Source organism: Schistocerca serialis, chromosome 4 (genome assembly GCF_023864345.2).
Source record: "Schistocerca serialis cubense isolate TAMUIC-IGC-003099 chromosome 4, iqSchSeri2.2, whole genome shotgun sequence".
Taxonomy (NCBI): domain Eukaryota; kingdom Metazoa; phylum Arthropoda; class Insecta; order Orthoptera; family Acrididae; genus Schistocerca; species Schistocerca serialis.
Window position 1 is genome coordinate 628,030,337 of NC_064641.1, and position 536,417 is coordinate 628,566,753.

The 536,417-nt window shown below is 40.3% G+C and overlaps 5 protein-coding genes and 1 pseudogene across 15 annotated transcripts; 2 read left to right on the forward strand and 4 right to left on the reverse strand.

Annotated features, from left to right (window-relative positions):
• Window positions 1-3,282: 3,282 nt before the first annotated feature.
• LOC126475450 (D-aspartate oxidase) lies at window positions 3,283-248,982 on the forward strand. 10 transcript variants are annotated; one of them, XM_050103316.1, is made up of 7 exons: window positions 3,515-3,543; window positions 176,299-176,502; window positions 181,224-181,347; window positions 201,666-201,811; window positions 206,681-206,837; window positions 231,117-231,383; window positions 246,505-248,982. In XM_050103316.1, exons 1-7 carry the CDS (start codon window positions 3,530-3,532, stop codon window positions 246,613-246,615), a joined length of 1,023 nt encoding a protein of 340 aa, XP_049959273.1. In that variant the 5' UTR covers window positions 3,515-3,529; the 3' UTR covers window positions 246,616-248,982. The 10 variants fall into 10 exon arrangements, with proteins under 10 accessions (XP_049959272.1, XP_049959273.1, XP_049959281.1 ...); XM_050103324.1 differs by lacking the exon at window positions 3,515-3,543 and adding an exon at window positions 106,323-106,417; XM_050103319.1 differs by lacking the exon at window positions 3,515-3,543 and adding an exon at window positions 108,881-109,018.
• On the reverse strand, window positions 9,185-106,273 carry LOC126475448 (DNA replication factor Cdt1). Its single transcript, XM_050103313.1, has 11 exons — window positions 105,798-106,273; window positions 103,187-103,279; window positions 53,191-53,355; window positions 52,852-53,045; window positions 45,299-45,550; window positions 44,196-44,347; window positions 44,009-44,118; window positions 42,411-42,570; window positions 28,815-28,978; window positions 14,030-14,231; window positions 9,185-10,501 (listed from the first exon to the last, which is right to left on the reverse strand). The coding sequence occupies exons 1-11, from the start codon at window positions 106,173-106,175 to the stop codon at window positions 10,338-10,340; spliced, it is 2,034 nt and encodes a 677-aa protein (XP_049959270.1). The 5' UTR covers window positions 106,176-106,273; the 3' UTR covers window positions 9,185-10,337.
• On the forward strand, window positions 106,532-108,634 carry LOC126475449 (SRSF protein kinase 3). The gene has a single exon (XM_050103314.1). It carries the CDS (start codon window positions 106,811-106,813, stop codon window positions 108,632-108,634), a length of 1,824 nt encoding a protein of 607 aa, XP_049959271.1. The 5' UTR covers window positions 106,532-106,810.
• A 48,196-nt stretch (window positions 248,983-297,178) lies between the features above and the next one.
• Window positions 297,179-307,135, reverse strand: LOC126475453 (uncharacterized). Of its 2 annotated transcripts, none has more exons than XM_050103328.1 (3): window positions 305,271-307,135; window positions 299,932-300,255; window positions 297,179-299,052 (listed from the first exon to the last, which is right to left on the reverse strand). In XM_050103328.1, exons 2-3 carry the CDS (start codon window positions 300,248-300,250, stop codon window positions 297,329-297,331), a joined length of 2,043 nt encoding a protein of 680 aa, XP_049959285.1. In that variant the 5' UTR covers window positions 300,251-300,255; window positions 305,271-307,135; the 3' UTR covers window positions 297,179-297,328. The 2 variants fall into 2 exon arrangements, with proteins under 2 accessions (XP_049959285.1, XP_049959284.1); XM_050103327.1 differs by lacking the exon at window positions 305,271-307,135 and adding an exon at window positions 300,581-301,905.
• An 83-nt stretch (window positions 307,136-307,218) lies between these two features.
• Window positions 307,219-427,851, reverse strand: LOC126475452 (RAB11-binding protein RELCH homolog). Its single transcript, XM_050103326.1, has 20 exons — window positions 427,437-427,851; window positions 427,071-427,232; window positions 426,830-426,996; window positions 411,828-411,998; window positions 409,247-409,665; window positions 398,770-398,956; window positions 395,973-396,102; window positions 388,742-388,887; window positions 386,514-386,654; window positions 377,377-377,541; window positions 372,887-373,049; window positions 367,029-367,185; window positions 366,801-366,924; window positions 364,205-364,333; window positions 363,723-364,018; window positions 355,321-355,384; window positions 346,500-346,638; window positions 336,744-336,906; window positions 309,584-309,691; window positions 307,219-309,501 (listed from the first exon to the last, which is right to left on the reverse strand). The coding sequence occupies exons 1-20, from the start codon at window positions 427,690-427,692 to the stop codon at window positions 309,348-309,350; spliced, it is 3,441 nt and encodes a 1,146-aa protein (XP_049959283.1). The 5' UTR covers window positions 427,693-427,851; the 3' UTR covers window positions 307,219-309,347.
• Window positions 427,852-522,343: 94,492 nt separating this feature from the next.
• LOC126475897 (5S ribosomal RNA) lies at window positions 522,344-522,461 on the reverse strand (annotated as a pseudogene).
• Window positions 522,462-536,417: the final 13,956 nt, after the last annotated feature.

The window sequence follows — 536,417 nt, forward strand, 5'->3', positions numbered from 1 at the left end:
TTCTAGGCGCTACAGTCTGGAACCGCGCGACCGCTACGGTCGCAGGTTCGAATCCTGCCTCGGGCATGGATGTGTGTGATGTCCTTAGGTTAGTTAGGTTTAAGTAGTTCTAAGTTCTAGGGGACTGATGACCTCATAAGTTAAGTCCCATAGTGCTCAGAGCCATTTTGTCTGAAATTTTAATCATTTGTTTGTCTATACATATACAGCTCATATACCGATTTCCTAACTTCCATACCATTCGGATAACTCCTTCGTGGTGCGTCTTTTTATTTTTTTATCTTAGAGTGTATCTACGAGTGTGCGTACGGAGCTATTTAAAGCAGAACGACCACATGAAACTAATCGCAGGTAACGCAGATGCCAGAATGAGATTCACTGGAAGAATCCTAAGAAGTGTATGTCAGGCACAAACGAGGTAGCTCACAAAACCCTCTGGGATCTCTACCAGATAGGATTGACAGAGGGAGGAGACAAGATCTCAAGAAGAGCACCGTGTTTCATTACAGGTTCATTTAGTAAGCACGAAAGCACCACGGGGATGTTCTTTCAACTTCAGTTACAGAGGCCTGTAGAGAGATGTTGTGGATTACGTTGTGGTTTACTGGTAAAAATTCCGAGAGTTGGCCAATATATTGCTTCCGCCTACCTACTACGTAGGCAAAAAAACGTGAAGGTAAGATGAGAGAGATTCGACTCACATGCAACGTAAACCAGCTGGAACATGAAAGGGTTGAGCGAGTGGGAGGGGGTGAATGACAGTGGTACGCAAAATACCCTCTTCCACACATCGTAAGGTGGTTTGTAGTATATAGATCTAGATATATGTGCTTTTTGATTAACACATGTGTGCATTCGATTGCACTATAGCGTCTAGAAACACGAGGCCTATTCTGGAAGAAAGGAACGATCAGTCGCGAATTGAAAACCACTGTGGAAAACAGTGTCTCCCGTCAAGTAGGGGTACCTGCCGAGAGATTTCGCCTGATTTCATGCAACCCCATATAACGTAACTATAATGCAGTTCCTTCTTCATGATAGTTGTAGCCCCACACTGCAAGGGAAATGAGGACGCTCCTGAGGCGTTTACGATGGTAAGTGTTTGATGACCCACGATACCGATTGGTTTTACTATCTTTTCAAATGAACAGCCAGCTTTGAAGACAACATTTTGGCACAGACAACCAGCTGCAGTCCAGCGTAGAAAATTGTCGGAAAGTACAGGAGGCTGCCCTCTATGATAAGGGTATTAGAAAGTTGGTACAACGCTACGACAGATGTCTAAGTCGTAGCGGCGACTATGTAAACTAGCTAGAATGTTTTGCAAATAAGACAGTTTTAATTTTGATTGCGGTTTGCATTTCGCCACCGATCGTTCCTTACTTTACGAATAGCCCTCGTATATAACGTTCTTGCCATTTGGTCTTGGCTATTTCAGGAGCAATCGTAGTTGCAGGAAATTCAGTCCAATCTTTTATTGTGATCGCTACTTCCCAAAAGGCTTTTAATACCGTACTCTGAGAAACACTAATATTTCTGCAACGCGACACTGAAAACTATGGTCTCCTCTTGTCGTAAGAAGACCCTCATCTGTTATTCCACTTTTAGGGCTGCGCCTCATGATTCTGTTGTTGAAATAATCATTACACCATTTTAAATTTACTGTCTTGAGTCTGTGCGCAAATTAGAGTTCCACAGGCCCTACATATTTCATAACACTCCCCCGTGCTGAGACGCGAACTGATGTGGCTTAAAAGGATGTGCGAGCTGCGTCTCATTTGTACGAGTCGCTGTATACTAGCTACTCAGCAACTGGCCTTTCAGTCTTCATGTGCATGAAGTAGTCTACCTACAAATTATCGAATTGGATTTTAGATCATGACAGCTTCCAAAAATACTGATTATACTGCAGCTGTAGTTGACAGAGCTTTAACTATCAAATTACCATTGTTGGTCATTTGAGAAATTATTCTCATTTCCTCACTGAAATTTTCTTCAGGAGATTCGGTGACATTGAGCGACACGGAAAGCTAATAACGAACAGTTACCCCGATATTTATCTTTCACAGAGTCGAACAAGGGTCCATAGAGAGAAAATATTTAATACCATGCTCCATGGTGAGATCGGTTAGCCACAGAGGAAACGCTGTCACACATCGATGCTCACTATTTACGAGCACCTAAGTCGGACTATAAACACTTACAAGACCGTGACGGTGAGTGCGAACTCACAACTTCGCGAAGGCGCGACAACAGAGGTCAGATTTTGAAGGTCAAAAATCAAAACAGTCCCTTGAGACCAGTGTTCGCAGACCTTCCTCCAACAAGCAAAAAAAATAATATTCTGAAATCATTATTACTTCAAATTCTTCGTGTAACGACGAAGCGCGATGTACTTTGCTGCAATAGTAGCCTACTAGAATTTTTAGGCGCCAGCTGTATCCACATACTACTGTAACAGTTGCGCGTATTTGGTGCAATCTGATTTTTTCCTTAGCTTTGGTTATCATACCTTTATTGCTAGTCAATAAGCGTTAAAATCGCTTCCAAAATAATAACAAGCATATAACATTAAAATAGCGTTACTGTGATAACTGGTATATCATCACTTATTTGCATATCTTTCGTTGGCACTGGTCAAGCAAAATGCAGCAACGAGTCTAATCTAAACAAAATGGAAAATACAATTCGAAAGCGCTGCTAATCACATTTACTAAAACTTTCTAAACTGTCCGTTACGTTATCTACACGGCGTAACATGCGCAGAGAAAAAGAGAACCAACCTGTCGGAGCTGCACAGCTTTAGCGGCGCCAGGTTCTATTAAATAAGAGCAATCAGAACGAAAATAAAAATTCTTCAGTAACGACAGCAGCGGCAGCACTCCAGACGACCCGCCCTCTGTCGCAAGGACGCAACAAGGTCGCTGTCGCTAGCAGACGACGCACCGAACAACGCGATGGGGTGAGAGCTTGACCCAGCAAACACAGCACAAGGAGTAGCGCCACGGTCGCAGCGCGTCCGCTGCTACAGAGCTGCGTAACACAGCCCACGGCGCCATTTCCTTAACAAACTGTGAAAAGAAATGGGAGATGCAGTTTTCTGCACTTCTCGTGTTGACAACTACTGGTCGAAGTGCAATCGACAGAACTGCCGATATCCTAACCCGCAACGACATAATCCAGGGTTGGAACCAAAGTTGCTCATGTTGCTGACACTTACTTCGCTCCTGGAGTGTATAGTCTTTGAGACGCAAGAGCCCAGACATACACAATTGACAGATGCACTGGCAAAGTGGGCGTCGTAGCTGTGTGAGTCCGATGAACAAGTTTCCCGTACGCGGAGCTCCTCCCCGTGATCGCAGATATGTAGTGATTTGAGAGATATGAACAATGCTGCATTTAAATAGACTCCCTGGTATTGTGTATAATAATCGCTATCGCGCTTTAATATGCTTGCTGTTGATCATAATAGCAACGTATTATCTAGTTCAATGGGGCATAATGTGTACAAACGTAGAGAGCTGGCAACATGTTGGCAAACTGGTAAGTCACATTCTGGGATCTCTTAGTGACATTTATTTTTCTCGTAACTTCCCAACTAATAACTAACTATATATTAGCTTACATACATCTAATAATTCTCTTTCTTCTCCAACCAAACTAACATAGTGCCAACTATACAGAAAAGGAGAAGCTACCGGTAATTTATGCAAACCTCTGTGCATAGACAAGCAGATTCGTTCCCTCAAGTGCCACGCTTTTCATGCCGGAAAGGAAGCAGTCTTCTCGGCCGACTGGGAGGGAACACGTCTCGTATTTAAAACTTCGCAAAGGATAAAGGATGAATACACGGAACCGGTAACTTGGCTCAAAACTCGCGGCCTAGAAAATTACCCAAACGAAGACGAATTCAAGATGATGATTCGCGATGTTATCGCTCTGAAATTAAATTTGTCAATATCAAATGATCAGCTGAAAAGGCTCAGTCGTTTAGGCTTCTCCAAACACAATGATATTTCCGAACGGCATAATGAAATGAAAAATATTTGGGCTCTGTTACAGGATAATGAATATCTGTGCTCAGTTTTGTATGCCGACAGGGATCTATTTCCACAACTGATAGGCACATGTGGGCCATTTTTCGCTGTTGAATATGTGGAACCCATTAAAAGTGCACCAACAATATTATCACTGTCTGACAGCCGTGATGACTGGGCTGGTCGGGTGAAAATGGCAGTCATGGTTATGGACCTACTAGATGAACTAGATACAAATCTGCCTGAGCCTTTTCACTTGTGTGATGTCAAGGTGAGTCACTTCGGATTGACAAAGGGTGAACAAAGAGTCAAGTTTTTAGACCTAGACTCCGTTTTGCCACGTTCAGTTGTGGGGCATATCACTGGAGGTGGACAGCAATGTACAAAGCATGAAGACTGTGATTACTTCGATTGCCGTTCCAAGTGTAACCTCAAGAAATTGCGCTGTGATGCTCCAGTGGTGAATAACAATTTACAGATAGTGTGTGAAAAAATTTTTCTGGGATGGACATTATCAAATACACTTGTTCTACCTGGACTACTAATGTCAGAACATACTCCTCCCTCTTTAGCAGCTTTGCTTCGCATTTGTGCTAATCCAGAGCATAAGAAAGAGGGGCTTGCAAGGGCACCTGCCTCAAGGGATGTGCAAAGACGACTTTATGCAACTTTAACTGAAATGCGAAATATTCTTGACAATGATTTATTTGTCTGAATTTGTTAACTGTTTTCTAAATACCATTTCCATCCTGCTTGTGTATATGTGGTCTTAACCTCCTCCTTGTGTATTGTGTAGACTTTTACTGGAAGAACTGAGCAGGATTAACATATACATTCCAGTGTCCGTATGTAAATGAAACCACAGAGTGCTGCATAATGCTGTTAGCTAATGATCTAGAACAGTGTGCATAAAAATGAATTAAAAATGTGTTTTGGTATTCATACATTCTAACCAATGTTTTGCAGAATTGGAGACTGTTCTAAAACTGATTCATAAGTAAGACAGATGGAAACACAAGTGTGTACTAGAAAATAAATGTTGCAGATGTATCTTCATATGTTTTACTGCAAGAGAAATTTTATGATATATTACTAGAAAATGTGATGGGAGTTATTCGGCTACTAAGGACTGTGGTACTAATTTCTGGGCAACAGCAGTGCAGAAGTTAAGTCAGAGCTTTTGGTACGTCTGTGTGTTTTCATGGTACCTCTATTGCAGGTATAGTGTGCATAACAAAGATTAGCTGTTAGTGTATTAAAAATGTATGTTATCTGGCTTAGTTATGATTTAACAGTTCAAGTACATGCCTACTTCTGACAAAAAGGTCCCCATCCAGCAGACAAATCAACATCAATATTTTCTAACACTAAGACATACTGTAGAGACAGAGATTTAATCCAGTATGTTGGCAGACGAGCCCGAGGACAAAACTCTGCCCTCCCGCCATTTTTATGCAGCTGACCATGAACCAAGGATGAAATTTTTTATAATGGTAGAACTTTAAAGGCCTAACATTGTTTCAATGTGCCACTGTGATTTTGCAACCCCAGTTTCAAGGGCAAGTGAGTAGTCTGAGGTTACAGAAATGACGTGAAATGAGCTGGTGAGCAAAAGTGTACAGTTGATAGTAGTAAATGTGTGAGAACTAGAAAAGCATGGAATTAATTACAGACTGGTGTGGCACACAGCAGGATGCAAACCTTTTGTAACCATTACGACAGCTTACTTGAATGTCAGATCTCAAGCGACCTTGTGTACATGTTAAGTGACTGGAGTATGAGCAAGTGAGTGCAAGTGCAGCGCTCTCTCTCTCTCTCTCTCTCTCTCTCTCTCTCTCTCTCTCTCTCTCTCTCCCCCCTCCCCCCCCCCCCCCCCTCATAACAAACATGTAGGTAACACACACACACACACACACACACACACACACACACACACACACAAGAATCTGCTTCCCACGAAACTCTCTTCCACTACTGTAATATGTTGTGTAACAGTATTTACTTTCCCCTTCCTTTTGCTAAGTGCACCTACCTTTTAGATCATTAGTACCCCTACAGTCTGGTGCTATGCTATTGTCATTTCTCACTTTCATGCATGCGGGTTCTTAACTTGTGTAACTTTTTTCAAGAGGTACAGTATAATTGCACTTTCACTGTAGCTGCTGATTTTTGTTATTAACGAAGATTAATTCCCTTATCGTGCATCATGATATTTTCAGTTGGAACTACACTTTTAGATAACCTTTTTCATGCTATGATAATCATATGGCATTAACCTGTCCCCTACCACACCTCTCTTATTTTTGAGATGAATCTTACTCATTCCCGAAGGATTCTTTCACTCTGCACAGGAATATGGGCTGTTTTGAAACTTTGTCAGATTTATTTCCTCTGGTCTGGAGGTCAAAAAGTTGTTTTTTCTGTATCTGTGTAGCTCGTTTTAATCTTCATGAAACTTGATACAAGGACCATTACTTATTTTTGTAAAACAGTATAGCATACCGAACATGTTTAATAGGCTACAATACTTTCATATTATATCAAAGTACTTACGGACAGTTGAAGTCATCTTGATGGGAATATCCAACATTTTATGCAATTGTTTACTTTAAATTTTTAATGAATTACTTATGTGGAAAGAATGAGATATGTAAGAATATTCACTTTTCAACATTTTTCGAAATTCTTGGCATTTTATTTTAAGGGTTCTTCTCTACTACTTATAAAACATGAAATGTATCAGCACAGATATTTACTAAATTTTAATTATTATTTCTGCATAAAGCTTCATGTTTTCTTATAAGTTAGAATATATGACAAAGTTGGGATTGTTTTGTTTCCCAGGTAGCTCTCCTTCAACATACTTGCTTACTAATGCAACACGGAGAAATACAAGACAATTTCACAGTTAAAGATTGTAGCAACTAATAAGTCATAGAGATTTTTTCCAAATAGTTATGCATCACAAAGTCTTTCCTGTGCTTTCTAATAACTGACAAACTTTTTAGTATATTGTTTGTTCTAAAATACATTGGAATATTAATGTATTACATAACACATTGTTTCATATTATAGCTCGTGTTTGTACCACATAAATTTGCAATTATGGGAAAGTTAGCAAAGCCAAGTGCAGTACAAACATCAAACCAGCGGAAATAATTTCAAAGTAGTATTTATCAAAGCATGTATTACCCTCAGTGAGAATATAAATAGAAATAAATTACCTTAAATTGTTGCTATCTTATCCAAAGTTAAATGTAGTTAAAAACCAATGTCTGCATATCCAAATACTGAATAGTACATTAGAAAACTGCAAGACAAAATATCAAAAGCATTACTAAGTTTAGCTTTATACTATTGCAGATAGGAAATGTACCAATTTCATGATGTTTATTACCATACCAGTTTCACTATAAATGTGCACGCACGCACACAACCGCGCACGCAGTCCTAAGGGACCAAACTGCTGAGGTCATTGGTCCCTAGACTTACACACTGCTTAACCTGACTTACGTTAACAACAACACAGACACCCATGCCTGACCAAAAGCTAAATCATAATCTTTTCGTTGTACCTGTCTGAATTCAACGTTTAATCTTTACAGTTAGTACCAATCCATTCTTTTCCTTATATTGTTGATATTGCCACCCGGAGTTTCCATTGTAACATGATTTTCCCTACTTGAAAAAAAGGCACAAACATTACATTGATTTAATATAATCCATTATGGAGTAGAGGTAGCAGTTACATTGATATTGGAGCTATTACATTTTGAAATCATTCTGCTAACAAATGTCATAAAATTGTAGCTGCATGGTTGGTTTCCTTTTTGTATGAAATTGTGTATTACTATCAGTGACTGCATGGAAATGCAGCATGTGTTCCATTTTGTTGCCAAAATAATGCAGTAATGTATCTTGTGATAAAATGCTGTCACCAAAATTCTCCTTAAACTATGCGGAATGTTACTTAAGTCATTTGAAAGGTAAAAAAAGACTGCATCAACAGGTGTCACATCTGCTGATACAAACTGCAACACTGTCTTATTGCTCATCACAATCTCACATTTTTATAATACTGTTTGCTAGAGGTTCACAGTTGCATATTGAAACATGTTATTTGCATGGGATAAAGCCAAAAATTATTTTGTACAGAAATTGCTCCTCAATGGAAACGAAAAATTATTTCTGGTTCCCTGTAGTGTGCCTAATGCCTCAAACTAGTCAGATATCCAGTTCAGGGATAATAACTGAGGCTGACACAAATATCTAAGAAGAGTATTTCCAGCAGCAACTGAGTAGGCTATGTTTGCTGTTCTGACTTAAGTCTTGTTTCACAGCAGTCATACAGTCTCTGCTGGTAATATTTTTGAGAGGGAGTGTGTGCTGCTATACACTTGGGATGGGGCAAGGTTTATAGAGAATTGAAAATCTCTATCCAGATATGTTACCATAATGCACAACACAAAGGCCAGACTGGTTCCTTCAGACTACTGCTGCTGTCCAGCCCCCTCTAGCACGCATATATATTGTGGCTAATGATTTTTTTTTAATTATGAACAAAGCACTGAAGTTTATGTACTCTTCCTTGTGATGTTACAAATGTAATCCTTAACCTGCACAGTTTAATTGCATTCAGTTACACTAAATAATTATGTCTGCTTGAACATAATAGAAGTAGAGGATTATGAAGTGCTGCAATTATTTCATATTGCTGTCTTTTACCGTGTGAAACCTAATGGTATTAACCAAGCTATTGACTGAAAATGGAATTTTTAGAGCTTGCCAAGTCGTGAGGTATTATGACTAGTCAGGGCACACACACATGGATGATTGATTGCCTGTATGTATTTACTTTGTTAAATGTTCTTATGCTGGTCCCTCAGTATTCAACAATGTAAATGACAGACATTTTGTACATGCTGCTGTTGAAGTGAAGGAAAAAATGGTACTAATACATTCTGAGCAAAATGTACTGCCTATATGTATCAAATAAAGTACATTTTACCTATAACTACAGTGCATTTTTCCCCCCTTCAGCCTCATGAAATTTATGCATAAACAAGGAATTGCGTCAACTGGTATACCCCCAGGCAATTATTTCAACTGACTGCTGTGTCTAACTTCATCTGACAATAAATGGTACATCAAATTACATAATGTCTTTATTTGCAAATGACTTTTTTACAGTCCAAAGTAATTACAAAATAGAATAAGCTAAAAGTTTTGCACTTCAGTCTTATTTTACAAAGTGTCGCTACGATTTGAAATGTGTGTGTGTAATTTAAACACACTCGATTCCACAAACTAGTGGGAAGTGTTGGTGTCAAAAATATTCCACATACTTAAAATATGTGCCAATCTCTCACAACGAACTTAAAAGAAGGTGATGCGTATGAGCTATATTTAATTACAGCTCATAACAGTATATTATGGAAAAATAATTGCAACAGCAAGTTAATTATAAGTACACAGATAAATGTTTCACTGATGAAACTTGCGTAAGTTGTCAACTTAATTTTACACTGCGGTACTGCACTAAAGATCCATTTGTAACAATGGAAAACTGGCTTCATAAGGCTATAAAAAGTTGTGGTACTTTCACATCATGAAATGTTTAACAATGAATGAAATACAAACATGGTAAAATAGTTTTAATAAAATTAACTGAACACACTTATTTTTAACAAGGTATTGCTAATGAAATGTCACTTTATTAGCAAGCAGATGTAAGCCTAAAACCGATTTAGAAGGAAGTTATAAATTACTTGTACTACCTCTGGAATAAAATATTCTTACAAATGTTTCAAAAATCATTTGATTACAAATTTTTCATCTTTACTATAATATAGAAGAAAAATAAATATGCACTTTTATAAAAATTACCTACTCCATCCTCTCACAAGTAGGCTGGTTCCGAAGTTACCAAAATAGAAAAATGTAAATGACAGCAAACACAAAAAGAGACTTGATCTTACTCAGACAGGAACAATGGTGACTTTAAAAAGAAACTGTGTGAACAATAAATAAATTTATATGGTGAAAAATACACAGTTCATTAGCATGATCAGTTCTAAAAGGCTTTATTTGAAGTCTCAGAACTAACAAGTTCACACTCCTAGGAGAGATAAACACCACCAGAATGACTGCACGACATTTATCTATACAAATATGATGTACGTTTTCATTACTTTATCCCTTCCCACATGTGAATGAACACAATACATGTAACAACATCACAAGTAACATTGTGGCCTATGATTTATACCACATGAGACACACAGAGAAATGTCTTATTGCTTACAATGAGCTTTTAGTTTCTGCTAATGTTTCCAAGCGTTTCATCACTTTAGACATGTCACCATTCTTTGACAGCCTCAAATACTTAGATGTCCTTACCAGCTCAAATTCAACCCAACCTGGCACACTTTTGATCAGCAGCTCAATGTGCACCTGAAGCTCAGCTGGAAGTAGAACAAGTAATGTAGGGATAAGTATCATATAACCCAATCTCACAGCAAAATATATCATGACATAAACATTGGTTCTACACAGTATGAGCATGTTGTTTAATCGTACAATAACCAGTTACTTATGTGTCTACTCAAGGCCCCTTCCAGTATAGTTGTCTTTTTAATAAGATATTTCTTTAACCTTTGGAGTGAGCAAATATTTTAGTAACCTTTATGTACACCCAAGTTAGTTCTTGTGCACGGCAATGCTTTCTTTGTCTGACACGCACAGCATTTTAAAACTGGAAACTACATACTTTTAAGCAAGCAAATAGTTGGTGTAGCTCGAATCAGTGGAATAAGAGCTGTTTTGCTTATAATATGCAAATAGTTTCTATGGCCATGGTAACACAGGTACAACAGCAGTTGCTCCATGAAAAACATGAAATCTTGAGAAGCACCTCTATGGAGTGTGGTACTACTACAGAAGAGAGGAAGTGGTGCAGCAAAGAGTTGTGTATAATGTAAGGATGTGCGACTTTCTTAATTTGAAGCACATAAGTAGAATCCTTACCATTTCAATCATGCAACTAATGACTCCAGTCCCTTAACCATCTCCTCGAAAATGGCTCTAAGCATTATGGGACTTAACATCGGAGGTCACCAGTCCCTTAGACTCAGAACTACTTAAACCTAACTAACTAAGGATATTACACACATCCATGCCCAAGGCAGGAGCCGAACCTGCAACCGTAGCAGCAGTGTGGTTTGGGACTGAAGCGCCTAGAACCACTCTGCTACAACGGCCAGCTCTCCTAGAAAGATATCATACATAAGGTGAAGAATTAGTCCTCATACATTACGGAAAGGAGACGAAAATTGGGGTTTAATCTCCAACAAAGACAAGAATACAACATACTGAGCACAAACTCAGATTTGCAAAGGCTGGAAAAGGAAACTGGCCTTATATAGTCAAATTAACTATTCTCACATTTCACTTAAAGATTTAAGAAAATCACATAAACCTAAATCTGGGTAGCTGTGTGAAGATTTGAGCCCTACTCCACCATAATTTGACACCAATGCCTTCACCACTATGCTACCTCGTTTAGTGTACACACCATGAGTATGCATTAAAGTAGCAGAATGAATGTCCTGTATGTTAAGTATCTACTTTGCTGGTTTCCAAACCAACTCTGAACACTTCCCTATTTCTCAAACAAATACACTACATTAATTGATTCTTCTCTATTGGGATTGGTTGTTGACAAACATGTCTGTTACAAATATAGCCCTGAGCACATCAGTATAAATCAAACCAAAAAATAAAAAAATTCTCTGAAACAAATCTCTCTCCCATGGACACAGACATCTTATGCAGTATACCGTATTTACCTGATAGTGAGATGAGGGTTTTTCCCAAATTCATCATTCAAAAAACACAGGGTCATCTCATATTCATATATTAAACTATTGCTGCAGAGGTAAACAATTTTAAGTTGTTTAGTAGAGTATGCGGGAGTTACTTACATTTACAGATGAAGCTTTGGCTATTGAGGTCATGTGCAGCGCTAGTGCAAAGGAATGCAAGAAACTATGGACTAGCCACTACAATAATCTGTTGCTCCAGTTAAAATTTGACAATTTTGTGGAACACAGGAGGAAACAGCACAAAATTCTATCGTCTTACAACCTCTTGTTGTATCTGAACAAGTTTGCAATAAAAGTCCTCATAAATGTATGGATATCATGTACAAACCTTAATCGTGCCTTTTACATAAATGTAACATTGAAAAGTGGAAGTATGTTGGTTTTCAAAAACCATTACTAGATTCTGAACCCAGATCACTACTTTGTTTGATTATGAGAGACTAATGATTTACCAAGTGGGTTGCAAATGAGAAATTTGGTCAATGTTCACACATTAGAATGCCTACCAGAAAAACATTACCAGCTTTTAATCAGTTTTAGAACATGATGCTGACAATAAGATGAAACAAGAAGGAAAATTACTCTAGAATGAAATATCTAACAAATGAAACAAATCATATTAAACTGACTGTTACTGTTGTCATGAGGATAAATTACAGCGGTGAGACCCATCATCGAGACAATAATAACATCTGTCAGTAGATTGCAGGACGAGTGAAAGTTCAAAAATTGGCCTGAAACATGATTGCTACCTTTTATTCATGTATTAGTTGCTGTTGTTACATATGACTTGCACCCTAGAAGATACTGCAGTCTGTGTTTCACACTTATTTAGGCACAGGGTTACAGAAGGATAAGAGGCGGAACAGTGATACCAGCTTGACTGAGTTCTAGGTGAGTGCAGGGAGGGGAGTTGTGAGCAGGCAGCAAATTACATCGTGCTGCCAAGCACTGGAATCTATACTGCGTACTTTGGCTTTTTAGGAACATCTACCACATTTAGATTGTAGTTTGCCTGAGTCCATTTCTGGTCATAATTGAATTGACTTAAAGTTGGACAAATACTCTACAATAGTATTCATTTCTGCAGAAGATGGTAAAAGTGTAGATATGGAGCAAGGACATACAAAAGTGTTTGAAAACTGCAATGCTGTCAGCACTCACCGTGATGTATGATGGAAACAAGAGGGGGTTTGTCAGCTGCTGTTCCTACGCAACCAACAGAAAAGCAGCAGGCAGACGATAAGCAAGAGACATTGTAACATCCTCAGGTCGGCTGAGAAGTGGAATCTGATATGTATTTAAACAAAAACAGCTGTGTTCTTAGATGCCAGTGACCACAACGTGAGAAAGCACAACATATTTGAAAGAAACTGCAAAATATCTGCAATGACGCAGTAATAAATTTCAGCTATGCTGTTAGGGTGAAGATGATTGAAAACAGCGATACCACTGGGTTGGTTAGTGAAAAAACAAATTTTTGTTATATTCTGTCCTGGATTTTCCATTGTCTGAGTTTGTAATTTGGTTATTCAGAATATGTTAAAATAAATTTTTCTCAAGAAGCCTGTTAAAAAAAGGAAGGGCATCTTATACTAGGGTAAATACGATATTTAAAAAGCAACTGCAGTGTTTATATAAAATCTATAACATTTCAAAACACAAAAACTGAAGGAGAAGCTAAACCCTGAAACAATATAACACATGCACCAGTTGATAGGTGTCTGTTTCTCAACTGCCACACTGCATCATTTGGGGTAGGGCCGATACAGGTGATGCTGAAATCTGGAATTTTCTGAATTTAAGATGAAATGGCAGCCAAATGTAAGAAACACTAAAAAGATTCTAACTGGGGATAAAGTCATGCATCACTACACAATACTCATCTAAGCATTTCACTTTACTCAGTCTCGTACTTATGTCATGAAGAAAGACCTTTGGGCTCTACAAGCATGAACCCACATTTTTTCACATTAATTTAGTGATGGAACAGCAGACGCCGTATACAGGCCCAATAAGAGCACTGACAGTGTGATTCAGAAAGTAAGGTTCTGAGCTATTGTCTTCACTACAAAAAGATTTTACTTCAACTGTAGTTCATGTACTTACATGAAGAAAGATTTTCTCTTGTACTGTCTCGCAGCTTATCCAGGACAAGCTCCACTGGTAAAACTCTCCTGCGTTCCGCAACAAAGAGAGTACGTAAAATACGAGCTATTTCAGGAAGCCTAGTGTACCTTACTATTTCTTTCTCTTCTTCTGGTTTTATAGTCATTTCTTTAAGTGTCTTTGCTGCTTGTTTTGCTCGAACCTAAAATTGAAGGGAAGTACTGTATTAGTTCTTTCAAAATAGCTTGTGCAGCAAAAAAATTAATGTCAGATAGTAAACTGAGTGGCAGTAAAAGTAAATCCTTATTACACAAAGAATCAGAAGCGTAACCCCCCCCCCCCCCCAACCATTACAAAAGTAGAATTATGTACAACACCTTTTTGACCTATGAATAAAACCTATTACAGACATTCATAAGATGAGACATCAGTAGCATTAATCCCATTTAAATGCTCTTGACAAGTAATGACTTCAGTTCATATTAAGAAAAAATGAGTGAACTGTAAAAAGGTAATCCTAACTGGGCGTCAATCAACACCCTACAAAGATTAATGTGGACGTGTGTTGACAATTTTATGTTGAATAAAATCTGAACTGGTATCCATCAAATAACGTTACGTACCCACTAAGCTTGGGCTTCAGTACTGTGTAAATGGCAAATTCACAACAAAAGAAAACAAAAATAAATTGAAGGCTACCATTGAATACATACATAGATAGCAAACAAGTTTAAAGCTTTCAAAATCTTAGAAAAAACTCAAAGTTATGAGTTGAACTTTGTACCTATGATCATCACAATTTCCATTCTCAGGTAAGAGGCACAAACTAAAGAAAATAAAAAAGATTAGTATTTAAGAAACTTTAGAGGCAAAACTTTTTTTTTTGGAATGTTCATTTCCCTTTGATTTGTAGCACTCACTCACAAATTTCCACTTTATAATTGACAGCTTAGAGCAATAAAATTACAGGTTAGAAAGAAATGATAAATAAAAGCCAAATTCAAGACTCATAAATTAACGAGACAACCACACACTGTGGTACCAGCTACGTAGACGTATATATTCTCAAAAACGGCCAAATCCAGGCTTAGTACTGCTCCAATTGAAAGCTTTGCTGTACAGTTATTGTCTTTTTTATGTAACTTAGAAAATGAATGCATCTGTGGCATCCATATGGTTTGTAGAGCCATACAACATTGAGGGACGAAAACATTTTCTTGTAAGTTACTTCTTCTGTTGTAACATGTCACATCAATCATATTTAATGGAACAAAAGATGCTAGCCAACACCTAGGAAAACTGTAATGTCAAGACAGGTATGTGTAGTTGAATTAAATTTTCTCACATACATGAAATGTATTTGAGGGTCTGATGGTGAGTCATGCTCAGACAGGATAATGGTGAGACGACAGCTCGCAATAAGCAGGAAATTGAAATTGAGTCATGGCCCGGCACAAACTTTTATTGTCGTCATTCCATTACAAATCTGATGGTGGTCTGTATTCGCAAAAGCAACACAGGCATTGCAATATCATAATTTTCTAACAAGTTATCTGTAAATAATTTTTCATTTTGAGAATTCTCTAGGGTGAAATCAGTCTCAATTTTATGATATGGAATTAAATACGAATTGGATATGTTCTTTGGAAATTTCCCACATGCAGTTTGTTTGAGAGTCCATGAATCAAACAGTGTCTGAAAGATGAACCCACCAAACAAGCTGCTGAATGACAGTTCTCGATGGGTGACATGTAAGCCAAACATGCATATGAGGGAAGCATCGGTATCAATCATGCTTTAAAGAAGGCTTGCACACTGCTCTGCATATATGGCCACGTATTGTCCTACTGAAATGTGCCACGTGGAGATGCCTGAAGAAAGGGCACTACTATTGGCTCTCAAGCAGCACTGATTTAAAAGTTGTTTACATTGCCATCAATATACAGGAACAGAGATGGCATGTTTTATATAACTGTATCCAAAAGATCACGCTTGGCTTTCGTACACTCGACATCACAAACTGCCCAACAGTGTTGACCATGGTAACATTTAATGTGAGTAAAGCCATCACAGGCAACACTAAAATGGCAGACTTCCAAAATAACTTCAACTTTTCACTCAGCATGCCAGCAACAGATTTCAGGTTCCCATTGCTTTTTAGTCACTTCTTGTTTCTGGACAATGGAAGCCGAAGCACGGAATGCATGCCAGTCCATTCTTCATCAGACTGCATCAATCTCTGGATATGGCAAGTCAATGGTCACCTTTGGTGCCCAAGTATCTGCCAGTTACAGCAACAGACTACCTCCTACACACTGGTTCTACATACCTTTCACTGTCAAAGCATCAAACTCTGTACATGCTGGAAGTATGGCATCACAACCTCATTTCGTGGAAACAGTTCAAATTTTTATTTTTCCTATGGTTAATCTCAATCTCCCCCTACGACTGTTGTCTCTACAGCTCTCATTACTACCATTTTCTCTGATGTCTTAACAAATCTTATCTTCCTATGGCTTTTTTTGGTTAGATTGCAAAAGGGAAGGACACATTGCTGCTGAAAATTAGTTGTGAGCAGCAGTGAGTTTCAGGGGTTGGGGCAATTTTGATAAGAGGCTGCAAATCCCCAGTGAACCTACTTAGGTTTCTGCACTGAATCAGTTCTGAATGCAGGACAGACTATTGGGCATTATAAATCTAAATTTGGACTTTAGAGCAAGGAGAAGTTTTATGATGAGATCAGGATGAAAATTTACAATCACAGTTTGTGCAAGAGAGGATCCATACAGCTTCTCTTTGTAGTGGGGGGTTAGTACAGACAGATGAATTTTGACAAAATCCGGATTGTAAGAAAAATATTGGTGCAACCTGGAATTCAGAGAAGTGAAAGAGAGAGCTTCAAGTGGAATAGTTCAGTTATGACTTCACTAATTGCACAGAGTGCACGTTGGAGGGAACATGAGAAGAACAGCAATTTAAAGTTTAAAAAAATATGCAGAAAGTAACAGAAAATACAGCACCATGAAAGGTAATTATTTTTTTGTTGATATAGCTTGCTGCACAAAGGGGATGATAAATGACAGATTCAAAAGCATTAATTTGCCATTTCATGCCTAAACTGCACAAAATATGCTCAGGTGGCCAACAGACAAAATGTCTGTGCTAGGACATTATTTATGCAATGTATTTGTTGGAATACAATTAGAATAAAAAGTTAATTTGAAGTATTTAAAATTAAGTAACCATTTCCTTATAAATATCTAAAACAAAGCTGATGTAACTTACCAAACGAAAGCGTTGGCATGTTGATAGACACACAAACAAACACACACACACACACAAAAGAAGGAAGGAAAGACTAAATGGTGTGGGTTTTAAGGGAGAGGGTAAGGAGTCATTCCAATCCCGGGAGCGGAAAGACTTACCTTAGGGGGAAAAAAGGACAGGTATACACACACACACACACACACACACACACACACACATATATATATATATATATATATATATATATATATATATATATATATATATATAGACACAAGCAGACATTTGTACAGGCAAAGAGTTTGGGCAGAGATGTCAGTCGAGGCGGAAGTACAGAGGCAAAGATGTTGAATGACAGGTGAGGTATGAGCGGCGGCAACTTGAAATTAGCGGAGGTTGAGGCCTGGTGGTTAACGGGAAGAGAGGATATACTGAAGGGCAAGTTCCCATCTCCGGAGTTCTGACAGGTTGGTGTTAGTGGGAAGTATCCAGATAACCCAGACGGTGTAACACTGTGCCAAGATGTGCTGGCTGTGCACCAAGGCATGTTTAGCCACAGGGTGATCCTCATTACCAACAAACACTGTCTGCCTGTGTCCATTCATGCGAATGGACAGTTTGTTGCTGGTCATTCCCACATAGAAAGCTTCACAATGTAGGCAGGTCAGCTGGTAAATCACGTGGGTGCTTTCACGTGTGTGTGTGTGTGTGTGTGTGTGTGTGTGTGTGTGTGTTTGAAGTTTACGGGCGCTAAACAGCGGGGTCATCAGCGCCCGAACGCATAAAAACAGGAACACATGCAGTGAAGGGACTAAGACGAACAACGAACAAGGGGAACAGCTAAAAGACACAGACCTGACGCAGTTCCAAATCCTCACATACAGAGGCAAAACAAGAGGAGAAGTAGTGCACTAAAAAGGAAAGGAAACACAAGGAAGGGAGGACAGAAACCGAAGGGAAACAAGGAGGTAGTCGTGACTGGTTGACCTCTTACCTAAAATCTGGGTGAGCTAGTCATCCAGCAGCACATTAAAAACCTCTCCCTAAAAGCCGTGGCAACAAATTGGACAGGACACAAAACCGTAAAACCTTTAACACAGACGTTGCGTCGTCTTTCAAAATAGAGGGCAAATCCGGTGGCAAAGAAACCACCGCCCTCTGGTCAGAGAATAAAAGACAGTCAAGTAAAATGTGGCGGACAGTAATCTGGACGCCACAAGCACTGCAGAGGGGGGGATCCTCCCGCCGGAGTAAAAAACCATGTGTGAAGGGACTATGCCCGATGCGGAGGCGAGTGAGGAGAACCTCATCCCGCCTGCATGATTGGTAGGACGTACGCCATGGCCGCGTGGTGGCCTTGACCAGATGCAGCTTATTTTCACCGACTGCCAGCCACTCCTCTTCCCACTGATGCATAACGCGAAAACGCAGGAGGGAGGTAACAGCATGGAGGGGGACGGCACAGTCAACAACGTGAGAGAGGGAACATGCATCTTTGGCAGCCACATCCGCCAGTTCGTTTCCCCGAATACCCACGTGCCCCGGCACCCAGCAGAAGGAAACCTCCTTCCCCTGCCGCTGCAGGTGGAGTAGGGCATCATGGATGTTCTGGAGGACAGTATCCGCTGGGTACATGGGTTGCATGGTCTGAAGGGCACTCAGGAAGTCAGAACAGATGAGGAACTTACGACTGGGAACACATCTCATCCGCTCCAATGCCCGCAAGATCGCAAACAATTCGGCATCAAAGATGGTAAATGCCGCAGGAAGCCGTAACTTGACGAGTCGATCAGGGAAAACAACAGCACAACCAACAGAGTCCCCCTGTTTAGAGCCATCCGTAAATACTGGTACATGGTCGGGATGCTGGTTTAAAATATCATAAAATAAGGCGGTAAAAACAAACGCAGGAGTGCAGCTCCTCCGGTACTCCGACAAGTCTAAAAGGACGCTGGGCCTCTGGAGTAACCAGGGAGGCAGGCGAGTAAAACCTTGTCGTTGGGGGGCCACACGCTCCACACCAAGGGACTCAAGCAAATGCTTGGCACGAATCCCAAATGGTCTCGTTGCCCTGGGACGACTGGAAAAGAGACGTTCCATAGGCGGCCGGGAAACGGTAGGGTACGCAGGGGATGTAGGACAGGCAAGGAATTGACACACCCGTCGCACCATGAGGAGTTTCCGCCGGATGGCGAGCGGCGGTTCCCCTGCCTCAGCACACAGGCTGGGGATGGGACTGGTACGGAAGGCACCAGTGGCCAGCCTGATACCCTCATGGTGTACTGCGTCAAGTATCTTCAGATACGAAGGCCTTGCTGACCCATACACGGTGCAACCATAGTCAAGACGCGATCGGACGAAAGCCCTATAAAACTGCAGCAGACGCGCCCGATCTGCTCCCCAGGACCGATGGCTCAGACACTTCAAAATATTCAGTGCCTTCAGGGCCCGCACCTTGAGGTCTTTAAGGTGAGGCAACCACGACAGTTTGGAATCAAAAGTGAGGCCCAGGAACCGCACAGTGTCGCTAAAAGGAAGAATGGTGACCCTCAGACGCAATTCAGGGGAGGTAAAAAGACGTCGTGAACGATTAAAATGAACACACACACATTTGTCGGCAGAAAAGGTAAAACCCGTCTTCGCAGTCCATGCCTCTAATCGCTGTATCGTAAGCTGCAACTGCCGACTAGCAGTGACAAGACTGGAGGAAGAACAGAAAACAGCAAAATCGTCCACAAACAAGGAGCATTGGGCAGGACTCCGGATAGTGGACGTGATACTGTTAATGGCGACGGCAAAGAGGGTGACACTTAAAATGCTTCCCTGAGGAACACCATTCTCCTGCACATACAAATCAGATAGCACATTACCAACCCTATATCGAAAGAGGCGGTGGGAAAGAAAGGACCGAAGGAAGATGGGGAGACGGCCACGAAAACCCCACTCATGGAGTTGATTGAGGATATGGCGGCGCCAAGTAGTGTCATACGCCTTATGAATGTCAAAGAAGACACCGAGACAATGCTGGTTACGGAGGAAGGCCTGCTGGATGGCCGCCTCAAGCAGGGTCAAGTTGTCTATAGTTGAACAACATCTCCGAAAGCCACACTGCGAGGGGCTAAGGAGCTGCCTGGTTTCGAGCAGCCAAACCAGGCGACGGTTGACCATGCGTTCTAACGTCTTCCCGACACAGCTCGTCAAAGCAATACTTCGGTAACTGCTGGGATGCGTTCGGTCCTTCCCCGGTTTGAGGAGGGGGATCAAAATCGCCTCCTTCCACAAGTCAGGGTACGTGCCAGATAACCATATCATATTAAAAAAAGTCAGGAGAACTTCCTTGGAAGGCAGTAACAAGTGCTGCAGCATGCTGTACCGGATTTGGTCATGGCCAGGCGCAGTATCATGAGCCTCAGACAGGGCCGAATCCAGTTCCCACATTGTGAAGGGGCAGTTGTAGGGTTCAGAATTTGGAGACCGGAAGTCCAAGTGACCCCTCTCGATGGCAGTCCGGTACCGGCAGAAATCCGGATCACAGTTAATAGTAGCGGTAGATTCCGCAAAATGCATGGCCAGTGTCTGGGCAATGTCTCTCGGCGCCGTGAGGAGACTTCCCTGATGCAGCAATGCCGTGACAGGTAGCTGGCCAAGTTTCCCGGAAATTCTCCTGATGGCTTCCCATACTTTCGTAGAACTAGTGGAGCGGGAGATGGAGTTCAAGAACGATTGCCAGGACCGTCGTTTGCTCTCTTTAACCACTCGCCGCGCCTTGGCCCTTGCCACCCGAAAGGCCGCAAGATTGTCAGCTGAGGGACGGCACCTGAAGCGGCGCAGAGCTGCACGGCGGGCTCGGATAGCTGAGCGGCACTCAGTGGTCCACCAAGGGACAGGACGCCTCTTGGGATGACCGGATGACCGTGGGATTGACAATTCAGCAGCATGGGAGATCACGGCTGTAACATGGTCTACCCATTCGTGGACGCTGGCACGGTGTTCCAAAACAGCCAATTGGCTGAAAAGTGTCCAGTCAGCCCTGCAGAGGTGCCACCGGGGCGGTACCGGAAATGCCATAGCCTCATCCAGGAGGCGAATCCAAAGGGGAAAGTGGTCACTAGAATGGAGGTCAGCAGCAACCTCCCACAGAGCAGAATCCGCGAGTGCTGGAGAGCAAAAGGAAAGGTCAATAGCTGATGACGACCCAGAAGCAGTACAAAAATGAGTGGGAGCACCAGAGTTGAGGATGCACAGTGCTTCAGACATCATGAGGCTTTCCAGAATGCGACCCCTGGGGCAAGTAGTCGAAGAGCCCCATAAGACATTATGAGCATTGAAGTCCCCCAGAAGAAGAAATGGCCGGGGGAGTTGGCTAATAAGGTCTGCGAGAGCCTCAGAGTCTATCGCATCCTGAGGTGGTAAATAAAGTGAACAGACTGTGAGCCTCCGACCCACAAGAAGGTCAACCGCAACTGCTTGCAAGTCTGTAACGAGAGGGAGCTCAGAGGAGGGGTGCATGTCACGGACAAAAACCGCAACACCACCCTTTGCCCTTTCCCCCGTCAGATCATCTTTCCGATAGACGGTATAGCCCCGTAAAGAAGGAGCATCAGTGGCCCGAAAATGTGTCTCTTGGAGACATAAGCACAAAGGGCACTCTCGTACAAGGAGCTGTAATTCGGCCACATGCGTCCTGAACCCATTCAGGTTCCACTGTAATATGGGAGCCAGTGATCAGGGGGGCTGAACTCTCACCCTGCCTCTGTGCTTTGGAGGAGAGCCCGTACTGGCCGGAGATTTATTCCTGGGGCGAGAAGATCGCCGCCGGTCGACGTCAATGTCCATCAGCTCCGATGACGACCCACGGGAGACGTCAGACAGTACGATGGCCTCGTCATCGGACCGACCCTGACTAGCCTCCGCAGGTGGCAAAACCTTCAGCTTCGGCGTCTTCGTCTTGGGGGGCTTAGAAGGCAGAGCCTTGTCAACAGGTGGAGCATTACTCGCCTGGGCAGAAGGCCCCATATGGGGAGAGGGAGGAAGTACCCCAATGTCAGCAACCACAGCCTTGTCCAACGTTGCGGGGAGAGCCGCAGGTTGCAAAACAACCACAGCAGCACAAGTGCACTGGCAAATGCAGGTATTAGTGCTAACACTAGCAACCTCCGTTTGCGTAGCAACAGTGGCCATTTGTACCGGTTTTTTCAGAACGGATGCGAAAGACATAGTAAACACAGGAGGTTGCATGGCCTTAAAGAGCTTCTTGGCCTCACCATAGGGGATGCGCTTCGATGTTTTAATCTCCTGTATCTTCCGTTCGTCGAGATAGATGGGGCAGACCCGGCTCCAGACAGGGTGACTCCCAGAGCAATTCACGCACTTCACAGGCGATGAACAATCAGCTCCTTCATGGGCAGGCTGACCACATTTACCACAAGTGGCTATCCCATTGCACCCCAACGTAGTATGCCCAAAGCGCTGACATTTAAAGCAGCGCATTGGGTTGGGGAAATATGGCCTTACTGGCAAACGTAAGAACCCCGCTTTAACAATGCTCTGGGAGTCGTGGGCAACTGAACGTGAGAATAAACGAGTCGGATTTGACTAGGTCCCCATCGACTCGTTTCATAATATGCTGCACGTCAACAATACCTTCATCAGCCCATTCAGATTTTAACTCGTCTGTGGGGATATCCACCAGGTCCCTACATGTCACAACACCCTTACTGTAGTTCAGAGTGGAGTGAAGCTCGGTCTCGATAGCGTACTCACCGAGACAGGTTGCTTTCCGAAGAAAAGCGACTTGATGGGAACTAGATGTCTCAACTAACAGAGTCCCATTGCGCAGTCGCTTCACAGATTTAAGTGTTCCTGCAATTCCCTCAAGACCCTTGTGGATGTAAAAGGGAGAAACCCTCTCAAAGCTACCCTCCTTCCGTTTAATAATCAAAAACACATTCTGATTATCAGCATGTGCTCTGTTACGACAGTCTGACAAATCTCGATCAACACTAGGCGCTGGAGGACTCGCAGCACGAAGTCGCTTCTTCGATGGGGTGTGTTTTCCTACCAGTGGCCCACCCAAGCCACTGGTAGGGGGAAATGTAGAGGTCGAAGGGTCCATTGCGGTCCCACGAGCAGCTAGGGAACTAAAGGTCCGCTCAGACAGGGCCCCGCATGCCTGAGTAAGCCTAATACAACTGGGGTGCGGCAGGTGCCCCAGAGGTTGCCCGCTTGCGACTGTTCCACCTCAACAGCCATGCATCTCATAGGCACGGGGCACACCGGAAGATTGAGGGGTTTTTAGAGAGGTCGGCCTTCCTCGCAATCCAGGCAGTCAAGCCAAGATTACCATTCCCCGCAGCACACAACATTCCACCGCCGCGCCATACGGTGGTCGCTGAAGCATGTCCGGGGGTTACGGTGACAGGAGACTGGCGGCGCCGACCAGTCCCCAGCTCAGGACCCCGGGGTCGCCAAGCCCGTACTCAGCAAATGAATGCTGAGCCCCTGGGGGCTTTCACACGTGGCTCTGCCTTTGATCGTGTACACCTTCCGGGTTACAGGACTGAAGTAGTTGGTGGTGGGAGGGTGCATGGGACAGGTTTTACACCGGGGGGCAGTTACAAGGGTAGGAGCCAGAGGGTTAGGAAGGTGGTTTGGGGATTTCATAGGGATGAACCAAGAGGTTACGAAGGTTAGGTGGACGGTGGAAAGACACTCTTGGTGGAGTGCAGAGGATTTCATGAAGGATGGATCTCATTTCAGGGCAGGATTTGAGGAAGTCATATCCCTGCTGGAGAGCCACATTCAGAGTCTGATCCAATCCCGGAAAGTATCCTGTCACAAGTGGGGCACTTTTGGGGTTCTTCTGTGGGAGGTTCTGGGTTTGAGGAGAAGGGGTGGCTCTGGTTATTTGCTTCTGTACCAGGTCGGGAGGGTAGTTGTGGGATGCGAAAGCTGTTTTCAGGTTGTTGGTGTAATGGTTCAGGGATTCCGGACTGGAGCAGATTCATTTGCCACAAAGACCTAGGCTGTAGGGAAGGGCCGTTTGATGTGGAATGGGTGGCAGCTGTCATAATGGAGGTACTGTTGCTTGTTGGTGGGTTTGATGTGAACGGACGTGTGAAGCTGGCCATTGGACTGGTGGAGGTCAACGTCAAGGAAAGTGGCATGGGATTTGGAGTAGGACCTGGTGAATCTGTTGGAACCAAAGGAGTTGAGGCTGGAGAGGAAATTCTGGAGTTCTTCTTCACTGTGAGTCCAGATCATGAGTATGTCATCAATGAATCTGAACCAAACTTTGGGTTGGCAGGCCTGGGTAACCAAGAAGGCTTCCTCTAAGCGACCGATAAATAGGTTGGCGTACGAGGGGGCCATCCTGGTACCCATGGCTGTTCCCTTTAGTTGTTGGTATGTCTGGCCTTCAAAAGTGAAGAAGTTGTGGGTCAGGATGAAGCCGGATAAGGTGATGAGGAAAGAGGTTTTAGGTAGGGTGGCAGGTGATCGGCGTGAAAGGAAATGCTCCATCGCAGCGAGGCCCTGGACGTGCGGAATATTTGTGTATAAGGAAGTGGCATCAATGGTTACAAGGATGGTTTCTGGGGGTAACAGATTGTGTAAGGATTCCAGGCATTCGAGAAAGTGGTTCGTGTCTTTGATGAAGGATGGGAGACTGCATGTAATGGGTTGAGGGTGTTTATCTACGTAGGCACAGATACGTTCTGTGGGGGCTTGGTAACCAGCTACAATGGGGCGGCCGGGATGATGACAGCAATAAGACACGTGATGTAGTCAGCCAGTAGCAAGATCACTCTTCAGTAGCGCAAATACACCATTAAGAAAAGTTATGGCTTAAATTAATACACATAGCATTTACATATAATATTGGTCTTGAAGGTTAATAAGTTGGAAGAGAAGCTAAGCTTCCACATATAATGTCGATCTTTTTTGCGCGTGTTACACTTTATAAGATATATCACACAAATGTGCCAGTAAAAGTTTTAATAACAACGCAAATGTCTCATCTTCTGGGCTCGAAATTCTTCTAAATGGTCGTCCTCAAAGAGTTGATTTTTCTAATGAGAGTCAAACGCTTTGTGATTTAAGAAATTCATCATACATTGTCGCACATAGTTCATGTTGCATAAAAGGAAATCTGCTTTGAATGTAACACTTTTCAAACCACTATTCGCAATATTTTCCCGCGACCTGTTAGAAATAGGTTCGTTTCAGCAGTTGCAAGAAAGCGCCAGATAACTGGCGTCACCGCGCTTGCACACCTACGATGATGCAGGAAGCCCTTATGTTCGTACGTGTCAAACATTATTTCATAAAAGAAACAAGACATCGAAGGATACTTCAAGAGCGTCGAGATTTCGCGAACCAAACTAAAATGCACAATTCGGCTTAAAATGCACATCCGTATGTAAATTTTCTTGGAGTACCAGTTGAAACTAGCCAATAGTGTGAAATTAAACGCTTTGTTTCAAATAATTGGCTGCCTCAGTAGAAAGGATTAATAAAAGCCAAATCTCTTTAGCAAACTGGCAAAAATAACTTCATTGTTCTGTAAGGCGATTAATGCTTGACTATCAAAGGTGGAAATAAAATCTGAAACTATTAACATATTTTAGCCTGCCGTAATTATGCGAACGTATTTTAATTCATTTGATAGCTCCCGGCCACAAAAATCCGTTTTGTTATCATTTTACAACAAAATCACTGAACATAAACACAGGTCACGTGGAGACGACCCACCTCCCCACCACAACTCTGCTCTGTGCATCAGGCTCGGATCTACGATATTTCCTAACAGGGGCAATATTAAGTAGTTGCGTCCAGCCACACTTCCATAACCATAAGCGGGAGAAGGTACTACTCATTCACGACTCAACTGTGAACGCGCAAGAGCCCACCCACAACTGCTCAAATGAATCTAATTTAAACAGTTGTCACGTCACGCTCATCGGAGGCAATTTGTTGTTATAAAGCATTGCATAGTGTTCCTAAAGCCTTTGACACACTTTATTGTTGGCAGACGCTTGTATGAACACTGTTTTGTTGTTGTATACAGCGCATTTCCTTTGCAACTTAAGTTTTATTTTCTTTTTTTTCCCCTCCCGTTCATGTTTTGTTGCTGCAGTATTATTCTGCAGTATCGGGATACAATAATACCCTTTGTTAGAGTATTTGTTCTTACCAGTCAAAATCACAAAAATTCAACTGAAAATTAAAACAATGAAAAATTCCCGAAATTCTAAACAATTCCCGGGTTTTTCCCGGTTGTCTCCCAGATGAAAATATTCCAGGGTTTTTCCCGGATCTCCCGGTTGTCCCGGGTCGCATACATCCTGTTCTATTCTCTTCTTGTCTAAACTATTTATCGTCCACGTTTCACTTCCGTACTTTGCTACATTCCATACAAATACTTTCAGAAACGACTTCCTGATACTTAAATCTATGCTCGATATTAACAAATTTCTCTTTTTCAGAAATGCTTTTCTTGCCATTGCCAGTCTACATTTTACATCCTCTCTACTTCGACCATCCTCAGTTATTTTGCTCCCCAAATAGCAAAACTCCTTTACTACTTTAAGTGTCTCATTTCCTAATCTAATTCCCTCAGCATCATCCGACTTAATTCGAATAAATTACATTATCCTCGTTTTGCTTTTGTTGATGTTCATCTTATATCCTCCTTTCAAGACACTGTCCATTCCGTTCAGCTGCTCTTCCAGGTCCTTTGCTGTCTCTGACAGAATTACGATGTCATCGACGAATTGTCCATGGATTTTAATTCCTACTCCAAATTTTTCTTTTGTTTCTTTTACCGCTTGCTCAATATAAAGATTGAATAACATCGGGGATAGGCTACAACCCTGTCTCACTCCCTTCCCAACCACTCCTTCCCTTTCATGCCCCTCGACTCATAACTGCCATCTGGTGTCTGTACAAATTGTAAATAGCCTTTCGCTCCCTGTATTTTACCCCTGCCACCTTCAGAATTTGAAAGAGAGCATTCAAATCAACGTTGTCAAAAGCTTTCTGTCTAGAAATGCTAGAAATGTAGGTTTGCCTTTCCTTAATCTAGTCTCTAAGATAAGCCGTAGGGTCAGTATTGCCTCACGTGTTCCAACATTTCTATGGAATCCAAACTGATCTTCCCCGAGGTCGGCTTCTACCAGTTTTTTCATTCGTCTGTAAAGAATTCGTGTTAGTATTTTGCAGCCATGGCTTATTAAACTGATAGTTCAGTAATTTTCACATCTGTCAACACCTGCTTTCTTTGGGATTGGAATTATTATATTCTTCTTGAAGACTGAGGGTATTTCGCCTGTCTCTTACATCTTACTCACCAGATGGTAGAGTTTTGTCAGGGCTGGCTCTCCCAAAGCTATCAGTAGTTCTGATGGAATGTTGTCTACTCCCGGGGCCTCCACAATATATTAACCATAAAATGGAACCAGACATTCAGTTATTTGTTGGCAGTTTCCAGTGCCTGTTCTTCAGATATTTCCACAAAGAAATTTACTATCACTGAGCTTATGGGGCTCCCCATAACAATGCCATCTTTCTATTTCTAAAACCCTTTTGTTCCCTTTGAAATATGTGGCTGTGAGACAATATTTACACAGTTCTGCAATATCAGGAGGGGAAAGCCCAATTTTTAACTTCAACACTTCATTAATGGAACCATGTTGAAAAGTGATACTAATTCAAATCTGACTACAAATCCACCTGAAATATACAGAAACAAGTGTACGAAAGATGCTTGCAAACTGGGGGAAAAAGTATGAATTTATAGGATATTGTGTAGTTGTGGAAACATGGATGTGGATACTACTAAAAGGATGGTAAAAAAAAAAAAAAAAAAAAAAAAAAAAAAAAAAAAAAAAAAAAAATGACTAGAAGAGCAGTACGGCAACTGCAGAAAAGGAGAAAAAGACAGACCAACAGCTGGGGCAAATGGAGACATCATGATTCAATTTCATAAGGCTCATTTACTAGCAGCCACAAGTGAATACCATTGAAGTCTCTACAGAGAGGCCACAGAGTTTACTAAACATCTCCATAATTTTAACCAGGAGGAGGGGGGGGGCTGAAACTGATTGGTATCCAGATTCTGGTGCTGAAAAAGATGTCTTCCACGATAGGGTGACAGCAACAGCAGATAACAGCAACCTGCAACTACAATGGCACTAGAGTTTAAAATAGGAATACACCATGCCTCTGTGAGGGAGCACGTAAAAACAGCTACCTATAGTGTGCACATAAAAAAACCTTGGAAAAGCTATAACCCCCTTGAGAAGTCTTCTGCAGATGAGAACAAAATGTTGGGCTTCCATCGAGAAATATAGCACTATAGCCCAGAGCGTTTTAGTAATTGTGACATTTTCAAATATAGAAGCTTCATTTTACTAATAGGAGGGAACACCACTGGACTTGGAAACTTCATAAGCAGTCTTGCAGTCACGAAAGAAGATTTTAATTGTAATGCTTCTACATAAAGTTTCTTATTACTAACCTTCTCAAGCACAGATTTTGGAATTCCCTTATACAAATCTGTCTTAAATGCTTCAACCCTCTCATTCACTCTAGCTTCAGTTCTGCTTCGAGATTGTTTTTCACTTACAAGTTTTAAGGCATTTTCCATTCTTTTATTGCACTGAAAGATATCCTTTGCACATTCTGAAACAAAAGAATAGTCATATGTCAACAAAATAAGTAATAACTAGCATTGCATTTGATATTTACATGTATATCTGAACTTTGTAAACCACCCAGTTACCAGTAGAATATACATACAGTACCAAAATAAGTAATAAAAGGAAGGGATTAGTTTGCACTACAGACTTGTCAAGAAAAACTCTGACCATCCACACGAAAAAAAAAATACTTTACAAAACACATCTTACAGTGAGATGCATAGTCAACACACATGCTTTTAAAATAGGTAGAAATTCTACAACAAGTCTTTAAATGCAAATCAATCAATATTATATCATTTTGTTTTCTAAATTAATAAACAAAAATTTCAACAATCATCTCTATTTACCAACAAATACTAAAAATACCATTATTTTCATATATCTGTGACACGTTTATAATTACAGAATCCAGATATTGGCAAAACATTATTTATATTCAGTAACAGACACAAAAGTCACACTTAGGTGGGTTGAGTCACTTTTGAATAGAGTGAAAAAGCTCCAAACCATGGAATTAGCCAATGCACACCAATGATTATCATAATACTTACAAGCACTACTTTAAATGATGTCCCTTATGTCAGTGATTTATCCTATTTTGTGACTGTAGCATCTATAAATAGTGGCAAATGGCACAAATGCTACCCTAAGCTGTTCAGGAGCAGCACAAAGAATTTTATGCTTGAGAGATTCTCAGTGCACTCAAAACCAAATGTCTTGTCTTTCTATGTATTTTTGCTTTGAAATTGTATGCAGAAGACTGATTGCCTGTATAGGCCCCACCTCTTTAAAAGCCCTCATTTCACACAGCATAAAGAACATTATTAATATGTTGCTACTAAATTACTGTAAATACAGAGACCACTGCGAAATACTTGGAATGTATTTGCAATTGCGAATATGGACAACCATCAGCTGTATAATGGAATTTAAGGTGGTATGCCTGAGATATGTGAACGAACTACCGTATTTACTCGAATCTAAGACACACTTTTTCCCGGTTTTTGTGATCAAAAAAACCTCCTGCAGCTTAGAATAGAGTGCAAAGTAAGTGGAAGTTCTGAAAACTGTTGGTAGGTGCCACCACAACTAACTTCTGCTGTCGAATATACACAGCGCTACACAGGCACAAAGATAAATACTGGCACCAAAACCTCTGCGTCAGTAAATAAATTAAAAAAAGGTAGAAGAAGAGCTTCTTTTTCTCCACCCCGAGTTTCGACAACTGCATTTTCATTTTCATACATTATCCAATGAAGTAAATAGAAATTCCATATTGTTCATCTTCGAACGTAGCAGTCTTTCAAATATTCGTAGGCAACAAAAATAAATTTCTTTACACAAAAATACCAACAATGCACAAGGCTTTAGGACTGTTGCACGAGTTGATACACTGGGGCTCATTAAGTTTTCACGTAGCGGCACCTATTGCTTCGTGGAATTTTGTGAAGTGCTTGTTAGTGTTAGTGAACCATAGTGAAGTGCTTTCATAATAGTGCCAAAGTCAAGAGGGGAGTTATTTCTTTTGCGGAACAAATTCTAATCGTGCTGCAGGTATGCAATATGAGATTGATGAGACCAACATCAGGCAATGGCGACTGCAGAGAGACAAATTATTTGTATGTTCAAGTAGCAGAAAAGCATTTAGTGGGCCAAAGTGTGGCTGATATCATGCACTAGAAATGATTTTAAATGAATTTGTTAAGGAACAGCGTCAGAAATTCCTGCCTGTGAACACCGAAATTTTAAAAATTAAGGCACATGAAATTGCTAGAGAGTAAAAAATCGAAAATCTTAAGGCTAGTCGCAGCTAGATTGATCTGTTTATGAAATGCTGGGGTTTTTCACTTCGGAGGCGAACTTTAGTTGCACAGAGGCTGCCGAAAAATTATGAAGAAAAACTTGTGGAATTTCAGCACTTCATAATTAGGCAGCGCACAGAAAAGCAATACCTTCTTGGTCAGATAGGAAATGCTGACCAAACTCCCATATATTTTGACTTGCCGTCACATCATACGGTTGACGCCAAAGGAAAGAAAGACATAAGTGTTCTTACATCAGGGGGCGAAAAACCGCAGATGTCCGTCATGCTTGCAGATGGACATAAATTACCCCCACTCATAGTTTTCAAGTAGAAGACTACCAAAATCTGTAATTGTACGAGCAAACGAAACTGGGCGGCTTTTGGAGGACATGGTGCTGGAATGGATTAGGCGTGTGTGGAATCATCATCCTGGCACAATGCTTGGTTTACGCAGTCTGTTGGTATTAGAAGCGTACCCAGGCCATACAACACCTGCAGTTAAACGAAAATTAGAGGAAAATAAAACGGACTTGGCAGTTACTACAGGTGGGATGAGGACAATTCTGCAACCACTTGATGTCTGTCTGAATAAACCATTTAAGGACAAGCTTAAACGCACGTACACAGACAGGTTTTCAAAAAGCAATAGACAACTGACACCAACAGGACATGTAAAACGTGCAAGTTTGTCGCAAGTGTGCCAACAGATTTATGATGCATGGAAATGTGTTCCAAATCAGGCTGTGCAACAAGCATTTAAAAAATGTTCGATGATAGATGGTACAGAGGACGATGCTCTGTATGAAGAAATGAGCAACAAAGAATTGAGTGATAGTGATTCAGAATCATGACTGATATTTTAAACATTTCATATAAGATGTATTACAAACCTAATAAAATTTTGTTTTAAATTTCTGCGTTTAATCTCTAAGTTATTTTCATTCTTATTTTATAAGTGTTGCTACTCTGCATTGCACAGGATAGAAAAGCGTGGAGAGCTGCATGAAACCAGTCTATGGACTGAAGACAACAACACTCTCTGCATTTGAAGTCATCACTGAAACTCTACTACGAAAATCCGAATGGCAAGATTGTTTGGGATGTATGTCAATATGGCCAATTCTACGTTCTGAATTTTTTCTTACCTATGACAAGAGATGGTTGCTAATAGGAACTTTTATGAATCGTGAATCATGTGCAGTATTCTCTTCACCATATGAATAAAACAAATGTAAACATTATGCCATGTATTTTTTCGTGTTTGCTGCTACCTCATTCAAATCCTGTCTGCCTAATAAATTAAGAAACTAGAGTGAGACGACAGCAAATGCAGAAGAATATACATATCATGTCAAGTTTATATTACTATTCTTATGCTGAATAGTGATATAATCAGAAATGGCAACTGACTAGATTTTTAAATCTAAGATGACTAATTTCTGTGCAGAATGTAATATACTAAAGAGGAGTCTGCAAAGAGTTTCAAACGGAGAAAAATTTTCCCTAAATTCTCGTTCAGAACATTTTCTATCATACGCAGACTATTATTTGGTTCTTGTTGATCACTATCAAAGAAAGCAGCAGTGTAAGTAACAACAAATAACAGTCTCTTGCCATTGTTTCACTAATGAGACAATTCCTCTTTTTTTAATTGTAAGTGGCAGTAGAGCACACAAAAGCAAGGCATGCCATGAGCGGCGACAGGTCGTAAACACTCATTATCAGAAAGTGACAAACAATGCATGACAGTACAATAATGCGTTTGCAGCTTAGAGTGACAAACACCCATAACAAAGAGAATGGCACTTATCAGATCAAAGCAAAATAAGCAATCAATTCAAACCAGACGAAGTAAGTGAAAAAGGAAGGGCGCCCGTCTAAATACGGACGGAGCGCCTGACGCATAGCAATGGCTTAACTGCTAAGCTTACGACTCGAACCAAACTACTGTAGCTGTATCTTCATCCGCTCGACCTAAATTGTGTCTCTTGTTACAATGGTCCAAATTTGTTTCGATTTGGTGGTGCGGTCTAAAACTTATGTCTCCACTTGAATTTCGAGTCTCAAATTTCAGGTGCAGCTTAAGATACAGGAAAATTTTTTTCCTTAATTTCGAGTCTCATTTTTCAGATGCGGCTTAGATTCGCAGAACATTACGGTATTCTGCTAGTTATGGACAGATGTGCATTTGAAAGGGGAATATTACTTTATATTACTAAGCTTTCCTGCTCACAGAAGTCAATCTCCAGAAACATCCTACGAGAGCAATAGATTTGAAAACCCTTACAATAATGACTAGGGACCTCAAAATGTCCCAACAAATGATTCTTTATGCTGAGAATCAGCAGTATTTTCGAAAGGTGTACAACATGCTGGCCTTATTTATGATGTTTCTCAACATTACTTTTCTTTACCCACCCAATTAAATAATTACAAAATTAGCAGAATGTTCTGTTAATCATAATGTTAATGTTCTGTTGTCATTCATAGCTGTCTGACCCATACTTGACAATACTACAGATAAAACCGACAAGGTACTTAATGTAAAAGTAGAACCAAAAATAACTATTTGTATACTAGGGAATGACTTTCAGTGTGGTTGAAATACTTTGACAGGTATTGTTTCCCAGTAACTAAAGTGCAGAATGCAGATACCATAAACTGACAGTAAGTGCAAGTGTAAACAGTCTCGCCAAATGCCTCGGAGAAAATCCCACTAAAAGGCATTCGAAAATAAGCTACTTTGCATTGAAATAAGTCAGATTGTATGGATATTTTGTTATATTTATAGGCATTAAAAGGCAAGCACTTAAATGTTATTTGTAATACTATTTATCTACCGCACATTTTTAATACCAATCAAAGATAACAAAAGAGTAAAGTACTTTATTTAAACAAAAAATCCTGCTGGAACTTCAGGTTCAAATTCAAGTTCTGTGATAAATAGAAATGAAGGTGTGCATGCAGTCATGCTCAAAATATCTGTGGCTCTCAAAGATGAAGCTGAAGTTGTGGGCAAGATACGAAACATCACTCTTGTATGCAGCAATAGTTTGTAATTTGCTTAATACTTCTGATAAAGCTTGCAGTTTTTACAACAATTTCCCACCTGACTAAGCCATCTTTTATTATAATTATTGAGCTTAACACTTCTCATCACATTCTGTTGTGCAGTTTGTTTTTCACAATGTTCATGCTACTGAAAATTCTTCCCACCTCTGCATTTGACCATGGCAATACTAGTAAAGAAGTTGCTACATTCACTAAACTCTCAAACAGATTAACACCTCAAGCATCTTTATATTTTGCTACCTCATGTCAGAAATTCAGGATATCAGAACTTTTTCCATTTAACAGATGTTAAATTTTCTCACTTACATTCTGCCTTTGTGATTGTTTCGTTGCGGTCTTCTAGATGCATCATTATTGGTACAAGAAATTCTTTGACTAGTTGCAAAGAATTTGAAACTGACAACACTGACATATTTCTCAAAACTTTAACATTACCAGGAAGTCTTGTTTGAAGTTCACTACGTGACTTAACCCTTACGCAGTCGCGCGGGGTGTTCAGAACACCCCAGTCATCCTTATCGGTGGATTATTACATAATAGATATGAGTGTAACGTCATGTTCTTTGGTATCTTTCTAGGACGTAATATGAAAGCTTTGAGTAACAATAGAATCTACATTGGAAGCGCAAGTTCCAAGAAAACACAACGATGTTGCTGGCATCCCGCGCGACTCTTTATGTTGCAGTGCTGCGAGAAAGCGCACAGTTGTGTTCCATAGCTGCTGCTTGTATTTTGTCACTCTGTGCAGTTAAAACAGCTATGGGTCGTTACATAATGGAACAAGAAGGAGTGTGGAAGCTTCTGGAAGTGGTCTTAGACGAAACTTTTGAAGGAGGAGAAGAGGAAGAGGAAGAAACAGACAGTTGTGAAGTTCTCTCTCATCACAGTGATACAGAAACGGAGAATGAAGACAATCTGGAACTGGAACCACAAATAAGTGCAGCGGATAATGAAAGCAAGCATGATTTTTTTATTGGAAAGAATAAGGTTACAAAATGGATGAAAAGTTGTCCTAGTCGCAACGTAAGAACTAGAAGTGTAGACCTCATTATTCATCTCCCTGGTGTGAAAGCTATCACAAAATCTGCGAAAACTGCTGTGGACTGTTTTTCGATATTTATAAATGACATAATAATTATAATGATTGCATCATGCACAAATTTTTACATGCAACACACTGCATCAAATTTCACAAGAGATCATGATGTCAAACCAACAAATGAGGAAGAAATCAAATCTCTTCTAAGTCTGTTGATAGTTGCTGGTCATTACAGGGCAGGAAACCAAAATCTGGAAGACTTATGGAACACAAATGGTTTTGGAATTACAATATTTCATGCCACACTGAGTTTATGGTACCTTCGTTTATTCTTGCGTTGTTTGAGATTCGATGATATTCGAGACGGACCACAGCGTAGAGAACTTGATCGCCTAGATGCATTCAGAAAAGTGTTTGAATTATTCATGTCAAATTGTGTCAGTAATTATACTATGAATATATGACAGTGGATGAACAACTGGTTGCATTTTGAGGCAAATGCAGTTTCTGACAGTATATACCGAGAATGCCTGCGAAATATGGTTTGAAGATTTTCACCTATGTGATGCAAGGACATGGTACACTTTGGGGATGGAAATCAATGTTGGGAAACAGACAGAGGGTCCCTTTGCACTGTCAAACTCTCCTAAGGAGATAGTAAATAGACTTGTGCGGCCTACCGAATGTACAGGAAGCACTCCAGACTTGGTTTGCACCAGAGGTTGTGAACTTAGAAACAGCTTTTTTGGATTCAGAAAGGATATCACCGTAGTTTCATATGTGCCAAAGAAGAGCACAAACGTTATTCTCCTTTAATCTTTGCATCATGACAGTGCCACTGACACTAATACTGTGGGAGGAAAAGAAACCAGAAATTGAAACAATGTACAATAAGACCAAAACAGTTGTGGACACAACAGATGAAATGTCTGCTACTTATTCAACCTCAAGAAAAACTACATGCTGACCACTTACCCTATTTTTCCAAATGATTGACATTGCTTGCATTAATGCCTTCATCATATATGCAAATAATAACAATGAGAGGATTTCCTGAAGAATGTTTTTACGTGATGTTGGAAGGTCATTAGTAAATCCCATAGTGTGCAAGACAGCAGCCAATTACTCCCTGCCTAAACAAGTTAGACGGAAAGCCGCTAAAATGGCGGGAATTGAAGACAGCAACTACGCACCACCTTCTGAACAAAGAATACATAATTACGCCCAAGCGATGCACAGTTTGTCCTCGGAGTAAAGATATGAGTTAAATCGCACTGTGCTTGATGTTTGAAAGTTTTGTGTGTAAAGCACATGAGAAATGTGTGGGGAAAGTGTTACAATAACGCACCCCTTGCAGCCAGTGATTGTGACCGATTTCATAAAATGTTTGTATGAGTTGACTGAACAAATGTTTAATTATATGTATAATGCCTTATGCCTGTAATACAGTATGAAGAATAACAGAAATAACTAATTAAACAAAATATTGTAAGAAAATGGGAATTATTGCATATATTTCAAATAACCTGATTTAATACTAAGGTAATATTCAATGAAACGATAATGTACCGGGAGGTAACATTCTAAATGGCCATTTGTGAAGTAAACACATTCATATCAGTGATATGCTGCACAACGTCATTATAGCCACTTTTATTTGGGGTGTTAGCAACACTATTAACGTTACAAAAAGCCGCGCAACCGCATAAGGTTTAAGAAGGAAAGTAATGCAACTTTGCTTAAATTCAGTTTCTTTCTCTGTAGAAGTCTTAATTTGTGTAATTACCCTCAGTTTCAAATCATAAATGTTCATGATATTCTCTGTCAGGAGACCCTTCCTGCATATTGGGATATGAATTTCTTAACAATGCCCTCCACTGAAACCATTATGTCTTCTAGATGGATCTGAAGCCCAGGCTTCAAACAAGTTATTCACCCTTTGCACTTCAGTGCACTTAGGCCAAAACTGGATGAAGGAAAATGAGATAAACAAAAAGTTTTTTATCTACGTACATGGACTGTAGGAATATGGCAGAATAATTACTCTCCTCCGACTTCGCAATACCAAACACAGTAGGGAGTTAGAGCCATTGTTCTACAATTTGAGCAACTTCACTTCTTACCAAAAGCCATCTGCTGTGGGATACATGAACAAGTTTTCTAGGCTCATGTCTATCATTTATTGTGGCAAACAGTGATTTGTCATGCAATGACATATAAGAGATGGGCAAATCAGTTATAAGTCAAAATCATCAGCAAACACTCTGAAGCTGATCAGATAGCTAACTGTAATGTACAGCACACACACCGAATCGTGATGAGATTGGAACATTCATTTCGCATCCTGGCACAAACTCCACCATAATTTCCTGTCACTGAACGTTTGCAGCACACCTGATACTTTGAGCATCAGTTTTGTAGCTCATAAAGTGACAAAAAAGTAGATGTCAGACTTGTTTTACTATGACCAAAATACGCCATTACAAGACCACAACATTTTGCTAACACTGATATCATTAGAATATGCAATAAGGATACTAAAAGGTCCATGCCCTATTCCTTTTCAGAATAAGGTTCAAACATAAATTTCATTACTGCACTGCACTTTGTTCTATGGATTTTAATTTCTGCTGTAGTTGGATGGTCATTAAACATACTTATGTATAGTTCTCTGAGATTGTCATGACAGTGCTGCTGAATGACTTGCTAAAAAGATAGGTCTGTGGAGAACTGTAATAGATGGCAAAATCATCGACAAAAAGGGATCCGGAGTCAGGCCATTATTGGGTTAATGGCGACAGCAAAGAGGACGACGCTCAGGACGGAACCCTGAGGCACACCATTTTTCTGAATAAAAATGTCCAATACGGCAGAACCCACACGCACCTTGAAAACTCGGTCTCGTAAAAATGCCCGAAGGAAAGAGGGCAGCCACCCACGGAAGGCCCCTGTGTAAAGAGTACAGAGGATATCAGTTCTCCAGAAGGTGTGGTAGGCCTTCTCCAAATCAATAAACACAGCCACAATCAGGGATTTCAGCAGAAAACCATTCATGATATGGGTGGACAAAGCAACGAGATGGTCAACTGCAGAATGCCGCGCTCGAAATTCACACTGTGCATTTGTGAGTAAATGGTGAGACTTGAGCCACCACACCAGCCGGGCATTAATCATATGTTCCATCACCTTCCAAATGCAGCTGGTAAGAGAGATGGGGCGGTCGCTAGAATGAAAGTTTTCGTCCTCACCGGGCTTAGGTATGCATATGATGGTGGCTCGCATCCAGGAAATGTGCCCTCAGCCCAGATGCAGTTGTATGTGTTAAGCAGAAAGTGCTTGCCCACAAGAGAGAGGTGCTGCAACATCTGAATGTGGATAGCGTCTGACCCTGGGGCGGAGGACCGGGATGAACAGAGAGCATTATCTAGCTCCCCCATAGTGAATGCGGCATTGTAGCACTCGTGATTTGGAGAGGAGAAGGGTATCGCCCGTGCCTCCTCCACTCATTTCCAATGGATGAAGGCAGGGTGATAATGGGAAGAGCTCGAAACTTCCGCAAAATGGCGGCACAAGGTGTTTGAGATAGCAACAGGATCCACAATGACATCGGCACTTACTGTCAGGCCAGAAATGAGGGTATGGATCTTGGTTCCAGAGAGCTGTCAGAGATTGGCCCACATGACAGAGGAAGGTGTGTAACTGTTAAAAGAACTAGTGAATGAAATCCAACTAAATGAAATCCAACTAGCTCTTTTGCTATCCGGAAGAACTCTACAACACTTTGCACACATCTGCTTATAATAAATGCAGTTTTTCGCATAGGGTGGCAGTTAAAAATGCGGAGGGCATGTCTCTGTGCACAAATTGTGTCACGGCATGCCTCAGTCCACCAAGGGACTGAGACACAACGTGGTAAAGACGAAATGCGAGGAATGGAATGTTCTGCTGCAGTAAGGATAACAATGGTGAGATTGTCCACCTGGTCATCACAACTGAGGAAATCTTGTTCTGCGAAGGTCGCCAGGGAGGAGTAAAGCTGCCAGTCAGCCTTAGTAAGCTGCCATTTGGGCATGCATATGGATGGGGTAGGAGTCAGCAGACACAGACCAAACAGGAAATGGTCGCTCCAGTAGGTGTCAGAAAGAACGGACCACTCAAGACGATGGGCAAGCTGAGCAGTGCAAAAGGATAGGTCCAAATGGGAATAGGTGTGTGAGGAGTCAGAAATGAAAGTGGGTGCAGAAGAATCTGAGCTGGTTAAGAATGTCAGCCACGAGGGCACCTCTCTGGCATGTCCTGGGAGAACCCCGAAGGGGATGATGCACATTAAAGTCACCAAGTAGCAAAAATGGGGGAGGTATCTAACCAATACGCTGAAGGAAGACTGCCCTGGTGACATCGAAGGACAGAGGTACATAAATAGTACAGAGGAAGAAAGTCAGGTGGGGAAGGAAAAGGCGAACGGCAACAGCTTGAAGATGGGTAGTCAGGGAGATGAGTTGACTATGGTTATCCTGTATGAGCAGCAAGACGCCCCCATGAGATGGGATGCCGACCTCAGCGAAAAGGTCAAAACAAATTGGTAAGTAATGTGAAAGCTCAAAGCGTTCTTGAGTGCACAATTTCATTTCGTGAAGGCGGAGTACAAGGGGATGCTGTGATGCTAGGAGCAGCCATAAATCCTCTTTGTGGGACCAAAGGCCACGAACGTTCCATTGGAGGACAGTCATAAGGAGGAAGAGATGTAGGGGTGTCAACTCGGTGGCCGCCGAGAGACTGCCAGTGGAGACTCGCTACTACAGGGCACAGAAGCAGGAGGATCCTGCTCCTGGGGACCACAGGGGCATCAGAATGCTTGTACGATCGGTCTGCGGTGTCCAACGCTGAGAAACGGTTGGTGGTGCGCACTGGCAAGAAAGGCCGGCCAGGCTAAGTGACCACGTGGTGACATCGTTAAGCAGGATCTTCGAGTTGGTGAAGGAGAAGACCGCTTGTCTTTAGCGGACTTCTTCGAACCCTTCTGGTTATAGGAGGACTTGGGTGTTGTTTGGCTGGAGGGACACAGGATGTCTTTTCGGGAGTACTCCTTCTGTCCTTTCCCGCCTGCCAGTAGTGTAGTGGGGAGCTTCGCCCCTTTAGGCGAGAGTTTGACGTTTTGTTGCACAGCAGGACGAGGGGACAACGATGCTACCTTGACACTGGGCAACTTCACAACCTAAGAGCCAAATTTGAGGTCACGTGTTTGCATGGCCATGTCCTTTGTAGTGTTGGCAGAAGAGCCAACACTGTGTTTCTAGAGGAGGCCGAAATGCACGCGTTTAATTACACGCTGACCGGCCTGAGGTCTGGAACAGGACAATATCTTGAGAATTGCAAATAAAGTACGTAGTTGATATAATACTTAACTTTAATCCACAATTGTAGAACATCTCTCGTTACGGTACATGCTTCATAATATTAATTATCAACTGAATATGGCGCCTTGCTAGGTCGTAGCAAATGTAGCTGAAGGCTATGCTAACTATCGTCTCGGCAAATGAGAGCGTATCGGTCAGTGTAGCTTCGCTAGCAAAGTCGGCTGTACAACTGGGGCGAGTGCTAGTACGTCTCTCTAGATCTGCCGTGTGGTGACGCTCGGTCTGCGATCACTGACAGTGGCGACACGCGGGTCCGACGTATACTAATGGACCGCGGCCGATTTAAAGGCTACCACCTAGCAAGTGTGGTGTCTGGCGGTGACACCACATCCTTCATGGAGTGAGGGGTAACAAGAACTGAACTATAGGTGCCAGAGGGGAGAACACAGGGTTTGCGACTAGCCAGTAACTTGAGAGCTACTGGGTAAGGCACTTTTCCTTTACCCGAATCTCTTGAACAGCCCCTGCTCATCTAGATATGCGGGACAATCCCGGGAGGAGGCGGCATGGCCGCCATTGCAGTTGATACAGCAGGGAGGAGGAGGCAGACATTCGACCTCGTGTGCATCCCTGCCACAGGTTCGCATGTGGCTGGGTGTCGACAAGATGTTCTAGTGCGACTGAACCAATGACACTGGTAGCAGCCCATCAGATTCGGAATGTACAGCCGGAATGTGATGATTTCATAGCCCCCTTTAATCTTGGATGGCAACACCACCCTATCAAAGATAAGGAAAAAGAGTGTGGGTGGGCACCAAGGAGGAATCTACCTTTTTCATTACACAATGGACAGCAATGACACTCCGATCAGAGAGGTAAGATTGTATTTCCGTCTCTGTTAGACCGTCAAGCAGCCTGGTGTAAATTACAACACGGGAAGAATTCAAAGTTCTATGTACCTCGACACGAACAGGATAACCGTGAAGAAGTGAGGCAAGAAGTAGTTGTGCTTGAGAATCAGATGCCGTCTCCAAAAGCAAAGTGCCATTCCATAAACGAGAGTAGGATGTCACAGGACCAGCAATGGCATCAACACCTTTCTGAATAATAAACGGATTGACCATGGCAAAGGACTGACCACCTGCAATACGTGTCTGTTTATGTTTCATCGACATCGATGGAGAGGATGATTGACTCATCGTGAGGAAATCCCCCATGATTGGTAGAGTCTCCGACGGTGCGCTCCTTCCAACTGGGTGCCCCCTTCACAAGATTGTTCACACCTCAGGTCACACCTCCAGAACACCTGACAGAGGGACCAACGGGGTTGATCTTGGAATTACCCCTCCCTGGGCCTGGCCTGTATCGGGGGTACGTGCGAACCCTACCTATCGACCCGGGGCTGGGAATTATGCGTTACCCAGTCACCTTTCACGCATCAGACACATGGGGCGGCCTTCAGGAGCGCACAGGGAGGAAGAAGAAAAAAAGAGGATCATTAAACGCCGAAGTAGAGGAACAAGAGGAGAAGGGAAACAAAGAAAGGAAAAAGGAGTGAAAAAGAAAGTTGAGACTGTTCGCAGGTCAGCGACAGAATGCAGAACATTCCCAATAATACCCCAGACATGTTCCCCGAGGGAGGGAAAAAGAACAGCAAGAGGATAGACATACAGCATGGAAGGGAAAAAGTGCTGCAAAGACAGGGGCATCGTGGGAGCCAAGCACGAACCTACCAAAGAGTGGCGAGCCCCCTGGGTGGGGGGTCTGACATGCTAACATTAGAGGAAATGTAGGCATTTCTCAAAACTTTGCACTTATGATATTCCTCTAAATAAAACTGGCTACTAAGCTTGAGGAAGTAAATAGCAAAAACTCTATTACACTTCTTACTGTACCCTGAAACATTTTAATAATGCACAGCTGAAAAGGAGATTTTCTTTTTAGACCTGAGTGCTTGGTAAAATCTGGCCCTAACACAACTAAAAATAAAGCAGCAGTTCCTGCAGAAACTGACACCTCATAACTCTGAACTCTACTGCTCATGAGCAGTATGCAAAAACTGCCAATGGCCTACAGAGCGAGCGAGTGTGCGAGATAGAGAGAGAGAGAGAGAGAGAGAGAGAGAGAGAGAGAGACTTACCAAGGACATCTTTAGCTGTCCGATAACTAATTTCATTTGGTGGTTTTGGCAGTGATTCTGTTGGCAAATCAGGCAATTTATCAATATCAAATTCTGGATGCCAACGTGTCAACTTTGATTTCTCCAGTATCAATGGTGGATCCAAACTCTTTAAAAAAGCCTGAAAAATCAATGAAAAATCAGGTTAATTACTGTGAGAGTAAAGATCTCTACATAAATGTTGTATTATGGGATCCACAAGGGAAGTGAATAGTGTAAAATACATCTCTTTCATGATTTAATGAAGACAACAAGCCACTGTTTGCACCTTTATTTTCACACCACATTTCATTGCACGCAAAAGACGGAAATTACAACAAAAAATACCTGTCTGAAAGCAACTTTGTACAAGCATTGTCTGGTTCCAAACATACTACTCCACGTGTTATACATAAATTAGTTTTTGCTCCTTGCTTATTTCAAAGTTGTAATTATTCTCAATAATTTAACAAAACAATAAAACACCACTGAAACAATCAGAAAAGCATCTCTTGTTAATCTAATTCCATGGGCTATTTCAGGAGACATGACAAATGCTTCTGCTGAGGAAACATTTCTGATCTTAGACTGCAACAAGTGTGGCTATGTTGCCCATACATTCCAAAAACTAGGGGAAAAAAAAATCACTATTGTTGTCACTTTCATCAGTGGTGGGGAGAAAAGTGAGTGTTCTTGCAGAACCAGAAGTAATAGTGATACATAGGTATTGCAATTATAAAACTGAATAACTGCTACAGGGTAAGTATGCAATTATGCACAACAAACATCGGCTATTAACACATTAGTGCTACAAAATCACAAGAACATTTTTTTAAGGTGTGAATACAGATTATACCAGCAATGGAGGCACATCAGTGATGTCATACTATGAATCACTTATATGTTGACTTTATAGAGACTAGAACTTGTGTAATAATGCAACAATGAAGCTATCAACACTATTTACTTTTACACATTGACCATCTCATACTTTTATTATGATTTGCTGGTATGTTTCGTCCCCCTTTACTGGCAAAATTTGATTTGCATTATTGCCTATGAATGAGTTTCACTTCTACAAGTGTACCTTCTTCAGTGTCCTTTGCAAAGCCATTGTCAATTCAAATCCATATATGCACAATACAATTATAAGTTTTTTTGTGATACTATATCTCATTTTTGTTTGTTACATGAAATGTAACCCAAAATAACTGTATCCCCCACCCATAAAGATCTGCTGTACTTGACAAGACTTTCAACTCCTAATAAAGGCAGCACATTTGGGGCACATACAGCACAAGAAGTGGCTAACAAAACAAATTGTTGACAAATCACAGGCTCCCAAAAAGTTTGCAAATGGTTGGCCAAAGGTGTAAATAGTTAACAGCACCAGGATTGAGACACTGCACTACATTGTATCATTCAATTATCAGAACCCCCACCTTATCAAAGGATTCACAATTCCGCACTTAGATTTAAATAAAGATAATAAAAATGTGATTTGTCTGGGCAATCATGGTGAATTACATAAATATGCAACAGAAACAACTAAGGATGCTAACAGACTAAAGTTGACTTACCTCATGCTGATCTTTCACTATTTCCAGTAATTTACTATGGAACACTTTCCTTCGCTCCAGAAGATAAGAGGGAGTCATTGTTGGTTCAACTTTTGAGTTATCTGCACCAACTAGAACAAACATTTCTTATGTTACACATAATAAAAAGTCAGAGAAAGGAAGAAATTAGTCACTAAAACTAACGTACCTTCCTGCATTTTCAACAACACTGGCTCCAGCGTAAGCTCATATTTCTCTTGCTTCACTGCACACCCAAAAACATGGCATTTCTGCTGAGTGTAAGTATATGCTTCTGGATATACATGCTTTATTTGACCCAGGTGAAATTCTGTGAATTCTCTAAAATGGAAGAGGAAAGAATTACCAGTTCAGAATACAGAAATCCTTGCTCCTCACACCTTAACAAATGTATGCTTCAGGTACAATTCAACAACTCATTAATAGTTTTGCCTTTCACAAAATATTTCTTGAAACCAGGTACGAAAGAGAAAAGCTAAAAAGAATGATATTTTTGCAAGTGATTCTTAGTACATTTTCTTAAACTTTTAAACTAACTTAAATTTGTGAATCAACATGTGCAGCGACGGCAGGTGCCATTGCTAGAGCTCTCGCAAGAACAATATAGTGCAATAAGTTATTTTATTCAGTAAACAATAAGGTTGTGAATCTCTGTAGATACCCCAACCTTACACCACATATTTTCAGTGGCTGTCTACACTCCTCTGGGAGTGGTCAAAAGGCTTCAACTGAACAGGCCCCTTCACAACATTATATATACGTCATGTAAGGTGAAGCTGTTATTAGTGGCGCCCCCCTCCCTCCCCCTCCCCCCATGAGTAGGTGCATTACACTAGTAAAATAAAATTTCTTGTGTATGGTGTACATCGAATTTATTAAATACTGGAAAGTGTCGCAGACACACCTCCAACCAATCTACTTAAAGAAGACCATTAAAATGTGATACATTCCGTAAGAAAACACCAGATTTGTAGGAATAAGTACTACCTTGCAAAGTGCCTTGTTTCCAATGAGGATCTACAAATTCAAATAATATATGATGATAAATATGACACAAGCATAACTTGTTTTATCACTCACCAGCATTTATGGGCACTGGAGGATTATTACTAAGAATCACTACTGATCACTGTGTGTGTGTGTGTGTGTGTGTGTGTGTGTGTGTGTGTGTGTGTGAGAGAGAGAGAGAGAGAGAGAGAGAGAGAGAGAGAGAGAGAGAGAGAGAGAGAGAGAGAGAACCCAGCATAGTAAACAGCAGTCTCAGAAACTTACTTCCTAAGCATCTCGCGCACTGCAGGACTAACTTTGTTGAATGTGACAGCTTCTTTGCGATTGTGCATCATGGAGACAACTGTATCAAGACAGCGGAACGCCTCAGCCAGACAACGGTAAGAATAAGGCAAAGGTAATGATGGCACCTCAGATCGTGCAAGTGCCGCATATCGCTGATGAGCAGGTGATTTCAGAGGGCTCTTGAGTGGACTCAACAACTTCTGTGGTGTGCTGCTAACACTACTCTGAGGGCTGAAAGCAGCAAGAATTTAAATGCTACATTTCAAATTATTATGAATAGCTATATATTGAAATAATAAGGCTAATAATAATAACAATGAACAAAAAAAATCATCAAATAAAACAGTATGCAAGTGAAATTCAATTATTTATTTATTAAAGATAAAAAACATTACACTATGAAAATAACTATTATTATACTGTATATAATTCCTAATTGAAGGTAAGTACCCATTCACACTGTACCACACTTCAAGAAAAAGTCCAAGTAAAAAATTGAAATACTGGAAATGATAAAACAAACACAGTACACCCATGTAGTTACTGTAAAACAATTGGCATCACACAAAATGAGGAGGGGTGGGATCTGAGGCGGAAGCCACATAAATTGAGCCAGTGACACGAACAATGTTATGGTGAAACACAGCAAAACTACCCTTAGGAGAATTGTAGACGTCCTTTTGCACAACACTAGCACTGATCTACGTCTGCATCCATACTCTCCAAACCACCGCGAAGAGCATGGTGGAGTATGCATCCCATTGTACCAGTTATTAGCGTTTCTTCTCGTTCCATTCATATAAGGAGTGCGGCAAGAATGATTACCTAAATGCCTCTGTGCATGCTGTAATTAATCTAATTTTGTCCTCACTGTCATATGAGTCACACATAGGAGGTTCAACATATTCCTAGAGTCATCATTTAAAGCTGGTTCTTGAAACATTGTTAATATACATTCTCATGGTAGTTCACATCTGTCTTGATAAGTCTACCAGTTCAGTTTCTTCAGCATCTCTGCGAGATTCTCCAACGGGTCAAACAAACCTGTGATCATCATACTGCCCTTCTCTGTATACGTTCAATATTCCCCATTAGTCCTACTTGGTACGAGTCCCACACACTTGAGCAATATTCTAGATCAGATCACATGAGTGATTTATGAGCAATCCCCTTTGTAGACTGATTGCACTTCCCCAATATTCCACCAATAAACCTAGGTCTAGCACCTGTTTTACCCACAACTGAGCCTACGCGATCATTCCATTTCATATTCCTACAAAGCATTATATGCATGTATTTGTAATCTTATCAAGATCTGACTGAATATTTGTGCAGCTTCTTTCAGACAGTACTTCATTTTAGATAACTACATCACCCACAAAAAGGCCGAGTTTACTTTTAATATTGTCTGCAAGGTAATTAATATACAACATGAACAGCAGGAGTTCCAAAACACTTCCCTGAGGCACATCTGAAGTTACTTCTATATCTGACCAAGACTCTCCATTCAAGATAACATGCTACCACAAAGTTTTCAATCCAGTCACAAATTTCACTCAGTACCCCATATGATCAAACTTTTGACAATAATCATAGTTTTGGTACTGAATCAACTGCTTTTTGGACATCAAGAAATACTGCATCTACACAACTGCCTTGATCCACAGCTTTCAGTATGTCATGAGAAAAATGTGCGAGTTGGATTTCACATGATCGATGTCTTCCGAACCCATGGTTGTTGGCATTAAGCGTTGTTATGTCTGAGCTTGCAACAAGTCTGAAGATTCTACAGCAAACTGAGGCCAAAGATATTGGATGGTAGTTTTGTGGATCACTTCTACTACCCTTCTTGCAGACTGATGTTACCTGTGCTTTCTTCCAACTGCCAGGCACAGTTTTTTGTTCAAGGGATCTACGAGACATTATAGTTAGAAGGGAGACAAAGTCAGCCACAAATTCAGTACATAATCTTATAGGGATTTCACCAGGCCCTGGATCTTTGTTAAATTAACGATTTCAGCTGGTTCTCAACACCTTTGACACAAATGTGGATTTCATTCACTTTTTTCAACGGTAAGAGGATTACATTGGGGCAATTCTCTTGTGCCTTCCTCTGTAAAGAAGCATCTGAAAACGAGTTACGCAATTCAGCTTTTGCTTTGCTGCCCTGAATTTCAGTTCCTGTCTCATTTCCTACGGACTGGACACTAACTTTGGCGCCACTAACTGTCTTTACATACACCTGAATTTCTTTGGGTTCTGTGGAAGATCACTTGATAATATTCTGCTATGGACGTTACTGACGGCTTCAGTCATTGCTCACCTGACAGCCAAACGCATTTCATTCAGCATCTCTATATCTAGAGTCTTATACTTTATTTTACATCTATTATGCAGTAGTCTCTGCTTCTTTAGTTCCTTTACAGTGACTATGTACCACAGAGGGTCCCTCCCAATATGAACTGTTGTACTGGGTACATATCCATCCAGTGCATGGCCCATTATTCTTTTAAATTTGAGCCATAGTTCCTCTACATGCCCTGGCCCTGTGATGAAAGTTTCAAATTCCTCACTGAGATATCACACTCCTTACTTTTTATCTAGTTTATTGCACATATATATCTTTCTGCTTGTTTTAGTTGTTCTTTGTACTCTGGTAATCATTGTTACTACAACCGTGTCATGATCAGTGATACCAGTTTTGATGTGGACATCCTCAAATAGGTCAGGTCTATTTGTTGCCATTTGATCCAAAGTATTTCCATAACGAGTGGGGTTCCAAACTATATATTCTAGGTAGTTTACAGAGGAGGCATTTAGTAATATTTCACAGGATACCTTATCATGCCCACCACTAGCAAACTGTAATGTTCCTAATTGATTGTTAGATGATTAAAGTCTCCATCAATGATTACAGTATGGTAGGAGAACTTACAAACAAGTGAACTAAGATTTTCTCTAAAGTTTTCATTTACCTCAGGAGACGAGTCTGGTGGGTGATAGAAGGATCCAATTACCATTTAATGCCCATACCTGATACTGAGTAGTGCTCACACAATCTCACCTGCAGCTTCAATTTCTCTCTCAGTGGATTTAAGTTTATTGTGACAAATACATGACCTCCATTTCCCATTAGCCCATTCTTTCAATGTACACTTGAATTTTCCCCAAAAATCTCACTGCTATCAATTTCTGGTTTCAACCAACTTTCTGTACCTAGTGTTATGTGAGCTCCGCCACTTTTCAGGAGTGCTTCAAACTCTGGCACTTTGTTGCGAATACTTTGGCAGTTAAGCATTACAATTTTAATACTCTCACCTGCAAGAGATGTTTCTTTCAATCTTACAACCAATCTTCTCCATTTTCTACAGCTATTGGTATCTGTATTGGAAGAAGAAGATGATCTTGTGTGCGCCCCACACACAGGGAGCCACCTGGGTAGCAGCCTCTGATGTGTAGTGCCCACCTGACCCATTTAGGGGCACCTTGCAGCTCTCAGCCCTATGACAGACAATAAGTCCTTCCACTTGACTCACAACCAAGGGGCCACACTCAATTCTGGGGACAATGCTGCAAACTGTGAGCTTCCTTGAAACTCTGTGTGCAAGGCTAGTCTTCTCAATCTTCTCTACCATTCACTGGAATAATCCAAGTATGACCTTGAGGCCCAGACAACAGGCATCGTGTGTTCCAATGTACACCACAATCTGCAATTGCTTGCACCCTGTAGGGCAGTACTTGTGGTACCTTTGGTACCAGAACCACAGTTACATGACTTTCAGGTGCCCTTCCAAAACACCGATTCGCAGCACCTGTAAATCATTTCACAGTAGTCAGATCGATTTCCAGCTGCTTACAAACATCAACCAACTCGTCCCGTGTTTGAGACCAGCATTCATAGTGGGGCTGCATTTAGCTAGTGCAATGCATTATAGGACAGTTAACAGACAACTTTAAGTTAAGTCCGCTGGTTATCTTTTAATCTGTTGAGCTAGAAAGTTGCTAATTACCTATAATAATTGAAGCAAATACACAAAATGAGATTTCTATTAACCCTAGAAACATCCAGTACGGGCAAAAATCTCCCGTACATCTTTATTTTTTTAAAAATGGCGTGGCAAATATCCTATGTTTTTGGATCTTCTTCTATTTGTCTGTTGCCTTATAATACACTATGCTGTACGTTTCTATGGTTAAATTTTTATAATTGCAAGTATAAAATAGGAATTTTAGGCCCATGGGCACATTCTGCTCGGGCTTGGTACTCCACCCGACCATAATTCTTATTATCTTCCCTACAACCACCAAGCATGGGCAAAATTTGCCCGTATGTTTTTCTTTCTTTTATTCAGTTTGCAACCTCAAACATGAGTTTTACAGTGGTTTGTTTTGTTGAGTTTCACTTTCATTGTTGACTTTAGACTTGCCATTATTACTATTAGCAGTTTCTCACAGTAGAGCAACGTCTTTATTGTAAAGTAGATTTTGTAAGATGAGTTATAGAGGCTTGAACAACGCAAAAGTTCTTACAGAACTGTTTCTCAATGACGAATTATCAGATTTAAGTGATTTTGAGTCAGATCATACAGAAGTAGAAAAGGATTCCAGTGAAGAAGCGGAGGACAATGAAGAAGAAACCAACCATGCAGGTAACGCTACAAATAAATATGTTACAAGTTCTGGCAGAGTGTATCTTGCAGATGCTCAGAGACATAGTAAAAGGGATTTTGGTAATATAGTCCATGAACATCAAGGAATAACCAGTGCTGGGAAAGTAACAAGCAAATGTGAATCATTTAAAAAAAATTTCACTCCTGAATTAGTATGGAAAATACTTGACCATACAAATGAAAAAGCTGAAAGAGAAAACATATCTCTCGTTAGCGATTCTGAAATATATGCATTGATGGGAATTTTAATTCTAATGGGAGTTTACCAGGACACCAATATTTCTTTATCTGATTTATGCTCAAATTTATTGGGAAGAGTGATTTGTAGAGGAGCTATGGGTAAGACAAGAGCATATCAGCTATTGAAAATTCTTCGCTTTGATGATAAAGGCACCAGGTCAGAAAGACGTGGAGTATTGAACGGAATATTCACACGGTACTTCAGAAGTGAACCTGACAATACAATTGATGAAATGTTGTGTCTTTTCAGAGGTCGTTGTCCTTTCAAAGTTTCCCTCAAAGACAAACCTGGAAAATATGGAATATTAGTCATAATGCTTTGTAGTGCAATTGAATGATACATAATAAAAATGGAAGTGTATGCTGGAAAAGATAGTAGACCTGCCAGTGGACGAGGTCCTCTTGAGATTGTGAAGTGACTGGTGAAGTCACTAAAGAATATAGGCTACAATGTCACAACTGACCGCTTCTACATTTCTGTGGAGTTGGCGGACATTCTCTATCAAGACTACAAACTTACATTGGTTGGGACACTCACATCAAACACAAAACATGTACCGCACCGAACTTAAGACGACAGCAGGCAGAGAGCTGTATTCCTCCAAATTCGCATTCACAGACCCATCTTCTAAGAAGCCGCCAGTAACAATTGTCTCTTACATCACAAAGGAAAAACCAAAGAAAAATCTGTTGATGTTGTCTACACAACATCGTAATGCAGGAGTAGAAGTTGATACACCAAAAAAGAAAATGCACATAAACCTGTACTATAATTCCACTAAGGGAGGAGTGGATGCCGTAGATCAAATGGTTAGGACATACTCTACAGAAAGGGGTATGAGAAGATGGCCACTGTCTATGTTCTACAGCCTACTTGATATAGCTGCAGTTAACTCATAGACACTGTTCAAGATGAATGCGCCTAAATGGAATGAAGGGAAACCAAATGCCAGAAAACTGATCTCCATGAATTAGGCCACGAACTTTTGAAACCATACATAGAAGAGCGAGCCATGGATTTGAAACGACTCCAGTTGCCTATTATTTGCACGATGGGAGAAATCCTAAGAAAGAAACCAGGGGTAATCAAAATTGCTGCAAATGAAGAACCAACTAGGAAAGCAAGGTGCTACTTATGCTTGAAGAATGCAAGTAACCAGAGAGCAAGAGACATTACAAAAACCAAGTTAACATGTGGAAGCTGTGGACGCCATCTGTGTAAGACTCATTCAGAATCAACCATTTTGTGTGCAGAAGGTAAATGTCATCTGTAAGTGAAAAAATTCTCTCCAAGTGAAAAGTGTTTTCCGAGAGTTTTCAATGTACAATAACATGTATTTTAGCAAGTGTTTTCATTTCTGTTTTTGAAACTCTCTCTCAATGACAAAGTTGTACTATTCAGTTAATAGATCAAAGAGTGCATAGAAACTTTAGACAGCCTTCGTATTCAATTACAAACCTTCTTATCTTGTTTACGCAAACTTTCAGTGACCAAGATTTGGCCATTCTTGGTTGTTATATTCACCCAATGAGTGTTAAAATATTAAGCTTCCAGTTATGTTGTCACTATTTCCTGTTAAACTAATATCTCAATGGAAACAGAATTACATAAAATAAACACATATTACAACAAATTACAAGATTTACTACTTATTGTAACACGGGCAAAATTTGCCCTTGGTTGGTGCTCCATGTGACCTAAAATACCTTGGTGTTTCTAGGGTTAAGGCAACAGAAAAACCTGTGGTAAAAGTTACTCATTTCCTAAAACTTATTGAGGTTAATTATAGTTATTTGGCAAACTATAAAATGGAATTAATTTACAATAAATGTAGATAATATATGCCCCTCTTTAAGGGAAAACCAGATGTAACACAACATCTTTCTTAGAATATCTGCTATAGTAACTAAATCACAAACATCTATTTATTACAAATGAGATTATGCACAGGACAAAGGCAATTTCCAAAATCCTTGATGTGCTCATTTCCCAGTATGGTCGTGACCTCAATACTAATGGCTTGGAGTCACTAGACTACAATATTCCAGAAATCAAGAGTTAACAATGAACTTTCACTGAAGTACTGTGGAAACAAATATTTACTGAACACATCAATTTCATGAAGTAAAGCAGGTCTTGTTCCAGCTTGTAGGAACATCATAGAATATTGTATAGCTGGCAGAGACTTCATCATATTTGTTTGAAACAAAGACAGCTTTCTTGTATCATTAATCATATGACGTCAGTTTCAGTCTGCTTCCCTCTATTTGCAAACATTAAAATAAGATGGCCAGGGGCATAAGAGCACATAAAAAAGGAAAATTAGCAAATAAAAGACAACATAGCAAAGACAATTTGAATTGAAGAACATATACTTGATACAATAATGGATGGGCATGAGATAACTAACAATCTGAGTGATGAGATTTCTTGTCCTCCTTACTGATAAGAGAAGCACTATAACACCACAGAACACTGGAACTTGAAAAAGTTACAACACACTAAAATCTTAAAACAGTCGTCAACTTTCTATTGTCTCCATATTTCTTTCCCAATTTTGGGTATAAATCCAGTTAAGTACACTGAATACATTTGTGTGTATATGAAACTATTTTATTTACCTAACTGGAACCTCTATGTCAAGAGCTTTGAACTTTTGTATTTTAGGTGTGCTAGGAGTTTCCAATGCTTTCCTTCTTGTTTCTAGTTCTTTCAGTTTTGTAGCACATCTGTTGATTTTGGTAACCTTTTCTTTCAGCTCAGCAAGTCTGGTGCTTCTTGATAATTTGTTTCTAATTTCAGCCAGTGACAACTCCTGTGATGGGAGACATAATAAACATAAAATCTGGTTTGTTGACACAGATAAACCTAATCCAATACTCCAAACATAAAACAAGACATTTGTACTGAATTATTTAATGTATTTTGTTTTCTTCACTTAAATGGTTTTAAATAGCTACCTTTGGAAGACAGGAGTTCTCCTGCAGCCTTTTAGGAGTCATGAGTCCAAGTTCTTGGCGAGCATTGGTTATGTCTAGTGGCTTCCCAACCTGTACCTTGTCCTGACAACTTTCAAGTGGTTCCATGGATTGGATTGCTTTAGATTTCTTTTCACATGGGGAAAGCTATAAGTAGACCAATAGAAAAATTAATAGCAAAATATAAATCTCAACAAACTGAAGACTTTATTCACTACACAAACTAACTTAAATGACTAATAACAAATTTACCTCATGTAGTAACTTATGCCAAGATTTCATCTCATTTTTCAGTATACTTTCAGTTATATTTTATTCAAACATGTCTCAAAAGTAATGCTGTAAGCCCTTCAACACATTTCCATATTCAATGTCAAAGGAGATTCTCAGTGGGGAGTATTTTAGATTTTCAAGGTGTTAATAAATTCAGAGTATCACTTACTTTCCTTTCATTTTTTTCCTTCTTCATCGTGCTGCAGACGTGTTTAAATAATGGGATAACAAAAGATAACTATTCATGGCAAGGGAAAAGTGGCGCAGATAAAAGTAGCCTGTTTTAACTATAAGGGAAATGCAATGAAATTACAGGAGTGGAGAGCTGAAACAGACTTATCGTTTATTTACAATTAAAAATACATTTATATAACATGCCTAAAGTGACTCCTGCAACATCAATACAGAGCTGTGCATGTCTAAGTATATTCATACACACCCAATGTAAAGTTCAGATATCGATGGTGGCAACTTCATGGCTAATGTTATCTTTCAGTTCCTGCATTGTACGTGGATTTCTGTCATGGACTTTGCTCTTCAAGTGTCCCTACAGAAAAAAAGTCGCATGGTGTTAGATCTGACAAACTTTGTGGCCATAAATGTTTGCTGACAGTTCATTCCTCAGTGAAGACCTTGTGCACTTGTTCCTGGGATATCTTAGATGTGTGGCATTTTACCCCATCTTGCTAGAAGAAGCAGTATTGTCTTTCATATTCAGTGAGTTGAGCACAAAATGCATCAAAAAATTCCACATTGCAACCATTTGAGCTTAGTGTCAAAAAATTCCGGTCCAGTTATTTGTGTACCTGTTACATTGCACTAAATGACAATTTTTTCATTGTGATGTGGTTGCTGACACACAGTGTTAGGGTTCTCCATTGCCCAGGTACCTTGTGTTCTGAGAATTCAAATGACTGGCAAAGATGAAGCCAAGCTTCATAACTCATGATCTAATGGAAAGTATCTAACAAACCATCACTGATGTTATTCAAAAGCCATGTGCAGTAATCTACACATTTCTGCCTGTCATCCTCCTGTAACTGCTGCAACACCATCACATGATATGTCTTTGAATTAAGTCTTTTCAATGTCTGCTGGCAAGTCCTCCTCCTTTCATGCAGCTGTTGGGCCAATTTACATGGAAACTTCTTTGGGCTCTGAATAATTCTTCAATGAATGTTTGCAATAACTTCTGCTGTGCGAATTGTTTGTCATTTTACATTTTGCACAGATCCGTAGATGTGTCAGTTTTTATACAGACACTGTATTGCTATGTTTGCTGGTAATTCTCTATCCAGATACTTGACACTGAAAATTTTGCAAGTTTCCTTGATTGAACCTGTTTTCACACAATCTTCCATGATTTCAATTCTTTTTTCTATCAGGAAAATCATACTGCAGACAGCAAAGTGAAACATCTAACTTCACTGATGAAATAAACAAATGCTGACAGAGAGAAGCTAACAATCAAATACGAGGGGCATTTGAAAAGTCCATGCAAAAGTCCAAGAGATGGCACCACTGGTGCGTACCGTGGTCACGTTTAGTTAGCAGCATTTTTGGAAAGAATGCACACCAAGTTTCAACCATATTGGTCTATTTCCTTGTGTTTGTCATTTGTGTGAATCAAGGAAGTCGAGTGATTGCCAAAAAATGGGTGAAAAAGAATTTCGTGTGGTTAAACATTACTTTATGAAAGGTAAAATGCCTCAGGAGACAAAAAGAGAAGCTTGATAAACATTACGGTGACTCTGCACCTTCGATCAGAACAGTTTATAAGTGGTTTCCAAATTTTCGGAGTGGCCATATGGGCACAAGTGATGCTGAACGTTCTGGACACCCTGTGGAGATTACGACTCCAGAAATCATTGATAAAATCCATGATCTGTTGATAGATGACAGAAGAGTTAAGGTGCATGAGATTTGTAGTGCTGTGTGCATCTCGAATGAATGGGTACATAATATTTTGCATTAACATTTGGACATGAGAAAGCTATCCAGAAGATGGGTTCTGCGACTGCTCACGCTTGACCATAAAAACAGAATCGTGTGAAGTGTTGCAAGGCTGGTTTGCAGCTGCTCAGGAAGAATCCGCAGGAGTTTAAGCATCGTTTCGTCACTGTGGATGAAACATGGATACATTACTGCATTCCTGAGACCAAACAACAATCTAAACAATGGGTTACGAAGGGAGAATCTGCACCAAAGAAGGTGAAGACCTTTCCTTTGGACGGAAAGGTTATGACGACTGTCTTTTGGGATTCGCAAGGGATAGTCCTCATCAACTATCTGGAAAAAGGTAAAACTATTACAGGTGCATATTATTCATCGTTATTGGACCTTTTGAAAACCGAGCTGTAAGAAAAACAGCCGGCAATTAGACCGCAAAAAAGTCCTTTTCCATCACGACAATGGATCAGCACACACCTCAGCAGTTGTGGTCACAAAATTAATGGAAATAAGATTCCAACTCATTTGACATCCCCCCTATTCTCCAAACTCAGCTCCCTCGTACTACTATTTGTTCTCCAATTTGAAGAAATGGCTGCCAGGACAAAGATTTTATTCAAATGAGGAGGTGACTGCAGCAACTAATAGCTATTTTGCAGACTTGGACAATTCCTACTATTCGGAAGGGATCAACAAATTAGAACAGCATTGGACGAAGTGTACAAGTCTAAAATGAGACTATGTCGGAAAATAAAAAAAGTTTACCCTAAACACATAAGTCGTTTTTATTTTTGCACCGGTACTGTTTTCGCACATATTCAGTGAAATGCTTAGCCTCATGAATGTGACCCTGGAGGTATAAAAATATTCTGTAGGATCCAAAGTCACTAATTGTATAATTTTTATTTAATTACAACAAACTTACCAGCAAAAGGACATTCATACCATATAGCCCACATAACAAAGATCAAAAAAGTTCGATTTGGGGAAAGAAATTAGTGTCCTCACAAATTCTTGTACAGTGATAGAAGGGAGTGCCATAAACAACATATTAAAAATCCTGACCAGTGGGGTGCGAACATGGAGTGGGGGTGTGCTGAAAGGTCAATTTTTCATATTTTTCTTGAAAACCTGAAAACCGAGTTAAACTACACTAAATTTCCTACAAACAGGTTCCATTCACTTATTTCTCTAGGACTAACAGTTTCGACACTGCAAGGGGATGGGAAAAAAAATAAAAAAAAATATATATCACATTACTGAAAATATTGTTTCCTTGGTATAAAATTAATATTTATCTTTAAATGAAATGGTTTAAGAAGAAATATTAATTATTTGTATCACAACCTACTCCGCAGAACTGAGTTAACATATAAATTGTCTTCTAGGATGTGACGGGGTGCAAAGAGGTGGGGAGAGAGTAGGTCACTGTCTTGTGGTCATGCATGTTCATCCTTTGTAGGTCTGCAGACTGAAGAGTAAGCAGGCAAGCCCCCAACACACCCAGGGGGATTGTTTATTTTCTACAAAGTGTGTTAACACTTCACGAAATACAGGTATGAATTACTAATCATACAAATGCAAGAAAAGCATATGGACTGAATCAACATAACCACTGCACACACTTCTACACTACTAGAGGGGAAATTGTTTCTAAGTCACCCTGTACAAGAGCTGTTGCACTCTTCCAGGAAGAGCAACTTCCTTCACCACGAGTGTGCTTTGCTTTTCAATTTACAGACAGTCTGTGCCTCACCAGCATATTCCTCAACAGTTTTCCTGGCCAGTTCTCTTACATCAATAGAGAAAATAACTTAAAAGAGTTTGTGTTTTTGTAGTGGGCCTATTTTCAGTTTATTAAGCAAGTAGTTATTTGCAGTCGTTCAGTGCACTTCTATGTAAAATACATTTATATGAACAATGACTCAAGCCATGAAAAGCACCCCAGCTTCTTAAACTGGAGACAATGAAAATATTGTTGTCAAATGTGTATTGACAGTATGTTATATTCGGGCCATGCTCTTCAGGGTGGTAGACAGTAGACAGGTCCAGCTGATGAGCTTTTTACATAATAGCTGAATTAACAACTGCAAATAAGTACTCATTTATCATAAAGGAAGTAACTCCACAATATGAACAAGAGCTCAGTGAAGTTATTTTGTCTACTCACATAAGAGACCTGGACAGCATATGCTGGGAAGATACAGTCTGTCTGTAAATTGAAAAACGAGCAGCACCTGGTGCCTTTGCCGGAAGAGCACTACAGCTCTCGTATGGGTTGACCAGGAATCAAGCTCCCTTCTAGCAGTGTTGAATAGTGTGCAGAGATTTCTGTAGATTCTGTCCATGTGTGTTTTTTGCAGTATCATATTGTTCGTAACTCATACCTGTATTCTATGTAGTATTAATACATGTTTTGGAAAATAAACAGGACCCCCGCCCATGCATTTATGTACACAGTGCTGCCAGTGACTCATAAGATGTGCTGTGGAAGGTTGGTACAACATTGTGAAATACTCTGTAGTTGCTTCTTGTGGTGGGCTTGAGAGAGTGGGAATATTCCTGGTTGCTCTTCAGTTTACAGACCTATGAAGGACAGATGTGCATGACCTCAATCTGGCAACCTGCCTTCCATCAAACCTAGCCTCCACATCCCACCAGCCCTTCCTCAAACCTGTCACACCCCAAGAACACAGGTTATCCCATCATAAATCTCTACTGCTCTTAGATGTTGTACACACACTTAACCTCTGTTCTTGAACCACTTCACTTCATTTAACAGTGAATGTTAATTTTACACCAGTCAAAGAATATTTTAATAATCTTCAATTTTCCACCCCTCCCCTGCAGAAAAAATGAATAGGACATTTTTGGAGGAAATTTAGGACATTTTATTTTTGTGTTGGGAAATATTTTTATAAAAAGCTGTAGAGTTCCAGTTATTCAAGAAAAACATAAAAATGCATCTCCACCCCTATACTCACACCCCAGCAATCAGAATTTTTAGTATGTTGTTCAGTAACTCCCTCCTGCCACTGTACAAAAATTTGTGACTCCACAAATTGTTGCCTCGTTTTCCTACACTGGCTGGACTAATAGGCATAATGCAATATAAATGGATTCAAACCGAAAAGCTCCGTATTTTAATCACACTACTGCACCTACCACAAATAAAACTTGTTACAAACTACATAAACAACAGCATGCAGTTGAAAAGATCAGCAATATATTATTCAACTAGTTATGCAATCAGTCGCACTAACATTTCGTGTAAATCTGAATTTCCCTGAACATTTTTGTCACAGTACATTCTATTTAGCCCCTAACCTATATCGCAACAATTACACAAAAATTTCACTGAATAGAATTCATGTTGGCATCTATTCTCTGCAAACCACTCTGAAGTGCATGAATGATGATACTACACATTAAGGTTTTTAAGGTTTCTTCCTGTTCCATTCACTTGTGGAGGGAAGAATGACTGCTGAAATATCACTGTGTGTGCTGCAATCTATCTAATAATGTCTTTGTAGTACCTATGGGAGCAATATGTGCGGGACTGTAGTATATTCCTCATTTAATTGTGGTTCTTGGAATTATGTAACTATATGATAGCAATACTGTTGCTGTCTACCTTCAGTAGTTTTCCAAATCATGTTTTTGAGGATTTTTGTGCCACTCCCCCAAGGGTCAAACAGATTTGTCAATATCTGTACTGCCATTCTTTGGGCACATTCAATGTCCCTTCTTAGTCCTATGTGGTACGGGTCCAATATACAATATTCTATGATGGGCCATACAACCATTTAGTAAGCAAATCTCCTTTGTAGACTCAATGCATTTTCTAAGTATCCCATCAGTGAGCCGAAGCCTGCGACCAGTTTTACCTACAGCTAACCCTATGTGGTAACTCCGCCTAAAATCCCCACAACTGGTTACCTCCAGGTATTTGTACAAGTGGGTTGTACCCATCTGTGACTCATTGATATCTTAATCATAAAGTGTACAGTTTTACATGTCTGAACATTTAAACCAAGTTGTGCCACTGTGAATCTTATCTAGATTTGACTGAATAATTTTGTAGCTTTTTCAAATATCAGTTTGTCTTTGATAAACGCATCCTCTGAAAAAGTTCATGATTACTACTAATACTGTACCAAGTCACCATAATACAACACAAACAGCACAGGCTCCAATACATTTCCCTACAGCACTCTAAGTTACTTCTACATGTGTTCATCACTCTCCATTCTCGATAATATGATGCATCCTCCTTACGAAGAAATCCTCAATCAAGTCACGAATTTCATTTGATACCCCAAATGACTAATTTTGTTAATTATCTATGATATAATTCTGTTTAAGATTATTCATCTAAGTTCCACATCTAATCAACTGCTTCTGACAGACGGATCATTGATCACCATCATAACCTAAATTTTTATATAATAAGTGTTAATTCTGATGTACAACACATTTTACTTATATTTACTGAATAGCACTCAAGTTGTTACTTTGGTTCCCGTTTTAGGAATTATGCCTAACATTACTACAACATTCACTGAAATTCTCAACTATCTCCATTTATTTTGTAGGGGCACCTTCCAAGAACCAATCTCACTCATTTTGTATGACAGCACTGCTCAACTGATTTTTCGGCACTTGTCAAAATGTTTTTGAACCAATTTAAGTTGCTCAGTCCAAGCATAAGGTCAAAATATCACAATTCAGATGACTAACTTCACCTAAAAGACTGTTTTATTTACTGCTAAACAAGTAAAACCTCAATAAATTTTAAAATATTTCGCACTGACAAAATTGTTATCAGATTTGGACTACCCTAATTATTTGATTCACATAACAACAAGATCTGTTCAATTTGTATTCTGGTATTTTTAAACTGATGATTATTTTAGTATGTTTTAGCCATTCTACCCTCGTGTCACACACTGTAAAGATAATTTGCATGAGGACTCCTAATGAGTGTGGTGTGCACTGAATCTTTCATAAAACTGACCTCCAGTATTTATTTTAAAGTACATACAGATTAATATGATGTATATCTTGGGCGACACCATGGGAGTGACATCATAGGTTATCATTAAAAAAGAAGCTCAAGGAGAGGAGAGTATTGGAAGTGACAGGAACTGGTGAGTTTGATGCAACAGAGGACATCAATGCAAGCTGCCTGTCACTTCAGATAGTACCATAATTTCATTTTGGATAATGTTATCATGGCAACACTAATAACAGCCACAGCTGAGTAATTTAGATAAATGTTTTCGTCTGCACAGGATGTTAAGAATAAACAAACATTTAACAAAGTTTTATTTATTTATTTATTTTGCTCTTTCTTATTCAGATGTCAGTATTACTTCAGACATGAAATTAATCTGTGGCCATGTAACTTGGGATGAAATGACAACTAAACTAAGTATGGCCCACAGGATTTATGAATTGGTGTAGCTGCTGCTGCTGTCTCAATTCAATTTCAGAAAATAAGCAGGCAGATCTCTAGGATTTGTTATGGTGCCGAGTCAAATACTTTTCAAAAGCTGAGAAGTATTGTACTGCCTGTCTGGAGAAGGTCATTCTGTAGAAGATACCTCACTGTGTTTGAGTTCACAATATATTCTAGAATTCTACTGCAAATGAATGTCTATGACAAAGGACAGCAGTTTTGTTGAACACTACCACTACTTCCAGACAGGTGTGACCTTCCTTTCTTCTAACTCAGGATTTTATTTTATTTTTTTGTTCAGGGGTTTTATGACATATTAAGGTAATAATAGAGGGTACATCAAGACATAGGCAAATTCTGTTCAGAATGTGATATGAATTCCAATGGGTGCTGAGGCCTTGTTCAATTTTAGCTGTTCCTCATCAACACTGTCACAAATGTCTGTATCAGTCATCTTTTCAGTGGTGTGAGAATTAAATTGTGGTAGCACCCGTGGACACTCCTAGTTGTCAAGAAATATGTGAAAACAGAGTTCGGCATTTCTGTTTTTGTTTTGCTACATAAAATTTTTGTTCTTGTGTAATCCAGCAGTAGATGGACACTGTGATGCCACTGACAGCCTTTACATATGCAGGTTTTGTGAGAGGTCTTTCAATTAAGCTTCTGTTACAGTAGTCACTGAATGCTCCACGCATTGCTCTTTTGATGGTTGGCTGGTTGGTTGATTTTGAGGGGTGGGGGGAAGGGGGGGGGACTAAACAGTGAGGTCATCAGTCCTATGATCAAAGGGGGCAGAAACTGAGGGAGGAACAACAGCAACAGCACAGTCCTATTGATGGGAAATTAAAACAGGCAAACAAAAAGGTAGAAGGAATGTGGCAGAAATGGGGAAGGCCCGGGGTGTGGAGGGTGAGAGTGAGCGATTCCCCGGAGGTGCTATGTGCAATGGAGTGCCGGCACTGCTGCCAAACCATCCTAATCGCAACACCATACCTTGATGTGACAACACCAAGGGAAGAACACATGCAAAAAAGGAAAACAAAACGGCACAAAAGACCAGACAAAATGTTGGTAAAAATGGTGGGTGCAGCCTGGCTGGTGTGAAGGCAAGGCTAAAGGCCTCCTGAATCAATGCCAGCACTAACCAAGAGGCTCCAATTCCACGAGGAAATTCAGCTAACTAAATCTGGAAGACTGATCATTTTATTAGTAAACAAAACATTCCCCGTCCCGAGTTTGAACCCGCCACTGTTTAAATGCTGAATATAGATAATCAGCATTGACAGCCGAAGGCTTCCAGCATAAAGAGGTCACCCTCATTCTGCCAATGGAGGAGCAAACAGAGGTTTAGTCCACACTCTTGCCCCTAGGGTGGGAAACTGCCCGTAAAGGCATCAATCAGCAATGGTCTGTGGTATGAGGATGCCAAAGGCAATGGAAATAAACACACACAATGTATATCAACACAACAGGTGGCTTATAACTGAGGAAGTGTCAAGATGATTTCTCCACTGACAAAGATTCCAGACTAGTTCCTCATTTGCATCTCCAGGAGGGCACTGGCAACGGGAATATGACCAGAAGAAAAAGACTGAATAACAATTGACAGGGCAATGTTCACTGAGTAGGGATGTGGAATATCAGAAGTTTGAACATCATAGGGAAGATAGAAAATCTGAAAAGGGAAATGCTAAGGTTCAATCTAGATACAGTGGGGGTAATAGTGAAAAAATGGTTCAAATGGCTCTGAGCACTATGGGACTTAACAGCTGTGGTCATCAGTCCCCTAGAACTTAGAACTACTTAAACCTAACTAACCTAAGGACATCACACACATCCATGCCCGAGGCAGGATTCGAACCTGCGACCGTAGCAGTCGCGCGGTTCCGGACTGCGCGCCTAGAACCGCGAGACCACCGCGGCCGGCGGTAATAGTGAAATGGAAAGTATTTTATTTTTTAAATATAATCTACACTGATTGAAAATGTTAAAATTTTTACGTGTATTACTTCACAATCTAATAAAAATCTGTAATTTTTTATGTAGAAGGCTGGAATGTGTAGGTGATGTCAAAAGAGGTTGGGCACTGGGTTGAGGATGTTGAAATGAAGTTTGAGAGACAAGAAACTTTCTGATGGTTAAACTATAAGAGGCAGGCTGACACACAAAATGATTGACGAACTACAGCAGTATTATGGGATGGCGATTAGAAATAATACTGAGGATTTGTTGAAAATAAAGCAGGCAGTATGGGCTACCTTCTTCCACAGACAGTCAACTGATGAAAACCCAGTACAGCACCTTTGCCCTCCTGCACCTGATTCATGGTACAATTACTGCAATGTCCAGTACTCAAACAGTTCATACATCCATAAACATTCCATCCCAACAGCAGTCATGGGTATCATAAAACCTATTTACAGAGACTTGGCAAATCCTAAATAACTGAAGATGTGGATGCAAGGTCACTCAAAATCCCAATGAGTCATGCAGTGATCTTATACAGACTCACTTACCAAAAAATATTTTTGTTGGAATGAAGACACTAAAGTGGGGGGGGGGGGGGGGGTCAATGATGCTGTTACTGTTTTTAATTATGGCAACATTGGTAGGGTGAAAGTGCTATAGCATATGGGAATTAATCCTGGAGTAAACTGCATCAGGCAACTTGAACGGATGGGCAAGGTTTGCATTGATAAAGCAAAAGACGAAAAAGCTTGGAAAAAGATCAAGAGGATGATATACAGTATGGTGCAGGGTGCTTCTGAGTGACTAAAAATAAAAAATTAAGCATATATTAAGTGAGATAAAACTTTAGAAGCCATTCCGGAAAATTTACATTTTGTGTTACATTTTTCCCAAAATCTTTCTGTTACATTTTCCCCAAAATCTCAGAAACCACTTTGAGTAGAGTCTTCAAATTTTCAGAGAGTAATAACATACACATCCTGAGTCTAGTGAACTAAAAGAAGAACATAACGTTACGTATAATTAAAATTATGTAGGATAATGTACCAAAAAGTACACAAAATTTTAACCGCGTAATTAAAAAATTGTATTTCCAAAAGCAGTGGCTGAAATGCAATTACTGTAGTTCAGTCAACTCAGAAAATACAGTTTAATGTCCTGTAAAAGTTTCATGTCAATGGCTACAGTGGTTCCTGAAGTACAGGAAAGCCAACTCACTAAATTTAACATTGTCGGGATAGGGCGTTCCAACACCCCTTAAGAGGTGTAATCTCATGGGTTTGTAAGTGCAACGTCATTCAGCCTTTAGTGCAATAGTTGCTCACTGAACAGCCAGCTACATACCTCTTTAACGCATTAGCATCCATTTGCGACACATCAGGAGGGTAGCAAGTCGCTTATCTAGGATTATCTGCTTCTTCCGCTAGTCTTGCTAGTATGGATAGGGTGTGTGCATGCTGTGTGTGGATGCAGGAGGAGCTTGCCGCAGTTTGTGAACAGCTGAACGTGTCGTTGGCTATGGTCAGTCACCTTCACACTGCTGCCTCAGGGTGTAGTGGTGGCAGAGAATCTGGCGCACCGCATGGGACGCCTCAGGTGCCACTTGTTTTGCCCATGACCTCTGCTTCCAAGACACCTAACAGTGCACCCAATGTGGTGGATCTGCTCTCACAGCACGGAGAGTGGTGGTCAGTAATGCACTGGCATTGCTCGAGGTGGAGGGCCAATGTGGAGATTGTCTGCCTGGCCTCACCCATTTATCCTGGGAATGGGCAAGTGGCCGCTCCTTCAGCAGGGTCCGAGCAGGCACCCAGATGGAGGGGGGTTACTGGTTATTGGGAGCTCCAATGTAAGGTGCATTATGGAGTCCCTTCAGCAGATGGCATTCAGGGCTGGAAAGTAAGCCAAGGTGCACTTGGTATGTCCTTGGAGGGGCCTCATCTGAGATGTGGAGGTGGCCTGGCCTGTGGCTATTGAGCATGCAGGGTGCAGTCGTCTGCAAGTTGTGGCTCCAGTTCGCACCCCCGACACCTTTCGCATGAGTTCCGAGGCGATCCTCAATCCGTACAGGCAGCTGACAGAGGTGGTGAAGACTGCTGGCCTCGCACAAGGAATGCAAGCAGAGTTCGCAATTTGCAGCATCATTCCCAGAACTGGTTGGGGCCCTTTGGTTTGGAGCTGAGTGGAGCGTCTCAACCAAAAGCTTCGTTGGATCTACAATGCTGTTGGCAGCACATTTCTGGACCTGCATTATCGTGCGTGGATTTGTGGGGCTCTCCTTGAAAGGTCAGGGGTGCATTACACAAAGAAAGCAGCTACTTGGGTAGCAGAGTACTTGTGGAATGCACGAGGGTACAGAGCATCCCACTCAAACCTCCCCGATTTCAAGGACCCATGAGAAAAAAACCAAAGTAGATACGACAATGAAAAATGCACCACATTGCAGAGCATCTCAAAGAATTTTTAGTCCCACGTCAAAAGTGCCAAGTATCGTAGCCAGAGCGCAGCATGGTCGCATGAAGTGAAAACGGCGACTCCACAGCAGCACGCGCAAGCAGTAGTATGGTTCGCACAATCAAAATCGCCTATTACTGTATTGATCGTTGCATGTATGAATGAGAGCCACCTGATGTGAAAACAATTAAGGAATGTATAGGAAGTTTCTGGCAGCAGGAAGTGTTCTGAAACATCCTGGCGGAGCATGTTACAGTGTTTCAGAAGAGACAGTGGAGGACATCAGACAGACATTTCTCAGAAGCCCACGTAGTCTATTCATCAAGCAGCTAGGCAACTTGATGTACCTCGATCAACATTGCATCGTGTAGTTCACCAGCATCTTCATACGTGTGCTTACAAAGTGCAAATTCTGCAACATCTGACGCCGAACGAAAAAACCACACTAACAACAATTTGCTGCAGATATGCTGCAGTGTATTGATATGGATGCCAGCTTCCTGGAAAGATGTTTATTCTCAGATGAGGTAGCCTTTAATCTATCAGGAAGGGTTAATAGGCATAATGTTCGGATTTGGGGTTTGCAAAATCTGCACATTGTCATTGAACATGTTCGTGATAGCCCTAAACTAAACATCTGGTGCAGGCTAATGCACAACAGGATTGTTGGACAGTTGTTCTTTGCAGAAAAAAGAGTGAATGGGTCAGTATACCTGGATATGTTGGAGCAGTTTGTGTACCCTCAGATACAAGGCTTCCAACCCAACATCATTTTTCAACCAGATGGAGCTCTGCCACGTCTGTCAACGGCTGTTCTCAAGTTCCTGGATAAGAAATTTCCCAATCGTTGGGTCGGTCGCGGAGGACCCGTTGCCTGGCACCACGATCACCCGACATTATTTCGCTCGATTTCTTCATGTGGAGATTCGTGAAGGACCACGTCTATGTGATCAAGGTGGTCGATATTCCTACGCCGCGACATTGTATCACTAATGCGACTGCAACAATAACAGAGGAAATGCTACAAAGAATTTGGCAAGAAACTGAATATAGACTTGATATTCTTCATGCTACAAATGGTGCACATGTAGAGCTGTTTCTATCAGTAAACCGTCTAATTTACTGCTCTCGAGGAAAGTCCTCACACTTAAATTATTCTTGGGACTGAGAGCTGGCTGAAACCCGAAGTGAAAAGCTGTGAGGTATTTAGTGAGTCATAGAACGTATATCATAAAGACAGATTTGAGGCCGTAAGAAGGAAGTTTTCATTGCACTTTACAAAAATATTGTCTGTATTGAAGACGGAGTTTAGTGTCACAGTGAAGTCATCTGGTCACATATAACAGGTGTTAAGTGAAACTAAGTTAATTGTTGGATGTTTTCACGGGCCGCGCAATTCCACTGTGGCAGTTCTCGAGTCCTCCAAAGAAAGTCTACGGTCAATAGCGCATAAATATCCAGATCATACAATACTAGTTCGAGGCGTTTTATCCTGCAGAGTATAGAGTGGGACGTCTATGGATTCAATGCAGGGGGTGGGGGTAGGGACGGGGGTGGGGTGCCGTACAGACAGACAGTAATGCGAAATACTTTTGAACATGTCATCAGAAAATTTTCTTGAGCAGCTTAGCTCGGCAGCCCAGACCTTGCAGCTATAAACAGGCCAGACCTTACTGACAGTGTCAGTACAGAAATAGCGATTAGCGATCATGATGTCATTAAAGCAATTACGATTATGAAAGTTAATAAACTAGTCAAGAAGGCTAGGAGAGTGTTTCTGCTAGATACAGCAGATAAGTAGTTACTCACATTTCACTTTAACAGTGAATTGGCTTAGTTGCAGTAAGATGAATGTAGAGGAATTATGGGCAAAGTTTAAGCAGATTGTAAATCTTGGTATAGAGAGTTATGCGCCTAGTAAGTGGATAAAGGAAACCAATGTTTAACAACAAAATTCAGCAGATGCTGAAGAAGCAGAGGCTGTTCCACTCCTAGGGAATGCACAAATGATTACAAGCGAAGGTTATTAGAGATTCATGCATCTGCGAAAAGATCTACGTGTGAAGCATACAATAACTACCACCTTCACACCTTAGCAAAAGATCTGGCTGAGAACCCGAGAAATTTAAGGTCATATGCAAAATCGCTAAGCAGGTCGAAGGCTTCCATTCAGTCCCTAGTTGATCTGTGTTGTGGTAGCTGAAGACAGCAAAACCGAAACCAAAGTTTTAAATTTCACATTCAAGAAACCATTAACACAGGAGAACCATACAAACATACTGTCGTTTGACCATTGGACAAACTCCTGTATGGATGACATAGAAATAAGCATACCTGTAGTAGAGAAGCAACTTAAAGATTTAAAAGCAAACAAATCACCAGGTCCCAATGGAATCCCAGTTTGATTTTACAAAGAGTACTCTACGGCATTGGCGCCTTACCTAGCTTGCATTTATCATAAATCTCTCCCCAGCACAAAGTCCCAAGTGACTGGAAAAAGGCGCGGGTGACTCCAGTACATAAGAGCGGTTAAAGAACAGACCCGCAAAATTACAGACCAATATCTCTAACTTCTGTTTGCTGCAGAATCCTTGAACATATTCTCAGTTCGAATACAATACACTTTCTTGAGGCTAAGACGTTTAAGTGCACGAATCAGCATGGTTTTAGAAAGCATCACTCTTGCGAAACTCAGCTTGTCCTTTTCTCACGGTATACTGAGAACTATGGATGAAGAGCAACAAGCAGATTCCATATTTCTAGATTTCGTGTAACCATTTGACACAGTGCCCCACTGCAGGCTGTTAGTGAAAGTATAAGCTTACAGAATAAGTTCACAGATATGTGAGTGGCTCGAAGACTTCTTAAATATTAGAACCCAGTATGTTGTCCTCGACAGCGAGTGTTCATCAGAGACAAGGGAATCATTAGGAGTGCCCCAGGACCACTGTCGTTCTCTATATACATAAATGATTTGGCGGACAGAGTGGACAGCCATCTGCAGTTGTTTGCTGATGATGCCGTGGTGTACAGTAAGGTGTCGAAGTTGAGTGACTGCAGGAAGATACAAGTAGATTTAGACAAAATTTCTGATTGGTGTGATGAATGGCAGCTAGCCCTAAATGTGGAAAACTGTAAGTTAATGTGAATTAGTAGGAAGAACAAACCTGTAATGTTCGCGAACAGTATGACTAGTGCCTTGCTTGACACAGTCAAATCATTTAAATATCTGGGCCTAATGTTGCAAAGCGATACGAGGTAAAACGAGCATGTGAAAACTGTGGTAGGGAAGGCAAATGGCCGACTTCGGTTTACTGGAAGAATTTTAGGAAAGTGTTGTTCACCTGTAAAGGAGACTACATATAGGATGGTGGTGCAATCTATTCCTGAGTACTGCTTAAGTGTCTGGGATCCGTACCAGGTTGGACTGAAGCAATACATCGAAGCAATTCAGAGGTGGGCTACTAAATTCGTTACCCGTAGGTTCAAAGAGCATGTGTTATGTAGATGCTTCGGGACTCAAAAGGGAATCCCTGGAGGAAAGGAGATGCTCTTTCCGAGAAGTACTATTGAGAAAATTTAGAGAACCAGCATTTGAAGCTGACTGCCTAACGATTCTACTGCCGCCAAATACATTGAGCATAAGGACCACGTATATAAGATACGAGAAACTAGGGCTCATACAGAGGCATACAGACAGTCATCTTTTCCTCATGCTATTCGTGAATGGAACAGGAGGGGAAACAACAAGTAATGGTACAGGGTACCCTCCACCACACACCATATAGTGGCTTGTGGAGTATCTAGAAGTACATGTAGATGTAGATGAAGAGACACGCTTTAAGTCCTCTGAGGATGTAGATACTGCAACAATGAACAGCTCAGTAGCAGTTCAGTTGAAGAGGAATGGACATCTCTTAAAAGGTCAAACACAGAAACTAGAAAGGAAAACATAGGTACAAAGAAGGTAACTGCACAGAAACTTTGGGTAACAGAAGAAATACTTCAGATGATCGACAAAAGAAGGAAATAGAAAAATGTTGAACGAGAAACAGGAATACAGAAATAAAAGTTACTTAGGAATGAAATAAATCAGAATTGCGGGGAAGCTAATGTGAAATGGCTGCATGAAAAATGTGAAGAAATTGAAAAAGAAATGATTGTCGGAAGGACTGACGCAGCATATAAAAAAGTTAAAACAACCTCCAGTGAAATTAAAAGCAATGGTGGTAACATTAAGAGCGCAATGGAAATTCCACTACTAAATGGAGAGGGGAGAGAGGATGGGTGGAAAGAGTACACTGAAGCTATCTATGAGGGGGATGATTTGTCTGATGTGATACGAGAAACAGGGAGTTGATACAGTATTAAAGAAATTAAAAGAGCTTTAGAAGATTTAAGATCAAATAGGGCAAAAGGGATAGATAACATTCCATTAGAATTTCTAAAATCATTTGGGAAGTGGCAAGAAAATGACTTCACGTTGATGTGTAGAATGTACGAGTCTGGTGATACACCATTTACTTTCGGAAAAAATATCATCCACACCATTCCGAAGATTGCAAGAACTGCCAAGTGCGAGGATTACCAGCTCACGCATCAAGTTGCTGACAGGAATAATATAAAGAAAAAAAATAAAAGAAAATTGAGAATGTGTCAGATGAAGATCAGTTTGAATTTAGGAAAGGTAGAGGCACCAGAGAGAATTCTGCTACGGTGGACGATGGCGGAAGCCAGACTAAAGAAAAATCAAGACATGTTCACAGGCTTTGTCGACCTGGAAAAAGTGTTCGACACTGTCAAATGGAACAAAGTGTTTTAAATTCTGAAGAAAATAGAGGTAAGCTACAGGGAGAGACTAGTACTATTGAACATGTACAAGAGTCAAAGGGGAATTATAAGAGTGGAAGACCAGAACGGAATAAAAAAGGCGTAAGACAGTGATGTAGTCTTTCGCCCCAATTTTTCCATCTATACATTGAAGAAGCAATGATGGAAATACAAGTAACGTTCAAGAGTGGAATTAAAACTCAAGGTGAAGGAGCATCAATGATAAGATTCGCTGACAACATTGCTGTCCTCGGTGAAAGTGAAGAAGAATTACAGGATATGCTGAATGCAATGAACAGTGTAATGAATAAAGAATGTGGATTAAGAGTAAGTCTAATCAAGCCAAAAGTAATGAGAAATAGCTGAAATGAGAACAGGACAAACTTAACATCAGGATGGATGGTTTGAAGTAAATGCAGTTCACAAATTCTGCTATCTAGGTAGCAAAATAACCAATGATGGACAGAGCAAGGACAACATCAAAAGCAGACAAGCACTGGCAAAAAGGCTTCCTGGCCAAGAGAAATCTATTATTACCAAACATAGGCCTTAATTTGAGAAAGAAATATCTGAGAATGTATGTTTGAAACACAGCATTGTATGGTACTGAAACAAAGACTGTTGGAAAATCAAAACAGAAGTCAATCAAAGCATTTGAGACGTGGTGCTACATAAGAATGTTGAAAATTAGGTGGACTCAAAGTAGGGAACGAAGAAGTTCTACACAGATTTGGAAAGGAAAGAAATACATGGAAAACACTGACAAGAAGAAGGGACAGTATGATAGGACATGCAAGTGCTACTCAGAGATGCAGAGGTTGGTGTAGGAGATGAATGTGTAACAGGCTACATCAAAACAGTCAGAAGACTTCATTACTCAAAAAAAATCTTTGCCGACAAATCACTTTCACAAAGAAAACCAAGAATGGACATTACCACATGAGGGTCATCTGCTAATGCCCACGACTAGGGGAGAGAGAGGGTGTATTTACTGCAAAGAACCAAAAGGTCGGGGCAGTCCAGCAAAATGTGGATCATCATGAGGGGGGCCACCCCACAACTAACAAGGGGCAGAGGGGCAGCGCAGCTCATTACGAAGGAAAAAAACATGGCTCAACCTGGTACAGCCAATACAAACCCGGCAGAGTACAGTAGATTCCTGCCAGGAAAGCTGAAGGGAAGAACACCACGTGGTGGGAGTCATCATAATCACACATATTAGACAGGGTGTCCCCCAAGAGTCAGCCCATGGCTGAATGAAACCGACTTTGACATGAAACTGCAAACATGATCCTGGACATGTCACAGACAATGGGGTAAATGGTTGCCCCCTCCCTCACCTTCCAGCAGTGAGATCAGCAACCTCATTACTTGAGATACCCACGTGGCCAGGAAACCAAAGACAGTCAACCAAACAAGCAGGATGGTCGAGAACAGGGAGAAGATCACAGATGGCAGAGTCTAAGGGGTGGCGGGGAAAACACTGGGCGACAACCTGAAGGGCTCTCGGTGAGTCCGTACTTAACGAAAATCAGTTGAGTGAGGACCATTCATTGAAGCAGAGCCTGGTAAATGGTCATCAGTCCTGTGGTAAACACCCCACATGTGGCAGGCAAGAGATGGTATTCCGTGCCAACAGAAGATATGAAGGCACATCCCACATGATCGGCAGACTTAAAGCCACTTGTGTAAAGAGCAATTGCATCCCAAAACTCTTGTAAGAGCAGGTGGAACAAACAATGGAACACAATCAGAGCTATGGAGGAATTTGGACCCCAGAAGAGATCCCTCTGGGCCCGAAGTTGAGGAACTAACCAGGGGTGAGGGGTGTTACAGAGATAATGTGGGGAACACGACATGGACGGAACACAGAAAGCGCAGCGTAGAGAAACGAGACAGAGCCCAAGTGGTAAGGCAGGCAGCAGTTTGGCAATCTCTCAAAGCCACAAAAAGAACAGAATGGGAGGAGTAAGCAGGTAAACAGTGGACAGCGGTGGTATAGAAAACCAGGAGCTGGGACCATCAAATCAAAAAGAGCGGTGGGGGGGGGGGGGGGGGGGGGGATCCCAATCCCAGTGTCAAGCAGGAGACGATCGACAGGGCTAGTGTGAAAGGCACCAGTGGCTAAATGGATACTACAATGGTGGACTGGGTTCGAGAAGATCAGTGTGGAGGCATAAACTTGACAACAATGGTCTAGATGCGACAGAACTAAGGCCCAATAAAGGGAAAGACGAGTCGATTCGCACCCAAAATGGTGTGGGCAAGGAAGCAAAGGAATGGAGTTTACAGAAGCAGATAATCTTCAGAAGGTGCATATGGGGTAAGCAAGTAAGCTTGTTGTCAAAAGGAAGTCCCAACAAATGCAACTGAGGGACCACGGTCAGGCATTAGGCATCGAGGTAGAACTCTGGTTCTGGACAGACCGTAGCACGATGGCAGAAGTACACTACCCACAATTTAAGGGGGGAGAATTGAAAATCGTGTGAGAGTCAATGCTGAACCGTGCCGGATGTTATGCTGTAGCTTTCGCTCCGCAGAGGCCACTGAGTGGGTACTAGCCTTGATACAGAAATCATCCGCATACGAAGCACAGGTGGTCAATGATCCGATGGAGACCAAGTCCATTAAAAGGATGAGGAAAAAGGGGCCCTTTGAAATGCCATTCTTCTGGGTTTGTGAAGAGCTGAGAAAGATACCAGCCAAACTCTGAATGATCAGTGGAACAGGAACTGGTGAGCAAAAATTGGCAGGGGAGCCTGAAGACCCCACTCGTGGAGTGTAAGATACGACTGTGCCAAGCCATTTTGTAGGCCTTATGAGGATTGAGGAAAACTGTGACAAGATGGCAGCATTGAGATGAACTGTGGTTTCCAACTGAAGCAGGTGACTGACTGGAGACTGCTCCTCCTGAAAACCACACTGGAAAGGAGATTGAAGGTCCCCAGATTCGAGGACCCAACAAAGTCCCTGACCCAACATCTGCTCCAATAACTTGCAGGGGATGTTCATCAGACTGGCTGGCCAATAACTATCAAGGGACGATAGATCCTTACCGGGGTTAAGGAGATGAAACCTAATACTGTCCCTCAACTGAAAGATGAAAACACCTTGAAGTCAAACACAGTCAAACACTTGAATGAGATAATATTGTTATGGAGGACTAAGGTGTTAAAGCAATTTGTTATGGAGGAATTGGGGCCACAGACTGAATCGTGAAAAGAGGAGAGGGCCAGAAGAAGTTCCCATTCAGTAAAATATTCATTGTAGGATTCCAACTGACAAGGGGAAGCTTCAGCCTGCCATTTCTGGGGGGAGGAAGGCAGCTGGATATGGAACTGACGCTGATGCTGTAGTAAAATGAGCCACAAGGTGTACCGCGAGAATCAATGGATTCTTACAAAGGCCAGTCAGGTCAGCAAGGCTTGGGGTGGAATACAACAGCCATTAGCAACCTCGGAGGGTGTGGAGTGTAGCCCACACACATGATGAAGGGACAGAAGAACCTACGGAGGAGGCAAAGCATTCCCAAAAAATAAAACAAACACACACACACACACACACACACACACACACACACACACACACACACACACACTTGCTCTATTTGATTAACTATCAAGCTTCGGCACAAAGATATTTAAAGGTAATAAGACCAGTGGAGTATGGGTGCTACTTAAGGCATAACAAGACTCAATGAAGCCATGGGTGGCAACTGGGCAACTGCAATGGCAGTATTCCACTGCAGAGCTGGCCACTGGCGAAAGGGGCGCCGTCACTTAGGGGTGGCAATGCCAGCAGTGCAAAAATCATCTCTGGCATGTCACAGATGACTTCGTCAATACAACCTGTCAATGTGGAGGTGAACAAGATGTCGGAGATATACATAGACCAATCAGTGTGATGGAAAGCCCACTGGGGTAACCTGGCCATCAGGAGGTGAGAAGGGAAAGAGAGAATTAATAGGAAGGGGTCACTATCACAGAGGTCATCATGCAACCTTCAGTGCAGTGAAGAGAGAAGGGGAGGGAAAGTGAGTGCATTATCAAGGACAAAGAAAATATCATAAGTGGCACTAAAATGGACATGGTAACCATCATTAAGAAAGTACAGGTCGAACTGCACAAGAAACTGGTCTATGAGGAGACCCCAACTAGACAAAAAAGCACTACCCAAACTGGAGTGACGAGCATTAAAATCCCAAAGGAGGAGGAAGGGAGTGGGGAGTTGCTGAAGGAGGGCAGTTAGGGCAGCACGCGTAGATGGCTTGATAGGAGGAAGACGGAGATTGCAAATCGTGACTTCAGAGGCCTAGTAGACATCTACAACAACTGCTTCCATTTTGATACAAAGGGGGATCTGTGTACTAACAATGTGCGGTCCAACTTGCAAACACCACCAGTAGCCTCAAACGGCCAACCCAGTTCCGATAGGAAGCATGGAACCCATGAAGGGGCGGTGAATGAGCATCATCCTACAGAATAATACAAGCTGCTGAATAAAAGGAAAGGAAATGGTAGTATCCATTACAACTCCATTGAATAACCATGGAACAGGGATCCAAATGGGAGGTGAGCGGACCAAAGCTGGTCATGCTACCATCCATCATCAACAAGGAGGTCTGACTCAGTCTGCGAGGGAGGAGTCTGCACCTCTTCCTAGGACTTGTGTCCTTTTTCTTCTTCTCCTCCTTTTCCTTCTCCTTCTCTTTCATACGTGAGAGAATGTGCTTAAGTGAGATCTGGAAAAGAAAAAGTGGGTGACCTTGGGATGGACGGATTGGTAGGTTGGTTGGTTTGTTTGGGTATAAAGGGACCAAACTACACTGTCATCAGTCCCTTTTTCCTGACACAAGCAAGGCTCAAGGTACAAAAACACCCAACACCACACCTAAAAAGAAAATGAAGGGAATGAACAAAAAAAGAGGAAAACATACACTACAAGGAAAAGTAGAAGAAGGTATTAAAAAACCATAGAGCATATGGTCTGGGCTGCCTGATGACAAAAAAAGAGGAAAACATACACCACAAGGAAAAGTAGAAGAAGGTATTAAAACCATAGAGCATATGGTCTGGGCTGCCTGATGACAATAATGAAAGAGGATGAGCAACACATTAAAATGCCGACAGAAGCGCATGACACACAACATCATGACTGAAAACTGGAAGCCATGGGCTAGAGCCCATGACTGCACCTTGTGGATGGCTCCCTGTAGGCACCACTCGACAACAGCAGTACTGGAGGAGCAGTACGAAATACAGAAGTCGTCTGCATATAGAAAAGGTGAGACCGACGACGCTAGACCATTAACGGCTACTAAAAATAGATACGCTCAATACAGAGCCCTGCAGGACCACATTCTCCTGGATATGGGAAAACTATTGGAGGCACCAACTTGGACACGGAAAGTACAGAGCGACAGGAAATTTTGGATAAAAATCGGGAGTGGGCTTCAGAGATCCCACTCATATAATGTGGCAAGGATATAATGTCGCCAGGTCGTGTCTTAAGCCTTTCGTAGATCAAAAAATACGGCAACCAGGTGTTGGCATCTGGAAAAGGCTGTTCAGATGGCAGACTCGAGGGAATCTAGATTATCAGTGGTAGAGCGGCCCTGGTGGAAACCACCCTGGCATGGAGCCGACTTACCGTACATTCTAACAGCTTAGAAATATTATCAGTGGTGAGGCTGATGGGTTGATAGCTATCCACATCAAGCAGGCATTTGGCGGGTTTGAGCACTGGAATGATGGTGCTCTCTCACCATTGTAATGGAAAGACGCCATTGCACCAGATATAGTTGAAAACGATGGGGAGATGTTGCTTGTAGTAGGACGAGAGATGTTTGATCATCTGACTGTGGATCTGATCTGGCCCAGGAGCTGTGTCGGGGCAATGTGGAAGGACGCTGAGGAGCTCCCACTCTGTAAATGGAGCATTATAGGGTTCACTGCGACATTCAGTGAATGAGAGGGCTTTCCTTTCCATCCGTTGTCTGAGGGTGCGAAATGCTGGGGGATAATTCTCCAACGCGGAGGCTCGATCACAGAGCTTAGCAAAGCACTCAGCAATTGCGTTTGTATCGGTAGATAACACACCATTGATGTTAAGGCGAGTCACACCTGTCAGGATCTTGCATCCACAAACACTTGGGAAGGTGACAAATGGCAGCCAATTGTTGAGACGTACCTCTCCCAACATTCCCATGTTTTTATAAGCTAGCAAATGCCAGCACAGAGCCATTTAAAAGTTATTAGGTGCTCTAGGTGAGGGTACAGCTTATGTTGCTGTAGAGCTCGCCGACACACTTTAATGGGCTCAGCTATTTCTGGCGACCACAAAGGTACTAACTTTCGCCGGGGTCACCCTAATGAACAAGGGATCAAGGTTTTCCACTGCAGAAACGATCGTAACTAGTGACCGGCTCACAACTACCACATCGATGGTACCATGTGGGGGAGATTCAACCGTGACAGCAGAGGTGAAAGCTTCCCAGTATGCCTTGTTTAAAGCCCAACTTGGTACACGTCTGAGGGGAATGGTGCTGGGAGAGTGAGAGGAAGATGGGGGAGTGGTCACTACCACACAAGTCATCGTGGACTCTCCAGTGGACAGATGGGAGAAGTCCTGGGCTGCAGAGGGATAAATCAATGACTGATTAAGTACCATGAGCCACACTGGAATGTGTGGGGGGCCCCCATATTTAAGAGGCAGAGGTCGAGTTGAGACAGGTAAGTTTCGACGTCTCTACCTCGTCCAGTAAGCACAGTGCCACCCCACAAGGGGTTAAGGGCGTTAAAGTCTCCAAAAAGTAAGAAAGGTATCGGGAGTTAGTTAATAAGTGCCGCCAATGCATTCTACATCTACATCTACATCTACATTGATACTCCGCAAGCCACCCAACGGTGTGTGGCGGAGGGCACTTTACGTGCCACTGTCATTACCTCCCTTTCCTGTTCCAGTCGCGTATGGTTCGCGGGAAGAACGACTGTCTGAAAGCCTCCGTGCGCGCTCTAATCTCTCTAATTTTACATTCGTGATCTCCTCGGGAGGTATAAGTAGGGGGAAGCAATATATTCTATACCTCATCCAGAAACGCACCCTCTCGAAACCTGGCGAGCAAGCTACACCGCAATGCAGAGCGCCTCTCTTGCAGAGTCTGCCACTTGAGTTTATTAAACATCTCCGTAACGCTATCACGGTTACCAAATAACCCTGTGACGAAACGCGCCGCTCTTCTTTGGATCTTCTCTATCTCCTCCGTCAACCCGACCTGGTACGGATCCCACACTGATGAGCAATACTCAAGTATAGGTCGAACGAGTGTCTTGTAAGCCACCTCCCTCATTGATGGACCACATTTTCTAAGCACTCTCCCAATGAATCTCAACCTGGTACCCGCCTTACCAACAATTAATTTTATATGATCATTCCACTTCAAATCGTTCCGTACGCATACTCCCAGATATTTTACAGAAGTAACTGCTACCAGTGTTTGTTCCGCTATCATATAATCATACAATAAAGGATCCTTCTTTCTATGTATTCGCAATACATTACATTTGTCTATGTTAAGGGTCAGTTGCCACTCCCTGCACCAAGTGCATATCCGCTGCAGATCTTCATGTATTTCGCTACAATTTTCTAATGCAGCAACTTCTCTGTATACTACAGCATCATCCGCGAAAAGCCGCATGGAACTTCCGACACTATCTACTAAGTCATTTATATATATTGTGAAAAGCAATGGTCCCATAACACTCCCCTGTGGCACGCCAGAGGTTACTTTAACGTCTGTAGACGTCTCTCCATTGATAACAACATGCTGTGTTCTGTTTGCTAAAAACTCTTCAATCCAGCCACACACCTGGTCTGATATTCCGTAGGCTCTTACTTTGTTTATCAGGCGACAGTGCGGAACTGTATCGAACGCCTTCCGGAAGTCAAGAAAAATAGCATCTACCTGGGAGCCTGTATCTAATATTTTCTGGGTCTCATGAACAAATAAGGCGAGTTGGGTCTCACACGATCGCTGTTTCCGGAATCCATGTTGATTCCTACATAGTAGATTCTGGGTTTCCAGAAATGACATGATACGCGAGCAAAAAACATGTTCTAAAATTCTACAAGAGATTGACGTAAGAGATATAGGTCTATAATTTTGCGCATCTGCTCGACAACCCTTCTTGAAGACTGGGACTATCTGTGCTCTTTTCCAATCATTTGGAACCCTCCGTTCCTCTAGAGACTTGCGGTACACGGCTGTTAGAAGGGGGGCAAGTTCTTTCGCGTACTCTGTGTAGAATCGAATTGGTATCCCGTCAGGTCCAGTGGACTTTCCTCTATTGAGTGATTCCAGTTGCTTTTCTATTCCTTGGACACTTATTTCGATGTCAGCCATTTTTTCGTTTGTGCGAGGATTTAGAGAAGGAACTGCAGTGCGGTCTTCCTCTGTGAAACAGCTTTGGAAAAAGGTGTTTAGTATTTCAGCTTTACGCGTGTCATCCTCTGTTTCAATGCCATCATCATCCCGTAGTGTCTGGATATGCTGTTTCGAGCCACTTACTGATTTAACGTAAGACCAGAACTTCCTAGGATTATCTGTCAAGTCGGTACATAGAATTTTACTTTCGAATTCAATGAACGCTTCACGCATAGCCCTCCTTACGCTAACTTTGACATCGTTTAGCTTCTGTTTGTCTGAGAGGTTTTGGCTGCGTTTAAACTTGGAGTGGAGCTCTCTTTGCTTTCGCAGTAGTTTCCTAACTTTGTTGTTGTACCGCGGTGGGTTTTTCCCGTCCCTCACAGTTTTACTCGGCAGGGGTAATGCACCATCTGGAGGAAGATATACATTGCAGACAGTTATTTCCTGCGTCGTCTTTATCCTGACAGCCATATTCAAGGCAGGGGGGGGGGGGGGGGGGTTGAAGGGACACAGGTTCACTGAATACTCAGTTCAGGACATAGTCATGAACTCCACCCGACATTATTCTAGTCACTAAGGTTCTTGTAATATTCCCTATACCCGCCAAGGGCAGGGGTCCACATTGCTGGGAACCAGATTTGCTGGAGGGCAATGCAGAAAGCAAGTGTATAGCTTAACAGTTGCTGTAGCTCATCCAGGTGGTGGAAAAAACGCAACAATTCCATTGGAGGATGACGTTATCGTGAGGCTGGGAAAGTATGAAGCACACTAGGAGATAGGTTACGCCTCAGGGTCACCTGCTGCCACTGATAGAGTATTTGTATCTATTCCTATTAGTGAGATCAGGTTCTCAGGAGACACTGAGATCTCCACCTTATCTGCAGGTGCAGAATTGGTAGGGAGTGGTGGTGATGGGGCCACCAGAGGGTCCTTTTTCTTCACAGACTTCTTCGTTTGCCTTCCCTCTCACTTCTCTTTAGGGGCTTGCTGGGAGGACTCACTGGCGAGTGTGGCATTAGTAGAGACCCTGGGAAAGAGGGTCCCAAGGGACCCCTTCCGCATGAGAGGAGCCAGAGGAGGCTGTTGCTTCTCCAGCTGGGGTGGGGGGACCGATGTTCCCTGCCTTTGAGGGAGGCCTTGTGCCTGAGGTAGGTAGTTTGGGAGTAATGGAAGGAGATTTTTCCCCCTACCACCAAGGCGGCAGGTGTATTCTGGAGGCCCGGAGGGCCCACTGTTCGTGGCACAGAGTTTGGTACGACTGGTACTTGTGATGGCGATGGTAATGTAGCTGCAGCATATGTGGACGTCAACTGAACAGGGTGTAATCGTTCAAATTTATGTTTAGCGTCTTGTTAAGTCAACCGATCCAGGGCCTTGCACTCCTTTCCTTTTGGAGTACTGGCCAGTCTGGCGAGCAAGGGGAGTGCTGCTCTCCACAGTTGATACAAGTGGGAGGAGGCGCACAGGGAGTATATGGATACAGTGGATGTCCACTGTCTCGACATGTGGCGTTGGAAGTGCAGTGGGAAGACATGTGCCCAAATTTCCAGCACTTAAAGCACTGCATAGTGGGAGGGACATATGGTTTAACGTCACAGCAGTAAACCATCACTTTGACCTTTTCAGGCAATAACTCACCCTCAAAGGCCGGCCACGATGAAGGTGCCGGTAGCAACCCTGTTGTCTTTGGGTCCCCTGTAAATGCACCGGACGAAATGAACACCCCGCCATTCTAGAGTGGCGCAGAGCTCGTCGTCAGACTGCAAGAAGAGGTCTCAATGGAAAATAATCCCCTGGACCATGTTGAGGCTTTTATGGAGATTGATGGAAACAGGAACATCACCCACCTGGTCACAAGCGAGTAACACACAGGACTGGGCTGGGGACGCTGTCTGTATCAAGACGGCACCACTTCTCAGCCTGGACATCCTTAAAATGTTCAACAAAAAATTGAGGCTTCATATGTAGAAAGGAGTCCCCGTCCATTCTGCTGTAGACTAAATACTGAGGCAAATATGGCTCTCTTCTTTTTGTAGCACTACATTCCTCCCGTGGTGTAGCGAGGGAGGGACACGATTTAGGGTCATATCTGTCAGCATTTTACTTCTGGCACCATACTGTCACCAGCAAGAGATGACTTGGTCCATTTCATTGCGGGTCATCCGCCTGGATGCCATCCACTCAGATCAGGTGCTCTCCCCACGGGCACCACCCAGCCGCAGCAAAGGCCACCTGACATGATGGCCGTTTCCAGGAGTCCTAATGCCCCAGGAAGACCGGCATCTACTCCTTGCATATGTGAGGAGTTTACAGCTCAGGCATCAGCAGTACGATTCCTGTGTTACCAGGGGGCGACCACCAAATGGGTACATGATGGCCCCACCACAACGGACTGGCTACCATGCTGGATATTGGGCACAGAGATATCCAGCACTGTCATGGGGGCAAATGTGGACAGGAGACAACGGAAGAAAATTACATACCCCGGAAAGCGTCCTAGTCCAAATTGTTGAACTGCAGGAGGATATGAAAAGCCACGACAAGAGATGCAGGAGATCGAATCCAAGGGCACTATGGATAACTCATGCACCATTTAAGGCGTCCTTCTCCAAATGGATTGCACTTCTGTAGAATTTGGAAAGTGGCAGGTCAAACCATAAAATGGGACCTGAACTTATAGGGCCAAAAACTGTGAGACTCCTTTTAGTCGCCTCTTACGACAGGCAGGGATACCTCGGGCCTATTCTAACCTCCAGACCCACAGGGGGATGGGATGTATGAACTGTGGGTCCTTCAGCTGACTTGTGCGAGCACGCCTCTGGTCTGGGAGACACCAGGGTGCGGGGTGCAGGAAGTAAGACCCTTCACCAGCAGGCACCAGAAGGGGGACACTTCTCCATCCAGGTAGGAGGAGTGGTATCTGGAAGGGAGGGCATGGGAACCACAGGGGGCAGGGAGAGGGGAGTGGGACAGGGCTGGGGTAATTAAGAGGGAGGAGGAGGAGGAAAGGAAGTAACAGAGGCAAAGTTAGACATAATAGGTACAGGGTGAAGACAGTCATATTTCTGAGGAGTCTCAGTGTAGGATAAACAATCAAGGGACTTCTACTTCTGTATCATCCTTTCCTTCTTATGAACTGGGCAATCTAGTGAGCATAGCGAGTGACAGTTATGACAATGCACATGAGCAGCAGACCACAGAACCCTCTATGGAGTGTGTGTCAACATTTGCCACACAGAGGAATCACTGTAGTACAGCCGGAGGATGAGTCCGACAGGCTAACACTGAGAATACCTCATGAGTGGCGGGATATACGGCTTCACATCATCCCCAACAGACTGTAACCTTGACTCCTCTGGGAGGGTACCCATTCAAGTGCCAGAATAAAGGCACCAGTATTGGTGAAATTGTCCTTGCAAGCTTTTCTGAACATGCTGAACAAAATGAATGCCGTTCCAAACTGGCCCAGAGTTCATACTCAGTCTGAAGGATGAGGTCTCTGTGAAAAAATAACACCCTGAACCATATTCTAAGACTGATGAGTAATAATGGACACTGGGGTGGTTGGTTGGTTCATTTGTGGGGGTTGAAGCGACCAAAGGCCATCGGCCCCTTTTTCCATGATCATGGAAACCCACAAGGAATAAAAACAAGCAACAGAGGTAACAATGGACAACACAGAACAACAAAGGCACAGACAAATACCAGAAAACAAGGACTTAAAAGCACACAGAGTTGTACAGTGGTTGGCCGAACATGGAAACGAAAAAGGAAAAGCCAACCACCAAGAGAGACACTAAAAACCCAAATCTAAAACCATAGGCCAAAGGCCAGACACAACACAAAAAAGGGACAAACCCTCAGATTGATCGATAGAAGCCCCCTGCTTGAATAAAACTCAAAACTAAGCCTGCCATTGCAGCATCATCCATTAAAAGAGCAGGGAGTGTATCTTACTAAAGAGGATCAGGTAGTGATTGTGGGTGGGGCTGGTAATAGTATTGATAGGGATGGGGAGTATGACATAGATGGTGACCTGGAAAAGATAGCCACTCAGACTGGCAACACGAATGTGCATTTCGTGGAACTGTTTCAGCGTCACGATCGGCCTCATCTTAATACAGCCGTCAGGCGTAATAACATGAGACTTGGGGGTGCGCTGATGACAGAAAGCATGGGTCACATTTCAGTGGTGTCGGTGGAGTCTAGCAGCAGGACGGGTTTCACAAGACATGGCCTGCACCTCAACAGCTATGGGGAGGTTGGCAAAGCTTATAGGTGACAGCTTAGGGGGGGGGGGGGGGGGGGGGGGGGGGGGGGGATCACTCATGGGAAAATTCCTGCAGTAGTGGGTGTTAGAGCTGCACCTTTTTTAGACTGAAGTCAGCTGATAGGTATTCCTGCTTAAGGGAAGTCTCTCTAACAAAGGAACCACTTTTGACAAAGCTTAGGTATCAGAGTAATGAGGGAATTTGTATATTTCATCAAAATATACAATGTATTAGAGATAAAGTTAGTGAACTGCTTATAGATGTTGACTCTGAAAGTATTAGTATATCTGAACAATTCTTAAATAAGGAGATAATTCAGAGGCTTCCTTTACTAGGATACAGGTTGGCTGGCAGCTTTTCTAGGAGCTCTTTGCCGTGTGGGGGAGTAGCCATGTATGTGAAAAACGGCATCCCATTTGAGTCAATTGATGTTTCAAAGTACTGCACTGAAAAGGTGTTTGAATGTTGTGCAGGCATGGTTAAATTTAATGGAGCTGAACTTCTAACTGTTGTTATTTATAGATCCACAGACTCCGATTTCACAACATTTTTGCTAAAGCTAGAGGTGGTTCTTGGTTCACTTTATAGGAAATACGTCAATATTAATTGTATAAGTGATTGTGCAAGGAAAAGGATGCTGGTAGACCTCCTTAATTCATATAATCTTATGCAAACCGTATTCTTTCCAACGATAGTGCAAGGGAACAGTAGAACTACCATAGACAATATTTTTGTTCATTCCTCATTACTAGAAGGGCATTCTGTTAGCAAAAAGGTGAATGGCCTTTCAGATCATGATGCACAAATTTTAACTCTAAAAGATTTTTGTGCTGCAACAAGTGTTAAATATAGTCATCAGCTGTTTAGGAAAGCTGATCCAGTTGCTGTAGAGACCTTTGTAAACCTTACCAAGGAACAAGAGTGGCAAGATGTTTATAGCACTGATACAGTAGACGATAAATATAATGCTTTTCTCAAGACTTTTCTCGTGCTCTTTGAAAGTTGCTTTCCGTTAGAACGTTCAAAACAGGGTACTAGCATAAACAGGCAGCCTGGGTGGCTGACTAGAGGGATAAGAATATCTTGTAGAACAAAGTGGCAATTATATCAAAACGTTAGAAACAGTCAAAATCTAAATGCAGCAGCCCATTACAAACAGTATTGTAAGGTGCTTAAAATTGTTATTAGGAAGGCAAAAAGTATGTGGTATGCAGATAGAATAGCTAAATCTCAGGATAAAATTAAAACCATATGGTCAGTCGTAAAGGAAGTGGCTGGTCTGCAGAGACAGGTCGAGGATATAGAATCAGTGCGTAGTGGGAATGTCCGTGTTACTGATAAGTCGTATATATGTACAGTATTTAATAATCACTTTCTGAATATAGCAGGTGAACTAAATAGAAACCTAGTCCCAACAGGGAATCATCATTCCGAGACTTACCTGAAATGCTCCTCCATGATACTGACAAGAGGGAGATTGAGTTAATAATTCAATCACTAAAGACCAAGAACTCTCATGGATATGACGGGGTATCTAGCAGCATACTGAAGTATTGTTCTATGTATGTTAGCCCAGTACTTAGCCATATCTGTAACTTTTCCTTTAGGAGTGGTTGGTTTCCTGACTGATTAAAGTACTCGGTAGTGAAGCCACTTTATAAAAAGGGAGACAGGGATAATACTGACAATTTTAGACCTATTTCTATGCCATCAGTGTTTGCTAAAGTTATCAAGAAGGTTGTATATACAAGGTTACTGGAGCATTTAAATTCACATAATTTGCTGTCAAATGTACAGTTTGGGTTTAGAAATAGTTTAACAACTGAAAATACTATATTCTCTTTTCTCTGTGAGGTTTTGGACGGATTAAATAAAAGGTTGCGAACGCTAGGTGTTTTCTTTGATTTAACAAAGGCTTTTGACTGTGTTGACCACAAAATATTACTGCAGAAGTTGGACCATTATGGAGTAAGGGGAGTAGCTAACAACTGGTTCACTTTTACTTTAAGAACAGAAAGCAGAAGGTAATTCTCCACAATATTGAGAGTGGTAGTGATGTTCAGTCCCAATGGGGCACTGTTAAGTGGGGCGTTCCCCAAGGGTTGGTGCTGGGGCCACTGCTGTTTCTTATTTATATAAACGATATGCCTTCTAGTATTACAGGTGATTCAAAAATATTTCTGTTTGCTGATGACACCAGCTTGGTAGTGAAGGATCTTGTGTGTAATATTGACGCAGTATCAAATAATATAGTTCATGAAATAAGTTCGTGGCTTGTGGAAAATAATTTGATGCTAAACCACATTACGACTCAGTTTTTACAGTTTCTAACTCACAATTCAACAAGAACAGATATTTTGATCAGACAGAATGGACAGATTATAAGCGAGGCAGGACAGTTCAAGTTCATAGGCGTTCAGATAGATAGTAAGCTGTTGTGGAAAGCCCATGTCAAGGATCTTGTTCAGAAACTAAATGCTGCTTTATTTACCATTAGAACACTATCTGAAATAAGTGACAGTTCAGCACGAATAGTAGTCTACTTTGCATATTTTCATACGCTTAAGTCATATGGTATTATTTTTTGGGGTAATTCTTCTGATTCAAGAAGGGTATTTTTGGCTCAAAAACGGGCTCTTCAAGCTATAAGTGGTGTAATTCGAGAACTTCTTGTCGATCCCTATTCAATAGTCTGGGAATTCTGACATTGCCCTCACAGTATCTATTTTCTTTAATGTCATTTGTTGTTAGCAATGTTAGCCTATTCCCAAGAGTTAGCAGCTTTCACTCCGTTAATACTAGGCAGAAATCAAATCTGCATGTGGATGCACTTCCTTGACTATTGTGTAGAAAGGAGTGCAGTATTCTGCTGCACCCATTTTCAATAAGCTACCACAAGAACTCAAAAAATCTTAGCAGTAGCCCAAACTCTTAAGTCTAAACTGAAGAGTTTCCTCATGGCTCACTCCTTCTATTCTGTCGAGGAGCTCCTGGAGGAGCTAAAAAATTAAGCAAATTCCAGTGTTGCATTGTTGATTTTCTTTATTTAAACTTACGACTTGTCGCCTGAATATGTTTTTTAATTTCATATTATCTGTTTCTACTGTTGTGTTATAATTTCATGTATTGACTCGTTCCATGACCATGAAGACTTCTCCTTAATTTGGTCCCACGGAACAATAAATAAATAAATAAATAAATGCCTGTCTGAGTGTAGTTAAGAGCAGATGAGGACCACCGTCAACAATTACCCGCAGTGACATAGAGCTGGGTTCTCGCAGCGCAATAAATGACCGTGTGTCAGCCAGGTGTGGCCTATGCGTAGCCAGCAGAGTACAACAGAGTCCTAACAAGAGGCTTGCATAGAGGAGTGCCACACACCTGTAGTCTCCTTGATGACCTAAAGTTTGTTGGGTGAAGGCAGGGTGCATCATTCGTCACGCCAGGTACCAAGGACTTTCTGCCGCAATATGGACTGGAGATCACATTCCGAAAGGCCAATCTCCAGGGCCGGTTCACTGACAGCCCATTTGGCCAGCCTGTCAACACGTTCATTATCAGGGATGCCAACATGACCCGAGGTCTACACAAAAACCATGGAGCAGCAACAATGGGCAAGAGTGTGGATGGACTCCTCGATAGCCATCACCAGGCGAGAGCGAGGAGAACACTGGTCAATAGCTCGTAAATCGCTCAGGGAGTCACTATAGATAACGAAGGACTCACCTGAGCAGGAGCAGATATACTCTAGGGCACAAGAGATGGCTACAAGCTCCACAGTGAAAACACTGCAGCCATCCAGCAATGAGCATTGTTCAGATTGTCCCCCAACTCGACCAGCAACCATTGAACCATAGGTATACATTACGGTACAGCCGGGAAACGCAGCAAGGGTGGAAAGAAAGCATCAGCGGAGGGCCTCAGGAGGGACTGAGTCTTTCAGGCCTCATGCTAAATCCAGCTGAAGTCAAGGGCGGGGCACATACCACAGGCGTATACGCATATGGACCCGGAAAAGAGGTGGGAGAGTGAAAAAGTCAAGCCTACAGAGAAGAGACCGGACGTGAACCGCATTCAGACATCCTGACCAGGGCCGCTGTTCGGGAAGATGGACGACTGAGTTGGTGAACAGGAGACGGTAACTGGGATGCCTAGGCAAGCTACAAACATGCGCAGCATAATCGGCCAGCAGTTGTTGGTGCCGGATCCGCAACAGAGGGACACCAGCCTCCACAAGTAGCCTGTTGACAGGGCTTGTGCCAGTTGCAAGTTGGATCCTGCAGTGAAGGATGGGGTCAAGCAACCGCAACGCTGAAGGCGATGCCGAACCGTAAACCAGGCTCCCATAATTGAGACAGGATTGAATGAACGCGTGATACAGTCGGAGAAGGGTAGACCTATCAACACTCCAGCTGGTGTAACTCAAGCATCAAAGAGTGTTAAGATGGTGCCAGAACGTTTGTTTAGGCTGCCAAATGTGAGGGAGCCCAGTCAACCGGGCATCAAAAAGCAAGCCCAAAAACGAATTTATCTCCATCACAGCAAGAGATTCGCTGTAAAGATAAAGCCATGGCTAACAGTGAACAGTGCAACGCCGGCAGAAATGCATGACGCAGGTCTTGGTTGCCGAAAACTGGAAGCTGGGCGTGACGGCCCAAGACTGCGCCCTGCAGATAGCTCCCTGCAGCTGCTGTTCAGCAACCACAATGCCCGTGGAGCTATAGTACAGGCAAAAGTCATCAGCATAAAAAGAAGTCGTTACGGTCGTTCCCACAGCTGCAGCTAGCCCATTGATAGCAACTAAAAAGAGGCAGACACTCAAGACAGAGCCTTGCAGGACCCCATTCTCCTGGACTCGGGAGGAACTATGGGAGGGACCAACTTGCACGCGGAAGGAACAAAGCGACAGAAAATTTTGAATAAAAATCAGGAGCAGGCCCCGAAGACCCCACCCAAGCGTGGCAAGGATGTGATGCCGCCATGCTGTATCGTATACCTTCCGCATGTCAAAAAAGAGAGCAACCAGATGCTGATGGCAAGCAGATGCTGTGAGGATGGCAGACACTATGCAGACCAGATTATCGGTGGCAGAGCGACCCTTATGGAACCCTGGGATGGAGCCAGAAGGCCCTGAGACTCAAGTAGCCAACTCAACCTCCGGCTCACCATGCATTCGAGCAACTTGCACGGAACGTTGGTGAGGCTAATGGGGTGGTAGCTGTCCACCTCCAGTGGGTTCTTGCCAGGTTTCAACACGGGGATGACAATGCTTTCCCACCATTGTGATGGGAACTCACCCTCAACCCAGATACAGCTGAAAAGGTCTAGGAGGCATTGCTGGCAGTTCACCGAGAGGTGTTTGAGCATCTGATAGTGGATGCGATCCGGCCCAGGAGCCATATCAGGGCAAGCGGAGAGGACACTTTGGAATTCCCACTCACTGAATGGAGCACTGCATGTTTCGGGGTGGAGCATATGGAAAATGAAAGGCTCTGACATTCCAACCGCTCTTTCCAGGAGCAGAAGGCTAGTGGGTAATTCATAGAAGTGGAACTCTGAGCATAATGCTCCACTAAGAGTTCTGCATTCGTATCAGAGTCAGTACAGAATGCTCCATTCAGGGAAAGCCCAGGTAAGCTAAAGGGGGTTCAATATCCATAGAGTTGCCTAATCTTTGCCCAAACCTGCGTTTGAGAGGTACGGATGCCAATGGTGGAGATATACCTTTCCCAGCACTCCAGCTTCCTGTGGCAAATAAGGCGACGGGCTCGGGCACAGAGCCACTTAAAGGCAATGAGGTGGTCCAGTGATGGGAGCCACTTATGACGTTGGAGGGCCCGCCTGCGATTGTGAATCGCTCCAGCAATCTCTGGTGACCACCAAGGCACAGTCCTCCACCAAGGGGATCCAGAAGAACAGGGAATTGCAGATTCCGCTGCAAAAACGATGCCGGTGGTGATTGTGTGAACCACCACACCAATGGTGTCATGAGAAAGAGTCTCAGTAGTGGCAATGGAGGTGAACAAGTCCCGATCAGCCTTATTCAAAGCCCATCTGGGGAGGCGCCTTGAAGAGTGACGCCATGGCAGTGACAGAAAATCGGAAAGTGGTAAATACCGCACAAGTCATCATGCACATGCCAGTGAATGGATGGAAGAAGGCCAGGGCTGTAGACTGAAAGGTAGATGGCTGAGTATGTGCCATGCATGACACTAAAATGTGTGGAGGCACCAGGATGAGCTGTGCCAACACTTGCTTAACGACTGTGCCTCGGCCTGTTGCCACCAATCCACCTTGCAAAGGGTTATGGGCATTGAAGTTGCCCAGTAACCGAAAAGGTGGTGGCAGTTGGTCTATCAGGGCAGGCAGCTGGGCTATCAGCACAACCAATACATGCTGTTGGACATCACCATCCGGTGGGAGATAGAAACCGCAGACAGTAACAGCCTGAGGTGTCCACACTCTAACATTGACAGTCTCTAAAGGTGTTTGAAGATGGACACACTAGCTATAGAGAGAGTTAAGGACACAGATGCAGGCTCCACCAGATACCCTCTCATAAGCTGCCCGATTCTTATAATGACCCCGATAGCCATGGAGGGCGGATGTTCACATTGCCAGAAACGAAGTTTCCTAGAGAGCAATGCAGAAGAAAGGGTGAAGGCTGAGAAGTTGTCAGAGCTCAGATAGGTGGCGGAAAAAACTGCTGCAATTCCACTGACGAACGACATTGTCTGCCTCCGAAAAAGGCGTGAAGGGACTGAGGAGGCAGATTACACCACCAGGTCATATACCGCCCCCAAAGGAGAGCCTGAATCTAGAACCATTGCGTCTGAGCTAGAGGCGAGCTTGAGGTCATCAGGGGACGCCAAAATCTCCACCTCATCCACAGTCGCAGAGATGGTAGGTAGTGGTGGTAGGGGGGTGTCACCCCAATTTCCTTGGTCTTAGGGGTCTTCTTTTTTGACTTGTCTCGCTGCTCCTTTGGATTCTCTGACTGGGAGGGTTGCACAGATTCAGTCTTCGGCACTGAGGAGGATTGTGAAGCCATATGATCAGCTGCTTCTGGACACTTCAGCCACTGGCGGGTGTCATCCTTCCCACTAGTAGAAACCTGGGGAGGAAGGGACCCCTTCCAAGAGAGAGGAGCCGAAGAAGTGGCACGCTTCTCTGGCTTATAAGTGGGGACGGACGAAGAATGGAGGTCAAACCCTACAGGGGACTAACACATGAATGCCAAAACATATGAGACTCCTTTTAGTCGTCTCTTACGACAGGGAGAAATACCACGGGCCTATTCTTACCCCCGAAACCGCAGAGGGGTGGACACTGAGACGTTCCCAAGATGGTCACATATATGAAGGGCTGCAGACTGAGTGGCAAAAGAAGTTTTGATAAACAGCAAACTCTACCTACTCAGACTCCAATTCGCCAGACTTGTCTTCAGAAGTTTCAACGAAAAATAATGGCCTGGTGGTGTTGGAAATGTCCCAATCAGTCCTGGTACAGACCAGGTAGTGGGAAAAGGGTTTCACCTCAAGCTGGTGAGCATGGCCTTCCTCCCAGGGGCTCCAGGTACAATCAGGGAATTGAAGACATCAGGGTCATAAGATGCACTATTAGATGTTCCACTGCCAACTAAAGAGATGGCTATAGAAGAGCGGCCAGTTTTATGAAGTTGATGTGTTTCATATGAAAAAGCAACCACCCTTATACCACTCACTCCAATCTGCGACTCTCCTCCATGGGCACTACCCCAGATCACATACAGGGAGTATACATGGTCAAGGAAAAAATATTCCCGGCTTTTTCCCGGATTTACCAGTTGAAAATACACTTTCTCCCGGGTGAAAATACAGTTTTTTCCCTGTTAAATGACAGTATACTTTTCCTCGGCAATCCTTTGAATGTTTATGGCTTTATACATGGACATAGAATCTCCCGACACTTTACAAAACGAAATTCGGGGGAGGAGGAGGGGGGGGGGGGGGGGGACACGTTTTGGAAAGATCTTTGATGTGCAGCGACATTTACGCTGCATATTTTTGTGTTACGAACGTATAAATTCGAATATCACCAAACACTGTACGTTACTTTCCGAAGTATCGAAATTGAGATTGCGACGCACTTTTGTAAGCCAGCCATAGCTCATTTAATGTGACCTCGCCAGCTGATGACAGCATAGGACACGTGATGTAGTCAGCCAATAGTAAGATCACTCTTAAATAGTGTGAACACACAAATAAGAAAAGTTAATGGTTTGAATTAATATACATAGTGTTGCTACAAGAAACGAAAAGCTTACACTTATAAGATTGGTCTCGAAGATTAATAAGCTGCAAGAGAAGCTAAGCTTCCACATATAATGTTGATCTTTCTTGCGTTGTCACACTTTAAGATTCATCACACAAATGTGCTAGTAAAATTTTTAATAACGACGTAAATGTCTCATCTTCTGGGCGCGAAATTCTTCTAGATGGTCGTCCTCAAAGAGTTAATTTTTAAATGAGAGTCAAACGCTCTGTGATTTAAAAAATTCAGCTACCATTTTCACACGTAGTTCATCTTGCGTCAAAGGAAATTTACTTTGAAAGTAATGCTTTTCAAACCACCATTTGCAATATTTTCCCGTGACCTGTTAGAAATTGGTTCGTTTTAGCATTACCAGAGAGCGCCAGATAACAGCCGTCACTGCGCTTGCACAGCTACAATAACGCAGGAAGCCCGTATGTTCGCACATGTAAAAAATTAAAAGATCTTGCATTATGTCAAAACAAAAAAGACATCAGAGGATACTTCAAGAGCATCGGAATTTCGTGAACCATTCTGAAATGCATAATTTGGCTGAAAGTGCATATTCGTATGTCAGATTCAGATGAAAATTTTCTTGAATTATCTCATGTTTGGTTCTTTATTATGGCATAATTCCATACGAGCTAGAACATGGAAAACGTGCACTTGAAATGCAGTGAACAGTTGAAACTAAACACTTGTGAAATTAAACACTTCGTTTCAAATAAATAAATTGACTGCTTCAGCGGAAAAGATTAATAAAAGCCAAATCTCTTTAGCAAACCGACAAAAATAACTTCATTGTTAATGCTTGACTGTCAGAAAGGTTGAAATAAAACCTGAAACTAATAACATATTTTAGCCTTCAATAATTATGCGGAGTTGGAGTGTTGGAGGGAAGAGACCAAACAGCGCGGCCATCGGTCTCATCGGATTAGGGAAGGAAGTTGGCCATGCCCTTTCAAAGGAACCTCCCAGCTTTTGCCTGGAGCGATTTAGGGCTTAATTATGCGAACGTATTTTAATTCATTTGATAGCTCCTGGCCACAGAAATCCATTTTCTTTCCATTTAATGTGAGAGCAATAAATGAAGAGGAAACTGCAAAAATCACTAAACGTAAACACAGGTCACATGGAGACTACCCACCTCCCCACTACAACTCAGACTGCTCCTCGCATCAGCACCGAATGTACAATATTTCTAAACCAGGGCAATACTAGATAGAGGCGCCCAGTCACACATCGCTAGCCAGAAGTGGGAGAAGGTACTACTCATATGCAACTCAACTGCACATGCACAAGAGCCCGCCCGCAACTGCTCAAGAGAATCTAATGTAAAGAGCTGTCACATCACGCTCGTCGGAGGCAATTCATTGTTATAAAGCATTGCATAGTCTTCCTAAAGCCTCTGACATGCTTTGCTATTGGCAGACACTTGCATGAGCACTGTTTCTTTTTTTTTTTTTCTTTGGGGAGAGGGTACTACTCATATGCGACTCAAGTTGGTAAGTTTGGAAAGCTACATCATCTTTGTTTTTAGATATATTTTTCCCACGTGGAATGTTTCCCTCTATTATATATATAAGACGCATTTTTTATTTTCTTTTTTTTTCTCTCATTCATGTTTTGTTGCTGCAGTATTATTCTACAGATGTGGGATACAATAATATCCTTTGTTGGAGTATTGGTTCTTACCACTCAAAATCACAAAAATTTAAGTGAAAACTAAAACAATGAAAAATGCCCGGAATTCTAAAAAATTCCCAAGTTTTTCCCGGTTTTCTCCCGGATGAAAAAATTCCCAGGTTTTTCCCAGATCGTATACACCCTGACATAAGAAGCAGACTGGCATCTGCTTGTTCCAATATGCAACCTTTAACAGGAAATGACCACGTGGTATCGTGGCGACTGCATCACATCCTTACTTGTGGCATCAACCATTAGGTGGCACTCTGGTGAAACTCGTGGCAACCTTGCGTGATCACAAGCAGGCCCAAGTCACTACCCTCTGGATGGCACCTGAAGTGCAGGTGTTTCCAACAAAAGCATTGCTAGTGAACCGAGTCATCATGCCAAGTGCCTACAAGTGTATCAAATGAGGAAGGGCAGGAGGATATGTCCTGAACTAAAAAGTTCAGATTTCTCATAAAAGGTGAAGAAAGGTTTTGGAGATGGATTTTGAATTCAGCTGAATGAATATATTAATTATAATTAAGAAGCCGACCTCGGGAAAGATCAGTTTGGATTCTGTAGAAATGTTGGAACATGTGAAGCAATATTGACCCTATGACTTCTCTTAGAAAATAGATTATAGAAAGGTAAACCTACGTTTCTAGCATTTGTAGACTTAGAGAAAGCTTTTGACAACGTTGACTGGAATACTCTCTTTCAAATTCTGAAGGTGACCGGGGTAAAATACAGGGAGCAAAAGGCTATTTACAATTTGTACAGAAACCAGATGGCAGTTATAAGAGTCGAGGGGCATGAAAGGGAAGCAGTGGTTGGGAAGGGAGTGAGACAGGGTTGTAGCCTATCCCTGATGTTATTCAATCTGTATATTGAGCAGCAGTGAAGGAAACAAAATAAAAATTTGGAGCAGGAATTAAAATCCATGGACAAGAAATAAAAACTTTGAGGTTCGCCGATGACATTGTAATTCTGTCAGAGACAGCAAAGGACCTGGAAGAGCAGGTGATCGGAATGGACAGTGTCTTCAGAGGATATAAGATGAACATCAACAAAAGCAAAATGAGGATAATGGAATGTAGTCGAATTAAGTCGGGTGACGCTGAGGGAATTAGATTAGGAAATGAGACACTCAAAGTAGTAAAGGAGTAAAGGAGTTTTGCTATTTGGGGAGCAAAACAACTGATGATGGTCGAAGTAGAGAGGATATCAAATGTAGACTGGCAATGGCAAGGAAAGCATTTCTGAAGAAGAGAAATTTGTTAACATCAAGTATAGATTTAAGTGTCAGGAAGTCATTTCTGAAAGAATTTGTATGGAGTGTAGCCATGTATGGAAGTGAAACATAGACGACAAATAGTTTGGACAAGAAGAGAATAGAAGCTTTCGAAATGTGGTGCTACAGAAGAATGCTGAAGATTAGATGGGTAGATCACATAACTAATGAGGAGGTATTGAATAGAATTGGAGAGAAGATGAGTTTGTGAGCCAACTTGACTAAAAGGGATGGTAGGGCATATTCTGAGACATCAAGGGATCACCAATTTAGTATTGGAGGGCAGCGTGGAGGGTAAAAATCGTAGAGGGAGACCAAGAGATGAATACACTAAGCAGATTCAGAAGGATGTAGGTTGCAGTAGGTACTGGGAGATGATGAAGCTTGCACAGGATAGAGTAGCATGGAGAGCTGCATCAAATCAGTCCCTGGACTGAAGACCACAACAACAACAATTAAGAACTAATAAAGAGCCCTAAGCACTCAATCCTGTTCAAATTCTGTTGATTTTCTATGATGATACAATGCAGCAATTACACTTCCTGCAAAGGAACCACATGATATCATATCCAAATGAAATAAATCCCACCACTTGTCTGTAAGTTTTCGTTACTTATTCATCACGATTTTGTTTGTAAAGCCATTTATAAGTGCAATGTGAAAACAAACAACGAAACATATTGACAACAAAGTTTAAGGCATTGTTTGATAACATTTGATAAATACGTTTTAAAGAGAATTACTTCAATTTTCACCTTGCAAATGAAAATGTTTCAGCGCCCAAAATCATGACAGTGAAATAAATAAATACAGACTTACAGTCAAACGGCAACAGTTACTTCATTTAAAAGTGTAATATGAGTGTAAAGCCTTGTTTACATCATAGCAAACGGTGGCAGTCGCAAGCTAATGAGCAATCACAGAGACCTGCATGTGTTCACTACCATTCGTTCATATCTGTGAGCAAGTGAATCCTCACACGGATTTTACCCAGTAACAACACTAGTTATAGCTACAATTAAGAATCTTTGACACTGAGATATGATTATTCACTCGCTGCTTTTAACAAAGCAAGCAAATAAGTAAGGTGTCTGAATTTTTTGTAAGCATGAAATGTGTGAAGGTAGTGCACTTAAAACTGAATTGCAGCTCCAGCCCTGTTTAGCATTATTCCAAAACTTTACCCAAATGTTGGTCAATGCCAGTCGCTGGATGTTCATTTCACTTGACATGGAAATTTCAAAGCAGAGTATTAGTTACCAATAATCAATATAAAGCAGTTCACTTGTGAAACAGCAGACAAACACACTCTATGATGATAGTGTCAACACAGGGAGGATCCAAGCTTTGTTCGATGCTTCCCTAAGAGGCCAGCAAACTTGCTAAACACGAATGAGCACCAGTAAATGCGCATCAAACTTTTCTTTGATGTCTAATTCCACTAGGAACCATCTGCACCACGACTGTATTATTGTCAATATATTTTGGATAAATGGCAGTATTGGTCGAAAAGATTGAAAACTTTTATTTTACGGACTGATTTCAGTCACTGTGTGACCACCTTCAGTGCACACTATCCTAACCTTGAATGCCAGTATCATAACAACACAACAAAATTTTCAATATGGTGTTACATGTACTGTGATAATTACTTCCAACAGATATCTTTACTTTCTGTTGGAAGTAATTATCACAGTATGTCGCCAAACTTTTTTGTTGATGCTTGGGTTCACTCCAACGGAAGCTTGATTGTAAATTGTAATGAGCCTTCTATGACAGCAGTTAGGGCAAAAAAAAAAAAAAAAAAACCATAGCAAGTAGAATAATAGCATGTGGCTGTATACTATGTCATCCACAAGTGTAGCACTGCATCTCATTTGAATAAATTATTTGTACTGCTGCGAACGTCAGATAAGCGGCAATCAGGGAGAATCACTATGACAGTATCAGCAAGTGATTATTGATCGTAAAGAGGAATTTGTCAGTAAATTATCATAAGTAATTTAATTCAAAGAAGTTGAAAGGAATTTGAAACCTTTCTGGTGTTACATCTGCATTTGGATTCCCCCCCCCCCCCCCTCCTAAGCCATACTGGTGTCAAACAAGCCATATAACAGAGTAAACACACAGTGTGAAGGATGACAAGTGTGTTTAATATGCAATTGCATAGCTTTGGCAATTTATCGGAAAGCTTTTACTGTAATACAGCCTGCTTTCAAACACTAACTCATGAAATATGTTACTTTTCAATCATTTCATTTATTTATTCCACATGTAATTGTAAGAAGTATCTCTGCAGTAAAATTAAATTTCGTTTGTAGACTTATGGAAGCTGATCTGCAACTGTGACCTACAGCTACAGTTGGCTGTGGGGTGAAAGCGCTCTGTGTACAGCACTCCAGACACTTCACCAAAGAAACAGCGTTGTCAATTCCATGACACTTTTAAATCAACAAACATTGTAACATCACCAGCAACATTTGTCGTCCAACATTAAAATTATTTATGAGGCTGCCTGTTCCACCGTAAGAATGGGCAATCTTACTTGATCTGGACACTACTCAGAAACAGCACAGGCCATCTGGCTGTGCAGCTGTTGCTGACAGTACCAATGGACCAGAATGACAAGCAACCACTTCTAGGCATACACAAAGAGGTAGCAGCTCAGACATCAGAAGTGTCATCGCTATGTTGTCAGGGAGCTCAACCAAAAGATTACGAAATGACCCCACTACACGGACTGGCTACTGTGCTGGCTAAATACCGCTAAATGACAACAGTATCGAGGAAAAGATGGAAGAGGCAGGAAGGCCACACGCCGGAGATAGTAAGCAAGCTGTTTTCTCCCAGTTGGCTCACACTATCGAGACAAAATTAGGGAGAGGAGGTCAAATCCTAAAGGGGGACCAAAAATTACGAAAAGAAAAAGTGAACAGAAACAAGAGTAACAGAACTGTATGAGATAGCAGAAAGCAAGAGTATAGCTGGGCCCACATAAACAAGGACACCGAAAGAGGGAAAGGAGGCAAAAAGGAAGAAACAAGGACAGCGAGGGAGAAGCACAGGGAAGGGAATGCAGCCTGCAGAGAAAGAAAGGGCCACAACAGCTCAGGTCCCACATGTGTCACAGATGAACTAACAAAAGTCATGCGCACCCTTGTGGGCATTGCCCTTTTGAAGCCGAATGTGTTTCATTTAGTATCTCTGTATTTATACCTCTATGCATCACTGTATATACAGGATGGCCCAGGAGGAGTCCTTAGTATTCAGGAATATGACAGGAATGATCATTAAAAGCAAAAGAATCTAGTAAATATGGGCTCTAAAATGCATTCGTTAAAAGCTATTAGCACTCCATCTTTGATACTATGAAAAAACTCTTCTACTAAAGGCTCTTTACTTACCTTATTTTGTGAAATGGTGGCACAGACTATGCAAGAATAAATGTTCACTACACATGTGTTCGAAAGAGCACTCCTTAAGTGATATGAGCACTTTTTTATCTTTGCTAAAGTGGAAATCATCGGTTCCACTGAACAAGCACTCACAGGTCATATGGTATGCATTTTGGAGCCCACATTTATTGGACAATGGGGTGGGTTGGGTAGGTGGGAGGGGGGGGGGGGGTGAGAGGCAGGAAGCAGGGTTGGGTGTGGGTAGCTAGCTGCTCACAGGGAGACAGCCGGTTTAATGGCTAGGAATGAGGGAGGGGTCTACTTTGTCACAGAACCTTTGTCATCTCTGACTAAGCCGTCCACTCAGCTCAGAATGGGGGAGCCACCATCAGTTCTGAGGACACTGCAGCAGACGGAGTTTTGTTTAAATTCCATTGAGGATAGGGGGTGGTCTCAATTTCTCACAAGTTGCTGGAATGGACCGAGTAGAACTCGGAGCCCAGGTGATAAACATCTTCAAATGTGTGTCACAATCTGCAGCTAGTGGCTTGTTTGGTCCTGCTCCAAAGCACTACCCCCTTACACTTACCCAGCCAGCACACAGTTTCAATCTGCCAGGGAGTTTCATATAAGTGCACACTCCACTGTAGAGTGGAAGTTCATTCTGGAAATGGCTGGCTTGTAGCCAAAACATTAAGATTCCAAACAAAGTGTACCGAGTGTGGTCTTGAGGGAGTCAGACAGTGACTTAACGCAATAACCATTCTAAAGCTCAGTCCTCATTGATCAATGGAGAGATATACACTGACAATTACTAGAAGAGACAAGAAAAAAAAGGATCAGGTAAAAAACTTCAGTGGAAATGAAATGATGGTGGACAGGACATTTGTATATGTGAATGGATGGTCAGATAGACCAAAGAAGTTCTTTGCTGGATTTCAAGTAATGAGTACAGGCCAAGATGATGACCTAATATAATGTGAGACATTTATATCGGAAAATGTTCCTTACAGTGTTATAGTGTGTTTCTAGAAATGATAGATTGTGATTCTACTACACTGCAGATTCAGCACTGCTTAATGTGACAGAAAATATTGTGGTGTTAGCAATTGCCGTATAATATGGGTTTATCGGTTGTCAGGCTGTTCTAGAGAGATTACAGTTTACCGGGCATAAATTTGGTTTTGGTACTGTGATCAAGGTGGAGGCAACCCTTTGCAGAACATTGTTGAAATAAAGTCTACAATTTTTTCAGTATCTCTTCTTCACACAGCACTCACTGAGCTACAGCAAGGGACCATTTTAACACCATGGCACAGAGATTCTTCCAAAAGTCAAAGCATTAAACAAACTTTGTTACAATATACTACTACCACTACTACTACTACTACTACTACTACTACTACTACTACTACTACTATGTGATCAGGCCCAGTGGACCGCACGCATCTACAAGTTTCCTCCTCCACTGTATTCTGTCCATTGCTGCTATCCACCATTCGTCCACATCTATTGACACTTGGTTTAAATCTTCATGGAGTCCATCCCTCCAACGCTTCTTGGGTCTCCCTGGCGGTCTCTTTCCTGTAGGTGTGAAATCCAGGAGCTTCCGAGGCCATCTGTGATCCTCCATCCGGGCCACATGGCCGGCCCACTGCATTCGTTTGGCTTTGACAGTTCCTGCTACGTTGGGCTGCTGGTATAGTTCCTCAAGCTCTTGGTTGTATCTGATCCTCCATTCCCCTGTATCTGCATCCAGAACCGGACCGAAGATCTTCCGAAGCACTTTTCTCTCAAAAACAAGGAGCTTATGGAAGTCCTGTTTCCGGATACTCCACGTCTCACAGCCATATAGAACAACAGGCTGGATCAGGGTTTTGTACAGTCGAATCTTGAACTGTCTGGAGAGAGATTTGGACCGAAGCAGTTGTGCTAGGCTGTGGTAAGATCGATTTCCTGCTTGTATTCTGGCATTGATCTCTGCTTCACATGACAAGTCCTCAGTGAAAAGTGCCCCTAGGTATTTGAATTCTTGCACTCTCTTGTAGGAATGGTCCTCAACCTGCAGTGATTGTAGATGATAAGCAGTCTGACAATGACCACGCGTCATAACGAGGTACTCTGCCTTAGCTTCGTTTATGTTTAACCCAAATTTGCTGGCAGCCTCCTTTAGTGCTTTGGTCATTTGCTCCAACTCCTCTTCTGACCTAGAGAGTAAATAGATGTTGTCTGCATAGGCAAAGTATGTCAGTCTCTTTCCTTCGATTACAATCCCTTCTTTCTCTTGGAAGGTCTCGTGTACGATCTTCTCGAGGGCAAAGTTGGACTGGATAGAGGACAACCCATCTCCTTGCCTGAGTCCTGTCACAATTTCAAATTCCTCAGTTATGCGATTTCCCATCTTCACCTTTGCATGTGTTTCGTTCAGACAGATCTTTATCAGATTGATGAGTTTCTCTGCTATGCCAAAATCCCTTAAACAGTTTAGCAGGCTCTTGTGATGTATGCAATCATAGGCCTTCTTAAAATCAACGAATAAAATATGCAAATCTTTACCATATTCACCCAGTTTCTCAGTGAGCTGCTGGAGACTGAAGATGTGATCTACTGTTGACCATCCTGGCCGGAAACCTCCAGGTACTCCCCAATCACCGATTCTGCCACTGGCTGAATTCTATGTATGAGGCAATTGGACAGGATCTTATAGCAGACGTTAAGCAGGGCGATTCCTCGATAGTTGTCACATTTCAGTTTGTCGACCTTCTTATGTATTGGACAAATCAAAGCTGTTTTCCATTCTCCTGGTAGTTCTTCTTTGGTCCATATTGCCTGTATCAGTCGGTGTATTTTTTCTGCAAGTTTCTCTCCTCCTGCCAGGATCATTTCAGCCTGTATTCCATCTTCACCTGGACTCTTATTCTGTTTAAGGTGTCTGATTCTTATCTCATCCAGGGTAGGTGGGGGATAGTCTGCATCGGCTGTAATTGGGTACTGGATATCAAACTGCAGTTTGGGTTCATCACAATTTAGCAGCTGTCGAAAGTACTCTTTCCATCTCCCAGCTATGTCCCTATTGCTCGTCAGGATCTTATCATGGGAATCTTTGACAAATTTCTGCTTGGCCTGGTGACCTTTGCAGAGGTACTTCACCCTCAGAAACATTTCCCTCGTCTTTTGTCCTCTGAAGTATGTTTCTGCTTCAGTGATGATATTCCTTACGTATTTCCTCTTTGCTCTTCTCAGAATTGCTTGTGTAGTCTTTCGGACCTCCTCAAATTGTGCTTTGGCCTGTGCCAGATTTGTCCCCTTCAGCCATTTGTTCCTGGCTTCCTTTCTCCTTTCCAGGGCATCTGCACATTCCTTTACAAACCAGATCTTCTTCCCCACTGGGTTTCCCACGAGTGTTTCCTTTGCTGTATCCCTAACTGAGCTCTGGATGTTTCCCCACATTAGTTCGAGGTCCTGATTCGCATCCACTTCACTGAGTGCTTCAAACTGGTTACTAAGTTGCAACTGGTATCTGGTCTTCGTTGCCTCATCTTTCAGTTTCTCCACATGGTACCTTTCCACTCTTTTTAACTTAGGCCCTGTTCTTCCTTTACACTGTATGTTTAAACGGCCTCTGACCAGGAAATGATCACTCCCACCTTCGGCACCCCACGCTGTCTTAACGTCTAACACCCATCTCTTGGCTCTGAGATCAATGGCAACATGGTCTATTTGATTTACAGTTCTCCCATCTGGTGATACCCAGGTTCCTTTATGTATGTTTTTCCACTGGAAGTTTGCGCTGGAGATGAACAACCCTAATGATGTAGCGAAGCTGATGAACCTAACTCCATTGTCACAGCTTAGGTCGTGTAGACTGTGCTACCTGTTGCGTCTTGGAATATTTGTTCTTTCCCAAACTTGGCATTCATATCACCAAGGAGGATCCTCAGGTGTCTATTTGGTATAGCATCCATCACTGCCTCTAGCTGTGCATAGAACTCGTCTTTCACTTCACATTCGCTCTCCTCCGTGGGAGCATGACAGTTCACAAAAGTCGCCTTAATATGCTTTACTTCCAGTGTTAGAACAGATATTCTTGGGTTGACTGAAACGAATTCTGAAACATTAGTGGCCAACGTCTTACTGACGCAGAAACCAGTGCCTAACAGATGACCTCGTTCACAGGCTCCATACAGAATTGTACAGTTTTCAACATCAATGCTCCCAGCATCGTCCCACCGGATTTCTTGCAGTGCAACTAGGTCTAGTTTGTACCTCTGAATTTCCTTGACCACACTCATTGCAGCTCCTGTCTTGTACAGACTCCTTACATCCCACGTTCCAAATCGTATACCGTTTCTTTGCCATTGACGTCGTCTATTTTTTTCAGTAATGTTCCGAGGCTTACTTGTAGTCTTGAAAGCATGTTTAATTTTTTATGGAGAGAGGGTGCTGGCCTCCCGTCCAACCAGCGGTGTTACCCTCGCAGCTCACAGGACTGCTGGCTTTTCTTAAGGGGTGGGCTCCCCTCAGGAGTTGGGATATATATACTCCCAGAAATTCATCCCTGATTCACATAAGCAGATCATCCTCCTCCTCCTCCCCCCCCCCCCCTCCTGCTGCTGCACAACTTAATCCTTGCAGTACTTTATCACTTATTTAGGAGAAGAGGGAAAATGTGGAATTTACAGTTCAAAAAGATGTCGTCTCCAAGAGTTGTCTCCTCAAACTTCACAGTTTGTGGGGCGAAACACAGTCTAACGTGCAGTGAAAAGAGTTACAAATACTACAGTTGTGTTAGTACGGCTGCACAACAATGGCTTCAACTGGGGAGATGGCGACTATCTCGGTTCAATCCCATGTTGTTAATAGTCACTTCCAACAGCTAATTTCAGAGTTGTTTCCTAAATACATTTTATTCAACTTTAGTAATGCCATCAATATGCAAAAAATAGATGACATTTATATAATGCAGTACGTCAATTAACACAAACAGATGTGAAGTTCTGTGAACATGCAATGTTATAGATGGAATCAAAGTTTAATAAACTTTAATGTTTATTTTCTGTTTTTCCCATTCAAAGACTACACTATTAATCTATGGCATATTACAGTTATTTTTGCTGTTTTTTGTCCAACAGGGTTTCTTCACCGAGTCTGAATTTTTTTCTAATGTAAATGGAAAGAAAATCTACTCACCAAGTGGCAGCATGGAAAAAACGAAGTCACCCAGATCTGGGTGACTTTCCTGAACTGTACCCTTTTCCTTAAACCTCTCCAGTCCTTTTCCTTCACCCCTCTTCCTTCCCATTCAACTATTGTGCCAGAAGAAGGAGCCACTGGCTCTGAAAGCTTGTAAAAGTTAAATCCTTCCCCTGCTGCCACTTGGCAAGTAGATTTTTTATCTTTCCATTTACATTATATTATCAATAGGTGATTATTTTTGTTGAATATTTTTTCTGTTTGATATTTTTCCCTGATAAGGATATGTGCTCATATGGAAAAAAAGTCTTCAAGACACAAAATTTACCAGTAACAATAATTGATAATTTTCAAAAACAGAAAGTAGGACATGATAGTTGAGGAAGGAACAAATAATACTCCTGTCCGCTTATGTTGTAATGAAACAAGGTATTTTTACAGTCATTACCAAATAAATTATATGAATGTGGATTTTAACACAAAGATCTGTTGATATCAGTATACCTGCAATACCACCAATTCTCCAGCTTCCAGAGAAATACCCTGGTTGAGCTGTGAGCTTCCATTCTCTGATGGTTTACTTTCAAGCAAAGTTTCCTGTAACCACAAGCAAACTATTTAGAAATCTAGAAGGTAAAATTCACACAAAAAGATCTCTACGATTGCAACAACATGTAAAATCCTATGCTAACTAGTTGACCATCTTTCTCACAATATGAAAAGCAAATTGGGTAGTTTTATCTGTAACACAAGAAATACACCAAGGATGTTATCAAATATTTCTTCTCTTGTTTTATTTTAAGCAGACCAACTGTGTGTGTGTGTGTGTGTCTCAAGACGAGTTAGCCATCATAACGGTACGAGAAACAGAAACAATAAGATCCATAGAGGAACTACATGAAATCGCAGCCAAGACCGGACTACAGATTTCACACAAGAAAACATAGTTCATGAGCACCCAAAAAAAACACATCACTACACACAAAATATGGGACAATACACAGAACAAAAAATTTCAAGTACCTAGGAGAAACAATACAGATTACAGGAAGAAATAAGGTATCTAATGAAGAGAGAAGAGCAAAACTAGAGAAGGCCAACAAACTGACTTGGAATCACTAAAATAAGAAAGCTACCTCACAAAAGGCCAAGCTACGACACTACGAGACGATGGTGCTACCAGAAGCACTATGTGCAGCCAAGACCACAGCAGTACAAGGACAGACACGAATCAGATAGAGAAGATGGAACAAAAAAATATTCAGGAAAATATTTAGCGCGACACAAAAAGGTGGGGTATGGAGAAAGAGGCCAACTGAAAAACTATATGAACAAACAGAGAAAATAACATACCAAATCAGGAAACGAAGACTACAGTTTTATGGACATCTCAGCAGAATGGCACCACATAGGATAACGAGACAGACCTTGGACTCAGTCAGCACAAGGAGAAACAACAAATGGATGGATGAAGTAACAAATAACATGGAACAACTCAACATCACACAGGAAACAATACAAAACAAAACACTCCTTAGGAACCTGATCAGAAGGAAAAAACTACAAGAGACACCACACAACAAACGAAGACAACGGACTGAACAGAGACAACAAGAACATAGCCAGAAGATGAAGGAACACTGGGTGAACAGGAAAAAGGAGAAGCCGAAGAGACCAAAGGACCTCTGCATCAGCAAAGTTATTAACATGTAACTGACTAATACACAAACACACACTTTTTTTCTGTTATAGGGCCTACAGGCTCCAGTTACATGCATCAAACTGCAGGAACAATACATAGCCCACTGAGGAAAATAAACTTTCTCCTAATTTTAATTTTCCCCTCTATTATAACACAAAGAAGGCCTCTTATTGAAGTTTGTGGAGAAAGAAATGACGACTTTAAGGTTTGTTAATAACATCTTAATTCCGTCAGATACAACAAATTACTTAACTGGATGGGTCATACAACTAATGGACAGACACCAAATCAAATTGGTAAGAAAAGAGCTACTTTACAACATAACTTGATCAAAAGAAAGGGTATTTTGATAGGGTGTAATAGAGGAATAGTTACCATTTGTGCAAACTATGTTGATACTTTGTGTGATGGCTGTGGGGAGCGACTGTAAATGGGAGATGCCTTTACAGTGCTCCCAACAGCCACTGTGCCAAATGCAAACTTAATTTGCACGTAAAGTAGTGCAATTTGGTGATCATAGGAAGGTTATACCAGATATAGGTTGCAAGAATAATGTAGAAATGAAAAACTTACAAAAGTTAGATGAACATGGAGAGCTGCATCAAACCAGTCTTCACACTGATTACTACAACATTCATCTGATATGAGATACAATAAAAACTTGGTTCCATTTAAACTGCAGGATTGGGTGGAGACACATTTGTAGTAAGTGGAGTTAGCATACAATGGCAATCCAATCAAAATCTCTAGCCAATGCAGAGCCAACTGTTGGCAACTATGCCTGAATAATGACACAAATGGTATCTGGTTGATGTATAACGAACTAGACCAAACTTACAACAACAACAGAAAGACTTGCTGTTGAGTTAAATGGTGAACACAAATGGTTCACGTAAGGAGCATCAGGATTGGAGGGGGTAGGCAGTCAGCAAGTGAAGAAATATGTAGGATTTGGGAGTACAGTTACAAACGTTAAGGTAAAGCTTAAAGTCAACAAGACCACATCTGCATGCCTAATGGGCATATTTGGGACTATAATGTTAAAATTAAGCATTCAGCTATGGTTTGTTACAATGCTAATGAATATGGAAACACTAAAGACACAATTTCTAAACGTTTCTGACATATCCTACGCAACTGTGCAAAATGTCTAATGTTAAAAATAGCACAACAAAATTAGTTTTTTCAGACGCTAGACACTTTGGAAATTTAACCCTTTAGAGACAATTGTAAAGTGCAAAGTGTCATTAATTTACTTAGTACAACGGTTCTTCTTGAATGTGTCTGAAGGCTTCCCAAAAGCTGTGCAACACTTTCACTATATATTTCTAGCACTAAACACATCACAAGTTAAAAGTAAACTGCAATTCAAACACAGTACAATAAAACAGCTACAGTGATTAACGATTATACCTGTGTCTCACTTTTCTCGACGATTGGAAACTTCTTGTTTGCATTTTGAAACGATTCTCTGATATCACAATTAAATGAAACTCTCTTTTCTGGGAGCGTCTTCTTTCCGCAACGTCTGATATTTGACTTATTTTTTTGTTCACTCAAAGTGCTTTTTTGCACAGGATTCTGGCTGTCCGAAGAACATTTCAATATAATTTTCCTGTTACTGTTTTCTCCATCAGCTTTAGCGTCACCTCGTAGTATCGTTTTGCATGAATCGTTTTGTAAGTTTTCGTTTCGTTTATCAATGATAAGTACTTTAGACTGCGTTTTAACATCATCTGCTGTATGTCTTTTGCGTTTGATAAAGTAATTTGTAATTGAACTCTGTGACATTTTTATTTTGAAATCTCACACACTACAAACACTACACTTCACACTCACTCTCCCGCCACTGCACAGTTCACAATATACCGCGTTTCCGGTTTATACAACAGCGCATCCAGTGGCAATACTATAATCCGGTGATGTAGCCTTGTATTAAAGCTATGTTGGCAAAAATGATAATTGACATAAAACAAATATTCAACGAAAAGATGCACGCGCTCATACAATTACTGTTAATCAGTTAAAAACAGGTAGTAATCTTTAGAACTAATTGCTACACGCAGTGGAAGTTGGTAGCATTTACTGCTTTCCTTTTTTTATGCACTGTTGAATTTTCTTTGGAAAAATTGCTACTTGTAATGTTTCTAGCAATGGCGATGTCAGTGTATCTGTGTTTGAGGGTGGTGAAGTTACGTTGTGAAGTGCCTCCTAAATAATAGTGTGTGATAAACGTCTCCAGGTGTAGTAAATGAAGTCCAGTATGCTATTTAACCATACGATCATTGTGTTCATTGCGTCAGAGGGAATATCTAGGGTTTTGTTGTCACCGGCCGCCATGCTCAAACAATAACGATCGTAGTTTGAGGGATGTGTGTCAAATATTTGTATGTTTAAATTTGAGAAACATAAGTTGAAGCGTTGCTATGAATTCGAAAACTGATGTGAATCGGAGAGTATTTGCTATTAAAGCTAAAAAGAAACGCCCGAAACCTGGTAAAAGAAAAGGAAAAAATGAAAGAGATGGAAGAGCATACTCAAATAAAGTAGAACCATCTCATTCGTCTTCAAACGAAACTATAGAAGATGAAGATGATTATTTCAGCTCCGACGATGATGAGCAGGAGGATCCTGCAGATTATTGCAAAGGTGGTTACCATCCAGTCAAAATAGGTGATTTGTTTAACGGAAGATATCGTGTCACACGAAAGTTAGGTTGGGGTCATTTTTCAACTGTATGGCTTTGTTGGGATCTGTATGACAAGAAATTTGTGGCATTGAAAGTTGTGAAGAGTGCTTCACATTTCACGGAGACTGCCTTAGATGAAATAAAACTGTTGAAAGTCGTGCGGGAAAGTGATGTTAACGATCATAAACGAAACAAAACAGTACAACTCTTGGACGATTTTAAAATAAGTGGTGTTAATGGAACACACGTGTGTATGGTATTCGAAGTTCTTGGTCATAATTTGTTAAAATTAATCATCAGAAGTAACTACCATGGCATTCCAACAGAGAATGTAAAATCTATTATTCGACAAGTATTAGAAGGTTTGGACTACTTACATACCAAATGTAAAATTATTCATACTGATATAAAACCTGAAAACGTTTTGGTATGTGTAGACGAAAATTATATTAGGAGACTTGCCTGCGAGGCTACAGAACTTCATACAATGGGCCTTAAACTGCCTGTATCATTAGTCAGCACTGCACCAAGGGAGGAACCGGATCCAAATGTAAAAATGTCAAAAAATAAGAAGAAGAAATTAAAAAAGAAAGCAAAGCGCCAGACTGAACTGCTGAGAAAGCAAATGGAACAGATCGAAGAGACTGAAGAACAGAAGAGGAGAGAGATGGCACTGGAATTGGAGTGCCAGTCACCAGAAGATAATAGAGAATCTGCTGAAACTCAGTCTGAGGTGTTTGATGAGGTGCATGATGAAGATGATGATGATGCCAGCTCAAAGGTAATAGACACTGCATATCAAAATGGGATAGATAAAAAAGAACACAGCAAGTCAATGGGAGATGGTGCTGCAGAAGAGACCTCAAGTTCTGATTCTCAGAAGCTGTGTAACTCAGAAAAATGTGATGAAGGAGCTGGTGAGAGTGGAACATGTCCTGTTAATAAAACAACAAGAAAGAAAGAAACAAAATCTGTTACTGGTAGACCATCCCGCCAATCTTCTGGGTATACATCATTTAGTCATGATGCAAAACCTGAACTGGACCCAGCATTTGTGGTGTGTGATATTGAAGTAAAAATAGCAGATTTAGGAAATGCTTGCTGGACTTACCGTCATTTCACAGAGGACATACAAACACGCCAGTATCGTTCATTGGAGGTCCTTCTGGGAGCTGGATATGGCACGTCTGCAGATATCTGGAGTACAGCATGCATGGCATTTGAACTTGCTACAGGGGATTATCTCTTTGAGCCACATTCAGGGGAAGACTATTCTCGTGATGAAGATCATTTGGCTCATATTATTGAACTTTTGGGTGAAATACCTCGAAGGATAGCTATGTCTGGCAAACATTCCCGCCAGTTCTTTAATAAAAAATGTGATTTGCGCCGAATCTCGGGTTTGAAGCCGTGGGGACTTTTTGAAGTCTTAACTGAAAAATACGATTGGGACCCAAAGGAAGCAAGAGAATTCACAGCTTTTCTTCGCCCTATGCTGGACTTTGATCCAGAACGTCGTGCAACTGCTGCAGAATGCTTGAAACATCCCTGGCTAAATTAGTTTAACTCTCCGATTCGTTAGACATATAGCTCCAAAGACAATCTTAAAAATGTTTAGTGATGACATAGTAGCTAATTTAAAACTTGACTGGATCTTTTTACCTTGATATTAATTTCAGCAATTTTACTGTTTTGTGTTTCCTTCTGTAAATTTACAAGTATACAGAAAAGCAAATACCTTCACCTTTTTTTATGTATATTTAATAATCCTTTCGAAGTGTTGTGTTTTTAAATGTGTGCAAGTGATGCTGAATACCTGTGCAGAAAGTTTATACTTCATTAGACATTTTGGAAGTACCGGTATACATTGTGAACTTGAGTTTTTCCAAGCTTACCTTAGAACTGGAAAGAAAGCGATCGCCCATTAACATCTTTTAGATATTTTGTAAGTATACATATGTTTTTTCTTAAGAAAGATAGTTTTAGAGCTGAGACAGCACATTTGAAATTTGGTGCTCTTCCTTAAACCAATTTTTTCTTTAAACAATAATTTTCTAGTTTGAAATTTTTGTGTAACAATATATGGAGCCATTGATTTGTTGGTTGCGGGGTTCCTTTGAATGCTACTGAGTAATAATAAATTCCTAGTTATGGAACTGTGTTCTTAAGTTCAACTTGAAATTGAGTTGTTCTTGTCCTTTTCAAGACAGCTCTCATTTCAGTACCAGTATGAGGAATTGCAAACGGTGCCTGTAGACCTATAATGCTGTAATTAGGCTATATTTTAACCATATAGTTACTTTTTATTGCTATGCAATTTCTTCACACTTTAGATACTAATGCTAAGTATAAAATATGACTGTCAACGCTTTACAGGTCTCTGATTAAGATACAGCAATCGTGCTTTTTTCAGAATTAAATTCTAGTATGTAGCAGTAAGGGTCTTTTTTCTGTTTTTTCGTGACCTTCATTTTCCTCCTCATTACTACATTATCTATGAATTTTTAATTCACTTGTAGTTTCTTCAGAAAAGAAGGTTAAATATTTAGCTGCTTTTCAATTACAGTTACACAGTGCCTTCTCTTCTTAGTTGCATATTTCATACTTTGTGATGTGTACATAATGTGCACCAAAATACTAGGACTACTTGGATATTTGTTTGTTATGCTGTACAGATTTATTGAATTTATTTTTTCAGTTCAAGTTTTTATGATGAAAATATGTTGAACATGGAGCAAACATGGACATAGACATCAGGCTACACTACAGATCAGTACACGTTATCCACACCCTTTATTCCACTTTCACATTTGTAGGGTTTGTCAATCCATAACCAAATTGTCAGCTACCAATGTAACACACATCTCGTACTACACTACACACAGTCTGACATCACATCAAAGTATTTAAAAATGGGGGTGGGGGGCGGAGAAGAACTAGGGCAGAATCACACATCAAACACTGTTTCCTGGCATCTACTGATGGAATGAGGAAAAATCTAAATGTGAAGTCACTTTAGGAATGTTGCAAAAATTTGATTTCCTAGCATGTTTCCTGTTTCCTTGGATGCATATTACCAGCAGTTTCCACTCTGGTAGCCTAAGTGTTAATCAGCAGTGAGTGATGGCTTGAGAATACAGTGTTTTACCATTGTTTTGCCTTCTCATTTATGTACTACAACAGTCGTTTCCAATCACATTATCAGAAAGCATTTTGGAAAAATTGAACCTCCTTCATATTTCTCTGCCTTAATTTGTAATGTATTCTGTCCAAAATACAAGATTTCTTCACGACTTCAGCCAGCAGGCCGAATAGCTGAAGAAATTTTATTAGAGACAACACAGTCTCCCATCATCGCCGACAGCCGAAAACTGTTGACCTTGTCAGTCATATCCACACCTACAAAGACATAAACAAAGCGATTTACCAAAATTCACACACAAATAACAGAAAAAAACTACAATAACGTTGACGTAACAAAATCAAAATCGTTAACTCACTGAAAAATATTTCGCTGAAAGCACAGTCACCATCGATACCAAACATGTGCAATGCTACCATGCAAATGAACCCCATACGCCACATAACACACTAACCATAAACACACCACCATAGAGAACCACCGACCACAACAATATGCCACCTATAAATACGCCACACACTCAAACTAAACCAAAAACATCCCCTAACACACAACATATACACACACCACCAGAGAGCACCACCAATCATATCAAAATGATACCTACAAACACGCCACTATGACAAACTAAACTCTGCGCTGTCGTGATGTCACACACCACAACAGCCTTACATCACAGTTCAAAGCCGACAGGTGGAATCGGACACTTCGGTTAACCCCTAAAATTAGTAGCATGCCCATATTTCCATTCATAGATCTGTAGGCTACTCCAAATAATTTACCTCTATGTAAATGGCAGCAAGGGACAGGAAGGGACACCAGGTGCACTCAGTGTATATGTCTGTGGGGCTTGAGTCAGCTGTTGAAGAGGCTGTTCCAGCAGCCATAGAGGGAACAAGGTGCAACCAACGGCAGATTGTGGCTTATGTTGGAACAAACGATGTCTGTCTTGGGTCATTTCAGAGATGGTTGAAATGGCCAGTAAGGTATGTGTAGTTTGAATGAAGGCCACAATTTGTACAATTTTCCTGGAACCATTGTCCCCAGAACTGATCATGGTGCTTGGGATCTGAGGCCATTGGAAGGATTGAATCAGACTTCAAAGGTTATATGACAAGCTAGGCTCAGACTCTCTGGACTTGCACCATAGCGTTGAGAGCTGTAGGGTCCCCATAAATGGGCCAGGCATGCACTACACGCCAGTAGATGCTACTCGGGTAGCTGTGTGTGGGGTGCACACAAGGTTTTTTTTTTAGATTAGGCAACTCTCCATCCAATGCAAAAAAACAATTGCTGTGGGAAACCCAGAAGTATCAGTGTAAGATCAAAAGAAATGCCTCCCATCCATTAGAATATTAAAATCCTAATGGTAAACTGCTGAAGCATTCTCAACAAAGTGTCAGAGTTTAAAGCACTCATGAAAAGCAGTGAAGCTCACGTAATACTGGTACAGAAAGCTGGTTGGCACCAAAAATTGGTAGCACTGAGAAGTCTGGAAAAAATTTAAATGTATATTGAAAGGATAGGGATAATGAGAAATGGAGGTAGTGTATTTGTCGCAGAGGACAAGAAACTTGAATCCGTCAAGATAGAAATTGAAGCTGTATGTGAGATTGTTTGGACATGACCCAGTATCAGGTGTGGGCAAAAAAGAATTAGATCCTTCTATTGCCCACCAGACTTATCTCCTGAGTAACTGAAAACTTTAGAGAAAACCTCATCTCACTTGTACGTAAGTTCCCTAATCATACTGTGATCATTGATGGAAAATTTAATCATCTCAGAATTCATTGGAAAAATTACAATTTTGTGGGTCAACGGAAGCATCAGATTCCACCCGTCGGCTTTGACCTGTGATGTAAAGCTGTTGTGGTGTGTGACATCATGATGGAGCGGAGTTTAGTTTGTGAGAGTGGCGTATTTGTAGGTGTCGTTTTGATGTGATCAGTGGTGCTCTCTGGTGGTGTGGATAGGAGCGGTATGGGAGTTGTTGTGAATGGTCGTTTCTGCCATATTGGTGATGTCATTGATCAAAGCAGAGGGGTGGAATTGGATGCTTCTGTTATCCCAATTTTGTTAGTGGTGGACGTGATAAGACTTCCTGTGAAACTTTACTAAATGTCTTCTCTGAAAACTATTTGAAACAGATAGTGATGCAACTGTGGCAACAATGATTACCAAAGTACAAAGGACAACTAAAACAAGCAGAAACATATATATGTTCTGTAAACTAGATAAAAAATCAGTAGTGTGATATGTCATGAGGAATGTGAAACTGCGTGATTTCATCTCAAATCATACAGGTTATGGCAACTCCCGGTCATGAATTTCTCTGGGAAACATATATATTAGACCTCTATATCATAAGTGTTAATAAATAATATATTTTCATTTCATCTGAATTTTTTGTGGATTGTATGGCCTTTTCAAAAATGTATAATTTGATGATAACTCTTAAAACAGTAGAGGGGAGATTTCATGGTGACTCATGTTACATTTTGAAATCGGTGTTTTATTATGTTGCCTTTTTAGCAATCTAGAAACCTATATTTTCCTTTGTAACTCATCATTATATATTGTGTTATTCAGGCAAAGATCTTGAATTAATATTTAAGCAGGGAAGCACATTAAAATTACGGGACAAGAATGTACTTTATATAGTGACTCACATTACAAATGTGGGACATCCTATTGCTAATGTGCATTTTAGATCAAAAGTGTCAGACTATTAGGGAGTATGGATCTGGTTTTTATCACAAAAAATGCATATTATGCTGGCAGTCACACAGTTACAGATTTCTAAAAATATTTATACCATGTAAAACATTGTAATATATTGAAAAAAGCACATGACACAATGTTATGTGACACAATGTTATGTGACTCGTGTTACTTGCTACTTATTGTTGGAAAAACTTTTTCCTGTGAGCAGAAAAATGAAAATTTGACATTGTTTACCAAATAAGGTACTTATCATTAACATTTCACTTTGTAAACACTATGATAAATTATAAAAGTATGACACCTAGGGAAAAAAACTGTAAGTTAGTTAAAAGTCAGTGAATTGAAATTATCCTCTTGCATTGACAACATCAGGTAGATTAGTTTTCTTATAATTTTGGCTGTGTGTACAGAATTTCATCACATTTTGCAGGCCCATTTCCAATAGTAACCAGCATGCTCCATTGCACTGATTGGGTAAGAATTTCCAAAAATTGCATGTACTTCTACAGCATAGAATTTACCATCATATTCTACTTTGCACCGGCCTCCAATTTTCAAACTTTCTAGAGTTTATTCAGTATGATGATCTGCAGCAGAGAAATTCTCTGGAGATAGTAGATATCTTTGTAGTACTCTTTATCTTGTAGTGAAAGCAGTGAATGCTTTTTATGTTTAGTACTGATGATGCTGAAGAAAATATTTGAGCCTCTAACTCACTAGCCGGATTAACTCTCAAACTGATTCCTTGGATTTCATCAGCAGACATATGAAAAACCTGCATAGTTGTGGTACTGGCAGCTGTCTGAGCAAAAGGTGATGAATCACCTACTATGGATTTTCACTTTTTTACGCATTCCACACTTGCCAATTCACAACAGTACCAATTCCATCTATGGCTCCTTTACCATTGGGTGTAACAAAAAAGTTCCAATAGATTTCCATGTTGTGGAACAGTTGAAGTTTAGGTACAGCAACAGTAATATATTTGTTTTTAAATTGTGAGGCAGGTCCGTCTAACCAGATTGAAACTACCTTCACATTTTCAGGTATAACTAACACTGTCTTGCCAATGTTAGCAATCACAATATCCTTGGAATGGGTTAAATTTTCTGAAACAGCAACAATTAGTTGATGAGAACCTAAATGCCACAGTGGCAATACTAACTTTTGCTTGTGCCCAATGTGCACTTTGCACCTCATCTTGATAAACACAAGTGTAATTTTCAGCAAAATAAACATGCAGCAATGCAAATGGCTTATAACTTTCGCTCAGAGCCATTCCCTTTTGCTGATAATAAGATGCAGGCTGAGTGCTCTTTTATGGTAATGAAGAAGAAACTGAGGAATTAAGGAAATTATGTACTTCACTGTATCAACTATAGAGCCTTCTTTGACTTCAATAATTTTGAACCATTTTCTTACATCATTCAAAAATACCATGATAAATTCACAATTTCCGTCTCATCAATTTTATAGGCTTTGTTGAAACCTCTACCATTTTGGCATGTGTTACCTTCATTCCACCAACAAAGCTCGCTGGGTGGCTGGCATATGATGGTCAATACAAATGTGATGCTGTACGCTGAAATATTATCGTGTTTCCTCTGAAGGCTGCCGATAACATTTATGAAATTTTCGTGATATTTACACAACGTACTTTATGAAGTAGTTTGCTGCTTAACTGAACATGTGGTGGCTGTACTTCCGCAAACTTAGATTTCCCAGTTTGAACTTAAGGATGTTCCTGTTTGAATGCTTTGTGTGTTTCCATGATGGACAAGTCCTAAGTGATGAATATGAGTGCTCATTTTCTCATTATTTTCGCCAATCACTATTGTGTTCTTCGTGCCTGGTGACTGGTGATTAAGGTCACGACAGTAGAAACCAGCTACCAACTCTGTATATTTAGAATTAAGACCTCGATTTTGTGAACTACTACCATGGCTGGGTCTTTCAGACTTTCCATCTGATGAATTTCCACACAAGTCACGGAACAACTTATGAACAACTAGAACTTCACGTCCCGGTGAAGATGAGAAGTAGTTATTGGCTCAAGCCATGGCTTTACCCAGAGCACTATGTGACTTACACGGCAACAAACCAGCATTATTTGGTTGCAGATCTTGCTTTTTACGTTGCCTATGTTTTCTAACTTTCTCCCTAGTTCTAGCTCTTCTTTCTTTTAATAACAACAGCTGTTGCTTATGTTGACTCAGCTGAAGGAGTTTTTCTGCTTCTGTCCCCCCCCCCCCCCCCCCCCCCCCCCCCCCCCCCCCCCCCCCGAAGGTGCTTCTCCTTAAATTCTTCATATTATCCTTCACGCTTTAACTCTCCCCCCCCCCCCCCTTCCTTTTCTGTCTTTCTGCTGCTGGTAAGAGCATAATCTTCTTTTAAACTTAAAAATAATAACTGTGACTCAGATCACACATTTAATTTTCTGTTCTTATTATATTGTTTGAAATTGGGAAATTTTTAATAGTGTTGTTAGTTACACATTCATACAGAGAATTAAATTGCTGAACAAGAGAAAGTTAGCTCTAATATTCCTCTTAATATAAAAACTTAATTACGTGAAACTGACTCATGTTATATGAAAGTTCGTGCTGTTGTCTTATGTCATTTATCCTTACTTATAATTTACCTACATCAATTTTATACTGTTTTTGCAGTACATTCGGGTAGGTAACTGTAATATAAATAATGATATACTAATTTTTATCTCCCGGTTAGTTGAAATGAAGGTCCAGAATTTCCAATAATTCACATTCTTATCACATGAAAAACATATGACCTTATAAAATAGCTATGAATTATGGAGGGAAAGCAATAATAGGCAACCAACCATTGTTGCCATACAACTAAAAGTCTGGCCTTTTGAAACAATATATAAAAAGTACCAAATTTTAAGCTTTTAAAATTATAGGTGTGTACTATTTTACATGGAATATCCTATAGGCCAAAAAATATATAACTAATAAACCAAAAGTACTGGAGACCTGGCAGGTGTTTGGGATCAAAAAACTCCCTCTTAGTGTGTTGAAATTCAGTTATCACCTGTGCACTTACGGACTTCCTTTAGCTTACAAATTTAAGAAAAAAAAAAAAGAAATTAAAGGTAATTTTTCCACTTAAATTTTTTTCCTAATTTGAAAAGCCACAGAATGCTGTTTTTTCTGTCATATTACCAGATACTACTGGTGTAATTATAAATATCTTTTCTGCTCCAGCTCTCTGTATTACGTAAGTATTAATTACTAAAAATGTAAAAAATTGTGTTTTTACAAATTGTTCACTCCAAAAACCCCATCTGAAACCTTTTGAGAACTACACACAATATTGTTTGTTTAACATATTAGTAATTAGTGCAAAGACAGTGAGTAATATTTTTCTGTGTAAGTATTAAAAATGTTTAAACATTCTGCATATCTCACTGAATTCCTAGTGTGCAATATGCATGTTGGCAACACTTTTTCCTGCACTCTTCTGTTTAACAAACAAGTGAGAATTTGCACATAAACCATTCTGCATCGCATTTTGTATTTGATTTGAACTTCTTGCTAGATAACAGTGTTAGTGAGGAAATACAGTAGTGAAAGAATGGGGTGCGTGGAATACAAAAAAAAGGCACAAGAAGGTGATGTTTACGGGACGTGGAAAAACACTTGACAGTTGTTGGAAACCTTTCAGATGTGCTGCAGAAATATATTGGGCCTCAAGTAACAGTATTAGCATCACATCCATTGTTCAGGAATTGCTACATTCGCTACAAGTAAAAATTTAGTGACCACCCGCCTGAATGATCACAATCACCCAAATGTGAAACTGAAGAAGACATTGCAGATGTTTATATTTCTGGGTGTGAAGTTGTTGATGCATTGAATGTCAGAATTTCTGCTATAGCCCCTACTATATACCCCCTTAAACATCCAAGAAAGGTAAGACACACAAGAAGAAAACAGTATTTAAAAATAAGAGTGGAACAAATTGAAACAAGTATTACATAAGCAACATTTTCAAAACTTTATGAATTGTGTAATGTAGATACACTTGGTGCAGAACCTGAAGATAGCGATATGTGTACGGAATGTGATGTGTGGTTTCAAAACCTAAATACTGATAGCTCAGCAGTCACCTATACTGAAAAGGTACAGTTACTGACTCTGATGCAACATAGCTGCTCTAAGCAGCAGATACAGAAAGACATACCCACTTCCTCACATTATTTGATTTCAAAAACTCATAAAATAAAGAATGAGAGAGGTATTTGGGCTTACCCAGATTCATACTGCGGGCATCCATTGCAAGATGATACGCTTATTGTTCCTCTGGAATATTACCTAAGTAATGACAAAGATTGCAGCAGGCAAAGTCCTAACCAGGCTGATGTTATCTCTGTTAGTGAAAATTGTGGAAAAGTTAAAAAGTGTAGCTCCTAATGAAAAAGGAGAACTCCGATTTAAAAATTGGCCTTACAAAATTCTACTCCTTATGACCAAAATGGGTAAAATGCTAGCCAGTGAAGGAAGTATGCATATGTATTTACTGCACTAATTTGAAACGTGTTTGTTTCGCCATAACCAGTGTCCCAGGAAAGAAGTAAACAGAGATGGACCTGGTGCTATTGTGTATATGTCGAGAGCCCCAAGATAAATGTTGGTTGCAGGAGTGTGCAATGTGTCATGGTGCTGGAGTGATGGCTGTTGAAGCATTACACCGTCAAGATACTGACAATGACATAACCTATGCATTGTGGGAGGAAGGGGAGTTGGTGAAGAAGACAGTAGAGCCAGAGAAGTTTTTTTACAGAGGTTAGGTGTTGGGTCATGAAAGGAATAGCTCACCATCATATCCGGAGGATTCAGAGATAGGTCATAACAAAAGTAAAATCAACCATATCCCAGACTACTGACACATTTGTTCTTCATTTCGACTTTGTTGGTAACTGGTCTGTTGCTTTGCAGAACAAAATTCAAAATTACGACTGGCACACACTACAGGTATCAATATTCACATGTGTTGCCCGGTTCCTTGAAGCATCACACTGTTTTGCTATTGTCAGTAATGATCTCATTCATGACTCCACATGCATGCTACGCTGACAGCATGATAATTGATTACATTGCATCTAGGGGCCATGCATTTCCTAAACGTGTGTGTGACTGATGATGCAACATCTCTTTTTAAAAACTGCTAGAGGACTTTGTAGTGAGTCACTTCATTTCTTGTGTGTATGACAATCAGTGATGGGTGGGACAGATAATAGTGACTCTCATGAGCTGCGAGATATAACTGTCTCGTTTATGACACCTCATGGTCCTGCTAATTCTTTCAAATGGCAATCATCAAAAGATCAGTGTGCAGTTCCCATTTCCCAAGTACTTCTCGTGTTGGATCATCCTTGTCTGTGTGCAAATTCGGCTCGGCTATACAAGTTTGATGGAAAGCAGATGGAAAAAACCAAGTGAACTCCTTTCAACAGTGCAGTGTTGATGTTACATTGTAGGCAGTTTTAATTCATGGAAAGTCATGAAGTACAATCATGACAGAAGACAATAATAATTTGTAAATAATTGGTATAAAATGCTTTTGAATGAAATTATGAATTGTTTTCCCACTCACTTGTAATGTTGTAAAGTAATTATTTTGATTCAGAAATACCAGTTTTGCATGATATTTACTTAAAATCAGCGGTACTTAAGTGTCCATGATTTTTTTGACCTAGCGAGTAGAGCTAGGTCTACCTAAAAGATTTCTCACATTTTGTACAGACGAGTCTTACCCAATCTGATTGTACATTCCCGAAGTATAATGACCAACTAATGTACCATCAAGTTCTAAAACATTTAGGATGGGGGTTTTCGAAAAAATAATTTCTAAATCACCAAAAACTTTCAGATTCTTTCATCTTTAAGTACAAATATTTTGGCAGTTTAAGAATTTAATGCATTAATGTCATAGTTGACAGTTAGCAATCCTTCCACTTTATCCTATCTCAATACAGTTAACATCCTGTGACTGTTCATATTTTCAAAACATAATTTTGGAATTTGCAAAAAGTTTCAAATTTTCATAGTTTATGCCCCCCCCCCCCCCCCCCCCAAAAAAAAAAAAAAAAAGAGAGAGAGATAGAGAGAGAGAGAGAGAGAGAGAGAGCGCTGAGATATGTGTGTATGAATCATGTCTCATAGTACTGGGAACAAAGTGTTTATTGAAAATAAATTCAGATCTGTATCACTTTTGGTTTCTTTATTACAATTTTTCAATTTTCCCTCTCGTTGTGACGTTTTCATGAATATTCTCTTGTAGAGAGGTCTGTAGCATTTTAATAAATCGTCAGAAAATCAAAATGTTGTAGTTTTGTAGGGTGTGGATCTTCAACATGAATTTTTTTGCAGCAAACTTTGAAATAACGGTGCGACACATTCTCTCTTGACCTGTATGATTTGAGATGAAATCGCCCAACTTTCAGCACAGGACAGAAGCGTGTAGAGGAACTATGGTTGAAGTTTAAAAGAATAGTGGACCATGAACTGAATAGATATGAACCCAGCAAAACAGTTCATAATGGGAGGGAACCTCCATGGTATATAGTCACAATATATAAACTTACAAAGAAACAGATTACTGCATAATAAGTGTAAAATGAAGCTTTGGGCTATAAATAGAGAAACGGTGAATGAAACACATTTGTCTGCCAAGAGGGCAAAGCGTGATACCTCCAATGACTACCATGGCAGAATATTGTCAAGTGATCTGTCACAGGACCCAAAGAAATTCTGGCCGTATGTAAAGGCTTTTAGTGGCACCAATGTGACTGTCCAGTTCCTAGCGAATGAGACAGGAACCGAAATTGAGGGTAGCAAAGCAAAAAGCTGAAATGTTTAACTGTGTTTTCAAGTGTTCCTTTACTAATGAAGACCCACTGAATAGATGAATGAAATAAGCATGAGTCTTGTTGCTGAAGGGGTGGGAAAAAACACTTAACAAACTTCTTGAGTTGCTATATCCATACAATAATTATACAAAGGATGTTCAGTAAGTAATACAACAGTTTTTTTCGCTCCTGAAAGCAGATTGGTTTTATTCGGGATCCAGTATACCACATATTAGTCCCTGCTCTTCTCACTACAAAACCCTATTTTACTTTCAACGTAATCTCTGTTCAATGTGACAGCCGTATGCCACCTTACTGGAAAGGCCTTTATGCCCCCATGGTAACATTCTACTGGTCGATGTTGAACCCAACATCTTGCTGCATCAATAACCTCCCCATCATCCACATACTGCTTCCCACAAAGTGCATTGTTCATTGAGCCAAACAGATAGAAGTCAGAAGGTGCGAGATTCGGCATGTAGGGTTGATGAGGAAGTAGTTTTGTGAGCTCCTCTCGGGTGCACAGACTTCTGTGAGGTCTTGCACTGTCATGGAGAACAGGAAGTTAGTTTTCATTTCTGTGGTAATGAACAAATTGAAGTTGTTTCGTCATTTTCCTGACAGTAGTACAGTACACTTAAGAGTTGATCATTGCACAATGAGGGAGGACGTCAAACAGAATAACTGCTTCAGAGTCCCAGAAGACTGTTGCAATTACTTCACTGGATAGGGTGTGGATATGAACTTTTTCTTTGGAGGGTAGTTGGTGTGGCTCCACTCCATGGATTGTGTTTTGTTTCCAATTCAAAGTGGTGAAGCTGTGTTTCATCTGTGATAAAGTTCGACAAAAATTTGTCACAGTCAACCTCCTAATGTGCAAGCAGTTCCACGCAGATTCATTACTCTTTATGGTTTTCTGTTAGGTGGCGAGGAACCCAGCAGACACACATCTTTGAATACCCCAACTGGTGGATGAGTGTGTTGGCACTAACAATCAGGACGTCCTGTTGTGCAGCGAACTGTTTGATTGTGATCCATCGATCACCTCGAATGAGTGTGTCCACACATTCCAACATTGCAGGAGCTACAGCTGTGTGCAGCCAGCCAGCATGTAGGAGAGGGACAGATTCGCCCAACCTTGTTGCAGTGATGAGTGACTTACACTGTTTTTGTTCATTGCCAGGTCTCTATAAACATTCTGCAAGTGCCTATGAATTTCCGTGATGCTCAGTGATACTGTCTACTTGGAACACACCTCCATGACACACCATTTTGAAGGCTACGTGTAGTGCCACCACCTATTGGAACTTCATGAAACTATAGGGGTTCAATCAGGAATATTCCAGAATGTCTCACAACAAATTTAGCTCCCCCCCCCCCTCCCCCCACTCCAACCAAAATTTCGTTACTCATTGAACACCCCTCTTATAAGACCTTACCCAAATACAGACATTTCTTTCAGTCAGCTGAAAGTGTATAGCTCATTTTGAATAACCCTGTATTAATCTATCTGCACCACACCCGTCTTCAAATTAAATGGTAGCTTATATTTTAACTAAAGTTCAGTCTTGATCGCAACACTTCAACTTGACTTCGTAACAGCTGAGGAGAGCTCCGCCTACCATCCTCCAAGGAAGCCATGGGCCTGAAGATGGTTATATAACTATTACCGAAACCGGCCACCTATGTTATTGAGACATAAGTGTTGAGATCAAGACAGAACTTTGGTTAAAATATAATACCCTGTTGATCACTGTTTCCAAAAATGTTTACCAAAAATGATAGCTTAATTGTAAGGATCTCTTCAGTTGGGTTCCTTTCCCTATTGCCATGGTTAGCCTGACTCACTATTTTAAATAAGCTAAGAGTAAACAAGACAACTAGCTGGATAGTAGACACGGTGAGTCATCAGCCAGAACATAAAAAGGAATTTCTTAGACATACTGGTAACTACTTCAGCGTTATACATAATAAACAAAATATGCTGTGTGATACTTTTGGGAAGATTCCAAATGAATACAAGTTATCCCAAAACTAGATGCTAGAGCAAAAATAAAAACAATGTGTAGTATTGAGCCAAACAAGGTAGAAACATGCTTCATGACATAAAAGTATTGACCAATTTCTCGATATACATTACAGCAATTTCCTCATTATTCGTCATCATTATCTGTAAGATGATGTATTGTTTAACACTTGTAATTTCAACATATATCACTTATGTGGGGAGTGATTTGAACATTAACTTGTTGAGGGACGGTAAGGCTTGCCGTATCTGTAGTGTTAAGTTAGCTTCACATGCTTTCACAAGTTATGCCAAGTGCAGAGTCCCCATTGAGTTTATAAGTAGGTGCCATTATATTGTTGTTGTAAACTCATTATGTGAAATCGACAACAGAGCAGTGTGTGCAGAGCTCTTAAGTATCTGCATTACAAGAATGTTAGAACAGATTTTTTTAAAAAAAGTCAGGAAGCAGTTTGGTGCACACTCTTAAGTGCTCCTTCACCCAACTTACAGAGACATAGTTCAGTGCTTCTGACAACTCCTTTAGAAGGCTGTGATAATGATTTACAAACAGTAAAATCCAGGAAGGGTATCCAATAATGGTTGATGATACAATTACCTTAATTTTGTGGTTTTCTTTCAGAATGATGTTATGGTGATGGCAATAAGCATAGAGAGTTGCACAGTTAGTGGAAGGAAGAAGGGGCAGCTAAGCCAAAGTATTTGTAAAAATGCAAATTTTCTGTGATTCTCATAAACCCTTTTCAATAACTGGAATGGGTCCTTGAACAAGTCCGATTTATTTCTTCCTCTTTCCTTTCCCAATCTGAGCTTGTGCTCAGTCTCTTCCGACATCAATGTTGATGTGATTTTAATCTTATCAACAGCGATCCCAACATATATTACAGCAAGATTATCACCTTCAACGTGATGCCTTATATTCCATGTACTATATATACAGTGGAGCAAAGAAAGTCTGCATGACAATTACACCGTGCAGGTAGGACTTTTGTTTGCTTATGTTGTAAGAGCACATGCTGCCCAGCTTAATTTATAAATACAAGTTGAATTGAAGTGGTTTGTTGAGTGCAGCTGCAAAAATGCACTGCCAAAGCATTAAAGAACTCTATTACACTGAAAAGTCTGCTGTGGACATCTAGCGTCAGTGAAGCAATTACTTTTGGAAAGACTGACATTTTGTGATTCAAGAATATGATTAACTAAATGGTGTCATTTTATTTCCATTTGACACAATTACAAAATGTTAACTGGTATCGACCTACACTGGCCATAATGGAAACAATAAAATGAAAGCAGATAAGAGGTCATGGCACACAGTATTTTGCTTGTATCATTGGTAAAGTTACAAGGAACATAATGATGGCAGGGTTAAATCACATTATAAATTTTAAGCAGGACATGAAAATATATGTTGTCTCAAGAAGAAAAGAAAAAAAGAAAGAAAATGTAGCAAGATTGAGATAATGTCATGATCAGAACTATCCACAAATTTGCACACATTTTCAGTAATCTTTTGTGTCAGTAGCCAAAAATTGAAGGCTGCACTCTTCCTTAGTAGTTTGCCTGTATTTCTTAAGAAAAATATTCCTTAACAAACTTTATACAATTCAACAGCATAATACGCCTTCAAAAGAGATTTAAAGATTACAAAATATCTTAAAAATCATTCTTAAAGCGGTTATGATGAAATTGATAGTAAAATAATCAAATTATATTCAGCCGAGCTTTATAATATTGGTATATTAAGTTACTTAAGATATCAATTTCTTCATAGTGTTTTTTTTTTAGCCAGACTTGGGTCCACTATTGCCAAACCACTTCACGAACAATGAGGTAAAACACTGGTAAAGAATTACTGTATTGCCAGTATTTTCGTCCATTCCCATCATGTATAAACAGATGATACAGTAACATCAGTAAATCTGAATTTATTACTGCTGGAAATGTTTGTGTTATTGGCTAAGGAATTTGCTTGTATGAACTAAAATATCCTCTGCAAAAATTGAATTGAAATATTACAGGACAGCGCAGCCAGCTCAACTCCAAGTCATCAAATAGCAACAGGCTATCAGAATTTGTAGCAGTCGGGCATGTTGTACCACAAGGTTTTATTCTGAGTATTTGTAAAGATTTTCCACATGTATTGTTAAATACAAGTACAGAAGTAAAAAGTAATACCCATAGCTTGTTAAAAGGGCAACTAATGAAATATTTGAAAACCTCGACAGATAGTGTGAGGCAAATGGGTTATTGGTAAATTTTGACAAGTCTCAGTACATAAATTTAAGTTCTTCTCATTGAACTCCACAAGATATAAAAACATTTATTCACATATTGAAATACATGAAATAGAAGTGCTAAGTTGTTGGCATGGCGGATAGATTGCAGCCTTAATTGGAAAATTCGCACTCAATAATTAGAGCACCTTATTTCAGCTAGATTTGCAGCACAGTGGTTACTGTTGGGTGTGATTTAAAAAAATAAGTTTTTAGCATATTTCCATTGACTTATGAGTTAACATAATGATTCTGGGGATAATATGTTCAGAATATGGAAACATTTATAAAAATTACATCTGATATTAGTTCTGAAATGTCGTGCCAAAACCTCTTTAAAAAACTTAATTTGGTAACTAGTTCACAATGCGTTGGCTTTTATATGTTTAGTAGTATCCTTTGTCAATTTCATAACATGAATATAACTCTAGGCTTAATATCAAGCCTGCAAAGATGTTTAAGGGGGGTTGACGTTAGTACAGGAAGGGATTGGATGCATGGGTACCCAAGTTATGCAACATACGAGAGCATAGTAATGTCTTGTAGATAATGAGATGGAATTTAAGACTGAAGTAAGGAACGGTGTTGGGCAACAACTTCTACTCCCTTGAAGAATAATTATACAGGCACTATTGAAATTTTTTTTATCTATTTAATAACGTTAAGTAAATTCATTATATTGCACTCAAATAAAATGCATGTCTTTGACTTCTTTCCACATCCATGAGACCACACTCTGTGAAATTGGTTGACTGTTACTAATATAAAATAATATAATGTAATGTATCTTAGCTGTTGAGGACAAGTATGGGACTGTGTGGAACTTTAAAGTAACTCACTAACAGAAAACCCTACTCAAGAGCAAAATCAATTCTAAAAGAACATGCCTTGGGGAGTATCCATTGTTTCCACTCTTGCAACACAGGTTTTGCAGTCAATGAAGATGGTGGAACTGCCATATTAACAATTGATGAACACTGAGGGCTATGGCTGTAGCAGTGGTGGAACACTTTACTGTTACTTTCTCAGACTGAAAGGGAAAAAGAAGGGAAAAGATTTAGTATCTTGGGCCATCCAATGGCTGAATAAGATTCTTTCTCTATATGAAACATGACCATCAAACCATCTCACCACTGCCCCCCCCCCCTTTTTTCTTTAAAAATAAATAAACAAACATTCCTTTGCTCTTTTGCAAAAATCTGGTCCGACACACAGCATGTCAATGCTTGGAATGCGGCAGCAATGGTTCCCTTCTTGAACAGTGCTAAGAGTTGTACCGACCCAATTAGTGATATTGCAGTGCAACACTTGCCAGGTTTTTGGGAATAAGACACTGACCAGATGATGAACCACCATCTCACCTGGCTCTTTAGACACCCAAAAACTAGGAGCATATTACATCACTCCGTCTATGAAATCTGAGCCAGCTGGATGCAACTAGACCAATCTTTTTCACATGAAACTCATTCAATTGTCATTTGTCTTTGATTGGCATGTCAGATTGCTTTATTCAAAAATACTGCTGTCACCAAGGTACAAAAAAGAGAGCAAAGGCAGAACACCATTTAACCCATGATGAAGAGTCTGTCCAATTAACCGTCAGGTGATTCAAGATTTCCTGCTATTTGCACATTTGTTCTAGCTCATCGTTAAGAAATGGGCAAAAAGCTATAGGTTTTCAATGAAATCTGATTTGTACAGATCTTAAATATTTAATGTTACTAATACTGAAGGGATATGCATGACTTGTTTTAACAAACAAAATATACTCCATGCCAGTCATTTAAGTCTATGAAAGCAGCAGGTCTCCCCCCTCCCCCTGCTAGATGAGGACATTTTAATGCAAGAGTAGGACAAAAATTCAATGAAAAGTTTTTTTTGTGGGGAAAGAAGGCATGACAGCAGAAATGGCAATGATCGGACACTAGCAAAATTTGCTGAGAACATCATGCTTTTTATCCCAAAAGAAAATAAATTGTAGATGGATTTGACAAGGATCAAATAGAACAACTATTTTAAAAATGTGCATGATGTACTAATCCCAAACCACTGAAAATTTAAAAGTTCTCATAAAATGGTAATATTCAGAGCAAAGCCGAGCGGTCTAAGGCGCTGCAGTCATGGGCTGTGCGGCTGGTCCCGGCCGAGGTTCGAGTCCTCCCTCGGGCATGGGTGTGTGTGTTTGTCCTTAGGATAATTTAGGTTAAGTAGTGTGTAAGCTTAGGGACTGATGAACTTAGCAGTTAAGTCCCATAAGATCTCACACACATTTCAACATTTTATTCAGAGCAAAAGGATATACAAAACTGAAAAGATGTGAACCTATAAGGCAGAAAAAAAATGTATGTTATGTGAGATTGTTAGTAATAGGGTGGGACACTTGATTAAATAAAACAACAAATTAATCAACTTGGAAAATAATATTTACATTGGCATTGATAAATGAAGTTATTCATTGCTGGCACTTACACAAACAGCAAGATGTTGCACACAGAAAAAAAGAAGGCAAAAGAAAAGAATATTTCAAATGGAAGGAGGTAGTTGCCAAGAGAAAGTGACAGCTTCAAAAATTGTTTCCTCACAGCATACAATTTAAGCAGAAACAGAAACGTGGTAGAATCTCTTAGAAATGTCTTTAAGAGGATGTGATGAGGTATAATGAATAGCATTCCAAAACTTTGTCGAATGTCTGCATAGTCAGTGAAACAAATACTAACAAAGAAATAGAGGGGCTGGCCAGTACTCACCTCAGCTCAGTATAGCCGATAGATACACAGAACAGAACAGAAAATTTTTATCCTAGCTTTCGGAACTTTGTTCCTTTAACAGGGAGAAGAGAGGGGGGGAAAAAAGGGAAGAAGGGAAAGTGGATTCAGTTACTCACAACCCAGATTATGAAGCAACAGGTGAAAGGTAAACAGGAGGGTGGCTGTACTGAGCCCCTCTGTAAACTAGTTCCTCTCAGCGATGTACAATATATTCACCAAAATTATTATAAACCACATGGAAAAGCAGGATGGATTTTAATCCAACACAGGACGAAGCTGGTGTGGTAGAATGGCCCAGTTGCATATCGTGAATGAAATTTATAGAATGGAGCAGTGAGTATGAGATACCAATTTCTAGGGGTTCATTGTGATTGAGAAAGCTTTTGAGCAGGTTTTATCAAAATGTTTACTAATATATCTCTTGAAAAATAAAGCATTGGTCAAATCATATGTTAAAATACTGAAGAACAAACACAACACTGCTACAGATGTCATTAAACATCATTTAGATACTGAGAAATCCAGAATTGATGAAAAGATCTGGCAAGGAGGTTACATATCACAAAACTGTCCTCAGCAGACCTTGTAGTTGTCTTTAGACACTAACTTGGGAAATGGAAAACAAATACTTGTTAATGAAACCATGATGATGATGATGATGATGATGATGATCTTCATTTCAGCGATTACTTTGTTGCCCCTCTCCACATTACTCTAACTTAAGCAAGCCTCTTAGTCTCTGCACTACTACTGCAATGTACATCCAGTGGAATATTGTTATTGTTGTGTAGCTTGGGTCACTCCTCTTACTTCTCACAACATTACTGACTTTTCATTTATGCCTTAGAATGTGTCCTGTCAGCCAGTCCTTTCTTTTAGCAAAAGTGTGCCATAAGAATCATAGTTTCATTCAACCACCCAGCCAGTGATCATCGTGCAATGATATGGGATTTGTCATCATAATACAATGAAAAAAAAATAAGTAGTTCCGGTACACATGCGTATTGAATATATTAATACCTGTATGTTTTATGACCTCGGGGAAGATCAGTTTGGATTCCGTAGAAATGTTGGAACACGTGAGACAATACTAACCTTACGACTTATCTTAGAAGAAAGATTAAGAAAAGGCAGACCTACGTTTCTAGCTTTTGTAGACTTAGAGAAAGCTTTTGACAACGTTAACTGGAATACTCTCTTTCAAATTCTGAAGGTGGCAGGGGTAAAATACAGGGAGCGAAAGGCTATTTACAATTTGTACAGAAACCAGATGGCAGTTATAAGAGTCGAGGGGCATGAAAGGGAAGCAGTGGTTGGGAAAGGAGTGAGACAGGGTTGTAGCCTCTCCCCGATGTTATTCAATCTGTATATTGAGCAAGCAGTAAAGGAAACAAAAGAAAAATTCGGAGTAGGTATTAAAATTCATGGAGAAGAAGTAAAAACTTTGAGGTTCGCCGATGACATTGTAATTCTGTCAGAGACAGCAAAGGACTTGGAAGAGCAGTTGAACGGAACGGACAGTGTCTTGAAAGGAGGATATAAGATGAACATCAACAAAAGCAAAACGAGGATAATGGAATGTAGTCGAATTAAGTCAGGTGATGCTGAGGGAATTAGATTAGGAAATGAGTTTTGCTATTTAGGGAGTAAAATAACTGATGGTGGTCGAAGTAGAGAGGATATAAAATGTAGACTGGCAATGGCAAGGAAATCGTTTCTGAAGAAGAGAAATTTGTTAACATCGAGTATTGATTCAAGTGTCAGGAAGTCGTTTCTGAAAGTATTTGTATGGAGTGTAGCCATGTATGGAAGTGAAACATGGACGATAACCAGTTTGGACAAGAAGAGAATAGAAGCTTTCGAAATGTGGTGCTACAGAAGAATGCTGACGATAAGGTGGGTAGATCACGTAACTAATGAGGAGGTATTGAATAGGATTGGGGAGAAGAGAAGTTTGTGGCACAACTTGACTAGAAGAAGGGATAGGTTGGTAGGACATGTTCTGAGACATCGAGGAATCACCAATTTAGTATTGGAGGGCAGTGTGGATGGTAAAAATCGTAGAGGGAGACCAAGAGATGAATACTCTAAGCAGATTCAGAAGGATGTAGGTTGCAGTAGGTACTGGGAGATGAAGAAGCTTGCACAGGATAGAGTAGCATGGAGAGCTGCATCAAACCAGTCTCAGGACTGAAGGCCACAACAACAACAACAACATGTTTTATGAGGGTGTTTGGCAGTGACCTTGGCTAAGGAACCATACCACCATTTGCCTTAAATGATTTAGAAAATACACAAACTGTAAATTAGAATGTAAATGGAAATGGTAGTATGGTGTCAGTGGCTGGGAGTTCCCAGGGGGGAAGTTGGGCCACCAAGTGCAAGTCTTATTGAGTGCTACGCCACAATGGGTGAAATGATGATGAAGATAGCACAACACCCACTTCCTGAGGGGAGAAAATCTCCCGCCCCAGCCGGGAATTGATCCCGGGCCCCCATGCGTGGCATTCCAATGTAAATCACAATTGCCGGCCAGAGCAACTGTTTCGTCCCAAATATATAATCTGGGTGAACAACTGCACTGTCTCAATTGGTTGGCCCCTATTGTACAATCGGACACAATTTGCACCAAATATCTTATAATACAAAACATAATTTTATACTGCACCATGGTACACACAATGGACATCTACTGATGACTCTAGGACCAGGGAAATGCAAGTCTGCATATCTTCCCTTCAGTCCATCGGGAAAACTTGAGTCAGTATTCCTTCTGATGCGTGAGATGTGAGCTCAGGAGAATGACAAAGACACTTCTACCATTTACTGTTGGTACTGGCACATTTACGTGTAAAACCATTACATTGTGATTATGTATTGTAATGTGATATGGTGTTCTAGTTGTCCCCTTCTATTATTAATGCCCACTCTTCTTCCTCCTCCTCCTCCATTGGCACTACATCCCAGGAAGGGACTGGGCCACCTTGATCACTTTCCGCCATTCCTCTCTGGACTTCGCAGTACACCTCCAGTTATGGCAACCAACTTAGGCAGTGTCTTCTGCAACCTCATGTCCCTATAACAGTGCTGTGTCATTGTCCATTTTCCATTAATCAGTTTGCCTGGTATCTGAACAGGTTAGCCACTTGCCCAACCCCCAACTTGGAGGACCAAGTTTACTCCTTTAGGGAAGTTGGCTTCACTACACCTCTAGAGCCCTCTCTGCCCCATGTTGTGGGACACACCTTGTCTGGCACCTCTGTCAAGACCTCCCTGTCTTGGGTGACCCTGCCAGTAGCTATGCTGCCACTGGTACAGCTCTTGACTCCGACACAAGACGCAAACCCTCCCATCTGACACTGAAGGTGCCTCCAACAAGTCGGCATCCACTAGGAGGGCTTAATGCCTACTCTTGAGTATTCTAAATCATCTTTCATTGTGTTACATGCACTACTTATAAAGTATGTTTTAGCTGCATTTTAAATAGACATATTTTAGTAAATCTTCATTAGTTATTCATCATAATTCTTCTGTAGCACCAAATTTCAAAAACATCTACCTTAAAGGATTGATTGCATAGCCTGTTCTTTTATTTTGAAATAAACACTTTATTTTGTTATTTAACCCCTTTTGTCATTATCAGCCTACTTGACAATAAAAATTGTTATGCTTTCATTCTGATGTATTCCACATATGAAGCAACATGTAATTACATTCCTAATAAGAGTTTCATGCAACCATAGTATGTACAGGCACAACTATCACATATTGAAGTCTAACACCAAAGCAAATTTCTGCATGGATAATGTAAAAAATAAAGGGAAGCCAGCCGACCGCTGTGTCAATGTTGTAGGACAGTTCGGTAGAATGTAAATACACTTTGATTAAAGGAGACCACTTACCAAAAAGCAGAAACATTGTGTCATCAATAGGCACATACAAAAAGAAAGAAAATTTGCTTGCATTCAGAGTGATCCATCTTCAAGTTAGAGCAAAATACACTTGACTATGTCCCTACATGGTGCTGGCTTGGTGAACACTGCCAGTGCTGCATTTTGGCAGGTGGACTAGGTTGTGACATGGGTAGTGTTAGGTGGAGGTGGAGGGGGGGGGTCAGGGGGGAAGCAGGGAGAAGGATTGGGTGGGGGGGGGGGGGGGCTAGTGACCCAGAGGGAGGCAACTGGTTTGTCTGCTAGGAATGCAGGAGGGAGGGGTGGCAGGTACACAGGATAGGCGTGTGAGGCAGGTTCGTCAGGGATGGTGGGGAGTGGTGTATGCTGAAGGTTACATGAAGTGAAGTGGTAGGATGGAAGAAAGGGAACTGTTGGGTGGAAGGTGTGGGGTTTGTGGGCTACCGGAGATTGAGTCCAGAATGATTACAGGAATGAAGGAAATGATGTGAGGATAACTTCAGTCTGCATTGTCCAGGGAAGGATACAGATGGTGCACGTTATGAAGCAGCCATTGAAATTGAGCACCTTATGCTCAGTTGCAAGTTGTGCTGTTGGATGGTCAACTTTGTTCATGACAACAGTTTGGTTTTGGCCATTCATCCATGTTGACGGTTGGTTGGTAGTCATACCAACATAATAAGCTGCTTAGTGTTTTCAGCAGATTTAGTTTATGACATGACTGCTTTCAAAAGTGACCTGCCCCTGATGGGTTAGGATAAGCCTGTGACAGAACTAGAGTAGAAAGTGTTGGTGGATAGACTGAGCAGGTCTCACACCTTGCCTACCACAGGGCTGTGTTCCCTGTGGTAAGGGATTGGGCATGGCATAGGGGTATGTGGTGCAAAGAAATGCAGAACAGAAACAGCTCTTTAGTAGCTTTTGAGCTCTTGGTCATATGTAAAACGGAAAAAGTGCAACCCCATGTGGGTTTTGTCATTGTGTTGGCATACATCACATGAAATGAATTGTTTATTTTGGAATAAAATAACAGCCTATGCAGGAAAAGATTTCATTAGAAATATTTACAGAGATTGTGGACCATTATGCACAAAAGGAAAGCTTCTACTTTCTTCTTCTATCACCAAAATTTCACTTCCATATGAGGCTACATTTCAGAGAAATAGTTACAGAAGAGAGTTTCTAACACTTAAACAAAGGTCTCTCTTTTTAAGAAACACTTCACTTGCCATTGTCAGTTTGCATTTTATATCCTCTCTACACTGGACATAGTCAATTGTCTTGCTGCCCGAATAGCAGAACTCGTCTATTTTTATTGTCTCATTTATGAATCTAGTTCCCTGACTATCACTATATTTAAGGTACTACACTGTGTGCATTGTTTTACTGCTCATGACATTCATTTTATAATCTTTCTTCAAGATCCTGTCTACAGTGTGCAACACATCTTCCAAGTTCTTTACCTTATCTGACAGAATTACAGTGTCCTTGGCAGACCTCAGCATTTTTGTTCCTTTTTTCTGAACTTTTAATTCCCTTTCTGAATTTCTTCTTGGTTTCCTTTACTGCTAGCTAATTTATACAGAGTGAATACGCTAATATGGGCAATAGATAGGCAACAACTTCATCTTATTGCATTAACAGTTTCTGCTCACCTTTCATGTCTTTCCACACATGTTTGCAGTCTGGTTTCTGTACAAGTTGCAAATAACCTTTCACTTGCTGTATTTTATCCCTGCTGCCTTCATGACTTCAAAAATATATTGCAGTCAGTGTTGTCAAAAGTAAAGAAATTATATTGACTCCAAATGAAATGACAGTGATACATAAAACATACACACATTTGTACAAAACTGAAAACTCTACAATCTACAAGGACCCCTTGTTTAGGTTTTCTACATATCTGGATAATCTCATTTCTCAGTGTCAAACAAAGTGAAGCACCCAGAAGAGGAGAAAGAATGAAATGAAACTTCATAAGTCGAGAGGGTACGTGATATTATTTACAAAGAACTTTGCAGTATGGGCCTACTTATCAGTATGACTCCCTCCCACCTAGGCCTGGGATGCATCCATTGATTTGCGTGGGAAGGGTACCATAAAGCCATTGTATAATATACTGAGGCAAGCTGGCCCACAGCTGTTGTACCTGTCCATTGTATCCTGGATACTGACACCGGGACAAAGTCGATGTCCAAACTGATCCCACACATGTTCTATCAGGGACAGATCTGGGAATCTTGCTGCCCCCTGGAATACCACATCACCCCATCACCACTACCAAAATACTGTTGCATGGGAGGTAACACCGGAGGATGCAGGATGTTCCTGACATAATGTTGTGCCATCAGAGGCTCTTCAGTCTCTACCAGCCATTACCTGAAGTCATACCTGATGGCTTCCCATACTATGATGCCAGGAATAACACCACTGTGCCTCTGCAAAACATTGGAAAAAATGGGACTTCTCCCCAGTTTAGTGCCAAACTCATTGACAGTAATCATCCAGGGTAGTGCAGAAAAGCAATTCATCACTGAACACAGTGTAACGCCGTTCACCAACAGTCCATGCTTCCTGTCATGGCGCCACTCCAGACACAGCCGTTCGTGTTGTGGTGTTTATGGGCGCTTACTCATGACTCCAGACACAGCCGTTTGTGTTGTGGTGTTTATGGGCACTTACTCATGGGATGGTAATTCCCCAGCTGTGCTGCTGCTAGTCTCTGACTAGTGGTGTGGGATGACACAGAATGTTGTAGGGAGTCCATTACTCATTTTTGGATGGTAGGTGCATAAGTATCTGGATTGCATTGTACTTCATGCACAATATGTGATCCTCTCTTGTTGTTAGATGTCGTCGGCCAGAATCTTGACCTTGTGTATGCTCGCACTCATGTTCATATGCAGTCCAGTATCAGACCACTGTCACATCAGAGTGCCCAACACATCTGGATACTGCCCAGTTCATCTAGATGGCCAAATGAAGACCCACTGTGTCAGGTGCTGATAATACTGTCTTACATGATTACATAGCATCCGAATGTCCTCCACAGTGATGACACAACATGAACTATTTGTGCCACTTACCTAGGTCTACGGACCAATGATGTAAATGTGTACGAACTTAGATTGAAATCCAACCATGTCTTCTGAGTGAGTTAGTGTAGTTTTTTTAAAAAAATCATTTCTATATTAATTCCAATGTCTTTTCTGTTATCCTTGGCCATGTCTGCATGTACATTCCCAGTTCTAGTACATACCCATATGTTATGGCCACTTCATCAGTTTACCAAGTCAATAATTGCTTGAAGTTTTATTTCTTTTGTTACGTGTTCTTCCAAGGCAGTTGAATTTTTATTTCCTTAAACTTGCTTAAGTTCAAACATTTCAGCTGCTTTCTTGTAACTTCTTGAGTTTCTAACCGCTTATTACTGGGTTACTTTCACTATTAGCTGTGTAACTCTCCCAATTAAGTATGAAATATGGTCTGCAATCTGCCACAGGTTAGTAGAACAGCAAAAGTAGAACTGGATACACTAACAGCAGTGAAACTAACAATATTTTGGTCATGAAGCAAAAAAATAAATGAAATCCGAAAGAGACTCAATTCCATTAACTGTTTGACAGTGCTACACTACAATAGGTCCCCAGTAAAATTTTGAAGATCCTGTAGAAGTGCTGTGGTAAAGATTGGAAATCTGCAGAAGAGCTTGAGACTCACTGGCACGAAAAGCAAAATTCGTCCTTCTGAAGCAAGACAATCATTGTGTTTGAATGAACATGCCCTTTGAGAATGGATTCATTATCGTGTGCAATGAGTACATTCCAGTTGTAATTTTAGTCTTGGAGCATAGCACAAAACATACTCAGATTGTGAGTACTTGCTTATGTTGTCCCAGCAATTGTTGAAATTCTGGAATATGTCGCCATATATGCCAATGTATCTCTGTTCCATGAAGCATGTGACATGACTTGTCATTGAAAACTCTCATTCATGTATTTCGTGTGTGTGTGTGTGTGTATGTGTGTGTGTGTGTGTGTGTGTGTGTGTGTGTGTGTGTTTCAGAACCCTTGGGCAATATACTGACAAAATTGGTGTGCAAGAGTAATCTGGTTGCCCTTGGTTTGTTCTTCTGTCTAATTGTTCAATGGGAGCATGTTGACTGGCCACCATACTCTTATTTTTATTGAAGTTTAACTCTGATAGTGGCTTGCAGAACTCCACACTTCATATAGCATTTATTGATACACAGTTTTAAGAGTTTGGGTACCTTATTTGGTGAGGACATGGCATCTGCAAAACTTCACAATTGTTAAATGTCCTCAGATGCCTAAATGGGAAGGCTATCCTCCCATCAGCTGCAACAAATATGGTGTGATAAGTTGATTAGTTCATAACACAGAAAATTATTCTGCAGAGAAGAGCTCTTTGTGAGACTCTTTACACAATAGCCATAGCAAAAACCATTAAGCTTAAGACAGTACAGGGTGGCCATAATACAACTTTCTCCACTTGAGAGAGCCCCCATGGAAAAGCTAGAAGGTAGGATAGTGAAACTGCGTGGAAACAGTTGAAAGGACATGCATGAAAGAAATAACAAATAAATTGTTGAAAGTAATACATTTTAATTTCCACATGAGTGGATAACATTCATTAATCGCGTACCATGTTTATATTCCAGGTTATAAACGTTGCTCAATGTGACAACCATCTGTATCCACGACATCCTGAAACTGCTCTAGATTGCCAGGCTGTAGGGAAATGGCGGTTGACAATTCTAGCATTTCCGAAATGGTGCTTCAGCAGCTGCTTAACTGGATTTTGCAATGTGCGGAGGTGCGCCATCTTGCATAAAAAATGATCTCATCCACACATCCATGCTGTCGGAGAGCTGGAATGATGTGGTTGCACAAAAGACACTAATTCTGCTTACCAGTGACTGTACTGGTAACAGGACTTGGAAGCACCTGTGTCTTTGAAAAAATATGGCCCTGTGATAAATGATGCTGTAAACCTGCACCACACAGTGGCCTTGTCAGGATGAAATGGTACTGGTTGATTTGCGTGTGGATTTTCTGTTGCCTGTATTTGACAGTTCTGTGTGTTAACACATCTTGGGTGATGGAAGTGGGCTTTGTATGGCCACAAAATCTTCCATGGCCAATCGTTGTTCACTTCCGTGTGAGCAAGAAATTCTAAAGCAAAGATCTCTCTTGCTTGCAGGTCAACAGGAATCAACTGGATAGCAAAGAAAGGTGTCTTGTAGGATTTCACGCACTGCGCTCACGGGTATGTTCAATGTTCGGGCAATTCTCCATGCACTATTGTTTGCACACCACCACATGTCTCCTCCTGCATTGCTGTGGCCACTGGTTCCACTGATGTCGAATCAATTCGTTTCCTCCCTCTACCAGACTGCACACCAAAAGAGTCTGTCTTTTGGAATTTCGGAATAATTTTCTTGAGACCATTGCAGTCATCGGACCAACACCTTTTTTCAAACCCTTCAGTGTCCGGAACTTGTGCAGAGCAACGTTTGCACACTCATCATTCTTGTAATACAGCTTTACAAGCAGAGTACAAGCCTGCATTGAGACAGTCATGGCGAACGTTGCAGATGTGAAAAGAGGAAAAGCCATGTACCTGGTGTGTTTGTACCAACTTCAAAGAGTCGTGTGCATGACAGGTGTTTTCATTTACGTATTCTGACACATACAGCGCCATCTATTGATCAATTTTCACACAATTTTTTGTTCTGCCATACATTTTCCCCCTTCTCCAATAATATTCCGTTGTAATTTGATGTCATTCTGACCAGTGGTGTTGTTTCTACAGCATTCTGAAATTTTAACTTTAATTATAATCACACTGTATCAGAGCTCCATTACTCCTAGTTGATCTACTTCTGCTGCAGAGCGAGCAAATTTTAAGCCTCTGGGATCTTCAGATTTTGGCTGAGATTGGCTGAAGAGATGCATTTGACACTGCTCATGCTGTGAAAAGTTTTCCAGTCACTAATAGTGGAGACAATGAAATCGAGATAGTTGAGTACATATTGCCCGCATGATAAACTTGGGCAGTCTCTTCAATGCAGCAACAATTGATAGCTCCAGCTGTTCAGCTTTTTTACATTCCCTGAATGGAGGACCTTGTGTATACTGCAGAACACCAACAGTGCTAGATAATTGCTGCTGCTGCTCCATAACACAAGTGAAGTTCCAGTGCTGGTAGCTGGTAGAAATGATGAATTGCTTTTGAACAAGTATGTCAAGGCAATATTGTTGGTTGAGCCACTGACCATTGTCTAATAATGTCAGCTAAAATAGGATTCCACATTTCACTTAAGGCCCTTGTATCTATAATGTTATCTGGCAGTTTAACTTTGATTGATTCCTTTTCATACACAGCCCAATAGTGAGATGCAGGGGCAACTATCTGTCTCTTTCAACATACACCGTTCTGTGTCCCTTTGTTTGACAATGCTCCACCATTGCAAATTTATGAGATTGTAGTAACTGAGCGTGGCAGTGGTGCTCAAAACGTGTTTTGGAAACAGTGAATTGTCTGAATGGCAGGAGACTTGGTAAATGCTGGACTTCCTCAATCCTAGACAATCTTTTATCAAGCCAAGGGACACTCTGACAGATGAAATATAGTTTTAATATTAAATCTCCTTAAAACCCTTCCTATCTTTGAAGATGTGCCCCCCCCCCCCCCCCTGCCCCATCAACCCACTACCCCCACACAGTATCTGGTAGGACAGTAACTGATCCGATCTACATTGATCTTCTGCTGGTCCAAACTCTCTAAGAAACAAGTGACCTGTTTGTCAATGTAGCCATTTTGTGTGAACATGAGCTTGAGGTGTTCTTAAGTCAAGCTTTCTGGGTCCGGGAAGGTGTAAGCCCTCCTTGCGTGTGTTTGTACAGCAGACAACAATTGTATGAAAATATATTAGTCCCTGTGCAGATCTTCAATGCAAAAAAGTACAATTTTCAACTTGGCCATTTCTGATTTTCATCAAATTTGGTATGTTTGCTGTACATGGTGAGAGAATGACAAAGGCCAAATTACAGAATTGCAGCACAACTACACAACAAAAGTTATGGCCACCTGAAGTTCTGAAAATGTGTGTGTAAAAAAAATTAAAAAAAAACACTGCTGACAGGAACGGCTGTAATTTCTGTTATAATAGAGACGCAATAGTGAAACAGGTAAATTTGGAAATGACTGGGAAAAGGCTTTTAAATGCTACCCAATGTAACCATACTTAAACAATGTACACAGTTCAGTTGTTACGTTGACCCTTCACCTTGAATACTTCAAAACATGTCACGATCATACAAAACAATCAAGTTGTAATGACATTTGTATTAGCTGATGTAAATTAATACGTACAGCCATGTGATACAATAAAGCAATACAAACTGCAACAAAATGACATAAACTACTGAAAAACATTTTCACTGTTAAAAAAAAAATGACATGATAGTAACACCTAGTAAGGCAGCAATGTGAACAGGCAAATAGCAAGCATTTTTAATTTGACTAATTACTGGTCAGCTTGCGAGGTGAACAGGCTAATAACAAGCATTTTTATTTTCACCACTCACCGTTAAGCAGGCAATCTGAAGAGGCCAATAGCAGCAAGTATTCTTGTTTCGAATAATTACAGGTAAAGTTGTGAGGCGAATTTTTATTTTGACCAATCTCATGTAATCTTTCAAAAGGAACAGGCCAGTAGCAAGCAGTCTTGTTCCCTGACTGTTAAGTCAGAAGATAGGAAATTGTGTTAGTGAAGTGTTTTCGTTCAAAGCTTGGATGACATTGTGGATACTACATGTACAGAGGAAGTTGTAGCAAAAGTGTTGTTTTTTGTGCCTTTACAAATTTACCAGGTGAAGATGGCGTTTGATAGGATTGTGTACTGCTGTAACTGCTTCAGGGAAAATAGACACAACATATGCAAGAAAAGTCTATGTAAAGTGTAAATGTTGATGGTTGGTAAGATCAGTGGCACAATGACAGACCGCAAAATATGTGATAGGCGTAGGAAAAAATTAACAAGGGCCCATCCCAAGTACATTGAAACAGATAGGGATCGGTTGCATTAAATCACAGTCTGCTATCTCTTGGCGAATCCCCAGTGAAGGAGAGGAGACAGATAGAAAACATGCACACAGAAAAAGTTTGAGAAAGTTTCAGAGGTACTCCAAACTAAAGAAAACATACACACAGAAAAAGCTTGAGAAAGTGTCAGAGGTACTTCAGAGTAAATATGTACCCAGTGTTGGAGAAAAAGTGGAGGGTGAAACAAATTTGGAATGTGAAATTATAACACAATTGAAAGAGATGTTAAGTACTAGCACCATAGGCAGTGAGAAGATCCAGATGTTGACACTTCTTCCAAAAAGTTGGAGCATTCGAAGAATTGAAATTTAATTTGGGGCCTCAAAACTATTTATTGAGAAAAGTAAAATAGTTAGTCAAAGTGGTTTCTTAGCAACTCCTATTCCAATACCTAGATGTGTCCTAAGGGAACTCATTGTGAACTGTGTCATCGAATTTTGTAACAGAGAATAGATGAGCCACTGTTTGCCTGGGGAAAAAGGATTTTGTTACTGTCGGGGAAATGGTTCCAGGGTTGATAAGTAAAAATAACTGGTGTCGGGGAACCTGAATAACCTTCATAAAGTATTCAGAGATATACGTCCAGGGCTGACAATAGAATTATCAAAATTTTGCCACTTACGATCCAAGTACTGTGTGCTGGCTGGTGCGAATGGTACCCAAAGTGTGTGTTTGTAGTATTCACCAAAATGTGAAGTTCATGTTGGAATGTTGCAGATGGAAAGAGTTGACGTGTGATGCTGACTGTCAACATGTACAAATACTGCCTGGTGTACATTATATGCAATCCTACACAGCCAAAATATTATATGTCAGCATGTGAAAACTCTCCAGGTACACATTCTTTCACAACATACCTGGGAGAGTTGTTTGATGAAAATAGTATTAATGAAGTAACACACAAACTGCTGACATATACAGACAGAACAACTCTGCACACTCGCTTGTCTTCTGCGGAAGACTTCTTGGAAAATGTCATCAACTAATTAAAAAGCTGTCGCTGCTGCACTCCTTCAAAGCCACCTAACAGTCTGAATTTCTTTAACATGTGAAAGTGACATTTTGTGACAATGAGTACATTGTTATATGTGATTTTGTAGAGAATTATACATTTGTGTTTCACGATGAGGTCCAAGGGTTTCACAGAAATGATGCATAGGCCACTATTCATCCATTTTTTGTTTATTGTAGGCATCCAGAAACCCATTTCATTTATCACCACATCAGAATGCCTCAAACATGACACTGTGAGTGTTCATCTTTTCCATCATTATTTGGTTAACTTCATAATATCTCATTTCCATAGAACACTCTAGTAAATTTATTACTTCTCAAATGGTACTGCAGCCCAGTATAAAAACAGCAAGAATATTGCAAACATATCTTTTCATCTGGGCAATTTCAATGTCTGTGCAGAGTGGCATTTCCTTGCCGCATAACATGGCAGAAGACCATGTTATGGTATCGTTGGTACCATTAGGAGACATCCTGCTAATGCCAGCCTGCTGCGTGTCTAAAACTTTCAGATAGTATACCCAGACAGCTGTTGGAATGGTGTTCCAGGAACATTGCACTTGTCATTTTCATTATACAAAGAAAAAGGGTTGTGGCAAAGAAGTATCTCTCCTGCAAGAGTGGTTTTTGCCAATTTGCACAGTTGCATGTACCTAAAAGTTACACTGCGGTATTCCCACTGGCCATAATAAAATCTGGATGAAGGTTTTCTTCTATTCACCAGACACAAAAAATGAATACCTAACATGGAACCAACAGTACTCATACCTCAATGATATCATAGGGTTTGTTGCATGGCTTAGATGTGTTTTGAGTGTTAATGAAGATACCAGTGAGGTTATGATTAGCTTCCTACAGCCTCGTTACATTAATCATCTTTTATATACCCTGAGGAAAATGACATTTTTACTGTGGGCAAGAATGACATTCCTACACTTGTTGATGTAAGAACAGCAACAGGCTGAATATACGTCATTTCACCAAAAGACACACAAATGGAGTTGTTTTGAAGAGGCGATATTACCCCACCAGGGCAGAGGTCAACGGAGTGCATGCAAAACCTCTTTCCTGGTTTCTTCTGCTAGATCCTCAGGAAGGTTGGGCGCTGCTTGCTCCACAGATTGGAAAGGATTCAGTGACCTTCTTAAGAGGGGGGGGGGGGGGGGGTGGTTCTTGGCGTGGGAGCAAAATTTAGGGCTTCCTCAAAACTGATAGCTTGGCTTCATCAAATTCTTCACTAGTAAGATTAATCACAATCCATCGATGTGTGTCATAATCAGATGTCATGGGTCGAGAACAACAGAGTCAAAATTTTGAAGACTGAGAAGTGAACATGCTCCTGTGTACTGAGTCTGATAGTGCCTAAGGAGATCAATCCAACAATTCCCTAGATATCTTTAAGAAAAATGAATGTGCCCTGTCATTAAGGCAAAACTAACATGCTTCTTAATATTGTTGCCCATTTTGATTATTAATATAACAAATTAATCTTGCAAATTTAGGTATAATATTTTGGGTACAGGGGCTCTGCAGAAAAGCAAGTGCACGCAGCATTGTCCCCTTCTTATGTTCATCAAACTTCCATACAATTTCAACCATCTCCTCCTTGTAGAAGCTCTTGCTGTGATGAACAGTGGTCTTTGACTCAGCTGACATATGTATCGATGTAAGCATTTGATAATGTTTCATCATTTCAGCCGGCTTTCCTACTGGGTAACTGTATCTTCAGTTGCATTAATGGGCAGCACCAACGATTTATGGCACATGCGCTGTTGGTTTTCCACAGTACATAAAAGGGCTGCAATTCATGGTGTGATCCAGTTCCAGGGAGTTCAACGAACAGTTAATACACCCAATAATAATTTTACAATTGCCAGCTTAATACAAATATATATATCTGTGTGTGTGTGTGTGTGTGTGTGTGTGTGTGTGTGTGTGTGTGTGTGTGTGTGTCTTGGTAAGCACAGTGCTCACCCATGTACTATCTGTGACCTCCTACCCTTTCTGACACCTCCCTCTTCATTTTTGTTTATCCTTGTCCTCACTGTGTGTAAGACACTCTCATTCTTTCCTTTTTAACCTTCCCCATTCTAACCCTTACTCCTTACTGAGGAAGGAACCAAGTTCTAAAATGTGATTCAGATTTAATAATAGAAGTTAACTCTTCTCATAATTGTTGGATTACCTGGTTCTAAAGTGAGGTCTCACCATCCCCAATAGAACCAACAGCTCTTTTGAATACAATCTTCATACTGACCATAGTATTGATGGAAGTTTTCCTTTTGTGCTATTGTCAGTGAACAAATTATTTCGTACCTTATGTCCAAGTCTGCATGTTAATGAAGTCATCCCTTGTGCTTTTTCTTCCCCGGATACAGATTAATGTGTTATGTGTATTGTCATACTCAGAACCAAGCATTCTGTATAAAGGGTGTCCCAAGAGAAATTGCCAGTATTCAGGGAATAATAATTCGAAGCAAAACAGTCTAGTGAAAGTGGACTCTAAAATGCATACCTTAAGAGCTAAGAGCATGATCATTTGTTCAGTAGAAGGGATGTGTTCCACAGTATCAAAGTTGAAATAGTGCTCATAGCTCTTAAGGTATTCATTATGGAGCCCATGTTTACTAGACTTTTTTCTGCTTCGAATGATCATTCCTGTCGTATCCCTCAATATTGACATTCCTCCTGGGACACACTGTATTTACATATTCTTCGTTTATCCCCTCCCTCCCACTGCCCCCCGCCCACCAACTGTTGTGGGCCCCCCCTTCCCCTCCCCCCTTGTCTCCTTTTTTTTCCTTTAGGTTCCTATCTAGTATGGCTCACTCTTTATATCAACTTATTGCTGTAGGCTTTAAAGAATCAACTATAATGATTTATTCCTTACTCTCCACAAATCATTCTTATTTTGAACAGGACAAAACAATTCAGAGAATCCAGAATGAGATTTTCACTCTGCAGCGGAGTGTGCGCTGATATGAAACTTCCTGGCAGATTAAAACTGTGTGCCCGACCGAGACTCGAACTCGGGACCTTTGCCTTTCGCGGGCAAGTGCTCTACCATCTGAGCTACCGATGCACGACTCACGCCCGGTACTCACAGCTTTACTTCTGCCAGTACCTTGTCTCCTACCTTCCAAACTTTACAGAAGCTCTTCTGCGAACCTTGCCGAACTAGCACTCCTGAAAGAAAGGATATTGCGGAGACATGGCTTAGCCACAGCCTGGGGGATGTTTCCAGAATGAGATTTTCACTCTGCAGCGGAGTGTGCGCTGATATGAAACTTCCTGGCAGATTAAAACTGTGTGCCCGACCGAGACTCGAACTCGGGACCTTTGCCTTTCGCGGGCAAGTGCTCTACCATCTGAGCTACCGATGCATGACTCACGCCCAGTACTTTACAGAAGAGCTTCTGTAAAGTTTGGAAGGTAGGAGACGAGGTACTGGCAGAAGTAAAGCTGTGAGTACCGGGCGTGAGTCGTGCATCGGTAGCTCAGATGGTGGAGCACTTGCCCGCGAAAGGCAAAGGTCCTGAGTTCGAGTCTCGGTCGGGCACACAGTTTTAATCTGCCAGGAAGTTTCAATTCAGAGAATGTTATGCATTACCACACTTGTCTTCAAATCTGTATGTGTAAGCTGGAGCCATATACTAATTATACCATTCCTCATGTGGTGTTCACCATACCTTTAGGATCTGGGACTAACTGGTAGCCATTTCACAGCAAGTCTTCCTTCATATGGAAGTATTTCTGCCTAATTTTGTCTCCATTTGCTCCTGTCCTATACAGCATTCTTGTGGAAACCAGTAAAAGTTTCCATATTGTGCCAAGCTCTTTCTGACAAGTTTCTAATCAGAAAAATAATCTTCATGGCCAGTTACCATGCAGAAGAAAGGAATTTGAATTATTGCCAGTCTTTTATGTGCCTTTCAACTGTAGTCTTTAATTAAGATTCGCAAATCCCTTATCAGCTCTAAAAGTGCTTTCCTGCTACCGTCAATAAGTTTATTTTTGCTTCCACTTTTGTGTTTAACATAAGTCATTTCCCACAAACTGTATATTTGTATAATAGAGGGAAACATTCCACGTGGGAAAAATATATCAAAAAACAAAAATGATGTGACTTACCAAACGAAAGCGCTGGCAGGTCGAAAGACACACAAGCAAACACAAACATACACACAAAATTCAAGCTTTCGCAACAAACTGTTGCCTCATCAGGAAAGAGGGAAGGAGAGGGAAAGACGAAAGGATGTTGGTTTTAAGGGAGAGGGTAAGGAGTCATTCCAATCCCGGGAGCGGAAAGACTTACCTTAGGGGGAAAAAAGAACGGGTATACACTCGCGCACGCACACACACACACACACACACACACACACACACACACACACACACACACACACACACAGATCCATCCACACATATACAGACACAAGCAGACATATTTCAAATGAAATCATTAGGAAAGTAACCAGAGTTGCTTGCAGCATTATTCACGACTTTCTAAACTAATGGTAACTCTTAATTAAGAGTATGAAGGGATTTTTTTCTTCTGGTATTGTAGTTATCGATATTATTATTTGTCCTGAACTCTTATGGATTATTTATAACAATTTTAATGTTATAAATAACCAACCATCTACAAGATAATAGTGAGTGAGTACCCTATACTATTTTTATAGAAAGCTTTTGTGCAATGAAAACTTCCACCTTAAGAAAAGAGCTACTAAAAATTCATAATAAATTATTGAACAAAAATAGGCAAAAAATATTGACTTGTGGATTTGTGTCTGATCAGTGCTTGTCACAAAGTGCAGGAATTATTGAACTGGCCTGTTTAGGAAGCTCTAAGGCATATTTCTCTAGTTACATACATGTGCCCAAAATATTGGAATATCCTGCACACACATTATTTACAGTGTTGTCTGTGGCTGCAGAAGTTGGGAATCATTAAAATATTTGTGTTAAAATAAAAAAGAACTAATTCTGTTTGATGTATATTAAATGGAAGCCCATTTACATGTTAACAAGAGGCCTAATATTGAACCTCATGCAGCTCCATTAAATATGTCTACAGCCCCCCACCCCCACCCCAAAAAAAAGTCCCTGTCTATGATTGTTGAATTTAATTGTGTACTACAATGCCCTTTATTCTTTTTGTTCAGAATAAAGTGAGCCACTTGATTTGTTACCTATACCAGTACTGATAATGTCATAAAATCTTTGTTTTTATGCTAAAATATTGTGAATTGCATTGTCATATTCCTTGCAAAGATAGAAAGTACTGACTAAAACTGTTTTGTTATTTAGTCCTTGCAAAATTTACTGAATGTAAATTATTATTATTATTATTCCCAAGGCAAGACACTCTGTATAGCATATTAATTTCATTTAAAGTGGTAATTCATACTCATTGCTCCATTTTGTAATTTCACTCACAAATTATGTATGGCCCAATGTTGTTATAGATTACTTCTAGAGCCTGCTTCTTCCTTTGCTTGATTCAGATTCCTTTTTTTGTGTAATTTTTGTTAGTACCTTGTATGTTACAGATGGGAGAGAGATAAGTCTTTTCTTTTGTGAAATAGAAAATTTACAGTAGGCCTATCTTTCAATTTTGAGAATTGTCATCTTTGAAAGCCATCCTGCAAACAATTTTGCCAGTTCTGTATGTATTAGTAAGAACTCCACAAATGCATAGATTATCTCTGTTGTTAATTAGTATGCAAGCTACCAACTTTATAACTGGTGAAATGTGATATCTGCCCAACTTAAATTATGGGGAAATGTTCATTACATCGTCTTGAAGATTTTTCCAGTATGTACAGATCTCTGAGTGAATTCATTTACTATCACCTATTGAAGAGTTACTTATTCATCATTGTCCTGCTTTAATTTGGGCAAGAAACAGTTGGATCATAGGCAGAGTATTCACCAGTACAATGCAGGCTAGTGTACAAAATAGTTATTGTTCTTCAACTTACATTACAATTCTAACTTAAAAGATCAGTCTTGCACTGTTAGGGGACTAGTATGTATGAAGTTAGGAAGGGGCACAGATGAAAGGACATAACCCACCAAGGATAAGGGAAGAGCAACTGCTGCTGTCCACCTCCAAGGAAAATATCTTTGCAAACTGAACCTGCAACCTGCCCTGCCAGACAGACAGACATAGTTCAAGTAAGATTATTGTTCACTCAGAATGTGGGAGAAATAGTTATATACTTAGGATCAGTTCGCTCAATAATGAGGAAAGGGGAGTAAGGAGTGGGAGGGGTGGCGAGAGGCTCACATAGTAGCATGGAACCAAAGTTATTAATAAAGTGAAAGCTGTTTGTGTTACACACAACAAGATTGTGTGCTTGGAAAGTTTATTTTGACCTTTAAACTCTTCGAGTAAGACAGAGACAAATGAATTACAATTAAAATGCCGGTCACACGCCTAACTTGGTAAGGTTCACAAGTTTGTAACTACCCTTTTTCGTGCATCTAAACGAAGTTGTTTCTGAACACTTCCAAAATCTTCACTGTCGCGAGTATCATATAATACAAAAAACTAATTCATTAGGAGACGTCCTCCAGAGCTGATATTGGCAGCTGGTTTTGTAATGGTGAACAATTTGAACTTAATGGCACGCGTAACGATCATAATTGTACTGTGGCTATCATTCGTGGAAGTCGTGTGTAGGTACTTCTTTCCTTAGCGTACAGCGAATGCTACTGCCGATAAACAGAAGACCCCACAAATAACACAGCGTAGTCCTCATGTATTCGTTACGTAATGTTTTTAACCTTGAATGTGTTACGGTTTGCAGTAGCCAAGTGGACAAACAGATACGATTATAACAATTTCCCCCGGTTTTCATGATGAGCCTCTTCACTTGACAATATTTCAGGTAACCGGTAAGTAATGCTCTGTATACGGTTACACGTCCTTCGTCACGGAAAATTAACCGTGTAAGAAACACGCAAACAAGTGGCCGGTTTGCGTTGCCTAGCGTAAAAAAAAGATGCTGTATGTCTTTATGCTAATGTAGATATTTTAACCATCCAGCATATGCCTATGGCCATTTGTTTAGTGTTTTAACCTTCCGCTAGTCGAGCCTCTTTTCGTGCCATACGTAACTGCGCCGCAGCTGGGAGGTGTTTTCCAATTTTAAAAATAATCGCCAACGTCTGGGCCCGTTGTAAACCCATGAATAAAATAGGAAACAACAAATTTTATGTGAGTGACTAACTTCATTGGATTTTAAAGTGAGCGAACAAACGCATAACTTAGAATCCATGCACTTAGACGCGTGCACCTTTGAGGTACGCGCGAAGGTACGAATTGTGTCGCATGCGTCATTGTGTGTCTAATTTTGATCCGAGGCTTATTTTTTTTTAAATTAGGTTACAATATTTATCATTTAGGCAACAAACCGCTATTTGTAACAGCTAATCGCGATATATATCATGACAGGAATTTTTAATTTTTCCGTTATAACGGTGTTCTCGTCAGAGATCGCAAATATACTCATCTGTCGGAAAAATCTTGCGAGACTCATATTCTCTTTCCATCAGAGATACGTAAATACACTCATTTGACGGATATACCTTGCAAGAGTCACGTTATTGGAGAATCTAGATTAGGTCACTTTATATCTGAGTCCTTTTTCCTGCGCAGTCTGCGTCCTAGTTCTGAACTGATAAAGGTTTTTGACGACTAGTATTTAGTGACTGCTTACTTTGACAACACTGAACAACAAATTTGAAGCGAATGTGTATAAATTGCATGATTTTCAGTTAGTTATGTTTATTTCAGTATAAAATGATACAAAATCATCATGTTCATAAATATTTAGCACTAGTTTTTTGAAAAAATTAATCTGTATTTTTGTATAAATAACTCACTAACTAAATATGGATTCATGTTCCAAGATCCAGCATAACAAATTTTAAGTGAATAATTACTTGAATTATGTTATATATATATTAGAGGGAAACATTCCACATGGGAGAAATATATCTAAAAACAAAGGTGATGTGACTTACCAAAAGAAAGCGCTGGCAGGTCGATAGACACACAAACATACACACAAAATTCTTTAGAATTTTGTGTGTGTGTTTGTGTGTCTATCGACCTGCATCAACTAGTCACAAATGTATATAAAGGATAACAAATGTTAAATGTCCATATCTACTGTATATACAATTACATATTTTGTTCAGAGATAAATTCAGATGATGACCATTATCGCTTGGCCATACGATTATACACATACTCGGAAACATCCCATTTGACAGTCCAGCAGTAATCTGCTAAAATGGTAGGGCTCCACTTTCCGGCATACCTCTTATCAAATGTGGCAATATCTTGATGAAATTGCTCCACATGCTCATCACTTGCTGCACCACAACCTTTGGTGAAGAAGTCAATATGACTATGTAAGAAATGCATTTTCAATGACATGTTGCAACCAAGTTTTTCATAAAATGACAACATGCTATCTACAATCTCCTTGTAATTTATTGCTCGTTTGTTCCCTAATAACTGTAAACAGACTGTCTTAAAACATTCCCATGCACACTTCTTATCACCTTGTATGGTTCCATCAAAAGTATGGTCTCTAAAAAGCTCTCGAATCTGTGGGCCTACAAAGATGCCCTCCTTTACTTTAGTATCACTTAAGTAAGGAAATTTTTGCCTTACGTACTTAAACACGTCACCATCGTCATTCATTCCCTTGACAAAGTTTTTCATAGGACCCAACTTGATGTGCAAGGTCGGGAGCAGAATGTTTTTAGAGTCAACTAGAGGTTCACTCTTAATGTTCTTTATACCTCATTGAAGAGATTTTCTGGTGGGCTATTCATGTTTACTGTAATTAGACGCACGAGCTCGGCGATCCCATTCATAGAGAAAGCAGAAATATTTAGTATACCCTAACTGCATACCTAATAGCAGTGCAACCACTTTCAAGTCACCACAAATCTGCCATTGAGAGTCATTATACTTGATGGCTTCTAGTAAAATTTTCATGTTTTGGTATGACTCTTTCAATGCACATTATCCCCAACTGGAATAGAAGGAAGCTCATTACCAATATGTAAAAGCATGCTTTTAAGCTCAACTTTGACAAATCAATGAAGAGTCTCCACTCATCTTGGTTGTAATTAATACTGACTATTTATGTCTACACATGCCACAAGAATATCTTGCATGTTAAAAAAAAGAGTGAATTGTTGCTCTCTTCTGCAGTAGAATGAAACATTTACACTGCTTTCCGGAAAACTGCACTGCTGCAATCTTGATGCTAAAATCTCAGCCTTAGCTTTAGAGAGCTCCAAATCTCTAATGAGATCACTTAACTTATTTTGAGACAATTTTTGTGGATCATCAGTTGATGATATATTTGGAAGAAACTCTGGATTGTGTGATGTACATGGTTCAGGACATTAAGAATCCCCATCAGAAGTAATCTCATACTCTGTCGGTGGTTCAGGTATCGGCAATCCTTCCCCGATTAGAACTGGGCATATGGCAGATGGAATGTTAGGATAGATCACTGTTCACTTCTTAATCTTAGATATTCCCTTCTTGATAGTAACCATGCAAAAGTAGCAGTCACTGACATGGGTCGTTGGCTCACACCATATCATGGACACTGCAAAGGGCATTGAACATCCTTTCCCATGCATCCAATTCCTGAGATTGCTGGCACAAGTGCTGCAGATCACATGTGGAACTCAGGGTTTATCCTGATGACCTATTTTGCACCCAAAATAACAACTGTAAGCTTTTTGAATCAATGGCATTATTCGCTGTTTTTGTGAAGCAAATGCCACTTCTCCGCACACATAGCAAAATGTGTCAGCACTGTTAACACATTCTCATGGTGTTTTTGTTCACTTCAGTAGCAGTCAACTTGAACAACTGGTGGTTAATCTGGAAACAAATGTACAAAAATTATTACATGCATCAATAAAGTCACTGAATTTGAAGAGGAAGGAGACAAAAAGATCACTAAAATTGGTATCAAAGTGTTTATATCCAAAATATTGCACACAAGTAATACCAGGAACAATAGTATAATCCATTGTTACTTGTTATTATGACTTTGACAGACCATTATAATATTTGATTTTAAACTTAACATAAAAATCTGTATATAATTATATCACAATTATCTCAGCATAATAAAACAGCGTAAAATGAAAACAAGGGCTAATTTTGAATTGTCTTTGTGATATTCGTGATCAGCACATTAGAACTGATAGGAATTGGCTATTTTCATTCGTTTTACATTTTCATTGTTGCACAGTGCAATTAAACGATAACTAGCAACCTGCCCCAACTCCGCTCAAGGACCATTAAGTGGTCGGACGACGTGACGGCTGTCGACATTAGGATAATAAATTATATACACAAACCTTCTTTGTGAATCAGCCTACCTATTAGCGAAAACCGTACCCAAATCCCTATAATAGTTCCTAAGATTAGCCCTCACATACAGACAGAAAAACTCGGCGGGGAACTTTAATTTGGTAATATGTATAGATGCATGCAGCAGCGCTACAATCATTCTTATTTGCTGTGCTGCATTCTTGCTGTTTGTACGGTACTGAACAATGTAGCCATTTCTGGGCAATTGGGCATTACTTAAGAGTTCTTCAAGGAAAAGAGTCATATATATTGTCGATATTTATGGTACAACAGCACTGTTTTTGACATTGTTACACGACTCTTTAGTGAGCATAACCATGGCAGAAGTTAGAGGCATAACGTCACTGTACTGGATTGAGGCCTTTGCGTCTAAGCTGAGCAGAAAGCTTGAACCATAGACTTTCATGGTTCAATGACAAGATATTCTGAGGCTTCCTGGAGTGCACCCAATATTTACAGGAGTGAAATTTTTTTATATATTTTTACGTTTGTCAAGATGGTAGTCTAATGGGAAATAGAGGTGATGTTTTTGTTGCAGTAAACAAGAAACTCCAGTCCACCGAGATAAAAATTCAAGCTGCATGAAAGATGGTTTGGGCATGAATTAGTTTCAAGGGTGGGCACAAATTTATAATTTGGACCTTCTACTGACCACCAAACTCTTCCCCAAATGTAACAGGAACTTCAGAATAATTCTCCACTCATTAATACATGTCCCCCAGTCATACCATCATTATTCGTGGATACTTTAAACATCCAAGTGACGATTTATTGTATGTCTGCTTTCATCTTAGGCTTATCAACCAACGTTTATTTAACAATTTTTCTGACATTTTGCCAGTGCAAGTGGTTGACATTGTCAAATACTCGCCCTCCACTCCAGTGGAGGGTGATTCTGTGGCTATTCCAGACACCCATGACGGCAAAACCTCAGAAAAATCGTTAAATAAATGTCAGCCAAAGATCCCAAGATGAAAAACTGTGGACAACATGTCAACATATGACACAAAAGCCTCAGCAGTTGATTAGGATAATTACATTTTCGCTAGTTGTCTTGACAATATATCCTACAAATAATACAAAATGTTTTTTTCTTAAAATTACGTGGAACAAATAGTTCTGAAAGCTATCTCATAACAAAAATACATTAAATCTAATGGCAACAAATAGACTTGACTTTGAGGACATCTGTGTTCAAACTCGTATCAGTGACCATAACACAGTTGTGACAATGATGATTACTAAAGTAAAAGGGGAACTAAAACAAGTAGAAACACAAATGTTCAATCTCTTGTTTAAAGAGACAATCATGGCATATCTCAAAGAGGAGCTCGTTAGTTCTGACAGTCGACATGTACACGATTACGTTGCAGTGCGTACTCAAGTGTTTCGCAGAGTGTTCATAATACCACTTTGACTGTTTCTTTATTGTTCCACTCTTGAATAGCATGTAAGTCAAATGAACACCAAAATCTCTCAATTCAAGTTTAGTTTTCTCCTATTTTACTACAATGGTCATTTCTCGCAACGTAGGTGGGAGGCGGAACTGTGGCTCAAGTTTAAAAGAACAGTTGACTAAGCACTGGACAGAGATGGAGCTAGTGAAACATGCCATGTTCTACTTGAACAAGCATGTATTTCTTCTGACAATTTATTGCTTTTGGGAGCACATTAATGCAGAATACTTGGCAGCATACATTTACTATGATAGACATTAAAGATAGGTATTATTAGCTCGTTACCTTTTTGTTTGCAAGATTGACTTTTACTAGTCGTTTGTTTCACAGTTAAATAATTAGGATGCCATAGCATATATATTGAAACAGTTTTCCCATTCAGACAATGTCTCAAAGGGAAACCATTGAAAACCTTGAGATAGACAAAAGCCAATCATACACTTGTCCATCACAAGGATAGTGTTGTTGATAATTTAAATCCTCTGATAAGTCAGAGAGGTCAACAATTTAGGAACTGACTTAGGTTGTTAAATTTGGGTAGCAGAGGTAAATAAATTCATAACTATGAAAACATCAGACAAGTAAACATATTTGAAAAATTCGTGTTCATAACTCTGGAGAAGTTGGTGAAAAAGAAATTACAAATGCTCCATTTGAGCAGCTTCTTGACAGATGCGATGGAATGGTGTCAGATGTATAGGCATGAGTAGGTGAAGTTCCAGATGTTCGAGAAGGCTACAGAAGGATAACCCATCTTGGTAGTGGAAGAGTGTGAATGAATCAGGAACAAGGTTGACAATGCTTAGAGTACATGAGTATGGTGGGATTGGGGGGGTACATAGAATAACAAAAAATTAATATTGAGAAATTGCATAGTTTTTCAAAAAGGAGGGATTACTCCACAAGAATGATTCATATGTTTCTCATAGTGAACCATCAGATTTGGAAGTCACTCACTGAGCAAAACGTCCTGCGGGTCCGGTTGTTAGAATAGGCCCGAGTTATCCCTGCCTGTTGTAAGAGGCGACTAAAAGGAGTCTCACAGTTTTTGGTCCTATAAGTTCACGTTCCATTTTAGGGTTTGACCTGCCACTTTCTAAATTCTACAGAAGTGCGTGCCATATGGGGAAGGACATCTTACGTGATGCATGAGTTATCAATAGTGCCCTTAAATTCAATTTCCAGAACCTCTTGTCATGGCTTTGCATCTCCACATGCAATTCAGCTATTTGGGTGAGGACACTTTCCGGGGTATGTCATCTTCTTACATTGTCTCCTGTCCTCTTTCGCCTCCACGACAATACTGGATTTCTCTGCACCCAGTATCCAGCATGGTAGCCAGTCCGTTGTGGTGGGGCCGTCATGTACCCATTTGGTGGTAGCCCTCTGATAACACAGGGATCGCACTGCTGATGCCTGAGCTGTAAACTCCTTATGTATGCCAAGGAGTAGATGTCTGTCTTCCTGGGCTATCAGGACTCCCGGCAACGGCCATCATGCCAGGTGACCTTTGCTGTGGCTGGGTGGTGCCCATGGGGAGAGCCCCTGATCAGAGTAGGTGCGTCCGAGCGAATGACCCGCAATGAAGCGGACTAAGTCATATTTTGCTGGTGACAGTATGGTGCCAGCAGTCTCTAAAAAAGGGCAAGATTGAGTACAATGCTGACAGGTATGACCCTAAATCGTTTCTCTCCCTCGCTACACCATGAGAGGAACGTAGGGCTACAGAAAGAAGAGAGCCATATTTGCCTCTGTATTTAGTCTAGCAGAATGGATTGGGACTTCTTTCTACCTATGTAGCCTCAGTTTTTTGTTGAACATCTTGAGGATAAGTGTGGGGAAGTGACAGCACTGTCCAAGATGAGAAGTGGTGCAGTCTTGATTTAGACAGCATCCCCAGCCCAATCCCAGGCGTTACTCACTTGTGACCAGCTGGGTGATATTCCTGTTCCGTCACTCCCCACAAAAGCCTTAAAACATGGTCCAGGGTGTTATTTTCCATTGCGACCTCCTGTTGCAGTCTGACAACAAGCTCCACGCCAATCTAGAATGGTGGGTTGCTCATTTCATTTGGCGCATTTACAGGGGACCCAAAGCCAACAGGGTTGCTATCGATGCCTTCATCTTGGCCTTTGGGGGTAGTTCATTGCCTGAAAAAGTCAAGGTAATGGTTTACCAATGTGATGTTAAACCTTACGTCCCTTCCCCTATGCGGTGCTTTAAGTGCTGGAAATTCGGGCACATGTCTTCCCACTGCATTTTCCAGCATGTCATGTCAAGACTGTGGACATCCACTGGATCCAGATACTCCATGTGCCTCCTCTCAGTTGTATCATCTGTGGAGAACACCACTCCCCCCTGCTTGCCAGACTGCACAGTACTCCAAAAGGAGTGGAAAATCATGGAGTACAAGACCTTGGACCAGTTGACTTACCAAGATGCTAAATATAAATTAGAATGATTACACCTCGTTTGCTTGACTTCCACATATGCTGCAGCTACATTACCATCGCCGTCACACATGCCAGTTGTACCACACTCTGTGCCATGTACAGTGGGCCCTCCGGGCCTTTGCAATACATCTTCCCCCTTGGTGGTAGGGGGAAAATCTCCTTCTGTTGCTCCCAAAGCACTTACTTAGGGAGCAAGCGCCCCCCCCCCCCCCCCCCCAAATGCAGGGGACATTGGGTTCCCTTCCAGCAGGCAGAGAAGCAACAGCCTCCTCCCAAGATCTCCACTAATGCCACAGCAGACACTCACCAGTGGCTAAAGGACCCAAAAGCTACTGGGTGAAGAGCTTCACGGTGTTACTCTGTTCCTGAAGCTACTTTGGAGAAGTCCTCCCAGCAAGCCCCTAAAGAGAAGCGAAAGGGCAAGCAAACACAGAAGTCTTCTAAGCTAAAGGACCCTCCGGTGGCCCCAACACCACCACCACCACCACCACTCTGTACCAATTCTGCACCTGCGGATGAGGTGGAGATCTCAGTGTCCCGTGAGGGCCTGGATCTCACTGAAGCCTCATCCACAATAGGATAAATACAAATACTCAATCAGTGGCAGCAGGTGACCCTGAGGTGTAACCTGTCTCCTAGTGTGCTTCATGCCTTCCCAGCCTCATGATAACGACATCCTTCAGTGGAATTGCTGCATTTTTTTCCACTACCTGGCTGAACTACAGCAAATTTTAAGCTATACACCCGCTTTCTGCATTGCCCTTCAGGAAACCTGGTTCCCAACAATGCGGACCCCTGCCCTTCGCAGCTATAGGGGATATTACAAGAACCTTAGTGACTATAATAGAGTGTCAGGTGGAGTTCGTGTCTATGTCCTGAACTGAGTATTCAGTGAACCTGTGTCCCTTCAAACCCCCCTTGAAGCTGTGGCTGTCAGGATAAAGACGATTCAGGAAATAACTGTCTGCAATGTATATCTTCCTCCAAATGGTGCATTACCCCTGAAAGCATTGGCTGCACTTATTACTAACTCCCTATACCTTTCCTACTTTTGGGAGACTTTAATACCATTAACCCCTTGTGGGGTGGCACTGTGCCTACTGGACAAGGTAGAGACGTCGAAACTTACCTGTCTCAACTCGACCTCTGCCTCTTAAATACGGGGGCCCCCACACATTCCAGTGTGGCTCATGGCACTTACTCAGTCATTGATTTATCCCTCTGCAGCCCAGGACTTCTCCCATCTGTCCACTGGAGAGTCCACGATGACTCCATCTGTCCACTGGAGAGTCCTCGATGACTTGTGTGGTAGTGACCGCTTTACGATCTTCCTGTCAATCTCCCAGCGCCATTCCTCTAGATGTGTACCAAGTTGGGCTTTAAACAAGGCAGACTGGGAAGCTTTCACCTCTGCTGTCACTGTTGAATCTCCCCCACATGGTACCATCAATGTGGTAGTACAGCAGGTCACTAGAACGGTCGTTTCTGGAGTGGAAAACATGATCCCGGCGAAAGTCAGTACCTTGGTGGTCGCTGGAAATAGCTGAGGCCATTAATAAACAGCTCTGTGCCCGCATTCACCAGCTTATAAAAACACAGAAACGGGAATGTTGGGAGAGGTACGTCTCAACAATTGGCTGCTGTGTGCCACCTTCCCAAGTGTTTGTGGGTACCAGATCCTGACAGGTGTCACTGGCCTTAACATCAATGGTGTGTTATCTACTGACACAAACGCAATTGCCTAGCGCTTTGCTGAGCACTATGCTCGAGCCTCCGCGTTGGAGAATTATCCCCCAGTATTTCGCACCCTCAGACAGTGGATGGAAAGGAAACCCCTCTCGTACACTGAATGTCACAGTGAATCCTATAATGCTCCATTTACAGAGTGGGAGCTCCTCAGCATCCTTGCACATTGCCCCGGCACAGCTCCTGGGCCAGATCGGACCCACATTCAGATGATCAAACATCTCTTGTCCGACTACAGACAACATCTCCTCGTCATCTTCAACTGGATCTGGTGCAATGGCTCTTTCCATCGCAATGATGAAAGAGCACCATCATTCCGGTGCTCAAACCCGGAAGATACCTGGTTGATGTGGATAGCTATCAACCCATCAGCCTCAACAGTGATAATATTTGTAAGCTGTTAAAACGTATGATGAGTCGGCTCAATGCCAGGGCGGTTTCCGCCAGGGCCGCTCTACCATTGATAATCTAGATTCCCCCGAGTCTGCCATCTTTTTTTTTTTATATCTATGAAAGGCTTACGACATGATCTGGTGCCATTATATCCTTGCCACGTTATATGAGTTGGATCTCTGAGGCCTGCTGCCGATTTTTGTCCTAAATTTCCTGTCGCTCCGTACTTTCTATGTTCAAGTTGGTGCCTCCAATAGTTCCCCCCCCCCCCCCCCCCCCCCATAGCCAGGAGAATGAGGTCCCGCAGGGCTCTGTACTGAGTGTATCGCTATTTTTAGTGGCCATTAATGTTCTAGCAGTAGCTGTCGCGTAGTCGGTTTCATCTTCTCTGTATGCAGACGACTTCTGCATTTTGTACTGCTCCTCCAGTACTGGTGTTTCCAAGTGGTGCCTACAGGGAGCCATCCACAAGGCGCAGTCATGGGCTTCCAGTTTTCAGTCGTGATGATGTGTGTCATGCACTTCTGTCGGCATTGTACCGTTCATCCGGAACGAGAACTTTACCTTAATGACAATCCACTCACTGTAGTTTAGATATATTGAATCTTAGGGCTGGTTTTCGACACCCATCAGCTGAAGGAAAAGTGCTGGCAGCACCTCAATGCCCTGCGCTGCCTGAGCAACACCAACTGGGTTGCAGATAGCTCTACGCTGCTGCAGCTCTACAGAGCCCTTGTTTAATCCCACCTTGACTATGGGAGTCTGGATTATGGTTCAGTGGTGCTCTCAGCTTGCAGTTACTCGACCCAGTGCACCACTATGGCGTTAGACTGGCAACAGGAGCCTTTAGGATGAGTCCGGTGACCAGCGTCCCGGTGGAGGCCAGAGTACCTCCATTGAAGGTTAGGTGTGCACAACTGCTTGCCAGTTACGTTGCATGTTCGTATTTCTCCTGACCATCTGAATTACCGTCTCCTTTTCCCACCCACGGCAGTTCATCTCCTGCATTGGAGGCCCAAGTCAGGGCTTCGATAGCAGTTCGTGTCCGATCTCTTCTATCTGGAGTCCTTCTGCTTACCACTTATACTGCAGGTCCATACACGTACCTCCATGGTGTACACCTAGGTCAAAGCTTCACCTGGACCTTTCACATGGTCCTAAGGACTCAGTTAACCCTGCAGCTCTCCACTGTCACTTCCTGTCGATTCTTGATGTGTGCTGGGACCATGAAGTGGTTTACACTGATGGCGCAATTGCTGATGGTCATGTTGGCTTCGTGTATGTTCATGGAGGACATATTGAACAGCACTCCTTGCCATATGGCTGCAGTGTTTTCACCGCAGAACTGGCGGCCATTTCTTGTGCTCTTGATCGCATCTGCTCATGCCCTGGTGAGTCATTTCTTCTCTGTACTGACTCCTGGAGCAGCCTACAAGCTATCGACCAGTGCTGTCGCTACCATCCTTTGGTAGTGACCATCCAGAAGTCCATCTATGCCCTGGAATGGTCCAGTAGTTCCATGGTGTTTGTGTGGACCCCAGGCCACATCAGAATCCCAGGAAATGAACTTGCCAGCAAGCTGGCCAAACATGTGACACGGAAACCGCTTCTGGAGATCGGCATCCCCGTAACTGAACTGCGATCATTATTACACCACAAGGTTTTTCAGCTTTGGGAGACGGAATGGCATAATCTCAGTACGCACAACAAACTGCGTGCCCTTAAGGAGACTACAAATGTGTGGAAGATCTCCATGCAGGCCTATCGCAGGGACTCTGTGATTCTCTGCCGGCTCCATATTGGCCATACATCGCCAACACATGGCTACCTCCTCTATCGTGAGGACCTAACTCGGTGTCACTGTGGCTCACATATGACTGTCGTCCACATCTTGCTGGACTGCTCACTTTTATCCCCTCTACGGCGGACTTTTAACCTTCCCAGCACCCTACCTTCGGTGTTGGGTGACAATGCCTCAACAGCAGATTTAGTTTTACATTTTATTTGTCAGGAGTTTTTTATTGTACTGTCTAAGGGTGGGCATTTGGCCTTCTCTCCAAGGCCGCTACCCTCCCTCCATTTTAACTCTGTCGCATTTTCTTTGCATTTGTTTGTATTGGTGTTCTTTTCCCTTTGCATCTCACCCATTCTTTTTGGGGTGGACTTTTTAATGTGTTGTGGAGTGGCTGGCTCAGCCTCTTTTATTATTGTGATCAGCCAGCCCAGACCATCTGCTCTATGGTTTTAATACCTTCTTCTACTTTTCCTTGTGGTGTTGTTGGTTCCATTTGTTTGCTTTTTAGATGTGGTTCACCATTTCTTTTCCCACTTTTACTTTCTCAAACATACTTTGGGTGTTTTTGTACCTTGAGCCTTTCTTGCACCAGGAAAAAGGGACTGATGCCCCTTTAGTATGGTCCCTTTATACCCCAAACCAACCGACCAACCAACCACTGAGCGAAATTCCATACTGTTTTGGTAACACAACAATTCACTCATAACTGTAAATCATTCACATACAACTGGAGTTGTCACACACACACACACACACACACACACACACACACACACACACTTTGACACTCAATTAGTACAACCTCACATTGGCTTGAGCCCTTCAGTTATTATAATCTTTATAAGACATGCACCTGAAGTCCATTGTGGTTTGTTTACTGACATTTACTTTGTCACCAATGGTTCAAACTTGAGTCCTATCTCACACAATCAGTGTATTACTGTACAACTAATCAGTAAGTTGCCACTTCCAAATTGGAAGAGTCGAGCTGCGGAATTCTAATCTCAGTAAATTTGCCATTATGTTATTATTATGGTTTGAGATGATGGCTCATAGAATATGATATTGGCAGCACAAGATACATGCCATCATTCTACAACCATATACCACCCGTACCAGTCACTTTTAGGCAAGAACTTTGACTCATTTAACCAGAAGGGAATGAGCCTTATATTTCCACTGCAATGGCACAAAATCTCTTTATGTAAGTAAACATGAATAATTATTTTGTTATGATTTCAGTTTATTTAACATATTTATTTTGACAGTAAAAATTGCAATATTCATCCTCGAATAAATCGCGTGCTTAAAACTACTCAATAACACTTGCTACTGCTAATCGTCATTGCCATCACATAAAATCACAAGAATTATGTGTACAAGTATCATTCCATATAAACTGAAGAGCCACAGAAACTGGTACAACGGCCTAATATCGTGTAGGGCCCCTGCGAGCACTCAGAAGTACCGCAACACGACGTGTCGTGGACTCGACTAATGTCTGAAGTAGTATGCTGGAGGGAGTTAACACTATGAATCCAGCAGGGGATGGAGAGCTCTTCTGAACAGCACATTGCAAAGTATCCCAGATATGCTCAATAATGTTCATGTCTGGCGAGTTTTGTGGCTAGCAGGAGTGTTTAAACACAAAAGAGTGTTCCCGGAGACACTCTGTAGCAACTCTGGACAAGTGGGGTGTCGCTTTGCCCTGCTGGAATTGCGCAAGTCCTTCGGAATGAACAATGGACTTGAATGGATTTAGGTGATCGGACAGGATACTTACGTATGTGTCACCTGTCAGTCAGATCTAGACGTATCAGGACGAGTGGGCCTTCGGCTCCGAAAGCCCATATTGGTGATGTTTCATTGAATAGTTCACATGCAGACACTTGTTGATGGCCCAGGACTGAAGTCTACAGTAATTTGTGAACCGTTCGCACTTCATTGTGTCATGTTGGAGCAATTCTCTTCAGTTTTCATTAGTCCTGTCCTTGCAGAATCTTTTTCTGGCCACAGCGATGTCAGAGATATTATGTTTTACTAGATTCGTGATATTCGCAGTACACTCATGAAATGGTGGTAAATCCTCAAGTCATCCCTACCTCGGAGATGTTGTGTCCCATCACTCATGCACTGACTATAACATGTGTTCAGACTCGAGCGTCTTCCAGAGCCTCAGTGATCCGTATCCAGTTCACTCTTTCGTGCACCGGATCCAACGCTCTCTTCAGCAGCTGACAGACGACGGTTCTCTGGTTACCTTTATGTGGGTTCCTGGCCATCTCTGTGTCCCTGGGAACGAAGCTGCAGATGACGCGACCAAGGCTGTGGTTCTCCAGCCTCGGACAGCTTCTTGTTGTGTGCCTTCATCTGATTTTAGCAGGGTCATTTGTCAGCGCATTTTATCGCTGTGGCATGCTGATTGGTCTACACTTACTGAAAACAAGCTTCAGACCTTGAAACCTCTCCCCACGGCTTGGACGACCTCTTCACGCCCTTCTTGGTGGGAGGAGGTCGTTTTGGCCCGATTACGGATTGGACACTGCCGGTTCAGCCACTGCCATCTGTTGACGGCTGCACCAGCGCTGTTCTGCCCATGTGGGCACTTGCTGACGGTACACCACATTTTAACGTCTTGTCCGAATCTTAATACACTGCGCATTGATCTTGGCCTGCCATGAGCTCTGGACAAAATTTTTGCGGATGACCCAGGAGCAGCTGCTCGCGTTCTTCATTTTATCCACTTGACAAACCTGTCTAAGGGCATTTGATTATGCTGTTTTCTTTTAATCCCTTGCCTGTTAATGTGCCTTTTATAGTGTTGTCCTTTTTAAGTTGCTGTTTTAACATTGTGCCTCTCAGTTCATTCATAATTTAGTCTGGGCGCTAATGACCACTGTAGTTGTGTGCCCCCCCCCCCCCCTCCCCCCCCCCCCCCCAAAAAAAAAAAAAAAAAAAAAAAAAAAACCCTCACTTAAATCATGATAACCTGCCATTCTAGCAATAGTAACCGATCTAACAACTGTGTCAGACACTTGTTGTCTTATATAGGTGTTGCCGAAAGCAGTGCTGTATTCTGCCTCTTTATGTGTCTCTGTATTTCAACATGCATGCCTATACCAGTTTCTTTGGTGCTTCATTGTATTAGATAATCTGTGCAGAAAATATTAGTACACTGATTAATCTGTCTTGCAGAGTTCTTCTTCTTCTTCTTCTTCTTCTTCTGTTCTCTGGGAAACACGATTGATGACTTATGAATAACATACATTTATATAAATAATCTTCGTACATATATACACATTTAAGTCTTTGTTGGTCATGTCACTCATCAAGAATAGAATTTCTTTAGGTCTTGATGATGCAAACCTTCAATTGATTGGTTCCGGGATATCCCAATAGATATGAACCCAGATGTAGTATCCTCAGTATTGTAAATGGTCCAGTGTACAAAAATTGCCACATTTTATTCTGCTTGCTTAGCAGTGATGACGTGGGGTGTATCCTCAGTAACACACATTCTTCAACCACAAAGTCATGCATTCTCAGTTTCTTTCATTCATGCAAAAGCCTTTGTTGCCTTGCCTTTTCAGTGAGGTTAATTTCTGTTCCCACTCATTTTTATTTGAACATTTAGTATTCGGTTGACACATTTATCCCTTTCCTCCATCATTTCGAAGGGTGTATAATGTGTCGTCGTAACTGGAAGATAATTCATGATCTCTTCAAATGCTGGAAGATAATCAATCCATGCTGTCTATTTTGCATGACAGTAGGTTCACATTCTGAATCTGTTAAGTTCGCTATTTACTCGTCTGATGGGATTTTCTTCGGTACGGTACTGGGCAGTGAATATCTGTCAGATACTTGCTTGACTTAATGCATTTCACTAAGAAAAGCATGTGAAATTAGTCGCATTATCAGATAAAATTGCGTGCAGTTTACCAATGTGCAGAACAAAGTCTTCGAATAGCTTCCTCAGTATAGGTGAACACATCGCTGTTTCCAGTAGATAGAGCTTCACATACTTGCTAAATGCATCCAAAAAGGGAACCATGTACTTCCAGCCACCTATAGATGTCAGCTCAGGGCCACTGTCATGCACACACAGTTATGAGTGGATTGCCTGGAATGATTGAATGCAACAGTCCTCGATACCTCTGCTGTATGGTTTTGCATGTTGGCAGATCTGACAAGATCTTATGTTGCATTGAACCTTCTTACATCTGGTAGGTAGCAGTAGACTGGAACTTTACTGGCACACATAAGTGCTCCGAAGTGGTCCCCTGAGTGATGCATATCAGATGAGTTTCTTTTTGTACACTTCCGGGATGCTTACGTACCTACTCGTAGCATCCACATTCTTTCTATGAAATAGTACAGTATACACTAGCTTGTAAAACTTATACAGTTTGGAATCTGGAAGCTGTTAAAGTTTTCAAATCACAGTAGACGACAGTTGATCTTGCTCATGCAATGCTGTCATACTTTTGAATAGCTATAAATAGTAATTCTGGTTTATCTGATCTTGCAGTAACATGACAGGGAATTCCTTGCTTTGATCATCAAACCTGTTTCCTGATATTTAGCCCTTTGGGTAGCCTCAACAGGGCACCTGCAATAATGTTGTCTTTTCTTGTAATATATTTAATTTGGCAGTTATATCTTTGCAGAGATATTACCCATCAAGAGAGTCATGCACGTAACAGTTTATATACCAGAAGAAAGCTTAAAGGATGAATGCTCAAACAACTGTGTGGGACGTATACAAATAATAGTTGAACTTTTGAAAGGCCAACACAATTACCAATGCTTCTTGCTCAGTTGTATACAAGTGTTCACACGGTGATAAAGTTTCACTGGCAAATGCAAAGGGACAGAATGTTGGTGCTCCATTGATGATTGAGGTTTGGAATAAACAAAACCCTAACACTATGGAGGATGTGTACGTAAGTAAATCAGATTCAGTTGACATGCCATGCAGGTAGAGAACCACTGAATTCACCAGTGTAGTCTTACTGTCATTGAAAACTGCTTTGCATTCTTTTGCCCAATGCCAAAGCATGTTTCTCCGCAGTAGACTCAACAATGACTAGGTGTTCAGTGACTGATCTGGCGTAAAATGCCTAAAACATGAGGCAAGCCAGAGAAACCCTTTTAATTTGCTCATAGTTCTAGGTTATGGAAAGTTTTTGATTGCACGAATCTTCTTGAAGTCAGGCAGAACCCTCTTTTGAATCTATAAGATAACAGGGAAACCAAAGTGGGGCTTCTGGAGAGGTTAGCTGTTACTCAAGATTCATGAAACATCTCTAGTTTGTGGGCTAAAAGAAAAACCTGTTTGTGCCATGTTGATATAACAATTAGTGGATCATCGACAAACATGCATTTTCACAGCAAAGACCTGAGCATGTAGTCCAACACAGAAATAAACACAACAGAGCTCACATGGAGTCCAATGTCTATACATTTAAACTGATAGCTTCATCTGGTGAACAAAAAGGCCATGTTCTCCCTCGAGGATAGTCAGAGGACTACTTGCCAGAATGAAGCTCTGAAATGTGTACAGAAGTACCTAACACCATTTAACTTTAATATTAGTTTGTCTGTATTCTTTGGATGTGTGTGTACTGGAACTGTCATGTTATTCACCATCCGGAAGTTGGGTACCAAGCAAACCTTCCCACCCCCATGAGGAGTGAACTGCGTATGGACTATTTTATGTATCTTCTATTTTATTGCATATTTTAGTTTGCAAGGAATAAGATAATAGCTCTGAAAAAAAGTTGGGTGGTGTGGGTAAACCTCAAGATCACAAATTTATCCTCAGATTATAGGTAGTGGGGTGAACCTCAAGATCACACTTGACCTCAGATTATACCTGGCTCCTCTTCAAAAACACTGCAATAATCACTAGATTATTTGCTAACTGAGTCCTCTGCTCAGACATGAAATGCTCTGGTTGTTTAATTTCTCCTGTACTTGGTCAGGTACTCTGGCTTTGGATCTCGCAGATTTCTACAGCTGTTACCCATAATTAACTGAATAGGCTCCCCATGCCAGCGTCACTAGTGTTTGTCTTCACTCTGTAATAGGTCTAGAAGGATCTTTGGAAGCAGCATTATCAGGAACCCCTGTATCTAAAATTACTGCCACAGGAATTCCTCCCACTATAACGCTGCGTAGTGTCCTCATTGGTTTGTGTCTGCGCAGAGTTCATAATCTTTTAGACACTCTCCATCATCGTAATACATGAAGTTGACCATTTGTCTACAGCCCCAGCAAACACTATTGGCCACCTCCTTGGGGCCTGAAATGGTAGGAAGTAGTTTAACTCACTCATTCCACGTTGTGGGGCATACTCCTCAGGAACATAATGGATTTCGACATTTAGTTCATTTGCCTATTACTCCTGTCAAGTCTAACTCACTGAAGTACGTTAAATGCTGACTGAGATTGTTAAATTGCAGTTCATTAAAGTCTGTTGTATAGATATTTTCCATTTCCTGTAGTGAATTGAGGAGGGGGGATTAACAAAATAGATCTTTGATAGCAGTTCCTCATGGATTCCAACAGTCTGAATGCAGTATATCTGTAGTGGTAATTATCTCTGCAGGTTGAGTCCAAGAAGTGTTTTACATTGTTAAATATTCTGAATATATTACCAGAAAAACGTTTGTTATAACTGAATCCTTTTACACTTATAGAACACCTTACCACACTCGAGAACAAAAGTAAAATTGTAAATAATTCTTCTCATCACATAAATGAATCAGAGATAACCTAGCACCCCCAAGTAACACAGCACCCGTAAGAGTTTATATATTGTTATTGCTGCTTGCAAGTAACTCACTGTTGGAAAAACATTTGTTTACAATTGTTGCACGGAACATGCCATAAATCACATTTAAATAAATTGTCTCTCAGGTCTGCAACCTGTATTAGTACCATTTCGTATCAGTATGTTTTACCGTAAGACAAATTAATATGAGCACATTGTGTCATTATATTTGATCCATAATATTTGTAGGAAAAAATGTGCTGATTGTGGTGGCTTGTGACTTGTGGCTCGTTGTGGCTCCTGTTGAGTGCCTTCTATTGAGTGCCTTCTGTGATTGCTGCTGGAGTGGCATAATGGTGCGGTGTAAATCTAGAGGTCAGGCTCGACTGAATAGAGCCAGTGACCTGAGAGAGATGGAGCTGCCGGGCATGGCCTCCAAGGCAGTTCCATGAGCGCTCTAAGATCGTGAGATAGCATGTCACCAATTTCTCCAGCCTTTATTGACAGTAGATGACTCCTGATGATGCCACTGCTTCTGTGTTCTAGTGGCTCCTGATTTGGCCTCACACAGGCTGAGTTAACCTCATACCACACCTTCCTATCCCAGATAAAGTATGTACCAGCATTCAGACTGGAGTCCTTGCACACCAAAGGCAACGACGCTATCCATTCGGCATGACTAACTAGAAATACTGAACAAGTTCAAATAATGGCAGCCTGAATGGTCACCACTTTGTGTGACCCACAGAAAAGCTCCCCTAGGGAAACATGTTTGGCTACCATGCAGCCCCATTACGTCCTTTTTGTGCTGCATGCTTATACTTTCACTATCCCTTTCCCCCTCTTCTTCTCCATCAGATGATTTTCTTGGTGCTGACCCTGCTTGGATCTGGTTTATGATTGGGCCTTGAGTTTCCACTTCTAGTGTATTCTACAGTTTTCCATTAAATAAACACGTGATCCCCATTTTTGGGATTGACCTGCTGCCAACTTTCAAAATTCTCCAGAAGTGTGGATTGTGCAGGAAAGTCGCCCAATGTGGTGTGTGCTCCACCTTGTGCCTTTCCATCTGTAAAGCCTTCCCTTTAAAGTGTTAAAATGCCCAAAACCAAGCACCATTGTGGGAAGGGGGGGGGGGGGGGATTGCACTTTTGCTGCCTGATCTGAAAACTCCTCTTGTATGCCAAGGAATATGTGCTCATTGGGGCTGGGTCACAGGGACTCAGAGCTACAGCTTACTGGCCAAGTTGCCATTATTGGCTGGAGACTGGGTGGTGCCCATGGGGAGAGCCCCCATTCAAAGCGGGTGGCACCACGGTGAATCAGCATCAAATGAAGAGAATACAGTTATCGCCTCCTCGTGGCTATTCAGCCTCAGCAGTTGCTATGGAAGGACAGCCCTCTTTCAGTGCAGAGAGATACAACCCTAAAATGTTTCCTTCCCTGGCTAGGCGTGTGAGGAACTTAGGGCTAAGTGGCAAGCAGAACAATACTCCTCGCAATACTTGGTTTGTACAAGGATTGATCGTGATTCCTTCTTGGCCTCAAAGCCCTTATTCTTTGTGGAGAACTTAGAAGACAAATTTGGGGAAATGGCAGCCATCTCTAAAATGAAAAGTGGGTCAGTTTTGATCAAAATGGCATCTCCTACCCAGTTACAGGCACTGCTCGCTTGTAACAATCTGAGTGATATACTGGTGACTGTCACTCTCCATACCAGTCTAAATTTAGTTCAAGGCATCATTTTTCACAGAGACCTGCACTTACAGTCTGATGATGAGCTACGTGCCAAGTTGGAGCTATGCGATGTACACTTTGTTTGTCGCGTATGTATGAGGCCAAAGGAAAATAGCGTTGCTACTGTTGCCTTCATCTAGGCCTTGCCTGAAAAGGTGAAGGTGATGAAATACTAATGTTATGTGAAACTTCCAGCAACACAGATCCCAGTGCTTTGTGGATACTGGATACATTATAAGACTCGTGCTGCATAAGACAGGGTGTCAGGCGGAGTTTGCACATATGTTCTAGACACACTGTATAGTGAATTCGCACCTCTTAATACACTTTTGGAGGCTGTGGCTGTTCGAGTAAGGGTATTTCAAGATATTACCATCTGCAGTGTCTACCTCCGTTCCAATGGTGAAGTGTCTCAGAACACGCTGTTTGCTTTGGTTTTTCAGCTCCCCCCACCTTTCTTAAGCTGGGGTGATTTAAACGACCATAACCCTTTGTGGGGTGGAAGCACGGTCACTAACCGCAGTAAAGACGTCAAAAATTTACTGGCACAACATGTCGTTTGCTTGTTGGATGCTGGTACCCCCCCCCCCCCCCTCCTCCCCACTTTCCGTTAGTAGCCCTTGCCTTCTCGCACCCTTCCACTGAAAGATCGACACTCACTTGTGTGGTAGTGACCATTTCCTCCTGATCTTCCCGTCCCTCCTTCGATGTCACTCCCCTGGATGCCAGGCCAGGTGGGCTCTCAACAGTTCTGTCTGGGATGCTTTTGCCTCTTTGTCAACCTTGGCTCCCCGCTGCATGGAGATATCGGTGAGACAGCCCAGAATTCAACTACAGCCATTCTTCCAGCAGCTGATTTGGCAATCTGCTGTTCCTTTACCCACCATAATGGAAGGCAATACCTATCATCCTTGAAAATCGCAGAGGACATTCAAGATTATATGTGGGCTCCCATTGATGAAGCATCTCATTGTCTTTAAATGGTTCCGTGCCTGGGTCCGCCATCTAATATAAAAATTATAGTGAGAATGCTGAGAACAGTAAGTTTTAATCATTGAACAACATACCTATCCTTCGCAGGTTTGTGCTAAGGTCAGATGTCTCCTATTGATACCATACATCTGCAGGTGTAACTGGTATTACTTTGAATGGCACTGTCTATACTGACCCATATGCCGTTGCCAAACATTTTGCTCTGTGCTATGTTCAAGCCTCAGTGTCTGAGAATTAGCTACTTGCCTTTTGTGTGCTAAAACAATGGTTGGAGGGAAAGCAATTACCTTTTACTACACACCGGGTGGATCCGTATAATGCTCCATTCAGAGACTGGGAATTTGTCAGCGTCCTAGCCCATTGCCCTGATACAGCCCCTGTTCCAGACCGCATCCACAACCATAACCACAGTGTCATATCCTTGCCATCTTTAAGCCCATCTGGAGCAAGGGCACGTTCTCATCGCATTGGCGAGAAAGCATTATTGTCCCAGTACAAAAACCAGGTAAGCACCCTCTAGGAATGGACAGTTACCGCCCAATATTAAGTCTCTCCAAAGTTCTCTGTAAGTTTCTTGAATGCATGGTGTGCTAGGGGATGTATTAGCTCCTTGAGTGTTGGGGGTCTTCTCGTGCCATCCCTGGGTGGTTTTCACCAAGGGCGTTGCCCTACTGATAATCTGGTTTACCTGGAGTGTACCATCCAAATAGCTTTTGCCTGATGTCAACATCTTATAGTTCACCCCGTAAATGGTTTATGACGCCACATGGAACATATCCTTGCTACCTTACATGAGTAGGGTCTCCGAGGTCCACTCCTGATTGTGATCCAAAACTTTCTGTCACACTGTACATTCCGGGTTCAAGTTAGTGCTTTCCACAGTACCCCCAATATCCAAAAGAATGGGGTTCCGCAGGGCTCTGTACTGCAGCAGCTCTGGGGACCTCATTATCCTTGTATGCTGATGACTTTTGCCTGTACTGTTGCTCCTCTAGTGTGGGTGTTGCTGAACGTCAAGTGCAAGGTGCTAATGGAAGGTGCAGGCATGGTGCCTCTCCCATGACTTTCGATTTTCAGCTGCCAAGACTCGCATCATGAACTTCTGTTAACATTGTATCATTCACCCACAATCAGAACATTACCTCGACAATCAACAACTCAATGTGGTGGAGACTTATCGCTTTTAGGACTAGTCCTTGATTCTCGGTTGATGTGCATTCCCCATTTCGCCAGCTTAATCGAAGGTGCTGGCTGCACTTTAATACACTTCGCTGCCTGAGTTACACCAACTGGGGTGCAGGTCGCACTGCCCTTCTGCAGCTTTACAAAGCCCTGATACAATCCCACCTTGATTATTGAAGTCTGGCATACATTTCGGTACTGCCCACAGCACCGCAGATATCGGATTCGACACACCACTGTGAGATTCGACTTGGGACAGGAGCCTTTTGAACTAGCCCTGTGAACAGCTTACTCGTGAAGGCGGGGTTCTCTCCATTTTGGATCAAGTGTCTACAACAGCTTGTAAGTTATGCTACCCACATTTGCCACTCTCCTAAGCATCTGAACTACTGTCTCCTCTTTCCAAACATGGTAACCCAACTCCTGCAACAGCACCCCCAGTCAGGGATTAAGATTGCAATGCACATCCGATCTGTCCTCTCTTAACTTCAGTTGTTTCCTCTTCCACCTCTCCTCTGGGCTCACTCACATATACCTTGGTGCATCCCTCGGTCACAGCTTCATCTTGACCTATCACTAAGTCCAAAAGACTCAGTTCATCCCGAGGCCCTCTGCCACCAATTTTTCTCCATTCTTGGTGCATTCCAGGGTTCAGAAGTAGTCTATACTGATGGCTCGATGGTTGCTGACCAGGTAGGCTTTGCTTATACTCAAGCAAGACATTCTGAATGGTTCTCTTTGCCGGATGGCTGTAACGTTTTCATTGGGGAGTTGGTTACCATATCTCATGCTCCTGAGCGTATCCTTTCCTGCACTGGTCCGTCCTTTCTCATCTGCAGCAACTCCTTGAGCAGTTTGCAAGCTCTCAACCACTGCTAGCCTCGCCGTCCCTTGGTCATTGCTATCCAGGAGTCCCTGTATGCCCTTGAACAGTGTGGACACTCAGTGACCTTAGTCTAGACTCTGGGCCACGTCGGGATCTTAACAAATGAGCTTGCTGATGCCTCGCCAAACTGGCTAACAGTAAACCATCACTTGAGATCAGTATTCTGGAAATGGACCTCTGCTCAGTATTATGCTGTCAAGTTTTAGGTGCTTGGAATACAGAATCGCTCACTCTGACTTCACCAAACAAACTAAAGGTGATAAAGGAGACTATGAATCTCTGGAGGTCCTCCATGCAGTCCCCTCACAAGGACCTAACAGTCCTTCGTCGGCTCCTCATCAGCCATACTTGGCTCACCCACCGTCATCTCCTCCATCACAGGGACCCATCCCACTGTCATTGTGGCACCCGTTTGACGGTGGTCTATGTTTTGCTGGACTGTTCCAACTAGCCGCCTTGCGGCAGTCTCTTAATCTCCTTGACTCCCTCCCTTGGTGTTAGGAGATGATGCCCCAATGGCTGACTGGCTGACTTACTTTTACATTTTATTAATGAGGTGGGCTTGTACCACTCTCTTTAAGGGAAGTTTGCTTACCCCTGTTGACCCATTGAGGGATTGGCAGAACACACTGTTGCCGCCTCTGTCCAGACCAGGCTGCAGCGGCTTGGTGGTACAGCCCATTCGTATTAGACTTGTTCATTTTTTGTCTCTCTGTGCATCTGTTGTCCTGTTCATGTTGCTAGTCTGTCCTAGGCAATCTTGGAGTAGACTACCTCTGGTAAGTGGCAGGGGCTGGGAGATGTATGTCTCTCATCGCACTCTGCTTCCAGGGGCTTCCGGCTGCTTCCTAGATGGGGCATGTTGTTCGCCTTTCTTCTTTTTGTCCGTTACCTCAGCTTTTCTGACAATGATAGATCTTGGGGTTATCTTTCCCTGGGTTCCATGTGGTAGGTGAGGACAAAGGGATTGATGACCTAATGTCTGGTCCCTTTATACGTCCAAACAACCACCAACTAACTCACAGAAATGCTGTAAAACTTGAACTGGCAGAAGCTTAAAGATAGACAGTTGTTATCATCCAAAAACCCGCTTCTTAAGTTTCAACTGTTAAGGGAAGAACCTAGAAATAGGTTAACATCCAACATAACACTCCCGTAGGGACCACAAACACAAGATTAGACTAATATAGTGGGCACGGAAGTATTTAAACAGTCATTCTTCCTACACTCCATACGCAATTGGCAAGGTAAGAAACCTTAACGTGGTGCAATGCAAAGGGCCTTCTGCCATGCACTCCACAGTTGTTTGCAGAGTATGTATGTAGATATAGAAATTTTAACTTACTATCCACAGTGAGGACATTGTCCAGCACAAGCGTAGGAATAGTGTTTGCATTGAGAGTAGGAGACAATACCTGCTCTCTTTGCACCAAGTCCTTGCATGGCACACTTGCCAGGTGGAGCACTCAATTAAAAGTGTGCACAAACATGTTGTGTTGATTATATAGTTTAGGAATTTATGCTGAAATCTTTAAAAACTTAAACATATAGTGGCATTTACACAGCATGTAGTAAATTTTGTGGTGTTATCATATTTTGCAACAAATTTCTTTCAATATTCTTACAGGGATACTTTATTGACAAAGAAAATGCATTCATAGGCCATTCCAGGATGGAGATACTTGGCTAAACCTTTGAGTTAGTTATATGTTATATAGAACATTGCGTGATTTATGTTTAAATAATGGGGAGTCATTTTATAGGTTATGCGGACATAGTTTATTTTATTTTTGTAGCTGAATGCTTGCCATTTAAAGAATTCAAAATAGATCAGTGGCCTAAATAAAACTGAACACATTAACCATTGTGATAACTCATATTTTGTGAATGCCATATGACATGTACTGTTCAGTGTGAGGTATATTTATTACATATGGAAACATAACAAGACCTGATGTGTCATGGAAGAAAAATGAGAGAGAAGTCAGTGATTCAAATCATTGTGCTGCTGAATGGTGTCTAAACATCCCTGGTACCCATTGTCCAGGAAATCAGAGGGAGTGAGGCCCTGAAACTACGTCCCTTCCACCTACATTCAGCACACAAGACCAAATACAATCAACATTGTAGCTGCTTGGACTGTGAATGAAGGGTGTGAGTGACTATGACAAGACACATCATGCAGAAGCAGCAGGAGGAGTAATAATGGAGGAGGTGACACAGGGAGCATGCCTTCCCAATCGGGGGGGGGGGGGGGGGGGGGGGGTGATTGCAGCAGTAACTCCATATGCTGATCCCTGCATTTTAAGTATTAAAGAGACTTCTCACAACATTGTTTTGATTTGTAGTGACTTAATAAGCATTTCTAGGCTATTCCTTGATGTTGCTCATGTCACCCTGTAGTATCAGCTGTTCATTGTCTCTCTCTGATTGTACTCATGCTATTTGCTCTGTTGTTTACTTGGAGTCCTAAATCACGTGGGTATCCTGTGAAATATAGAAGTGGTTACTTGCCCAACATTTGATTTGATAATACCAGGAGAAAAAATGGTGTCTGCACAGAGATGGAACATCATCTGGTGCGCTACTGTTCCTTCTAATAAACTCGGTGCTGTCAGGGAGACTACAGTTGCATGGAACTACTCCTTTCATTAACTCGTAGATTTATCTCATGTGATGAGCCACTCTCGAATTGCAGTTACAGAGTCTTACAGACAGTGAATCTTTTGGCTCTCCACACCAAGCTTGGGCTTCTGGATTCTTTGTCTCTAATGTTGGTGGACAACATACAGACAGTTGGACTGGGTCTCCATTTCTACAGAGAAAATGGTTTCTGTTCTCAAATCTAATGTTTTAAACTGCTTTTTGGCTGTGGATGGGGTGATTGGGGTGCCTTCCAGTGCTTGCTAGGCCCAGGGAGCCCTTGACCCTTCCTTCTCCATCAACTGCCCCGGGTATCCCTCTTTCACATTGTATGTTTTTTTATGTGAATAGTCCTTACTCTGCTGCACCGGGGAGGGGGGGAGTGCCCTTTCAGATAGCACTCCAGCGCATGGAAGACCTTAAGGATTCATTACTCTTGATAGTAGTTGACTAGGAAAGAACAGTTGAACAGTCTTCTATGCACCTCTGAGAGGGTAGGTTCTGTTCTCATCTTTAGCACTTTAACCATATGTGGTCCATTGAGATTTTCCTGAATGATACTGCAATTCACAGCAACACTTTTTATCTAGTGCAAACTGTCATACATTTTAATTGATATATTAATGAATTGACCTCAAAAATTCAAAGTAACTCAGTTTTTCTTACATTAAGACAGTGAGCATTTTCATTGTAACTTGTAGCTAAGTAACTGACATCTGTATTCTTTTTGTGATTGTGTGGCTGTATCTTCATTAAAAGCTGTATTCCTTCTAACATCTGGTCATTTATTGATAAAGACTGAAGCGCCAGAGAAACTGGTACAGGCATGCACATTCAAATACAGAGATGGGTAAACAGGCAGAATATGGAGCTGCGATTGGCAATGCCTGTATGAGGCACCAAGTATCTGGCACAGTTGTAAGATTGGTTACTGCTGCTACAGTGGCAGGTTATCAAGATTTAAGTGAGTTTGAACGTGGTGATATAGTCGGCACATGTGCGATGGGACACAGCATCTCCGAGGTAGCAATGAATTGAGGATTTTCCCATACGACCATTTCATGAGTGTACCGTGAATATCAGGATTCTGGTAAAACACGAAATCTCCGACACTGCATGTGGCTGGAAAAAGATCCTGCAAGAATGAAACCAATGACAATTGAAAAGAGACATTCAATGTGACAAAAGTGCAACCCTTCTGCAAATTGCTGTAGATTTCAGAGCTGGGCAATCAATAAGTGTCAGCATGCGAACCATTCAACAAAGCATTGACTGGAAGCATTTCGCCTGGTGGGATGAGTCTTATTTCAAATTGTATCAAGCGGGTGGACGTGTACGGGTTTGGAGACAATATGTATGTCAGCAGCGGACTGTTCAAGCTGGTGGAGGCTCTGTAATGGTGTGGGGCATGTGCAGTTGGAGTGATATGGGACCCCTGATATGTCTAGATGTGATTCTTACAGGTGACATGTTCGTAAGCATCCTGTCTGATCAGCTGCATCCATTCATGTCCATCTTGCAATCTGAAGGACTTGCGCAGAACCAGCAAGACAATGTGACATCCCACATGTCCAGATTTGCTACAGAGTGGCTCCGGGAATACACTTCTGCGTTTAAACATTTCTGCTGGTCACCAAACTCCCCAGACGAACATTTTGATCATATTTGGGGTACTGTGCAATGTGCTGTTCAGAAGAGCTCTCCATCCCTTTGTACTCTTACATATTTGTGGATAGCCCTGCAGGACTCAGGATGTCAGTTCCATCCAGAACTACTTCAGACGTTAGTTGAGTCTATGCCACGTCATGTTGTGGCACTTGGGTGTGCTCATGGGGGCTCTACACAATATTAGACAGGTGTACCAGTTTCTTTGGGTCTTCAGTGTAATTTAATCATTTGGTCACACCATAGGGCTTCATAGCCCCCAATTCCATTTAATAGATATGGTCGTATCACTAACGTTCTCCTTATAACAGATATATTTATCATCATCCTGGACTAGACATTCTCTTTTGATTTGTGCGCCAAGTGTCTTGGTATCTTGGCAAAGTGCTTGCCTGTGCTCTACCATCATCTCACTACATAGTGAGAGTATTGAGGCCGAGTAAATTTTTACAACCAGAGTATCTCAGATGTCAGTTACAAGTGACTAGTTCATAATACAGAATTGGAAAGTGATAATAAGAATCCTTAATAGCTTACATTGTAGCAAAGTGCTTGTGTGTAGTTACTCTTGGGTTTGATATACTTTCGATATAGTCAATGCAGAGGCCTGCCAGTAAGTGTATATCGGTAGAAAAAAAGTGTTTACAGCACAGAAGCAGCAGACACAAACATTTACAAAATTTATTCAGATCACCTTCAGATTCAACAGGATGCAGTACTTGAAAAATACACTGTCCCGTCACATCAGCGTGACCACCTGCCAAAAGCCTAATAACAATTTATTTCTGTGTGAACAGCTGCAAGACATGCAGGAAGAGAATCATTGCTGTTCTCAAAGATACCAACAGCAAGGTAAAGCCATTTCGACCAGTACTGTGGCCAGCTGCACTGGGTTTATCAGGTGAGGATCCATGGCACAAACAGCCTGATTGAGCTGGGATTCTCGATTGGGTTTAAATGCAGGGAGTTTAGTGGGCTGGGGACTACTGTAAACTCATACTGCTGCTCTTCGAACCATGCACATACTTGACATGTTACTTTGTCCTGCTGGTAGGTGCCATCATGCCGAAGAAAAACGAACTGCTTTTAGGGGTGGACATGGTCCCCAAGGATAGATGCATACTTGTGTTGATCTTCTGTACCTTCCAGAATGAGGTGATCAACCAAGGAATGCCCTTTGTCCTGGACCCTTCTGATGATTGTTGCAGGGTGTCTGCTGTCAGACATTTCATGCCGTAAACACCAATGGTCTTCTGTCCAGTGGATCATAAAATGTGTTTCATCTGTAAAACCCACCTGTCACCACTTAGTGGATGTCCAGTTGTGGTATTGGGATGCAAATTAAAGCCTTCATCGCCCATAAACAGCTGTCAGCATGAACCAGGCACCAGTTGTGGAGACCCATACACAAAAATGTATGCTGAACAGTTGTTGAGGAGACACCTTGGTAGCCCCCTTGGTTCATCTAGGTGATCAATTGCTCAACATTTGCATGTCTGTTCACCCATATGCGTCTCTGCAACCATCATTCAGCCCAGTCGTAATGCCATGATCCACCACAGTTGTCTTGGCACCCATTTTGGATAGCATCATTTTGCCATACACAGTACACATTAACCACAACACACAAATAGAACACAAACCTACTCATTTCGGCCATGCTCCCACCCTTGGCCCAAGATCTAGTGGTCATGCCCTTTCATACGATAGATGAATCACTTCTTTTGTGCATTAACGACAATGACTGCACTGTTTATCATGCCCCGCTGACACACTTTATATACCAAACACTGCTAGGGCTATGTCCTGCTGTCTGCAAGTGGTTATTGCTTGTTGATGTCGAACGTAGGCAGTGGTTACATTAATGTCGCTGGACCCCGAATTTTTAGATGTCTCTGCATAAGTTTATGCTGTAAAGTCTTTGAAATGGACATTTATTGTATCCTTCTCATGGATCAGTGGTGCTGAGGTATTTGGGAGTGATACTCAGTGTCAATCTCATCAAAAATTACCATAATAGTGTAATGCACCATTTTGTGGAACAGCTTTCAATTACAGTCAGTTAACTTATACAGTTACTTTGTTATCTGCTATTCTTCCATTGTCTTGTGTGTGTGTGTGTGTGTGTGTGTGTGTGTGTGTGGTATGGGTCTTTTGCCACCAACGCAATATGCATTCTAAAATGAATAAATTTATGTTCCAGGATCACCATGTCTAACATACGCATTGGTGTCTTGGGAGCAGGCGTGGTAGGTGTGACAACTGCTTTGGAACTACAAAAGGAATATCCTTCGGCTTCTCTAACTATTATTGCTGACAAATTTGGTCAGGAAACTACAAGTGATGGTGCTGCTGGCATATTTAGACCAGCCTCTAGTTTCTGTGGTCCTACTGAAGATATTAGCAGGTAAGTAACACTGTAAATGAAACTCTTTGACTGTGTTGTGGCGATTGTGATATATTTGGTTCTCTGAAAATAGAAGTAGTAGACTGAAAGCAGGCTGAAACTGTATTCATATGGCTTGTAGTTGGAAACTGAATGTGTATTAAGACTGTGCCAGACTTAAAACTATAAATATTTACATTAATGAACATAAACCTAGGAAAAGCAAATACTGACACACAGCACACAGATATATAATGAGTTCACAAAGGCATATGTAAAAGATCAAACACACACCTTCTCTCTCTCTCTCTCTCTCTCTCTCTCTCTTTCTCTCTCTCTACACACACACACACACACACACACACACACACACACACACACACACCTGCCTGTGATTTCTTCCATACTATGTAATATTTTTTTCTAGATAAGTAGTTTTGTAAATACTAAGTTGATGTCATAGTTGATATTCCACCTGTGCCTGGATAGGTGAATGGAAAATAGTCTTTTGAAACAATCAACTTCCACATTCTCAGAGAGGATTTCTTAAAATAGTAGTATTTTATGATTTTCATGTGTATTCAAAATAGTGCAGCATCATTCATTTTCTCCCAAGATGCCTTTGAGATTTTCAGGAATTTGATTGTTTTGCTCAGTACTTCCATGTGAGAGAAAAATCCATCTCTACTAATGTGTAATGGACATAATAATCTCACAGAATAAACATTATATTACTTTATTTGATCTACAAGTTATTGCTGTATTACCTCAGATGTACATTGTGCTTTTTCCCCAAAGTACAGCCCTGAAGAACTGGGGTACAATTTACCTGTGTGACCCCTCAGGTGTCAGTATGTTTTCATAGCATAGAAACTGCAAAAGCAGTGTCTGATCCCTTGTTCAAAATGGAATAGTAATATCACCAGTGTTCGGAAATTCATTGTTGTATATAAGGTAATGTACGAGGGCCATTCAGAAAGTAACCTCCGGTTGATTTAAAAAAATACACCAAGTTAAATAAAAATATTTTAATATATACATCTTACAACTACATCTTTGCACTATTTTTCTACATAGTCTCCATAGCGATTGAGGCACTTATCGTATCTCTTCACAAGCTTTGAAATTCCTTCTGCATAAAAACCACCCGCTTGTGCCAGGAGCCAGCCTGTGACCGCATCTTTGAGCTCTTCGTCGTCATCAAACCGCTGTGACCCGAGCCATTTCTTCAAATGCATGAAGAGTTGATAATCACTTGGAGCCAGGTCTGGGCTGTAAGGTGGATGGTTGATAACGTCCCACTTGAAGGACTCAAGAAGGGCCGTTGTTCTGCGAGCAGAGTGAGGACGGGCGTTATCGTGCAAAAAAACGATACTGGAAGTCAGCATACCACGGCGTTTGTTCTGTATAGCCCGTCGTAACTTTTTTATTGTTTCACAGTACACGTCTTGATTAATGGTCGTACCACGTTCCATGAATTCAACCAACAACACCCCTTTGGCATCCCAAAACTCCGTTGCCATCAGTTTTCTGGCAGAAAAATCTTGCGAGGCTTTTCTTGGTTTGGTAGGCAAATTTGAATGTGCCCACATATTTGATTGTTCTTTTGTCTCAGGGTTCACGTACTTAATCCAGGTTTCGTCACCGGTCACGATTCTGTTTAACAATGGTTCTCCTTCGTCCTCATAACGTGACAGAAAGTCTAATGCAGAGGCCATTCTTTGAGTTTTGTGGTGGTCGGTAAGAATTTTGGGCACCCATCGTGCACAGAACTTACGGTAACCCAATCTTGCTGCCACTATCTCGTACAAGAGAGTCTTAGAAATCTGTGGAAAACCAGTAGACAACTCCGACATTGAGAAACGTCGATTTTCACGAACTTTCGCATCAACTGTCTGAACGAGTTCGTCAGTCACCAATGATGGTCTACCACTCCTCTCTTCATCATGAACGTTTTCTCGTCCACTTTTAAATAAACGTACCCATTCACGGACAACTCCTTCACTCATAACTCTTGGTCCGTACACGGCACAAAGCTCACGATGAATAGCTGCTGCAGAATATCCTTTGGCTGTAAAAAACCTTATGACAGCACGCACTTCACATTTGGCGGGGTTTTCTATTGCAGCACACATTTCAAACTGCCACAAAAACTATACTAGCGCAGGTACAACGTTCACTCGACCACGGCTTGATGCCGACTGACCTGTTGAGTGCGTGAACGCACAGATGGCGTCGCTACTCCCCCCACAACCCGCACTGTGACCAATCGGAGGTTACTTTCTGAACCGCCCTCGTATAATCATCTTCAACTGTTGACATTTCATTTTTGCACCTACTATTGTCAAGTTCACGGTTCCGATATTGTATGACAGGCTCACTTTTTCTGTAACTAAAGGATAAAATTTAATCTTCACCACCGAGTAGTAACATCAAAAGCAAATCAACAACAAACTTCTACACAGTTATGATTCAGATTTCAAATTCTCAGTTTGTTGTTATGCAAACAGTAGATCTAATAGACAAGCTGCAAAATGTATGATTCAGACAAATGTAATATGCAGTGTTGGATTGCATTGCAGAATAAGCTGCAAACTGCTGTTTCATCAGAGAAGGGCCAAAAGCTGGCAAATATTTTAACATAAAAACTGGATTCTCTCTTCTGTAAAAGGCCAAAGAAAAGATGGGATATATAACTTGACAAGTAATCCAGCTAAATCCTTTAGATAAAGTGAAGACCTTAAACATATCACAGACAGAATTCCCTGGGACTTTCAGCTGGTGCCACAATTTAATCCATAGAAGTGGCCCCCGTGTTTGATGAGCTACTTCACTTGCAAAGATTGTATTGAGAAATGTGTCAACTTCATGAGGCATGTAATCCAAATGCAGCAATGGCACCTGTATCTCTACACTAGATATTTAACACCACTGGGGCAACCTTCTTTTGGGGCATACTGAGCAATACAACACTGGACTATAAATGGTCAAAAAGCATCTCATTTAAAACAAGAAAAGACAAAGAATTACTGTAATGGTAGGAGGTACGGCAAGTGAGGAAAGCTGTCCCACTTTGTTGTTGTGAAGTGTAAAAATAGTCAAAAGAAAATTTGGTTTAGGGATTGGTGATTTGTTTCCAAGAAAGAGACTGGGAAATGACAGAATGAATGAAGGACTGTCTAGCTCCTGTTTGAAATTGCATACTTCATGCATTGCTAAGTAACAGAGCTGTGCTAGTGTTGGATACCTTTAAAGGTCATCTGACATCTGAAGTAAAGAACAGAGGTGAAGACATACCTATTCATAGTATGTGTTGATTGTACTTCTAACTCCAGACTGGGTTGATATACCTTTGGAAGGAAATCATGCACTCACTCAACCTAGCAAGATTAAATGCCATCAGTTAGCCTTATGTGTTAGTGGGTTATCTCTCACAATGTACCGTACACCATATACTATCATCAAAGAGTGCAAGAATTGCCATGTGTCAAATTCTGTGGATGCTAGTAAGGACTACACATTTTTGGAGCAGAGTGACAAAAAATACTTACAGTTATGAAAACAGTTCTGGTAGTGAAGTTGAGTGACATCAGCAAAGACTGGGAGGATGGTATTTCTGTGTAATTTATCTGTATAACAACACTATACAAGCTATGATATAATTTTCATGTTCAGTTTCTGTAGATGACTTAATAGTCATAATTTACTATTTTACTTATCTTGTTGAACTGTGTTCAGAAACAAAAAATAGGATTCCATGTATGCAAATCCAGCATCAGAATGTGCATTATGATGATGTATGATGAAACATGAAATTAGATTATGATGATGTATAATAAAACACAAAATTAGATTGTGAAGCTCTTTGGTGAATGATACATCAATCAGAATGTGGTATGCTGTTTATTAACTCACTCAAATTTATCATTATGCTCTATTGCCTCCCTGCCATTTGCACCCATTCAGCACTGTAGATGGGCATGGCATGGCATGGCATCTACTTACACATATTCGGGAACTGGCATCACAAATAAAAATAACTGATTCAAACACTTTCTTATTTGAATGTTCCGTAGAGTAACTTTCACAGTAGAATGGGCATGAAAGAGGAAGAAAAACATAGATTCTCTGTCATTTTCTCACTATGGTTTGCCTACCACCAGCCAATTGGTTGTGCAGTTTACATGTCACACCAGCATTATTTAACCAACCCAACAACAGTGTCAAATGATGGCTCATTTGAGTTAGACTCCTAAAGTAATTGTCACCCAAAGGGAATCTTTTTAACTGTGAAACAATAAGTGGTCCACTTTTACTTTGGAATAAAAGGTCCTTTAACAGTCTGTATTAATGTTGATCCAAAAACTGCTTTCTGACCTTCTGGGCATTTTCATTAGTTTCTGTTTAGGGGTTACTGATATTTGATACAGAATTAGTTATGGACTTAGAGTTTCTCTTGTTATTAATTTATAATTTCATTGTTTTCTTGTAAGTCAGGTGTAGAAGGCAAAGGATAGTGTTAAAAAATTCCTGTCTACATGAATTAAGATAATTTTGTGTAAATATTCCCCAAAATGTTAATTACCATTTTGTGGACTGCGTATTTAGTGATGTGTTCTGTGACTTAATAGGTTTTTGGCCGTCAGATGCCCCAAAGAATCAGAGAAAATATAATTTGATGTAGAATATGTATTAATACAAAAGTAACGTAGTTAAATTTAATACTGCTGATTTTCACCCAGGCAGTGGATCAATGACTCCTACTACTACTACGAAGATATCAGAAAATCAGCTGAAGCAGCACATGCTGGTGTAATCCAGATGTCGGGGTACATACTTTCAAGTATCAACAAAGATATTGTTCAGGTAAGTAGCCGTCCTTGTGATATATTTCTTCAGGTTTTCCCAGTGGTATGTCGATATTTAGACGGCGTGACTCACTGTCTTCCTCAGTTCCTCTCCGAGACTGGTCTTTTGGTGTGTCAGGTCCAGTGCTGATGCCTGGTGTTCCATCTTCAGTCCACACTGTATCAGGCACTTCGTCTGCAGTCCGCACCTGACACAGTGCGAGCTGCAGGCAGAGCACCTGATGTGGCGCAGGCTGTGGACCGAGCATCTAGCACCATCCAGGCATAAGTACTGGGCATAATACACCCAGAGACCAGTTTCAGGGAGCACCTGTAGAGGACAGTGAGCCAAGCAGTCGAAATAACCTAAATTTCAATTGGTCAGCTGTTTTTTACCAACAAAAACCTATTCACAGAACGCATCTGACAAGTATCGGATTTTGTATTGCAGCGCACATTGTAACACATCACATAAAGCAAAGTAGCAGAGAGACAGAGCACACACTACCATCGCTGGATGCTTACTGGGTGTAGGAACATTATAGCACCAAGATAAGGACTGTAGCCTTATATATATATATATAAACGAAAGCGCTGGCAGGTCGATAGACACACAAACATACACACAAAATTCTAGCTTTCGCAACCAACGGTTGCTTCATCAGGAAAGAGGGAAAGACGAAAGGATGTGGGTTTTAAGGGAGAGGGTAAGGAGTCATCCCAATCCCGGGAGCGGAAAGACTTACCTTAGGGGGAAAAAAGGACGGTTATACACTCGCGCACACACACACACATATATCCATCCACACATATACAGACACAAGCAGACATATTTAAAGATGGTGTTCAAATGGTGTCTTTGAATATGTCTGCTTGTGTCTATGTGTGTGTGTGTGTGTGTGTGTGTGTGTGTGTGTGTGTGTGTGTGTGTGTGTGTGCGCGCGCGCGCGCATGTGTGTATGTTTGTGTTTGTTTGTGTGTCTTTCGACCTGCCATCACTTTCGTTTGGTAAGTCACATCATCTTTGTTTTTTGATATATACACGATGCACTCAGCTACTGGTGGCCATGTTAACAAGTCTGAAATGTTTTGCACTTACCAGCACTTGATAATCTGAAAAAGTTATTTCGTCCCTTCACTCCCTACCCCCCCGATGTGGCTCATAGACATTGCTAGACACTAAACAAACACATTGTGTAATTCCTTGGGGTGCAGCTAAGTAACAAGTTGAAATGCAGCCAACACACACAAAACTAACAAAGGTTTTCAGTGTATTATGTTGTATTATGTTGTATTATGTTGTTAGAAGCATTTCTCATTGTGGTGATCTAAAGGCAAGTGTGTTGGCTTATTTTGTATATTTGCTCTGTTGCCTTATGATATTGTATTGTGGGGCAGTCCACCTAAATTAATTAAGTGTTTATACAGCAAAAACATGCTGTAAGAATATTTTGTGAAGCAGATAACTGTACATCTTGCAGGAACCTTTTTGATAATCTTGGAATTCTCTCTCTCACTTCTCAATAAATTAACTCCTTAGTGGTTTTTGTTGCTGTAAATAGGCATCAGTTTGAGATGAGCTGTGATTTACACAGCCACAATACAAGACATAAAATCATTTTCAAAATTATTTAATTGGATAGACACACAAACATACACACAAAATTCTAGCTTTCGCAACCAACGGTTGCTTCATCAGGAAAGAGGGAAAGACGAAAGGATGTGGGTTTTAAGGGAGAGGGTAAGGAGTCATCCCAATCCCGGGAGCGGAAAGACTTACCTTAGGGGGAAAAAAGGACGGTTATACACTCGCGCACACACACACACATATCCATCCACACATATACAGACACAAGCAGACATATTTAAAGATGGTGTTCAAATGGTGTCTTTGAATATGTCTGCTTGTGTCTATGTGTGTGTGTGTGTGTGTGTGTGTATGTGTGTGTGTGTGTGTGTGTGTGTGTGTGCGCGCGCATGTGTGTATGTTTGTGTTTGTTTGTGTGTCTTTCGACCTGCCATCACTTTCGTTTGGTAAGTCACATCATCTTTGTTTTTTGATATATACACGATGCACTCAGCTACTGGTGGCCATGTTAACAAGTCTGAAATGTTTTGCACTTACCAGCACTTGATAATCTGAAAAAGTTATTTCGTCCCTTCACTCCCTACCCCCCCGATGTGGCTCATAGACATTGCTAGACACTAAACAAACACATTGTGTAATTCCTTGGGGTGCAGCTAAGTAACAAGTTGAAATGCAGCCAACACACACAAAACTAACAAAGAGGCATAGTTCAGTGTATTATGTTGTTAGAAGCATTTCTCATTGTGGTGATCTAAAGGCAAGTGTGTTGGCTTATTTTGTATATTTGCTCTGTTGCCTTATGATATTGTATTGTGGGGCAGTCCACCTAAATTAATTAAGTGTTTATACAGCAAAAACATGCTGTAAGAATATTTTGTGAAGCAGATAACTGTACATCTTGCAGGAACCTTTTTGATAATCTTGGAATTCTCTCTCTCACTTCTCAATAAATTAACTCCTTAGTGGTTTTTGTTGCTGTAAATAGGCATCAGTTTGAGATGAGCTGTGATTTACACAGCCACAATACAAGACATAAAATCATTTTCAAAATTATTTAATTGGATAGACAAAAAATCTATTCACCAAGTGGCGGCAGAACACATACATAAAAGACGGTTGTAATTGGCAAGCTTTCAGAGCCAGTGGCTCCTCCTTCAGGTCGAAGGGTTGAAGGGGGAGGAAAAGGGGTGAAGGTAAAGGACTGGAGAGGTCTAGGAAAAGGGGTAGATTTTGGGAAACTCGCCCAGAACTGTGGGTCAGGGGGGGGAGACTTACCGAACAGGATGAGAAGGAAAGACTGATTGTTGGAAATCATTTTCATATAGACTGTGCCTTTTTGTCTAGGTTTCAGTGTGGAGTTGTAAGAAGATATTCAAAAGCTTCCATCTTAAAATAAAGCAAGAAATTAGGAAGCCCCGTGTATCCAAAAGAAAACTAAAACCATAATTCACTGGCCATTCTTTCCACAAGTTACCTGAATGTCTAGATTCAAGAATTAAAAAGTTCTGTTAACTACATGACAAGTAATAGTATTTCTTATAAAGCTCCATGTACTGTAAATAGTAGTCAGTATTTACAGGTGTTGGAAAATACTCCATATACCTAACTATAAGACAAGGTTTTTTCCTCTAATTCATCATTTGAAAAATACAATCCTGTCTTTGATTCACAGATCAAACTATTGTTGCAGAGGTCACCATCTTATATTGTATAATAGTTGAATATATAGGGGTCATCATATATTTGCAGTTTGAGCTTTGGAAATAGAGGTCACACAGATTTAATTTGAAAAATTTGGAAGAGTGGGAGGGGAAGCAGTGGCATCTGTGTGTCCTAGTACTAGGACAAATAGGGGTAGGGAAGTGGCGAGCTAGTGGCAAGTTTCGTCTTACTACCAGCAATGGGAATGTATCCTCTGTACCTTGCTTTTTAAGAACATCTACCATGCTTACACAGCAGTTCACCGGAATACAGGAAACAACTTAATGCTGACAAAAATATGTTTGCACCAAACATTAAAATGTTCACCGACATGAAAAATTTGTATCAGAAATGGCACGAAAGCTGCTACTGCTATACAGCACTTGATTTTCAAAGTTGTCAACAAATGACGGCGTGCACTGATATAATTTCTGCCAGTTCAACTGTATGGAGGCAAAAGGGCAGCATAGTGTTTGTCATTCGGTTTGCTTATATTGTCGACGCTGTGTGAACTGTACATTACAGCAGGCAGTAATGAGTGCAAATCACAGCTGTGACTCTGTTGGAGATCACAGATGTGAGAGTTTGTAGTTCACAATACCACAGGCAATGCAAAGTTACTTGTACATTAATGGTAATACAAGAAACATGGGCCAAAAATGACTGTGTAGCAGCTAGAAAAGGTGGTGTCATAGATGTGAAGGTGGCATCAGAGGAAGAATAAATTAAAGACTGCCAGTTCTACATGCTAAAATTCGGAGGGGGGGGGGGGGGGGGGGCGGGGATGGGGATTGACGCAGGGTAGGTTCATGAAATGGGGCATCTGGTTATTCAGTACATGCCAGAGAAACACGATGAAGACATCCAGATTACACGAGAAATTATCTGAATGGAGGTGCTGGAGATAAAGAGGAGTTTACAGACTCCATGCAACTCGGAATTCAAAGGAAGTGGTGTGTGAGGATGATGAAGAGGGTGGTGCTGAAATTACAACAGCAACAGAACAATACTAGCTCAACACCTTCCCACAGTGTTTCACAAAAAAACTGCTCACGTATCAACATCATACACTCAGTGTAGTAGATCGCATAACAATGTACTTGGCCCGTGGGCAACAAACTGCAGTTCACAAGTCACATGTGGCTCTTTGGTCCCATGTGTATGGGTCTTCCACAAAATTGCAAGTGTGCGAGTGCTCGTACATTTCCAGAAAGATAAAACATCAACATGTTTTGTCAAGTCATGTTGTTGTGGTCTTCAGTCCTGAGACTGGTTTGATGCAGCTCTCCATGTTACTCTATCCTGTGCAAGCTTCTTCATCTCCCAGTACCTACTGCAACCTACATCCTTCTGAATCTGCTTAGTGTATTCATCTCTTGGTCTCCCTCTACGATTTTTACCCTCCACGCTGCCCTCCAATACTAAATTGATGATCCCTTGATGCCTCAGAACATGTCCTATCAACAGATCCCTTCTTCTGGTCAAGTTGTGCCACAAACTTCTCTTTTCCTCAATCCTATTCAGTACTTCCTCATTAGTTATGTGATCTACCCATCTGATCTTCAGCATTCTTCTGTAGCACCACATTTCGAAAGCTTCTATTCTCTTCTTGTCCAAACTATTTGTCGTCTATGTTTCACTTCCATACATGGCTACACTCCATACAAATACTTTCAGAAATGACTTCCTGACACTTAAATCTATACTCGATGTTAACAAATTTCTCTTCTTCAGAAACACTTTCCTTGCCATTGCCAGTCTACATTTTATATCCTCTCTACTTCGACCATCATCAGTTATTTTGCTCCCCAAATAGCAAAACTCCTTTACTACTTTAAGTGTCTCATTTCTTAATCTAATACCCACAGCATCACCCGACTTAATCCTCGTTTTGCTTTTGTTGATGTTCATCTTATATCCTCCTTTCAAGACACTGTCCATTCCATTCAACTGCTCTTCCAAGTCCTTTGCTGTCTCTGACAGAATGACAATGTCATCGGCGAACCTCAAAGTTTTTATTTCTTCTCCGTGGATTTTAATACCTACTCCGAATTTTGCCTTTGTTTCCTTTACTGCTTGCTCAATATACAGATTGAATAACATCGGGGAGAGGCTACAACCCTGTCTTACTCCCTTCCCAACCACTGCTTCCCTTTCATGTCCCTCGACTCTTATAACTGCCATCTGGTTTCTGTACAAATTGTAAATAGCATTTGGCCCCCTGTATTTTAGCCCTGCCATCTTTAGAATTTGAAAGAGAGTATTCCAGTCAGCATTGTCAAAAGCTTTCTCTAAGTCTACAAATGCTAGAAATGTAGGTTTGCCTTTCTTTAATCTTTCTTCTAAGATAAGTCGTAAGGTCAGTATTGCCTCACGTGTTCCACTGTTTCTACGGAATCCAAACTGATCTTCCCCGAGGTCGGCTTCTACTAGTTTTTCCACTCGTCTGTAAAGAATTCGTATTAGTATTTTGAAGCTGTGGCTTATTAAACTGATTGTTAGGTAATTTTCACATCTGTCAACACCTGCTTTCTTTGGGATTGGAATTATTATATTCTTCTTGAAGTCTGAGGATATTTCGCCTGTTTCTTACATCTTGCTCACCAGATGGTAGAGTTTTGACAGGACTGGCTCTCCCAAGGTCGTCAGTAGTTCCAATGGAATGTTGTCTACACCGGGGGCCTTGTTCCGACTCAGGTCTTTCAGTGCTCTGTCAAACTCTTCACGCAGTATCGTATCTCCCATTTCATCTTCGTCTACATCCTCTTCCATTTCCGTAATATTGTCCTCAAGTACATCGCCCTTGTATAGACCCTCTATATACTCCTTCCACCTTTCTGCTTTCCCTTCTTTGCTTAGAACTGGGTTTCCACCTGAGCTTTGATATTCATACAAATGGTTCTCTTATCTCCAAAGGAAATGTCTTACAATTAAAAACCTGGTTCCTAAATCTCTGTCTTACCATTATATAATCTAACTGATACCTTTTAGTATCTCCAGGGTTCTTCCATGTTTACAACCATCTTTCACGATTCTTAAACCAAGTGTTAGCTATGATTATGTTGTGCTCTGTGCAAAATTCTACCAGGCAGCTTCCTCTTTCATTTCTTGGCCCCAATCCATATTCACCTACTACGTTTCCTTCTCTCCCTTTTCCTACACTCGAATTCCAGTCACCCATGACTATTAAATTTTCGTCTCCCTTCACTATCTGAATAATTTCTTTTATTTCATCATACATTTCTTCAATTTCTTCGTCATCTGCAGAGCTAGTTGGCATATAAACTTGTACTACTGTAGTAGGTGTGGGCTTCGTATCTATCTTGGCCACAACAATGCGTTCGCTGTGCTGTTTGTAGTAGCTTACCCGCATTCCTATTTTCCTATTCATTATTAAACCTACTCCTGCATTACCCATATTTGATTTTGTGTTGATAACCCTGTAGTCACCTGACCAGAAGTCTTGTTCCTCCTGCCACCGAACTTCACTAATTCCCACTATATCTAACTTTAACCTATCAATTTCCCTTTTTAAATTTTCTAACCTACCTACCCGATTAAGGGATCTGACATTCCACGCTCCGATCCGTAGAATGCCAGTTTTCTTGCTCCTGATAACGACATCCTCTTGAGTAGTCCCCGCCCGGAGATCCGAATGGGGGACTATTTTACCTCCGGAATATTTTACCCAAGAGGACGCCATCATCATTTAATCATACAGTAAAGCTGCATGCCCTCGGGAAAAATTACTGCTGTGGTTTCCCCTTGCTTTCAGCCGTTCGCAGTACCAGCACAGCAAGGCTGTTTTGGTTATTGTTACAAGGCCAGATCAGTCAATCATCCAGACTTTTGCCCCTGCAACTACTGAAAAGGCTGCTGCCCCTCTTCAAGAACCACACGTTTGTCTGGCCTCTCAACAGATACCCCTCCGTTGTGGTTGTACGGCTATCTGTATCGCTGAGGCACGCAAGCCTCCCCACCAACGGCAAGGTCCATGGTTCATGGGGGAGGGGGGGGTCAAGTCATATCTTTGCATAGTGTTGTGCAATGTAGTATTTCTAGCATGTGTCCCCATAGGAAAAAATATAATTGTAGTTAAAATCTGCACCCTTGAAACTGGCAGTTCCACCTGCCTCTGTCCAAAGTGCTTTGCCTCCCTTGCAAGATTGCCCCATGAGAGGCACTTTCTTCTACATTCACTGTCGTTCTGCAAACAAGGTTATTATAAATGATTGAAGTGACTTCATATATTCACTGTAGCTGCATTAATTGACATATTGTCACAAAACTCAACACGCTTATAGAAAACTCCAAAAATTTAGTACTATTCAAGCTGCACTTCAGATTTATGCCATGAGAGCACAGCATTGAGCACTTAGTCAAGATGGTGGCAGGCACTGAGAAAGTGTATGTTGTGCTTGAAATACATTCACATCAATCTGTTGTTACACTGTCACTCCAGAACGAAGTTCAACAAAGATCCACCTACTGTCAACTCCATTTGGCGTGTATGCAGAGTTTAAAGCTTCAGGATGCCTCTACAATGGGAAATGAATGGCTCGACCTGCAGTGACTGATGAAACAGATTGACCACATATTGGCGAGTTTCACACATAGCCCACAGAGGTCAATGAACAGAGCAAGCAGCGAGCTGAACATACCACACTTGAACTTCAGGAAAATCTTAAGGAAACAACTGATCCTGAAATGTTGTTGTTGTTGTTGTCTTCAGTCTGAAGACTGATTTGATGCAGCTCTCCATGTTACTCATCTATGCAAGCCTCCTCATCTCCATATAACTAATTGAAACTTATATCCTTCTGAATCTGCTTACTGTATTCATCTCTTGGTCTCCCTCTACAATTTTCACCCTCCTTTATGTCTCAGACTGTGTCCTATCAACTGATCCTTTCTTCCAGTCAGGTTGTGCCACAAATTACATTCCTCCCCATTTCTATTCAGTATCTCATTGTTAGTTATGTGATCTATCGAATCTTCAGCATTCTTCGGGTTGCACCACATTTCAAAACCTCTTGTTCTCTTCTTGTCAATTATTCACTTCCTTATATGGCTACACTCCATACAAATACTTTCGGAAAAGACTTCATAACATTAAATCTATATTTTATATTAACAAATTTCTCTTCTTCAGAAACACTTTTCTTGCCAGTCTACAATTTATTCTTTCTACTTAGGCCGTCATGAGCTAAGCCCATTTAACATAAGTGACTTTCTGCTTTAAAACAACTACTGCTTATAAATCAGCAACCAACCACAACACAAATGTGTCTATGACGTTGGTGATCGCTAAATCGTGGTACATGTCGAGTTCTGCACATTTGCAGAGACAAGGAACTGTGGTGGTGTCTGATAACATCAGAAGAGAACTATGGCGGTGTCTGGTAACATCAGAAGTTATAACTTAGTCTCGTTGAGCTCACTTCTATTACAGAAATGAAATTTGTGTCTTTGTATCCTCTAAATCTTTGTTATGTTGTTTGCTTTGTTTTTGTGGCACACTGAAAAGTTACCCAAGGTTCTGGTATTTTTTCCTGCAAGTCTTCTCCTACAAGAGAGACGAAAGATCTGAAAGCAAAAAGGAATTTACATTTTACAGCAGAAAAAACCTACACTATGCATACAAAAGAACATAAATAGGTAAACATGTTTTAGTGAAAAGTATTTTAACAGTGAAAAAGTCCGAATTATTGGACGAGAAAAATAATTTTCATTGTTTTTTGGTGCTCATTTAGAAAACAAGATGTAAAGGATAAAGCCGAATGGTGCTACCTACTGCATTCTATGTTATCTGATGTGGTTGCAAGTAAATATTTTCATGAGCAAATAAATATATATGTTCTGAAATCTTTTGGCGACACTTTTCTTATTCTTTTAGTTCTCAGGTGTGTGAACAATTTACCAAATGACCTTTGACAAGAACTTATGCTATGAATTCTGCTTTAGTCATTAACAAACTCTAGTGTCATTGCTTGTTCTTACATTTTGTTGCTGTATTTTGATTTATCATTATAAAGGATAGTTGCTCATAACCTCACTTTCACCATTCCGATGCTAAACTGCACACCAGACAGCTCTCACAACACTGTCTATTTTGGTGCTGACGTAAACAGAAATGACCACTTGAAACAGGCGAGACTCAGTACAGGAGTAAAGTACCAGGGGCATTGCAGTAGACACCCTTGTCTTGAGTAGTCAATTGAAACAAGAAAGTCAGTTGTGTAAAACGGCCTTTATTTTGCTGCCCAAATACCAAAACTCATCTACTGCTTTAAATGTCTTGTTTCTTAATCTAATTTCTTTAGCATCACCTGATTTAATTTGTCTACATTCCATTATCCTTGGTTTGCTTTTGTTAATGCTCATTTCGTATCCTCCCATTCCGTTCAGCTGCTCACCTAGGTCCTTGCTATCTATGACAGAATTACATTGTCATTGGCAAACGTCAGAGTTTTTATTTCCTCTCCCTCTACTTTAATTCCTGCTCCAAATTTTTCTTTTGTTTCCTTTACTGCTTGCTCAGTGTACAGATTGAATAACACCACTGCCTCCCTTTTATGCCCTTCAACTCATATAACTGCTGTCTAGGTTCTGTACAAGTTGTAAATAGCTTTTCACACGTTGAATTTAACGTTGATACTTTCAGAATATCAAAGGAAGTATTCCAGTCTATATTGTCAAAAGCTTTCTCTAAGTCAGCAAATGCTATAAATGTAGGTTTGCCTTTCCTTAACCTATCTTCTAAGATAAATGTAGGATCTGCATGACTTTGCATGTTCCTGCCTTTCTCTGGAATCCAAACTGATCTACCTCAAAGTTGGCTTCTACCAGATTTTCCATTCTTCCGTAAAGAATTCATGTTAGTATTTTATGACCATGACATTGATCTGATAGTTTGGTAATATTCACATCTGTCACCATGTGCTTCCTTGAGAATTGGAGTTATTATTTTGTTATTCAATTCTTAGCATATTTCTCCTGTCTCGTCTATATTGCACACCAGATAGAAGAATTTTGTCACGGCTGGGTATCAGTAATTTTGATGGAATGTTGTCTACTTCTGGTACCTTGCTTTGACTTAGGTCTTTCAGTGATGTGTCACATTCTTCTCAGATTCGTATCTCCTATCTCATCTTCATCTACCTCCACTTCCATTTCTATATTACCATCTTCTAGTTCATCTCCATTGTATAGACCTTCTACATACTCCTTCCACCATACAGCTTTCCCTTCTTTGTTTAGGACTGGTTTTATATCTGATATCTTGATATCATACAACTGCTTTTCTTTTCTCCAAAGGCCTCTTCAGTTTTCCTGTAAGCATTGTCAATCTGTCTTCTAATGAAGTATACTTCTAAATCCGTACATTTGTCCTCTACCCCTTTCTGCTTAGCCATTTTGCACTTCCTGTCAGTCTCATTTTTTAGACATTTGTATTCCCTTTCGCCTGCTTCCTTTACTTTAGCTTTATATTTTCTCCTTCCATCAGTTAAATTCAATAGTGCCTGTGTTATCCAAGGGTCTCTGCTAGGCCTTGTCTTTTTTACTTATTTGATCCTGTGCTGCCTTCACTATTTCATCTCTCAGTGCTACCTATTCATCTTCTACAGTATTCCTTTCTTAAGTTTCAGTTAGTCATTACCCAATGGTGCATTTGAAACTGTGAACAACCTCTCATTCTTTCTTCTTAACTAAGTCCCTTCTCCTTAATTCCCCACCTCGTTGTAAGTTCTTCAGTTTTATTCTACAGTTCATAAACAGTAAATTATGTTCGGAGTCTACATCTGCCCCTGGAAATATCGTACAGTATAAAATCTGGTTCCAAAATCTCTGTCTTACTATCATATAATCAGTTTGAAACCTTCCAGGTTCTCCAGACCTCTTTCACAATTCTTAAACCAAGTGTTAGTGATGATTAAATTGTGCTGTGTTAAAAATCTACCAGGCAGCTTCCTCTTCCATTCCTTTCCTCCAGTCCATATTCACCTACAATTTTTCCTTCTCTTCCTTTTTCTAACTATCAAATTCCAGTCCCCCATCAGAATTAAATTTTTGTCTCCCTTCATATCTGAATAATTTCTTTTACGTCATTGTACATTTCTTCAATCTCTTCATCATCTCCAGATTTGTTGGCATATTAACTACCACCACTTGCAATTGCTACAAGCCCTGACTCCCGACATCAAAGTCTCACACTTTAAATTTTTGGCACATTTGCAATAGCTTAAGACAAAGGATGGCTTTTGTGAGAAACTCATCCTCAATGAAGAGGCAACATTTTTTTTGTGAACAGCACAGTGAAGAGGCACATTGTGCAAATCTGGAGGCAAATCCCCATGCTATCATGCAGAACATTTGAGATTAATCAAAGTTAATGTATTCCGTGCAATCTCATGGCTTAAAGTTTACAGACCCTTTTTCTTGTGCAAAAAGACCGTTGTAGAACACGTGTATCTGGACATGTTAGAAAATTGGCTCATGCCACAACTGGAGACTGACAATGTGGACTTCATCTATCAAAAGTATGGTGCTCCACCTTACTTCCATCATGATATTCGTGAATTCTTAAACAGGAAATTGAGAAACTGATGTATCGGTTATGATGGGATTTTTATATATATGTGTGGGTTATACCAGAAATGCAAGCTCTTGTTAACAGTGCATACCTACAAAACCAATTGGGAGGGGGGGGGGGGGGGGGGCACATATGGAGCACTTGTAATATGTCAGAAAAATTCGGTCAGGCTGCACGCATGTGGAAGGCACTCAAGATTCAAGCACGAGTTGTGGTGAGCGAGCCAGTCAATCAGCACCCTTGTTGTGCAGTGGTTAATGCTAGTTGCATCTGTAAACTGTGTGTGGGCAACAAAAGCTCCTACTCGAAGCATAAAGTGACCTGCATGTTTCCAGTCAGCTACAAATTGTACAGGTATGTTTGTCATCAGTTTAAGAATTGTAGTAATTTTTTGTTGGTGACTTTATTATTATAAAATGAAAATTTTTGGTCACCCTGTTTAACATGGCTACAAAAAAGAAGCAGAGAAAAATGGAAGATTAATGCCATGCATTTAAAGTTGAACGGACTGAAGGTTTATTCGAAAGTTTAGTGGCCTTCTGACCTGTCTTATTTATTGTTAGGAATAAATGGCTCCTAACATTGAAAGTGTATGGAAGGACACTTTGCAACTAAATGTGTCATTTAGTACAAAATATCCAATTGGTGAAGCAGTGAAGAAAGCAGTTGATGAACTTCAGATGAGACAAGAAAAATAAAGTTCTGTATTTAATTACTGCATGCAATACTTCAACAGTGTTTTAGTTAGTCAAGAGACTGCTAAGAGAGGGAAACCACATATAGACGGTGAATATATAAAAAGTTGGTTTACATGGGTGTGCTGAAAAGAAATGACTCCAAATTTTTTACATGAAAACTCTTTAAGCTATTTAAATAAAACAAATGTTATTAATATTCTAAATATTTATTCTTCATGTCTGCATATTTGCAACCCTCTGCCAATAGAGGGCATCCTCCATATAGTCCTGACTTGGCTTGTCCAAGATTAATCGGTTTCCAGAACTTAGAGAAAATGTTCGAGGACTTTACTTCAATAGTGATGAATCAGTGCAAGCAGAGTGAGGTTGCGGCTCTAACAACAAAGTCAAACACTCTACAGTGATGGTATCAACAAACTTATCTGTTGTTGGGAGAAATGTATCTATAGCCAGGGTGATAATGTTGAGAAATTAATGTGTGGACATGAAGGATAAAGATGTAGAATGTTAAAAAAAAGTTTGTTATATTTAAAGAGCTTTAACATAAAAAATTCAGAGGCATTACTTTTCAGTGCACCCTCTAAGTGCATCTGAATAGCTGTTTCGGAATTTAATAACAAAGCAGATATTCTAAAAAATGAAAGATTTACCAGTTCCTGCTACAACAGTGAAAGATAAAACAGTCAAAATGTCTTCCAATGTAGCCAACCAGTAAATTGAAGATCTTAAATGGGTTTCAGCTTCATCACTAGCAGTTGAAGCATCTTGTGACAAAATGATACAGTGCAAAGGTTTACCTTTTTGTATGATTCATTTCATCTACAAGTCACAAAGAAGAACTTTTAGGATTATTGCCACTCAACAGACAAAGAGCTCTACGTAATGGTGTACATTGGTTATCAAGAATAAATGCTTTGGAACGTTTTATATTCTTATTAACAGAAATTAAAGCATTTCTCCTTGAGAGGGTGTTCACTGTCCAGAACTAACAGATAGTCAGTGGATCCAAAAATTTTATTCGTGGTGGGTGTTACATCAATCCAAAGCCACCTTAAATGTAAGCTTCAGAGGAAAGTAAACAGTTTTTTCAAAGTTACAAGAGGGAAACAAATTCTCTTTTTTCTCTCAAGCTCTTGAAAGAGAAGCTTTTATTCACTTTGCAAACTTACTGAAAAATCGGCAAGAAAATAATTCTGATATTGACATTTGCTATTTCAAAATTCCACTTATATTTAAAAGGATAGTTTTCTTAACAGGTTTCAGGAATTCAGAAACAGCAAAATGTTGTTAGTGTTTGTTAAAAAAATTTCTTAATGCTTCTGTAATGGAATTAAATTTTTCTTCCTTTAATACAGACACTGATACTTCAAATGCAATTACTGTATTTGGGGGGGGGGGGGGGGGGGGCAAGGAATTGCAGATCTCAACAGTTCAATTTGTGCTAATATAGAAATATTGGAGAAAAACAAAAATGAGCTTAGTTCACAGCATAAGTGGTCAGCTTTGAAAGACCTGGAAAAGAAAGGTGTGTTGGTTTTTAACATCTGAAATAGTATTCCTGAGTCACGTAATCAGCAGAAAAAAACTAATGTTTGCTATGCTATATATTCATGTGAACAGTCATTTACAACCATAAATCTTTTCGTGGGTATATTGAGAATTTGTCATACTGATGAGAATCTGGAAATGTGCCTGACATTAAAAACAACATACAGTCTTGACTTACCCAAGCCTCCCAGAGAGATGTAACCAGACCATTGTTCACATTAGTGTTTGTCGGTAATTTTCATGAACTAATTTTATGAATACTATATTTATTAAGTATGGTATCAAGTTTTATTCAACAGTCCTATAGTGTAGCCAAGGCTTAAAAGTTTACTTGAAGTTTATTAAGTTAATTTTAGGGAGCTTTGAGGAGTGAGATGATGTAGTGTTGAGATGGTTTGGACATGCAGAGAGGATGAACAACCAGTCATAGAGATGAAACAAGTAAACAAGACCAGTTTGGGTAGGGGAGTTAGTAGGTGTTGACCTCTTTGAAGTACCTCAATCAAATTGAGGACATTTCTGCCAAAGGCCAGCTTAGAAGTTTCCTAATTAAGTTAATAACAGTGTACCTGTGTATATAGTGTAAGTTTAAAAAATGTGGCTCTCTTTAAGTTCAGTCATTGTACTGCTGATATTTGACTCTCTTGACTAATGAGTTTGCTGACCACTGTACTAGGCCACATGATTAGTGTTGCTCAGACATCTGTTTATTTTGATACACCTTCAAGTGATACTGTCAACATGGAAGGGCAATGATGTGAATAGTGACGAGAAGGCCCACTACACAGTAATCCTGGGAACGATAGTAGATGGAATGAGACTGAGGAAGCTGCCCCCCTATATGATTCTTACTAGGGAAATCATACAAAAGGGGAAACTGTCTGCAGGTTTACCTCCAGACGTCAAGAAAAGTGTGGATTACAAATGACGTAGTGCTAAATTAGTGCAAGGTTGTTTGGAACAGAGTACCAGCCAAAAGACAAATCTTGGCACTGGATACTTTCAGGGGACACCTACCCAGGAAGATAAGGATCGGATATCGAAAAGCAATGCAGAATGTGTATGTGATAGACCTTTTAAGTCTCACCTCTGACAACTTTATAATGAGTTGCTTCTTCATGGGGATTGTGTGTCACTCGGGCAGTCAAGTTATAGAAACCCTCAATATCTGTGCTATACCAGTGGCTCCTTAATTTATGGAACAGAATCTCAAGTGAATCTATAATGAAAGGATTCAAGAAGTGTGCTGCATATCCATTGTATTGATTGATTTATTTGATCATTTCATTCTAAATTTGCTTTGGACGCATTTCTTGAGATATTTCATAGTTTTGGCTGTTACCAGTAATTTATCAACAATAGGGAAAATAATATGTGAGCATAAAATGTGTTCCATAATTTTACAACAGAGCACCATCAGGTACATAGGTCCATTGTTATGCACATCTGTTTGATGATCCATCTCAAAAACAGAAATTATCTCTGTCTTTTTCCAATCTGTTACACTCTCATATGTGACAGTATATGTCGATTTCAATTAAATAGAAGCACACAATTTATTTGAAATATACTCTTTTATTTGCAAGTGTCTTGATCACATTTGGCAGATATATCACAGTTAACAGATACTGACTCTGATGAGTTATCATCATAACTAAAAATCCAAATACAAAGGCATCATGATGCACTTATTCTGGTTGCCTCAAATTTTAAATTGCCTGAATGATTGCTTGATGACACCTAGATATGTTATTTCTGTTACAAGATACTGGATTTTTAGTTATAATGACGACTTATTACAGTCAATACCAGTTAACAAATTTATCCACCAAATATGACCAAGACATTTGTGAGTAAAAGATATGTCAATTTGGTGTTTGAGTAGTAATCAAAGAAGAACTTGTGATAAGATCTTCCTCAGTGTATAATTTTGGAAGACCAAAATCAGTACTGTCATCATAGTCATTGATTGACTGTGTCTACGAATTTTATCTATTTACTGACTGTACAGAAGACCAAATAATCTAATGTTTTTGTCAGATGGTTCATAAAATTTACTTTTAGCTGAGAGGATGAACTGGTCAGATCATTCACTTTGGCAGAATAGTGACATCGTGGAGCCCTGTTGATGTGATGTCCGAATACTGCTACAGTTGAGGGCAGCAGCTCGAAACCTGTTGTTCTCCACAAGGTTGTCTCTAGTTGCTGATGGGCAGTGGCCGATTCTCCCCTGCATAAATGTCATTTCCACGTCTTCTGTTACTGACAACTATACAATAACACAGGGAACAAACTGTAGTTGAGTTGGCGTTAAGTTGATCCTCCACAGTTGTGCGGCTGCTTTATGGGCCAACCTCAACCAGTAATGTAATGCAATTTTATAAATATCTCTATGGTGTAGATTCAGCATTGTCACGTCTCTGCAGATGGCTACTGTTTTCACTTGCAGCCATTAGTGCTTCACAGTTGAAAGCAGGCAACGGTTCTGCAAGGTGTCAGGGACCTTCTTGTGCTCCCTGTACTGTACACAACTGTGACACTATAAACATTGTAAAATTTCACTATTAAAAGTATGAACTACAAAGAACAAGAATAAAAATGTGTCCTGGTGCCTTTTGGTCAGTGCTAACACTCTTTTACAAAAGCAGAAACCCAAGCTACAACACAAACTGCATACAGGCAGACAAGCGACCACTTTGTTTTTTTATTGCCATTACCTGCTTTGAACAGCCAGTTCACCTTCATATGGCTGCATTATGTTTATTAAATGTATCACTTAGCATCTGTCGCATTTTTTTAGAGCTGGTACTCTACAGCATTAATTTCTACCCTCTACATGGCAGACATTAACAGAAAAGCTTTAGAATATGTTTTGTCAAGTATTTTGGTTTCTGGAAAGTGATGAGGTCATTGACTAAAAGATTTGTTTTAGGAGAGCATAAACCTACTCAGATCCTTTACGGTAGAGTTTAAAAAGAGAGGGTGGATCCATAAGGCTGACACTTTAAGTGAGCCAAGTTAAGACAGTGAATTTTCTACAGAATATGCATTGTGACATTTAATGAGGAATTAAACTCTTTAAATCTGAAAATAATAAGCCCTGCCCGATTGAAACAGTTAATTTTTTTCTCTTTTTCTTTGGGGAGGGGGAGGGATTAAAAATCTGTCCTACAGGCAACATAAATAATGTGGAAATGATTCCAAAACATATATTGTGAAGTTGTGTGCTTGTAATTGTAAGTAATTTTATAACTGCTGTGCATGGTTGCAGGGATATGTTGATGAAGATGTTAGTGAGAGTAGCGTCCATCTTTTCAGAGATGGTTCGGCATCTCAGATGTTCAGTACAGCGTGTCAAACCAACAACTTTCAGTCACCTAAATATACAGATTGTTATTTTATTGGGCACCAGTTTCGATGATATATTTCAGGCCCCCTCACCGACGTGTAGGAAGATTCCCACCTCACTTCCTGTCAAAATAGGGGCCAGCATTCAAAGATTGGTTATCTGTAGATTTTTGAGAAAGTGATCACTTCATCAGGTGATGTCTTCTGAAGTGATCACTATCTCAAAAATGTACAGGTACCAGTCTTGCTGTCCCCTATTTTGACTGGAACCGAGGTTGAAATCTTCCTAGATGTCGGTCAGGGGCCCTGAAGTAGATTGGGGCCTGGTATCCCATGAGGATGCTGGAAAGCATTGCTACAGTCAACAGGGAGACAAACCTTAAGGTGTTCAAATATAGGTCAGCTGATGGAACAAAAACATAAGTAATTGATTGTCTGAATGAAGGAAGCCTTTCCCGCCAACAGTTGACACATGGAGAGGGGGGGGGGGGGGGTGTTTGCAACAGAAATAACATAATAGAGGTTTGTAGTGGAAATAAAACTTGCAGAATTATTCAGAGACTGTTTGCATAAGAAGACAACAAATAATATTTCAAACAACAATGTTGCTAAACAAATTGACAAGAATGGGAACAGTAGATGTGACGAGATGTAGGTTGTGGACCTCTTTAAATTGTTTTCAGTACTATACAAGTGTGTTACTAAAATCCATAATAACTGCATCGGGGGGGGGGGGGGGGAGATTATACTTTATTTGTGCAAATTACTTCAGAATTACTGAAGTGAGTTGAAGAAACATTTCGTGTAAGTGATTCTTATTATCTGAGGTGTACCGTAGTGATAATGCACTGGACTCATATTCAGGAGGAATGTAGTGCAAATCCCCCATTCGGTCAACCAGATTTTGATTTTACAAGATTTCCCTAAATTGCTAGAGGCAAATGCTGAGAAGGTTCATTTGAAAGGGTGCAAAATGTATCCTCCCTCAGTCCAAGTTTGCTCTAATGACCTTATCATTAGTGGGACGTCAGACCCATCTTCTTCCTTCCATTTTATCTGCATCACCATAACTGGATCAACGTACCTGTACCCCTTTAAATTGTGAATAACATTGTTTTAATTGCTTCAAATTCAGAACAATTTAATAAAAGAATGGAGAAGAAAAAATATAAGAATTATTATAATAGGCCTGAAAATTAACTCCAAAAAAACTAAAATTAAGTATTGTCAATATGCTGACAGTAAATCAGAAAAGATTAGTTATAACTTGAACCAGCTGATGAGGGCAACTGCAAATGATTAGCAGATTGGCTCAGAAACAGAAATAGGGGCATTAAACAATATCTGGAAGTTCATTGGGAAAAGTTTATGATCTGTTCATTAGGAAATTCACAATTTTCCCAACAACATAAAATATATCTAATGCATGTGTACTGCCAGGTCAAACTATGACTAAGACATGAATCTTAAATAGTAAGGAAAAAACATTTAGAAATGCTCAATGAACAGTTGAAGAAAGCATGTCAGAAATAACCGAAGTTGATAGTGATTTCAGAAGGAGATGGTCCAGGTGCTTAGTAAAGGTAATTGGCTAAAGAAGAAATAAATAAACTCTCTGTTGGACTCATTACTGTAAGAGATGGCAAGGACAATGTCCTAGTGGTAGATGGTTGGATGTTAATGAGGATAAATGTGTGGGCATGTGTAAAGCTGAAACTCACAGTATCTCATGAGCTCTGTAAATGCTCCGTATCCAACCAGCAAATGAAAAAATTGCCTGCTGATGAGATGTAAAAGCAATTGTGAGGTTACAAATTCCAGTTTTGCAGACATGGTGTGTCCATTGAAGTTTACAACGAGGAATCCATGTTCAAAATCCAAAAGTCTGTGGAGCTACTGGTGTTGAAAAACCTAGGACAGACTTTGTGGAAATTCCATCAGGAAAATGCTGACACACCTCTCTCCAGACGTTTGGATTGTCAAACATTAGGGTGAAGGTGGTGGTACAACTTCTTTGTGAAGCTTCCTGGTGGATGAAAACTATTTACTGGGCCATGACTCGAACTCAAGAACCTTCGTCTTTTGTGGAAAAGTGCTTTACCAACTGAACTACACATGCACGAGTCACGAACCATCCTCACAGCTTTACTTGTGCCAGAACCTCATCTCTTACCTTCAAACTTCGCAGAACATCTCCTGCAAAACTTGTAATACCAGCACTCCTGGAATGCTAGTCTTCTGTGAAGGTTAGAAGGTAGGAGATGAGGTACTGGTGGAAGTAGAACTGAGAGGATGGGTTGTGAGGTCATGCTTGGGCAGCTCAGTCAGTAAAGTGCTGTCTCATGGAAGGAAAAGGTCCTGAGTTCGACTCTCAGTCTGGCACGGAGTTTTGATATGCCAGGAAGTTTCAGATCAGTGCCACTGTGATGCAGAGTGAAAATCTCATTCTGGAAACTTCTTTGTGGTCAGGAACTACCTATACATCTTATGCAAATAACAATATAAAACCAATGAATTTTCAAGCAAAGAGGATTTTTGAGTACAATAAGAAGATTAAACAGTTGTTTTTGAAGGACAAAGAAGTACAAAGCATGTGGCACATGTTGTTTTTAAAGACTGTAAAGTTGAAACTTTTTGATAGTATTCCTTGCTCAGCATGAGGGCAGGGACATTGTAGCCTACTTTAACAAATTGACTGTGAAGATACTTGCTCTCAGTATCGCCACTTCACTGTTACAGATTGAAAGTTAGACATAATTTGACTCTGCACTCATGTGACCAACCAGTTTGTATACTGTGTAGTAATGTATGCTGAAGAAAAACCCTATTTATTTTTACTTTCAAAAGTATTATGCTTTCAGAACCACTACCTGGAAAAACTTTTGCCTCTATTCAGAAGAGCAACAGAAGAAGAACTCTCTTTGTACCCAGGAAACTGGAAATATGGAACCTTTTACACAACCCTTGTGACGGAGTGTCGAAAGTTCTTGCCTTGGGGAATGCACAGGTAATTTCTGTAGATATTGTGTGTTATATCTTTAGTTGTGTAATACTGTGGTTAAGTCAACTGCAAGATCTTTTCCTTTTTTGCTTGTGTCTGTGTATGTGCGAATGGATATGTGTGTGTGTGTGCGTGAGTGTATACCTGTCCTTTTTTCCCGCTAAGGTAAGTCTTTCCACTCCCGGGATTGGAATGACTCCTTACCCTCTCCCTTAAAACCCACATCCTTTCGTCTTTCCCTCTCCTTCCCTCTTTCCTGATGAAGCAACCGTTTGTTGCGAAAGCTTGAATTTTGTGTGTATGTTTGTGTGTGTCTATCGACCTGCCAGCATCTTTGTTTTTATATATATTTGGTCATCCAAGGTACATAGGCCAGTGATAGCAGTTGCCTGTTAACTACCAGGAGTGTATGTGCAGCTTACTTAACCTCCCCCCACTGCTCACCCTCCTCCCACTGCTCCCCCTCCCACCGCTGTGACCCTCCCACCCACTGCGACGCCACCCCCCCACTGCGACGCCACCCCCCCCACTGCGACGCCACCCCCCCACTGCGACGCCACCCCCCCACTGCGACGCCACCCCCCCACTGCGACGCCACCCCCCCACACTGCGACGCCACCCCCCCCACTGCGACGCCACCCCCCCCCACTGCGACGCCACCCCCCCACTGCGACGCCACCCCCCCACTGCGACGCCACCCCCCCACTGCGACGCCACCCCCCCCCACTGCGACGCCACCCCCCCCCACTGCGACGCCACCCCCCCCCACTGCGACGCCACCCCCCCCCACTGCCGACGCCACCCCCCCCCCCACTGCGACGCCACCCCCCCACTGCGACGCCACCCCCCCACTGCGACGCCACCCCCCCACTGCGACGCCACCCCCCCACTGCGACGCCACCCCCCCACTGCGACGCCACCCCCCCCCCCCCACTGCGACGCCTCCCCCCCCACCCACTGCGACGCCTCCCCCCCCACCCACTGCGACGCCTCCCCCCCCACTGCGACGCCTCCCCCCCACTGCGACGCCTTCCCCCCCCCCCCCCAACTGCGACGCCTTCCCCCCCCCCCCAACTGCGACAACTACCCCGCCACTGTGATGCCTCCCCCCCCCCCCCCCCCACTGCGACTCCTTCCCCCACCGTGCCCCCTCCCCTCCCACCGCAAAACGTCCCCACCTCAAACTGCACAAAGATTTTCACAAATTTCGGCCTTCATGTGATAGTCCCCTGTAGGGTTTGACCTCTATTCTTCAAAATTTTCCCAAAGAGCGAGTCAATTGGGGAATGGTGCCTTATTGGTGCATCGTGTTCATCGTGCATTGAGATCTTTAGCCCACTTTCTCATAATCGCATTTCAGTCTTGCTCATTCACCATCTCTTGGGTGAGGACATCTTCCTGAATGTGTTTTCCACCATGCATTATGCAGTGTCGCGCTCTGCGTCGATGATGACCATGGACGTCTTTGCACCTGATATCCAGCACGTTAGCCAGTCCGTTGTGGTGGGGCTGCCATGTATTCTTTTGGTTGTAGCCCCCTGACCGCACAGGGATCACTCTGCTGATGCCTGTGCCATTGACTACCCATGTATGCCAAGGGGTAGATGCCTGTCCCCCTGGGACATCAGGACTCCTGCCAGATGGCCTTTGCTGCGGCTGGGTGGCGCCCGTGGAGAGGGCCCCTGGTCAGAGTGGGTGGCATAAGGGCGGATGACATGTGATGAAGCGTAGTCCATCATCTCTTGCTGGTGGTGAAACACCAGCAGTCCTTAAGCGTTCACGAGCTCAATTCAACGCACAGAAGTACGGCCCCAAATTGTTCCCCTCCCTGGCCACACTGTGGGAGGAACCTCAGGCTAAGGATGACAGTGGATCTTATTCATCCTGGTACCTTGTATTTTAGAGAGCTGATGGGGAATTTTTCATGATGATGAAGCCTCAAGTTTTTGTTTAGCATATAGACGACAAGTTTGGGGAGATGGAGGGATTGTCCAAAATGAGATCTGGGTCAGTCTTGATCAGAGCAGCATCCTCTGCCCAGTCACAGACATTACTCGCTTGTGACAAGCTGGGGGATGTTTCTGTAACCATCACGCCCCATAAGATCTTAAATATGGTCCAGTGTTTCATTTTTAACAGGGACCTTCTTTTGCAGTCTGACAATGAGCTGCGGGCCAATTTAGAGCAGCAAGGTGTACATTTTGTCCGCCATGTCCACCGGGGTCCCAAAGATAACCATGTTGCCACCAGTGCCTTCATCCTGGCCTTCGAGGGTGTTACATTGCCTGAGGAGGTCCAGGTGATAGTCTACCGCTGTAATGTAAAGCCTTATATCCCTCCCCCGATGCAGTGCTTTAAGTGCTGGAAGTTCGGCCATATGTCTACCCACTGTGCTTCCAGCGTCACATGTCGAGATTGTGGATGTCCATCACATCCCAATACTCCATGTGCCCTGCCTCCCATCTGTGTCAGCTGTGGAGAGCACTATTCACCCTGCTCGTCAGACTGCAGGTTTCTCCAGAAAGAAAGGAAAATCATGAAGTATAAGACCCAACTGACCTACACTGAGGCTAAGAGAAAATTTGAACACCTGCATCCTGTATGCATGACATCGTCTTACACCGCTGCTACAACAGTTCTCGCACCATCAGCTCTGCCAACCCCATCACGTCCCAGAGCTGGAAGAATACACCTGCCCCCTCGATGGTAGGGAGCATTCCCCCCCCTCCCCCGACCATCGGGGACACCCATCGCCCACTTCTAAGCTGGAGAAGTGTAAGTCTTCTTCGGCTTCTCTTGCTAGGAAGGGGTCCCTTGGGTTACTCCCTTCCCAGGAGCTCAAAAGCAGCTGGTCATAGCGCTTCACGCTCATCCTCAGCCACCGGAGACTGAGCTAGTGAAGTCCTCCCAGCCAGGGAAACCCAAGGAGCAGTGAGAGAAATCCAAAAGAAGACCCTAAGACCAAAGAAATTGCAGTGGCACCCACACCGCCGCTACCTACAAGCTCTGCGTCTGAGAATGGGGGTGGAGATTCTGGTGTCCACTGAGGACCTAGATCTTGCCAAACCCTCAGACACAATGGAGTACACTGTCCCACTTTGACTGCCCAGCGATGAAATCTTGGGGTACCAGACTTGTTGTCGCTCATTTTTACCTAACAACGCCTCATTGGCTGATTTAGTTTTACGTTTTATTTGTGAAGGTGGGTTTTATCATTTGATCTAAGTTTTAGCTCATGTCCTTTGTCCCTCTGTGTCTTCCACCATAGTGCTTTTAGGGTGGAGGGTTTAATGTGTTGCAGAGTGGCTGGCTTTTCCTCTTTATTCACCGTGCAGCTGCTACAGTCACAGGTTCGAATCCTGCCTCGGGCATGGATATGTGTGATGTCCTTAGGTTAGTTAGGTTTAAGTAGTTCTAAGTCTATCGGACTGATGACCTCAGATGTTAAGTCCCATAATGCTTAGAGCCATTTGAACCTTTTTATTGTCATGGTCGGCCAGCCACTGTAGTCTGATTTCTTGTTTTACTCTCTTCTGTTTCTAGTGTCTCTCTGTTGTTCCTTTTAGTGTTTGTTGCCTTTCTTTCATTCTTGTGGTTTTTCCTTTCTGTCCATTTTGTGTTATATGTCTCGTCTGTTTTATTCTCACACTTGCGGCATTGTTTTATTAGTAACAAGGGACCGATGACCTCGTAGTTTGGTCCCTCCCCCCCCCCCCCCCTATTTTAAACCAACTAACCAACCAATCACCCCTCTCAACCCATTCTCACCCTGCCCCAACCTACCTCTCCCCCTTCCTCCTCCCCCTTCCCCAACCTCCCTCTCTCCCTTCCTCCTCCCCCTTTCCCCCTGTCCCTCCAACTCCCTCTTCTCCTTCGCCCCTCTCCCCCAAACCTCCTTCCCCCCTCCTCCCTGCCCCTATATTCACCCTTGCTCCCCCTCCCTTCCCTCTCCCCCTCTCCTTCCTCACCACGTCTCCCCCTGCTCCCTTCCCTCTCCCTCACTTCTGCTCCCTCTCCCTCTCTCCCACTCCCTCGTTTTTGTGGCCTAAAGCTTCACAATATGAGACTTGTCACAACTGAGTAATATAGCTTTCTTTAGTTCATATCATTCTGTAGAATATATAAACAATTTTATTTTCTTCAATACTTCAAAAGTGCCAAATACTGCTTCACTTCAGATGTAGTCAGCATTGCATGAAAACCTAATTCCCTAGTGTAATAGCCTTTCATTCTGTCCATTGATAATGATGTATAAATGATTTTTTTCACATTATGACTTACTTGCATAAACAAAGAACTTGCTGGGTAACAAATGTGCAAACTGCTATAATTTTTGCTGAGAGATGAGCCTAACTTAAGTTTTCCTTTTACACCATTTTTGTGGGGGGGGGGAGTGAAAACGGGTGCATGAGTGCATGGGAGAGGGGGGGGGGGGAGGGGGGGAGTGAGGACGATGGCGATGAATGGAAGAAAGCATTCAAATAACATCCCGAGTGTTTTCTTACCAGCAGATTCCTTGGCAGCCATGATCCATTAGCAACTGGCACTCTGTAAAATCTATAAAGATCCCATTTGATGAATTTTCCATCTAGATTAAAGCTGTACCAAATATGCCTCAAACATCATCATATGTCTTTCAAAGAAAATCAGTTTACTAGTTGAACATTCAGGCAAACTTCATAGCACAAGACAAGGCTTCAGTCTTTCAAAAAGTTCTGTACCTTGCTCAGTAGCATCCTCTGAGAGATGATAAGAATAACTCACTGTCAATACATCATATTCTTGGTTTTTGGTAATAATTTTAATAGTAAACTTTTTTTTTTTTTTTTTTTTTTTTTTTTTTTTTTTTTTTTTTTTTTTTTTTTTTTTTTGCAGGTTTGAGGAAGCTGGTGGACAAGTCAAAAACAAACTTCTGAGCAGCTTTAATGATGTTTCTGGTGACTTTGATATTGTTGTTAACTGCCTTGGTTTGGGAGCAAAATATTTGTGCTCTGATCATAATATGGTACCCATCAGAGGCCAGGTTCTCAAGGTATAAAATATAAATGAAGTATCTTTATTTCTTAGAAATTAGGTGTTTTTTATACCATTGCAGTACTTGATTAACCCTTCACTGCAGCAGATCGCTGTCTGCATTCTGTGTAGGGGGCGGCTTTTGTTGTGGCTGTACTGCTTGCCAAATGCAGGTGCTATTGCTGAGAGACAGCATTCCAACCGATATGAAATATTTATCATCCAATTTTTTGAAAACTATTCAGTGAAAAATTTTGACTTTTGCACATCTTTCAATCTGATATCCTCACTCAATAAAGAACGGAATTTCTTTTCATTATCCATCATACTTACTGCACTGCATCAGATTAAGTAAAACGTTGCAAACAATTTTAAAGATTTTGCAGATGTAAAAACGCATTGCTTATGGTGATTTTAGCTCGTACACTGCAGTGAATGAAATGTAGATAAGATATTGAAATATTATTTTAAACTGAGATGAGATATCTCACTTCGTTCTCAAGTTATTGAATTTAGTATCTGATAGATGGTCGCGTGTGACATACCCATTCCTGTCCATACACATAGCAAATCACGTGGTATTAACAATCACCATATCTCATATACAATACCAAAGAAGGAAAGTTGCTACTCACCATATAGCGGAGATGCTTGCTGAGTCGCGATAGGCACAGCAAAAAGATTTACACAATTATAGCTGTCAGCCATTAAGGCCTTTGTCAGCAGTAGACACACACACACACAAACGCATCTTGCACACACATCTGCAGTCTCAGATGTCCCCTAACCACAAGAGCGTACGGACGTGTCTCGCGCGCGCTCCTGCAACTACGGTCTTTTTGTTGGTTCTATCGGGAACAATCACGCCAGTGAACAAAAAAACAGTGATCAGTGATGGATAATAGTGAAGTGAAGCAGTCCTACAAAATTTTCTCGTGTTTCGACTAGATAAATAGTGCAATTAGTGACTTCGCGGGCACATTTGCAGCATGTTGGACCTCATCAAAGGTATTTCACTACAACTAATATCCACAAACACTACTAATACGATTAGGAACGCTTGACATTACTAACATTACTAACCGCAGTGCTGTGAAAGTGTTAAAAACAATATAAAAGGAAAGTTACCGTGTGATGAATCATCATAGTAACGTATGGTAGAATTTTTCTCCATAATTAGACAGTAAATATCCACCAAACTCATGATAACTTGTTAGAACAGTGAAGGGTAGCTTCCAAAAGTGTCCCGAATAAAAAAAAACTGATAATAACAGACTTAGACAAAAAACGAAGACTAACATATGGTAGCAAATCTCGCAGAAAAGACTAGCTTAATATGAAGAAAACCAGTGTGAACAATACCCATACAGTGAAGGGAAACGAGCATAATTCTGAATTATAGACATGTTGTTGTTGTTGTTGTGGTCTTCAGTCCTGAGACTGGTTTGATGCAGCTCTCCATGCTACTCTATCCTGTGCAAGCTTTTTCATCTCCCAGTACCTACTGCAACCTACATCCTTCTGAATCTGCTTAGTGTATTCATCTCTTGGTCTCCCTCTACGATTTTTACCCTCCACGCTGCCCTCCAATACTAAATTGGTGATCCCTTGATGCCTCAGAACATGTCCTACCAACCGATCCCTTCTTCTGGTCAAGTTGTGCCACAAACTTCTCTTCTCCCCAATCCTATTCCATACTTCCTCATTAGTTATGTGATCTACCCATCTAATCTTCAGCATTCTTCTGTAGCACCACATTTCGAAAGCTTCTATTCTCTTCTTGTCCAAACTATTTGTCGTCCATGTTTCACTTCCATACATGGCTACACTCCATACGAATACTTTCAGAAATGACTTCCTGACACTTAAATCAATACTGGATGTTAACAAATTTCTCTTCTTCAGAAACGCTTTCCTTGCCATTGCCAGCCTACATTTTATATCCTCTCTACTTCGACCATCATCAGTTATTTTGCTCCCCAAATAGCAAAACTCCTTTACTACTTTAAGTGCCTCATTTCCTAATCTAATTCCCTCAGCATCACCCGACTTAATTAGACTACATTCCATTATCCTTGTTTTGCTTTTGTTGATGTTCATCTTATATCCTCCTTTCAAGACACTGTCCATTCCATTCAACTGCTCTTCCAAGTCCTTTGCTGTCTCTGACAGAATTACAATGTCATCGGCGAACCTCAAAGTTTTTATTTCTTCTCCATGAATTTTAATACCTACTCCGAATTTTTCTTTTGTTTCCTTTACTGCTTGCTCAATATACAGATTGAACAACATCGGGGAGAGGCTACAACCCTGTCTTACTCCCTTCCCAACCACTGCTTCCCTTTCATGTCCCTCGACTCTTATAACTGCCATCTGGTTTCTTATAGACATATTATAGGTAAAAGTCATAAACTGTCGAAAGTGAGGAAAATTGATTACAAGTAACGTAAAGCGATACGCCGAGCGACGGAACGTTAAGTCCCGAGAGTAGGTCACAGTGCGCCAGCTGACATGCAGTACGCTTGAGTTTCGCAAATAGGCCAAATTGCGCTGGCCACAGCGAACTGGTTTTGCTAAGCACGACTCGTGTTTCCACGCCCAACCGCGATAGTCAGCAGCTTACGCGAGCTCACAGTCCCCACCTGGTCCCGCGAACCATGTGGCTGGCTGACGTGCGGAGCTGACCGCGGCGCTCAGTGTCGATCAGACATCGCCGGCGAAGCCACCCAGCCCACATTCGGCCTCGCTCTGTGACTTATCGCGTCCCCACATGCAATACACACCAAATAAAGGTCACTCTTTAAGAACTAAAACACACATCCGCAATCCTGGATCGAGCACACCAACTAAGTGGTGCTAACACCACACCCAAGTCCACGAAAGGGACACTTAGTAGAGCGCAGAGCAGCACCAGTTGCAAAGTATCGCCTATAGGCATGGCACCTGGTGCCCACGAATATGCCGTCATGTCACCAAGCCAGAAGATCGCTGCAGTTGACGAGCTATTAAATGACATTGGGGCGGAATTAAAGGCCAAACATGTATCGAGTAGCGTACTGAATACGATAAGGAATAAAATATTCCCTTTGGCTTTCCAACTCACATCAGCAGAAGCAAAGGTCGAGCTGCTGCAAGAGCAGTACAAAGATCTACTGTGCGAACTTCAGCACTCAGCTGACCCAGTTAAGGACCTTAGAATTGAGTCTCTCACAGAACAGGTCAACAAACTCGAAGACAATACAAAACTCGCTGAAATAAACCAAGAGCTCAGGGACCATATTAGGGATCTGACAAGAAAGGTTACTGAACAGGCACAGCAACAGGCCAAGACACTAACATACGCTGCGGCACTCTCCACCACACCCAAAGAACATAAACGCATTGAGGTGGCAAAAGCCAAGCAGGCAACCACTCTCTTCATAAAGTCTACCAACAACCAAGACACGACAACAATAAAACAAACGTTGACAAAAAACATCAATCCAAGACGAGACAACCTACACATTAAGTCAATAAGAAACACGAAGACAGCTGTGATTGTTGAAGCAGCAACACAGGAGGACTGTAGGAAAATAATAGAAAAGACAAAAGATATTGAGAATATCGCGTGTTAGGGGCCCAGAAAGTGGCAAACCTTGGTGATAGTCTATCGAGTGACAGACACTACCTCGGGTAGAGAATTTCTTGAGTGTCTATACGACCAAAATCTCAGTGACGATTTCACAAAAGACGAATTCGGCAAAGACATGAAAATCAGATTCCGCACAGGGCCCAAAGGAAAGGGATACAACCATCAAGTGTTGGAAGTCACACCCATAATTTATTGGTGCCTCACCAAAAAAGGAAGTGTGTACATAGACTTCCAGTCCCTATCTGTCAAAGACTTTACGCCAGTGAGCCAGTGTTACAACTGTTGTGACCTTGGCCATACAACCAAAGCCTGCACAGACACAGGTACGGCCTGTTCAAGGTGTGGCAAAAAGGGCCACAAACGCGCGGACTGTCGAGCATCAGAGCCCATCGATTGCATTCCGTGCAGGAACAGAAACCGAATTTGCAATAAGAGCAGGGGTGGCGTCTGCTAGACCTACAAACAGCTGCTTGATAGACTAATTGACAGTACTGACTATGGCAACTGAACACCCCCCTGAGTCAACCAACATGCTCCATAAATCAACCCCTGAAAAAACAAGATCATACAAGTCACCATCCACCAAGCACAGAAACCATCTACGTGCAATACTCTGGCATAAGAGGCAAAAACTATTACCTGACGATTACCCCAACAATGGTCACATTCCAGGCTTGATACAAAATACAAACCTGGAGGACAGCCATCATGCAATCACTGAATACATAGACAACCTAACACTCACAGGACAAATGTCACCAGAAGCCGCCAAACTAATCAAAAGGCAAATAATGTACTGGATGACATTCCAGACAACCCTTATGAATAGGATAGATGAACTCGAAGACAAACTACTGAGAATAGACATGATAACCCCAAATCCTGATACCGACAGACCAGAAAACCATACCACACATGACCAACCGAAGCAACTGCACAAAACAGCGTTGCTAACGACTCAAAATCAACCATCCACTCCAGCACAACGATGCACATACGACACTACAACATGCGAAGGACGCATCAAACCAATCAAATTCATACAAGGTGAGACCTTGAACCCAACGGTGCTAAACACAACCGTAACGCAAGCCAGCACAACTGGAGCCCAAACGGAAAACATGGACAAATCAGACACCTCAGACTGTAATCAAATCAAACGCAAAATAACTCTCTCTGACTCACTGACAGAGGAAGAAGACGACGTCTATTATTGCCCTTACGCAAGAGATTGCAGTGTTCATAACAATGATATTCGAAACCGTAATACCGACCTTGAACAGGCCACAGTGCCGGCAGACACTACGAATGCCACACAAAAAGCCGCAGGAACAACCGCAACAAAAGTCTGCGGAGTGTCTGGCAATAGAGGCGACAGTGCGCATAACATACCAAAAGCTGTTATGTCTATCACACATAGCGTAGATGAGCAGTCAAGTGGAAACCAAATAACGTCAAATCAATGCAGAACGGAGGCACAAACAACCAACACGTCTGATACACATCAAGACTGCACAAACGAAACACACACAAAAAACAAACGAATCACAGCCTTCAGGAAACTAAAACCACATAGAAAACCCAAACAGCCTAAGAGAGTCAAGAAAGTGAAAGCGTGTGACGACCAATTGCGGCAATCGCAGGCTGCCTCAAAACCTAGTGATACGAAAGTGCATACCCCTGATGATACCAACACCTTCGCAGCCCCCCAACCAACAACCTCAATGCCAACGCCCAAGGAAACCCCCACAACAACCAACGAGGAAGCCAATCCAGCGCCCCCCGCAGAGGTGCACAGCAACTTGACTACACCATCACGACACATCACGGCCGCAGAGACGCCAACACACGCCATCGACACCGAAAGTTTTAGTTACAACAAGCTAGATACAAATGTAAAATTAAGTAGGCTAGAAAAAAGACACATCTTAGAGACGGCACAATGGATGCTCATCTGCACCCTACACCCGTACGGCCAATCTGTTTGTTTCCGTGCATCAGAGCAAACCAATAGACTGATTCTCAAAACGGAGAATATTCCAACAGATCCAGACAGCCTACTAGACCTGCTCATGCAGGTGTGCGCCTGCATGGAGGAACCATTTGATATGGACAAGCTTTACAAGGATCACGTAAGGGCTCATGGGAGAACATACTTCGATTACAGTCAAACTGGCAGCAAGTGCTACGCCACCGTTAAACACGCAAACTGCTAATAGCACAGCTTAGTGCTATGCGGAGTATACTTGTAAATTCGGGTCCTACGTGATCTAAAAAGTGACATTCTGTGCATACAGGAGCCGTACACTAGACAAGGGCATATCCCCAACTTTCCTCCAAGTGCGGTGACAGTTGCGGAGGGGACAGGCTGCATTGCATCTGTCATAATCCTAAACAAAGAAATACGAGGGCAGTTCAATAAGTAATGCAACACATTTTTTTTTCTCGGCCAATTTTGGTTGAAATAACCGGAAATTTCTTGTGGAATATTTTCAAACATTCCCGCTTCGTCTCGTATAGTTTCATTGACTTCCGACAGGTGGCAGCGCTGTACGGAGCTGTTAAAATGGCATCTGTAATGGATGTGCGTTGCAAACAACGGGCAGTGATCGAGTTTCTTTTGGCGGAAAACCAGGGCATCTCAGATATTCATAGGCGCTTGCAGAATGTCTACGGTGATCTGGCAGTGGACAAAAGCGCGGTGAGTCGTTGGGCAAAGCGTGTGTCATCATCACCGCAAGGTCAAGCAAGACTGTCTGAACTCCCGCGTGCGGGCCGGCCGTGCACAGCTGTGACTCCTGCAATGGCGGAGCGTGCGAACACACTTGTTCGAGATGATCGACGGATTACCATCAAACAACTCAGTGCTCAACTTGACATCTCTGTTGGTAGTGCTGTCACAATTGTTCACCAGTTGGGATATTCAAAAGTTTGTTCCCGCTGGGTCCCTCGTTGTCTAACCGAACACCATAAAGAGCAAAGGAGGACCATCTGTGCGGAATTGCTTGCTCGTCATGTGGCTGAGGGTGACAATTTCTTGTCAAAGATTGTTACAGGCGATAAACATGGGTTCATCACTTCGAACCTGAAACAAAACAGCAATCAATGGAGTGGCGCCACACCCACTCCCCTACCAAGAAAAAGTTTAAAGCCATACTCTCAGCCGGTAAAGTCATGTTTACAGTCTTCTGGGACGCTGAAGGGGTTATTCTGTTCAATGTCCTTCCCCATGGTCAAACGATCAACTCTGAAGTGTATTGTGCTACTCTTCAGAAATTGAAGAAACGACTTCAGCGTGTTCGTAGGCACAAAAATCTGAACGAACTTCTCCTTCTTCATGACAACGCAAGACCTCACACAAGTCTTCGCACCCGAGAGGAGCTCACAAAACTTCAGTGGACTGTTCTTCCTCATGCACCCTACAGCCCCGATCTCGCACCGTCGGATTTCCATATGTTTGGCTCAATGAAGGACGCAATCCGTGGGAGGCATTACGCGGATGATGAAGAAGTTATTCATGCAGTACGACATTGGCTCCAACATCGACCAGTGGAATGGTACCGTGCAGGCATACAGGCCCTCATTTCAAGGTGGCGTAAGGCCGTAGCATTGAATGGAGATTACGTTGAAAAATAGTGCTGTGTAGCTAAAAGATTGGGGAATAACCTGGTGTATTTCAATGCTGAATAAAACAACCCCTGTTTCAGAAAAAAAATGTGTTGCATTACTTATTGAACTGCCCTCGTACATCCAGTCAAAAAGACAGAACTCTGTTCCGAGCACCTAGTTGCAGTTGAAGTCCCACACAAGGGGGATACTTGGATCATCGCGTCGCTGTACGCCCAATTCTGTCATTGCATCAAAACGCAGACCTCATCAGAGATGTTGCGCAATACGCTGGCAACAAAAAACTTCTCATCTGTGCATACATAAATGCCAGATCAACCCTGTGGCATTCAGACAGAACTGACGACAGAGGTAGAATAATAAATGACATCATCCAAGAAAACAGACTACACGTACTCAACAAGGAAAGACATCACCCAACTCACATCAGACACAACGGTCATTCATCAAACATAGACATCACCCTCATTAATAATGCCGCCATTAACCACATACGAGACTGGACAGTACATGAACAGATCACTGCTAGTGACCACAACATCATCACACTAACCTTAAGTGGTACACCAAATGTCAACACAGAAACACTACCAAAAAGACTATTATTTGACAAAACAGACTGGGACAGAGTCAGACAAAAAATACATGAGCACATACCGCAAGCCATCACCGGCAGTGTTGATTACAGAGCACACATGCTGACAGATATCATCACACGCACAGAACACCTGCATACCCACACAAAGAATGACAAAACACCAAAATGTTCCCTGGACTACACAATTAACACGACTCAAACAAGACTCAAAACGTAAATGTAAGCTTCACCAACGAGCAATTTCAGATAGAGAAAGACAATTACGACTACACGACTACCGGCTTGCCAAGAACAAATATAAACTTGAGCTGAGTAAGACCAGGAAAGACCATTGGAACAGCCATGTAGCAGCACAAACACAACTAAACATTTTGGGGAGAACCATACAAAATCGTGACAGAAAAAATTAAGAGCCCTCTGGTTCTGAGAACGCTGCGACAGGAGGATGGTGAGATGACTAAGGGCTGGAGACGCACAGCGGAGTTCCTGCTGAGCAAACTCCTGCCTGACGACATCGCAGACACACACACACCACAACATGTAGCACTGAGACGCGAAGTAGACACAGTATACATCACACCAACCGTCACCTGTCCATTTGCGCAGGAAGAAGTGGCGACAGCGATCTCGGTACTCAAAAACAAAAAGGCACCTGGACCGGATGGTATCCACTCTGAGGTACTGAAACAAATTGCACCGCATATCACCCTGTTTCTCACAACGTTATTAAACGATGCATTAAGGCTGGGCTGTGCCTGCAGTGTGGAAGACCTCGAAGGCGGTTATCATCGAAAAGGCTCCAGACAAAGACCCATCAGACCCCATGTTATACAGACCAATTTGCCTTATCAATACACTCGGTAAAGTACAAGAAAAACTACTCTGCAAAAGACTACAAGCACACCGAACACTACAGGGACTGACACCACACCAATACGACTTCAGGGAAGGGAAATCTATAGACGAGGCAATGAACAGAGCACTCCAAATAGTACACAACACACCCTCCAAACACACACTTGCAATTGTGATAGACATCTCAGGTGCCTTCGATAACCTCTGGTGGCCGGCCTTGTTCAAGAGGCTCAGACACCTGCAGGTACCGGAGTCTCTGTATAATAGTTTCATGGACTACTGCAGAGACAGAACGGTTGTTTGGCAAATGGTCAACCAGAAAGTGATTAAACGAATTACACAAGGTCGGTCTGCGGCCCCACCTTCTGGGACATAGTTATAGAACCGCTCCTACAGTTACTAGAGGAGCACATCTTGACAGATGGAGTTCTCGCTTATGCTGATGATCTACTCATCATAGTTTCAGCAAACAACCGTGCCCAGCTAGAAGAAATAGCCAATGGAACACTTAGGATGATAACCCAATGGTGCACAGATAATAAATTAAAGATAGCAGGAAACAAAACAACTTATACATTGCTAAAGGGTATCCTGCGCTGGAACCCAATAGTCAAAATCGGGGACACAAACATAAAAAGACTAGCAGTCACATGCTATCTAGGAGTATACATTGATGAACGATTGAACTTCCACAAACACATGCGAATATGCACAAACAAAGCAGAAAAGATACTACACAAACTGGCTAGGTTAAATTCGGAACAATTCAGACTACCCCTGTCAGTGACACGAACATACCATTGTGCTCTCTTCGAGTCAGTACTATGCTTTGCTGCCAGTACGTGGGCCCACAGGTTAAATCTCTCAACCAACAGAACCATTGTACGTCGAGGCCAAAGAAGTGTTCTACTTCGACTAACAGGGGCATTCAACACAACATCAAATGACACACTATGTGTCGTCATGGGAATCTTCCCCATAGATATCACCATCAGGTACCGCGCAGCAATGTACTGGCTTAGGATGGGGAGAATAGACCAGGTTCGGCAGATCACTGGTGTACCGATTGAGACAACACGCCAACTCAGAGCATGGCAAGTGGATACCTGGCAGAGTGAGTGGGCCAACAGCGATAAGGGCCGCCATGTATACAACTTCTTCCCTGACATCCGGGAAAGACTAAAACTAAAACATATTTATCCCAGCTGCGGTATGGTTCATTTCATCACAGGACATGGCCCTTATCCCACGCACCTGTACCGCGTGAGTCTGCAGCAAACTAATAGATGCACATGCGGGGAAGAAGGTTTCCCTGATCATACTGTCTTCTTCTGTGGACAACGCACGAACATAAGACACACAGTACACATAAATCGCCTGAACACAGAACGAACTACATGCCATAATACGTAACCCAGAAAGATGGACTGAACTCAACAAACTAATGGACGAAATCTCGAAGATCCAACAAATAGAATACTTGCACAACAGACCCTACCGAAGGCAAGTTGGTCCAAACAGACGTCACGATGCCCAGGGGGACACAGATATGATTAGCACCACGAGTGATGAAGAAGAAACAGATACAGACCATGGCACCAACACAGATCTTGAAGCGTCCAACGCGGATGATCCATAGTGTCAACCAAGTCAAATTCAAAGAACAGAGTGGAACAACCGACAAGAGGTGCACAAGTCACACACAATCCTAAAAACAGATTGCACCTTATATGTAAATAGTTAACAGCATCTCCATGTCTAATAAGAGCTTAAAGCTAGGTACCTCTTCAAGGGACCTACGCCTTCCATTAAGAGGCAGGGCACAGTCTGGATGGAAGGATCTTAATTGTGGTCCCTCTCTTTTGAGCCCAACCCGATGGATACCTATGGTAGATCAGGGAAAACCACCGTTCAGGCTGTGTTGCTGGCGGGGCCGGAAGGTGCTAACTGCCACACCACGTATCATTGTTAAGTCTCATTGGCTCAGCGTGAACTGTTTGTACAACAAACTTACACAGCCTATACCTCAACCTCCACTACACTAATAACTTCTGATCTGAAGCTTAAAGTTGGGCACCTCTTCAAGGGACCTACGCCCCCTGGTAAGAGGCGGCGCACGTCCTGGATGAAAGGATCTTAATTGTGGTTCCTCTCTTTTGAGCCCAACCCGATGGATACCTATGGTAGATCGGGGAAAACCACCGTTCAGGTAGTGTTGTCGGCGGGGCCGGGAGGTGCTTGCCCCTGATGTACTCTACTAGGAGCCTTGTAGGCTCAACACAAACCGTTAGCGTCATTACCTTATTACTTTTACCACAAGTACCCTTTCATTAGCAACTTTGAGCCAAGCACAAAATCAGTTACCTCTCTATTGTATATCGTAAATAGTTTAGCAGACTGGACATGGAGGTCTTAGTCTTAGCTTCTAGCTTTAATGTACCCTAACCTCTTCTAGTTAAGTTAGTTTTTAGGATGGTAGATGTTAAAGGCATGGTGAGCAACGGCCAGCGTCTTGAGGGTCATTCCAAGACCCGGGCCGCCGCCCACAACCAGGTGACGGGCAATATTATACCTATCCCTTCTCTATTCAGTTCTCTTCCTTCCTTCTTTCTAAATGTTTAATTTCGCTTTGTTTATTAATGTCTTACTCGATTTTGTATTAGTTATAAGTTTTTCTAATGCTGCACAAAAAAAAAGATATCAAATGGATCTAAACAGAGCCCGCCACCACGTGGCGGGACACGGGCAACGGTGTGAGTGGGGACGGGAGCCGGTGTGGTGTTACTTTCAGTCTCACCGGACCCCGGGCCCAGTCACAGTGGCTAAGTGGCAACATACGACCCACCATAAGAAATTAGACGGTGGGTGTGGAGAGGGAAGGGGGTAAGTAGTGGAAAGGAGAGAAATAAAAAGAAATTAAAAGACTGGGTGTGGCGGTGAAATGATGACTGTGTAGTGCTGGAATGGGAACAGGGAGGGGGCTGGATGGGTGAGGACAGTGACTAACGAAGGTTGAGGCCAGGAGGGTTACGGGAACATAGGATGTATTATAGGGAACGTTCCCACCTGTGCAATTCAGAAAAGCTGTTGTTGGTGGGAAGGATCCATATGGCACAGGCTGTGAAGCAGTCATTGAGATGAGGGAGATCATGTTTGGCAGGGTGTTCAGCAACAGGGTGGTCCACTTGTTTTTTGGCCACAGTTTGTCAGTGGCTGTTCATGCAGACAGACAGCTACATAGAATGCAGCACAGTGGTTGCAACGTATATTGTAAATCACATGACTGATTTCACAGGTGGCCCTGCCTTTGATGGGATAGGTGATGTTAGTGATCAGACTGGAGTAGGTGATGGTAGGAGGATGTATGGGACAGGTCTTGAATCTTAGTCTATTACAGGGGTATGAGCCATGAGGTAAGGGATTGGGAGCAGGGGTTGTGTAAGGATGGACATGTATATTGTGTAGGTTCGGTGGATGGCGGAATACCATGGTAGGAGGGGTGGGAAGGATAGTGGGCAGGACATTTCTCATTCCAGGGCACGACAAGAGGTAATCGAAACCCTGGCAGAGAATGTAATTCAGTTGCTCCAGTCCCGGATGGTACTGAGTTAAGAGGGGAATGCTCCTCTGTGGGACTTCGGGAGGTGCTGGGAGTCTGGAAAGATAAGGCACGGGAGATTTGTTTTTGTACAAGAATGGGAGGATAATTACGGTCAGTGATGGCTTCAGTGAGACCCTTGGTATATTTTGAGAGGGACTGCTCGTCACTGCAGATGCGACGACCATGGGAGGATAGGCTGTACGGAAGGGACTTCTTGGTATGGAATGGGTGGCAGCTGTCGAAGTGGGGGTATTGCTGGTGGTTAGTAGGTTTGATATGGGCGGAGGTACTGATGTAGCCATCTCTGTGGTGAAGGTCCACATCTAGGAAGGTGGCTTGTTGGGTTGAGTAGGACCAGGTGAAGTAAATGGGGGAGAAGTTGTTGAGGCTGTGGAGGAATGTGAATAAGGTGTCCTCACCTTCGATCCAGATAGCAAAGACGTCATCAATGAATCTCAACCAGATGAGGGGTTTAGGATTCTGGGTTTTTAGGAAGGATTCCTCTAGATGGCCCATGAATAGGTTAGCATAGGATGGCACCATGCGGGTGCCCATAGCCGTACCGTGGATTTGTTTGTAGGTAATGCCTTCAAAGGAGAAGTAATTGTGGGTGAGGATATAGTTAGTCATGGAGACTAGGAAGGAGGTTGTTGGTTTGGAATCCATAGTGACGAGCAGGGCACCGTGTGGTAAAGGCACAGGAACTGTGGACAATCGGCTGAGGAAATGGTTGGTATCTTTTATATAGGAGGATAGGTTCCAGGTAATAGGTTGAAGGTGTTGGTCTACGAGAGCAGAGATTATCTCAGTGGGGGCACAGTAGTTGGCCACCATGGAGTATCCTGGGTGGTTGGGTTTATGGATTTAGGAAGCATGTAGAAGGTGGGAGTGCATGGAGTGGTAGGGGTAAGTAGAGAGATGGACTCTGGGGAGAGGTTCTGGGATGGGCCTAAGGATTTGAGTAGTGACTGGAGATCCTGCTGGATTACTGGAATGGGATCACTGTGGCGTGGTTTGCAGGTGGACATATCTGACAGCTGACAGTCCTTCTGCAACGTAATCCTTGCGGTTCAAAACAACGGTGGTGGAGCCTTTGTCTGCAGGTAGGATTATAAGGTGGAATCAGTTTTTAGATGGTGGACTGTGGTTCTTTCTGCGGATGTAAGGTTAGTTTGCATGTTGAGGGATTTGGGGAATGATTGTGAGGCATGGTTCGACGTTAAGAAATTCTGGAAAGTTAACCGAGTGTGGTTTGGAGGTAGTGGGGGTGGATCACGGTTGGATGGAGGAGTGAACTGAGTTAGGCAAACTTCAATATTGGTCTTTGGTTGAGTCTGATTGGTCGGGTTGGTGGTGATAAAGTATTTCCACTGTAGGGACTGTGAGAAGGAGAGAAGGTCTTTAACTAGTCCTGCATGGTTGAATTTGGGAGTGGGGCAAAAGGTGAGGCCTTTGGAAAGGACTGATATTTCTCTTGGACTAAGGCTTCTGGAGGAAAGGTTCATAACTGTGTTGAGGGTCTGTTAAGTTCTGGATTGTGTGTGGTGGTGGGAGGGAGTTTTGGAGGATGGGGTAAGTGTAGTGGGTCTGCGAGACAGGGTTTGTCAGCTATGAGAGGGCATGGGGAAAGTTTGTAGGTTGTTGTAGAAGTGGTGGACAGTGGTACTCTGAGGTGGGAGTAGGAAGTGAGCAGGATGGAGAGCTTTTTGAGGTGGCGTTGTGCATGTTGCTTAAGTTCCTGGAGGACAAGAATTTCAATGTGTGTTATGCGCTCCAGGAAATTTGGATTACATAGCAGGAGAATTTTGGGATGGAGAGAAGGTACTGCAAGGAGGATTGGGCTTGTTTGATATAGTTTTGCAGGACTATGTTGGTGAGGGCTAAGGATTGGTGGAATCTGAACAGGTGGAGGACATTGTGAAAGGTGGTGTGGAAACCAGAGATGGGTAATTTGATGGTAAGGCCATTAGGGGGGATTTCATGAGCCAAGCAACAATGCAGGAATAGTATGTGGGACTGGGATCTGGCTAGGGATAAGGAAACTTTTCTCCCACCATCTACATGCTTCCTAAAGTCCATAAATCCAACCACCCAGGATGCCCCATTGTGACCAGTTACTGTGCCCCCACTGAGATAATCTCTGCTCTCGTAGACCAACACCTTCAACCTATTACCTGGAACCTATCCTCCTATATAAAAGATACCAACCATTTCCTCAGCCGATTGTCCACAGTTCCTGTGCCTTTACCACACGGTGCCCTGCTCGTCACTATGGATTCCAAACCAACAACCTCCTTCCTAGTCTCCATGACTAACTATATCCTCACCCACAATTACTTCTCCTTTGAAGGCATTACCTACAAACAAATCCACGGTACGGCTATGGGCACCCGCATGGTGCCATCCTATGCTAACCTATTCATGGGCCATCTAGAGGAATCCTTCCTAAAAACCCAGAATCCTAAACCCCTCATCTGGTTGAGATTCATTGATGACGTCTTTGCTATCTGGATCGAAGGTGAGGACACCTTATTCACATTCCTCCACAGCCTCAACAACTTCTCCCCCATTTACTTCACCTGGTCCTACTCAACCCAACAAGCCACCTTCCTAGATGTGGACCTTCACCACAGAGATGGCTACATCAGTACCTCCGCCCATATCAAACCTACTAACCACCAGCAATACCCCCACTTCGACAGCTGCCACCCATTCCATACCAAGAAGTCCCTTCCGTACAGCCTATCCTCCCATGGTCGTCGCATCTGCAGTGACGAGCAGTCCCTCTCAAAATATACCAAGGGTCTCACTGAAGCCATCGCTGACCGTAATTATCCTCCCATTCTTGTACAAAAACAAATCTCCCGTGCCTTATCTTTCCAGACTCCCAGCACCTCCCGAAGTCCCACAGAGGAGCATTCCCCTCTTAACTCGGTACCATCCGGGACTGGAGCAACTGAATTACATTCTCTGCCAGGGTTTCAATTACCTCTTGTCGTGCCCTGGAATGAGAAATGTCCTGCCCACTATCCTTCCCACCCCTCCTATCATGGTATTCCGCCATCCACCGAACCTACACAATATACATGTCCATCCTTACACAACCCCTGCTCCCAATCCCTTACCTCATGGCTCATACCCCTGTAACAGACTAAGATTCAAGACCTGTCCCATACATCCTCCTACCATCACCTACTCCAGTCTGATCACTAACATCACCTATCCCATCAAAGGCAGGGCCACCTGTGAAATCAGTCATGTGATTTACAATATACGTTGCAACCACTGTGCTGCATTCTATGTAGCAGTCTGTCTGCATGAACAGCCACTGACAAACTGTGGTCAAAAAACAAGTGGACCACCCTGTTGCTGAACACCCTGCCACACATGATCTCCCTCATCTCAACGACTGCTTCACAGCCTGTGCCATATGGATCCTTCCCACCAACACCAGCTTTTCTGAATTGCACAGGTGGGAACTTTCCCTGCAATACTTCCCACGTTCCCGTAACCCTCCTGGCCTCAACCTTCGTTAGTCACTGTCCTCACCCATCCAGCCCCTTCCCAGTTCCCATTCCGGCAGTACACAGTTGTCATTTCACTGCCACACCCAGTCTTTTAATTTCTTTTTATTTCTCTCCTTTCCGCTACTTACCCCCTCCCCCCTCCGCATCTTCTCTCCTGCCCTCTGTCTAAAATGCAACACTTCACTGTCCACCACTTCCACCATACTATCCTTCCCCCGCCCTGCCCCAGCCTCCTCCTTACACAGTCACCAATCCCATCATGCATTGGTGCTGCTGCTCACAGTGTGGTTCAGTTCTCTGAAACTCAGATGTGTGTGCAAGATGCATGTGTGTGTGTGTGTGTGTGTGTGTGTGTGTGTGTGTGTGTGTGTGTGTGTGTGTGTCTACTGCTGACAAAGGCCTTAATGCCGGCTGCTGCTCACAGTGTGGTTCAGTTCTCTGAAACTCAGATGTGTGTGCAAGATGCATTGTGTGTGTGTGTGTGTGTGTGTGTGTGTGTGTGTGTGTGTGTGTGTGTGTGTGTGTGTGTGTGTCTACTGCTGACAAAGGCCTTAATGCCGGCAGCTATAAATGTGTAAATCTTTTTGCTGTGCCTATCACGACCCAGCATTTCCACTATCTGGTGAGTAGGATCTTTCCTTCTTTGGTATTGTTACATTCGATCTTGGATTTTCCATTGTTTGATATCTCATAAACAGTTCAAGATACTGAAACAAAGTTTTGCAAGTGCGACACATATTTTGTATGGGAAATACTCAAAACTTAATTCATCTACAGCAGTGAGACGTTGGCAGCTCAGGACACGTACAGACATCCATAGCACTGTAGAAAAACCAAAGCAGCACATACATATATACATCTGCAGCACCTGGAAAACGGCATAGCAGGAGTTGTATACACACTCACAGAAGCAAAAGGGTTAAGGACTCTAAAAGCATCGGTATATTGTCACAATAACTGTATTTTTAATGGCCAACAGCCCTATCTTTAGATAGGACACACTAATTTTGTTCTTGGTATGGCAATGGGGAGTTCTTAACATAAATGATGGAATGAGCACAGGTAACAACTTGCCATATAACTGAGTGGTTGAGTGGTTGTTAGGCCCATGAACAGTGATGCTGATCTTTCAGGGCAGTCCTTCATATATAACAGAATACATGTAGATCTGCACAGGTACATTGTCCTGGCTATGGCATTACCTTCCAATCATAATCCACAAACAGGTCTCTTGTGCCATATCCTCATATGTCCCTAATCTTCTGAATACCTCCATGAAGCAGCTACAAAGGAACATCCTCATCATTATTTACTATCACCCTGGACTGGAAGAACTAAACTATACCCATTACTTGGGCTCCCACTACTTACTGTTTTTCCTGGAAATGAAGAAAATCCTATCCATAATATTTCTCACTCTTCCCAACATGGAATTTCACCACCCTCCCAGTCTATGAGATATCCTCATCCATCCTTATGTCACGTTCATTCCCAACCCGTTGCCATATTGGTCATTTATCTGTGAAAGACTCATGTGCAAGACTTGACCAATCCATCTACCCAGCACATCCTATTCCAGTTTTGTCACAGGCATAACCTGCCCTATCAGAATCAGGGACATCTGTAAAAAATGTCAAATCACATACCAGCTCTGCCGTAACTTTTGCACAGCCTTGTGTGTGTATATGGCCACTGACCAGCTGTCCACCCAATTGAATGGCCACTGCCAAACTGGCCAAGAACGGGCTTGACCACCCAAATACAGACATGCTGCTGAACACAGCATGTTCAACTACAGTGGCTACTTTACAACCGAAGAAATTTTGATACACTGCTACCAGTACTATCTTCTCTGAACCACGTAGAAAGGATCTTCCTGGCCTCGGTCTCTACTAGCCCCCATTCCACACCAATCTCCATCTCTGCCACCATGTCCTCTGCTTCTCTTGGTCTATACAGGCAGCCTCCTCTCTGCGGTTGCTCCTTCCTCTGTTCTACCTCTCCCTTCTAGGCCACTGATTCACATCATTTTGTTTCATGTGCAACTCTCCCTGCCTGCGTCAGAGTGAGGTCACTGGTACCACATTCCCATCATGTGCGATGGCTGCTTTTCCCTCCCGGCCATCAAGCACACATCCTTCCAAACCTCCCCTCTCTGCCATCTTTCTCCCTGTGGTTAGTCGACCCAGTATGCCTACACCCTGGATGAGCTGCATTGCTGGTACAGTGTAGTCAGGTCAGACTATTTAGCCATGCAATCTTGTTTATGAACTTGTTTATCGCTTAGTGCCTCAGTGTGATGGTGAGTTGTTACAGTTACTCCTTCTGTTGATGGTCTCCCACTATCTTGTTGTCTTCTTACCCCCCACCCCCATCTGCCTTTATTATTTCCATCTGTGTTTTGTGATTTCCTTCAAGCTCTTGCTGTCGTCTTTCACCTGTCAGCTGCATGCAGCCCATTGTTAATACTGTGATAGTTCAGTCTTGACTGACTGCTATAGTCCACTTTTACTTCAACTCCTTTCATTTCTCTCAATCACGGAACTGCTTGAAACATTGAAAGGTCGAGTGCCCATATTGCTCTGTAGTCAGTCTCTCTCTCTCTCTCTCTCTCTCTCTCTCTCTCTCTCTCTCTCTCTCTCTCTCTCTCTCTGACACCAACTGTGTTTCCTTTGTCTCTTGTACTTGACAGGTGCTTATCTTCAGTTCCTCATAAATGAGAAGCTGTTAGTTTGAACACCATGATTGTTTACGAATATGAGACTTGATGAGCAGAAAGTATCCAGCTTAGCTTCAGGAGGCAGCAATCAGAATAGATCATGAGGCATGGCTTGTAGACCATTTTATGCAAATGATTGGTCATGTGTGATAGTATGTAATTTGGGTAATCCCAAGGATAAAGCTGCTCAAGTTAGAACTGTTAATGAATATGTACATCATACTTACTTAACAGTTGTTCAAGAGACTGGACTGGAAATGCAGGAGCTAGTATGATGTCTCTGCTAACCTCTTGATTGTCTTGCCTTCCTGCTGCCTGCTACTGGTTCCTCCATAAATAAAACTGCAAGGCAGCCTTTCTTAGTGCTTCTGCGCTCCCTGGCAAGATGTTCCTCTGGAGGCCAGAACAATTTGGGTGAACTAATCTAGACTTAACGTTATACAGGGCCAGCTTTTTGTTAGTACCCAGTGGGGAGCTTGTAAATTGTCTTGTTAAAAAGGCCAATGTCTGCTGATGCTGTCTGGCCCATACACTGATGAGAAAAGAATCACAGCACCAAAGAATAATTAATGTAGAATGATGAAATTTCAGGAATTTATTTGTCTAGGTAATATATTTAAGTGATTAGCATCACTAGATCACTAGTTAATCTAAGCCTGAGATAAACCAAACCAAATAAGAAGTTGTGGTATGATATAACTGGTGTAACTGCCAGCATGTTGAATGCAAGCTTGCAAATGGTCCTGCATTGTATTGTACAGGTGTCCCTCATTCAAATCTGGTGAGGTGTTGATAATGAAATCTTTGTCGCTTTAAAGGCATTTAACCAACATCAACTCACCAAGTCCAATCTCAGAGGTAACTAATGCTCATAACGGTTACTGTGTATATTTAAAGCAAATCTGATTTGTAATCTCATAATGGCACTACTAGTGTCCCTCTCATGCAACTAGTGCAAAATTTGAATAGATTTCATCTTTTGGATGTGGAAACACACCTACTATCTTCCACTTATGTCACACAGCTTGCGATTTTTTTCCTTTCCATCAGAGTGCTTCTGTGCTGGCTGCTGTATACATTTGTGGTGTTAGAATGTCTTAAGTCCCAATTGGTTCTGACATTACAGCTGGTGCACTGGTACAAGATTCGTATTACATGATCAGAATAAGAGCTGTACTACACCTGGTGGGGGGGGGGGGGACAAACAAAAAAGTACACAAGCAAGCATGCACACAAAGACAGACAGTGGGGGGGGGGGGGAGGGGGGGGGATGAAACAGAGAGATTATTGAGCTGTTGAGAAATGCTGAAATAGTGTACAATTTTCATTATACACTTTTGTAGTCCTGTCTTCCTCAGTTGCGTGTATTATTACGATATATTGATAATTTTTACTTACGGACCTCCGGACAGCAACTGAATAAAACACAATTTTAGTGCCATATGCGTTTTGCCTTTATTTTCTGCAAAGCGTCATCAGTGGCCTGGAATGTGTACATATGTTTGCTATTTGATTTACATTTTGGTCACTCTACCTATAGGTTATAAACAGTTCTGATGGTTGGTATTTCCTATCAATGTGTTGAACTGTACTTACAGGTTGCATGGACGATTTTCTGCATATTATGCTCCTGTTGCATTTTTGGTGTCGTTCTTCTTCTTATAAATGCCAATTTGTGGTTTTTTTCCCCACATTTCACAGCACTATGCACTGAAAACTTGTTTCAATGCAATGCTTTGGTTTCTGTTGCCGAGTGTCAGATGTTTTTGCGAAAGATCGAATGTTATTGCCAAACTACCTTTTTTTTTTTTTTTTAATTACGTGTAGTAAGGAACCTGTGCTGATGTGTGTTTGTTCATTTATCACATGTTTGTTTTCAGTGATGGCTTTCTGAATGTGGAAGTTTTCTTGCGTTTGTATAAGATGTTTGTCATGGTTGCTTATTCTCGTAATTTTCATTTCTTGTTCATGTTTGTAGGATGGTGGTTATGATGTTTTAAATGTTCTGCAAATGTGGAATGGTTTGTTTCGTACTTCCAACACCTGATATGTTCTTTGTATCGTGTTTTAAAATTCCTGCATGTCATGCCTATGTATACTGCATCACAACTTTGACATTCAAGTTTATATATTCCTGATTGTTGGAATTTGTCCCTCTTGGTATCTGGTTGGCTTAGATGTGATTGGAGGGTTTGCCCAGACTTATATGCTATTTGGAAGCCCTGTCTCTTTAGGATATTTGGAACTCTGTGTGTTAGTTTATGTGTGTAGGTCATGGTGTACCATCTGGTTCTTTTCTGTGGGGAGCTGTCATTGTGTGTGTTTGTTGAGTGTGTTCGTAAGTTTTCAGCTTGTGAGTTCCCTTGTATTCTGGAAATGTTGTGTTTGTTTTGTATTAGTGTTTTTATTTTTTGATTGAGCCTGTGTACTACATGTGTGTCATAGCCATTGTTCCTAGCTATTTGATAACCTATAGATAGAGTGACCAAAATGTAAATTAAATAGCAAACATATGTACATATTCCAGGCTACTGATGATGCCTTGCAGAAAATGAAGGCAAAATGCATATGGCACTAAAATTGTGTTTTATTCAGTTGTTATCAGACGGTCCATAAGTAAAAATTATCGATATACCGTAATTTTCATTATGTGTATTCTCCTCTATCCTCCATGTAATGCAATAGCATTGTATGAGAATGAGAGGACTGTAACTCCTTTTTAATGATTTTACAGAACAGATGAAAGAAATTTCACGTTTCAGTGGCATAATAAAAACTTCATGGACAGATCTCTATACCACTAAGGAAGACACTTAAAAATTGTCTGATGGTAGTACACCTTTAAAAATATTCTTTATTTGCTGAGCGTTATTTACTGTTTAATGTAGTGCTAAGGATTTACATCATTATGATTCTAAGCAATTCAGTCTAAACAAATGTATTACACTTTGGAGATAAGCACTTGGCTGAGAAAATATAGTACAAAGAATTAATTTTCACACTAAAAACAGATGAATTTTAGTTAAAATAAATGCATATTAGTAGATTTTTGTACGAATGCCGCCACTGAATGTTAACTTCCTCATTACCTTCATCACAACCATTACTTCTGCTGTCTGAATATTCAGCTTTCTCCTTTTGAAAACTTGTGTAAAATGCTTCATACTGTTCCTTGATAATGCCAGTGCAGCGAATATCCTTAAGGACTTTTATTTTCTCTTCCTGAATTTTTAGTGTTCCCCAATATTTTGGTTCTGTCTGGAAGTCTGTATCAGAATTATAGTATTTTCTGAAAACTGGCAGACTTTTGAATTGTTGACCACGAAATGATTGAAAAGGATATGATTAATATAACTTCTATGATATTGAATCTGCAACACCTTAAGACATTGTACTTGATTTTCTTCACTGGCAGTTTTTGTATTTTTCGACTGTTCCTTCTGCAAAACTCCAAAATTCAGTCCTTCTAGTCCATTTCCACTACTTCATACAGTGTTTGTTTTTTATGCAGTCTGAACAACAGTATACTGCTAAAGGTCATAGATGTTAAAATTTTTTGCAGCCCTCTCTGTACTGGCACGGACTGAATCACACTCCATTGTGGGAATGTTCAAAGTTTCTACACCATGAAGAAAAATTAATTTCATATTGACTTCTCAATTTTGTCCTCCATAGGTGTCTGCGGACAAAACAACTGGACGGCCATCTGCAGTCTTCGGGCGTTCTTGAAATTTACATAGTGCTACTTCAGTTGATCCATATTAAGCCACACCTTCATGCCCCATGTCATTTGTAGCTTTTTTGGTGTCTTTATTTTATACTGAGTGTCATATACAGCTATTTTTCTTCTGTAGAAAATGGCCTTAGCTGCTATATTTGGACAGTACCCTAAAGCTTCTAGATCCTATTCCAGTAAATGGCATTCTTCTGCTCAGGCTTGCTCTTTCATATAATTTTTTCCCTTGTTCTGTGTGCTGGTTTTTCTCTGCCTGATGATTTTCCTCTGAAAGATATTGAAAGCGGTAGCAGTGGTTGCATACATCTTTCGTAGTATTTGAAAATCTTGGTTAAACCCTGTATTGAATATTTCTCTGTGGAGCCAATATTTTTCATCAGTTGATTGTTTCTGACATAATAGTGCCTTCTTTGTACAACCAGATCTCATGATAATAACTGTCACACCTCTGTTGGCAGATATGCGAAGGTGCAGTGGGAAATGAATTTATGTGGTTTCTTATTCTCTCTCTTCTCATATTGGATCTCCTTACATGTGGACTATGATGGCCTCTCTTTTCAGCAGTCAAAATCATGTTGCTGTTGTCTCTTTTTTTCTTATGTGTTGCACAAATGTTTCTGATATATTAAAAGTTCTAAGGAGAAACCCTAGACACAAATGAACTTCAGTCACCATTCAGGAGAAAGTACATCTTCGTCAGGTTTCTTTGACATTTTGCACCATCAGAATGTGACCTTGCTTCAGGGACCTTCTTAATAAGTGTAGCTAAATATTGTCACTGCATTTCTGTATCTTTCAATATCCAGAATCCATGGAACATCCTGCTCACTCCAGTCTCACTAATGAGCTCACTACACTTCCTTGGGTTTTTCAGCAATTCTTGTACTTAAATGTTTGGCCGGCACTTCTTTTTTAGCAGTTGGTGTGTGTGCCATTCCTGACTGCCTATTCATTTTTCTTATATTCCTCCTCCAGTAGTCTGTGTTCTTGCTCCATTTTATAACAGAGTGTGTGCACTGGCATTAACCTCTTCACAGTCTGCCCTTCAAGAAACTAAACATAATCTGATGTGACAATGAAAGCAGTATGACCGTGTTGACAGTGCCTACAAAGGATAGTCATTGTTTTGTCTAGTGTTTCTCCACTTGCTGATACTCACTGGGGAAGTGAAATAATTTGAAAGCTTGTATGTGAACTGTGAGAACTGATGGATAGGCAAATGATGCAGCAGTGAGATATGATTCGACATTTTCACCTGACATCGCAAGATTTTTTATTAGGTGCTTGTCAACATACACTTCTCTTTCAGTACATCGGAAACTAACACACAAGTGCAGGAACATGGAATTATACAAAACAAGCAGATAGCAGTCTCTGCTGGATTAAAATTCATTTCTAAATTTAGTGATTAAATGAAGAGTCAGAAGAACATAAGTTCTGATAGATTTTGCTGATTCCAAAATTGAGATGCACTTCGTTGAGGCACAAGAATGTGTCCCAGTATGTCTGTATCTCTCTAAAATAAACTTGCAACATGGAGGTACAGTATTTTGACACGATATACAGCTGATTGCCATAAGAACATAAATAAAGAAGTCGAAAATTGCCGTTTTTGGAGATACGTTGCCTTCTCACACAACATTAAGGTAATTAGAGTCTGTTATCTATTGAAATGTTTAATTCATCAAAACACAACAATATTGCATAGAAGACCAAACACATAATATGTTATAGATTTCTGTTATTCTTGATAAGAGACTAACATCTGATATAGAATATTGAAGTGATTCTTGGCTTAAATAGAATAATGTGTATAGTCTTAAAAAATTCAGTAACCCTTCATTGTATGTCATTGCCCAGATGGTATGTTTCTCTCATTGTGATTGTGACTGGAGAAAATGTGTTAATCTTTCTACACTTCCTCTAATGAATTGATTGAAAGTACAAGAATGCCAGTCTGTTAGTACACTACTCTTTAAAAGTTCTAAATGTCATGTGTTGCAGGTGAATGCACCATGGATAAAAACTTTTCTCTATGGTGATTTTGATACTTACATAATACCTGGTATAGAGGCTGCAACCCTTGGGGGTTGTCGAAATTACGACAGTTATGATTTGCGAGTGAACCGTCACGATACAGCGTCTATTTTAGAACGATGCACTGCTCTTGTCCCAAGTCTCAAGAAAGCTTCTATTATCAGAGAATGGGTTGGACTGAGACCACATCGCAGTCCTGTTCGAGTGGAGGCTGAAAACATAAATGGCCTGAAGGTAATACTTCGTTTACTTTCTGCATTCTACTTTCGTTTTCAATGGTTTTTGTAAGCTGTTTTTTATAGTCTGCGTCTAACATCTCTCTGCATACCCTGCTGCTTGAGATTGGGAGATTATTTGTGCGTCTCCTTTTTCTAACCTTATCTCACACTTACTGTGTAAATGTTACCTGTTTAAAGCCTTTTTTGTGGAGTGAGTTAAGATATCAGCTTGGCCATTTCAATGAAAAGCAGACAGGTTTATGAAGTAACCATTTAGTTATTAAATTCCTTATTTCATGTACATGGTATGTTATAGCGATGTGAAATAAGTTAATTTAACAGTTGAATATGATTGTGGTATAATCATTGCATTGAAGGGTGTGATGCTGTAACTGCTCTTGGAATAAAAGGAATATGAGTGCGTAGTAAACAGGTTCACTGTTGAGAATTATGTAGTAGTCATTATTTCTGAATACCAATGTGAAAATTAGTTATTGTAAGTATACAGTCTCTGAAATTGCCTGCAAGAGACAACTGCATCAGTAATATATACCAGTGTCAACTGATATTTTACCACACAGATTGCAGCAGAGAGATGAAATTATGTTACATGCAGTTCACTTTCTAAGCTTTTTTTATCAAAAATTATTTTGGTAATCAGTATGCTACAGGGCAACACTTATCCTAAGCTGTGAAAATCAAACAAGATTCATTAGCCTTATATTTGATTCTTTTATTGTAATATCATATGTAATACTAACTGGCACAAGATATAGTGGAAATTAGTAAGTGCAGTGGCAGGAAGAAAAAGATTTCTGCTCAGCTGAGTTACGGGGCTGTCACCAAAAATCAGGTAGTGATAATGCAGTGGCAGGAAGAAAAAGATTTCTGCTCAGGTGAGTTACAGGGCTGTCACCAAAAATCAGGTAGTGATAATGCAGTAGTAGGTCTAGTAATAAATAATAAATGAGAAAATAGGAATGCAGAGAAACTACCATGAAAACCATAGTGAACACATTTTTGTAGCTAGGGGAGAAAGCAAAGACCTACCACAGTTGAACAATTGTGTATGCCTACTTGCCCCACAACCAACATAACCTTGCTATGTTGGTACTGAAAATGGCTTAAAGCAAGGGGAATCTAGTCATTATTTTTCCTGAAGGAATGGATCTTTACTCTTTGGCTTAACGATGATAGCATCCTCTTGGGTAGAGGATTTAGGAGATCAAAGTCCACCTTGCATATCTGTGAGTGGGGACTATTCAAGAGGAAGCTGACATTGGGAGACACAAAAATAGAATTCTTTTAAAAAGGCCAGTTGGGAAACTATCGCAGAGTAACTGGATAAAGGCATAGTAAACTTCGCCCCAACCCCAGAGAACTATCAGGCATTTGTACGAATGCTATAGAGAACCTCCAGACAACATATACCACGAGGATACCGACAGCAGTTCATTCCAAGTCTTTCTGATGACTCCAGGCATCTCCTAGCCAAGTACGAGGAATTATACAAAAAGGACCCCTTTAATCAAAAAACCATACCATGTGGTAAGGCTTTAAAAGAAATGCTAAGTGAAGCTCGGCAAAATAGATGGATTGAGACCCTGGAGAGGATGGATATGGCCCATAGCAGCAAAAGAGCCTGGAATCTTATTAAAAAACTTGACAGAGATCCAAATGGTCCCAAACAGTCTGCTGCAGTAACACCTAATCAGGTGGCTCACCAACTGCTCCTGAATGGAAAGGCTAATACAAAACAGAGTAAAAGTTAACAGGACTTCAGAATCAGAAACTAATAGGATTTTAACACCCTTTACAATGAAGGAAATCAGCAAGGGTCTCAGCGATATGAAAAGTGGCAAAGCAGCTGGGGTGGATGCCACGTGCACAGAGCATATCAAATGCTTTTGAACGGGCACAAAGAACTGGATCCTGCAACTTTTCAGTCAATGTCGCGAAACTTGTAAGATCCCCAAGATGAGGAGGAAGCAAGGATAGTGGCACTCCTGAAACCTGGGAAGGCACCAGATTCACCAAAGAGCTATCACCGAATATCTCTCTTGTGTCATCTTTACAAATTGTATGAGAGACTTATTTTAAATCCTATGACAGACTGTATTGAGATGAAACATGTTCGTCAACGAGCTGGTTTTCAGAGGAAGGATACAAAAATAAAAAGATAACAGTGCTAACCATGGTCGACCTTAGCTCTGCACATGATACAATTAATCACAGGCTGCTGCTCCAGAAGCTCTAAAATGAACTAAGAGACTATCAATTTGTTAAGATTATCAAGTCCCTAACACAAAATAGACAATTTTATGTTTTCCTCAATGGGAAAAAGAGCAGATCGAGAAACCAGAAAAATGGCCTAGCCCAAAGAAGCATTTTGGCGCCCTCCCTATTTAATCTGTACACCAATGACCAACCAGTGCCTAAGCATACAAAACAGTTTCTGTATGCAGATGACCTGGCAATTATAGCACAGGGGAGGACCTTAGACGATATAGAACAGAAGTGGGGAAAAAGTTCTTAGAGAAATGTCAGAGTTTTATAAAAACAACTTTCTTAAGCCAAACTGTCCAAAAGACAAGTCAGCGCCTTCCACCTTTGATCTTGGCAAGCTAACTATAAACTTAACATCTCTTGGAATAATACCACACTGGAGCATACCGACAAACTAACTTACCTGGGTGTGGTGCTAGATAGATCTGACATGTTTGTTGTGGTCTTCAGTCCTGAGACTGGTTTGATGCAGCTCTCCGTACCACAGTACCGAAACCGTACCACAGTAGTAAAATTTTAAGTGCCTAATAGTTCCACAGATGATGATCTGACATAAAGGTACCATTGCAAAAACACACGACAAAAGGTAACTGCCAGAAATAATATTCTGCAGAAACTAGCTAACAGCAGATGGGGTGCTAAACCTTCCATATTAAGAACCACCACACAAGCCTTATGCTTCTCTATAGCTGAATATGCCTTCCCAGTATGGTCCAGATCAACCCATGCAAAGAAGGTCAACATAGGTCTTAATGAAACATGTCGATTAACAACAGGATGCTGTATAGAGCTGCCGGGTTTGCGAATCCCAACTCTCGGAGAACGTGACATGAATTCACAGAGAGGCTCAGACAGACTATTGAAGATCGACATCCTGTTTTTGGCAGTGAGTGTAAACCCGGGCAATTGAAATCCTGTAAAAGGTTCTTAGCCACAATAATAGAAGAACCACCAGCTGATTACCCACCTGCACAGGAAGTGCCCAGCGGATTCAGTACAAACTGGAAGACATGGAGGACACTGAACTGGATAAGGGCAGGGGTGGTTCCAGTGAAGACAAATATGACTAGATGGGGTCTTGGAACCACGAATGATAAGTGTGACTGTGCAGGATATGGAGCATCTGCTCAACTGGCCTTATAGGTGCAACCCTGACAATTTATGGCTGGACAAGAAAGAAGCCTTGGACATGGTGCTATACTGGGCTGAAAGATTGTGACGTGGTTTCCGGACACTAAAAAGTAATATAAGTAAAGTGGTCAGAGCTTGGAATGTTAGATCTATTAATAGGGGAAATAGATAGACAGTTTAGAAAGGGGAATGGATAGTTTTAAGTTAAATGTAGTGGGGAATTAGTGAAGTACAGTGGCAGGAAGACCAGGACTTCTGATCAGGTTAACACAAAATCAAATAGGGATAGTGCAGGAGGTGGTCTAATAATGAATAAGAAAATAGGAATGTATGTAAGCTACAATGAACAGCATTGCGAAACCGTACCACAGTAGTAAAATTTTAAGTGCCTAATAGTTCCACAATGATGAAGAGCTTAAAAGAAGACAAAAATTAAAAATGATGCGGGACTGGAATTTGATAGTAGGAAAAGGAAGAGAATAATAGATATTAGCAGAACATGGACAGGGGGAAAGGAATGAATGTGGAGGGTTCCTGGTAGAATTTTGCACAGAGTTTAAGAATTGTTAAAGAAGGTTGTATATGTGAGAGAGACTTTGATATATCCTAGGGTTTCAGGTAGAGTATGTAATGGTAAGACATATTTTGAAACCAGATTTGAAACTGTAAGACATTTCTAGGGGCAGACGCAGATGGGTTCTGATAATTGATTTGATTTATACAAGGAACCAAAAATGAAAGTGGTCATAGCCCATCTTTGCCTCCACCAAAATTGAGTTTATTGCGTAGTTTCGCTCCCTGTGATTCTAGTAAAGCCAGCTGGTACTCCTAAAGAATAGTAGGATACCCTTCATTGTGCCTTATTAGACATGATCGCTTCAGGCCTTAATGACCTGCATATTCTGTGTCTTTTGACCTCTAACACTTCATGTTGGAAAGTTAGACGGGGTGTGTTTTCATCTCTGTCACCTCATAGTCTGCACGTAGGGGCTGCTTTCTCTACACCCATCATGTGTAGGTGTTTCTTAAAGTTCTGTAGCCAGTCCTTAGTGCTATCATGAGTTTAAACTGTCACCTGTTTAAGTCTGGGATTATTGAACTGCACTTGAAACATGGCTTTGGCATGATTAGCTTATCATGATTTTGTTTTTGGATCCTAGTCCAGTATTCTACACACAATCTCCTGATGTAACAACGTAGTTTCGACTTTATCTCCTTGCTGATGATTAGGACAGGTTCCAGTCCAATAAACGAAGTCGCCGCACCTGTCCTGGCTAGCCTTTTGGCTTCTTCATTGCCATTAATTCCTGAATGACCAGGTACCCATAGCAGATTGATGCTTTTGCAGGGGCTGGTTAAAAATCTCCTCTGCACACACTCCAATATTTCCACCTGAATACTGTGGACAGCTTCCTTGGAGTGATTGCTCTCTCCCTACTGTAGGCTCTGGCCCCAGTGCCTTTGTATGTTTTCAATCTGTCCATAAAACAGACTATGTCTCCAGAATGGTGTCATGGTTTGTTCTTCCACTGCCCCCTTCCAATTCTTACACTGAAAGGTTTATTGAAGCAGCAGGAAGTTACTGTATGGTCAGCTGGCATTTCTCCAACAATTCTGTATTTACGACACTCACTATATTAGTGTGAGATCATGGATATCCTAAAGATATGCTGTTTTTCCAGTTTTTGACCTATATGCCCCTGCTGCTGCCTCCATTGTTACCCAAAGATATAGTGGGAGCATGTCCAGTATCATCTCCATCCCACAAGTGGGTTTGCTGCTTACATCTGCCTGTATGGCTAAGCAGGCAAATTTTGCACCTTTAAAAGCTCCTTGGCAGTTCCTTCTGTTCTGCTGTATTCCACCATACTGTAGTCCTATACATTATCAAGATGTTATTACAGTAGTGCTTATCCAGTACATACTCCTGGAGCTTATAAACCAGTTTTTTCCGCAGACACTTCTAGTGCTCGTAAGAGCACCTTTTTCCTTGGAACAGATATTCTTTATGTGAAGAATCCATGATAGTTTCGCATCCAGGGTTACCCCTAGATATTTCCACTACTGGTAGAGTTTCGTCTAGAAGCTTGAGATTCCAGTACATATACCGGATATGTTTCCTCACAAATATATTAGTGGGACTAGAAAGTAATGTCATTTCTATGCTTGTTGATATTCGTATGTCATTTATCAGCTAATTGTATTCTTCAAAGTCATGTTAAAGACATTTTAAGGCTAGAGTGACTTAATTACTCGTAATTAATATATACTGCAATTTATGGTGATATAGCAAGCCAAATACCTCAAGAGGTATGTGTCCGGCATCATTTTTGAGCTTTGCAAGGGTAGTAATGCAATAGTTGCTACAAAAAACATTTGAGGACCTCCAGCATGCTGCATATTAAATAGGCCAGCAACTTTTCCTTTATTGAAATAAGGGTTGAAATTCAGTCAAAAGTAGCATTAAAAAGTATCCTTAATTTATTGTTGGGGACAAGTTTCAAACATTATGTCCTTAGTCAAACCATATATCTGTGTACGTAATTAAAATACCCATGCTCGCAAATAGCCACAGCGTTCAATTCAGTATGGCTACACAGATATGTTGTGGTGTCTTCTGCCAACTAATGTATCAGAATGACCAAATGTAGCGGGTAGACACCAAATGTAGTGGGAAGACACCAAATATAGTGGGTGGGTGCCAGGAGGTGCCATATTAAATCTCAGTGAGAACTTTCCAAATTATTTATTTGCTTACACACAGTCCTCCATTCACCTCGGTCTGCGTCACATGGCCCTGCGATGCTGAGGAAGCACCCCAGCGGCCTGTGTAACGCAACGTTGTGTTGTGCTGGCCATGTACGCCAGCGGAGTTGCGGCATCGTCAGGATGCCACAATTGACTTGACAGGCTGCGTCCCTGCCGACTCAGCACTGCTCAGTGTGAGCTACAGGTGGCCAGCTGCGTCCATCTTCTCGCTGGCGTGGCTGAGATTGTGGTGACAAACAAGCGCCCGCTATCCGGTGTCCGCATCTGCGGCCCTTGCCTTGGAAGTCTCCTGCATGTGTCGGGAGCCAAGACGACTGCCCGCAGTAGCGAGCCGAAGAGTGGCCCGCCCTGGCTGGCTGCGGACCTCGCCTCGGCCTCAGAGGGTCGAACCAATGACCCGCCATGGACTGGGACACTGTTACTGGATGTAGCCCTGCAGTGTGATACGACCCGCTGTCCAGGAGAGCTGCCACACTTGAATGAATCTCATTAGAAAACATCACCTATTTATACTTGGCTGTGCACCTCTGTTTTGTCAAGAGCGCCGGTTCACATCACATACGCGTAACAATTAGGTTGGCCAGTGGCCCTCTTCTGCCTGTGACTTGCGCCATGGAAACTGCTGTGTGCGCCCTCTCCAGCAGTTCTACGCCCCCGTGGCCTCTGTTTGCCTTCGCAACTGCTGGTATACGTAACTTATTGTGTTCCAGCCCACACCTGGCTGTAACTCGTGCTCCGAATATCACACAAAACTTACTTTCCCTATCCTAAACAGTGGTGTCGCTACATTATTCTCCTCTTCAGAAAGACCCGGTCCCCGGGTCATCCTTTAACTAACTCTTAAACTTGTTTGGTTGGCACTTATGACATATTTTCTTACTACTAGAAAACTTAAATGTGGTCTAGTGCCCTCTTAAAACCGTGACATGAAACAAAACGTACAAATTTCTAACTGGACGACCACTGCTTGATCAAGACCTTACCTACTCGTCTCATGCCCTCGGTATCCATTCCACTGGGTCTTGGACTACCCTTGGTTCCCTCTTGGAATTAGCTCTCCGCCTGATCAGAAAGAAAATAACACATAACAAAGTTAAGGCTGCGATGGCACTTCGCACAGAGGTGCTCAAAATGATCATTATTTGCCATTGCCTTTCCCTATACTGAGCGACATGTCGAACAAGCTGTTTGGCTGTTATGCGCCCCTCTTGCTCCAAAATGAACTGGTTTACAGATCTCAACAGACCTGGCTCCAGAGTTTGATTTAACAAGGTCAGATTCTGCCTTGGCAAAAATTCTAAAGTGGTTTCGGGCCAGTACAGCTGTGGCTGCATAACATTCGATTGTGTGATTCCTGAAATTGACGCTGGCAGATGGAAGGTTGGTCCTTTTATGTTACACTTAGTTCCATTGATTAAAATTCTGCTTCCTTCGAGCTCTACATGTTTCGCTTCCGTAAACACTCCTTGCTCAAAACAACTTGCTACTACTACCAAATTCTCGTAGGTGGAGAAGATCCAATGCATCCCAACCTGTGGCAAGCTCAATTTTGGCACCACAATGTCCCTTGGACAGTCTATTCCTTTTCCCCTGGCTAAAAATAACTGCACCGTGCATGTGTCCCATATTTGTAGCTTCACAGATTTTCTTCCAACGTTCACTATTTTTGATCCAAACTCATCACCGATCGTGTGACTACTTTTATCCTTAAATTTACATTATATGAACTCGTGCAATAAACACGACTTTCCTGACCCAGCACTTTCAATAACAAAGAATTTAAACAGGAAATCATACGACTCTTACATCGTTCAACACACATTTAATACGGCTTTGCTGCAAAATTTACTCCAACGCATTTATTTCTCCAGAACTGCATTTGATTTCTCCTCCAACAACATTCCACATACGTCAGATGCTACACTTCCCTTTTCAGTGACCTAAGGACAGGGATCGCCGTCACCCTTCCTCCCTCTTCAAAACGACTGCTGTCCCTAGCAGGCTCACAATACCCGAAAACATGTATAAAATACAATTCCCAATTACTCTACGGCAACCCAATGATACATAGCACGAAAACAAAAAAAAAAACTACAAATACTCTACTACTTTCTAGATCACAAAGCATACGGTACTTCATGCCGTACTCTATCTTCCTGGTTTTCTCTGTGCTTAGCAACTTCTCTTCACTCTCTCTTTCTTCCTCTTTTCTTCCTGTGACACACCTGGAATCACATCCAGGCAACCATTAAATGGCCGTAACCGCTCAGTGTGCGCTATCGTTGTTCTAGTTGGCAACTGAAGCTTAACATTAAAGGGAGATGTGGTTTCAACAACTTGGTATGGCCCTTGATACCTAGTGAGGAACTTCTTCGTTTTCCCTTTTTGCATATAGGGGCTGGACAGCATTACCCATTGCCCCACTTTATACTGCAGTAAACTTCCTTTTCACTTTACTGCATCTTCCTGCATTTCCAAAGCCTTTGTATTCGCCTTTTGTACCCGTTTCCAAAGATCTCGAATTGTTCTCGCGGATTGACGTACAGATTCACCGGTCCTTTCTTTCTGTAGCTTCACTAAATCAAACGGTGACAGCATTTTTCGCCCATACATTACCTCATATCGAGACAAACCGGTATTTGTATGGATTTTTGCATTGTATGCACATACAATATGTTTCAAATACTTGTCCCACTGATGGTGATGAGAATCGACATAAAAACTCAGCATCTTCCCGATTGTTCTGTGTACCCATTCTGTCCTTCCGTTGGCCTGTGGATGCAACGCGCTCATCCTCAACTTCTTTACGTTCAACAGTTTACACAGCTCCTTCATTAAATCCGCCATGAAGTTGGTCCCTTGGTCAGTAATTATTGTCTTCGGTACACCAAACTTCAAAATCCAGTTGTTTACTAATGCTTGCGAGACCATTGCTGCCTGTTGACTTGGCATAGCCACCATCTCCACATACCTTGAAAAATGGTATATTATTGTCAGAACGGATCTGTTCCCCAGAAAGGTCCTAAGACATCGATCCCCAACATAGAGAATGGACATGTCGCTTCCAGCAATCTTTGTAGCTGTATCTGTTTCCGACTCAAATCTGCTCTCTGTGCACATGGTATACAATTCTTGACATACTGATCTACATCTATTTTCCTACCCTTCCACCACTCTCCTATTTGTCGCTCTACACCCTCCATGACCAGATAACATTTGATCATGTGCTTCCTTTAAAACCTCATCCCTCAACTTCGTTGGCACTACTACCCTTGGCCCTAACTTCGTTTCCCTTCACAGAAGACTGTCAAACACTTTAAACTGTGGCTGTGTCTGATACAATTTACACTCGTTATCCGTGTCCTGTAATTTTTGCCATACTGCTAGGGTATAACCTATGACTTCTACTTTCTCCACCTTCCTACTCAGTGCATCCACATTACTGTGCTTCTTCCCAGGCTTGTGCACCACCTCATAGTCGAATTCACTAAGCCTCACAGCCCATCTAGCGAGTCTAGTGGACGGATCCTACAACCACTTCAACTCAGCGTGATCTGTCACTACCCTAAATCTTCTCCCGTATAAATAACATTTAAAATATGTGATTCCATAGATTACGCTAAGCATTTCCCTATCAGTTGTTGAGTAATTCCTCTTTGCTGCTTTCAACTGCCTGACTAAGAACACACCCTAATGCTTGATTTGATGCATCGCATGCTAGTATAAATCCTTTTCAATATCTGGAAACACAAGAACTGGACTTGATGTTAACAGTTCTTTCAGTTTGTCAAACGTTTTCTGACACTCTTCTGTCCTCTCAAATTTCACACTCTTCTGTAACAATCGCATCAACGGCTGTGCTAAATCTGCAATACCCTTCATGAACTTTCAATAGAAATTGCAAATTCCGATGAATAACTGCACTTCCTTAACTGTTTTCGGTTCCTGAAAATCCCTTACAGCCTGTACCAACCTCGGATCTGTTCACACTCCGTCCTTACTGATAATACGACCCAAATATTTTACTTCTTCTAATGCGAAATGACACTTCTCGAGGCTCAACAACAAATGAACTGCTCTTAACCTCATAAAGACTTTCCTTAACTGTTGTCTGTCTTGCCTCATACTACTTGAAAACACTATAATTTCACCCAAATAGACAAGACACTGCCATGGTTTCAAACCCCTCAAGACACTGTCTAGCAACCTCTGAAATGTTGCCAGAGTGTTTTTCAAACTGAATGGCATTCTAATGTACTGGTGATGGCCTCCAGGTGTAGAGAAAGCAGTTTTTGGACGATCCTCTGGAGCCACCTCTAACTGATGATAACCACTTGTCAAATCCATCATAGAAAAGTACTGGCACTGTCCTCAATGATCCAAAGCCTACGATATGTTTGGAATGGTGTAAGCGTCCGTTACTGTCTTATTATTGAGGTATCGGTAGTCACAACAGAACGTTTATTTCTTAGTTCCATCCGTAGATTTTTTAGGCACAGTGACAATGCCATACCATCCGCAAGCTGCTGGTCAATGAAATCCTCCACAATTGTCCGCAAATACCTCGATATTCTGTATGGTTTATGGTAAACAGGTGCCTCATTCCCTGTTGGTATCCTATGTTGAACTAATGGAGTTGCTGGTAACGGCCCTTGTGGAAAAAACAAATCCTTAAATTCCCACAATAATTCCTCCATATGCTCTCTTTTGTCTCCTTTCAAATGCTTCATTGTGTCACACAATGCATTTCTATCGGCAATTAGTGATTTGTCGCTTCGCCTGCCTCTCGAACACCAGTCTTCGTCATCTGGCACATCTAAATTTGCTACTAAAACTCCTTTCCTCAAATTCGCGTCTACAGCACTTAAATTATCCACATTCACGGGAACTACTCGCCCATCGTTCCCCTCCTGTACATGTACAACACTACGTTTCACAAGACACTCCAATGGTTCAGTAACACTTACTGTACCCACAGGTAGATTTGACTCCACACTTACACAAAGCGACTTCCCGGTGTCACTAGACACACAGTCATGCGAATTAAGCCTTAATGCTAATGTGCGCGGTTCAATTGGTTTGTTCATTACGTTAAATGCCCCTCCGACAGCTCTCCATTGACAACAGTTTCCCCTAGCGAAAATAACATTCCACCAAGTTCCACAGTTCATTGTCCGAGGGCAATTTTGGCATGATGTTGATGCAAGAAATCTACTCCTAGGATCATGTTGTAGCCCTCGCTTACCCATGGTACCACCTCCATGCATGCATTAAATCGGACTTTCCCTATGGGAAAGTCGACTGTCACTGACCCCAAAGGCGTGACCTCCTTATCCCCCAATCCACGCAACCTATAACATGGTGGGTGTAACTTCCTTTATCCCACTATATTCTTAGTAGCCACTGACACTTGTGCCCCTGTGGCCAACAAAACCGTAAACTTTTTAGTTCCTACGGATCCTACCACTGAACATTCCATCCCTGCATACGTATTCGTAGCATTGAAATTAAACGGGAGCTCCCTTAGGTGGGTCTTGGGCCCCGTTTAACTCTTGTCCACCTCTCCTGTCTCCACTTCTCCATCCTCCACACTGCTAATTTCCACCCCTTCCTCGGTGACTGGGTGCATTGCCTCTGCACATGTCCCATATGACCACACTTATAGCATTTTATACTGCTGCAAATACTGTTTGCCTCTCGCGTACCCCTGTTGCCAAGTCTATTTTCTCATATAGAATTGCCAGCTGAATGGCCGAATACAAATCTTTCAGAATCCCTTCAAGCACTTTCTGTGACATATGCACTGGTAACTCTCTCAAAAATACATCAAGTGCCCTTTGCTCGGCCTCCTGCAACGTAACACTATTCGCTTCATCGCTCTGACCCAACTCGTAAGTATACTCATTAATTTCCCTTATCCTGTCCGCAAATTTCTCCATCTCCCCCTGTCTCTTTATCATTGTACTTAACCTCTCCCTAAAGTACCGAGCACTATTCTGTTTCTTGTACCTTTGTAAAAGCCCTTCCTTTAACTGTTTAAACTGTCCTGCCTTCCTTAATGCCTCAGAACACCTTACATATGTTTTCGCTTCACCCGTTAGTCTAATCTTGGCTATATGTAACAACTGCTCATCGGACCACCCATTCATCACCGCTGAAGTCTCCAAGTCCTCCACAAATGAACGCACATCCTCAGATGCCTTGCTAGAAAATGGAATAATCAAACTTGCAGCGGCTGGATCAATCTCCTGCACCCTAGGCAACAACAATTGATCAGATGCGGTTTCCCGCTCACTTCTAGAAGTTAATTCATTTCTCAAGTGCATACTGACTGCTGTCAATTGTGCTACTTTTTCCATCAAAATCCGCACCGCTTCTCGTTCCTACACACCTCGCGTCCTTGACTCTGCCATTGTGTTGCTTTCATCCCCAGTTAGTCCTATTTCAACTTATAAAATCCCAAAAACCAAAACATTTAACTGCAAAAATAATCTGATTCCTTATACCTCAGTACCATCACACTCAAATTAACACAAAGGTAATTAAATACCACAAAAACAATGTTAAACATCTAAAAATGTGGCTTGCCAGGAGACATAATCGAAAAAGCAAAAAAGAAAGAAAACGTCCAACACTCAAAAAGAACAATTTTGTCAGCACTCACCACATCTTGTGACTGTACTGCAGGCGGTGGGCTCGAACGTCGTACTGGACAGATGCCGTCCTCTATTCTGACACCAAATGTTGTGGTGTCTTCTGCCACCAAATGTATCAGGATGACCAAATGTAGCGGGAAGATACCAAATGTAGTGGGGGTGCCAGGAGGTGCCATATTAAAACTCGGCGAGAACTTTCCAAATGATTTATTTGCTTCCACTACAGTGCTCCATTCACCTCAGTCTGTGTCACATGGTCCCGCAATGCTGAGGAAGTACCCCAGCGGCCTGTGCCACGCTACGCTGTGTCATGCCGGCCTTGTATGCCAGCGGAGTTGCGGCATTGTCAGGATGCCACAGTTGACTCAAAGGTCTGCGTCCCTGCCGACTCAGCACCGCTCGGTGTGAGCTGCAGGTGGCCAACTGCGTCCTTCTTCTCGCTGGTGTGGCTGAGATCGCGGTGACAAACAAGTGCCCGCTATGTGATGTCCGCATCTGCGGCCCTCGCCTCGGAAGTCTCCAGCGTGTGTCGGGAGCAGAGACGACTGCCCGCGGTAGCGAGCCGAAGTGTGGCCCGCCCTGGCTGGCTGCGGACCCCGCGTCGGCCTCAGAGGGTCGAACCAACGACCCACCATGGACTGGGACAGTGTTGCCCCATCTGTTGTTGCATGTAGCCCGGCTGTGTGATACGACCCGCCGTCCAGGAGAGCTGCCACACTTGAATGAATCTCGTTAGAAAACCATATATTTTACATTTTCCACATTACTCTATATTCATTCACCTGTAGATTTACTTTGAGCTGATATGATGTGCTGCTATCTACCTAAAGCAGTGGCTGTTAATGGGCATATATTCTGTGCAGTCTGTGTTTATGGTGCTGCCACTTGATTCAGTAATTGAGCATCTTGTGACAAATGTTACTGCATCAGGCACAGGTGTCTTTATGCTCACTATCATGTTCAAAGATTTGGGCATTGCTGTGGATGCTCGCCTGCATCCGCTGTCCTTGAATCCGTACTGTATCTCATTTTGCCATTGAATCCTTAATGTAATTCATTTTAGATTTATAGTCATGAGATCCTCACCCAGTTAAATGTACCTCAAAAGTTTACGGGATGTGACATGACAACAGAGAGATCGCAATACCAAAATCCGTTGCACTTCTTTCCATTACCAAATTGACAATACCTTGATGCCTCAGGATGGGACTGTCAACCGATACCTCCTTTGCTTAACTTGTGCCATAAATTTTGTTTTTCCCCAGTTCGAATCAGTACATCCTCATTAGTTATTTGATCTACCCATATAATCTTCAGCTGTCTTGTGTAGTACTACAACTCAAAAGCTTTTGTTCTACTCTTATCTGAACTATTTATCATCCACTTTTCACTTCCACATAAGGCTACACTCCAGACAAATACCTTCAGAAAAAACTTCTCAACACTTAACTTTATATTAGATATTACCAAATACCTGTTTTACAGAAATACTTTTCTGCTATAGACAGTCTGCATATTATATCCTCTCTACTCCAGCCATCATCAGGTTATGTTATTGCCCAAATAGCAAAATTCATCTACTGTTACTGTTTCCTTTCATAATCTAATTCTCCCGATATCACCTGATTTCATTTTAATACATTCCACTAGCCATCCTTTACTTTTGTTGGTGTTAATCTTATAACCTCTTATCAATTCAGCCACTCTCTCAAGTCCTTATGTCCTCTTACAAGATCAGAATATGCCATTGGCTGGCTGTTGCACTGTCTTTCTTTCCTCTTCCAGCCTTGTTACAAACAACAGTCTCTCCTGCTGCCTCCCTTCCCTCTCTCACACAGATTCACAGATTGAGAGATTTGGAGGGGGAGGGGGGCAGAGTTACTGTTTCGGAATTGTTGACACTGTTAGACTAGGGCGTTTAGTGGAAAACAATATTTAAATTGTGTCCTTTACTTTCTCCTTCAGTATTCATGTATTTTTAGTACACGTAAGCTGTAGAGTTGGTATGATTGAAGAAAGATGATGTTGAGCATAATTGGGGTTGTAAAGTACAACTTTCTGTGAATATCACATCATATATACGAGTAACAGCATTTTCTGTAATTTTACATAGAGAGAGAGAGAGAGAGAGAGAGAGAGAGAGAGAGAGAGAGAGAGAGAGAGAGAGAGTAGGAAATGAACGCACATACATTCAGAACAGATGTAAGATCAATTACCAGCAACAGATTTGTTTGTAATTCACGAAAGTATCACAGAAATAGTATAGAATTAAAATAAGTAATTTTTGTGTTCTAGGTTGTTCATAACTATGGTCATGGTGGTTATGGAGTTACATCAGCACCTGGAACAGCAAAGCATGCAGTTCAGCTTGTGAAAGAAATGCATTCTGCACGCAGCAAATTATAAGGGCTTGTTATTAAGAGGAGGAGATGATGTTCCTGATCACATTTACACCTATTTGCCACTCCACAAGACATTGACTGTAACACATAACATCTTAATACTGTTTAGCTTAAGAAAAACTCAAAGTTTACAATGTACAGAAATAAAAAAGTTCTTATGACGTGCTGTCTTTATGTTGCTTTGAATTTTTGACCACCTGTTACATACAAATAAATAGCCTGGCTTGTACTCGTGGAATTGAAAGTTAACAGATGCAAAAGCAGTATAGTTTTAGGAAACTGTTGTCATTAAATTTGAAAGCTGCTACTTCATTAAATTAAAATTCAAGGGCATGTATGCTTTCAGTTGTATTCCATTAAGTTTCATATTTGATTGAGAACTTGAGTAAATGTTTGAATGTCATCGTTGTAAAGCAATTCATGTCTAGTTTTCTGCTATAAGTGTAATTTTGTGACAGTGCTTAAGTGTTTAATTGCACCTATGTTTTTGTAGCACATTTTAATGATACTATTTTAATCTAAAAAGATTGGTTTCACCGTTGTTTCTTTTATGTCACATTCCATAGTAATGTAATTTTGTGTTCCTCATTAGTGCGTAATTTTGTCCTTTTTTTAAAACAAAAATTTTGGGGAGGGATTAGACTCCTGAATCACACACTTACATGGAGGTATTATACAAAAGTTAGTTGCTTGGAAAGCACACATTCTGAAAATTACGGAAAAATAAATCATTTAAAATTTTTTGCAAACTTTTGTTTATGATGTGTAATTGTTAACATAATTTATCTTGTCCATAGTTTTCTTCAAGGGCATTATTCCACTCCTTTTCGAGTTTGGTCACCTTTTACTTTTCATTTAAATAGTTTGTTAGCCAATTCTGGTGTAACAATTACTAATTACACCATGTTGACTTCATCCTTCTAATTGACCTATTCAATCCAGTATACATTTCACCAGGTCATGGCAATACATTGCTTCCCGAAATGTGGGTAATTAACAAATTAAAGATCATTTTCACTAAATTCCCTTTGAAAAATGAATGAATTACTACCAGTTTGTTAAAATGCATAATTGCCTTAGTTGATACCCAATTTAATTCATGTGAAGTGAAGACTCCTGTTTAATTGGTGATTTTGCTAATTTCTACTCTTGATTTGTATTTCCTATCAACATAATAGTAATTTTTATTTATTTTGTTCCTTTCTGCACACTTTTGTTTACTTTTTAGGAACTGAAGCAGCAGCCTAACTAATTAAAACAACTGTAACATTTTCCATGAATGGAAGTATGTGTGTCACTCAGTCTATTAGACTCAGCCCAGAATATTACAGTTAACAATCTTTCGCTGACATATGATAGAACAGAATCCATTATACTCGCTACTCTTGCTTGTGACAACTACTGTTTGCCCACACCAAATGTATTGTTTGTTTTTTATGTTTTGTTTCTGTCTTCATTCTTTAATATAATTTTTAAATTCATTAAAATTGTATTTTTGTAGCTTATAATTGGCATTCTAATTACACTAACAACATTCCAAGCTAGTACAGAAATTCCAAATTCATTATGACCATTAGTCAATTGTGTTCTGTCCCACAGAAAATGGGAGAGCTTGTTAAAACATTCATTTGGTATCCTACAATGAGCTCTAATACCTTGATAGAGTAGCTACATGGTACAGGTGTGCTACATGACAGTGCATCCCAGCCTGCCTGATTTTGTTTTGAAGTTGTCGTCTTCAACCTTTGAAGCTGCTTCTCCATAGGTCAGTGTGGAGACCTTTCATTCATCAGCCCTGTCACGTTGAAGAGCATTTTCTCTGCTGCCACTGAAAAGCTCATTGAATCCACCTTAGCACTACTTTTCAGGGATCCTATATTTTTTACTGAAGCACATAAAATCCTAACTTCGTCAGTAAAGGTCTTATGTTGTGCTATTGCTCATTTCCCATGACTTTAGTGAAGGTTAAACATTTAGGATTCATGTCTATTATACTTATGTAGGTTGTTATAAGTAACCAAGATACTTGTTTCTTTTTAATTGAAAAAAAAAAACAACCGTTAATAAACTATGCTGACAATCTGATTATATATAGCTTTTAAAAGCTGTGCGCAGTTGTATATTAGTAGTGGGCATCAGAAAATGCATTATGGAAGACTTTGTGGATCTTCATGAAAGATTTTATTGAGATCAATGATGGTTTTAGGAAAAACACAGCCAGCACATTTTACAGGCTATTGTAATTACAATGTTAATTCTGTAACTGAAGTTATGTCCAATTGTTAATGAATAACATCTCAAACGGTGGTATGAAATGAGTATTTGACTCAGCTCAGCATTTAGAGGTGCAAATAAAATTTGTCTCATCATATAGTGTACTCTATCTTGATTTTTATTGTTCCTGATTTCCTCTCCCTTGAGAAAAGTGACTCAATATCTTTTAAAAACTGACAGTGGAAATGAGAACCGTGATTTTATAGCAACAAATAAACTGAAGCAAGTCATGTAATCTTAATTATTATTTCCACACAAAAGTAGCTCATTAGTATATGAGGAGATTCAAAACAAAAGACACACATAAACTGAAGCAAGTTACATCGTCATAATTATTTTCACACCAAATTTGTACCATATTTTACTGGTTATAAGACACTATGGACTATAAGATGCACCTTAATTTTCAAGCAGTTTTTTTAATAACATTTTTATAATTTTTTTTTATTAGATTGCGAAGACAGACTTTAAAAAATCTAGTTTATAAAACCGAACTGACCTTTAAAATCCCTGACAGTTTCCATATGAACTTTCTTCTTCTTCCTCTTCATTGTCATCATTGTTCACTATTCTATTACTTTCAATTTATAGCCCGCATCATATGAATACCTTTTATTTTTTTCCACTTCGAAACTAGCTACTAACAAAAAAATTGTACTGTTACCGATAACACACATCACTTTCAGTTCAAGTTCACTGGCAATGTAGATTGCAATGATGCATCATATGCTAGACAGTGAAGGTTTGTGATAGAGAGGCAGGAGGGAGGCACTGTTAGCAAGCTTGTGAATCCCCGCAACTCTTGTTTGTTGCATCAGCACACTGCTGTTGCCAGTTGTATCCAGTTTTGCCAGATAGAGATAGGTTTCCTGTAGCATACAATATATGGCCATTTTAAAGACTGGAAGGAATTTTAAATCAAACATTGGACATTTTTATGTTAATTTCAAGTATAAGATGGACCTGATTATTGGAGGGAATTTCTTGAAGAAAAAAATGCATCTTATAGTTCATAAAATACAAACGTTCATAAATAGTAAAATGCAAAACAAAAGAGGATCTTGGAGTGGTTAAATGATAGTGGCAATGGTTTGCATCTGATATTAACTGGAACTTTAGTTTGTCTTCCTGGAGCATTCAGTTTCTCACCCACAGTGAAGGTATAGGCATGTGCTATGAACTGTGAAGGTACTCTGATTATGAAATACCAGTAGGCATTAAATCGTGCTGGATATTGATAACTGTTCTATTGTGCTCGCTAATACAAACACCACTAAAGTTAGTAAGAGGAATGAAAAGTATAGATATAGGAGCTTCAATGGCAGAGATGGGGAGACCCTATGTCTGCCGTTGGAATTTTTTTCAGCACCATTAGAATTGACAGGAAGTAATCTTCCATACTTGCTGCAACAAGTACAAAGCCACATTTCCAGACTCCAGCCATCACCAGCAACATGACATGGTGAATGCAAGTTTTTTGTGTACAAAGATCTCAGCACCTGTGCACGTGTAACGCTGAAGACAGATGTATTAGGTCCCCCTCTACGACCACTATATGCAGGGCCATGCAGAGCCATAAGACGGGACAAACATATGATACAATGTAACGGCAAACAATAGACATTGTCCCTAGAAAGTGTGAAGCCTGCATATATATTGGCATCAGACAACAGATTATTTTCAGAAAAGACAGAAGAAGGAGCGTAATTGGAGCAAATGAAACCCTCAACATGGCCAACAGACCTAGAAGAAATGCCAGGAAAGCCAGTAGTTCACATCAGTGCCAGTTGATGCGTGCAATACAGATACCCGTACATTCCAGCAGCTCCACTCTGCTACAGGGGGCTGTGTGGGAAACACCACACAAAAAATAGATTGCACACAGTGTATTTCAATGTGTGTGAAACAGACACTGTTGACAGTATGTTTACTCTTTGGGATTGGACACTACGCTTAGACTTGTTAAGTTCACTTTCTACAGTTTGTGAAAGCAAATTATGTAAAAATAAAAAATTTTGTTGTAGCATGCACAAGAGTGTTTTCATTGTCTAAAATGATGAACATACAGGATCATTAAAACTTTGTAAATTTTGGGAAACTTTCCATTGTTACAATCATTTACATTAGAGATTAATCTCTACTTTCAGAATCCTGTCATACCTGAACCTCAACATGTGCAAATGTTTCACAATGCTGGTGCAATACTGCACTTTTTTAATGAATCTTCATTAGAATATAACTGTTCAACATACTCCTCACCTTGCTGTGAATTAGGCTATTATCACAATTTTTTTTTTTTCAAACTTCAGTATGTTTTAACTAACCTTACTACAACAAAATTTAGCACTGCAAAAGTTGAAGCAAAAGCTTATTTATACCTACATATTTGGTAGTCAAGGGCACACATAGCTACACACTTTAACAGTATTTGACAGTGGCATAGCAACTAGTGGAAATACTACCCTGATGCATTAAAGCACCAGAAGCAGGCATGTTGAGTCCTCTGTGTACAATTCCACTATCAGGAAATACAGCCAGTTCAAAACGTGAGGCAATAGTTAGCATACTTCCTATTTAAGAAAGATGAAAAGTAAGTCAACACGTGCTGATCTCCAGAACCACAATATTCTAATACTGGTATATTCAGAGGTTCCTGTAAGTCACAGGACAGTGGCACATATCCTGTGGAAATGCAGAGTTTAAACATTTGATGTGGGCTGCAGATGTTGGGCATTGCTGGGTGGTTAGACAGATGCTTTGTAATATTGTTTTTAAAAGCATGGAACAAAAAGGACTATGACATAATAATAAGGGATATACGATGGTTTGGGATTTGAATGTACTAATAAGTGATGTGATGTAGTGAGCATACCTGATACATGCTACCAATATTGTTAATAAAAACAAATGCACATTGTAAAGTATGTCTTAACAATTGTTGGTATTTTAGCAGAAGTGTTAAATTTGGCTGCAACTGCATATAAAGGATAAGAGTGAGACTCCAGGTTGGAGATTAACATGGAAATGTAGTCTGAGACATACGACTCAAGTAGTAATAAACAAGTGACCACTTGCAAGAGGTTTCCATTACAGTACTCTGCACCAGAAGTCAGGAAAATCAAATATAAAGAAATTTATTGGTTATATTGTTATGTCATGGAAGTGAATAATTACTATTCAAGACTGCAATTTATTTTTAGAAGAAAGAAACATTTTCAGTTCCTTGGAATAAAGTCACAGAAATGAAACTGTGGTTACCAATGGATATAAACATGTATCTACAAGAGTTTCTGACTACCGGTATATTTGGCTACTATTACTTTCATGCTTAATGTTTTGAAATAGAAAGTGAGGAGAAAGCTTTAATAAGCTAATTTTAACAAAGTACTGAATGAAATAGAGAATACAAAAAAGATAATATTATTATTTGGGGTGCAACATATGACTTGAAATGTATGCAGTGCTCCAAAAGAAAAAATAAAATGAAAGACAGAAAAAAGAAGAGAGAAAAATTGTGCTACTTTTGAGCAAGTACTTATATTCAAAGAACAAAAAATGAGAAGAGCCAATCTTCTCCTATTTGATATTGATGCTTGGTTGTGCTGGTAGTACAACTTTACCTCCAACGGGGATCCTGCTGGCATGAACTGTCATCAGGAGCACCAACAGAGATTGGTGCAGTTGCTGCAATGACAGCTGTGAGTACCTGATCTAGAATTACCATCCATCTGCTGCTACTTCATTTGTAAGATGGACAGTGTACAAGAGTTGCTTGTTTCATTACACAAAACGAAGTACACAATGTAATTGGATAAGTAAAAGAAAAAAGAAAAACCTACTCACCAAGTGGTGGCAGGAGAACACATACATAAAAAAAAATTACTTATGTGATCTTTTGGAGCCAGTGGCTCCTTTTTCTGGCAGAAGGTTGAATGGGAAGGAAGAGGAGTGAAGGAAAAGGACTGGACAGGTGTACGAAATGGGTTAGAATTCAGAAAAGTCATTCAGAACCCCGGGTCAGTGGGGACTTACAGGACAGGTTGGTTGGTTGGTTGGTTGGTTGGTTGTTTCGGGGAAGGAGACCAGACAGCAAGGTCATCGGTCTCATCGGATTAGGGAAGGAAGTCGGCCGTGCCCTTTGAAAGGAACCATCCCGGCATTTGCCTGGAGCGATTTAGGGAAATCACGGAAAACCTAAATCAGGATGGCTGGACGCGGGATTGAACCGTCGTCCTCCCGAATGCGAGTCCAGTGTCTAACCACTGCGCCACCTCGCTCGGTTTACAGGACAGGATGAGAAGGGAAGACTTGATTGTTGGAGACTGCACCAGACGAGATTTGAAAACCTGTGAGTTTAAAGGTGGAAGACAGGGTAATGTGCAAGACAGAGAGTATTGGTAAAACATCATGTATGAGTCAATAAGAGTGAAAAGCTAAGTGCACTGTATGTAACAGAGGTGGGAGGGGTACAGAGGAATATAGACAGGACAGAAAATGAAAGATGTAAAAAACTAAAATGGAATGAAGAAAGGAGTAGATACTATGAAGAAATGCTGAGATGGAAGGAATTAACACAAATTAAGGCCAGGTGGGTGGTGAGAACCAAGGACATGTCGTAGTACTAGTTCCCACCTGCGGAGTTCTGAGAAACTGGTGTATGAGGAAGAAACTAGATGGCACATTTGGTGAAACAGGCACCAGGGTCACGACTGTCATGTTGTAGAGCATGGTCGGCAACAGGATACTGTGTGTTCCTGGTATACAACCTCTGTCTACATCCATTCATCCTAACTGATAAGTTGATGGTAGTCAAGCCGATTTAAAAGGCCGAACAATGCTTACATAACAGCTGTTATATGATATGACATGCGTCATTTCACAGGTGACTCTCCCTTTGATAGTATATGTTTTGCCAGTCATAGAGCTGGTTTAGGAGGTGGTAGGAGGATGCACAGGGCAGGTCTTCCAGGGGAATGTTCACGGGGGAGGATCCATAGTGTAGGAAGATAGGTGCAGAGAGGTCATAGAATATGACAAGGATATTGCCGAGATTAGGAGGGTTATGAAAAGCTATTCTAGATGTGCTGGGCAAAACCTCAGACAGAATGGGTCTCATTTCAGGGCAAGGTTTTAGGAAGTCATGGCCTTTTAGAGCTGGTTAATAAATACATTCAAGACTAAGATAATACTGAGTGGTAAATGTGTGCTCTGAAATTGTTTTTTTGAGGGAATAGCAGTACTAGGATTGGATGTGACGGTCTGGGAAATCTGCTTTTGAACCAGACTGATGCGGTAATCACATCCAGTGAAGGCTGAGGTGAGAATTTTGGTGTATTGCTGTAAAGATTCTACATCTGAACAAACACATTTGCTTCAAATACCACAGCTGTATGGGAGGGAATGTTTGACGTAGAAAGGATGGCAACTGTCAAAACTGTGCAGGTGGAACTAGAGCTGCAGGTAGGAACTAGTTCTACATGTCCTTGGTTCTTGCCACGGCACCTGGACTTAATTTACATTAATTTATTCTGTCTCAGCGTTTCTTCACAGTATCTACTCCTTTATTCATTCCATTTTAGTTTTCTAAATTTTTAGTTTTATGATCAGCCTATTTTCCAACATCTCCCTCCCATCTCTGTTACATACAATGCAACTAGCTTTTCACTCCTATGCACAATGTGATAGTAGTAATCTCTGTCTTGCATATGTTGAGTGGTACTTAAGTAAATAAATTAGTGAAATCAAAGTGAACTAGAAATTAGAATATAAATGGAAAACTTGGTTTAGTTTGGAGAGTTACATACTGGCACACAGCAGGCACAACAGCAGAGCAGAAGAGACAATGACCGTGAAGTCAGCTAGTTCCACATAAGCGGGCGCTGTCGATTCAGCCGTCAGGGCATCGCCCGACCGGCTCACGTGTTTCTCAGTTGTCGCATGTGAGCAAAGGCCCTCGCCTACATTCCAAGAGCCAATGACCGACGTTAAGAAGATTCTTCGAGAAGCTTTTCAACGTGATGGAAGAGGCAATGATCGGCTCACGTGTTTCTCAGTCGTCACATGCGATCAGAGGCCCCCGCCTACATTCCAAGAGCCAATGACCGACGTTAAGAAGATTCTTCGAGAAGCTTTTCAACGTGACAGAAGAGGCAATGGCCATGAAGTCGTTCACCTCCAGTGAACTGAAGTGAATAAATACGCGAGACGCGGTGGGCCCGGCAGATGAAGACGGGGACGAAGACGAAGACGGAGACGGGGATGGAGACGAAGACGAGAGACGAAGGAAGAAAAGAAGAGTAGCAGTAGTTTTCAGTCAGTTTCGGTGCTGAAGACCGTCATGCAAGAAGAGACTGCATCATGCACAGACGCACCAAGTCCGCCGCTGTAATGGAATAGCAAGCAGCAGCCATGGCGCCAGAAGACAGAAGTTAAAAGGTATTTGAAGTCTGATTTTTACGTACCCGGGTGACTCGTGAGGACGGGAAGGAGACGGCCTCACCTCAGCAGTCACCTGTGAGTTGGGATGAAGACCTGACAGCCGAAGACTGGCAAGCGGAAGTCCGTGGTTCGAGTTCGGGACACTGGCCTTGCCCCGCCGCGCCGCTCCGCTGGTCGACGCACAACACATGCGGCCACTTAGAGAAGAGAAACACTGGGGCACCACATCCAAGGTATCACCATCCGATGCACGACTTCGCTCGCAATAATTAAACGGGCCACCTCGCGCTGCGTGTCTCCAGTCAACTGGGCGAGACGGCGACACGAGATACACACCGCTACGCGTAATCAGACGCCGCCACCGCTGCCGCAGCAGAAGACTTCACAAACGACACAGCTGCCGCTCTCCGAACCAGAACATCCCGTAAGATACAGTTGTACAAATCTTCAATAAAAGTTATCTTATGTAAAAATGATGTTGCATTTGACCTCATACCCGAGCCAAGGAAGAAACCACCCTGCCCACATGTTGTTAAGAGAGAAAAGTTAATTTATTTAATATTTTCACCCTGACAGAATGCTTTAGAATGCTCATCCTGACAATTGACAGCATCAAAAGAGAAAACCCAGTTACATTGAGTGACAGAAGTGTCACATTTAGTAACACAACTGTTACATTTGGTGTCAGAGAAAAAACCCTTGGCTCAATATGAGGTGTGAATGACAGTCACTAAAGGTCCCCAGTTAGTATTTTTTAATGTGTGAAGGGATAGAGGTTTGCATAGCGGTCGTAATATTTTCTTTATTTAGAAGTGTATTTTCTCTCATGCTTTTAAGAGTTTGTCGGAAATATTTAAACATCTTTTAAATTCAGTATAGGAAGATTGTGTAACTAACAGTTTGTAAAATGATGGCACGAAATCGTACAAAGTCAGAGTCAGCACCACAAGCGGTTTCTACTGATGAAGCTATTCAGATCTTAGTTAATCAGATAGAACAGCTTAAAAGTGATAATAATGCATTATTTAAACAGTTGAGTGAGGTTAGGCAAACCAGTTCAATCCCTCCCACCCTAGATTCCTCAGCAGCAGCCTTAGTAACTCCTTTTTCAGGTAAACCTGGCGAAGACATAACAGCCTTTTTTGATGATTTAGTAGCAGCTGCAAAGTTAGGATCATGGTCAGATGAACAGCTCTTACAAATGACAAAGTTAAGATTGACAGGAGAGGCTAAAGCACACGTCTTATACCATGAAGAATTACGGAATGCTCCAACATTTGAGGAATTGAAGAAAGGACTGCTTAAACGTTTTCAGAAACAGAACAGCTGTAGATTTTATAGGGAAAAATTAAACACTATCACTCAGAGGCAAAACGAGTCGTTAGAAAGCTTTGTAGATAGGATTAGAAAAGTTAATATTAACACCTATCAGTTGACAACTAGTGATGAAACAAATAAGGTTATTTTACAAGAGGCAGAAGATAGAGCTCTGGATACATTTTTACGTGGGTTACCTCCTGAAACGTCCCGTCGTGTCAGGGCAGAGTTTCCTAAAAATTTAGCAGAAGCTGTATCTGTGGCGACAGCTTTTGAAGAAATTGACATTGCCACCAGATACAAGGAGAAGCGAAATATATTTTCAGCATGAGTACGATGTTTTAGGTGCGATCGACACGGACATATAGCAAAAAACTGCAGACAACCTCAATGCACTAATTGTCAAAGAATAGGTCACACATTCAAGGAATGCAGGTCTAAGAAATAGAAATCAGTTAAACTCAAACGGGAATGTCGGAGCCGCCGCCAGGCATTCCCAATAAAATTTCATGCCATTAAGGCGAATGTGAAGGCGGAATGCTGGTTATCTGCTACCATACAGGATAAAGAGGCAAGGATACTGGTGGATACAGGCGCAAATGTATCAATAGTAAGTAATGAATGTATTGGAGAAAAGAAATATGACCCTCCAAGGTATAGATTGAGTGGAGTAGGAGGAGGTACAGTTAAGTCATTAGGATGTACATCACTGATTTTCTATATTCAAGGTGTACAATTTCAAGAAGATGTAGAAGTGGCAACAAAGGTAACTGACGGGTACGACGCGATCCTAGGGTTGGATTTCCTGAATAAACATCACGCTAAAATTGACCTCAGACAGCAAACTGTAGAACTTAGCGGAATAGTGTTTCAGCTAGGTGACACCGCTGCAAAGGGCCCTCTGCCGCAAGATTTCCCTAACCGGAAAGCGAAATCAACTATACTGCGTGCAACGTCCTTGAAGATTGATTCGTGGGATCAGATACCATCTGGCTCAGGAAAACTTCTCTGGATGACCGTTGACCACGAAGTACCTACAGATACAGTGTGTCTAATAGAGCCTTTAGAGGAAAATGAGGAATTAGATGTATCACATTGTTTTGTACGTAGGAGTGTTGTACGGGTTCAAGACGTTGAGGGAGAAAGAAAAGTACCGGTACATATTGACAATTTCGGAGTGGAGGACAAAGAGTTGCATAAGGGAATATTAGTAGCTACAGTCAGTACTTTTGAAGAAGAAGATTTCATTTGGTCAGATATTAATGATGGTCAGAAACCAGACACCTATAAAACCGCATTGCACCAGAAGATTGAGCATTTGAAAGGAAAGGATAGAGACACGATAGAAGCAGTTTTAGTTGAGTTCCAAGATTTATTTAATGCAGAAGGTCCATTGCCAGCAACAGACATCACACAGCATAGGATCCCAACAGGAAATAGCCCCCCAGTTTATAGGAAGCCTTATAGAGTTCCGCATCACTTACAGCCAGTACTGGATGAATTTTTGGAACAGCATCTAAAAGATGGAATTATAGAATATTCTGATTCGCCTTATAATTCAAATATTGTAATTATTCCAAAGAAGTCTCCCGATGGTACGAAACGATATAGATTTTGTTGTGACTACAGACACCTTAACAAACAAACTATCTCAGATGTTTATCCTCTTCCAAACATTACAGATATCATTGACAGTTTGGGTAACAGTAAATACTTTTCAACAATCGATCTACGTAGTGGATGTCATCAATTGGAAGTTGCTCCTGAAGATAGGCATAAAACAGCATTTTCTACCCCTGGTGGCCACTGGCAATTTAAGAGAATGCCTTTCGGTTTGAAAAATGCACCAGCAACTTTTCAAAGACTACTCGATGGAGTATTGCGAGGACTCAAAACTCAGCAATGTTGTGTATATCTAGACGATATTATTGTATTCTCCAGAGACATTAATGAACATGCTGTGTGTCTGCGTAACGTTTTTCAGAGACTTAGAAAAGCTAAATTAACATTAAATATGGAAAAATGTACTTTTGCATTGACAGAGGTTACATACCTAGGGCATGTCATTAGTGAAAGAGGAATTAAAACAGATCCTCGATTAATTTCGGCAGTTAAGGACTTCCCAACACCACAACGCGTTAAGGAGGTACAAAGTTTCATTGGTCTCGCATCGTATTACCGAAAATATGTTCAAAATTTTGCTGAAATTGCCCGACCCTTAACCCAATTATTGAAAAAGGGTGCAAAATTTCATTGGTCTGAAGATTGTGAATCAGCATTTCAAACCCTTAAAGATAAGTTAACACACAGTCCAGTATTAGCCTACCCAGATTATAACAAAGAATTTATTTTATCCTGTGACGCAAGTGGTCATTCAGTAGGAGTTGTTTTGAGTCAGAATATTAATGGCGCGGAACCACCCCATAGCCTACGCTTCGAGACAACTAACAACGGCAGAAAGAAATTATTCCACAACGGAGAAAGAATTGTTAAGTGTTATTTATGGTATCAAATACTTTAAATGCTACTTGTATCGTGGGAAATTCAAGGTTGTTACAGACCACGCAGCTTTAAAATGGTTGCTTGGATTAAAGGATCCATCTAGTCGTCTTACCCGTTGGGCCCTATGTCTTTCCGAAATGGATTTCGAAGTTATCCATAAACCAGGCAAAAAACACATGAATGCAGATTGCCTAAGTCGGAAAATAGCACTTTTGGAAGCAACAGGCCGAGATACTGAGGACTGGAGAAAGGCACAAGATGAGGATACAGAATGTAAAAAATACGCAACTCAAAAACAATTTTGCTTTAAAGATGGTGTATTATGCCGTAAAACAAAACTTGGACCGCGAATTGTTGTTCCCCAACACCTTAGACAAGAAATAATGGCAGAGGCCCACGATCATATCCTTGCAGGACACGGTGGACAGCGGACAACCGAAAGACGAGTAGCAGAGCGATTTTGGTGGCAAACCAGAAAGCAGGATGTTGCGCAGTACGTTCATAATTGCATTGCGTGCGCACAACGAGCTGAACTTTCTCGTTCAAAAATACCCTTACAGAGGCTCCCCGAGGCTTCATGTCCATTTCAAATCTGCGGAGTGGATCTCCGCGGGCCATTTCATAAAACACCTGCTGGTAATAAGTATGTTCTTACAATTATCGATCACTTTTCACGCTATCTAGCTATAAATTTAGAGTACCTGAAGCTATTATCACAGATCAGGGATCTAATTTGATGTCTGAATTAATGAAACAGCTATGCCACTTATTAAAAATACGCAAATTACGCACAATTCCGTTACACCCTCAGTGCAACGGGCGCACAGAAAGAGTTCATCGGACAATTGGCAAGATGCTTAGTTATTATATTAAAGAACAACATTCTAATTGGGATACATATTTACCAATAATCGTGTCGGTATACAACACCAAAATGCATGAAGCAACTGGCATGTCACCTTATCAAGTGGTCTATGGGAAAAAAATGCCGTCCCCTTTTGATGTAATCAGGCAGAAAAACGGAAAAGTCGGAGAAACAGTAAGAGATTTCAGTCGAATGATGAAGGATGTATGGAAAAAGGTTCAAAAATCTAATACAAAGGCTTTGGAACGACAGGAAAGATTAGGTAATACCCAAGCTAAATATCCAAATTACAAAATCGGTCAGTGGGTTATGCTTTCAACTCCTTACATAGCGAAAGGAAAAACGAAGAAATTTGTAACAAACTGCAGAGGTCCTTATCAAATTATTGAGATCACGTCACCAGTCAACGTTAAATTGCAACTGCCCACCTGAACTACCATTGTCCATGCAAGTCGTTTAAAACCTTTTAAAGGCGCTCCAGATGTAATTCCTTCAACAATAGTGTCTGCTTTTCCGAAGGGTGGAGGAAGTTCCCGTAAAGGAAAAAGAGTGGCCACGCCAGCACAACATACAGACATGGCACCATACAATCTTCGTTCAAGGGTGCGAATGTCCTAGTTGAATCTTAGTAGACTGTAGTATACAAATGTAAATAATTAATAAATGATAATGGTTTATTTTTTAAGAAAAAAAAAGTTGAACGTAGAAACATGTAGATCTTGTAGTTAACAATGTATTTCCTCTTTTCTTTATTTTTGTTTTTACTAGGTTGGTAGGTTCATAACCATGTTGTTTGCTTTTTTCAGAAAACGCCATGCAAGCATTTCCTACATAAAACCTATCCTACCTCAATTACTCCCTTGACAGTTCCCTTCTGAAGTCATTAGATATGTTCATAAACTCGCAGCAAGGCAAAATTGATGCCAATGTTATGATGCAACATGTCTTACAATTAAAAGGTGAACAAAACTAAAATTATAATGCTAGAAACGGGTATATCTGAAACCTTTGTGTTGGTGTTTCTGCTTTGTACAGTTTTCTTTTATTTAAGACGAAAAAATAAGCCAAATCATAATATGACACTTCATCAAATCCCTGTTAACTGGATACCACACTCTTAACTGGTGTACTTCAGCAGTTACTTTTGAGCATTAGTGTATTAATTTTGTTTATTGTACTTCATTCTTTATTAAACAGTCTCTTGTTAACATAAACAATATTGTAGAATAGATATTCTTGCATTAGTATAGGGTAGATTAAACAGCTGTTGCTCTGTAATTTTCTAAGTGCAAAATCTATTTTTTGTTTATTCATTGTCATCAAGATTTGTTACACTTATTACAACCATTTATGTAAGAACTATGTGATTCATGACCGTACAGTGCTTTTGTAAAGTGATAAAGTATTTTCCACATACTTAATGTGAAGCGTGTGTAATCTTCTAAGTCGAGAGTTTTCAGTGCTTGTGCTTTTTCCGTGTGAAGAGTGGAGGAATGTTGAGTGGTAAATTCGAGGGCGAATTTCTCCGAAGGGTGGAGGAATGTTGAGTGGTACTTAAGTAAATAAATTAGTGAAATCAAAGTGAACTAGAAATTAGAATATAAATGGAAAACTTGGTTTAGTTTGGAGAGTTACATACTGGCACACAGCGGGCACAACAGCAGAGCAGAAGAGACAATGACCGTGAAGTCAGCTAGTTCCACATAAGTGGGCGCTGTCGATTCAGCCGTCAGGGCATCGCCCGACCGGCTCACGTGTTTCTCAGTTGTCGCATGTGAGCAAAGGCCCTCGCCTACATTCCAAGAGCCAATGACCGACGTTAAGAAGATTCTTCGAGAAGCTTTTCAACGTGATGGAAGAGGCAATGACCGGCTCACGTGTTTCTCAGTCGTCACATGCGATCAGAGGCCCCTGCCTACATTCCAAGAGCCAATGACCAACGTTAAGAAGATTCTTCGAGAAGCTTTTCAACGTGACAGAAGAGGCAATGGCCGTGAAGTCGTTCACCTCCAGTGAACTGAAGTGAATAAATACGCGAGACGCGGTGGGCCCGACAGATGAAGACGGGGACGAAGACGAAGACGGAGACGGGGACGGAGACGAAGACGAGAGACGAAGGAAGAAAAGAAGAGTAGCAGTAGTTTTCAGTCAGTTTCGGTGCTGAAGACCGTCATGCAAGAAGAGACTGCATCATGCACAGACGCACCAAGTCCGCCGCTGTAATGGAATAGCAAGCAGCAGCCACGGCGCCAGAAGACAGAAGTTAAAAGGTATTTGAAGTCTGATTTTTACGTACCCGGGTGACTCGTGAGGACGGGAAGGAGACGGCTTCACCTCAGCAGTCACCTGTGAGCTGGGATGAAGACCTGACAGCCGAAGACTGGCAAGCGGGAGTCCATGGTTCGAGTTCGGGACACTGGCCTTGCCCCGCCGCGCCGCTCCGCTGGTCGACGCACAACACACGCGGCCGCTTAGAGAAGAGAAACACTGGGACGCCACATCCAAGGTATCACCATCCGATGCACGACTTCGCTCGCAATAATTAAACGGGCCACCTCGTGCTGCGCGTCTCCAGTCAACTGGGCAAGACGGCGACACGAGATACACAGCGCTACGCGTAATCAGACGCCGCCGCCGCCGCTGCCACAGCAGAAGACTTCACAAACGACACAGCTGCCGCTCTCCGAACCAGAACATCCCGTAAGATACAGTTGTACAAATCTTCAATAAAAGTTATCTTATGTAAAAATGATGTTTCATTCGACCTCATACCCGAGCCAAGGAAGAACCCACCCTGCCCACATGTTGTTAAGAGAGAAAAGTTAATTTATTTAATATTTTCACCCTGACAGAATGCTTTAGAATGCTCATCCTGACAATTGACAGCATCAAAAGAGAAAACCCAGTTACAATGAGTGACAGAAGTGTCACATTTAGTAACACAACTGTTACACATATTACCCTGGCTTCCACCTTTAAACTCTCAGTTTTTTCAAATCTCATATTGTGCAGTCTCCAACAATCAGTCTTTCCTTCTCATCCCATCTGGTGACTGTGCTGATGTTCCACAAACAATGAAGCATATAGCAGTGGATTGCCCCTCCATGCCCTCCCCGGAAATGTGGTGGATTTGAACGTGGTTACTTCCGAAGTGGTGGATTGGATCAATGGCTTAGATATAAAGATCTAAACTGTATTTTAATGTGTCTGTGGTTCTGTCTTTTATGTGTTATTGTGATTGTTATGTATCATACACTAAATAAATAAATAAAATCCCATCCAGTAAGTCTCCCCTGATGTGGGGTTCTGAGTGACTTTTCCAAACTCCAACCCTTTTCCTAAATCTCTCCAATGACTTTCCTTCACCCCTCTTCCTTCCCCCTTAACCCTTCTGCATTTGGCTGCAATATTTTATTGGCCAAGCAATTGCAAGAATGAGTCACAACAGTACAGTGTTCTCAACCTCTCGTCTAAAGCATTCTCCCCTCCTGAATTATCTTTATTATCCAAGAGTCTCACTTTCAGCCCTAAATGTGCATTTAATCATGCTGCATTCCTGAAGGACCTAATAATGACAACTGATAATATTATTTTGCTACCCAATCTCAAAACCTTTCTAGCAGCAAACCTGACATTGAACCCTGCTTTGAAGAGTTCCGACCATGATCCCCACTTGATCCGTCACCATTGCCTGAAAATCATCCCTTCCAAGCCTTCCAAGAATTCCTCACATCCAGTATTGGTTCACAACCCTTCCTCAGGTACCTACAACATGACCCTAATCTGTCCTCTCCAAAACGCCAGGCTCTGTGTGACTCCAAGTATAGTTCAAAAAATTCAGTTTTTTGTAAGATTGATTAATTTTTTGAGAATGTAAAGCTAACAAATTCTAGTAACAGAAGTTATTGATGAAGTGTCTGTTGGGGTATAGCAGGAAGAGCGCTAGACTCCAGTTCTGAAGATTCTGGGTTCAATCCCAGGTAAGAGTGGGGATTTTTCCTCATTCCAATCCCTCCAGGACACTCCCAGGTCCCCTCAGTCTGATATCAAATTGAATAATGGGGACCTTTCTAATAGAGGCTATGAGCTCATCACTCTCCCCCTCCTTGTGTCATGGCCAACCATAGGCTTTATCTTTATGTTCTACCTTTATAGTTGCTAATGAAGATGATGCATGGATGCTAATATTGGATGTGAATGATCACCACCAAAGACAAAATCAGAATCAATTTAATACATTGGAAAGTATTCAGATTCAAGTAAACACTATGTTTGGCAGTCTCAAGCAATGTCTAGATGACACTATCGCTCAGAAGGAAGGTTGAATGGGCGAGTGAGAGACGCAAGTAGATGATTATTTAAAAAGAAGGACAATGGCTTTGATGAATGATTAGAAACTGCTGAAGATATAACTTCTAACAGAGCGGAGCAAATGCAAGATTTACAACTCAAGACTATTAATTCAAAAGAAGAAATTCAGCATGAGGAACTAGAATTAGATTTAAATGTGCATAATAGCAAGACTAACATTAAGGACCAAATTATGCAAGTAATTCAATGACAACTCAAAATTGACCAAAAAATTGAAGATTTTGATAAAACATAATCCAATGTGGGTTATGTGATAGCTGAGGGTGGGACATTTAGGTCAATCAGTAATGTATTGTGAAGCTGACAAAATTGAAAAAAGAGTCTTACAGAACTTTTACAGAGTTGTTGGAAAATTTAGGAAGGAGTGTGGTGATGAATATATTCCCAAACACAAAGAGAGTATATGGGAGGCATTAAAGTTTGAGGCAGGCAGATCTGTAAAATACAGGTTTCGTACATTTAAGCTAAATGGAGAGGAACATCCAGTAGTTTCTATTAAATCTATTAAGAGAGTCATTCCTGAAACATAAAGTGATTCACATAGGATTCGTTTTCTAATTAATCATTTAGAGGGCGAAGCATTCCAGTGGAGGATGTTGCACCAAGATGAATTTTGCATGTATAGCAAATTTGAGAGACAATTTAAAGATAAGTAATGGTCAGAAGGAGCTCAGTGTAAGCTACGGTTACAGCTGCTTTGTCCACACCACTTAGGACAGTTGGATGTGCTAGAAACACTGGAAAATGAGAATAAAAACACTTCAGTTATCCCAAAGATTATGATAGGGAGAAGGAAAATGGTGGAAAACTAACCAATAGAGAGTCACCAAATGGAAATGAAACATGGGCAATAGAGAAAGGAAATCTGGGAGACTGTTCCCATGCATGGCAGAATACAAATTCAACTAACAAGAAACATATTCAGGATTCACAGGGTTATCATAAGAATAATCACAAAAATAATTATTAAACAACAGAATGTAGCAACGATCAAACTAAACATAATGAACAATGAGAGGTACGCTTGGTGAGGTTCCAAGCTGGGTGAAAATTGTGAGATGAGCTGTTGGAAGAACAAGTGAGGGAAAACATATAACTGTTTAAACCACTTTTTACTGGAAAAATATGACAGGATAGTATTAATGTGCTTCTTGACTCAAGCAGTGATATAATTATTAAAAATAAGACGTATTTAGGAGATGAACTGTGTGGAAGTAGTTTCCCTGCTTTACCAGCACCTGAGGTCAAAATATTTGGAGTTACAGGAATTACTAGGAATGGAATGACAGAGAAAGAGTGAGTTAGTTTTAAAATAGACAGATTAGAATATGAGCAACCTAGGCTTGCACTGAACATTATAAACACTCTTAAGTTTGGGTTTTGATTGGATGATTACTCCTCATGTTGTCACTGATTTTAGCAGAGAAATTGTAAGTTTTGCAATTTTACTTTTTGTAGGAATGGCTTATCACTTTAAGATGCTACATTTTAGCCTTAATGTCTCAGTTTCAGTTTTTATTAATTGGTAATGAAGTATGTGATATGATGTTGACGTAGGTTGAAGATATTGTCATTCTTAACTCTACATGGGAGGATCACTGTGAAACTATGGAGAGACTGTTTCAATGGCCAAAAAGTGGAGAAGTGAGTCTTAGAATAAGCAAATCACAATTTAGATGCCAGAGAGTTCTGTAAATGTATTCTTAGGTTAATAACAATTAATTCTAAAATTGTATGTATTTGGTCCTAGTAGGCAGTAAGGGGTGGTGGAATTGGAAGCATATGTTTATCTAGATTGAATATTTGACTGCTCATGGAATGTAGTCCTGTACAAAATGTCTATTAATCTGATTTTCTGAACAATGTACAAAGTAAACGATTTTATAAGTTGACTAACTTTACTATTTAAATCCATGGGTGGACATTAGGGAATGTCAATTCATGTTCTAAGGGTGCAAAAATTTGGCATCCTTCCTGTTCCATAGATATGAAAAGCAAGATGAAACACTTTCATCTCCAGAACCATGGTATTTTATTATTAATTCCAAAGCACTGAGAGTTTCAGATATTCCACTGAGTTATTAGGTGGTGGCATGGCTCCTGTCTTGCTCACCTACTGAGTTTAAATATTGGGTGCAAGCTGCTGCTAAATGCCAGATGGTTGCTGGCAAAGACCAAAAAGAACTGTGACATAATAATAAAAATAATGATGGAGTATAACAATATTATGAGAAGGAAAGTTGCTACTCACCATATAGCAGAGATGCTAAGTCGCAGATAGGCACAGCAAAAAGATTTTCACGCTTAAAGCTTTTGGCCAATGGCCTTTGTCAACAATAGACACATCCATCCTGGATTTTACATTTTTTTATAATGGAGTATAATACATATATGATGGATTCGAACTGGAATGTACTGATGTGCAAAATTTTTAATGAAAAGAGCTCGTGTAAGCTACCTGAATATTATTAATAAAAGTTAATACCTATTACAAAGTACATTCTGGTAATAATTGGTATTTTAACAAAATATATAATTTGATTTCATCTGTGTACAAGGGATATGAATGAGGTTCCAGGATAGAGATAATATGGAAATATAATCCGAAATCCATGACTCAAGAAGTAATAAGCAACTGGACCATCACAAAAAGAAATTTTTAACACTTCAAACAATGGGCACACCAGGTTGGGATATCAACAATGTAGGAAAAGGTAGATTGCTACTAACAATAGAATTAATTTTCACTCTGTAGCGGAGTGTGCGCTGATATGAAACTTTCCTGGTGGATTAAAATTATGTGCCAGACCGAGACTCGAACTCGGGACATTTTCCTTTCACAGGCAAGTGCTCTACCGACTGAGCTAACCAAACATGACTATCGACCCGTGCTCACAGTTTTGCTTCCACCAGTACCTTGTCTCCTACCTTCCAAACTTCACAGAAGTATTGCAAGGTTTGCAGGAGAGCTTCTGTGAAACTTGATAGGTAGAAGTCATGCAAGGTCCATAGGAGAACTTGTGTGAAACTTGGAAGGTAGGAGGTGAGGTACTAGTGGAAGTAAAACTGTGAGGATGGGTCATGGGTTGTGCTTGGGTAGCTGAGTTGGTAGAGCACCTGCCCACGAAAGGTCCCGAGTTTGATCTCAGTCCAGCATACAGTTTTAATCTGCCCGTAAAGTTTCGTATCAATGCACACTCAGCTGCAGAGGGAAAATTAACTGTGCAAATAATCGCCCAGGCTGTGGCTAAGCCATTTTTTCCGCAGTATCCTTTCCTCTAGGAGTGCTAGTCTTGCAAGGTTCTCAGGAGAACTTCTGTGAGATTTGGAAGGTAGCAGATGAGGTATTGGTGGAAGTAAAGCTGTGAGGATGGTTCGTGAGTCTTTCTTTGGTAGCTTAGTTGGTAGAGCATCTGCCCACAAAAGGGAAAAGTCCCAAGTTTGAGTCTCAGTCTGGCACGCAGTTTTAATCTGGTATGTCTTTTTCTCTCTCTTTCTTGTTATGATTAAGGCTGTGGAAGCTTATGTGTAAGTGTATTTTAATTGTGCCTACCTGCAACTTACTGTGTCATCTTTATAGTAAATAGCAGTCTATTTTTTCCTACAGCTTTAACATTTTAGTCATTCATTCATTCAGTTGGTCAGTCATCTTAATGCCTTGGCTTTTTCTGTTACTAATGCACTCTGGTGAGAAACAGGGCTGGAAGTACAATTGGATGGCTTTGACCAAGCCCCAGTTTAACATTTCATAGCTATACCCATACATGAACATGTGAACTCTTTTAAAACACACAATATTTTATTTAAATGGAACCAAGTGATGTCTAGGCCATGCTGGCATGTGTGTACACTTGAACTAACTACCAAATAACACACACACACACACACACACACACACACACACACACACACACACACACACACACACAGCACTAGATACATGGTACAATTGCCATGTGGACTGATAAAGAAGGAAATGAAGAAGAAAATAGTCCTCGGAGAGGGAGAAGTATATAAGTATATTAGAGAAAAGGAAGAGATATGATTTAGAGGTTAGTCTGGCATACTGTATTGTACAATTTTATTTATTTAGGCTACTGCAATAATTACCTTTCATTAATGCATTGCATTTAATAATAATTAAAAGCAATAATTATTGTTTTTGTACAGATTACACAAATTCCACTACCACCAACAGCAGAATTAATGGCAGTACAAGTACGAGTAGGCTACAATATAATCAGTTCTCATTTGTTACTCATGAGCCTAGAGTAAGTGTGTTAAAGTATTTTACTCACTATGATTAGCAGGGCTGTGATTTTATGATGATTACCTGTTCAATGAAAGATCATTGGACTTTTTATCATGTTCTAGTTTTCATATTTTATATGAACAACATCAATATGTTTCACTGTTTTTGAGGTAATTGCATGAAAATGTGATTTTGTGGCTACACATTAGTTCCACAAACAGATACAATTTTCCAATATTTCATCTGTGGCTTGTGTTTTCCATACTTGAAATAAAGTTTTTAGCACATTTTGTCCATATTATTAATAATAAAAAATCACAGTCCTCATAATTAGACATTGTTCAGGTTTGCAATGTAAAGTGAACAGATTACTCAGCACAAAAGGTGGCAAAGACGAATGTATCACATGATGAAATAACTCCTACTTGCTTTATCCTTAGAATAAAGTGCCTACTGATGTGGCCACATATTACTGAAATGAATGTGGATACAATTTTCAACAATCTGATGATGTACAAGGTCCAGATTACACTCTAGATCACTCAGGTTTGAGTGATGAGGAATGGAATGGGGAGGAAAATGTAGAAGAGGACAAAGGCAATATGCAAAGGGATATATTTATTAATAGTGAAGAAATAACTCCAAATAAAGGAGCAGGTAGACGTAACAATGGAAGAAAATGGAAACATGTAGGTCAAACATTTCAGTCTAGGAAGAAACTCAAGAACAGCAACAAACAGCATTTTTCAGTGACAGATGTGTACTGTATTCCAAAGATCTACAATGATTTTACCTGCAACTGTTCCAAAAAGATACAAAGATAATGTTCCTAGTGAATCCACAATGAAAATATTCAAAAAGTTTTGGGACTTAGGATCTTATGATTGCCAGACTGTTTTCACTGCTGCACTTATTAAAGAGGTGAATACTAGAAGGAAGAAATTATCTTCTAACAAAGGGCAGTACATAAATTATTACAAACACTCTGGAGTGCATATTTGTAGGTAAATGTTTTTAGAAACTTTGGGAATATCAACAAAATGAGTACACACAGCTCTCAGTAAAATGTGATCTGACTGTGTAATTGACAAGAGGGGAACTCACAGGAAATGTGTACATCATGTTTCTCCAGAAGAAATTCAGAGTGTGAAGAATCAGCTTAATAAGTCTTCATGATTTAAATCCCACTATTGTCACAGGGAGAGTGTCAATACAGAATACATGTCCACAGAACATGACTTATACAAGGAAGAGAATGCACAGAATGACACAGGAAGTTGCACTTGCTGTAGGAAGATACTACTCACAAATTTTAATGTAGAAAGAAAGAAGCTGAAGAAAGATAGCTGCAATGAATGTGACAGTTTTCATGCAAAGATGCAGATCCAAAATAATATTACTGATGGGAAAGAAATTGAGATTGATTTCAATTCGCACTTCTTATAAGTTAAAGATACAAGAGAAGCAATGAATAATGACCTTCAAACTGCAAAAGAAAGTGAAAACATGGAAACTTTATGTTATGACATACAGAAAACATTGTCCCTACCAAGAATACCAACAAATTTTGTTTTTTACAAAAGGCAAATATGGATATACAATACAGTAATCCACACTTGAAAAGAAAACAAAGGTTTATGTTTTGATGGAAGGTACTGCAGGGTGAGGTGCACAGGAAGTGGGTTGCTTCTTGTGAGAACACATTCTTTCTCGCGTTGGAAGGAATGTGACAGATCTATGTGTATGCTCTGACTTGTGGATGGCAGACCTGGAACACAAAAAAATGTACTGATGATGAATACACTCTTTGATGATCTACATATACTGAATTCTCTGATATTAAAGTACCTTATTTCAAGACACATTTATCTTCTAAATGATTAGAGATGTAGATTCTGCCCTCAAAGACCGACAATGACTATACACTTTGGAGGACTACAGTAACATGATGCAAGGAAGTTGAAAAAGGAGGTAATTTGTTGTGACATGAATGCAGAAGGATGACTTCAAAGGGAAACAAAATCAGCCGGTTCACATTTCATGCCATAAACTTTAGTTAAATTATAGAAGACCAAACAAGTTGTTCTACAAATGAAAACTAGTCATTTGCAAGAAAATTTCATTCAAATAGATATTAATAGCAAAGAGTGAGGGAGAAGTTCAGACAGATTTTGTATAGCTGAGTTGATTTCCCCATGGCCAGAACAAAAGTTAATAAGTAAAGAGAAACTTAAGAATCTTGAATCTGTCACCTCATACAAAAAGGTGTCTGGCCTTTCTATAAGAAACTAAATTCCAGTATTGACTTGGAAGATGAGAATGGAACAGTTGCAGATTTCACAATGGAAGATGATGAATGAGTGGAATGCTAATTTGTATCATATGTTAATACCCAGTGATCTATTGTCAAACCATCCCTGGGTCCTTATAAATAGAATCAATTTGAATTCATTTAAAGAGAACCAACAGCCAATTTGAATGATGAGTGTATGAAGAGAGGTTAATATTTCAATTCAATGGAATATGTACTAGTAAAACAGTCTAATGTGCTTCTCAGTTATCTTAATGCCCTTTGCCAAAAACAGAAGTTTTTAAATTTTTAAACTCTAGATAACTTTAAATAGCTTTTTCTCAATTTGAAAAACTGGAGCTTGATGCCTTTTATGCAAAAACAACCCAGTTGAGACTGGACAAATGGATGGATGAAGTCCAAAAATGCTGTCATAAAACAAGTGAAGCTAAAACAGTGGCAAAGAAAGTTAATAGGGAAAGCAGATCTTCAAACATGAAGCTAGATAATTATCCCCTGGAAATTGTAAACCAAAAAGCTGTTCCTATCTTGAAAGTGTAATTTCTTCAGACAATTTAATCATGAAAGAGGCTACACGTGGGTTCAGAAGAGCTCATGCTTTTATCTAACATGTTAAACAACTTATTTGTGGTACCAAGAAAAGCAAAATCTCTAATATACAACAGCTACTTCTGGGTAGTCCTAAAATATGCTACAGAAACATGCATTCTCATAATGAGTGACTCATCTTGACTAAAGATGTCATCTCATAGTTCTTGAGGTTGAAATACAGAAAATGAAAGTGGACAAAAGGTGAAATGAAAGGGTAAGGACATGGCTGGGAACTAAACAGCATTACTAGAGCAAGTTGGAATTTCTAGACTCAAGTGGTTTGGGCACACATTAAGGATGGAACCAATGTGGGCAGCTTCAGTTAATCTGGAGATAAACTGAAGGGAGTCAGACCAAGACAATGCTGGATGGTAACTATAAATGTGAACATTGCAGTGAGAGGAGAAACACTGGATGATGGCAAGAATAATAAGATGTTTCTTGATAGGGAAGTATGGAGGAGACTTGTGTGCAACACCTGGGGAAATGGAGCTGTTAGATGATGATGATGAACATTTAAAAAATCATTGAGAGAAAGACCAATGATGTGAAGGTAGTGTTAAAAAATTTTCACACCAGCAGTTCCAAATTGTTTAGAGAATGTACACAGTAACTTGTGGGCATGTTGTCTTGTGTACAAGTCTTCAGTTGTCAGTATCAGGCCTCAGTTTTTAATTGTCTTTAGTGCACATTACATATTACTCACATTCTTGGCACCAAAACATTCAAAACAACTCACTTATTTTGTTCCAAACCGTATCTGCCATGATTTTTTGTACAGATTAAAGATATTTGAAATTTTTATTTTATAAGACAGTAAATAATGCAGTTGTTTCAAGTCTGTCATGACACAAGGTATTACTTGCAACAGAGTCACAATGTGTGATGAAATTTCCACAGTTATTGTTATACTGGAAAAAACGCATGTATGCTGATGTCATTCATTGTTTTATGAGTATGTGGCAACACTATTGGTATCTACCTCGGATGTAGTTACATGGCAACATTTCTACACAACATTGCCTAGGACAGGGGTAGGCAACCACAAAGCCTTCATGATCTACTATTCCGTACCAACATATCAAAGTGATCTATTTTTAAAAATTCAATTGCTACATTTTTAATTTTTGGATACTGGTACTGTAAATGGCTCTGAGCACTATGGCACTTAACATCGGGGGTCATCAGTCCCCGAGAACCTAGAACCACTTAAACGTAACTAACCTAAGGACATCACACACATCCATGCCCGAGGCAGGATCCGAACCTGCGACTGGTACTGTAAAACACCTATTTAAAATAATAGTTTTAAATCTTCACTATATATTTGAAACATAATAATTTTATTTCATAATATTCTCAAGTATATTCTTTCATTAATAACACAAGAATTATTTTACATTTAATGTGAAATCTGAGTAGCTGTTTTGTCAACAATGTCCTTCATATTTGGTGTATAACTTGTTACACTTAGTTGAATACACGAGTCTAGATGTTCATCAGTCAACCTTGTTCTGTGTTTATTTTTAATAAAGTTCATATTTGAAAACAGTGATTTACACAGGCCTTTATTCTAAGAGCAACGTTAACTAAGATAGATCAACACTTTTGAGAAACAAATCATTTTTTAATGATATTATTTCAAGTTCAAGAGCTGCCCTATCTATGTCAAAAACTTTTCCAATGGAAGAAGATATATTCAATAGTTCAATGTTAGCACAAGGGAAAGATACAAACTGGGTTACCACTGAAATCTTTTAGAAGTCTGAAAACTGACCACTGAAATCATCCCTCAAATTGGAGATCATTATTGCATGACATTCACTATTGTTAAGATAGCTTACTTTCTTCTATTTGTGTCTTCAGAGTTGGAAAATGTCTTAATTCACTCCTCCTAAGGCAGCACTCCCACAAAAACAATTTTTCAGTAAAAGAATTTACTTCAGATATCATATCAGCAATATCTTTATCATTGCCTTGAAATTTCAAATTCAGCTCATTAAGCTTTTCTGTTAGGTCAATTAAGAAAGCAAAATTCATAAGCCAGAGAGGATCTTCAATACTGACCAGCTATTCTCATCCTGTTTTTGCAAAAACAGTTTGATAGCTGGTAAAAACTTGCGGAAAACTTGCAGCACTTTTCCCCTTGCTGAGCCAACGCACTTCAATGTGGAGCAGAGCAGTAAATCTCCATACTGTAGTTCTAGTTCATTTGGCAAATCTTTGAAAAGTCTTCTTTGAAGAGAGTGAGACCTAATTTTGTTGACTATTTTACAACAGTATTCATAGTTTCATTCAAATTTAAAAACTGTCCACACAGAGACTTCTGGTGTAAAACACAGTGATATGTTAAAAACGTTGGAAAACTTTCATGTCTTTGGCACAGAGCAATAAAAACACTTTCAGAACCTCTCAAGGCTGGGGCTCCATCTGTGGTAATGCTTACAAGCTTGTGGCTACGTATTTTCTCCAATAGAATGAGTTGCTTCATGGCAAAAAATATATCTTCTCCTCTTGTATGGCTTTTCAAAAAAATTACTTTCAAAGTTCTTCCTTGACAGTAAAGTTAATAAAAACCATTCTTACAAAAACTGGCAACTGAGCAGTAGGGGAGAGTGGGGCACATTGAACCATAAAAAATTTTCTTCGTGTTACTCATGCAATAATTTTATTACAGAGTTGTGATTTACAGATGTTACAGTTTAATCATTCAAGTATCAAATGGCCTTATATGACTGCATTGTAATTAATTGTTTTTTAGCTGCACACCTTTGAAGAAAATTGGGTAAATGGTTTATTGTGCCCCACATGTGGTGTACAATGAACCACTTTAAACATGTTCATTGAAAGAACCTATTTAGCATACAAAGTAAGTGTAAATGTACTTTAAACATAATGTTTACATATATTCCATGTGTGAATCATATAATTAAATCTGTAGGTACACAATCATGTAACTTGTTTTGGAATTACCGAACATCCATGGACTCGAACCAGATTCCAAATTTGAAATATGATTTTGTCTCTTTGTCACACCATGGGAGCATGTAAAGTATGTTGCTAGCTGGAACAAAAGCTTCATCCTTTACCTGAGGAAATGATACCTGATAGTCTCCTGCGTCATCCTTCGGTTTCAAAATCTTCCCCACATAGTAAACTGGTGTTTTGTTTTTCAGTTCAAATTTGGTCAAAATGAAATCATCTGTTTCTGGTAATTTGTCCAAGTCTTCAAAGTTGTACTCAGATTCACCAGACACATCCACATTGGCATAGCTCTCTTCATAATGCGCCTCACTAATGTCGCCATCTGATTCCTGCTCATAAAGCTTCCAGTTGACCTTTTTATTGGGATGTTTTGTGGCTTGCAACAAATCTTTCTCTGGTGTATCAGTTGCAATTAAACTTCATCCTCTTATGTTTACTGCTCTTCTTTCTGTACTCTGCTTTTGGATATCCTCGAATTATTTCAGGAGAAACTCCATTAGGAAAAGCTGTTTGGGTGTTAAGTACTGCAGATGGTCCTGCTTGCTGCACATCTTGTGCCTGGCTGACAATGACTGAGGCTTGTCCTGCAGATCATGCATTCTTGATATGATGGAGAGAATTAACATCTGAACTTGATCTGTTTGCCTCTACGACCCTGTCTGTTACTTCACTGACCATAAAGACTTCATCAGTGAAAAAATCTTCATCAAATAGAAATATTCCACATTTCTTGAAAGCTGAACATATGTTAGTGGGTGTCATTCATCTGTCATGAGCAATTTTGACACATACAGCTACATCATAAGTAGTGAGAGGAGTGCCTTTTTTGTGTAGGAGTTTTGAATTTAATGCTGAGTAATAAGTTCCCTTGAATGAAGAGAACACTCCTACATCTAGAGGCTGCAGTTTGTTTGAGGTATGTGGGGGCGCAGTTAGCATAACCACCCCATTGGCTTTTGCTACATCGATTACCTCAGTTGACAGATGGGTTTCACGAATGTCTAAAATTAAAAGCGCAGGATTGTCTTTGCTACTACTTAATTTGTGGATGAAATGTTTCACGACATCCACAAAAAGTTCGCTATTCAGCCAGCCACTCTTTATTGCTAACCCCAGGGTGCCTGTTGCTGCATTACTTATCATATGTTGTTTAAAATGTACTCGAGGAAATATTGCTGGGGGCAGGGGAAAGTACCACTTGCACCGATTATGCAACAGGTGGTCACTAAGACACCACGTTCTCCACTAGTAGCTTGAGAAAAGTTGTTTACTTCCCTTTTGTGCCACTACCTTTGGAAGCCTATCTGGTACAGTTGAGGTACTTGCTTCATCCAGATTGAAAACCCTTGTACCACCAGGAAAAGTAGGATATCTCTGGTAAAGGTCTTTCGTGTTTTTGAAGAAATTCGAAACAGTATATCGATTAAAGGATGGTGCTCTGGATAAGCTGCAGCCCTCTGGGGTTCACTTAAACTGGGATTTCGTTTCATGAACCCATAGAACCAGTCTACACCAGCCATTCCCTCCGTCCAGTTCTCAGGATATTTCAGACCATTTTTCACAGCCAGCTCACTTGCTAAGCGCCTGCATGTTTTAGTGTCAACACCAAAGCAAATCTTAGAAGAATGCAACAAATACTCCACTAATTCTTTCTCCTGCTCCACAGAAAATACCTTTCGATTTTCATAGTTTGGTGTCAATCTTTCACTGGAACCACATTTAATGTTTTGAACATACTGTTGAAGAGTAGGGTAAGATATTGAATGAAATTTAGCTGCTTGGCGAACTGACATACCATTATTAAGAACATCTTGTACAGCTTCTTGCATAACATCATGGTCAGTTTTACTTCTGTCCGTCTTCCTGCGGTACAAACAAACCATCTTCAAACGTGATAATATAAAACAGGACTGCTGAACGTCTGTAATTTCAAAACCTTAAATACCTACACATATGTATTTACTGTGCTAAGGAAACAAAGTACAGAGTGCTTGTATTGGACAATTAAAATATTCCTGGGGCACAATGGACCACCCTGGGGCACAACGAACCATGGCTCATTGTGCCCCGGGAGAGCTTGGTTCAGTCTGCCCCAACTGTACATATTTCAGACAAAGCTCATGTGAGGTTATGTATGAACATTGTTAATATTTGAAGATTTGTATCATTAAAATACAGTATTGATATTGTTACAATGACCTACTTTCTCTCAAATTTGGTAACAAAGGACTGAACAAAATTCAATCTATCTACGTCTCCAGAAATTACTTCACTGTCGCGAATCTAACATATCACCAGTACAACACTAATGGCGGGAATTAGATCTTGCAGAAAACAAATGGCAGTACTGACAACATATGCACAGAGGAAAAAATAATTTACCACCTTATACTGAAATTATGCTACCTGATTCATTGTGCCCCATGGTTCAGAGTGCCCCACTCTCCCCTACCTGTTGCATCAATAGACTCATCTAATTGCATTGAAAACTAACAGCACTCATCCAAATCTGTTTTCAGTTGAGAGGAAACATCACTACACATATTTTTAACTCTCCTTTTGACTGTTCTTGTTGAAAGTTAAAGGGACTCAACAGCAGCAACTATTTCAGACTTGTTATTGAAATTATGAAACAACTCGTCAGCAGCTTCTTGAAACGCTTCTTTTATGAATTCACCATCTTCGAAGGGTTTCTTCCTTTTCGCCAATACATTCAAAACATGATAAGAAGCAAGAGTGGCAGCAACACTTTTGTTTACTGGTTTCATGAATATGCTTTGTTGAACACTTAATTGATTTTTAAGTTTCTTGATTTTCTCTTTTCTCAGTTTGGAATTTACAGGAAACTCGGTGTTAAAATGTGGGTTAACAGTTTTGAAATGTCTCTCGACCTTTATGTGAGTGCAGGCTTTCTTGGCGAATTTCATATATCAAGTGTTCACGGGTTGTCAGCCGAGTAGCATCTTCGTCTCATAGCAACATTTCAATGGAATGCATCTCCATCATCTTCAGGCAAAGTGTCGGGATATCGCTCACTCTCATCTTCTACTTTCCCATCTTTGGGGAAGTGTGTGGGGGAGTTTGTAGCCTTTCGGCTTTTACTCCTCTGTGTACTTGTGTGTGTGATTTTATCTGTGAGTTTTTTGTGTGTGTGAAATGTGATGAATGTTCTGTATGTGTCTGGTACTTGCCTGAGGTTGGCATGATGATTGGTAGTATGTGGGAGGGAGCAGGGTTAGGGACTGGATGTTGGGATTTTCTCTTCGACTTAATCATTGAAGATCATCATTGGGCGTTTGTGCTTATTGTGGAACATGTCATACCGACCTAGGAAGTGGATGAGAACATTTCCTGATCTGGAAGAGTCCCCATAGAAGGCCCTTGCCAGATCTTGGAAACGCTCTCTCAGGAGTGGGATTTCAGCTGTGGCGTGCAGATCATTGGTAGGGAATCCGAGGGGTAGATGCAGTGCCCTCCTGAGGGCGCAGTTCTGCAGCCTCTGGAATTTGTTCAGGTGCTGATTTGCTGTGGTTGGAATATAGCTCTCTCTCTCACCTTTTACTTTCCCCTCCTTGGGGAAGTGTATAGAGGAGTTTGTAGCCTGTTGGCTTTTACTCCATAGTTTATGTTGTGGGTGTGTGATTGTCTTTGATTGTTTTGGCTGTCTGTGTGTTGTGTTGGTGTTCTGATGGTATCTGGTACTTTGCCTGAGGTTGGCGAGATATTGGGTATTTTAAGGATTAAGGATTGGTGTAAGGATTTGGAGATTTTTTGGGATTTTTCTCTTCGACTTAGTCGTCAAAGATGGTCATGAGGCGTTTGTGCTTATTTCGGGACATGTCATACCGACCTAAGGAGTGGAAGAGGTTATTTTTAGATCTGGAAGAGATCAGGATATCGTTGGTCAGGGGCTGATATCTCTGCTGGACCGCTCTCTGCTTCCCACCACTAGCCAATCACGCACACATGGAATCGCCCGATGTGCCTGGAGCTGCCAGTAGTGGGGGGGGATGCGTGTGCGGGGTTTGTGTCCCAGTGTCCGTCTCTGTCTGCTCCTTCCATGGCCCTTGGCCTGTTGAAGTTTGTCTTTTTCACAAATGCAATCTTAGCATCACACAATAAACAAATGAAAAATTCGTGTTCCCATTTGGAATGAAAATGATAAATTTTATGTTTTTTTGATACACAACTCATTATACGTGAAGTCGCTGCACTACTCATACATTCTCGAAAAGTGTCAACAAGGTATGCAACTACACTTGCTCAGTGCTGAGTACTGACAGCACAAAAAAGTTCTACCTATGTCCTTTCCACACTCTATTACATTGCAGAAGTTGGTAGTACACGGCACGAAACTCAGCACCTTCTCCTGACACATATCGAACACATTTCACAAAGATGAGTGAAACAGTGCAACAATGAGAGGTGCGCAGGTGGCGGCTGATTTAAATTTTAGAGGTTCAAGGTTGATGTTGATACCAGTTGTACACTGTTATTAACAAACAAAACAAATTGTGTCGAACGAGCATGCATTTTTACTGCTACGGAAAACCACTGATGATTTTATTCAACCATTTATCTTTTGTACTTTCAGTACTTGTGCGATCTACCAAATAAGCACTCGCAATCTACCAGTAGATCGCGATCGATGTGTTGTCGACCCCTGGCCTAGGACAACTTACTTCACATTCCCTACAGGAATGATACATAGAGGGCTGTTGAATATCTCTAGATTCCTTGCTTACTTGTTGTTCTCAGAACTTTAAAAGCAGGCCTTTGTGGTATAGTTAACTAGCTTCAAACATTTGCCAGTCTAGTCTTTGGTATTTCTGTGTTACACTACTGTCAGTCAAAGGAGACAGTCACCATTTGCACTGCCCTACTTTGTATGTTTCATATCCAATTAGTCCTATTTAGTATAGATGCTACACACTTGTACAATATTCTAGGATGGGACACAACTGACAATATTCCGTCTTTCCATGTCATTGGGAAGTTCACAATAATAGATTAATGAGAAAGATGAAGAAAGTTCTTGAGTACAACTGGCAATGACAATACTTAGGTGGTGATTCACTAGAGAGTAATGATGTAACTGTGACTGATTGATTTTTACCCCAGTTACCTTTGTTTCTGTGATGATACCTTCACAACAGAGAAAAATCATGTAATATACAGTAACCAATGTGTACAAAACAAAACACAGAGTAATGCAAAAATGTCAAATGGAACACACACATTTATCACCATGTTGTCATGATACTCTTTCATTGAATTCAGTGAATACATACATGTGGTGCATATTGGCCAAATATTCCATCAGTAAAATTAGCCAGTGTTGTTTATCACTGTTAATGTACAAATAACATTGCTGGGAAAACAATCCCAGGACATAACTGAGCAGTACTGAAGAAAACTGAAGGGTGAAGTGTAAAGTGAGCAATACAGTTTTCAACAAGTACCACAAATAAATGGAACAAACTTGTTCCCAAACCAGACACACACAGCTCATGCCCTCATCATTTTACAGATACAAAGATAACTGGGGTATGAAAATGAAACGCAATTACTCTCTAATGAGCCACTGGTGACCATGGGTCCCTTTACCATAATACTCAGAAATATACCAAACAACCTCCAAAATTTTGTCAGTGGAGTTCACACTCTTCAAAAAAGATAATCCAGCCTGAGATTCTGGAGCTGGCAGTCATATGTGCATGTGGTGCACATGCTTGTGTGTTACACTTTAGCTGATGAAGGCTGTGGCCAAGAGCTTTATTTAAATGTCTTTTAATTGTAATTGTCTGCAACTTAACATGTCTCCTTTATGGTAAATAGCGCTCTGTCTTTTCCTACATTGTTGATATCCTACCTGAAGTTTGTATTGTTTGGTAATCTGGAGTAAATGTTTCAATTAGTCACCCAATTGTAAAATCAGTTAGGACCTCTGAAATAGACAGGGTGATGGTTTATTCCATCTCTGGCTCATTGTCTTGAATTCTTGTACACATAAATTGAAATATGTTCTTTAACATTCATTCTGGAAGTCCTGGCCACATATGACAGATTTGTGAACATGTGCTCAAAGTTTGTAGGATGAAACACACTAAATGCCAGTGGTTGTGGCAATAGCTATATACTCTCAGGACTCATCTCATCCATGATGAGGCACCACCTTGCTTGGAGCAGTGGCTCACCATCCTGCATGTGCAGATTCACAAATGGGCTACTCCAATAGGTGTCTATTGATCCTTCATGATGGGACAACATCTAGTATTATCTGATAGGAGGACCACGTTCAATCATAAATAGCACTACAACAGTCACTTTGGAACCTTAAAATGTTTTGTGAAACTACAGGAGGCAAAAATTGTTAGATTCCATGCACATCTCCTGACATATTTCAAAGTGTGATTGCATGAACTTTTCTCTAAGATCTTTCATATGTGGTAACCAGGTGTATTTCTTGTCAGTGATTAGTCCAAAAAGATACATATCATTTCACATTTAAAATAGTTTCCATCTTTTTTAACTTTAATTTGTTAAAAAAGATAAAACATTGCAAAAATAACTATCTTACATTAAAACCTGAAATCAGTATTTCCTGCCCATTCTTCCAGCCTTCAGCTACATAGCCGTAGCTTTCATATTGTGGTTGTAAGATTGAACAATGAGCAAACGGTGTCAAAATCATTCACAACCAGCAAATACTTAACAGGACTCCTTAATGAGAATAAAATGCTATGAATGCCCATTGCAAATCATATTATACTTAAAATATTGCCTTGAGGAAATTGTTTGATGTAGCACCACTGATATGTTCATTGAAATAGTAGTGTGCCCCTTGGAAAGACTGAACAAAAGTTGGCAGATGTCCTCAAAAGCACCATTTGTGGAATTCGAGACTTCTTCCGAAGACTTTTTTAACTACTGCATATGCTGAGGTTTTACTCTTGTAAGGAAAAAGACAGATTGCTACTTAATGAAAAGAAGACACTTTAAGTAGCAGGCATGACAAGAGGTGCTGACACATTAGCTTTCAGTCACAACTTTTGTCAGAAAAAGAAATAGGAACACACACACATGTGCATGAGACATGGTTACTTGTGTGAATGAATGTGTGTGTGTGTGTGTGTGTGTGTGTGTGTGTGTGTGTGTGTGTGTGTATTTCTGTTTCCTTTCTGATGAAGGCTGTCACTGAAAGCTAATAGCTATGTGCCTTTTAGTTGTGCCTGTCTGTAACTTAATCTTTATGGTAAGTAGCAATCTATCTCTTCCTTACATCGTTGATATTCCAATCTGGAGTTTCCATTGTTTGAGATCTTACTCTTACAGTTTGAAAGGCTGCATGATTTTCTACTAATGGGTTACATTTAAACTTCTGAAAAGCCTCATGAGTGTCCATTTTTACCAATTTGCATTCCTTACTCCGCCAGGGAGGAGAAGATTAGTGTTTAATGTCCCATCGACAACAAGGAAATTAGAAACAGGGCACAAGCTCAGACTAGGGAAGTATGGGGAAGGACACTATCCATGCCCTTTCAAAGGAACTATTCCAGCATCTGTCTGAAATGATTTAGGGAAATCACAAAAAACCAAAATTAGGATGGCCGGAGATTGGTTTTAAACCATCATCCTCCCAAATGCAAGTCCAGAAAGCTAACCACTGTGCCATCTTGCTCCGTACTCTGCCAGGGGACAGGCACCGAGGTGACCAAGTGATCTTAGAAGGGATGCTCCAGCAGCATGTGAATCATGTTGATAGTGTGATCCACCATGTCTTGCATATGTCTCACAGTTTGGACATAGCTATATGACATAAAAATAAGCAGCTCTACCAGCTAAGCATTCATTTAGGCAGCCTCTTGTGAAGTACTGCTCTTTAAAGAAGGAAAAATATTGTCATATAGAAGAAGGTGTAATTAGATGAATGACGAACACTAACCTCACTTAATGAAGGTTTGTTCAGCACTTGCACATACAAGAGTGTGAAGCAAACTGCCTCCAGCCAGAACACATACAGTATATACATTCGAGCTACAGAACATTCCATTACAATGATTCTTGAAATTTGTGGATACTTCTAGAATGTACTTGATTGAATATAGAAATTAAAATTGTACAGTTCAGGTGAGTTTTGAACTCATGACCCTCCATGCAACAGTTTAGTATCATAACCACTAGACGACAGCGCTACTCAGCTTCTTCTGTGACATTGCTCCCTCCTTAAGAGAACAGTGTTTCGGTGTTATGTCCTCCTAGACCAGGAATGAGTCATCAGTCCTGGATACTTGGACTCCCAATTACTGATGCTCACCCTGGTGGTGATCTCCTTAGAACTTCTTTTGCCGCTATGCTCTTTGTCACCTTTCTGCTTGTTGCCTGTCACTGGAGCTTCGAATTTACCCTGAGTGACAGGATACTTGTAGGGCTTCATTTGAAGGACATGGACCATATCTCTGATCTTTCATCGTCTCGCGTTGGGGTTGAAATTTTCAACTTCATAAGTAAAATCAGACACCTGTCTTACAACCTTATACGGTCCAAATAGCGCATCAGGAGCTTCTCAGAGAGACCAACCTTTTGAACAGGAGTGAACAAGGTCACCAGGCTGGTAGGCAACATGACGGTGGCTCGCGTCTTACATTCGGCAACTGTTTTCTTGAGCCTGCAGCGTGCGGAGTCCAGTTAACTGCCGAGCTTCCTCAGCTCTGGTTAACACCTGGCCAATGTAGTTGTTGTCCATGTCATCAGGATGTAACGGAAACACAGTGTCCATCGTTGTAGTCGCCTCATGCCCATGCACCAGGAAAAATTACGTAAATCCTGTGGTGTGTTGTTTGGCAGTGTTGTAGGCAAACGTCATGAAAAGTAGCACCTCATCCCAGTTGCTCTGCTCAACATTGACAGCATGTAGGCCAAGTTCTTATTAGGGCATTCAGTAAGCCCATTAGTTTGCTGATGGTAGGCAGTCATCATGTGATGAGTAATGTTGCACCAACGGTTTATCTCTGTCACAAGATTCCATTGAAAAATTTTCCTTTGATCCATAATTAACGACCTTGGGGCACTTTGTTTTAATACAATGTCTTCCACAATGAATTTGGCTACCTCGGATGCTTCGGCTGTTTTCACGGCTTTTGTAATGGCATAGCATGTCAGATAATCAGTGCAAACAATAATCCATCTATTGTCACTAGCAGACATCGGAAATAGTCCAAGGAGATCAATCACAACGCACTGGAAACGTGTTTCTGCTGGTGGAATTAGTATGAGTCAGCCAGGTGGTTTCTGGGGACCTGTCTTTCTCCTCTGGCACTCTCGACATGACACATAGTGACGGACACTCCTAAATAAATATGGCCAGAAAAATCTCTTGTGGACTCTATCATAGGTCTTAATAAATCCTAAATATCCAGCCTTAGGTGTGTCATGGAATTTCTGTAGAACATCTAAGCGCGTGTGTTTAGGAATCACTGGTAGCCACCTCTTTCCAAACAGATGAAAGTTTTTCTTGCAAAGTAGTCCATTAACTACCTTAAATTGTCCTTTCACATCCTCTGACCGATTTAAGGCAAACATTATTTGAGATATCTTGGCGTCCTTCTTCTGCTCAGCAGAGGTGTTGGAGTGCAGAAAGACAGTCACTATCTTCATCAAAGTCTTGATGGTCTTGCACAGGGTTTCTTGAGAGACAGTCGGCTTCTTGGTGTTTTCTTCCACTTTTGTACACTATGGTAATGTCATACTCTTGAATACGTAGTGCCCACATGGCAAGTTGTCCTTTTGGATCCTTAAGACCTATCAGCCAACAAAGTAAATTATGGTCTCTAACAACCGTGAATGGCCTTCCATAGAGATACTGTCAAAATTTTCACATGGCCCAGATCACAGGAAGACATTCTCTTTCTTTGGTTGAGTAGTTTCTCTTGGCTTTTCTGGGTGTCCTAGAAGCATAGGCCATAACCTTCTCTTTTCCATCCGAAATTTGCACCAGAACAGCACCGATACCATACCCACTGCTATCTGTGTGTAGTTCTGTAGGTGCTCTCTCATCATACAGACCAAGTACAGGGTGAGTCGACAGAGCTTTTTACAGCACATCGAAAGAGTCTTGTTGAGCATCACCCCAGATAAATTTAGCATCAGCTTTTAACAACTCTTGGAGTGGCCTGTCTTTGATACAAAAGTCTTTGATAAAATGATGGTAATAAGAACATAATCTGAGGAAGCTTCTCACATCTCTAATACTTTTAGGAATAGGAAATTCCGTTATAGAGCTCACCTTTTCTGGGTCTGGCCACACACCTTCGTTTGAAACAAGGTGTCCAAGTATTTTGATTTCTTTTGCTCCAAAGAGACACTTTCTTGGATTAAGTTTCAGTCTGCCTTCTTGGAGATACTTAGGAAGGCCCTCAGTCTTTTTGTGTGTTTATCAAATGTCTCTGAGAACACTATAATGTCATCTAAATAACAAAAAACACATCATCCACTTCAGGTGACTTCGAAGATTATCCATCATCCGTTCAGAAGTTGCTGGTGCATTACACAAACCAAATGGCATTACATTAAAATCACACAGGCCCTCAGGGGTGATGAATGCAGTTTTCTCATGATCAGCCTCATCTAATTCGATTTGCCAGTATCCCGAGTACATGTCCATGGTTGAAAAAAAACTTAGCCCCCTTCAGACAATGTAGTGTATCATCAATTCGTGGAAGAGGGTAAACGTCCTTCTTAGTTATCTTATTAAGCTTCCTGTATTCAACACAAAAGTGCCAACTGCCATCCTTCTTCCTGATGACGACCACTGGTGATGACCATGGGCTCTGCAAAGGCTGATTGATGTCATTCTTCATCATTTTCTGTACCTTGTCCCGAATTATTCGTCATTCCATTGCTGACACACAGTATGCTCTCTGGCTTATTGGTTGATGATCTCCAGTGCTAATCCGGTGCTTCATTGTCGATTTGTCTAATTTGCACTTCACCTGTGGATTGAAGCATTCAGAGAACTCTTGAAGAATGGCAAGTAGCTTCTTCTGTTGTTCCTTAGTGAGATCTGGTGGTAGTTGAGCTAGAAGTTCATGTCTCGTAGTGGTAGTGCTAATTTCACCCACAGACTCAGCATGGGAGGTTTCTATGACACTCAGCTGTTCTTCAATTAATGGCTCAGTGTTTCCTATGGACCTGTGTCTTGAAAGGATCTGCGGTTCTCAGTGACAGTTAACTATCCACAATTCACCGAATCCGTTCTTAAACAAGTAGACAGAAACTGGGATGACCAAGTTATTCTTCATTGGTATGCTTCTCTTACATTCCACTACAAGATCCATGGGTTGATGATGCATGGCATGACACGTGACAGTTACCTTTCTAATGGTGACTGCAGGAATGATCACTTCATCCAGCACATATAGTCTCCACACACTCAGATGTGCATCTTCCTATCCACAGTATCTCATCTCGTCTAGCGTATCATAATCTTTGAGCGACCACAATCTATAATTGCCTGAGAAGCTTTCAAAAAGTCCCATCTGAGAATGACGTCATGACTACTCTCTTGTGAGACGATGAATTCTAAGGGCTGTGTAAGGCCACTTAAACCCACACGAACGTTACATCTTCCTGTTGGTTTTACATATTTCCCTTTAGCCACCTTCAGTAGAGATGTTTTACTGTTGACGAATAAGGTTTTCTGCAACTGGCGACAGTCCTTCTCCGAAATGACTGAATATGATGCTCGAGAGACCACAAGAGCTTGAGATGGTCGGCCATCCGTGAGGATAGCGATGTAGTTACCTATCATTTTTGTAGTGATCAATGGCAGAGGGTTTTTCTCTTCAGTGGCCTCACCTCCAAGGGAGGTTGCACCCTTTAGCTTTCCATGTAGCGATGGCTAGGTGATCGGCTGGAGCTACTAAACTGCAATGGAGACCTTCATCGGCGTGCTGGGGAGCATCCTCTCCAGTGGCTAGCTTGTGGCGATGGTGACGTACAGCGCTCTGCACCGACATCTTCTTCTTTATCTTCGTCATCCCGGAGTTGGCATTGGCTAAGATCAACCTGCTGTCTTATGGTGTGGGCGTCATCATATATCCACCACCTTTCTCGACAATAGCGCACCACATGTCCCGGTCCCCCACAGTGGAAACATACTGGTTGGTTTTCCTGGGTCCTCCAGACATCGGTCTCCCTCGGTGCCCAAACAGGTTCCTCATGTGGCATTGTAGGAACGTAACTCCGCTTGGGTCTTGACTTTTTCACCATTTTAAAGAGAAATGAAGGGCGAGAGAGTGGGTTCAATGTCTGTTCCGCTTCCTTCCTTATGACCTCTTGAAGTGTTTAGGTTTTTTGCCTGCCGTGCAATCCAAGTGCCTTCTGAACTTTGTCTCTCACTGTCTGACAAAAAACACTTGTGAAATCAGTTGCTTCCTCCATCACAGACATCAATATGACGTTTGGAAGCCATTCAAACTTCTTGCATGTAATTCTTTTTTGATGCGTTGTCTCGATACACTGGCACCATTTTATGAAGTCGTCTGCTGTCAAAACCTCCTTCAGGAGCAGGGCTTGACACATGTCCTCAGCAACACCCTTCATGAGATGTGCAACCTTATCTTCCTCCTTCATTCTAGGATCCACTATTTTACACAGCTCCATGATGCCTCGAATGTAGGGTGCTGTTGTTTCTCCTGGATGCTGTGCCCTGCACTTTAATTTGTCTTCAGCCTTGCACTTCTGTCATTGTGTGTTGCCGAAATGATTGTGCAATTTCGCATGGAATACTTCCCACCTTGTGAACTTCTCCTCGTTGTTCTCATACCATGGCTTGGCAGTGCCCTCCAAGTAGAAAAATACATTTGCCAAATACATGGTGTCATCTGATTTGTCAAATTTGGCTATATGCTCTTATACCTTCAGGCACTTGTTTGGATCTTGGCCATCGTCACCAGAGAACCCAGAAGAATGTCTCACGTGGTGGCACACAGTTGCTATCATTGTAATGTCCTCTTCTTCTTCTGTCTCTGGTAGATTGCGATCTTTTGAATATGGCTCAAACTCAGGTTTCTCGCCTCTGTTGTGGCCTGATGGGAGCCACTGTGTCGTTGATAATTTGCGCTATCACAAGTTCCGACACCCAGCGTCTCCACCAGAATAATGCCACAAAGAAGAAGGTGTAATTAGATGAATGACAAAGACTAAGTAATTAGATGAATGACAAAGACTAACTTCACTTAACGAAGGTTTATTCAGCACTTGCACATACTAGAGCACGGAGCAAACTGCCTCCAGTCAGAACACATACAGTATATATACAGCTCCAGAAAATTCCAGTACAATGATTCTTGACATTTGTGGTTACTTCTATAATGTACTTGATCAAATATAGAAATTAAAATTGTACAGTCCCAGTGAGTTTTGAACTCATGACTCCATGCAACAGTATAGTAACATAACCACTACACCACGGTGCTACTCAGCTTCTTCTGCAACAATATTATCATGTCCAGTGGTTTGTATCAACCCCGTTACAATCCTGATGGGTGTCCCTATCCCTCTGTAGAACAGAAAAATGTCCTCTCTGCAGAACTGACTTTCTAGAGCTTGATCACTGGAACAGATATTAGCAGAGCCCCATGGCACAATGCATACACTAAAATCACCTTTAGCAGTAACCAAGTGTGGAAGGTGCCTCATAATGTCTTGGAGAACCAAGGTTGTAGAGAGTCAGGCAGTGACATGTATGAAGAGTCTGTCATTTTTTCAGTGACAAATTCTGACAGCAGTAGCTTACAAGCGAAATTCATTAGGGTATTATGTGTTGGTGACAAACACAGTCACCTCTTCTCTAGCCCTAAGATCACAGTGGTAGTCTTTCTTTGTGCCGGTGTAGCCTCTTATTACAGGTGTGTTAATATCTTTAAAATTTTAGACACACAAGTGTAGGGGTCTCCCCTATGCAAAGAGCTTTAATTCTTCTGCATGAGTGCTGAATACAGTCATATTCCACTGAAAAATAGGACTCATTTTAGCAGTGAAATGTGTTTTTGTGGTATCCGCAAGACACTGGAGGAAGGTGTCTTTAAGAATTACTGGTTTTATGAAACAGAATTATGAGTCAGAATTGCTGGCCAATACCTACCTTTCAGAGGCAAAATGTTTAAAATTGCCTATCTAGGTTTGAAATTTTTAGTTCCTTCTTTGGGAAGGAAAAAGGGATATGTTGACAAAAGTGAAAAAGGAAGAGCATGTAACTCAAATTCTAAGATAAGAGGCTCAGTTTCGCAAACCTGTTCATCAAATTTCTCAGAATTTTCCACAATTTTCAATATTTTTTTCCCCTCAGTGTTTGTTTTTCTTAGACTACACACATTGCTTCTATTGAAAACGGGGGTTATGTATCGTGATACACACACATTGTTGCCATCTCGTACCACTTGTATTTTATGTTACCTTTTGTCACTGATTATGGTTGCCAAAATTCCTCACAGCCAATTGTGGGTATTGATTCGCAGGCACACTTGTAGGTGCAGGTAGTATTGTGGCAATACCACATTTTATCTCTGGTTTTGGGATTATGTACCGTGGCGATAGTGTTATTGAAAGCACAGAAAAATAACATATCAAACATTTGGAGCTATAATTCTGTAAATGCCTTTCATGCTTTAACATAAGATATCCATTCAATACCTTCAGTTTAGATTTCTTAAAATCTTCTTGGCAAACACAAGACAGACGTTGATCCTCACAGAGAAATAAGTAGAGCAAATGCAAAATGAAAAGGAAACTGAATGGCATTTCTAGTTCATATGCAGCTGATCCACAATCCCCATAGTTTTCTTTGCTTCCAGATGAAATTATTTTGTGTTTGGACTTTTGCTGGATTATATATTTGCTCAGTAACATAATATTTTACAGAGAAACATTATTTAGGAACATATACTATATTTCATGTTTCCTAAGAAATTTACAAAGGCATACAACACAGAGGCATATAACACAGAAAATCTAGCACACATGCCTAAGAATACATACAATAAGCAGAGACTTCTATACACATTAACTCACTGCCACATACATCTCAAATATTTTATTCATCAAATCCCAACACTTCCCCTCACTAAATATTTTTAAGTGTTCGCAATACTCTTAAACACTACACTATCTCAAAACACTATGCATGGAACTTGATGTTAAATTATACAATTTTTGGAATTTGTCATTACTGGGAGGCTTGGTCAATAAATCAGAAAGCATTTCCTCTGTACACAAATAGTTTCTAGTATTATCCTTCTGTTTTTGGTAGCATATATGAAATGGTGTCTAATATCAATGTGCTTGGATTGCACAATTGTTATTTGGTTATGAGCTAACTTGATAGCACCCATATTGTTGCAAAACACTTGGGTTGGCTCTATAATCATATATGGCTCAATTCTACCTGTTAGAGACCTTAAAATAACACTCCTTGCATGGTGAAAGACAATGCCATTTACTCAGCCTCAACAGTAACCAAAGCCACAATTCTTTGGTTCTTGTAAGACCAGGATAATAATCCTCCCGTCAACTAGAAACAGCTACCTGTAATAGAATGTCTGTTAAGCAGTTCATTTCCCGAGTTCACACCACTATAACATTCCAGATTAGAGCTTCCTGTCTTACAGTACCTTAATTTGTAATCAACGGCTCCTTTTAAGTACCTGAATATTCTCTTAACTGCAACTAAATGTTTAATTCTAGCATCTTTGCAATTGTCGCTCACAGTATTGGCAGCAAAAACAGTATCTGTCCTGGAAATATGAGCTAAATATAAAAGCCTTCTCAGTGTGTCCAAATAAGATACTTCCATTTTACACAATGTAACCTTACCCTCCCCCCACCCCCCCAATACATCACCATTAAATTTTTCTTAGTGTCTTCATTAGTTTCAAAAGCTTTTAGAAGTGTAAGATTTACAAAAGAAAAACTTTGTAAATGAGTCCAGAAATAAACTTTATAATTACTGGCAAATTGTGCAATTAATAATAGGAATTTTAAGTAAACCAGAAATTTTGCAATTTCTAATACTTTTAAAAGAAGAGTAATTTTAATTGTACTAATTCTTTAAACAGTGAGTTCCGTGACTATACAATACGCCAGAGTAATGACTTCCACAGAGAAGTGCATAAGATAGCCCAGTACAACAAGATTGCAATATACCACCTGAAAATTCTCTATAGTTTTCTTTCCTTAAAAATTAAAAGGATTCAGAAGCTGAGCAGTTTTAAAAGTGAACTCAAAAGAATGTTAATTAGTAATAGTTTTTACAGTGTTAGTGAATACATGAATTCTTCAGAAAGATAGCGTTCCTTCACCTGTCTTATAAATCACTCATATACAAACTTGTGTCGTGGGGTAGACTCTTTTATGTACACACAAAAATTAATTAATTTGTCAATATAGAGTGTTATAATCATTGTTTCTTGTTGCTGTCCATTATACACAGAATATATGTAACTTATTTGTGTCCTACACTGTTACAAATTTATATCATGTAAGCTATAATTGTTTTTGCCTATGTATTTAATTCAGATTTGTTCACTGATATTTTTTTCATAATATGTTGTTATTCATATTTTTTCTGTATGTAACACATGGCAAATCCCATATCATTGTACATGATAAAACGGGTGCTCAATAAATCAAAATCAAATCAAAAAATTTTAGTTAAGCAGCTCAGATAATGTTCACCTATACAAGAATCGATAGTATAAATGGTATCGCTTTTTTCTATAAAAAATAGTAATGTTAGAAAAGGGGGTCCCATTACAATATCCCCCTCACAAAATTTGTCTGCAGAGTATTTTGTGACAGACTACAAGGTTTGCCAAACGATGTACATAATGATGCCCAGGATAGCAGATAGGTGTATAGAAGTATCTGATACATAACATATTACAGAAAACATAAGAAAAACATCCACTATACAAATCATTATCTATACGTATATCAGGATATAGCATTCAGATTTTCAGAGCTGTGGAACATAAGACAAATACTACAACATAATACAACATAAGACAAATACTACAAGGTCAAAACTACAATACTACACCACTAAACTACAGAAATAAATACAGAGACAAGGAAAATTACTATGTTGACTCATGAAAGAACAAAACAATGGTAAAATATTAGGGCCTAAGTTTGCACGCACACACACACACACACACACACACACACACACACACACACACACACACACACACACACACACACATTCGCAATGACCAGGGGTACCCAACATAAAGCTAAGCGTGAGTCTGTCCTCAACTCAAGCTCCAATCAGATAAAATATTGCAATATTCAGGATAAATTCAGGTAAACAAACTCATAAATTAGCTTTGAATGATGACACAATCCAGTAGCTCAAGGACTAAAATCAGTGCATGAAAGCAGACATGTATACATCTTATATTGTCCATACTAGTAAATGTCTTCCACACTATTTGCTAACTGTCCATACAAAGTAACCTATGTACAGAAAGACCTAGAACAATTACATACTGATTTAAAGTTACATAATGTGTTGGAAAGCCAATCCCCCTACTCTTAAAAAAATTTTTAAAAAATGCATTAATGCTGAATAACACTGTCTTTAGCAGCCTTAGTTAACAATTCACAAATATCTATCACAACACAGACCCAGTTCACAGATGCCCAAGTATGTTACCCAATACCCATGATCTTTTGCAAGTTGATTGTTCCAGCAAGGTACAGCCATACAGCAATGTGGGAAGCGGATCTGCCCATATCTTTCAGTTTCCTTCTTAGAGTTCTCATCACACACTCCAACAGATAGGTAATTTCCTGTTTAGCAATCACATCAAAGCCTGAAACATTGTTTTATGTACTAATTACATTGTTCAATACCTTCTTCACTTCACGCAAATATGTTCTGCTTAGTAACTTTTCAAAGTCTATTATATGGGATTTATGTCAGTTGGGATTAAAAAGTGTTCACATATGAAACATTAATAAACAGAGTTAAATGCAATAAAAATGGACTAATAAGGCAATACACTTAGATAGATTAAGATACTATTCCTAATTTTTGTAGTACAAATTATGAACATTGTCCCATTTCAAAATTGTAAAAAGATCTAATTTACCCTCAAGGCATATATGTATCAAATTCTAAGGCACAAATCTAATACAGAACATAATTACATATTGTATCATGGATTTTAACTCAGTCTATACATACGACAGATCTTCAAAAATCACGTAATCTTACATACTAAATTCCAGACAATCAAAATACAATTAAATATTTTTTATGAATCTACTAAGATTTAAACTCAGTCAATGGATAAGACAGAACTTTAGAAACTACATGATCTTACATATTATGTTCATGGCAAATAAATCACAGTTACATAGTCTTAAAAATCGACAGACATAGTGAATATTTTCTTCTAGACTAGGTATCATTATGCATTCATGTTCATAGCCCTTGTCCTTTATACTAAATGTTAACAGTACTTGACATCTTACATACTTACTTTTCTTACCAGTAGCTCCTCTGATCTTTACATGTGCAATGGACATTTCCATAAAATTCTTACTGTATTTAATCTTGTCTCCAAATTGTTCAGATATACCACAGATCAGGCTACCTGTATCAATCAAACAGTTCCCTTCCCACTGATAAGTCTTAATCTTAATATAAGGACATCCAAAATCTGAATATCATCTCTGTTATCAGATGCTTTGTGAAAAAGATTACTTCCAATTTCATCAAATGCTACATCTACACCGTTTTTGCAGAGTTTTATCAACTTTACTGGTATCATAGCATTACTTTGGTTACACATGTTGTCAGGTATAGATTGAACACGCTGAACGGATTCCACAGCATAACTAACCTCACTTATTACAGAAGAAACACAAAATATGTTACTGTCAAAATTACATTTCCTGCTTAGATATTCATTCACTTCATTCCTCCAATTTGGATACAAATTTTGACTACACAGCTAACTTATTCCAGAATGTGCATTTGTCATCGATCTTGTTCCAAACAAATTTCAAAAAGTTTTCACCTTTATTCTCTAGGCTTACAGATAACTCACCTCTACTGTTTGGATCATTACTCTGCATGACATTAATGAAAAACTGCTTCGACTGGACTGGTATTCCATAACTCTCACTTACATCATCACATACATCACTCACCTTACCTGTGTTCCCAAATTAACTCTGAAACTTCACCATTCTTAACCTCCACAAATACCTGATACTCATCACCATCATCATCATCATCATCATCATCATCATGTTCCCAAATTACTTAATCAATAACATCATTAATAAAACAAGTCTCATCACCATCAAAGTCACATGCCTCACCTACATTCATTTGCAATAAGCTACCAGTCTCAGACATATCTACCTCAGTCATTTCACAGCTGTCATTCACATCTACATAAAAAATACCACCTAATTCACATCCGATAAAGTCATCACCTGTTTTGCACACATCAGTAGCACTGTTCTCTGACCAAGAGAAGAAGTCATTAGAACAAACTACATCAAAATTCACATTACTCTCACATTCTGGTTTGTGATTAGTATCTACATTACTATAATTAAACATAGTATTCCAAAACTTGTGACCAAAACATAAATGAGAAATCTGATAGTCCTTCTGTCCAACTTCAGATACCTGTGCCACATTATTAATGCTGTGGGGTCCTGTACTTCTTGTGTTTCCTCACCCCAAAACTATGGACCTTCCTTGAGGCAGACTGCCATTTCCTGAATACTTACCTTTATGATTGTTTCTCCTGTTAAATTGCCCATGGTTATCCCCATTGTTCCTATTTTGTTGATGTTCAAAATTTCTGTCTCTGCTACCATTTTGACCCTGATAGAAGTTACCACTATCTCTGTTTCTGTAGTTGTTACCATTGTGACCTCTATCATTTCGATTGTTATGGTACATGCTTCTTTCTACTGCCCTATCTAGCCTGTCAACATATGTCAAGATATGTTCCAGATAACTATGTAAGATCAGCATATTTTGCTTTCTTCCAAGCATTTTATCATGTGGAATTTTATTGTGGGGTAGTAATTGTCACATAAATGATATTTTGCTTTTGCAGAAAAAAGTATTGAGAATACTTACTGATTCCTGTAAATCAGAACACTGTAAACCTGTTTGTTAAATTGCAATGTGTAACAGTAGTAAAACTATTCATTTATAATGTTCTGTTGTACATTGGAAACGATGTTTCAAAATTTGTATTGAGAAGTGATATTCATACCTGTAATACTAGAAACAGAACATGTGAAGACATGCCATGTCATAGACTATATAAATCACAGAACTCCTACCTAGTCCTTGGACTAAGTACATTTAACAGACTAAACAAAGATTTTAAAGATTTACCTGTAAATGTTTTTAAAGCCAAATTGTATAAGCTACTAGTAATTGATCCTTTTTACACTGTTGTTGAATTTTTTAAGAGGAAAGTACTGCTTGGTAACATGTGGTTTCTACTTTTGTCCATTTCACACAAACTAAAATACACAGGGAAATGTATTTTCTTGACTTTGTCTATTGCTTTAACAAGCTGAATGTCAATAAAATTTTTATTATTATTACTCCATTTTTCTGAGCTAAATGTAACATATTTATTTATTTTTACTGTCTTACATCCATAAATGTAAATGCATATTTCTATCAACAACTTGCAATGGTCTGAAATTAATATTTAATACATGAACTTTTTGTATAGACTGATTACATGATTTACCAGTGTTGCTAATGGTGGAACAGCAGCATGCCACCCCCCCCCCCCCCCCTCCTGTCAATGTAGGTTGTAAAGATCAGATTAGGTCATATTGGAGATCAGTACTGCCCTAGTATTAAGCTCTTCTTCCTTTCTCTGTATAGCCACTGCTTCAAGACAATTTCTGTCTGTCCACAAAGTGGTATCCTTTAGCTTTCTGTTTAAATATATAGCAACTCTGCCTCCCTTATGTCCCTGTCCACTGAAACATTGCAAGTCTCTTGTATCCAAAAATGTGGCTGGAATATTTACATTGTTTTGTGTATTACAAAAGCTATGTCTTGGTTTGTCTCAATCTTTGACATCAATGCTATCTGGTGCAAGTTAAAAACAATACAATCAAGTCCGCTGTCTTCAGTCTGACATGAAGCTCCCAGATTATATCTCCTGTTCCAAATGTTGCCTACCAGCAATTGCGTACGAGACGGTGTGTTTTTCTTGTATTGCTAACTCATATGAACCTGCCTAAGCATATTGTAGGTACTTGTACCCAGTATGTATTTTCATTCCTGATGTTACTTTTGCCTCATAATTATTATGTATTAGCTTTCATAATTTGTCTTTAGTGTAAATTTGCCACAATTATCTGATGACGATGCAAAACCCATTAAGTTTTTAGCAATTAAAGCATTTCCATGGAATTACTACATGGAAAGTCTGAATGGTCACATACCTTACAAATAGAAGAACGTTGTACATCTTGATTACATTTTCTTCCAGTCTACTTTCACACAATTTCTGGTGTCAGAATCAATTATTACTTCTATTGCTCTCAATATCCTAGCAGCATAGTGTCCATTTTGAAGTAAAATTCTTACATTTGAAACATATGTTGAGAAATATGTGTAGCTAAAAAAAGGAAGAAAGTGACCAGCATAGCAAATGCAAATTCCACTTTCACTCTGAAAAATGTTCTAAAACTGCAAAAACAGGAATGAGGTGTTCTCATCAGTGAAGTGTGAACAAAAAACAGGTGAAACATCTTTACTGTAAGTACAGTTACTGCAGCTCAGACACATTTATTGTCTATTAAAAAAAAGCCACTGACAACTTGTAAAGAATATTCAGTGAAAGAAAGTGCACAATTAAGATCCATGAAAATAGGATTACCTTTATGCAGTAATGATGAAATTCTTCTCTACATTACTGTAAAGTCTCTTAAAGGCCAACTTATAACAACTGCTGTACTGACTAGAAAGAACCAGTTACAGCATCTTCTGTACCAATAAAAATTGGGTGAATGACTCCAAAATAGTTTAAAATTTTCCTCTTTGCTATCTACATAAAAACTCCTATTCTGAAAGATGAATCTCAAAAGGTACTGAAGACAAGTAAAGGTATATAAATCTAAAAATATAATTGCTAGATGTAAAGCACATGAGACTACAAACTAAAAATTTACCACAAATTTCCTTGGTCAATTACTGTAGGAATGCACATACAAAATTTTTCAGGAAGTTGCTACATTCAGAGCCTTTAAATAAATATAAGAGAGCATCAGATACTTAGCTTAAGTGCACTGAATTTTATTCTGTTGAACTCTTAGTAATGAACCAAATTGAAATGTGATTCAGAAGTGAAAAATATCTTTTTAATTTTTATGCAAGCAATTTTATTTTGCAATGTATTGTTACAACAGACTTCAGTACATCATGTGATAAGGGGCTTCAAATTCATGTCGCACAAGCTCTGCAGACGTCAATTTTCTCCACTAGTTACACAGCAATTCATTTTAATGTAATCAAGTAGTATTTCAAATAAAGGTTTTAATTGCACATGCAAATAAAAGGATAAAGGTATCAATTGAAAGACAACACTGCAAAAGTTTTTATTTTATTTATTAATATCACTTGGGTTTCCACACCACCAACAAGGGTACCAAGTACAATGCGTTACTCTGTTTTACATGGCGAGTTTCCCCAGTAGGCCTACAAACCATGGAATGTACAGAGGCACACACACATCTAAAACTTAGTACCGACAGTAATTATGGTCAGAATCTACGTGAACATTTAATATTTCACTTTCAGGCTGCCTCAGTGCCGAAACAATATTTGCTTTTTCAGCAATAGTTGGTTTCTTCAAACTGCCCTTTGGCTGTTTGTTACATTTACCAGGTCTTCGTTGCACTTTTACCTTCTCGTTGCTGGGGCATCGTGGAGCTTCCCTGCAGTCTGATTGAAAAAGTGACAGCGAATGAGCTGCATCCTTCTGCAGTGACTTCAGGATTTCTGTGGACACTTTACCTGAACAGACACGGTTAATCAAAATTTGGTATGTGGACACTAGTTCTCGGGCCAGAGATGTGTTCTCGTGATCATCAGTATTTGTTTGCAGTGAACACAAAATGGCAGAAGCCTCTTCTGTCACCGTTGCTTCACTTGGTGTAAATGTGGCACTTGAATGTAATGCATACGTCATTGACACTGCATGAATGTGCTTGCATATGTTCAAATGAATTAAACTGTCTGCACAAGAACAACTGAAAGCATGTATACATATATTACATGTGGAGCACTTCAACTTGCACTCCAATTTACATTCAATGTTATTTAAAATCACAGTATGTGTTACACCACAATGTGTTTGGGATTTCACATGAAACTTTGTACCATCAGTATTGACTGTAACGTCATTCTCCTTAATACTACATGAAGCTTTATGACGAGCCTCAATAAGATTTATTCTATATGAATGGCCACCCTTATACAATTTAACCATTCGAGCACACAGTTTGTCACGCACCAATTTCATCAACACCACAAGTAGTCTGTCAAGTCTATTGTTTGTTTTTCCCTCTAGATAACAATATTTTAAAACTCTATGCATTGCTTCAAGGTGTATATTTGTATTTATACCCAGATTGTGAAGGTGACAGTATGCCCACTGCTGAGGCCAGAATAAGTAATTTGACGAGACATATACACCAAAGTCTCTTGTACCTTCATCTGCTTGAAGCTGCCCGACGAACGATTCCAGCAGCTCATTAAAATAGTCTATATCCGCTTCTTCAAGCAATGTACGAAGAGCTTTGTACACAAGTGCTTTCTTTTCTTCATTGCCATGGACTTCCTTCAAATTATTCTGCCAGCTGCGGTCTATGTGCCAAGCACACAGTAGATTATTTTCTGCAGGTCCCATGACTTGTGACCATGCACTACAGAAAGTATTAGTGTCGTCGGACATGAATACAGACGTTTTTATGATGCCAGCTCTCTCTTTCACAGCACTAAAGAAATGAGTCATTATGGAAGTAGTCTCCCGATTTGAAACACAGAATGCTACAGGCATACCTGAACCAAAATCGTCCACCACTAACAATATGGTCACCAACAGTTTGTAAACATTTGTACAATGTATGGAGTCTACACATACAATATTTTGTCCAAATCTCTGTAATAACTGCTTCTGGTAGTCAGTCATTAACACTATCATCGAGTCAGTCCTATCAAAATCTTCCCTGGCCTCGCCTTCTTTCTTATAGAGGAGAACACAGTCTTTCATTTTCTGCAGCCACATACTAACACTGACTTCATCAATGTTATGCTGCTGATCATCACCAATGGTGAAGTCTCTCTTAATGTTATGAAAGTCATGCCGAGTCAGGAGATGCAGCCTCTCCACTCCGCTGGAATGAACTGAGTTCCGCACATCATCCAGAATTCTCTGGAAAGTGACCCCCTCAGCAATTTTACCTGCAACATTTTAAAATTACTCCAACTACAAAGAGGCCAATTCTGAGTATGTACATGAAAACACTATTCAGAAAGGACACTGTAGTTAACCACCCCCAATAAAATAAATTCATGCAATACAACAGTTGCTAAGTACTTATAAACTAGATAGTTTAACAAATGGCTTAACAGTATATTCAGTGCACCTTTCCAACAGTACTGAAGATACTATTAACACAATGGGGATGGGAGAATAAACAGGCCTGTTTGACCTACCAAGGCTATTTTCAAATGGTTACGAGGTCTACAAGTACATGTCAGAGAATTGTAACTGGTGTTTTTGTCTAATCTCAAATCCATTATTGTAGTTGCAAATGCCCTGATCCACCAGGTTTAACATGCTGGACAAGAAACAATAAATGTACTGCCTTTAGTCTATTAGATGCATTAATGATCTATTCTTAAATAGATTACTATGACACAAGCAATAACACAGGGCAACACATAAGTATTTCAGAACTTATTTCCACACTTGCATTACTGTAATGCATTACGCCTGCTCTCACACACACCTACGTACATGGCATTACAGTCACCAATACTGTGGTCAATACGGATCACAACATCTGGTCTTTTACAACTGCTTTCATGCTAACATCACAAATTGTATTCATATGAACTGCCAATCGATATATTCACACCTTTTACTCCAGATCACATATCCATAACAATATTAATTTCTCAGCAGTAAAAAACAATGCTCCTTCACTGCAAAAATAATAAAAGTCAACTACATATAACTAAAAGCAAGCCTGGCAATGGATTCTGAAACTTTCACACCATATTTACTTGGGTATCACTGAAAGGCCAGCAAAATTCTACAATTAAGGTAATACTCACCAGCGATGGCTTCTCTATCAGAACCACTGAGATGCAGAAAAGCAATGTTCTGGTCGTGGCCGAAATGTGTTCTGTAGTAAATGACACTACAGATTCCACTTTCTTCTTCGTGAAGCTCTATGACAGCAACGCAATGGTTTCCCACCTTGCAAGTACCTTGGGACATACACAACCTTTTGCCATCTGACTTCGAAGAAAATGTGCCACTTCTGTGGCATACAAAGGTGGTTTTTGCAGTGCCATCCTTTAAACGCTTAGTGCCATAACTAGAGACAAAACTACTTTTTGTTTTTCTCTCCTCCTCAGACTTCCACTTCATAAAGTCTAAAACAAAAGCATCGATGAAAGACAATTGCATTCAGATTCAACAAGTGCAAAGTACACAGCAGGAGTAAAAAAAACCTGCACTGTTAGATACCCTCACAAGTTACTGGTGTGATTTTAATCATTTAAATTTGCAACAATTTAACTTATACTTAATGTAGCAGACAGTAAGTTTACAGTTAATGTGAAATGCGTCTTTTCAGGCTTTCAAATAGGCACATGTTCTATTGACCAACAAAAATAAGATCTAATGGCCACGGGTCAGACAAGTATGTAATAATAATGGACGATATTAATTTAAGTAGGCAGTGTACACTTTACTTACCGTCCTTCGTTTGAAATTCACTAATTTCTTTTACCATCTCAACCATGTGCTCCTGCTCCACATGTAGGTGCAACTTAGACAAAAAATTGCATTTAAAGCTGCAGTCACTTTTTGAGCACTTTATCGTACCTTCTTCACCTGACTGAATTTTATGCACATTTCTCAAATGAACATTCAAATGCTTCCTTGCTGAATATTCTCGATCACATACATAACAAGCAACAGAACCAGCCATTCCAACGAAATAACTCACACTCACACGGTGCAAGGATATTCGCTCACATCAACTGTGAATACGAGAATGTGTGTAGCAAAGATGTTGCATTCGCTCAGATGTCACCTATGCTTCTGATTGGCTACTGTATATGAAGTCATGAATTTTACTGCCAGCCAATCAGCATCGCGACCAGCGGGTCGCGGGACGCAAGTGTTGAATGTTCGCATGATTTGTTGTGCTTGCGATTTTGTTGTGTTTGGCGGAGTGTGCTGAGACTAGAATGCCAACAGGCACAGCACCACGAGGTTGTCAGGAAGGTGGGGAAAAAAGAAGCAAAAAGGAGAGGAGTGGGGAAAGATGGGCAGGTGCATTGGCAGAGTGGAGAAAACAAAGAGGTTGTGAGACAAGAATGGGGAGGAGATGATAGGACAGAGGGGTCAGAAACTGTTGGGTGGAAGGTGTGGGGACAGCACGTTACCATAGGTTGAGGCTGGGATACTTACAAGAGTGGGGCATGTGTTGTAACAATAACTCATAGCAGCAGAGCTCAGAAAAGTGGAGGGAAGGATCCAGATGGCTCAGGTACTGAAGCAGCCACTGCAATCAAGCACGTTATGCTCAGCTACATGTCGTGTCACAGGGTGGTCTACTTTGCTCTTGGCCACAGTTTGGCAGTGGCCGTTAGTCCTGGGGGACAGCTGGCTGGTAGTCATACTAGTATAAAAGACTGTGCAATGGTTGCAGCAGAAATGACATGGTTGTTTTCACAGATAGCGTGGCCCTTGATGAGATAGGATAAACTGTGACAGGACTGGAATAGGAAGTGCTGGGTGGGTGGATTGGGCAGATTTTGCACCTGGGTCCTCCACAGGGATATGATCCTTGTGACAAGGGGTTGGGTTTGGGAGTGGCATAGGGATGGACAGGATTTTGTGGAGGTTGAGTGAGCAATGGAATGACACTTTAGGAGGGGTGAGAAGGATCTTGGGTACAACGTTCCTCATTTCAGGGCACAGTGACAGGTAATCAAATCCCTGGCAAATGATGTGGTTCAGTTGTTCCAGTCCAGGGTGGTACTGGGTAACGAAGGGGACTCCTTTGTGGTTGGTTCTTGTTGGGGGGCGGTGGGAGGATTGAGGGGGTGTGAGGGGGAAATGGCGTTGGAGATCTGTTTGCGGACTTGGTCTTGGGGGGGGGGGGGGGGGGGGGGAGGGGTTAGTGCCTACCTGCAAAGGCCTTGTGAGCCCCTCAACATACTGAACAATGGAGTTCCTGTCCTTACAGATATGCCATCCCTGGGTGGCCAGGCTGTATGGGAGGGATCTTTTGGTGTGAAATGGATGACAGCTACTGAAATGCAGGTACTGTTGGTGTTTGGTGGGTTGATTGTGGACAGAGGTGTGGATGGAGCCCTCAGGAAGGTGGTGGTCATCTTCTAGGAAGATGGCACGCTGGTTTGAGGTGAACCAAGAGGAAGTGGATGGAAGAGAAGGTGTTGAGGTTGTGAAGGAATGAAGGTACGGTGTATTGGGCCTGAGCCAATATCATGAAGATATCATCAATGAACTTGAACCAGACTACAGGTTTTGCATTTTGGGAATGACAGTGGCTACCTGGTAGAGCTCTTTGATTCCTACTCATCACTGTGGACACCCTTTCCACAAACACTAACATCCCTCATGCCCATGGTCTTAAGCTATTGAACACCACCACTCCCAACAAACTTCTGACTCCAAACCCACTACCTCATTCCTCCTACGCCTTACTAACTTCACCCTAACCCATAACTACTTCTCCTTTGAATGGAAGGCACACAAACAAATCTGTGGCACAACCATGGGCACCTGTATGACACCCTCCTATGCCAACCTGTTTATGGGCCATCTAGAGGAGACCTCCTTAGCCTCCCACAATGGCAAACCCTTAGTCTGGTCTATATTTTCCTGTATTGTTAATATTCCTATGAGGAATTTCATTGTTTGATACAACATTGTCAAAGCAATGTGTTGCATAGGGTATTAAGGACTGACAAATAACAATTGTCGACTGCTGGAGAAAATTTATTTAGTGTAGTTTAGAAAACAGGACACAAGTTTAGTGTGGTTCTCTCTGTGTGTGCATGTTGATTGAATGACAATAGAGGCAGTGTTACTACTGGATGGGGACAGTGCTTGTGGCATCTCATGTTTGGCCACATTTGCTGTTCTTAATGTTTTTTCCATATAGCATCTCGCCACCTAGGAGTTGTGCTGGCCTCCATGGAAGAAGATGGCCATGACAATGGATAATAAAGTCATGGAACGAAATACCTTCATGTTAGTAGGGTCTGCTATGAAGTGTGATACTAGTAATTTTGAATTGATTTCAAATACACTTGACAAGCAGACAGAAAAGTATTCAAAATTGTTTCCTGAGAGTAAAAAGTTGTTATATATGTGGTTTATGAAAGAAGAAATTTCTCTCATTTACTACAGTGCAGCGCAGCAGTCTATTGTCAAGTTTTCAGCACTCTGCAGCAGACCAAAAAGAAGTAGTAGCCAATGATACGAGGCATACACGGTATGGCTGGATGGTGATTTGGAGGGGGAGAGAGAGAGAAAGTTTTTCAAGTCAAGATGCCGATAATGACATTAGCAGCCTAACCTCCACCTAACGTTATGCATTACTCAGCAAAATTGTCATGGAGATACCCAGGAACTATTTTGCCACCTGTACATAAATCAATTTGTTGTGTTTAAATGAACATTTAATCTTCTCTTTCAATCTTCGCTAAGGATGTCCACATTTCTTCTATCCTGACCAGGCATAACCTGCACCTGCCCAATGTACTTTTTACAGAGGCACTAGTCTGTTAAGACATAGCTTTTCAACTAAAAGGAAATTTCTTCATAGATTTCTAATTCCCAGCAATTACCTCTAACCTTTAAGGATTATAAGGGAACTATTTTTCAAATTACCCATTATCTCTCCTAACAACCAAACATACGTTAGATTACAGTTTGCTATCACCTTCAAATATGACTGCTCTAGAGAACAGTTTTCACATGCTCTCTTAATTGGTGTTGTGTTAGTACTCATGAGAAGGCCACACACTTCAGTGGTACTTATGAGGTGCGGCTAGAAAAAAACCGGACTGATGCTGGAAAAAACATTTATTTACAATTATTTACAATTTCATGTTATCTCCTTCAATGTACTCTCCTCCTCGGTCTCTACACCGCTCCATACGAATTTTCCACTGTTCATAGCAATGCTGCAGATCATTTTCGGTAAGTCCATACATTACTTCCGTCGCTTTTTCTTTTACTGCTTCAACAGTCTCAAATCTAGTTCCTTTCAAAGCTGACTTGACTTTAGGGAAAAGAAAAAAGTCACAGGGGGCCAAATCAGGTGAGTAGGGTGGATGATCTAAGATGGGAATGTTGTGTTTTGCCAAAAACGTCTTCACTGACAACGCACTGTGAGCTGGGGCATTGTCTTGGTGAAGGATCCATGACTTTTTTCTCCACAAATCGTTCCGTTTTCTCCGTACTCGCTCACGTAGGGTAGCCAGGACGCTAATGTAGTAATGCTGATTCACTGTTTGTCCCTCTGGTACCCAATCTATGTGCACAATCCCTTTGATGTAAAAATCATCATTGCCTTGAATTTCGATTTTGACATTCGTGCTTTTTTTTGATGTGGAGAACCAGGAGTTTTCCAATGCATCGATTGGCGTTTAGTTTCGGGATCGTAAGTAAGAAACCACGATTCATCGCAAGTAATAACATTTTGTAAGAAGGTGGGATCACTTTCAATGTTTTCCAGGATGTCAGAACAAATCATTCTTCGGCGTTCCTTCTGTTCAATTGTGAGACACTTTGGAACCATTTTTGAACACACTTTGTTCATGTTGAAACTTTCATGAAGAATCTGCCTAACACTTTCCCTGTCAACTCCTGTTAACTCAGACACTGCTCTGATTGTTAAACGGCGATCTTGTCGAACAAGTTTACCGATTTTTTCAATGTTTGCATCAGTTTTTGCTGACAATGGTCTGCCAGTGCGAGTGTCATCACTGGTGTCTTCGCGGCCATCTTTAAATCGTTTAAACCACTCAAACACTTGTGTTCGCGATAAACAATCATCGCCGTACACTTGTTGTAACATTACAAACGTTTCACTTGCAGATTTTCCTAGTTTGAAACAAAATTTGATGTTAACACGCTGTTCTTTCTGTACACTCAACATTTTCCGACGCACAGACAAAACGTCAACTACTAAAAACAGACGCCACGGGCAGACTGAGTGCAGGAGGCAGATGAAACTCGAGCAGTAGGCGGAGCGAGAGTCACGTGACAGGCCACGCGACTTTCAGCCTTATTGCATTCGTTTTATTGTTTCACCAGTACTAGTCCGGTTTTTTTCTAGCCACACCTCATATTTTGTTTAGATTAGGAGGGAGATACAAGTCAACTTCAGAGCACTACGTACCTCACCAAACATACTGCAGCTGAGGTGTGGCAGATGCCCCAGAAACTGCTCACTAATCACTATTTTGGCCTCTACAGCCATCGTGCCCATCTGCACACAACTCCCCTTTGTGTGTTTTTCCTCATGAAGCATGCTCAAACTTTATGACTGTAATGGGTCTTGTGGCACTGAAAAGGCTCTGACATAAGAGCTTTTGGTTTACCATGACTGTATCTAACCATTTCTGGGTGAATTTCCTGGTGGAACAATATAAAACATTCAGTTCCTTGATAGTAGTATGAAGGCAAACAAAGACAGGGTATTAATGATCAAATTAAAGTAAATCTGTCTAATAATGCCAAAAATCACAAGCAATAAAAAAACTGAAGTACAGATGCATTAAATTTTTCCTGTCAGACACCACTGGCATGTGGCAAGGTCAACAGCTGTAGTGATACAACCATCACAGAGATAACAAAGATTATTTGGTTACTGAAGAATAGCCTGCAATTCTTTGGTGATCTAGTGGCTACAAGGAATAAAATCATGGAGGTTTGGAGTAGGAAGAGTGTACTTAAATAATCATCCAGACTGTAGACAACCAACTTTGAAGAGGCTGGCACATAGATCATATTCCAATAGAAGAGCCTAGTATAATACCTATCCTATGCATCCATCCAAGCACATCCCCTTCCAGTCCCATCACATGCATATCCTATCCTAGAAGAAAGAGGACATCTGTGGAAGCAGTGAACATATACCAGCTCAGCTGTAAGTTTTCCATACTTTTTATGTCAGCATTACCACTAATCAGCTCCCCATTATGGCTAAGGGCAGGGTAGAACACCCATCAGTGGAACATAACACACTCAACTACAACGGCTGTTTTGCAACCTGTAACCAATCCCCCCCACTTTCCCCATGTAATAGCAGCTATTCTGAACTGCTATAGCATACTTTTAGTGTGGGAACAAGGCTTCCTCCTGAAAATATTATGTATGAGGGTTGACTGAAAAGTAATGTCTCCGCCTTCGTAACTCTTCAACAGTTGGCAGCATTGGTATGTGGCAGGTACTGGCTTGTTCCATAGCCTCTTCTCTACAGCTCTAGTTGGTGGGAAGCCTTAGCATTCAACGGTTGTGTTGTTAAAGTGCAAAGTATGGAACCCTGTGCAGACGGTCGGTCAATTCAATTTAAGAGCCGAGCAGTCATTGGATTCCTGACAGCAGAAGGTGTCACCCCAAAGGAGATTCATCAGAGAATGGGATGTTGAGGCGGGAACATCTGACCTGCGTGACAATGAGCTGGACGTCCTGTGACAGCAACCACTGAGTTTCACAAGCGAAATGCTGAAGATTAATTCAGGATGATCGTCTTATCACTCAGAGAGAAACTGCAAGCGCAATCAGTATTTCACAAGAACATGTGGGTCACATTATTGCTTTCCTTGGCTATCGGAAGATCTGTGCACTATGGGTACCCCAGATTCCGACTCCTGAAATGAAAGCACACAGACTTGAAATTTGCCAGGAACTCCTCTCGCGTTACGAGAATGAAGGTGATGCCTTTCTCCATTCAATTGTGACAGGAGACAACCTGCAAGGACATTATGCTTCTGATGAAGACGTTGAGAGAACTGTGGTTGTGGATACAGAGTGAACAGAGTGTTGACTTCTTCCATGATGGCTTCAGAAAACGTGTTCATCGTTAGATGAAATGTATCCAATTGGCTGGTGATTATGTGGAAAGGTGAATATTGGTAATTAAAGATCACATTCAAAGGATTATTTCTGCATTTGATTTATTAAAATATCCCCATCCAAACCCAATTAATGAAGGTGGAGGCATTACTTTTCATTCAACACTCGTATCATCAGTCCTAGGTGGATCAAGTTGCTTGCTTTAAACATAAAATAGATATGGATTAATGGTTAATAATTGAACTGTGATACAACCTTTTTTAACTCACTCATTTTTATTATTGTTTTCTTTTTATAAATATTGGTTACAAAACATCTTCTGTAACTAAATGAATATCTACCTTGCTCCAGCACAGAGAAAGAAGTTGTGTGCCCATTGTGATTTTTACAATTTGTTTAACCAGAGCAAGCCCGCAGCAACAACTTCCCTGGATTAAAAAATAGTGTATATGACACACTAAACGAACCTGTCAACAGTAATTAAATAAACTGTACAGTAATGAAAATAATTATAATAAAATAACAACCAACTGATTCCTACCACTGACGAGGGAAGGAATTGTCCTTACAACACATAATTTGGTCTTGCAAATCTCCCTGGTCTCAATCTCTACTGGCCCGTGTTCCACCTTCACTTCCACACCAGTCTCAATGACCCCACTTCACTCACACTACACCCACACCCACTCCTCTAAAGCCTCCCTTCTTTCTGTTCTAGTTCCCTCTCCCAGAGCATGCAACCATTTCACTATTTGCCACAAGCAACTTGCCTGTGTCAGAGTGAGCTTACCTTTGGCACATTCCTATCCTGCATGCTTATTACCTCTCCATCCCAGCCATCAGCCACCCTTCCCACCAACTGCCTTCCCCCTCCTCTCTCCCCTTATCCACTCCACCTGCTATAACCCAGCTGAGCTACAGTGTTGGTACAATGTAATCGGATGGGACAATGCAGACATGCAGGTGTATGTGGGTTTACATTTATTCTCTTATTTGTATTCCACCACCACTTTCCAGTATTATACTGAAACTCCAGTTACTTATGAGAGTTTTTACCTTACATACACTAATCTGCAGCAAAATGGTTCACTTTTCAGGTTTGTGAAACAGGTATGCAATTTCACTACACCTGCACACTCCCTTTAATCAGTTCAGACAGTTGCTAAATTTAGCATTTCTCTGTGGGGGACTGGTATTAAATGTCATATATGCTTGTGTTTATTGTTAATAAAACAGTACCATACACAGTACAACAAATCATGTTTAAAGTGACCACTGTTGCAACGAACATACCTTCTTCCTAGTGTTACACCATATCACACTACCTGAGAAGTGCCTCATTTCAAAGAATTGGCTCAAAATAAAAGCACTGAAGTAATACTGATACAGAAACAAATATCTCATTCTGTTAATTAATTCTACATCACAAACAACAATAAGGGAATTAAAAACAAAGCACTCACATATTTATTTATAATTTTTCTACTTCTGTGAATGTTTATGAATGTAACAATACTGTATAAATCTTATAAAATACAGTGCCACTAACACTTTAAGCATTGATGTGGCAGATATATTATGTGATTTATTTGATAATGGATGGAATAACAATACTTTAACATTTATTTTGTGTCAAGTGTCATGTCTTTTACACAAAACCTGTTCAACAAATGAATTTTTAATAAAATATAAGTATGTTGAAGTTAGTTTGCTGATTCTATCAAAAAATTTGTCTGCACACAGCAGGGGTATATATTATTAAAACTCTTTCCAGAATCATATTCCACTTGTTTACACAGTTTGTGTGTGTCAACATTATGTACAAAATATCAGTTGATTGAAATAGAACAGAGCAGCAAAACGGTTGTTCCTCAACCAATGATATAATATGACAGCAATCCAAAGATCAGACAATTTCTCAGTGATCTCACACACTTAACTAACTCTGAAAACCAAACACTTAAAAATAAGTGTTACAGATGCAGAGAAGTTCACTTTGATATTACTGGATGTACTATAATGTGACAGTTCACCTTTTTCATGTCCATACTTACTGCACAATTTACTTGTCAAAATATCTTTCAACTGTGGTATGACCTCAACACATTCTACTTTCAGTCTTAGTTTTAGGTGCTTTCTTCTTTCATAGAAGAATCAAAAATATTTCCAAATGCACTCCAAGACACACAACAAATAATTTACATCATGATGCATTATAGCTCAGGATTTGGTTGTTCTTGAGAGCTATAATGAGAGTTAAATCTAAGGAAGTTAGTGATATGCAAAACAGAATCAGTTACTACATTATGTTAAAGAGCAAATTTAAATTGCTCTTCTACATTTCTGGCAATATATGAGAGTATTGAAGGCACATTATAGATTTTTCACTTGACAGCTTTCACTTTTTACGAAAAATGCCTTGCAAGTTGGATATATTAGCTGCTCGGTTGGTTGCAGGTTTATTCTGAAATATTTTTGACACACGATTTTTCATATCCTCCATGCCTTGGCCCATGTTTGCAGTTGCTACTGCCAAGCTTAAGGTACTGGACCTGCATTAAAATAAGAGCCAAATTAGTTAACAGGCAAGTGAAGTATTCATGAAACAATTATAAAGTATGATTGCATTTATACCTGTCAATGGGCCTTTGAGAATCCAGACGTGATTCTGCACCTCGTATCATTGCCATAACTGTTTCATGATGCGTATACAGGGCTGTATTAGTGATAGGTTCCAAGTACCTGCGAAGAGCAAATATTTCACAATATAACCAAAATTTAGTACTGCAAATTGTTTTGTTTTCACATCTCATACAAACTTTATATCAAAACAGAAAATAATTATAGCTGAAAATGTCATGTGCTGCATAGAAAACGCATGAAACATTTAATCCCTGTGGTAAGCAACTTCATATTGGTGGTGACCTACGGTATCTTTGTAGTAACCTTTTAATATTAGTGTTCTCATTTAGAAACAAAACACAAACAACAGGTGAAATGAAAGAGACAGAGGATAGGGGTAAGATTGTGGGGGCATGTGTAAGAAGGCAGGAGGCAAGGGGAACAGACGAGGAAGAACAGGGAAGAAGGGGGGGGGGGGAGGCAATGGGCAAGGACAGGTGGAGGAAAGTAAGGAGATGTGTGAGCAGAGCAGATTGGGGAAGTAAAGGGGCGGGATGGGGAGGAAGGGGAGTTGAGGTGGCTGAGATGGGGGGGGGGGGGGTGAGAGGGGAGACATATGGGGTGAGAGGGGCGAACTGCCAGGGGGAGATGCCGGGAGGGGGGAGCAGATGCCAGAGGGAGGGGGGGGGGGGGTTGGCAGAGATAATGGAAAGGGGGGACAAGATACTGGGAGAGAGGGATGAGACACTGGGGGAGAGGGGTGGGAGGTGAGGGTTGGATGGTTTTTTGGTTGGTTGATTGATTGATTTGGGGGAAGGGACCAAAGAGTGAGGCCATCGGTCCCATTGGATTAGGGAAGGAAATCGGCCATCCTGGCATTTGCCTGAACCAATTTAGGGAAATCCCAGGAAACCTAAATCAGGATGGTCAGCCATTGGTTTGAACTGTTGTCTCCCGAATGCGAGTCCAGTATGCTAACCATTGCGTCACCTCACTCTGTAGGGTGAGGGGTAGACAAGTGGACAGGGGGGAGATGGTTGGATAGTGTAACATATCGTAATATTATAATCTGATCCACCATGTTTGTGATCTTTGTCAGAGTCTGTAGAATATTCCATAGCCATTATTACATGAGTAATTCAAATGAATTGTAATTCAATATATAACCCCATTTTGTTCTTGTTTCTTGATTGATAGAGAAGAGAGAGAAAGTAATTGTGTTATGCTATGACAATAATATTGTTATTAATCTGAATTTCACAGTACTTCATTATTATCAGAGATCCTTTCACTAAAGTCTTATCAGCCAGTAGCTCTTGTTCCGGCAACACCACAGAGAAGTACAATGTTCATTTATGAATTATTTGCATGAGCTTCAAAGAAACTTTAATTTGTAAATTTCTTCCATGTTTGTGTGCTTATTATGCACAATCTCGTGTCTTAAGAAATGTGAGCTTATAGTTCCGTTACCTTTAGTGCGAACAGGGACTGTGATTGCTGTGTTCAGATACATGCTAGCTGGTGATGCTTTGATTACAGCTCCAGGAGGTACTAGCTTCAGGCACACAACTTGATGCTGTTGGCAATGAACATCACTTGGGGGGGGGGGGGGGGGCAGACATGGGGATCCGAGTGACATCCAGCATGTCCCCTATGTCCCCCGGTCCACTACTGTGACTGCCTCAGTTACTGCTGCACTGAAGTTGACCCTGCACCCATGGTCGAGTAGTAGGTCTTTCCAATGGGTGGGTGGCAGGCAACAAAAGACATTCTGGGAGGGGAGGGGGTGAGGGAGTGGGTGGGGGAGGAGGTCCAGTGTGCACTCTGTGCACATAGCATGGGGAATCATCCCAGATGTAGAATGGGTTCTTCTGCATGCGATGAAGAGATGTAGAGCAGAGGGTGCAGCCAGCTGCAGGCAGTGGCTCATGTCGGTATTAACGACGTGGGTTGCCTTGGGTCAAAAGAAATTCTTTATGGTTTCAGGCAGCTATCTGAAGTGGTATAGACTTTCAGTCTTATTTGCTAGATGAAGGCAGACTCACAATCTGTAGCACTGTGGACTGGACCGATTGTAGGCAAATGGTACAGAGTTGAATGGAGGGTCTGAATCGGAGGCTCAAATGGTTGTGCGACTGTATAGGCTGCAGATTTCTTGACTTGCTCCATAGAGTGGTGGGGTATCAGGATTCTGCTTCATAGGTCAGGAGTCCATTACACACAGGAGGCAGCTACACAGGTAGTGGGGGGATGTATGGAGTGGACAGGGGTCTTTTCTTACGTCAGAGGGTCACAGGAAAGTGTAGAAAGAGCTTCAGTCTCAAAGGGTGCAGGTCAATCATAGGATGATGGTAGACTTGGGAACCATACATATTATAATAGTAATTTGTTGTAGCTGTGTTGAGAAAGAACTACAGCTTCAAGCGCCAATAGAACGCACTGAAGCTCAAATCGTTATACATACAGAAAGGTGACTAAAGCTGGAGATAAGTTCAACCAAAAACAAAGGACCTAACTGTATTAAGAAAGGATAGATTAAATATAATTGGTGCCAGTGTATTTGTTGCTGTTAGAAATAGTTTATCTTATAGTGAAATTTAAGCAGATAGTTACTGTGGCTTAGGGTGGGTCGAGGTTATACTTGACAACCGGACCAAGTTAATAATTGGTTCCCTTTATTGATCCCCTGACTCAGATAATACAGTGGCTGAAAGGTTTAAAGAAAACTTGAGTATCATCTCAAATAGGTACCCCACTTACACCATTCTAGTTGGTGGTGACTTCAATCTACCTTCAATATGTTGGAAAAAATATACGTTCAAAGCCAGTGATAAGTATAAAACATCATCAGACAATGTACTATATGCCTTCTCCTAAAATAATTTTGAACAACTGGTTCAGGAGTCCATTTGAAGTGTTAAAAAACATACTTTACTTCTTAGCAACAAATAATCCCAAGCGGCTAGGGAGCATCATCACCAACATAGGGATTAGTGACAACAAGGTGGTTACACCAAGACTGAATATCACAACATCCAAAACTGTAAAAAATAAGCACAAAATATATCTATTTAAAAAATCAGATAAAAATTTGCTTGGCACCTTCCGAAGAGACAGTCTCCATTCCTCGCAAACTAACCATGTAACCGTGGAGTATATGTGGCTTAAATTCAAAAAAATAGCATCGACAGAAATTGAGAGATTTGTATCAAATAAACAGATAAGAGATGGAACTCATTGCTATGGTACACAAAACAGTACAGGACATTGTTGCAGAAGCAATGAAAAAAAGCATGCCAAATGTAAAAGAATGGAAAATCTCCAAGGTAGGCAAATTTTTACAGAAGCTTGAAATTTAGCTTGATTTCAATTTGAGATGCTTTTAATAGTTTCCACAACAAAACTAGCAAAATAGGGTACAAAATCCAAAGAGATACTGGTCATATGTAAAGTACACAGTGGGAAGACACAATAAATACTTTCACTGCCCGTCAGTAATGGTAATGTTAGCAATGACGTTGCACCAAGGCAGAGTTACTAAGTACAGTTCTTTGAAATACCTTCACCAAAGAAGTAAGGACACATTTCAGAATTTGAATCACAAACTGCAGCTAATAGGAGTGACTTAAAAGTAGATACCTTCGGTGTAGCGAAGCATCTCATATTACTCAATAAAGGCAAGTCTTCCGGTCCAGATTGCATACCAATTAAGTTCCTTTCAGAGTATGCTGATGTAATAGCTCTATATTTAGCAATCATCTATAACAGTTCACCCGACAAAAGATCGGTACATTAAGACTGGAAAGTTGCACAGGTCACACTAATACTCACGAAAGGAAATAGGAGTAATCCACTAAATTACAGACACATGGGCTTGTGGAAAGAGGTGCAGGTAACAGGAAAGGGGGGGAGGGGCAGTGGAATGAGGTATGGGTGACACAGGAGATGGGAGACAGGTGGGGGGATGGGGGACAAGGGTGCAAGACAGGGGAGGGGGTGGGGTTATGGCAAACATGAGGTGATGGGGAAAGAGGAAGGGGAGAGGTGTGTGGTGTTGGTGTAGGAGGAGTGGAGTGGGGAGAGTGGGGAGAGTGGGGAGAGTGGGGAGAGTGGGGAGAGTGGGGAGAGTGGGGAGAGTGGGGAGAGTGGGGAGAGTGGGGAGAGTGGGGAGAGTGGAGAGGAGAGGAGAGGAGAGGAGAGGAGAGGAGAGGAGAGGAGAGGAGAGGAGAGGAGAGGAGAGGAGAGGAGAGGAGAGGAGAGGAGAGGAGAGGAGAGGAGAGGAGAGGAGAGGAGAGGAGAGGAGAGGAGAGGAGAGGAGAGGAGAGGAGAGGAGAGGAGAGGAGAGGAGAGGAGAGGAGAGGAGAGGAGAGGAAATTATACTAAATTCATATGTGAAGTTACTACTGGTATCTGATCCTGAATAAACTTTGTAGGAAGTGCCACGATTTTTGGCATTTTTTAGGAACGAAGTTAAGAAGCCAGATATGTGGGTTCCCTGTGAGTTCATAACATATGAAAACACAAAAAACTGTGCCTTGTTGTTGAAAGACAGCATAGATCACACCTGTGTGTAAGAGGGAAGTGGAAATGATACACAAAGCTAACCAACCAACCATTGTGTTGCACCTGTAGTAGAACATATTCTGAGCTCAAATGAGATGAGATTTCTTTAAAAGAATATTTTCCTCGACGCCAAACAGCATAGACTCTGTAGACATTACTTGTGTAAAACCTTCCTCGTGTTCCTCTCACATAAGATCCTGAAACCAATGAAGCACGGCAGTAGGACACAAGCAGTTTTCTTGACTTCTTAAAACCATTTGACTGAATACCTAACTAGGTATGATCACATGTGATCTCAAACAAAATTTGTGAATGGGCTCAAGATTTCTTGGTAGGGAGGATGCAGCACATTATTTTGGAAGGACAGTCATCATCAGCATATGCAGAAATAAATTCAAACATGCCCCCAGGGAGATGCATTGGAACTCTTTCATTAATGTTGTACGACCTGGCAAACATTATTAATAGTACGGTAATCTCAGACTTCTTGGAAAGTAAAATTAACAATGATGATACTAATCAAGCCTGGAACGCTCTGAAAGAAAATATCACACGAGCAACTACCTCAGTTTTGGGACATTTTACTACAACTAAGAACCCCTGGTTTGATGCCGAGTGCTCGAACGCTATCGAGGATAGAAAATTAGCAAGGGAAAAATTCCTACAAAAACCAATAACACAAAACAAACTTATTTTTGAAGAGAAACAGAAACTTGCCAGGAAACTCATTAGGAAAAAGAAAAGGGATTTTATGAATTACAAATTAAAAAGAGCTGAGAATGACCGTACCACAGACTCCAGAGGATTTTTCAAGAGCATAAATATGTTTAAAAGTGGGAATATAAAAAATTATGGACAGTTCATAACAGACCCAGATGGCTCCTTGCTAACAGAAAGAAGTGACATTGCTAACAGATGGAAGGAATATTTTAATGAGTTACTAAATGCTCCAACTATAAGCGTCTCTCAGGAAGATGACAATGAATATCTTACTGCTGACCCATCGGACGAAGAGCCCAGCTTAGCAGAAATTAAAGAAAGCATCAAGAAGCTGAAGAGACATAAAGCTCCTGGAAGTGATGGTATAGACACAGATATATGGAAGCTCAGTAAATTTCCTTTTGTAAACTGCTTACACAAAATCATCACCAACATCTGGAAGCAGGAACAGGTCCCACATGATTGGAAAGAAGTAGTTGTGTGCCCTATATACAAGAAGGGGGACCCAACAAATTGTTCAAACTACAGAGGAATTGCGTTACTAAACACAACATATAAAATTCTGACAAATATACTGTTAGCAAGGATAAGCCCTTACGTTGAAGACTCCCTAGATGATGCCCAATGTGGATTTAGACCTAACAGATCGACTATTGACAATATATATGTCCTAAGGATGTTGGGTGAAAAGAAATATGAATTCAATCAAAATGTACATATGCTTTTCATTGATTTTAAAAAAGCTTTTGACAGTATCAACAGGGAATATTTATGGAAGTGCATGAGGCAGATTGGCATCCCTAACAAATTGATAAATTTAATAAAATCTTGCACTTTAAACTCAAAATACAAAATAAAAGTAGCTAGCAAACTTTCTGAAGACTTTGAGGTTAAAACTGGAGTCAAACAAGGGGATTCACTCTCACCAGTTCTTTTTAACATAGTAATCAATAGAATAATCCAAAAAGTAAAGCTACTACAAATTGGAGCACAACTGGAAAGCAAAATTAACATTGTAGCATACGCTGATGACATTGCATTATTATCTGACAGTGAGAATGATTTGAAGCTTCTTGCAGCACAATTAATTAAAGCCACAAATGGCACAGGCCTCCAGCTGAATACAGACAAAACAATGTACTTTATCTTATCCCGCTATCCATCAAATAATAATGTACTGCAAATTAATAACACAGCTTTCACAAAGACAAATGAATTTAATTACCTTGGTACAATAGTAACCTCTGACAACTCCATAAAAATTGAAATAGAATCACGAATTCAGAAGGCTAACAAATGCTACTATAGTCTCTTGACAGTTTTCAAAAGCAAGTTAATTTCTAGGAACACCAAACTACAAGTATACAAATCATTGATTATACCAGTACTCACCTATGGATCTGAAACCTGGACTCTCACAAAAAAAGAGGAAAACAGATTAAGAGTATTTGAACGAAAAATTTTGAGAAAAATATTTGGACCCATAAGAGATAGGATCAGTGATGAATGGAGATTGCTAAATAACAATGAAATTTACAAATTATATAAAGACTCCGATATAGTGGCCAAAATTAAAGCCAAAAGACTGAAATGGATAGGGCATGTCATCAGAGCACCACCAAACAGGACCATCAAGAAAGTGACTGAAGAGATTCCCACCGGAAGACGACCTCTTGGACGCCCACGCATGAGATACTTGGACAATATTCAAGACGATCTCAGAAAACTAGGACATGACAGACAGTGGCAAATTACTTGTAAAGACAGAGCAAAGTGGTTCAACATTGTCCATTCTGCAGCAAAAAGCCTTCATGGATTGTAATGCTTAATAATAATAATAATAATAATAATAATAATAATAATAATCTCAGACTTCTGGCAGAGATTGAGTTATTTATCACGAACTAGTGTAAGGTGAGAGACACTCCCTGCACCACTCTGACTTCAAATATTGGAATACTGGATAATATCTTTGCTTCATGTGTGTTTCCTGTCACAATTCTTAGATATAATGTAACACAGTTTGGAGCCACTGAAAAAGTAAAATATCACAAAAGCACAGCATCATTTTGTCCAGTGACAAATGGCCAAGCAGAATGTTATGCACATACTATTAAGTGTGTTATTTGCGCATTGTCTAAAATTGCAGGATAATTACAAGTGAAATTACATATATTCCTTCAGCAATACAGGAAAGCTCCACATATTACAACAATCACCTTCTCATTCCTTGGATGCAGTATACAGACCAGAATTGACTTAGTATGTCCTATTGAAATACATCATTCCAACGATTTTAACATATGCAAGTAGTGTATTTCCTGTCAATCTGTTTAGGGGTGAATAGATTAGAGGCAGAGCTGTTACAATATTTCTATCAGATTGGTTATGAAGGCTACTGTTTCAAGAGCCTTAGTGACTGGATTTCAACACTGCTCAGTACAGTGTGACATTTCATTCAGCAGTATGATGGAATATTATTTCTTCTGGCATTCAGTGCTGCAACTTTCAGTCAGCACAACATTCTTCACTTTGGCAGAACTGTACTGGCAGCCCAATTTATCCCTTGCTATTAGCACTTAGTACAGAGGGAGTTGAAAGGTTCAGTGCTTATTGCAATGGTAAATATGCTCCAAAAGAGGCAGTCTACTGAGCTTTTGTTGCAAGTTGTTAAAAATAAATGGGAATTACAGCTCTTTTTCAAAGAGAAGGATGCTAATTCACGATGTTTATTATGCAGTTGCCTAATTGGGGGCATCACAAATTTGCCACAGAATCCCATTACAACACCATGCACAGACATGCCATTGCAGCATCCCTGAATATGGAAGTTAATAGGAATATTAAAAAAGGGAGGAAGGTTTATCTGTTTAGCAAGAGTAATAGAAGGCAGATTTCACACTACCTAACAGATCAAAACGAAAATTTCTGTTCTGACACTGACAACGTTGAGTGTTTATGGAAAAAGTTCAAGGCAATCGTAAATTGCGTTTTAGACAGGTACGTGCTGAGTAAAACTGTGAGGGATGGGAAAAACCCACCGTGGTTCAACAACAAAGTTAGGAAACTACTGCGAAAGCAAAGAGAGCTTCACTCCAAGTTTAAACGCAGCCAAAACCTCTCAGACAAACAGAAGCTAAACGATGTCAAAGTTAGCGTAAGGAGGGCTATGCGTGAAGCATTCAGTGAATTCGAAAGTAAAATTCTATGTACCGACTTGACAGAAAATCCTAGGAAGTTTTGGTCTTACGTTAAATCAGTAAGTGGCTTGAAACAGCATATCCAGACACTCCGTGATGATGATGGCATTGAAACAGAGGATGACACGCGTAAAGCTGAAATACTAAACACCTTTTTCCAAAGCTGTTTCACAGAGGAAGACCGCACTGCAGTTCTTCTCTAAATCCTCGCACAAACGAAAAAATGGCTGACATTGAAATAAGTGTCCAAAGAATGGAAAAGCAACTGGAATCACTCAACAGAGAAAAGACCACTGGACCGGGTGGGATACCAATTCGATTCTACACAGAGTACGCGAAAGAACTTGCCCCCCTTCTAACAGGCGTGTACCGCAAGTCTCTAGAGGAACGGAAGGTTCCAAATGATTGGAAAAGAGCACAGGTAGTTCCAGTCTTCAAGAAGGGTCGTTGAATAGATGCGCAAAACTATAGACCTATACCTCTGACGTCGATCTGTTGTAGAATTTTAGAACATGTTTTTTGCTCGTGTATCATGTTGTTTTTGGAAACCCAGAATCTACTCTGTAGGAATCAACATGGATTCCGGAAACAGCGATTGTGTGAGACCCAACTCGCTTTATAGGTTCATGAGACCCAGAAAATATTAGATACAGGCTCCCAGGTAGATGCTATTTTCCTTGACTTCTGGAAGGGTTCAATACAGTTCCGCATTGTCGCCTGATAAACAAAGTAAGAGCCTACAGAATATCAGACCAGGTGTGTGGCTGGATTGAAGAGTTTTTAGCAAACGGAACACAGCATGTTGTTATCAATGGAGAGACGTCTACAGACATTAAAGTAACCTCTGGCGTGCCACAGGGGCGTGTTATGGGACCATTGCTTTTCACAATATATATAAATGACCTAGTAGATAGTGTCGGAAGTTCCATGCGGCTTTTCGCGGATGATGCTGTAGTATACAGAGAAGTTGCAGTGAAATGCAGGAAGATTTGCAGCGGATAGGCACTTGGCGCAGGGAGTGGCAACTGACCCTTAACATAGACAAATGTAATGTGTTGCGAATACATAGAAAGAAGGATCCTTTATTGTATGATTATATGACAGCGGAACAAACACTGGTAGCAGTTACTTCTGTAAAATATCTGGGAGTATGCGTGCGGGACGATTTGAAGTGGACTGATCATATAAAATTAATCGTTGGTAAGGCAGGTACCAGGTTGAGATTCATTGGGAGAATCCTTAGAAAATGTAGTCCACCAACAAAAGAGGTGGCTTACAAAACACTTGTTCGACCTATACTTGAGTATTGCTCATCAGTGTGGGATCCGTACCAGATCGGGTTGACGGAGGAGATAGAGAAGATCCAAAGAAGAGAGGCGCGTTTCGTCACAGGATTATTTGGTAATCGTGATAGCGTTACGGAGATGTTTAGCAAACTCAAGTGGCAGACTCTGCAAGAGAGGCGCTCTGCATCGCGGTATAGCTTGCTCGCCAGGTTTCGAGAGGGTGCGTTTCTGGATGAGGTATGGAATATATTGCTTCCCCCTACTTATACCTCCCGAGGAGATCACAAATGTAAAATCAGAGAGATTCAAGCACGCACGGAGGCTTTCAGACAGTCCTTCTTCCCGTGAACCATACGCGATGAACAGAAAAGGGAGGTAATGACAGTGGCAAGTAAAGTGCCCTCCGCCACACACCGTTGGGTGGCTTGTGGAGTATAAATGTAGATGTAGATGTAGACAGAGAATCTAGTTTTAGATAGCAATGAAAAAGTAATACATTACAACAATGGACAGACAGTTTGTAAGTGATTCATTGTTTTGTACACCTAGAAGCACTTTGTGCTAAATTTGCTGGCCTGAAGCATGTGATGAAATTGGAGCTACAAAAAGCAATTTTTTTGAAGTTGCATGGATTATTACACTATCAGGTTGAACAGCTTCAGATGGTGTGGAATGGAGTGTGTAGAGACATTATATATTACTGAGAAGTACATTGATTAAGTTGAAGTGAATGCCTAGAATGGATTTTTGATGTTAGACTCACTATTATTGAATTTCTGAAGGGAAAGGGAAAGCAGGAACAAAAATTAGACGATCCAGAATCATTTGCAGACCTGACATTTATAGCTAATTTGACTGCACACTTGAATGTCCTCAGTAAGACACTGAGAGATGGGAAGAAAATTATTCGTTTTGATGGGGAAAGTGGAAACATTTGAAAAGAAAATCACATTGTGGAAGAAACAATTTCTGACAGAGAACAAGATCAAGTTCTATAAGTTCCCTGGGTTTATAAAAATTTGAATTTTGAAGACCCCATTGTGAAGCTGAAATAATTCAGGAACAGTTCTCCAAACCTTTTAGTAGGTTAAAAACCAAGTATCTGTTTTGAGCTATTTGCAAGACCATTTGCCATTTCAGCTGAAAGTGGTCTGAGCAAGTGCAGATGGAATTGACTGATCTGCTGTAATATCCCTATAAAAGATAAATTATTTTATGTTACAGCTGTCCAGGAGTTATGTGCAGTTTTCCCTCAGGAAGAATTTTCACCTCTCCATAATGACACTGTAAAAATGATATCAATTTTCTGATCAAAATATATCTGTGAAAAGTTTTTTTGATTATGGAACTAAATAAGTCACAATTACATAGCACCCTGAGTGACGCAAATTTATGAAACTTTTTGCAACTGTGTGTGCTGACAGTTTGTACCAGATATAAATTTTATTATGTCTTTAGCAAACCAAAAATAACTAAATAGTGAAAACTTGTTCTGTTTGTCATCTATGTTTTTGAGGAACGTACCCATTGCAGTGTTGTCAGAGTAAGTCGTCATAATAAAATTTGAGTCTAGCTGTATGTGTAAGAAATATTTATTCCACTCCCAAAGGCATGCTCTAGACCATCTGTTTTTGTCTCTGTATCTAAGCTTAAATGTTGTTAGAATTTTAGGAAACAATGTGGTGAGCACAATAATTCTAATGGAATACATTTGCAAACCTAGCTTTTTTTTCAGTTTTGTACACATATTCTCATCTTCCAACAGTCAGAAGCAATATAATATTGCTCTTTATGATGAGTTGCACAGACCTTAAGATTTTTTAATCACCTAATCTATGTAAATAAAAATGTAAATGTTCGCTTGTTCAAGATCGTGTATCTCCGGATCTTCTTGACCAATTACTTTGAATTTTATGTTGGATTCTAATATAGATTGTTTTAGGTACCAGTGTCTGACTCAGAGTGAGCGACAGCAAAACAGCATCTGAACCAGAGTGGGTGGCTGGTATCATATGTGGAAAGCACTGGGAAGCTACCACATTACTATTCCCAAGGTGCACTTGACATGGCCCTCTATGTCCAAAATAATGATTCCGGAGGGAAAACATCCCCTCAATTGGTTCTCCGGGAGGGGAGTACATCGAGGCTAATTGAAAGTGTAAAGATAAAGAAAAAGGAAAGGAAAGAGGAAATGCTAAGGATTGGTACATGGAACATTCGCACCCTCTTACAATCTGGCAAACTGGAAAATGCAAAAAAAGAGATTGAGCAGAACAACTATGTTATTCAGGCGAGGAAAAGAATGGAAGGAATGGAGTATCTTATACAGGTCTACATACCAACCAGCCAACAGAGCAATGATGAGTTTGAAGAGTGCTACAGCAGAATTGAGTCACTGGTGGAGAGAGAGAGAGAGAGAGAGAGAGAGAGAGAGAGAGAGAGAGAGAGAGAGAGAGAAGAAAAAGGCATGAAGCATAATAATGGGAGATTGGAACGTGGTGGTTGAAAAGTTTGGATTGGGTAACAGAAATGAAAGAGATGTGAGAATGGTCAGATTTTGTAAGGAAAACTCACTGGTAGTTAGAAACCCGCTTTTTGAACATCACAAAAGAAGACGGTACACATGGACATCGATTACAGACAATAGTAGATACCAGATCGAGTACATACTAATATAGAGTACATTCCTGTCATGCATGAGAAATGCCAAGACCTATCCAGGAGCAGATATTAACTCTGACCACAACTTGGTTGTAGCAGATGTGCAGGTTAGATTGAAAAGAATGTTGGTAGGTAAAGGGAGAGAGAAGGATGCTCAAAAGGAAAACGGAATAATCTAAAAGCTTGAAGAAGAGTTTTGAGACAAGTGGAAAATTATAGAAAAGACAGAGGGCATAAATGAACAGTGGAACCACTTCAGAGGCACCCTGAAAGCAACCAGTAAAGATGCTGTTGGTCTGGTGAAGTGCAAGGGGAGAAGGAAACCACAGGTTAATGACGACATGATCTTGAAGATGGCAGAAAGGAGAAAATGGAAAAAAAACACACAAACTGATGAAGGAAAAAATACAGAAGACTGAACAATGAGCTGAGAAGAGTATCTGATCAGGCCAGGAAAAAATGGACAAGGGAAATCTGCTCAGAAATTGAGACACTGGAGAAAGAGGGCAAGTATGAAAAGATGTATCGAGTAGCCAAGGAAATAGTATTTCAGGGAAGGAAGAACAAAACAAATACGGAGATAGAAGGGAAAGATGGAACTCTTAAGTGACCCACATGCTTTTTAGAATAGATGGAAAAAATATATTGAAACTCTCTATGAAGCGGATCAAAGACCTTCTGTATTAACAGGATCCACGTTGTCCATCGCACTTCACATAGTGTAGACCGGGAACTGTCTGCTAGGCATGCCCGATGTAAAACTGACTGGGCATGGCTCGTGCTGCCTGAGTTGTTGTTCTGCCGGCAGAGCGCGCGGCCGAATTCTCGTGTGCCCTCTGGTGGACAGGACTTTACTTGCAGCAACTACTGTCCATGACGCGCCATACCGATGTGTGCCTCCCCCGATCTTTCTGGTGGCTACTGCACTCCTCCTCCTTCGGGGGATGAAGCCACTGTGATCCACTGCATCGGAAGGTGGAGTGTCGTGCAGTAGCGATGACCTCCACGTCCATTGGAATGCTGGAGTCGGGGGGACCTGCCAACCCTCAAGCCGGAACCTTCAAATACGATTGGAAGTGACCCACACGAAGAGGCCCCTGTCATCCCACCACCAGAGCCCAGGACAGAACGGGCGACATGCTGTTGAATTCCGGATTCTGGTCCACCTCGGTAGGGGCAAGACCCAGTGGCGGGGATGATGGGAAAGTCACGACCACAGGTGAACCAGCCTCCTGAGAAACCAGGCCTGCGAGGGGGGTCAGCTCTCACTGGGGCATCTCTAATGATGGCGATGCCAGTGCTGGAGCTACTGGAGGCCACCAAGGCTAAGAACCATCGAAGTGTGGTGGAGTCACAGGCGGCAGGGGCGGGTAGCGTCCCCTGAGAAAACAACACAGGTGCCGGCAATGGGGAAGCTGGGGTCGGAGGGTGGGTGCCCAAATGTGGACGTAGCTGATTTTGGTGATGACATACCTCCCGGTCCCCCGCTTGCAAGGTATACAGCCGGCGGCCATTGCGGCGCAGGACCACCACCGGTATCCAACGTGGATTGCGACCAAATCCACGTGCCCAGACCGACATACCCGGTGGAAAGCCAAGTACCCCATTTTGCGAAGACTGGCGAGGACCAGGCCTGAGGAGGTGCAGCATAGTCCTAGGTTCGCACCCATGGAAGAGCTCTGCAGGGCTGTGTTCTCCCATCGGTGTGGTCTGGTACGCCGTCAGGAAGAACGTCAATGCCTCCTCCGCCGGAAATTTGTGCACATACTTTTTCATCTGCGTATTAAATGTGCGCACCATGCGCTCGGCTTCCCCATTCGAACCAGGTCAGCTGCCATTTCCCTGGCGACTCTAGAACTAGTGATTGAGAAGCCATCAACCGCTTGGCGGGACGCCACATCCAAATGAAAACACGTAATCTCTTCCCGATCGAACTTAGGATCCGGGCCCACGGTAAGACGGGAAAGAGCGTTGGCATTGGCATGCTGTCCAGTAGGGAGAAAATGAATGTCATAATGGTACTTAGGGAGGAACAACGCCCAGCGCTGCAGTCTGTGGGCCACCCTATCCGGAATCTGAGAGGCGGGGCCAAATAACGATATCAATGGCTTATGGTCAGTGATTAACTGAAACTTTGTGCCATACAATAAAGGGTGAAACTTGGTAACAGCATAGACAATGGCCAAAGCCTCTTTTTCCACCTGGGAGTAATGGGCCTGCGCGGGACTAAGAGTTTTAGACGCAAACGCCAGTGGCTGCTCGGAGCCATCCGCGTTGCGATGGGCCAGGACTGCCCCCACCCCATACTGCGCAGCATCTGTAGCCAGGACCAATGGCTTATTGGGGTCAAAAGTAGTCAAACAAGGGGCTGACGTGAGGAGGCCCTTCAACGAGGTGACCAATCAAAAGTAACACCCTTGCGCAGAAGGCAGTTGTAAGGGGTCCGTAGGCCCTTACTATAAGTTTGCACTCGGCACAGGTCGAGGGGGCAAACAATCGATAGTGTGTCGTGTTGCGAGGGCGAGTGTAGAGTTGAGAGTAGTTCCCAGGTTGCGAGCCGAGCCGTGCGGAGGCCGGTTGATATAATACGAGGCTTACCGACAAAGGGAGTGGCCATCGCCGCGGTTTAACCCCTTTGTGTTAGAATAATACGGGAAAGTGAAGACGTACAATTACGAGAGTGATCAGGGATATTCTGTGCCGATATTTTTGGTTTCGCGTCTACCGCGCCGGCATCATTTGGATTGCAGTGTTGGATTGTATTAGCGTGTGACGATTATGAATAACGAAGAAGCCTGTGCTGAGATTAGCCGTTATTAAATATGTAGGACGAAGGCAGTGGCTGTCTCCTTCTTTTGGTGTTTTTTGAGATGAATATAGGTTCTTGATTAGTGAAGCTGTGTTGTTGTTCTTCTTGTTACCAGACATTACATTATTACAGCATTGAGAAGGACAAAATGGAATGTAACAACTCCGCAGCAGTCCATTCCGATTGCCAGCCCCATTAGGTACACGGTCACATTAATTAATTATTGTTTGGGCTGCTATCAGATCCCGATCGAGCGGGATACATAAATCGGAGGTGTTACACAGTACAGGGGGGGGGGGGGGGGGGGGGGGCGGGCTATGGTGGAAGCCCTGGGAATGAACCTTTGGTAATAGGCAATCTTGCCAAAAAAAGTTTGTAACTCCTTCAGTGAAGTGGGCCGCAGAAGGTCGACGATACCTTGGACCAAACTTCCTACCGGCTGGACGCCGTGCCGAGAGATGGTGTAGCCCACATACTCAATGGAGGGTTGGAAGAAGTTCAACTTAACGTAGGTTGCAACGCAGGCCCACGGACCTGAATTTGAGAAGGAGGGTTTGAAGGTTGTGCAAGTGTTCCTTCATGCTGCGGTCTGTGACAATTATGTCGTCCAGGTAATTAATACAATGAGGGATGGTCGACGTGACGTGCTCAAGGTAACGCTGAAATACCGCCAGGGCACTGGATATTCCGAAGGCCAACCACTGGTATTGGTAAAGGCCAAACGGGGTGTTGACGACCGCCAGCCATTTAGAGTCCTCATCAAGTGGTATCTGATGATAAGCCTCCGAAAGTTCGATTTTCGAAAAATATTCATAAGAAGGAGGCAAGGGATAAGTGTCCACCACCAATTGGGAATTAATGGTGGCCTTCAAATCGCCACAAAGGCTAATTTTCCCGAAGGTTTCCTGACAATAACGAGGGGCGAAGCCCACTCACTAGAAGAAATGGAAAGAACGACTGTGAGTGCTGTCAGCCGGTCTAGCTCTGCTTTTACCTGAGGGCGGAGAGCCAAGGGGGATCTGCCGTGCGCATAGAAAACGCCTTCAACGTTAAGTGAGCTTCAAAGTCTGAAACATGCCCCAGGCCCTCCTCAATGATATCCTTAAATTCAGAGGTCAAAGATTTCAATGATTGATAGGGAACATCTTCGGAGACCAACTGTATGGTGTCTGCGATAGAAAAACCGAAAGCTTGAAAGGCATCCAATCCAAAAATCTTAGCGGAGCTCGCATCACTGACAACAATAAAAGTAAGACGCCGAATGACTGATTTGTAAGCAACGTCGGAAGTGAATTGACCCAGTAGGGGAATGAACTGTTTACCATAACCGCAGAGAGACCGGTAAACTGGCGCCAACGGGGGCGACCCAAGGTCGAAATAAGTTTGTGAATTCAACAAGGAAACTGCCGCGGCTGCACCTACTTGCAGTTGTAATCAGCGTAACAGAACCGACACCTCGATAATGAGTTTGTGTGCCGATGTGTCGGGAGCCTGGCCCGATGAAACTTCCTGAATATCAATGTCCATGTCCTCTGTACCTGCATCCTTCAATTCTTCTGAGGCTGAGTGGCAAACTTTAGCAATGTGTCCTTTTTTGTTACATTTGCGACAAACGGCCCAACGCTGGGGGCACTCTGACCGATCATGATGTATATAGCACGACGCACAGGGCGGTAACAGGGGCCGGCGGCCGGAACTCTGTTTACGCGCTGTGCGGGAGCGGCTGTAACGGCTGGATTGTACCACTCGCACGTCGTCCACCCCGGACGCAGTGGACACGGCCATGCCACCCTGAACCGCCGCGACATCGCACCACTCTTCCAACTGTTGATTTCATACGGTTGAGCAACAGACAAGACTTCCTCAAGGGAAGGGTCTTCCAACTGCACGGCCTGCTGCCGGACCTCCCTATCAGGAGCTGAATGAAAAATGACGTCTCACACCATAACGTGGGCATACGACTCTCGCGACTGCTCCATGACAAAATGACACTTGCGACTAAGGCCGTGCAGGGTAGCGGTCCATGCCCGGTAGGACTGATGGGGCTGTTTCTTGCACTGATAGAACTCGACCCTAGTCGCCACAACATGCGTGCGGTGGCGATAATATGAAGACAGCAATGAACACAATGTGTCAAAAGACAAGGATGAGGGTTCCTGCAATGGCGCTAGCTGCCGCAAAACTTGATACAGCAAAGGAGATATCTAAGACAAGAAAAGAGCACAACATACCTCCGCATCGGCAACATGAAATGCCTGGAAATTCTGCCAAAGGCGATGTTCATATGTGTCCCAATCCTCCGCCATCTCGTCATATGGGGGAAAGGGAGGAGGGAACGGCGCTGGAGCAGACTGCGTGAAGAGCAACGCTGGAAGCACTTGTTTCATGGCTGCCATGAGCTCCGTCTGCTGCTCAACCAAAACCCGCACTAAATCCTCCATGCTGTGAATAAGCTGCGAAACCGGAACAACACCGCAACACATGAAAGAATGACCATACTCGTCACCAAGTGTGTATTAACATGATCCACGTTGTCCGGCGCACTTCACATAGTGTACACCGGGAACTGTCTGCTAGGCATGCCTGATGTAAAACTGACTGGGCACGGCCTGTGCTGCCTGAGTTGTTGTTGTTCTGCTGGCAGAGGGCGTGGCCAAATTCTCGCATGCCCTCTGGCGGACGGGACTTTACTTGCGGCAACTACTGTCTGTGATGCGCCGTGCCGATGTGAGCCTCCCGCGATCTTTCTGGTGGCTACTCCACCTTCTGTTCTGCAGATCAAGAAGGAAGAATCAGTAAATGAAGATGAAAGAGGAGATTTTATCCTAGGTTCAGAGGTAAATAATGCATTGGGAGAACTTAAAAACAACAAAGCGTGTGGTGTAGATGACATTTCGGCAGAAATCTTAAAAAGTTTAAATGAAACCGGCGAAAATGTGTTGACCTCTCTCTGCAACTACATCTATGACAAAGGGGAATGGCCAGAAGACTTTCTTGTAAGTATAATAGTCCCTATCCCAAAGCATGATAATCCTAAAAAGTGTGAAGACCACAGGACAATCAGCCTAATATCACAGGCAGCAAAAGTAGTTCTTCGAATTCTGAATAGGAGGCTATATGGAATGCTGGAAGAAACACTTGGTGAAGAACAATATGGTTTCATGAGGGGAAAGGGAACACAAGATGCCATTTGTCTCTCACCAATCATATTTAACATCTATCTGGAGAAAGTACTTGAAAGCTGTTTGGATGGGACAAGAGGCTGACTCAACAAAATAAAAAAAAAATTAGAGTTCCTTCCACATGAATATTAAATAAAATAATAGGTGGGCAGAAAATTGAATGTATAAGATTTGTAGCTGACATGGCGATCCTCACAGGAACTCAAGAGACACTGACTCAAATGCTAAATTATCTGAATGAAGCCTGTGCAGCATATGGTATGAAAATTAATAAAAAGAAAACCAAAAGCACAGTCATAGGCCAAAAGAAAAGAAATGTGAAAATTAAGTTGGTGTCAGAAATCATAGAACAGGTAAGAGCATTCACGTATTTGGGAAGTTGGATTAAAGAAGACATGGATTGCCAACAACATAACAAAGTGACAATGGCTCTGACAATAGAGGCATTTCAAAAGCAGAGAAGACTCCTGACTAGTTGTTTAAACAAGGAATTAAGGAAGCAACTGGTTAAGTGATTAATATGGAGCATGGCCTTGTGTGGAGCAGAAATGTGGACGTTGAGAAAGCAGGATGAGAAGTGAATTGAAGCTTGTGAAATGTGAATATGGCGTAGAATGGAGAATATCAGCTGGACTGATAAAGTTAGGAATGAAGAATTACTGAGGAGAGTTGGAGAAGAACGGAGGATGCTGCTGACGGTGAAGAACAGGAAACTAAACTGGATAGGCCACAATCTGAAGAGATTGCCTCCTAGTAGAGGCAATTGTAGGTTTCGTTCCGGGAAAGAGAGGGAAGGGCAGAAGAAGGTTCGAGATGCTGGATGATGTCAGCAGGCCACAAAGAGGGTACCAAAGAGTGAAGAGGAACGCAGAAGACAGAGAAGCATGGAGGGCTATGCAAAAACTTACATATAACATATATTCAAGAAATAGCTAAAAGAACACACACATGTAGAAATGGAACATTGTGTCAAAATTTCAAAGCAATCACTCAAAAACTTTCGGAGATTTGCGATTAGGAACAACCAAGTTTTATATATAAGTGCAAACAAAGATGTTTGTTTCTTCAAAATCTCAAACCTCCGAAAATTATCATGGATTGCTTTGAAATGTTGACACAACATCGCATCCGAATAAGTGTTTTTATGTACCTACTGGAATGCTATCTGGTATGTGTGTACTAAAAGAGGAAAGTTATAACACACACGCGCGCGCACACACACACACACACACACACACACACACACACACACACACACACACACACACAAAATATAGTGAAACATGGTACGCAAATAGGAAAATTGTATTGGTTTACGATTAGAATAGAATCTGAATTCCCAATAACAATAAACAAGACTCCAGGTTTATGATTAGAATATCACTTTAGAATCTGAATTTCCAATAACAATAAACAAGGCTCAAGGTCAGAGAGAGGGAGGAAGAGGAGATGGGGGCAAGGGTGGGAGAAAATGGCCATAGAAAACAGGAAGGAGGAGATGAACAGAGATTGGGGGGCGGGGGGGGGGGGGGGGGGGGCAGTAGGAGTTGATGAAAAGAGGGAGGGAGGAAAAGATGGACAGAGAGAAGAAGAAGAAGAAGAAGAAGAAGGTGGGAAGAGAAAGGGGAAGGGGGAGATGGACAGAGACAGAGAAGAGAGAAGGAGATTAGGATGTATATCCAATTCCCACATATACTAGAAACAAGCTGTGTCTTTTCGTTCTTTTCCATTTAAGCACACCAAGCCACAGCAAAGCATGGCCTGGTACAGCTAGCATAGCATAAAATAAAATAAAGCTAAATGCAGGCCATTCAATGTTCCTTGTGCAATTGCCTTGCCACCTAATGTAGCATCAATAAGCCATAAATACAACTTCGAAATCTAACGTGGCATGCAAGAGCTCTGCATGCATTCAGAATTCTTTGCCATCCCTATAGTACACAGACCAGAGTGGTGTTCCTAATTCCACAGGTCTTCTTACATCTGACAAAAAATAAGAAATTGGATATCCCTATAAATTTAGATGATAATTAAAAATAAAATTGATTAATTATTCTTTCTATGAACTGTCTGCTTATCTACACATCTACACTGAAGGACTGAAGATTTCTCTTAACTGTATGACAAGTAAGAATGTTCATTGTAAATCTGTGTCTATTCTAGTCAAGTCAGCTAAAAAAATTAGAAGAAAAAAATTTGGTAGTTGCAAATTTGGTAGGAAGGAGTGTCATGAACAACTTTCTAAAATTGGGATCAGTGGGTATTAGTGCAGGGGTGATGGAGGAGAGTGGGGTAGGTGTTAGGTGGGCATTAAAAGGTCATTTTTTATGTCTCTCCCAAATAACTCAAAAACCGTAGTTTATGGTGAAAGTGTTTTCCATTACAAAATTAAACTACACTAAATTTCGTACATAAAAGGTCCTCTTCATTTTTTATTGACCTAGTAGTTTTTTCATTGCAGGCGCTGGGAAAAAAATATCACAGGATGTTAAAAATAGTGTTTTAATGATATGAAATTAATGTGTAATCACACAATGGAAAATACAGGATAGAATAATGATAATATTATGAAAAGGATACATTGCTACTCATGAGTCAGTCTCTCTAGTCGTCTACCACCTCCCACACACCCACCGTCTGGCCACAAAGGAGCACAGCCACACCGTTCAGTACCATCCACGAGTGGGGCAAGTAAATCACATTCTCTACCATGGTTTCAAATACCTCTCATCATCCTCTAAAATGAAGAATATCCAACCCACTATCCTTTCCACCCCTCCCACAGCAGTGTTATGCTGCCTATAGAGCTTATGCAATAGCCTCATTGATCCGCACTCCATCCCTGCTCCCAATCCCTTTGTCTTATGGCTCCTATCTCATACATCCTCCCACTATGACCTACTCTAGTCCAGTCACAAGCATCTTCTATCCAGCCATGTGTTCTAGAAACTAAGCTGCAACCACTGTGCTGCTTTCTAGATGGGCATGACATCCTGTCTGTCTGCTGAATGGCCACGACAAACTGTGGCTAGGAGATAGCTGGACCACCCAGTTGCTGAAAATGCTGCCCAACACAACATGCCTCACTTCAATGAATGCTTCCCAACCTGCGCCATCTAGATCCTTCCTACCAACACCAGCTTTTCTGAATTGCACAGGTGGGAACTCTCCCTGCAATATATCCTATGTTCCTGTTAACTCCCCTGGCCTCAATCTTCGCTAATCCCTATCCTTCACCTACCCCTTCCCTGCTTCCACTCCAGCACTACACAGTCTTCTATTGCTCCATCGCACCCACTAGTCTTTTTCCCCTCTTCTACTTCTCTCCCTTCAGCTCACTTTACCCCTCCCCCTCCTTTCAAACTTTCTGCTACCCTTCGTCTACACATCCCATCTTCCTCCTTATCCCCACCACCCACAGATTGCTTCTCCCATCAGTCACATTATTTGTATGCAGTCTGGCCTCAGGAGCCACAGACAGTGATATATATAATAGAGGGAAACATTCCACATGGGAAAAATATATCTAAAAACAAAGATGATGTAACTTACCAAACGAAAGCGTTGGTATGTTGATAGACACACAAACAAACACAAACACACACACACAAAATTCAAGCTTTCGCAACCCATGGTTGCTTCATGAGGAAAGAGTGAAGGAAAGAGAAAGATGAAAGGAAGTGGGCTTTAAGGTAGAGGGTAAGAAGTTATTCCAATCTCGGGAGCGGAAAGACTTACCTTAGGGGGAAAAAAGGACAGGTATACACTTGCGCGCGTGCCCACACACACACACACACACACACACACACACACACACACACACACACACATATCCATCCGCACGTATACAGACACAAGCAGACATGTATAAAGGCAAAGAGTTTTGCAGAGATGTCAGTCGAGGTGGAAGTACAGAGGCAAAGATGTTGAATGACAGGTGAGGTATGAGCGGCGGCAACTTGAAATTAGCGGAGGTTGAGGCCTGGTGGGTAATGGGAAGAGAGGATATATTGAAAGGCAAGTTCCCATCTCCGAAGTTCAGATAGGTTGGTGTCAGTGGGAAGTATCCAGATAACCCGGATGGTGTAAGACTGTGCCAAGATGTGCTGGCCGTGCACCTAGGCATGTTTAGCCACAGGGTGATCCTCATTACCAACAAACACTGTCTGCCTGTGTCCATTCATGCGAATGGACAGTTTGTTGCTGCTCATTCCCACATAGAAAGCTTCACAGTGTGGACAGGTCAGTTGGTAAATGACGTGGGTGCTTTCACACGTGGCACTGCCTTTGATCGTGTACACCTTCCGGGTTACAGGACTGGAGTAGGTGGTGGTTGGAGGGGTGCATGGAACTGCCCCGGTGTAAAACCTGTCCCATGCACCCTCCCACCACCACCTACCCCAGTCCTGTAACCCAGAAGGTGTACACGATCAAAGGCAGAGCCACATGTGAATGCACCCACGTCATTTACCAACTGACCTGACTACACTGTGAAGCTTTCTATGTGGGGAATGAGCAGCAACAAACTGTCCATTCGCATGAATGGGACACAGGCAGACAGTGTTTGTTGGTAATGAGGATCACCCTGTGGCTAAACGTGCCTTGGTGCACGGCCAGCACATCTTGGCACAGTGTTACACGTCCGGGTTATCTGGATACTTCCCACTGACACCAACCTATCAGAACTCCGGAGATGGGAAACTTGCCCTTCAATATATCCTCTCTTCCTGTTACCCACCAGGCCTCAACTCCGCTAATTTCAAGTTGCCGCCGCTCATACCTCACCTGTCATTCAACAACATCTTTGCCTCTGTACTTCTGCCTCGACTGATATCTCTGCCCAAACTCTTTGCTTTACATATGTCTGCTTGTGTCTGTATATGTGCGGTTGGATATGCGTGTGTGTGCGAGTGTATACCTGTTCTTTTTTCCCCCTAAGGTAGTAAGTCTTTCCGTCCTGGATTGGAATGACTCTTACCCTCTCCCTTAAAACTCGCATCCTTTCGTCTTTCCCTCTTTCCTGAAGAAGCAACTGTGGATTGTGAAAGCTTGAATTTTGTGTGTGTGTTTGTGTGTCTATCAACATACCAACACTTTTGTTTGGTAAGTTACATCATCTTTGTTTTTATATAGAGGGAAACATTCCACGTGGGAAAAAATATATCTAAAAACAAAGATGATGTAACTTACCCGAACAAAAGCATTGGTATGTTGATAGAGACACTAAGAAACACAAACACACACACAAAATTCAAGCTTTCGCAATCTACGGTTGCTTCATCAGGAAAGAGGGAAGGAGAGGGAAAAACGTGTTCTAGAAACTAAGCTGCAACCACTGTGCTGCTTTCTAGATGGGCATGACATTCTGTCTGTCTGCTGAATGCCCACGACAAACTGTGGCTATTCCCTCTTTCCTGATGAAGCAACTGTGGGTTGCGAAAGCTTGAATTTTGTGTGTGTGTGTGTGTGTGTGTGTGTGTGTGTGTGGTGTGTGTGTGTGTGTGTGTGTGTGTCATTTCTATTTTAGGAGGAGGACTGTTGTGCAAAACCTCAAATGTATAGGTTTTTTTTGTTGTGCCTGTCTGTGACACAGTGTCTCCTCTACCTGGTATGTAGTAATCTATCCTTTTCATAAAATTAGTGTTTACTGTTAAATGAAGTGGGTTAAGAACAAATACAGAATGTGTATACCATGTCTAGGTGCAGTAGAGCTAAATTGTATTCTGGAGCAGTAACAGGGTGGAGGAGCGAAGTGGAGCATAGAAGTATGAGGAAAAGTGGGTTGTCAGAATGTGATCATGCAATTTCCTTCACCACAGGTCTGCAAATTGAAGAGGGACTGGCTACCCCACTGCATCACATGAGTGTTTTGCAAAGTTACACCAACCCTCTGAAGTGCACTATATGAATCAGCAGTGTACAGACATACCAGGGAATATTTATTATCCAGAAGGTGTGTTAACACTACATGGAATACAGATCTGACTTAGTGATGATACTAATGTAAGAAATGCACATGGACAGAATGCACGTAAATCTCTGCACAGTGTTCTACACTGCTAAAGGGAAAACTAATTCTTAGTCATGCTGTATGGCAGCTGTAGCATTTCTATTTACAGACACTCTACATCTCCCCAGCATTTCCTGTCCAGTTCTTTTATGTGAGAAGACAAAATAACTTCACTGAGCTCATGTGTATACAGAGGAGTTACTTTCAGTTTATTAAGTAAGTACTTATTTTCAATCGTTAAGTGAGCTTCTATGTAACATACATTCCTATGAACAAAGTCTGAGAATGCAAAGGCGATGCTTCAGTGACTTTTGTAATTTGGTGGGAAAGGGACTGGATCGGTAAACACTTTCTGCATTAGTATTATTATTAAATCATATCTGTATCCTCGTAATGTTAATACCCTTCGTGGAAAATTCACATTCTCCAGGCATGTCTGCACACTGTGTCGCCAATGATTCTTAAGGTGTGCTGCAGAGGGTTGGCATAACGTTGTGGAACACCATGTAGTTAGTTACTTCATGTGGCATAGTGGGGTAGATAAGAATGGGGAATGACCTACTTTCTTTTCAGTTTGCAGACCTATGATGGAGGGAATTGCATGACCACATTCCAGTGATCTACCTTCCTTCATGCTTCTACCCTTCACAACCCTTCTCCCCCCCCCCCCCCCCCTCCATCCTGTCATCCTGTTACAGGCCCAGAACACAATTTATCCCTTAGAACAATTCTACTGCATTTAGATGTGGTATAGACAACTGTCATTTGTTCTTAACCCACTTTATTTAACATTAAAAATCAATTTTACAGTATTAAACACTTTTTAATAATCTGCAATTTTCCCATCCTTTGCAGTGCAGAAACTTGTAATAAATGAACAGGATCTTCTCCATAGGAAATTTAACGTAGTTTAATTTTGTACTGGGAACGATTTTCGCTACAAGCCACAGTTTTTGAATTAGTCAAGTAAAACATTTGAAAATGACCTTTAAATGTCCCTCCCCCCACCCCCACCTACACGATACTATATTGTTCATGCTCTCCTCCCTACCACTGTACAAAAAATTGTGCCTATAAGACTTTTTCCCCTATTCTATTGTTTCCGGTCTTCACTCACTGGGCTATTCCTATGAAACATAGATAATTGTTGCTTTATAATACGTATTAATGTGGTAACGTAGTTATTAATCCTTTGGTAGTTACTAGGGTCAAATGTCCTGTCTGTCCGGCTGGCTAAGAGGATGAACATTGTGCATCTCACCAGTGGGCGGCTGACACAACCCTACGACCACTGCAGGCCAATCAGACGTTCCAGTGCACACAGAAGCAGTCTTTAATAATACTCTTTATAAAATCAGTATCACACTATGCAGTCACAGTGGTTGCAGTTTCTTTTAGCCACAAAAGAGAACTTCAAAACTAATCCAAGTCTTCCGTTATAAGTTTATCCTGAGGGTGACAAAAAATTATTTTATAAAAACTGTAATAACTTTTTTATTTGTTTGTTTGCATGGCCATCATCCACAGGAAGCACAGGAAGCACAGAAATATTCGTTTTGTAAATAAAAACTGCCTTTTCTTGTTGCAATGCATTTTATTTCTTCCAGGCACATTCCACATTTTACTTTGAGGCATCATTCTACATTCCACTGAAGATGCCTTAAAGTAAAAGGTGAAATGTGTCTGTAAGAAATAAAATACATAACAGCAAGAAAAGGTGGTTATTATTTACAAAACGAATATTTTTTATTTGTAGTTGCAAAATTCCGTAACTTAAGATTTACATTACTGATATATTTGCCTATAACCTATTAAAATCTCATTAACACCAGACAAATAGATTTCAAGATAAACAGTTTTAAAGAAAACAGTTCCTAGTTTCCTAGTGAAGACACCCATTAACTGGCCGTACATACCGCACTGTTCTGTTTTTGTAACATCTGATATGTCAGTTCATTAGGATAATTCATGCGCTTTAGACTATATATGTTGTGTCATTTGTCTGTGTAGGTTAGGAAATCAAACTGTATCTACTAGATTGACTGGTGAGCAGAAAGGAATGATGAACAGGTGAAAGCTGTACACTTTCCGACATCACAAAGGACGGCAGGTAACAGTGTTGTCAGGAATGTTGAACTGCACACAACAGCAAGTTGCTATTCTATTGTGCACCTTTACCAGGCGTACATGACTATCCTTAACTATTAGAACTTTCTCCCTGCCGGACATAAACTAATATCCGTAGCTGTCTGGAAATTCACTTGCTGGGCTGACATGTATGCCCATGGCCATCTGGATGCTCTAACTGCACAGCATACATGTAAATCCATAGCCACAAAAGGTTTAAGCTAAGAATAATAAATAAACATCATAACTTCAAAAGCAGCAGCTTTCTCCAAACAGCAGCTCTTCTGTTAATTTTACTATGCTATATTAAGCTTGAAACATTCCCAGTAATGTATTTTGCCAATGGTTAATTATTAATTTAATACCTACCACCTGTTTTGCTATGTTAATGTATGCACTGACTAGTTCATTACCTCTAATAATGCCATTTCATGATGGAATGTACTGAACATGACGAATTTAATGAATGAGTGAAAAGGTAACTAACAGTAGAGAAAGACCCTCTTTCCTACATTTGATGTTGTCTTTCTTAGAATTCACAAGACACAAACTCATTCAGTTCTTACGTATATATGTATTGCTTAACAGTTTATAATAAATACTATATAACATACCTCAATCCCGGTAATAAAGCTGTACTTATAGCCTGTTTAGACAATGGGCAAGACACTGCAGATGAAAAAGCTTCAATTAGGGCCTTAGCCAAGTCCACACGACGAGTTGCGTTTGACAGTTGCGAAGCAAAAGCTGCGGTTCCAGCTAACTGTGGCAAAATTACTGTAAACACAAAAGAAAAATATCAGTAATTTAGCCGAGTTGAAACCAGTTCTATCAATGGTGAATATAAGAGGCGAGTCAATACATGTTTGAACCATGGCAACAAACAGTCATTGCTTGACAGTTCATGCGCGAGTGTGATTTTAGCATTCCTGCATTATGTATGTTAAACATCAATTGTAATCACTTTTAAATTGCATTCTTGTTTTTTAAAAAACATTCCTTTAATACAGTCCTTATAACTATTCTGATTGTCCAACAAAATTGGTCCATGACTTTATACAGAGAAATTGGAAAATTGCCTGCAGCTGGACAGTTAATAAAGGAATTGAGTGTCAGACAATTGAGTGTTAGACAAACTTTATTTGTGAATATTTCACGTATTCTAATACATTTATAACTTTTAACTAGGAGAATATCATAATATAGGGACCTAGTCTGAGATTTGGTGAACGAAATTAAAAGCAACCCTGAAGTAGTGATTCAGGTAATGAGCTACATCAGAACTTTAGGCAGATGATGAAAAATTCAAGATAGAGATTCTGGTGGTAAGTAAAGTATATCAACAGCAAGACACAATCAATACTTTCATTGTACAACAGCATTGGTAATGTTATCATTGAAGTTGCCACTAAAGGGAAGTTACTAGATCAGTGTTCCAATCACCAAAGAAAGTGCAGTAAATACTCTAGAATTTGAATCGAGAACATCTGCCAATATGAGTAACTTAAAACTAGATACCCTTGTGTTGTGGAGCAACTTGAGTCACTTAATACAGACAAGTCTACTGGTCCAGATTCTACACCTTTCAGAGTACACTGATGAAACACTCCGTTCTTAGCAATCATATACAACCACTCACACAATGAAAGATCAATAACTAAAGGCTGGAAAGCTGCACAGCTCATGTCAGTAAACAAGTAAGGAAATAACAGTAATCTGCTGAATCATACAGCCGTAAACTGATGCCGATTCGTAGCAGGATTTTGGAACATGTACTGTGTTTGAACATTACGAAATACCTCAAAGAAAATGATTTATTGACACACAATCAGCATAGACTAGGAAATATTCTTGCGAAACACTGCTGGCTCTTTATTCACAAGAAGGAATTAATGTTACTGACAGGGATTTCAAATTGATTCCATATTTCAAGATTTCCAGAAGGCTTTTGACACAGATCCTCACAAGCAGCTTCTGATCAAATTGTGTGCCTATGAAATATTGTTCAGTTGTGCAAATGAATTTGTGACATGGCTGGTGAATCAGAAGTGATGTCTAGGGGTTTCCCAATAAAGTGTTGTAGGCCCTATGCTATTCTTAATCAATATAAATTATTTAGGCAATAATCCAAGCAACCATCTACGATTCTCTGCATATGTGGCATACATTTAGTGTCTAATACAGATATCAGAAGATTAAAATGAACTGTCTAAGTCATTTTGCAAGATATCTGTATGTGAAATGTGACAACTGACCCAACAAAATAAAAAAAAAGAGAGTCCCCTCCATATGAATATTAAAAGAATCCATTCAACTTTAGTTACATGATCACACAAATTTAAAAGATATTGATTCAAACTAAATACTTAGAAATGCAATTATGAACAACTTAAACTTGAACATTACATAGAAATTGTTGTGGGGAAGGTGAATCAAAGATTGCGTTTTATTGGCAGAACACTTAGAAGATGCAACAGATCTACCAAAGAGACTGTCTACACTATACTTGTCCTTCCTCTTCTGGAGTAGTGTTTTGCAGTATGGGATCCTTATCGTCAAGGATTGATGGAGGACACCGAAAAAGTTGAGAGAGGGCAGCTCGTTTTGTAAGGTTGCAAAATAGGGGAGAGGTTTTCATGGATATGACACACGAGTTAGGGTGGCAATACTTAAAACAAAGGTGTTTTTAACTGTAGAGAGATCTTAGAGATCTTTTCTAGAAATTTAAATCACCAATTCTCTCTTCCCAATGCAAAAATATGTTACTGGCACCCACTACATACAGAGAAACCACTATAATATAAAATAAGAGAAATCAAGAGCTTGCACAAAAAGATTTTGTGTTCATTTTTTCCACATGCTTTTCAAGAGTGGAATGGTCAAGAAATAGTCAATGACGTTCTATGAATCCTCTGCTGAACACTGAAATGTGAATTACAGAATAATGATGTAGATATAGTTGTACACATAGGGGTGTTGTAAATACCAAGCAACCTTCGAAGTGAAATCACAAAAGTCAAAGACATCAGAAACTACAGTGAGTGTGGCATGGATAATCTGCCAGTGTGTCTATGTGGTGCCACTGAGCAGCAGCTGTCCACATTAGGTACCGACGAACCAGATAGTAGTGTGGGCAGCCACACAAAGTAATAGCAATGCTCCAGCTTCGTTTGTTTTGTGAGAAGCAACAGGATTACTAAAAATAAGTAAAAATAGTGAAAAATGTACTTTCTCATGTAGCAACATGTTTCTGAGTCTCGTGTTGGGTTTATCAACAACATAAAAATGAATAAATACTACTGTGAAAGTCAACAGGGTCTATAAATTTTGAAATAATGAACCAGAGTAGGCTCAATGGATACCGTATTTACTCGAATCTAAGCCGCACTCAAGTCTAAGCCACACCTGAAAAATGAGACTCGAAATCAAGGAAAAAAAAATTTCACGAATCTAAGCCGCACCTGAAATTTGAGACTCGAAATTCAATGGGAGAGAAAAGTTTTAGGCCGCACCTCCTAATCAAACAAAGTTGGTCTATTGTAATATGAGACACAATTTAGGTAGAATAAATGACGATACAGCTACAGTAGTTTGGTTCGAGTCGTAAGCTTAGCAGTTAAGCTTTACCAGGTAGCCATTGCTATGCGTCAGGCGTGCTTCGTCTGGTTTGAATGGGTTGCTTATTTTTCTTTGATCTGATAAGTGTCGTTCTCTTTGTTATAGGTGTTTACGTCACTCTAGGCTGAAAATGCATTATTGTACTGTGTCATGCATTGCTTGTCGCATTCTAATAGTAAGTGTTTACGACCTGTCGCCACTCGCGGCATGGCTTGCTTACGTGCACGCTACCGCCGCTTACAATAAAAAAAAGAAAGGAATTGTCTCATTAGTGAAACAATGGCAAGAGACTGCTATTTGTTGTTAATTATACTGCTGCTTTCTTTGATACTGATCACTAAGAACCAAATAACAGACTCATATGATAGATGTTCTGAAGGACAGTTTAGCTAAAAATTTTCTCCGTTTGAAAATCTTTGCAGACGCCTCTTTTGTACATTACATTCTGCACAGAAATTAGTCATCTTAGATTTAAAAATCTAGTCAATTGCCGTGCTTCATTTCTGATTGTATCACTATTACGCATCAGAATAATACGAATATGAACATGACATGGTATGTATATTCTTCCGCACTTGCTGCTGTCTCACACTAGTTTCATAGGTTATTAGGTAGACAGGATTTAAATGAGATAGCAGCAAACACAAAAGAATACATGGCAAAATGTTTATATCCGTATTATTCTTATGTTGAAGAAAATATTGCATGTGATTCGCAATTCATAAAAGTTCCTATTAGCAACCATCTCTTCTCACAGGTAGGAAAAAATTCAGAACGTAGAGTTGGCCATATTGACAAACATCCCAAATAGTCTTGCCAGTCGGATTTTCGTAGTACATTGAAATGCTGCTACATTCGAAGATGAACAACACGGAATTTGTATTTACTTCGTTGGATAATGTATGAAAATGCAGTAGTCGAAACTCGGGGCGGAGAAAAAAGCTCGTCTTACACCTTTTTTTTAAAAAACATTTATTTACTGACGCAGAAGTTTTGGCGCCAGTATTTATCTTTGTGCCTGCAAAGCATGCCTGTGTAGCACTACATATATTCGACGGCAGAAGTTAGTTCTGGCGGCACCTACCAACATTTTTCAGAACTTCCATTTACTCTGCACTCGATTCTAAGCCGCAGGCGGTTTTTTGGATTACAAAAACCGGAAAAAAAGTGCGGCTTAGATTCGAGTAAATACGGTAGCTGTGAAATGAAAGTGAACATCATAACTTCAGTACTCGAAGCTTCAGTGAAAATGAATAGTCAATTGGTTGTGATTAAACACAGTATTGAAGACCCAGAAGTTGAACTTATGAGTAGCATCCAGTCATTGGAAAATATTAAACTGATACTGAAAACAAGCTGAAGTATGAGACCAAATGTAATTCAATGGATTAAATCTGGTTAAATGGCAAAATTAGGGATGATATCAACAAAACAGAGCAAAAGCTAAGAGCTGAATGTTCCATACTGGAAGTAATTAAAGAGTGCAAATATTGCCAGCAACAAGATAATATGATTAAGTATAACAGACTAAATAAAGCAGTTATAAAAGTATATGTCAATACAGGTTAGTATTCTACAGTTTCACAGGTAAAAGATATTTTATCAGTGATTGTGGTAATGGAAGATTTACATGAAATAGTTAAGAAATTGCAAGGAAGAGATGATAACAAAATGAAAGTGTTTCCTATTTCATATTATTATGTTATGTTCTGCCATCAAGCACCAACACAAAATACAGTTAACATTACAAGATATTTATTACGATGTTGTTGCTGGTTATTGTGTTGTCGATAGTATTGATGGTTTTATTTGGAATAATGCTGAAGTGAATTTGAATGAAATTGTTAATTCTGGACATGATAATGATGCAAACAGTGAAGTAATATTGATGATGTAGTTGACTTTTCTGATAATGCTGGACATGTTGAAGTGGTAAAAGTTCAAATCAGGTGTAATAAATGGCGTAGTAAAATTTGAAACTCTGAAATCTAGTGCATTCATATCAAATTTAGGGACGCATTAACGGAAACTGTTACAGAATGTCAAGTAGCTTATGAAATTATGGTAATGGAAGATTTGCATGAAATAGTTAAGAAATTGCAAGGAAGAGACGATAACAAAATGAAAGATGATTTTCTTCACAGAGACAGACATGGTATGCCAAGAATAAGAGGGACTGCCAAAATTTTGCATGCAGCAGACACAAGTGTTTTATTGGAAAACCAAAATCATATTTATGTTGTTCTCTTTGATTTTAACCAAACATATAACATGAAATAAAATAGAATATGCTCAGTGGGTTAGCACTCTTTTCTGCAGACCCCTTCATATGAGGAGAAGCATTGTTATCAGTAGGATAGTTCTCACTATTTAAAAAAAAATACTGTATAGTGTGTTTATTTACAATGTGTTAAATTACAATAGATGACAGCGTGTGTGGTCAAGATGTAAACTGGATAATGCGATATATCACTAATTTCTTTATTCCAGAGATCATGTTGAGCTCAGAATTCAGTCTAATGACTAAGTCCTTTTGTATTGTATGTACAATGAAGCCTTCTTCAGAAAAGGAAACACACACAATATTCATTAACACAAGCAAGCACACCTGTGCACACTTGACTGCCATCTCTGGCAGCTTGGACTGGAATGCAACTGTCACACAGAGAGGATGCAGCAATCTGATGGTGGTGGGGAAGGGGAAGGCAATGCAGGGTGCATAAGACTGCCAAAAGATTCAGTGTCAGGAGACTGTAAGACATGGAGGTGGACAGACGGGGCATCGGGCAGTGGAAAAGGAGAGGAGTGGGGAAGGAGAAAGATGGGAGGGTGCATTGGCAGAGGACAGCAAACAATGAGCGTGGGAGGACAATAATAGGAAGGAAATGATAGGACAGAGGGGGTGGAAACTGTTGGGTGGAGGGGGTTGGGACAGTGCATTACCGCAGGTTGAGACTGAGATAATTCTGGAAGCAGAGACTGTTTCGTTATCCTGACCTCAACCTACAGTAAACTACTGTCCCTATACATTCTCCACTTAACAGTTTCACCCCCTCTGTCCTACCACCTCCTAGTTATTCTCATCTCCCCCCCCTCCCACCGTTCCCCACAGCCTCTCAATGCTGCACCGGTTGCAGTCTTGTCATGCTTCCTACTAGTCTCTGCATGCTCTGCCAGACAGCACTCTTGTCTCCCCCCCAACCAGTAACCTGCTATCCCTTACCCTTCCACCCGTACCCTGCTATCCCTTACCCTTCATTGCCTCCTCCAGATTGCTTCTGCATCTCAGTCCTAGCTGCTAGACATGGCGGTCATGTATGCACGAGGTGTGCTTCCTTGTGTGAATGAATGTGTGTGTATATTAAAAACAAAGATTCCATGACTTACCAAACAGGAAAGCGCTGGTAGATAGACACAATAAAAAAAAAAACACAAGCACACACACAAAATTTCAAGATCTCGCAGCCAACAGCTGCTTTGTCAGGAAAGAGGGAAGGAGAGGGAAAGACGAAAGGATGTGGGTTTTAAGGGAGAGGGTAAGGAGTCATTCCAATCCAGGGAGCGGAAAGACTTACCTTAGGGGGAAAAAAGGACAGGTATACACTCGCGCACACACACACATATCCATCCACACATATCAGACACAAGCAGACATATTTAAAGGCAAAGAGTTTGGGCAGAGATGTCAGTCGAGGTGGAAGTGCAGAGGCAAAGATGTTACTGAATGACAAGTGAGGTATGAGTGGTGGCAACTTGAAATTAGCGGAGATTGAGGCCTGGTGGATAACGGGAAGAGAGGATATACTGAATGGCAAGTTCCCATCTCCGGAGTTCGGATAGGTTGGTGTTAGTGGGAAGCATCCAGATAACCCGGACAGTGTAACACTGTGCCAAGATGTGCTGGCCGTGCACCAAGGCATGTTTAGCCACAGGGTGATCCTCATTACCAACAAACACTGTCTGCCTATGTCCATTCATGCGAATGGACAGTTTGTTGCTGGTCATTCCCACATAGAAAGCGTCACAGTGTAGGCAGGTCAGTTGGTAAATGACGTGGGTGCTTTCACACGTGGCTCTGCCTTTGATCGTGTACACCTTCCAGGTTACAGGACTGGAGTAGGTGGTGGTGGGAGGGTGCATGGGACAGGTTTTACACTGGGGGCGGTTACAAGGGTAGGAGCCAGAGGGTAGGGAAGTTGGTTTGCGGATTTCATAGGGATGAACCAAGAGGTTACGAAGGTTAGGTGGACAGCGGAAAGACACTCTTGGTGGAGTGGGGAGGATTTCATGAAGGATGGATCTCATTTCGGGGCAGGATTTGAGGAAGTCGTATCCCTGCTGGAGAGCCACATTCAGAGTCTGATCCTGACTCTTCATGATCTGGACTCACAGTGAAGAAGAACTCCAGAATTTCCTCTCCAACCTCAACTCCATTGGTTCCATCAGATTCACCTGGTCCTACTCCAAATCCCATGCCACTTTCCTTGACGTTGACCTCCATCTGTCCAATGGCCAGCTTCACACATCCGTCCATATCAAACCAACCAACAAGCAACAGTACCTCCATTATGACAGCTGCCACCCATTCCAAATCAAACGGTCCCTTCCCTACAGCCTAGGCCTTCGTGGCAAACGAATCTGCTCCAGTCCTGAATCTGTGAACCATTACGCCAACAACCTGAAAACAGCTTTCGCATCCCGCAACTACCCTCCCGACCTGGTACAGAAGCAAATAACCAGAGCCACTTCCTCATCCCCTCAAACCCAGAACCTCTCACAGAAGAACCCCAAAAGTGCCCCACTTGTGACAGGATACTTCCCGGGACTGGATCACTCTACTTCCTTGATTCACACGAATGACAAACACAAAGAAGTAGACCAATATGGCTCCAACTTGGCTTTTCAGCCAATAGCTAAACATGTACAAGGGGCATTTGAAAAGTCCATGCAAAAATAAAAACTATTTTCAACATAGTCTCCTTTTAGACTTATACACTTCGTCCAATGCTGTTCTAATTTGTTGATCCCTTCCAAATAATAGAAATCGTTCAAGTCTGCAAAATAGCTACTAGTTGCTGGCAATCACCTCCCTGTTTGAATAAAATCTTTTGTCCCACCAGCCATTTCTTCAAATTGGGGAACAAATAGTAAAAATTTTTCTTTCAAAAATTCAGTCTTGATCACACCACGTATGCTTCAAGAACATAGGTGACCAGTTTCGGTCATATCACATGACCAACATCAGACCCATGGCAACCTTCGAAGATGGTAGGTGGAGCACTCTTCTCAGCTGCTGTGATGTCAACTGTGAATTTTTGAAAGAAAAATTTTTAAAATTTTTGATTACTGCTCCAAAAATGTTTATTAGAACAAATAGTAGTCCGAGAGAGCCAAGTCTGGAGAATACGGGGGATATGAAACTAGTTGGAATCCTATTTCCATTAATTTTGCAACCATAACTGCTGAGGTGTGTGCTGGTGCATTGTCATGATGGAAAAGGACTTTTTTGCGGTCCAATCAATGGCGTTTTCCTTGCAGCTCAGTTTTCAAATGGACCAATAACGATGAATAATATGCACCCGTAATAGTTTTACCCTTTTCCAGATAGTCGATGAGGATTACCCCTTGCAAATCCCAAAAGACAGTAGCCATAACTGTCCGAAGGAATGGTCTTTGCCTTTTTTGGTGCAGATTCTCCCTTGGTAACCCACTGTTTTGATTGTTGTTTGGTCTCAGGAGTATAGTAATGTATCCATGTTTCATCTACAGTGATGAAACAACACTTAAAGTCCTGCAGATTCTTCCTGAACAACTGCAAACCATTCTTGCAACACTTCATAGGATTTCACTTTTGGTCAAGCGTGAGCAATCATGGAACTCATCTTGCAGATAGCTTTCTCGTGTCCAAATGTTTATACAAAATATTATGTACCTGTTCATTCGAGATGCCCACAGAACTAGCAATCTCATGCTCCTTAACCCTTCTGTCATCCACCACCATATCATGGATTTTATCGATGTTTTCTGGAGTTGTAACCTCCACAGGGCATCCAGAATGTTCAACATCACCTGTGCCCATATGGCCATTCCAAAAATTTTGAAACCACTTGTAAACTGTTCTAATCGAAGGTGCAGAGTCACCGTAATGTTTATCAAGTTTCTCTTTAGTCTCCTGAGGAGTTTTGCCTTTCATAAGGTAATATTTAATCACCACACGAAATTCTTTTTCGTCCATTTTTTGATAATCACTCTACTTCCTTGATTCACACGAATGACAAACACAAAGAAGTAGACCAATATGGCTCCAACTCGGTGGATGTTCTTTCCAAAGATGCTACTAACTACACATGACCTCAAAACGTGCCAGTGGTGCCATCTCTCGGACTTTTCACAGACTTTTCAAACACCCCTCGTAACTGTCTTTTCATTGTGCCTCTCTGCAATGGAATTTGTCAGCTTTATGGTGAGTATCAGTGTGTCTTTTTCCTTATATTATTCCAAACTGGAGCTTCCATTACTAAGTTTCAGAACTATGAGGTGACCCACACATGGCTCCTTGTTGTACTACATTAAAATAAAAGAAAGATGGAAACAGAAATATCACTACAAGGTAATTTATGATCCTTGAACGCATTTAGAATATTATAGAAATTTTATCTTGCATGAAAAGCAGCTAAAGAAAATTTCTCCCCTTCTAAATGCATCATCAAATCTACTACTTGACTGTATGTATTCTGAATATAACACTTTACCATCATCTCGAAATGCTGGTTCACATGCAGTAACAATGGAGCCCATTGTTTTTACAAGCTGTATCAGTGAACTGTGATTATCTCTTGTTCCTGCATCTGCCATTATACTCTGAAGCTGGAGATATACCTTGGCATGGATCTGGAAAAAAAGAAAAATACACAGTATATGTACATGTATTGTTACCATTCAAGAAAAAATGGTTAAAAAGCTCCCCACACCTGTGGCTTATGAATAAAAGATATCTTGTACAGCAAGTACAGGAAACAAGATGATGATCAAACAAAGAAGGGCTGAAGATCACTATGAAGACTTCATCCACAGATAAAAATACTCTGATGAGCTGAGAGTAAATTTGACATAACATAATTGTCATATGCTCTGTGTACACTTAGTATTAGTATGTTTGCTTGTGAAAGTCCTGTGTCATATACTGATATTCAAGACATGCTCAACACATTATTTAAGTAACGACAAATGTAATGTGGTGGCTTATCTGTGAAGATGGTCCATGACTGAGACTGGTTAATACTTGGGGTTAAAATAAAAGCAGCTGGTGGTCAAAAATGTGTTTTATACATTACTTGATGACTGCTAATAGCCACCTTCCAAAAATGTTTAAAACAAAATAAAAGTAAACTAGTACAAATCACTAAGTTGTACAACCAGTTGTTGAGTTATACTTGGGGCCATTGAAGACAATGCCTGGTGGTCAGGAAAAGAACAGTAAAAATGTTCTGGGTTTTGGTAAATCAGATAGGGCCTTTTCAACACTAATCTTTCAATGAGTATGAAATGGAAAATTTACAATCACCTTGTATTAGCAGTTTTGACTTGGCAGTGATCCATGGACTTCTCAAGCAAAAACTGTCTACAAACTTTGGGCTGCTTAGGATGCATTAGAGACACGTATGCTGGGAATTACTATGAGATATAGGAAAACAAATGTAACGTATTGGAGTGAGGTAATGGTAACAAAAATTTAATGGAAGTGGGCAGGAAAGCACTCAGGTAAAGGGATAGTAGACAGAAAATGCAACTACTTTGCTGTATTCCAAGAGATGAGAAAAGACAGAGTTGATAAACTATTGGAAAGGTGGTAAAAGCATGCAGGAAAGATGGGGTTACATATAGCTAAGGGCAGCAGGTTTCATAAAAATAAAGGTGACACTTTCATTTAGTAGAGGATGTTAAAGGGCTGATGACTGCAACATTATTACTAGCACATACAATAATGTATGTCTAATATTCAACTTCTACATGTTATAAGTAGATTAATATGATCAGGATAGGTATATATTGTTAATTCTTTTCTTTTGAAAATGCTTGGTGTAATGGTCTAAAATATTTTAGCAATTCATTTTATATACATCTACACATTTATGAAAAGTGTAGTATTAATTTTTAAATGAAATGCATTTGTAATGTATGACTTATTCTATACGCCTGAGCAGTACTTCAGTTCGAATACGTGCAACAACGATTGAATCTCAGGATATCAGTTCTTGTGTAGATTAATTATACCATATTTTTCTTTTTCTGATATATTCCTCATTCAGAATGATCTCCACACCATGCATCCATGAACACAATGTAATCCATTCTAATCTAATCGAACTTATAGTCACAGAAGATTTTGAATTGCTTAAGTGTGTCTGACAGTTCAAGATATTGCCTACACTTCTGCAGGAAAACTTTGCATTATCACCTTTTACTGTCTACATCTACATTTACATTAGGTTTTGTCTATATCTGTATTGTGCAAGTCACATTTCTGCGTGATGCAGACTGTATTTGTCTGTTCCATTCCCAAATGGTGCATGGGATGAATAGCTATTGGTAAGCCTCCATAAGAGCTCCAATTTCTCTTATTTTCTGGTTATGGTCATTTCCTGAGATGCATGAGGGAAAATGTAATATAACCCTTCCTGAAACATTCTGAAATTTCAACAGTAAACCTCTCCGAGATACACAACAGCTTCCTCAAATTTGCCAACACAATTTATTGAGCACTAGTGCATACGCTTACTAAACAAACCTTTGATAAGGCATATCGCTCTTCATTAGATCTCTCTCTCTCTCTCTCTCTCTCTCTCTCTCTCTCTCTCTCTCTTCCGGTAATAAAATCTAATAGAAGTCCCAAAACAGCCAGCACACTCAAGAATTTGTCGCAAGACTAGGGTTGCAATTCCTTGTGACAGACAGAATGGCCACCAGACGGCATTAGTGTTGTTCATGTTTACTGTTGTTATCAGGCCTGGTAGATTATATTAGGGACATGAACAGCTCAGATGTTGAGTGAACGGTGTGAAAGACAAGGAGATGCCATATACTTAAGTAGGATGGCAATTATTAGCACCAGATGTAGTTTGAGAGGAGTGTCATTGAGGGTATCCACTTGACTGGATAGTCAAATTGTGCAATATCTCGTTCAGTCATGACATGGCCCAATGTTGGAATGCATGGGAACGTGAAGGTAGGCATAGTCATCATCAAGGTTCTGATCAAAAACACCTGACCATCACAATGGAGGATCACCATACAGTGCACAGAGCACATTGCAATCATGTCACATCCGCACCTGTCATCGGAAAATAACTAATGGACTCCCTGTAACCTTCTGTGTAATTCTGCACCACTGCTTGGAGACTAGTAGCAGCTGAACTATGGAATTACCATCCCATACATAGGCTGCTGTTAACACCACAACACAAATGGCTGTTTTTAGAGTGGTGCCATGTTCAGGATGCTAGGATTACTGAGAAACGGTGATGCATTCTGTTCGGTGACAAATCATGGCTCTGCACTACCCCAGATGACCATCATCAATGAGCATGGTGGCAACCTGGGGAAGGGTCTCCGGTGTTACTCTTGGTGTCAGTCTGGGGAGCCATCAGGTATGACTGCAGGTCATGGCTTGTAGAGACTCAGGGCACTCTGATGGCACAATGGTATGTTACAGACAACCTGTTTACTCACAGATTCTCTCTCGTGCAACAGTATCATGCAGCTATTTTTCCACACATGACATGTGTTTCTATGAACTACCTGAGTGTTGTCAAAGTACTCTCGAGTTGTATTCAACATATGTGGGACAAAGTAACAGTCTGACAAACTTTTTGCAACGTTGTGAAATTCTGAACAATAAATCTCTCCAAGAGCCCTAACACCTCTCTTGCATTTGTTAATGGGATTTATTGACTACCTCTGTTAAGCTCTCGGCTTACTAACAAACCCATGATAACACAAGCCATTCTTCATTGTATCTTGTCTATCTCTTCTATTAATCAAACCTGATCAAGGTCCCTGGCTCACAAACAAATTGGCACCCTTCAACCCAAACTAAGCGTCCAGCTATGCTACAGACCACTCTGTCAACACAACCTATATTTAAAAAAATATACACAAAAAATATTTTCAGTGTTCTGTGCTCTTTCTTTTTTCAAATTAAGATGTCTTGTGCCACATCATCATTACATTATGAAGTGAAGCTGACATCCAGCAAGTTCAGTTGATGCAATATCCCCTCCAGTGCAGATTCGTTTGCACCGATGAGCCATTGTAGTTGATTTTCTATTCCACTGTCACTCAGCTTAATATCTGTAATTTCAGCATCCCAGTGAGACTTGAAAGGAGGGACCATGTCTTCTGCAGTAAAACAATTATGTGAGACCAAATTCAATATTTTGGCCTTTCGTCATCATCTATGTGGGCTCTAGGTGACTGAATAGATGGGTTCGATCCACTTTCTTACTCTACAGTAGACTAAAGCTTCTTATGATTTTTGGTCAGATTGACTGACAAAATATCACTTTTGAATTCAATGAACTTTCTCACATTGTTCTCCTTATGCTCATTTTGGCTTCAGACAGTTTTTGTTGGTAAAATGTTATTAATTCACTTACATCTGTGGAACAGCTCTCTTTGCTTTCATGTTAACTTCATAACACAATATAACAGGCTGTTCTGATACAACACTGAGCAATTGCATGTTGTATACTGTACCTGATAGATGGCCTTATTTTCTCACAAAGGCTACAGCCCAGCTGTCTGACTCCTCATGCATGATGAGTTTGCCCACAGACAGGCTTTCAAACTTGGACATCCTATAATAAAACTATGGGTGATCTTTACCAGCTGCTCATCACACACAAGTGTAATACACATCATACAGTGTTTTTGAATTTATCTATTTGTGCTTCACATCATCATTACCAGAGATAAATATCTGATGTTGACTGTTCAGATACTCTGCAATTTGTTTCCTGTCACTCTTTCTAAACAAAAATATTTTCTTATCTTTCTTAGCACTGTTTGTAACACCTGCAGCCACTGATACTATGACTGCCTTATGGTCACTGATTTGCCCCTCTATGTTAACTCTTTCAAAAAGTTCATTTCTGTTACTTATAACAAGTTCTAAGATGTTGTCCTCATGTCAGTTCTTTAACAGCTCTAAACCTGCAATTTACTAAAAGCACATCAACATTTTCTCTTACTGATCTGTAATGAAGCCATAAAAGAGAAAAACTTTTCTGCTACCTATGTAGATTCTTCCTTTGTTTAGCACATGTCTGACCTACTGAGGGAAGACATGCAGTTCTCCTCCTGATAACAGTGGTTGAGAAATCTGTATACACGTTCATCACAGAATCATTACAGTTTCTGATTTATAACTACTTCACAGGTCCAACTAAAAGGCTCCAACTGAGGGCAGAATGGTGGAAACTGTGGACCCTACTTCACCCTGTCAACAAGGCTTGCTCTCTTCAATTAGTTCAACAAACCATCTACAGGAACCAAGGATGGCTACAGCACTAAGGCAACAAGCATCATTTGTACAGACATGAGTTGCAATTTTCGGCAGGTTGCACCCAGTATGACACACAACAGCCTTCTTTCCCAACCTGTGTGACAATTTTCTGAGTGGCTCCATTAACCATCTAACACAGGAGTTCCCTATGACCAACGCATCTACTCTCTGTGCTTGTCTGGACATCATAGTAAAAAGATGAGGCATCCCAGCACCTTGTACCTGTTGCTAAGGTGTAAGGGGGCAACCTTGTGGCCAGTCCCCATATTTGACTTCCACTCAGACAGGTACCCACAACTATCTGCCCCTTATCCTCAAGTGATAAAGTGGTCAATGTTGTGTATCAGAAAATACAAAGACATTGGGGTTTCCAGGGGATGTCAGTTGGATCAAAGATGATACAGCTTTTGACACTGGTGCTCTTCACCACAACAGCGGGCTGATGCCTGTCAACCATGGTCAACAAAACTTTTTTGGCTGTATCTGCCCAGAAATCAATCCACCTTACGTCCACACCAAACAAGCACAGTACCTTTCAATTTTCTCATACATATATCAAACAATGGAAACTCCAGGTAGGAATATGAACAATGTAGTAAAAGAAAGATTGCTACTTACTGTAAAGAAGACACGTCAGGTCGCAGACAGGCACAATTAAAAGATACGCGGGTCAGAATGCAACATCACGTGGGATACAAGCAGCAATCTGGAGGGGGCGGAGAAGGGGAAGGGACAGCAATGTGTGGGTGGGGGGAGACATGAATACCGTCTGGTGGACTGTGCAGGGATGAGACTGGCAACACACACAGTGTCAGGATGTTGTGGGTCAGGGAGGCAAGAAAAAAAGGAGCAAAAAAGGAGAGGAGCAGGAGAATGTGGCATAGATGGTAGGACAAAGGGAATGGAAACTGTTGGGGGGAGAGTATGGAGACAGTATGTTACCATAGGTTGAGTCTGGGATAATTGAAGGAGCAGAGTATGTGTCATAAGGATAACTCCCATCTATACAGTTCAGGAAAGCTGATGGTGAAGGGAAAGATCTAGATGGCTCAGGTAGTGAAGCAGCCACTGAAATCAAGTGTGTTATATTCAGCTGCATGTTGTGCTCTGCCCAACAACCGCCTGACGCTGCGCATGTTGCCAGTCTAGTCTCTGCACAGTCCACCACACAGTGCTCATCTCTGTACCCACTCATACACTGCTATCCCTTCCCGTTCCCTGCCCCCTCCAGATTGCTGGTTGCACATCCCATGCCCATGTGATGCTGCATTCCGGTCTGAGATGCTTGAGTTGGTGTGTGTGTGTGTGTTTTACTGATGAAGGCTGCAACCAAAAGAATTGTACCTGTCTACAACTTGACACATCTTCTTTATGGTAAGTAGCATATGTCTTTTTCCTACATTGTTCATATTCCTCCTACATAAAACTACATAAAATTACAAAAAAATGTACTAACCTAAGTAGTCGCCTCCTAATTGAGTAACAATAAGTAGACAACAGCAAGAGCTCCAAATATCAACTGGGATGTTTTAAGTGGCATAAACTTATAAAATGAAAACACACAAAATAAAAAAACAAGAGAAATAAAATATAGCTCTGGTTCTTTTAGCCAGAACTGGAGGCATTATTTAAAAAAAAAAAAAAAAAAAAAAAAAAAAAAAAAAAAAAAAAAAAAAAAAAAAAAAACAACTCTAAAGTGTGCTCTTACACACACACACACACACACACACACACACACACAAACAAACACAAACGGGGGGGGGGGGGGGGAGCGAGAGAGTATATAATAATATATAAAAACAAAGATGAGGTGACTTACCGAACAAAAGCGCTGGCAGGTCGATAGACACACAAACAAACACAAACATACACACAAAATTCAAGCTTTCGCAACAAACTGTTGCCTCATCAGGAAAGAGGGAAGGAGAGGGGAAGACGAAAGGAAGTGGGTTTTAAGGGAGAGGGTAAGGAGTCATTCCAATCCCGGGAGCGGAAAGACTTACCTTAGGGGGAAAAAAGGACAGGTATACACTCGCACACACGCACATATCCATCCACACATACAGACACAAGCAGACATATTTAAATATGTCTGCTTGTGTCTGTATGTGTGGATGGATATGTGCGTGTGTGCGAGTGTATACCTGTCCTTTTTTCCCCCTAAGGTAAGTCTTTCCGCTCCCGGGATTGGAATGACTCCTTACCCTCTCCCTTAACCCTTTTAGTGCCAAATACGATCTGATCGTGATCCAGATTTTCGGCGAAAAATGCCAGTAACGATCTGATCGTGATGCCTTTCTCATTCATTTTTTCCGCGCTTGAAGGCAAAGTTGTTAGTATTTCCTAGCGAATGAGAAAGACATCACGATCAGATCGTTACTGGCATTTTTCGCCGAAAATCTGGATCACGATCAGATCGTATTTGGCACTAAAAGGGTTAAAACCCACTTCCTTTCGTCTTCCCCTCTCCTTCCCTCTTTCCTGATGAGGCAACAGTTTGTTGCGAAAGCTTGAATTTTGTGTGTATGTTTGTGTTTGTTTGTGTGTCTATCGACCTGCCAGCGCTTTTGTTCGGTAAGTCACCTCATCTTTGTTTTTATATATAATTTTTCCCACGTGGAATGTTTCCTTCTATTATATAGAGTATATGATAATGTACACAACTGCCACTCAACACAGACAAATACACACACACTTTCACTTCCTTAAGGAAGAATGGTAAATCCTGTGTACAAAGTATATACTATGGATGTTGCTGCATGTGACTGCTCTCTCCTCCTAGCTCTACCGACTATTTTCAGTACAATGTAACTGGATGGATAAAAAGTCAACTCACCAAGCGGTAGCAGGAGACTGCACATATTAAGGTATTTAAATTTGCGAGCTTTCGGAGCCAGTGGCTCCTTCCTCCGACAGAAGGGTTGAAAGGGAAGGAAGAGAGGTGAAGGAAAATTATTGGTGAGGTTTAGGAAATGGGAAAGTTCAGAAAAGTCACCCAGAAACCCAGGTCAGGGGAGACTCACTGGATGGGATGAGAAGGAAATACTGTTATTTTCGCTGACTATTTACAATGTTATGTAGAACATTAACAAAACTGAAAGTCAATAAGGGGACTATAGTGCTTAGGGTAGCAAGAAACTACTTTATGTCATCAGTACACATGATTTTAACTCTTGAAAAGTATGCAAACATGTGTCCATTAGTCTTAAATCAAATTCTCTCTCTTCGCCTACAACTCCAGTGAAAAGTTCTTCTAGCATGTGTGGGTTTTGATGCAATTTTTTCTATAGTTATGCTCTTATTTGTACACTTGAAAATTGTTTTCCAATTTTCATTTATATTCCCTTTGGACTGGTGCAGTAACAAACAAAATTATATTGATAATTTATTAACACATTCACACTTCTCTGTGCCATCCCCCCCCCCCCCCCCAAAAAAAAAAAATGAATAAATCATCTTCAACATTGTATCAGGTTTTCTCCAAATGGTGATATTTTTACTGTGTTCACTTTCTGTAGGTTTTATTTGTAGGTGAGCTTTGGTGACAGTTTTATTTTGCTTACTGTGTATTAGCATTTTTAACGCACTCAGAAATTCTCATGCTGCTCTCTCCCTACCTACATGAAAATTCAATGGCAAGTCTTGTTTGCTTTGGTTACCTGGGATCCCGCAAATAATGCTGAGCATTAAGTAATGGTGACACTCAGGTGAACACTTAAGTACTCAGAGGTACAAACAGGTTATGGTCTATTTTAACAAATTTATTAATGTAAATTGAATTTCTACAGTGCCCACAAATATTTCTACGATAAACCAAAGAAGTTATGCTCAATCGAAATGTATTTTTTTTTTAATACGTTTATCATCTGGCAACATACATCTGAATTACATATAAATGTGATAGCATGTGGTGCTGACTGCTTGGCCAGTTTTCTCTAAAGGGCTATGGAAGGGACTTCAGCTTTTAAGAACATAATACACTTTTATTACTTCTTATAGTACGGACTTACCTCCTTAATTGCTATACTGGTTATAACTTTTCCACAAGCCGGAATAGTAGCAGTCCTGACTCCCCTAAAAATAGATTTACAGATGAATTACAATGAATTTTCTTGAATATGTTATAATCCACAAAAATTTGGTACTATGATGTAACTGAACATGACATCTAGAAAGAAAAACATTACAAGAAAGGAATCTGCTGACTTTTTTAAGGAGACCAAGCATTTCTTCAAAGAAGAGTTTCAATGTGGCTTGCAGCAAATCATAGTGACACTGTGGCATGGTAAACCAATTGTAAGCAGTTTAAAATGCATGCAAGAATCAAATTTGTCTCATGTTTAATTTTCAACAACAGTCCCTCTCTACCATAAAATAACAACGTGTTACAAGTATTAAAAGTACAATGCACATCTCATTTTTGAACAGTACAGCTCAGTACTACACTGGCAGCTGAACATCTAGCTAATGAAAGGTTAAACAAAGAATGTTGAGTCACACGTTATAGTTTTCTTAATAATTCCTTTAACTTTCTTTTTGTTTAAATATTGAATGCTGACGAAGAAAAATTTGCTTGTTTTCATACCCTACTTCATCATCTCACTCAGAAACATGTTGTCTGTGAGAGCTGCAGGGATGTGGTGGGGACAGGCCAGGGCTGCTAGGTGCAGCCTTGGGAGGCTTTCCTGGAGGGGGGAAGGAGGGGGGAGGGGATAGAAGGAATGCGTAGTGCTGGAGTGGGAGTAGGAAAAGGGATAGGTAGGTGGATTACACAAGCTAATGAAAGGTGAGGCCCAGAGGTTATCAGAAGAAAGGATAGAAGCATATGTTGCAGGCACAGGTCCCGCCCAAACATTCAGAAAAGTTAGTGTTGATAGGAAGACTCCAGATGGCACAAGCTCTGAAGCCGTCACTGAAGTGAAGCACACTGTGTTGGGAAACATTTTCAGTAAATGGGTGGTCAAGCCACCAGTTGGCCACAGTTTGGCAGTGACCACTCATGTGGACAGGCAGGACATTAGATATAATGCCACATAGAAAGCACCACATTGGTTGCAGATTAGTTGGTAGATCACATGTCTGCTCTCACAGGTGGCCCTGTCTTTGATGGGGTAGAACAATGGTCGGCAAACTCATTTGGCAGAAAAGCCAACTATCAACAGCCCAAAGATTTAAATACCTTTAGAGGGACAATTTAAAAAAAAAAAAATTAAGCTATGTGGGTAGTTAGATAATTTTTTACTTAATTAAGGCATTTATTAGCTGGCCTTTGCTAAAAACATCTTCAATATGAATACAGTACATTGGCTCAGGTCAACCCCTTTGAACTGTTGCATCAACTCTCTTCTTATATACTTGTTTCGTCTCTCTCTCCTTTCCTTCATACTGTCTCTATGTCCAAACCATCTCAAAATAGCTTTTTAATAATCAACACTACATCTTCTTTCATTCCACAATGCTCCCTAACATTAACTTAATAAACTGTATTTATAGTTGTAAGTCTTAGTTAAAACTGAGACAGGCTGAACAAAACCTATTATAGTACATAAAAACAGTATTCTATATTGATAGAAATTAAGTCATGACAATGACTGGGCTACCAAAAAGTAAGATGAACAATAATTTTGCATCTCCTTTGGGTAAATCAGGTTCTCAGTAATAAGACAACTTCTCAGTTTACTCTTGAAAACTTTATGCTTGAAAGTGACAGTTCGCATGAGTAAAAGGAAAGAACAGCAAACTCTATCTTTGTTTCAGAGCTCTTGCCTAAAGATAACGACAAATCACCTAAGTATGTAAAAATGGAAATAAGAAATCCAGTCATATCTAGGAAAAATACTATATGTAACTGCACAAGCTTATATTTCTTTGTCATTTAGATCATCTGTTTCACGTACTTCCGACTGAGAATTAATATTAAATTTCTTTCAAACTGTTTGTTAGTTCATTAAAACATAAATTTCTTCTTCTTTCACCAAATTGAACGCTTTTTCCCACACATCATGAGAAACTGTTTCACACATTGCAATGGAATAGATACCCCAACTACTTCATTTTCTGATTAAAACTGTGTGCCCAACCAAGACTCCAACTCAGGACCTTTGCCTTACGTGGGCAAGTGCTCTACCATCTGAGCTACTGAAGCACAACTCACGCCCGGTACTCACAGTCGTGCTTCGGTAGCTCAGATGGTAGAGCACTTGCCCGCGAAAGGCAAAGGTCCCGAGTTCGAGTCTCGGTCGGGCACAAAGTTTTAATCTGCCAGGAAGTTTCATATCAGCGCACACTCCACTGCAGAGTGAAAATCTCATTCTGGAAACATCCCCCAGGCTGTGGCTAAGCCATGTCTCCGCAATATCCTTTCTTTCAGGAGTGCTAGTTCTGCAAGGTTCGCAGAAGAGCTTCTGTAAAGTTTGGAAGGTAGGAGACGAGATACTGGCAGAAGTAAAGCTGTGAGTACCGGACATGAGTCGTGCTTCGGTAGCTCAGATGATAGATCACTTGCCCGTGAAAGGCAAAGGTTCCGAGTTCGAGTCTCGGTCGGGCACACAGTTTTAATCTGCCAGGAAGTTTCATATCAGCGCACACTCTACTGCAGAGTGAAAATCTCATTCTACTTCATTTTCTGTCATTTTTGCCACACTAAAAATCTCACATGCACAATCCGTCCCCCTCCCTCCCCCCACTCCAATCGACTCACACTTTTGTAGATACTGTCACAAGCAGTCATCTACACCCCTGTTTAATGCCACTTTTTCAAAATAGACTCACTCAGCTCAAAAACCAACTGCTGTCTATGGACCACGAAGGTTCATTTGCACTGTCTATTTTGTGGAAGAGCCACACTCAAGGGATCAAAGAGCTGCCTGTGGCTCGCAAGCCACGACTTGCCAACCACTGGGTTCGATGCCTGCGGAAGAACTGGAGTAAGTGGTAGTTGAACGATGTATGAGACAGGTCTTGCAGCTAGGTCTATTGCAGGGATATGAGCCACGCAAAGGACTGGGTGGGTACTGAGTCACAGGAAGAGTGCTCCTTTATGGCTGGAAAATGGGTATGTTGGAGGGAGGTGGTGACTGGAGAGACGCACTCTATCCACATTCCTCCAGAACATCCATAGCTTTTGTCCCATTTCACCTGGTAATCCTCAACCCAATAAGCCACCTTCATTGATGATGAGCTCCACCTCAAGAATGCTACTTCTGTACCATCGATGATACCTCCTCCAATTCCACATCAAGAACTCCCTCCCACACAGCTTAGCCACCTATCGTTGTTGCATCCATAGTGATGAGCAGTCCATCTCCAAACATGCAAAGGGTCTCACAGAGGCCTTCACAGACCAAAATTATCCTCCCTGTCGTGTCCCCAAACAGATCTCCCATGCCTTGTCTCTCCAGTCACCTAACACCTCCCACATAACCACTTTCTGGGTAGAAAGGTGTACTCCGCTCCTGACATAGTAGCATCCAGGACCAGAGCAAGGGAATCACATTCTCTACCAAAGTTTTGATTAACTTGCATTGTGCCCCGAAATAAGGAAAATCATCCTCACCCCTTCCACAGCAGTATTCCACCATCCACCGAATCTATGCAATATCCTTGTCCATGCCTACTTCATCGTTTCTCCCACCACATTGCCTCAAGACCCATATCCCTCAAGATATCTAGATGCAAGACCTGTTGCATACATCCTCACATTACCATCTGCACCAGTCCTGTCACAGGCATCTTCTAATCCATCACAGGCAGAGCCACCTGCAAAAGCACCCAAGTGATCTAACAACTAAGCAGCAGATATGGTGTCGCTTACTTCATGGGCATCAAGACTAACAAGCTGTCTGTCTAGATGAATAACCATCGCCAAACTGTGGCCAAGAGATAGCTGGACTACCCAGTTGCTGAACATGTCCAACATGATACACTTCACTTCAGTAACTGGTTCACACCCTCCACCAACACCAGCTTTTTCTGAAATGCACAGATGGTAACTCTCCCTACAACATACCCCTCATTCATGTATTCCCTTATCTCAACCTTCGGTGGTTCTTGTCCTTCACCTATCTATCCCCTTCCCCTGTTCCCGCTCCAGCACTACGCACGCCTCCTATCCTGCCGATGCACTTACTCGTCTTTCCTCCTCCTCTCCTTCCCCTCATTCTCCTCCCCACTTCATCCCCTTTCCCAAGCACAGCATCCCGAGACTGTACCTAGCAGCCCTATCCTACCTTCCTCACTGCCACAGGCAGCACAGCACCTCCCCCCATCCTTGCCTGTTATCTCCCCCCTCCCCTCCCTGCCCCATGCTGCCTCCTTCCCCCCTAAAACCCAACACAGCAAATTACTGCTCACATCAGACGAAGTCACAGCCAAACCCCAGTGCCCAAGAGACAGTGGCCCTGTGTGTGTGTGGGTTGTACTTGTGTGAATGTGTATATGTTTTCTACTTCAGAAAAAGGACTCTATCTGAAAGCTTAAACAGTTAGATTTTTTTTCCATCATGCCTGTATGTGATTCGGTGTGCCCGTTACGTGGTGAGTAGATCTCGTTATCTGTTTATGAAGTTTTTCCATATTTAAGACTTGAAATAATTAACTCAGTCTTCGTCTTCAGTAAGCTCTGTTAACAAAATTTAAAGCAGAAAGATGAACACACATTTTTAAAATTACCTTGTGGTATCCATCATCAAATATTCAGTAACTGTGATACAGTTCACACATATGCTTTGTGAGATCAGTGGATTACTCTAGAGGCACTTTACATACTGTTTTATTATGCGGGTGCTCATGATGTAGGCAAAATATCAAATCAACAAAGTGGTAGAAAAGGCCTTTCAATCACAATGTCCCCCCCCCATGAACCATGGACCTTGCCGTTGGTGGGGAGGCTTGCGTGCCTCAGCGATACAGATAGCCATACCGTAGGTGCAACCACAACGGAGGGGTATCTGTTGAGAGGCCAGACAAACGTGTGGTTCCTGAAGAGGGGCAGCAGCCTTTTCAGTAGTTGCAAGGGCAACAGTCTGGATGATTGACTGATCTGGCCTTGTAACAATAACCAAAACGGCCTTGCTGTGCTGGTACTGCGAACGGCTGAAAGCAAGGGGAAACTACAGCCGTAATTTTTCCCGAGGGCATGCAGCTTTACTGTATGATTACATGATGATGGCGTCCTCTTGGGTAAAATATTCCGGAGGTAAAATAGTCCCCCATTCGGATCTCCGGGCGGGGACTACTCAAGAGGATGTCGTTATCAGGAGAAAGAAAACTGGCGTTCTACGGATCGGAGCGTGGAATGTCAGATCCCGTAATCGGGCAGGTAGGTTAGAAAATTTAAAAAGGGAAATGGATAGGTTGAAGTTAGATATAGTGGGAATTAGTGAAGTTCGGTGGCAGGAGGAACAAGACTTCTGGTCAGGTGACTACAGGGTTATAAACACAAAATCAAATAGGGGGAATGCAGGAGTAGGTTTAATAATGAATAGGAAAATAGGAATGCGGGTAAGCTACTACAAACAGCATAGTGAACGCATTATTGTGGCCAAGATAGATACGAAGCCCACACGTACTACAGTAGTACAAGTTTATATGCCAACTACTCTGCAGATGACGAAGAAATTGAAGAAATGTATGATGAAATAAAAGAAATTATTCAGATTGTGAAGGGAGACGAAAATTTAATAGTCATGGGTGACTGGAATTCGAGTGTAGGAAAAGGGAGAGAAGGAAACATAGTAGGTGAATATGGATTGGGGGACAGAAATGAAAGAGGAAGCCGCCTGGTAGAATTTTGCACAGAGCACAACATAATCATAACTAACACTTGGTTTAAGAATCATGAAAGAAGGTTGTATACATGGAAGAACCCTGGAGATACTAAAAGGTATCAGATAGATTATATAATGGTAAGACAGAGATTTAGGAACCAGGTTTTAAATTGTAAGACATTTCCAGGGGCAGATGTGGACTCTGACCACAATCTATTGGTTATGAACTGTAGATTAAAACTGAAGAAACTGCAAAAAGGTGGGAATTTAAGGAGATGGGACCTGGATAAACTAAAAGAACCAGAGGTTGTACAGAGATTCAGGGAGAGCATAAGGGAGCAATTAACAGGAATGGGGGAAATACATACAGTAGAAGAAGAATGGGTAGCTTTGAGGGATGAAGTAGTGAAGGCAGCAGAGGATAAAGTAGGTAAAAAGACGAGGGCTAGTAGAAATCCTTGGGTAACAGAAGAAATATTGAATTTAATTGATGAAAGGAGAAAATATAAAAATGCAGTAAGTGAAACAGGCAAAAAGGAATACAAACGTCTCAAAAATGAGATCGACAGGAAGTGCAAAATGGCTAAGCAGGGATGGCTAGAGGACAAATGTAAGGATGTAGAGGCCTATCTCACTAGGGGTAAGATAGATACCGCCTACAGGAAAATTAAAGAGACCTTTGGAGATAAGAGAACGACTTGTATGAATATCAAGAGCTCAGATGGAAACCCAGTTCTAAGCAAAGAAGGGAAAGCAGAAAGGTGGAAGGAGTATATAGAGGGTCTATACAAGGGCGATGTACTTGAGGACAATATTATGGAAATGGAAGAGGATGTAGATGAAGATGAAATGGGAGATACAATACTGCGTGAAGAGTTTGACAGAGCACTGAAAGACCTGAGTCGAAACAAGGCCCCCGGAGTAGACAATATTCCATTGGAACTACTGACGGCCGTGGGAGAGCCAGTCCTGACAAAACTCTACCATCTGGTGAGCAAGATGTATGAAACAGGTGAAATACCCTCAGACTTCAAGAAGAATATAATAATTCCAATCCCAAAGAAAGCAGGTGTTGACAGATGTGAAAATTACCGAACTATCAGCTTAATAAGTCACAGCTGCAAAATACTAACACGAATTCTTTACAGACGAATGGAAAAACTAGTAGAAGCCAACCTCGGGGAAGATCAGTTTGGATTCCGTAGAAACACTGGAACACGTGAGGCAATACTGACCTTACGACTTATCTTAGAAGAAAGATTAAGGAAAGGCAAACCTACGTTTCTAGCATTTGTAGACTTAGAGAAAGCTTTTGACAATGTTGACTGGAATACTCTCTTTCAAATTCTAAAGGTGGCAGGGGTAAAATACAGGGAGCGAAAGGCTATTTACAATTTGTACAGAAACCAGATGGCAGTTATAAGAGTCGAGGGACATGAAAGGGAAGCAGTGGTTGGGAAGGGAGTAAGACAGGGTTGTAGCCTCTCCCCGATGTTGTTCAATCTGTATATTGAGCAAGCAGTAAAGGAAACAAAAGAAAAATTCGGAGTAGGTATTAAAATTCATGGAGAAGAAATAAAAACTTTGAGGTTCGCCGATGACATTGTAATTCTGTCAGAGACAGCAAAGGACTTGGAAGAGCAGTTGAATGGAATGGACAGTTTTTTTTTTTTTTTTTTTTTTTTTTTTTTTTTTTTTTTTTTTTTTTTTTTTTTTTTTTTTTTTTTTTTTGTTTGTGGTTTTAGGGCGCAAAACTTCTATGGTCATTAGCGCCCAGAAGGAATGGACAGTGTCTTGAAAGGAGGATATATGATGAACATCAACAAAAGCAAAACAAGGATACTGGAATGTAGACTAATTAAGTTGGGTGATGCTGAGGGAATTAGATTAGGAAATGAGGCACTTAAAGTAGTAAAGGAGTTTTGCTATTTGGGGAGCAAAATAACTGATGATGGTCGAAGTAGAGAGGATATCAAATGTAGACTGGCAATGGCAAGGAAAGCGTTTCTGAAGAAGAGAAATTTGTTAACATCCAGTATTGATTTAAGTGTCAGGAAGTCATTTCTGAAAGTATTCGTATGGAGTGTAGCCATGTATGGAAGTGAAACATGGACGATAAATAGTTTGGACAAGAAGAGAATAGAAGCTTTCGAAATGTGGTGCTACAGAAGAATGCTGAAGATTAGATGGGTAGATCATGTAACTAATGAGGAAGTATTGAATAGGATTGGGGAGAAGAGAAGTTTGTGGCACAACTTGACCAGAAGAAGGGATCGGTTGGTAGGACATGTTCTGAGGCATCAAGGGATCACCAATTTAGTATTGGAGGGCAGCGTGGAGGGTAAAAATCGTAGAGGGAGACCAAGAGATGAATACACTAAGCAGATTCAGAAGGATGTAGGTTGCAGTAGGTACTGGGAGATGAAAAAGCTTGCACAGGACAGAGTAGCATGGAGAGCTGCATCAAACCAGTCTCAGGACTGAAGACCACAACAACAACAACAACAACAACAACAATCACAATGTACAAGATTTACAAGCCCTACATCACTATCTCACACTATAAAATTGTGGTGGCAATATTTTACAATAAATTAGCAAAACTTTTGTACAGAATTGCAAAGCAATGTCAGTCCACCGACTTACAAATCTTGGTCATTTCCCAGCGTCACAAGGGCTGGCACAACACGTGCAGCCACCAGCTTCTCGCCAATGGCTGGCACAGTTACTGCAAACAGTGCAGCAGCTGCACGTCTTACTGCAGCTCTAGGGTGTACAACTGCCTCCCATAGAGCTCCCAGAACATCATCACGGCAGTGACCCCCATCTCCACCGACACCCACGCATAGCAGATGCACACTCATTTCCAGACATGTTAAGGGAGCTCCACATGTTGGCAGGGCACATACAAACCGCTGCAGCACTTTTGCCAGATCTTCATCCTGAACATTTTTAACAGAATGAGATTGTAGATCATTCAACAGTGATGAGAGAGAACTCAGTTTATCTGAAACTATGAAATTCTAAATGGCATTTGACGATAATTTCTACACAATAGCTAAGAAAGCAGTGAAAACAATATAATACTGCATAGCATTCATTACAAAAGGAGTTTCAGAGTAACTTACCTTCAAAGGAGCTAATACTCCAACAATATAAACAGGTACAATTGCTAATGGTGGATACATATTTCCATTCCTAATATCGGTTAATGATACTTCTATATTCTGTACACGTTCAATGAAGCATGGTTTAACCTAAAATAATACAATTATAAACATTAATTTAAATTAATTCAAATTAACAAATTTTCTTGAAAGTTACAAAAAATAAATGCTGCATGTCTGCAACAATGATTTTTTCAGGTCTCTTTTCATAACAAATGTCAATTTCCACATCAAAATCACTACACAATTGTATTTGTTTTGAGATTACAGTCCTGCTGACATTTTTAACTGACATGTTTGCCACTGATTATCTTATTCATTCCAATTTTCAAAAGTGCAATTTCAACCTTTCATCACATCAGTGCACAATGCATGAATACCAATGATTATATGACAAATGTTGACATAATCTACAGAGGCTCACATCAATTTGAATCACTTTATTAATGTTGGCAACAGTCGTCTTTTAACACTATACCACTTTAATAATGACCAAAGTTTGAAACTGCAGTTGTGGAAATTGTAATAAATAATACAGTCAATGGCAAACATGTCATTTAAAAAAATCATGTTATTCATCACCAACAGAAGAGTCTGCATTATTAATGTATAAGCAGTCTTCATGTCTTCCAAACTCCTGAGACCTAACAAAGAAGAAATATGATTCAAGAAAAGTTGCAGGAGCACACTATAAGGTGAATGGAGAAAGTAGGGGCAAAAACATAGTATGATGAACAACACAGTTAATGGGACTTCTGTACTTGAAAAGCATGACAAAAAAATTAACAGGCAGAGATGTATTCTTTGATTTGTCCTACATTACAGTACATATTTTGTACAGAATGTGACTTAACAGAACCAAATAAAACTACAACAAAATAAAATCTTGACTAAAGCTTTCTATACATCTGTAATTTGATAAAAGAATGTCATTAATGGGACTGTATGTTGGTAAAAGGATGTGATTGAAGTTTACAGAGACTTCAGCCACCTATATGTTGTTTCTATCTAAACAAAAAAATCAGACACTGGAAGTCCAGTATGGAATAACAACAATAATATGGAAAGGATAGTCAGGTCGTAGTGCCCAGAGACAGTGCGCCCCCCCCCCTCCCCCCCCCCCCCCCCCCCCCACACACACACACACACACACACACACACACACACACACACACACACACACACACACACACACACACACAGAGAGAGAGAGAGAGAGAGAGAGAGAGAGAGAGAGAGAGAGAGAGAGAGAGAGAGTGTGTGTGTGTGTGTGTGTGTGTGTGTGTGTGTGTGTGTGTTGACCTGTTTCAAAATTCTTATAAGTATTATTAAGTTCTGGTATCATCATATAGCCACAGCCAATTTTATAGAACATACAATAATTTCACTATCTGTTCAAGCCATATGGTGTGACATATCATCACATCAGGCTTAAAAAAATAATTTCTCTATCAGCAGAATTAATATGCTTCCTGGTAATCTTTACTCCCTTACAAGAGAAACTCTCCATCACACTGCAATCGGATTTAATGGTAAGATGGACCAGTGGGTAGCCCGTCAAAAAACTGAACACAGCTCAAGTATGAAAACAGGAAGAGAAAAAAAAAGCAAAGTAGAAACTGTGAACAGTCCCAGGACAAGAGGTGAAATGAAGAGCAGCCTGAAACAGAAACGGCATTGTAGTTAAGTGGTGACAGTGTTTGGCTGTGAAGCGGGCAAGCCATGTTCAAAACTCTCTTGCGCCATTTACTTTCATTTTATTTTTTCCAGCATTATGAATTGTCCATCTTGTCATTGAAATGTTTGTTCTCTTTCTGTAGTCTTGGCAGTTGTCATACTATACACTGGTTACAGAATATGAGTCATGTGGTAAGATGACGTTACTGTCGCATGTAAATGTGGTGCATATTGAGAGCAGGTGAGATACCACATAGATATCTCACAAAAAAAAACAGGTGTGAACTATGTTACAACAAAGGAATTCAAGAGTCAAAGCTTCCAAAATAGAATGCAATTTCAAAAACACGTTTCGACAGAGCACAGAGAAACCACGTGATTGTGAAACTATTGTGTTGATTTGTTGCGGCTTATGTGGCAAGCTATCATGTTTTCATCATTTCCTTGGGAGTGACCACATTCACATTCATACAAACACTTAAATCTGTGAGATGAGAAGGCTTGCTCTATATTGCAGTTCTTGTTCTTGGATCATTCAGTTTCTATTTTGCTTCTTCCAGTTTCCATGCTTAATGTGTGTTCAGGTTTTGACGGGCTCCCCATCGAGCCCTCTTACCACCAAATCTGACGGGAGTTTCCCTTGTTAGTATCTGTAATCTAATTTGTTAGTGTGAATCCATCCTACAGCAGTATCTGTTTGCCAAATTATTTACGTATTCGGTATTACTTAAAGCCAAATAACAAACCAAAAGGTAGCAGATGCCATTAGAATCTTTTAAAAAAGAATATATTCAAGGCATTCATTTTTTACCTACATCTTCAAACAAATTCATATGAATTTTCTGAAAAATAAAGTATGTTATATACGCATTACACACACCTTCTGTCTTATAATAGAACTGCCAAATCCATTGCATAAATCTCTAAATAACTTCACAAAGCCAACGACAATATCATCCCTCATGGTTTCCATACCTTGGACAATATCTAAAACTTCTGGTATCCTACAAAAAGAGAAAGTACACTGTCACACAAAGTACAATCAAAATTAATAAACAACTACCCATAGCAAATTATATTAAACAATGTCTGATTAATTACAACTCACATTTGTGCAAAGATCCATTCTAGTTCTGGCCATTCTTCATACCATTCTTGGTCAACATATGCATCAAATGCTCCCAAAACCATTGGTATTTCATGCTTGCTATCTAGAAATGTTGTTGGGTTGGTTAAAGCATGCCCTGCCCTAAATGAACGAGACCCTGCAAAAGAAAAAAAAGCGAATCAAAAAAAATAAACAACAGTATTACATTTTTCACACAATGGAAAATCCAGAATGAAATAATGACAACATTATGAAATGGGTAGACTGCTACTCACCACATGGCGGAGACATTGAGCCACAAACAGGTACAAGAAAAAGACTACTAAACATGTTAGCTTTTGGCCAGGAGGGAGAACCAATCTGCATCTGGGTGGTGGTGATGGTAAGGATGAGGCTGGGGTGGGGTGGGGGAGGGGGAGGGAAAAGCATGGCATGGGTGAGGACAGTGAGGTGCTTTGTAGGAGCATACAGAGACAATGTGGAGAAAGGTTGGGGGGGGGTGGGGTGGGGGGGGGGGGTGGAGGAAGTGGAAAAGAAGAGAACTAAAAAGAATGTGGGTGGGTGTGTGGAATAGAAGGCTGTGAAATTCTAGACTGGGGACAGAGAAGGGGATAGGTGGGTGGAAGACTATTATCAACGGTTGAGTCCATGAGGGTTACGGGAATGTAGGATACATTGCACAGAGAGTTCCCTCATGTGCAGTTCAGATAAGCTGGTATTGGTAGGGAGAATCCAGATGGCACAGGCTGTGAAGCAGTCATTAAAATGAAGAACATTGTGTTGGGCAGTGTGCTCAGTAACTGGTGTTGTGTTGGGCAATGTGCTCAGCAACTGGGTGCTGCAGCTATTTCTTGGTCACAGGTTGTCCGTGGCCATTCATCTGGGCAGAGGGCAGACAGCTTGTTGGTTGTCATGCCTAGGCGTGATCTACAAGTTAAGTTGCAACTACTGTGTTTCGTTCTATGTCGGCATGAAAACTAACAAGCTGTCTGTCCGCACGAATGGCCACCGACAAACTGAGACCAAGGAACAGCTGGATCATCCATCTACATCTACATCTACATCTACATCTACATTTATACTCCGCAAGCCACCCAACTGTGTGTGGCGGAGGGCACTTTACCTGCCACTGTCATTACCTCCCTTTTCTGTTCCAGTCGCGTACGGTTCGCGGGAAGAACGACTATCTGAAAGCCTCCGTGCACGCTCGAATATCTCAAATTTTACATTCGTGATCTCCTCGGGAGGTACAAGTTGGGGGAAGCAATATATTTGATACCTCATCCAGAAACGCACCCTCTCGAAACCTGGCGAGCAAGCTACACCGCGATGCAGAGCGCCTCTCTTGCAGAGTCTGCCACTTGAGTTTGCTAAACATCTCTGTAATGCTATCATGATTACCAAATAACCCTGTGACGAAACGCGCCGCTCTTCTTTGGATCTTCTCTATCTCCTCCGTCAACCCGATCTGGTACGGATCACACACTGATGAGCAATACTCAAGTATCGGCCGAACGAGTGTTTTGTAAGCCACCTCCTTTGTTGATGGACTACATTTTCTAAGGACTCTCCCAATGAATCTTAACCTGGTACCCACCTTACCAACAATTAATTTTATATGATCATTCCACTTCAAATCGTTCCGCATGCATACTCCCAGATATTTTACAGAAGTAACTGCTACCAGTGTTTGTTCCGCTATCATATAATCATACAATAAAGGATCCTTCTTTCTATGTATTCGCAATACATTAGATTTGTCTATGTTAAGGGTCAGTTGCCACTCCCTGCACCAAGTGCCTATCCGCTGCAGATCTTCTTGCATTTCACTACAATTTTCTATGCTGCAACTTCTCTGTATACTACAGCATCATCCGCGAAAAGCCGCATGGAACTTCTGACACTGTCTACTAGGTCATTTATATATATTGTGAAAAGCAATGGCCCCATAACACTCTCCTGTGGCACAGCAGAGGTTACTTTAATGTCTGTAGACGTCTCTCCATTGTAACAACATGCTGTGTTCTGTTTGCTAAAAACTCTTCAATCCAGCCACACACCTGGTCTGATATTCCGTAGGCTCTTACTTTGTTTATCAGGCGACAGTGCGGAACTGTATCGAATGCCTTCCGGAAGTCAAGAAAAACAGCATCTACCTGGGAGCCTGTATCTAATATTTTCTGGGTCTCATTAACAAATAAAGCGAGTTCGGTCTCACATGATCGCTGTTTCCGGAATCCATGTTGATTCCTACATAGTAGATTCTGGGTTTCCAAAAACGACATGATACGCGAGCAAAAAACATGTTCTAAAATTCTACAACAGATCGACGTCAGAGATATAGGTCTATAGTTTTGCGCATCAGCTCGACGACCCTTCTTGAAGACTGGAACTACCTGTGCTCTTCTCCAATCATTTGGAACCTTCCGTTCTTCTAGAGACTTGCGGTACACGGCTGTTAGAAGGGGGGCAAGTTCTTTCGCATACTCTGTGTAGAATCGAATTGGTATCCCGTCAGGTCCAGTGGACTTTCCTCTGTTGAGTGATTCCAGTTGCTTTTCTATCCTTGGACACTTATTTCGATGTCAGCCATTTTTTCGTTTGTGCGAGGATTTAGAGAAGGAACTGCAGTGCAGTCTTCCTCTGTGAAACAGCTTTGGAAAAAGGTGTTTAGTATTTCAGCTTTACGCATGTCATCCTCTCCCGGAGTGTCTGGATATGCCGTTTCGAGCCACTTACTGATTTAATGTAAGACCAGAACTTCCTAGGATTTTCTGGCAAGTCGGTACATAGAATTTTACTATCGAATTCACTGAACACTTCACGCATAGCCCTCCTTACGCTAACTTTGACATCGTTTAGCTTCTGTTTGTCTGAGAGGTTTTGGCTGCGTTTACACTTGGAGTGAAGCTCTCTTTGCTTTCGCAGTAGTTTCCTAACTTTGTTGTTGAACCACGGTGGGTTTTTCCCGTCCCTCACAGTTCTACTCGGCACATGCCTGTCTACAACGCATTTTACGATTGCCTTGAACTTTTTCCATAAACACTCAACATTATCAGTGTCGGGACAGGAATTTTCGTTTTGATCTGTTAGGTAGTCTGAAATCTGCCTTCTATTACTCTTGCTAAACAGATAAACCTTCCTCCCTTTTTTATATTCCTATTAACTTCCACATTCAGGGATGCTGCAACGGCCTTATGATCACTGATTCCCTGTCGTGCGCTTACAGAGTCGAAAAGTTCGGGTCTGTTTGTTATCAGTAGGTCCAAGATATTATCCCCACGAGTCGGTTCTCTGTTTAATTGCTCGAGGTAATTTTCAGATAGTGCACTCAGTATAATGTCACTCGATGCTCTGTCCCTACCACCCGTCCTAAACATCTGAGTGTCCCAGTCTGTATCTGGTAAATTGAAATCTCCACCTAAGACTATAACATGCTGAGAAAATGTGAAATGTATTCCAAATTTTCTCTCAGTTGTTGTGCCACTAATACTGCTGAGTTGGGAGGTTGGTAAAATGAAGCAACTATTAACCTAGCTCGGTTGTTGAATGTAACCTCCACCCATAATAATTCACATGAACTATCCACTTCTACTTCACTACAGGATAAACTACTACTAACAGAGACAAACACGCCACCACCGGTTGCATGCAATCTATCCTTTCTAAACACCGTCTGTGCCTTTGTAAAAGTTTCGGCAGAATTTATCACTGGCTTCAGCCAGCTTTCTGTACCTATAACGATTTCAGCTTCGGTGCTTTCTATCAGCGCTTGAAGTTCTGGTACTTTACCAATGCAGCTTCGACAGTTTACAATTACAATACCGATTGCTGCTTGGCCCCCCCATGTCCTGACTTTGCCCCGCACCCTTTGAAGCTGCTGCCCTTTCTGTACTTGCCCAAGGGGCCATTTAACCTAAAAAGCTGCCCAGTCCACGCCACACAACCCCTGCTACCCGTGTAGCCGCTTGCTGTGTGTAGTGGACTCCTGACCTATCCAGCGGAACCCGAAACCACACCACCCTATGGCGCAAGTCGAGGAATCTGCAGCCCACACGGTCGCAGAACCGTCTCAGCCTCTGATTCAGACCCTCCACTCGGCTCTGTATCAAAGGTCCGCAGTCAGTCCTGTCGACGATGCTGCAGATGGTGAGCTCTGCTTTCATCCCACTAGCGAGACTGGCAGTCTTCACCAAATCAGATAGCCGCTGGAAGCCAGAGAGGATTTCCTCCGAGCCATAGCGACACACATCATTGGTGCCGACATGAGCGACCACCTGCGCACACGGAGTGGTTTTCTTCCCCTCTCTTGCTGCCATATCCCTAAGGGGCCCCATTACGCACCTGACGTTGGAGCTCCCAACTACCAGTAAACCCACCCTCTGCGACCGCCCGGATCTTGCAGACCGAGGGGCAACCTCTGGAACAGAACAAGCAGCCATGTCCGGCCGAAGATCAGTATCAGCCTGAGACAGAGCCTGAAACCGGTTCGTCAGACAAACTGGAGAGGCCTTCCGTTCAGCCCTCCGGAATGTCTTTCGCCCCCTGCCACACCTTGAGACAACCTCCGACTCTACCACAGATGAGGGATCAGCCTCAATGTGGGCAGTATCCCGGGCAGTCGTAGTCCGATCGGGGGATGCGTGGGATGAGGTGGCCATCCCCGACAAACCCCCATCCAGACCCCCACAGTGATGTCCATTGGCAACAGCCTCAAGCTGTGTGACCGAAGCCAACACTGCCTGAAGCTGGGAGCGAAGGGATGCCAACTCAGCCTGCATCCGAACACAGCAGTTGCAGTCCCTATCCATGCTAAAAACTGTTGTTCAAAGAACGTCTGAACTAATCTACAGAGAGCACAAACAATTTGACACAAAATTTAAACGGTTATTAAAATACAAGATTGCCTAGTAAATGCAGTAATGCTGCTACTTGTGCACTGCTGACACACTGCTCGGCGGCGGAAGGAGACTACACGATTTTACACTATTCAGGTACTAAAACACGATGCTACAACTCTCAAATACTATAACACGCCCGAAATTTATGAATTAAACAATGCAAATACCAAAACACGCAAAGAAATTGAGAATTAAACTATGTAATAAATAAGTTAGCTAAGAGTATACGACTTGCTGCTACAACTGCTTATCCAACGGCGGCAGGGAGCACCCAACACAACATTCTTCATTTTAATGACTGCTTCACAGCCTGTGCCATCTGGATCCTTCTTACCAACACCAGCTTTACTGAAATGTGCAGGTGGGAACATGCCCTTTCTATGTTCCATAGCATTTCTGGCCTCAATATTTGTTAGTCATTGTCCATCACCCACCTATCCCCTTCCCTGTTCCCAGTCCAGCACTACACAGCCTTCCATTCCAGAAGTGCACCACAGACTTTTTACTTCTCTCCTTTTATGATCCCCCACTCCACCCTCTCCCCACCTCCTCCCTGTTTTATGCTCCCAAAAACAGCACATTACTGTCCACACCCATACACTGCTCTTCCTTACTCCCACTGCCCAGATTACTTCTGCCATAACATGCAGTAGCTCGCAGTCTGGCCTTGGCAGACAGAGACAATGGTCGTGTGTGTAAACTGCATTTGCAGGAATGTGCACATGTATGTTGTCTATTTCAGAAGAAGGCCTTCTGGCCAAAAGTTAATCTATTTAGTAGTCATTTTGTTGTGCCTGTCTATGACTCAACATCTCCACTGCAGGCTGAGTAGCAATCTATCCTTTTAATAATATTACATCCTTAATATTTACAGACATTTATCAACATGACAAATACTTTATTAAAATTTATTTCATACTGTTAACTGATGTAGAACAGTAATATTAATCTACTTACGAATGGAGCTCGCAGCTTGAGTATCTAAGGTCTCTAAGACTGGTTTTACTGCTACTACAGACATCACAATGTAAGGCACCAGAGTCTTTAAAACAATTACAGGGGACAGAAGGCGTTGTTCTGCGTTCTTTTGCATTGCTGTTCCTGGAGAATTTGGTGGGCTCTGTGAACAAAACATAATTTGTTTAACAAACTTAAAATATAATGAAATACTTCATTAGCATCTAGGAAGGTTTTAGAGTGAATCAAATGAATGTCTTTAGCATAATAAAAGCAAATTACAGAATCACCTAGTTTGTTGGACACAGGAACATCCGGTACTGCAAATGACGAATAACAATTAAAAATGGGAATTATGCGTCAATAATCTAAAGATTTATGTCTCTCCTCTTAGTCTTGAGAGTTTGCTTTGAAACTTCTGGCCATATTATGTGTATGGGAATGAAGTTTACTTGCACAACATTACAGATTTAAATCTGAACAGTTCTTTCCTAGTGAAACTGATTGGTGAGCTGGTTCTCAAGATAGAGGAAGATAAAGATTATTTTGTGTGTGTGTGGGGGGGGGGGGGGGGAGTCTCTCAATGTAAAATATTATACAGGTCATCTCCACCCGTCCAAAATGCATGCCAGAGAGAGAGAGAGAGAGAGAGAGAGAGAGAGAGAGAGAGAGAGAATGCAAATGTGCAGGCTAACTAGCCCCACCCCCTATACATGGGGCAGATCATGCTTTAGCCAACCCAACAACATTTCTAGATATCAGCACAAAATAACAATGCTTTTGGGAGAATCTGATGCATGTTTTGACCAACAATGTTAGAGGACCATAATTCCTAAATATGGTAAAGGAATTTTTGTCTCACAGTCACATTTATGTTTTTATGCATTTGGCTTTGAGCACATAAAAATGCCTGAAAAATAAATTCATTTTAAATACTCAGAAAGATACAATTGAATTGAGTACTGCAAGCATGAAAGCTGCAACTAGCATAAAATTAATGCAACATAAAATTAATCCAGCATTTTCATTAGTTTACTTTCAGTCTATGGGTTCAGCTGCTATTTTTGACATAGAAATGAAAGAGGTGGAACAATAATCTCTCACTATAAGAAAAAAAGAACTGACACACAGCTGCTGCACTTACTGTCCCAGTTCCATTATTATACCAGGAAATACAACGAAACAAGAGTTGTCATGCTTTTCAGACAACTGGAGGATATCAAGGTGAAATGATTTATACCATTTTCAAGGAATACCTACAGACTTCAACACCTCCAGGATATTTTGAATAGGCATGATACTGACTTTACTACATTCGTGATCATTTCAAGATTTACCACACTTATGTACAACCAGCTGAGCAGCAAAGGCATAAACATTTGTGTCAAAAGGTCACAAGAGAAAACTGGACCTGAGAGATGTTCAACACTATTGATTAAAAATAAAATTTCAATGAAGATGGCACTGAGTTCTATAATAACGCTCTGCCAAATAGAACACTGCATTTTAAGCAAAGAAGTCTAACAATGGGGAAATCCAGCAGTACAGAGTAACTGTTTTGCATATGATCAAGCTGATTAGCTACAAATTTTCAGCACTTGAAAAAACCTACTACTATTATATCAATGGCATAGTTGGATATATCAACAGTATCTTGGTATCTGGCATGCACACTCTGGATACAAAGCTGACAAGTTGATACAAATTGTGCTTCCATACCAGCATAAAATAAGAAAGGAATAACTGCCACTTCACAGAAATGCTGAAATCTATAGAAAAAATTATGTCCTTCCATGTAAGTCCTGTAACTGTTGACATTTACGAGAGGAAGCAGATCATTTCTGGGGGAACAAACAACTTGATGGAAAAAAAACAAAAATTGCAACAAATGCTACCTGTCACGTATATACATACGCTGCAAACACTATTTAGTTTTGTCATCCCCTACAACTTCAAGTCCAAGCCAGTAGTTTCTACACTTGCAGAATTGATCAAATACTCTAGTGTTTGGAAAAAGTCATTGGATAAGAGTATGTTATTAATTATTTTTATGTGGTATTCACCTTAAATAAAAATTGTCATACCCAAAGATCACTACAAATTTTTGCATCAGTTCAACAATGTGTGTATTACAACAACAAGAGGCATTTAATAAATAACGCAACACAATTTTTTCCCTGAAAACTGTTTGGTTTTATTCAGGATTCCAGTACACCATATTATTATTCACTCTTTTGACTACAATAACCTATTTTAGAACATAATCTCTGTTCAATGCAACAGCCTTATGCCACCTTACTAGGAGGAACCGTGTGCCCGCATGGTAGCACTCTACCCATCAATGACAGAGGCAACGTCTTGCTGCATCAATAAGTTCCCCATCATACATGTGCAGCTTCCTGCGGAGCTCATCCTTCATTAGGTCAAACAAATGGAAGTCTGAAGGTATGAGGTCCAGGCTGCAGGGCTGGTGAGGAAGAATAGTCCAATGAAGTTTCGTGAGCTCCTATCGGGTGTGCAGACCTTTGTGAGGCCTTGCATTGTCATGGAGAAGGAGAAATTTATTTACATTTTTGTGGCACCAAAAACGCAGAAGTCATCTCTACAATTTCCTGAGGGTAGCACAATACACTTCAGAGTTGATCGCTGCACCATGAGGAAGGACCTCAAATAGAAGAACCACTTCAGAGTGCCCGAAGACCGACTCCAGTGAGGATGCAGCTTTGAACTTTTTCTTCAGAGGAGAGGTGGTGTGGTGTCACTCCACGGATTGGCAATTTCTTACCTGTTAAAAGTGATGAACCCTTGCTTTATTGCCTGCAATGATGTTCGACAAAATATGGTCATGATCACTATCATAATGCACAAGCAATTGCACACAGATGGCCCTTTGTTGCTCTTTACAGTCTTCTGTTAGGTGGCAAGTGACCCAAAGGGTGCAAACCTTTGAGCAATCCAACTGGTGGATAGGTGAGTCAGCACTACCAATGGAGACACTGAGTTGAGTAGCAAGGTGTTGGATTGTGATCCATTGATCACCTTGAATGAGTATGTCCACATATCCTAACACTGCAGGAATTACAGCTGTGTGCAGCCAGCCAGCATGCAGGAAATCAGATAGGTTTGTGCAGCCTTGTACCAATGATGACAGATGTCTCATCCAATGACTCACGTGCTTTTGTTCACTGCCAGGTCTCTGTAGACGTTCTGACGCACTTATGAATATTTGCAACACTCTGATTTCTGCCACAAGAAACTCAATGACAGCTCTCTACTTGGACTGCACCTTCTTCAAAAAATCCATTTTGAATGCTACGCATAGTGCCACCATCTACAGGGACTTCATGAAACTATAGGGGCTGAAGTGGGAATATTCCATGATGTCCCATGACAAATTCCATATTTTCCTCAACCAAAACTGGCCAATAAATATAATGTGTTGCATTACTTATTGAACACTCCTTGTAGATGAATGTCCACTACATCTTAAAGATCTACAGCTCAGGAATATTACCAGTGATCAGGAAATTATGTTGTAAACCAGCACTGAACTTCCAAGGTAATAATAACAGCACAGTTGTCAAATATAACACAGCTATTACGGCACCAACCAAACACTGTTATGCGAGTTAAAAAAGAGCTACAGTATACCAAATGTGAATACAAAAATATACATCGTATGTCAAGTCCTGTTACTAAAAAGTTGGTTTGCATGTGTAAGGAGAAATAGTCACGAGGTAAGATTTAAAAAAAGTGTACACGATACAAGGAAGGAAAGTTACTCTAACACTTAGATCAGATGAGACATAAGAAGCCAGAGTAAAAAGAAGGAAGTAGGGATAAAGTATAAAGTCGACTTCGCAAAGCTCTTATTGACTTAAACACGATTTATAGGTGATAGATGAGTTTCAACAACTGGAGAGTCGCATTTCGAAGATATCTTTGTGACTTTAGGATAAAAAATGAACAGACAGAAGAAGAAGAAGAAGAAGAAGAAGAAGAAGAAGAAGATGATGATAACAATGAATTGACAAATAAAATAAATCAGAAGAAAAGAGGGGACATCAAAATAAAATAAAAGACAGACAATGGTGATAAGGTAAAAAAGCAAAGGAAATAAGTTTTGCTTTTTTTCTCTCTTGAAAAAGAGAAATCTCCGTGTACTTGTTTACAACCCAGGGCCAACAGAAATCCATGAGAAACCCTTGTTTTCTCAGATGGTGGGAGGGCAAAGAGGAGGGGGGGAGGGAGGGAGGGAGAGGGAGGGGGAGAGAGAGAGAGAGAGAGAGAGAGAGAGAGAGAGAGAGAGAGAGAGAGAGAGAGAGAGAGAGCTTTGTCCCTCTCAGAGAATAAGCAGAGGTTCCTTTTGTTGTACTTCACGGTGACTTCATGTATATCCGTCTTAGTTGTTTGTCAATACATTTTAGCATTTTGCAGTTTATTTGGGAACGAAAAAGATATGCCTAATGCTCATAATGTTCAATTATTACCTTCACCTGGATGTGAATCCGCTGGAGAAGTCTGGTGAGAAGATGTGTATGTAGTCGTCCTATGTCCAGTGACCACTGTGCCAGGACTGGAAACAAGATGTTTGTTGTACTAGCCACCACACTTGCTGCTGGATCATCCAATGCAGTCATTGAGAGCTCCTCACACTGGAAAAAAGTTTTTTTACTGTTTGTGCACTCAGCTGAGTAACTGCAGATTCCACAGACAACAAAAAATATTTAATGAAATCTATGATAACCATACTTCTACAGAATCATTCTCGAAGTGTTTTACTACTTACCTGTCTCATTATTTCTAATGATATCATTTCCATGTTATCAACTTGTAAACATAATGTAATAACTAAAATCTCAATTTTTCACTGTTTATGGATTACAAGACTTCACAAATTTTTCACCTTTCATCTCAAAGTACAGATGTATTATTTATTTCTTGAAGATAGGGCTGGACCCTGCACTGTTGCAGCACTAATTTTTAACATGAAAGTTGCGTTTGCATATGAAAAACAGGTTCAGTGCTAACAACAAATCAAAGTCTGAATAAAACAGGGTTTAAAAAAAACAACTTCTTGAATGATTATTGTTGGTTGTATCCAAGTCTTTTATATTTACACAATGTGTTTTGTACAACATTCTCATCTGGCCAGTTTTAGTTGCTGTAGTATCACATATCACGTGCATTCATGTGCCAGGAGATCTGATGATTGGATAGCAACCAGAGTGCTTTTCTGATATCATGATGAAAAAGAGAATCCCCAACTGATGAAAAGTCCAACACCATCACTATCCTTAAGCAGGAAAACCAATCAATGAGTCAATATACAAGATTCTTGAAAAATAGTCATCTACAAAAAGACAACTCTGCTATAACATTTGAGAAAATTCTGATTGAAAAGCTGCCTTTTGCCCAGAAAGGAGCTGTACAGACCATATAACGTCACTCATGACTTACACAGAAACAGGCTTTCATAAAGATTTGAAATCAACAACTAAATTTTTAGATTTCTCAGCAGCTTACAATACAGTCAGGAGACAGCATCTTCTCTACAAACCCATTCAAATAATCCTATACAGAAAAACAGTCCAACTTTTAACAGCATGCTTGCCACCAGGTCATTTTGGATCATACTGGGCAACAGCATAAGCTCTTCAAAGATGCTAAACGATGGACTACCTCAGGGACCTGTCTTTGTTCCACTGCTGTTTAATTGGTACATCTACAGTATGCCTAAAACTATAGCTCTTAATTTAGGATATGACAATGACTGGGTGCTGGCAGCAGGACAACAAAATTTTCAAGAAATGGAAGCCATCTTAACATCTCATTTGGTGATAATGGGAACATACTTTCAGAAGTGACAATTGAAACCAAACAGCTTACTTTCATTTGTGTGACAGAGTGGTGAACAGACAGTGCCCCTACATCATAATCAGCACCCAAAATATCTAGGAGTCATATTGAATGACCCACTGCCTTACAAGAAGCATCGAAGATGTGCATTAGGAACAACATCCCACACAAGTTGTGGTGGTGGTGGTGGTGGTGGTTGCTGGTGGGTGAGTGGGTGGGTGGGGGGACTCTGCTGCTGAAACTGTACATTTCAGCACTTTGACTAGTCTACTGTACAACAGAATACGGTGCTCCTTTATGGCTCAATAGTGTGTGCGTGCGTGCGCACGCACGCATGCACGTGCGCGCCCACACACACACACACACACACACACACACACACACACACACACACACACACACAATGCTTGATGCACAGCTGAACAACATAATGAGAAATATCAGTGGTACACAAGGCCAATCCCTGCCCATACTGCACCACATTCTACTCTCTGGCCTTCAATGAAAAGCAGCTCTTCTCCATGAGTTTAAATGCATACAAGGCAATCCACAACTATATATACGCCAAGATGCAGTTTTCCTAGATATAAATTGGCTTCTATGAGGAAAACCATCCATAAAAACAGCCACAGAATTGCAGCATACACCTCAATTCAATTTAACCCAGTCACATGAACCAGATTGGACAGAGAGTTGCCCTCCGCATTGTCAGAACTTGTCCTGTATAAGAAAGAAACACACTGTCTTCAACAAGTCGTGCAGAATATGGACAACGATCAACATAACATGCACCAGCCATGGCAGAAGCACAGACTCTTTTTCTTATGTGATTGTGGAGTAGCCAAGGCAAACCATTTGCCACACTATTACAGAATGTCCCAGCAGGGCATATTATGGAACCTTCAATGATTTCCTGATAGCTATGAATGATGTAATCAATTTTATTAAGATCTTAAATGTATGTCTGTAAATTACATGTGCTACTGTTGGTATTTTATTTAATATTATGCTTAAAAGCCCTACAGTAAATATATTTACATTATATTGTTGTTGTTGTGGTCTTCAGTCTGAAGACTGCTTTGATGTAACTCTCCAGACTACTCTATCCTGTGGAAGCCTCTTCATCTCTGAATAACTACTACATTCTACATCTACTTGAACCTGTTTACTGTGTCCAACTCTGTTTCCTCCTACACTGTTTACACTTCCCTCCAAAACTAAACTGATGATTCCCTGATGTCTCAGAATGAGTCCTATCAACAAATCCCATTTTTAGTGAATTATGCCACAAAATTATTCTCCCCCCATTCCTAATCAGTACTTCCTTGTTAGCTATGTAATCTACCCATCTAATACTCAGCATTCTTCTGTTGCACTACATTTCAAAAGCTTCTATTCTCTTCTTTCCTGAACAGTTTATCAATGAGTGGCCAGCCAAAACAGCATTGGCTACATTCATATTATTTTTCTTTTATATTTTTATGTATACTCCATGAACAGCACAATCTCTAAGTCATTCACCTACTTTCTTATTTTTCTTATAATGTTAACCCAATTTATTTTCTCTCATTATCTGCCTGTGTTACACTTTTGTAAATTTATTCTGAATATAACAGGTAGTTAACTTATGTCAAAACTACACAGACAATCTTATATACAAAGCTGCATCATCAACAAAAAAAAAAAAACATTTCAATCATCAGTTTCTGGGTGTTTTTTTTTGCGCACAACTTCAATGGTCATTAGCGCCCAGACTATGTTAGGAATGCACCACGAGGCACAAGTTTAAAACAGCAACTAAAAGGGAAAATATGATAAAAGACAGATTGACAGGCATAGGATTAAAAAAACAGCATAATCAAATGTCCTTAGAGTGGTTTGTCAAGTTGATAAAACGAAGAACGCGAGCAGCTGCTCCTGGGTCATCCGCTAAAATGGCATCTAGAGTACATGGCAGGCCAAGATCAAGACACAGTGTAGTAAAATCCAGACAGGACGTTAAAATGTGGTGGACCGTCAGCAATTGCCCACATGGGCAGAACGGTGCCGGCACAGCCGTCAGCAGATGGCGATTGCTGAACCGGCTGTGTCCAATTCGTAACCGGGCCAAAACGACCTCCTCCCGCCGAGAAGGGCGTGAGGACATCGTCCAAGCCGCGGGAAGAGGTTTCAAGGCCCGAAGCTTGTTGTCCGTAAGTGCAGCCCAATCGGCATGCCACAGCGATAAAATGCACCGACAAATGATCCTGCTACAATCTGATGAAGGGACACAACAAGAAGCTGTCCGAGGCTGGAGGATCGCAGCCTTGGCCGCGGCATCTGCAGATTCGTTCCCATGGATACCGAAATGGCCAGGAACCCACATAAAGCTAACTGGAGAACCGTCATCCACCAGCTGCTGAAGAGAGCATTGGATCCGGTGCATGAAAGGGTGAACCGGATACGGATCACTGAGGCTCTGGATGGTGCTCAGGGAATCGGAGCAGATGACATAAGCAGAATGTCGGTGGCGGAAGATGTAAAGAACAGCCTGGTAGAGGGCAAAGAGCTCAGCTGTGAAGACCGAACAATGGCCATGGAGCCGGTATTTGAAACTTTGTGCCCCGACAATAAAAGAACACCCGACCCCATCATTGGTCTTAGAGCCATCTGTATAAATGAAGGTCATATTAATGAACTTCGAACGAAGTTCGACAAAACAGGAGTGGTATACCGAACCGGGGGTAACCTCCTTTGGGAGCGAGCTGAGGTCAAGGTGAACACGAACCTGAGCCTGGAGCCAAGGTGGCGTGTGGCTCTCGCCCACTCGAAAGGTTGCAGGGAGTGAAAAATCAAGGTGTTGAAAGAGGCGATGAAAGAGAACTCCAGGGGGTAGCAGGGCAGAGACAAACAACCCGTATTGACGGTCGAGAGAGTCGTCAAAAAAGGAACGATAAGACGGGTGGTCGGGCATTGAAAGTAGCCGACAGGCATACCGACAAAGCAGTATATCGTGCCCGTAGGTGAGTGGCAATTCACCGGCTTCAGCATGAAGACTCTCGACGGGACTAGTATAAAACGCTCCAATCGCAAGACGTAAATCCCGATGTTGGATGGAGTTGAGGCGGCGTAAGATGGACGGCCGTGCAGAGGAGTATACGAAGCTCCCATAATCCAGCTTGGAGCGGACGATCGACTGATATAGGCGAAGTAGGACGGTTCGATCCGCTCCCCACGACATACCACTGAGAACACGGAGGACATTTAGAGAACGGGTACAAGGGGCAGCCAAATATGACACATGTGGAGACCAGCTAAGTTTCCTGTCAAATGTAAGACCTAAAAATTTTGTTGTCTCCACGAATGGGAGAGCAATGGGACCGGGTTGTAAGGATGGTAGCAGAAACTCTTTGTAGCGCCAGAAGGCATTGGAGACATCCTCAGGGGCCACAAGGATGTCATTCGCGACCGTCAAGCCAGAAACTGGTGAGTGGACCTTAGTGCCAGATAGCCGGCGCAGGCTACCCCAGACAACAGAAGAAGGAGTAAAACTGTTGAAGGTGCTTGTGAAAGCAGCCCAGCTGGCTTTCTTGCTTTCTTTAATAATACGACGGCACTGCGCATGTAATCGTTTATAATTGATACAATTCGCCACTGTAGGGTGGCGTTGAAAGGTGCGTAAAGCACGTCGACGAGCACGTAAAGCGTCTCTACATGCTGCGGTCCACCAGGGGACCGGTACACGACGTGGAGAAGAAGTAGTGTGAGGGATGGAATATTCAGCAGCAGTGAGAATGACTTCCGTGAGGTGTGCAACCTGACTATCGCAGCTTGTGAAGGTTTGATCCTGAAAGGTCACCCTGGAAGAGAAGAGCCCCCAGTCTGCTTTGGAGATATTCCAACTAGTTGAGCACGGAGAGGGGGTATGATGCAGGAGATGGATAACACACGGGAAGTGGTCACTCGAATATGTATCAGAAAGTGCATACCACTCAAACCGGCGTGCAAGTTGGGTAGTACATATAGAGAGGTCTAAATGGGAATAGGTGTGAGATGTGTCCGAAAGAAAAGTAGGGGCACCAGTATTGAGGCAGACAAGATTGAGCTGGTTGAAAAGGTCTGCTTACAGGGAGCCCCTCGGGCAGGATGCTGGAGAGCCCCAAAGGGGATGGTCAGCATTGAAGTCTCCAGTTAACAAAAATGGTGCAGGTAGCTGAGTAATAATTTGCATCTTGTCTGCCCTGGTAACGGCAGATGACGATGGAGTGTAAAAGGTACAAATGGAAAATGTAGAAGTGGGGAGAGTAATTCGGATGACAACTGCCTGCAGGCCGGTGTGCAATGTGATGGGATCGTAGTAAATATCATCCCAGACCAGCAACATAACCCCGCCATGAGCCGGAATACCTACCACAGGGGGTAGGTCAAAACGCACAGAGGTGTAGTGTGCCAAGGCAATTTGATCGCATGGACGTAGCTTCATTTCCTGGAGGGCTACGACGAGCGGACGGTGCAAGCGGAGCAGCAACTTCAAGTCCTCTCGGTTGGAGCGAATGCTGCGAATATTCCAATGAATAAGTGTCATCGTGAGAAGAAAAGGAAGATGAAAGAAGGGGTCACCTCGAAGGACGCTGAGGGCCTGGCGTCGAGCGAGCACTGCCGCCGCCATCAGTAGGCGGACAGTCATCGTCCATTGGTTCCATAGGTTCATCGGCCATCTTGTTAAGATGGCCAGGAAGGGGAGCTTCCTCTGCAGGTGAACGGCCAGATGTTCGGCTACCAGCGGTGCAACCAGGCGAAACGGATGACGGCCTGGGGCGGCAACCGCTGGGTGGTGCAGGAGAAGAAATGCGCAGTGGCTGAGAAGGAGAACTGTGCTTCCTATGAGCCTTCTTGGAAGGTCGTTTTTTGGATGTACTGGTCGATGGCTGGGAGGTCGAGATACGTAGGAAGTCTGCACGGGACGGGTCCTTCTTGAAGGCCCGTGTATCTGACTTCTGGGTCTTCGTCTTGGCAAAAGCTGATGGGAGTGCTTGTGTCTGAGGGGTGACGGGAGGAAGAGGAGACGTCGACCGCGCGGTCTTAGCACTGGCTGAACGGACGACCGTCGTGCTGAAGGTCAGATCGCATGTCTGGGTTGCCACCTCCCTGGTAGTCCGAGGAGAGGCGAGGACAGTACTGTATTTCCCCACTGGGAGCAGCGTGGGCTTCCTACTAGCAAATAGCTTGCGAGCAGCCGAGGTGGACACTTTCTCTTTGACCCAAATTTCTTGGATACAGCGTTCTTCCTTATAGATGGGACAGTCACGGGAGGACGCCGCATGGCCACCCTGACAGTTCACACAACGAGGAGGTGGAGGTGGACAGTCACCCTCATGGGCATCCCTGCCACAAGTGACACATTTAGCCGCATTGGAACAAGACTGGCGAGTGTGATTAAACCGCTGACACAGGTAGCAGCGTGTAGGTGTCGGGACATAGGGGGCGAACAGAAATAACCTCGTAGCCTGCTTTGATGCGCGATGGCAGCTGAACACTATCAAAGGTCAAGAAAAGTGTCCGGGTCGGTACAAGGTCATTGTTGACCTTTTTCATGACCCTATGGACAGCCGTCACGCCCTGCTCAGCGAGGAAAGACTGAATCTCCTCATCAGTCAATCCGTCGAGTGATCTAGTATATACCACACCATGAGACGAATTCAAAGTTCGGTGAGCCTCCACCCGGACAGGGAACGTGTACAGGAGTGTGGCCCGAAGCAGTTTTTGTACCTGAAAGGCGCTCTCAGTTTCTAGTAACAAGGTACCATTACGCAACCTGGTACAAGACTTAACAGTTCCGGCTATGGCATCTACGCCCTTCTGGATAACGAAAGGGTTGACAGAGGAAAAATCCTTTCCGTCCTCAGATCGAGAAACGACGAGGAACTGTGGGGCAGGCGGTAGTACTTTTGTCACTGGTGGCTGGTCAAGTTTCCGTTTGTGGGCAGAAGTCGAGAGAGAAGAAGAAGAGAAATCCATTGCGGAGGAATCCCCCATGATTGCCAGCGTCTCTGATGGCGCGCTCCTTCCTTGTGGGGACCCTCTCAGAGGGCACTCCCGCCTTAGGTGAATGTTTACACCTCAGGTCACACCTCCCGAGAAACAGACGGAGGGACCAATCGGCATGGTCAGAAGGTATCAGCTCAGGCAATCACCCCTCCCTGGGCCTGGCCTTTACCAGGGGGTACATGTGTGCCTTACTTGTCGACCCAGGGTGGGGAATTACGCGTTACCCCGTCACCGGCTACGCGTGCGAACGCATGGGTCGGCCTTCAGGCGCGCACAGGGAGGAAGGAAGAAGAGGAAAAAGAAGAGAGAGAAGGAGAGAGAGGACAGACTGTCTCAAACGCCGAGGCGGAGACCAGAGAAGGCAAGGAGAAGAAGGCAAGGAGAAGAAGGCAGGGGAAAGAGTAAGGAAGACAGTGAGATGGAGAAGAACGAAGAAAGGAACCAACCAAAGAAAGGAAGAAACGAGAAGAAGTGAAAAACCAAAATGACCGCAAATATAGGCAGGCGCTAACTACCCCCCTTGAGGGGGAGGGACTCCTTTTAGTCGCCTCTTACGACAGGCAGGAATACCTCGGGCCTATTCTAACCCCCGGACCCGCAGGGGGGATCAGTTTCTGTGATAAGTTACCTTGTTTAATGTAAGAAGATTAATTCTTTTGAGTCAGCCATGACTACTTTCATTTCTTGTGGTTGTCCAACTTCTTTCTAATGATTTTACCTCTCCCTGTAATATTCCTTCATTCCTTGTTTCCTTATCCGCTGAAAGAACTCACATGGTACTTAAACCTATTCTAATCACCTGACACCTATAATGAGGAAACTGATTTTAACCTCCACAAATTCTTCCTTGACTTTACAGATATATTTGTGGGTACTGAAACACTTTACACACTCATCATTTTCACCACAGAAACATTTTCAGGAATGAGGTCTTATTCAGAAACATTAAAGAAACTCATGGAAAACTGCAAGGGCTAATGGTAATTCTTGTTATTGTTGATCACTTGCCCTTCACTTGACCAGAATTCATGCCATATTATGTAAATGAAATTGAAATAGCCTCTTGGTATTGAAATTGCCTTTCTATATTCAAGCACAATATCTGAACACTATGAAACGGCCCAATATTGTATCTTAGCAGTAGTATATTTTTTGAAATGTTAGTGACAGACTTAAGTAAGATTATAGAAAATCCCCAGATACCCAGGATAAAATAAAACTTCAAATTGTGGAATACTTGGACTCAAGGATGTAAACTCTGTGAAACTCTAACATTATATTAAACAGCTCTTGACTTGACCAGAATTTAAAAATATGACAGTGGTCTGTATTAAGTTAGATAAATTATTTCTTTGGAGAATTTGGTAAATAACAGCAGCTGAGCAGTAGAAGAGGAGCTGTCACTTTTTTCAAAATAGCTATTTTCTTCATATGTCCTGTGTATAACTCTGTATACAAAAATTATTTATGATACACAGATAGTGGCACAGATTTTATTTATCTGGACAAGTCACATTTTAGTTACGATTTTGCTTCACTTAGAGATGTACAATATATAAATAGACAACACAAAATCAACAAGTTTAGAAAAATTAGTAATTGAAAATCATGATTAACACCTCAAAGTTCCTTGATTTTATCTTTAAGCTATATTTACAAACATTACAAATATAACTGCTTCCTTTATTACAGTTGTTATGTTTGGTAAAAACAGTGAAAGTAACTAGCTAACCATGGTTACCTGAAAATATTTATCTTTATCATCCATAAGCAATATAATCAGAGCTAAGCTTCTTACAACACTTTCTCTCACTGTTTCTTCTTTATCCTCCAACAGCATTTGTTGCAACATAGAAAGCATTAAGGAGTTACGAATGGAACTCTGAAATCAAGTAAAACGTCTTGTAGTGTAAAACAGTTTTAAACAGTGTAATTGCTTATTAAATTATTTAGATCATTAAATTTATAATAAACAGTTTCAAATTATTCTGCCACTACATCTTGACGTTCTGTGGTTCACCCAAACTAAATAAAGTGTGTGCCTGGATGAGACAAAAGCACAGTTTTGAACTAAAAGATGTTGTGCTGCCAGTACATTAATTTCTCTAAATAATTAAAACTGTTTGGGTGCAGTAAAATACATTACAAAATGACAAGAAAAAACACCATTTACCATTAAAATAGGCTGAATGTTCCCACGAAGATGATACAAACTTTCAGAATTGGTGGAGAAGGGCAAAGGGCAAATTTATTAATATGAGCTACAGGATCTGGATCCAGCAAAGGGCAAGTTGAAACTTGGGGGGGGGGGGGGGGGGGGGGGGGGGGGGGGGGGGGGGGGAGTGCGGGCGAGGGCGGGGGAGCCGAGGGGGCGGGGGAGCCGAGGGGCGGAGCGAGGGGGGGGAGAGCGAGATCAGAATTTATGAGTTTATTATTGTTGACATTTTCTTAACTGATACCTAGAAACCTAGTAAGGTTTGAAACCAAATGCTGCAGCAGTTATGGATTGATTTAAGGTCCTACATAACCTCTTCTCTGACAGTCTGAAAACTGTTTTACTGCTATACTGAATGTAGTAATTACAATCCAAATTTCAGTATGATATACATTAAGAATATATATATGGTGAACTTTATCACAGTCTGTGAAGTTCAGCACTTTATTACCTAGTTGCCCATAAGATAGAACTGCATACTGATGATTATGAAGTTAATGTGAAATTAGAACCAAAGCCAGATATTTTGCAGAGTGGAGTCAAATGGGCCCCTGAAAGTATTGCTGGAAACAAGGCTAATGGACATGATGGAATTCCAGCAGAATTGTTCAGAATCTTTGTAAAGAATGCAATAAAAGTGTTGCATTCAATATGTCAGAAAGCATAGAGAATCCAACGGTGGCCAAAAGACTGGAAAATCTCAGTGTTCAGCCTCATTCTGAAGAAGGGAATTTCTAAACGCTGTTCAAATCACTGAATACACACATTTATCACACATGCTAGCAAAGCCATGCTTTAAATCTTACAAAATAGACTTTGCCAGTATACAGACTGAGAATGGTCAGAAGAACAAGCTGGATTACATACAGGAAGAGGGACCGGAGATCAAAGTGCCAACATCTGACAGATCATGGAGAAGGCAAGAGAATTCCTAAAAGATATGTATATCTGCTTTATTGATTATGCTAAAACCTTTGTCTATGTTGGTCACAAGTAATTAGGGGAACTACTCAAGAACATGCAAGTACCAGATCACCTCATTTACCTCAAACAGAATTTATACTCTGAACAAGAAGTCACTGTGAGAACCATACATGGAACAACTAAATAGGTCAAAGATACAGAAAGGAGCATCGCAAGGGTGCTTTATGTCACCTCATTTATTCAACCCGTACACTGAGCACGTAATGAGGAACATCAGGTTAAATGATAAAGAAAACAGAATTAAAATATCTGGGGTAAGTATAAATAACCTTAGATATGCAGACGATACCACACTGATGGTAGAAAGTGAAAAGAGTTAAATATCCTCCAACAGGTGTTGAAAGAAGAAAGTGCACAGACTGGTCTAAGGCTGAAAATTGAAAAAATGAAACTTAATGGCAACTTGACCTATTACTTCATGGAATATAGGAGGAGAAACAATGGAGACAGTTTCTAGGTTCAATTATGTCAGCTCCAAGATTTCTGCTGATGGTGACTGCATGCACAAAATCAGGAGACACTTGTTAGTTGATAAGCATGCAGAGTTCCTTTCCCAAGTATTGTTATGGTGTAGAAAGGTATGCGAATATCTATGAAGGAGTTGATAAGATTAAAAATTTCAGCAAAAGGAGCAAGTAGGAAGAAGTAAAAGTAGGAGACATATAGAAGGTGCCAACTATTTGGGCACTGAATAGTTGTCCTATCTGAAAACAGTGCTTAAAATCAAAGAAAGCTGTTTACTATATCATCATGTAATAATGAAAACTTACAGAAACATACGGTGCCAGTGCACTACAAGATTCTACAACCAAAAGCCGCCTTTCAATGTGTTTGTGGCTCAGCTGCTCCCAACACTGAGGAAGCACTTCTGTCTCCACAAGGGCTGGCCCTGAGCACTGTGCTATTGCCACCATGCCTGGAATAAATCACCACGTATTAACATACACAATGAGTGGTATGTAAGATATTTGTCACATCAGTTTACAGGAATTAATTTTGCAGTCACTGAATGTGGGTACAAAAAAATTGCTTTTGTACCGTCTAGGCATTGTAGGAGCATATCACACGAGCATTTACATTATTTTATAGAGCATTTATGTTACTTTGTACTATTTTATGTTTAACGTCCACCACTTAGAGAAAAATTGCCTATCAGAACATGACTTGATTTTGTGTGTTCATCTTATATACCTTTTCATTTTAGTTATGTTCTCTTGCCTCATGTGAGTTTTTGTCTATCAGTTTGTATAGATGACACATAATGATGTAGCTAAAATGCTGCAAAAACAGTTGTGCCTATAAATAAAGAACTTACAGTTAAAGAGTCAGACGACCTTACCTGCTGAGGTGGAGATAGGAGTTCCATGGAGTGGGTGGTATGGAAGAAAGAGCATCATGAAATCTACGAACCCAAAATGCCAAACATAATAAATGTGTTGCAACTGTTAATTATCAAGTTTAATATAGATCTGTTAAGTGAATTGAATCTCACTTCTTATTTATGTGGTGGAATGAATGAGAATCAGAAGTTAATATTCAGCAGCTGTATCTGTAGTCTGTAAAGGAGGTAAAATCTGAGCCAAGTTGGAGGAAGAAGGCACACAGATTCAGGGCACAGACTAACTGGACCCTGATTAATAATACTTAACTGTGATTGAATATTCAGTAAGCAACATTTTATATAAAAGGAGTGTTCAGGTGACAATTTATTTAAGTGTTTGGTGCTGACCTGGCAAAAAAAGTATACCAGTTTGATTACTTTAAAATGCTGAGATGTATCTGTTCTACCACCCGACAAGGTCATTTGTAGATAAAACACTATTTGTTTATAATCAAAGTCTGAAGGTTAATAAATCTAAGAACAAAAGAAGCAGAAATTAATCAAACAATAATACTGTGTAACAGACAATTATAACCGACAGATTTACAAGAGTTATAACTGGATTTTATTTGGCAAAAAGCTAAACATTTGCTTGAAACAATATACACTAACACACACAGCACTTATGTTGTCATATTTCCCAAAATAGAAGTTGCTGTGTTGTTGTACATTATTCTCTTATCTGTCATCAGAGTGCAAATGTGAAGCTTAAATGAAGGAATTACAACACAGTAGAGTGGCACAGTACATCCACTTGACAAAGGCAACTTGCAGACATCTGTATTGTTTTCAGTGTATCTGTACTGTAGCGGACTGACATTAAAGGCCACAGAGATCACACTGTCAACATCTTTGCAGTGAACTGTTACACTCCAATATGTTTTAATCACTTCATTATAACACCATATTTGCACTCAATAATGAGTCAGTGAATAACATATGACAACAAGGATACTTCTATTTAAGAAAATATGAATAAGTAATGCTACTTCTGTAGCCTGCAGATTCGTTAACCTCCAAACAATGACTTTACACAAATGCACAGTTTTACAGATAAATGACCTCCATGGATGCTAGAGCAGACATCTCCGATTTTAAAATAACTTTTATTCTGTTTTAGCCATTCAAGCTGGAGTACTTACTTTGTTATAACTTGCTCATGGAGCCAGTGATAGGTGGCCCTACAATTTAACATGCAATTTGAATCACAGGGTATCTCAGTATTACCCAAATACACAAACATCAAAGCATGCAGAGTGTGAAAGGCACAAACTTTGACAAACGAACACCACACAGTAATGAAATGTTAGGCCACTTCATTTGCACAAGCACGTTTTATAAGCAAATACAATTCTGAAATAAAAATAAAGCAGATACATTTGCCTTAGCAAACTTATTTCTACAAGAAGGCCTGTACTTTAACATACTTTTCTGTGTAATTCCCACACATATTGGCTCATTTATCGTACCATACAACAAAATTTGAAATACCACCATTGTAGAAATCTGCTGCCTGATTAGACACCCATTGTAATATAGTTTCAAATAAAGCTCACTTCTTGACAATTGAGGAAACTCATCACATGTCTAAATCTCATAAAGCAACTGGTCTCTCTCACATTTTTCAACTTTCTGCACCAAATCATCAGTAATGACTGGAGGTCTCTCACTTTGTTCCTCATTGTGAATCTCATACAGCGATCTTTGAAAGCTCTCAGCCATTACTGCACCATCTCATCACTCATAATGTTTTCTCCATACAGTTCACTGACCTGATGATGAATTTCAACCACTTTCACACACTTAGCACTAAAAAAACCAACCACAGTGCGTGTTTCAGTCAGCAGGATCCTCAACTGGAGGAGGTATATGAAAGCTAGTTGTGCAATATGTTAGTGCCTTAATATTGGTGGAAATTAAGCAGAAGAGTACAATGAAGTACTGGCTTTCATGTAAAAATAAAATTGCTATGGAAAGACTACTTGTCATATTTTTATTTCAAAATGGTACTTACTAAAAAAAACATGCCTTGTACTTTTTCACTTACCCACAAAGTGAACATGTTACACTGTATAATACTGAAAAAATGACATGTATGATTGCCTGCTTATTAGGCTAGAATTTAGTCACCACAGTGTGTCAATGCTCACAAAGTGTGGGAATCTGGAATGGTCTACAGCATCTGACAAATATTCATCATTAGTCACTTGACATCCACTGCTGGATAAAGGCATTCTCAATATTTTTCAATGCATTAGGATCTTCAGCAAAACAATTTCATGATGTTGCTGCATTTTGTCTAATTTCGTCTATCCACGTAACACCATATTGTCATGTCTTTTCTTATCTTGGGGAATGCAGCAAAGAACAATATTGGTCCATGTACCATCCATTCTTTCATTTGGCTACATTACCCGCCCATTGCTATTTCATATTCCAATACAGTCTGTTCCCTGATCCAGCAATTTGTTTTCCTGCCACTACTAGTAACCCTAAGGTGCAAAGTTCCAATTCTTGCATAAATAGTTTCACTATCATAAGTCAAAACCTGTAAAACAAACTTATTGTAAACTTCAAGCACAAAAATCAGCAATATTATCCAAAGGATAGGTTGCTACTCAACTTAAAGATGGCAGATCGAGTTGGAGAACAGCACAATGAAAAGATTGTTACACACTGAGCTTCCTGCCAAAGCCATCTTCAGAAAAGAAAGGAAAACACACACACACACACACACACACACACACACACACACACACACACAAGTAGGCACACCTAATGCAAGCATGACCACAGTCTCAAGGCCCTCCAGCCAGACTGTAACAGTCAAGTTGAATGAAAGTAGCAATACAGAGTGTGGCAGGGAAAGGGAAGTAACAGCAAGGTACAGGTGGGGGGATGTCTGGTGGAGCACACAGGAACTAGAAGGCACTAGGACAAGGCTGCTGTGTGCAACATTGGGACGCTGTGGTGGAGAGGGGAAGGTGGGAATGGGACATGAAAAATAAATGGAGCAGAGAGGGAGAAAAGGCCAGTGGGTGCATCGGCAGAGAGTGGCGTACATGAGAGTGAGGGGATGTGAATTAGGGGGAGGTGATAGGACAGAGGGGTTGGAAACTGTTGGGTGAAGAGTGTGGGGACAATAGGTTATCGTAAGTTGACATCAGGATAATTTCAGGAGCAGAGAATACGTTGTAAGGATAACTTCCTTCTCTGCAGTTCAGAAATCGGTGGCTGATGGGGGGATGCAGATGGCCCAAGTTGTGAAGCAGGCACTGAAATCAAGCATGTTATGTTCAACTGAATGTCGTACAACAGGGTGGTCACTTTGCTATAGGCCACAGTTCAGCAGTGGCCATTTACCCTGGTGGACAGCTGGTTGGTGGTCACATGAATATGAAAATCATTGCACAACTTTTGATTATTTCACCCTCATTGTGCACTATTCTCTGCCAACACACCCAAAAGTCTTTTCTTGTTCTCTGTTCCTCTCCTTTTCTGACCCCCCTCCCCTGCTACTGACCAACACTGTGCCTTGCATCCTTGTCCTGCCACCTTATAATCCCTGCATGCTCCAGCAGACAGCACTCTTCTTTCCCGACATCCATATCATGCTATCCCTACCCCTGCCCTACCACACTCTGTGGTGCTGTTTTCATTCAATGCGATAGTTGCAGTCTAGCCAAGGTGGCCAAAGATAGTGATGATGTGTGTGAGAGATATGCTTGCTTGTGTGAATGTGTGTCTTTTCCTTTCTTTTCTGATAAAGGCTTTAGCCAAAAGCTCAGCATGTGACAGTCTTTTCATAGTGAATGTCTGCAACTGAACATGCCATGTTTATGGTGAGTAGCAGTCTAGTCTCTTCATAGTATTATTGCTTTACAGATGACTCTGGAGCTAAGTTTTGAAAACAATATTTAGTTTATCACACTCTTTTCAGACCATTTCCAATCTTCTGTTTATTTTCTTTCCAATCCACCCTGCTGTTGTCTTCAACTGTCCTAAATATGAAAATTTGTCAACTGGTTCTATGACCTCAGTGTTTATTTTTAGTCTTCCCTTCTATGCTTCATTGTAGATTATTTTTGTCTTTTTATAGATGATTTTCAGATCTAATTTCAAACTTCCCCTATAAACTTATTCAAGGTTGAAGTTTAAATATGCATGAACATATGCATGAATGAATCAATTACTCAATAAATCAGTCAATGAAGGTATCAATCACTCTAATCAACTAAATGTCTAGAGAGAGAGAGAGAGAGAGAGAGAGAGAGAGAGAGAGAGAGAGAGAGAGAGAGAGAGAGAGAGAGACTGACCATTAAATCAATTAGCAGTGGGAAGTGACTAAACTACAGTAGGAACCTTGCTGGCTTCAGTTCCCATCATAAAAGTTTAATGATGGACACAGACAGCAGGTACTGCACATTTGACACTGTGCTCCACTGTAGACTTAACAAAGGTATGAGCATATGAAATAGGTTGCCTGATATGTGAATGTCTCAAAGATTTCATAAATAATAGAAACCAGTATGGTGTACTCGACAACAAAAGTTCATAAGACACAACAATATCAGCAGGAATGTCCCAGGGAAGTGTGATAGAACACTATTATTTTCTATATAAATAAACAATCTGGTCGACAGGGTGGGCAGCAGTCTACTGTTGTTTGCTGATGAAGCTGTGGTGAATGGGAAGGTGTGGAAGTTGAGTGACCATAGAAAGATACAAGATGACTTAGACAAATTAATAGGTGGCATGATGAATGGCAGCTAGCTCTAAATGTACAAAAATGTAAGTTAATTCTCATAAGTAGGACAAACATGCCTGTAATGTTTGGAAACAGCATTAGTAGTGTCCTGCTTGACACAACCATGTCATTTAAATATCTGGGCATAATGTTGCAAAGCAATATGAAATGAAACAAGAACATCAGGATTGCTGTAGGGAAGATGAATAGTTGAGGTGAGGTTACTGGACGAATTTAGGGAAAGTGTGGTTCATCTGTAAAGGAGACCGCATATAGGACACTAGAGCGACCTATTCTTGAATAGTGCTTGATTATTTGGTATCCAAAACACGTGAAATTAACTCTTACCATGCTAAGCGCTAGCTGCATGCCACTCCCTGTGCTCTGGCTGATTTCCAATAGTTTCATTAAACTTTCAATCGCTATAGAACGAGCTTAGTATGAAATACACAAAAAACTAAAAGTTCTTTTTGAAATGACATGGTTTCAATTTCATGTGGGGCAACATTCATGTATGTGGAAGATAAATCTTTTTGAGGAAATGATGAAGCTTATAGAATGAATGAATCATTTTTTGAAGTTTTGCATCTTTATCACATGCCACAGCAATTAAAAAGAAGATAAACAAGTTAACATCAATAATACATGTGCCAAAAACAAAGGTAAACAAATGAAAGAACACCATAGAAAATGTAACAGACAAACCACAACCAAACCTCCTTAGTTCCTGTGGTCTAGCACTTAAGTGATTGATTAAAAGCTTTAAAGAACCTACAGTTTCTAGTAGGAACAGTAAAATTATGTGTGAAATTCAAAATAACACTGAATACTGCACAAACATTACGGCAGCTGCATTTTCTTCTTTTCTGCACCCAACCTAATATTACAGCAGTTAAAGTAGGATATCGAAGCAATTCAGAAATGGAATGCCAGATTTGTTACCAGTTCGAACAACATGCAAGTGTTGCAGAGACGATTCAAAAACTCAAGTGGGAATCCCTGGAGAGAAGGTGACACTCTTTTCGAGCAACACTATTGAGAACATTTAGAGAACTGGCATTTAAAGCTGACTGCAGAACAATTCTACCTCCACCAACATACATTTCATGTCATGAACAGGGAGATAAGAAAAAGACATCTGTTAGATGGATGCGAAGGCCTGCTGTATATCCACTTTCAGTTGGATCATGTTATCATTGATGGTATGGTTATGCATGGTAGCTATAAGTGACAACCAGAGGTGCTAGCATTGCAGCATTTCAGGAAAATGTGTACAAAGTTTGGAAGGAGTGGAGAGGATCCAGTGAGAAATGGAAGCTTCAATTACTTTCACAATGTGTGCTTGAGTAGCTCAGCTGGAAAAGCACTACCCATGACAGACAAATTTCCCAAGCCACTGCACAATTTTAATTTGTCACACACAATCTAAAAAATGTATACTACACCAGAAATAAAAGAATGCAAATCCATGTCACAAAGTTCTTTATAATATGGAAGCCATCCAAATAACTGCTTGTTATGTGTATCTCCAATAGCCCACAAGAACAATGTTGGAAACAATTAACATTTATTTTCAACAAAGTGCTGATTTTTGTCTCTACAAAAAATATACAAATGATTCAAATGCGATTGATTCCTATAGGAATAATGGAAAATGTTTTCCAGAGTTTATCAGCCTTTAAGGCAAGAAACAGAATGAACTACAAAACTGTGATGATAGTAATATTCAAGAATACAAACTGAATAGTTGTATTCAAAGGAAGCAAGTCAGAACATGTAAGAAGAGGTTGAAAAACTAATGAACAAAATCAGGCATGCACTTATCTTTCATTATTTTTGGAGCTGATGTAAGAGTTACTGAAAATTTACTGACCTGCAATAATTGTTAACCTCTCTTCTTCATTAGGTTTTTTCTTCAGGTTGAACAACAGATTTAACAACTTATCTCTACTGTCTGCCTCTGGATGAAGCTGAATTGTCATGACTATAAGAGGTATTATTTCCTGTAAGTAAATGAGAAAAATATTTTTATTCAGTTCCACACTAACACATTATGGGCTAAAATTTCTATCATCATATGTAATAAGCATAATCGTTTACAAATAAATGTTTCTAGTACATCATGTCTTGCAGTGTGCGCATTTGTGAGTCTATTGTTGATGAAGGCCTTGGCCGAAAGCTTTAATTGTGAGAGTCTTTTTGTTGTGCCTATCTGCGACTCAGCATCTCCGCTTTAGGGTGGGTAACAACTTTCCTTCTCATAATATTGTTACGTTCCATCCTAGGTTTTCCACTGTTTGACTAAAATCAAATTGGTTACTTCAGAATCTTCCAAACTTCTGAATTAACTTTTAACAACAATGAAAATTTCTGGATGGAATAACACATAGAATAAATGAAAGGCAACCTCTCATCTGAAGCTACATGATATGTGGTGCAGAGATACCTGCATTAGAAAACAGTATTTACATAAGCTTTCGAGCTCTTGCTCAATTATTGATAGTTGTTGCCTGTCAGGTGGAGGTGGGGAAGGGGTACAGAAGGACACAAGAGGAAAGGAGTGGGACACAGGGCAGTATGAGGCAGAGCTTTCAACAGATGAATCAGTGGTTGCACGACAAGACAAAAGGTGTTCAGAGGGTAGAGCATTATCAGAGATAGAAAGGGGAAGAGGTGGAGGAGAGGAAAGTGAAGATGAAGAAGAAGGGAAAGGTTGGGGGCGGGGGTAGGAGGAGGGGGGGGGGGAGAGGGAGAGAGAGAGAAAAGATAAGGTGAGGCAGTGAGGAACATGTTAGCAGAGGTTTATGCCAGGGGTACTGTGAGAGCACAGGAAATGCTGGAGAGAGAATTCCCACCTGCATGGTTCAGAGAAATTAGTGCTGAAAGGGAGTATCCAAATGGCCCTTGCAGTGAAGCAGTGACTGTGTGTGAAAACAATGTATCAAATGTATTGTACTGCATATCCAGGTGCAGCTGTGAAATATGACTTCTACAGGCAGTATTTTCATGAAAAGTATAATTATAAGTTCTGCAGACCACAGATGGATGTTTGTTCTCTTTGTGAGGAGCTTAAAGTGAAATTAAAAAGTCCCCATCTCTGTGAAGCTTCAAAACTTGCAGCCAAGGGAGATTTGCAGAATCATCTTCGAAGGAATTGAAAGTTTTACACATCCGTGAAAGAAGCCAAGTCTCAGTGTTTTCAAAATGAAGAAATAGGTGCCATTGCTGCCTTTGACTATATGCAGAATTTGCCCTTACCAGAAATTCCTGTGCAAGAAGTATTTTATATGCGGCAACTATGGGTAAATGTGTTAAATATCCACAATTTAAAAGATGACAGCAACGTGGTCTATCTTTATCATGGGGGTGATAGAAGAAAAGGTGCAAATGAGGGGTGCACTTTTCTATACCACTACATTAAAAACTACGTTCCAGACACAATCAAGCATCTCAACCCGTTCTCAGATGGATGTACTGGACAAAACCAAAATCACACAATGGTGAGAATGTATAGGACTGACTACAGTTGGTAGATTTGAGTCAATCACCCACATGTTTCCTGAACATGGTCATTCATACCTACCATGTGATAGAAATTTTGGGGTATTCAAGAATAGAATAAAAAATTGGGAAAGAGTTTATATTGCAAAAGAATATGTTGAATTAATATCAAACAGCAGAAAAAATGTGGAAGTTCATGTTGCAGAGTGCACTGAAATCACTGATTTTGATAAATGGTGGCCTTCCTGTTTTATTAGGACTGTTATATCAAGGGAAATTGAAGATTTCGAAGACATAAGAGGCAGGCATTTTCTCTCTTAAAATTCAAGCAATTCAAGTACTGCAACAACAAGATTGGAGAGTTTGAAGCGTCTGTTTACATCAGCTCTCCTGTTATATACAGACTCTTTCTGGGAAAGTCATAGTTGCTGCCTTATTTTACCACACCATCTGAAAAGGTATACAAGAACAAAAGTTCCCATAAACTTCAAAAAGATACAGGACATTGGAAAGTTAGTGAAATATGTCCCTCACGATGCAATGGAATTTTATGAGAACATTCTAAAGTGGACAATTATCGGAACTCTGAGTGAATCTTTCTGTCACTAATAGTTATATGTGTGTGTTTCTTCATGAATTTAAATTATATTCAGTCATAGTAATAATACATTTTGTAATTAATATTACTGTTGTCCATTAATATGTATTCAACAAACACATGATTAATATACCATATTAAATTTATTAATCAATACAGGTTGTGAATTTACTAGTAACTGCAGGGTGAAAAGCATTAAGTCCATTTTTTAAAAACAAAAATAAATGTGGATGAAACATTCAAATTGTATTTTCACTAACAAAAATTACATTCTAATAAATTATTTTATAGATAATAGAAGTTAAATCAATATTTATTTGGCTTAGATACATCTATACAGTCTTTTCCTTCTCCTGAAAAATTGTGAAAATTGACTTGAGGCCTTTCAGCTCTGACCGATTCAATTGTCAAACTGACTCATTCCACACCTTAGCAAAAAGTCACCAAACAAGTAAATAGCTAACTAGTTTTGTTTAAAAAAAATCAACTGAAAATTACAAATACTGAAAAAGATGTTCTCTATGATATTATACCCTGAGGAAACACAAAATAGATGTTCTTATTTACATACCTCACGTTTGTTAAGAATAATGTTTGGTATGACACGTGGCAATGTCTGTCCTAACACAGGAAGTAAATAATCACTTAAATTGTCTTTCTCTGGTATCTCTGCCAGTAACGGCTGGCTCTCATGCTGTTTTGATGTATCCACAAAACAGCGCACTAACACTTCCTTTCGAAATGCAGGTGGTAATGACCTAGAATGAGAAATACATATTATTAAATAGGTGGCTTATCCTTGTACAAGTTGCTTACAGCCACAAAAGAGAGCAAATTTAAAATTCACAGGAAAAAGAGAGAGAGAGAGAGAGAGAAAGAGAGAGAGAGAGAGAGAAGGTAGCTTAATACCTGTATTTTGGACCTACAAGTCAGGGGTAAGTGATGTTGAAAGTCCATGATGATGACAATGAGACACAAATACAAGATTACGGAAGAGAAAGAACTGTTCAACCTTAAGCCACAACTAATAGATACAATTCCAAGAAATGCATGACAACTTGATTGTACTGAAGTTCATAAATTGATTCCTACTGGATATGGTTCTAAACCATCATCCAGGGAAATGGAAGAAACAACATGACTTATACATGCCACAGTTGAATGCCATACTACAGTATAAATTACAACAATTACCAAATGCTCACAGGGGGTCAATGTGACTCACTCAACTAGGACAGAAAGACTGAATCATTGAGTGAAGAGATGACCGTCAAAATTAAAAAAAAAAAACAAAGAAACAAACAATTGGGATCGTATAAATACAACATGACAAAGCTCAGGAATACAGAAACAGCAAAGCAATAACTTAACTGAATCTTTGAATCACCCCTCAGTTCAGAACTCATTTCCATAGGCATTCATTCAAAAAATACCAATGTAGGTTCCTAGCACAGCGTACTACTTAAGTGTGATTGTCCAACATAATCCTGTTCATGTACAGTGCATGGTTCTAGTGCGTCTGAACTGTTATGAATGACTATGGAAATTATAGAACAATCTGGTGCCAGCACATGTGTTACTCCTCACAGAAAACTCCAATGATACTCGATTATTGCCAAGGCCATGAATCATCTGGTTCTAAACAGCAAACAAAAACAAATCTGAAATATTAAACTGCATTTAAAAATACTTTACTACCACCTGACCACTGCAAAAACACATAAATGAGTCCATTTAAATAAGCTCTCCTAGTATTTAAACCACTCTAAGTAAACCAAGCATCATGCCCCGAGTAAAATTTATAGGGTGACAATTATTGAACTATATGAAATAAAATCGTCATAACTTCTGAACGGTTCATGTTAAGACATTCAAACTGCACAGTTGGCCATGGAGCATGATGGGAATTAGTATGCGCATTATGGTTTGGTCTAGCAACAAAGTCCACTTCCATTTGGATGCATTTGTCAATAAGCAAAATCGGTGCATTTGGGGGACTGATAATCCGCATTTCGTGATTGAGAAGTCTCTTCACCCTCAATGGGCGACTGTGTGATGTGCAGTGTCCAGTCATGGAATAATCAGTGTGATATTCCTTGATGGCACAGTGACTACTGATGGTACATGAAGGTTTTGGAAGATGATTTCATCCCCATTACCCAAAGTGACCATGATTTCAACAACATGTTGTTCATGCAAGACAGAGTTTGACCCTATCAAAGCAGGAGAATGTTTGATATCCTGGAGGAGCACTATGAGGAGTGCATTCTGGCTCTGGCTTGGGCCTCAACTGGCCGCTATATTCTTCGGAGCTGAAGGCGTGTGACTCATTTTTGTGGGGTTGAGCTGAAAACAGCCATTCAGGTGTACATCGATAGCATTGACGTTTCGACACTTCAGTGGGTCATGCAAAATTTCACTATTGGTCTGCACTCTGTGCCACATCATCGGCAATGATAGCAGCCATATCGAACATGTCATAACCTAAATCCGAACATCTGTAGCAAAGTTTACATGTTGAATAAAGTGTGCACAGTGTAGTTTGCAACTAATTTACGTATTTTTTCATGTAATTCAATAATTGTCAACCTGTATATTATGTCTTACACTAATACACTATAGAATAAGCATCTTTGTTTGAGCGTACGTACAGAGACACACTTATGGAACAAATTCCCATATGTTTGGAAAAGAGAATATATCACTCCAGTTTCTATGAAAATTAAGTCAAGCGATTCATGAGACTGAAACACCAGTGTCTATAATATCTTTTACTGCTCGACCCCAGAGGATGTTTTAATCTCAAACATGATGCGTTTCTGCAAGGAAATGAACTTCCTCTCAAAGAATCAGCAAATATTCTGAAAACACCATTCATATGAAGCAGAATTCCCTTTTCCTATATACCATACGCAGGTAAACAGGTAGATTCTGTCTTCCTAAATTATCAATCTGTCAACCGAGATATGATCATTTGATGCAGCTCCTCATATGTAAGATTGCCTCAATGAATTTTTTGACTCACAGAGACCAGTTCCTTATGCTACATAGCAAATGGTTAACAAAAATGGAAATAACATCAGATTAACCACAAAAGAAGCATAATAAGATACCTAATGGTCTCAATATCCACGAATGGCTTATCAGGTAAAGTCTGCAGGATTCTCAGATTTTTCTGTGAAGATACTATTATCTGTTGGAAAGTGTCACCACTTGGGCGATTGTCTAGAAACACAGAGTGATTTTGTCACTATTTACATTTGGCGAACTGATAAAGCAGCTTTCCATAAATGTGAATACTGATCAGCAGCTTTCCTTACATGTGGATAAATGCAAAACTGTGCAAAGAACATGAGTAACAACCCCGTAGTAGTAGTAGTAGTAGTAGTAGTAGTAGTAGCAGCAGCAGCAGCATATGATGAATGTCATATTGTTTGCACAAGTATTATGACAAAATAAATTAGCACAATGAACATGTGGAATAAGTGCTAGGGAAGGATACTGAGTGACAATCTGTTGGGAGAATCCTGTAAAAAAATGTTAAGTAAACTATAAGCAGAATTACTGAAATAAATTTCAAACCAGTCCTGTTCAGGAGGCAGCTAGGAGAGCATGGCCCTCAAGCTCACTCGCTATTGGGAAATGAGATTTCATAATAAAATGGGGCAGTTAGATGTCATTGCATAGGGCAGTGAAAGTGCTATTTTCAGAGGAATGCTGACATGTTGGGTTTGCCATAGCCTTAGATGCAAGGGCATATGCTTACAGTGTCATGCTTAAAGTGGAAAGCAGCTCATATTAAATCAATGAAAAGTAGCACAATGGCCAGGTTAGGAACTTCAAAGCTAAGGTCAGACACATCAACAACAGTTTATAACATGACAGTGCATAGTGCACAGCTACAGCTACAGCCCTGATGTTTAGCATGACAGGCAGTTACATGGGAAGTTTCAAACAAAATAAGTCTCACACACTTGCACAAAAATTTTCCTCAACATTGATTTCCACGACTTTACAAGTTTGTAGCTACAATTATGTCAATTTTTTAATCTACACTGAGCAGTGCTTGTAAAATGGCCCAAAAAATAAGTAGTGTTCATTGACATCCAGTGTTTTCAAGGTTGAAGTGGGAATAAAATAGTTACAAAATACAAATTTATGTCAATTTAAACTTCATTCAGAAACTACATTCATCATAAAGTTGCAACAGTCGTAAAAAAAAGAGCACGTTTCATAATTAGTGGCCCCATTTTCTTTGTTTCATCAATTAAAAGAAATGTAACTATCATTTCATTGCCATTTCTCATTAATGCAACAGTATTAATTAGCCACCACAGAGTGTACAGGTACATGGAACTAACATTAGCAGCTGTAGAACAGACGTTGACAAGTTTCTCATGTGGAACTACCTTGTTGAGATCCCCCCTCACCATCACATGCTGTGAGCTGGCCAATGACTCACTTCTGTGACGTGAGCATAAGTTAGCTAGCACAAGCAGATTGATGAACAGGGTTGTTCTAAACTACTGCTCCACTGTTAGAATTCTTTCAGTGTCTTACATCAGGACTCCACAGCCTTGCTGCTTGGATCTCAACAAATCAATATAGTCTACAGAAAAGTGTAACAGAGGCATTTAGGTGATAAATGGGAACTAAGGGAAGAAAGGGGATATTTTCATGAAATACTGTTACATAAAGAGAACCAGTACTTGAGGGATACTGGGCCACAGTTTTGTCGCATCTATTATATGTATAATGCAAGAACCAAAAGAATATGATAAGAAAAACTAGAGCACATATGGTGGCATACAGACATTTACTCCTCACTGTTGAGAGAATTGAATGGAGCAGGGAATGGTTAATATTGGAACAAAATACCCACTGCCTTACACTGTACATAATTAAAAACAGGGACCACTGATGGATAACTTTTAGGACTGAATTATCTTGTGCTATGAAAAGAGAACCCTACTTAATTCAAAGAACAAATTGTGGTCAAGAGTTGGAACTCAATTACCACTTTACATTTTTAAAAACCTGTAGTGTGTTACTGTAAAGTGGCACACTAGACCAAACTGTTCAGATATGCTTAACTTGCAAAGTAATGAATACATAGCGACAACTGAAAATTTGTGACTGACTGGGATTCACACTAATTTTTTCAGTTAATATATATCCTTTGCAGCAGCTTAAGCCATGGTCCTCCACTGTTCCCATTCTCTCAGAGGTGCTATTCCCACATAACCTATGGGACTTCTGTTACTAGTGTTCAGGAATTATAAATACAAACACTAGTGACAATGGAAGTTTGAGTCAGGTCTGTAGGCATGCTCAGATAGCCTAAAAGTTACTGTGATTTCTTGTGATAAACAGGAAATCTGTATTCAGGTCCAACAAAAATTTTCAACTGTCACTAAATAGCCATCATTTTACATTACCTTCAGCAGTCACTGTAAGTACCATCAAAAGACATTTGTTTCAGAAACATAACTCCTAGGAAGATCAGGTTACTAGAGAGTAATGGTTATGATAGCTATGATTGTGTTTCTATCAAACTATTAAATTTTGTCCTGACTTAATAGAGCTAACCTTAAGTTATGTTTGAAATTCACCACCATCTTAGGGAACACTTCTGGGCAGATTTCAATCTGCTGCAGAAAATCCCACCGACAAAGCTAGAGATAAGCAAACTATTTTCCTTTACAGACCTATTTCATTCATTCTGATTTTTGAAAATCTTCTGAGAAAATGATCCATGATAAAATAAGACTCACATTTCTGAGCGCAAAAGATTGTCCACAGAGAGAGACATGCAACATTCAGAGAGAATTCCTGGCAGAAAAACAAGAAAAAATATCCTGTTGGTATGTTCTGTGATCCTTTGGTTGTGTGGGCTACAAAATTCTACTTGCCAAACTAAAAAAATTATACTAGAGGTTGAAAATACGACTTCAGTAGTAAATTTCTTTTATTATCATGACCAGTTTCGGGCTCTCATAAGCCCATCCTCAGGTGTCGCACTGGAAATAAGAGGCGGGAGATAATTTTCACATTACATATATAAAAACAAAAAAAATTCATAAAAATGTTTTAAAAAGCTTTTAAAAAACATTTAAAAAAATGTTTTGAAACCGCCGGTCAGGCTAGGTGCTGAGAAACCTATAGCAATGCGAAAATGACACCACACAGTCCTATGGACAACTGAATGGGTAGGGAAAAATACAAATAATAGCACAACACTTACACTGTGCTGTGGCCCCCAAGCGCCATGGTGGATTTGTACTAGATGCGGTGTGCTACTTATGAGCACAGAACAGGGAGTAGCGGATACAAACGAGGTAGCAAATTGGTAAACCAGAGTGACTAGAGTGCTGCCATCTATTGATGGAGAGAAGAACGCGGGGCCACTAGCCCGGCCGTTCACAATTTGAATTAGTGGTTTACATTTAAAATGAATAAAATAAATTACATAATAAATACATGACATAAGTTAAAGAAGTTACAGAACTGTGGTAAAACTGTGTGGAAGCTGTGATATAAGATTATTATATAAACCGTAAAGTGCAGTGAAACTTTTCTTTTACATGAGTGACAAGCAAGTTTTCAATTTAGTGACGATATATATAAGTGGCAACATGGAACAACATGCCACAGCCATCAGTTAAAAAAACATACATTGTGCCACTTCTATTTACAAGCTCTCATTATTGATTAACGGGAAAAGTAACGAAAAATTACAGTCTATGGTGTCCGAAAGTAATATGCCAATTATATCTAGCAGCAATTGTATAAAAGGACACATTAAAAGTGGGGTCAATTTAAAACCTGCTAATCAACAGTCGACAACTAATGGAGAATTACACGAGACCCGAGACCCATTTTACATCATGAAAGACAGGTAATTTTTTAATTAGTGAAGGCACAGATAATGCCACAGTATTACAATGCGCCATAGTTATAGGATAAAATGAAAAACATGCGAAGTATATTATTAAGAGGGGTCAATTTTACAGCTATGTAAAATGAACTAAATGGACCTAGCAGACCTCACTATAGGAAACATGCATATGCCGTACATTCGTTAAGCCTATTGAAGGCTGCAAAAATTATGGCAGAAAAACACTGACCCAATTAAGAACTAAACATGTATGGTGTACAGTAATCAGGGACCAGAAAGAGAAGGAAATGAGGCTGGGCGCTGCTTCAAAAAAAAAAAAGAGTTATTCGGCAGGACTGCGTGCTTAAGCGCAGTTTGCTCGTTCAAAGTGCCAGACAGATCATGGCAAATGCTGCGGATGATTTCTATTTCTTCTAAAATGTTTAAAACTGGGGCCTTGCATTGAATATGTAGTATGCTGCAATTTGTGTTTATACTTGAAATGGAATGGTTATGATCCTTCAGGTGGTTAGTGAGAGCAGATTTGGAATTGCTAAGATCCTCATGCTCTCTGAACCGTATGTTAAAGGAGCGGCCAGTTTGGCCTATGTATGTGGAAGAGCACTCACTACACTGTATGTGATACACACCCAATTGTGCGTAGCGATTGTCTTCTCTGGTTTCGTGGTGCTTCAATAGGTGCCCGACCTTATGCAGGGTGTAGAAGGCAGGTAAATCCTCTCTTTTCTAAGCAATTTGTCAATCCTGTCAGATACAACATCTACATATGGGATCCTGCAAGAAATTTTTTTAGAGTTATCAATATTAGTAGATGACAGGGTAGTCCCATACAGATCGTTGGAAGCACCTTTCAATTACATTGGCTGATGAAGAATATAAACAACAATTGGCTAGTAGCCATTAGCATGTGCTATGACTTTAATGGTATCCAAATCACACTGGTAATTCTCTTTTGAGAGAGGGACTCTGGCCACACGGTAAAGCATAGCAAGAAGAGCTGCCACTTTTTGCTGCTTTGGGTGGACTGAAGAGCAACAAATAATAGAACTAGTCATACTTGGTTTTCTAAATATGTTAAAGTGAACATTACTGTCCTGTAACAAAATTTCCGGGTCTAAAAATGGGAGTGTAAAGCCAGAGTGGTATTCTATCGTACACTGAATCTTGGGGTGCATTTTGTTAAAGTCATGTTGAAATAGTTGCAGCTGGGCGTCGGTCCCGTTATATAAAAGTATGATGTCATTGATGTATCTTTTGTAGCACACTACTCTTTGAAGGTGTTGTGGGTGGGTTGAAAAAAAACTGATGTTCAATGTGATTGATGTAAATATTAGCTATTACACTGACAATGGGGGATCCCATGACTAACCCGTCAGTTTGCCCATATACGGTGTCATTGAAGACAAACTAATTATGGTCCAGGACAATTCTGAGCAGATGAAGGAATCCATTAATTTTTTGTGAATCTAGATGATGGAGCATCCGTAAGTTGTACTCAATAATAGGAATCAACTCTTTAATGGGGATATTTGTGTACATGCTTATGATGTCAAGACTTGCTAGATTTGTATCACTGGTTACAGTTACATGTTTGAGGTGTGTAATTAACTCCTCTCTGTTCTTGATGGCATGATCATCATGGAAAAAATAATGCTTACTGAGGAAACTTTGCAATTCCCTAGTCAATAAGTAATCTGGGGCATTAATAGTGTTGATAATTGGCTTTAAAGAAGCCTATGGTTTATGAAATTTCACAACACCCCTGAAAGTGGGCACTCTCGGATTCAGCGGTATTAAAGTTGTGGTGGTTTTTTTTTTTATGGGGTGAATAACGCATCTGTTTCTCTAAGTGCCTTCTTAATTTTCACGACAGACTTAGCTGTGGGGTTAAATGAGTATGTTTTGAACATAAGGCTGGAGAGGAATTCCTGTGCTTTTCGTATGCAATTGGCCTCGTATAAAACTACTGATGTGTGGCCTCTTGCCACTCTGGTTTACCAATCTGCTATCTCTTTCGCATCCGCTACTCCCTGTTCTGTGCTCATAGGTAACACACTGTGCCTAGTACATGTCCACCGCAGCACTGGGGGGACACAGCACAGTGTAAGTGTCCTGCTATTATTTGTGTATTTCCTAACCCAGGCAGTCGTCCGTAGTACTGTCTGGTGTCATTGTAGCATTGACATGGATTTCACAGCACCTAGCAAGCCTGGCGGTTTCAAAATGTTTTTTAAAACTTTTTATGAAAAATTTTTGTTTTTTATACGTGTTGTGGCATGTGAAAATTATCTCCCACCTCGTGCTATTTCCAGTGTGACACCTGAGGATGGGCTTATGAGAGCCCAAAACTGGTCACGATAATAAAAGAAATTTACAACTGAAGCGGTATTTTCAACCTCTGGTATAATGCTCAGTTGTGGATGTTCTTCCAACAGGATTGTTTGTAATAAAATATTATAACATTAATGACACCCTTCTTGCATGAATTGAGTTTTACTTCGTAACAGAAAGCAGAGCATGCATGTCATCAAATTGTCTCATAGCAATGAAACTGGTCTCAGAAAGAGAGACCATAACATGTAGTGCCCCATGGAGTGATACTGGATCTGATCTTGTTCTTAACTGACTTAAATTATCTTTCAATGACTTTAAGGGGTGACTCAAAGCTTATAATATTTACTGACCACATAAGCATCCTAATCAGTAGACCAACCTTTTCATACATCACCCAAATGATAAACAAACAGGCCTACAATTGTTTCACAACAAACATTCTAAATCTTTGTATCAAAAATTCATAACATGCCATTTCTAACAAGCAAAATGTCTAATCCAGAACCAAATGTTCACACGAATCGTCATACACTAAATGAAAAACTGTGTGCAAAATTCTTTGGAGTTCATTTGGATACCCCCCCACCCGCATGTCTACTACAGCCAGCAGAAGGTGATCAGTACGAATATTGCATTAAGTAGATAATTCAGAAGACTGTACATCTTTCAGAAGCCTTTTTAAGGATCCACATTTACTCCTTAATGACTTCTGTTGCTGATAATAAAAATCAGTTTCAGCTGAATTCGATTTATGCAGTCATAACCCATGACACAAAAATAATTTTCATTTAGATTTTGCCTCCATGCCTAGGATCCAGAATGGACCAAAGGTATTAAACAAACTCCTGTCTAATAAAACAAGAAATTTGGAATCCTACTACATCAAACAAAAGTTCAAAAAAATGCCTTACTAGCAACTTCTTCACCAAATTATCTTATTACCTCGATTCAAGAATTGAGAATTGTTCGTAGTAAATAGTAGTGTGTTTTGTAAACCTGCATGACAAGTAATAGTGTACTGTAAACATATCTCTTTTGTTAAGCATGAAGCCAACTACTTTCTTTGAAAATACTAGTGTATTCACGTAAATATTATGCTACCAATTACAGATAAGAAGTCTCTGTTTGATGTCATCGAGGAAGCAGTAGCTTTCCCTATAATTTACAAGTTTTGACAATGTGGTGTAAATGTTCAATTTCACACAATGATTGGCTTTGTTAAGGTTTACCTTGACTTGTCCCACATTCCTGATGGTTCTCCCCTTTAATGTGCTCTATGTAACAAAATTAATTAATTAATTAATTGTGAGTATATATGTAAATGTAGCTGTGGATATATAGGGGTTATCAGTCTTACTGTTACTATGTGACCGTCTGATTAAGGAATTTCAAATCTACCCTATTTGCTGATCACAGTTGAAGATTTTTTACATCGGATCTGTGTACATTTGTGTTCCTTTTTTTTGCATAGTACTGCATACAAAAATGCAGCTGAAATTAGATATAAATTGTACAGTCCACCTAGACACTCACTACAGAATTTGCAATTTTACATGGAATCTGAACTGAAGTCCAACTCTTCAGTTGGCCCTAACAAAGTTTTGATGTGGAAGACAAATTTTGGATCAGACAACTTTCTTTTTGATAACAACAAACCAAATCCCTGACATTTAGGCAATAAAATTGTTTCTCTTGGAGTCATCAAAATGACACATTAATGTATGCAAAAGTGAAAGGAAAATTTAAAACAGTAACCGAGTCAATGTCATAGAAGTACTTGTATACATCAGCAATGAAACACAATCTAATAAACTACCTTGAAGTACTGGTGTCTAAAAGGACTTTAGTTTCTGATTCAGCTTCAGCACTGGAAGAAGCCATCTCATTTTGCAGTCTGCTTGAGGTTTCTGCAGGTTCCGCACCACAAGTGCTTCCAACTCGAGTCCATTCAGCATCAGTGTCGGTAAGGCTGATAGGTAACTCATCATCTTCATCTTGCAATGCACTACAGTCATCTTTAGTTTCTACATCCAAGATCTCAAAACACTCTGGTGTCCCACTATGGGATGTTGAGGTAGTTAGAATTCCAGCCAGATCAGATCCTGGTGTAGTAACATTAGAAACATCCACATTAGCAGCTGCAAATTTGGAGTCCATTGTCCACAGCCTTTGGAGCTCTTGTTTTTCTTGGTCCATAAGTGATAACTGCTCCTTAAGTTGTTCAACTTCCATTGCCTGTGCATAATGAAAGTAGAGACTTAAGAGTACTCTGAAACCAAGTTCATAAGACATTTGGAAAGTAAGGTTACAACATGCCTGTAGCTCGGAGCATATTTGTTGGAGCAATATTAGTACTCCTAAGTAAAGAGCCGTACTTAGCACACAAAACAAGTAGTGTTGGGGCCAACAGATTCAGCATTTGTGTGAATGTTGTGCATAAACATTAACACAGCAATTCTCGATTCCACATAGCATGGAGTTTACTCCCTCATCAGCAATCTTGCTAACACACAACATAAGAAGCCCCTTTACATTTAGCACAAAATTGAGACTATTTACAATAAATTAATGTCACATAGCAAATTGCAAAGTAGGTAGATAATTAAAAAATGGTTGAATAAATATCCATGATAACCAGAGTATTAGGTTATTGTCTATTTTGGCTGAGAAAGTTGCTAATGCAACCTTTGATTCCAACTCAATATATAAAGACTTGCTGAGTCATAAAAAAAAAGGGAGAATGGCTGTCGCATGTACTACTTTTTGCACAATAATATTGCACCAAACACTGCAATTGTTTTGACGGGATATTTAGGAAGATCAAGTCCTTAGTACTAATGTATCACCAAGCTGTCCATTTTCTCTTTCTTTTTTCTCCCTTTAAGGTAACATTTTTCAACAGACAAGGAAGACAGTTGAGGGAGTGGCAGTTCCACAGATATACAGAACTTGATACCAAAGTCTTGGAACTTAATGACAATCTCTTGACAGAGGGGAGAAGAAACAAAACTTGATACCAAATGCTTGGAGCATAATGACAATCTTTTGAGAGGGGGAAAAAAGTTCTATTCCTGCCCAGCTGACAAGTTTTGGAAATAAATATGCAATTTTCTGTGTAAAAAATATGTTGTAACCTCACTTTACAAACATGCCTCTTAGATACACAGCTGATACATAACACACAAAATAAACATTTTCCATCACACAATAACACATATTTCAACGTCTATATGACTGCTTTCAGATAACAGTATTTGAATTATACAGCGATACATAACACACAAAATAAACATTTTCCATCACACAATAACACATATTTCAACGTCTATATGACTGCTTTCGGATAACAGTATTTGAATTATACAGCTTACACTAAAAGTTTACATTCTTCAAATGTAAAATAATTGTACCTCATGAACCCTAAAACTGTATGCAGTTGATGACATTTCAAAGTTTTTGAAGTGAAGAGCAAACTTGTAAGTCAGATGTGTATGCACAAAAATCTATCCCAAAACAGAAAACACATTTTATGGGACATTTAAGTACAAAGGAGTTCAAAGACAAAAGAACAAGGCTGGGTGGTTAGCTGACTGTAATTCGCATCTAATAATCTCTCAATAAAAGATAATTCAGGAAACTAAATGGCTTAATATCATGTCCAATCATAATAGGAGTTCTATACATAATCATGGTATATTACTTTGCTCTTTTGTCACCATATACAATGGGCACTACACGTTAAACATCTCATTACCAAGCTTAATTTGGAAATGAAAGATGAAAAGAAATCACTAGGTGAATTGGAAATTTTATTTGTCTTGTGTTCAAAAGTAGAAGTTACAATGTCACACTCAGGTTTTCGAGTTTGCAGCTAAGTCTGTGTCATAATTTATGATATTCCCATCCTCTTCAGGTAAAGAAACTGACAAAATACTGTGAAAAATTAAAACTTGGCTGCAAATTTAAAAATCTCATAGTTATCATTTTGATCAAAAAAGCCTGAGGTGTCAAGAAACAGGAGGAACTTAACTTGATCCAGATTCTAAGTTAAGATCACTGGGAGAAAATGTTATTTTCAAGAGTGAACATCCAAAAAATAATTTAACATTTATAACAATAGCTCATACAAATACAAACACCACCACAAACTGTAACTCACCCAAAAATCTATCAGTCCTGTTGTGAGTGAGTGAGTGAGTGAGTGAGTGAGTGAGTGAGTGAGGGGTTGGGACTGTGTGTGCAATTTTCATACAAGACAAATTTAAATATATCTCAAAAGATACACTATATTTATTCTGGTGATTCTATCAACATGTAATATAAGAACAACTTCGCAACTGAGTATTTTTCATCTAATAGCTCGACAAGATTTTTGACAATATACTGCAATATCTTACCATGTCTTGTAGTTTTGATTCCTTCTCGAGGTCAAGTTCATCAGTTTGGCAGGCAACATTCTGGCACAGCACTTTCCTTTGGCCCGACTGCCTCATAAACTCACGATACAACTGAAGCAGTTCAGCTGGTTTTGGTATATTCAATCCTACATCATCCCAATCTTCAAAATCCTAAATAAATATTTTTGAGGTAACTTTCACATAATTGATTAACATTAAATTATTCACCACACAACAGAAATCCATCATTAAAGATAAGTGAAACTGTTGGCTCACACAGATTATCACTAAGCTGACAAGAACAGGAAACTGAATTTCTCAATATTGATATTTCTTCTGCCAAAATTGTTCTCTGTGAGAGCCCAAGAACAGACATTTGGTGGAAGGGGGTTATAAGTCTCCCATAAACTTGGATAGAAAAGCCTGAGGTACGAATAGGAAAATACAAGACATGCGTGTGAATACAGTTCACATTAGCAATAGCCATTAGATTAACTTTGAATGTGAGAAAGCTCTAGACCCATCAAAATAATAGATTATGCTCAAAAAAATTATCTGAATTGTAGGGTTCAAGGTTCCCTGGGGATAAAGCAAATATGAGGATTGTTTGACACAACATTAAGTGATGAGCATTCTCCTTTACTTCTAAATTATTTACTTAACATTACATTAGTATACTCTGTCAATCCCAAGGAGAGTAATTGCCAAGATTTACATTTAATTTAATGGCAAAGCAATTAAATGACATTAAATCATTTTAAATTTGGGAGTTTCTTCGAAGATACTCTTCAATGGAGTAGTGGGCATTTCCCAATGCATAGTTCTTTAATTCAGCCTTAAACACCATTACATTATTCAGGCAACAATGTGCTGTCTGTCTGACACCTTTCTGTACTAATGTTGTTTCTGGTCCTAAGGTTATGTTCATATTGTTCACTATTTTTAATTATTTTTGAAGAGAGAAATATAAGTAATGACAAAAGACATTAATGAATATATGTATTGTGAAGCAGTTCTCAAATACCCATTTTTTTTACAAGGTCTCTGCAGAATGTTCTTGAATTAATACAATATGTAATTCTTATAACATGCTTCTGCATTCTGAAAATACTAGCCCCAACTTGAATTTCCCCAGAAAATAATTATACAACTCATCTGTGAATGTAATTACAAAAATAAACTAGTTTCTACATTTTTAAATTTCCTTTAGCACTTCATTAATGCTAGACAGCCTGGTTTCCAGTAAGGTTGTGATCTACCTGTATTCCAAAAAACTTAACTTTCCATTTCTTTTATTTCATTATTTAATAAACTTATTTTGATAGCTTGTGGGGTTCTGTGAGAAGTACTAGAAACTATTTACAGAGTTTTACCAAAATTCAATGATAATCCGTTTACTTTGAACTATCTGTCAATGTTTAAACATTTCATTACTTGCCTTTTCGGTAGGGGGATTGGTACTATTTTTATATCTGTACTTTCATCTTCTGCAAAAATTTCAAAATTTTCATGTTTTGAAACTGCACGTGATAAGATCATTCATATATATCAGAAATAACAGAGGACCCAAAATCCAACCTGTGGTACAATCATATCTGGTTGTTGCAAATTCTGAGTGTGTATCAATATGTGACTCGCACAGAACTGAAACGCACTGCTTTCTGTCATTCAGATAAGATAAAAACCAAGAATCTGCTGTGCGCCTCCTGCTCCATAACATTTTCACTCACATTAGGATTTCATAGTTCACACAACCCAAAGCCTTAGCCAAGTCACAAATATTTCCAGTGGCAGTAATTTTTGTTTTGTTGACTCTAGTATATCATCTGTCGAGATAAATATGGTCTGCTCAGTTGAGAGTAATTTTTCAAATCCAAAGTGTTTGCTACTCAGTATTTTTTCCTGTACTAAGTGTGTAAAATCTATTTCGTTTTCTGAAGTGGCTTGATAGCAGCACATTAAAGTGTTTCTGGAAAAATATCACTGCAAATAGATTCATTACCCAAGTAACTCAAAATATCACTAAGTTCAGCTGAATGATATTTCATTATTTTGCTTCTGATTTCATCTTAACCACATGAACATTAATTTTTACAAGTTGATAATACTGAAAACTTATTTTGAAGTTGCCAGATGAAGGTGAGTTTTGTCAAAAATTAAACAATGGAGAATCCAGGATGGAATGTAACAATATTATGAAAAGGAAAGTTGCCACTCATCATATAGCAGAGATGATGAGTCACAGATAGGCACAATAAAAAGACTCTCACAGTTAAAGCTTTCAGCCATTAAGACCTTAGACTCCCCCCCCACACACACAAACACACACACACACACACACACACACACACACACACACACACACATGACTACTGCAGACTCAGGCAACTGAGCAGTGTGGTTACAGTTGCCTGAGGCTGCAGTTTGTGTGTGTGTGTGTGTGTGTGTGTGTGTGTGTGTGTGTGTGTGTGTGTGTGTGTGTGTGTTTGTTTGTTTGAAGGCTTTTCTTATGAAATGTATTATGTGTGATAAATGTTCAAATCTAAGTTATCTGCTACTTACCAAAGAAGTTATTAAAAGTTTCTGCACATTCAGGGTTACCTTTGATCAGTTCACTATCTACCGTTTCAGACATTCCATCATTTCCTTGATTTTTGCTCTGTCATTTTTTACCGTATTCCAAATAGTTTTTATTTGTTGCTGGAGAAGTTTATTTTTTTCTTAAATGTAGGCCTATATGTATTTTGATGTTCTGATGACTTTACTTAGAATTTTAAAATACAGTTTGTAATCAGATTTAACTATGTTCTAATCTGTGTCTCTTGATGCCAGTCATCTCTTAGCTAGTCATGATATTCTGATTCCACTTGTAATACAGGGTTTAGATGCACTTTACCTGCTTCCATCAGTTGATTTCTAAGGAAAACTGTTTTCAAAATATTGTACTCCTATTTTCATTTATACCGGGGGTGTTGCACATCTTAACAGTCTGTATTTTTGCAAATTCTTCTCAATTTCCTCAATTCCTTTCTCATTTATTATCCTTATAGTTTTTTAATCATTTTTATTTATGCATTGATATTGAACATCAACAGTTGGCCATGCTGGTTTGAGAGGTTATTATTTATAGGATAACTCTACTATTCTGCATTCTCCATGCTTTTACTAAAAATGTTACCAACAGCAGATTTGGTGGTTCCCATAACTCGTCACAAACTGTAGGAGGGGAGCTAGACTATGTGAAATGGCAATGGACCCCATGTAAACTCTAGAATAGGTATGCTCTACAAAACTGAAATTAATATACCCACTTAATATTATGTTATTCCACTTGAAAGTCAATATGTTGAATAATGCATAAAGTTGGCATACTGTAACTTAAAGTGACCACAGTAGCCATGAAATACCTCAATCATCATATTTAAAATACAAAGGAAGAATAAGGACAAATTTTGTCTGTCAAACTGCATGCTTTAATGGATAGTATGGAAGAACTCACTAACCGCTATTTACTGTGCCTTCAAATAATGAATGTATCATCAACATTCTTGTACCACATTGATATTTTCTACGAATCAATTCCAGTGTTTTTCTTTTTTTTTCCTCCTGTGTGCCACTTGAAAGAATTGATAATTATCATGGTTTACTGACACATCATAGCTTTCTGTTCATAGGATTCACCACTCCGCACAGAATATTTGCTTTAAACAGTGTCTGCACTATTTGCTGGCATCACAGAAAATGGTAATGTCAAGTCCCATGCCATCTTTTAATAACACCTTGACAATGCAATCCTCATAAGTCGCAAGACTCTAGAGAGGAGGGTTCTGCTTCCTGTGTGTAGACATGAAACGTTCTGCTCAACAGACATTTCAAATTCCTATGGAGAATACCAAGTATTATTTGACTTTTCCTGTCATAAGGGTGCTGTAAATTAGATGGAAAAGTTAAATAACACTTGTTACACAGCAGATACCACAGAAGAGAGCCATCCTGACAAACTGTGTAGTCCCTATTCAGTTTCTTGTATAATATTTGTGAACCCAGAAAGTCTCTGATCTCCATCCATTATCTTCCTGTCCATAACCAGTCCATAACAAAGATATGCAAGAGTTAGCATATTGTGAGGGTAAAAGTTGCAGTTCCCTTATGCTCTATTTGATTTCAGTAGTTTGGTCTAATGTGACATTCTACAGGACTGTCAACAGTTTTTAGATGTGAAAAAGTTGATAAAAGTGATAAAATTTAGCAAAAAAGTGACAACTTTATTTAAGATGTGACAAAATGTCCTTCAAAATTAACAGTTAATTCTTTGATTTTTTGTTAAAAAATTATGTTATTAAAGCAATTTTTTACTTATCAGCTCTAGAGTGGAGAGCATCTGCATCTTGTTTCTTATTCAGACTTCCTTTCATGACCTGAAGAGCACCTGTCAACATGCACCAGGCAAGTCTCGTTTCTGAAAGTCTTCCTTCTGTAAGGAAACCTTAAGTCTTTCATTAGCTTCAGATGCCAGCTTTCAGCTGCCATAAAGTTTTTCTGTTCCAGTGGTCTTTTATTTAAATATTTCTTCACAGGATGAAATCTCCTTTTTTTACAGTGCAAGTTTTGTGTTGACTTTCTTCTGTCTCTGCTTCTCTCTTTTCCTCTTCATAGTTTTGTTTTTCCTTTTCTTCCATTATAGAGGCAATTCTGGTTTTCTTGTATGCACATTTCACTGAAGAAAAGCAGCTCTTTCGTCATGTGTACTTTTTCTCGTTTGTTGTCACACCCTTTCATTGTGTATTACTGTTGTATCTGCATGGACAGGTTTTTGAGTGATTCCCAGTCCTCTGTAAGATATGTTCTTGATGAAAAACAATTCTTTCAACACCAGCATTCCTTTGATACAGAGCTAGAGTTACTTTCACCAGTTTACTTCTCTGGGGATATTTTGGTTCACCTGTCATACATTTAATGCTGATGAATTGGTTCCAATAACTGTCAACTGGAGTCTGTGTAGTACCTGAACTTATGTTGGTTTCCAACTGATTTCCAATGGTAATGCTTTTGCAATCCTTACAGTATCACTGAAACTTTCTGTTTATGTTATGTCACCCAGGTGAAGACACCAGAAATTTTGCAGAATCCTTTACCCTGCCAGGTTGGCTTTAAGGATGACATATTTACAAGCCTCATTAAAATACTCCTTAACATACATAAAAGACTGAAGGTGGTTCTTTCTAGATCTGTGCCTACATACTCTGGTGCATAGCAGAGGGAACCTTGCACAACTACTCTGCATTTCCTTTCCCTTTCCACCAGCAAATACATCGAGGGAGAAACGACTGTCTATATGCCTCCATAGGAACCCTAATTTCTCTCATCTCATCTTGGTCCTTACATGAAGCGTACATTGTTGGCACTATATTCACTCAGCAGCCAGCTTCAAATACTAGTTCTCTAAATTTTCTCAGTGTCTTATGAAAAGAAAGTAGTGTTTCCTACACAGATTCCTCCTTGAGTTCACAAAGCACCTCTACAATACTCCCTAATCCGATGAGACCGATGACCTCGCTGTATGGTCTCCTTCCCCGAAACAACAAACCAACCAACAAATCATTTCGGCCTTCCTACTATTAGAAATAGTTCTCTAAACGCACTTTAGATAAATTTTTGATCCAATAGCATTATTTTCAATTTTGAAAATCCAAAATAGAAGATAAGTTCATGTACCAACTCCTACACAAAAAACTGAGCAGCCACTACAAAGTAATCTATAAACCCAACATAACAGAAATTCATCTGAGGAACCAATTCATTCAGTCATGTTCTGCAGAGTCCATTCAGAAGGAGAACCTTCAGGGATATGGAACAAGTCGAGGTATACAACGGGCAGTCAATGATTAATGCAACAATTTTTTTTTTTTTTTTTTTTTTTCTGAAAGCACATTGGTTTTATTCAGGATTACAATACACCTTATTATTCCCCACTCTTTTGCCTACAAAACTCTACTTTTCAACATAATCTCCATTTAATTTGATGGCCTTACAACACCTTACTGGCATGGGTATGCCCTCATGGTACTACTAGTCAATGCTAGAATCAATGTCATGCTGGATCAATAATCTCCCCAATGTAAATGTACTGTTTCCCATAAACTGCATCCTTCATTGGTCCAAACAGTTGGAAGTAAGAAGGTGCGAGAGGTAGCAAGATGTATTTCACAGTTGATTGTTGACCCATGAGGGAGGACATCAAAGAGAATATTCTCTTCCAAGGCCCAGAAGACAGTCATCTTGACTTTACTGGCTGAGAGTGTGGCTTTGAACTTTTTCTTCTGAGGACGGGTGGTGTGGTGCCACTTCATGGATTGCAATTTTGATTCTGGTTCGAAGTTATGAACTCACGTTTCATCGCATTTGACTCCCTTCCACACAAAAATTGTCACAACCAGCCTCCTAACACGCAAGGAATTCTGCACAGATGGTCCTTCATAGCTCTTTATGGTCTTCTATTAAGCAGAGAGGAACCCAGTGGACACAAACCTTTTAGTACCCCAACTAGTGGACAAATATATCAGCATTAACAACAGATGTCCAATTCAGTGGGAGGTGTTTGTTTGTGATCCATTGATAACCTCAAACAAGAGTGCATGTTGCAACATTGCAGGAGTCACAGCTTTCTGCAGCTGGCATGCACATGGGACATCAGGCAGGTTTGCAAGACCTTGTTGCACTGATTAAATACGTTTTGGCCAATGACTCACCATACTTTTGTTCACTGCCAGGTCCTCATAGACATTCTGCAAGTCGCTATGACTATCTGTGATGTTATGGTTTTCTGCCAAAAGAACTCAATGACAGCTCTCTGCTTGGAACGCACCTCCATTACAGATGACATTTTGAAAGCTTCTTATAGCGTTGCCATCAATCAGAACTTCATGAAAATATAGGAGTTGGAGCAGGAATATTCCACAATGTCCCACATTAAATTCCACATTTTTTCAACTCGAATTGACTGAGATATAAAATGCATTGTGTTACTAACTGAACACCCTTTGTTCAGTAACACAATACTCTTCCAGCTAAGTGTCGTCTTGTAAAGTGACAGGAAAGCCACTACTCCAACAGGAGTTCTGATGTTGTTCTAGGGGTAGCTTACTATTTACATGAATCCATCAGCATTTAACAAAGAAAACAGTTCCTATACTTCTAACAAAAGAGTTATTCACAATACTCTACCACTTGTCATTCAACTTTAAGATGAACACTACTGCTTGCTAGGTTGCCAAAAGAATTATTTTTAATCCTTGACTCAAGAAAATAAAATAATCTGTAGAAGGGTGAGCTGCTAACCTATGCACTTTTTTTTCAGTTTTGAAGGGATTCAATTTGTCATTTTGTACTGGATGGTAGCTTGTCATCAACATTTAATCTTAACTTTTTATGTAACTGCGCTTTGGCCCCAGACAAGAGGGCAAAGCCCACATGAAAATTATTGGGTGTCTAGTGTTGTGAGTGTGTACATTAAAATTCAGCTCAAATGGATTTTTATCACTAGCAACAACAAACGATTAGGGATTAAAGATACTGGGGAGTGAGCACAAGAATCCAAGGTACCTCTGCAAAGTGTCTGTTGTTAACTATAATACACAATATTCTTATGACTCACTTCTGCTAAATAAATAATTTTGTACGACTTCAGGTCAATGTAATGATAAATCAATCTAAGAACACAACATGTCAAACCAAGCTTCTTGATTGTAAACTGCCTGACCAAAAAATATGAAGAGCCCAGAAAGAGAGAGGAACATGAAATGAAACTTCACAGGTTGAGAGGATATGTAATGTTATTTAAGTGATTACATAATTGAATCAAATTTGCAAAGAACTTGGCAATATGATTTCAATTATCAGTATGACACTACACTACATCTGGCCTAGATATATGTATTGTTTCAGTTGGAAAGGGTATCATAAAGCTGTTGTGCCTCTCCTGAGACAAGTTGGCCCTAAGTTGTAAACAGCCCACAATATGCTGGATACTGGCAGGGAGAGGGTGTTTACGTCCCAGCTGGTTCCACACATGTTCTATTGGGGAAAGATCTGGAGATATTGTTGGTCATGAGAGTATCTCAACATCACATGGACTGTGCCATAGAGATTCCTGAATCACTACCTAAAGTCATACCAATGGCTCCCCACATTGTGACACAAGGAGTGAGATCACAGTGCCTCTCAAAAACCTTTAGAAGAATTGGACTTTTCCTAGGTCACCCACAATGGTCATTTCACGGTAATGTAAAACGGTGATTCATAATTGAACATACTATGCAGTTTATCAGCAATCCATGCTTCTTGGGTCACAGCACCACTCCAAACATAACCGTTTGTATTATGGGGTTAACTGCAGGAAATGCATGGGATGAAAATTCCCTAAACCAGCTGCATCTAGTCTCCAACAGATGGTGTGGGATGACAGATAACATTGCAGGCGGTCTGTTACTCACAGGTGGGAGCTACATATGTGAAGGGGTTACAATGTACTTGGTGCACAGTATGGTGAGAGTAGGTGGAGTGGAACTCTGATGACAAGAATGACTGCCCTCATGTTCTCATGCAGTCCAACACTGGGCCACTGTCACATTCAAATGTCCCACAAATCTGGATATTGCACTATTTGACAAGCTGGCCAAATGGTGACCCACAATAAGGCCACTTTCAAACTCTGTGAGGAGTGGATGATGCTGTCTCTCACATGTATGTGGCATCTCCATGTCCTTTACAGTTATCATTCAACATCTGACACTGTTCACACCTCTTATATGCACTATGCCTGGTAACAACACTAAACATGAATAATGTCAATGCACTCTGGTGGTCATTCTACCTGTCACAGAGAATTGTAACTGTAATCATTTACATACTCGCTGATGGTGTGTATGTGTACAAAGTTTCATTGACATCTGACTATATTCTGTGTGCACTGCTTTTTTTGTCAGACAGTGTATATGATTGAAATTTATCATGTTGCCAACTGGATCCCAAAGAATTTTACACACACTTTTGCATTAGTATGTGACCATTAATGTTGAACTCTGCTGATTGCAAGTTATTTTTGCTTGTTAGAAATTTCATAATATGAATTTTTGTGCAATTAAGATTGAAACTCTTTGTTATGAAGCATTTGTAGACCTGTTCAGCTTTCATATAAGCTGTATCAGGTAAGATTGATTATTATGCTTATATCATCAGCAGACATCACAGTTTTTGAGTCATCTTTTAAAATCATCTTCTTTATACACATTTATGAAAAATGCCACAATGTGGAATTTGTCAGTTAAACAAATGATGGGAAAAAAAGAATAGAAAAAAAGTTTGTGTGGTTACAGGCTGGTTTGCAAGTTACTACTTACTCTATGGCACAGCCAGAATTGTTAAGTGCAACCTTAATCTACTTCTGATAACACTTCAGCTATAAGTGAAATTTTTTTTCATGGGGGGTTGGTTGGGGGTGCAATCAAGGTTTTAGTGGAGTATTTTACTCCTTTCGGTGCCAAGATGACATTCGCTAGAAGGAAATGATGATAATTATTTTTCTAACATTTTACTAGAGAATATATTCATTACTCTGAAATTACAATAGATTGCTGGGAAAAAATCCTAGCAGTGAAAAAATATACTTAAGAGCTGCAGTTAATATTTTCAGTTCATAAAATTTTCTTGGTGTTCAAGCCACAACAGGTCCCAGTTAAAACTAACATTTTTGAACATTTTCACCATAGTCTTCGTGAGAAGCTGGCTGACAGTCAGGAGTTTGTGTCATACAGCAATGTGAGAGATTATAAATACTGGGGTGATGTAATCAGCAGTAGGATTTGCATTCAAAATGGACAGTGAAGAGAGTGTAACCCACCCTGAGCTAGAATTTTGGGGCATCCATAGAATTGAGACGGCCTACAGCATAACTGATTCCTTCGAAATCAAGTTCTTTGCAGACTTAAAACCTGATTTTACACATGGATGTCACAGCAAAAAACTTTGCAGCAATTTTACCAATTGCATAAACATAATGCTTGCAAGATGTACATGTGTAAATCACACACACACAAAGCTTGTTCTGTTGTTTTGTGAACTGAATTACTTTGCCTAGATTAGAAGTTGTCATAGATTATTAATCCATAGGAAATCAAAATATATTACATTATTGATTCCTACATCCCCAAAATTCGCTATTATTCTTATGAAACAAGTAATTAAACCTAAAAGTTTTACCAACTCCACTATGTGTGTGTGGGTTTTTTTTTTTTTTTTTTTTTTTTTTTTTTTTTTTTTTTTTTTTTTTTTTTTTTTTTTTTTATAAAAGTACCCAATAACTTCAAATTTTCTACTCTATTGGTTTTACTTGTACACTATACTAACAGGAAAGTGTGTTTCTACCAATGTTTAAAATGAAGCCACTGTTGACAACCAGTTAAAGAGTTTTAACAAAAATATCTTACTATTTTCCCTGTGGATGCTTCTTGTTCAGACTGAAAATAATGCTTAAGCCTATATAATCTGCAAAGAGGACCAATTCTGCCTTCCAATTCAAATAAAAAGGTAGATCAGTAACAAAAAGCAAGAACAATAATAAGCCAATACTGAACAATGTTGAACTTCAGTTTTATTTTTCAAAATGTACATGATTTGGAGTCCCTATCTGTATTACTCTAATATCCATCTTTAATTATCTGAATACAGTTCCTTCAATAAGAACTAAACCAGGCATGTGCTGAACCACATATCTCACAAAAGCTTAATTTATCTAATAGAATTTTATGATTGACAAAATAATATGCTTATGATACATAGCAGAAGAGCCTAACTAGTCACATTCTATCATTCAAAACTTTTGTTATATGCTTAGTAAAAGTATAAACAGATGCTTCTGTAGAGTAGCCCTTTGAAATCTAGACTCCAACAAGGAGCCCCTTAAGTGCAAGGTCGTAAGTCCAGTCTTGAAAGTGTTGCGTTAACAATTATGACAGGAAAAATATTACCTGCTAATGACTCACCATGGGCATCAGGAGGGCGACAGAAAATGAGTGTCCACGAGGTGTTTACATCAAGTTTCTATGGGATGTGCACATTACACTTCACAAACTGGACATCGCAGACATTCAAGATATGATGTCCAAAACACAGCATTAACTTGCATCACAAAAACACAGAATGAAAAACAGCACACTACAGGAATCACAAAGTTTCACACCACTGAGATCAAAGGCAAATGGCTTTGAAATTACAAACTGCACAGGAACTTCAATTAGGTATCCATTCTTAAAGGATGCATATAGAATTATATTGGTGAAATAGGGAGATGAGAAGTGATGGACTATGATGGCATGCAAACGAATGCAAAACAGTCTGTTGAGGAGCTTATCATGAACTGGCTATCCTTTAAGGCAAAGCTGCAGATTGTGCGATAATATGTTTTAGAGTAAGCATCCTGTTAGAATATGCGGCAATTACCACCCATAAGTACATTACCTTCTCAAATAGTCTGCAGAATTATTTAAGGAGTGAGATTGTCTGTAGTTATCGACATTTGTGAAGTTACCTTCCTTATAAAGGACTGACAATAACATACTTTAATTTGGCTTGAAAATACCCTGAATTAATTACGTGCATGACAGAGAACCTTCGATTTTATGAGTTCACAACTTTTTGGTTTCATGTTTGCGATATCAACAATGCCTTATGATCTTTTACTTTCGAGGATTTTCATTTCACCAAATTTCCTCTGTATTGTAGGTTAAGAAAGACTATGCATCACATGGATACCAACAGTATCAACCATTCTAAGACCATAGTAATCTACAAAAGGGGGGGGAGGGGTATGCAGTAAGAGTGGGGGAATGGCGAGAGGGGACACTTGCCCCATAGATTCTGGGGTACAGACTTTATTCATCACACAACTCTTACATTTTTCCAGATGCTATCATCTATGATTTTAATGAACTCTAGCTCTAGCACTGTGAACTGTGATGGGAAATAGTTAGTTTAATTATAACTATTTTTATTTTATTTTCTTTGCGATCCCTGAATTAATGGGAAATTATGTCTTTTCCACAGTGTGGTGATGGTTTAATCAATGTCCTGCAGTCAAGGTGGATATGAACATTTAGCCCTACATAACATTTCCAGATCAGAGTACCCACTCTATTCCTTGTCCCTTCCTCACACAGCCTTTATCAAGCTGCACAGATTGGTCATTCCACACAGAGTCCAGTTCTATTTTCAGTACAGAGTATACATGGCTGCAGTATCCCTGCTCATCACCTGTCTGCCATCCCCACAAGTACACCCCCTTGTCCCATGCCACTACTTAATCAAAAGTAGTTTACCATCTGTTTATAGTAAAAAAATGATCTATCACAGCTTGCTGGGACCACTCCAGGATTTGTGACCATCTCAATCCATGGGGTGCAACATAGTGCACATGCATTCATAGAATTATGAATTCTGCTGTCCAGCTGCACAGTGTGCCAAAATTGAGAGACAGGCTTGTGTGTGTCAGCTGTATCATCCAATCTGAGTTTGTTTTGGGAGGCTTCGGAGCTTCATCTCTCAGAATGCTAGCCTGAGTCACACTTCAGCCAAAAGACCTCAAAGAATGCAATTTTCAAAAGACATTTCACTGAACTTTAATTAATTCAGTAAAGTTAAAAAAAATAGAAGGCATGAAAATGATGCAATAAAGTCATTAGCATAATCAGATGTGATGTTTCATAGGTAACACATTTTTTAATTTCCTGTTTCCCCACTTTGAGGAGTATTAATCAGTGGCATTTTCCTGGTTATTTTTGTTAATGACTAACAGAACTCTTTAAATGGTCCAATGTCTCTTCTATTTCAGTTTTCAGGGTCAACCTAATATTATTGGCGTTTGAATAAAATTTCTATATTTTCTCACTTTAATTCCTATCTTCTTGTACTCCAAAATATTGGGTATAATTAAATCAAAAAGGTGTTATTCGTATTTATACTGGTAATACAAGATTTACTTCGCATATACTAAGCATGCTTACTTTTAGGTACCAAGGTAATCAACCTTCAAAAAATATTAAGCTAAAAGTAGCAATTATTTGACATACAATATGTGATGCATGCTTCCTGGCAGATTCACTTCCAAGGTGCGAGACATTTTCAAACCAAACGAATCAGTTGTATCAAAATGCCAAATTTAAAATATTGCCCCCTATTGGATACATTTCCATGGAAGCTCACAATAGGACCCTACATGTTATGATCCCAATTTTAAAGCCAGTTTCATTTCTGTGACACAGTCTGTCAACTTTCGGTATTAATAACAGTAAAAGAATAGATTGCTACTTACTACGTAGAGGAGGCACTGATTTGCAGACAGACAACGGAAAGACGTAATTTTTTAATGCCGCTTCCCTACACCAGAGAGAGAGAGAGAGAGAGAGAGAGAGAGAGAGAGAGAGAGAACATGCTACTGTCTATGAGCCTAGGCTGTGCCTAGATCTGATGTGACCAGCAATTCAGAGTGGATGGTGGGGGTAAAGAGGAGGCATGTGACAGGGAGAGGGAGGGATGGCTGGGTAGGAGTGGGGGAAGTTGTGCTGCTGTGGCAGCACGCACGGCCATGGTGCAGACAGGATGGGGCTGGTAGGTGCAGAGTTGGGAGGCTGTGCCAATGGAGGAGGAAGGGGGGACATAAAGATGGGGAAAAAATTAGGTGTAGTTGTACAACAGAAGGCATGTGTAGTGCTGGAATGGGAGCAGGTGTGTGTGTGTGTGTGTGTGTGTGTGTGTGTGTGTGTGTGTGTGTGTGTTCTGAAGAAATTTTTGTCTGAAAGTTAAAAGTTCAGCAGATTTTTTCTTTTTTTTCTTCTATCTGCGACTCAAGTGTCTCCTCTATGTGGTGAGTAGCAATCTATCCTTTTCATATCACTGTTATAACATTCTGGACTTTTCATTGTTTGATTTAATATTGTGCTTTCTATGCTGCCATAATAATCAATAAATGTTTTAAGCAGTGATACTGCTGGAATCTTACTTACAATGTCCTATTGAAGTGATACAGATAAACTAGAGATAAGGCATATTGGAAGTAATTCTTAGAGAACTATTTCTGTCAACAATAGAAACAATGGTCAAAAAGGGGTATCTGCTGCTTTGAAGCTTCCTGGTGGGTAAAAACAGTGTGCCATATTCTAACTCAAGTGGGCGGTAAAAGGAAAGACTCATTATGGAAGCTTATCTGATCTGTTTCAATACCCTTTCTTCCAGGAGTGCTACACCAGCTTGGTGTGCCACAGAGTTTCTGCAAAGTTTGTGAAGAAGAGGTACTAGCAGAAGTGAAGCCGTGAGGGTAGGTTGGAGAGCTCATTGGACAAGAGCATTGCCCATAATCTGCCAGAAGGTTCTATGTTAAAATGCTGTCGTGCATAGTGTTCTTACGTAACTTCAAACAAGAGACTGGGATAATGAGGAATATTCACGATTAGTTCTTGGTATGACCTGTGACATAACAAATGTGACAAATGCCATAAACAATATGGTGACTGTAACATGATACTGTTTTTTGTTTTTTTTTGTTTTTTTTGTTTTTTTTTTTTCAAATGGGCTAAGCTACGGACCAATGTGTCGTCACAACCAAGCTTTTTGCTTTCACATTTGTTGGCTTCACCAAACAACAACCACATTGTGAAAATACATGCTAAAAGGTGACATCGCAGACGCTATTAACATTGTATCACGTGTCAAAGCCGACAACAAGTATCGAATATTTCTCTTGACCCACAGCCAATGCTAGGAAAAAATAATGGCACTGAGAGAAGGGCAAAGATAGTGAGAAAGGTGAAGAGAGCAGTTGGAAAAATGAGCTATAGTACTGAAATCCTATTTTTGGCTGGGAGATAGCAGAAGTGAAGCAGACACAGAGGGAAGAAGAAATAGAAGGGAAAAAATGGCGTAATGGGTATCTACTATGATCAATAATTTCTCACCTGATTTTCATTCTCGTCAGAGAATGTAATTGATGTCAATTTATACCCATATGTTAACAAATATTCATTCAACAGGAAATTAAGTGCTCTCTGCTCGTGAGGTTTAATGGGTTCATTGTGCAGTTGTCTGTTAGCTGAAGAACCCTCAGGCGTGTTTGCTTCAGACTCTGTAAGACAGCAATTAGTTTATTACAAAGTACTAATTCTGCACCTGACTCAGTTATTTAATCGGTTGACAAACCTGTAGCAACCGTCAAGTTGGCTCTAAGTGCACTGATTGTCTCCTTGGCCTTTCGCAGTTCAAATTCCAGAACTGCAACTCTTTCATCGACACCCCTTTCGCCATCCTCTGAATAACGCCCTATATCCAGAGAATCTAGAGTTACCTGACTCGATGACCTGCCTGTGGGCAAAAATAAAAATTGAATTCAAGTTTTAGCATATTAATCATCACGAGTTTAATTCTTAACAGCTGTCAGCGACATCTGCCACTAAGCAGACGACATGTGTCCGCGTAATGAAATAATACATCAGCAATGGTTAGGCGTAACAAGCTTTTCTTTCGACAAAAAATACTTTTCAATTAAATATTTTGAGTGATACTCACGTATCTCTACAATGTCAGGCTTTGTGTAAGCTTGCTGTTCAAAGTTTCCTGGGTTCGAAAAAAACTCCTTCAGTTTCGTAACTTCCCGTCCAGCCTCAAGAAGTTCCGTATACAATTCTAACGCAGTCAACAATAAATTGTCCTTTAGCAGCTTCACTGCTATATCACTGTAACTGATTTCTATATTGTGTGGGTTTCCTTTAACACAGTTCATATGCATATCCTGGTCAAGACCATCGCCACATATATTTGCCATATTCTACACAGCAGCGAAACACTATGATGCCTCACGTCATTGTTGTGAAACACTTATAAACACCTTACAATAAACACACAAACTGATTTACTTGAACCCATTTCACAACGCACAGCGCGCGTGGATGGTAAACAGATGATCTGCGACCATCTCACCTGTATTTTGGACTGCCAACCAATGCAACTGTCAAGTTCCGAAATACCAACATCAGAAACACAAATATTCGTGTTTGGAGACACTTCACCAGTCCAATAATTGCTCGCCAGTTAACAAAATCCGATAAAAAGTTACAATTAAAATAATTATTTGAATTTTGTAAAAAGCTGAGCAATGAACCATCAATTCTTTTTCATTTGGATGTTTCGTTTACTACAATATGCGGTACATACGGAAAATTCGGCTGTGGTAGTTACCTAGCTAACGCCGGATTTCCTCAGGCATCAATTTCTTATAAGTGCATCCCCACCCCTACACCGCTATCCTTGCATGCAACCACACGCCGAAGTCGGGAACGAAACTTACACGACTTTCAAAACAGCATCAAGTGGAGTTATTTGAAGGGCAGTTGCGAGTTCTTTAACAGAAGAGTTTGTATTGAAGTTGACGAAGATAAAAAGGACCCACAAATGTTGGTCATCTATGGAAATAGACATGATGTAGGAAATGTTTGGGAACATCCAATACGCTAATAAAGGAATTATTTGCCGAAGGCGACTTTCAGTTAGAATGAGTAAAATCAATTTTGAAATCTTTTTGACCCATATTCTGGCTCTGTACAAAAACATATATGTGAAATGCCGCGCCAGTTCGCATTAAGTCAGGTTTCCATAGGTATGAATTTCTTAAAACATGCATCCCCCACCACTACCCTCACACGCACGTTAGCGTTTCCGCTCGCCGGAACTGGAATTGTTACTTACGCTACTTTCAAGTTGGCGACAAGTGAAATCGTTGGTACAGCAGTTACGCAACTCTTAGCCGAAGAGCTTATAGTGAAGGTGACGAAGAAAAAACCGACCCACAGATGTGGTTATGGAAATGAGCATCTCGTAGGAATCGTTTGGGAACATCAAAAACGCTATTAATGTGTTGTCTTAAGGTACGTTTACACCTGTACACCTTGCGCCTAGTCACCGTGCAACCTTGCTAGCCCCATACGCAAGTAGAGACACAGCTGTAGGTTGCATGCCTCTTCCTCAACATGTGAATGTGAGTATTTCCGTTCACACCTGTGTTCACAATGGACCCTTCTACTTCCGTGTTGTGCAAGCTACAGTCACACAGTGACTAGCTGCAAGGCGCACAGATGTGAACACGCCTTTGTGAGGACGACTTTTTGTTCGAAAATAATTTTCGAATGAGTAAAAACAGGTTTTGAAATCTTTTCGATACATATTTCTGTCTCTGTACAAAAGTCTAATGCCCTGCCAGGTCGCATTAAATTACGAGTAACATTGAGATATCTGGCAACTGCAGCCACTACAATATATATGTTGCTTTCCAAAGAACACTATTTCTAAATTGTTATGTTATCTACAGTGCACTGAAGGTACATAAGAAACTAAGGTTTTTGCCTCAACAGTTCAGTTTTATTTTTGTTTTTACAGTTAGTCAAGGTTCTAATAGGCACAGTAGCTATAAATATACATTTGTTTTACTGGTACAGGACTTAATTTTGTGACCACACATTGTACTGCTATACAGAACTGTCATGACTCAATGACAGCACCAATACGAAGCTCTTATATTTACATGATATTTTAACGAGGGTCAATAGTAGTTTTAAATCTCTAAAGCGACAAACAAATCTCTATTTCGCAATAATATTTCTACTCAAAGACAAAAGCAAGAAGTTATTGCCATACACAAAAAATACATTTACATCATTGAGTGTTCTGCAATAATATGAATCTCAGTAAGTTTATGCTCTCTGCTTCAATACATATATAATCATAAAGAGTCTCTGAATGCTAGAACGATATTCCTATCACACTGTTTAAGAACATTATGCCCCTTTCAAAACTATTTATTTGTGATATTGAAGATTAAGCCCATTAATTTGGCATGACGCTAACTTTCCATGTACATAAACAAATGATTCTAGATCTGTGCTGCTGAATGAATCAGAACACAATGAGAGCAGATCCACCTATCAACAATTGCTGAAGCTTGTAGGCAATTGTGGAGGAAGCGACATTGTGCAAGAAAGTAGAATGCCTTTCAACTTTCGTAACTTAAGCCCGGTCCACACGCAACGATGTGTCTGCGCAGCCATCGGCGCAGATGTCTGTACATGCAAAAGATCGCTGCAAATGTGTTGTGTTCACACGACACAAACCCCAATCTACTACTCGCTCGCCATTTGTTAGTGTAGAAAAGAAATAACAGTGGCAAGCGACTACGCTCCCCGTAAACGCCAAAAATGTAATTCCGTTATTTTGGAATATAAAAACGGAGGAAGTTCTGTTGTGGTCTGTGTTCGCAACTTGTGCTACAAAAAACATTCAGACCAACCGCAGGAAACAGAGAAAGCGGTCAAAATGGTGTAGACAGTGGCTGCTAAAGCGAAAGCAGTCTTCTCACGTAAATTTACTGCGAGAGTTGTAGGGCGAACCTAACGACTGGCGAAATTATTTGCGGATGGATGTCGAACTTATAAGTATCTCTTAAAGCTTGTAACCCCTTATATTATGAGCAAAAAAAACTTGTATAGAGAAGGGCAATTTCTCCTCATGAACGGCTGGCGGTAACATTAAGATTCCTAGCAACAGTAAGGAGCTACAAGGATTTGGAATTTTCTACTGCAATATCGAAACAAGAGTTGAGTGAAATAATACCCGCAATTTTTCAATTAGAGCATTATATACTGCTGTCTTTTTGTCTCGGTCACTATATTATTTACTTTAATCTTTCACAAACATGGCTGTTTTCTATATATTTCAATGAATTCACGTACAAACTTTCGAGAACACTGACGGGTATCAGCCACTTCAATGCCCAGTGCGCACAAATACAAACACTAGACTGAGCAAACAGCTGTTTCGCGCCAGATTTGCGGAGATCTTCTGTCCACACGCTCCAACTTGTATGCGCAGATGTGGTTTGAACCCACAGATTTGAGAGATTTCGCTCAAACCTCCAAGGTTTGCACACACCTCACGTTGGTGCAAATCTTCTGTCCACACGCAACGATCTGTCTGCGCAGATGTGATGTGCGCAGACATTTGCGCAGACAGATCGTTGCGTGCGGACGGGCAATTATACGTAATTAGCATGTCAGTATGCAAGTTGGGGGTTTCCTCATGTAAGCCGGACTAAGCGACTTTCGCGGGGTATGCACTTTTAAGAAATTCATGCCTATGGAAACCCAGCTTTAAGGTCAATTCGCACTTCACGTCACGTCACGTCACGTCCCATGAAAACATTCTACAACATTATAAATGGCGGCGTCCACACTGGCCACTACGTCACGTCACGTCATGTCATGTCATGTCATGTCATGTCATGCCACCATCAAGGTTACTCGAGAAGAAAGTTGTCGAAAATTGTCGAACACAAGAGCTCCTCCACCCCCCCCCCCCCCCAAGCTCATTTCCTCCCAGTACACAACTGTGACCTCATCTCCACATTTCGTTTCATCGTGATTTTTTGTGGCTGGTATCAGTTGTTATTCTAAGTCTTTGTCGTTTGTCATTTTTATTACTTATTATAAATTGTTCTGTTTCGTTATTTGTTTGGTTAAAATTTATAATTTTGTAATGAATGATGAAAGATTAACTGAAGCACTGAGGCAGCTGTCTGAATTGTATGACATTAGTGTACTAAATTACTCCCCCTATTACACTTGTAAAGTGGATTTTTATATATACTGGTACCTTACTTAATATTTTACAATGAAATGGATTGCAATATGGTTGTGACTTGAAGCAAAAAAGATGTTGTGGGTAGAATCAAATTGATTAGTAAGTGGAATCGATTTGTATGTTCTCAGGTATTTGTAATGCTTCACAAAGAAACGGACTGAAACCTACAGACACTGCACCAGTGGCAAAATACATTTTCCTGAAGCCTACATCGATATAATGAATTAGAGTTGTTTGTTTAAATATGTCTGTGGCAGGCTTAATTGTTGTTAAGTATCTGTTTGTATTGTGTGTCAGACAGTGGTCTATATTTATGTGTTTTCAGCAGCTAACCACAGTACAAATAAGGTACTTGAACTATTAAAAGCCAAATACAATATGTAAAGAAAAGCTGTATATCTTGAAGGGAAAGGTACTGAAGGAGATACGACTATTGCAAAAAAATTTGCACTGTACCGACAACTAAACTTAAACAAACCAGTTTTTCACGGGATGTGATGGCAGCTCATAACACTGTGTTCCTCTTAGTAGTTCTGGATTCAATTTCATGTGACAAATGAAAAAGCTGGTGCTGAGATATCCTGTACTACTTATAAAAAGAAAACAGAGTTCTCTTTCTCAAGCTCCTTTTATTGTGTGTGAAATTTCCTTTTGTAACACATTATGACAGTTTTCGGACCTATACTCTTTTTTTTGTAGTTCTGTCTTTCTTTTCTAATACACATGCTATCCCTAAAAGCTGCAAACTATTCGAGTCTAATAAATGTCTTTTTCGTAGAAATGTGGACTTCAGCTTCCATGCATGTAAGCTACCGCATTGTGTACGTGCACTTCGCATGCGAAAACATTTGAAAATCATCTTGTGAAAATCGCAATTCCCGCAAAAAGACAGTTGAGGACAGTCATGCGGGTTGACATCATGTAACATGAACTGAATTGAAGTGCCATGGCGTGATGGGCAGTGTGAGTACACCTTGACGTGACAGTGCTGTGACAGCCAGTATGAATTGGCCTTAACGACTAAAACATAAAATTGTTATTGTTATACCGAAATAAAAAGCATCTTTACAGTATTGACTGCCCTGCAGTAATATAAGCACAGAAAGTTCACACTCCCAGCTAAAAAACTTTTAAATCCATTTTGTGACTTCAAACTATGAAGTGTTAAGATCAATTCACACTGACCGTCACGTCACAGAAGTTAACCTATATTCACCGCTCTCACACGTTACAAAACTGGATCATGTGCTTCTGTGATTTCTTAATTTATATTTTTATTATTATGGTTTGTTTTCGTGGGAAATTACAAATGTTCCATATGGCTTGGATATTTTCCCCGTTAAGTGTTCTTCCACAAGCGAGGTCAAATATCTGAAAGAAAAAAATTATTTAGGTTTTACGAAAAGAGAACTCATTGACACTCACACTGTATAATTAAGAACATAAACTGTCGAAGCAGTTTTCATTAAATAACATTTTAAGTGAAAAAGTCAGCTCAATTGAAGAAGAAAAATACAGTTGTTCATTACGTTACTAGTTATGTAAGATAAAAAATGTAAGGATCAGGTATACAGGCTCTATTTATTCCCTTATAAATACTGTTTGATGTGTTTGTATGTTTTCGCTAGCTAATAAATATCGATGTTTTGAAATATTGTTCCACTTCTCAGCACTTTACCACACAAAACTGATCAAGAACATACGTTATAAAGTTTTCTTTGACCATTACTAAATTTTATTGTTATTAGTTCATCAATTCTGATACCATACTCTGGCGTTTTGTATCATGGACAATAACTCATAACCTCACTTGAACTGTTCAGTGCTGGGCTAAGCGATTTGACGTGACGTGACAAGCAATGTGAATACATCCTGACTTGACAGTGCTGTGATGTGACACTGCCATGATTGCCATTGTGAATTGGCTTCTACTCTATTACAAATAAGTGGTTACAAGCAGTTGCTCAAAGCTAAAATGATATTCTTATCGACTACTTAAGAACATTTTGGCACATTAGAAATTAATTATGTACTCACTTGAAAAACAAGCCCATTCTTTTGGCATGACACTAACTTCTTAGGTACACGAACAACAGATTCTATAGATCTGTAACATGAAATGAAGCAGAGCAGACTGATAACAGATCCACATATCAGCAGTTGCTGAAGCTCATAGCCGATGCTGGGAGAAAAATATGTGGTTTCATGGTACACAACATTACGCTGGGTTTCCACATGCAACAAAAATTGCATCAATTGGCCGCTGCTCGAGTGGATTCACCAAAATTGCGCCTAGAAACACCCAGAATCCCGTGGCGCCACTCGAGTGATGTCACTTTTAGACATGCCACAAAAGATGCTTTAACTTTGTGACACCACTTTCCTTCTCCCACCAATGAATAAATTCAAACAGGGCCACCATTTTTTAAGTTAACACTCTGTATTTGATGTTTTTAATATTTATATATGAGGGTGGTTTGAAAATTTCTCAGAAGAGAATAGAAAAAAGTACTTACATCACTGAAACTTTTTTATTTTGCACTGTAGTCTCCTTGTAGATTAATGCACTTGGCCCAACGATTTTCCAGTGCCTTGATCCCATCTCGAAAAATGAGTTTCGTCCAGACCTCCAAAATAGTTGTCAAGTCTGACTATCAGTTCTTTGTTTGAAGTGCATCTTCGTCCACCAAGAATAATTTTCAGTTTTGGGAAGAGATGGAAGCCTAACGGAGCCATATCAGGTGAATGAGGCGTGTGTGCCAACAATTCATACCTTAGTTCGTTTCCCGGCGGGGTCAGGGATTTTCTCTGCCTCATGATGACTGGGTATTGTGTGATGTCCTTGGGTTAGTTAGGTTTAAGTAGTTCTAAGTTCTAGGGGACTGATGACCATAGATGTTAAGTCCCATAGTGCTCAGAGCCTTAGTTCGTGTAACTTTGCCATGGCAACGGCACATGTGTGTGGACGCGCAACGATCTAGCCTCAAGAGTCGTGGCACCCATCTTGCAAATAATTTTTTCATTTCTAATTCTTGAATTAAAACGTGATATACCCTTTGAGATGACATCTGGCAAGTGTGAGCAATTTCACGCACTTTCAATCGGCGATCCTCCATGACCATTTTGTGCACTTTTTCAATGATTTCTGGGATAGTGACACATCTTGGCCAACCACTGCATGGATGATCATCTAAGCTCTTTGAGCAAATTTAAATTCATTTGACCACTTGGCAACAGTTGAATATGAAGGAGCAGAGTCCCCCAGTCTATTCTGGAAATGAACATGAATGTCCTTTGGTTTCATACCTTTCTTTACGCAGTACTTAATCACTGCTCGAATCTCGATTTTTTTCCGTCTTCGCAAATCACTGTGCGGGAATAACAACAGAGCCGCGTTACCGCCACAGCTCTCTTCCATGAGCACTGACGTGGCACGTGTTTACAGGCACAACTCGTTGCGCTAGTGCTGACGTCTCGTGGTGATTCTGAGAACTTTTCAAACCACCCTCGTATTTATGACACTAAAATACATAATTTCAAGGATCTCTCCAATACACATTGTTTTGAGTATGTTTTGTTATGCTGCAATCGTAGGATGTGCATCTTCAGGGTTTTGTCAGTGTGGTAATAAGCGTGTAATAGTTAATTTATATGGTGAAAGGTGATGATGTTTCTATTATATGATGCATGGATAACATTGCCTGTGTGAACAAGTATTATCTACTTAGTGAAAGGTGATTTGTGGTTTACAACAGCACAGTTAATTCTAAAAATGGTGAAAATTAATGCAATACTGGGCATATACTCAGGGGAGTATATTCACATAGCCTAATCATATTCTAGAATTAGAAACATCAATGCTCTTTAAACACATTCTTGGTTGATTTGAGAAACGAAGTAACAAGGTTTCTAGTGGCCTCATTTCAGATTGAGTGTAACTTTTAATAAAGGAGATCAGTTATATTAGCCTGCATTGTCCTTTAGTGCACTTCCATGAAGCACAGAACCAGAATTTGGTATAGAATAAATTTAATATTTCGTCATATTAAATGATTTGAGTGTAAGAGTGAAAAATATTAGACTGTGAATGAGTCGCTGGGGCTCCATAAACAGAATTCAACAAATTAGACAAAAACTTTGAAACTGTACATTTGTGAGTGTGCTATAAACCTAAATATTATGAACATCTAATCGCAGATGACAAATATCAAAGTATCACTTCTAGTTTTACTACATCCACAGCCGCATCTTTTATGTATCGGATTTTTTAATAGAACTCGAATCACACCTCTACAAACACTTGAAATTAGCTTTCATTATCTGAAAATGTTTCACATATTGGTTACCGTTTATGAATGCTATGTTGTTTATGTTGTTTGGTGCTACAATGATATTTGTGTGTATTTTCCGCTTCAAAATCCAACATTTGTGCTTTTTCTACTTATTATTGAATTCTTCGCTCAGTTAGTGCACCATAACCTGAATGGCAACACCAATGTCTGTACAAATAATCCCATCTGACGCCATATTGAAAATAGTACCATGACAATTTGGCAGGAGCATATGGAAACAGCAGTATTCAGCGCCACTGCCTTATTAGCCATCATGTCACCTGCTGCCGAGTTACTTTTGTCACTTGTGGAAACCTGGCTTTACTGAAAGCTGTAATAATTAATATACAGGGAATAGATATTGCTAGAAATTTGAATACATTTAGTAATGGTAACTATGTCTTTTAACTAGCAATTATGTTGCATTGTTACATTACCCAAGGTGTACAGAAGCAAAATGTAGTGAGTGCACCAGTTCTCCATGTGCTAGAGATTCAAAATTCCTTTACACTCTAGATTAATGTTGACCTAAGGAGTATATTTCTGACAGTTCCTTAAATATTCGTATTTTCTTCTTCCAGTTGTAATCTAACATAATTTGTATGCAGCGAGTTTTGCATCCTTTCCCACAGATCTAAAGAGTTTTGTTTCTGTGCAGATAGATGTGCATATATTATCGTTACATAACTGTAAAACGACACCTTAATACTGGTACAAATAAGAAATAGAAAAGATTTAATGACTACAATTGATTGTGGTTAGCAAGTACATGACAGTAAACAAAAGTTTGAAAGTAATTACAGCGCCACAAGCTTACAAGTCCTGTCCAGCGCTGTATAAATTAAACTGACTACTTATTACCTTCTGGATGAATTTTAACGTCAGGGTAATCTTCTGCTGTGTTCATAACTGTTTGACAGTTGTTTATATTCTTGTACAAAGCAAATATTTCCGTTTTCTCTCTAAGTCTGTCTAAAATGCTTTTTGAGCAGGAAGTCAATATCCCTCACTTTTGCTTGCTTTAAGTCTCATCTAATTTGATTAACATTTGGTTCCATGGACGAGTAGGCTTTGCTTCTTTTGCATATCGCTCTTCCCTCACCAGCGTCTATTCTGTAGGCCACTTCACCTCTTACCAGTCGCCAACTAGTATCAACTACTGGTGTTGGAACAGAGGAAGGCTGTGCAAATGGCCAGAAACCATACAGACGACCAGAAACCAGCCTACAGGAGATGTCGCCATCTCCTGTCCGGCACCTCCTGCTGGGCAGTCTGAGCACCGGCCTCCACCCATCATAATGGATGTTAAGAAGAAGTACAAAAGATTCCTGCAGCGTCTCAAAAAGCGGTCTTCAATGTGAGGGCTGCTGGGGATGACAATGTGCGAGTCCAATTCCCAAATTTCGAAGACTCCAGGAAGGTCACAAGCGAAGCAGCTGAGTTCTTGCTTTATTTCTACACTTATGCTGTTGTCCCAGATAATCCCAACAAGTCAGTCTTCAAGTGTTTCCCAAATGTGGAGAACCGACCTCCTAATTGAAGCTCTGGAGGAAGCTCTGGAGGAAACTGCATTCGTTGATGTGCATCAAATCCAGCCAAATGCAGAGAGTCGCCTTCATTACTGGCAATCGCCAACAAGAACCAGGAGAACAAGAAGCTCTTGTCAGTGAAGAGGATGGTCGACACTTCAGTCACCATCGACGACTATGGAACAAGTAAGGCTCACCCAAGTGCTTCCACTGCTAAGGAGTGGGACTTGTGGCATGCCACTGTACCCCCTCCAAGGCATATGCACTGGTGCAAGTGCAAGTGCACTGGGGGACATGGCAACACAAGATACCCACTTCCTAAGTTGCACCCTCCCAAGTGCAAGAAATTTGGTGATCCATGCGTCACAAGCTACCATGGCTATGAAATATTTAACACTGCAATAGCCTGCCAATACCGCGTTCCACTCAAGTAAAAGGCTGACTGATCCTTCCAATGTCTGCACTCAGGCATACAGGCAAGCCAACAGAACCAGCAGCGAACATTCACTGGCCACCAGTGCCCCCGCATCTGAGGGCAGCAGATGACGCCACACGCCAACAACTGGGCAAGGAGGACCACTGAGATCGCCCTCCTCCCCCCTCCCTCATGGGGAAAACGTGTCATCCTGATGAAGACACCATCACAGTGACAGATGCAGTAACACAAGTACTACCAGAGCTATCCACGCCTTGCCACACAATCCACTATAGCCAGTGAAGACCTAGCCACTCGTCGCCTGACTGTCCATGATGCTCGAATAGATCTCACCTTACCGAGTCGTTGTGGAGAGTTTCTGAGGCACTGATGTCGGCTGCCCAAGCAGCACTGTCATCTACACAATGGGTGGCGCCATACGATTTCTCTTGATGCAACCCACATGCAAGTCACGATATCAGGCCAGCCATGGCTTACATCGCGCTGTCAGCACTGCTAACCAGCTGCAGTCACATGAATAATCTGAAGTGGAAACCAAGAAAACAAACAAAAGTACTCCACAACAACCTGAGGGAGGAAAGGGGGGGGATGAAAAAAAAATCCTGAAGAACCTAACACATCAACGCGCAAAATACAGTTTACAGATATGCTGATAATGAAGTTCATATTAAGGCACAAAATACGAGAGGTGATCATTCAATCTCACTTTGCACAGTTTGCTTTGCTCGTCTTTCAGGCAGAAGGACTGGCTGATCTTTTATGGGCTTTCCTCTCTGAAACTGATTGTAGTCTATTCTACCATTAACCTGCATGATTAAGGATGAAATGATAAAGCAGTCTTGATATTTCATTCAAAGAAACACTGTAAACGTTCTCCATATGCTCACGAACTAGACAAGCCAAGAAACACGCGCCAATACGGCAAAGCAACAGGGAGCATGCTACTGTTTCTTGTTTCACAGTAGTCTGCAATAGGGACTACTTGGCGAAACTACCACACATAGCTCATAACTAACATTTGTGAAAGCAGCATTATTCAGATAACATACATAATGTGCACAAAGCCAGTTTTGCTCTTGAAACATTCCTAGGTAATGGCGCTTGCTAAGGATACAGCAATTTCTGCTATTTTATCATGCAATGGATTTACTCAGTTTTGGTATCTAACCAGAAATGTGTACATGACCTTTTGAACTTGTAGACTATTTTGCAGATACGTTTTGGGGCAGACACAAGCTATTTTCCTCGTGTTTTAAGGACATAACCGATAGATGTCACCATAGTGAACAAAATGTCGGCAACAACTTATTTTCGAAAAAAATGTCGATTTACCACCGTTTGTTTCTGGGCATCTCATTCTTCTGGTATTGCATCATAGTCCCAGAAATATAGAAGGATGTTATGTTCTGCTCCTAGAAACATGTGACTAAAACCGTATCTGCATTATTTCAAAACCACTCAGTATAGCAATGATTTGAGTGCAGTAATGATGTTACTGCATTTTCACATTTTATAGTTTTGTAAATAAATTACATTCCTTATGAGAAACATTGACCCACTATGTAGTGTCTCTTAATTACTTGGATTCCTTCCATATAACTAAATGAAGTACGTAGGTTGGAACTTAAATAGTGGCAACACTGCTGTGGAGACACTATGCAATGGAATCTACTATTGTCGATGATAGCACACGTTATTGACATACCTACCTTACCCCCGAGCAAATGGACTCGCCTGTCCCACGTCACCGGCGTGTGCCCAATCGACGGAAACACAGTCACTTGTGAGCGAGCGGTCTAACATAACGGTGTCACTACGTTTTCGAACCTCGCCCGGTTAGCAATGCGGACTAATGCAATGCTTTCGGGTAGGAAGGCCTGCCAGTCCCTGGCACGAATCCGCCCAGTGTCGAGGTCCAGTGTGCCGGCCAGTCTGTGGATGGTTTTTAAGGCGGTTTTCCATCTGCCTCGGCGAATTCGGGCTGGTTCCCTCATTCCATCGCAGTTACACTACATCAGCGATTGCTGTGCTAACACTTTCTCCATATACGCGTACACCATAATTACTCTACCATGCAAACATTGGGGTTATACTCATCCGGTGTGAGACGCTTCCAGGGGGGGTCCACTGGGGGCCAAACCGCACAATAACCCTGGCTTTGGTGTGGGGCAGTGGTGGGGTGAGTGTAACAACTTTGTGGCATTCACTTCAGAACTGTTTCAGAGCTTCGACAGGCAGTAGACAGCTCCATTCACACCATCAACAGAACAGGCTCTGCTAACGGTTTACTAAGCCTTCCACATCGTTGGAAACGGGTTCTACACAATGCTGGTGAGAGTAACAGGTGCAAACATGTAACTCTTTTGTATGGGTTGTGAATAAATAGTTGCCACTATTTAAGATTCAACCCTCGTATATTGTTTTTCAACAGAAATGGCATCATACGATTATCACTTCTCTAAACAAATTTTGAGCCTAGGATTACTTGTCTATTAGTATGTAATGGCTGCTGGAAAAATTTAAGGTGAATGAAAAGAATATAAAAAAATCTTGTATTTGTTTCGATCCACAAAATGAGTTCATCTCTACTGTTGATAATAACGACTGAACATGCTGTTTTGTGTCATACTACAGTACAAGGTCACCGTTACTATTGTTTATCAAGACTAAATAAGGTGTTCTGAATCACTTCTCAAAATTATATGAGATTTTGGTGTGGCCAAACGTATTGCCACTGCTTCATGTGATTCGTATTGTATACAACTGTAAATGACTTCTCAGTGTTCATAAAATAAACTATGATACCGATTTCTCAATCTAATCGCTACAGTCACATAGTGCATTATAAAAATAGTAAGTGATGTGACGTGTGCAATCAGTCCATAAGTAAATACAATTGTATAGAATTTTACCAACAGCCATACCAAAGTGCATACACCAGCTTCTGTCAGATCACCAAAGGATGGGGCCAAAACTTGTTGGTGACTGATTGGGTATACCACTTGCTGTTCACAGTCTTCTATTTGATATTATAACAATGAGAACAGGAAGGGTGGTGGTGAAAAGTCTTTGCGCCAATGTCCTGAATTCAATTCCAAACCTTTCCACAGTGTCTAATGATGTGAGAGCATGTGGCACCGTTGCTTGTGATCTGTCCATTGGATGGAGATAATAGGCTCAGCAGGCCCGTTGGTTCTCTTTAAGAGGAGTAAGCTATGTGCTGGCATTGGGTTTCACCCTATCCCCTCTCTCATCATCTGCAACATGCACATGACACAACACTACACACCTACCACATTACAGATAAACTTACACACACAGCTCTCATCTGTGCAAGGAAAAGGTGCCTGCAGGCATGTGGGATAGGGAAAACCTTTCCAAAAGTATTTGTTACTTCATCTGCATATCGATTATTCAGATTCTAAGGGAAAAATGTTAATGGCTAAGGTCATATTTTTAATATATTTGTAATAGGGCTTTAGAAATACTCTTACTCTTACGCTCTTAGCCCCACAAACTGCAGCCGGTTTTTGGCCTCATCAAGAAGCCTCCTCCACCGAGTTCTGTCATTGGCATCTTCTTCCCTTTCTACAAGTATCTGAAGCTCCTTGGCCAACTGGTCTCTAGATTCTATTTTCGACCTGGTTACAGGTCTTCGACCTCTGGATTTCGTCTCTGACACATCTTCCTTTCTTGATCTCTCCTATCTTCCACAGATGTGCCTGGCCCATGGTAGCGCCCTCGACTTAGCTTCCACAACAGTATCTGGTTCATGGTCTACCTGCCTGAGCTCCTTTATCTTTTTTCTTCACCATTTTCCTCCCCCAAAAATTGGCCCAAATATGTTTCACAGGCTTTTATTTTCGAAAACCTTTATCTTTCTCAACCTTTATCTTTCTCTCTGTATACTTATCTAGTCGGCATATTGCTGCCCCAGATAGGAATACTGGTCTGACTATAGTTTTATATATCGTTCTTTTGGTTCATCTTGATAAAGGTTTGGATGACAGTAAGTTTTTGAGTCAATGTCATGCTCTGGATGTCGCTTTTATCCTCGCTTCTATTTTTTGTTTCTCAACGTTTCTGTTATTTACTACAACCCTCAGATACTTAAATTCTTCTGCTTCTTCAAACACACAATCATAAGTCTGTATAGTTTCCCAACTTTTTTTCTTACAATTTCTTTCTAGCCTCATGAATTCTGTTGTATCGTAATTTACCTCTAATTCAACTTCCTTTTCTTTTAGAAACAGCTTTCTTGCCTGTAATTTCAGGTGTTCTAGATTTTCAGCGATTATTGACGCATCACCCACAAAGGGCAGTATATTCACTTTTATTTCTGTGTTAATTTCCTCCTCTGCTTCATCGGTCAGTGGTGGATAATTGTTAATAATTCCCAGTTGCTTCTCGTCTATTATCTGTTACAAATACGCTTCAAATCTTTTCTGGAAAATCTTGGAGAACACTTTTTAGGCTGTACTAATTAGTAAGATGTCTCCATAATTTATGCATTCTTATTTATTGCCCTTTTTTATGGATGTTTACCACAACCGCTTCTTTGCACTCAGATAGCATTCTTCCTTCATTTCAAATACTAGTTACGAGTTTGCGTACTTGTTTCGCAATTGTATCTCCTCCTTTCTTAAGTAGTTCAGTTGTTACTTCATCTCTCCCTAGAGCTGCGTTGCTTTTTAGTTTTCTGATTGCCTCTACTCTCTCTTTCAGTGTCAGTGGTGCAACTAAGGGCTCCACATTCTGATATTTATGTTGTTCTCCATTTTTATACTTCCCTCTTCAAAATTTGAAAGCTCCTCATAATATTCCTTCCAAATTTCCATACCCTTTGTTCGTTTCAAAACTGTATTGCCATTTCTATCACTAATGCCTTACATCCATGGTATGTATCATTTTCTGAAGAACACAATTGACCTGCAAAAACGTCTTGCAATTCCCTGAATTTCATCCTCTTCTGCTCTTTACACTAGATTTCGACATGCTCTCCCTTTTTTCATTCTGAAAAGATTTTTGGTTTCCCTATTAGCATTGACATATGTTTCTTTGCTTTCATTGGAATTTTTCTATAGGTGTTTTTCCTTTACTACCTACTTTATTTCGCTTGTTGCTCACAATCTTCTGAGAACCATACATTTTTCTTGCTTCTTTTTCTTTTTCTGTGCACTTCGACTGCTGCTGATTCCACACTTGTTTTTATCATTTTACACAGCCCTTCAATGTCGAGTTGTCTTCCAATCCTGTGCCTCTTTATTATTTTTATTCTCTCCTTGGCTTTTCTATAGTTATACATTATCATAGTACTGTCATAATTAGGTAGTAGTCTCAGCCTCCCTCAGCTCATCTCATGGTTTCCACATTCACTACACAACTTTTGTGCCTTTGATCTAGCAGGATATGGCCTATTTAGCTTTTTGTTCTACCATCTGGTAATACCCAAGTTGCCTTGTGGATATTCTTCTGAAGTAAGCCTTTGCTCACAATCCTTAGGTTGGCTATGCTTGCACAGTTAAGAAGTCTCATTCCATTATCATTACTTACAGCATGAAAGCTTTTTATCCCTCCTATTCCCTTTCAAATGGTCTCCTATCCGACTTTAGCAATGACATCTCCCACAAAAAGTGTCATATCACATCTTGATGTCTTAATGAATATATTTCATAGAAACAGCCTTTCTTATTATCCCCCACTAGATTAGTTGGGGCATGTAGCATAATTATTGTTATATTTGTGAATCTACATCTTAGTCTTATAACAGCTATTCTGTCATCAATTACTTGAAAATCAATTACTACTGCTGCTACTGTTTTACTGACCATGAAACCTACTACTTTTTGGAATTTTCCATACACCAATCCCTGTGGTACAGAATCTGTTGATCTGTTTCAAGATTTCCTATACATAGGTATTCTGTTTCTTGTAGTGCAACAAGATGCAGTTCATATCTATTTAGTTCTTCTGACGGAATATTGAGACTCCTAGGTATTGCTAAAGTTCTAGTGTTCCACATTACTGATCATAGCCCCATGCTCATAAGCCATTTTTTATGTTCCTTGTTTCTATTTTCATCCATGGTATGTTCTTGACATTTCGTAATGGGTTCCTTTTTATGGGATGAGCTGTTAGCCGAATGCTCAATCCCCTGTCTGGAGGACCAGTCATGGTGAGTATTTTATTTTCTCATTGCCCTCCAACTCTCCTGGTGGCAGAGCTGGCGAGTTTCTCAAATTTCAATGGGGATGCACCAAATAGAGGTATCTGGCAAATTCCTAAGCGACCATATCATCCTTTCAAATATTTAAGTTAAAAATTTCAATCGTTTTGGAATGGATGTTACTATTCTACTCCTGGCAAAGAAGAGCCCTTCTTCACATTTACCAGTAATAGGTTCCTTTGGGTGTAACACCTAGATAGGTTTCTGCTCATGTTGATCATTCAGTTAATTTATTGTATTGGTTCAACAATTTCACTTTTTTCGTCGACTTCTGTACTTAACAACAACACTCCATACTTACAACACAGGCTATGGCAGTCAAGGCCTCAACTGTGAAGTCCACTTACCACAAGCAAAGAAAATGTGTACATGTATGCCCCTCCCCCCCCCCCCCCTCCCCCGAAGCACTGTATCACTAGCCTGTTTAACAGTCTACTTTCTCAGTATCATACAAGCCAGTGTGATAGAAAAGTTAAAACGTTTAACTTATTGTCCTAATGCATCTTTCCCCTCCACTATCCAAGAGCTTCAGTAATGTCACTTATTCTGCTTTTGTCTGATTGGAAACACTGGCAAACTGACCAATGCTTTGCTAAATATGTGTGGGTATTTGGTATATGTCCTAATCCCCTTTCCCCCCCCCCCCCTCCATCTGTGTGTCTCCTTCTGCATCTCTCCATCCATCTCTTCCTCCTAGCTCCTCTCTCTGTCCATCACCACCTCCCCCCTCTCTCTGTCCATCTCCTCCTTCCCTCTCTATATGTCCATTTCCTGCCTGCCCTATGGCCATCTCCTCTTCCCAACACTGAACCTTGTTTGTTGTTACTGCAAAATTGTATTCTGTGGTTTCTAATCATAAGCCAATAATCCATAAAAACCACTTTTCTGTTTTCTGTGAAAACCGCCTGTTAGGAAGAAAACAAACAGCACAACGTTTTGTATACAATTTTTGTTTAAAATACATGTAATGAAAAATGAATATATATGAGAGAAACAATTGCATATTTTCACAGCAGAGCACACTACAGCATTTTATTTCTCACAGTCAATATTAACAGAAAACCTCTAGGTTATTGTTTAAGAAAATGTGTAGTTTATATCTGTCCAAATGTTCATTAAAGTATTGAGTACAAATCTGAAGTAATTTGTTCAAAATTTTTCACCTTCTATATCATATGTATGAATCACATGCAGATGATGTTCCTCAGACATATTGAGTCTCACCTTTATCTACGATAGTGATGTATGACGAAGCAATGAATTAAAATTTGCACAGAGAATTTGGAAGGGGAATAGCAATGGGCTGAAGCTTGAGTTGGAATTTGTGTTGAGGAGGGAGACATACTACAGTAACCTGTGGACCTTTGGTCGCTGCAGCGCCAGTGTATCATAATGGATAGCACATCTATCTAGTAAGCAGTAGACCCCAGTTCGGATCCCAGCACTGGTAAAAATTTTAATTTGTGTCTGTCAGAATGTTAATTAGAGTATTGAGCAAAAATATGAAGTAAATCTGTCAAGTACATTTCCAGATTTTTCGTAACAATGATAAACAACGACTTGCCTTTGCATAGCAACATAGATTTGTTTGCACATGTAAATAGTGGATTTTGTCTTTAACTAATCAAACAGATTCTTTGTAAAGTGGCAAAAACTTTTTTAATATTTATTATATGGGTCTCATACTACGCTGTAGCAAATACTTACAATCACTCATTTGTGCTAATGTAGCTCATCATCATTTGCAGCAACGCAGAATAATCCAGAAGTATCATAACTCTGCAAGTCACTTTATTGCAGAAACATCGGTATTGTAAACGTATAAGGGGCGATCAAAACCCTTCCATTCGAAGGCACTCCCAGATGATGTGATCTTGGGTACTGATTGCTCCACATTCACAAATGTCTGTGGTGCGCTGCCGTATTTTTAGTAAGTAGCTGGGATGTGGGCCATGTCTTGACAGATAGAGTATAGCTCCCTTGGTCAAAGGGAAGTATGTCATTCTTGTCCTTTCTTTTATTTTAGGAAGGAACTGGTAGATTCTCCTCCCTGTTTCTGCTGTGTCACAGATTTCTTGCCATTCTCTATCAATACATGCTTTTATTTTCCTTTTTCGATATGGCCTCATGCCCCAATATCTCCTTTAATTATCATAGTCGCGCTTTTTGAGCCAATATTTTGCCCCACTCTTTCTTACTGCTGTGTCTATAGGTAGCAAGCCTAATATCACCAACAGCACTTCAGTTGGTGTTATTCTATATGTGCCTATCAGGCGCAGGAGTACGTTCCTCTGTTCTCGCCAAGAGCCTGTGCTGTCTTTACGTCTCTAGTTCTATGAGCCCAAACGCTCGACCCATAGCCCACAATAGCGAGTAAAATTGCATTGTGATACATTCTTATTGCACTTAGTGGCATCCAAAAACTTCTTTGGCCAACTGTTGCTATTTTATTTACGAATTCAGTGCCCCTCTGACAGATGATTTCTACATGTGCATGGAAGTTTTGCGTTTCGTCAATGTTAATTCCAAGGTACCCATATACTTCTTTCCTTTTCACAGACTGACCATTAATTCCGGTTGTGGGATTTCTCGTTCTTAATAATATTCCTTTTAGTAACATACAGATTTCTTGTGCACTGCTTTCGTTAGATCGTTTTCCTTGCACCAATTGCTTAGTGTTTCAAGAACTACCTTACTGTTTTCCTCTACTTTAGCCATTTTGTTAGCAGGTTCTGTAATTAACAGATCGTCTGCATAGGCGATACAGCCTCTAGTGTTCGTTATATTCTGAAATTGGTTCAGTAATGGCTCTATGCCAACATCCTAGAACTCTGGATCATGAACAGAGCCCCATGGGCAGCCTTTGGAAATGTCTTTCACAATTTTCTTTCCAGGACATTCTAATTGTACCAGCCTGTCACCTGTCTGTGCAATAATCTCGTAGAATGTTGTAGAGACACCTTGGACTGTCCATCTGTTACAGTCTTTTGAACAGGACAGACCACCACAAATTATCAAATGCTCCAGCTATATCAATCATTATGCCTATAACACACTTGTCATCTGAGATGTTCTCAATATTCATTGCATGATTTACCGAATTCTCGGTGGAATTCCCCTTTCTGAAAGCGCACTGCAGCGGCTCATGCCTATTAACTGTCTGTCGTCTCTCAGGCGGCGACACAGAAGCTTTTCCTGTACTTTGGCTAGAGCAATCACGAAGCAAATCGGCCTGTAAGATTGTGGTTCTCTTTTGAGTCATTGTTTTCCCCCCTTTTTAAGATAATGATATTCAAGTTTTTCCGGATTCTGGGCACCCAACGCTGCAAAATACATTCGTTTAATAATAATGTTATATATGCCACTACTTTGCATACTACGTGATGCAACACTTCTGCCAGTATCTGTCTGATGCTGATGCTTTCTTCTTCTTTGACTTCATTATTGGCAGTCTCTCTTCCTCCGGGCAAATGGAATCACAACACTATTATTCCATTGCTGCTCTAGTAATCCAGAGCGAAGATGCTGATGGAACTCTGTGTCGTCTATCATTGTATCATCCGACAACGAAGTTCTGCATAGGTAGTGAACTCGCGTTTCTCAGTCTGTCATCATTGTGAGGTCGGATCTTCTCAGGGTTGATAATACAGTGGCTGATCGAACCATATTTGTTTCAAGTTTGTGTGGAACACCCCAAACATCTTTTATCATTCGGTCCTTAATGTACACCTCCCATTTTCTTCTCTTGTTTGATGTAGAAATTCTTTATATTGTTGTTTGTGTGTTCGATAGAAAATCAGCCTTCTTTGTAGTTCTGTTTCTCCTAAGACCTTTGGTAATGTCTCCACAACTGCCTTGCTCTACGTTTTAAGGACTGTAGAGCGGGATTACAGGGAATTTTTAAAAGATACCAATTCGCTCTGCGTAGACAGTACAGTCGCTCGGTCTGGTTCTTACTGTCTACTTCCTTATCTGCACTTACGATGGTGAAGTAAATGAGATTATGATCACTTGTTGTCCATCACAGGCCTTCCAGCGGGCAATGTGGTCACTGAGTTCTGAGACTGCGAGGGTGATATCTATATTTGTTGCTGTACCTGCGCTATTTTGGAAAGTAGTTAAGTTGAATGGTCTATTCATGTCATGAAGGTCGAGTTCTTGTGTAATGTCTTGAAGGCAGTGTCCTCTTTTGTCCATTACTCTGCTATGCCACAATGTTGATTTCGAATTTGCGTCCATTACGAAAATATGTCTGTCGTGTCTATCCTGTATTGCTGCTGTTTTTGAGTTTTCTATGGTGGTTGTATCTCCTGATTTACTGAAAATATTTATTAGTTACATAAAATTTTCCTAAGACAGTCATTATTTCTATTGTTACTGCGAGTTAGTCACAGGGTTGCTGTATATTGTTACTGTTGTTTCTTCATCTGGCACCACAATCATCTCTATTGAATGTTGACTTGATGCTATGATTTGTGCTGTAACTGGGATGGGGTGTATAGCCCTGTTTCTGGAATATGGCTCCTTTATACATAGTATGTGTAGGTTCAACTCCTCCAACACTTTCCCAAGATCTTGCGTCACCATGGCACTGTGCATCGCATATCTGGTCGATTTTAATCATTTGTCTCTGTTCCATTGCCGTTGGGGTGCGATCTGATTGCAAATGAGTGCTATGGGAAACTAGTGAGCACATACTTATGTTGCGTGTGTAACCTGTAACCATGTACAATGTGGCAATGTGTCATCACTAATTGCCTGTACAGATGCTTTAATGTCAAGTGTCTTCTGTCTCCTCTTAAAGATGACAACAAGCAGAGTCTGCAGATCCATCATATTTATAGGCATGTTGTTGACACTGTTCTGAATATGATCAACTTCCTCCATGACAGGAAAATTTATGGTAGAGCCTTTTGGATAATTGTGCCTAACCAGGTGTCTTATTGCTATGGTTAACACATGTATATCCTCTAATTTAGCCAGTCTCACTGTATTTTCACACAGTTGCAAAGAGGCCACAGATCTGCAGATCTGGCTATAAACGTCTTGCATTTTTCATGTCACATCCATCAGTATTTGTATCCTTTTCGTAATTCCCATTGCAGTCTGTAGGTTCTATTATCTGTGTATTTTCACAATCTTCCTCTATTAGCTGTGTGCTGTGACACTCTGCTACTACAACGTTTTTTATGCTGTCACATCTTGGATTTATTGAACTTTCAACTTTTTCTGATTTTGATAGTTGCAACCTCCCCACACAGAATGATAATGAAAATGTGCCAAGTGTAACCTCCCCAAAGAATTGTTTATATTTAAAATATGAACCATGTGTAAACTCCCCACAAAATAATAATTAAATGAATTTTAAATATTGTAAACTCTGAACAAAATTGGCTCCCATTTTATAATCTGTGTGCAGAAATGCATTCACACTTAATGTTCCCACAAAATTCTTTTCTCATTTAATGTTAAGTTCGAAACAGAAAAAAATTCCTAAACACCAAAATAATGAAAAAGTTTAGGAACCTGATAAATTTTATGAGGACAGCAGCACTGCCCTTCGGCCCAGTATTCTGAATGAAAAAAGGAAAAATTCTCACCTCAATAAAAACTGCTATTATATCTGCTCTTAAATAGGAATTTTGCGACACAGCTTCGTGCAATGCTGGCGTATTTTTTTTTTTTTTTTATTCTTGGAAGGAATGATCATGCATTGGAAATATTCTTTAAATTGAAGTGAATGCATTTCTTTAAAAGAGTTACTTTATATTATAAAAATTATTATTGGTGCATTTTTTTGGAACAAATTAAATTACAATTAACATACATTATTAAATATGCGCAAGGCTGCTTCTTTACCTTCTACAACAATACTCATCCTCCAGAGTCCTGACCAGAGTCACGAGCAGAGCACACAGCCGACACATACCGACTCCACCAGACTACACCAGACTATTACAGACTACTGTCGACTCACGCAGACAGGCGCAGACTAGCGACAAGCTACAACTAACGACAAACTACTCTCTGGTCAGAGATTCTGTCATGCCTCGTCCATCGCCGGCAAAGCATATGTCTTACATAACCCTCCACTGGGGGGGCAAAAATTTGGCAGCGATGGTGAGTCAATTGGACTTGCCATGAGCAACAAATTTTTCTTAATTAACTAACTTTACAATCACAGAATATGTACATATATATAGGTGCAGAACATGAAATAAAATATAGTGCACATGCACTGAGTACAGAACATATCAGGCAATGACAAAATGTATACACAATGAGTACAAAATATATTAACAAATGGCAAAAGTGCACACACACTGTAAAACTCTTTAGCATTTTTACAACAAATAAACATAATGAGTACAAATCATATTGACAAATGACAAAAGTGCACACGCACTGTGGTTCAGAACGTATCAGCAAATCACAAAAACGTATATGCAATGAATACAAATCATGTTAACAAAATGACGAAAGTGCACACGTACTGTAGTACAGAACATATCTGGGAATCGCAAAATGTATATGTAATGAGTACAAATCATATTAACAAATGGCATAAAGTGCACACGCACTGTAAATCTCTTTAGCATTTTTACAACAAATAAACATATCAAGGAGTGAAATAAAGTGCACACGCACTATAGAAGTCTTTAGCATTCTTACATAACATATCATGGAGTGAAATAAAGTGCACATGCACTGTAGAAGTCTTTAGCATATTTAGGACAACTGATCTTGTTAACAAATGAAATGAAGTGCACACGCACTGTATATGTCTTTATCTTTTTACAAGAATTTAAACGCATTGTATAAGTGTTTACCATTTTACAATAACTAGGAAAGGAATGGGAATGATTGCGTCATGGTTGTAGCACTTTAGGTTGCACGCAGCTGCACTGAAAGTCCATATCTTTCTATGGAAGCACAACACCAAGTGAGACAATCTGAAGTTCTTTTCCTTGAAGTATTAATCAGTGTAGCCAAGACACTGAAGTGTCGTAATAATATTCCATGCTGTCATTTTTGGTAGTACACTGGGTACACCAAACAGTGGGACCATAAGAACATCTCCATCACTCAAGATGGTGGACAGCATGTCATGTCAACACCACGTTCTTGTAAAGTACACCAACGTAGAATTAGTGCAAAAACCAAATATAGTGCTCCATGATCATGAGGATAGACAGGACAAACGGATATTGCAGTAATTTCTGGTAATTAGGTCAGAAGGTGAAGGACATTAAGTCACATACTAGTCTTCATTGAGAATTACACTAGTCTAACAACTGATTTGAGTAATTGGTGGCACTCATCACCCAGTTACTGAACATTTCTGTACCACGTATGTAGTATTACAGAATAATGTTCATAAATTATCTGTTTACAGAGAACATTGGCACTCGTTGGCCAGTTACAAACCATCATAAGTCATCATTCAAAACAGGAGCTAATGAATGGCATAATACTAACGTAATTCACTTGGTTATAGTAATCATTGGCACTCATTGGCCAGTTACAAAGCATTTTTTATGCATTATTCAGAAGTGATCATTCAAAGCAAGATTTAATTATTGGCATAGCATTTATACATAATTCATCTAATTATAGTAATCATTGGCATCATAGGTCATCTCATTACAGTAATCAGTGGCATTCATTGGCCAGTTACAAAGCATTTTTTATGCATTATGCAGAAGTGATCATTCAAAGCAAGAGTTAATTATTGGCATAGCATTTATAGAGTATAACAAAAACATTATTTACAGAAATTATGTACATAGTATTTATGCATTATTACGAAGCATCATTCAGTATTACTCAGAATTCATTATTCAAGTGACATACTGCTCAGAGCTGATCAGTATTACTCAGAACTCTCTTAAACTGGTAGCATTATTTGGGTCTGGTAATACATTTTTTTGTGTGCTAGCAATGCATTGCATTGGAATCGATAATTAATTGGTGGGGTATGAAAATATTTGCTTTTGACTTATTGCTGGAAATGAAGATGTGTAACGTCATTTGTCATGAGTCAGCTGTAGCAAGGTTATGAAACCAGTAGAGTATATGTGATCACATTCATAAATGACATAGGTTTAATGAACAACTGCTTATAGCACATTAATTTCATGAATAATTCCTCCTGCAAAAAATATAAAATGGATTATTAAACTGAAAGAAGAAACTCATATTATGCTGAAAAGTAGTGAGCTTCGGATTAACAGGTAGTGAAATGTGTCTAAAAAATATATATGTTCTCTAGCTGTCCTTTCCAAAACCTTCAGTCATCATACCATTCGATATAAGACATAATGTCAAAACGAACTGAAACAAATACTTAAATAACTACATTGCATAAATACATAAACTTCAACATTATCCTCATCTGCAAAGAAAAAACTTCATTATCCATATTATCATAACTCCATTATTATCATCACCTGTAAAGAAAAACTTCATTATCCATAGTAGCATATTCTTCATCATTATTCATCACCATTCATTATCATCTGCAAAAAAGTCACTTCATTATTCATTATACAACTATTCCTTATTTCTAGCATATTTCATCACTAAAACTAAGATGTTTAGTTCTCTCTGACAGCCTGCATCAATCGCCTCGTATTCTGAAAGAAAAAATTAGTTAAGACTGCTATTCTATGATAGTATATTCTTGCTAATGCTTGTTAATTCTGATCCATTTACTCTTCGTCACGAGGTATTGCATCTTCTTTCGTTCATTCCTAAGGTGAAATTCCCATTTCTGTTTAATATATTTCTTTTACACGTTATTGCATTCTGAAAATGATGAACAAAAATTAATGTCTTGCATTTAAATCATATAGCCACTGAATAAAAACTGGTTTATAGTAACATAATTGAGCATACAGCATAGCATGACAGAAAACGTAATATGTCAAAAAAAACATAGACAGTGTGCAGGTGCAAAAAATGTACACAGAGTATCACAATGTAGCAGCAAAAAAAATGTAAAATAGTCACGATGTTGAGATAGCAAAAATGTCAAAGTCAAATGGTGTTTGTTATATATTAAATATTTCATAGTGCATACAAACAAAACAGGAAAACAATCATACATACATGAAAAATGGAAAATATGCACAGTCTGATATACACTCCTGGAAATGGAAAAAAGAACACATTGACACCGGTGTGTCAGACCCACCATACTTGCTCCGGACATTGCGAGAGGGCTGTACAAGCAATGATCACACGCACGGCACAGCGGACACACCAGGAACCGCGGTGTTGGCCGTCGAATGGCGCTAGATGCGCAGCATTTGTGCACCGCCGCCGTCAGTGTCAGCCAGTTTGCCGTGGCATACGGAGCTCCATCGCAGTCTTTAACACTGGTAGCATGCCGCAACAGCGTGGACGTGAACTGTATGTGCAGTTGACGGACTTTGAGCGAGGGCGTATAGTGGGCATGCGGGAGGCCGGGTGGACGTACCACCGAATTGCTCAACACGTGGGGCGTGAGGTCTCCACAGTACATCGATGTTGTCGCCAGTGGTCGGCGGAAGGTGCACGTGCCCGTCGACCTGGGACCGGACCGCAGCGACGCACGGATGCACGCCAAGACCGTAGGATCCTACGCAGTGCTGTAGGGGACCGCACCGCCATTTCCCAGCAAATTAGGGACACTGTTGCTCCTGGGGTATCGGCGAGGACCATTCGCAACCGTCTCCATGAAGCTGGGCTACGGTCCCGCACGCCGTTAGGCCGTCTTCCGCTCACGCCCCAACATCGTGCAGCCCGCCTCCAGTGGTGTCGCGACAGGCGTGAATGGAGGGACGAATGGAGACGTGTCGTCTTCAGCGATGAGAGTCGCTTCTGCCTTGGTGCCAATGATGGTCGTATGCGTGTTTGGCGCCGTGCAGGTGAGCGCCACAATCAGGACTGCATACGACCGAGGCACACAGGGCCAACACCCGGCATCATGGTGTGGGGAGCGATCTCCTACACTGGCCGTACACCACTGGTGATCGTCGAGGGGACACTGAATAGTGCACGGTACATCCAAACCGTCATCGAACCCATCGTTCTACCATTCCTAGACCGGCAAGGGAACTTGCTGTTCCAACAGGACAATGCACGTCCGCATGTATCCCGTGCCACCCAACGTGCTCTAGAAGGTGTAAGTCAACTACCCTGGCCAGCAAGATCTCCGGATCTGTCCCCCATTGAGCATGTTTGGGACTGGATGAAGCGTCGTCTCACGCGGTCTGCACGTCCAGCACGAACGCTGGTCCAACTGAGGCGCCAGGTGGAAATGGCATGGCAAGCCGTTCCACAGGACTACATCCAGCATCTCTACGATCGTCTCCATGGGAGAATAGCAGCCTGCATTGCTGTGAAAGGTGGATATACACTGTACTAGTGCCGACATTGTGCATGCTCTGTTGCCTGTGTCTATGTGCCTGTGGTTCTGTCAGTGTGATCATGTGATGTATCTGACCCAAGGAATGTGTCAATAAAGTTTCCCCTTCCTGGGACAATGAATTCACGGTGTTCTTATTTCAATTTCCAGGAGTGTATGATGACAAGAAATGTGACCTTCTTTGTGTTCAGCTTGTATGTTGTGTAGTTAATAGAGGCGAGAATTGAAGACTTTAATGGATAGAGAATTTAATAAAATTAATATGTCACTAGATAAAATTGCATAATTATTCATAAGATACGTAAGTTTATCTGGAAAAATGTGCACGGTCTGATGTGTAACGACAAGAAAAGCGACCTGCTAACCTTACCTTGCCAAGAAAAAATACGACAATCATCAGTAAGCAGTCACATAAATATAATTGCATAAGTGGTCAAAAAATGTGTAAGTTCATCTGGAAAAATATGCACGGTCTGATGTGTAACGACAAGAAGAGCAACCTGCTAACCTTACCTTGCCGGGCACTTGCCAAGAAAAAATACGATAATCATCAGTAAGTAGTCACATAAATATAATTGCATGGTCAAAAAATGTGTAAGTTCATCTGGAAAAATATGCACGGTCTGATGTGTAATGACAAGAAGAGCGACCTGCTAACCTTACCTTGCCGGGCACTTGCCAAGAAAAAATACGATAATCATCAGTAAATGTTCAAGTGAATATAATTGCATAAGTGGTCATAAAAATTAGGCAATGGCATTACAGTGTGATAAATCATAAAGTATGTTCATTCAATAAAAGGTTTGATGTTGGAGACGTGGTGGATCCCTTTGGTTTTTCTGGTTCTCAAAGTTTCGACGTGTACTACATTGGGGTGAGGAATGATGCGAATCCGATATGGACCTGCGTATAGAAGCTCTAATTTACTGCATCTACTCTTTCCTCTGTTGGATAAATAGTGTGTACGTACTAATATCTTCTGTCCGATGTGAAAGTCACAGCGTGTACAAACCTGTTTTTGCTGTCTTCTCCGGCGCTCTGCGGCACGTTTGATGTTGTTCAGCGCAATGTCAATTATTTCATGGTGTCGTAGTCGACGAGATGTAGGAAAGGTCACTAATTCTTTAATTTTGATAGGTGGTTCAACATTTTTCAGTATAACAGACGGAGATAGCATAGTAGATTCATTTGGTATGGAATTAATTACATCCTGGAATGAGTGTATGTGTGTGTCCCAATCAATATGTTTTTTATGGCAGTATATTCTACACAGTTTACCAATTTCTTTCATTAATCGTTCACAAGGGTTCAAAGAAGCATGGTACCTGGATATATAGATCGGAGAAATGTTTCTAGCTCGTAACATACGTGTCCATATAGCACATCGAAACTGTGATCCATTGTCGGAAATTACTTTCAACACATGCCCTACATGAAATAGAAAATGTTTTACAAATGCTTTCGAAACAGTTTTAGCAGGAGCTTTGCGTAACGGAGTGAAGGTAACAAATTTTGAAGTGAGTTCAACAGCGACAAAGATGTAGCAAAAATCTCTATTAGTTCTGGGAATCGAACCAAAAATGTCTACAGCGGCCATATGTCTCAATTTAACAGGTACAATGGGATGTAATGGAGGAACATGTGAAGTCGTCTCTGATTTAGCTTTCTGGCAGATTTTACATAACGCTAAAACTCGTCGTATACGTTTCTCCATGCTGGTAAAGTAACAGTTCTGTCTCAGTATAAGAAAACATTTTCTGGCTCCATAATGCGCGTAACTTAAATGAGTATACCAGATTAATTTGTTAACAAGTTCGTCAGGAATGCATAATAACCAATTGTTGCTGTCAGGATGAGAGCAGCGAAACAGAATGTCATTGCGTACAGTGTAATGGTTTCTAATGGTAACATTATTCCTATCTTGCTAAAGGTGTTTAATTTCTTTCCACACGTTGTCTTTACTCTGCTCTTGTGATATGTCTTGTAATGACGACGAAATGAAATTTTCAAATGCAACTTGTTGAATGTACATGACGCTGAAATTTGCTTTGCAGAAGTTGGTTGCGATGTCTTGCTGATTGTTGTTAAGAGAACGGGATAGTGCGTCTGCTACAATATTTTGCGTACCAGGAATGTGAACAATTGTAAAATTAAATTCCTGCAAATAAAGTTTCCATCTACTTAATCTGTCGTGTGTAAATTTAGCCGAAAGTAAAAATAGTATCGCTCTATGATCTGTGTAAACGGTAGTGTGTCTTCCATAAAGAAAATGCCTAAATCTGGTAAAAGCCCATGTTGTTGTTGTGGTCTTCAGTCCTGAGACTGGTTTGATGCAGCTCTCCATGCTACTCTATCCTGTGCAAGCATCTTCATCTTCCAGTACCTACTGCAACCAACATCCTTCTGAATCTGCTTAGTGTATTGATCTCTTGGACTCCCTCTACGATTTTTACCCTCCACGCTGCCCTCCAATGGTAAATTTGTGATCCCTTGATGCCTCAAAACATGTCCTACCAACCGATCCCTCCTTCTAGTCAAGTTGTGCCACAAACTTCTCTTCTCCCCAATCCTATTCAATACCTCCTCATTAGTTAAGTGATCTACCCACCTTATCTTCAGCATTCTTCTGTAGCATCACATTTCGAAAGCTTCTATTCTCTTCTGGTCCAAACTGGTTATCGTCCATGTTTCACTTCCATACATGGCTACACTCCATACAAATACTTTCAGAAACGACTTCCTGACACTTAAATCTATACTCGATGTTAACAAATTTCTCTTCTTCAGAAACGATTTCCTTGCCATTGCCAGTCTACATTTTATATCCTCTCTACTTCGACCATCATCAGTTATTTTACTCCCTAAATAGCAAAACTCCTTTACTACTTTAAGTGTCTCATTTCCTAATCTAATCCCCTCAGCATCACCCGATTTAATTTGACTACATTCCATTATCCTCGTTTTGCTTTTGTTGATGTTCATCTTATATCCTCCTTTCAAGACACTGTCCATTCCGTTCAACCGCTCTTCCAAGTCCTTTGCTGTCTCTGACAGAATTACAATGTCATTGGCGAACCTCAAAGTTTTTATTTCTTCTCCATGAATTTTAATACCTACTCCGAATTTTTCTTTTGTTTACTTTACTGCTTGCTCAATATACAGATTGAATAACATCGGGGAGAGGCTACAACCCTGTCTCACTCCTTTCCCAACCACTGCTTCCCTTTCATGCCCCTCGACTCTTATAACTGCCATCTGGTTTCTGTACAAATTGTAAATAGCCTTTCACTCCCTGTATTTTACCCCTGCCACCTTCAGAATTTGAAAGAGAGTATTCCAGTTAACGTTGTCAAAAGCTTTCTCTAAGTCTACAAATGCTAGAAACGTAGGTTTGCCTTTTCTTAATCTTTCTTCTAAGATAAGTCGTAAGGTTAGTATTGCCTCATGTGTTCCAACATTTCTATGGAATCCAAACTGATCTTCCCCGAGGTCCGCTTCTACCAGTTTTTCCATTCGTCTGTAAAGAATTCGCGTTAGTATTTTGCAGCTGTGACTTATTAAACTGATAGTTCGGTAAATTTCACATCTGTCAGCACCTGCTTTCTTTGGGATTGGAATTATTATATTCTTCTCGAAGTTTGAGGGTATTTCGCCTGTCTCATACATCTTGCTCACCAGATGGTAGAGTTTTGTCATGACTGGCTCTCCCAAGGCCATCAGTAGTTCTAATGGAATGTTGTCTACTCCCGGGGCCTTGTTTCGACTCAGGTCTTTCAGTGCTCTGTCAAACTCTTCACGCAGTATCTTATCTCCCATTTCATCTTCATCTACATCCTCTTCCATTTCCATAATATTGTCCTCAAGTACATCGCCCTTGTATAAACCCTCTATATACTCCTTCCACCCTTCTGCCTTCCCTTCTTTGCTTAGAACTGGGTTGCCATCTGAGCTATTGATATTCATACAATTGTTTCTCTTCTCTCCAAAGGTCTCTTTAATTTTCCTGTAGGCAGTATCTATCTTACCCCTAGTGAGACAAGCCTCTACATCCTTACATTTGGCCTCTAGCCATCCCTGCTTAGCCATTTTGCACTTCCTGTCGATCTCATTTTTGAGACGTTTGTATTCCTTTTTGCCTGCTTCATTTACTGCATTTTTATATTTTCTCCTTTCATCAATTAAATTCAATATTTCTTCTGTTACCCAAGGATTTCTATTAGCCCTCGTCTTTTTACCTACTTGATCCTCTGCTGCCTTCACTACTTCATCCCTCAGAGCTACCCATTCTTCTTCTACTGTATTTCTTTCCCCAATTCCTGTCAATTGTTCCCTTATGTTCTCCCTGAAACTCTGTACAACCTCTGGTTCTTTCAGTTTATCCAGGTCCCATCTCCTTAAATTCCCGCCTTTTTGCAGTTTCTTCAGTTTCAATCTGCAGTTCATAACCAATAGATTGTGGTCAGAATCCACATCTGCCCCTGGAAATGTCTTACAATTTAAAACCTGGTTCCTAAATCTCTGTCTTACCATTATGTAATCTATCTGATACCTTTTAGTATCCCCAGGATTCTTCCAGGTATACAACCTTCTTTCATGATTCTTGAACCAAGTGTTAGCTACAGGCTAAAAATCCGGTAGATCGGAAATGCGTTTCTGAACATCTTATGACCACTGAGATAAAAATGATTAATATGAATGGATATAACTTAGCATACTGTTTCCATCGATCAGGCATGGGAAAGAAGGAGTTACCTACACAGATTAAGAAGCAATGGTAATAGAACAAAGCATTGATGCCCATATATTTTGTAATGGTCAGCATTTTGAAATCTGTGCTCCAGAACTTTGTGGAAAGTTAACAAAAGCCAGAACATACAACTGATAATTTCGAATTATTTGTGAAATAATATGATGAATTAGGAATCTTCTTATCCTTCAAACAGGTTAAGGCAATACTATATCAAGATAGGGAAGCAATTTAATGTTTTAAAACATATGTATTGTAGAGACACATTTTTATCTATTAATATTTAATAAAATCTATTTCCTCTAACGCAGTTTGTAACGAGAGTTGCAGGAAACAACAACACTGCTTTTATAAACTAAGATGGTATCTGTTTTTCGGACATGTCCAAAAGTAGCTATGGGTGTTCATTTCTTTGTAATTTAACACTGCTTTTGATACGATTTCTATAGCTGCATCATTATAGTGTATTTATTTTTATTTGATTCAGTAAATCGTTTTTAGTAGATTGTTAGTACAAACGATATTGTACAAGTCAGAGGTAACACAATGAATTTATAATTACAATTGTTGTTAAGTGAGTCTAGATAATCAACACAACCGAAATAAATAACAATATAAAGTGATGTAAGACATAATTAATAATATTTGGTACATCAATTTTATTTAGTACATTCAAAGGCAGAGTAGCAATAGTCTAGCTAGAGCCGTTTCAACTTTACTTTAATCGATGGTAGGCAATGAAAACCTCATTGACTCCGTATGTTCGTGAAAACCTCATGACTCCAGTAACCAGTAACTCCATTATCAAAGAGATTTCAAAATGATATAGCAACTTTGTCTGTAGCATATTATGTTATTTTTTAAGAGACAGTTTTTACTTCTTCTTTAAAATTTTACAAAATGGAGAAACAAAGATTTCATTGCCTATCATCGAAATGTATTTAATGTTGATATGTATTTTAAGTAAGAAAGTATATGGTTATATAACATAACTCCAGTAAGATGTACAGCTCTTTCACATAAATTTGTACTTACTGTGTTTACATGTAGCTTGAGCAGGATGGAGGTATCATGTGGTGTGAAAGTTAACTGCCATAGATTTTTCAGAATTTATTATAAGCCTATTAGTCCTGAATCACGATGCCAAGCCTGGTGTTACTGATGGTGCAATTTCCTACACATTTTCTTCACTGTGTCATCTAATCGGAATATCAGTGTCATCTACAAAGAGTATTCTGCTTCTGTCAGTTATTTTACTCCCCAGGCCATTTACATAGAGCAGAAATAACGCAGGTCCCAGAATTAACCTCACAGGACTTCATACTTGATATTTTGCTCATTACTGTAAAAAGTAGAAATTCTCTTTCACTGCCTTTGCGTTTTATTTTTGTAATATGTTGACAGTGGTTGAGGTATGATTGGCTACCCCTTTTAGATTGGCCTCTTATTCTATAATTACTTAACTTGTGCAAGAGAATGCCATGATAAATAACACTGAAGCCTTTACTAAGATCAAGAAAGCCATAGTGTAGTGTGCTTTATGAGCCTGAGAAAAAAGCGATGGACTTGGAAGAGTGGCTAGAAATGTGAAGATAACCCTGACAACTGAGAAAGACAATTACGTATTCGACGAAAACGAGATAGGCTATTCTTCCATAATGGGAATGGCACAATGCAAGTGGCGGAAGAACTTGGGGTCATTGTGAAGAACAGAATGGACGTGAGAGAAACAGTCCTATCTCTATATATAAGGTACAAGGCGGGGATTGGTTAGATTTCCACAGGAGGCTGAATGAAATCGTATACTTTCCAATTGAAATCTAATGCTTTGACAATGACAGGCTGTTGGAAATCCAGACTAAGAACTAGTATGACCATATGGTTAGCAAATCTCATCTCGATAAAGACATTGTCCCAGTACCAGAAAAAGTGAGCAGAGAAAGTAGATACGGAAAAGTCAAGGCAGTCGTCTGGGGTCTGCTGAGGCTGTGGAAGCAGAGGGATGTCTATTGAGAGCTGCTGTACCCTGGGTTCAGAGATGTGGTGCGCAAACTACGAATAAGAAGAGGCTGCTGCTCTTCACATTGTGGATACGACCAACAACATGCATCAGAGGAAGGAAGTAGAGAACATCTTCGAACTGAAAAGATTCTTACATTTTCAGGTTAAGCTGGAGATTCTCCCAGCAGAATTCAGCTCAAACACTCAGTGCTTCAGGCGATAATGAGAAGGCCACAAGGAAAAATACTTCCATGATCTGGTGAAATGCATCAAATGCTGAGGTAATCGCAACAGCCACATTTCTGCGCTGAAGAACAAAATGGTATAATGGCTCTGAGCACTATGGGACTTAACATCTGTGGTCATCAGTCCCCTAGAACTTAGAACTACTTAAACCTAACTAACCTAAGGACATCACACACATCCATGCCCGAGGAAGGATTCGAACCTGCGACCGTAGCAGTCGCGCGGTGCTGAACAACAACCAGCTGACGTGAGCCTTGTATAGCGGACTACGTGTCGCAAGTTGGTGATGCTGCAACACCTTCTCAATATACAGCAACGCTGGTGCAAATCATAGGGTGAGAAGACCTGCATAGATGAATCCTGCTGATGCTGACAATGCCAAGACGAAGAAATGGAGGAGAAGATGCAGAAAGCGCACATCTACATATCAGTAACTCTTCCTGAGTTCAGCCGCAAAGCCTACCAGTGAAGGCTGGTGGGTGTAACTGGCGAAACGGCAGGGAGCAGCGGCAGTCAGCACCGAAAGCAGGCAAATACAAGCTGCCACAGTGAGAGAAGGTGGAGCAAAAACTGATGAAAGCATGCAGCCTGCCATGGAGCTCGCCACTGAAGTCAAGACATGGCTCAATGTAGCAGTGTGCAAGCTATACAACCAGCTCGATCAAGGGCTACTACCACGCCCAGCTGTACATAAGCAATTCTCAAGAGATAGAGACATGCACAGAATGGTTCTAAGGAAAGTCTGGATGATTTCCAAGAGATGAAAGAAGATCAGGGTTTAACATCCCAAGAACATTGATGTAATTAGAGACAGGATGGGAAAACAAACTTTCCAAGGAACCATCTCTGCATTTGCCTGGCGCGATGCAGATAAATCATATAGAACCTAAATCTGGGTGGCCAGATGTGGATTTCAACTATCATCCCTCCGAATGCGAGACTAGTGAGATGACCAGTGTGCCACCCCGCTAAATGAGATCAATAGTTTATGTGAAGCATTTTGAATAAGATGGCATAATAACAATTGGTACTTTTAAAGATTTGTAAGGAAATCAATGAGCTGCCTAGGAGATCAACCAAAATTATGTTAAGGTGCAATTCCTAGTATATTCCCCAATTTACCAAATTATTGAACCACATCAGTCTTGAGTTTAGAATTTGCGACTAAAAAGTTTATATTGTTTGTCTATGTGTTGTTCTGGGACAAAATAAGACTCAAAACCCAAATTTAAAAAAAAATTATGATTCACCAAAATATAGGGAATGTAGCATATATCCTACATCAGGAACCAAATGCGATTTTTATCATAGTAATGACACGTTTTCAAGGATTCCTACGATGGATTTTATTTGTAAGCTGACAACTGAAATATATAAACATATTTATGTAAGTTCTAAAAAAACAAAATTTTATTATTATATCCGAAAACAGAACCCAAAGATTTTTTATATGAGGGGATTTCAAATGGTAAGTTACATATTACTGTGGCAGTCCAAGTAACTTTTATTGAATGCTGCATTACACTTCAAAGTGACACAGATGCATGACACTATTTTTCAGCATATTCACCAAATCTGTAAACAGTGATCAGAACTTTCTATTATTCAATTACCTGTGATAAAGTCCACTCCTTTGTCATAGAGCCATTTGAGAAATGCTCTGTGGATGTCTTCATCATTGTAAAATCTCCAGTTGCTACAGATAAATTCCTTGACTATCTGGACATTATAGTCTGCAGCTGCTGGATGGCTTTCCTTACCAATCAGGATCAACCACGTCTTGCGGTTCTGATCAATCTGTTGACACTGTTTCATTACAGTTCGACGTCACATTGCATTTGATCCATACACTGTCAGAATAACAGCAATCTGTGTGCAATTGTGCTTTTCAAGTTGCTGCGCCATTTGACTCCCACATTTTGATGTACCAATTATTTGTACCACAGTAGAATTGTCTGTGTGGGAAACCTGGAAGATGTTTTCTCCTCTGGCAATTCACCACTCTTGTTGACATTGATCTTAGTGTATAATGACATGAGTAATTTACTTCCTGAAATCTCTACATATATGGTCCATTCTTCTATTTTTTCTAGAACTGAAAAAAAGAGTCCTCTTTTCTGTACAACAGATACACGTTTTGCATTTAATGCACTGCATAAATGTGAATTGGTTACATGCAGAAAACCCACATCTTAAGCGATTTTCCATGTTTTATTCATCATCTCAGGTAGATACATCGCATGGAAAATCTTGCTGTTGGTGATCACAAAGGTTTTGACGTTTTGGGGAGTTTCCTCATTGGAAATGCATGCTCGCTGTACAGCCCAATGTATACCAAATGCTACATAGAAAAAAATATCGCTGTGCTGTTGTCAGTAAATAATCATAAATAAAGTCAGTAAATAATCATAAATAAATCATTTATTCGACAGCTTAGGATATTTACATCACAGCTTATTGAAAATACATACTAGTTGAAAAATATTAAAAATGAGAAGAAATTACCTTTATTTTTCGAGGTTGTCATAACTCTGCGATAAAAAGCTTTCTTCAGTCAGTTGCAGCAAACTACAGGGAGCTCACACAAACGTAACTAAGTGATGCACAGAAAACACATGGTATAAAGTACAAGCTACAGTAAATAAGACACAGAAAGTCTAGCTAATTGCCTGACCTAGAAAAAAAAATAGTAGTTGCATGTAGCATATATGCTGCATGAGGACTGAAGAGGTGAAGTAAACCAACTTAATTTCAGTCTGGTAAAGTTCCAAATGAAAGATGACTGAAGCTACAAGCAAATCTTTCTAAGAGAAATGAAGACTGGCTTGCAAAAAATTTGATTAAGAGCCTTAGAGACGTGTCTTTAAATGAAAGTATCAAAAACAACTCACTATGTTTCTACAGGTTATCAGCGAAAAAAATCCCAAAACGGAAACAAATGTTAATAGTGATGGATATAAACTTGTTGTTTCAGCTGAAAATCAGTGAAATGAACACTGTCCATGATATCACAAAGCACTTGGTAAATTTTAATAGTTGATAGCACGTTGTCAGCATCTTTTACATTTGTTAGTGTAAAACTGTTTTCAGATGTGTTATTATGTTCACATCACACATGCTGCTCTATACTTTAGAGCTGCACATGTCTTTTTCATGTATCATACTTTTCCTCACTTATTAAAATTCCGTTATTGACCATTTAAATGGGAATAATACGTATTACGGATCAGTTCTTGTGCACTTGTGTTAATCATAGCATTAAATATGATATGTGCCGCCATATACTTCTGCACAATCTTTCATAACATTTAAGACTTATTTACATTCTATTTGTGCTATTTAAACTTGAAGATATCAGCGATTTGTTGTTGTGTGTATGTGTTAAACATGTAAGTGCTGTAACGTTCCCTGGCAACACTCACACTATTAATAAAATAAAATTTAATTGTACTATATACGCTGCTATGAAGCAATTTGTATACTGTAATTATTAAAAAAAATATTATTTAATTTTGTGTAAAGGACATTCGTTATTATTGTAATATTTTCTGTAGTAATATTCTCGATGTATTTATGATTGTAATATTTCTATACTCATAATGTAATTGCAAAATGTGTCAATATCTGCGATAGCAAAAATGTAAAATTCAGCCACAGTGGAAAATAATGTTGTAAGATTACAAAGAGATGTTAGTGGTCAGCAATAATATAAATAATACTGCATGGTGTGCGTTCTTTGTCGTCTTCCTCGAGAGCTGAGAGAGAGAGGAAGCTGTGATGTAGCATTTTATGAATGGGTAGACTTCTTTTGTCTGTATCTAGATTTAGCCGCTATTAGAGGAGAAATTACAAACTAATGTAAGTTGAATTATTGCTGTGGTTTAAATACATTATAATTTATCAAAAGTGTGTATTACTAATGTAAATTAGCTTGCCCATGTCATCTATAATATTTCTTTAAAGAATTTTCAGCATTCTTAGCAATGATTGCTGGTGTTTCTGGGCTGTGCCGCGACCGAAGGATTTGCAGCGGCGGCACATTTAAAAAATTGTTCCGCTAAGAAAAATTAACCAAACTCATAAATCGGGAGCAGATAAAAATTAGCAGTGAATTAAGAAAATGTTTTTCTTTTACAGCGATCCTGAGACTGACGGATTTTATTACTAGTTTCACATTTGTGCATTCATAGGCGGATAGTTAATGTTGAAATTTAACAATTTGTTGGTTCTTTCAAATAACTTAAATGTATAGTGAAGTGTGTTTTATCAATGATAATTGAACGTCAGCTTGGCAATATTTAACCATTTTCTGCTAATAGAGACAGTCTTGTGTTCCATAGCTAACGCCAGGAAAGAATTCAGTACATATTTAAAAAAAAACCACTGCATTTAGAAAATGTGTGACAAGGCCTAATTATGTAAAGGATTTAATTCTCAACTAAATATTCTTAATCAGTTAATATGAATTTATCAGCACGAGAGGGTTGACTAAGTTCACGTAATTTTAAATGTACTTAATTCTGTGTAAATGAAGTTTTATTACCACACGTAAATAAGGGGTTCTACAACAAAGTTCGCACTGAAAGAAAGAAGGAACAAATAAAAAAAACATTATAAAAAAAGTAACTATTTAATTTTTTTTAAATTTAATTTCATTAAATTGGCGCCCAACGTGGGGCCCGAATATGCAGTGGCCACAAAATACCCATGAGATAACTAGGGAATTATTGTAGAACGAACTTTGTTGGAGAACAATTAATAATTTTCTCATGTATCGTATGTATTGCCTAACCAATATTGTGTGGTAATACCTGTATATGATTTTTTTGCATGAGAACACTATATACCCAGAGGCAAGCTGGAGAAGAGAGCTCATTATATCGAAAAATTAATTACCTACCACAATACCAGGGGGCAGCTGCACCCAAGATAGATCACCAAAAGGTAAAGCTACAGTGTAGTTGTCCTGTGGGTAGTAAAGTAGCCTCAGTGCAGTGTTCTCGGATCATTAGTGGTGTGCTTGTTGTTAGTGTTCTCTTTTAAAAAAAAATAACAGGACATTTGAGTAGTTAGTCATTGTAGTAAATAATAGGTGTGTTTCAACAAATGACCATTTCTTGTGTGATTATGTCAGTGAAACCTGAGTTTTAGGATATTTAGTTCAGATTTTGTTTCTTTTGTTGACTATGGTTAGATTGCGTAGTCAGAAAGATATAAACATGGATAATGAACAACAGTTAGCAAGCAGTGATACCGAGTTAGAAAGTGGGGCACAAAGTAATGTTAGTGGCGTGGTTCTGGAAGCACAATGTGAGAATCTGGGGGCAGAAGGGCAAGAAATGTTGCCACTGCCAGCCAGTGATTCAGTTGATAGTAGAAATACTGTACCACCCACAAGCACTAGACACGGACCAGAGAGTGGTGAGGTGTCAGAAGTGCAGTCATTAAGGGTTATGTTCGAGCGCATGCTCAATTTCCAAGCTGAATTTGCACGTATGCAAGCAGAACGCAATAGAGAACGTGATGCTAAACAAGCAGAGCGTGATCGACACCTGCATGAGAGAGACTTGCAGTTAATGCAATCTTTGGACGCTATGCAAAGTGAGATTGTTAGTTTGAGACAAAACTATGAAACCATACCTAAAGCGGTGCAAGAACTGAGCGAAAGAGTAGATAGTATCCAAGTGGCTAACGCCAGTATCGTAGATGAAATTAGTGTACTGGCTAACAGGATGGAACAATTAGAAATTGACACAAGTCAAGTAATTGATCAGAAAATGTCCGAACAAGTGCACAAAATTGAAAACGAATTTATAAAAAAAATAGACGAGAAGGTGCACGCCGCGATTGAGGCCAATGACGTGGGCTCCAATGCGGAAGTGCAAGACCTAAAAAAGGCGGTGCAGACTGACATTACGCTGTGGCAGAGGAATGTCAACCGTCGTCTTGCAGAGCTGGAAGGCAGCTTGCTGCACGGCGACGCACAGGCGTGTGTCACGCCAGCCAGGTCCAACAATGATAAGCGTATAAGTACAGCAGTGAAAAATTGCGACTGCGAGACAGAACAGGCAACCAATGTTAGCGAATCAAACAAATGTCACTCCACAATAGTGACTGAAGAAAGCCTGATTAAAAACCGACAGTTTCAGATCTTTACAATGGAGAAGAAATCTGTTCACCCTGTAGTGTTTATCAAGGGATTTAGAAACATTTTGCCTAGCGTTTGGAGTCAAACACAGAAAATACAGTTCGTTATGTCTTACATACCAGCAGATGTTGCATTGTGGGCAACCGAAGCAGCTGACAGTTGCGACACATATGAGCAATTTGAAAAGACATTCTTGGCCAAATATTGGTCAACATGTATTCAGGAGAGATTACGGAAAGAGGTATATAATCCAGAGCCGTATTCTCCACAATTAGGCAATTCGCGAAAATATTTTGAGAAATACATTAATACGACCCGTTACTGGAACGAGCAGATTTCATCCCGGGATTTGATCAGACTTTTGAAATCACACTTGCCGATACACGTAAAGGAAAAACTTATACACGTACCGGAGAACGACATGGAACATTTCTTGTCTTTTCTGGACTCAATTGACCTGATTCAGGAGGATGTTAAGGCAGCCTCTGAACAGGCTAGGAGTAATGGAAACGGTTACAGAAATTGTCGAAATAACACGCCTCCACCAAATAATGGAAACGGCGGAGGTAACAATAGGAGACAAGATTTTGTACAAAACGGGAATAGAAGTAGAGACCGGACGGCAATAGTCCGCCGGTGAATAATGACCGGAAAAGGAGGTCAGAGGACCGATATGAAACAGGCCCACCAAGCAATAGTAGATGGAAAAATGCCAGGGGGCCGTGGAACACTAATACCTATAACGATGCAAACCGAACTTGGCCACAGAACCAGAGGCCCAGTCTGGACTGGCAAAATAGTGAAAGATATGACAATAACCGACCGCCACCACAAAATGCGCCAATTGCGCAACCGTGGCGGCCGACGCAACACAACTTACACATAGTGGAGGTCAGCGACACAGAGCAGCCACACCCATCCACCAGTAATAATCCAACAAACTAGATTCAGCCGAGATACGCTCTCCATCGTCGGCTGAGGTTTGGAGTGAGAGCAGCCCGACACAGAACAAAACATGGGGAATCTGTATCCTCAGGTATAATGATGGGGTATAGATGGGACATGAATTAATAACTGAACCACCCACGTGCATAAAGGAGCACAAAGACAAAGTACAAGCGATAATAGAGATCAAAATTACCAATATTGATGTGCAAGCAATCGTAGATACAGGTGCTACTGTCAGTGTCATGAGTATGGACTTATTCAGAGTACTGGGGAAAGAAAAGCGTATGCTGACTTTTCCTGTGAACAATTGCAAAGTCACTGGAGCCATCAGTGCACAGCGACAAATAATTAAACTCCAAGTGCGGGTAGAGATGTATATAGGGGGAGAAGCCATAGCGTGGTCATTCCTGGTAGTAAAGGGTTTAAAGGTGGCCTGCATTTTGGGGGTAGATTTTTTGAGAGAAAGGGACGCAGTAATCGACCTTTCTCGGGGAAAATTAAGTTTGACGAACGTGGGTAGGAGGATAGAATTGTCCATCCTCAGATCTGAAGTGGCACCTGTGCCTATTTGTAATGTTATTAACATAAAATGTAGGAATCAGTGGATACTACATTTAGACAATCATTCTCTAGGACAAAATCTCTATTATCAAGACATACAAAGTGATCAATTAAAAGCAAATGTGGACGCGCTTGTGAACAAAGTATCACAGTCCGAAAATCTGAACTCAATGCAACAGCAGGATTTGGTACAGTTATTATCTAACTATGCAGATGTATTTTCAGAACGAAGAGGAATTGTTAAGGGATATCAATACAATATCGAGGTGAAGCCTCACAAAACCTACTGTCGAGCCTCATACTCCATTCCTTAGTCCAAGAAGGAAATAGTAGCTATCTCTTAGCAGATCCCCACTCAGGGAGAGTACGGGGACTGTATCCGCGTAAGGATGTGAAAATATTCCTACAGTAAATGACTAATAGTCCTATGTGTTATGTGTAAAAAAAAAAGGTACACCATGCTTTTGAAAATGAATGAACATTAATGATGTGTGATCTGTAGAGATAATGTACTAGTGTAGAAGCATTTAGTTATAAGAATATGATTGACTCTCTCTTTTGTTTATGAATATTTGTGTTATGTCTTTGTTATGTCTTCTTTTAATTAGTGTTAGCTTAAAAATGCTCTAAATGTCTGCACAGATAACCTGATTAGTGCAATTATTTGTAGTGTTAAATTGTGACAGAGATCAGTCAGAAGGAACATTTTGGTAGTGATTAGTTTGTGTACTGCATAATATTCCATATGTGTGTCAAACTTGAAATATTTCTTGGTACAATCTTTTCTCTTATATATATATATATATATATATATATATATATATATATATATATATATATGTATGTATGTATATTTGTGTAGCTGTCGGATTGACAGATTCGAACCCAGAATAATATCAATAATATGAGACCCTGAGAACTTTATTTTCAAACCAGTGTTATCAAAGAGAATAATGCACCCAGTAGTGACCCGAGGGCACCATGGGAGGCAAACTTATTGCAAATTTAAGTAACGCAAAGTTAAGCACAAAGAAGCTTCAATTGAAGCATGTGCAGATCCAATCAGTTAAAAGAGCTAACCTGATACAGTCCAAGTCAGTTTTAGCCTACAGAGACTACACTGTAGTTATGTAGGACCTTGCAAGTAAAGTGAGACATGATTTCAAAGGAGTTATTGAACAGTATGCCTGAATCTGGTTGGAATGTACAAATAATATCTACTCGAACATAAATATAGATGATTTTTGGGCAAACTAATACGAAATTTTAATATTTGTTACCATGTACGCAAATATCACACACCTTGGTAAAGAGCGAACGAAGAAGTTACGAATGTGCTGTTACAAAAATTGCACAACGGACATTGTAAATGAAAAAACTTAAACAGTGCAGTATTGTGTGGCAGAGACAGACAGTGACTGTTAAACCTGCAGCAATACGTCATGAGGTAGTTTTGAACAAGCAATAAGAAACTGTATCATCACCGTGTGTGCAAGTGGACAAGGAACTAGCACGACACTAACAGTGAGCCGATAACAGACGGTGGACCAAGTTAGTGTCAAACTATAACTCTTTGTGTGTCAAGGGACGCTAGGAAAGCGCATTGACTACAGAGATACATTTTGTCCTAAGGTGAAAACTTGAGTGTGACTAATGACAAGTCATGACATGGTGAAAGAATATTGTGTGCCCATAAAACGTGTTACTGTGACAACGAAACATTGTGCAAACCAGACTAGTGAAGGCCTACTGAATAATAACTGCCAATAACTGTGTGTGTTTTTTTTCCCACAGCAGGAAAAATGCCCACAAAGATAGTACACTGTTTGTGAACTTGTTGCATGTTTGCTAGAGCACTGCAAGAAGATGTCACATGGGCGAGCTGATATACAACGCGCATCCGGCTACGTCAGTCATGCAGCGGCCGCAGCAGCCCATAGCAGACCAGACAGCCACACGCCTCTCCGCGTCGTAACTGTCAACACCGGGAGCGGTGACCTACACGGAGCCGACGCGCCGCGCCGAGCGCCGCTCAACAATCACTCCGCACCGCTCAACAACTACAGCATTATTGACATATTCCAAAATATTTACACAAACTGCATAACATGTCAATGAGCTCGATTTTTGATAAACATCGAACATTTATTATGTATACCAGTAAATTGACAAGAGAAAATGAACACTAACAAGTGTAGGAGATGGATTTGTTATACGTAGGTAGTGGGAACATTATGAAAAGTGACGTTGTGCTAAATGATTTCAAAATACTAAGTGATATATCCTAGGACAAGTGACCTTGCAGTATATCGCAAAAATAATGATAACGAGTTGTTAATCACACACAACAAACTTTCGTTGAACTGTATGTAACTGTGATGTTATGTAACCTTTGATGACAAACTGCTAAATAAATTCAAAAGAATGACTGTTAAAGAGACAAGATTAATCATGAACCAACTGCGGTGGCTGGGCTTCGGCACAGTTTTGCCCAGGTTTCCTGTCTGCCTTCGCCCAAATGGGGGAGCCATGAACATATATCACCCTGGGACTAATTAAAAGAGCCATTCCATAAAAAAATACAGAATTGTAAAGAACGTTACTGGCACCATTGTGTCAAAGTATAGAAACTCTTTGCAAATGCTTCCAGGGGGCAATGTAAAGTTCCCTGGCAACACTCACACTATTAATAAACTAAAATTTAATTGTACTATATATGCTGCTATGAAGCAATTTGTATACTGTAATTATTTAACAAAAAATATTATTTAATTTTGTGTAAAGGACATTCGTTATTATTGTAATATTTTCTGTAGTAATATTCTCGATGTATTTATGATTGTAATATTTCTATACTCATAATGTAATTGCGAAATGTGTCAATATCTGCGATAACAAAAATGTAAAATTCAGCCACAGAGGAAAATAATGTTGTAAGATTACAAAGAGATGTTAATGGTCAGCAATAATATAAATAACAATGCGTGGTGTGCGTTCTTTGTCGTCTTCCTCGAGAGCTGAGAGAGAGAGGAAGCTGTGACGTAGCATTTTATGAATGGGTAGACTTCTTTTGTCTGTATCTAGATTTAGCCGCCATTAGAGGAGAAATTACGAACTAATGTAAGTTGAATTATTGCTGTGGTTTAAATACATTATAATTTATCAAAAGTGTGTATTACTAATGTAAATTAGCTTGCCCATGTCATCTATAATATTTCTTTAAAGAATTTTCAGCATTTTTAGCAATGATCGCTGGTGTTGCTGGGCTGTGCCGCGACCGAAGGATTTGCAGCGGCGGCACATTTAAAAAATTGTTCCGCTAAGAAAAATTAACCAAACCCATAAATCAGGAGCAGATAAAAATTAGCAGTGAATTAAGAAAATGTTTTTCTTTTACAGCGATCCTGAGACTGACGGATTTTATTACTAGTTTCACATTTGTGCATTCATAGGCGGATAGTTAACGTTGAAATTTAACAATTTGTTGGTTCTTTCAAATAACTTAAATGTATAGTGAAGTGTGTTTTGTCAATGATAATTAAACGTCAGCTTGGCAATATTTAACCATTTTCTGCTAATAGAGACAGTCTTGTGTTCCATAGCTAATGCCGGGAAAGAATTCAATAAATATTTTAAAAAAACCACTGCATTTAGAAAATGTGTGACAAGGCCTAATTATGTAAAGGATTTAATTCTCAACTAAATATTCTTAATCAGTTAATATGAATTTATCAGCACGAGAGGGTTGACTAAGTTCATGTAAATTTAAATGTACTTAATTCTGTGTAAATGAATTTTAATTACCACACGTAAATAAGGGGTTCTACAACAAAGTTCGTACTGAAAGAAAGAAGGAAAAAATAAAAAAAACATTATAAAAAAAGTAACTATTTAATTTTTTTTTAAATTTAATTTCATTAAAATGGCGCCCAACGTGGGGCCCGAATATGCAGTGGCCACAAAATACCCATGAGATAACTAGGGAATTATTGTAGTCGAACTTTGTTGGAGAACAATTAATAATTTTCTCATGTATTGTATGTATTGCCTAACCAATATTGTGTGGTAATACCTGTATATGATTTTTTTGCATGAGAACACTATATACCCAGAGGCAAGCTGGAGAAGAGAGCTCATTATATCGAAAAATTAATTACCTACCACAATACCAGGGGGCAGCTGCACCCAAGATAGATCACCAAAAGGTAAAGCTACAGTGTAGTTGTCCTGTGGGTAGTAAAGTAGCCTCAGTGCAGTGTTCTCGGATCATTAGTGGTGTGCTTGTTGTTAGTGTTCTCTTTTAAAAAAAAATAACAGGACATTTGAGTAGTTAGTCATTGTAGTAAATAATAGGCGTGTTTCAACAAATGACCATTTCTTGTGTGATTATGTCAGTGAAACATGAGTGTTAGGATATTTAGTTCAGATTTTGTTTCTTTTGTTGACTATGGTTAGACTGCGTAGTCAGAAAGATATAAACATGGATAATGAACAACAGTTAGCAAGCAGTGATACCGAGTTAGAAAGTGGGGCACAAAGTAATGTTAGTGGCGTAGTTCAGGAAGTACAATGTGAGAATCTGGGGGCAGAAGGGCAAGAAATGTTGCCACTGCCAGCCAGTGATTCAGTTGATAGTAGAAATACTGTACCACCCACAAGCACTAGACATGGAGCAGAGAGTGGTGAGGTGTCAGAAGTGCAGTCATTAAGGGTTATGTTCGAGTGCATGCTCAATTTCCAAGCTGAATTTGCACGTATGCAAGCAGAACGCGATAGAGAACGTGATGCTAAACAAGCAGAGCGTGATCGACACCTGCATGAGAGAGACTTGCAGTTAATTCAATCTTTGGACGCTATGCAAAGTGAGATTGTTAGTTTGAGACAAAACTATGAAACCATACCTAAAGCGGTGCAAGAACTGAGCGAAAGAGTAGATAGTATCCAAGTGGCTAACGCCAGCATCGTAGGTGAAATTAGTGTACTGGCTAACAGGATGGAACAATTACAAATTGACACAAGTCAAGGAATTGATCAGAAAATGTCCGAACAAGTGCACAAAATTGAAAACGAATTTATAAAAAAAGTAGACGAGAAGGTGCACGCCGCGATTGAGGCCAAAGACGGGCGAGCTGATATACAACGCGCATCCGGCTACCTCAGCCACGCAGCGGCCGCAGCAGCCCGTAGCAGACCAGACAGCCACAAGCCTCTCCGCGCCGTAGCTGTCAACACCGGGGGCGGTGACCTACTCGGAGCCGACGCGCCGCGCCGAGCGCCGCTCAAGAATCACCCTGCACCGCTCACCAACTACAGCATTATTGACATATTCCAAAATATTTACACAAACTGCATAACATGTCAATGAACTCTATTTTTGATAAATGTCGAACATTTATTATGTATACCCGTAAATTGACAAGAGAAAATGAACACTACAAGTGTAGGAGATGGATTTGTAACACATAGATTAATTTAATTGCATTATACTTCTGCACAATGTTTCGTAATATTTAAGACTTATTTACATTCTATTTGTGCTATTTAGGCTGGAAGATATCAGTGATTTGTTTTTGTGTGTATGATGGTCCATTCTTCTATTTTTTCTAGAACGGATGTCTTCACATTGTAAAATCTCCAGTTCCTACAGATAAATTCCTTGACTATCTGGACGTTATCGTCTGCAGCTGATGGATGGCCTTTCTTACCAATCAGCATCAACCACGTCTTGTGGCTCTGATCAATCTGTTGACACTGTTTCATTACAGTTCGACGTGACATTGCATTTGATCCATACACTGTCAGAATAACAGCAAAATGTGTGCAATTTAGACCTTTTTCCCACAAGAATTGCGCTGTCCCGAGAACTTCACGTGTAGAGTACTTTTCAAGTTGCTGCGCCATTTGACTCCCACATTTTGATGCACCTATTATTTGTACCACAGTAGAATTGTCTGTGTGGGAAACCTGGAAGATATTTTCTCCTCTGGCAATGCACCACTCTTGTTGACACTGATCTTACTGTATAATGACATGAGTAATTTACTTCCTGAAATCTCTACATATATGGTCCATTCTTCTATTTTTTCTAGAACTGAAAAAAAGAATCCTCTTTTCTGTGCAACAGATACACATTTTGCATTTAATGCACTGCATAAATGTGAATTGGTTACATGCAGAAAACCCACGTCTTAAGCGATTTTCCATGTTTTATTTATCATCTCAGGTAGATACATAGCATGGAAAATCTTGCTGTTGGTGATCACAAAGGTTTTGATATTTTGGGGAGTTTCCTCATTGGAAATGCATGCTCGCTGTAGAGTTCAATGTATACCAAATGCTACATAGAAAAAAATATCGCTGTGCTGTTGTCAGTAAATAATCATAAATAAAGTCAGTAAATAATCATAAATAAATCATTTATTCGACAGCTTAGGATATTTACGTCACAGCTTATTAAAAATACATACTAGTTGAAAAATATTAAAAATGAGAAGAAATTACCTTTATTTTTCGAAGTTGTCATAACTCTGCGATAAAAAGCTTTCTTCAGTCAGTTGCAGCAAACTACAGGGAGCTCGCACAAACTTAACTAAGTGATGCACAGAAAACACATGGTATAAAGTACAAGCTACAGTAAATAAGACACAGAAAGTCTAGCTAATTGCCTTACCTAGAAAAAAAATAGTAGTTGCATGTAGCATATATGCTGCATGAGGACTGAAGAGGTGAAGTAAACCAACTTAATTTCAGTCTGGTAAAGTTCCAAATGAAAGATGACTGAAGCTACAAGCAAATCTTTCTAAGAGAAATGAAGACTGGCTTGCTAAAAATTTGATTAAGAGCCTTAGAGACGTGTCTTTAAATGTAAGTATCAAAAACAACTCACTATGTTTCTACAGGTTATCAGCGAAAAAAATCCCAAAACGGAAACAAATGTTAATAGTGATGGATATAAACTTGTTGTTTCAGCTGAAAATCAGTGAAATGAACACTGTCCATGATATCACAAAGCACTTGGTAAATTTTAATAGTTGATAGCACGTTGTCAGCATCTTTTACATTTGTTAGTGTAAAACTGTTTTCAGATGTGTTATTATGTTCACATCACACATGCTGCTCTATACTTTAGAGCTGCACATGTTTTTTTCATGTATCATACTTTTCCTCACTTATTAAAATTCCGTTATTGACCATTTAAATGGGAATAATACGTATTACGGATCAGTTCTTGTGCACTTGTGTTAATCATAGCATTAAATATGATATGCGCCGCCATATACTTCTGCACAATCTTTCATAACATTTAAGACTTAGTTACATTCCATTTGTGCTATTTAAACTGGAAGATATCAGTGATTTGTTGTTGTGTGTATGTGTTAAACATGTAACTGCACATCTCAGAGAGTATTGTTTTTAATGTGGATTGAGAGATCCATTCTGGAAGTCGGGCTGTCTACTTGACAACTGGGCAACGTTGTCACACTGAAGGCTCCGGCTTGTGTAGAGTGGGCTATGCTACTAGAGAAGATGACAACACCAGTCCTTCTGCTGAAAGAAGGAGTCAATGCAAGCAACTCTGGAAGAGTCTTAGGAGTCCCATGCACATTTGTTCCTGCTTCCAAATAGATGTGTGAACAGTTATTAAAATAAAATAGAATATGAACAATATACTTACAACACAGGGATTCATTACCAGGAACAAATGAACAGGAATCACAAGAAAATTATGCGATGAAATAAGCTTTTGTTTTATATGGAACAAAAACAAAGAAACAAATGTGAAATCATTTACTCAACCCAATATACATATGTTGTTGTTGTGGTCTTCAGTCCTGAGACTGATTTGATGCAGCTCTCCATTCTACTCTATCCTGTGCAAGCTTCTTCATCTCCCAGTACCTACTGCAACCTACATCCTTCTGAATCTGCTTAGTGTATTGATCTCTTGGTCACCCTCTACGATTTTTACCCTCCACGCTGCCCTCCAATGCTAAATTTGTGATCCCTTGATGCCTCAAAACATGTCCTACCAACTGATCCCTTCTTCTAGTCAAGTTGTGCCACAAACTTCTCTTCTCCCCAATCCTATTCAATACCTCCTCATTAGTTACGTGATCTACCCACCTTATCTTCAGCATTCTTCTGTAGCACCACATTTCGAAAGCTTCTATTCTCTTCTTGTCTATACTAGTTATCGTCCATGTTTCACTTCCATACATGGCTACGCTCCATACAAATACTTTCAGAAACGACTTCCTGACACTTAAATCTATACTCGATGTTAACAAATTTCTCTTCTTCAGAAACGATTTCCTTGCCATTGCCAGTCTACATTTTATATCCTCTCTACTTCGACCATCATCAGTTATTTTACTCCCCAAATAGCAAAACTCCTTTACTACTTTAAGTGACTCATTTCCTAATCTAATTCCCTCAGCATCACCCGATTTAATTTGACTACATTCTATTATCCTCGTTTTGCTTTTGTTGATGTTCATCTTATATCCTCCTTTCAAGACACTGTCCATTCCGTTCAACTGCTCTTCCAAGTCCTTTGCTGTCTCTGACAGAATTACAATGTCATCGGCGAACCTCAAAGTTTTTACTTCTTCTCCATGAATTTTAACACGTACTCCGAATTTTTCTTTTGTTTCCTTTACTGCTTGCTCAATATACAGATTGAATAACATCGGGGAGAGGCTACAACCCTGTCTCACTCCTTTCCCAACCGCTGCTTCCCTTTCATGCCCCTCGACTCTTATAACTGCCATCTGGTTTCTGTACAAATTGTAAATAGCCTTTTGCTCCCTGTATTTTACCCCTGCCACCTTTAGAATGTGAAAGAGAGTATTCCAGTCAACATTGTCAAAAGCTTTCTCTAAGTCTACAAATGCTAGAAACGTAGGTTTGTGTTTTCTTAATCTTTCTTCTAAGATAAGTCGTAAGGTTAGTATTGCCTCACGTGTTCCAACATTTCTACGGAATCCAAACTGATCTTCCCCGAGGTCCGCTTCTACCAGTTTTTCCATTCGTCTGTAAAGAATTCGCGTTAGTATTTTGCAGCTGTGACTTATTAAACTGATAGTTCGGTAATTTTCACATCTGTCAACACCTGCTTTCTTTGGGATTGGAATTATTATATTCTTCTTGAAGTCTGTGGGTATTTCACCTGTCTCATACATCTTGCTCACCAGATGGTAGAGTTTTGTCAGGACTGGCTGTCCCAAGACCGTCAGTAGTTCTAATGGAATGTTGTCTACTCCTGGGGCCTTGTTTCGACTAATATATGAGAAAAAAATAACAACGTATTCACAATGGAGTTCAAAGTGTGCAACACCCACAAGAAGTCATAATGAAGAATATAATCAAATGAAACCAACTTCTGTGGCGTGTCACATCAGACGATTTTAATGCTTTTTGACCTGTGGTAAGGCACAATTATTCCACTTGATAATAATCGCAATGGAAATTACATTATTGGGTTATACAAAGAAAAAAGTGTTATAGCCAAAAGCTGGCCATGACATCATTTACAAAATGTTACGTAACTGTGAAACCTAGGTACGAGAAATTAATTTTAGTTTTTGATTAAGATTTCTCGAATGTATCACTTCACAATGTTCCAAAAAATTTTTGGTTTCCAGGCACACACTTTACTACTATGCTATGAGGCCCACCCTTAAAGTATAAATGAAAAATATTGTCATCTAAATCGCGTATTTCTTATTAAAAGTACGGATTTTCACGCCATATTTTCTCTTATTCAAAGTTCACTGCCAGGTCACCAGTGGGACACAACACAGGCCTTGCATTTCTTATATTTTGGTGTTCCGTGATTGAGGCACTCAGCAAGCACACATAGAGAAAATAAGGATACTGTAATGTACTTAAGAGTATTTTTGACCATCCAAGAATATTTTTGAGCTTGAAATACTAACATTTTACTATTTTTTTCAATGTTCATTTTAACTATGTTTCTGTGTAATCTGAAATATTCTCAGAGGTATTCAAACTACGATCCAGGCAAAGGATAAAAACAATTGGACACTGTATGCAGTCACACACATAGTATGAACATAAACGTGGTGCTTTTGAAACTAATCGCTAATTACTTTTAGAGGACTATAGATAAATGACAAATAGAGCCTACAGGTGTCCTACGAGCATATAATCATGTGAGGAACCTCTACGCGAAGAAAAGGCATCGAAAAAGCCGTTAATAAAGGGAAAAAGTTTAGGACACCACTTCTAGTTTGCAGTTCTCTATACTTTCGAACATCTTTCAGAAAAATCATGTTAGTGAAGACAATAGGCAAGCCAGACAAAATGAATGGATCTGATAAAAATCGTATAAATCAGCAATTAAGGTAGATAAATCACAATTGCACCAATAAAAAGTTTAGGCTTAATTTTCTATCGTCATTATCATTTTTCAAATATTTAAAAATGTCTTAGATGGGGCAGATGTGATGAAATATATTGGGAAGAGGAAATAGGGAAAAGCTGTGATTTACAGAAACAGACTGAACCGATTAAAATACTGGTACCGGTAATTAATTAGTTATTGACTAGTAGAGGTACACGCAAGATAAAATGGGCTGTTCACAAAAACGCATTCTCGTTCTTAGTGCTAAACGAGCACACCCCTCTGTTTCAAAGGGGTGATTGCCTCAGGTGTCTGTCGTCTACCGAGCCATGTGCTTTGTCCATTATGGTCGGTTCGTTCTCTGCAAGCCTCAGCCACACTGCATGAACGGATGTGTGCGCACACCGACTACTCTAAAACTTCGTAAACTACTTTAATGAAACGATGCAGTAAAAAAATTGATTCTCACACATCCCACAGCCTCATGTGTTAGCTTCCTTATGAACTGCATGTCATTTCATTAAAGGCCATAGTTACTATAATATTGCTATATTCAGCAAAGTACTGTGCGAAATTCCAATACGAGGCATCTGAGAAAATCAATCAGATTAAATTTTTATTTACCAAAGTTTTAATTTTTTTGAAAGAACAATATTGTCCTCGTCAAAGTAGTTACCTTTGGCAACTATACATTGGTGGAGCCGTTGTTCCCCGTCTTGACAGCAGTGCTGATGGTCTTCAGCTGGTAGGGTCTATAACATGTGAGTCACATTCTTTTGAATGTTCTCCAGAGTTCCAAAATGATGTCCTTTTAAGACTTTTCAATCTCAGGAAACGAAAAATGTTACAAAGACTCATATCAGGTGAATCGCTGTGGAACAATAGGAAAGCCTTTTGAAGTCAAAAATAACGTGATGGAAATGGCGGCGCGACATGGGGCGTTGTCATGATGCAGCATCCACATGTCTGCAACGTCCAGGTCACTTGATTCGCCCTTTTCCTAAGCCTCTTAAGGACAGCTTTGTGAAACACTTGTCTGATGGTTTGTCCTGGAGGAGCAAATTCCTCATTCATGATACTCTTACTGTCAAAAAAACAATGCAGAATTGATCTTTGATTTGCTCATTGGAGCTTTTTTCGGTCCAGGAGATCTCAGTGTGTCATCCCTCACTCTGCCGCTTTGTCTCAGGATTATAGTCAAAAATCCAGGATTCATCACCTGTGATCACACAACTGAACTAGTCTTGCTCATACACTATTTTGGTACAGGCCTTTTTCGTGTAAAAATCTTCGGTCAAAATTTGATGTACGATAAAAGTGTTTAAGCCTAGCAGGTCACCTATCATATCTATTTTTAAACGTCGATGTCATATCACAAGAGAACTTAAACGTTCGACGTTTCGTCGGCTTTTGAAGTTGAAGGTGTTCCTGAACAGAATCATCTTCAGCGTGTTTTCACCCTTCCAGAAGTGATTTGTGCCAGTGGTAAAGTCTGCTCTTATCAAGAAATGTTCCATTTAGGCCTATTCCCACTTTTCAAAGGTCACACTCGCGTATTCTCCAAGTTTAACACAGAACTTGACTCCATAACTAGATTTTTCTCTAAACTGGAGACAAGATCTGTATCTATTCCCAATTTCAAGAAAATGGAGTATCTGTAGGGACTCACTTCCGATCGTTGCGCTATCGATAGAGTGCAAGTGAAATATACATAACATCTCTATTGTCTGAGGTAGCGAAAAATTTTTTTGGCAAAACAAAGCATAATAAGCGGAGAGTATTTTGCCATGTAGCTAACATGCAAAACTTTCTTATCTATTGCACGTTATGGATAACTATTTTTTTTCAATGAAAGTAATGTAAACATTTTAGGAGCTATCGAAAACTGGTGAAGTTAGACTTAGAATTGTTTTTATACTAAATAGAAGCTTTTCATAAGTTGTTGACCTCTCTTGCTCGCAGTTGTTTGATTAATAGCAAATTGTTACAGGATTCTGGCGCAACTGAATCTACATTAGCATGTCAGTGAAGAAAAATTGTGTGAACAACGCTGTGTTTGGGAAAAGAAGCTACTTTTAACAGGAGAAAGAAAGAAAGATGTACAAGACAGGAGAAAATTATTCACTTCCGCTATTGCAATTTCAGCATAATCTTTTACTCATTGTGTGTGTTATAATAAGCGATTGAATTGTTGAATTGTTCGTCATACCACAGTCTAACAAAACAGTCGCGTCACTCACTGCTGTAAAAGCTGTTACCGTTCGACAGAGGGAGCGACACTAGCGCTCCAAGCGGCGAGTAAGGTGAATGTCAGACGCGTCATAAGCATAATGTTTGTTTTGCACCTATTTCCTACATAATTTACGAAATATTTGAGTTATTTTTTTGCCTCCAAAGGTTTGTGTAGTATCAGAAGGCATGTTTCTACAAATGATTCCAAAATAAGCGCAAGTATGGACAAAAACCGTGAATCGAATGGCAAGTTACAACACATTCGTGAAGAAACCCTTGTGACGTTGGATAGAACTGCAGCTTACCACGTTGGTATCAAAAGAACATAAACACACAGATTCACACGTAAGAAGCACAGACATGTACCTCTACATGTAAAAGCGTTTGTCAACTCATTTATCGTTCTGTAGGCCTACTGTGTTTGTCATTGTCGTCTCCTGTTGCCACAAGTACGACCTTCATCTTTACATTATTCTAAGTGGGACAAGCAAATGCTAAATAGTGCGAGCAATATGTTGAAAATATTATACTGAGCTGATTGCATTACATTTCACGTAAGACCAAATATTTGAATAATTTTCAAACAATCTGATAGTGAACAAGGTGCTTACAAAATAATGTCTTCACACGAAGGAAACTAGGGAAATTAAGTGACTAACAACAGAAGTGAAGGAAATACGTGCCTACAGTCTTCAACATTCGTTTTGTCTTTGTTCACTTAATCGTTCTGATACAGTTTCTGTCACTGTCTGTAGGCACTTTCCCTGTCCTGTAATAGGTTTGCTCGAAGCGAGCAAAACTTCACACACTTTTGTAAGACGTGAATAGCTGTACTTACTCCAACCACTTCATCGTCAAAGGAGGTCTGTGTTGACGATTCACACGAATCTGGTACTGATACATGGATAGTTGAACTGGCTACTTCTGTGTCATAGGTTTGTTTTACAGCTTTAGTTGGATTGTCGAATCTTTGTGGCAGTTTCCTCTTCATCGTCAGTTGAGGTAGCTTATTTGGGCTGTCAAACAGTGTGGATACTGTATTCGACACGAGTTTATTATTGTCTGCGTTCATGAACTGATTTTGTTCGAAATGTAGCGAAGAAAACCTAATATTATTATACAGGTAAACTCGGTCTTTTTCCATAAGGTCGTTTCGTCTGCCATTACCTAGCCATTTTCTTCTCCTAAAACGAACATTATTCATTAATACACATGTAGTTTTCAAGTGAATCCTGATGATACAGTTTAGTAACATGATGGTATATACCACTCAGGATCCTCAGGAAACCTAAAAAAAGACCGCTGTGGTATCTTCTTCCTGCTTTTGCTGCAATTTATTGCGCTACAAACGCTCCCACTTGTAAAAACCATTGTGGAAATCAAAATAAACAACCACTATTCGCTTTCACGATCGCGCCGAACCCACACTTTAACTTACTGGCCGCTTGGGGCGCTGCTGCGCGGTAGGCAACAAAATCGAGTCGAAGTGTCGCGACTGTTATGTTAGACTGTGGTCATACTGACATAACCTATTATAAAAAACATTTGCAGACTCACGAACTGTAGCTTACAAGTTCCATATGACAGGCGTTTATGTGAAGGTTTCAGCTATAGAACTACATCTCCCTTACTGCACTGTTTTGTCTGTAAAGGAATCCCCACTTCTATCATTGTCCCCACCCCTACTGCACCTTCTGTGCAGGTAGTTGCCAAGTAATACTGCATGCACTCTACAGCATCTGAACTAACTTTGGGGAATAGAATGCTAATAGAAATTTCCAACTATCTAGAGATCATAAAGCATCAATATTTCAACTGATGCATTCATACCAAAGAACAAGTCAGACAAATTAACAGTACAATTAACTACTCTAACCACTTCTAATGATGCTTCTTCACTGAACACAGGTATTAGGTATGGCTAGTTGTGACTCTTGGTCAATAGGTTCACTGTGTCCAACTTCATTCTGTTGGGATAGTTAACAACAAAACCCAGTTTATAAGTGTTAAGCAACATTTTCAAATTGTTTCCTTTACTTGAATGCTTCACAAAATCAGTATCAAAATCTTCACAGAATATTATTTGCTTTTCTTTGTCTGTGGCATAAAAAAGAATAAGTTTTTTTTCTAAAAACTTTGGAGGTTCGCCACTGAGGATCTCTATACCGTAATAATTAATGTACAAATGAATTTCCAGTAGCAACAGTTGACAAATACAGGCTTTCTGTTGTTGATCTAAGGAGATACTACTTGTTTCAATGCATCAGAAGATGATGATATTTCTTAAAAAAAGTCAATTCATCTTTTCTCCAAATTTTCTCTTAGAGAAATAGGCTGTTGATCTATAATCATCTATATTGTGACATATGGATACCTATTCATATGGTGCTCAGTCAGGCGTTATATATCAGCTTCCTTTTGATGTTCTTGGTCATTTAAATCAACAAGAAGTTCATAAACTTTATTTTTTTAGTCATTTGTCAAGTGCTTTGTGAGGTATATCACCAGTTCTCACCAAATCAGCGGAGTTACGCACCGTTGGGTATGGCCAGTTCTTGGATGGGTGACTGTCCAGTTATGCTACGTGCTGCTGACAATTTTCCCTTTGCCTTTATGGCACAGGGAATAGAAGCAGTGATGACATTAAGTCCCTGATCACCAGCCTTTGCGTCAATGTCCTGGATTCAATTCCAAATCTCTCTATAGTCTGCTGTGAAGTGAGAGCACACGACATAATTGATGGTAATCCTTCCATTAGATGAGGACGCTAAGCTTGAAGGGCCCCTTGCTGTACTTCGGGAGAAGTAGGCTATGTGCCAGCAGCAGGTTTCACTCTCTCCTTTCTCTCATCATCTACAACATGACAGTACAATAAAAACACACTATTATAGATGTCCACAGTTAACAGATACACTTGCATACAAAACTCTCATACTTATTGAAGGAAAAGTGCCTGCAAGTGCAGAGGACAGGGAAAGCCCATCCAATTAGGGTGCTAAACCTGCCCTTCGGGGTCTCTCAACCATTCATGCCATATGACTTTACTTTACTTTTAAGTCTTCTAACGATCTGATGCATCACAGTAAGTTTATTCACACAAGTTTCATTTTTATGTGACATTACAATTATCTGAACCTCAATTAAAGCAGTCTTGACTGAATGAAACAATAGAAAATCTGGAATGACATAAAACCAGTATGAAAAGGATAGGTTGTACTCATCTTATAGAGGAGGCATTGAATAGCAAACAGGCACATTAAGAGCAATCTTTTTCTTCATGTTCCTGTCTGCCATTCAACATCCCCTCTATGTGCAGAGTAGCAATCTCTCCTTTACATATTATTGTCTGAATGGGGCGTTTAGCTCATAAAAGGCTCATGTTTCAGACGAGTAATTACAAGAATTCTACCACTTGTATATATCTATCTCACAACAGCATCAACTGGCACAACCTAATATGAGCCGTATCTAAAGTCAGCACCAATCTAGTATGATGCCAATGTTCATACAAATTTGAACATGCTGCTTCAGGACCACAACAGAGCTCACATGTGTGTGAGGCTGACGACTCTAGCTTGTTGAGGTCGCTTCCAATATATGTTCTGTATTATATGGTAGGCTATTGTCTGCTCTACCAACTATCAATAATTACAAGTTCTTATTATTCAAATCCCTAGTCAGTGCTTCAGTATCCTCTACTACCTGTCCAAGGCTAGGTTTTACAATACTTATAACTCTGACCCTCGTTTTTCCTTAAGCTGTTGGCCTACACATCTCTCATGATTACTATCCAGCAGTAAGATCTTTCTTTTTGTACTCAGCTCAGTTTCTGGCCTGCCTTTTCATTTCTTACCAGTGGTCTGCTGTGGCTATATTCTTCTACAGCTAAATAAAGCTCCTTCATTCCAAAAGGTAACAGGCTATATCTGTTTTTGACCTCAATTGCAAGTTACCCTTTCCCATGTCCCACATTCGTTTCCCCCTCAACTGATCTAGCTCAATTTTTGTGACCACAGTGTGTTTCTAAGGACACAACTCTTGATTTATTGGTCTGTGATACGCTTGTCTTTTATACAAATCCTGCATATCTTTACATCTTCCATATAGTTAAGCAGGATATGAATAGCGGAAACACCAAGTGGCTCAAGCTAAACAAAAATGTTCATATTAGATATATGTATAATAAAATGTTGTTTTGTCACTTCAGTCTTTCTTATGTTTGATTAAGGTGGATGTGACTGGACAGGTGATGTGATTTCCACACCAAATGTTAGTTCGTGAGTTTCTTTGATGTTGTTGTCCTCATACTTACTTGTCTTAATACATCCAAGCATATCAAGGTCTTGAAATCATTCCACTACTTCAAATACGACATTAGATGCACCTAAGAATAACAAAAATTAAATTCATGCTGTGCTCAAAAGGAGATTAAAGCCTTACTTATTATCACCAGCATAGCTTCCATCATGGCATATGTTATTCCTGGAGTGCTTGACAGTGAACCAGTATAACAGGGACTGTCATTTTTCTCATGTAATATTCTGTTTGTTTCGTATGTCACATGACACCCTTTTTATTTAAAAATTAAGAGTTGCATTGAAGAGGACAGCTTCTAAAATTGCCATTATATTGGTAATATAGCCTCAACAGATTTTCCTCCCTCTACTATCTCAAACTACTTGACTTTAAATTTCTGTTCAGCCACCTGCTTTTCTTATATAATAATGGTTTCACATTTATGGACGACTCTGTATACCACTTAGTATGCCACGGCTACTATTGACAGGAATCTATTACTATAGGATATTACTTAATATTAGTAATAGAATACCAATTATTCATTACTACAACTTATTCCTATTCTTCCTGTGCTGAATGTGACCAACTGTAGATCACATAAAATAGTTACTCAGAGGAATAGGTCTTTCAAATCAGGTTCTTCTTCCAATCCTCCCACTACTTTTTCATTCTCTCATTCTGCTGTTGGTTTTGCAGCTGAGTGAATTATTTCATATTCCTCTGCTTTTCTTGGAAATCGTTGAGGTTTTTTTTATTTTTGATTCTGAATTTTTCTCTGTTTAGAATGTTTTTATAGTTATAATCATTTTTACATATATCTGAGTTTATTTGATTAACTTACGTTTCTTCTTTTGTTTTTTAACTCTCTACTGCTCATGTGAGCGACACTTGTCACCCACATGGATTTCTCTCTCCATTTTGGCTGACTGGGGTGGACCGAGTTCGTGCCATTTTCGCTACCTTTCCATTAATTCTCCGTCTGTTAGCTTTAACCATCATAGGCGTTCAGTTACAGAGGGCTGTATTGTTTACGGAGCATTATTATAGCTTGAGGGACACAGATCATCTGCGGGAGCAGTACTGCTACAGTCTGAAACAAAGTAAGTTTGTGTTACTTTACTGCTTTTCTAGATTCAATCTAGCTTTCACGTGAGTAGTTTTAGGCATAAGGAAAATAATTATTTGATTTTTTAACTAGAAGACCTACCTATGAAAAGTAAATATACTCTATACTTTTAGTTTGTGGAATCAATATTTAATGTAAAAACAAAACAATGACAGATTTTAGCAGAGCTCCTGATGTATGGCTGGAATGGTTCCATTAGCTGAGAGATGAAGAGCCTGACAGTGGTGCTGCTGACTCAGAGAACAAGGCTTGTGTACATGAAAGTAGTCATGATTCAGAAACAGCACAAGAAGTGTCAGAACATGATGAATATGGATCTCAGGAAGAAGTAACCCAGGAGGACGTATTTCTTTTCGGAAAAGATGGACTAGCTAGATGGAGGAAAAGTTATATATCCTACCAATATTAGAACTAGATCTTGTAATATTATTATGCATTTACATGGACCAAAATATAAAGCTTGTATAACAAAGACAGAAATAGATATTACAAAGTTAATTTTGAATGGTAATATAATACTCATTATTTTAATATGTACTGATATTTACATTGGTATAGTTTGTGGCAACTTCTCTAGTGAAAGGAATGTTAAAAGAACAGCTGTTATAGATACAGATTTCCAAGCTCTCATTGGTTTACAATATTTATGTAGATCTTTGACAGATTCTAGAAAGCATTTACTAAAGTTGTGGGATAACGCAAAGAGCAACAGACTTGAATCATGTAACTTACACCACATGAGTGAAAAACAATTCATCACACTCTTCAGATGTCTAATATTTGATAATATTCTTGACAGAGGTGTTCACAGAGAGAATGACAAGTTGGCTGGAGCTATTTACGATCTAAAATTATTTACCACCAAGTCTGTACTTTGCTGTATTATTTATTAAGTGTATTACATACATTGTTTGTGTTGTGGATGAAAGGAGGGAGAGTTAAATGTTGGAAGATTCTTTACATTAATCTACTATTCTCCATTGTTTTCACCTGTCCATAGAAACTGACCCACCTCCCTTGAATTGCTTCTAAAAGTTTGTGAATCCTTTGATAGAGTTCTTTGTTGATATTTTTCTGATGTTCCTATTTTTAAGCTTGCCAATGAACACTTCTGCATAGAGTGCTTGCAGTTTTATAGGTGTACCATAATTTATAATTTCTGCATTAATGGCGATTGATTTTTTTATTGTAGGTGTGTTTGGAGAATTGATACACCATCTCCAGCTTCTAGGGTCTGATGCTTGCTTCTTTCGTCACTCCATAAGTCTGAATGATTACTCTGAAGTATTCCAATTTTTCAATTTAATTAATTTATTTGAAATATTTTTTTAATGAACTGGGAGCATCTATAGTATTCGTCATATATTCAGTTTTGTATGCTGAAATCTGCAGGCTTTTTTTCACTGATTTTCTTGTGAGGAGGCACCCTTTAAGAGAGGCAGGATGCAATAAAATTTTGACGCTGATTGGCTAATGTTCATAGCATCATATGCAGAACACTGGGGCCCATGGCAGCATGCTTTCAACCACAAATGTTGAAGTATAGCCCATGTCTCCAAAAGGTCACCTTATTTACATATTGCTACATTTTCCAAGTGGTTCTTCACTGGCTTTTCCTGAGGACTGATAAATTTCTCTTTTGATATGGTATCGATTCTGTGACAATAGACATACATATCACTATTTTGGAGGATGTCAAAGTAAATTTTTGAAAAGAGCAGAGCGACTGGAAAAACACATAATTACATATATGTCCTTTATTTGACATATATATATATATATATATATATATATATATATACTACATGGACATAGTGTTTTAGAATCTGGTTTTTCCTTTTATGTTTTGTATTAAGGTTGCCAGTATATTCTTTTGGTTTATTTCACTTTGCGGAAGTTTACCTGGGATCCTTTATGATAAATTAATGTATTTAGCTTCAAAGAGTTTTTTATGTCTGTCTATAAATTTTTTGACTCCTTTGTTGGTTTAAAGATTGTATTGGTTTCATTTCTCTAGTGGAATCATTTTGAAAATTAATAAGTTAATGGAAGACTTAAACATCTTGCATTAAGTTTTCAAATATATGCATTTTTGAGGTAATTAACTTATTTAAATTTTATAACTTCAATAATTTTTCTGATGAATTTGCGGCTCAAACATTAATTACGAATTGGGTAAAACAAATAGCTGATACAATTTTACTGTTGTAATACTTGGTTCTTCAACTGAACATCTTCCATTCCATGTTAATAAACAGACAACTACTATATTTCAAAATAATATTTGATATAATACTACAGAACGATGTATTAGCATAAAATAGTAAAATTGTTAGAAGTCCAATTTTTTAAAAATTGACCAATCACACTGCCTAACAGTTCTGAAATTATCTCAAAATAGCATAAGCAAATAAGAAGTATCATTCTGGTTAAATGTACCAAGAAGAGTTGCTGAACATAGTTTTCTGGATCTCCTAGAAGATAAGTGCTAATTAAACGTAATATCATTAATAATGACGTTATTAATACAAATGTAATTGAGGCCTTAAACAAAGTAATGGCATGGAATTTTTCAGCATCTCCATTTAGTTCTAAAATGTTATTTGACACTATTTAGGGTGATAACAAATCACGAATTTCAGGTACGGATGCCTTGATAAATTTTAATACAAAATGTGAAACAAAAAATCAATTTAATGGTGTATTACTTACTTACTTACTGTGTTGGCTGCACAAACCGCAATCAGTCTTTGGCCTCACCAATCAGCATCCTCCAGCATCCTCCAGCATCCTCATTCCATGTACTCTTCTTCAGACAGCTCCAGCATACTCATGTCCTCTCTGACCTGATCAATCAATCCATTGAGGTCGCAGTCTTCCCTGTGGTCTTTTGCTTCGTCCACTACCTGTCTGATGATCTGGCTTTTCGACGCATTAGGTGTCCATACCACTTGAGTCTTCTTTCTTCGGTCATTGCCATGACGTCCATCGACTTGTATAACTCCTGCAATTCACAGTTCTTTCTTTTCCTCCATTCATCTCCATCCTTCACTGGCCCAAAAATTCGTCTGAGGATGTCATTCTCAAATATCAGGAGTTTTCTTTCCATCTTTTGGGTGATGGTCCAAGTCTCTGCTCCATATAAGACAACATGTTGTATTATTGTCTTGTAGATCTTGGTCTTTCTGGATCCGATAGAAGCCAGGACTTAACCTTGGCATATTTCCTGCATGTATTCATGCAGTAATTTCTTGGTCTATGTCGTTTCTTTAATTGAGTATAGCCCCAAGATTTTTAATGTCTTTCACCCTTTCAAAGACTTTTTCCTCCACTTTCAGGGGTTTCTCATCATTTTCACTGGTAACTCTGCATGATCTACAGCAAATACTCCTCAGACTCAATGAACTAAGTTTGTTCCTAAACATGGGATTGGTGATAATAGATTTGCAATTATTGCTGCTCCTTAAAAATGTATTTCACCACAACGTAGAACATAGTCTATAAACGCAGTTGTTATACCTAAGAACAGAAATACAGTTGCAACAATTCATAGTACATACATATATGCAACTCATACTTATATACAGGGCGGGCCATTGATCGTGACGGGCCAAATATCTCAAGAAATAAGCGTCAAACGAAAAAACTACAAAGAACGAAACTTGTCTAGCATGAAGGGGGAAACCAGATGGCAGCATGGTTGGCCCGCTAGATGGCGCTGCCATAGGTCAAACGGATATCAACTACGATTTTTTAAATAGGAACCCCCATTTTTTATTACATATTCATGTAGTACGTAAGGAAATATGAATGTTTTAGTACAGGTGCAATCGATGTTGATGTAGCATTCTCAACACTGACGTTTTTGAGATTCCCGATTCAAGCGCAGTTCGTCTGCTACTGATGTGTGGATTAGCTGCAACAGCAGCTAAAACACCTACTTGGGCATCATCATTTGTTGTGGGTCGTGGTTCACGTTTCACATGTGGCTGAACACTTCCTGTTTCCTTAAATAATGTAACAATCCGGCGAACAGTACGGACACTTTGATGATGTCGTCCAGGATACCGAGCAGCATACATAGCACACGCCCATTGGGCTTTTTGGTTACAACAGCCATACATCAACACGATATCGACTTTTTCCACAATTGGTAAATGGTACATTTTAATATGGCTAATGTATCACGAAGCAAATACTGTCCACACTGGCGGAATGTTACGTGATACCATGTACTTATACATTTGTGACTATACAGCGCCATCTGTCTCAAAGCGAAAAAAGTGGTCCAACTAAAACATTCATATTTCTTTATGTACTACACGGACATGTAAGTAAAAATGGTGGCTCCTATTTTTAAAAAACGCAGTTGATATCCGCTTGCCTAGTGGCAGCGCCATCTAGTGGGCCAACCATAGGGTCATCTGGTTTCCCCCTTCAAGCTAGATGAGTTTTGTTCTTTGTACATTTTTCGTTTGATGTTTATTTCGTGAGATATTTGGGTCGGTCACTATCAAAGGACCACCCTGTATATATTATGTCAAACAAATTCTTCATCTTACATGGTAATTAACATAAATGGAAATATAGAAACTCAATTTGCATGTAATATTTTGATAATTAAACCATAATTGACATCTCAACAGATGTGAACAACAATTCTGAAAGCTAATTCAATATTTGAAGTGCAATGTACAGCTAAAAATAACCCAGCTACAATTTTAATTACTAAACATATTCCTAGTAATGATCCAAAACTTCATCAAGGTGAAATATTTGTTAGCAGTGGTAAACCAGGTTGGAAAATGAACTAAAGAAATATTAAAAAATTTAATTAAAGGGTATTTTATTCAAAAGGATCTAATCATTTGTGTAATTATCTTCTTTTATGGCTATAACTTTCATTACTATTAGTAATTTTAACTGTTAACAGCACTAGATACGAAAATTATTACTATTGTTGCTGTTTTTTTATTGTAATAATAAATGATGGATTATTATATAACTTTTTGAACCTGTTTGTTATTTCTTTATAATGAATTGCATAATTATCATTTCAGCATACATATTCATTTAACATACATAGACAAATGAAACCAATATACCACCAAGTAATGTTACAAAAAGAATGTATGATATCAAACTCTTTCAGTGTTCATTCTTGTTATTAAACCAGAAAAAAAGGTTGGTAAAACAATAAAAGTTTTATTGACATAGCATGACTTAATTCAGTAAAATTTAAATTTATTACATTTGATAGTGCTTTAACTGTTATTATTTTAATCATTTAAGGTATTAGAAACTCAAATTTATGAATCAAACATAGGAGTTCTTTTCCTATCCATGAAGTTTACACACCTATTTAAACAGAAGTTTATATTTTCCATTTTTACTTCTTTATTAGCTTCTTTTGCCTTTTTTGAATTTTTTCTTTAAGATTTCAACATTTATTAAATGTTCCATTATATCAGAATATAACATTCTTCCTTTTTCATATTATTGTTTTTCATACTGAAGTTGACAGGGTCATTTTTTCTTGTTTATGAAGGTGTTTTAAGTCTTTCTATTTAAGTTTCTAAAATTCGTACATATGTGATGATTTCTCTATTTTTTGGATCGTCTTTCTTAAATTATATATTCATAACAATTTTCTTGATGCTATCTGTTTAATGATTCATTCCTTATGACTGATTAATTCTTTCATGTTTCATTCTAGTCTGGCTTCTATAATTTGTCTTTATTCTTATGCTGATACGAAAATGTTGTTGTTGTTTTGATCTTCAGTCCATAGACTGGATTGATGAGCTCTCAATGATGCATTATCCAGAGCAAGCTTCTTCATCTACCCGTACCTACTGCAACCTACATTCTTCTGAATCTCTTTAGTGTATTCATCTCTTAGTCTTCCTATACAATTTATCCTCCGTGCTGCCCTCCAATACTAAATTGGTGATCCCTCGATGCCTCAGAATATGTCCTACCAATCGATCCCTTCTCCTAGTCAATTTGTGCCACAAATTACTTTTCTCCGCAATTCTATTCAATACCTCCTCATTAGTTATGTGGTCTACCCATCTTCAGCATTCTTCTGTAGCACCACATTTCGAAAGCTTCTATTCTCTTCTTGTCTACACTATTTATCATCCACATTTCACTTCCATACATGGTTATACTCCATACAAATACTTTCAGGAAAGACTTCCTGACACTTAACTGCTGGCCGGAGTGGTTGTGTGGTTCTAGGCACTACAGTCTGGAGCAGAGAGACCGCAACGGTCGCAGGTTCGAATCCTGTCTCCGGCATGGATGTTTGTGATGTCATTAGGTTAGTTATGTTTAATTAGTTCTAAGTTCTAGGCGACTGATAACCTCAGAAGTTAAGTCGCATAGTGCTCAGAGCCATTTGAAACATTTGACACTTAACTTTATAGTCGATGTTAACAAATTTCTCTTCCTCAGAAACGCTTTCCTTGCCATTGCCAGTCTACATTCTATATCCTTTCTACTTCGAACATCATCAGTCATTTTGCTCTCCAACTAGCAAAACTCATTTACTACTTTAAACGTCTCATTTCCTAAACTAATACCTTCAGCATCACCAGATTTAATTCGACTACATTCCATTATCCTCATTTTGCTTTTGTTGATGTTCATCTATATCTTCCTTTCAAGACACTGACCATTCCATTCACCTGCTCTTTCAGGTCCTTTGCTGTCTCTGACAGAATTACAATGTCATCGGCGAACATCATAATTTTTATTTCTTCTCCTTTGATTTTAATTCCTACTCCAAATTTTTCGTTTCCTTTACTGCTTGCTCAATATAGTGATTAAATAACATTGGGGATAGGCTACAACTTTGTCTCACTCCCTTTCCAACCACAGCTTCCCTTTCATGCCCCTCGACTCTTATAACTGCCATCTGGTTTCTGTACAAATTGCAAATACCCTTTCACTCCCTGAATTTTACCCCTGCCACCTTCAGAATTTGAAAGAGACTATTCCAGTCAACATTGTCAAAAGCTTTCTCTAAGTCTACAAATGCTAGACACGTAGGTTTGCCTTTCCTTAATCTATTGTCTATGATAAGTCAGTGTCAGTATTGCCTCATGTGTTACAACATTTCTACGGAATCCAAACTGATCTTCCCCTAGGTCGGCTTCTACCAGTTTTTCCATTCGTTTGTAGAGAATTAGTGTCAGTATTTTGCAGCTGTGGCTTATTAAACTGATAGTTCGGTAATTTTCACATCTTTTTTTTATTCTTTTTGAAGTCTGAGAGTATTTCGCCTGTCTTATACATCTTCCTCACCAGATGGTAGAGTTTAGTCTGGGCTGGCTCTCCCAAGGATATCAGTAGTTCTAATGGAATGTTGTTTCGACTTAGGTCTTTCAGTGCTCTGTCAAACTCTTCATGCAGTATCGTATCTCCCATTTCATCTTCATCTACTTCCTCTTCCATTTCCATAAAACTGTACTCAAAACATCGTCCTTGTATAGACCCTGTATATACTCCTTCCACCTTTCTGCTTTCCCTTCTTTGCTTAGAACTGGGTTTCGATTTGAGCTCTTGATATTCATGTAAGTGGTTCTCTTTTCACCAAAGGTCTCTTTAATTTTCCTGTAGACAGTATTTATCTCATTCCTAGTGATACACGCCTCTGCATCCTTACATTTGTCCTCTAGCCCTCCCTGCTTAGCCATTTTGCAGCAGGACGGTGTGGTCGAGCGGTTCTAGGCGCTTCAGCTTTGGTCGCAGGTTCGAATCCTACCTTGGGCATGGATGTATGTGATGTCCTTAGGTTAGTTAGGTTTAAATAGTTCTAAGTTCTAGGGGACTGATGACCTCAGATGTTAAGTCCCATAGTGCTCACAGCCATTTGAACCATTTGAATAATTTTGCACTTTCTGTCGTCTTATTTTTGATATGTTTGTATTCCTTTTTGCCTGCTTCATTTACTGCATTATTGTATTTTCTCCTTTCATCTATTACATTCAGTATCGCTTCTGTTACCGAAGGATGTCTATTAGCCCTCGTCTTTTCTTCTCCTACTATATTTCTTTCCCCCATTCTTGTCAATCGTTCCCTAATGCTCTCCCCGAAACTCTCTACAACCTCTGGTTCTGTCAGTTTATCAAAGTCCCATCTCCTTAAATTCCCACCTTTTTGCAATTTCTTCAGTTTTAATCTACAGTTCATAATCAACTGATTGTGGTCAGAGTCCACAACTGCCCTTGGAAATGTCTTACAATTTAAAACCTGCTCCCTAAATCTCTGTCTTACCATTGTATAATCTATCTGAAGCCTATCAACATCTCCAGGCTTCTTCCTGTATACAACCTTGTTTTATGATTCTTGAACCAAGTATTAGCTGTGATTAAGTCACGCTCTGTGAAGAATTCTACCAGGCGGCTTCCTCTTTCATTCCTTATCCCCATCCCATATTCACCTACTATGTTCCCTTCTCTTCCTTTCCCTACACTCGAATTCCAGTCCCCAATGTCTATTAAAATATCGTCTCCCTTCACTATCTGAATAATTTCTTTTATTTCATCATACATTTCATCAATCTCTTTGTCATCTAGGATCTAGTTGACATGTAAACTTGTACTACTGTTGTAGGTGTGGACTTCGTATCTATCTTGGCCACAATAATATGTTCACTATGCTGTCTGTAGTAGCTTACCCGCATTCCTGTTTTTTTATTCATTATTAAACCTACCCCTGCATTACCCCTATTTGATTTTGTATTTATAGCCCTGTATTCGACTGGCCAAAAGTCTTGTTGCTCCTGTCACCGAACTTCACTAATTCCAACTATATCTAAGTTTAACCTATCCATTTCCCTTTTTAAATTTTCTAACCTACCTGCCCGATTAAGGGATCTGACATTCCACGCTCCGATCCGTAGAACGCCAGATTTCTTTCTCCCGATAACAACTTCCTCCTGAGTAGTCCCCGCCCGGAGATCCAAATGGGGGACTATTTTAACTCTGGAATATTTTACCCAAGAGGACGCCATCATCATTTAACCATACAGTAAAGCTGCATGCTCTCGGTAAAAATTAAAGCTGTAGTTTCCCCTTGCTTTCAGCCGTTCACAGTACCAGCACAGCAAGGCCGTTTTGGTTAGTGTTAAAAGGCCAGATCAGTCAATCATCCAGACTGTTGCCCCTGCAACTACTGAGAAGGCTGCTGCCCCTCTTCAGGAACCAAACATTTGTCTGGCTTCTCAACAGATGCCCCTCCATTGTGGTTGCACCTACGGTATGGCTATCTGTATCGCTGAGGCACTCAAGCCTCCCCACCAACGACAATGTCCATGTTCGTGGTGGGAGGGATAAGAAAATAATGAGATATTATTCTGTTATTGATTGTTTTTCTCTTATTGTGATTTGGTTGAGTTTTTGTACTGATTCTTTAATAATTACTACTATAGGTTGTATAGGTTGAGTTTATTTATCTACTTAGCATTCTAATTCCTTGTTTTTATGGTTTTAAGTTACATATTTTTTAAAACTTTTTGAGGTTAGATTAGTTCTTCCTTTAGTTTTAATTTTAGGTTGATGTTCTCAAACTGAGCTGGTTTTTATTTAATTTTTATAGTTTAATAGTTAGTTTGCTTTCACCATTACTTTTATTTATGGTTGCAATTGTGCTAATATCGTTATTATACTTTTTGTTCTTATTATTTAGATATTTTAAAAATTTAAGTATTTTATTTATCACTAAGGCTCATATAGGGGCCCTGGTTTATGGTAGAACAATTCTTGAAATTGTTTCATTGAAGTTTGGTGGGTATGGTATTTTCCATGTAGTAAAGGTCTCTTTTTGTATATAATTTAAAAAATTTTCATTATCTTTAGTTCGATTAGTTAGTGTTACCATTTGATTTGTTTTCAGTAAGTTGGTTGAAACTCTTCAATTGCTTATTCTTCTGTTGCTCATATAAGAATGTTATTCCGAACATAAATGTTACACAGCAACCATATATAAGTTTTAAACATAGAAATTTTACAGCCAACGGGTTGTAAATAACTGTTTGGTACAACTATTCTACGTTTTTGACACATATATGGGTCTCTTCATTGGAATGAAATCTTGAAGAATCCTATGAAATAATAAAAAACAAAATTAATTATGACAAAAAATGCATTAACTAAGACAACAGTTTTATGAGGTACAAAGGTTACTTACATAAAATTACTTTACGAAAACGCTATGGTCGGAATTTCGAGCAACTAGACTCAAGTCAAAATTAAAATAATAGATGTTCCAGCCTTGTCATGTACGCCTAGCTAAAAATAATATCTGACTGACCAGTCCATTGGCTTACATTGCTGCCACAAAAAAATACAAGGTAGCGCCTCCTATCTGGTGCAGACAGTGACATGTTTCCATGTAAAGTATTATCACAGGAATAATTAAAACACAAGAGTTAATTATAAACCAAATTACAAGGGAAGAGAGCTAAATGTATTTTTTTAAATTAGACGATGGTGAAACGATTGAAGTATAAGAGCCATCTATTAAACCAATGAAAAAATTTTTGTTGCGCAATTGTAACTGTTCATTGAGGATGAGGCCATCGATCTTAGAAATATGCTTGAAAATCTGTAGGTCATTGAATTCGTCCAGTCAATGACCTTCCTTTTCTCTGTGCAAAACGGAAATTTCTTCAACGTTTTTCAGTAGGAGGCTACGAAGTTAGCAGATGATCAGCAAAAGTGGAATTATGTATGTTAGTGCCTCTTTTTCCCAATAAATTTTCTTTTTACCTGACACTAAAAGATCTTACAGTTTGTTCTATATAATAAATGGGACACATATCACAAGTGATTGTATACACTCTTGAATTGTGTATAGGAGCAACTCTTGATTTTAGATTGTGAGTAAAATGTTTAAGGATGGTTGGTTGGTTGAAGGGGAGAAGGGAAGCGACCAAATTCTGTGGTCATCATTCTGGATTTTTATGCAAAATATTGTGTAATACGTGTATATTTCTATTGTGTATTGCCAAAGCATGCAGCTTTACTGTATGATTACATGATGATGGCGTCCTCTTGGGTAAAATATTCCGGAGGTAAAATAGTCCCCCATTCGGATCTCCGGGCGGGGACTACTCAAGAGGATGTCGTTATCAGGAGAAAGAAAACTGGCGTTCTACGGATCGGAGCGTGGAATGTCAGATCCCTTAATCGGGCAGGTAGGTTAGAAAATTTAAAAAGGGAAATGGATAGGTTGAAGTTAGATATAGTGGGAATTAGTGAAGTTCGGTGGCAGGAGGAACAAGACTTCTGGTCAGGTGACTACAGGGTTATAAACACAAAATCAAATAGGGGTAATGCAGGAGTAGGTTTAATAATGAATAGGAAAATAGGAATGCGGGTAAGCTACTACAAACAGCATAGTGAACGCATTATTGTGGCCAAGATAGATACGAAGCCCACACCTACTACAGTAGTACAAGTTTATATGCCAACTAGCTCTGCAGATTACGAAGAAATTGAAGGAATGTATGATGAAATAAAAGAAATTATTCAGATTGTGAAGGGAGACGAAAATTTAATAGTCATGGGTGACTGGAATTCGAGTGTAGGAAAAGGGAGAGAAGGAAACATAGTAGGTGAATATGGATTGGGGGACAGAAATGAAAGAGGAAGCCGCCTGGTAGAATTTTGCACAGAGCATAACTTAATCATAACTAACACTTGGTTTAAGAATCATGAAAGAAGGTTGTATACATGGAAGAACCCTGGAGATACTAAAAGGTATCAGATAGATTATATAATGGTAAGACAGAGATTTAGGAACCAGGTTTTAAATTGTAAGACATTTCCAGGGGCAGATGTGGACTCTGACCACAATCTATTGGTTATGACCTGTAGATTAAAACTGAAGAAACTGCAAAAAGGTGGGAATTTAAGGAGATGGGACCTGGATAAACTGAAAGAACCAGAGGTTGTACAGAGATTCAGGGAGAGCATAAGGGAGCAATTGACAGGAATGGGGGAAATAAATACAGTAGAAGAAGAATGGGTAGCTTTGAGGGATGAAGTAGTGAAGGCAGCAGAGGATCAAGTAGGTAAAAAGACGAGGGCTAGTAGAAATCCTTGGGTAACAGAAGAAATATTGAATTTAATTGATGAAAGGAGAAAATATAAAAATGCAGTAAGTGAAACAGGCAAAAAGGAATACAAACGTCTCAAAAATGAGATCGCCAGGAAGTGCAAAATGGCTAAGCAGGGATGGCTAGAGGACAAATGTAAGGATGTAGAGGCCTATCTCACTAGGGGTAAGATAGATACCGCCTACAGGAAAATTAAAGAGACCTTTGGAGATCAGAGAACGACTTGTATGAATATCAAGAGCTCAGATGGAAACCCAGTTCTAAGCAAAGAAGGGAAAGCAGAAAGGTGGAAGGAGTATATAGAGGGTCTATACAAGGGCGATGTACTTGAGGACAATATTATGGAAATGGAAGAGGATGTAGATGAAGATGAAATGGGAGATACGATACTGCGTGAAGAGTTTGACAGAGCACTGAAAGACCTGAGTCGAAACAAGGCCCCTGGAGTAGACAATATTCCATTGGAACTACTGACGGCCGTGGGAGAGCCAGTCCTGACAAAACTCTACCATCTGGTGAGCAAGATGTATGAAACAGGCGAAATACCCTCAGACTTCAAGAAGAATATAATAATTCCAATCCCGAAGAAAGCAGGTGTTGACAGATGTGAAAATTACCGAACTATCAGCTTAATAAGTCACAGCTGCAAAATACTAACACGAATTCTTTACAGACGAATGGAAAAACTAGTAGAAGCCAACCTCGGGGAAGATCAGTTTGGATTCCGTAGAAACACTGGAACACGTGAGGCAATACTGACCTTACGACTTATCTTAGAAGAAAGATTAAGGAAAGGCAAACCTACCTTTCTAGCATTTGTAGACTTAGAGAAAGCTTTTGACAATGTTGACTGGAATACTCTCTTTCAAATTCTAAAGGTGGCAGGGGTAAAATACAGGGAGCGAAAGGCTATTTACAATTTGTACAGAAACCAGATGGCAGTTATAAGAGTCGAGGGACATGAAAGGGAAGCAGTGGTTGGGAAGGGAGTAAGACAGGGTTGCAGCCTCTCCCCGATGTTGTTCAATCTGTATATTGAGCAAGCAGTAAAGGAAACAAAAGAAAAATTCGGGGTAGGTATTAAAATTCATGGAGAAGAAATAAAAACTTTGAGGTTCGCCGATGACATTGTAATTCTGTCAGAGACAGCAAAGGACTTGGAAGAGCAGTTGAATGGAATGGACAGTGTCTTGAAAGGAGGATATAAGATGAACATCAACAAAAGCAAAACAAGGATAATGGAATGTAGTCTAATTAAGTCGGGTGATGCTGAGGGAATTAGATTAGGAAATGAGGCACTTAAAGTAGTAAAGGAGTTTTGCTATTTGGGGAGCAAAATAACTGATGATGGTCGAAGTAGAGAGGATATAAAATGTAGACTGGCAATGGCAAGGAAAGCGTTTCTGAAGAAGAGAAATTTGTTAACATCGAGTATAGATTTAAGTGTCAGGAAGTCATTTCTGAGAGTATTCGTATGGAGTGTAGCCATGTATGGAAGTGAAACATGGACGATAAATAGTTTGGACAAGAAGAGAATAGAAGCTTTCGAAATGTGGTGCTACAGAAGAATGCTGAAGATTAGATGGGTAGATCACATAACTAATGAGGAAGTATTGAATAGGATTGGGGAGAAGAGAAGTTTGTGGCACAACTTGACCAGAAGAAGGGATCGGTTGGTAGGACATGTTCTGAGGCATCAAGGGATTACCAATTTAGTATTGGAGGGCAGCGTGGAGGGTAAAAATCGTAGAGGGAGACCAAGAGATGAATACACTAAGCAGATTCAGAAGGATGTAGGTTGCAGTAGGTACTGGGAGATGAAAAAGCTTGCACAGGATAGAGTAGCATGGAGAGCTGCATCAAACCAGTCTCAGGACTGAAGACCACAACAACACAACAATTGCCAAACCACAATTTATGGAAGATGTTTATATTTTATTAATAGGATTAAGTGTTGTTGTGGTTGTGGTCTACAGTCCTGAGACTGGTTTGATGCAGCCCTCCATGCTACTCTATCCTGTGCAAGCTTCTTCATCTCCCAGTACCTACTGCAACCTACATCCTTCTGAATCTGCTTAGTGTATTCATCTCTTGGTCTCCCTCTACGATTTTTACCCTCCACACTGCCCTCCAATAGAAAATTGGTGATCCCTTGATGCCTCAGAACATGTCCTACCAACCGATCCCTTCTTCTAGTCAAGTTGTGCCACAAACTTCTCTTCTCCTCAATCCTATTCAATACCTTCTCATTAGTTATATGATCTACCCATCTAATCTTCAGCATTCTTCTGTAGCACCACATTTCGAAAGCTTCTGTTCTCTTCTTGTCCAAACTAGTTATCCTCCATGTTTCACTTCTATACATGGCTACGCTCCATACAAATACTTTCAGAAACGACTTCCTGACACTTAAATCTATACTCGATGTTAACAAATTTCTCTTCTTCAGGAACACTTTCCTTGCCACAGCCAGTCTACATTTGATATCCTCTCTACTTCGACCATCATCAGTTATTTTGCTCCCCAAATAGCAAAACTCCTTTACTACTTTAAATGTCTCACTTCCTAATCTAATTCCCTCAGCATCAACCGACTTAATTCGACTACATGTCATTATCCTCGTTTTGCTTTTGTTGATGTTCATCTTATACCCTCCTTTCATGACACTATCCATTCTGTTCAACATCTCTTCCAAGTCCTTTGCTGTCTCTGACAGAATTACAATGTCATCAGCGAAACTCAAAGTTTTTATTTCTTCTCCATGGATTTTAATACCTACTTCGAATTTTTCTTTTGTTTCCTTCACTGCTTGCTCAATATACATATTGAATAACATTGGGGATAGGCTACAACCCTGTCTCACTCCCTTCTCAACCACTGTTTCCCTTTCATACCCCTCGACTCGCTCCCTGTATTTTACCCTTGCCGCCTTCAGAATTTGAGAGAGCGTATTCCAGTCAACATTGTCAAAAGCTTTCTCTAAGTCTACAAATGCTAGAAACGTAGGTTTGCCTTTCCTTAATTTAGCTTCTAAGATAAGTCGTAGGGTCAGTATTGCCTCACGTGTTCCTATATTTCAACGGAATCCAAACTGACAGATAAGCCTCTAAATCCTTACATTTGTCTTCTAGCAATCCCTGATTAGCCATTTTGCACTTCCTTTCGATCTCATTTTTGAGATGTTTGTATTCCTTTTTGGCTGCTTCATTTACTGCATTTTTATATTTTCTCCTTTCATCAATTAAATTCAATATTTCTTCTGTTACCCAAGGATTACTACTAGCCCTCGTCTTTTTACCTACTAGATTCTCTGCTGCCTTCACTACTTCATCTCTCAAAGCTACCCATTCTTCTTCTACTGTATTTCTTTCCCCCATTCCTCTCATTGTTCCCTTATGCTCTCCTTGAAGCTCTGTACAACATCTGGTTTAGTCAATTTATCCAGGTCCCATCTCCTTAAATTTCCACCTTTTTGCAGTTTCTTCAGTTTTAATCAACAGTTCATAACCAATAGATTGTGGTCAGAGTCCACATCTGCCCCTGGAAATGTCTTACAGATTAAAACCTGGTTCCTAAATCTCTCTCTTACCATTACATAATCTATCTGAAACCTGTCAGTATCTCCAGGCTTCTTGCATATATACAACCTTATTTTATGATTCTTGAACCAAGTGTTAGCTAGGATTAAGTTGTGCTCTGTGCAAAATTCTATCAGGCATCTTCCTCTTTCATTTCTTAGCCCCAATTCATATTCACCTACTACGTTTCCCTCTCTCCCTTTTCCTACTACCGAATTCCAGTCACCCACGACTATGAAATTTTCGTCTGCCTTCACTATCTGAATAATTTCTTTTATCTCATCATACATTTCTTCAGTTTCTTCGTCATCTGCAGAGCTAGTTGGCATATAAACTTGTACTACTGTAGTAGGTGTGGTCTTCATGTCTAACTTGGGCACAATAATGCGTTCACTAGGATTAAGTAGGAATAATTAATATTTATCATGTTGAAAATAATTGTGGTAGCAGGGAATGTCTGCACGAAAGTATTGTTGGCAGGAGAGACCGCACATTGATATAATTTTAAAAAGGGTGGGAGATACCGCATATGGATACATTTTAAGAAAAGAGCGGGAAAGACCACGCAGTGATACATTTTGTAATGATAGCTCCATGCTATTGTCTGCACCAGAAAGCATTGTTGGCGGGAGAGACAGCACTTTAGCGTTCGTAGGAAGTCAGTAGTAAGCAAGATGTGAAGTGTGTTGGTAGCAGTTCTGAAGCGAGAGATTGAGAGGAGCGGTATGCCTGCCAGCCACCAGCTATGATTTACAAGAGATTATAAAGGGATGTACAGAGACATCAGCTGAGTATTATCATAAGAGGAACTAATATCATTGAATTATTTTTTTGAGAAACTCAAGACTACTGAAGGTATGTTTGCGCAATGCTGGTTGTAAGACTATTGTAAAAAGTAAGTCCCATTTGAACGTTTGTAAAATCATTTCTTTCAGAATATAATAAATTTTTGCCAGAAATGTTACATTACTGATTATAATCCATCCCAAAAACCATCAACGTAAACCTTTGGAAAATTTTATTGTTGCCAAGAAAAACTTTAACTATGAACTACGTAACTTCAGTCAAATTAATTAGAGAATAGCGTCAGCTTTGCTATTAATGAATAACGTCAGCTTTGGTAATAAATACAGTCACTTATTATGACAGCCCACCAGCAGCTAATAGAGTGTACTAAAAAAGAGTAAGTATATTCATGTCGCAGTTCGATGTAGCAGTCACATGGTGATCCAGTAACAGTAAAACAGGTAAGGAACAGTTTTGGGTTATTGCAGGTAACAACTGAGGGGCCACGACGACGACACATTCTATGTTTCGTCGAAATAATCAGCAAATCACTTTTAATAAGCAGCATTTAAATTTGTATGCGAAGATTGAACGTATTATTATTGAGAAAGAGAATTAATTTCAAAAGGAAAGATTTCATTTGTTATTATTAAGCAAGAGATAGAAATCCTAACGGAAGGTTTCATAGGTTATTGTAGAAGGGAAGATTGCATAACAAAAGAGATATAGATTAGATGGGAAGGTCTCAATTGTCACTGGAGAAGGTATCTTTGCATCCAATTTTTTAAATAAGAAGATGACGAATTTTATAAGAAAAGGGGCCTAGAAATGGAATTGAGAAAACGATTACGCCTAATGTGGTCACTTTAGCGTCAGTTCTACACTGGAGAGCGAAGGGAACTGGTACACCTCCCTAATATCATGTAGGGACCCCGTGAGCATGCAGAAGTGCCGCAACATGACGTGGCATGGACTCAACTAATGTCTGAAATAGTGCTGGAGGGAACTGACACTATAAATCCTGCAGAGCTGTCCATAAAACCGTAAGAGTACAAGGAAGTGGAGATCTCTTCCGAACATCACGTTGCAAGGCATCCAATAAATGCCTAATAATATTCATGCCCGGAGAGTTTGGTGGCCAGCAGAAGTGTTTAAACTCAGAAGAGTGTTCCTGAAGCCACTCTACAGCAATTCTGGATATGTGTGGTCCTCCAGAAATTGCCCAAGTCCGTCGGAATGTACAGTGGACGTGAATCGATGTAGGTGATCAGACAGGAAGCTTACGTACATGTCACCCGTCAGAGTCGTATCTAGACTTATTAGGGATCCTATATCATTCCAACTGCACATGCCACACAACTTTTCAGAGCCTCCAACATCTGGACCAGTCCCCTGCTGACATGCAGGATCCATGGATTCGTGAGTTTGTCTCCATACACGTACACGCCCATACGCTCGATACAATTTGAAACGAGACTCGTCCGACCAGGTAACATGTTTCCAGTCATCAACAGTACAATGCCGGTGCTGAAGGGCCCAGGCGAGGCGTAAAGCTTTGTGTTGTGCAGTCATCAAGGGTACATGAGTGGGCCTTCGGCTCCGGCTCCCAAAGCCTATATCGATGATGTTTCATTGAATGGTTGGCACGCTTACAATCGTTATGGCCCAGCATTGAAATCTGCAGAAATTTGCGGAATGGTTTCTCTTCTGTCACTTTTAATGGTTCTCTTCAGTCGTTGTTGGTCCCGTTCTTGCAGGATCCTTTTACAGCCGCAGCGATGTCGGAGATTTGATGTTTCGCCGGATTTCTGATATTCACGGTACACTCGTGAAATGTGCGGAAAAATTCCCACTTCACCGGTACCTCGGAGATGCTGTCTTCCATCGCTCGAGCGCCGACTATAACACCACGTTCAAACTCACTTAAATCTCGATAACCTGCAATTGTAACAGAAGTAACCGATTCAACTGCCCGAGACGATTGTTGTCCTATATGGGCATTGCCGACCGCAGCGCCGTATTCTGCCTGTTTACATATCTCTGTATTTGAATACGCTTGCCTCGGAGATCACTGGCTTGTATATCTATACCATTCTCTTTGGCGCTTCATTGTAGCTTTGAAGATCTTGTCAATTATCGAGAGATCATAGTGCAACTGTTTTTATTATATTCATCTCTTTATTGAGCTTATCAGGTGACAAAGATACAGAAGCTGCACCTTGAGTGGCTGAATGGAAACAGGCTTTTTTATGGGAATGATACTGTACTGCACTAGCGGGCACAATTTGATCTCTATCAGTTGCTTTTTGAAAAATACCGAAAGAAAGTCTGTCGTTGTCAATAGCAATACTAAGGTCTGAGTAATTAAGCTGACGATCGTTATTTTCTGTGTCACAACTTAAGCTGATTTTTTCGTGAAGACTATTGAAAATTTCAAATAAATGCTGACTTCCTTATCGGGAACCACTGTACAGGGTGTATCAAAAATAATTATCCAATTTAGAATTTCTATATTTCTGAAACTAAGAAACATATACTATGAATTTTGTTTTTTGGTGAACAGGAAACTCAAAATGGTTTTTTCACACCTCTTCATAGGTGATCAGTATGCCCCCCCCCCTTGAGATGCATGGCATATGTCAGTGTGGTATTCAGATTTTTACCACACTGCAGCGAGCATGTCTTGAGTGACAGCTTCTGCAGCTACTGTTTTGCAGTGTCTCAGATCATTCATTGTTGTTGGTAACTGAGGCACATAAAAAGAGTCTTTTATAAGCTCCCATAAAAAATAACGACTTACAGTCACGTCTAGAATCGTGGAGACCAGAAATATAAGGTTGAATCATTTGGTCCACTCCGACTGATCCGTCATACAGTGATCCTTTGAGTTAAAAACTCTCATGCTTCGAGATGCCAGTGAGGTGGTGCCCCATCCTTTTGGTAAACAAAGTCGTTTGAATCAGTCTCCAACTATGGGAAAACAAAGTTCTCAAGCATATGGATATATGTGCTTCCTTTAACAGTGTTCTTGGCATAGAAAAATGAACCATACACCTTTTCCCGTGGAACTGCAAAAAATATATTAAATTTTGGAGAGTCCCTCTCACATTGCAAAACTTCATGTGTTTGTTCTCTACCACATATTCTCACATTATGATGGTTCACCTTTCTATTTGAATGGAATTTTGCCTTGTTACTAAACACTAAGTGTCGAAGGGAACTGTCATCCTCCATCTTACCAAGAATGAAATTATAGAACTCCCCAAATTGTTGTTGTCACTTTCATGAAGACCTTGCAATGGCTGAATTTTGTTTAGTTTCACGTGTAAACGTTGACTCAACACACACCACACGCACATAGGGGACATGTTGAGCTGTAGAGCTGCAAGGCGAATAGATTCCTGCGGATTCCTTGTGAAACTACGTTGGGTGCATTTGACTTCTGTGTCAGACACTTGGGGATGGCCTGCCCATTTGCCTTTAAACAAACAACCTGTTTCTCGGAATTGTTAATACCATCATCTAATACTCCGTGCTGTAGGAGAATCCACACCATACCTAGTCCAAAAGTGACGCTGAACAGTTACTACTGACCCACACTGTGCAAAACTTAGAACAAAAAGCGCTTTCTGTTGTCCTGGCGCTATTTTTACTAGAACTGAAGTGGACCCACACTGCTGCTACCTAGCAGGAACCATGCGAAACTCGAGAGTTTGCTCTTTCCAACAGTATATTGTTCATGCACATATCTCAAATGACATAATAGTTATGATGTATTAAAATCAGACGATTTTTTGATACACCCTGTATATGATAAAAATCTCTTCCATGTACGCAGTTTATGATGAAATGCTCAGATCAGCAGCAGAAAAATTGCTGAAGAATTTATCTTCTAGCAAATCAATGAAAACATCTGCTAGGATGACTGCCAGAGGGTTATCCATTGCCAGGCCATCAGGGTGATGGTATAGGTTGCCATTGAAAACAAAAGAATTGTATTTTACTGCTATTCTTAGCAAACAAATTAGGTTCATGATTTGCTCCTTAGAAATATCTTTATTAAAAATAAGTTGAATTTTTCAGGGATGTCAATGGTTTAAGAACGTAGGCTTCCACAGCTGGTGTCATAGTGATTAAAATTCTTCTGGGTATTATGCCGTGTCATTGCTAAAAACTAACAACAATAGTAAACTAAAACCGACGTTTCGGCCGAATTGCAACGGCCTTCCTCAGGGCACAACTGGTTTTGCATAGGGATAGGTGCTTCTACTTATTACACACTATCGATGTCTGATGTCACTTTTGTAAAACTTTTAATTGGCCCACTAATATGATTGGCTAGTCATGACGTAAGGGAAGATGGAAGGAAAGAGGCTATTCGTAGATATCCATGTCGTCAATAATTGGTAGCTGTCCGCCAGTCAGCATTTGGCTTCTGGTCAGCAAGTTTTCCTCCTATCCCCATGCAAAAACAGTCGCGCCCTGAGGAAGGCCGTTGCAAGTCGGCCGAAACGTCGGTTTTAGTTCATTATTGTTGTTAGTTTTTAACAATGGCGCGGCATAATACCCAGAAGAATTTTAATCTCTATGTCTATGGTTGTTTGAACAGATACGTTAGTGTAAAGATTCATAATATCTAATGGAAACAATTTAGTATCTTGATCACACTGCAGATCTTTGGTTTTACTGACTAGATTTTGACTGCTGATGACAGAATAATTATTTCGAAAAATAAATAATTTTTTTATTTTATTTTGAAGAAACCTTGCTAACTCATGGTATGCACTGTTCATACTGTTCACAATCAGACATATTGGATGGTGACTTTTACGTATTTTAAACTGGGAACACAATTTGGGGCCTGTGGATTTGTATTAATAAGCAGCTTTTTATGAAATGGTTTAAGAAAATGTGCAGTGCTGTTAATGGCAAGCCTAATTTCTTTGTGTATCAAGGGGGTTGCATCCTCATTTACATCTGAAAAATTATTCTCTACCAAAAATTGTAATGTTTTAGATACATATTCCTTCTAAGTAGCAACGATTACAGCATTCCCTTTGTCAGACTTTGTTATAAGGCCGCTGTTTTCATTTAGCTTGACATCAATATTTTTAATCAACTGTTTATCACAAGTGTATTGATAGTGTTTTCAACTGCTTGTTTCTCACAAAAGTTACATACATCATGAGCTGCCCTCATTTGCCAAGAGCGACCATTTTGATGCTATCAAGGCATATTTTAAGATGTACAATCGTACTTTCTACAATATTTTTGTGTGATGTGTTAGGTATTACACTGTATTTAAGCCATCTCTCCAACAAGACAGTTTCTTCGATTTCGGTCTTCTTCAGAATTCTGTTGAAACATTTATGTTCAGGCCTTTGAAAACTACTAACAACACCCTTTTTTACAGGTAGAATGCTCTTAAGATTAGCCAGTCTCTTCTCATGTCTTTATGCAATACAGTTCTTTTAGTTATCCATCCTATCATTAATAAAATCTCAAAATACACCAATTTCAAAATTAAAATGTAAGCGAAAAATTTTAGTGAGTTCAAGATACATAACATAGGCCTCTTCATTTAGTGTGTCATTTTTCTTGTATAAAGCACTAATATGACCGGAAATAGTGTTTGAAATAGGCACTGAAGGGTTTTTGGATTCGTCATGCACTGTCTGATGTTAAGATAACACTTAATGTGCCCTCACATATACCTCGATCTCAAAGTTAATTTCCCCTGGAAATTTATGGTGGCATTAAGTTTCTGTATGAAATTGATTATGTAAGAAAGTACCCAGTAAATAAGAAAGAGCAGAAAACTGTAATGAAAAAAATATTAAAGTTATTGACATTCAAAGAGTGTCATTACACTGCAACATTACCAAGAGAAATTATTTTTAACATCATCAAAACAGTCCAATTTGTATCCACAAATGATCGATATAGAAATTTAAAACACTAAGTCATAATCTCTTAGTTTCTGTAAAGCACAACATACATTAATTTAACTTCCAAATTTGTGCAAATTAACGTTCTTCTGTCGTTTATTTCTAACTGACTTCATCAACTTTAAAGTACACCATTGCAGTAGCTAATGAAGTAACCAAGTTTTCAGTTAGTCAATGAAGTAATGAATCCATGAGACCAATCAATAAAGTACTGATAAACTGGACAGTAACAATCATTAATAAAACCTAATGAACTTGCTATCATCATAACAATAGGTGAAATATTGTAATAACACAGCAAAAAGAGAAGCAATCACAGGATGTACAAAGCCACACATAGATAAATAAGTAATCAAACTGACGGCCACTATCATTAGTAATTGGCAGATTCAAAAAGAAAAAAGGAAGAAAGGGCAAATGTTATTTCAGTGCCATGCAGTACATGAAACAAATACACGAATACATAAATACCTTACATCTTTGCAATATCCAAAATAATATTTTCGTTAGACTTTTGTATCACATTTAATCACCACACTCATGGGTACTCGGCTTTTTAGATAAATACCTAAACAACACAAAAAATCGTCACAAGGGATTCAGAACAGCTTCGCCACTCCACATCACGTAGGTTTGTTGATAAATACCCAGTCGTCCATTGCCCACTGGGTAGGGCGACTCCATGCAGAGATGCTCTGGTGGAATGGGGAAAGGGGTTTTATGATGATTGCGCCACTTGCCATGGTACAGTGGTGGAGGTGATGTAGCATGGCTGGATGTCACTTTGCATCGTTAGGCTCGCACGCTCTGATGAGCAGTGATATAGTATTGCAATGTTATGGTACCTCATAAACGAAGGAAAATATGTGGTAGGATCACTTCACTTTAACAGATCATACTGTAAAAAAAAATGTAATTATCAAGTGCACACAGTACAGTTCAAAATAGTGTAATGACAAACTTAAAGTATATTCATATTGTAGTAATTCCTAATCAAATAATATATGAAAACCATCACACGAGATATCACCTAACAGCACTCGCAAAAAATGAAACTATTCATAAATTCACTGTTATTTACTGAGAGATCACAAGGACAAAATTCAACCAATTTCTTATCCTAACTCACTTGGAAAAACCCTCAACCAGTCTGTTCTCATCTTGAAAAGTACAACAGGAGTCTCGATCATTATTTTAGTTTTTTATTTCTAAATTTGAATTTAATATAATTTTAGGTTTTCTGTTAAGATGTTAAAACTAACATTGGTAATAATGTTCAAATTATGTTTATAAGTTTTATAGTTGCTGCTATACTTGATTCATGATGATGAACAAAGCAAAGTTGATTTCTGCCTGTTTATCAAAAACATGTCTTCTTGATAATATTTTGAAGTCTGGGCTGCTCACTGACCAAGTTTTTAGGAGCTGTGGTATTTTGTCTGTACAAAGGTTACATATTCAATAGTTTCTTAATAATAACTGCAGAAATCAATATTAAAACCAATCTTTTGATTCAAAGATCTTACATATTCCTATAGAATGAGAAGATATTCTGTACTTACAAATTTGGTTTTTATGTCGTTTTTTATAGTCGTTTTATATTTAATATGAAGGTTTTGTTAGTGTGACTTGAAGAAAAACAAAACTGCTCATTATTAAAACATTAATTATTATTAATCATTATCCACAAATTATGATCATAAGGTACACTTACCTTAGATATAAAAATTAAATAATTTTTAGAGCTCATATCGACTAAGCAGATTTAGCCTAATAATTAGGTCTGTTTGGTCTTTAAATTTTTATATGATCACAGTTTAGGCTGGCATGAACCAAATCGATTCCTTTCCTAAGTTTTACATGTTTGCTTTAGTATGAAAGGACCATGTGAGTTCTACAAATAGTGTCGATACTTTCTGATTTACCTATGTTGTATTCAAATTTTCATCTTTTAGTTGTTTGTCTTTTAATTGGCGAAGCTTTTTTAACTTTGTTCGAATGAAATACTATATTTTATATTAATATTGAAAAGGGACTTAATAAAGTAGGGTTTGTTGGCATTCCACAAACTTCTAGTGATTAAATTTCATATGACATCACATTATTTACGTCATTAACCATCTGTGTTTAATTTGACAATTTATTTAGCTAGCTGGGAAAAGTTTCACTAATTAACTTATACACAATTATCTCGCGGTTCTTTATTGTTTTATGTTGTCCTACATTAGGTATTTCCACTGCTATAATTTATGTTAGGACATTAAATTCGAATTATTCTTCATTAGGTTGTTATTCAAACTATTTCATATGATGTTACATTAGATTTGATTTTATTGTCTTCAAGTATTTGAATTGGTAGTTCCAACACCCATATTATTTAATGAATTACAAACTTAATTGTTGATTTATTGTGATTACTTTCCTTTGTCTGTAGCTTTCTGTGCTTGCTGATACACTGAAACTAATCATACTACTCTTGATTTTGATGAGGGTGAAATAGATTAGTTTCATGGCTTAATGTGTGATATGGTGCATGTGTTTTTTGTCAGAATATTCTTAAATTGTTTTATTAAGTATAGTCTTGTCTTCGATTTTTTAGTAGGTGGTTTTCGATCTTTTATGTTTTTTATCCCTTGTTGCTTCTGTATATCTCATGGTTTTACTGAATTTCAAGGCACTTTGTCTTGAGTCAGTTATAAAAGTTTAATGTATTTAGTTTCAAGAAGTTTTCCCCTTTGTCTTTAATTTTTTTCCTTTATGGGTTTAAAAGTTCTATTGTTTTCATTAATTCACTGTAATTTTTTCAGAATTTAAATGTTAACAGAAAAATTAAATGCGTATTTGTTACATGAATACCAGTTAGAAAATAGCTTAGATAAATGATTCTTAGAATTTTCTCTGTTTTAATATAAGGCTCTTCAACCAGTTATTTTCCTTGTTAAGAAATATACAACAGCTACAATGATTAAAACTGAATATTTCAATTGGTATTTATTGCAATGTGGTAAAAGTATTAGAATTCTAATTGATAGAAATAAATCGATAACAACTCCTAACCTATTTGGACCTGTACCGTTCTCACTGAATAAAAGTGGTGTGTCAAAATTATTTGCTGCTACATTATTCTCTGGCTCTCCTAGTAATTAATCATTTTATGTAATTAATACTAATGTTACAAACACATGATTATTTAATTAACTCTCTAAATGGGAAGTGAAGGTGGAGTGATTTTTTTCAGTATCTCCACTTAGTGCTAACGGTTTATTTGATTATACTGGTTGCAAAAAGAATAAATTAACATCACTTATAGCTGCAGTGTTAAATGATAATACAAAATGGAGTGTAAGAAATTGATTTCATGTTACATTCTCTAGAAAAAAATCTTTCCCAGTTGCACTGAACGAAATCTGTTCCTAAATATGTGACTGCTGATAATAGATTTGTCATTACTGTTGCCACTCTAACAATATTAGATGTCAAGGTAAAACATATCCTATAAGTGTAGTTGCTATAATTTAGGACAGAGTTCTATTCCAGTTATTCATTTATAAATAATTCTTCATCCTGCTTGTAAACAAATACAGATAAAAAGTATAGAAGCTCCCTATGCAAATAATGGTCAAACAATTTAACTATTATTTACATCTCAAACCATGTGAACCAAACTTCCAACTGCTCTTTCAATATTTGAGTTGGTATGTATAGGGAAAAAGAACCAAGTTTTAATTTGAATTACTAAAATTAATGTTAGTTACAATCTAAAATTTGATAAGAATGGATTGTTAATTGGTACTGGTAAAACAACTAGTGATATATTAACATTTTTAGATAAAGGGGGTCTTAATTGTGAGGGTTTAATCATTAGCATAATCCACTCAGGCAGCAGTGGCTGACCGCGACAGACGCAGCAACAGACAAGTAAACCGCTTTTGTGACATTTACGAGTTCCTAACCAGGAGCGAATTTTATATATATCTGTGTGCTTTAATAGTTTAGTTTCTTGAGTTTCTGCAATTCATATGATACATTTGCTGAAAGGTTCACAGAAAACTTGAGTTTGATTTCAAACACGTACCCGACTCATACTTGGTGGTGACATTAATTTACCCTCGACATGTTGGCGAAATACATGTTTAATTCCAGAGGTACAGATAAAATATCATCCAAAATTGTGCTAAATGCATTCTCTGAAAATTATTTCGAGCAGTTAGTTCATGAGCACATGCGAATAGTGAACAGTTGTGAAAACACACTTCACATCTTAGCAACAAATAATCCTGAGTTAATAACAAGCATCAAAACCGATTTAGCCAGATTGAATATTGTAATCCCAAATCCCCGAAAAATAAGTGAAAAATATACCTATTCAAAAAAGCAGATAAAAATTCACTTTACGCCATCCTGAGAGACAACCTCCATTTGTTCCAAATTAATAATATAAGTGTAGACTAGATGCGGCTGCAATTCAAAGAAGTAGTATCAGCAGCAATTGAGAGATTTATACCAAATAAAGTAGCAAACGACGGAGCTGATCCTCCTTGGTACACAAAACAGGTTAGAACACTGTCGCAGAAACAACGAAACAAACATGCCAAATTTAAACAGACGCAAAATCCCCAATATTGGCGATATTTTACAGCAGCTCGAAATTTGGCAAGGACTTCAATGCGAGATGACTATAACAGTTTCCACAACGAAACATTGTCTCAAAACCTGGCAGAAAATCCAAAGAGATTCTGGTCAAATGTGAAGTATGTTAGGGGCAAGGAACAATCAATGCCTTCTCTGCACAATATAATGGAGATACTATCGAAGACAGTGCTGCCAAAGCAGAGCTACTAAACAGTCTTCCGAAACGTCTTCACAAAAGACGACGAAGTAAATATTTCAGAATTAGAATCAAGAACAGCTGCCAACATGAGTAACGTAGAAGTAAATATCCTCGGAGTAGTGAAGCAACTCAAATCACTTAATAAAAGCAAGTCTTCTGGACCAGACTGTATACCAAATAGGTTTCTTTCAGAATATACAACCGTTCGCTCGACGAAAGATCCCTACCCAGAGACTGGAAAGTTGCACAGGTGACACCAATATTCAAGACAGGTACTATGAGTAATCCACTAAATTACAGGCCAATATCGTTAACGTCGATATGTAGCAGGATTTTAGAACTTATATTGTGTTCAAACATTATGAATTGCCTCGAAGAAAACTGTCTATTGACACAGAGTCAACATGGGTTTAGCAAACATCGTTCCTGTGAAACATAACTAGCTCTTTATTCACATGAAGTGTTGAGTGCTGTTGACAAGGGATTTCCGATCGATTCCATATTTCTGGATTTCCGGCATTTGACAATGTACCACACAAACGACTCGTATTGAAATTGTGTGCTTATGGAATATCGTCTCAGTTATGTGACTGTATTTGTGATTTCCTGTCAGAGAGGTCACAGTTCGCAGTAACTGACAGAAAGTCATTGAGTAAAACAGAAGTGTTTTGTTTGGTTCCCCAAGGTAGTGTTATAGGCCCTTTCCTGTTCCTTATCTATATAAACGATTTGGAAGACAATCTGAGCAGCTGTCTTCAGTTGTTCGCGGACAACGCTTTCCGACTAGTGAATTCATCAGAAGATCGAAACAAACTGCAAAACGATTTAGAAAAAATATCTGAATTGTGCAAAAAGTGGCAGTTGACCCTGAATAAAGAATAGTGTGAGGTCATCCACATGAGTTCTAAAAGGAACTCGTTAAACTTTGGTTACACGATAAATCAGTCTAATCTAAAAGCTGTAAATTCAACTAAATACCTAGGTATAACAATTACGAACAACTTAAGTTGGAAGGAACACATAGAATATGTTGTGGGGAAGGCTAACCAGAGACTGTGTTTTATTGGCAGGACACTTAGAAAACGCAACAGACCTACTAAGGAAACTGCCGACACTATGCTTGTCCATCCTCTTTTAGAATACTGCTGTACAGTGTGGGATCCTTACCAAATACGACTGATGGAGTACATCGAAAAAGTTCGAAGAAAGGCAGCACATTTTGTATTATCGCGAAATATGGGAAAGAGTGTCATAGAAATGATACAGGATTTGGGCTGGAAATCGTTAAAAGAAAGGCGTTTTTCGTTGCAACGGAATCTTCTCACGAAATTCCAAACACCAACTTTCTCCTCTGAATGCGAAAATATTTTGTTGACACCGACATACATAGGGAGGAACGATCACCACGATAAAATAAAGGAAATCGGAGCTCGTAGGGAAAGATATGAGTGTTCATTCTTTCCGCACGCTATCCAAGGTGGAATAATAGAGAATTGTGAAGGTGGTTTGATGAACCATCTGCCAGGCAATTATTAAATGTGATTTGCAGAGTATCCATGTAGATGTAGATTATCTTACATTACAGATAGGTCCTTCATTAATATCAGTAATATTAACTACTGCTAATAGTGTTAGAAAACACATAAATAATAATAATTAAAAAAATAATAGTTCTTATTATTAATACTATTATCATTATCATAATTGATTGTATTGTTATTATTTAAATTAAAAATTATAGTAATAAAATTAAGTTGCATTTTTTCGTTTGATTCAATTTAGGTAATATAAAAAACGTAATATGCCACTAAGAAATTTTAAAAATAGAATATATGGTAATCAGAATCTTAAATCAATGAGGAAGGTCGTAACAAAACTAAAATGTAATATCGATATAGGTCAGCTTGATTTAATGAATGTGGTATTAGTTTACTACAACTGTGATTTTGGTGTCTAAGGGAAGGTGCTTTATTTACCCCAAACATTTTAAAAGTGGCGGCTACCCTTATTTCTATGTTACAAGATTGATGCTTTTCTAATAATTTTTAAATTTTTTCTAACTATCTTAAATTTTGTTTGCATTATTTTGCTGATGTTTACTTTTTTTCTTTAAAACATAAAGGTATATTGAATGTTATTTTAAGAAAGAATGCGTTGTTCTCTCTTTGTTTGTATTAATTATTGTTTTTCATATTGATTTGGTATGACTATTTTTACCTGTTATTCAGTTACCTTTTACTGCTTTTATGGATGCTATATCATATTATCCCCATCAACAGGCACGGTGCCGAAGTGCTGTACACTCAAAAGACTTGCACCAGGCGTCTGGTCTACCTGACAGGAGGCCCTAGCCACATGACATTTCGTTTTTTTGTGTAGGTGCTTTACGTCTTTTTATTTTAGTTTCTAAATTGTAATGATTTCTTTAATTTTTTGGATTGTCTTGTTTTTTTAATTATTTATTTGCAACAATTTTCTTGATCTCTGTTTATTGAATCATTTTTATGACTGATTCACGATACACTCTTTCATGTTTCTATCTAGTTTTGTTTCTATAATTCATGTTTATCTTATGTTGATCTCAATATAATTATATATTATTTTATTACTTATTATTTATAATTATATATTATTTTAGTACTTATTATTTATAATTATATATTATTTTAGTACTTATTATTTTTCTTTTAGTCTAATTTTCTTGAGTTTTCTTTTTTAACTATTACTGATAGAGGTCGCTTTATAAATCTTAGCAGTCCGTTTTTTTTTATTTTTCTGGTTTTAATTTTCATGATTATATTGTATTGCTCATTTCTTAGATTAAATTTGGTATGTTTCTAGTTTTTTGAGGAGAGTTAGTTTCTACTTTAAATTTAATTTTAGGTTGAGAATACCAACAGAACGGTTGTAAGCTGCTGCTGATTTAATATTTACTTCTTTGATCACTACTTTGCCTTCATTAATATTTTTATTCAAGGTTTACAATTTTGCTAAAACACTGTGTTTTATTTATTATTTTACATTAGTTCTTATTTTATATTTTAGCAATTAAAGTTAAGATTCCTGATTTTTTGTTCCATATCTAGTTTGCTAGGGGTCATGTAGAGGCACCAGTTTCTGGTAGAATAATTTATTGAAGCCAAACAGACATGACGTTTTTTTGTGTAATTAAGATTATTTATTGTTTGGGTTTGAAGCTTATTTATTTCTGATTCTCTGTAGATTTACCAGTTTTTTACAGTGTTAAATTTATTTGTTGTGATCAAGTTCATTTAAACTCTTTAATTACCTATTCGTCTGTTGCCCATCTAAGAATAGTTATTGCCGATGTAATAACTGTGAATTTTTGGGATTGTATAGGTTTACTTTCTGTAATAAATGCTCATGATTTATATTATTTTCATTTATTTTGTTTCTCAAATATTAGGTGTGTTTAGGTTTAAAATATGATTAATTAGCAACAGTGTAATTAATCTTATATCATGTATTGCACTATGATGATTCCTCTAAAGATCATCAAATATAACTGCTCCACCTCATCCTTCAAATTTAGTACATGAATTAGGTTTATGAGATAAAACTGCCTGGATATTCCTTTAGATTTCTGGCATTAATGTTTTTAGATCTGTTCACACATTATACAAGGAACAAAATTTTTTTCATAGTGTCCGAAATTTTTGAACCGATTCTGAGTATTTTAGTTCTGCTGACTCCAAAAATGCCATCCATGTTGTTATAGCACCTCCAGTTTATGAGATATTTATGGTATCATTTTATGTTGCTCTTATAACTACTTTGGTTTTACTCCACAATTTGCAAATTGATCATTTGTATAATACTAACTGATTATATACATATAAGCTCTGATCACATTATTGTTTCATACATACTTTACCTATTCTGAGATTTATTTCTGTTTTTTATAGGCACTGACATGGCATCATTATGAAGAAAATGTGTGAATAATACAGATGTGTTTTTTTCATCTGTGGGAACTATCATTCAGTTAGCAACAAAAAGCCATACTTTAGTTTATGAAAAAAGAACTTATTTGGCCTATTTCAGAGTAAAACTGGGAAACCAATATAAGGCCTGGGCACCTCACATGTGTGTAAAACATGCACAGAGTGCATGTGACAGTGGACAAATAGGAAATGGAAGTGCTTGAAATTTGGGGCACCAATGATATGGCGAGAAGAAATAAACCATAGTGACAACTGTTACTTTTGTTCATTGAATTTAAAGGGTATCAATTTCAATAACTGTAAAAAGGTTTCAGATTCAGAGGAGATGTCTGGTCATCAGGGGAAGACAAATACTTGAAAACTATCCTGAGCAAAATAATAGTGACTTTGCAGGTTCTTCATAGCTGTAATTGACTTCAGTTGAGTGGAACTGAATGACCTCATTAGAAATCCAAGCTTTACAAAAAAGTAATCAGAATTGTTAGTTTCCAGTCTGGCGGAGAAACACTGTCTGTTACAAATAACAAAAGTCACATTTTGTCAGAAAAGAGAAACAAATGTCCAGCTATTCTTCACAACAGAAAACGAATTTGATTTTTGCACCAATGCGGAAAGACTGTAAGGAATGAAACTGTGCATAAGATAATACACACCAAGTGAATGGTGGTTACTATTTGTAGATAGCTCCAAACACAACCTAAGATGTGTTCTTTTGCGTTATGGGAACAAATATATATCAGTCCCAGTCAATCAAACAGCTACTATGCATGAAAATCAAGTTACAACAGCCACAGCCTGGAGAAGATATTATGCCACAATCAACAATAGTTTACCTGTGTAGATATCAAGATGATGAATTTTCTTCTAGGATAAGGGGGGCTACAACAAATACTCATTCTTTTATATGTCTGTGGGGCTCTAGAGCTGAAGACCAACACTGAGTGAGAGGATAGTGTCCTCAAAGGAAATATGATTCTTGAAGAAAACACGGATCATCACAGAACGTTTGGTTGACAGCAACAAGATTGTATTGCAACAATTCTATATAAGATTTTGATTAATGAAGCAGTTAATCAAGGCTTTGAACAGAAATGGAATATTTGCTGGCTGTATATTCCAGTATGAAGAAAATAAAAGCAGGTATATTTGATGGATCACAAATCTGCCAGCTCATAAATGACCAGAAATTTCCAGGACTCAATGAAACACACTGAGATCGCCATGTGATCGTCATTCTACATGGCAAAATTTCCTTGGAAACTATAACTATTAATAACTAGAAGAACTATTGGAGATCATGCTCACTACTTTTTATTCACTTCGTTTTAGCATGAGCATAATATTATACAATGTGCACAGTCATCTGGACCGATTCCAGGTTGTCTTGGTGATATGAAGGGGGAAAAGGGTGAGCATTTTCATCGGAAAATAAGTTCAGTGGCAGAACGATATCATGGACAATGGCTAGAGGCATGATTTTTTCGCATTAACGATAAACGTGACAGAAGATATTTTGAAGAGATTTTGCAGTGTCTTTACGAATACGAAAATTATGATTTTATTTCCACGAATTAAAGTGTTAAGGTTATTTTAAAGCGAAATTTACTTATTTCGTGATAAACGCGATATTACAGCGAAATTTGCAGAGAATAACGAGCTTGTAATTTTGTTCCAAGTTATGCCTGAAGGGAAAGGAGAGACAGAACAAATACTCCTCAACCAAACAAAAATACCTGTTACCTCTAATATTCTGTGAAATCTCTTCATGGCACAACGCCAATGAATTAAAGAGTTTAGAGATGGCTAAGCATTTTCTAATGATTCGACACAAATATTGCAGACATTGACACCAGGCTTCTTGCGAAACGAAACGTCTGGAATGTTGTTTTCAGGGTGGCTGGGAATCCCACCTCAGCTTGTCTCCTCAAGCTATAGTGCTAATGTTTTTGGAAGTCGCTAATGACATCTACTGGCTGCATCACTAACTAAACAAAGGATTGATGTAGTTCGGCGTCGTGGTTCAGGTAAAATAAATAAAGTGACCATAGTCACTACTATGTTGGATCTACAACTAGGCATGTGGACTCCATTGTTCTAATCGGTAGCAGTCGGCAACAGCCGGGAAACATCGTGCCATATTGATTTATAGATACTCTGTGCCGACTGGGTAGCGTACCGCAGCTGCAATGTCACTATTTGTGTTTTTTTTAATGCGCTATTTTCATTGTGATTTGCGGTCGCTAGCGCGTAGCACAGTTGCCTCCTACTTCATTTGAGAAAATGAATCCGACTGTCAGGAGCTGGTGGAAGTTCAAACATAAATTTCTGTTGCCTGCACTGATACTTACGGTACGGAGGCGGAGTTCGTTTCTCTCCACATCCCACTTCCCCTGCAGCACAGTCTCTACTCTCCTCACTCGCCGCAACAGCTGCTCGCCAAATGCCAAGTTATAGTTTGTGAATAGGAGCGAAGGTGGGTCGTCCGAAAATTCTTATGATGCACAGCAGAGATAAACAGTTTTCGTGTGAAATTTTATACGATTTGGTCAGTAATACTTTGATGCATAAATTTTGTAATGTTTGTATCGAATGGAAGAGAAATATACTAAATCGAAACATTGTTTTTAAAAATACAGAACATTTAGAATATAAATTAAACATTTCAACAGGAAAACAATAGGCAACAATAGAACCCTCGTTAGTTAAGTAAAGAAAGCTAAATGTGAAAAACAACTATAATGCTACTCAAAGCAAACATCTCGCTGGAGAAGGTAGAGGACCCTGCAGTCCAGAAATGGCTTCAAACGTATGTACCAGGTATGTACTATCAAAAAAACCTCACTGATAGTAAACTAAGATTTGTACACCTTCTGATAACGATTTTCCTTTGTTCTGTTCGTTAGGATCTGCAGACTTTCCCTCAGCCAATCGACCAAGGAAACAATACACCCCACACTGTGCAAATGAAATACACTAAAGTGACGAAAGTTACAGGATAGTGATACACACATATACAGATGTCGGAAGTATCTGATTCATGTGAAAAGGTTTCCAACGTGATTATGACTGCATGACAGGATTTAACAGACTTGGTAATTGGAGCATTCCATTTCGGAAAGTGTTACGGAATTTAATGTTCTGAAATCCACTGTGTCAATAATGTGCCGAGAATGTCAAATTTCAGGCATTATTTCTCACCACATACAATGCAGTGGCCAACAGTCTTCACTTATATAAAGACCGAGAGCATCAGCGTTTTCGCAGAGCTGTCAGAGGTAACAGACAAGCAATACTGCTTGAAATAACTGGCGTTAATGGGGTATGGCAGGAAAGGACCGACGCGAGTGCCTTAGCTAACAGCACGACATCGCTTGCAGTGCCTCGTGACCTTATCAGTTGGAACCTAGATGACTGGAAAACTGTATCCTGGTCAAGTGAGACCAATTTTAGTTGGTAAGAGCTGATGGTAAGGTTTGGATGTGATGCAGATCCCACAATGCCATGGAACCAAGCTGTAAACAAGGCACTATGGAAGCTGTGTTTATATGGAATGGGCTGGATCCTTCGGTCCAAATGGACCGATCGTTGACTGGAAATTGTTATGTTTGGCTATTTGGAGACCATTTGCATCTATTCATGGACTTCATGTTCCCAAGCAGTAACTGAATTTTAAGGGATGACCATGTGCCATGTCATAACATTTTGGAAAATTCGAGCTAATGATTTGGCCAGCCAGGAGATGCGCTCCATCTTCAGGACACAAGTGGCCCATCGGGACCATCCGACCGCCGTGTCATCCTCGGCTGAGGATGCAGATAGGAGGGGCGTATGGTCAGCACATCGCTCTCCCAGTCGTTATGATGGTTTTCTTTGACTGGAGCCGCTACTGTTCGATCGAGTAGCTCCTCAATTGGCATCACGAGGCTGAGTGCACCCCAAAAAACGGCAACAGCACATGGCGGCCCAGATGGTCACCCATCCAAGTGCCAGCCACGCCCGACAGTGCTTAACTTCGGTGATCTAACGGGAACCAGTGTATCCGCCGTGGCAAGGCTGTTGCCTGGCCAGCCAGATAGGTTGACATAAATCCCACCCAACATATATGGGACATAATGGAGAGGTCAGTTCAGGTACAAAATCCTGCACCAGCAACACATTTGCAATTACGGATGGCTACAGAGGCAGCATGGTTCAATATTTCTGCAAGGAGTTACCAACGACTTGTTGAGTTCCTGCATGACACCTGGCAAAAAGAGGTCCAACATTATGTTAAGAGGTGTCCCATGACTTTTGTCACCTAAGTGTACAAACAAGCGTAACACATTCTTTAGAAGGGAAATCACACTTTGCTCTAATTTGTCACTAAACTAACAACTCTACAGGCTGCTGTGTGTTAATAGTCTTCATCAAAACTCAAGATCCAGTGCTGAACAGGAAATGCTTTTGTTAGAATGTCTATTCTCAAGCAATCTTGCATGCTTTGCAGGCTTTTGAAATTAACCATTAGAATGTAAAAGTACGTAATAACTTGATTCTGTCTTGTATATGTTAAAATGTTGTGAACTACGAGAGGGAATTATGGGAGAACATTTTATTCACATCATTTTCAGGGATCATAAATTCACCTTATTTGATGATATCTTGCGAAAGAATTTGAAAGTGCCAAAGAGCTTAATGCCATTGTGTTGAAAACAAAGAATTATTTTTGTATTTCAGACAAAATCAAACACTTGTTCCATTCATACCTATGGAAAACTTGCCAGATATTTCAATTTCATTGTAACTCGAAACTGTCTAGAATAAATGGGGAGGTTGGTTTAAAGCCCCCTGTTACATGCATACAAATTCAGATATCCTCCACTCGTTTTTCAAACAATTGACACTAAAATCTGTCCCCATGGTGAAATGGTTGCCCAGTTTTGCCATGTGGCAAATTCCAAGCAAAATTTGATTTTGAAAGCTGTAGGATTATTGCAGACGTTGTTTGGAATTAGAAGAGTCTGTCTCTATTCCCATCTGCTGGTTTCAAAAATAATAGAACTGAAGGAGAGGATGATTGTAATTGCTTCTGGCCATGTTGCTAAACTAGTTGGTACGATTATTGAGAGATTTAGAGGTTCATCAGAACATGAAGTAGCTCTCCTCTTGCTGAATGTTTGTATTTTAGTTGTAAACAAAATTGAAAAGCACATGTCCCAAAGTGCTGCTAGCATGTTATTTAGACTTTTGAATGATTTATTTTGTCCACCTAATGTAATTTAGTCAAACTATACCACCATTTCGTCAGCAAGTGAAAAACGACAAAAATTACCTATCTTTAAAGAGTTAAAATAGTCTGGTATTATTTCTGGGTATTTTGCTTTTAAAGACACTCTGCTAAATCAAACTGAAAAAAGTTGTGATTCAGTCACTGAAATCTCTGAAATTAATGCATCTGTACTTTACAAATGCTCTCTTAATGTCTATTTGGGTTCCCTGTTCATCCACTGACACAGAATTTTTTTAACGTATAATTCATTTCAGTGGCCAGAAATGACTAATGAAAAGGAGCTCCCTTGTAGCATGTGCAGAAGATAAGATTAGGTAGGATGGCCAATGATACTGTAATGTAAGTGTTGTGTAAACATAATCAGGACTATAATAAAATAATACTGAATGTAAAGTGTACATCTATCATTCATTTAAATAATTCAGAACCACGATAATTGGACATCTAATTATTAATTTTAGAATTTCATTAATGTGAAATTAAAGCAATATGGAAACATCTGCATTGTGAAATCATGTGAAAATTAGCATCCTTCTCACAGGATCATACAGAAAGTAATGCAAAACTGGACTTTTGTTGGAGCATCCAGTGTGAATGCCCAATGTCAGTGCATCAGAGGAGAAAACAGAAATGAGGATTCAGTGACCTACTGTAAGAAAACTAATGAACCAGATGCAGCTTATGTATAAATAAATAACGATGGGTATATTGATACAATTTCTTAGCAAAAAGGAAGTTCTTGAATGATCCAAATGCTATCTGTATTTAATGTTATGCGAGTGATGCAGACCAGTATGGTTAGACTGGTGTATAATATGAAAAGCTATATCTAAAAAACTAGAGCTGATGAGGCAAAACTGAAAGCATTTTTGGAATCGGTGGCCCAGATAAAACCATAAATAGGTCAAAGTCGTAAGCCACCAAACTCACTGCTGCCAAGCATTATTTACCCCATTGAGATTACAAACATGTTATGAATTATAACAGTGGCTGAAGCAAAGAATTGTCAGATCAACATGAGACCAAAATCCTTCATTAGAAGATGCTTACATAACCAGAATAATCATTTCCATCATAACCGAGTTTTATACAGTGTCTCACAATTTTGTTCTTGCAAATGATATCAGAAGTTAAACCTCGTAGAAAGATTTTGTGCATGTTGTACATTACTGTATTTGCCAAAAATACAATATTTAATAACCTGTTGAAAATAATATACTGTCACATTTTCAGTACGTGCTTCTATGACAGTAAGGGAGAACACAAATGTTAGTAAGCATATCTGAAGTATTTAAAAATGTATTTCGTTATATTGAGATACAGATGTTATTGCGCATTTCAATACCAGTTTACAAGTAAGAAGCACTTGTTTTGTTCTTATGTAACATTTATCAGTAGTAGTATATCTGAGCAAACAATGTCAACTTTATTCAAGAAGCATCTGCATTATCTACAAATACTGCTTTCATAAACTGCACATGTTTAAAGGTTAGGCTTATACAGTACCTTCTTTATTCATTCCTGTTGCAACTCAAGTTATTCTTTTGCATGACAATGGAATGTATGAGTACAGATATCAATGGAACAATGTCAGGTGACATCACTGTCAAAGGGATTTTTCACACTAGTTGGAACATCAACATATCAGTTTACTTAACCCAGTGACAAATGGTGAAAGTGAGGTTATGAGATACTGTCCATTGTGCAAAAACCAGAATATAGTATCAGAATTAAGGAACTAATGGTGATAAAGTTTGTTAATAGCGAAACCAAAATTCATACGGAATGTTTTTCTTCAATTCTGCAAGGTAAACTGCAGAAAAGTGTACCTACATTTCCAAACATCGACATTTATTTGCTAGCAGAAAAATATACATAAAAATATTTATAAGGGACTACATAGCCTGTTAACCTTATCAGGTATGATTGCCTTCCAGCATAGCAAATAATGTCAGAAACAATTATACTTTTCTCCTCCAGTACAGCTGAGTATTTCACTTACAAAAAGGTTGTTCAATGAAAATTACATCTATTTCTTCTTATTTACGCAAAGTGTAGGTGCAAGTCCTGCTGAGTAATGGTAAAATCCAAATAATGTTTCACTTTCAAATGTCTGACCTCTAGTGGAAGAACAGGCAATGTAAAAAATATCAAAGTTGTCATGGAACATCTGCAATGTCACAAACACCAAAGTAAATAATGACCAATAAGATTCAAAAGCATGAAATGAATTACTATAACATCTGTATGTGGAGCGAAAATAAGTCAATTTTTTTATGTTGACAGACAACGACAGTTCTGCCCCATCAGTGTCAGCATCAGTATTTTCCCAGGAAGAAACCTTGACTTTGACACTCTGTGCCATGAACAGCCTGCATTGATGCTGCTATTGAAAATGCATTGTAGAGTATTTTGATACTGCATTCTGTCAGGTGTCAACTGCCTAAGTGAAATAATGCAAAACCAGTTTTCTGATTGGCCTGTAAATATTCAGATCAAGAAATATTTTGGAAATGCTACAACTGAATTCTCTTTTTTTGCACTAGCTTTGAAACACTTGATCTTGTTCTTCTCCAGTAATCTAGATCGCATTAATAGGCTCATATGCCTGCTGTATCGGAAATTATTTTCTTTTGCATTCTGGACACTTTTCATTGGTGCCATTTTGCAGTTGGGCAAGATATTAAGAATGAAGATCTTTAACTGGCTCTATTAGACAGCTGGAGTTCGATATAGAATTTAGACAGTGATAATAGATAATAACAAGTTCTAAACTGGGCTGTTCCACCTCGTGTACCCACTGAAAATGGCTAATGTGTAGACAGTCAGGTGACTGGACTGTAGCCTACGTGATTTTACTACAAAGGCCGTCCTCCCACGGAAATGGATGAAATGTTGCCCATCCAACCCGCCTTAATTCAGCATGGACTGTTGATGTACATAGAAAAAAAATGTATATGATTAATGGAAAATCTCATATAAGATGTGAAACAAATACTAACAAAGAGATAGAGGGGCTGGCCAGTACTTACCTCAGCTCAGTACAGCCGATAGATACACACAAAACAGAACTGAAAATTTACATTCCTAGCTTTCGGAACTTTGTTCCTTCATCAGGGAGGAGAGAGGGGAAAAAAGGGAAGAAGGGAAAGTGGATTCAGTTACTCACAACCCAGGTTATGAAGCAACAAGGAAAGGTAAACAGGGAGGGTAGCAAGGATGGAGGCATGGTTGTCAGAGGGAAGCCAAAGATATTCTACTGTAAGTACTGTGCCAGCTTCAAACCAGAGAGGATGCATACAGAAGTAAAGAGGTATATAGTATAAAGATAAACACAACTATGTAGGATAAAAAGATGCGTGAATGGCTAAAGAGGAAAGGGAAAGAGGAGAAGACTGAAGAGTGAATGGGAGTGAGGTTGTTTAACGTAGGTTCAGTCCAGGGGGATGGCGGGATGAAAGGATGTGTTGGAGTGCAAGTTCCCATCTCCGCAGTTCAGAGGGACTGGTGTTGGGTGGGAGAAGCCAAATGGCACATACGGTGTAGCAGGTTCCTAGGTCCCTAGAGTTATGCTGGAGGGCATGCTCCGCTACTGGGTATTGGGCATCTCCTAGGCGGACAGTTCGTCTGTGTCCGTTCATGCGCTCAGCCAGTTTGGTTGTTGTCATGCCGATGTAAAAGGCTGTGCAGTGCAGGCATGTCAGCTGATAAATGACATGTGTAGTTTCACACGTAGCCCTGCCTTGAATTGTGTATGTTTTACCAGTAGCGGGGCTGGAGTAGGTGGTTGTGGGGGGATGCATGGGGCAGGTTTTGCAGCGGGGTCGGTTACAGGGGTAGGAACCGCTGGGTAGAGAAGGTAGTCTGGGAATATTGTAGGGTTTAACAAGGATGTTACGGAGGTTACGGGGGCGACGAAAGGCAACTCTGGGTGGTGTGGGGAGAATTTTGTCAAGGGATGATCTCATTTCAGGGGTTGACTTGAGAAAGTCATATCCCTGGCGGAGTAATTTGTTGATGTTTTCGAGGCCAGGATAATATTGGGTGACAAGGGGGATGCTTCTGTGTGGTCTGGGGGTAGGAACATTGTTGTTGGACGGGGAGGAATGTATTGCTCGGGAAATCTGTTTGTGGACAAGGTCTGCAGGATAGTTGCGGGAGAGGAAAGCACTGGTCAGGTTATTGGTGTAGTTGTTGAGGGATTCGTCACTGGAGCAGATGCGTTTGCCACGAATACCTAGGCTGTAGGGAAGGGAGCGTTTGATGTGGAAAGGATGGCAGCTATCAAAGTGAAGGTACTGTTGTTTGTTTGTGGGTTTGATATGGACAGAGGTGTGGATGTGAGCTTCAACAAGATGAAGGTCAACATCCAGGAAGGTTGCTTGGGTTTTGGAGAAGGACCAGGTGAAATTCAGATTCGAAAAGGAGTTGAGGTTATGGAGGAAATTAAGGAGTGTTTCTTCACCATGAGTCCAGACCACAAAGATGTCATCTATAAACCTATACCAGGCCAGGGGAAGCAGCTGTTGGGTCTTCAGGAAAGCCTCCTCCATGCGGCCCATGAAGAGGTTGGCATAGGAGGGAGCCATCCTGGTTCCCATGGCCGTTCCCCTGATTTGTTTGTAGGTCTGGCCCTCAAAAGTGAAGTAATTATGGGTGAGGATGAAGCTGGTAAGTGTGATAAGGAACGAGGTTTTTGGAAGATCTTCGGGTGGGCGTTGGGAGAGGTAGTGCTCAAGGGCGGAGAGACCATGGGTATGTGGGATGTTTGTGTAAAGGGATGTAGCATCTATGGTGACAAGAAAGGTTTCAGGTGGGAGAGGAGTGGGAATGGATTTGAGGCGTTCTAGGAAGTGGTTTGTGTCTTTGATGTAGGATGGGAGTCTGCGGGTGATAGGTTGTAGGTGCTGGTCTACCAGAGCTGAGATACGTTTGCATATAATACGTTTGCATCATCGCCAGTTTTTTCCCTTTGTATTCTGAACAAACAAACAACAGTACCTTCACTTTGATAGCTGCCATCCTTTCCACATCAAACGCTCCCTTCCCTACAGCCTAGGTATTCGTGGCAAACGCATCTGCTCCAGTGACGAATCCCTCAACAACTACACCAATAACCTGACCAGTGCTTTCCTCTCCTGCAACTATCCTGCAGACCTTGTCCACAAACAGATTTCCCGAGCAATACATTCCTCCCCGTCCAACAACAATGTTCCTACCCCCAGACCACACAGAAGCATCCCCCTTGTCACCCAATATTATCCTGGCCTCGAAAACATCAACAAATTACTCCGCCAGGGATATGACTTTCTCAAGTCAACCCCTGAAATGAGATCATCCCTTGACAAAATTCTCCCCACACCACCCAGAGTTGCCTTTCGTCGCCCCCGTAACCTCCGTAACATCCTTGTTAAACCCTACAATATTCCCAGACTACCTTCTCTACCCAGCGGTTCCTACCCCTGTAACCGACCCCGCTGCAAAACCTGCCCCATGCATCCCCCCACAACCACCTACTCCAGCCCCGCTACTGGTAAAACATACACAATTCAAGGCAGGGCTACGTGTGAAACTACACATGTCATTTATCAGCTGACATGCCTGCACTGCACAGCCTTTTACATCGGCATGACAACAACCAAACTGGCTGAGCGCATGAACGGACACAGACGAACTGTCCGCCTAGGAGATGCCCAATACCCAGTAGCGGAGCATGCCCTCCAGCATAACTCTAGGGACCTAGGAACCTGCTACACCGTATGTGCCATTTGGCTTCTCCCACCCAACACCAGTCCCTCTGAACTGCGGAGATGGGAACTTGCACTCCAACACATCCTTTCATCCCGCCATCCCCCTGGACTGAACCTACGTTAAACAACCTCACTCCCATTCACTCTTCAGTCTTCTCCTCTTTCCCTTTCCTCTTTAGCCATTCACGCATCTTTTTATCCTACATAGTTGTGTTTATCTTTATACTATATACCTCTTTACTTCTGTATGCATCCTCTCTGGTTTGAAGCTGGCACAGTACTTACAGTAGAATATCTTTGGCTTCCCTCTGACAACCATGCCTCCATCCTTGCTACCCTCCCTGTTTACCTTTCCTTGTTGCTTCATAACCTGGGTTGTGAGTAACTGAATCCACTTTCCCTTCTTCCCTTTTTTCCCCTCTCTCCTCCCTGATGAAGGAACAAAGTTCCGAAAGCTAGGAATGTAAATTTTCAGTTCTGTTTTGTGTGTATCTATCGGCTGTACTGAGCTGAGGTAAGTACTGGCCAGCCCCTCTATCTCTTTGTTAGTATTTGTTTCACAAAAAAAATGTATAAACGGCCATGAAAAATAGAAAGAGAACCTCTGCAGAGGTTGGTGGTAGAGAAAGCTGTATTATAAATGAAAAATCTCCTAAAGAAGATAGCATCACAGTGGAAACGGCCAAGCCTGCAGGACCTACTAGAATCCATTGGCTGAATAGAATAATGAAGATAGTGTAGACCTCTGGAGATATGACAAAGGCAGTTATTACACTATTTTTAAGAGGGGTAACAAGGTGCTCCATCAATACTACAGAGAAATAGTATTACTGTAGTGTCGCATGAAGACTATGAAAAGATAATTTACATAAAAACACAAACAAGATAGAACCACAATTAATTGATGGTATAATAGAGAAGGGTGGCAGAGGCTTTGTGAATTACCTACATAAGCAGAAATGTTTCAGAAAGAAGAAGTGGTGAATCTGTATTTTGTGCCTTGCACTGGCATCAAATATTAGGATGTATAGTGGATGAGTACTAGTTGGGGGCATCATTCATATTTTACTGAAGACATAGCTGCATGAGATAAAGTAACAAGTTTCTTCATATAGCCTCACAGGATGCTTATTACAATAATATGTTTCTTGAATCATATACAGATTAGTGGCTTAGTTGATTTTTTACTGCCGGCTTCTCCTTTCAAGTGACCACTTTGCAAATACATCACCACGTACATAGTTCATTGTTAGCTGCAACAGGCAGAAGACAGGCATCGTTGGTGCTGCATATTTTAGCAGTTCTGAAAAATCTATGCAGTGCTCAAGTTTATTTATATATAAAAGCCGACTTACGCATTTTCCTTTGTGTGAGACCACTTGTACCAGTTCGTGTGCAAATTTAAACTTTTAGATTTGCATATTTTACTCTTTGTGTTGTTGCTGTGTAATCTTTCATTGATTGTATCAATACCCATTTGTATTTTGATATAAAGTTATATTTCGAACATTCACGAGTGCCGTGATAAACTCCTGCCATTATCGTCAATTGTAGGCTTAAACTTAATTATACTCTTAAAATCTTTGAGAACAGTAGGCCTATCATAGTTCAAAACAGTCGTTCTCCAATTTCATAGTACAATTACTTGAGAAAAGATTATTTTGAGAATTTTCGGGCACTTAAAAAAACTATTTCCATAAGTTACCGGTACGAGTGTTCTGGATGTGTAATTTATTTCCTAGCTAATCAGTGTTTGTGGTTAACAGTTTTGCCAAAGAACACATCACCCCTGAACTTCATTGGAGATCAACACAAATAAACGTGCGTTTCTGAGAATTTTCGGAAGCTAGCATTGTCCTTTGGAGGATCTACAAGCAGCCGTTTGTGTTTTAGTTACTGTAGCAGATTTTCTTACTATCGTATTTTGTTGCATCTAATTTTCCCTTAAAGAGGTGTAACCCTATATATACTCTGCATTTATCGTAAATTAACTATGTTTTCAAGTTTGTTAGCAACAATGATTCAAATCAAAACTTTTTACGAATCTAGTAATAGATACTACAGTATTTAGTGTTGCCTTAATAGAAATCTCGTGTTGTGGATTTGCTTCGGTTCTTATAGGGAAGCAGCAACTTTTTGGCTCAAGACATTAAAAGTTCATCAGCGGTCTTAAATTAAAGTTATTTCTTCACTGCAATGTAATACATTGCACCAGCTGAACTGCAATCCCACTGTGAATGCTATGAGTTTGTCGATGTTCATAAGCAGCTGGAAATCTCCCCGACTACTGTCAAATGATTGGCAGGTGCTATGAATCGATTTATTTGAAGACCTCTCAAGATTCGCGTACCTGTGATACCTGTATTAAATGGACCTCAAGTACTATTCTCTCCTATGGGTCCTGTCTCCTCTGCAGAATGTACAGAATCTGTAATTACTTATCCACTTGACTGCGAGTGGCGTGTCAATGGTAGATCTAGTCGTCCTGCGCAGGGTAGATGGGGACCAGGGAGGACTCAGGGTGTTGTACCAATCCCCCTCACCAACAAGTTTGCGGTGCTGTCTTTCACTGAAACTGAGCCAATGGGACTCGCTTCACTTGTTTTGGGGAAACGCGAAAGGGTAGGGGGTCAATTAACCATTGGCAGTTTAAACATACAGCGAATGATTATATCCATTAGGGAAATGGCAACAAGGGACAGGAAAGTACACCAGGAGCTCTCAGGGTATATGCCTGGGGTCAAATTGTACATGTTGAAGAGGTCATTCCAGCAGCCATTGAGGGAACAGGATGCAACCAACTGCAGATTGTGGCGCACATTGGAACAAATGATCCCTGTCATCGGCTCCGAGATCATTCTTGGGTTATTCAGGGACTGGCAGAGAAGGTTGAGAAAACCAGTGATGCGCATGGATTTTCAACGAAGCTCAAAATTTGCAGCACTGTCCACAGAACTGTGGCCCTTTGCTTCTGAGTCAAGGGGAAGGACTGAACCAGAGACTTCGAAGTTTCTGTGATAAGCTAAGCTGCAACTTCCTGGACTTGTGGTCCATCCTAAATGGGTAATATGTGTGCACTACACATCAGAGGCTGTTACTCAGGTAGCTGGCTGTATGGGGCGCACACAAGAGTTTTTTAGAATGAGATTTTCACTCTGCAGCGGAGTGTGCGCTGATATGAAACTTCCTGGCAGATTAAAACTGTGTGCCCGACCGAGACTCGAACTCGGGACTTTTGCCTTTCGCGGGCAAGTGCTCTACCAACTGAGCTACCGAAGCATGACTCACGCCTGGTACTCACAGCTTTACTTCTGCCAGTACCTCGTCTCCTACCTTCCAAACTTTACAGAAGCTCTCCTGCGAATCTTGCAGAACTAGTACTCCTGAAAGAAAGGATATTGCGGAGACATGGCTTAGCCACAGCCTGGGGGATGTTTCCAGAATGAGATTTTCACTCTGCAGCGGAGTGTGCGCTGATATGGAGCGGCTCCCGGATGGGAGCTTGTGGGAACTGCAGGGGATGGGGAGGGGGATGGGGCTGGGGTAAGGAAGAGGTAGGAAGAAGAAATGAAGTAACAGAGGCAAAAGTTTAAGATAGTGGCACTGGATGGAGTCCCTCATACTTTTGGCGAGCCTCAGCATAAGACAGGTAATCCAGGGAATTGTATTCTTGGATTTTCTTTTCTCTCTTGGAAGCTGGGCAATCCGGCGAGCAAGGGAAGTGGCAGTCAGCAAAATTGATACACACAGGTGGTAGAACACAGGGGCTTCCCTCATTGAGTGGGTGTCCAGTCACCACACAGTGTCCGCCATATAGTGGGAAGACATAAGCCCGTATTGCAAGCACCGCATAGGTGGAGCGACGTAAGGCTTCATGTCACATCTGTAGCACATAATCTTGACATTCTCTGGGAGGGTATCCCCCCACAAAGGCCAGAATGAAGGCACCAGTATCAGTGTAGTTGTCTTTCCGACCCTCCTGCACACGTCAAACAAAATGAACGCCATGCTGTTCCAGATTAGCCCCTCATCAGTTTGCAGGATGAGGTCCCTATGAAAAATCACTCCTTGGGCCATATTCAGAGACTGGTGATGGGTAGTAGACACTGCAACGTTGCCAAGATGTTCACAAGTGCAAAGAGCTGTGGACTGGGTTGCAGAAGCAGCTTTGATCAACAGGGAGCCCAACTGCATCTTACTAAGAGACTCCACTTCACCAGACTTCTCCTTGATATTTTCCAAAAAAAACAAAAAGGGCTTTGTGGCGATGAATCTGTCCCCATCCGTCCTAGTACAGACGTGGTACCAGGGAAAATGTTTCATCCAAAGCCTGGCCCTCCTCCCATGGTGTAGCCAGCGAATGGAAAGTTGCAGCATTCAATGATCCTCCACCATTCGAAAAGACAGCCACTAGAGAACGGTCAGATTTTTGTAGCTTGATATGCTTCATGCACCAAGCATACCATCCACTCTCCCCATGGATGCCACCCAGCCACACAGCAAGGGCTGTCTGGCATGGCAGCCATTGCCAAGAGTTCCGATGCTCCAAGACAAGCAACCAGTCCTTGGCTACATGGGGAGGGAACAGGTATCAGTAGTGTGATCCCTGTGTTGTCAGGGGGCTCAGCCATAGGGGTACATAATCGACCCACGCACGGACTGGCTACACGTGCTGGTGACCTAGCAGGGTGGCAGGAGTTACAGCGGGGAAGGGAGGGGGGGAGAGGAATCCACATTGTAGATGCTAGGGAGGGAGTTCTTTCCTCAAGTGGCTCACACTAAAGACAGGTAATTTTGAAGTGGAGGTCAAATCTCAATCAGGGACCTAAATTCTGAAAAGGATGAAAGAAAAGGAGAAGGAAAAAATTGCAAGCTACACAGGAACTAGGTGGATATAAACCGGAACACAGAGAGGGGAAGGAGGGGGCAATGGGAAGGAGCGAGGATAGGGAGGGAGAGCAGAGTGAAGGAAACGCAGCCACGGAAGGAAGAATTGGCTGCAATAGTTCGGGGCCATGTGTGTGCCATGCACGAACTCACAAAAGAACTGTGAGCCTTGGGGGGGGGGGGGGGGGGGGGGGGGGGGGGCAGGAGCATGTAGAGAAACTCTGGCTCAAGTTTAAAAGAATAATTGACCATGCACTGAATATGAATAGTTATGTACCCAGCAGAACAGTTCATAATGGGAGGGAATCTTCATGGTATACACTCACTGTAGAGAAACTTCTAAAGAAACAGAGATTACTGCATAATAGGTGTAAAATGAAGAATAAGGCTATAGAGACAGATGCTGAATGAAACACATTTGTCTGTCAAGAGAGCAATGTGTCACGCTTCAATGACTACCATAGCATTTCTGTCAAATGTAAAGGCTGTTAGTGACACCAAAATTAACATCCAGGCCCTAGCAAATGAGACAGGAACTGAAAAAGCTGAAATACTCAACTCCGTTTTCAAATGTTCCTTTACAAAGGAAAACCAGGTGAATTGCCCCAGTTTAATCCTTCTACCACAGAAAAGACGAATGAAATAAGTATTGTTGTCAGCGGTGTTGAGAAACAGCTGAAATTGTTAAAATTGTACAAAGCTCCAGGTCTCAATGGAATCCCTGTTAGATTCTATACTGAATTTGCAGCTGAGTCATCCCCTCTTCTAACTATAATCTATTACAGATCCCTCCAACAAAAACCGTGCCCAGTTCTTGGAAAAAAGCATAGGTCACACCTGTCAGCAAAAAGGGTAGAGGTAGAAGTGATCCACAAAACTACCAACAAATATCCTTGACATCAATTCGTTGCAGAATCTTAGAACTTATTCCGAGTTCAAACACAATGAAGTACCTTGAACAGAAATATCTCCTCTATGCCAATCAGCATGGATTTCAAACACATCGATGATGTGAAACACAACTTGCACTTTTCTCACGACATACTGAAAGCTTTGGATCAAGGCAGTCAGTCAGATGCTGTATTTCTTGATTTCTGAAAAACATTTGACTCAGTAGCACAGGTAAGCTTACTGTCAAATGTTCGATCATATGGTGCATCAAATGAAACTTGTGCCTGGATTGAGAACTTTGTGGTGGGGAGGATGCAGCAGGTTATCTTGGACAGCCATCGTCAGATGTAGAAGTAATTTTGGGTGTGCCCCAGGGAAGTGTGTTGGGATCCTGTTGTTCATGTTGCATATTAATGATCGTGCAGACAATATTAATAGTAAAATCAGGAAGTACTATCTGAAAGAAGCTGCATAAACATTCAGTCAGATCTTTATAAGATTTCAAAGTGGTCCAGAAGTTGACAACTTGCTTTAAATGTTCAGAATTGTAAAATTTTGCATTTCACAAAATGAAAAATGTAGTATCCTATAACTTAATGTCAATGAGTCACTGTTGGAATTGGCCAACTAGTCAAATACTTGGGGGTAACACTTTGTAGGGATATGAAATGGAATGATCACATAGGTTCAGTCATGAATAAAGCAGGTGATAGACTCAGTTTATTGGGACAATACTGGGGAAGTGCAATCAATCTGCAAATGAGACAGCTTACAAATCACTCATGCAACCAGATCTAGAATATTACTTAATTACTTAAGTGAGTGGGACCCATACCAGAAAGGACTAAGAGGGGATTTTGAACGCATACAGAGCGCAGCACGAATGGTCACAGGTTTGCTTAACACATGGGAGAGTGTGTCAGAGATACTGAAGGATCTGAACTGGAAGACTCTTGAAGATGGATATAAATTATCCTGCGAAAGTCCGCTAACAAAGTTGTAAGAATCAGCATTAAACGATTACTCTTGGAATATACTACAAGCCCCCGTGTATCGCTCACATAGGGATCATGAGGATAAGATTAGAATAATTACTGCACGCACAGAGGCATTCAAACATTCTTCCCATGTTCCCTATATGAACAGAACAGGAAGAAACTCTAATAAATGGTACAATGGGGTGTACCCTCTGCTATGTACCTCATGGTGGTTTGCAGAGC

Bases quoted from the DNA above. Each gene is read 5' to 3' on its own strand.
- LOC126475450 (XM_050103315.1), top strand. From the start codon at position 3,391: ATGCTGCATTTAAATAGACTCCCTGGTATTGTGTATAATAATCGCTAT. The intron at 3,544-3,669 runs GTAAGTCACATT...AAACTAACATAG, and splicing joins GGCAACATGTTGGCAAACTG to TGCCAACTATACAGAAAAGG.
- LOC126475448 (XM_050103313.1), bottom strand. From the start codon at position 106,175: ATGTCACAGAGTTCAATTACAAATTACTTTATCAAACGCAAAAGACAT. The intron at 44,119-44,195 runs GTACGTTAGTTT...TGTTTGTTCTAG, and splicing joins GTTGTTGAAAATGCAGGAAG to TTGGTGCAGATAACTCAAAA. The intron at 28,979-42,410 runs GTAAGTCTCTCT...CTTTTGTTTCAG, and splicing joins GACAGCTAAAGATGTCCTTG to AATGTGCAAAGGATATCTTT.
- LOC126475449 (XM_050103314.1), top strand. From the start codon at position 106,811: ATGAATTCGAAAACTGATGTGAATCGGAGAGTATTTGCTATTAAAGCT.
- LOC126475453 (XM_050103327.1), bottom strand. From the start codon at position 300,815: ATGGCTGGTTCTGTTGCTTGTTATGTATGTGATCGAGAATATTCAGCA. The intron at 300,256-300,580 runs GTAAGTAAAGTG...CTTTTGTTTTAG, and splicing joins TGAATTTCAAACGAAGGACG to ACTTTATGAAGTGGAAGTCT. The intron at 299,053-299,931 runs GTGAGTATTACC...AAAATGTTGCAG, and splicing joins TGATAGAGAAGCCATCGCTG to GTAAAATTGCTGAGGGGGTC.
- LOC126475452 (XM_050103326.1), bottom strand. From the start codon at position 427,692: ATGGCAAATATATGTGGCGATGGTCTTGACCAGGATATGCATATGAAC. The intron at 398,957-409,246 runs GTAGTTTATTAG...TTCTCATTCTAG, and splicing joins TTAGACACCAGTACTTCAAG to GTCATTACCACCTGCATTTC. The intron at 367,186-372,886 runs GTAAGTAGATTA...TTTCTTTTGCAG, and splicing joins TCAAGCTGCGAGCTCCATTC to GGTCTCGTTCATTTAGGGCA.